General features: G+C 53.4%; 12 protein-coding genes, 2 long non-coding RNA genes and 3 other non-coding genes across 28 annotated transcripts; 12 read left to right on the top strand and 5 right to left on the bottom strand.

Annotated features, from left to right (window-relative positions):
• The first annotated feature begins 14665 nt into the window (after positions 1–14665).
• Positions 14666–46225, top strand: ARFGEF2 (ADP ribosylation factor guanine nucleotide exchange factor 2). Its single transcript, XM_066331021.1, is given in 51 exon segments — positions 14666–14928; positions 19086–19116; positions 19580–19703; positions 20683–20829; positions 21664–21843; positions 22259–22466; positions 23731–23802; positions 24071–24219; positions 24603–24733; positions 25255–25489; positions 25749–25848; positions 26078–26217; positions 26704–26718; positions 26720–26813; positions 27284–27485; positions 28273–28384; positions 29374–29579; positions 30409–30493; positions 30584–30755; positions 31780–31931; positions 32118–32193; positions 32196–32245; positions 32573–32731; positions 33857–34004; positions 34331–34430; positions 35164–35204; positions 35944–36113; positions 36737–36749; positions 36752–36887; positions 37043–37215; positions 37606–37768; positions 38352–38480; positions 38586–38644; positions 38647–38673; positions 38676–38713; positions 39129–39264; positions 40025–40163; positions 40295–40349; positions 40583–40676; positions 40679–40696; positions 40979–40993; positions 40996–41043; positions 41046–41060; positions 41063–41106; positions 42088–42094; positions 42097–42197; positions 42200–42257; positions 42644–42652; positions 42655–42781; positions 44347–44464; positions 45108–46225. Coding segments are annotated over 51 exon segments (5337 nt in total). The 5' UTR covers positions 14666–14789; the 3' UTR covers positions 45285–46225.
• A 2554-nt stretch (positions 46226–48779) lies between these two features.
• CSE1L (chromosome segregation 1 like) lies at positions 48780–68592 on the top strand. The gene is made up of 25 exons (XM_066331020.1): positions 48780–48865; positions 51066–51161; positions 51640–51782; positions 52759–52860; positions 53222–53367; positions 53744–53834; positions 54104–54211; positions 55055–55147; positions 56335–56502; positions 56589–56718; positions 57389–57454; positions 58827–59029; positions 59931–60015; positions 60762–60823; positions 61531–61667; positions 61823–61926; positions 62508–62605; positions 63463–63613; positions 64083–64291; positions 64784–64881; positions 65101–65186; positions 65828–65909; positions 66331–66477; positions 67278–67509; positions 68063–68592. Exons 2-25 carry the CDS (start codon positions 51077–51079, stop codon positions 68150–68152), a joined length of 2916 nt encoding a protein of 971 aa, XP_066187117.1. The 5' UTR covers positions 48780–48865; positions 51066–51076; the 3' UTR covers positions 68153–68592.
• A 1402-nt stretch (positions 68593–69994) lies between these two features.
• STAU1 (staufen double-stranded RNA binding protein 1) lies at positions 69995–94940 on the top strand. Of its 8 annotated transcripts, none has more exons than XM_066331017.1 (16): positions 70017–70126; positions 74875–74941; positions 77844–78120; positions 78757–78881; positions 79595–79751; positions 80638–80776; positions 82141–82306; positions 85806–85904; positions 87249–87479; positions 88040–88183; positions 89279–89425; positions 90017–90089; positions 91331–91698; positions 92420–92542; positions 93243–93328; positions 93966–94940. In XM_066331017.1, the coding sequence occupies exons 3-16, from the start codon at positions 77928–77930 to the stop codon at positions 93976–93978; spliced, it is 2064 nt and encodes a 687-aa protein (XP_066187114.1). In that variant the 5' UTR covers positions 70017–70126; positions 74875–74941; positions 77844–77927; the 3' UTR covers positions 93979–94940. The 8 variants fall into 8 exon arrangements, with proteins under 8 accessions (XP_066187110.1, XP_066187114.1, XP_066187113.1 ...); XM_066331016.1 differs by having other exon boundaries at positions 70020–70126; positions 87267–87479; positions 91379–91698; positions 93952–94940; XM_066331014.1 differs by having other exon boundaries at positions 70020–70126; positions 87267–87479; positions 93952–94940.
• Positions 94941–99724: 4784 nt separating this feature from the next.
• Positions 99725–234540, top strand: LOC136368659 (uncharacterized). 2 transcript variants are annotated; one of them, XR_010744883.1, is made up of 5 exons: positions 99725–100198; positions 100846–100973; positions 101656–101792; positions 102153–102419; positions 234531–234540. It is a non-coding gene; the product is annotated as an uncharacterized lncRNA (long non-coding RNA). The 2 variants fall into 2 exon arrangements; XR_010744882.1 differs by lacking the exon at positions 234531–234540 and having other exon boundaries at positions 99730–100198; positions 102153–102620.
• On the top strand, positions 99943–100026 carry LOC136368702 (small nucleolar SNORD12/SNORD106). Its single transcript, XR_010744891.1, has one exon. It is a non-coding gene; the product is annotated as a small nucleolar SNORD12/SNORD106 (small nucleolar RNA).
• On the top strand, positions 100655–100745 carry LOC136368700 (small nucleolar SNORD12/SNORD106). The gene has a single exon (XR_010744889.1). It is a non-coding gene; the product is annotated as a small nucleolar SNORD12/SNORD106 (small nucleolar RNA).
• On the top strand, positions 101494–101584 carry LOC136368701 (small nucleolar SNORD12/SNORD106). The gene has a single exon (XR_010744890.1). It is a non-coding gene; the product is annotated as a small nucleolar SNORD12/SNORD106 (small nucleolar RNA).
• KCNB1 (potassium voltage-gated channel subfamily B member 1) lies at positions 123575–219806 on the bottom strand. The gene is made up of 2 exons (XM_066331010.1): positions 219178–219806; positions 123575–126326 (listed from the first exon to the last, which is right to left on the bottom strand). The coding sequence occupies exons 1-2, from the start codon at positions 219742–219744 to the stop codon at positions 124305–124307; spliced, it is 2589 nt and encodes an 862-aa protein (XP_066187107.1). The 5' UTR covers positions 219745–219806; the 3' UTR covers positions 123575–124304.
• A 3699-nt stretch (positions 234541–238239) lies between the features above and the next one.
• On the bottom strand, positions 238240–271803 carry B4GALT5 (beta-1,4-galactosyltransferase 5). The gene is made up of 9 exons (XM_066331009.1): positions 271716–271803; positions 249665–249799; positions 246282–246395; positions 245414–245538; positions 244792–244908; positions 243855–244042; positions 243510–243632; positions 242983–243084; positions 238240–241176 (listed from the first exon to the last, which is right to left on the bottom strand). The coding sequence occupies exons 2-9, from the start codon at positions 249780–249782 to the stop codon at positions 241029–241031; spliced, it is 1035 nt and encodes a 344-aa protein (XP_066187106.1). The 5' UTR covers positions 249783–249799; positions 271716–271803; the 3' UTR covers positions 238240–241028.
• A 19646-nt stretch (positions 271804–291449) lies between these two features.
• SLC9A8 (solute carrier family 9 member A8) lies at positions 291450–310498 on the top strand. The gene is made up of 16 exons (XM_066331008.1): positions 291450–291486; positions 292175–292353; positions 292671–292751; positions 297137–297195; positions 299662–299745; positions 300667–300768; positions 301577–301611; positions 302175–302318; positions 303519–303657; positions 304812–304917; positions 305065–305181; positions 305913–305995; positions 307199–307310; positions 307684–307904; positions 308958–309104; positions 310324–310498. Exons 1-16 carry the CDS (start codon positions 291479–291481, stop codon positions 310453–310455), a joined length of 1749 nt encoding a protein of 582 aa, XP_066187105.1. The 5' UTR covers positions 291450–291478; the 3' UTR covers positions 310456–310498.
• Positions 310499–312291: 1793 nt separating this feature from the next.
• LOC136368327 (uncharacterized) lies at positions 312292–313590 on the top strand. Its single transcript, XR_010744829.1, has 2 exons — positions 312292–313168; positions 313276–313590. It is a non-coding gene; the product is annotated as an uncharacterized lncRNA (long non-coding RNA).
• A 19287-nt stretch (positions 313591–332877) lies between these two features.
• On the bottom strand, positions 332878–341360 carry SPATA2 (spermatogenesis associated 2). Its single transcript, XM_066331007.1, has 3 exons — positions 341212–341360; positions 338027–338456; positions 332878–336662 (listed from the first exon to the last, which is right to left on the bottom strand). Exons 2-3 carry the CDS (start codon positions 338342–338344, stop codon positions 335406–335408), a joined length of 1575 nt encoding a protein of 524 aa, XP_066187104.1. The 5' UTR covers positions 338345–338456; positions 341212–341360; the 3' UTR covers positions 332878–335405.
• Positions 341361–341661: 301 nt separating this feature from the next.
• RNF114 (ring finger protein 114) lies at positions 341662–347363 on the top strand. 4 transcript variants are annotated; one of them, XR_010744881.1, is made up of 7 exons: positions 341662–341820; positions 342561–342711; positions 343148–343254; positions 343799–343913; positions 344738–344845; positions 344976–346834; positions 347068–347363. XR_010744881.1 is itself a non-coding variant. In XM_066331006.1 (6 exons), exons 1-6 carry the CDS (start codon positions 341702–341704, stop codon positions 345039–345041), a joined length of 666 nt encoding a protein of 221 aa, XP_066187103.1. In that variant the 5' UTR covers positions 341662–341701; the 3' UTR covers positions 345042–347363. The 4 variants fall into 4 exon arrangements, 1 of the variants encoding a protein (XP_066187103.1); XR_010744880.1 differs by having other exon boundaries at positions 344976–346887; positions 346935–347363; XR_010744879.1 differs by having other exon boundaries at positions 344976–347024.
• A 3901-nt stretch (positions 347364–351264) lies between these two features.
• Positions 351265–354376, top strand: SNAI1 (snail family transcriptional repressor 1). The gene is made up of 3 exons (XM_066331005.1): positions 351265–351355; positions 351816–352319; positions 353866–354376. Exons 1-3 carry the CDS (start codon positions 351277–351279, stop codon positions 354045–354047), a joined length of 765 nt encoding a protein of 254 aa, XP_066187102.1. The 5' UTR covers positions 351265–351276; the 3' UTR covers positions 354048–354376.
• A 55700-nt stretch (positions 354377–410076) lies between these two features.
• On the bottom strand, positions 410077–421403 carry UBE2V1 (ubiquitin conjugating enzyme E2 V1). The gene is made up of 4 exons (XM_066331004.1): positions 421288–421403; positions 413538–413686; positions 411084–411209; positions 410077–410789 (listed from the first exon to the last, which is right to left on the bottom strand). The coding sequence occupies exons 1-4, from the start codon at positions 421307–421309 to the stop codon at positions 410643–410645; spliced, it is 444 nt and encodes a 147-aa protein (XP_066187101.1). The 5' UTR covers positions 421310–421403; the 3' UTR covers positions 410077–410642.
• Positions 421404–424052: 2649 nt separating this feature from the next.
• Positions 424053–438620, bottom strand: PEDS1 (plasmanylethanolamine desaturase 1). Its single transcript, XM_066331002.1, has 6 exons — positions 438413–438620; positions 435355–435474; positions 428403–428494; positions 426834–426978; positions 425981–426193; positions 424053–425214 (listed from the first exon to the last, which is right to left on the bottom strand). The coding sequence occupies exons 1-6, from the start codon at positions 438537–438539 to the stop codon at positions 425093–425095; spliced, it is 819 nt and encodes a 272-aa protein (XP_066187099.1). The 5' UTR covers positions 438540–438620; the 3' UTR covers positions 424053–425092.
• Positions 438621–446018: 7398 nt separating this feature from the next.
• On the top strand, positions 446019–447753 carry CEBPB (CCAAT enhancer binding protein beta). The gene has a single exon (XM_066331001.1). The coding sequence runs from the start codon at positions 446252–446254 to the stop codon at positions 447224–447226; it is 975 nt and encodes a 324-aa protein (XP_066187098.1). The 5' UTR covers positions 446019–446251; the 3' UTR covers positions 447227–447753.
• Positions 447754–472099: the final 24346 nt, after the last annotated feature.

Here is a 472099-nt window from a genome sequence, read left to right as displayed (position 1 = left end):
TCAGACATAGCCCCTCAGACAGCCCCTCAGACACCGAGCCCCTCACACCGAGCTCTCACTCACTGAGCCCTTACACACTGAGCCCCTCACACACCGAGCCCCTCAGACAGCCCCTCAGACACAGCCCCTCACACCGAGCCCCTCAGACACCGAGCCCCTCAGACATAGCCCCTCACACTGAGCCCCTCAGACACCGAGCCCCTCAGACATAGCCCCTCACTCACCGAGCCCTCACACACTCAGCCCCTCACACCGAGCCCCTCAGACACAGCCCCTCACACCGAGCCCCTCAGACACAGCCCCTCACACTGAGCCCCTCAGACAGCCCCTCAGACACCGAGCCCCTCACACTGAGCCCTTACACACTGAGCCCCTCAGACACCGAGCCCCTCAGACACAGCCCCTCACACTGAGCCCCTCAGACACCGAGCCCCTCACACTGAGCCGTTACACACTGAGCCCCTCAGACACCGAGCCCCTCAGACATAGCCCCTCACACTCAGCCCCTCACTCACCGAGCCCTTACACACTCAGCCCCTCAGACACAGCCCCTCACACTCAGCCCCTCTCACACTGAGCCCTTACACACTCAGCCCCTCAGACACCGAGCCCCTCAGACACCGAGCCCCTCAACCTGAGCCCCTCAGACATAGACCCTCACACTGAGTCCCTCACACTGAGCCCCTCACACTGAGCCCTTACACACTGAGCCCCTCAGACACAACCCCTCACACTCAGCCCTCACACTCAGCCCCTCAGACATAGCCCCTCACTCACTGAGCCCTCACACCGAGCCCCTCACATATAACTCCTCACACTCAGCCCCTCACACTGAGCCCTTACACACCGAGCCCCTCACACTCAGCCCCTCACACACTGAGCCCCTCACACTCAGCCCCTCACACTCAGCCCCTCACACACTGAGCCCCTCACACTGAGCCCTTAAACACCGAGCCCTTAAACACCGAGCCCCTCAGACACAGCCTCTCACACCGAGCCCTTACACACTGAGCCGCTCAGACACCGAGCCCCTCAGACACAGCCCCTCAGACACCGAGCCCCTCAGACACAACTCCTCACACTGAGACCCTCACATACAACCCCTCACACAAAGTCCCTCACACTCCGCCCTCACACACCGAGCCCCTCAGACACCGAGCTCTCACACACAACTCCTCACACCGAGCCCCTCGACACTGAGCCCCTCACACACTGAGCCCCTCACACTCCGTCCTCACACTGAGCCCCTCACACACAACCCCTCACACTGAGCCCCTCGACACTGTGCCCCTCACACTCCGTCCTCACACACTCAGCCCTCACACTCAGCCCTCACATACAACCCCTCACACACAACTCCTCACACCGAGCCCCTCACACTCCTTCCTCATACACTGAGCCCCTCAGACTGAGCCCCTCACACTCCGTCCTCATACACTGAGCCCCTCACACTGAGCCCCTCACACTCCGCCAATCAGATCCTCGCTGCCAATCCAAAACGCAGTGGGTTTAAGTTGCTATTGTCCACGCGAAGCATCAGGGCAGGGATTAACCGGGCAAAAAGAACATAACCCCGGCTGAGAGCTGCACTTCAGCACCACTCGCCCACTCCCAGAAAGCTGACGTGGTTCATATCGGTGGAGATTCTCCCAAATATCTTCATTCCTCCATGAGAACACTGCCTGGCTTTTGTCAAACTACAAATACTGGGTGTGGGTGGGGTTTGTTTGTTTGTTTGTTTGTTTAATAGAGACACTTATTGGATGTACTACCTGAAAAAATAAACGTAACGTGACAAATGTGTAAAAGTAAACTAAATGTGACAAATAATGTAGTTATTGTCATCTTCCCCAGGCTAAACCAAAATACCACTCGAACTTTTCTTATCTCAGCATGGGCTTTTTTTTCTTCTGAATTGACTGATCGTGGTTCTGATTTTTAAGTTTTCTGTTTAGGAGTAAGAGTTAGTAGTGTAACATACCCAATAGTCATTTCAAGGCTTCACGGATATGGCATTTCATGGGATGAAAAACCAGCTCGTGGGTCAAGACACGGATGCAGCAGGCTGCAGGTCTGCAGCGCAAAGAGAACACCTCGAATGCTTTCAGACCTAGGTGTGGAAATTGTCTTTCCTCTCCTAATGAGGAGACATGGGGAGACAAAATACTGACTCTTGGGTCAAGGCGTGCAGTGGTCACGGCTCTCGGGGTACCCTGCAGCAGCACCTTCCATCCTCAGCAGTGACAAACGTTCCCTCACTCCAGCCGCTCTGAAACACGTTCTGTTCTGATTGTTCAAAAGGGAGCGGGTGGAAAGGGCTTGTGCCCCCGAGTGTCGAGGGAAAAGCAGCGAGGGCAGGGCCCCCGGGCTCTGTGCGGCTCTCAGCGGGCTGAGCTGCGCTCGGGGACGTGGACAGGGAAGCAGCATCTCCAGACGGCGAGATTAGACTCTAAACTCACTGGTTTTCTTTCAAGTGATTGACATTTAACCTTTCGTTTTCTTCTGAAAGTCACTACAGCATTTTCATCTATTTACTCATTTTGTGTCTAGTTGATCTCTTTTTTAAAATCATCAAATGGTTTTCTTTCTGTTTCGGGCCAGAGGCGGAGGCAAGACCTCCTTTTAAAAGATCCTAATTAAAGAACAATCCACCCTGTTAGGAGAAATCACCATCACCAAAGCTACGCCCCCACCCTGTGGCTGAGTGAGAAAGTTTTCCTCAAAAGTCCTGCAATAATTTCGTTTCCGTAGCTGTGCTGAGACAGGAGCCCAGCGCAGCCCGAGTGGGAAGTCAGGGAGTGACACCTCCGGGGCGGGTGAGTGTCCTTTTGTCACCACGGGCTACAATCTGCATCGCCTCAAAACACTCCTTGGCTTTAGCGGCAGTGCTGAAAGCATTACTGTGCGAGGACTTAAAAAGGATGTTACTTGTGACTGGAAAGATTGAAATGATAAGGAAAAGGGCTTCCATTAAAATTAAAGTCAGATTTTTCACTCTTTTTGAGAAAGCGTTTTCTTTTGGCTGTAGGAAAATTCATTTTGGCAAAGTCCAAATCATTGCAGACATACACATAATGCTTACTTTTGAATGAATATTCTATTGGTTGCTCGTGTGGACTTTTATTTTAAAGGGGAAAAAAAATGTAATTAGCCAGCAAGTTCTCTTATTATTGAAGGGCTACTATATGATAACTGACTGAAACTCCACCTGAAAATACATTCCTTCTAGCTTGTTTTTTCACTTTGTTTTAATTTTTGATATTTTTTAAAAGGAAGTCGTTTACAACTACTGCTCAGTTTTGAAGAGAATTTTTACTGCCAATATGTGTTTTCAAGTGAGCACTTCAAAAGCAAACAAAAAAATGCTGCTACTCTGTAAAACAGTCAGGGAGTCAATTACAAGGAGTCTGAGATGAATTACCATGAATTCAAGGTTTTTCATGAAGATGTATTTAATTTACATGTGCATGTAAGTTGTTTGCAGCTGTTACACTTCAGTGTTGTCTCTCCCAGTAGCAGCAAGGTGGTGAGGTCTCCACATGGTATCACAACACCGAGGAAAATAATCAGCATTATGTGTTTGCTGCATACTGGCTGTAGTCAGCCTTGGAGGAGAAAATATTGTTCACTCTTGGCTTGCTGAAGGCTCTAGGAAAGTGGTGTGAGATGTGATTGGTACCCTATTTGCTGTACAAATAAGATCCAGAAATGCTGAGTGATTGCAGGGTTTGTTGTTTTATACTGCTGTACCCTTTAGACTCAGCAAGAAAGACCTGATAGTCCACACATCTGCCTTTCCACCACTTTTTTCTTCTCCTTTAACCACTGCTGGTGTTTCTAAAAAGCACTATCTGTTCATCAGGCTTCCCAAAAGCATACTGTTCTGAACTTTGATAAGTTAATAGATGTTTTTATGGCTAACTTCAGGAAATTTTGAAGCAAGTCCCTATTTCTGGATTACGTGAGAATTGCTGCTCATGCAGAGTTTCAAAGTGACTTGATGACTAAGGCAAATGTGGGAGGGCATTACATATTCTGCATGACCCTTTGTCTGTGAAGACAGTGTATACATGATTTATTTCACCAATTGCCTACATTTGTTTGTTTTTGTGGTGCTAAATACATTCTAGCCTCTCATGCTTTGATTTACCAAAGCGTTTACACAGCTTGGCAGTAGAACTCAGCACACCACAATTTCAGAGTTTAGTGAAGCTCTCTGTGGTGAAAAGCACATGGACAGTGAGAAACGTTGGGTACAGTGTTCACCTGAGGGTGAGGTGTCTGAACTTTCCTGTATGGATCCGCACTTGTCTCTGTGTGCACCTGCCCGTGGCTGTGCTGTCCCTGGCCTGCAGAGCCGTGTTCCTGGCCCACCAGGGACCTGCCTGCCCCTCTGCCTCTGAGAGATGCCTCTCAAACAGGCTGCCCATGGCCAGAGAACTCCCAGAGAAGCTCAAGGCTGGCCAGGGGCTTTGTCTGGAGCTGCCCAGCAGCCGGGAAAGGCTGCAGTGAGGACGCCAGCACAGAGGGATTGCTCCTGTCAGCACAGGTGCCCTGCGTCCACACTGGGTACACCGTGTCCATGGGGCACTGAAATTCACCATCCCAGTCCAGCATTGACTAGACCACAGCCCTTTTCCCTCAACAACACAGAAATACCCAAACACTCACAGGAAAAGCAGTAAGCTGGCTGAAATGCGGTCTCAAAACAAACGTCACTCAAGCCTTGTGTGTGACATATCTGGCTCAAGGTAGTGGGAGAATTTCCTGAGCTAGAGGTTGTGTCTGGACCATTGCGTTACTAGCCAACAATGGGCCAATTTCCCATTGAATCCTCCTCTGACACACATTTAGGTGTTTGGCTTTTCCAGGATCCTCTAGCAGTTTGTGCCACATTAAAAGACTTAAAAGATGATTACTACATGAAAAAAAAAATCCTTTTGTTTTAGACCTGATAATTTTCTTGGTTGCATCTTAACTTAATACTGCAAAAAATAGGGTTCAGTCACTGTCTATGCTTCACTTACCCTTTAAAGACCTCACAGACCTTTAGTTTATCTCCCCTCAGTGCTTTCCACACCAAGGTAAAATGCTCTGATCTGTTAGACTCTCCTCATGTTGAAGCCATTTTGCATGGCTAGCCATCTTTCTTGCACTTCCCTGTACCCATTGGAGCTCTGCGATACGCTTTGGGAGACAGCAGTGAAAGGTTTGTGTGAGATATTAAAGAAGTCTGTGTGCCAGGGGCCCGTTCAGGATACAGCCATGGTCTGTGTGCTGCTTCCACAGAGGGTCTAAAATGCTGCTGCTGAGCAGAGAATAAACCCTGACTCCAGCACCTGTTTATTGAATGGCAGCAGCTAATTTAAATTCCAACATTGCATCTGTAGATACACAAAGTAATTCTAGACACGTCAGTCAAAATGATGTAGTTAACAGAGATTTCCATGTGCTTGGTTAAAATCAGGCTCTGGCCTCTGTGCAGAGGACATGAATCACTTTTCACCTGCCCCTATATAATTCATTGCAGATAACTGATTTTGCTAAAGCCACTGCTGATTTATTCTAGCTAAGAAATAATCCCTTTGATTTCTACAAATGATTGATCTTCAAGCAAGGTATATGGAGGTAGTCTGCAGTGAGCTTTGCAGAAATAATTTCTTAGCTTCCCACTCTTCAGGAACCTAGACTACCAGTGAAGCATTTGCATTTCTCTTTTTAACATCAGCCTAAAAATAGGTTTAAGATAAAGATGCTCAGGTAACTTGACAGCAAAGTGACTTGGAACAAACAGAGGCTTAGAGTGAATATGGTGAACAAAGAGAAAGAATTGCTAGGAGGGGTTGGATGGAATTCTCTGTGATTAGACAATAATATAATACACGCATTTAGTTAAGCTCTGAAAGCACTAATTAGACACATGGTGTGTGGTAGAAGGACCTAAGAATTACGTCCACTTGAAAACAGGAAGCTGAGGTGCAAACATCTGAGGTGGCTGCCCAAGAATACTGGGAATAGGTGTCCAAGAGACCCAGCTCAAAGGGGCTCCCATGGTGTCACAGGAGTTTCCAGTCAGCAGATTTTACCTGGGGGGTTTTAGGCCACCCGTGAGTGTGACGAGACAGCAGTGCCCAAGGCTTGTGCTTCTCCTTGGCCTCCTGCTTATTTGAGAACTCCAGTATCCTGGAGAAAACTGGAGTTTAACACCATCCCATGAGAAGAAAAGACTGGGGAAGAAGAGTGTGTTATTTCATACCTTCTGTAGTCAAGGCGAAACATCCAGCTTTGGAAGGCACTCTGGGAGAAGGCTATTTGCTATTACTCACTCCTCTGATGCCTCCTTTCTTTCCACTGTCTGATTCACTTCTTTTATCGTATTTCCCCTCTTTTGCTTTTCCTCAATTATACCCACCTACTTAAAATTAATCATGTACTAAAAAGTGCATAATTAGATTTTCATTATGTTCTTTCCTGACATAATTTTTGATTATGTAATTAAGGGTTCTCACTGAGCTCTTGAACTGGGAGAAGATTTTTGGTTAATTAATCAAATGGTCCTTCTCAATTCAGGGTATTTTTAAGCAGGTTTGTTTTTAAGTCAGGTGCAGAAAGTGTTTCTATTATTCCTGACAGAATGCTGAATGAGCTGATCTTTACCCCCTAAAGCCAATAATGGGGAAGCATTGCCTTGACAGCAGGCTCAGGTATATTTATCTAAAGAAAAGAAGATGCATCAAGCTTCAATATGCTTGAAGTAGGATGATTTTTAAAATTTTGCAAATTCTTTTTTTCTTTTGCAAATTGGAAGTTTGTCAGATCTTGATTAAATAGTCAATTAAACGTGGGTTGTTCCAAGTGATTTTTTTTCCCATACGAGACCATTTAAAAGTTTGCAACTTCTTACATTCTTTCCTGACAAATTAACATACTTACATTTTTTTTTCTTTTGGGGAAGTACTAAAAAAGGCTGCTGGAAGCTTTGCAGATTGCAGGCAATGAAGTATTTGCCCTGAGCTAACACCATCAAGCAAAGGTTCACTCTCTGTATTTCGTTTCTGTGAGTACGTGAAGTAAAAGTAACGTGAACAATAATGCTTGTTTTTGGTTTTGTTATAAATTGCTTCTTCCTGGCTGCATTTGCATTATTTCCTGTGCCAGTACATCGAGCAGGAAAAGCCACCTACCTCTGTGTCAGCACAAACCCCGTATAGAAATTGTAATGACGAGGTGGAATTACGGAGCTGGCTCAAACCCCGTGGTGTTCTCACAACTGAAGCTGGAAAGAACCTTCTGCACCCACAGAGAGTTGAAGATCAGAGAAAAAAAACTGTTTTATGGCACATAAACACGTGTGGAATACACGGCGTCCATCCACCTGCCCTTCTGTCCTTCTCTCCGGTTCCGTTCTCTGCCTTTCCAGACCCTTCCCTCGCTGGGGCTGGAGGTGTAGAAGATTTTGGGGCCGGGGCTGGCGGTGTCCGCCGCTGCCTTTGGGCGGTAGCTGTGCCGAGGGTTGGGGCTGTGCTCCCCGGGGCAGAGTGCCCGAGGGGCTGCGGCACACTCCGTGTGCTGCCGGAGGACGGGGAGCAAAGAGCACGGCTGCTGCATCTGCTGCGCCTGTGACACCGAGGGCACTGCACACACCGAACTCCCGGCACTTATCGTCTGCGCTGCGGTTTGGGCCAGACCCGTTTTTAATTCCGGAGTATATGAGTAAACTAACAGGCTTTTGTGAGATGACTCAGGAATTCCTCCCCGCTAAAGACTAGGAGTGATGGAGGTCTGCATTTGATAAACTGAACATCTTTTCTAAGGACGGGCTGAGCCAGTTTGACATCACATCAGCACAAAATAGAGAGCTCGGCCATAATACAAATTTTTCCATTTGTAGGCTCCCTGTGCATCTTGTATCCAGCACAAAACTCTCTCCGTGGTTGATGTAGTGCACATACTTTGTATCTATAATGCTGAATTCATGTAACATGTAACTGAATGTTTCCACATTTAGTCCCCAGTGTAACTTGGACTGTGTTTTTATTGTTGAACTTGAGTTAACTGAAGTCTGAGCTGCCCTTTTTCCTCTTTCGACATTGCTGCGTGTTTTCACCACTTCCTTTGTGATACTGCGGTGAACAGGATCAGGAACTGATCAGCTGATCCAGCTCGAATTAACTGGAAGGCAAACAAACAAAAGGTCCTTTTTTAAGTCAGATTTTCTCCCTGACAGGCGCAGTGTGCGCTCCCCAGGAGCTCCTGTGGCATGAGGGGAGGTGTTCAGTCTGGGGTAAGGGCAGGGCTGGGAGAAGGATGGGGCTGCCTCTGGGGCAGTAACTCACCTGCAGGTCAGCTCAAAGCCATTTGTGAAACTACAGCCTTGCACAAGTGCCTGCACCGACACTCGATGCAGACTGTGGAATTACAACCACCTGTGTGAGGTCAGTGCAGTGAGCTCCCAGCGCAGGAGCAGGAAGATGCTCCAGGAAATCATCACCAGCTCTAACAGAATACTGATCAATTACAGCAAGGAGTCCCACCAGGGAGGGGGAATCCCATTTTTTGTACTATTGATATTTTCAAACCAGGTTTTTTCTTTTTCTCTGGTTGACCTTGTGCAGAAACATTAGAAATAAGTGTGATAAAAATGCCATTAAACTGACAGTGTCACTCGTGAAATCACAGGACACTTCCATTTGAATGACAGTGTAAATGGTGCACAAGTCTAAACAGGAAGACACTGGTAACAGAGTTAGCAGGAGGCTCATGTGCTTTGCCATGGAAGGTAGAACTGTAGGCTCAATGCTATGCTGAGGTTGCTTTTCAGGAGAAAAAGAAAAGGTAATTTGGTAGAGAACACTTTGTTTAAACAAAAACTAGTTACCAAAGTCATAGGTCCCCATCTCTGGTCTGCATGATTGGCTTTTTTATGGCTCCCAGGGACACCCCAGTGTGAGGTGAGTATGGAGTGTGCAGGGTAAAGCAGAATGTTCTCTCCCGTTCTCAGCATGCTTTGAACTGCACTGTGCAGTCAGGTTTACAGCTTTACACCCACTGCTGACCTGCATGATGTTTGGTCACATCAATAACCCCAAGGGCTCAAATGGACCTCCACAGTTCAGACCTTTCTGGGAGTCCTTGGAGACTTCTGACAGCAGCCCCGAGCTCTGTCAGTCCCTGGGGAAGGAGGCAAAATGTCTTTTATGTTTGCTTTCTCCCGAGCCCAAAGAGAGAGAACGGCTCTTTAGAAGTGTGCAGTCTTCTCCTGGAGTGGCTGATGCACTAGAGCTGTGTTGTCACCTGTGTTCCAGCACCCCAGGGCCATCTGTCCCGTGCCCCTCCAGGGGAGCAGTGTCCTGTGTGTGAAGCGTTGGCTGGGTTTCAGCCTGGTGCCCACCAGCACAGCACAGCACACTCGTGGGAGGGCTCACACCAACAGGAGCTGAGGCCACTGACAGTGCCCACTGGCTAAAGGGTGCGGGGGGGGTCAGTGAGTCTGAGTCTTCACATTTCAGTGGGATGATTATATGGAAATTATTTTTCCAATCTACTGGCTGAACAAATTACAGAACCATTTCATTTCAAACTGAACATTCTGCCTTAGAATACCAGAGCAGGACACATAACAGGTTCCTTCCTCTGTGTCAGTTCAACATATTGCAACTCAGTTTTTTTGTACCTTTGCTTTTTGTGACTTTCCTTAAAATGGTGGCTGAGACTTGAGTGATGAAGTACAGAGACAAGGGGAAACTAGAGCACTAAAATAGTGGTTTTGGAAAGAAGGTCAAAACATATAACATAAAGATAAGACAGAGATGTTCAAGAAGATGGTGGAAAAGTTTCCAATGACAACGGCATAGAAAAATAATTTTGCATTTTATAAACTGAACCAGTCTGGAGGAAGAGAGAAAGGGTATGTTCCACAGCCCTGATTCCTACACACACTCTGCAGTTTTGTCAATGTGTTTCTTCTGATCCAGTAACATTTAGTCTCATAAAGCATTAGGGAAACACTGCAAGGCCAAAGAAAATGAAGGTTAAATAAAACAAGAGTGACTGGATAGCTCACTGCACCGGTTGGGTTATGCGTGTTAATTCTAGTCCAATAGGAAGAAGATACAATGAGCAAAGCCAAAACAAAGCTCCTTTTGTCTCAATGGAGATTCCTCTAAAGAATACCTAAGTGCAGCCAGAGAATAAATGAGTTCAGTGCTGAGCAGAGAGAGGAAGGCTTTCCTGCTGAGAGGAAAGGAAACAAGCCTCCTTAAACCGGAATCAAGGAGCCAAGGAAGTGGCTTTGTGAGAGACACCAGGAGTTCTGCACGTACATGAATAAGGTCTGTACTGTGTGGTAAAGCTAGGGACACTTCTGATGACATTTTGAGTTTCTTACAAGAAATGATGAGACACAAAGGACAGATTAAAGGTCAGAGAGAAGGTCATTTATCATTTTAATTCCTCGTAGTGCTACTCATATTTTCTGACTGAAGTAATCCTGATAGAAACCCACTACAATTGAACACCAGAATCTTCAGTAGCTTAGCATTGTGTTTCCTTTGTTTTTACCGAATACAAGGTTTCTGTCAACAAAATCTGCCTCGTGATACACCTACCTTGGTGAAAAGCAGAGTGCTGTGCACAGGTCCAACGTGGGACAGCCAGTTCTGTGCCACTCAGATACACACAGCTCTAACTAGCACTTTCTCGTGTGACAGGTAAAGTCTCATTATCACCTCTCAGACAGGAAATTTGGAAGTGAGTGATTATCTAGCCCCAGGTCTTCCACCTCTCCAGCGCCTCAGGGTGTGGGAACTACTCAATTGCATTTGCATCTTTCCAAACAATTACACTTCTCACTCTGCAGGCAGAAGCAGGAGTTGGCAAAAAATATTTTTCCCAACAGCTCCCTGGCTCTAACTGTTATCTTTTAAAAATAAATACACTTTTTGTTGTTTTCAAAACATGTTGCTACTAATGTTCCTCTGTATTTAGATAACTGCAGACTTTCGTGACCTAGATATGGTTCTAAACATTGTAAAAGGAAAATGGATTGAAATTTTCAAGCCTAAATATGTTAAACTCTTAAAATGACTGTGTTTAGGGCTGCTGCTCATGAGAAACACACACTGCTGTCAGTGAGAGCAGTGGTTGTTCAGTAACACAGGCCACGAAGGCAATCATATTTGAATATGTAAACGTTTTGATTTAAAGTCTGATCTTCAGATTCTATTGCACCCCTGGCTGTCTGTTACATTCCTAACACATCCTCTTATGGTCACATATTGTTTGTTATCACGACAAGGAACAGAGGCTGCAGTTCAGCATTGAGGGTCTGTGTCTGCTTCTGTCCAGCACATGTGACTTACTGCAGGACTTTCATGTGAGTCTGGTGCCACAGCTGATCCCAGAACCGGCTCCTTCTGCTAGGACAAGTGAAAATAAAATCTCTAACTTGGTTTTGATTGAAAGGACGGATTTTAACAAAATTATTCTGCTTTCTTTGGACAGGCTGCCAATCCTTTCAAATGTGAAAAATATGAAAACTGCAGATGTGGGGTATAGCCTAAGTATGTATTTCAGGTGTTCAGATGGCAGAGGTGCAGGGCTGGCAGAGGTGCAGGGCTGGCAGCAATGCAGGTCTGTCAGTGGTGCAGGACAGCCTGGCCTGGCCCAGCTCGGGGGACAAGCAGCTCCAGTGCCTCTCCTGTGCCAAGTGATTTTTGTTTCCATGTCACGGCATTGCTCGGTGCTGTTTGGATATCTTGTCTGTCCTTTTTCACTTCAGAAAGCTTCTCTGGGCAGGAGTGCATGTTCTGTGCCAGCTGATGGCAGTGAGATGTCAGGAGGCACAGAAGGTCCAGGACTGGGATTTGAAGAAAACAGTGGGAATGAAAGGGAGCGCATTGTCTGTTAACATCATGGTGAAATGTCTTGCTAATACCACACGAATACTGGTATAATTACTCACTTAACAGTTACCTCAGTTATACTGCTAGCAGCAGGAGAACGCTTTACTATGTGGAATTATCGATTTTAGGGCATGCAGTGCTGAACTGGAAAAAATTAGAGAGCTGAGATAGTGAATGAAATGAGGAGCCCCCTGGGAAATCCACTAGTAAGTACATTTCTGGACAGCAGGAAAATGGCTGGAAGCCAGGCAGGATAAATAGAATCAGTCCTGAAGGAAATCATTAAAAACGGGCAGAAGAAGGGAAAATAAGTTCTGTGCTAGCGCTGGACTGGGAACTAAGCTACTGTACAGTCCTGGTTTTCCAAGACTTTTCCTGTCCATCCTGCATCTGTTTTTAGTGTGGTTTCCTCCCTAAAGCAGCAGTGTAGCAATGTGCCAGTGGGAAGTGCTGCGAGGTTCGTGCTGTCAGTCAGCACAGAGCACCTGGCCCCCGGGCAGAGATCCAGAGACGCTTCTTGCCAAGGAAGTAGCTTGTACAAACCGTGAACCCTGTCCACCTGCTAGGCATTGTTTGCTCGTGATTTATGTCTCGCCCTGCAGACGTATTTGCCACAAGGAGCTATTTATAGCAGTTTAATGGTAATTCTTGTAATTGGCACCGAATCCACGGGCAAAGCCAGGCCTGCAGACACACGGATCTGCTGCCCCTGGCTCTGCCTCCTCTCCCACTGGAAAGGCTTTCTGTCTTTGTCTGCCTGCAGCCAGAGGCACACACATGCACCACGCTCCACAGCACGGAGCTGTGCTCAGAGCAGCACTGCACTGGGCTCTGCTGCTTTGGAATTAGCCAAATGACTCACCTTCTTCCCCCAGGAAAATAGCCTCTGTAATCTTAACGTATTCTGAGGAAAAGAATATTTGAAAATACGAATTATATCAACCCTGCTGTTCTTTCCCTGATAGTTACACAGTGATGTCAGTGTGCTGAGCAGGCTGAATCAGACCTCAGAAGTGTCTGTCTCTGGTGGCTGGGATGTTCTGTGGACACACTGAGGCCCCTGCCGTGTGCTGGAAAGCCACGGGCGTTTGGTGCTGAGGTGGAAGGAGCCCTGGCTGTAACAAACTTGGCCGAGGAGGGTGTGCCACCCGCCAGCTCTGTGCTGTCCCCCTGCCCCTGGCAGCCAGAGCCCGCTGTAGCTGAGACCTGCTCTGACCCCGGGCTCCTGGGGCCCAACCAGAGCTCAGAGCAGCCCTACACCTGGGAATTCAGATGCTACTCCATGATTTCAAAAATAGGCGGCTTGCCTGGCAGCATTTTTTAAAAAATCTCTGCTAAACCATCTGTTCAATCTATTTTTTAAAAACCAGTCTGTATTCATTTGCTTCTCTCCCGAGAACTAATCCTGTCCCACAACAAAACCCCTAAATCAGAACTGATAATTTGGCTGACAATACGTGAAGAGCTCTGCTGCTTAATTAGTTCTGCAATGCTGCTGACAGTAATTACAGCCTCCTTTTGTGTCAATAACTAAGTCAGCAACTCTCAAAAAAAGATTCAGGGCCTTATTTGTCTTTTAGTTATGTCACTTCTGCCTCGCTGTAATTTCAGTGGTAACAGAAGAATTACCCTCAGTGTGCAGCAGTGCAAGCGAAAGGAGAATTACGTGTCACACTCGTTCACTGGGGGTTGGGTTTGCAGCCACGTTTCTGATTGGGAGCACATTTAGGAAAGAGGTGTCTAAAAATACAAGCACTGGTCAATTTTCCCTGGGAATAAATACTAAAATAATGCTTTGTACAGGTGTTTAGAGGCTTTGTTAGTGGTTTTGGGGACAAAAATTGCAGTTCTTGACAAATCGACACTAAAGGTTCATTAATGACATTTTAAAGAGTCAAGAGGCCTGCTGCTTGAAAGAAAGGACGCAAACCTGCAGTCTAGAGAATCAAACGTGCTGCTGCAGTCTTCATTCGATGTGGTCATCCGAATTGGAAGGAGACTTTTGTGGAATTTCATGGAAGGGACGCTGTGCGCAGCGACGGTTAACAAAGCGAGGAGGACGGGGGAGGAAATTCGGATTATTGCCGTAAAAACCGCCCTCAGCCCGGCCCCGCCCTCAGCCCGGCCCCGCCCTCAGCCCGGCCCCGCCCCGCCCTCAGCCCCGCCTCCTACCCCACCCTCTGCCCACCCCTTGCCCCGCCCCTTGCCCCGCCTCCTGCCCCACCCTCTGCCCCGCCTCCTGCCCCGCCCTCTGCTCCGCCCTCTGCCCCGCCTCCTGCCCCGCCCCATGCCCCGCCCTCTGCCCCGCCTCCTGCCCCGCCTCCTGCTCCGCCCCCCTGCCCCGCCCCCTGCTCCGCCTCCTGCTCCTCCTCCTGCTCCGCCCTCTGCCCCGCCTCTTGCCCCGCCCTCTGCCCCGCCTCCTGCCCCCGCCTCCTGCCCCGCCTCCTGCCCCCCTCCTGCTCCGCCCTCTGCCCCGCCCCCTGCCCCGCCCTCTGCCCCGCCCCCTGCCCCGCCTCCTGCCCCGCCCCCTGCCCCGCCCTCTGCCCCGCTCTCTGCCCCGCCCCCTGCCCCGCCCTCTGCCCCGCCCCCTGCCCCGCCTCCTGCCCCGCCTCCTGCTCCGCCCTCTGCCCCGCCCCCTGCCCCGCCCTCTGCCCCGCCTCCTGCCCCGCCTCCTGCCCCGCCTCCTGCCCCGCCTCCTGCCCCGCCCTCTGCCCCGCCTCCTGCCCCGCCCTCTGCCCCGGCCGGGTCACGTGACGGTGCCAACATGGCGGCGCCGTGGCGGCGGCGCGGCCGCTGAGGGAGGCGCGGCCCTTCCGGGTGGTGCCGCGGGCCCCGACCGCCCGCCCGGCTGCTGCCCGCGGCCCCCGCGCCGCCCCCGGCCTCGGCATGCAGCCCCCGGCCCGCGAGCGGGACGCCCGCACCAAGAGCATGTTCGTGTCGCGGGCGCTGGAGAAGATCCTGGCCGAGAAGGAGGCGAAGCGGCCCCCGCACGGGCAGCTGCGGACAGCCTGCCAGGTGGCGCTGGGTGAGTCGGCCCGGCCCGGCCCGCTCGGGGCCCAGCCCTCCGCCACACGTCCCCTCGCCGGCGGGGCGCGGGGGATCCCCTCGGGACCTTGGGGGAGAGCTCTCTCTGCAGGGCACAGCGTGCACATACCGGGGAAAGCCCCCAAATACCTGTTTGATTGAGTGCTGGTCTGGGTGAGAAACAGGCCCGACTTGGTCTTAGCGCTTCGGTTTTGAGAAAATTCATTGTGGCTTTTAGAACTGGGAAACAGGAGTTTGTAAGGCCCTCGACTTAGGGAGTCCCGGAGCTTAATGTGACCTCTAATCCCCAGTCGGCTTCGGACTGTCTGAGGGCGGTTGGCAATGTCGCCAAGAACTCGTACTATCCGTCATGTTTGCAGAGCTGAGAGCGCTTTTTGTGAAGTTGGTGTACTGGTCCTGCAATGTGCAAGTACGAGCTTTTGTAAAGGTCTCTGTTAAAAGTCCTGACAACATAGGATGTGTCACAAGAGGGAAGGATCAGCCGGGTAGAATAGTGCAGCTCTGCAGCTGGCGTTCTCTGTGGCCCTTTGCAAAGGTGGCATCTTTCAGTTTTGTTTGCTTCCCGTCAATATTCCCCTTTGAACTGGGAACGTTTAGTGTATCCAAGACAGAGGAAAGGACAGGTTGGGTACATAAGGAGGCTGGGCAGGTGCAGGTTCTGTCCCAAGCAGAAGAGAGTGAGCTTTAGGAAATGCTGTCATTTTTATTTTCCTGCCTGCAGTCTTCACTGCCGGGAGATCTGTAGGAGCTACCTGTGGTGGCAGTATATCCACAGAAGGCCAACCTGACAGAAGGGTATGTTAATTATTATTTAAAGTTGGCGTTGTGAGTAAGAGAGTAGCACAAGAGAGAGCCCCAGCAGCTGGAGACTGCCTTTCCTGAGGAATTCCTTTCCTGATCGCTTCCCCCAGTGCCCCCACGTGCACCGAGGCCATTTACAGGGCTGAGAACCTGTTTTGCTGCTGTGTAAATACATGGAGAGGTTGAGAAAGGGAACTTCCTTGTCAGGTGCCTGCTGGAGATGTGTTTGAAGGAGTTGGTGGCTTTGGGAGCCCCCTGGCACCTGCCCCTGGGGCTCTGCCTTTGTCCTGCCTGCACCTTCTCAGGTGTTGGAGGGAGCTGGTGCTGCTGGTGGTGGACAGTTCTGCCTAAACCTGCCGTGGGAAAGAGTCCCTGGAATTCCTGGACTGAAGCAGAGGCCAGCACAAAGAGAGAACCTTCTGCTGGCTGGCTGTGTGGGGGGATCTCTGTTACATCTAGTGAATATTATTTGATCACTTTGGGTTGCCAACAGGAATGGGGTTTCTTTTATTTACATGTAATTTTTTCCCCAAAAAACTTTATTCTATTTTGATTAAGCCCTTTTTTTTCTCGTGAGTCGAAAAGTTTTATTTCCATATACTTAATTGTAGTTAAGCTTATACTTTGTATTTACTAAGGCTATGGTAGTTCCAAAAGTGTCAACTTAATTTTCAAGCTCTGTGCAATAGTAAATACGTGAGGAAATGTGGGAAGAATGTTAGTGGCAGTCTGAAGAATTCAGGCCAAACTTTGTAACCTACACAAACTGTCGTGGAAGAAAGAAGCTTCAGTGTTGTGAATAAGTTAACACTGAGTAAAAATAGTTCCGTTTGAAAGAAATGCAGTCATTGTGTCAGCTGCTGTCTGCTGCACTTTTCTCCAAGTTACACTTTGAATAGTGAGAAAGAAGTTTCTAACTGTGGGAACGGTGTTCTGTGTTGATTTGTAGATGGAACTTCTGAGGATTTAAGTAAATACTGTTGAATATTGCTGTTTCTCTTGTGTAGAAATATAGATATTTTTAAATTCTAATTTAAATCTGCTCTAATTGTTCTATTTTTAAACTCTTCTTACCCTTTTTTCTCTGTTCAGTCCTTTCACTGGACAAATACTGATCAGTTTTGGACTGCAGAATTCACATGACCTTGTAGGAATCAGCAGTAACAGAGGTGCAGGTAGGGCAGAAACACAAGAAGTGTGGAGGAAAAGGAACAAAACCATTTCAAAGGGGGTTTTCTTGAAGTTTTGCCTCTTTCCACCCCCTCCTTTGCAGTAGACAGCGTTAATGTTAAGTAAGCAGAGTTTGAAGAGATTCCTTCATTCCGTCTCTTGCCTCATCAGTGGGTGTAACGGTTCTCTCCTGTCTCCTGCAGCTGGAGTGCCAGTAAACCCCAGGAGAGCCTGGGAGAAGTGGAGGGGCTTAAACTGAGAGGCTCTTTGGCTATGTTCTAGAAAACTCTGTTTTAAAGAAAAGTTGTTTTCAACGGACCATTGTATTGTGTAAAAATAGTGGTTTAATAAGCATTGCATTTACAGGAAGCTCCAGGTACCCGTGATTCTTATAAATCTGCTGAAATTGTCCTGAAAATGTGCAGTGAAATACTGAGGGTCTGTGCCACAGCAGTTCATATCTGCCTAATGCTCGCTGTGCTCCTGGGTCACTCCCATAACCTGTTCCTGCTGCCCACCGGGGCTGTTTTAGTGACCTGCTGGGCAGCCACCCTGGTGCTGTGGCCTTTGGGGGCCTGGGCAGCTCCACGTCCTCAGGCTGTAAACAGCAGAGTTGGTTTAGCTGGCTTGTTAACAAGGTCAGGTCTTTGCCACCGTGCCTGCAGTTAGCAGTGTGGCTGTTCAGGAGGCCTCTGTGTGAGTGCCAGGTGTCCAGACAGAGTGTTCTCATGGCTGCTATGTTCAGAGGGCACTGAGGAGGCTCTGCTTTCCCTGGAGGGCTCTGCACGGAGCACTGGGGTCGGTGCCCACCTTGGCTTCTGCAGGGCTGGGCAGTGACAGCTGTTTGTTACAGCTGCGGGATGTGGTCCTTGGTGTGCTGGCCTCGGGGAGAGCTGGGAACACCAGGACTCCCATTTCCCTGGTGTCCGTGGCTGCTCTGGGGTGGGGACACTGCCTCGGCTGTGTGCAGGATTGCGTGCAGTGAGAGCCGAGGGATCTCAGACTGATGCTCGGTAATGAGCACATATGGCAGAGAGAGCAGCAGTCCTGGATGGAGCTTATCACTCACAGCTTAGGGTTGAACACAATCCTGGAGGGAGCTTATCACTCACAGTAACTGTTACACAGTTTTCTCTATCCAGCGTGGGTAAAATTATTTTACAAAATCAGTACATGCTGTGAGGATTAATTCCTGTGCCATTCCCTGACAAGGAGGCCTGTACAAAACCCTGTAATCTGTGTTTGCTGCAGTCCTTGTTCCTTGGTGTGATCTGTGTATTGATTCTCCTGAGACAGCAGAAACTCCTGAGGTTCACAGACAGCACTGAAATCGTGGAACTGTGGATGTCTGAGCACAAACAGTGCTGCCCCTCCAGAGCTGTGGAGAGCAAGGGCTGAATGAGTTTTCTAATCCCTGCAGTTGGAACAAGTCAGGTAGTTTGCAGCATGGCTGTAGGGTGGGATGGAAGGTTCCACTGGTGTTAGAGCTGTGCAGCCTTACTGAGGCTGGTGCTTTAGGTGTGGATTTGTCAGTGTTCACAGTGGGTGCTCATGCTGGTCTGCACTGTGCAGATACCACAGAAATCCTCAAAAAGCCTCACTAGGATCTTTGGGATCTGCTGCTGTATGCAGGAGAAATGAGAAAGGAACTTTATTTCTCCCTATACGGGGGTTTTATGAACAGCTCTTTAAAAGTGTAATTAAAAAAAATCTGCTGGCAAAAGGACAGAGTGCATTTGAGATTTCCTATCTCCTGGGAGCTTGTCCAGCTGATTGCTGTTGTAGGGCTCAAGACAAGCAGGCTGGCTGGCACTGCAGGGAATGGGAAGGTTGGATGCTTTAACTCATGGTTTATGCAGTAGCCTAAAGGCTTCTGCAGACCTGAGTGCTCTGTGATGTGGCCTTACACCTGAATAAAAGTGGCGTGCTACGCCTGAGTGCTCTAAAGTTACCTTTTGTGGAGAATGTTTGGGAAAAGCAGCTTTTAAAATGTGAAACTGGAGAGATACACCTTTCAATAACTGGTGAAATGCTGATCTTTGAAGCTGAGGAGTTACAGGAATGGAGTAGCAAATACGGAAGTGTTAAACTGGATTTAAACACTTTGCTTTATTACTGTGTTACTGATAATGATAACTAAGGCTTGTATTTTTTTCTCTCTTCCAGATGAAATAAAAAGTGAGCTGGAAAAGCAAAGGTAAGTTATTAATTACTCTAAGCATTGTGTGAAAAGAACAAATGGGACAATTTTGTCGAAGTGTAAGAGTGTATATCCGTTACAGCAGTGAGTTTGTGAATACCCTGTTACCCACCTTTCTGCCAAGAACGTGTGGCCTGCCCTGTGTGCTTCACTTACACAATGTTTGTGGCTGTGGGTACTCGAGCCATAACTGCCCATGAATTTCACCAGGAAAAAATTGCAAAATTTCTAAAAGGTGCCGTTTTTGTGCTTCCTTTTATTGGACTTAATAGCCTGATATGGGTTTTGTGTGATTTTAGAAGAAAATCCATCTTTGTTTAAGAAAGTACGTGCAAGGAAGCTGCAGTAGATTTATATGCTGCTGTGCATTATTTAGCTCTAAATTTACAAACAGGAGAAAGTGTAGTTTGCTGTGATATACGTGTTTAGAAAAATTAATAGCTCTCCTTATCTGACCTAGAGAAGGAACTGCTGCTCCACCAAAAGCAAATTTCATTGAAGCAGATAAGTATTTCCTTCCGTTTGAGCTGGCCTGCCAGTCGAAGTCCCCACGCATCGTCAGTACTTCCCTGGATTGTTTACAGGTGTGTGTTGTGGCTCACCTTGGGCAGAGTGAGCAGGGAAAACGGCAGTGCCCAGCTGGGCTGGGCAGCTCCTGCGGCCAGGAATGCCTCACTGGGGAAACACGGGGCACTGGGGGCACTGGACACTGGGAGCACTGGGACACTGGGCTCTGGGCACTGGAGGCACTGGACCCTGGGAGCACTGGGACCACGGGGCACTGGGGCACTGGGCTCTGGGCATTGGAGGCACTGGACACTGAGCACTGGGGCCACTTGGCACTGAAGGCACTGGGGAAACGCTGGGCACTGGGGCACTGGACATGGAGGGCACTGAGCACTGGAGGCACTGGACACTGAGCACTGGGAGCACTGGGCTCTGAGCACTGAGGGCACTGGGCACTGAGCACTGGGGGCACTGGACACTGGGAGCACTGGGGCCACTGAGCACTGGGGAAACACTGGGCACTGGGGACACTGGGGCCACTGGAGGCACTGGACACTGAGCACTGGGGGCACGGGACACGGGGCACTGGGCACAGGGGCACTGGGAGCCCTGGACACTGAGCACTGGGGGCATGGGGCACTGGGCACAGGGAGGAGTGTGGCTGCCCTGCTGCAGCCCCTTTGTTGGGGCTGGGGGATCCTCACACCAGCCACTAAAGGTGCTCTGTCTGCGTTGCTCCACACGGAGTGTTACTGTGGAGTTCCTTGTGGTGCTGGTGTGACAGAGGAGGTCACACTCTGGAAAAGACTGGCATTGAAAAAATCTTCCCTTGTTATGGTATGAAGAAATGCCCTGGGTAAAAAAAACCTTTTGTGTCTTACTAAAATCTGTTTTGTCCACATATGTGAGCAGTCAAGGTATTTGGCCAGACTATAGACGGCGTGAAATGTTTGGGTTGAAGTGAAGTGTGCTATCCAAACCTGGCTTTTTATGCTGTGCTGAGCTGTGTTTCCCTCACCAGTGTGTGCTGATCTAAGGTGCATCCTTTGTCCCTAGAAACTGATTGCCTACGGGCACATCACTGGCAATGCCCCGGACAGCGGGGCTCCGGGGAAGCGGCTCATCGACCGCATCGTGGAAACCATCTGCAATTGCTTCCAGGGCCCTCAAACTGATGAAGGGGTGCAGCTGCAGATAATTAAGGTATTCTATTCAATTTATTTTGGTGCAACATTAATTTGCTTCTCTCTCTTTCATTTTGTAACTGAAAAAAAAAAAAAAAAAAGAGGAAATATTGCTGAGGGCCCAGTTGCTCCAGTTCTTACGTTGTCCCATGTGTCACTGCCCTCTGTCACCAGGGCAGAGTTGGTGAGGAAAGTGTGCTTCCTGTTGGGAAAGCAGAATGTAAGGGAATGTTTTATAAATGTTTGTCCTTTCTGAGATAAGCTATCTTTCAGACAGCTTGGTGCTCCTCTTAGAGGCTCACAGTGCCCTCCATCAGGCCAGGGAATTGCTTCCAGCCCTGATAGCAGTCCCTAGAACTGGGATGCAATGTCGTGGAAAGCTGTTTGAGCCTGTCTGCTCCCCTGGCCGTTTCTGCAGACAGCTGCCAGTGCATGTTCTCACCAAGGCGTGGTAGTGTCCATCAGTGGGGTGTGTTCTGGCTCTGGAATCTGCTGCAGCTGAGGCTGGAAGCTGGTGAACCTTCCATAATGCAGCTTGATGTTAGTGTAGGCTAGCTGCCTCTTGTGTGGAGATGAAGCTATGAAATACATCCGTTTCTGGAGTATCTCTCTTGGTGGGAAATTAGTTTTGATAAGACCCTCTAAGAACAGCTCAGGAGACAACAGAGATGTGGAAGTCCTTTTAAACTTCTTTGATTTGAAATATTGTTGCTTGTAAAGTCTTAAAAAAAGATATCTGTGTTTTGTGGCAAACCCAGTGATTGTTCTGGAAGACATGCATGAAGAAGAGCATGAAGACCATTGCTGCCTATTTGCTTAGGTTTCATTTTTACTGTATTATGGACTTTTCTAGGCTCTTCTCACTGCAGTAACATCTCCATATATAGAAATTCACGAAGGAACAATTCTTCAAACGGTTAGAACCTGCTACAACATCTATCTGGCCAGTAAAAATCTTATTAACCAGACAACTGCCAAAGCTACCCTGACACAGATGTTAAATGTCATTTTTACACGGATGGAAAATCAAGCTGTAAGTAGCTATTACTTTTTCTCGTTTCAAATGTTTAGACTTGCAAATGATGAAAACGTTTTTATTATTATTGTTTCTAACGTGCCTGTCGTTGTAGTTGTATATCTGTTAATTTGTCACGTTAGGAAACCTGTCAAATCCTGCAGTGAGGCATACTAACTGATTTCAGAATAAAAGGTGACATGCAGTGCTGAGAACAAGGTTTCACACCGTAGCTTCTGCCAAATGGCGTTGGATAAGCAAAGGATGCTTTCCAGAGAAACTTGAAGCGTATTTTTTTAGTCTTATTGGCCAAGTGGCTGTAGTTTCACTCTTTGCAGCTAAAGCGTGAATTCCCAAAGGACCGTCAGCAGACAGGATCTTTCCCTCGGGGTGTTTTGTGCTGGGCTGAACCCTCCGGTGTGTGTTTCTCCAGCTGCAGGAGTCCCGGGAAGCGGAGCGGGCGCAGAAGCCGCAGTCCCCGGCGGTGGCGGGGCCACGGTCCCCCCGCCCGGGCCAGCGACAGCTCGGCTCCTCCTGGGCCAGCAGGGCCACGCCCGGGCTGCCCAACGGCGGGCCTGGAGCAGGGGAGCCTGGAATGGGAGAGCCTGGAGCAGGGGAGCCTGGAGCAGGGGAGGCTGATCGCAGGGAACCCGGAATGGGAGAGCCTGATCGCAGAGAGCCTGGCATGGGAGAGCCCAGAATGGGAGAGTCTGGCCACGGAGAGCCCGATCGGAGGGAACCAGGTATGAGAGAGTCTGGCACGGGAGAGTCTGTTCACAGGGAGCCCGGCACGGGAGAGCCCAGCCATGGGGAGTCTGATCACAGAGAGCCCGGCCATGGGGAGGCTGTTCACAGGGAGCTGCGGTGGGCCCCCGCCCTGGCAGCCATAAGTGAGCACGGCCCGGGGTCTGTGTTTTGCTCACAGCCACACGGACACACGGACAGATGGTCAGATGGTAATAGGACACACAGACACCGAGAGATGTACACACAGACACACGGAGAGATGGAGACATGGACACACAAACACTCGAACAGATTGACAGAAGGACGGATGGACACACAGACGCACTGACAGACGGACACAGGGACACACGGACACGTGGACACACAGACTGATGGACACATGGAGAGAGGGACAGATGGACACACAGACAAATAGACACAGGGACACACGGACACACGGACAGATGGACACACGGACAAATGGACACACGGACACGCGTTTCGCTCCCAGCCGAAACGTGGTTTTTTTTTGTTGAAAACTGCTCTGGAGGCCACTCTGGAGAGCAGCAATGGGGCTCCCTTGGCTCTCCTGAGACTTTCAGAGTGTGCTGCTATCCTCAGCTTGTGTCTGTACTACACCTGCTGCAGAAAGGTTCCTGTTCTCCTAGAATCCAGTTAAACCATGTGGGCTTTGTCTACAGAGAATTATAATGGAATTTGGCTTGAGAATTCCAGTTAAACCGTGTGGGCTTTATCTGTAGAGAATTATTATGGAATTTGACTTGAGTGGGTTGATAAAGGGTAAGGGAAGGAAGAGGATTGTCATGGTCTGTAGGGAGGGACAGAACTGCTCTCAGGTAATTGAAGTCCTGTAGTAAAAATGGGGCATATTGTGAAGACCATATACTCAGCACATGCCTGCATCTAAATTAGGAGTGTTTGTAACATTTGATAAATAAAAATTACAAAATAACTGCATTAAAACTATCAGCCCCTTAATTCAAACAACATAAATAACATCTGTGGGTATTTTTGAATGACTTCTCAGAAATGACTTTCAATGAGAACTGCTGAAGAAAACGGATGAATTTTTATGCTTCTGCATCTGTCATGTTTTTCCTTTTAATCCTCTTCCTAAACAAAAATACTGAATTAAAAGTTCTCTCTGTGTTTCATTAGAGGAAGCAATTGGCGGAGGAAAGGAAATGGTTCAAGGCATTTTGGAAGATGTGGTGGAGTCAGCTGTGAAAGGTACTGAAGTCTTCTAAAGTAAAATAGTTGCATGTGTATTGATTCTAGAAGCATGGAATAAAATTTTTGTTACTAAGTATCTTGAGAAGAACTAAGTATCTTACCAAGCCAGAACAGGTTTTGGTTGTATCACCATACTCTTCTGCTGGTAGCTGAGAAACTTTCTCCTTTACCAGCGCTGCTCCTGTGCTGCTCAGAGCTTCCCAAAGTCACGGGATGGAAAACTCTTCATGCATGGTTTTGATCAGTTCTCCTTCTTCCCCTTTAGTGGCTGAAGAGAAGCAGGTAACAGAACCTGTCAAGACTCTGCCTGCACTGGACACTGCAGATACTCTTCTTTCTGGCTCTGGCAGTGAAAATGTACAAACCAACGGGATTCCAGATGATGGGCAGTCTGTTTCCTCCACTGATAATCTGGTAAATAACTGTACTGAATGCCAGTATACATCTACAAAAGAAGAAATGGTTTTATTGTGACAATTAGTAGAGTGGGGTTTGGCAGAAGAAAGGGACAGAAACTCTAATGTGTGTGTCCTGTCAGGTTCAAAAAGAAAGCAGCAGCTGCAATTAAGCATATATTGAAAATACCTGTCCTGAAATTGATGATACTAGTTGTATTTTAATGCGGAGTGGGGGCAGAGATAAAGGGTCAGTCAGCACGTGTGACAAGATCCAGGTCCCCTGTAATCCTGTTTAGGTTTGGTTTGAACTGTAGCTGATTCTCAGAGGAGCTGTGGAATCTCTAATTGCTCTGCTGGTTTGTCTCACTGAGGCCGTGTGCTGTGTGTCTTCCTCTCAAGGAGACAGATGTGTCTGGACATCAAGGTGCTGCCAGGTTTTCCCATGTTCTCCAGAAGGATGCCTTCCTTGTGTTCAGGTCTCTGTGCAAGCTCTCCATGAAGCCACTGGGGGAAGGACCACCTGATCCCAAGTAATGACCCTGCATTTGTTATTCCCTCCTCTCCTGGCAGCCTTTGGACATAGTGGACTAGCTGCTGGATAGTTCAGCAGTGTTCAAAACCCACTTGTCAGGCCTTTGGTTTAGTTAGCTTGATGAATCTAGGATTGAAAATAGCTTCAATTATTAAAAATTCAGTCCTTGAGATTGTTTGGTTTTGCATAATAGGCTTATTAATGTTATCAGTTGGAGTGGCCTTGACTATTAGTATTTGTGAAGCTTTTGATGGGACAATGGGGAAGTGCTTAAGAAGCACTGAGCTGCATTTATTAGGCTTGCCTAAGATGTTAATATTACTGAAAAAATTTCAAATTCAGGTGGTAGAAGTTGAGAATTCACTTGGCTGATTTCCACCCCTCTTGCCCCCTGCATTTATATGAATCAAAATAACAGTAATTTCTTCCTGATGTGGAAGAAATGCTGCAGTGCTAATGTGGAATGCAAGTATATACTAAGAAAATATAGAAATGTATTTAATGTTGGGTTTTTTCTAGATCCCATGAATTGCGTTCCAAGGTTGTGTCTCTCCAGCTGCTTCTCTCAGTGCTGCAGAATGCTGGTCTGGTTTTCAGGACACATGAGATGTTCATCAATGCAATCAAGCAATATCTTTGTGTAGCATTATCTAAAAATGGAGTCTCTTCTGTTCCTGATGTGTTTGAGCTCTCTCTTGCCATCTTCCTCACACTGCTTTCAAATTTTAAGACCCATTTAAAAATGCAGATTGAGGTGAGAGACTTTTAATCTATACATTACATATGCTCTAGTTCTCAAAATACTGTAATGGTAAAAAGACTGCTGGAACTTCCATTTTAACGCCTTAGTTTGCTTTGCTTACTAAACTAATATATTAGTACTGTATCCAGATTCTGCTATGCATGAAATGTTACTCTTCAAGAGAGATTACTGAACAGAATTGAATCTGTACAATTCATGTGGTTCTAACAAGTTTCAGATCATCAAGACCTTAACCTTATTTATTTTGCAGGTGTTCTTCAAAGAGATCTTCCTGAATATTCTAGAGACTTCTTCAAGTTCGTTTGAACACAAATGGATGGTGATTCAGACTTTAACTAGAATTTGTGCAGGTATTTCTACTTTGTAAAAGAATCACTTCTTCTGGCAGCAGATGAAAATTATTTTGAGAAGAAATGCCACATATAATGTTTAAGTATGAGAATTGAATTTGATCTTAGAGTGCTTGGGTTGAAAGTCTGCATTCATCTGTGCTGCCTGCTCCAGCCTTAAAAAGGCTGATTCCTTTTAAAAGTTCTTCTGCACAGAATCCTAATGCTTCCATTTCCTTTTGTTTTCTAGATGCCCAGTGTGTAGTGGATATTTATGTTAACTATGACTGTGATTTAAATGCTGCTAATATATTTGAACGTCTTGTAAATGATTTGTCCAAAATTGCCCAGGGACGCAGTGGGCATGAGTTGGGAATGACCCCTTTACAGGTAAGGAAAGCAGCTCTGAGGAGAAGGGACTGTTCTTTCCTAAACAGTGCCATCTTTGCCTTGTTACTGACACTTCCAGAGGTTCATGCTGTCTGTAACCTACTCATCACTTACTCTTTATCATTCTGATGATTTGAATTGGATGTTGGAGCAGCCCCATTAATTACTTGGTGATTTTGCTGCCTGTTTGCACTGTGAGACCAGGCTGCTTCTGGTCTCTTCAGTTGCACTGCCAAGGGAGAGAGAACCAAGCAAGCCTTCCTCTGCCTCAGTTTAATGACTTCCTTTCTGGAGCTCATGAACCAGTGGTACTGTCTGTGGGTTTGCTTTGCACAGACTTTGTGCCATCTCTCCACCAGAAACATTTTCTTTTTAAGATTATACTTTTCCAGTCCTTAGAGGGAGACTGTTGTAGAGACTGTTTTCAGCAGGGTTTGTTGGTTTGGTTTTTCTTTTTCTATTTTCTTCTTCTTCTTTGTGTTTTAGGAACTAAGCCTGAGGAAAAAAAGGACTTGAATGTTTGGTTTCTATTTTAAAATGTATGGTAGAATGGAGCAAAGACCTTTATGTGAACCCAAATCATCAGACTAGCTTGGGTAAGATTGTTTCTATATAGAGGGATTGATTTAATCATTTTGTTTTGTGTTTGTTCAGTGTTTAGAACTATTCAGAAGTGTGGATGCCAGGTTTGTACATAACAATTTGTTTACACAAGGGAGGTATTTTACAAACAATTGTTGGTGCTGTTGCAGTAACTGATTCTCCAAGTGTCTGTTTGAATAACTGGGTTTGTTGATGAGCTTTAGCCAGGTCCTTGTCTACTGTAAAACAAGACAGGAGAGCAGTCTTGGAGTTCCTAAGTGCTGGAATTTCTCCACAGGTGTTGCTGCTTTTCTGCCTTTTGTTGGGTTAGTTTAGAATTGCACCAATAGATCATCTTCATGTAGTGTAGTGCAGACTACCAGAAAACTATGCATAGTAAAATAAGAATATTGACTCCTAGATTTCTCCTTAAAAGCTCCTGACTGAACCAGGATAAATGAAGTCTCCCCTTGTTTGTGAACAGGTTCCTATAAAGCATCTGACCAGGAGATGGCTGAGGGGAAATGCCTGGACCCTGGAGGCAGACGGAGCAGTGTCAGTTCCCTGGACTCCACTGTGTCCTCAGGAGTTGGAAGTGTTGGTACCCAGACTGCTGTCCCAGATGATCCAGAGCAATTTGAAGTCATCAAGCAACAAAAGGAAATAATTGAGCATGGGATAGAACTGTAAGCCCAGTATGGCAGGAAAACTCAGATGCACTAGTAATAAAATGCGTTGTTATGGTCTCACAGTCACACCTGTAGGGACACTTACAAACTGGTATTAATGACTATTAATTAACAGATAGATATTAATTAATAAATAATAGTCTATTAATGAATAGACTCTCACCTGCTGTGGTCAAAAACCAGTGCTGGAGCTGTTAGACTTAAAAGGAATTTCATAAAATCCTGGTGGAGTGGAAGGGGTTTTCACAGCTTCCCTTTTTGCTGGCTCAGCTCCACGAGTGTGTACTTCTAGAGAGAATGGATTTGAGGGACACAGCTGTCTTGCAGTTCTTACATGATTTGTTGTTCTTTATTGAAATAGAGTTTGTAGAATTAAATAATTTTGCAGCTATGCTTTACTTTATGTTTTATTAATCTGAAGGTCTTCGTGTCTCTAAATGCTAGAAAAGGCCTTGGACAGCATCATTTTTAACATTTTATGTGAAGTCTATAATTTTAATGTTCAAAACGGTGAGTTTTGGAGTTTTCCAGCAATTGTTTCTAAGGTTATCAGCAACTCAATGTACACTATGAGATGGAGCCTGTGGTATGATATAGATAACAGATTTGTTACACATTCTGTTAAAATGTTAGGAAAAGTTAAAACTTTTTTCCTAACTAGAAAGAAAAGCCATGGAGCTAGAGCTCAGAATCTTTGATTTATGAGGACTCTGTAAAACTCGAATTTTATAGGCTGTGGTATTTTTAATTGTGTGTCAATTTCCCCACGTTTTTGTCTGAACAGGTTTAACAAAAAGCCCAAGAGAGGAATACAGTATCTGCAGGAGCAGGGAATGCTGGGCAGCACAGCAGAGGACCTGGCACAGTTCCTGCACCAGGAGGAACGCCTGTGCTCTGTAAGATACTCAGCACAATGAGCACCCTTGCCCCAGTACCTCCAGCCCTGTCCTGGGGCCTGTGTGCCCTGTCCTGGGGCCTGTGTGCCCTGTCCTGGGGCCTGTGTGCCCTGTCCCCTGGGGCTGTGTGCCCTGGGGCTGTGTGCCCTGGGGCTGTGTGCCCTGGGGCTGTGTGCCCTGTCCTGGGGCTGTGTGCCCCTCACCTGGGGCTGTGTGTCCCTCACCTGGGGCTGTGTGCCCTGCCCTGGGGCTGTGTGCCCTGGGGCTGTGTGCCCTGGGGGCTGTGTGCCCTGTCCTGGGGGCTGTGTGCCCTGCCCTGGGGCTGTGTGCCCTGGGGCTGTGTGCCCCGTCCTGGGGCTGTGTGTCCCGGGGCTGTGTGTCCTGGGGCTGTGTGCCCTGCCCTGGGGCTGTGTGCCCTGTCCTGGGGCTGTGTGCCCTGCCCTGGGCCTGTGTGCCCTGCCCTGGGGCTGTGTGTCCTGGGGCTGTGTGCCCTGGAGCTCCATCCTGCAGAAATGAGCCTGCAGGGCTCCTCCTGGGCACCCCAGTGCCACAGCTACCTGCTGCTCCCTTGCTGTCTTAGGGAGGTGCTGGGGGGCTCCTTGTCAGTGGGGTGTGCGTTTGTGTGTCCCTGGAGCTGCGGGGACAGTGTCAGGTAGTGACACAAGGGCAGTGTCACTCTCTGGCAGCCCCGTGCCAGCAGAGCAGGATGCTGTGTGTGCTGCCGTGGCAGAGCGTTCTCTGCTGCGTGTGCAGCTGGGCACAGTGCAGCTGCCCCTGCTCTGCAGTAATGCAGGGCCTGCCTCGCGGGGAGGAGGGCAGGAGGATGCAGACTGAGGGGCAGTGTCTGGTGGCCCTGTCCCTCTCCAGCCCTCCCTGTGCTCAGTGGTGTGTCAGCTCTGGGAGCTGGGCTCTGCAGTCTTGGCCTGGGAACCCTCTTGCAGAGCTGGCACTGGATAGCACAGCAATAACTGCCTCTTGTGTGTTTTTAGACTCAGGTGGGGGAGTTCCTTGGGGAGAGCAGCAAGTTTAACAAGGAGGTGATGTATGCCTACGTGGATCAGCTGGATTTCTGTGGCAAAGACTTTGTCTGTGCTCTGCGGATCTTCCTGGAGGGTTTCCGCCTGCCGGGAGAGGCCCAGAAGATCGACAGGCTGATGGAGAAGTTTGCTGCTAGATACATTGAGTGCAATCAACGGTAATGCCAGCCCTTGGTGTCACCCCAGTGCCCAGAGGACATCCCTGCCTGTGCTCTGTGTGGCCCTGGGGCCAGGGGGTGCATTCAGGGCGGGTTTGTGTGAGGAGGGGATCCTGCTGCTGGTATGGGGTAGGAAGGATGCTGATGCTGGCACTTCCTTTATTCCCAAGGACCTGCTAGAGGGAATTACTGGAAAAGGAAAGCCCTAAGTATGTTAAAATGCAACAGCTAATGCAGAGACAATTTCTTATTCATGGAAACAAATGTAGATCAGTCAAGTGTAAAGAACAATATAAGCACTAGAAATGGCTTAGAATTAAAAATTCATGGCATAAACAGCTAAGAGGATGTTACAATGCTTTTGCCTACCTGTTAGATGTGGAACAAGGTGTGTGTATGTATATATTTGGTACCAAATAGGCAAAGTTGCTATTGTTCCTAGTGCAATAAGCACTGAAGTTTAGTCAGGCTTAGTCCAGTTGGTGTGTCAGTGGGTTGGCTTTGTATCAATCTTTATGAAGCTCTGAGTGAAAAATAAGCTGTCCTTTAACTTTTTTAAGATCATGCATTATTGTTCTTTGGGTAATTGGTAGGGAATGTACTTGAAAATCTCAGCCACCTCTGGTTTTCAGTATTGCAAAGATGATATGCCTTTCCCCCTTTTTGTTCATGTTTTAAACTGCTTGGGGTTTGATGCATTTCTAATGGCTAGCTTCAGTCTTTGTTGGCTCTTTGGTTGAATACCTTCTGGGTATTTTTGTGCATATGAAAGGAGCTAATGGATTGAGGAATTGGAGTCTATAACGTGTTTTGTTTTTTCCTTCCTCAGGCAAACACTATTTGCTAGTGCAGACACTGCCTATGTTTTGGCATACTCCATTATAATGCTGACCACAGACTTGCACAGTCCACAGGTAAAAATTTAAAAAATCCAAACTTACAGAAGTCCAATTGCCCTGGAACTTGCATTGAGAATCTGATATCCAACTTATTCCTTCTTACAGGTGAAAAATAAAATGACAAAGGAGCAGTACATTAAAATGAATCGAGGCATCAATGACAGCAAAGATCTGCCAGAAGAGTATTTATCCACAATCTATGAAGAAATAGAAGGAAAGAAAATAGCAATGAAAGAGACAAAAGAATATGCAATTGCCACCAAGTGTAGCAAACCAAGTAAGAAGGAACTAGAAACTGGGGAGCCCTTGGTGCTCCTGAGCTGTGGCAGGAGCGTGGTGTGCAGAGTCCTTGTGAAAATTGCATTTAGAGCTGCACAGAAGGAGCTGGCTCAGTTACAGCTCAGCACTGCCTGCTGTGCTGGGAGCAGCCTGTGGGTGCCTGTGACCCTCTGCAGAGCAGCACTAGAGACCAGAGCCCTTGGGGATTTTAGACTCCAATGTGAGGAGTAACTCGAGGGAACTTTGAACCTGTTTTTATGTGCTAGACAATGAGTGAGGCTTGATTTGGGCTGGTTTTTGTCTCCCTCCATAGTTCAGTGGCTGGGAGGTGTCATGGTCCTGTGACAGTGTTTGCACACCAGAGAGATTAGAGACTTTGTCATGGTCTGTAGTCACCTCTCCTCATCCAGGCCAAATGAGTGTAGCATGCTGTAGAAACCAGTATCCCTGTACCCTGCTTTTACTCTGAATAACTGGTACGAATTTAATTCAAATTAGTGATTTCTGAATCTTCAGCATAGTGGTTTGTCCAGCATTTTCATGCTGTTTGCAGGTTTTCCCAATCAAAATAGGAACAAAATTAATTTGCTGGAAAATTGAAGTTGCACCCTGTAGTATAAGGATAAAGAAATACTAAGTTATTAATTGATTTATCATGTTGGTGGGGGCTTGTTTTGATGTGAGGATGTGAGCCCTAAGAAGATAGAGGATTTTCTATCCACTTTTACAGGCAGAATGACTTGATGGAGTAGGCACCTCTGACTTGGAACAGTTAGGTAATAGCATGTGTTATACAGTAAAGGGCTGGATTAGTTATTTTGTGCAGAATAAAGTCTTAATTTCAGTGTGGTTTTTAGTGCTGGGCTTCCTTGCTTGCAGCCTGGGGCAGCCTCCTGACTTGATTTGGCAAGGTTTTCTGTTGTTTTGATTTCATTTACAATCCCTCCACCATTCTGTGAGGCTCAGTGTGCAGGGGTGGAATGTGCCCAAGCTGAGCAGTGTCTGTGTGCTGCTGCCCTCAGGTGTAGCCAGTGAGAAGCAGAGGAGGTTGTTGTACAACCTGGAGATGGAGCAGATGGCAAAGACAGCCAAGGCCCTCATGGAGGCAGTGAGCCATGCCAAGGCTCCTTTCACCAGTGCCACTCACCTGGATCACGTCAGGCCCATTTTCAAAGTGAGTCTCAGCTTCTCGCTGTGTCCTCCTTATCCAGAGCTTCAGCGTGGGGGAAAAAGGGGAAAATGCCTCTGAAGAGTTTGCTAATGCAACAGGTGGACTCTTTGGATATATTTGGTATCAGCAGCCCAGTGTTTAGGGCTAAAGTTTAAGAGACCTCTGAATTTGGTTTCTTCCTGTGTTTAGCTTGTCTGGACTCCTCTGCTGGCAGCTTACAGCGTTGGCTTGCAGAACTGTGATGACCCAGAGGTGGCATCCTTGTGCTTGAGGGAATTCGCTGTGCCATAAGGATAGCCTGCATCTTTGGAATGCAGGTGGGTGCCAGACTTGGCCTGGGCCTGCCTGGGGCCAGCTGGGCTCTGGGAGGTGGGTGAAGAACTACAAACACCTTGTACATAGAAGATGAAGTGTCTCATCTGCTTTGCTTGAAATGGTAAAAGGTCTTGATGTAATCAGGCATTTCTTCAACTCTTCTTTGTCTTGCTGAATCTTCTCTTGAGAGTGTTTGCCAACTGGTATCTTACTCTCCTTTAGCTGGAAAGGGCTTTTAGTGTGCCAGCTATCCATAGAAGAAAAATTTGTAGGCAAGTTGCTTTCTCTGGCACTTTGGGGACTTTGACACTTGTTTCTCTGTCTTGTAGCTTGAACGAGATGCTTATGTGCAGGCCCTGGCTCGATTTTCCTTGTTGACTGCCAGTTCCAGCATTACTGAAATGAAACAGAAGAACATTGATACCATTAAGACACTCATTACAGTTGCTCACACAGATGGCAACTATCTTGGCAATTCTTGGCACGAGGTAAATTTTATTAGTTTAAATACTGAATGTGGTGTAATATTTTTTCTTCTACTGTCAGCTCCCAGAACCCTCTTAAAATGTGAAGGAAGTGCATTATATTAAGTTTTTGATTTTGTTTCTTTAAATATATATATAAATAATGCTCAGCATTTTTAAGTCCCTGTGGAAACTGTGTGACAGTACTGTAATTTTTGTGCCTGCATTTGATATGGAATTTAAATGATATTAGAAGTCTCATTTGACTTCAGAAAACTCTGCAGAATGACTATTGTATTCTTATTCATGGAAACAAAAATATTCTAGCTCAGGTCCAGACTTGTCTGTGCAGTGTTTGGCAACATTTACACCATAAGCACATGAAAAGTTAGGGCTAAAATACTTTGGTGGATGATTGGTAAAGATGAGCTATCAGGATTATAAGCATTTTCTTAAAGCCTGTTTTCCAGGAGCAATTTTATCAGCTCTAAATCCGTGCTGTTGCTAAAGGGAGCATTTCTGCTGCATTAAGTTCTCTGGCTCTAGTCTTGGGCTGAGTGATATGAGCCAAAATGTGCTAGAGCTGGCAGATTCCTCAGCCCTGGCTCACAGCACAGTGTCCTGAGTGCTCGTGCCAGCCAAGGGATGGGGTGGGGGAAGGAGGAGGAGGAGAGTCAGCTTTGTGCCATGGCAAGCACAGCACTGGCATTTGAACTGTGTAGGGTGGGACATTGTTACTCCAGTGCTGAGAGCTGCAGCCTTTCAGTCTTTTCATCTCTCCAGGACAAGGAAGGCTCTAGAAGATCACCTCCAACTTGTTTATAGTCGTGAAAGTTGATGCTGTAAAGAGTAATAAAAAGGTGTCCCTTAGTAGTTGGAGATCCAGGTTAGATTTTGGAGCACTGTTTATTTTATACTTGCATTGGAATGGTTCATGGTGGCTGATGATATGAATGAACCACTCAACTTCATTTTCAATTTTGTTAGTAATATTTTAGCTCCATCAAAGCTGTTATCATGGCCAAAGTTGTTTGAATGGTTGGAGAACCTGGGATGGTAATGAATATTTAATATTTAATACAAATGTATGTTGAGAATAAAAAGGTGGTGGTGTACATAAAAATGGTGTTTAATTTCTTTTGTTTTTAGATCTTGAAGTGCATTAGCCAGCTGGAACTGGCACAGCTGATAGGAACTGGTGTGAAAACTCGGTATCTGTCTGGTTCTGGCCGTGACAGGGAAGGCACCATGAAGGGCTATGCCTCTGCAGGAGAGGAGTTTATGAGCCTGGGATTAGGTAAGGTTATTAATCCTGAGCTTCACAAAGATGCACGTACAAGTGTGCAGCATTAACCATTTGTACTTGACTTAGAGTTCATATTTTGAAATAGTATTTTATCAGTTCCAATTTATTAAGAATGTCATATTGTGTTAACCTGATCAATGTGATGTTTAGCTGTGTAATAACTGGCACTGATCTGGCCAAGGCACCATCTGCTCCATATAAATTACGTGGTAACTGGAAGCAGTAGTCACTTCTCTCTGTCTACGTGTTTGATGTTGCAGTTACCATGAAGTCGTTCTGTCCTGGGGCCAATGCTGTTTTTCACGGGTTTGTTGCAGGGACCCTGGTCGGGAGCGGGGCTGACAAACGGCACATGGCCAGCATCCAGGAGTCCGTGGGGGAGACCAGCTCCCAGAGTGTGGTGGTGGCAGTGGACAGGTACTGACAGTGTCACCCTCTGGCCTAAAGCACCCTGGTCCCCTGCCCTTCTGGACTGTTGTCTGAAGACTTGCTTCTATCCTAAACCAGCTCTTGGAATGGGAGTTCTTAGAAACTGCTGGTGCAGTTGTGCAAGTCTGCACAGTCATATATTGCAGTGTTTAGTCTAACCATAACTGTGTCTGTTACACATCAGAGTCCAGAACACCTGGGAATGTTCTCTGCTGCATCCGTGTTCTGTATGGACCCTATCAGCAGTCTGAACTCCTCTCAGGACTGACCAGCTGCAGGGCAAGAAGGGACAACAGGGCATCCAGCCTTTCTCCTGTCTGTTTTGACAGCCACAGCCAACCGTATTTCAGAGGATATAAAGATCAAAAGTGGCTGATAGCCAGTAAGTCTTACAGCAAAGCTTTCTTCCTGTCTGTTTATTGCCCCCATGAAATTTAACATGCTGTCACCCAAATGAGTGTCCCAGCATAACTTGGCCTGGGTAAACTTGTGAGGCTGTGTCTGTTCCTGCAGTGGGGCAGGAGCACAGAGGCTGTGTCTTGGTGCAGGAAAGGGGATGCTCAGGCTGAGGGAGGTGCAGGCACTGCTGCCAAGGAGCAGGGACACGGGGGTGCAGAGTTCCTGCGTGGAGCACTGTGAAGCACTGGCTGTGCTGACCTTTGCTGCAGCCCTGGCTGTAGCCGGGTGCACAGCTGAAAGGCCCCTCCCTGGTGTGTTGCAGGATCTTCACGGGCTCCACGCGGCTGGACGGGAACGCCATAGGTATGTGTGGGGGGCAGGGGGGCCCGGGGACAGGGGGGCAGGGGGCTCACTGCAGCCTCCCGGGGGCAGGGGTCTCAGGGGCAGGGGTCTCAGGGGCAGGGGGCCCAGGGGCAGGGGTGCAGGGGCAGCAGGGGGCTCACTGCAGCTCCCCGGGGGTAGGGGGCTCAGGGGCAGGGGCTCACGGACAGGGGGCCCGGGGGCCTGGGGGCAGGGGGCTCACTGCAGCCTCCTGGGGGCAGGAGGGCGGGGGGCTCAGGGGCAGGGGGCTCACGGGCAGGGGCAGGGGACAGGGGCGCCCGGGGGCAGCAGAGGGGCTCACTGCAGCCTCCTGGGGCAGGGGTCTCAGGGCAGGGGCTCACGGGCAGGGGGCAGGGGCCTGGGGGCAGCAGGGGGGCTCACTGCAGCCTCCTGGGGCAGGAGGGGCAGGGGCAGGGGTCTCAGGGGCAGGGGGCCCAGGACAGGGGGCTCATTGCAGCCTCCTGGGGCAGGGGTCTCAGGGGCAGGGGGCTCACGGGCAGGGGCAGGGGGGCCTGGGGGCAGCAGGGGGGCTCACTGCAGCCTCCCGGGGCAGGAGGGGCAGGGGCAGGGCAGGGGGCCCAGGGGGCCGGGGGTCTCAGGGGCAGGGGGCCCAGGACAGGGGTCTCACTGCAGCCTCCTGGGGGCAGGAGGGGCGGGGGGCTCAGGGGCAGGGGGGCAGGGGGCCCAGGACAGGGGTCTCACTGCAGCCCCCCGCCCGCAGTGGACTTTGTGCGCTGGCTGTGCGCCGTGTCCATGGACGAGCTGGCCGCCCCGCACCACCCGCGCATGTTCAGCCTGCAGAAGATCGTGGAGATCTCCTACTACAACATGAGCCGCATCCGGCTGCAGTGGTCCAGGGTCTGGCACGTCATCGGGGACCACTTCAATAAGGTACTCCTCCAAATCACCTCACACCACGTGCATCAATGGGGGACTCCTCTGAGCAGCTTTTCCCTCCTGTGCTAGGGCCCTAAACTCTGCTGTTGAAAACAATTCCGTTCACTGCACCTAAAGGAAGCGCCTATTTAAAAATCTAAAGTGTGTGCAAATAGAGATGTTTAGGAAATGATCTTTAATTATATAATCTTCATTATATGATTTGGGTTTTTGTGATTTTTCTTTGTCTTTTCCTTTGGATAAAATGCCAAGTTAGTTTTCCTCTAAAATGTTCACAGGCAGACATGAACAAGTTGTTTTCCCTAGGAAACTGAAGCATGCTAGGATGGGATTTTTTTAATCAAAGATTTCATTTATTTTATTGTATTGTGCTGTATTTTAATTTTAGCATCCGCTGGCTATTATAGTTCTGCTTTGATGCATTCAGAATCCATGGGTCTGTTTAGATGGACAAAATGACAGAAGGGCCCTTTCCACAAGAGCCCCTTCTTCCCAAGTATTCAAACCAGAATGTGCTAGCAGTGTTTAGTGGGCTGAGATGGAACCCGAGTGATGAATTTGTCACTCATACAAATGGCACATGAACTGGTAAGTGTTGACAATATGCTTCCTTCTAGGTTGGGTGTAACCCTACGAAGATGTGGCCATCTTTGCTGTAGACTCATTAAGGCAGCTGTCAATGAAATTTCTTGAGAAGGGAGAGTTAGCCAACTTCCGCTTCCAGAAAGACTTCCTAAGGCCTTTTGAGCATATTATGAAGAAGAACAGGTGTGAGACACTGCAATTTCTGCTTCAGCTTGCTTTAGTCCCACTTGGGGGGTCACTTGGTGTGGGTTAGATGGTCACGAGCAGGGAAGTGGGGCAGATGCTCTGAGCCAGTGTGAAGTAGTCCTTGCCTTCCTTTATGTGCTTTGTTTTGTGAGGTCTCCAACCATCCGGGACATGGTGATCCGCTGTATTGCCCAGATGGTGAGCTCCCAGGCTGGCAACATTCGTTCAGGCTGGAAGAATATCTTTGCAGTCTTCCATCAGGCAGCGTCCGACCACGATGGCAATATCGTAGAGCTGGCCTTTCAGACTACTGCACACATCGTCAGTAAGTGGTGCTGCACACGCCCGATCAGCCTGCCTGCTGGGAGTCTGCTTCAAAGGCTCCTCTGGGCAAGGCTTTTGCATTTCCAGGCAGATAAACACACAGCCTTGCAGCCAGGCTGTTTAACTCTCTGCACTGGGTCGTAGCCTTTGAGTCTCCTGGATGCCGTGGACAGGACAAACTGGATATACTCTGCTGTAGAACTTTGGAATGCAGGTGGTGGGGTGGGACAGGGGAGAGTGGAGGAGAGGGCAAAGAACCATGTTTAATTGCAGGAGATCTGGTCCTTTTGTGTTTGTCTGCTCCATGGGTGACGTGCCTAGATTGATGCAGTTTATCTATGGATATTAATGCCAGTAAAATTAAAAAAGTGTCTTTGTTTGTTCTTCACAGCAAATATTTTTCAGCAGCATTTTCCAGCAGCGATTGACTCGTTCCAGGACGCAGTGAAATGCCTCTCTGAGTTTGCCTGTAACGTTGCCTTCCCAGACACCAGCATGGAAGCCATCAGGCTTATTCGCTACTGTGCGAAATACGTCTCTGAAAGACCACAGGTAACTGGAAATTTCACCCTGCTGCATTTTCATGCTCTCTTCCACTGTTAAATGGAGGTGAATCTACTGAGAAGGAGCTTCCATACTCAATCTTGAGTTGCAAGTCTTTGTATTCAAAGCTGATTTGGATTTAGGAGAAATTTTGGTGTTATGTAAGCAGTAAACTAGGGCTAGTTAAGTAATGTTAAGTCCTGTATGGGGAATAACTGAATTAAATAGTCCTTGGTTTGTTGGTTGTTTTTGTGGTGTTAAGATGACTTGGAAAGCAGTGCTTCCTGTTCTCTCACTCTGGTTATGTCTAGTTCAGTGGGTTACAAACGTGTGTATTCTCCCAGTCTGTGGTGTGAATACTGAGTGCAGTAATCACTGGCTGAGGAGAGCCTGGAGTGACACTGCAGTTGCATGTCCCCACTGGCTGCTGCTTTCAGGGTCCAGACTTGTAGAACTGGTTTCTGCCAATTCTAGATTTCCTTATTAACTTTCCAAGTCTGCCTGTACCTCTGGTAGTATCTAAATTTGTCACAAAGAAACATTTTTAAGATTTTTTTTTCATTAATCTTTTTTTTTTCCTGCTGATCTTCAAGGTATTAAGGAATACACAAGTGATGACATGAATGTGGCTCCTGGGGACAGAGTGTGGGTCAGAGGATGGTTTCCTATTTTGTTTGAGCTTTCTTGTATCATCAATCGTTGCAAGTTGGATGTTCGTACAAGGTAAAAAGCTTTTCTTTTTTTCCTTTTTTTTTTGTTTTAATTGATTTAGTGAAGGTATCACAGGATCACATTTTAACATCTGTACTTGCTTGGCTTTGTTTATAGAGGCTTAACAGTGATGTTTGAAATCATGAAGAGTTACGGGCACACCTTTGAGAAGCACTGGGGCAGGACCTGTTCAGAATTGTGTTTCGCATTTTGATAACATGAAACTCCCTGAACAGCAAACAGAGGTAAAACCAAAAGCACCCCCAAAGCAAGCATTCCCTAGAGTTGTCCTTTTGGGAACTTGCACATCTGAGGCACAGTTTCTGTTGACATCAGATATTGCCATCCCATAGTGCCCCAGACTTGACTAAGCACATTCTGTGTTCTGCTCAATTCTGTGCTGTAAATGAACTTGCCACAGTGACCTGTGGGTCTGTCTGACTATTTCCAAGGAGAATGTTCTGTTATGACATGTAGAGTTTCTGAGCAGTGTTCTTGTGGCCAGCTGAACACTTCTGACAGGACATCTGCAGTCTGCACCTGCAGTGAGGCTTTAGTTCTGGGTTCTCCTCTCCTCAGAGCTGTCTCTTGTTGAGCAGCCAAAGTGTTGTCAGGTGGAAGAGTCCCCATGAAACCAAAGACTTTCATTTTCTGTCCCAGAAATCAGAGTGGATGACCACAACATGCAACCATGCCCTTTATGCCATCTGTGATGTGTTCACACAGTTCTATGAGGCTTTGCACGAGATCCTCCTTCCTGACATACTTGCACAGCTACACTGGTGTGTAAAACAAGGTACCTCATTTACCTGTGTCTTTGGATCAAATGTAGCTTTAAATGTTGTTACTTAAGAAGGGGTTAACTGAATTTTGGGAGAATAAAAGTTCATATTAGGACAATATGTGTTGCAGTAGATTGATGCAATATCTTGAATTTCTGAGCCTTAATATTTTATTGAGTTAGGCAACTTTTTTTGTTTCTGTGTTCATAATGGGCTCATGGTGTTTGTGTGACACAGCAAAAGCTTTTGGAGAGTGGTGTGAATCTTCTGAACCTTCTGCCAGAAACCTTTGGTGGTTTGAGTGCAGGGATACGTCACCTCCTTCATGACACACAGATGTGTGCCTGCATTCTTCACCCTTCTCAGCCAACCAACAATTCTAAACAGCTCTGCCAAGAGCATCTGTTCTTTGTGCCTCCAAGTCCTACACCTGAAATCCTGCATGTGACTGCCATGGAATGTCAGGGATGATCTTGCAGTAAATCATAATTTCCAGTTGCTGCTTTTCCTTCCTGTTTCTCACTGTGTTCTCCTCTTCTTCTGTTCTGCCTTTCATCTGCCCTGGTGGATTTCCATCTCATGAAGGCTATTTTAAACTCATTTTTTTAATTCAGTAGGTTCTTTAGCTTCATATTATGTAACATATTGTATAGGCTTTGAGCCAAGAGATTGTGCATTTCACAGTATTGGTAAAATTTTAATGAAGCAGTATAGGAATGCTTAATTTTTCATTGATGTTGTAGAAGTTGATAAATGTGGAAGATTTTTTGACAGATAATGAGCAGTTGGCACGATCAGGCACAAACTGCCTGGAAAACCTGGTCATACTCAATGGACAGAAATTCAGCCCTGAAGTCTGGGGCCAGACATGCAACTGTATGCTGGAAATCTTCAAAACAACTATTCCTCATGTGTAAGTTCATGAGTTCAGTTCTTATATTGATACCCAATTCCAAAGCAACAATATTTACCTTTTTTGGTTTATTCTGTTTTGTTTGGTATTTTGTTTGTTTATTGTTGTTTTGTTTCTTTAACTCTGGGAAGCTTGCTGACATGGAAGCCTGTAGGAATGGAGGAAGATTCATCTGAAAAACACTTGGTAAGAGCCAACTCAGGGTGATAACTGACTTGAGGTGTTTTGTGTTAGGTTGGCTTATGAAATATCTGTTGTAGTCAATACACTGGCAAGGAATTAGATTGTATTTGGTGTTATTGTAAAGATGGATGCAGGAGGCCTTTGAATCTAGGATTAGGGAAGTCATCTGAAAAGTGATAACTGGTTTATCACTTTAGTGTTTCAGCTTGCTGGAATTGCTCTGCACTCTCTTGCAGGATTTGGACCTAGATCACCAGTCTTTAAGCAGCATGGATAAAAATGCCTCTGAAAGAGGACAAAGCCAATACTCAAATCCAACAGATGAGAGCTGGAAGGTGCTCCTTATGCAAGTAAGGAAAACACAAGCTTTTCAATGCACCTTTATAGCCAGTCTTAGTCCATTTCTGTAGTTCTCTACAGAAAGTTTTGGGGCAGTTAAAAACATGGGAAAAGTCTTTTCAATTTGTGTTTATGCCTCGCAGTGAGATGTTCTTCTTCTCTCTTTGCAGTGAGAAGATAATTCACAGCATTACTAAATATCAAATTGTTAAGGGGAATGTCGTATTTTGCTAGCCTTTTGTAAATGAATCATCATGATTGCTTCTGAAACTTGTGTTGCTCCATTTCATTAGACCAAAAGCTATTTGCTGCCTCCTGATCAAGTGTGTGGTGCAGCTGGAGCTGATCCAGACCATTGATACATAGTGTTCTATCCACAACAAGCAAGAAGGAGGATGCTGAGCACATGGCTGCAGCTCAGGTACCATCAGACTTACCTGGAACCTTGTGACAGTAAAGTACAAACTGCAATGCTCTGACATGTTCACAAAATAGAGGTTTTTTTCTGACTCCCAGCATTACCCTGAATGTGTAAACTACTCTGAAGCTGTGATTTTTCTGTCTGCCTCGAGTGCTGCCTGGCAGCCTGCCTGTTGTGGTATTATATTACTTTAATTTTATTATCAATATAATAGATTATAGTTGTTTTTGGTCATGAATACAGACTCATCAAAAAGGTTTTTGTTTGTTTGGGGGAAAGCATTCTGTTCTGCTCATTAGACTGAGTGTCATTTAGCCACAGCTGAGGCTCTGCTCAGTCTGGATGTTTGCACAGGACAAAGGGAAGTTTTGTGTTGCAGAAGTTGAACTTCAGCAAGGTCAGTAGTGAAGATTTGTTCATTGCTGACCTCAGACATGTTCCTGCCCCTGAAAGTTCTGATTCTGGCAGTGGTGCACAGTAGCTCTGGCTTGGCTGTTAATGAAGCCCTAAGCTGGGAGTTCTGGCTAGTGCATTCAGGTAGAGTTTTGGGGATGGTATACTTTAAAATCCTAGTGAAATTAGCTAAATATTGACCCGTTTAATTAAATTGACATGAGCCAAGGATGGGGAATTTCTACACTGGGCAACATCTAAATCTACACTGGTTTTGTTGTTCATTTTGATGTTGTCAGGATTCAACAGACCTACCCAGACAGCTTCTAGAGGGAGGAAATGTTCTGTGCTGTGTTGCTGTGACTGCAGTGTCTCCATAAGGAAGTCCTTCCCTTGCTCTTGAGTCTTGTTTTCTTATCAGTAACTGGGATAGATCATAACTTGTCTCTTCTGAAGCAAGAAGAGTGCAGCTCTGATCCTGACAGGAGCACTCTGCTGTGCTGCACTAACACTGCACTGCACTGGAAATGGAATTAGGTGCTGGGGTTTATGGCATGTGCTCTCTCTCTCTGTGCCCCTGTTCTTTAGCGAGACACACTGATGCAGATATCCACATTGACACAGAAGACCAAGGAATGTATAAATATATGTCTTCACATCACCTTTTTAAGTTACTGGATTGTCTGCAGGAGTCCTCACTCATTTTCAAAAAGCCTTTAATTCAAATTATGAGCAGCGAACTGTGTTATGGAGAGCAGGTGAGGCTTTTATTTTATTTGATAAAAAATGCTGAACTACACTTCTAGCTTTAAGTATCATGACACAACAGTGTGCTATTGCAAATCAGCCCTAGAGTTTATTGGACAGTCACATGCTTTATTGCTTGTCCCCTTCCTGATGACTTGAATAATTCTGTTTGCTAAATTATCTGGGTGGTTTTTAAATTAAAATAGAGCTACACAGCTAAGTACTGCTGTAGTGAAGTATCTTTGTAAATAAACCAGAACTCAGTCAAGGTCAAGGAGGAGAAATACTGTCTGGACAAGAGATCATTACTGGTCAGATACTGTTGATAAAATTTACTTTTGGCTAGTAACAGCAGCTTTGGATGTTCCCTCCTGTCCTGCGTGGGACTGATTTCTAGGGTTCAAGGGTAATCCAAACCAAATCTCCTGAAGCAAGAGACCAGCAGCCTGGCGTGCTGCCTGAGGATCCTGTTCCGCATGTACGTGGACGAGAGCCGGCGGGAGGCCTGGGCTGCCGTGCAGCAGCGCCTGCTCAGGTGGGACAGGGGCTGGGGCTGGGGACAGGGACAGGGGACACACAGCTGGGGACAGGGACACACAGCTGGGGACAGGGACAGGGGCTGGGAACAAGGACAGGGGCTGGGAGAAGCCGGCGGGAGGCCTGGGCTGCCGTGCAGCAGCCCCTGCTCAGCTGCTCAGGTGGGACAGGGGATGGGGACAGGGGCTGGGGACAGCGACACACAGCTGGGGACAGGGACAGGGCCTGGGGACAGGGACAGGGCCTGGGGACAGGGACAGGGGCTGGGAGAGCCAGCAGGAGGCCTGGGCTGCCGTGCAGCAGCGCCTGCTCAGGTGGGACAGGGACAGGGGCTGGGGACCGGGTCACATAGCTGGGGACAGGGTCACACAGCTAGGGACACTCTGCCTGCTCAGGTGGGACAGGGATAGGGGATGGGGCGGTGGGACACACAGCTGGGGACACTGCCTGCTCAGGTGGGACAGGGGCTGGGGCTGGGGATGGGGACACTCTGCCTGCTCAGGTGGGACAGGGACAGGGGACGGGGACAGGGACACACAGCTGGGGACAGGGCTGGGCACAAGGGCTGGGGACATGGACACACAGCTGGGACACTGCCTGCTCAGGTGGGACAGGAGCTGGGGACGAGGGGCTGGGGGCAGCACAGGGGGCTGGGGACAGGGTCACGCAGCTGGGGACACTGTGCACTCAGAGCTCCCTGAGCAGAGGTGGAGCAATGTGCCTGGAATAGATGGAGCACCTTCTGCCTGGCACAGGCTTTTCTTTATGCAAGTGGTGGCATCTGAAGAGTTTTCCATCTGAGTCCAAAGCAGTGAAGTTGAATAGGATACACTGATTGGAAAAGAGTGCAGTGTAAGCTGCTGTACAGCTGGAATTTAAAAAAATGTGGAAAATCATTCTAAATTAATATAAAAGGTATTTGGGTGAGTTGGTACATCGAAGTTGGAAGTGCTAGTCTCTTATCAAAGGTGAAGATTTCCCAATTTGCTCTTAGTACTGATACAGTGGATTCTGATCTACCAGCATGTGTGGACATGTTAATCTGCTTAGGCCTTCTTTAATTAAAAGTGTTCTAAAAATAGCCATAGTAAGTGGTACAGTTTGTACCTTGTGTTGACAGTCTGCTGCAGGGACTAAATATTTATTAATACAATAATAATTCTTCCTTGATGTGTGATGGTGAGCTGTGCAGATCTTATTAAACCAGTCCAAATTTGGAGGGAGAGCTCTCATGGTGCTGTTGCCAATTTCAGGGTCAGGAAATGATGTTTGCAGGTTGAAAGGGACAGCGTTTCAGTTTACAAAATGTTTATTGGGCAGTTTCATTTTCCTTTTCCTTCTCTGTCACCAACATGAAGAGTATTTCAGTTCAGTTTTCTGGAACAATTCCTGTACCAGAAAAAGCAGATCTGTCTAGTTAAAGTTGTTGATGTGATTGATTGTACTTCCCATGGAAGTACATCTTGATTGAAAACAGAGTACACTGAGAGGACACACAGAGCATGTAATCAGAAACTTTAAAAGGGTTTTCTTTATGTTGTGTGAACTGTGCCATCTCTGCAGTGTGTGCAGTGAAGCCCTGGCGTATTTTATTACTGTCAACTCGGAAAGCCACAGGGAAGCCTGGACCAATCTCCTGCTGCTGCTTCTGACAAAAACACTAAAAATCAGTGATGATAAGGTAAGAAGGGGCTGGAAGTCGTGTCTGCATTTGGGTGTGTTTTTCATTCTTGCCTCAGCCTGAGTTCAGTCTTCATTTCCATCCAGGCTGGGGGTGGAGGTTCCTCAGGATGAGTGCTCTCCTTGCCACACAGCAGTGGCAGCTCCACTGGCTGCAGGCATTCTGCAGAGTGGGACTGGGGCTGCATCCGTGCAATTCCCAGTTGTGTGGGAACGTGGGTAGGATTGCTGCACAGCTTTCATGTAAAAGCACAAGGAGTGTGCAGTGAGGGAGGGGCTCATGCTGTGTTACAGCTGCACAGGAATGGTAAAGGGTGAGCTTCACCCCTGTGAAAACTGGAATTCCAGTTTCCTTGACAGGGAGGGCAATAAGAATTTTCCTTCTGAGGAAAAGGGAATGCAGATATTCCTGTTGCTACAAATAGACTGTGATGCTACCTCCAGGCTGAGAAGTCCCAACAGCCTGGCTGTGTTCAGGGAGTGACCCCAGAGCAGGCCCAGTGTGTGCTGCCCCACAGACACCGTGGAGCTCGCGGGGCCATCGGGAGGGCTTGGGCCAGCCCTGGCGTTCTAATGAACGTGTCAACACTCTGTGTTCTGCTGTAGCAATGGAGAGTGATGTTGTGTTTGTGTGTCTCGGCCAGTTCAGGGCCCACGCCTCCACCTATTACCCGTTCCTGTGTGAGATGATGCAGTTCGAGCTGATCCCCGAGCTGCGCGCGGTGCTGCGCCGCTTCTTCCTGCGCATCGGCCTGCTCTTCAACATCTGCAGCCCCGGGGAGCAGCGCTGCACCCCTGGGCTGCACCTGCCTGCCTGCTAGCCCTGCTGGCCCTGCTGGGGCTGCTGCACCCGCAGCTGTGTCCTCACACACCCTGCAGGCTTGGGCAAGGGGACCCTGCTCTCTGGCCACGGGAGCAAGTCATCCTCACCACCGCGGCGTTTGGGAACCAGGAGAACAGTCCTGTCCTGTCCATCCTACAGAGTGCCAGCAGTTTGATTTAAATTACTGCTTACACAGTCAATACACTAGGTGTGCAGTCTCTTTGTTTCGTGCTCATCATTTGTATGATCCCGTATGTCTCTTCTTTATCCGCTGCTCAGCCTTCCATCCCAGCCAGAGCTGAGAGATCAGCGATCTCTGCACAGGAGTTCTGCCCCTTGGGACGAGTGGCTGTATTTGTGTAGCCTGTGACGTTGGCACGTGTTGACAATAAACTGGACTGTGGTGGCCAGTGACCACCTGAGATCCCTCTGGGTTTTCCTTTGTGTGCAGGACCAGGCAGGGCTGTAGGATACTTGGAGAAGGTTGTCCTCCTGGTTAGAAAATTACTTAAATTTGTTTTAATATCAGTACTGCATCTTCTGAGACTGACTTTTAGTTTATGGAAGATTTACATCAGGAGCAACAATACCATCTACTCCTTTAGCTAATTAGGCTTGAGTTCAAGGCATTTAAGGAAAAGAAAAGGCTAACCTTTTCCTTTCATACATTGGCAGATCATGGACAGAGCATACACAGGAACATCAAAAACAAGGCTCAGAACAAATAAAACTCACCTTTTTGACCATTGAATATAGTGTATTTAGCAGTAATGGTGACTGCTTAGCAAAAAGTCCAATCCTCAACACAACTTTGTCTCCTTTTACTGCAGATCTGCAAGTTCTGATTTGTCATTTTGTGCAAATGATTTTTGTTCTCAACTCTTAGTTCTTAGTGGCATCTAAAACCCCCTGAATTTCCAAAAAACTGCTCTAGCAAAATTAAGCAAGTTCATTCATGTCCTCTAAGTTATGAACACAATTCTGTGCTTTGAAGGCCACCTGTGAGCAAAATGTGACATGACACCACAGCTTTGCTTGCTCAAGAGTTTTCTTTCTTTCCTTGAAATGCATCAGGATTCTGTGACAATGTTTCCATGACAGAATCCTGTCTTGGCCTTTGAAAATAATTTTAAATTTCAAGTTTCAAGACTCTTCTAAACCAGGGAAGTATGGCAGGATGGGAGGAGAGGCTCCACTTCCTAAAATAATGCAAAGTGTTATATTCACTGCTGTGCTATCCCGAGTAGCAAACTTAAAATATTAACAGTATTTAAAGAAAAAAACAAACCAAGAAACAGCAACAACCACCTACCTACTTGAATGGAACTAAGTGTGTAACATGATTTTATTTTTTGAGTTGAGTCTCCTGGCAGGATGGCCTCAGGTGAGGTTGTTGTGGGATATGCTGCTCTGAGCTGCTGGGGATGTGCTTTCTTTGGGGGTTTTTTGGTTGTTGTTCTTTGTTTATTTGTTTGATTTGTTTTTTGTGATCTTTTCCCAAAGGGTTTTCATGGTGCTCCTCAATCCATCAGTTTGTCCTGTGTAAGCATTGTTTGGGAAAGGTTTTACAGTCAGTAGTAGTGACAAAGCTTTCACAATTGATTTTTACTTTTTATTTTTAACCAAAGAAAAGTAAGTGGTAGTTGTGGCTCTTTGACTTTTAAATGCCCATTAGGTTAAATTAATACCCTGCTATTTGGTAGCAGGGAGTGAATGGCTCTGACAATAGGAGAAGACTGAAAAATAAGCAATGCTGGTATTTAACTTGCTGCATTAGAAATATCCTTTGGTGTTGCATCTCATGCAGCTGCTCATCCCCTGGGAATGTCACTGCATCGGGCACTGCAGGAAATGAAGTATTTATTTTAATTCTATTTAAATCTGTAATAATATGCTATTCCTTTTCTTCTGGTTGTAGGTAGTCCTAAGGAAAGTATTTGAACGATTATTTTTCAGGTTTGGAATGTGTCACTGCCTCATGGAATGTGTCCCCTCATGTCCCATCAGACACACCTGGCCAGCTGCATGTTCCTCTGTGTGTCACAGGTTTGAAAGCCCCACAGTCATGTCTTGAAACAACTCCAAATTTTGAGGTCTTAAATGACTTCACAGTTGCTTCATGGGCTTTCATTACTGTAAGGGGCAACATTTTTACTCTCTCTGCACATAGGATAAGGATGTTTAATCCATGCTTCCTCCAACCTTTGGTCTGAGACTGTTCTTTTCCTCCAGAAAAGCTTTTGTTGTATTTACAACCAGTCCCAAACTGCTCAGGTTGGGTATGTGAGGCTGTGCAGTGCACGAAGGGAGCTGGGGTTAGCTGTATTTCAGAGGGCAGCCCTGTCCTGTTCCTGCAGGCCCCTGTCCCCACGTCAGCAATAATCGGGTGTGTTCAGGTTGTTCCCAGCACTCGGTGGTTTTCCTGACCCTCCTGCAGCTTGTGCAGCTCCAGGCAGCTCATTTCAGCCTCCCAGGGACGGGAGGGAGAGGATCCAGCGAGGAAACCCTAAACCCTCCCTTCTGTGCTGATAAAAAACTCCCTTTGTGTTGTTTCTGTTGTGTCTCACCGTCCAGGAAAAGGGTGTTTTCCCAGCGGTGTGTTACCCGTGTCTGGTACCTCACATTCTAAACTGTAACAGAACAATCCTTACCGATGTCCACTACTACAACCAAACCTCCCAGATTTTAGCTCAGACTTACTATTCAAGAGAATGATTTAAAATAGTAACTTTGTCAAAAGTGCATCTCCCTTTAATCTCTAACTTCAGTTTGTTCAGCACCTTTGTTTAAAATATATGTTTTCACATATTTAAAATGCCTGAGTTTTAATATCTCTGTATTAAGTGCATTTACTATCAATAATTTAAAGACCATTCCTTGCCAATGGATGTATAGAATTCTGAGAGAATACCAAAATTATATAATATGAAAAAACTATGTAAAGTTTTCTACATGAAAATACGATGTATAATAGTTATACTATTCCATGCTTTAATCAAGTGATAAATCAATAAAGTTTTACGAAGTGTTGCTTTTTTTGCTCAGGTGGTTCTTTAAGCGGCTCAGAGGCTTCGGAGCCGCTGGGGCTTCTCTGCGGGGCAGGAGAGTTCCGCGTGGTGTTTTATAATAAACGCGGGCCCGCTCCGTCCCGGTTCCTGCTGTGCGGCGGGGCCGGGCCCGTTCCCTGGACAGTGCCGGGCCCGTTCCCTGGACAGTGCCGGGCTCCGGCCTGGGCCCGCGGTAATGCCGGGCCCGTTCCTTTCACAGGGCCGGGCTCCGGCCCCGCTCGGCCCCTTCCTTCCGGGGCGGGGCCAGGCCGCCGCGCTACGAGGGGCGCCGCGGGGCTTTGTGGGAAGGGCCCGGCCATTGGCCGCCGCCCACCAAGCACGCCGCGGATTGGCTGCCGCCGGCGCGCCCGGGGCAGACGCGGCCCCTGATTGGCCGGGCGGGAGCGCGATGTCACCGCCCCGCGCGATGCGGTCACGGAGCCGCCGCCGCGCCCTCGCCCGGCGGTTTGAATGTGAAGTGCAGCCGGAGCGCTCGTACCCGCCGCCGCCGCCGCCGGGGGGGAGCCGCCAGGTAAGGCCGGGGCGCGCTGCCCCGCACGGCGATGGGGCTGGGGCGGCCCCGTGCCCCCGCAGCCCCGCGGCCGCCCGCGCGCCAACTCCGCGCTGCGCTGGGCGCTGGGCCCGCGGAGCGGCCACAGGCGCATCGCACCATGCTGGGCCCTTCCGCCCGCCTCCCGCGGCCCGCGATTGGTCCGAGGCCGCCGGGCCTGCGCAGTCCGCGCCCCTCATTGGCCGCGGCCGCTGCCAGTCCGGGCTGTCGGCGGGGGAGGGGGACCGAGTTAGTCTGAGGGTTCTGCGGCCGCTCGGGATCTCGCCCGGCCCCGGCCCTGCCGCCCCCTCACGGCCCGGCCCGGCCCCGGCGCGGCCCTGCAGGGCCCGCCGCAGGAGGAGCACGGGCGGAGCAGGCGTGCCCCGGCGCCGGGACGGACGGAGCAGCCCCGACCCTTCCGCGGGTGAACGGCCTGGCGGGCCGTGCGAGGGCGCGGGACCGGCCGTGCTCCGGAGAGTCCTGGGCTGCCCTGGCCGGTCCTGCCCCGGAGAGTCCTGGGCTGCCCTGGCCGTGTCCCGGCGAGTCCCGCGCTGCCCCGGCCGGGCCCGCTTTGGCGGGAAGCGGCGGGAGCGGTGCGGGGCCGGTGCCCGGTGCTGCTGGGCCGGTCCGCGCTCTGGGGAAGCGGGAAGTGCCCCGGGGATCCTCGGGGCGCTTCAGGACGGTTCTCCCCGTCAGGACGCCGTCCTGAGCGCTCCCCGGCGCGGCGGCGGGTTCGGCAGGGCCGGCTGAGGGGATGCGCCTGTGTGCAGCTCCCGCCGGGCCCGGCCGCGCTCTGCCCGCTGTGGGTGTCTTCTCCGTGCGTGGGCTGCCTTCGGCTGAAGTCAGGGATGTACTAAGCGAGCCCCAGGGGCTTTCTGAGGCCTTTTCTGCAGGCACGTGCTGCAACACAACACAAGGCATCACATCACTCCAGCTAAAGTACCACCAATGTTTTTTGTACTGGAAAGCAAACACGGAGAACTAGAGGAAGAGGAGGAAATAAGCATATGTAGGTAACAGGTCAGAATGTGTTGGTGGATGTGAGTTGGTGAACAAGACCACGGACAGGTAAACCCCCAGAGCAAAGGGATACATGGGAGGCAGGACTCTTGAGGTAGATTTTTACTTCTTGCAAAATATATTAGGATCTGATTTGCATATTAGTGTGCAGTTAATTCAAGAGGATACTGCTGCTGTCTTTTTAAATGATATAGATGTCATAGCTGACAGAAGAACTGTGTCATTAAAGCTCATGCTTATACAAAACCGTGCTTATTGCATTGGTGATCAGCATGAGACAACTCCAAAGCAGGACAGGTAAATGTCAGTCAAGTTTACTAAATAGAATCTCCAGAGGAAAAATGGAAAGTTTTGCTTCCTCATAACCTTTGTGGGGAATGAACTGTGCTGCTGGTGGTGGGAAGGATGACAGGATTGGTGATGATGTCCAGAAGAACATCTCCATTAAAGCACATCTCATTGCCACAGTATTGCTGTAATTTTAATTGTTCCAATGCAAGCTGTGAAGTAAATAGCTGTGGTACAGATAAGAATATGTGTGGCAGGATTACTGGAGAGGAGCAATATGGACTTATTGCACAGAGTTATTCTGTAAAAGATACTGCATTTAAATTAGCTCCCACCCTAGTCTGAACTCGTTTGGCAGGGAGGACAAACTGCCTGGCTTTGCACAGTCTTTTGTCTCTTTTTAAAAAAAAGTATTTTCTTCTAAGGTTTCTCTTTAATAAGGAGTATTTGATTTTTTGAAAAAGCCTTGACTCTTTAACACACTTTGAACTGTTTTATTTACAATTATGTAGGGCAGGACTGTTCAGCTGTTTCAGGCAGGAGCAGTTTCTGGGGCTGGCAGCAGAACAAAAGCAGAACCAAATCCCTGTTGTCCTGAAAGGGCAGGAGATCATCCTTTGGCTGTTCCTGGTTCCTGTCTGCTGGATGTGTAAGCCTCTTCTGGAGTTTGGGCTGCACAGAGCAGACACTGGCAGTTACCTGTAGCTTGGGGAGTGGGATGTTTGCTGTGCCTGGCGCGCCCAGCTTGGGGCTGTGCTGGTGAGGTATTGTCAGAAAGAGCTGATGCTGCTTCCCTGGGATCTGGTTTTACATGGGTAGCTTTAGGACAGATTTTCTGGTCTCTGGTTGTAACAAAACTACTTGTGGGTTTTAGGTTCTGCCAAAATGGAGCTCAGTGATGCCAATTTACAAACTTTAACTGAATATCTAAAGAAAACACTAGATCCAGATCCTGCCATAAGGCGTCCTGGTAAGTGGTTCTCATGATGGAGAACAAAAAAGTTCTGTTTCTTTTGGGCTCTTCTATCTCTGTAGCAAACTTCAGTGGATATTTATGCAATGACCTTGTTACAGAAGTTCTCAGTATCCTTTTAAAATTAAACCCCTCAAGAAAACTAACAAAGGATGGACATAAATATAAATAATTTTATCTGCTTTATGTGTTTTTGTTTTTCTGTATTCTTGTTTTCTTTTTTTTTTCCCCACTGTTGTTATTTCAAACAGTCCTGCTGTTCCCAACAGGCCAGGATTTACTTCTCTTGGGTTATGGTTTTGAAGGGTGAGGAGGGAGTATTCCCCCACCCTGCTGGGGATCTGTCTGGGAGCTGTTGGCATTGAGGAGCTGGGACAGCCTCTGGGAAGTGTTAGTGTTGGGTATTGCAGAGCTGAAGTACCTGAGGAGTGTGGGATCCCTTCAGCTGTGCTAAGCCCAGTGTGTTCTGTTACAGCGGAGAAGTTCCTGGAGTCTGTGGAGGGAAGCCAGAACTATCCCCTGTTACTCCTCACCCTGCTGGAGAAATCCCAGGAAAACGTCATCAAAGTCTGTGCATCTGTAACGTTCAAGAATTACATCAAAAGGAACTGGAGAATTGTAGGTATCCCAGTGAGGAATTGTGCTAAGAACTAAGTATCCTTTCGAGGTACAATAAGCAGATCCACATCCCTCCCAGCTCAGTTTCATCTGGGAGCCTTCTGAGGGACCCAGGTCATCAGTAAAGATATTAACCAGTGCTGGCCCAGTACTGGGCCCTGGGGAACCCCAGTGGTGACTGAGGGTATACAAAAGCATACCTTGAACTTTTGGAATTGCTAACTTGTGACTGAAGTGTGTGGACAGGTGCTAAAAGGGGTATGGGAAGGGAAGTGCTGCCATCAGGTTTAAGGTCCTAAACACTGAGTGTCTCTCTGGAGGTGCTTTTCTCTTTTTACTGCTGGGTGATTTCTAGGTCTCTGAACTTCAGTGCTGTCATCACAGGTAATGTGACTGTCCCTGCTGCCTCTGGCTGGGACAAGCCCCCTCATTATTTTCTTTCCTTAGTAGCAGCTTTGCAATTTTCTACTCCTTGGCACTGCAGACTGACTGGACTTGGACGTGATTGGTGTTTTGAACTGCTTAGAGAACTCTATAAGTCACTGTTAAGGTTTTAATTGTGTGACCTGCACCTTCATGTACAGTCTCTAGAAGGGATGGCTTGAGACTGCTCACACAAAATCAGTTTGGGCAGAGGTGCTGTGTGTGTGGTGGGAGAGACTGGTTAAATGTGGGGATTTTATTGCCATGTGCACCCACCCTCACTGCTGCTCAGTTGCTGATCTGAAAGGTTACTCTTAGGGAAGGAGAAAGTAACTTCTTCAAAGTTTTACAGAAGATTATTTCAGCTTTTTTCAGATACTGCTGCTCCGGATTCATTGAAGGCAGTGTCACTACCAGGTCTGCTTCTTAGGTTCTTCAGCACTGTAGGGCTCACACAAATCAGTATAAACAGTTGGTTTCTGAAATGCTGATCATCTCTCATTGCCTGGAGAATGCTGATATACCCATACCTTAATTATTGTTTTCATTTTAGGTTGAGGATGAGCCAAACAAAATCTGTGAGTCGGACAGAGTAGCCATTAAAGCCAACATAGTGCCCTTGATGCTCAGCAGCCCAGAACAAATTCAGAAGCAGGTAATGTGTCATTCCTGGTTGTATCCATAAAACCTTGGGAATATTCTACGTCTAGATGCCATGGTTATTGGCAGAGCTCAGTTCTCTTATGAGTGAGCTCATCCTGATTCAAATAACTTCGAGGATATTGTTACAGGTATTTCTACCTACTTCAACTTCTTGTAAAGATAATTACTGTAAAATCTTGTGGCTAAGTTCTAACATTAGGGAGTTAAGCAGCAATTCTAAAAAGTGAGACTATGAACTTAAGGTGAGATTTTTGTATTTGTGTGGAAAGTAGCAGATATTTAACCCAGTGATTTTTGACTGGGACACGAGTGCTGTGTGCTGTTCTCCCGTGATGGGTCTGTTTCCTCTGCAGTTAAGTGATGCCATCAGCATCATTGGGCGGGAAGACTTCCCCCAGAAGTGGCCAGACCTGCTGACAGAGATGGTGAATCGTTTCCAGAGCGGGGATTTCCACGTCATCAACGGCGTCCTGCGCACTGCCCACTCCTTGTTCAAAAGGTACTGGGCTGAGGGGTTTGTGTGTGGGCTGTCAGAGCCCTCCTCACTGGTGTGTTTTATTCTGGACTTCATTTTGTTCAAAAGGTACTGGGCTGAGGGGTTTGTGTAGGGACTGTCAGAGCCCTCCTCACTGGTGTGGTTTATTCTGGACTTCATTTTGGACATTGACAAAACCTGCTGCTGTGACTTCTGTGACACTTTTTAATTAGTTATCAAATTGTACACCTTGCACGGTTTTGAACCGTGTTGTTTAGTCCTTGTTTACTTGGCAGTATTTGTTTCAAGGTTCAGCACAAGACAGAGTTCTGTGTGAATTAATTTGGTAATAAATGTGAAGACTGTTCTATTTTTCATGTGTTTCTCTCTTACCTGTCAGGTACCGCCATGAATTTAAGTCAAATGAATTATGGACAGAGATCAAACTTGTTCTTGATGCCTTTGCTTTACCCTTGACAAATCTCTTCAAGGTATTTCTTGTTGAATCATTTCTTAAACAAGTTTAATGTTCTGAATTGCTTGCTGTGGATACCTGTAAAATTAAAACTCAAGAATTGTTGTTTGAAATGGTTTAAGGGCTTCAAATTCAAGTAATGAAGTGGGACCTAACAAAATTGATAGCAGGATAAAAAATAACTGTATTTTCTGTTAAAAAAAACCAACAAAACATTCCATGACACTTTTCAATATTTTTTGTTGGTGTGGGTTTTGTACTTGACAATCTTGCATCTTTTTCTAGGCAACTATTGAACTTTGCAGCACACATGCAAATGATGCCAGTGCCCTGAAGGTTCTCTTTTCTTCTCTCATTCTAATTGCGAAGCTGTTCTACAGTTTAAATTTTCAGGTGAATCTCCTTGCTCTTGGGATAGTTTTGCTTTGTTCTGAAGAAGCTGTTAGTACAGAATTCATTTGAGGCAGCCTTTAAGGCCATGCTTTATGGCAGAAAACAAAAAACAGTGCCTCTGCTGGAGTAGGAGTGCAGTAAGGGTTGTTTAAGGCATTGTCTTGGCCCTGTGTGAACAGGTTCAGGGGAGTCTGAGCTGGCATTGCCCCAGGGAGGGGTTGTGTGAGGCCTCTGAGTAGGAGCAGGGAAAGGCAGGAGTGCAGTGCCTGAGTTTGTGCTCCCCTTTATGAGTGTGTCTGCTGGCAGGAGCTGGGCAATTACCAGTAGCTCTGTGCCCCTGGAGCACAGTGATTCTGGAGCAGTGGGGTTGTCTGGGTGTGGAATCAAATCTACATCCTGGACATGACTAGGTGTGCTGTATGCAAAATGGTCAAAAGCTCCTTTGCTGAGGTGACATTTATTTAGTGTCTCTAGATGAACATAAGTCTGTGAAGTATGATTTTGCCTGGGTTTCTTGGGCTGTTCTTCCACAGGAGGCGAAAGAACAAGCTGGAGCTAAAAAAGGCTTGTGCTCTCTTGTTCTGAGAGTGAGAGGTGATAAGGCTCATTCATTAGAAAAATGTGAGCTGTTTACAGTCTAATCAACTAGTTTATTTGGGCTCTGCCAGAACAGTTTTTATTTGGGAGGAGGAAGGGGCACTGTTTGAATTTGAAGACTGTTTTCCACAGGTTATTGTCCCCCAGGAGATGATGATTAGGTGAATGCACTACTACCAGAGTAGGTATGTTATCTAAGCACTACAGTCAGAAAATAAAATGCAGATTTATGCTTTTCCTTCACAGGATCTTCCTGAGTTTTTTGAAGATAACATGGAAACATGGATGACAAACTTTCATAGCCTTTTAACTTTAGATAATAAACTCTTGCAGACTGATGTAAGTACTGCATAAACCACCAGCTGCATCTGTAGGGGAGAGGGTGGACTGACAACAGAGGTCTAATTCTGAACAATGCAGTGGTTTTTTGTGGGGCAGACAAAGGAGTAGAATGTCTGTAAGAAAATGGAAGTTGAGAGAAGTTGCTCTGCTGTGTAAGGAGTTTGAGGTTCAGTTCTTTAAGTTGTATCACAGTTACAGGTGCACTCAGCTGTGCACAGAAATCAAATTTCCCATACTCATCACTGAGTTAATTCCTTAAAAAACAGCTGCTGAAGTAACCTGGCCATTAGCACCAAAGAGGTCAGGTTTTCTGCATCAGTTCTAGAAAACAGGGTGTCTTAAAGGACTTGAAACAATTGAGCATAGAGGGCAGGACATCTCTTAAGTACTTCGGCACTTGCTGTCCTGTCTAGTTAAAGAATCTGTAATTTCACTGGTGAAAGCTGATACAGGGCAGCAAAGCTCCAGTTTTTTTTTGCATGTTTTCTGCATTTTGAGTGCTGATCTCTTCCAGATACAGCACACTAGTTTGCCACTTGATGGAGCCAAAACAACTATAAATTTCACATGGAGAGGCATATTAGGTGTGTGTTGAGCTCCAGTTACCCTGCAGCTCAAAGCAGCTTTGCTGCTCTTTTGTCTTGTGTCTGGGCTGCTCCCAGCACGAGCACTGGTGCAGCTGCACTGGGACAGGCAGTAAAGGTGGGGGGAAGAGGGGCAGACACAACTGGGCTGCTGTTTGCTTGTTGTTTTTAATTCCAGCTCAGTTTCCCAGTTCACACGGTGGTTCCACAAACATCTGTGCTCACTGGGGAAGGGGAGGGAACTTCTACAACTACTCCAATTAAAGAATCCTGATGCAGTGGCTTCTAAGCATGTTTTCAATGCCTCGTGTTGTCTTTTTCGTATTACATTTGTCAATTAATTTTGTGTGAACTGTTGTGTCTGTTTTCAAGTGCCTGTACCTGGATTTGAAGTGTAGGTATGGTATCTAACCTGAAGAGCAGTTTGGGTACAGATCAGCAAAATACAGTAATTCTAGGGAAATGAGAGGGATTTCTTTCACCTGTTTAGGACATGGTGAAACAGTGACGTAAATATTTCACTTAAATACCTTGATACTTCTCACGTTTAAGGAGAGTTGAAGTTTGGATGTTTAACTTCTTAGTTTTGTTTTATGTGAGGATGAAGAGGAAGCCGGATTACTGGAGCTCTTGAAATCACAGATTTGTGATAATGCTGCTTTATATGCTCAAAAATATGATGAAGAATTCCAGCCCTACCTGCCTCGTTTTGTAACAGCAATCTGGAATCTGTTAGTCACGACTGGCCAGGAAGTGAAGTATGACTTGGTGAGTTGCTAAAATCTGATCTTGTCACGTTTGATAATAAATTAGAAATAGATCAGTCGTGCTAAAGTTCTGTGTTCTGTTTGTAGCTGGTCAGTAATGCAATCCAGTTTCTGGCCTCAGTTTGTGAGAGACCACATTACAAGCATCTGTTTGAAGACCAGAATACACTGACAAGCATCTGTGAAAAAGTTATTGTTCCCAATATGGAATTCCGAGGTAACTTTTTGAGACTTAAATTTTGAAAAACACACCAAAAATGTAACTAATTATCGTGACATGTTGCTTTGCAGGGCTAAGAATTGAGGATTCTCTCTTGTGTCCCTTAGTGCTAGATTCAAACCCAAGTTTCTGCAGCAGATTGCTGTCCTGTGGGCTTTGTAGGATTGTATGAATATACGTAACTTTTCATGTTGAAATCCCAGTGGAGGAAGTCTAGGTCATGTGCCACCAATAAATTTCTACAGTTAAAGTGAGTATCTGAATAATTCAAGGAGCTTAATAGGCAGGAATATCAGGTCTACTGAACTGTAGTGTTTAGTTCTCCAGGTTTTGATGGCTCATATTGATCCTGTATTTAAAATGCAGTGACAGTGTATTGCAGTGAAGCTTCTCTCTCTTAAGTCTATGGCTCTGAAAACCTCTTCAAATACACCTGGTATTGAATATGTGTTAGAGGTTTTTCTTTGAGTCAATACATCAGCCCATAGGTATGAAAGACTAATTTGTGGGACAGGAGCTAAACAAGACTAGTCTGTTAATTCTTGTTAATTAATATTAATGTTATAGAAAGCTCCTTGGGAAAAACAGCAAGTTGGTAATGCTACACCCTTTTACTATAAACCCCAGAGACTTCAGTATTTCAACTTCATGTGTTTTGTATTTTCAGCGGCTGATGAGGAGGCATTTGAAGATAATTCTGAAGAGTATATAAGAAGGGATTTGGAAGGATCTGGTAATCCACCGATTTATACTAAGAATACTTGGTCTTTAAATATAGATCTACAGAGCTGAAGCAATTTACTGAAGCTTTTATAACTTCATTTTGAAACTGAGAAGGTTTCCACACAGCACCCCCAGCTGGATTTTATCCAGCCTGAGATCAAGGCTACTGTCATGATCTGCTCGTCACAGTGTCTTGCTGCTTTGAGCAATGCTTTTATTGGGCTTTTGCCTTAATTGGATTGGTATGTCTTCTGCACTGCCCACATTCTCATTTCAGCAAATACAGCCTGTAAGTCAATCCTGAGTAGTAGCCAGTTGTGTGGAGTTTTAAATAACAGGGAGAGACTCCTGATGTTTCAAGTGAAGCTCTGCCTGGGGTTGCATACAGGCTGTGCTGAGGCCAGCTGGCCAGCAGCCAGGCTGGGACGTGGCATGTGTTGAGAGCAGGGCTTGCCCAGCTGCTGGGGGATCTGTGCTCTGCAGCCTGCCTCTGTGTGACAGCCTGGCCACAGTAGTCACTGACACTCCTGAACTGATGGCATTTCCTGAGAGATTGAAGGAATTAATGTGTGCTTGCAGTGGAGGACAAAATTGTAGGAAACACTTGAACTTTTTTCAAGAAAACATCATTCTTATCCAGGATTGGCTTCATTTTAGGTATTTGTGAAGTTTTTTACAAAAATGTGCTGCCAGGTGTGGTGGGCCAGCAGCTGGCTTGTGCTCCAGGGGAGAGAGTGGGAGGGGTGAAAGTGGAGGCTCATGGATAAAGACAGTTTAAGGGAAAGAAGGGTAAAGAAGGGGAGAGAAGTTACTGACTCAGCACTGCCCACAGTCACAGCCTGTCCCTGGGCAGTGGCTCCTTCCCCCATTTTGTGTTTCTGAGCATGTCACACAGCACAGAAGGCCCTGCTGGTCCGTTGGGGTGACATGCCCAGGTGTCCCCTCCCGGCTCCTTGCTGGGAAGGAAGGAGGAAGAGGAGGGAAGGCCTGACACTGGCTGTGCCCTTCAGCAGCAGCCAAACCCGGGTGTTCCCAGCAGCCTTAGTCATTGGTACCAGACACCAAATGGGCCTCTGGGGAGAAAATGAGCTCCCCCAGCCAGAGCCTGAACATCTGGTGCATAAAGCCAGTGCCACCCCTGCATGGCTGCTGCCACTGCTCAGGGAAATGGCTCTCAGACACCTTTCCTTGGTGTACAGTCAGCCCAGGTGTGACAGGAAGTAAAGCTTACAGGTGTCCTTACACAGCAATGTGCAGGGTTGCAATAGTTAACATGGGGTGTGCCTGTGACTTGAGAAGCTGTTACTGGTTTGTGTTTATGTTTATTGGTATGAAAAGCTGGCTGCTTTCTCATATCCTAAGAATCTTTGGTTCTCATGCAGATATTGACACCAGGCGCAGAGCAGCTTGTGATCTGGTCAGAGGCTTGTGTAAATTTTTTGAAGGACCTGTGACAGGGATTTTTTCTGGATATGTTAATTCTATGCTGCAAGAGTATGCAAAGAATCCAACTGTTAACTGGAAGCACAAAGATGCAGCTATTTACCTTGTAACGTCTTTGGCATCCAAAGCTCAAACACAGAAGGTACTTGTACATTGTATTCATTGTATTCAGATATTACGGTGCAGATGCTGCTGCTGTTTGTTTAAGCTGCTTCAGAAAGGGAGTCACTGTGTTTGCAGTGGTTCCTGCTGGTGAAGGGAAGAGCTGCCCTCTGTATCCTGCTGTCCCAGCTGCGTGTGTGACCCTCAGGTAGATGGAGCACAGTGTGAGACAGCCAGAAAAACCCAAACTGGCTCAGCCCTGCACCCTCTGGGTGCCCCTGGGGCGCTCTGGGAGCCGTGGAGGGCAAACAGAGCTGTACAAAGATGATCAGAGGTTAAGCAGACGAAAAGGAATTCAAACGACTCTTGGAGTTCTTGTCATGATATTTCCCAGTGTTCCCTGCTACCTGAATGTTTGATTAGTGAATGACATGTGAATGCTAACGATGGCTGGATCTCATTACCAGCTGGGGAGAAAGCAAAACAGCCTGGAGACCCTGAAAAAGCTGGGCTAGCCTGTATCTGCAAACAGGAGCATTGTATCGAATGGTTTTACTAGATACTTCAAATTCTGTTACAGTTCAGATCTCAGTGTCTTTACCAGACAGATTTGAGGCAAACACAGTAAAAAATGTACATCATTTTATGCAATTTTGCTGAAGGTTCTCAGTGTTCTCCTGAAGCCAGGTGTATACTGCTGCCCAGCAGTTAGTGATGTGTAACAGGAACCAGTCTGGTAGCATTTAGGAAACTACAAACTTTGTGTCTTTTTCTGTGCTATTTAATTTAGAACACTTCATTGAAAAATCTCCATCTAAAAATCCTGGTTTCAAAATAGAGTGTTTGTAAGAAAAAGCTAATTTTTTTTTTTTAATTAGTAAGAAAACTAGGAGTTCATATGTCAGCATATAAAAATAAGAGTTGTTTTCTGCTTCTTCCAGCATGGAATAACACAGGCCAATGAACTCGTTAACCTGACAGAATTCTTTGTGAATCACATTCAACCTGACTTAAAGTCTGCTACTGGTAAGTTAATGTGGATTTTGATAGGGTATTTTTGTGATATATCATAACCTTGGCAGCAGCCATTGTTTGTGAAGTCTCAAGCACTCCTTCACCAGCACAATCTCTGGGACAGGCTGTCCACAGCTGGCACAGAGTAATTAATTTTGGTTTGGCCAGCAGTGCAGGAGCTGCTGCAGCAAGGTGGATTGCCACCTTACCACCTGCTCTCTGCAAGATCAGGGCATGGATATTGTCAGCTATGTGCTTAAACTTGTTGAATCAAAGTAATTTGATTTCTGTGTTTGAGGCCTTATGGTAAACTTCTGTGCTCTACAAAACCCTGAGAAGTTAAAATACTGGGGCCAGGTTGTGACCTGTACAGCCCTTATGATGAGGTTGTGGATGTCTAGATTAAACCACATTGTTTATTTTATGCTTCAACCATTTTCTTCCTGTGTCTGAAGCATATTGAGTTGTCTCGAAATGTGTAGTTGAAGGCTGCTAAAATTGAAAGCAGAAGATGAAATGCCATCTGAGCTGGACTGTACTTCTGATGGTACTGGGATGTGATTTGTACCTAAACCTGATACTCTAACAGTGCCCACACCAAAGTGCAGGAACTAAGAAATGTAGAAAAACATTGTCTTGTCTTCTACAGGGGAAAATTATTACTTAGTGTCAAGTGTCACCTGTATATATAGTACATGTTCAGTAATCACATTTGTATGAGAAGTATCAACAAAGTTTGCATATTTTTTCTATTTCAGTGAATGAATTCCCTGTGCTAAAAGCAGATGGTATCAAGTATATCATGATTTTTAGAAACCAAGTAAGTTTTTCTTTCACTCTTCTGGAAAACCATATTGTAGGTTGTTACTTTATACTTGCCAAGCCTAATTTATTGCACTTGTCCATATGCTAACTCAAGAGGTGTTTGATAGTCATATACAACACTTCAGGCTGAATTTTTAGTTTAGAAAGTAAACGATATTGTTATAAATCCAATTAACATGTAGTCTATATGCTGTCCATATGCTGTGGGTGCACTGAATATCTCAGCTGCTTAATTCTGTGACACACTCAGATATTTCCAAGTCAGTGTTAGTCCACATACCTTTGGTTGCTTGTATCATTGCAGTAATTGTTACAGAGTACAGCAGCTTGGTCCTTTGCCTTTTTTGATTTGTGAAATGGGGTGAGAAAATATGTTACCTTTATTCATTTCTTATGAAATACCTGTGATTTGGGGGTTTTAAACCTTGATATTTTAAATTACCTGTTAAGACAAAGTAAAACGGAAAGGGAAGTATCCATTAGGATTATCTGCACTTAGTGCTAATGCAGTGTACCTCTGGTGTTCAGGGGAAGAGCAGGAGCAGTGGCAGGAGAAGCTGCCTCCTGGTTGTCAGGATGGGAAGTGGCAGCAGGAGGAGCCTCCCAGGATCCCTCCCTGTCACTGATGAGCTTGCTTGTGCTCCAGGGCTGAGCCATCTCTGTTTTTGAACGTGTTTCTGATTTATTGCTCTACTTTTGTAGGTACCAAAAGAGCAACTGCTGGTGTCTATTCCTCTCCTAATCAATCATCTCCAAGCAGAAAGTATTGTGGTCCATACCTATGCAGCCCATGCTCTGGAAAGACTGTTTACCATGAGAGGGACAAATAATGCTACCCTGTAAGTGTTCCAGGAGAGATAAATCCATTGCTACGTAGATTTTGTGTGTTAGGGATGAGAAATACCTGATCCTTTGTGTCATATATTAGGGTACTGTATAAGACTGAACTTTGTGACTGTGTTTCATCATTAAAGAGCTGTGTTTCGCTCAACAGCATCACAGCTGCAGAAATGGCACCCTTTGTAGAAGTGCTGTTAACAAACCTGTTCAAAGCTCTGACGCTTCCTGGCTCGTCTGAGAATGAATACATTATGAAAGGTAAATGCCTAATGAGTCCTAATGTCAGAATAACTTGGTTAACCTGAGCTAAAGGCTTACAGTTACAGGTTCCTGATAGTTTGATTTGCAGAACCCGCTTTATGCAAACGTGGTGAAGAGCCTGCAGTAACTGGTCAGGCTGTATCAAGTCATCTTTGGCTAACCTGGTGGTACCAAGGGGACAGTGGACACAGTGGTCCTGTGGGCAGTTATTTCTCACGGGGCAGCCCTGCAGTCAGGACAGTGCCAGGGCAGATCTCAGCAGCCTGGGCCTGGGGAGGAGGTGTGCTGTGAGAGGATAGATCTGATCATGGCTGAGGGGATGCTCAGGTCTGAGCCTTGCCCAGGACAAGGGATGGCCTTTGGAAAGTTGTTTAATCTCCTGTGTTCATCTGTAGAAAGCTTTCTTTTATGCTTTGTCATGATTATAGATGGAATGTTCTTGCAGCAGGTGCTCTTTCATTCTGTACCTAATTCCTTGCAATCCTATTTTAACAGTAAAAGATAAAGGATTTCGGCATATGTTGAGTGACAAAAGTGTATTTTGTCTTCAGAAGCTAAAATTTTCCATTTATTTGCAGCCATCATGAGGAGTTTTTCTCTGCTACAGGAGTCCATAATTCCATACATCCCCTCTGTCATCACACAGCTCACACAGAAACTGCTGGCTGTCAGTAAGGTAAAGAAACAGAGGAAAGGATCACCTTTGACCTTTTAGAGCAGTCTTGCAGAGGACTTCTGTGTACCTTGTTGTGTGTTCTGTTAGAACAGTCTAAACTGGTCAGTATTTTCTGACACAACTAATTTGAAACAGAATTCTAATGAGGTGCTGCCTTCCTTTTAGCACATATTCTCAGATCATTCTCCTGGAATTTAGAAGCAGCATATGAACTCTTTCTGTGATGTTAGTTTACTGTAGTATAATGCTTGCTTGTGCAAAGGCCACCAATACAATAATCTGGTGTTACCACAACTCCTGTATTCTTTGCCCATAAAACTTCTGAAGCTAATAATAATTGGCATTGAAATGTGGGATTGAATTAAATAAATTACCTTCTGCTTTTGGTGGGTAAAATTCTCTTAGTTTTTTATTTAGACTTGCCAAATTCTTAACCATTGACAATAGGGAATGATTTCGAATACCTTCATCAACTGTCCAGAAAACTACCTCTCTGTACAGTTTAAACTCAACTGCAGCTTATAAGGAATATTCAATAGAGAATTGACTGGACACTTTTTAAAAAATTGAAAAATAATCTTTTTCTGGCGTTTTTTCTGTGATATTTTAACTGTTTTATAGTTTGTGTAGAGCTTCTGAAAAACACTTGCTAGAAAAAACGTTCCCCTTTATGCTTTAGAGGTCTTTATGTTTGCTTCAATCTGTGGAATTAATTTTCTAAGCATATTAATACATAAGTTACACGTATCCCTAGTCTGAAATGCTACTTTATTCTTCAGTTGAAATAAAAGATACATTTAGCAAAGTGACTTGTCTGCAAGTTTGGGTTGATTTCTGTGTTTATCACTTGTTCCCAGAATCCCAGCAAACCCCACTTCAACCATTACATGTTTGAGTCCATCTGCTTGTCCATCAGGATAACGTGCAAGGCCAACCCAGAGGCAGTGGGGAGCTTTGAGGAGGCTTTGTTCCTGGTGTTCACAGAGATCCTGCAGAACGATGTGCAAGGTGAGGACAGTCACTCAGTGCTCTCTGGGGCTGCCTGCTAGGACTTATCTTAGGGCAGGGTTTTTTGTGGCAGGGGAAATTCAGGGGCAGAAACAACATTTCACAGTCTGAAAGGGTTTGGATTGTTCCATAGGGTATGCCAACAGCATTCAGTTATTTTAAATGGCGTTTTTAAAATATCTAGTAGTCACTACTCCAAAGCCTCTTAGTATTATTCTTAATCCTATTGCCTTGTTTCTAGTGGTTTGTTTTTTATTTTCTGAAACATTAATGGGTGGAGGAAATAGAAAGTGTGTGTATGCAATGCTTGCTAATTTTTGGAATAATTACATTTGGGAAGATATGTTTCTTCAGAGATTTATTGAAATCTTTGTGATAAGATAAAATTGTGAGTTCAGTCCCTTGATAGGTGGTGTCTGGGAACTGACAGTGACCCTGTTGTCTGACCCTGTCATCACTTCTCTTCCAGAGTTCATTCCCTACGTGTTTCAAGTGATGTCCCTACTCCTGGAAATGCATAAAAATGAAATCCCATCATCCTACATGGCCCTGTTTCCCCATCTGCTGCAGCCAGTGCTCTGGGAAAGGACAGGGAACATTCCCCCTCTGGTCAGGCTCCTGCAGGCTTACCTGGAGCGGGGCGCCAGCACCATCGCCAGCGCCGCCGCCGACAAAATCGTGAGTTTGGGCAGAAACACCCCACAGCTCAGCTGGGCTGACAGGCTGGGGCAGCTCCAGCAGGCAGCTGCATTCCTGCACAGCCTGCTGCTTGCATACAAACTAGTGCTCTGAAGGGAGCTTTCTGGCTGCTGCTCCCTTACGTGGATAAGGTGAATTCTTGGCTATCGTGCTTTTGCCAGCTGAGATGAAATGTTCCTGCTCTTAGTCCTTGCAGGCAGATAAGTTTACACAGTTTTCCTGCCTTGTTTGCCTCGTGTTAAACACATGGGTATGAGAACTCTCAGGGTCTGTTCAGAACAGTCTTGAGAAAGAGTGAGTGAGAAGAAGCCAAAATGTGTCTTCCTTCACCTGAAGGACAAAAACTGAATCCTGGCTTAGGTTATGAAGGCTTTTGCCTTGGCTTTGTGCCTTAAATGGTCATGGTCCATTTTCTGGTAAGTCACAGATGAAGAATTGTTGTCTAGGGTTGTATATCTACTTTTCTTGCAGCCTGGACTGTTAGGTGTGTTCCAGAAGTTGATTGCCTCTAAAGCTAATGATCATCAAGGGTTCTACCTTCTGAACAGTATCATCGAGCATATGCCTCCGTGAGTATGAGCTGAAATTACATTTAAAGCCAACTTCTGTGGACTTTAATGATGAAGTGTATAAACATGCCAGATGTTAATTTGTAACAACTGAAAACATCACGTTTTTCACTCGCATAGATTTGAACGATTCTGTATGTGTTTTCTGTGAAGTGGCATCAGTAAAATCCTAGTGTGAATTGAATAACTATTTATAACTATAACCTTTTAAATTTCCAGTGAATCAGTTGACCAGTACAGGAAACAGATCTTCATTCTGCTATTCCAAAGACTTCAAAATTCCAAAACAACAAAATTTATCAAAAGTAAGTTCCTTGCTCTGTGGAAAGCTCTGGGGACAGCAGCAGCTCAGAGGTGCAGCTGCACAGAACAAGTGTTCTGTTGTGTCCCATGGATACGTGGATGGAGGGATAGGGGTGACAATCACTGCACAAACTGCAGTGTCCATTACTTAACCCTGTAAAATCTGGTCAATGGCACCTGATAGGACCAAGAATGATAGAGTTGCTTATGATGGTCTTTCATAAAGAAAGTTGAAGTGGTGCTTTTAATACACTGCATGTGCAAAGGTGCTCATACCTCACCTCAGAGTCTGCACTGTGTGAAGTTTTCTGCTAAAAGTAGAGGTTTTGGAACAGTTTCTTTGGTTCTTGATCTGAAAAACATTGCAAATGGCTTTTCTAATGCCTTTTTATAACTGCTATAAGGGGAAAAGGAATTACTCTTGTCTTGTACCACCTTGTTTTTGTGTCGTGGTGTGTGAGAAGATGAGTTTTTAGGCAAATTTCAAGGCAGCAAGTTCATGTACTTTACTTAAACTCAACATATATAAAGACTGCCATTTCTATGCCTTTGAAAAACTTGCTGGAATGTATTTTGCTGCTGACTCTAAAGCTATTCTTTTGTTTTCATGTTGAGTCTTACTTTGACTTTCTTCTTGTTACAGGTTTCCTTGTCTTCATTAACTTGTATTGTGTAAGATATGGGGCATTAGCTCTGCAAGAAATATTTGACAGCATACAGCCAAAGTGAGTATGTTTGGTTCGTTTGGGTTATATTTACTACTGCTGTGTTACTTTTATCTTTTGTAGTAAGAAAGAGTTGTCTGTTTAGCTAGACCATCAGTCTACATTTATCACTAATTTGACTCACCAAATGTTTCTCTTAATGTGGTTCATTGATTTATCTAGAAAGTCTTATTTTTCTGAATTTCTGCCCACAGTTCCTCATTGATAGTGAGGAGATTATAAAAAGGAAAGATTGATGTTTTTAGTTGTTATCCTTTGTGAGACATTTGTATGTGCAAATGTGTATTGGAACACAGGGCAGCATCTTTACAAATGGCCTGGTTGTCTCTATTTCCTAGTGATTCACACTGTTTCTGGCTCTCTTTTGTCACCACAAGGCTGATAAAGCTTTCTAACACTTTTTCTCTCAATGCCACCACAGGATGTTTGGAATGGTGTTGGAGAAAATTATAATTCCTGAAATCCAGAAAGTGTCTGGACAAGTTGAAAAGAAAATCTGCGCTGTCGGCATTACAAAAATATTAACAGAATGTCCTCCCATGATGGACACTGAGTACACCAAGCTGTGGTAGGTACCACACTCCTTCAGGCTGTGCTGGTGAGGCTGTGTGAGTCATTGGAAATGTGACCTCAGACCAGAGTACACCCTTGAAGGACACTCCACTGTGATCTCCTCAGGCTCACAAAGCTGTTTCAGACTGCTTCTGTTTCTCAGCAAATGGAACTGCATTTTCAGAGAGGGTGGAAGATCTGGTTTGAGATGTTTTTGATGGAGATAGCACAGATCTGGCTAGCTGGAGCTGCCTTTAGGGAAATACACTGCTTTCCTCCAGCTTGTATTCCTTCTGAAAAGCACAGTTTGGACTTATATCTTAGTCAGGAGACCTGAGCATATTCATGACCTGACAGAGAAACTGTAATATCTTAGCTTGAGAGTGGAATTTTGGGGAAAGCTTCCAGGGAAGTTTGATTGTCAGCCAGTCCAGCAGTCTGGTGTGGCAGGTAGTTTGAATTTGATCACAATCACTGGATCTCAGACTAGATCCCTGAACTAGAACCGTTTTCTTAATGTCCTTAGAGCAAAGTTGTGCTCTGGAAAATCATTGCTCTTTTTAGGTGTTTCATGGCAGTTTCACCTGAAAATGCTGGTATTTTTATATAATTGTTGGTAGGAGCAGCCACATTATGCCTGTAAAATATTCAGACCCACAGTTCTTCTGGTCCACCATACCTTGGGCATTTACAATTTCAGTAGCCAAGTACCTGCAAAGACTAAATTACAAGGGGTTCCAAATACTTTGAGCATCCTTGTACAATACACCCTGTCCAATATTTCAAGCACTCCAATTTTCCCCTGTTTGCTCCCAGGATTCCTTTGCTGCAGGCCCTCATCGGCCTCTTTGAGCTGCCTGAGGATGACACAATCCCTGATGAGGAGCACTTCATTGACATCGAGGATACCCCAGGCTATCAGACTGCATTCTCCCAGCTAGCCTTTGCTGGCAAGAAAGAGCACGACCCTGTAGGCCAGATGGTGAACAATCCCAGGATCCATCTGGCACAGTCTCTCCACAAACTGTCCACAGCCTGCCCGGGAAGGGTAGGTGACTGTGCACCTGCATGCTGATGCTGCATTCTGCAGAGGGAAATGCCTTTGTGAGGAGGGGTCCCTTTGCTGATGTTGGATTATCAGCAGAATGAAGTGGGTCATAAGTAGAATGCAGGATCCTGCTGTGTTTAGTCTTTATTGGAATACAGCTTTTGTAAGGTTTTTCCTTGGGAGCTTTGGAAAGGCCTTAATTTTCACAGCACTTGATTTTGCAATAAGCTTAAATATGTCATTTTTAAAAAGAATATTTATACACTTGATGGTTTTTAACTAATACATGTCTGGAGTTGAGTTGGTTGCATGTACTTGGGGAATTCAGGCAGCTCATATAAAACTAGACAGGTGAGTGTACAGTTAATCTTTTAGCCCATAGCTGTGGTAAGTGAAGATTGCCTGAGAGGTCAGCTGCTTTCCCTGGGGATAACTGCTGCTCTGTGGCTGCCTTTGCAGCAGGTGTGATGGCAGGGGGCAGCAGGGGCTTCGTGTTTCACCCACTGACACCTCTGACACACGTTTCACCCTGTGCCCCTGTCTGTGCCTCCAGGTTCTGTCCATGCTGAGCACCAGCCTGAACGCAGAAGCTTTGCAGTATCTCCAAGGTTACCTCCAAGCTGCAAGTGTGAGTCTGCTCTGAGCTGCAGACACTCCACGGGCAAGATCAAAAGCTGGTTTGCTATGCAGAAGGTTGACACTGACTTTTTTATAGCAGAGCTCAGACAAAATGAAAAAGCTGCTTGAAATTGTGTTGCAGATTCCATCTTGTACAAGATTAAGTGTGGCTTTAAGCTGAACCTGAGGAGTTTGGTGGTTTGTGTACTCATAGATAAAGGTGGCTAACTTCCATTCCCAGTTTAATTTCAAAGGGAATAGTCATAGCAGTTTGTTATGGGATCGATTTGAAATCTGCATCTGCAGTGTTTGGATCATACTTGGAAACGTGTGGAGAGCACTGGCTGTAGAAACTCACTTCAGTCACTAAAATTCCTTTTCATTTTAATGTTGTCCTTTGTATTTCTTTTGTCTTTCCTTAAACTTTATCTAAATTGTGAATAAATAAGAAGTACTTGTTTAAAATGCCTGTCACTGTGCACTTACTGTTTTAGAAAAATGTAGTTGGTTTAAAAACAGTATTTTACACTTAGGATAGAATATGAAATAGTGGCACTGTGAGGGTTTTTCTTTATGTACAGGTACATTATAGGGTCATACAGAGCAAATGTAAAACCAGGAGAGGAGCAGAGCTGTTGTCACTCTGGATACACAGCAGCAGGCACCTCAGGACCTGCAGTGAGGGCAGGTGCCCTTCCCTGGCTCCAGCTGGGGCTGAGGCAGTGATGTGGGAGTTGCCTTTAACCAGTGTTCTCTGTCTCCCCATAACTGTGCTGCTTTGGTGGCCTTGAGCCCTGAGTGCATCAGGTGAGCTCCTGCTGTGGCTGTTCTCGGGGGGAGCTGGGCCTCGAGAGGCACAGCTGGAGTCACCCTGGGCCGGGGTGACTGTTCCTGCCACCTGTGGGTGCACTGCTGCCAGCTGTGGGTGTGTTCCTGCCACCTGTGGGTGTGTTCCTGCCAGCTGTGCACACTCCCGCCAGCTGTGGGTGCATTCCCGCCAGCTGTGGGTGCATTCCCGCCAGCTGTGGATGCATTCCCGCCAGCTGTGGGTGTGTTCCTGCCAGCTGTGGGTGTGTTCCTGCCACCTGTGGGTGCACTCCCGCCAGCTGTGGGTGTGTGCCTGCCAGCTGTGAGTGTGTTCCTGCCAGCTGTGCACATTCCTGCCAGCTGTGGGTGTGTCCCCGCCAGCTGTGGACAGCTGTGCACGCCAGGGCTGCCGTCCTGCGCTGGGCCGTGTCTGTCCAAAGGCTCCTGCAGCTCCGACATCACCGGGACTACCTGTGGGTCTTCCTAGAGCTGGAACCACTTCTCCTTCCAGCCCGTGTTCTGAGATGTGACATTTTTCTCTGTTAATACTCGTCTGTGGGCGCGTTGGTGACCCCCGCGCTCCCCCTGCCCCGGCCCTGCGCTGGCCCCGCTGGTGGCCGCCCAGGCAGCGGCTTCGCCCGCTCGTCTCACGGTCCTTGTCCCGGAGCGCCCAGAAGCGAGGAGAAAACCCGTGTTTTGTATTTGGTGCGGCCGCTTCCCGAGCAGGGAAAGGCCCCGCGGGCACCGGCGGAGCGGGGCGGGGCCGGGAACGGGAGGGGCGGGGCCGGGGCGGGGCCGGGAACGGGAGGGGCGGGGCCGGAAGCGACGGCGGCCGCAGCGGCATCGCCCGGGCCCGGCCCCGCGCGGGGCACGCCGGGAGTTGTAGTTTCCCACTCTGCGGCTCGCGCGGAGCACACCGGAACTCGTAGTCGCCGCGGAGGAGGCGGTGCTCCCTGGAGGGCTGCACGTCCATTGGCCAGGGGCGCGGCGGGGGGCGGTGTCGCTGGGGGCTCGGCCGCTGCCGATTGGCTGCGCGGTGGCCCCGCCCCCAGCGCGGTGCCGTCAGTTCCGGCGGGCCGCACCGCCCCGCTCATTCTCTTTGGTGTTTGCCCTGTGCCGCCCCGCCGGTCCCGCCCGGCCCATGGACTGAGGGACCCCCGCCCGCCCCGGCCCGGAGCCGAGCCCAGCGCAGGTGAGGGGGCGCGGGCGGCCCGGGCCCCGCGGGGCCGCGGGCGGGGGGTGGCGGGGCCTGGCGGGCCCGCGCCGGGCCGGAGCCGGAGCCGGGGCCGGGGCCGGGGCCGTGGGGAGGGGGCGGCCCGGAACCCCCTGCCCGCCCGGGGCGGGCCCTGCACCCGTTCTCGTCCCGGGGCTCATCCCGCGCACGGCCGAGCCGTGCTCGCTCCGGCGCTGGCGGGGCCGGAGACCGCCCGGCGGGGAGCGGGGACCGGACCGCGATGGGCCCGGCACCGGCGCCCCCGGCCGCGGGGGAAGGGTCGGGGGCGGGCGGTGACAGCGGCGCTCCGGGGGTCCCGAGGCGGTGGCGCCGCGGCCGGTGCCGTGGGCGGGGGGTGCTCGCTCCCCTCTGCCCGCCATCCCCGGGCCGGCTCCGGGGGCTCCGGGGCTCCCGGGACAGCGGGGCCGGTTCGGCCACCGGCCCTCGGGGAGGCGGCTGCGGCCGTGCCCGCGGAGCGCCCGGAGCCCGCGGAGCGCCCGGAGCCGCCCGCAGCATCCTCCCGAGCCGGGTGCCGGGCCGGGCTGTCGGCGCCGCGGGGACAGCGGCGGGGACATCCCGGCCCCGCTGGACGAGCAAACCCGGCTCTCCCCTCGCTCCCGCCGGGTCTGGCGGCCGCCGCCGCTGCAGCATCACTTCTCCCGGGTTCCCGAGCAGAGCACCAGCTTTCCGTGAGATGGAGAGCAACAAGTTCCGTTCGGAGCTTTCCCCGCTCTGCGTGTCCCGGAGACGGCGCAGCCCTGAGCGGTGTGCCCGGGGCTGCTGTCCCTGCTGATGCCACAGCCACTTGTACGGTGAACTCATCTGCTGGGCGGTTTTGTCCTTGCCTTGTGGCGGGTTTAGGGCAAACTTGGGAGGAACGTCCTTTGGCATGTCAGTGAGGGCTAGGTGAATATCTATATACACACGTCTATCAGTGAAATAAAATATCTCAGTGAAGTCTGTTGTCTGCTTTTGGAACGGTGCGTTTGTAAAATCGCGTTTCTGCTGACCAGAACGTGCAAGTAAACTGCACAGTTCCCTTCCTCAGACTGGAGGCAGTGTTCTGGGTTTGGTTTTTTAGTGTTACTGGACATGAGAACTTGAGTTCTGATTACACATCTCCGGCTGCAATGTAATAAAGTGATTTCTGGTTTGTCTTTTGATTGTCTCATGCATGCAACAAATGTTGTTGTTCGGACCTTCACAGAGATTCACTGAAAGTCTGTCACATCTTGATCAGGATATAAAGAGCCCAGGGGCAGAATTTTCTACTGTATTTTCTATTTTCTCAAGTTGGATCACAAACTTATTTCAAAACTCTGCTGAAAGGGTGCATGCAAGAAGAAATTCCTTTTTATGTTGTTATTTTTAGCAGCCACTCTGTTCAGAGTTTTTCATAACATCATGGATTGTGTTTTCACTACCAGTACAAGTCAGTCAAAATATGCTCAATGAAATAAATTTGAAGTGGTGTGACTGTACAAAGTCAGAGCAAAACCAGAAATTACTTTGTGCCTTTCACATCTTCCTGAAGAGCAGCAGCTTTGTTTTGGAGACAAGTGAACATTCCAAAAGCCCTTTTCCTGATTCCTTTGGCCAGGACTCTCCTGGTGTCTCAGCAGAGGTGCTGCAGATGCCCCAGGAGAGAGCAGGGCTCTGGGCTCTCAGCTGTGCCCTGGGTTCTGTGACCTGTCCCAGATCCTTGAACTGTTTTGTCACGGCACTGATTGAGCCAGAAGGGAACAGTTAGGTGTTGATTCATGATATCACTTCCTCGTTTATCCATTTGCATTGTTTGGAACTGTCTGGTTTAGACGTTTGGTTGGTAGTTCCCTCTTTTCCTTCAGCTTTTACTTTCAAATTGTAGCTTTTCTTCTCTTATAAGTGAGCCAGATCTTGGCTCCCAGATGCTTTGCTCAACGTTTAGTGAAGTATTTAGTTTGTGTCCTTACCAAAAAGAGCAGCATCTTTTTCTACAGTGTTACTTTTGGGATGGACCCTGTCTTGTGAAAGTGTTGCAGAAGATTTGTCTAAGAAGAAAACATTGTTCAACCAGTGTTTTACCTTTGTGCAAATAGGCTGAAGTCTGTAAAGTTTAGTCGTTGTTTATCAGTGTATAGTGAGTATTTGGTTATTCTTTCTAGCTGTAAGCAGATGCTGTTGAACACTGCTGCAGCAGCTTGAGGATTTTTTGCTGTACCTTACAAAGCTGCCCCTAATGTGGCTTTCTCTAAAGTATTTTAGGTAATGGAGCACCTCAGCAAATCTGGAGTTTGCAGATATTTATTTTTTGTGCCTCAGAATAATTGAGTGTGGGACAAGAGACTCAGCCACCACAGTGCAGTTATTTAAAACTCTTTAAGAGCAGTAGGAGAGAGGGAATCGTTCTGATCCCTGTTTTGTTTAGGAGTGAGCACGCTGGTGTATTCCCAGTCTGCACACAAGGGGAGGGGACATTCACTGCTGGGGTGGCCATGGGCTGTGTCCCTGTCACTGTCCTGCCCCGGGGACAGGGGTGGGCTCAGGGCTGTGTCAGCTGAGCCCCTGGTCCCCTCACCTTTGCCAGGGGTGGGCCTGGTGTCACTGAGCTGAGGGGAAAGAACTCTCCTGCTTGAGAAGGGTTTGGTGTGGACAAGGAACGAGGAAGGGGCTGCTGACTGCCCAGTGCACCGTGCCATGGAGCTTCTGCTCTCCAGAGAGGGCCCGGTGCTTCCTGCACATTCCATCTCCCACGGCCTCACCTGCTCCTCGGGGACTGTTTGTCACCTGGCTGTCGTTTGGTGCTGTCAGGAACACCCTGTAAAGTGAACCTGGTGTTGTGTGTGCCCTTGTCCTGCTGCACAGCTGCTCTGCCAGGGCTGAGGAGCTGCACTGGTGGCTGCAGGAGAGGGAACATGAGGATTACAGCCAGGGGCTGCTCACAGCTGTGCTCCCAGGGTGGGATGGGGATGGGGATGGGGACACAAGGAGGGTGGCAGCCCCCGAGGAGCAGGAGAGCTCTGTGTGTGCTGTCCTGGCAGGTTCAGGCTCCTGCACTGCCAGTGCTCAGCAGGCTCCAGAGCCCAGCCCCAGCGAGGTCTGTGCTGCCAGAGGTGCTGTCAGAGCCCTGCAGCCCCCGTGTCCCCCTCGGGCAGGAGGGGAAAGGGCTGCTCCAGCTGCCAGCAGTGTGAGCACTCCTGGGAGTCCCCAGAGGGGCTGAGTGAGGGGCTCCATCCAGCCCTCTGCAGTGCCAGCCTCATCCTCCTGCATGTCTTCCAGGACTTGCAGCTTGTGGAGCCCTCTGTCACCAGACAGGGCCCTTCAGTCTGACTGCAGGAGTGATTTTCTTCATGCATTTGGAGCCCTTTGCCTCTCGTTGTGTCACTTTAACCATAAAGAACAGATTGTTCTTTCCCACTCCAAGATCCTTTCAAGTGCACGACCTGCTGGTCCTCAGGCCCCAGCCATCCCTCTCCTCTTCAGAACACACAGGTTCAGGTCCTTCAGCAGTTTCCCCTAGGCTGTATTTCTCTGAGGCTGGGTGCTCTGGGCTCTGGCTCCCTGGCTGTGCCTGGTCCCCAGGTGTGTGCAGGCTCCAGCCGAGGGCTCAGGCTCAGGGCAGGGCTCTGCACACCTTGCCCAGGTTCCTCTTGCTGCGTCTCAGGATGGGGCAGCCTTTTCCTAAAGCAGCCTGGCAGCAGCAGCTCGTGCTGGCTGTGGCTGTTCCCTCTGCCCATCAGTGACCAGCAGGGCCTTGGGCTTCTCCTGCTGGGGTCACGGGGCTCATTCCTGGCAGGGCCACCACGAACGGCTGGGGGAGAAAATTCCCTGGCCTTGTGCAGCTTGGTATTGACCCTGCCTGCAAATAGGATCCTTTCCTTGTTTCTCAGGTGCTCAGTTTGCCTCCAGAAAACCCTCTAGAAGAGAAGCTGGGCTGGCTGTAATCCTCTTGTGTTCCCTCTTCACTCTGCTGTTGGCAGCCAACAGGTGTGATGGTGTGGTGGCAGCCTGGCTCAGGCTCTGCATCCTCCCCTTCCACAGGAGAGCTGCTGCAGTCCTGGGAGCTTGAAACACCTGTCTGAAGGAAATGCAAGGGCTCTGTCCTCTTCTGACCCTCACCAAGACTGAGCTCTCCCCCATTTTGTGCTGGGAATGATGTTGCTGGCATCTGCACACAGTTGGCTTAGGCGTGGAAAAGAAGGATTAAACACTTTGTGCTATATTTGTAAGCAGAATAAAATAGGTTTTGATTTCCATTTAGAGCAGTCCATGCAGTGGCAGGTTTCATATGCACTGAGATGATTTTATTCTAAAATGGTTTTAGCCTATTTGTAAGTGAAATCTCTAGACTGGAAATGTAGCCAAAAGGTGGAATTTCTATCCATTTTTGAGATGATAGCTACCAGAGTTTTCAGTTTGTGGCTTGAGAATTAAGGTCTGGGTCTAATTTTGGGCTCTTAGGAAGAAGAGCCTCACTACAGAAGGAGAATTGGCAGGGGACTCTTGCAGTTCTGCAGAGAGCACTATTGTGAGGTTCCACTGCTTGGGTGAGAAACATCACCTGGGGCTGGGGAAGGAGCAGGGAGATGCTTGGGTCAGGTTGGAAATTCTGCTGGCAAAGCAGCAGTCTGTCCCTGGTATTGGAGGGGTCATACAAGGCAAACTCAGTGTAGGGGGAGAGATTCTCTACAGAAGATTCTTTTGTGCCTTTAGGAGGCAAAATGCTAACTCTCTGTTTTTTCTTTTAGGCATTCTCCATCATAAGTATCCTATTTAGAACTAAATACAAATCTGCACTCTCTGGATCTCCTAAAGGTACTGGAAACTTACTTAAAACCTTAAAGTTTCTTACCTTTCTATTTCCATCGTATTAAAAAATGACAGGTTGTGGTAAAACTTGATTATCCACAGGAAGTATTTGATTTTTGTTTGGTCCTCTGACTTCTGCCTGCAACTCCTGTGTGAGTTATAACACCAAAAAAAAAAAAAAACCACAAAAAACAACAACAAAAAAACAACCCCAAGAAAACTTTTATGTAAAAATTTTACGTTCTTTTATATATGAAGGTGTGCATTTCTTTTTGGCTGAGTGGACCAGCCATGCTCATGTCTTTAACTTCTTTGGTTACCTCAGTGACTCCTGAACTTTGCATTGTAATGTGTTCAGGATTTCTGGGAATGCTCCAGGCACTGATGCACAGAAATAAAATAAACATGTGAAAAGAAGTGCTGATCAGTCCTCTGTCATGGGGAAATCCATTTCAGTGGGGTGTTGCCCCCAGGTCAGGGTTGGTGGCAGCCAGCCCTGGGGGGGATCACCCTCAGTAAAACACTGGTGAGGTAACAACACTTCAATGCTCCTGGAGGAGTCAGCCAAAAGTCCCTCTGGAGGGCTGGGACAGGAGCAGGCTGTAATTAGGGGCTGTAATTAGGGGCTGGCTGGACTCTTGTTCACCTCACTTGGGTCCCTGAGTGGGCTTCAGTGTCCCTTGAGTATTCCAGTGCTTGGTGTTGTGCTGTGTGACGTTTACACCTCCACACCTCCCAAGGAGGGAGCAGTCCCTTGCAGCAGCAGGTGTCTTGGAAAGTTTGAAGTGTCTAGGCCCTGATTACATGGAAAAACACCCCGAAATTCTGGCAGCTTTGGTCCACTAAACAGCCTCTGTGAGTTGTTTGCTTTGACTTTCTCAGTTATGGTGCTTTTTTCTTGGGAAGTCATAGTTTTATTAGCCTGTTACAGGGTAAAGAGATATTTCCTTGTACGAGCTCTGTAAATCCTTTCAGAATGCCCCAGCCCTGCAGTTCAGTGTGCAGTGGTGAGCAGTGAGTCCTACCTGAGTGCAGAACTTCCCAGGGACTGTCAGCTGCAGGGTGCTGTGAGTGCAGACACAAACCCCAGCTGCTTTCCTCAGAGGCTTCTCTGTTCCCTGCCTGTGCCCAGCAGTGGGACGTGCCCTGGGGGCCCAGGGGTTTGGGGACAGGGTGTCCTGGGTGTCCTGTGAGCACAGGAGCTGTGCTGGGGACACCTGGGCTCTCCACTGCCTTTCTGCATCAGCAGGACTTTGCTGTAGTCATTGCTGGGCAATTATTGTTGTGTTGTGTTGAAAACTTCCAGTGATTCCAGTGATGCTCTTGGGAAGGAGACTTAGTGACTGTGAGGTTATTACCCTAAACACTTCCCTTCTTTGTCTTACAGTTTCTTGGGGTGCTTTGGACATTCTCTGTGGTGGCACTCTCATGTTCCAGTGCACCCAGTGTGTAACTGCTGCAAATTTAGAAGTCAAATATTGGATTTGTTTGGGGTATAATCAGGAAGGGTGTCCTGTGGACTAAAGAGACCTGAACTGGTTTTGCTCTCTAGTAAAAACAAAGTTATCCAGGTGGTGGTCTGGTCAGTCTGACATGATGATTTTTTTCCAACATAAAAATACTCCAGATGGTAAATTTGGTGGTGTATCTGTTGTTTTGCAGTAGTTTCTTACCTCTTAATTAATAAATGATTAAATCTTTCTGTCTATGAATGTATTAATTTAGGTTCTCCTCTTGGGCTTGTTTTGTCAGTAACTGGCTAAAAACTTCCCAGTGACTCATTGCTGCTGCTCTCACATTTGGAAATCCATTCACAGGTTCAGAATTTGAAGCTCACAGAGCACTAGGGGAGTTGTGTATCATATCCCCCTGGTGGTAGCTGCAGCAGTGATTTCTCCTTTCCACCCACAAGTTAGGCAAGAATAAACCTTTGTTTGCTGCCCTGATCAGATCTGCAGGTGACAGGGGTGTGTGTGTGAGTGCCTTTGTGTGTAAAGTGGATTCACTTGGCTGTAAAATGTATTTCTAATAAATAAATAGATAAGGGCTGTAAGTGGATATGGACAGCTGACCTGTGGTGTCTATTTAGGTTCCCCTGGCTGAACATGAAGATAATTTTGCATCCATGTGTAAGAGACACCCAGTACTGCTTTGTCAGCACGGGGAAGAGCTGTGGGGCACGTCCTGCCCCGAGGGGTTGGAATGGCCACACGTGCCCAGGAGCAGCTCCTGTCCTTGTTTGCCGGGCCAAGGGACCCCAAACTGCTGCTTGAACTGTGCTCAGACCTGTTCTGGCTTAAACAGAAGCTACCTTCAGAATACTTGTGGCTGATACAGTTTATGAACTCTTACACCTTTGCTTTTCCCAGGCAGAGCTACTTCAGCCTTCCCTGCTGGATCCAGCCTTTTCCCCTCACAAGTGCCTTGGCACTCCTGCTGATCCAGGGGGAAAACTGTGATAATAATGAAGGATGTACTCTCTAAATGGTTTCTTTATAAAGGCTGCATTTATTCCGTGCCCTGCAAGTGAAAACGTTTAACCCCAAATGGCAGAATGCACGGGATGTAATTTGCCATGGAAGTTGCTCTTTGCTCAGTGTGTAACCAGTGGCTCTGGGTGTCAGGGACAGGATTTGTCTCCTGAGTGAATTCAGCTGTGGAGGAGAGAGATGGACAGTAATAACAGGCGTAACTCAAAGCTCTGTGCCTGAAAGAAGTGTCAAACACGCTGGGGCACAGACCTGTGCTGTGCAGACTGGGGGTGTGAGGGGCTAACTGGGCAAAATGGGAACAGTGGGGGCTTGCTGGAAGACTGCTTCCCTTTTTGCTGATGGAGGAATAATTTCAGTAGGTTGTTAAAGAATGCTAAATATTTCGTATAATCTTTTTTTTCATCTTTACATTTTAGGTCAGCAATTTGGTTTCCAAAATCGGAGTTTGCCTGCGCTCAAAGCTGTTTGCCTACAGTAATCTGCTCTGGGTGGAAGTGAACATGTCTCAAGTTCAGATTCAGAATCCTTCTGCTGCCCTTGCAGGGAGCCAAATACTGAATAAAAACCCAGCTCTTTCACAGCCTTTGAGTATTCCTTCTACCACCAGTTCTTTGCCCTCTGAAAATGCAGGCAGACCTATCCAGAACTCTGCTTTGCCCTCTGCTTCAGTTACATCCACCAATGCAGCTGCAGGTGAGAGAGGGGCAGGAACTGCTCATGGTGTTAATGCTCAGAGCCTGGCAGGATTTATTCCTGAGGTCTTGCATCTGCACATAATTTGAAAATAATATTTCTACTGCAGTAGCTCCCTGTGGAATGAAATCTGTTGGAGACAGAAACATACTTGGACATAAAGTCCCAGCAATTAATTGATATGTTTGTAATAGTGAAGAATATTTTAAATTGTGTGACATTGAATTTTTGAAACATTACTATTGATCTTTTCTACCAGTGGCTTGTTTTAAATATGAAGAAGTGTTGTTTGAAGCAGTTTGTTTTGTTCTGTTATCTTTAGTTCTTTTATGACCAGTTTAATGATAAATATACTATGGTAACAAAATGCAGTAGAACAAATAAAGGGTAATAAAATATAGCTCATAGGGGAAAATAGGAGGAGGGAAATGAAATTAACTGATTTTTTTTAATTGTTCAAAGCAAGTGATAATGAGGAATACTTGGAAGGTTTGGTCCTTGACAGGTACTAGATAAGAAGTGAACTGTGTGCAGGAGTCTTTAACTTCATACTTCTGAGATTTCTTTTTTAAATTAGAATTTGTAGCAGAGTTCACAGTTATCAGTTCATTTATCTGATCTCATGTGACCTTTCAGCTCCTTCAAACATGGCAAACCCCAAAGAGAAAACCCCCATGTGTCTTGTGAATGAATTAGCCCGTTTCAACAAGATTCAGCCTGAGTATAAGCTTCTGAGTGAGCAAGGTCCAGCTCATTCCAAGGTAAGTGTCCACAGCAGTTCCCTGCTGCTGCTCCTTCCCCTGCAGGAGTGTGTGTGTGTGCTTTTGGTGCCAGAGAGTCCAGAGTTGTGGGGAGGAAAGGGAACCCCCCATTCCAGGGGTAGGGAAGGGTGAAGCTGGTACCTGGGAAGTCAAAAGCTGTGTTCCCAAAATGTCACAGCAGCTTCAGGGTGTGAAGGGGTTGACACGTACAGAAAGTATTGGAATAACATTCACAGCATCTGTTCAATTGGGTTTCACTCACTGTGGGCATGGAGGAGTTTTTATGGTACAGTGTGAGCTTAACTTTCTCCAAACTGCTGAAAGATGTCTCTAGTTAACCTTTCAGAGGATTAAAGCAGGAGTGGGGTTGTGTGTCACAGAGAAGGGTGAGCTTCCAGGCTCTGTTCAGTGCCATGGGCACAGCAGCTCTCCTGGGGCTCTCCCCACTCTGCTCTGAGTTTTCAGCCTGGCACATCTGGTGCAGGATGCCAGCCAGCTACAACTGTGAAATTCTTAGTTCAGTAAATGGGGAAATCCTGTGTTGGTGTCCAGTGATGGAAAGCTAGAGGTGACATGGGAATTAAGGAGAGGTTGGATCACCATATTCTCAGCTTGTGCATCACTGAAAGACTCATTGTTTAGTGTAAGAGGGACTAATAAACTACCCGAATTCTGAAGCAGCTTCTTACAAAACACCTGTTTGTGTTTTTGAGGTGTTTACAGTGCAGCTGACTCTTGGGGACCAGCATTGGGAAGCTGAAGGAACAAGTATTAAAAAAGCTCAACATGCAGCAGCTGCCAAAGCTTTGGAAGGGACAAAATTCCCCAAGCCCACGGCTCGTCCATCTCGTAGTGAGGGCAAGAATCCAGGTATGTGCCACACCAGGCTGGTTTACAGTAATGACACACAGACAGAATGCACCTTTCTGCTTTTGGTGTGCATTGACATTGCATAAGGACGAATAAAAACTGTGATTCTGCCTGTTTAACACTGGCAGTTGTCAGCTGCCAAGTCCTTATTTTGTCTGTGCTTCTGTCCCATGGTCGTTTTCTTTTAGCAATTACACCAGAGCTCTTGTGCTGGAGCGCTGCTGATTTCTGAGCCAGTGAGACCTGTGGGAGAAAAAATGACACTTACTGACTGTTCTTTCTCCAGTGAGAATGGACTGGGAGTCAGTTCTTCATGCCCACAGTACTGAGAGAAATGTTTTAGCCCTCAGTAGCAATTTACCTGCCTTCTGACAAGGCCAGTTGCAGTTTGAGAGTGAAGAGCTATAGAAACCCTCCTTAGGTCGTTGAGGACAGAGAAACATTTGATCATTCTCAGTAAGCAAGAGACACAGAAGGGATGTAGCATGTCTGGCAACTTAAAAGTGTACTTGGAGAAATTTCTTTACTGCAGAAAATTCTTTGTCTGCACTTTGTTAGATGCACTTTAAACGTAGGTAAATCAGCAGCTTCAGAAATTAAAAGCAAAATGATAACCCCCCCCAAACAAATCCAGAAAGGTCTCCCAGCAAAATCACTTTTTTGTAACAGGACTTGTCCCAACTGTACTAGGCTGCTTTAATGTGCATCATACAGAGCTATCCTCTTTTTTGTTCATTAGCAGTTCTGTTTGGAATTCAGTTATTTGGGATACTGCATGTGGCAGAAGTTGGGCTCATTTTTCCCTGGTGTGAGCCAGCAATAAGAGTTGGAATTGTCTCAGTTCCTGGTGGCAGCTGGACAACCCTCTGTGTTCCTTTTTCTGCAGACAGTGTGACCCCCACAGTGGAGCTGAATGCCCTTTGCATGAAGCTGGGGAAGAAGCCCATGTACAAACCCATCGACCCTTACACGGGGATGAGATCCACCTACAACTACACCATGCGGGGTGGCACCTATCCCCCCCGGTACGTGGGGGCTGCACTGGGCCCCCTGAGCCCCATCACCCCGAGCCCCTGAGCCCTCTGAGCCCCATCACCCTGAGCCTGAGCCCCATCACCCTGAGCCTGAGCCCTCTGAACCCCCTGAGTCTCTTCACCCTGAGCCCCTGAGCCTGAGCCCCCCTGAGCCCCCTGAGCCTCATCCCCCTGAGCTCCATCGCCCTGAGCCCCTTCACCCTGATCCTGAGCCCCCTGAGCCCCATCACCCTGATCCCCTGAGCCTGAGCCCCCTGAGCCCCATCACCCTGATCCTGAGCCCCCTGAACCCCCTGAGCCTCATCCCCCTGAGCTCCATCGCCCTGAGCCCCTTCACCCTGATCCTGAGCCCCCTGAGCCCCATCACCCTGAGCCCTCTGAGCCCCCTGAGCCTCATCACCCTGATCCCCTAAACCCCATCACCCTGAGCCCTCATCACCCTGAGCCCTCTGAGCCCCATTATCCTGACTCTGAGCCCCTGAGCCCTCTGAAGCCCCTGAGCCCCATCACCCTGATCCTGAGCCCCCTGAACCCCCTGAGCCCCCCTGAGCCTCATCACCCTGAGCCCCATCACCCTGATCCTGGGCCCCCTGAGCCTCATCACCCTGATCCCCTGAGCCTGAGCCCCCTGACCCCCTGTCCCAGCCCCTGCCAGGGACACTCAGCCTGGGAGCAGGGCTGGGGAAAAGGCTCCCACCTGTATCTGTGTAATATCTGTATAATATCTGTATGATATCTGTATAATACCTGTAGTATTATAGATGCTGATATCTGTAACATGCCAATTACAGAGATTGGCACATTACAGATATCAATATCTAGGGCTTGCCTTATTCCCAGCATTTTATTTCTTTGGGGTTGGGCAGAAGGAACTGAACAGAAATTTGAAGTGTTTTTGAGAGCGTTCAGGTATAGCCAGCTTCATTAAGCAAATTGCTAAATATTAGGGGAATGTTTCTTGCATTTCCTTTCTGTAAAAGAAAAAGTGAAGAAACAGTTTGATGCTTCTTCTGAAACTATTTAAATTAAAGCTTCAGTTTTAAGGATTTTATATAGGCATAGGAACTTAAAATTCAAAACTTCCTGGCCTGCCAGATCCGTAGAAGTGTGGTTCTATTGTCCTTGTGTAACACTTGGTCAGAAATGTGTTCTTATTGTAAAACAAGGAATGTCAGGATTTGTTTCAAAGGTAGCTCACTGAATTCTTTTAGGCTCTAAATCAAAATCTGGCTTTTTAAAAGTAGTGCTTCAGTGCTGGTGTGGGTATTGAGAACCAGGAAACTCACCCACATCTGCCTTAGTGTCTGTTTGCTTTGTAGGCCAAACAATTTGCTTATTTGCCTCTCTCTTTGCAGGTACTTTTACCCATTTCCTGTTGGGCCTTTACTTTATCAAGTGGAGCTTTCAATTGGAGGGCAGCAGTTTCATGGGAAGGGAAGAACAAGACAAGCTGCTAAGCATGATGCAGCTGCTAAAGCTCTGAAAGTTCTGCAGAATGAGCCCTTGCCTGAGAAACCAGAGGTGGGAGTTAATCCTGGTGTTGTAAGCATAAATTTCCAGAGTAAACTGGGATATTATTGTAGATTTGTTCCTTGTTGAGAGGAAGGGGACAGTTGGGAAATTTAATTCTGTGTAGCAGTGGTGACTTACTTGTGTCAATAGGAACACTTTGATTTAAAAGCATAAGTTTCTATGGAACTAGAAATTTCCCAGATGAAGTTATGTTAATTTTTTTACTGTCATATTTTTCCACAGCAATGCTGTAGACCTCTGTCAGATATGAGCACTGGAAGCATAGATAGGAATTAATATCTTACCAGGTACAGATCATACACAAACTTCTGAAGAAGTGCATAAATGGGCAACATAAAACTCAGGCACAGATTTACTACCTGGGACAAATCCCTGCATGATTTTGGAAAGAATCCTAGAAGTTCTAAAAGAGCAGGAAATGCATGGAAGTAGTAGATTTTGCACACATTTTGATAGGAATATGTCAGGTTTTATCCCTTCATGTATTTGTGGCTGCCCAGCACTTTCTGCTCCAGTACTGATAGTGTTTTTGTGTTTTTTTGTTGGGTGGCTTTAGGCAGGAGGTGTGGCTTTGCTGCAGCCCCGTGTGTGCTGGCTGCAGGGACACAGCTGGAACTGGGCCTGGGGAGTGGGCACCTGCTGGGTGTGGGGGAAAGAGGGAAAATGAACCACTGCACAAGAAGGCAACAAGGGCTCCCAGACTGAGTTAAAAAACGGCTGGGAGCTCCCAGGAGTGGCAGAGCAAGAGGAAACATGAAGCCAAGGGACTCTGAGTTCAGACTCAGTGTGTGTGTTGAGTGAGCATTGCCCAGGCAGTGGGGCAGAACTCTGCATCTGAGTTCAGGGAAGAGGCTTGGGAGGCACTGATGGAGGTGGAGGTAAGGGCAAGCTCTCCTGGAGGAATTCAGAAATTCCTCTCCTGGAGGAGTGCAGAGAAAGACAGAGGCTCCTGGGGGTTACAGGTGCTCCTGGGGACAGAGTGATGCTGGCACTTGGGCTGAGATCTGCACTGGTGACTGCCACAGTGTGCCCAGGGGCCAGCTGGTCTTCATGCAGGAGAGGCCAGGGCAGAGGAGGATGTTCCCCTTCATTTGGGAACCCCAAATCCCGGGATGTTGTGTCAGTGGGCAGAGCATCCCCTGCTTGCACCCACCCTGGTAAGAGGTGAGCTGCTCTGTGGGCTCTGTTCCCTGAGGAGCACAGAGGCAGGGCAGCAGCTCTGCAGGGCTCCCCTGTCACTGGGGTGTTCCCTGCTCCCTGTTTCAGGAATGCTGCAGTACAGACCACTTTCTGAAAATGTGTACAATTGTGTTTGGGGTTGGAGGATGGGAGATCCTCTGAACAAACTGCAGTTGTTGTAGGAGGTCTCATTCTGTGTGAGGGGTGTAAATCCAGAGGCAGAGGAAGTAAATGATGGAAGAGACTGTGAGAAGGGAGAATTACTTTGTTAATAAACCAGGATCTGAATGGTGTCTTAGCCCTGAGAAAACTGCATTTGTCATTTTATTTTTCGATTGATATTTGACTTGTCTGTATAAGGAACAGTAGCAAATGCAGCTTAGGGGAAGGAGAGTGGGAACAGGACGTGCTGGTTTATAACAAGTGCTTGGATAATCAAGTTTTCAGTTAAGGTTTGGTACTTAAATTCATTGATATTTTTGGCTTTCTACTGTTGTGGTTTTAGGAATGTCTGAGGGAATTGTTCCTGTAGCAGCATTTCAGCACAGCCAAGAGGAAGGTGGAAGGAGGAGGGTTGTGGTGCTGAGTGAACCCTGTTCATTCCTGCAGCCAGTGAGAGCAGGGCCTGAGGGGGTACAGGACTGCCAGGTCATGGGAGGTGCTGGTAAAATGCCTCTGTGCAACAGGCAAATGAAGATTTCAGCAGCAGACATAATCCTGATACCTCCTAACAGTCATTCCATGCTGCCAGTAATTTTCCTTTTAAATGTAGTTATTTTGGTGTATCCCATTTGTGTGTATGTGATCAGTGATCTTAGAGATCTTTTCCAACCTGAATGATCCTGTGATTCCAAGAAGAAATCACTGAGCAAAATTATTAGACTTTAAGGGAAAGAATGAGCATTTTGCACACCTTTTTGGGCTGCAGATCTAGGGGCGACTGGCAGGAAAAAGGATATAATAATACTGGCAAAAAACACATAATAATAGTGGCAAAAAGGTGTAGTAATACTGGCTCTCAGCTGGACCAAGCCCTCCTGAAGGGCTGAGCTGAGTGCTGGGAGAGCCCCCAGGGACCTTCAGTGTGGCTGGTGAAGGAGCAGGACAGGGTTAGGTGGCATTTTCAGAGAGGGATGATAAAGCATTGACTTAAAGCTTAGGAAACATGGAAAGCTGGGCTTCCTGGCACCTTTCTTAGGCAAGAATTCTAATTTTGCCTCAGGATTTGCTCCTGTGTCTGTTGCCAGCTCCCTGGTGAGCCTGAGCTGCTCTTTGTGCCCAGTGTGGCAGGCCAGGCTCAGCTGTGCTTCCTCTGGGCAGCACCTCCTCGGGGTTCAGACCTGTCTTAACTGCTGGGACCGAAAAACCCTGCATGTGTTACCTGACCTGGTGTTAGCAGACCTGGGGGATGCTCGCTGCCATCCCACAGGTTTTAATCTCTGAAAGCTCTCTAGCTCAGCTCCCCTGCTGCTGCTCCACTTAGATTCTTCAATTTTGATTACCTGGTTGCATAACTAGTATCGTGGCATGAAATAGTCAGTGATATTGTTGTTGTTCATCTTTATTGTGATCCTTCCAGTGTCACTGCTCAGTCCTGACATTCTCTGGCGCTGCTGGCATGCCTTAGCTCACGTTGGTGGCAGCAGTGGGAATCCCAGTCACAGTTTCACCTGGAGGTACACAGATGTGCCTGTAGGAAAGGTGCTGTTGTCCCAGCAGGTTTGAGTCCTCAGAGACGGTCAGCCTTTGGTTCAGGGCCAGTTCCTGATGGGATGTTCTTGCCAAGAGAAAACAAAGCTGCAGATGAGGCTCTGATGGGGAGTGTGTGGGCAGACAGGCCTGTGCCAGGGGCTCCTCAGCCATCCCTCATCCACATTGGTCCCACTCTCAGAATCTTTATTTTTCCTGCCCTTTCTCTTACCTGATCCTGTCTTAGTGCTTTTGGTGCAAATGTCCAATCAGTATATGAAAATTGTATTTCATAAAGGTACTTCCATTTGGAAATCAGTGCATGCAGCAGTTCAGTTTTGTTTGCTGTAAACACACTTTTAAACCTATTGGCCCTTATTCCATTTGTTCTTTCTTGTAATGAGCACGTGAAAATAAAGGTTTGAAAGCTTTTACACATACACCTTAATGAGCTGCTTAAGATTCAGTTCTGTAGGATGTGGGCTGCATTTCTCCACATTCGTGTGACATGGCAGTAAAGGTTAGAGTACTTAAAATTTGGAGAGTTCAGTGAAGTGGTTGAATGGATAAAATTCAATTTAATAGGATCTTTATTTTAAATAGAGTATGCTTCTTTTAGGTTAACGGAAAAGAACCAGATGATGAAAATCTCAATAAATCTGAAATAAGCCAAGTTTTTGAGATTGCACTTAAAAGGAACTTGCCTGTGAATTTTGAGGTATGTTTACTTTACAAGCTCTAGATTTGTTTTTATTAGACTATTAAGGGTACACATTAAGTTGAGTCTCTCCTAGATAACCCAAACAACTGACTTGTAACATGTCTTGTTAGTTGTGAATACACTTGAACCTTGGACAGTCACCCTGATAGTCTTGGAGTTTGTGTGGTAAAGGGAAGAACAAAGAAAAATTCACCTGTTCACAATTCATGCCCTAAAACGATCCCATGGAGTGAACATCTATGCTCTGGTTGTCTGTGCAATCTTTTTTCCAAGCTTTTTGAAAAAAAAATTATGAAGTGAAGAGCCCAAACACAGCCCTGCATTAATGGTTAGAACAACGAAGTGCAGAGTCGAGGCAAAAGAGTAGAGCTCACTCTGAAAGACACATATGGAAGTATTTGCTTAATTAATTAAGCACTGATCTGGACTACCCACAAGTGCAGAATCTCACCAGTAGGTTTCTTTTCTTGCCATGAGGTGACCTCATGTGCATCTGACTTTCCTTTCCCTTTGGCCTGGCTGCTTGCTGCCTCTTTACCCCTCCTTGATCATTTCAGTTATCTCAAATCAGGAGCTTCCACAGGAGCATCTCTGTTTCACTAAATATTAATTTATCATGCTGCTTTCCTGAGCTGGCAGAGTAACGTTTAAGCCAACTATCTGAATTATTATTGTAAGAAAATGCAATTGTGTGTAACTAAATTGCTTCTGAAACTGTTCTGTGAAACTTGACATGAAACTTTCAATTACTGCAGATTAGCCTGAGCATCACTAGTAAAAATACACTGTCACACAAGCCAGATGTGGGTGGAAGCTCTTAATTAATTCTTACTTCTCGACTATATGGATATTTTGGAGTATGATGTGTTGTGAATGGAGTTAAAAGCCTAAATCTGTAGCAGGCAGCTGTCTCTGAGATGTGTCCAGAATTCTTCAGAACTTCAGAAATCAGAATTTCTGGACTGAAATGCTAGATCCCAGAGAGCTGCTTTCTCTGTAATGTTTTATTGCTGTGCCATGATGTATTTAATGGTGTGCTGTTAGCTGTGGGGAGGTACACACTGGTGAAATAGAACAGTCCTATTCTTATACTAAACAGTAAATCAGTAAATTAAATAAGATGGGTTAATGACTTGTGTAAATACTGTTTACTGCTTGCTGCATCTGATCTCTTAAAAGCATATGCTTTGTTGGGTGGGAATATGTTATTAGAGTGAGTATGGTTTACTTTTTGGGTTGTATGAGAATCTCAGATCTCTTTATCCTTAGTTCTTGAGAGAAATTTGCTATAACCAATGTGCCCTGCCATTTTTAATAAGTGTTTATCACGCTTTCACTCAGTTTTTCCCTCTGAAACAGGTGACCAAGGAAAGTGGTCCCCCCCATATGAAGAGTTTTGTAACCAAGGTATCAGTTGGAGAATTCATGGGTGAAGGTGAAGGAAAGAGCAAGAAGATCTCCAAGAAAAACGCTGCAATAGCAGTCCTAGAAGAGCTGAAAAAATTGCCTCCCCTCCCTACGGTTGAGAAAATGAAGCCACGAATCAAAAAGAAAACAAAATCAATAGTGAAGGTAAGGGGGAAAAGGTTGGAAATTTGGCTGTGCAAATAATCATCAGAGAGGCTTTTCTGAGTCAGTGACAAACACCCTTCAGCTGCTCAGCCTTTAGCAGCCCTCTGCTGCAACAAATGAGCTGGTACTTTGTCCCCACTGCAGGGGGGTCTGACACCACTTCTGGCTCAGGTGTCAGTAAATTCAGGATGAAAGAGAAACCTGACAAAGGAAAGAGCAGCACAGAAAGATCAAGCTCTGACTTTCAAGCCTTAGACTTTACAGCTTTGAGTTTTGCTTGATTTTGCTTGTACAAATTCTCCTGCAAGCTTGTCCCTCCTAATATAGCAGGATTAGAATTTGTAAAGCTCTTAGCAGGGTAGGTTACATGTGGTCAAGTGTGACAGTGGAGCCAAATAAATTCAGTATTTCTCTTTGGCTGTGACAGTGTTTCATTAAGCAACTTCTATTTCAGAATTTTTAAAAACTAGAGATTAATTAGTTCAATGGCATGCTGCATTTTGTCCATTAAACCAACTATTGACAAGTTTGGCTTGTTTCCTAACCACTGTTGTACGTAGCTGCAGACAAGTCCAGAGTATGGGCAAGGAATGAATCCCATCAGCAGACTTGCCCAGATACAGCAGGCCAAGAAGGAGAAGGAGCCCGAGTACATGCTGATCACAGAGCGTGGGCTGCCGCGGCGCAGGGAGTTCGTCATGCAGGTCAGTGCACACCTGGGCTGGGGGCATTGCACACCTGGGGGGTGAATATTGCACACACCTGGGGGGTGAGCATTGCACACACCTGGGCTGGGGACACTGCACACACCTGGGGAGTGACTAATCACTGCACACCTGGGCTGGGGGCATTGCACACCTGGGGGAGTGGACATTGCACACACCTGGGGGGTGAGCATTGCACACCTGGGTGTGACTGACCACTGCACACCTGGGGGAGTGATTGACCACTGCACACCTGGGGGGTGACTGCCCACTGCAGACACCTGGGGGGTGAGCATTGCACACCTGGGGTGGGGACACTGCACACCTGGAGAGTGAACATTGCACACTGCTGGGGGAGTGACTGACCACTGCACACACCTGGGGAGTGAGCATTGCCCACCTGGGGTGGGGACACTGCACACACCTGGGGAGTGAGCATTGCCCACCTGGGGGAGTGATTGACCACTGCACACCTGGGGCTGGTTCATTGCACACCTGGAGCTGTGAATGTTGCACACACCTGGAGGTGTGGCTGACCACTGCACACCTGGGGGGTGACTGACCACTGCACACACCTGGTGGTGTGGCTGGCATCTCATTTTTCTTTCCTTCTGGCAATCAGGTTGTCATTATGATACAGAGTTAAGAGATTTCCATGACAGGATTTAACAAAATATCTAATGGGCCACATTCACAGAAGATAAAGGTTCAAGAAAAGTGATCTTAGTTATTTTTAAAAAGGAATTGCACACAGCACCAGCAGTCTGTGTTGTAACTGCCTTATGTTTTAGTTGACAGGAGTATTAATATTCTGCTAGGAGATACTAACCTGCTTATATTTTGTAATGTAGGATTTATTAACACTAACCTGGGGACCCAAGCTAAGATGAAGAAACACAAATCTTTGTGTGACTTCTGCTTGGCTTTTTTGTGCTTGAAGGCCAATGATTATTATTGATAATAAATGAGAACTTGCTTAGAGCAGTGATCACTTGAGCTATTCTGTGAGTCAGGGCACACTAGAGACACAGATGATTAATAAGGGAATCTCCATACTACTGCTTAAGAATTGAATTTTCTTCCTCTTCTGTCCAGGTGAAAGTTGGTGTACACACAGCTGAAGGAATGGGCACGAACAAAAAAGTTGCTAAACGCAACGCAGCTGAAAATATGTTGGAAATTTTAGGTTTCAAAGTCCCTCAACCTCAGCCTCCAAAGCCAGCATTAAAGACAGAAGAGAAGGTGAGTCTTGAAGCAGCAGCTGGTTAATGCTGCAGCGAAGGCTCAGCTGAACAGAAGCAGCTTTGCAAGGCAGTGACAGGGTGGGAAGTTCACTCCCTCTGCCCTAGCCAGGAAACAATTGCATTGAGGGCAGTGCTCTCTGAAAAAATACTGAATATCCAGTGGTTTGGATCCATGAAGTGTTTGGGTTCAAGTAAATCAGAGTGTCATCAGAAGGATAAATGGATGTATTCCTTCAGAGTGTATGCAGTGATGATTGATGTGTTGGTCCTAGAAGCTGGCACACAGTGGGTTACACTTCTCTGTCAGCAGTGGTTTTACACAGCCTTTATTCTGGTACCTGCTTCTGAGTAAATGTGTTCCGGGTACCACTTCTCTGGGATGTGGTAGTTTTAGGCTTTCAATGAATAAGAGTCACTGAATTTCTCTTTTCTTGATAGCAATGCAATTATTGATCTTTATGAATAATAACTTGTTCAGTAAAATTTTGGCTGGTCACATCACCTGCATCTTGAAAGCTTTAAAATTCTAGGGGAAAAAAAGTTCTAAAGGGATGTTGTGTGTCTGAGTTCTTTCCCTTTTATTTTTAAGACCCCAGTGAAGAAACCAGGTGATGGAAGAAAAGTAACCTTCTTTGAGCCGGGCTCTGAAGAGACTTCAGCTAGTGAGTACCGTGGTGAGAGCAGCAGGTCTGGCCCAGTGCCCTCAGCAGTGCCATGCAGCACTCTGGGCTGGGCAGAGCTGTGCAGCTGCTGCCTTGCTCCAGATGGAGCCCTTGGGAAGGTTTGGTTCAGCCCCCAGAGAGCTCATTGCCCCCGAGGCCCCTGCTCCTGGCGTGAGGATGAGGAGGGTGTCAGTACTCCCTCTCTGATGCTGAGAGCAGGGGCTGTGCCTGCCCTTGCCTCAGGCACTCAGTGGCTGTGGTGGGCTGGAGCCAAAAGGGCCCAGACCTTTACACAGACATTGTTTTCTGGCGTGTCACCTGTGGGAGGAGTCCTTATGGCAAGTTTGTCTGTCACAGATTGATGTTCTGGGAGCTTGTTTCAGGGGCTTGATGTGTTTAGTATAACTCTGCTCTTTGAATTATAGTAAATTGGAATTGACTTGGAATTTAGTACTGTTTTACTGCATCCATAAGATCTTAGGTAAACTTCCTGACTTCCTAGTCAGATTTTGCTATCCCTGCTTTCTTCCATCTACAAAGTTTGGCTTTCAGCATTAGACTTGAAACAGCTCAGCCCTGCAGAAATTCATTAATCTGTTCTGCCATAAAAATGACTCCTTGGTTTATTTTGGTGGCACTGTCTTCCCCACCTTTCTTGAGCACACCTGTGCAAGTTTCATCCATAGCTCTGTGTGAGTTCCCCTTAAAAAGCTGTTCTTATCCCTCTGTAATCTAACTTACACCATAATGTCAGCAAATTGCTGTCAATTGGCTGTGGCTGGATGTTTGCTGTACACAGCCTTGCCTCTTTGTGCTGATTTTCCATTTTACCTCTCCTACCTGCTTGTTCTCACAGTCTCCACTTCAGGCTGTATTGTGGACTGTCACTCTCTTTACATCGTGTAGTGGTGGCTCTGGCCATTCTGTGGTTTCATTATTTGCTCTCCTGCAGTTTAAATGATGGAATAAAACATTCTAAATGCCAAAGATATATCTAGAATATGGTTACAGCTTGACTGACCCTAGAGCAGCTCCTCCTGGAGGTAAAGGTGCTCCCTTTGGCAGAGGCAGGTGTTGCACTGAGGCAGTAATTCAGTAAGAAAGCCCTGTCTCAGTGATGCTGAAGCTCTGACCCTCCAAAGGCTGAACTTACCAAGTTTGTCAGTATTTCAAAAGTAATTTGAAGTGAATTGTTTTGTTTTTTTTCCCAAGTGACTCTTTGTGCCTGTGTGTGCCTGCAGGAGGACTCTCAAACAGCAGCTCTTCAGTGTGCACCTCTCTCCTCCCAGGTAATAAAGAAGATGAGTTTAGGATGCCTTATCTCAGCCATCAGCAGCTTCCTGCTGGAATCCTCCCCATGGTCCCCGAGGTTGCCCAGGCTGTGGGGGCCAACCAAGGACACCACACCAAAGAGTTCACTCGGGCAGCCCCCAACCCCGCCAAGGCCACGGTGACGGCGATGATCGCCCGCGAGCTGCTCTACGGGGGCACCTCTCCCACTGCTGAGACCATCCTGAAGAGCAGCAGCTCCGCAGGACACGGCCCCCACGGGCCTCTCACCAGGCCCTCCGAGCAGCTGGACTACCTTTCCAACGTGCAAGGGATCCAGGTGAGGTTCAGCCTGCAAGGCTTCTCCCAAAGCTGCTCTCACCTCTGGTTTGCGTTCAAAAGCTTTTTGGTTCTGCTGGTGAGAGAGGAGTCCTGAGCCTGCTGAAATTCCTGCAACAGTTTCACTTCACCTATGACACGTGCCAAATTCTATGTATTTCTAAATTTAACTTTTAAATGCGTGTTTCTGTACCATTCTCAGCCCTAATTCAGTGCTATTCTGAGGTCTTGGAAGAGCAAAATTAAAGGAGCATTTTCTGAAAATTGTCCTGATGTAGGAAGACAGTGTGGACTTGAACTTGGCTGATGAGAAATCAGGTTTTTTCACTAATCTGTCATACATTAACATTTGCTGTAAGCTCTGCACTTTCTTACATTTGCTCCCTCTAATGAGAATTGCATTAAGTTCTCACATTCATATGACAGATGAGCTCAGTGGATGAAAAGGCATAGAATAGAAATTTGAAATGCAGGCAGCAGTGATCAGAGTAAAGTTCCAGTAACAATCATTGTTAAGTAGCCACTTGCATTCAGGAGCCCTGCCAAGCTCTTGTGAGTGCTGACAAACATTGTAAGTGAGGTTAAACTTCAGAGTGGTTCTGCTGGCTCAATGATGAGAAGTAGGGCACAGCTTCATTTATGGGCAAATAATCTGTAGCAGTTGTGATATACTTCCTGTACTTGGTTAACTGAGATGAAATAAATCCTTCTCTCTTCTTCAGGTTGAATATAAAGACTTCCCAAAAAATAACAAGAACGAGTTTGTATCTCTTATAAACTGTTCCTCTCAGCCCCCGCTGATCAGCCATGGGATTGGAAAGGATGTGGAGTCTTGCCACGACATGGTATGAGGGACACTGCTGAAATGCTGCTGCTGATGGGCCTTTGTGAGGGGAGGCCAAGGTTTTAGCTCATTGCTGGGGGCAATTAGAACTGTAGAGCATTCCCTGGCTAATTTTAGTCTAATATTTCACGGGTTGTGGAAATAATGATTAATATTATCAGAATCTAATCTAAATAAGGCTTAATATGATATACATATGATCACAGGTTTGGTCTACAAAAAGCACATTTGCTTCATCTCGACAGTATTTGCATGAGCCCATGACAGTACGTGCACAAAAAGGAACATGTAATCCTAACAGCATCAGCCTATTTCCTTTTTCTCTCCAATGGGCTGATGTTGCACTGGGAGCTCTGACACTGGGGCTCACGTTCCCACACTTGCTGTGGAGGTGGGATCCCCTGTGGAGGAAATGCAGTTCAGCACTGGATAGTAAGAGACACTCTAAATCTGTTCAGCTCCCTTTTGAAAAAAGGATTTTTATTACCAGTGGCTGAAATATTTCTTTTTGAAAGAATGAGCCTGCCATAGTGAAACCTGCAGGGACCTTCGGTTGTTAAAGAAAAAACTGAAAATGAACTGAAAAAATTCTTTTAAAATATTGCCAAAGTAAGAACATTTGTTTGGGTTAAGTGAGTGTTTTCACTGAATTACTGAAGTGGCCAGAGGCTGCATTGCTAAGTGCTCTCTCTTCTCTCTAGGCTGCACTGAATATTTTAAAGTTGCTGTCTGAGTTGGACCAACAGACCACAGAGATGCCAAGGACAGGAAATGGACCAATGTCTGTGTGAGTGATTCCCACCAACTTCCCTTGCACTGACACAAATTATGAGAGTTTTTAGACAAATAAGGTGTGAGGGGTTTGATCTGGGAGAAAGGTTGAAACGCCAGGGGCTCTTTGCCCTCCAGCAGGAGCAGAGGGAGGTTGGATGATGAAGGCTGTTGCTGTCATGTGTCAAAGGCAAAGCAGTGAGCAGGAGTGAGTGGGTGAAGTGTGGTGGTGTGGTGTGAGCCCAGCAGCTCTGGCTCCCTCAGCTCAGCTGCCCCTGCCCCTTTCTCTGTGAGGATGTGGCTCTGCAGTGGGGGCACTGCTCCTCTCTCTCTTGCAGTCTTGTGTCACAGGTAAAGGGATGTGCAGGGGTCAAAGCTCATTTTCAGCAGAAACACGGAGAGCATGCAAATTATTCCCTTGGCTGGGTTTGGGAGGAGAGAAAGTTGAGCCTCTCACTGAGATAATAAACTCTCAAATTAACAGTGGTGGGATGAACAAAATGCTAATTGATTAAAAGTTGGGGCAGTTACATGAAAACAAATAATTAAATGCACATCAAATGATTTGTATCCGATTTAAAGCATCTTGTTGGTGGAAAGAGTGTTGTCTCCTAAGTAACAGGTGTTTTCTGACCTCAGATGTGTGAAACAAGAAATGGAAAGTGACCCTCTCCTCAAACCGGCGAGCGCAAACCCCTTGGGACAAACACTGGACAGCACTGCCTGAAACAGGCCCTTGACTGAACCCAAACCTGAAAGCACCAGAGAAAATCAAATGCTTCCTCTTAATGTAACCTAACTGTTGAAGTGCTACAGTCTCTACAACCTACTGTAGTGTCTAAATCATAACTGTTGCTTTTTCTTCAAACAGTGATACATTTTTAGTTTCATTATGTTGTTTTGATTGAAAGGACACTATAAATTTTTCATTTAAAAGTTTCTTAATTGTATCTAGAACCATAGCACAGTTTAGAAACTTTGTCTTCTGAGACTGACATGTTACCTGTGAACTAACTTGGGAAGATCATATCCATGTATGTGGTTATTTTGGTTTTATTGGAATAGCAGCGTTTCACTGGAAACAGGCTGTGTCCCACCGTTTTAAAAAGCCCTGTATTTTCGCAAACCAACCCTAATTATCCAATGGTTGAATGAATTTAAACACTTTAGGAATTTTAAACTCGGTTTGATCATTTTTTTGGTTAATTTCTAGTTTTTTTGAGCGTGGGGTAGGGGAACTGGAATGCACCGTGGCTTTCAGTGATCTCTGAGCTGTGTTTTAGGGACTGCGTGCCGGTGGCTCACAGCTCACTACAGTACAGGATATGATCTCAATGTAGTGCATATAAAACTGCAGATTGATTTTCCTTGAGTGCTTTATACTGTTTAATTACATCTCCATGTAGGGCTGAAAAAAAAAAATGACCTATGTTTCTATATAACTGTGTTGCTTTTGATGTTGTGTTCCTGCGCACGGCGGGTGCGCGCTGAGGTTTGCATTGGTCCAGGTACAGCACGATAGCTGCGAGTTCAGTACTGCTTCCGTTCATTGTTTACGCTGGAATTTTTTCTCCCCATGGAATGTAAGTAAAACGTAGTGTTTGTCACCAATAAATGGTAATACTAAAGGTTTTTTTTGGTTAGTTTATTCCTGTACATCACCGCAGGGGCTGCTTTGTTTTTTTTTTAATAGATTTGTAATGCTTGTGCTCTAGTCCGGGCAGTGTGTTAACTGTGGAGTAACTTCCAGTGGTTCATAGAGAATGTTCTATGTTCTGTGCTGTGCTGTGCAGGCCTGCCAGGGCAAAGGAGTGCAAATGTGGGAACAGTGTGTTATTGTGCCGCAGTGTTAGTGCAGCTGTGTTCATGGGAGCTCAGACTGGGCTTTAAAGTGAACCTCAGCAGTTCACTTGGACAGGGACAAGCCGGGGCATGGGACTTGGTCAGAGCAGAGACTTGAACTCTTTCCTTGTTGTAACTTGACCCACAGCCTTGCCGTGGCTGTGCTTGAGTGGTGCTGGGGCAGTGCAGCGGAGCGGGGCTCAGTTCCTGGAGCAGGGCTCAGCTCTGGAGCAGGGCTCAGCTCTGGAGCAGGGCTCGGCTCTGGAGCAGGGCTCTGTTCTGCAGCAGAGCTCAGTTCTGGAGCGAGGCTCTGTTCCTGCAGTGGGGCTCAGCTCTGGAGCAGGGCTCAGCTCTGGAGCAGGGCTCAGTTCTGGAGCGGGGCTCAGTTCCTGGAGCGGGGCTCAGTTCCTGGAGCAGGGCTCAGTTCCTGGAGCAGGGCTCTGTTCCTGGAGCAGGGCTCTGTTCTGGAGCAGGGCTCGGCACTGGAGCACAGCTCAGTTCTGGAGCAGGGCTCAGTTCTGGAGCGGGGCTCAGTTCTGGAGCGAGGCTCTGTTCCTGCAGTGGGGCTCAGCTCTGGAGCAGGGCTCGGCACTGGAGCACAGCTCGGTTCTGGAGCAGGGCTCTGTTCCTGGAGCAGGGCTCAGCTCTGGAGCACAGCTCAGTTCTGGAGCGGGGCTCAGTTCTGGAGCGGGGCTCAGTTCTGGAGCGGGGCTCAGTTCTGGAGCACAGCTCAGCCCCAGCACTGGCCCCGCAGGCTGGTGTGGGTGTCTCGTCCAGTGTGAGCTGTGGTCAGTGTTCCCTTACCTGTCACCTGCAGGAGCAGTTCACCTGTGTGCAGCACCTGTGGGAACTCCTGCCACAGAGAGCAGTTCCTGCAGGTGCTGTCTCAGAGCTCAATGTCTTGGCCATTTTATTTTGCATCATCCAAAGCAATTGGGCCACAGGAACTGCAGACCAGATTGCATTGAATCACGTTGGGTGTGATCATTTTAAGCTAAAACCCCCCAAACATTGTGAAGGTTGTTTTTGGGTTTTTTTTGTTTGGGTTTTTTTTTTTTACATTTGTAGAACTCAAATGCTGTACATTTAAAAATTAAAAGGAACTTGCTAGGCTGAGGCTTTGTATTGCAAATTTTTCCAACTCAGAAACTCCTGACTGAACAATTGCTATTGGAAAGCAGGGAGCACAGTGGCAGCAGTGGGCCCGGGTTCTCCCTGCCTTCACCTGCTGCTGAGTTCTCTCCTCGGCCGGGACTGGAGCCTGCTCTTGGGGCTGTTGTGCAGCAGCCACCTGTGGCTCTGCTGTGTTTTACAGGAGCCTGGGTTAAGGCACTTTGCCACGGGGAGCTGTTCAGTGCTGTTAAACACTGTGTGAGAGCTGTCCCCCGTCTCAGACCTGCTGCAATCACAGCCACAGACCTGTCCCAGCCACAGTGGGACGCTGGGGTCAGGGTAAGCTGACGTGAGCTCTGGATAAAAGTGGGGCTTTGCCTGTGTTTCAGTCCCTTGCCTTTCCCGGAGTCCCCTCTGTGCCTGCTGCAGCTGAGGCTGCTCTTGTTTCTCCTCAGAGCTCCTCTGCCCCAGCCCCTTCAGCCCTGCGGCTGTCACACCTCACACCTCACACCTCACCTGGTTCCTGGGCCTGACTCCACAGGGAACAGACAGGACTTTGTGATCCATCAGTCTGGTTTCAGGATAAGATCTCAAAGGATTTGTGCCAATGTTTTGGGAATGTTGACCTGAAGATAGCTCAAGGGTGTGTTTTAGCTCTTTGAAAGGCTCTGTAGGAGAGCTGAGTGGGAATGGGAGGCAGCCTGGACCCACGGCAGTAATCCATCCTGTGAATTTTGTGTTTGGGATTTTTTCCTGGTCTAAAAGAACAGTGTGTGTGATTTGGCAGAAGCTCATGAAGCTTTTTTCCAGCCCTCATCAGTGTGCTGACTGTTTTATTTTGACTATCACAGTGAAGCTGCTGACCCAACAGTTTAGGGAGATATTTTCATGACTTCCTTGATGCCTTTTTTTTTAATAAAGTCTATTTGCTGGAACATCACAATCTGTATTAGAAATGTCACAAGTATTGTAGGCATCTGGTGCTGATTTTCTTGTTTAGCTTATTATGTTGGGAAAGCAGAGGTATCCCAACTAAAATTTGGATTTCTTCATAGTCAGTTCTGATTTTAAAAGAATCCTGGCCATAAAAATGTAGCAGTTAAGAGAATGGCCCGTGAAATATGTACTCTAACAAGGCTTTGTTTAGCAATTGAGGACCATTTCATTTTTCCCATCTCCCCTGGCCAGAGAAAAGACTGATTCTGTGCTGGCACAGGGAGATGCTGACAGAGGATACAGATATATTCTTCGGGGCTGTGGTACTTAAAAAAGAAACAAATGTGACCTTGAGCCATTTAACCGTGGGCTCTGGGCAGGGCACGGGAGTGTCTGGGATGGGCTGTGGGGCACCAGAGCCCCCTCTGCACTGCCTGGGAACCAGGAGAACTGGGACTGGAGACTTCTGTTGCCTCTTGAGGAACTCCCTGAGTTCACTGAGCTTGGCTGAGCTGAAGAACTCATTTAGCTAAAGACATTTTCCACCTGGTTTGGCCAAGGAGAGTAAAATCCAAACATAAAATCAAATAAATGTAATACTAAGTTCTGCTGCAGCTGTTCCCAGCTGTATCTCAGATCTCCCCACTTTCCCTTCCTTGCCAAGCTAGGCAACACAAATCACATTTACAGTTCCTTTTGTGTCGTGCATGTGACAAGGGTTTGCGGTGTAACGAGATTAGTTTTCCCTGTAATCCTCTTAAAATGTCCTTCCTTTGATTGTCTTTTCATCTTTTGGTGTTCTGGAACTTGGATTAACAGCACTGAGATTTATTCCACAGGTCCTGTTTGATAAGCTGCTTTCAAAAATTAGTTGCCTACAAACACAATTTGGAAAAAAAGCACTTTAACAGGAGCTGAATTAAGCAGCGTGTATTTTACAGACAGCAAAAAACAAAGCACGGAGCCATGACATGGCTCTGAGCCGGTCTGGAGCAGAGCTTCTTCCTGCAGCACACAGCTGTTCTCTCTGTGTCTAGCCCCAGCTGCTGTAAAGGCTTCTGCCTTTTCCTCTCCCTGCTGATTCCATTTCAGCCGCATCTCCTCAGCTGCTGTCATTGCACGGACACACGTTCCTGCCAGTGCCCGGGCTCCGCTGCCCTCACCGCGCCCAAGGTGCACTTCTGGCTGTAAAACCACCCCTCAGGCGGTGCTTGGGGGACACACCGGCTGTTTGCATTCAGACACATCCTTTTTGCGTCCGTCCTTCGCGTTCCTCAGTGGGAAACTACTGAACGCGGCATGATTTACCTGTGTAAAGCACCTAAAAGCCAAGTACCGGAGCTGGGTAGGGCAGACAGCGGCAGGGGCCCCGCGACACGGCCCCGAGCCGGGCCCGGGGACACGGAACCGGGGACACCGGGAACACGGATCCGGGGACACCGGGAACACGGAACCGGGGACACGGAACCGGGGACACGGAACCGGGGACATGAAACCGGGCACATCGGACCGGGGACACGGAACCGGGGACACCGGGGACACCGGGGACACGGAACCGGGGACACCGGGAACACGGAACCGGGGACACGGAACCGGGGACATGAAACCGGGCACATCGGACCGGGGACACGGAACCGGGGACACCGGGAACACGGAACCGGGCACAGCGGGCCGGGGACACGGAACCGGGGACACCGGGAACACGGAACCGGGCACACTGGGCCGGGCTGCGGCTGTCCCGGCCTCACGCCGCAGCACGGCCACCATGGATGCGAGCGCTGCAGCAAGCCACTGAGCATCTCTTAAGGAATGTTGTATTTTATTTTGTAGAAGAAAATTAAGTGTCCAAAGGCACGCTCGCCCAGCCCGGTAAAGGATACCACACGTACCGATCCCCCGGGTGCCGGTGCCCGCCCCCGGCCGCCCTTCCCCGCCCGCAGCGCAGCCGGGCCGGGCCGTGAGGGGCCGTCAGCGCTCGGCACCGCGAAATGGCGGCGGCTCCTTCCCCTGAGACTGGCCCCGCCCCTGAGTCTGGCCCCGCCCCCTGAGCCCCGCCCCGTGATCCCGGCCCCGCCCCGTGAGTCAGGCCCTGCCCCTGAGCAGGGCCCCGCCCCATGAGTCAGGCCCCGCCCCTGAGCCCGGTCCCGCCCCCTGAGCCCGGTCCCGCCCCGTGAGCCCGGCCCCGCCCCCCGAGCCCGGTCCCGCCCCGTGAGCCCGGCCCCGCCCCGTGAGCAGGGCCCCGCCCCGTGAGCCAGGCCCCGCCCCGTGAGCAGGGCCCCGCCCCCTGAGCCGGCCCCGCCCCCTGAGCCCGGTCCCGCCCCCTGAGCCCGGCCCCGCCCCCTGAGCCCGGCTCCGATAGGGCGGAGCGGCCCCGGCCACGCCCGACATGGCGGCGGTGCGGCCCCTCAGCGCGGGCCGGGGGCGGGGCCTGCGGAGCCTATAAATAGCCTCGCGCGGAGCCGCACGGCCTTTTTCTGCGGCGGGCCGAGGTTAGTGTTGGTGGGCCTGGGAGGGTCCGGGATGGTCTGGGATAGTTCGGGATTCCCCTTTGTCCTTCCCGCGGGGCCAGCCGGGGCTCTGCGGGCGGCCAGAGGTGTCTCTGCCCGCCCGCCCGCTGAGATGCGCCGCTCCGTGTGACCGCCGCGCTCCCGCTGGGCCCGGGGCCTGTCCCCAGGGCCCCCTCCCGGCCGCTCCCCCCGGCAAGGTCACACGGAGCTCCCCGGGCGCGGCCGGGCGTTCGCTGGTTGAGGTGATGACACTTTCCCCGTCAGAGCGGCAGTGTTGATCAGCGCTATCCAAGCCAGATGTGTCTGACGCACCAGCGGAGCGGCCGCGGCCGGCGCTGGCCGTGCGCTGCTCCCGGTGCTCACGGGCCGCTGTTTCCCCGCAGGGCGCGGCGGGGCCCGAGGCGGCGGCGGCAGATCCGGGGCCGGGCCGGCCATGAGGGCGCTCCCGGCGTGCGCGGGCAGGCCGCGGCCTGTGCCAGGCCCAGGCGGTAAGTGTGAATTACGTGTTCCGTACCCACCTAAAACCGCGCCATTTGTAATTTTGCTCTTTCGGAGGAGTTACTGAATTACTTTAACCGGGCATTGGCGGGGCGGTCCCGCTGGAGAGGTCCCAGGTGTGGGTCCCTCGGGCAGGAGCCCCACGGGCCCGGGCCTCGGAGCCTCGTGTGGACACCACGCGGCTGTAAAAGGCAGTAACACCCTGTTAATCTCTGCCTGACGCCTCTTCTGTACAATGCCCTGAGCTCTGCTCTAGAACCTCCATACATCGGTGTTCTCCATTTTTTGGGAACGTTTCCCTGTCCTGTGTACCTGTAGGGCATGCCAGCCAGCCACGTTTTGGGGGGAGGATTAACATAAACTCCCGCGCTGCCCATAGCTCTGCCAGAGGATGTGGGTGTGTGGCACACCTGCTCTGGGTGTGCAGCCACAGCTCCCGGGGACTTGCTGGTGTAAGTGATGACTAATTTTTTTCCCCATCAGAGCGACAGTGTTGATTTCTTGCTATTCAAGCCAGATCATGTCTGATGCACCAGCAGGGGCGTGCTGCTGTGTCCCACACCCTGGTGTTAAAACATGCCCAAAACACTGGAATCAGGGGCCTGATGCTGATGTTTGCCTTTGGCTTTATCCCCAGGGCACTGTGAAGGCAGATGTGGGGGGCTGAGTCTTGGGGAGACCTGAAGTTAAGGCTGCAGCTGACAGTGAAGAAATAAATGATGTGGGCAGTTTTCTGGTTTGCTCCTGAACCTCTAGCAAATAATGGTAAGTCCTTGAAGTAAGTGTGAATCACATGTTTAAATACATTTAAAACGGGGAAGAGAGGGGGAAAAAACGAAGAGGGAAAGAAATACCTTTCTGCAAGGGAGTTGCTTCCAGTTTATCCCTGGAGACCATACTGAGTGTTAACCTAGGTGTTGTGGAAGAGAGAGTACAGGGATTTTGCATTGAGGTCCTTTGGGCTCCTGTTCCACCGTGTCCAGATTAGCAGCCAGGAGGCTGCAGGCTGCCTGTGTGTGTGGCGCTGGAGCAGCACAGTCCTGTTTGCTGCACTGTGCTCAGAGGGCTGGTTTGAAGGGCACTGCACAGACAGCTGTGTGTGCTGGGCTGCCCCAGCAAGGAACAGGAACCATTGTGGCTGAGGTGTGTCCCTGTGGGAGGCTGCTGCTGGCAAGGCTCTCCTGCCCTGGTAAGGGATTGCCCTGTGGGCATGGCTCTGGCCTGTCCTCTGCAGTTAGCTCCTGGTGCTGGGGATGTGGGAGTGCAGCCACAGCTCCCGGGAATTGCTGGTGTAAGTGATGACCAAATTTTTTCCCCATCAGAGCGACAGTGTTGATTTCTTACTCCTCAAGCCAGATCGTGTCTGATGCACCAGCAGGGGAGTGCTGCTGTGTCCCACACCGTGGCAGGGGCTGGTGCTGATGTTTCCTTTTGGCTTTACCCCCAGGGCACTGTGGAGGCAGAAGTGGGGGATTGAGCCTTGGGGAGACCTGACGTTAAAGCTGGAGCTGAAATGAAGAGGTGTGTGATGAGGACATTGCCTGGTTTGCTCCACCACGTGTGCCCCTTTGTCAGGGGAGAATGGTGAGTTAGAAAATGTGCTTAACAGAGCTGCATCAGATAAAGAGCCCTTGCCACTGGCTCCAGCTGCAGCCTCGTGTTGCTGTTGGGATGCAGCTGCTCTGTCTGCAGGGAGGCTGAAGTCTCTGAAGGGCAGGACTGTGCCCTCTGTGTGCAAAAGGACACAGGAGCTCAGTTCAGGTGGTGGAGCTGGTTGAGCTCAGTGTTTCCCTGGCACTCTCTGCTCTGTTGTGGAGGAAACCTCTGCTCTTTGCAGAGCAGCTCTTGTCCAGTGGTGTTTATGGGGCTGGGTGCATGTGAAAGCTGTGTATTTGCTGTTTGTGGTACAGTGGACAGACAAAATGTTGGCTGTTCTCTTGACAGGTTTAGAGTCGTAAGAAGTTGTCCTGGGCCCTGCTGGAGTTTCAGTGTTCTGCCAAAGAAGATGGATAGTTCTGCTGCTCCCATGCTGCTGCCTGGCAGTCTCATCCAAGCCACGGCATCCCCATCCCCTGCAACAGCTCTGACCTTCTCTCAGAGCTGTCAGGAGTGATGAATTTGTGTCCTGCCAGCTTAGATGGAGGGTGTTACACCATGCAGTTGTGGGCTTCTGTCTGCAGGGGCTGTTCCCTGCTGGCAGCTCCTGCCGTAGTCCTGGAAGGCAAGGAAGCCTCTGGGAGCAGCTCTCAGGTGTGGGAGGAGAGGAGCCAGGGCTGGGTTCTCCTGCCATCCAGAGGCCTCAGGGCCGTGTCCCTGGCAGCCTGTGACGTGCCAGGGGCTGTCTGGGATGCTGCAGCACACTGCTTCTGTACTGCTGGGAGCCTGTTTTTAATAAAATCTGACTAATGGCTGGGTTTGGTGACTGACATTCCTTTGACCCACGCTGAACAGCTCATTCCTGGATCTCCCAGCTGTTTGGGCAGTTAGAGAGCACGGCCCCAGTGCTGCTGTGGGTGATGCTGGAGCTGCCTCAAGGCAGCAGCTCCACGTCCCCTGGGGCAGGAGTGCTTGGCTGGGGCTTGTGGCTGCTGCTGTGCTCGGGTGTGGGGAGAGGTGCACTCTGTGCTCGGCCTCTGGGCAAGGCAGAATTATTCTCTGCAGAATTACTCAGTTTCAGTGGTTCTGGGATGGGACTTCTGGTGTCTGAGCTGATAGTGGCCTTTGGCACAGCTTAGCAGGAAACAGCAGTGATGGAAAATCTACCATTCAACATTCAAAGCAGACTTCAAATTGAGTAGAGATTTTTCTCATTAATGTAAGCAGCATGAACTCTTGAAACTGGATTGGTGAGGGACCAGAACTGCTGCTAATACAATTACTTTCATTAAGGTAACGAGCAGACCTCCCAGTAAACATTCTGCGGGGAGGAGAGTGTCCGGTGGGAGCTGCAGGCACAGATGCAGCTGGAACATGCTCTCGGCATGTTTTATTACCTCTGCCAGAACAATTGCTCAGGTCGGGTTTCAAGCTCTGCGGCCATTTCACATGTGCATCAGGCTGAGATTTGAACCTGTTGGTAGGTTACTGATGCCAGGCCACCCCTAAGTGCGGGAGGGATGGTGTGGGCTCCGGGGCCGGGTTTGGGGTCCGGGGTCTGGGTTTGGGGCTCCCGGGGCCGGGTTTGGGGTCCGGGGTCTGGGTTTGGGGTCTGGGTCTGGGCTCCCGGGGTCGGGCTCCCGGGTCTGGGTTTGGGGTCCCGCAGGGGACGCTGTCCCCAGCGCGGGGACACCCCGAGCCACCGCATGTCCCCAGAGCCACCGCGTGTCCCCAGAGCAGCTGTGACATACCTCCGGGGCTCGGGGAGCCGCTGCACACACTGCCTGGGCTGCAGCGGCCGTGGGGAGCCCTGTTAGAAAATCTCTTCCTGCAGCGGTCTGATAAGAGGCGGGCTGAGGAGATTTCACTGAATTTAAAGCAGCCTGGCTTCAGCTGGCCCATGTTCATTCAATCTGCATCTCAGAATAAAGAGAAGGTGTTCCTCCTACCTCAGCGGCTGCAGGGGGATGTGGAGCTCGGCCGGACCTGGGGAATGTGCTCTGCTCCTGCCCCTCGGGGAACTGCCAAGAGCCGCGCCCGCCTCTGCTTTGTCTCAGCTAATTAGCTGCGTAATGCAATCTCCTGAATGTCCTTCCTGTTCCAGATCACAGAACGGGACACGGGTCGGTTAAATGACTTAGCCGAGGTCACACAGTAAGTGACGCGTTGGCAGAGGCAGGAATTAACAGGGTATCTTTAAACTCCAGCTTCCCGGACCCCCTACTAACCCGGTACTGATTTCCAGTGCTCTTCTCTTTCCTCTCCCAGCCTTTGGCCCCTTGCCCACCGAAGGATTTGCCACACGTGCCATTTCCAGGGTGACAATATCTGACCACTGCCAAGGAAATGAGGTGCCCGTTCTTTGCTGCAGGCACCTAGTGATATACAAAGAAGCTGAAGTTCTATTTCTTATCTTTTTGGCACATTTTACCATGTTATGCCCTGGCACTGATGCAGTGCCAGGTCTCCTCTGTGCCCATGCCTCCAAAGCTGTCCTCTAATGTTATTTTCTGTTTTTCTAGAAACATCTTTGCTGCAGTTTCCCTGAAATGGGAAGGCTCTGTCCATATCCAGTTCTTAGTACAACAGCATTATCACCTGCATAAAAAATCCGTGGGTGGGCTTTATAAATCCCAATTCAGTGTTCAGCAAGGTATAACATCTGTAGTGATCAATATTTTAGAGCAATCCTCTTTGAGTAAAAAGTTACAGTAAAGCCCATTGCTTTGTACTGGATAGCTAAATAACTCACAGGAGTGGCTGTAATCTCTCTAAGCTCCTTGCATTTCGAATGAAGAAGAAAATTCAGGGTAATTCTGTAGAGGTAGCACAGCCAGCTGGATCATTCCCCTGAGGAGCTGCTGCGCTGCCAATGAAGCGCTTTCCACGGTTTAATGGCGCCTCAGGTGTGCTAGAGTGAAATCCGCCAAAAAAGGTCTCCTTTATCACGTGTTTTTGGTGATAGTCTTTCTCTAATCCGGTGGGTAAGCGCCAGCAGTCGGGGCTGAAGAGGTTTTGGTTTGATGAGTCCACAGAAAGGGACCGAGGGGCGCTCGGGCAGCGCGAGGTGCCACGGAGAGCCCGGCAGGAGATGGGAGCACCGGGCTGAGCGGCTCCAGTACGGCCCAGTACGGCCCCAGTACGGCCCAGTACGGCCCCAGTACAGTCCCAGTATAGCCCAGTACGGCCCAGTACGGCCCCAGTACAGTCCCAGTATAGCCCAGTACGGCCCAGGACGGCCCCAGGACGGCCCCAGGACGGCCCAGGACGGCCCCAGGACGGCCCCACTACGGCCCCAGGACGGCCCAGTACGGCCCCAGTACAGTCCCAGTATAGCCCAGTACGGCCCAGTACAGCCCCAGTACGGCCCCAGTACAGCCCAGTACGGCCCAGTACGGCCCAGTACGGCCCCAGTACAGTCCCAGTATAGCCCAGTACGGCCCCAGTACGGCCCCAGTACGGCCCCAGTACGGCCCCAGTACGGCCCCAGTACGGCCCCAGTACGGTCCCAGTATAGCCCAGTACGGCCCCAGTACGGCCCCAGTACGGCCCCAGTACGGCCCCAGTATAGCCCCAGTACGGCCCCAGGACGGCCCCAGGACGGCCCCAGGACGGCCCCAGGACGGCCCCAGGACGGCCCCAGGACGGCCCCAGGACGGCCCCAGCACAGTCCAGTACGGCCCCTGTACGGCCCCAGGACGGCCCAGGACGGCCCCAGTACGGCCCCAGTACAGTCCAGTACGGCCCCTGTACGGCCCCAGGACGGCCCCAGGACGGCCCCAGGACGGCCCCAGGACGGCCCCAGGACGGCCCCAGGACGGCCCCAGGAGAGCGGGCAGAGCGCCAGTACACTGGGAACTGCCCCAGTAAGCCCCGAACGGCCCCAGTACCTCAAGTAGAGCGCGGGCGGCGGGCCCCGCCCCGCTGGCCCCGCCCCGCTGGCCCCGCCCCGCTGGCCCCGCCCCGCTGGCCCCGCCCCGCTGGCCCCGCCCCGCTGGCCCCGCCCCGCTGGCCCCGCCCCGCTGGCCCCGCCCCGCTGGCCCCGCCCCGCTGGCCCCGCCCCGCTGGCCCCGCCCCGCTGGCCCCGCCCCGCTGGCCCCGCCCCGCTGGCCCCGCCCCGCTGGCCCCGCCCCGCTGGCCCCGCCCCGCCGGCCCCGCCCCGCCGGCCCCGCCCCGCTGGCCCCGCCCCGGGCTCCTTTTTTGAAAGGAATGAGAATTTGCCAAATAAGAAGTCAAACAAAAAAGGCCATAAGAAGCCAGGCTTAATGATGAATTTTTTTTAAGCCTCAATGAAGAATCAACAATTCAAAATAAATTAATCCAAGTGCCTTCTTTTTGTGGCAACAGCACTTTGTGAGTCAAATCCCTGAGAACAGGGACAAACTCCTCTTGGACTTCAGCTTCAAGGAGCATCTCTGTTGGCCCGGTGCAGTCCCGGGGCTCTCAGTAGGAGTCAGCTCAGCTGTGCCATGGGGGCTGGCCTTGTGCTTTTGACTGGGAAATACTCGCAATGTTTTCTTTATATTCTGCTCACTAATATTCCTACTTTCCTATAAATGAAAACAAAGGAGACTGGAGATGGTCTCCCAATGTCTGCTGCCTCATCCCTGGGAGCTGAAAACACAAGGTCTTACCAAGAGCTGCTGTTGGTGGCATGGTGGGACTGCCAGGCCTTTCCTGCTCTCACTGGAGGTGCAGGAGTGTGAAAGGCTCGGTCCCCGGGGACCCTCACAGCAGCTTTCTGCACAGGCTGTCACCTGATGACACAAGTCACTGCAAATATCAGCACATCCTACAAGGGGCTGTGCAGTGCTGGCTTCACCTGCACACCTGGTGGGACTGTACAGATCCCGTGGGTGAATTCCTGGGGCTGTGTGTGAATTCCTGGGGCTGTGTGTGAATTCCTGGGGGCTGTGTGCGAGCAGGAGTGAACCTTTGGAGCAGAAGGTGATGAAGGTCACCTTCCCTACAAACGAAAATGGGCTCATTGTTGACACATTCTGGGTCCTGCCTGTTCCCCTGTAGGAGTTTGTCACCATCCATCATTTCTCTTACCTGGGTTTTGGGAAAGTGGGACTGCTGGAGATGCAAGGCCAAGCCCTCCTGAGAGTGCTCTGTGCTGTGAAGAAGCAGCCTGGCGTGGAGAGAGGCTGTTCCCTGAGGATGAGCTGTTCCCATGACAACCTGGGCACCTCTCACCGCTGGGTACCAACAGGAGAATGTCTCCCACAGCAGAGAGGCGAGGCCAGCGGCTGTCCCAGCCTCCAGGAATCATCCTGCTGGGCTCCCCTGGCACAGCACAGGCAGCTCCTGCTGCCAGGCTCCACGGGAGAGTGCAGCAAAGAGACCCAGAGCACCACTGAGGCCCGTTTATGAAAAAGCAAAATTAAGCTCAGCTGATGTTCCTTCGCTTCCTCCTGCTCTCCAGCTAAGGATCTCAATTTTTAATGATGAAAAGTCAAGCAAAAAAAAATCCAGATCTTTTTACAACCTTCTGAAGAACCCATGGGATTTTCCTTTGTAGAGAAATCTTTCATTGACACGGGATGGGGAGAGAGAGGCCCCGGGGGAATTGTGCTTTTTCTCCCCCTAACCCTGCGATGTCCAGCCTGGGACTGAGCAGTTTTCTTCTGCACCTGAAACAGAAGCTGCTTAAAGACCACTTTTTACAGGTGTCCTCACAGGCCCATCAGCTCCTGAGTGTCCTGGAATGTGGGACTGCATTCATCTGAAGGTGTGAGGATCTGCTTCCCTCCGTGGGGAAAGAGCCCTTGAGCATTTAGAAACAAGAGGCAAAATATACCCAGAAATGGAGCCAAAGGTAAAGAAAAAGGACAACAAAAAATGTAATTTTCTTAACTAGCTGTGTTGCTCTAAGGACAAACTGGTCCTTTTGAGAGTTGAGCATGTTCTGCTGGAATGGGAGGAGTTACCAACACTTCCATAATAGACACTATTGTGTTATCTTCAGCTTTTCAAACATTTTTTTTGTCCTTTATTCTTAATTTTGAGTATTTTGATTCTTTAAATATTAAGATCACTGACTCTCTCTCTCTTCCCCCCCTGCCCCTTTTTTTTTTTTTAAAGAACACTCATCCCCCAAAACGTTCCAGTTGCTAATGTCAATTATTGCTACCTGGCCCTGTCTGAAAATGTCAGTCCTTTGGGTTCAGCTCAGCACTTTGGTTCCTCACAAGCAGCCAGCTGCAGCAGGGACCCTCCAGCCCCTCACAGTCCCCAGGGCTGCAGCTCTTCTCTGTTTCCTCTTCCCAGCTGCCAAAGGGGAGAATAAACCCCAGCACCCCGGTGAAGGGCTGGGGGCCCTCGGGAAGGTGCTCTGGGTGCTGATCCTGTGTCTGTGTGCCGGGAGCAGCCCCTCCTCTGAGCTCCTCAGAGCTCTGCTTTCAGCACCTGGCGACTGCTAATTGCCTTTTTGCTGTTCTTGTTGCTGCTGCTGCTGGTTTCCTGCATCACCACTCCTTCTTACAATTCCAGTGACAGATCCTAAACCAGTGTGTCAAAACTGGCTCAGTCAGGGAAGCGCTGGGATCATCTCCCGTCAGACAGTGATTCATGTTCTACCAGGTAAAGGGAAACCCTGGATCCTGCTGCTGCCTGGAGAGGCTCCCCCAAGGACAGGGTGTGGGTGGGGGCTGGCACACTGGGCTGGCACACCTGGGTTTGCACACCAGGGCTGACATACCTGGGCTGACACACCTGGGCTGGCTCACCTGGGCTGGCACACCTGGGTTTGCTCACCTGGGCTGGCACTTCTGGGCTGGCACACCTGGGCTGGCACACACCTGGGCTGGCACACACCTGGGCTGGCACAGCTGGGCTGGCACACCTGGGCTGGTACACCTGGGTGGCACACCTGGGCTGGCACACCTGGGTTTGCTCACCTGGGCTGGCACTTCTGGGCTGGCACACCTGGGCTGGCACACACCTGGGCTGGCACAGCTGGGCTGGCACACCTGGTGGTACACTGGGCTGGCACACCTGGCCCCACTCTGAGGCTGACTCTGAGCTGTTTAACACACGGTCTGTGGTTGTGTCAGGGATGCAGCTGCACAACTCTGAACCTTAGCAAAGCTTTTCAGTCTGGTTTTCTAGAAGCTGTAAGGAAAAACGCTCCTGAAGCGTGTCAGCAGAGCTGGGATGTGTTTGAGTGGAGGGTGAGCAGAGCTGGGATGTGTTTGAGCGAGCCAGCTGGGCAGGAATCACTGACTTGCACAGAATCCCACCCTCGGGGGACTCGCCCCTCTGCCCGGGGCTGCCCTGGACAGCCAGAGCCCTCTGTGCAGGGCAGGGAGGGTCACCCAGGGCTGCACTGAGCTGACGGGATGGGGACAGTTGGTTCAGAGCTCTTGGTGCTCTTCGAGACTTTCAAAAACACCTTCAGTTCTTCAGAGCCTCACAGGAATTACCAGAAATTTCGCTCTGCATTTCTCAGACATTAGGAGGTTGACCAAAATATTTGGCACACGAATCTTGACTTCAAACCCTGGTGGCATTCTCTTTGAGAGAAAATCTACAAAACTCTCCTCTCTTGCTCTCTCATTCAGTTGCATGTGTCGCTTTTCTTCTGGGACCAAAAGAAAAAGCACCAAAATGAGGGAAAAAACCCTTCCTGGGTCCTCCTTTCCCCGTGAAGAATGGAGCTGTGAGAGTCAGTGGGGGTGAAAGCAGCCCCTCTCCCTGCTCAGTGCCAGCTGTGGGCTCTGCGGGGAGACACTGGCTGGAGCCAGACCCGATTTGTGTCCCACCCTGAGCTCTGGTGACGGTGCCCCGGCAGCCAGGGGACACCTCTGACACCTGCTCCTCTGCCAGGGGGGCCAAAACCCTGCCCAGGACACCGGGAGCCAAGTGTGACACCTGGGGAAAGGACCACCTCAGGGCACCTGGCCAGGAGTTCACCTGAGTCTCCACGGTCTCTAGGACCTCCTGTCTCAGCTGGAGAGGGCTGGAGGAGGTGGGAAGGAAGGGATCCACGAGGAAACTAAAACAGCTCATTTTTTGTTTCATTTCCCAAGAAATAAGAGCAGATCTTTGCAGCTAATGAATTATTTCTGAAAACACTAGTAATAGCTGCAGGCAACATCAGCTCCAAGTTTCCCAATGAGCAAGAATCACTTATGAACCATTTTAAAATTCTAATGTATTTTGATTTGCTGTAGCTCAACTCTAACATGACTGGAGGTCTGGGAGGAGGCCAGAAGAAGTGGCCACGTTTCCAGGAGATTCCTGTCTCCTCACATGGAGCAGTGCACAGCAGTCCCTGGATCCTCTGGAAGCCTGGGGCCGCCAATTATCTCAGCAGCGAGGCTGCAGAGCCCTTCGTTAGTGCTGGGGCCAGGCTGCTTCAGCCAAGCAGAAGAATGGCCTGTGTCAGAGGTTAAATAGCTCTAAAGCTATTTTATGTTCAAAACCAGGTTTGCTCTGGCCTTCAGAGGCACTGGGGTTTCCTTTTCAAAGGAGCCCCCTGGCAAAGGCGAGGCAAAGCCCAGGCAGGGATGTCAGCGGAGTGCGCTGAGCCGCCAGCACACGGTCCCCTCCCTGCCCCGGGTGATGTCCCCAGCTCCCAGCAGCGCTGGGGCACAGGGGACAGGGAAGGGGCTGCTCTGGCAGAGGCTCCAGGGCTGCCTCGGCTTTGCCGTGGCACTGCTCCGTGACTGAGGGATGCATCATCTGAGAGAGAACGAGGAACAGATGGCAGAGGGAGTTACAGTGGGAGGAAAACCCAATTAGAAGTCCCAGCATGGTTTGTGTTGGGGATATGGATCTTATACCTTAAGTAACAGCCAGGAAAAGAGAGATACCAGGTTTTGTCACCCGTGCTGGAGAAAATTCTTGTTTCAGGCAGAGAATGATATGAAAAAAAAAAGCTTTGGTGAAGCTTCTGGGAGCTTCTTCTCTGAAGGGAGAGTGAATGAGGGAGATACACAGTAGGAGAGATGGATTTAATGTGTCCAGTGTGTGGGCTCAGTATTCCAACAGAGGCTTTTTACCTTCCCCCTCCTGGAAGAATGTTTAAAACAGCAGCCTGAGAGTTGGAAATCTGGGGAATATCCCCCAGGGAATACCGCTGGGAATACATCCCCAGCCCCTCCTGGCATAAGCACCTCGGCACCAGCCTTGGGGGGGTCACTTGCACCCTGTTTTATCCAGAAGGTAATTTTCAGAAGCAGAGAGTGTTCCCTGAGCTGGCCTGGGGCAGTGGCTCCTCTCAGCCTCAGCTGCTGTAAAACCCCTCATTGCTGGGACTGAGTTTGTAGCTTTTCTTGCCCCAGACAGGGATGGAGCTGGCCCGGAAACCCTCTGGGAGGGGGCCAAGCGCCCCTCTTGGAGTCCAGGGGCTGTGGAAAGGCCAAAGATAGCAAATTCCAAGTGCTTAGGGAGTGCTGGACTCAAGTTCAGCTGGGACAGCGGCTGTGGGAGGGGACAGCTCTGAGCAGGGTCCTGGGCAGCTTCTGTGCACAGCGCCGGAGGGAACATCCCCAGCCCAGGACTCAGGTGTCATTCCTCCTGCAAACACCAGTCCAGGACCCAGGTGACATTCCTCCTGCAAACTCCATCCCTGAATTCAGGTGACGTTCCTCCTGGAAACACCAGCCCAGGACCCAGGTGTCATTCCTCCTGGAAACACCAGCCCCGAATTCAGGTGACATTCCTCCTGGAAACACCAGCCCAGGACTCAGGTGACATTCCTCCTGGAAGCACCTCAGCTTCCACCCATCCACCCTGACACCAGAAGAGCAAAGGTATTTAGTTGGGAAACAGGCACTTACAAACCCCTTCCTTCCATTTCTCTTCATTTCTGTTACATAAATTCAGTGTTTCCTGGAATCGAGGCTGTGAACTGCTGAACTCAGTCTGAAGGCAACCCAGATAAAGAGCTCGTCTGCATTAATAAGAAATCAACTGTTCCTTTTGCTGGATTCCCAGGGAGCAGCTGGTGGTCTGCCTTTTCCATGCAGCCATTCTCCTCAGAAAGCTTTGTTGGCCTCAAAATGTGACGTGAAAAACAAATAAAGCCATGGATTGTTCTGGTCAATTAGACCTTTGGAAAGTGCTCAAATACCTTGTATATTATTGGATAGCTCTATTCAAGCCTCGTGGTCTGAATTTACACTTTCTCGTGCCTGGATCAATCCTCATCTCAGTGTCCCCGAGCATTTGCCTCTCCCCTGCTCAGGACAGTCCTAAAGCTGCATCACTGTGGGCTTCATTTTCAGACTAATTATCATCAGGGCATGAAAACAGCATTTTACATTATGTTATTTGGGGTTTGCACACGGACCAGTTCATTTTAGCTTCAATTATTACCAACCACGTCTGGTGGTTAGAAAAAATGGTACTGGGTGTAGCAAAGTGAAAACAGTTATGGGCTTTTAAAAATCTAAATCTATTTTCTATAGATTTAAATATATGTCTTTTACATATCTATAGATATGCATCTATAAATCAATAGAGATGTAAATAAATGTATATAGATCTACAGATACAGATAAAAAAGATAAAAAAATCCAAAAAATTCAATTAGCAGTGTGGGTTAATTGTTTAATTATATCAGGACTAAACTCAATGATGCAGGGTTGCACATATTTGCTTTTAGTTTTCAAGACTCAGGTTAATGCTCAGTACTTGGGTTTCCTGTCAGAAACCACAGACTCTCATTGCTGTGATGCACCAGTCTCAGCTTGTGCTGGATGGTTGGAAATGATACTCTGGGGCAAAGTTACCTCTAAATGCTCTTGCTTGCTGAATAATTGTGATGTTGCATCTCTTAGGAGCCCAATTTCCTCACAGAAAGTAGGAAGAAGGTAAGTAAGTGGGAAGAGGCAATATGGAAGACTCTAATTCATATTTTATAAATGCCTTGTAAATTATGTATATTATTACTTTCTCTTCTGAAGTGATCACAGCCTATGGAGAAGCTGTCCCTCTCCTCGTGTCTGTCTGTGCTGAAAGGCCTGAGGCTCCCCGTGGCTTTGGTGGCCCGGGGTGATGTCAGATGGGAGGAGAGGGCAGGGACACCCCAGCCAGGGCTGTGCTGCACCTGCAGCCCAATCCCAGCCCTGTGGGCCCAGGTAAACTCTGCCCAGCCTCTGCGGGGGTGTTGAGGACAGGAGGAGAAGCAGCACAGCTCAGTGCCCGTGGTGTGAGCCCTGGGGTGATGGCTGAGCCCAGCAGCGCCGGGCAGCGTCTGGAACTCCGTGCCCACTGGCTGTGCCCTCCTGCCATCCTGGATGTGTCTGCTTAGCCCTGGGGACTGCTGCTGTCCCCGGCTCCTGTGGGGCAGAAAACCCTCCCTAAGGTCAACTCACCAGGGAATAACCAAAGGCAAACCCATCCCGGGGGCGAAGAAGAGTTGGTGAGGTTATTTCTGAGCAGAGAGGAGGTGCCTGAGGATGTGGGGTGGAGATGGAGAGGGGTGAAAGCTCCTGCATTTCACCGCTCTGTGCAAACCTGGGGTGGGTAGGAAATGAAAGGCAGAGGTGGCAGCTGAAAGCTGGGTCTCTGCTTTCCACAGGGGCCATTGAACCTGCTCCAGTCACTGCCCTGGCTGGGCACGGGGCACGTGTGCTTGTGGGGCTGAGGGGCTGTGGGGTGAAGGGCCCAGGCAAGGCAAACTGCTGCAGTGTATGCTAACTAGGGCAAAAAAATTCCTGTCTGTAGATTTGGGACACAGTAATGAACCACCACGCCTCAGGAGAGAGGCGTTATTTTAATTGACTTGATAAAGTAAATCAGCTGATAGAGAAAACCTCCTTGGGCAGTATAATTACAGATGCTGGGCTATAACTCATCAGCTTGCACGCTCGGGCTGGCAGGCAGACAACAAGAGAAGTCATTAGCACAAAATGAAAGAGGAAGACATATGCTGTAGGAATTTCTCCATTTTCTAATTCTTCATTTGTAAACTTCCCTTCATGTTCAGTGCCTTAGTCTTCCTGGACGTGACTGTCACTGCTGTGATGAAACATCTGATCGTTTAGATTGTTCTTATAAAGACCTGAACCCAAAATGAACACAAGGCAATGCAGAACCATGCCATGAAATACATCGACCTCTGTGATATTTGTCCACTTAACTTTCTGGTTTCCTTTTGCAACTGTGTAAGATGAGATGTAGAACTGCGCAGTGCACTTGATCTTCTTCCTTGGATCTGTGTGTGCAGGAACCCGTCAGGGTCCCTGGAGTGCAGAGCCACACAAACAGGCAGATGGTGTGGGTAGAACGTGCTTACTCAGTTTTTGTTCTCCCCATTTTAATGGCCATAAATCCAAAGGTCTCCATCAATCAGGGGGTTCACATCAGAGCTTTGGAGACTCCTACAGAAATAGCGTTCCAATATAAAACAACATTTGATGTGATAAGCTTAGAAAATATTCCTGAGCAGTTTGAATTATCTTTGCTCTGATGACTTGCACAATGGAACCAAGCCAATCTAACGGAGCAGGAGCCCGCAGTGCCTCTCTGAGAAAGCCCATTTCTGCCTCAACAGCAGCTAAAGCAGCCTGTTTGTCTGATTCTCACACCCAGAGCTCCTTGTCCCCAAACATCAGCTGCTCTCCCATCTGCAACTGGTTTTGCATCTGCACAATTGTGTGATCACGATGCTGATCTGCCGGAATGGCACGAGAGCCAGGGATCATGTGTGTGAGTGCCAGGGATCCTGTGTGTGAGTGCCAGGGATCCTGTGTGTGCCAGGGAACACGTGTGTGCCAGGGAATGTGTGTGTGTGCCAGGGATCTTGTGTGTGTGCCAGTGATCATGTGTGTGTGCCAGGGAACACCTGTGAGTGCCAGGGATCATGTGTGTGTGTGCCAAGGATCACGTGTGTGTGCCAGAGAACACGTGTGTGTGTCAGGGAACACATGTGTGTGTCAGGGAACATGTGTGTGTGCCAGGGAACATATGTGCATGCCAGGGAACATGTGTGTGCCAGGGATCTTGTGTGTGTGCCAAAGAAAGTGTGTGCCAGGAACACATGTGTGTGCCAAGGATCACGTGTGTGTGTGCCAGGGATCATGTGTGAGTGCCACCCGTCCCCAGTCCCTGCCCGCAGGAGCCGCCCATTCCCTGTTCCCATCCCGGCCCCGTTCCCAGCCCATTCCCCAGGCAGCAGCACGAAGTTGTGTCCGAACCTCCGGCAGCTGCCGGGAGCTCCGTGCCAACCGGGATTTTTATTTGTGGTTATATGTGGCCATGAAACAGAGCGATAAAGGCGTTAGGTTTTTCCATTCCTTTTTATTTATTTCTGTAGGCTGTAGTAAGGGACCATTGCTTTAAAACCCTTAGACATTTGGACATATTTTACAAGACAGTACAGTTTCTGAATGTCACACATTGATCACAGTTTCATACTATTACATGCATATAAAGACACGGATTTTTTTTTAATAATTTGTTTTACAGAAACAACTGGAGAGGTCAATAAACTTCAACAAAGAATGACTAAATCAAAGTTACAAAAAAATGTAAGACTCTAAGTACACTAGTATATGGCTAATGTTGCTGTAACCACCCCAAAGTGCCAGGGCGTTGAAACGGTTCTTAAAAGGGGAGAAAACATCTGCTGGTGCGTTGGACCAATAGAACTGATGAATTGGGTGAATTCCGATATAACCCAATGGAGAGATTGTGCAAGACACGCAGGATCTGCTGGGCTGTGGGGCACAAACACCGCCCTTCCTTACAGACACCCTGAGCTGTGTTCCCCACTGACTGCACAGCTCAAAAACCAGCTCAGTGCAGGGCCCTGGAGAGCCCGGGCCCTGCCTGCCCTTTTCGGGTCACAGCCAGTTTGTTTCCAGCTGCAAAAGCGAATTGATCTGAACGTACCAGCAGAGCCACAGGAAACACATTTTCCAGTTTTTACTTCTCATTAAGTATCACTTTCTCCTGTAAAAGGTCCCCCCAGCTCTCCTCTCCTCGGGTGCCTGCGGGCCTTGGGGTGCCCTTTGGGGTGTCATGGGAAGCCTTTGCCGGGCTCTGGGGCTCTGCAGCTCCTGGATTCGGGAGAAGGAGCCCCGGGCTGGGTCCTTGGGCACGGGGACATCGCTGAGCAGCACTGGCAGCTGCTTCCTCCCTTTTGTGAAACTGCTGCAGCGGCCCGCCGAGGGAGCAGGGTTCTGCTGCAGGAGGTGGGGGTGTATTTTTTCAATGCTAATCTAGTTGGAAAGCGAGTTTGGTTGGTAGCTGTGGCTGGCCTTTCTGAGTACAGTATCATGGCTTCAAAATTCAAAGGAAGATGGAGATGCTGCTCCCCCACCTTCCCCCCAAACACAGCGGTGGAGAATGGCTCAGTGCAAAAGTAATCTTCTGCACTGGCCACCAAAAGGCCAGGGAATGGGGAAAAGGTGTTCCTCGCAAGCCAACAAAAGTGACATAAACAAAATGAATCCCAGGGGTTGCAGCAGCCAACACGTGGCAAATTGTATGTGGAGGCAGTAAAACGTGACAGGAAGGAGAGTCTTAAGTGGCAGAGCTCCTAAATGAAACACACAGAGAGAAGACGGGATGGATGGTGTTAAATGCAATGACCAACAGGACCAGGGGTTCTGTGGCACAGGTCACACTAACCCCTGGCCCATCTGGCAGCTTCAGCAAGCCCCTGGGCTGAGGGCAGGGAGACTGTGGGGCTGAGGTGGGTCCTGTGCAGGGACAGTCACCTGCCAGCCCGGGCTGCCACTGGTGGCACCACAGAGAGGGAGCCCAGCCACGCCTGGGTGACTGTCACCCTCTGCCAGGCTGTCAGCGGCCTGAATGTCCCCATTCCATGTCCCCATTCCCTCAGCCCACTGCTGTCCAGGGAGGAGCTGTGGGCAGACACCCCCAGCCCTGAGGCCGTGCAAAGCTGTTAATTTTCCATGAGCTTTTAGAGATATGGGTCCAAACTCTTTACTGATCCAAAGAGGGCACAACAGGTTTTAACTTACAGCAGCAAAGAATTGGGCATTTCATACTAATTTGGCTCCCTGGCTTTCATGAGGCTCTAGTTTTGAGGATCTTTGTAGGGGCTTCAGCCTTATTATTAGTTTTGGAAGGTAGTGTCACTGTAGTCTTGGAAAGACCCCTTTAAAAATAAAGGTTAATCCTTGTTCAGTCCTACAGAGCATCAACAGTATTATTTCTAGTCAAAAGGAAGCAGGAAGGTTTTTGCTTTCTCTTCTAAGCCTCTAAGACTGAAAACTTCTTGTGCAATGAAGCCAGAATCAAGCAAAGCAAAATTTGGAGTAGTATTTACAGGTAGGAGCACTTGTGGCACCCAACCATTGGTGTCAAAGGACACTTATTGTGGCTTAGGTCACACCAGCAACGAACGGGAGACACGTCCTGGGTGCAGAGCTTCAGTTTTCCAAAGGTTTCCTTTGCCTGGCCCAGACAAAGTTTCAGTGCAAGAGCCTGAGTGTGATCAGCGTGGGGTGTGAGATGCATGCTGGAAAAGAAACATTCCTTCAAAGGGCTGGGTGGTATTTGGGCAGCTCCTGCCCTGGGCTGGGAGGGCAGAGTTTAGAGTGGTCTGACCAGAAGCCTTCTATGGTTTTGTTGGTTATGCTCTGATGAACTTGCTGAGATGGAAGGTGCCTTTTGAAGGGATTTATGTGATGGCTGACGATAGGTATGGCAGCCTATTGCATTAATAATTCCTTTTATTTATTCCTTTAATTAATTAATTCCTAAGAAAGAAAAATCCCGCCCACCTTTAATACCTTCATTGTTACCAGCTCTTGCTGATAACCACTTGCAGACCTGGGTGTACTGGTTATTCCTTCCATTCGAGGGATACCTGGACTCATCAAACATACACCTTCCCAAAGTGCCTGTTTCAGGTTTCTTGGCTGTTACGGTGGGCATGTAAGAAAATCTCCCAAACAAACCAAAGGAAAGGAACCAAAACTCCCCCTTTGGCAGAGGCATTGTCACTGACCAAACTGCTGGGCCCAGCCAGAAGGAATTGTCTGTGCAGAGCCAGAGTGGCTCTGGAGCTCTTCATCCTGCTGAACTCCAACAGGCCACGAGAGAGCTTTGGGATAACATTTATTTATCTCATGGGCTTGCCATTGAATTCCTGTGAATAGAGCTGTGGGTACAAAGGAGCAAAGAGGATCATTATGTAGGCAGGTGCATGGACAGATTTTACCGTAACTAAATCAAAATCTGGTCCCTTTCTGAATGTTTATGTTCCTCATTCCCCTACAATTTTTTCTCATTTCCTGATTTTCTCTGGAAAAAAATTTTAAAAAAAATCCTAAACCCAGTGGGAAATGGAAGTCTGGACACCTATGATTTAATCCAGGAAAACCTCTGAAGATGCCTGAGCGTTGTCAGGTCACTGCCTTGAATAAGAGCCTAGATTTTGGTGCTTATCCCAACTCCATCATCTCACTATTAGGACAATTAGATTCAAACCTGTCCCTTCTTTCTGTCCTCAGCTTAATTGGTGTAAATCTGGAGAAGCTGCAGCCAGGGGTGTGGGGTGACTTCCCCCTGCTGTCACCAAGGCAGAGTTGGCCTGCTCTGCGTTCCTCAGCAGGAACATCTCGGTTCCCACAGCCAGTCCCTGGTTCAAGTATCACAAACAGGAAAATACAGAAACATGACAACATCTGACAGACCCCGAGACCTTTCACAGATGCACTTCCAGGAGGAATGTTGCAGGTGCTCATCAGGAAAAAAGAGAAAATAACAACAACAAAAAGGTTGGGGGATCAGCTGTGTAAATGAACACTGAGAGAGCATCTAATATATTATTCTGTAATACAAAAAGAAGAAATCTGACTTGATTGCCCTATTATAAATTTGCTAAAAATACAGATATATATTTATATTTTATATATATATATATATAATTTTTTTTTTTTAAATCTGAACAGAAAAATAGACTACTCTGGAATGCATGAAAGTCACATGACTTTTCCATACATCAGATACTTATAAAGCCAACACAATGGCAAGCAGGAGGTACAGAGGTAACGAGAACATCTGTACTTTATTCAAGAACCATTCCAAGCCATATTCTCCCCAGGTGGGTGATGCCAATGAAGCACTGGCTCTGTGCAGAGGTGACTGACTGACCACGGAGGGGTTGGAGCCCCAGGGAAGCCCAGCTGCCACCGGCACCTCCGGCCTCCTTCCGCTCAGGAATTGCAGGGTCTGCTTCAGAATGAGGTGTTCTTGGAGCTTCCCAACAGAGAGAACGTGGCTTTAGAGACCTTGTCTGTGTGAGGAGTTTTACATAACCTTGTTATTTACTATAAACTGTACCGCTCATAGTTCTGTCAAGACATAAATATACAGTAGGTACAAATATTAACAATACATTACAATTTTACAGAAGAGAATACTGTTTTCCTTAGAAATGTGTATCTTATTAGCTGCAAGGGAAGAAAAGGCTACAGTTTATCACAGCCATAGTTGCCACACAACCTGACCGCCTCCGATGTGTTTCTCATGACTGGCCCAGGCAGATATTCCCTGGCATTTGACACTCATGTTCGGGAAGGGAATGTGCGTTCCACGGATTTCTTTTCCTCTCTCTGGCTATTTTTTTTCCTTCTCCTTTCTTCTACCTTTTTTTTGGCTCTCAAACCTTTCAGAAAAATGTGGATTTCACAGGAGACTCTTTTGTTTTGGGTTGGGTTTTTTTTTTTTCCATAAGTGTGCTTAGGTGAAGTTTTAAAGAAAGGCACTGAGAAATCTACTGCAAAGTCACTGCTTTTTTCCTCTGTTCAAGGATAAAACTCAAAGAATCTTTAGCCTCCTGGTTAAAAATCTGCACCCTCTCCTTCCACACACACACACATATATCTGTATGTTCTATATATATTTATAGGTGTGTGTTAGAAGTGATGCTGATGGCAGAAGACACAAGCAAGTGCAGACATCACCTGTCCAGAGAGTCCCTTCAGGTGTGACGTCTCCTGCAGCAGCAGGTGAGGCTCTGTCCCCTTGCTTGCTACTTGGTGCACAGCAAATGTGCAGACCTGAATGCCAAATACCAGAGATTAAACCCCACGATTCAGCTCGAGGTAAGAGGTGTTTCCTGTTTCCCCAACCGCTGTGAGCTTCGGGAAACACGTACCAAACAAAAATCAAATTGTCCTTCTGGGATCCATAGGATTTGGTGAGCATTTTGTTTTCAAAGCACTGCCTCTCCTTTGCAATGAGCACAGATTCAGTCTGCCACAGCTTTGGGTTAGAGTAGATTTCCCAGTGCTTACATTATATATATGTGTATTATGCACACACACACATATATAGATACATATTGGTATTCAGACTTTATTTCATTAAAATAAACATACTTCCTTTTTAATTGGGCACAAAATGAGAGCTACATCTTTGTACACAAATAAGAAAGAAATGCTCTTCAAGCATATTATATGCTTAATTTTAAATTATTTGCTTTCTATAAGAAATCTATAGGACTTTGGCTATTCAGACTTAAAAGGAAGATTTTTAAATTATACTTTTGAATTTGGCTTTCAAAAGTGACTCAGTAAAATGCTACTTTAAAGGTAGGACTAAATAGATGACATAAGGTGTGTGTCATGAGCGATCACGCAAGGCAGACAGAGGGCCTTTGGTTACAAGGAGAGTTGCACCAGTTGACTATCAGATAAAAAATGATAGGATTGTTGATTTATACATTTTTGTCAGTGCCATTTATAAACCAAATACATCAATTTGGATGAGAGTGTGGTAAATACTACACTATATGGCTATATTTAAATACGTTCACTTTCGTGATATGTAAAATATGACTTTTTTTTTTTTTCCACATGAAAGCATCAGCTCTAAAAATATTTAACTTGGAAATCACTATTACTTTATAAAAAAAAATTCCCTGATTTTTTTCTTCTTTTTACATTTGTGCTGATGGCAGACATGACTGATCACTGAAACACAGAGATTATATTGAAACTGTTCTCTTTAAGATTTCTCGTTGCCGCTCCGTGGCTTCAGAAAGCCACAGAATAAATCAGTATTTAAAGCTTATCTGCTGGAAAGTTACTTTTGACTTTTTCGTGACGACTCAATCTTAACCAGTATCTCAGCAATTCGTCGGTTCCTCTAAGTACACTTGTATTTACTATGGCCAAATCCTACAGTCCCTCACCAGGCGGAGCGCGCCCGGAGCAGCGGCGGCGCTGCGGGAACGGGAACGGGAACGGGAGCGAGCAGAGCTCGGGACGAGCCCGGAGGGACCGGGGGCTTCGGGCATGTCCCCGTTCAGTCCTGCAGGGACCGGGGGCTTCGGGCATGTCCCCGTTCAGTCCTGCAGGGACCGGGGGGATTCCGGCATGTCCTGTTCCCTGTTCAGTCCTGCAGGGACACCGAGAGGGTTTGAGCACCGCTCTATCTCTGCTCAGTCCTGCAGGGACCAGGGGGTTCGGGCATCTCCTGCTCCCTGTTCAGTCCTGCAGGGACATCGAGAAGGTTCGGGCACTGCTCTATCCCTGCCCGGCCCTGCAGGATCCCCGGGGGATTCGGGCATCTCCCGCTCCCTGCCCGGCCCCGGGGATGACCCGGGGGGTTCAGGCACTGCTCTATCCGTGCCCGGCCCCGGGGTACTCAGGCACTGCTCTATCCCTGCCCGGCCCCGGGGATGACCCGAGGGATAACCCGGGGGACTCAGGCACTGCTCTATTCCTGCCCGGCCCCAGGGGATTCGGGCACTGCTCTATCCCTGCCCAGCCCCGGGGGATTCGGGCACTGCTCTATCCCTGCCCAGCCCCGGGGATGACCCGAGGGATAACCCGGGGGACTCAGGCACTGCTCTATCCCTGCCCGGCCCCAGGGGATTCGGGCACTGCTCTATCCCTGCCCGGCCCCGGGGATGACCCGGGGGACTCGGGCACTGCTCTATCCCTGCCCGGCCCCGGGGGACTCGGGCACTGCTCTATCCCTGCCCGGCCCCGGGGGACTCGGGCACTGCTCTAACCCTGCCCGGCCCCGGGGGACTCTCGCTGCCCTCGGCCCGGCCCCAGCCGTGGCTCAGCTGAGCAGAGCAGCGGCTGCAGCGCGGGCACAGCTCCGTGCCGAGGACACGCCTGGCAAAGCCATCCTGACACCCCGCGCCAGCTCCCGACACAGAAATGTGCTTATTGCTTTTGTCCGTACGTGCTGCATTCACCATGACGGGTTACAGACGGTGCTGCGCGGCCGGGACGGACACACGGCTACATTCAGGACTAACCGACACCTGGTTTTTTACAACAGGAAGGAACGAAACGCAGTGGACTCGAGCGGCCTCGGGGGGTCTTCCTCCCACGCGTGCCCCTCTGCTCCCACGGCCCGTGCCTCGGCTCAGCCCGGCCCCGCCGCCTGCACATCGCGACACACCCGGCAGAGCTCAGGGACAGGGTCAGTACGACTGTTTGACAGCAGAAACAGAGAACAACACAAAAGGTTACCATCACAGTTATCACAGGACACGTTGTGACTTGCTACAGCCGTGTAACAAATCACAGTCACAACAAGAGGCACAAATTAAAGTAGTGCTTGGTTAAAGTGCTTGATTGTTACACTCTGCTATCCTACTCCAGCATTGCAACAACGACAACAAAAAGTCAACGTAAAGTGCTTTTCCCCCCGCCCCGAGATTAAAAACCAAAGACAAATTATTTCCTACATAATTTGACATAACTTTATTGAAACGATAGATTTTAAAAACCTAGGCTGGTGGCTGCTAGTTCTGTTCACTTAAAATGGTCAGATCTCTCTCTCTCTCTTTTTTTTTTTTTTTCCTTTCCTCTTTATTTTCTATTTTCATTTAAAAATGACTAGATGTTATTAAAACGTCAGGCCTGATCCTCCCGCCTCTCGCAGCTGCTTGGTGCCACGGCCCCGCAGCAGCGTCCCGAGCTGGCGAGAGGGAGCGCGGCCAGCCCCGGGACGGTCACTGCCGAGTCCCTCTTTTTGCATATTTATGTAACACTTGCATATCTCTCACTGCGCTGCTCGGGCGCAAAATAAAAAAAGCTTCGGACCAACCTGCTGCTGTCCTGCGCTCCGGGCTCGGCTGGGCTGCGGCCGGGGCCGGGCGGGAGCGGAGCCCGGGGCCACGGCGGGGCGGCACAGCGGCCACGGGCTGGGCACATCGGGCACGGGCTGGGCACCCACGGGCACGGGCTGGGCACACCGGCCACGGGCCGGGCACCCACGGGCACGGGCTGGGCACACCGGCCACGGCAGTGCCACCCACGGCCCGGCAATGTCACACACGGCCACGGGCTGGGCACACCGGCCACGGGCCGGGCACCCACGGGCACGGCAGTGCCACCCACGGGCACGGGCTGGGCACCCACGGCCCGGCAATGTCACACACGGGCACGGGCAGTGCCACACATGGGCACGGACAGGGCACCCACGGCCCGGTAATGTCACACACGGGCACGGGCAGTGCCACCCACGGGCACACTCAGGGCACCCACGGGCACGGCAGTGCCACCCACGGCCACGGGCTGGGCACCCACGGCCACGGACAGGGCACCCACGGCCCGGCAATGCCGCCCACTGCCCGGCAGTGCCACACACGGGCACGGGCTAGACACCCACGGCCCGGCAACGCCGCCCACGGGCACGCTCAGGGCACCCACGGGCACGCTCAGGGCACCCACGGGCGCGGACAGGGACCCCCGAGCATCCCCGGGCGGACACGGCCGCAGCCGCGCTCCCCTCGCAGCCCTGCGCCCCCCGGGGCACCGCTCTGGGCCGGTGCCTCGGAGCTCCCCGCTTCTGCATGGCTCCTCCGAACCTTCCCCGCGCGGGGCAGGTCCCGCCTCTTAGCGGAGGGTAAGTGCGAGCCTCACTACGTCTTAGGGCGTGTTTGGAATTAGGTACAAGTGGTGCAACTCACCCTGCTGATATTTCGAAAGAAAACATCAGGTCCTACAGGATATCAGATTGTTAAACACACAAAGAGCATTTTAAGAAGTGGTTTCTCTAGACCGTTATTTGTTTCGAATGCTTTTCACCTGGATTTTCCAATAATGCAAGTGTTCCCTGTTACCTTTAAACATAATATCCATCAGAGAAAGCTGTAGATGGGGAACAGCTGCCCTGAAGCAGTGAGCACTGTGTTTTTGAAAGCTTTATACCAACCCCAGCAATTTATTCCAGAGTTCAAATCTGGCTGCCTTGGCATCCTTTATGGAACTAATGCAAATCGGATGTTAATATTTCCAAAAGGAGCTCTAGCGTTCAAGGGGAATGGATGGATATTTGGTCACATTGGCTTCACTGGACAACATGAAAGGAGATCAATGTGTGATCATGATTTGCAATCATTTTTTTGACTGATGTGGGCAATGTCTTTAGAGTTGTTTCAGAGAAGGACATTTTCACAAACCCACACTGGACCTCCCCCAGACTTTTAGAAACAGGTGGCTTGTTTCAGCCAAGTTCATGCCATGCAGAAGCTCTTTTGTTTGTGTTGACTGTGAAGATATTCCTTTAAACTCTCAGTAAGTTCTTTCAGACCCCACCTCAGATGCTTTGATCATGTGTGTTAGCATGTCCTCCGCTGCCTGGTAATACATGGACTTCTGGGGAAATGTGATTTTCTAGTCTGACAGTCTCCTGATTGCCCTGGGTTCTTCCAGTGATACCTTCCATAGAGTAAATGCAGTTCTGCCCTATCAGCTTAGGGGAGGTGGGTAAAGCAGCAGCTTCTAGATGGTTCTTCTCTGTTCTATAAACATGGTCCTTTTGCTTTAGATAGCCACTGTTTGCAACATTGTACTTGGGACTCACATTTCCAGGCGGACTCGAATCATACATCAGCTGACCCTCATCATCAGTGTCAGCATCGATGTATTTGTGTATACCAGCATCGTGGAAGTTGAAAGCTATGGCTGCCTGGGCCTCTGGCGACTTTGGGGGGGTCCTCGCACTCGCGGTGGTGTAGATGGAGGTTTCTGGGCTCATGAGAGACCTGTCAGAGAGTAAGGAAGTATCTGTGGCAGCAGCAGTGGCTCCCCGGCTCTTGAGAGGGTCAGGATATGTTCTCAGAACGTTTGATGCTGGTACTAACGTGCTGGTGTCCTCTTCCATGAAGTTGACTTTCAGAGACCTCAGCTTCAAAGGGTTACTGGCCTTGATGGAGCTTTTGGGACTGTCAATGAAAAAAGCAGAGCGGTGGCTGCTCTCGGAGCCGGGGTTCACCTCCACGTACCTGGGGGTGCTGCTCTCGGGCCTGCCCTGCTCCTGGAGGAGGCTGGTGCCCCCCTTGCAGGGCAGGGCAGTGAGGGGGCTGTGGGAGAACCTGCCGGTGTCGGGGAACTCGGCGGCGCAGCTGATGAAGCTGTCGATGCTGGACATGCTCCTCATGTCGATGATGCCGTCGGTGCGGGTGGCCAGCAGCGGCACCATGGGGCCGGGCAGGGTTTCCATCTCCAGCTCCTCCTTCTGCTTCCCAGCCTGGCTCGACTCCTTCGTGTTGAGGTTTGGCTGGGACTGAGTCTTTGCCATTTTGTTGTACATGTCCTCGAGCTGTTGGACGTTCAGGTGTTGGGGGCTTGAGGATGACCTGGCTTTTTCTGGGGATCCTTGTTCCTTAGTTTCAAAAGATTTACTAGAACTAGTTTCAGAGAGTGTTCTCTTGGTCCATTTCCATTTGCTCGGAGATAAATGATTGTCCTGAACTTTATCCTTTTTGGCTATGCTTTCTCCATTCTTTTCGACCACAATGTCCATGAGTTCTATGCTACGGGCAAATGCATCCTTCATGTTCATGGAGACAATACTGCCATTTCTTTTTGCCCTTTCGAGAGCTTCCCTGCGCTTAATGGCTTTCTCCTGCCTCTTCTGCTCTTTGTAGAACTCGGAGAAGTTATTGACAATAATTGGGATGGGAAGAGCTATCACCAGCACACCAGCAATGCAGCACAGTCCTCCTACTATTTTACCCAAAAGAGTTTTGGGGTAAATGTCTCCATAGCCTACTGTTGTCATGGTGATTGTTGCCCACCAGAAAGAAGCTGGGATGCTCTTGAATTTTGTATCATCCTCATCCTTTTCTGCAAAAAACACTAAACTGGAGAAGATCATAATGCCCATAGCCAGAAACAAGATGAGCAATCCGAGTTCATTGTAACTCCTCCTCAGTGTAAACCCCAAGGACTGCAAACCCGTCGAGTGGCGGGCGAGTTTTAGGATCCGGAGTATCCTCATAATCCGAAATATTTGGACCACTCTTCGTACATTTTGGAACTGAAGTACACTTTTATTGGATTCTGTGAGGAAGATGGTAACATAGTAGGGTAGGATAGCCAGCAAATCTATCGCATTCAGGGGGCCCTTGAAGAACTTCCACTTCTTAGGGGAGGAGAGGAAGCGCAGGAGGTATTCCATGGTGAACCAGGCGATGCACACCGCCTCCACGTGGGCCAGCTGCGGGTTGTCTGTGGTCTGCCCAAACTCATCCACGCCTTGTAGCTCAGGAAGCGTATTAAGGGACAAGGCAATTGTAGATAGTACAATAAACATGATGGAAATGATTGCCAAAATCTGGAAAGGAAAGAGAGAACAGGGAGTTAATCTCAGGATACACGACGCTGTCTCTCACCGCTGTTAATTTGTGGCTTTATTTTCACTCACACGTGGCAAGACCCGTTTTGCTCGGCTCACAGAAGCTGGGTAACCAAACGCATCCTGAGCAGAGTTTGTTTTGGAAGCTGTTTTAGTTGTGGCAGGTGCATAAAGGAGATAAAGCATCTACTTCAACTCCTGTGCCTTCACCTCCCTGTAGTGAAGGAACACGTGAGGAGCAGCCAGGATGCCAGGAGGGCTGTGAAGCAGTTCACAGCAGGAGCTTTTGATTAACTACTAATTAGGTGCCCAGCAAGGCCCATCTGGACAACAAGCTCTGAAATTCAAGCAAGAAGGAATGCAGTTGTGAATACACGATTGGATCAGAGCGATGTCCTCCATTTAATGAACAGTTACTGCTGTAATTTGGGGTGCTGATGGCTAATTACAGAGACGTGTGTACAATTCGACTACACAAGCATACACATAATACACTCTTGTTTAATGACTCATCTCTAATTTGATTCTTGATGGTTGTGAAAGACATGAAAACTTCACCAAGCTTTCTAAGCCATTTTGAGGTTTGAGTTCTCCAGAGGAGAGAGCAAGCATCTGAGCAAACCAAATTAGACAACACGGAGACAGCCAAGGCAGGGCAGGTCTGGTCACTGGAGGCCTCACACGTTTCAAACTCACGAGAATAAAATGTTAAGTCAAGTGTCCCATGATGAAGTGTGGGGAAATTTAGACATGAATTACTTCTGTGTGGTGGCCTGTTCCAAAAGACCATCTCCTGGAGACCAGGTGCTGCCCCTGAGGAGCAGAGAGCCTGATTTGGTTTCCTAGAGGGCTCTTTTGGTGCTTTTGCTGTAATTTCTTTGTTTACCACCCACCATTTCTGAAGGTGTTTGGGATGTTTGCAAGGGTAATTTCAATTAGTTTTGCTCGGCTTTATCTCTGCCCACTATACACAGAAGGGCTTATTTGTAGGCTTAGATGTATGTACCCGTTGGGTTTTATCTCCTTCCCTTTCAGTGTAAATATTAACACTCCATCTTTATTCAGCGAATGCCATCCAGCAGCAGTAATTGGTGTCAAACCTTCTGTCTCCTTTGATATACCTTCCTGCTTTGAAGATCAAGGCAACGCCAGATGAATATAAATAAATAAACTGGGAGATCTAAGGGTAAAATTTGATTTTGGTTTAGGAGATTTAGCCACAAAGCTAAGCAATAAACAGAGACAGACATTTATCATTTCTCCCACAAGCTGCAGCAAGATGTCACTTGTGCTCCCAAGATACAGATTTCCCCCCTTACTCTTTGGGAATCTTCTTAGGCTAGGAAAAACTTCTAAATGTGAGTTGATTGTCCTCAGTTATTCAAGGCACTTTTCAACTGGGAAGTACATAAAGCTGAGATGGAGTATCTCCAGCAGGGTTTAGAAGAACCTTCTCCTTCTGTAAGAGACACCTTGTCCTGGTAGCACCTCCCATCCCCTAAAACCACCCACGGAGCAGTTGTGCACAGAAAACTGGATCCAGCTGCTGCTGTAGCACTGTTCAGTTGCACAGGGCTCTCTCCCAAAGTATTTACAGTCTGGGAATTCAGATTATAGAAATCACCATCTGTCTCTCTAATAAGGTTTCCCATCTTGGCTGTACTGAACCCCTAGCTTGGCAGCTCTTGTATTTTCCACTGTCAGTAATGAGAGACAGAAAGCTGAAGGGAAGGTTTTTCATTCCCAGGGAGGCCTCCAGGATGCTCTGCAGCACAGGCAGACTTTTCATTCCAGTCCTGGCCTTTCCTCCTCCCTTTGCTCTTCCAGGTTCACTTCTCTTTAACAAGAAAAGCCAACGGGACCAATCTGGACTCGAGCAGAAACAATCCCTCTGCAGTGCTTGAGGCTCCAGCTCTTACCAAACTGAAAATCATTTTTCCAGTCACTGTGAGAAAGCCCCTGTGGTCCCTGTTCCAGAGCACTGAGCCCAAATCTCGCTGCTTCTCCAGCTGCTCGAAATGGAAGGACGCTCTGGAGAGGGGCTCTGGTCTCCGTGATTCCTTAGAGGGCATTAAACACAGCCCTGTGCTCCTGAGGACTTTGGGTGGACAGTCAAAGGGCCAAGGCTGAACAGGCTCAGGCACAGGAAGGTCCCTGGAGCTCAGGCTTGGACTGGCAGAAGGAACAGGGATGGGGAAGTTCAGCATCAGAGGCTGTCAGATTCTGTGGGTGCGGCTGAAGTGTCTGTGTTCGCACTAATGGGACAAGCTGAACCTCTCCAGGTCTGGCTGCTGGCCTGCCTGGCCTCTCTGGGCTGCTTCTGGGGCCTCCAGCATCCTGCAGGGCACCCGGAGCTGCTGACTTGGATGCCCATGTTTGGTCCTCTAAAATGCATAACTACAACTGGAAAAGCTTGCAGCCTAAAATTCGGAAGCATAGGAAGAAGAGTCAGGAGTCACCAAGAGCTAAAACGAGTGACGTGAGGACACATTGTGACACAGGCAGGTGCAGGAGTCCCTGTTTGTGGGGCCACAGCTGTGACAAGTCCTTTCCACTGTCCTGACGTTGGCTCCGTGTGAGCTGAGGACAGGAGGGAGACAGAGCAGCTGGACTGGGCAGCAGAGCAGCACAGACACCCCTGCAGCTGCCCCTAAAGCTGCCAGGTACGCAGCTTTGTCCCCACACCACCTTCAGACCATGTCCCCTAACAGCCACCAAGAAAGCAGCTCTGCAGCCCCTTCCTCTTCGCTCCTGTGCTGACATCTGCATTTCAGCCACAGCAAAACACAAATGGTGAAAACCCCCTCAGGTATTGTATGCAATATGTAAGGACTCCGAATGCTGGCCCTGGCTCGTGGTGCAAGTCTCAGTAGGGGCAGGATTTCAGGAAAAAAACATCTCCTCCACTAAATCAGCTGCTTCACAAAGGTTTTTGTGGAGAGAATCTTTGGATTGCTGCTGTGGCTCCTTTGTGGAAGCTAAATAACCCAAGGACAGGCAGGGCAGGGTTTTGGATGAATCCAAAGCAGTTGCCTCGAAGTGATTAGCATGATTGTACATACATGCTGCTTATTACACATGCAAATGAGACAAGCCAGCTGATTTTGGGAGCAAGTGTAGCCAGTTTGTGCAACTGCCGCTTCCTGAGGCAAGATGGATGTGCCATGCTGGCAGCATCCCCACCTCCTCCAAAATCCCCCCAAAGCCAGGCAGCCGCCTCTCCCTGGCACCTTTCAGGAAATAACCACCTGCCTGGGCCTGAGCCTGTTTGCTGGGTGAGAGTGGCCCCAGGGATTCCTCCTCTGTGATTCCTCCTCTGTGATTCCTCCTCTGTGATTCCTCCTCTGTGTGCTCAGCCCCGGGGCAAGAGGGCTCCTGCCTGCCCAGGAGTTCCCCATCTCTCTGCAGCAGCAGTTTTGTGCTCGCCCCGCAGGTGGCACAGGGAGGGTGAGTTTTAGGCAGCAGGGACTAACCCAGCACTGAGCTTTGGTGATATTTATTGGTTGTTTTCTTTGTACCGCTAAAAACCCTAACAGAGATAAAGGCATAAGACAGGAGACTTCCAAGGCCATTAAAATTTATGAGAACTGGCTGTCCCAATCCCATAGATGGCTCTAAAATCTCAGGGTAAGCAGCCGAGAGCTCTCTGCTCGTGGCAGCGTGCCCTACACTTTTTCTGTCTTCATCCTGGGTAATGCAGCTGATATAGCAGGGAGAAGGGGTGGTGTGTGGGAGAGAGTGGGAGGGTGTTTGAATATAGATCCGATATTCTTGGAAATACGATGAGGAAATTGTTATGTAATCAAGAAGTTCAATAATGGTTTTGTCTAATGTGCTTTTTTAGCTCCATCAAGGCCTGCAGAATACATCTGCCATCAGGACCCGGTTTCATTCATATGCTCCATTTACTGAGGGATTTTTCCTGCAGCCCCTTTGCTTTCCCAGGCTACAACACACTTTGAGTCAGACTGTCCAGCTCCATCCTGCCACGCCTGTGCCAGCCTCTGTCTCCCCAGGCTCGGAGAAACAGAGAGAGAGTGTATTTTGAGAGCTATCCCACGTGCTGCACAGTGCAGAAACAGATGGAGAGTTCCTTAATCTCCTCCCCACTTGATTCTGCACAGGAATAACAGCTCCTGCTCACAGCAGCTATACATGTCTGTGGTATTTATTGGCAGGGACTTGTTTTAGGAAACATCTCCTCACTAGAAAATGCACAAAATGCTCATGCACAGACTGGAAGAGTTTGCAGAACACAGTCGCTCCTGATGTCAAGAGTCTGACCACTGGGCTGCAGGAGGCTTTTCCCAGGAAATGCTGGAGCCATAATGACAGGTAACACTTCTTCCTTGCATCATGGAAGCTGAGGCTGCAGTCGGGGATGTGGTTGCAAGGGAAGCACAGAGAAGCTTTAACCTGCTTTTTTCACACAGAAGGGTGTCAAGATGTAACGTAAGACCTTGAATCTCCAAACCCCTGAAGTCCTGCTGGTTCCTGTGGATATAAACCTCTGCTGAGGAGTTTTCCCTGACCTGGCACTTTACATGCCACCTCTAGGCACTGTCCCCACAGTGTCCCTGGACCCCTCTGCCCCACAGCTCTATGCTCTGGAGGGACCCTGCACACAGGAGTGTCCCCACAGTGTCCTTGGGACCCCTGTGCCCCAGAGCTCTGTGCTCTGCACACAGAATTGTCCCCACAGGGTCCCTGGACCCCTCTGCCCCAGAGCTCTGTGCTCTGCACACAGAATTGTCCCCACAGGGTCCCTGGACCCCTCTGCCCCACAGCTCTATGCTCTGGAGGGACCCTGCACACAGAACTGTCCCCACAGTGTCCTTGGGACCCCTCTGCCCCACATCTCTGTGCTCTGGAGGGGCCCTGCACACAGAACTGTCCCCACAGTGTCCCTGGACCCCTCTGCCCCACAGCTCTGCTCTGGAGGGACCCTGCACACAGGAGTGTCCCCACAGTGTCCTTGGGACCCCTGTGCCCCAGAGCTCTGCACACACAGCTCAGCTCCCTGCAGAGCCTGGGCACCGTGCACACAACCTCTGCACTGCTGCACACCACAACATCCATAAAACCAAAATCAAGATAAAGCCACTTATATTTTGCTTTGGAAACGTACGAGATCTTAATTTTGACGTTTGCCTGGAAAAGCCAAGATTGGATAATGCTTAATTATTTGATTTCAATTACAGCTGTAATAAGTTTATCTGTTGAGAGAGTAAGCCTATTTAGTTTAAAAGAGGATACAATACTTCTGCTGGTTCTGTGCCAGTGCTTTGTTTGCCTACAGGCACCCAGGAGATACAACTGCTGCTGACTAAGGTGGAGTGGGCAGAAACTCGCCTTCAGGCACAGCTGGCTGTAAACTCTTTAATACTCTTAAGAACATGTTTAGTTGTCAGAGAGCTATCAAACCCCATTAAATGATAAATGGTGTCAGCCTTCTTTCAGAGCAAAGCCCTGATGCAAATGGTGCGCTGGAGAAGAAAATGATAGATGAATGAAAATACTGAAAAGGCAAACTTGAAAGACATACGCTGCCTTTAGACATCAGTGCAGTGACAGTTCTCAGGAGAGGATGAGAGGGAAGCATGTCCTATTTCTGCCTCTGCTGGCATGGGGGAGATCAAAACCCAAAACAAACGAATGGCACATGGAAGATGAAGTTTCTCTGCCTCGTGCCCAGGGTGATGCAAGGCAGGCAGCAGCAGTGCTGGGGGACAGCCCTCGCCTCCCTTTGCCCCGGGAGAGGCCGCCTGGAGCAGGGGCTGGACACTGCCCAGCCCAGAGCCCTCCCTGCAGCTCCCTGCAGACACAGCTCACTGCCGGCCCCAGCCCGGCCGCCCCCTGACCCTCCTGTCCTGCCCACACACCCCCACCCTGGGTGCCGTGCCCTCGGGGATGGCACTGGGGATGGCACAGCGCTGGGGATGTCACTGCTCTGGGGATGGCACAGCACCGGGGATGGCACAGCGCTGGGGATGTCACAGCTCTGGGGATGGCACAACTCTGGGGATGTCACTGCACTGGGGATGTCACTGCACTGGGGATGGCACAGCTCTGGGGATGTCACTGCTCTGGGGATGTCACTGCGCTGGGGATGGCACTGCACTGGGGAGGGCACAGCTCTGGGGATGTCACAGCTCTGGGGATGTCACAGCTCTGGGGATGTCACTGCGCTGGGGATGGCACTGCACTGGGGATGGCACAGCTCTGGGGATGTCACTGCTCTGGGGATGTCACTGCGCTGGGGATGGCACTGCACTGGGGAGGGCACAGCTCTGGGGATGTCACAGCTCTGGGGATGGCACAGCTCTGGGGAGGGCACAGATCTGGGGATGGCACAGCTCTGGGGATGTCACTGCGCTGGGGATGTCACTGCGCTGGGGATGGCACTGCACTGGGGATGTCACTGCACCGGGGATGGCACAGCTCTGGGGATGGCACAGCTCTGGGGATGGCACTGTGCTGGGGATGGCACAGCACCGGGGGTGGCACAGCGCTGGGGATGGCACGGCTCTGGGGATGGCACTGCACTGGGGATGTCACTGCACTGGGGATGGCACTGCACTGGGGATGTCACTGCACTGGGGATGGCACAGCGCTGGGGATGGCACTGCACTGGGGATGTCACTGCACTGGGGATGGCACAGCTCTGGGGATGGCACTGGGGATGGCACAGCTCTGGGGATGGCACTGCACTGGGGATGTCACTGCACTGGGGATGGCACTGCACTGGGGATGTCACTGCACCGGGGATGGCACAGCTCTGGGGATGGCACAGCTCTGGGGAGGGCACAGCTCTGGGGATGGCACTGCACTGGGGATGTCAATGCACCGGGGATGGCACTGCACTGGGGATGTCACTGCACTGGGGATGGCACGGCTCTGGGGATGGCACGGCTCTGGGGAGGGCACAGCACTGGGGATGGCACAGCCTGGCCCCTCCCTGGCAGGCCCACACAGCCAAAACAGCCGCCTCCCAGCCCAGCGCTGCTGAGTGCCTGCGAACAGCTCCCAGAGATGCCCCCGGGATTTCACCCTGCGCAGGGAGGGACTCTGGTGGTCCTCTCCCACCGTGCAGGCAGTCTGCTCCGCCTCAGACACTGCTCACAGGGGATGCGGAGCTCCAAGTGTTGGTGTTTGCAGGAGTAGTTGTGGGAGGGTTGTTTTTTTAATGGTTAAATTCAATCAGGAATGTGCCAAGATAGCATGAAATCAACTAAATGTAATTAAGCAAAAACTATTAGCTTGATTGCTAAACCAGTCTTCCTCTCATGAATATGCATGAGAATAATTGATATTAATTCTTCTCAAATCTGAGGCACATTAGTCCTGCGTATTATAGTTTGGATTTTTTCTGGAAGTCTAAACCAGTTCCAGTGCTGCTTTCTCACCAAAAGGCAAAACGAGTCCTGCTGCAGGGAGATTTACTGAGCCATCGAAACCATCCTGAGTTGCCACACGGAGAGGAAAATAGAACAGACCTCAAGTGATGTTTTGTCTACAAAAAACAATGACCTGTTTAACATTTCTTCCAGAAATGCGTTAGGAAAAGTGGCAAATCCATTTACCAGCCTCAGCCACACTAATGGCATTCTGGAGAGACAGGGAAGGCTGCAGGAGCAGTAAACCCCTGGACAGAACGGCAGGGGCAATGTCCTCTCCTGTTCGGTGTGCTTGATACCAGCATGACCCAGTCAGCTGGGGGTCCACGTGTGCAGTGTGCAGGTGTCCAGGTGTGCAGGTGTCTGAGTGTGCAGGTGTCCGGGTGTGCAGGTGTCCGGGTGTGCAGTGTGCAAGTGTCCGGGTGTGCAGGTGTGCAGTGTCCAGGTGTGCAGATGTGCAATGTGCAGGTGTGCAGTGTCCAGGTGTCCAGGTGTCTGGGTGTGCAGTGTGCAGGTGTGCAGTGTGTGTAGGTGTCTGAGTGTGCAGGTGTCTGGGTGTGCAGGTGTCCAGGTGTGCAGTGTCCAGGTGTGCAGTGTGCAGGATCACTCCAAACTCTCAGCACCTTCCCAGCTCTTAGTTCTTTCTCCTGCTAAAACCTTTTGCTTTCTTCTGAGCGTCTGTGCCCTGTCCCGTGCCCACAGCTCTGCTCCTGTCTGGCAGGAGCCCCTGTGTCACACAGAGCTCCCTGATGCAGGGACACATCCACACGGGAGGCCACCTTCCCAACCAGGGTCCCCAAGGCTTTTCCCTGGAGCAGAGCAGGACACTCGCTGACAGCTTTGGCACAAAGGGAGGGAAGTGTTTCAATCTCAAGCACAGATGGTTCTTCCCTTTATAAGCACCAAACACTGGGTTAGATGTCACATATTTAATAAATAGCAACAACTGTATACAAACTGTTTGCAAAAGCAGCTAAAAAGTACTCCTTGGCAGCAAATCATTCGTATTAGCGTGGGGTCATAGCGAGTGGTGAGTAGAGCCAGGGCACAGCAAATCTGTGTGAACATAAAAGAAAAGGCAGCTCTACATCAGCACTTCAATAAGATAGTTTGATCTTGCCTCACTATGAGAGTTTTGATGCGTTCCAGCTATAAATATAGAGGATGAAACAGAACTGTGAAGATGTGAAGATGTGTACTTGGTTCTTTGCTGGGCCGCTCTTTGTTTTCCATCCTTTTTTCCTTTTTTTTCCCCCCTGTGTTTGTTTGTTTATTGTTGTGCTGCTTTTGAGGTTTTTTAAACCTCACATTGAGCTCAGAAAATGCTCCAGCTCTTTGAAGTGTTGGCTGGCAGTGTGGGAATAATCACTGCGTGCTCGCTGACTTCTGGCCATTGACACGAGAACAAACCTGTCCAAAGCACAAGGAATAAGGAATAAGGACCTGCCTGGCTCTCCCACAGCCCGGCCAGCCTTTCCTGCATTCCAGCCTGCTCCCAGCGGGCACCAGCAGCACCTGCCTCACCCAGGGCAGCCCCTCCTGCCCCAGCCCCCTGACAAGGGCACTCACAGAAGGAAAAGGGACAAAGCCCCAGTTTCCACAGGGAGCAGAGCTGGGGTTTGTTCTGTTTCTCAGAGGGGTTGGGCTGTTTGAGTTTTAGGGGTTGGCTTCCCGAGATTTTGCACTTTCCCCTAATAAAAGTCACCTGAAACTGTTTGGAAAATGCAGATGTGCAGCCTTCTAGTAAAGGTTTATTGAGGAGAGGAAGAGAAAGGTTTCCTGTAAGTGGCAGCTGGACAGTGCCAGGTGGTGCATCCTACTTTAATCCAAGTGGAGAATAGCAGAGCAGCATTGAAGATTAAGGGAAATGATCCACCTCACTGGGTTTTAGTGAATTTTTCAGTTACTTTTTTAAAAAAAGTTTGGGTTTCTGTGTTAATATAGGATGGTGCCACACTATACACTGGGTGGTAGAAATTAATCTTGTCATCAATGTACTTCTCTGAAGGGCTGAGCCTTCCTGAGCCCTTAATCTGAGCTGGACTGGCTCATTATCATAGCAGCAGATTTTGGAATAGCAAAGTTGAACCGTACTTGAACTTGTTGGCCACATTAGCATTGTTTTTCTTCTCACCCCCACCTCCATCCATGAACAGCAATACCCAGTACCCCTTTCTGAAAAACCCTACCAAATATCCTAGTAACTATCTGCCAAACAAACACACACGAACATTAAGAGAAGCTCGTTAACGAGCCTGAGTTTTGTTTGGCAGAGATAGAACTTGTCATTCCAGGGAAATGTGCAGTTTTGATGTCCTGGGAAACTCGGGATGCTCTGTCAGGCCCACGGTGCCGTTATCTCCCACATCGAGCACACTGTGAGCGCAACAGCTTTGGGGTTTGCAAAACACACACAGCGTGTGGCCTGGGGCCAGGTCACCTCTGTCTCTGCTCTGAAATGTCACTGCAGTTCAGGGGGGCACCCCTGGCCGGGCTGTTCCCTCCCGGAGCAGGCTGTGCCTGACCCATCCTGGGCTCCAGCTCACTGCAGGGCAGCAGAGGGGGAGCACTCGGGATGTGTCAGTGCAGGCTCTGCTTGGCCGTCAGAAAAACCCACCCCGTTCCCCTGCACAGCCCGGGGGACACGTCTGGATTGGAGCTGCTGTGTGCTGGGCAGGGCCATTGTCACCTGCGGGCTGTGCCCGTGTCTGTGGGCTGTGTGTGCATGGCTGTGTGTGCAGTGTCAGCGTGTGCATGGCAGTGCCTGCACGGCTGTGTGTGCATGGCTGTGTGTTCAGGGCTGTATGTTCAGGGCAGTGTGCTCAGGGCAGTGTCACTGTGTGCAGTGTCACCGTGTGCCGGGCAGTGTCAGTGTGCACAGTGTCAGTGTGTACAGTGTCACCGTGTGCCGGGCAGTGTCACCGTGTGCAGTGTCACTATGTGCAGTGTCACCGTGTGCAGTGTCACCGTGTGCCGGGCAGTGTCACTGTGTGCAGTGTCACCGTGTGCAATGTCACTGTGTGCAGTGTCACCGTGTGCCGGGCAGTGTCACCGTGTGCCGGGCAGTGTCAGTGTGCACAGTGTCGGTGTGTACAGTGTCACCGTGTGCCGGGCAGTGTCACTGTGTGCCGGGCAGTGTCACTGTGTGCAATGTCACTGTGTGCAGTGTCACCGTGTGCCGGGCAGTGTCACTGTGTACAGTGTCACCGTGTGCAGTGTCACTGTGCACAGTGTCACTGTGTGCAGTGTTGGTGTGCGCAGTGTCACTGTGTGCAGTGTCACCGTGTGCCAGGCAGTGTCACCGTGTGCCGGGCCGTGTCCCCAGCGCGGCTGCGGGCGGAGCAGGGCAGAGGCTGCCCGGGGAGCTCCTGCCCTGCGGGACAAGGTCAGCGCAGCCTCCGCCTCCCGCGGCCGCGGATAAAGCTCTGGCCCCCGTCAGGCCGCATTATCCCTAAGGAGCCCTGGCAGATGCTCCAGCCCCTGCTCTGCCATCGGGACACACTGGCGGGGCCGAGGGGAGCCACCGCAGCTCCTGCTGCCTCCCGGGGGCTCCTGATGCTCCACAAAACGGGTTCCGATCCCTGTGCTGCCGCTTGGCCTCATCCCGAGCGCTGCTAACGCGGCAAAAGCCCCGCGGAGCAGGATGTGCAGAGGCTCCCAGCCCCGCCGAATGCATTAAACCCCGGCTTTTCCACGCAGGCAGTGCCCTGCACCTCTCACTGCCAGCTCCTGTGACAGTCACCTGCTGCCCCGTGCCACCTGCAGGACCTGGCCGGTTTGGAAATGAGACCCAGGGTGAGCCCAGCACAGGGAGAAACCTACCGCTGAGAGGGGAAAACAAATCCAGTCCGAACTGGCAAAATAATAAGGGAAAAACCACGCAGCATGCCAGGGAAATAAGTTTATAAGAATTACCAAGGGGTGTGGGAATCAGCTTTCAACGGCTGCAGCCTGGCGCAGATGTGAATGAGCATCCCCGGCAGCTGAGGGCTCTCTCTCCATGTGTGACATGGAATGAGCTGGCAATTCCCACGGCAGCCGTGAGCAGGCTGCTCAGAGCCGCTAATATTGGCTAATTGTTTTCCTTTACTTCTTGGAAAGAAAAACGACTCCTGAGGGCAGTGCCACTGGAGCCATGTGTCCCCATTAACCTGCTGCAGGTTGTGTCAGTCTGCTCCCTCCCGCATCCCCTTCCTGGGGCACGGAGCGTGGCTGTTCCCATGGCCACTCTCCCCTGGGAAAGAAAGAGGAAGGGAAAAATGTGCTGCTTTCTATTTCTGAACGTCCTGCCTTTCCTGCAGCCAGGCTGAAGGGGCTGACTTCTTTTCACTCTCTCTCTCTTTCCCATTTCTCTGTCAATTGATTGCTCACTGCCAGAGGGCATTATTGGCTTCAAAAGCTTCATTTTCTACTTCCTGAGCTGCTCATCTTCTCCTGGCTCATTGTTGCTACTGGAGGTCAGATCCAAGCCCCAGAGTCTTTAGGCTGGTTTGGATTTGACCTTGAGAGCTTCTTTTGCTCACTCCATCACACGAAACAATCCTTTGATTATTGTAGGCATATACTTAAAAAAAAAAAAAATCCAGTGGGCAGAGATGATTTAATTACATCAGTGAGTGGAAATAAGCTGGAAACAAAACATTCCCAAGCGGGTTTGAAGAACAGCCCTGCCTGGGGCACCCTGTCTGGAGTGCATCTTGCAGGGCTCTCCCTTCCTCTGCCAAGACTTCTCCCTCCAGGTTTGGAGGCTCAGCAAAATCCCACCGGGGTCTTGCATCCCCTTCCAAACCTGCTGATTGCAGGAAACAACTGCAGCCGATTTCCTTTTATGTGAGTATGGTGGAAGATGTAAAAGAAATGGGAAATTCGGAGGGAGTTGGGCAGTTTCTCAAAGAAAAATGTTTCTTGTTAAAAAAAACCTTTTGAAGAAAAAGGTAACAATCACCAAGTCTCTGTTTGCAGTGCAGTGGCTATGATGCCTAAAGATTTTTTAGCTTTTTACATATTTTTCATATATTTGTAGCCTCGTAGGCTTTTAATCTACAGTTGCATGGTTTCTAGTACTTTTCCTGCCTTTTCTTACAATAAGCTAACACTTAATAAAACATCCTTGAAAATCTGTTCAGTCTCATTCTTAAGAAGATAATTTCTGACAAGGACATCTTGTTTTCCACCAGAACTTAAGAGACATAACAAGGAATGGGGCAAAGAAACCCCTGGGCCAGCTCCAAGAGGCTGATGGTGGGTTACTGGGTGAGCTGATCTATTGGATCTACCTGCGAGATACACTCATTAATTAACCTTACAAAATTGTGGAAATGCTCTATCACGTGTGCTCAGAGCCATATTTGTGCACCTGAAAGCTCTCACCAAAGAGTTGCTTTTGATATTATCACTTTTAATACTGTTTGGAAAGTTTGTGTGTTTTCATTCCAGGCCACAGCTGCTGCTTTGAAACCAGGCTCTGGCAGATGTTGATTTGGGGTATTTAAGCCAGGCTCTTGCTATCACCATCTCAGTGTTCTTGGCTTTGTTACCATTCCTCTCTCGTATTGTTCTGAAGGAAATAACTCTGCCAATGTTCTTTTTCTGGCGAGGCAGGGCTGAGCCAGCACGGCGTGGCCGGACTCGGGTGGTGGTGGCTCCGTGCTCGGGTCCCTCTCTCCTTCCCTCCTGCAAGTGCCCTGTCCCGGGATTTCCCTGCCCTGTCCCGGGATTTCCCTGCCCTGTCCCGGGATTTCCCTGCCCTGTCCCGGGGACAGCCCAGGGGACAGCTCAGGGGAGAGCCCAGGGGAGAGCCCAGGGGGGACAGCTCAGGGGGGACAACCGAGGGGGACAGCTCAGGGGACAGCTTGGTGGGGACAGCTTGAGGGGACAACCCAAGGGACAGCTCGGTGGGACAGTTCAGGGGACAGCTCAGGGAGCAGCTCAGGGGGAACAGCCCAGGGGACAGCTTGGGGGACAGCCCACGGGACAGCCCAGGGGACAGCTCAGGGGGGACAGCTCAGGGGGACAGCTCGGGGGACAGCTCAGGGGGGACAGCTCAGGGGACAGTCCAGGGGGGACAGCTGAGGGGGACAGCCCAGGGGACAGCTCAGGGGGAACACCCCAGGGGACAGCTTGGGGGACAGCCCACGGGACAGCCCAGGGGACAGCTCAGGGGGGACAGCCCAGGGGACAGCCCAGGGGACAGCTCAGGGGACAGCCCAGGGGGACAGCTCAGGGGACAGCTCAGGGGACAGCTCAGGGGGGACAGCCCAGGGGACAGCTCAGGGGACAGCTCGGTGTGGCACAGGTGTGTAGCCAGGTGTGGCACAGGTGCTGTAGGCAGCAGGGCTGGGGAGCATGGCTCACTACGGGATGGTGAATGAGACAAGTCTGTGTTTCTGCCTGCTTTCACTGGAGAACCCCTTGGAAAATCCTGGTGGTAAAATGCAGAAAACCGTAAAGCAAAAACCCTGAGTCATCTATCTCAAACTGTCATAGCAGCTTCCCCTGTCAATCCACATGACCCACTCAATTCTCATCCATTTTCTCCATTTTGGGGGAGTTGTGAAAAATAACTACAACCATTCCAACTGATTGGTTATAACATATGCTCAAACTACAGTGATTTGGCCAAATTCTCCTGAGGCTGTGCCACATCTTAGGCTTTATATAATCCAGACAGGAGCAGCAGACACGAGCAGGGGCCTCGGTCTGCCCTCGGTGCTGCTGTGCCCAGGGCAGACAGGCCACAGCTCAGCGCTCTGCAGCAGCTCAGACAGCAGAAAAAACAATATAAAAAAATAATGTAGTTACTAATGTCATTTTCCATTGAGATAGTGCACGAAATCAATCTATCATGCTAAATCTACAAGTTCCAAACTGTATACATAAGGTATATTAAGGGATTTGGAAAGATTAAGACCAGCTCCTACGTGTCTGTGTGTGTATAAGCAGCGATTGTTTTATCTGTGAATTACCTGCCTCTGCAGAAAAGGCAAAGAGAAGGACAGCAGCCTCGTGGGGAGCAGCAGCAGTGGGAATGTTCACTCAGAGCTGAGCTCGGCCTCTGCTCCTGGGCTGAGAGGAGCGTGTGGCCTCCCCCTCCAAAAAATCCCTGATCGCCTCCGTGTTAATAATATCCAGCTTTGATAAAATACAGCATTAAAATGCCGCAGTGACTGGGGCCAGTGGGAAAAGCTCCTTGCCCAGAGCAGGAGGGGATCCCAGCGTGGCCTTCCCAGACAGAAATTCCTTACGGAGCGCTTGGGACAGGCTGAGCCAGAGCTCGGGGCTCGGGGCTGTTCTGGTTTGGGCGCTGGCTGCTGCCTGTGCCCGGGAGCTGCTCCTGGGGGATTCCCGGTGGGCTCCCGGTGGGATCTTGGTGGGGTCCCAATGGGGTCCCAGGGGGCTCCCGATGGGCTCCTGGTGAGCTCCCGGTGGGCTCCCGGTGGGATCTCGGTGGGCTCCCAATGGGGTCCTGGTGGGCTCCCGGTGGGCTCCCAGTGGGGTCCCGGTGGGCTCCCGGTGGGCTTCCAATGAGCTCCCAGTGAGTTCCCGATGGGATCTCGGTGGGCTCGCAATGGGGTCCAAATGAGCTCCCGATGGGCTCCCAATGGGCTCCTGGTGGGATCTCGGTGGGGTCCTGATGGGGTCCTGATGGGCTCCCAATGGGCTGGCGGCCCGGGCAGGGCTCGGCTCAGGAGACAGCCAGCAGACAGACAGCCTCTGGGGCAGAGGCCGGAGCTGAGCAGTGCCCAGGGGCTCACCTGGCCACGGTCCCTTCCCCAGCACTCCGGCTGTGTCACCCCAATAACCCAGCCCCGGAGAGATTTTCCTGCCGGGTAAAGGCCCATTACGAGGACTTCCTGGCTTAGGCTGCTGGATATAGCAGCAGTAATCCTATTATGCTTATCCTAAACCGTCCTCCACCGAGCAGTGAAGTGAACTCCACAGAACACCAGAAGCCTAATTAAGCCCCGGAGCCCGCTGTGAGCAGCTCATTCCGCATCTGTGCAGCCGCAGGGTCACGGCACAGAACACAAACACCTGAACCACACAACCCCAAAGGCTGTTCCCTGTCTGCAGGCAGCTGCTCGGAGTAAATGCATCCGAGTTCTTGGTGGGAAGAGCTGTGCCACTAATTCCCTGTGACAGAGCCCAGCTCCGTGCCCACACAGCCACAGCAAAGGGCTCTGCCAAGGCTCAGGGCTGCTCACACACTTGGGCATTTCTGCTCCACAGCTGTGGGGTTAAAGAAACCTGGGACTGCTCAGCCAGGCCCTGAGCCCGGCCTTTCTGGAGAGGCTGTGCAAAGAACATTACGCCTCCAGGCAGCCCCAGGCGGCTGGGGTGACAGCCCCGGTGCCTGGACAGCTGCCTCGGGCTGTGCCACAGTCAGGGCAGGCTGGAACGGCCTGGCTCTTCATCCTGGCTGCATGAGGCTGGATGACAACATCCACGGTTCCCCAAATGGCTTTTCACACCTGACAGTCCATGAATGCCTCCAGAAAAAGCTGAGTATCAAGGAGCTTTCCTGGGCAGAAACCAAAGGGATGACCAAGGGAGAGCAGCTGCAGCTGGAAAGGGCTAAATGGATGATTATCCTCAAATCTCAACATTGCTAACTAATGTCTTAAACACTGCCTTAAAAACCCCAAGACGGCTCTCAGTCCTGCTGTGGCACTCAGTGTGATGTGTGCCCAGGCCTGGACAGGACAGACCTGACCCGAGGATGTCACGGCACATTTGCAGCACAGCAAGAGGTCCTGGCATTCTCCTGTGCATGGCCAGCATGGCTTAACTGCTGACCACCACTGAACATGGATTTCTGTGACTTTCTCAGGGCTTCCTTCAGCCTTTTCCCAATGGAGGGCACATCTGACATTTAGCTCTAGAAATTAATATCTTCAAATGCTTGCTTTTTTGGTGTAACAGACTGAGACAGGCTAAATATTTGTGCTCTTGTCTTGCCTGGCTGGTAACCCAGATACTATTAGTGCAGCACAACTGGGTCATGAGAATTAATATTAGCATCTGCGTTAGCTGCTTTATTTACAGCACTGTAGCTGTCAAGAGCTGTGGTAGCTTAGAAGGAACATGGTTTATTCATGCTGACACCAGCAGTGGGGTAGCTGGATGAGGGCTGGCTGGCTCCCCATGCCCTGTGAGGAGTCTGGGCAGTGTGGGCTGAGGGCACAGCTCGTCCCAGTTCACACAGACCAGCAAAACCCCTGGCTGGCAGCAGAGCCTGACAACAGCCCTGCTTTTCTGTACTGCCCCAAACCAGAGGGAGAGAGCGCAGGATGGAAGGACCCTTAGGTTATGGTTAAGTTATAAAGACTCTGATCACCATTTCAATATAATTAAGGAATTAATTAACTTCCCACTCCGCAATTATGGAAGCTTCAGCCCCATGAAGAAGCAGCAGCAAATTTCACAGGTCCCTGTGGGGCTGGCAGTGGTCAGCAGGGTCACTGAACTAACCAAGGCAGGATCACTGAACTAACCAAAACAGGATCACTGAATTAACCAAAACAGGATCACTGAATTAACCAAAGCAGAATCACTGAACTAACCAGGGCAGGGTCACTGAATTAACCAGGGCAAGATCACTGAATTAACCAAAACAGGATCACTGAATTAACCAAAACAGGATCACTGAACTAACCAAAGCAGGATCACTGAACTAACCAGGGCAGGGTCACCGAACTAACCAAAGCATCCTCCACATGGGCCACAGAAATTCTCACATTGCTCTTATATTCCTGTCCCAGTTGTTGTATGGATAAATTCTTAAGCCATTATATCACAACAAAGGCAACATCTATTTTTTAAAATGAGGAATCTGGTGGTCCCAGAGCCAGAGGTATTGTTCTCTTCCGGATTTGGATGCATCAGCTGCTGAGTTTCTTTTTTCCTTCAGGACACACAATTAGCCATCTGGAAGCTCCATCAACACACCAAAACAGCAGCTATAATTGTGCTTATCAAATAGGAGTCTAAATCTGTCTCAGAGAAAGCAAAACTCTCTCTTAGCACGTGAACCTATGGCAAGTCTGACCTCCTGTGAGCAGCACTAACTGGGGAGAAGAGAAGCTGTGCCTGAAGTAGGAACTCTGGGGTGAGAGGGATGAGCCCTCTGCTCTCAGATTTGCTCAGTGCTCTCCACGGCAGGGACCCACCAAAGCCTCCTGAGAACAAATATTCCCAAACTGCAAAATCCAGCAAAACCCAGTGACTTTCTCAGAGTGTACATGGCAAGGCAATGCCAGTCCTTGGAGTTCTGCTCAGGCTGAGGGTGGGCAGAGGAGAGCTGGAGCAGTAGGACGTTCCCCCAGCACACGACTTTGTCCCCAGGAGCACCACAGGGACAGCACAGCAGGGTCTGCACTTGGCTTGGCAAACACCCAGTCCCGACCACACCCCGCCTGTCGCACCAGCTCCTCCCTGCTCATCCTGCAAACCCAGAGCCCTCTGTGCACATCCATTTGTCCCTGGAGGTTCTGATCGCGTGTGGCGGAGGGCAGCAGCTATTTGCATACAATCAAGTGTGATTAACCTTGAGAACACATTTCTGCCACCTCGACTCCCCAGAATCCCAGCCCAGCCTCGCCCCAGTCCTGCTTACAGCAACCTGAATTTCCTTGAACGAGAAGGGCTTCCAGAGACCGAGGTGCTGCCTCACTGCACCCCTCCCACAAGCACTTGCAAATCCACCTGAGGATTACACTGAATTCCTGCCAGCAGTCAGACTCCAGCAGTACAAAGCAAAAGTATCTGGAATGCTTGAAAATACTAACAAATGATGCCCCTGGATCTGAGGAGTGAGCTGGAGCTGTCTTGTTGCTCTCTGCATTGCCGCTGTGGGGCCAAGAGGTGGGTCCAGGGGCTGCTCTCCTCATCCAGAGGTTCACGGGAAGGAAGTGCAGGGAGAACAGACAATACATGAAGAACTGGTGGAAAAAAAAAGTTGCTCTGACTGGTTATTTCTGACAGAGAGCTCTGAGCTTCTGCTGGCTTTAGTTTTGCTAACTGTTCTTTTTAATTTTGGCAAGGATGCCTGGAGCCCAGGAAAGGAATGCACTGTATATATAATTATAAATCAAAATATAATATAATACAATAAGTAAAATGAACGCTGAAAAATACCACTCACTAGCTGCATATGACATCTACCTAATTGTTCCAGGCTGTGAGTCACCACTGGAATGGAAGAGGTGCAGCGAGGCGGTGCAGGGCCAGCTCCGCACCGGGCTCTGGCGCCCACCTCGTGCTGGAGCCGAACCCAAAGCCCACTCAGTTCCCCCGGGCCCTGAGCTCAGCCCGGCCCCACCTCGGAGCCCTGGCAGGAGCCTCAGCACCAGGCGGCACCTCCCGGCTTTTATCGGGCAAGAGTTAAATGCCTGAGAAATGGGATCACAGACCTGAGAGCGGCCCGAGGCAGCGAAAGAGATGCCGCGCTGGGGCAGAGCTAAACATCACCGTAAAAGGCAGGAGATGGACACCTACAGCAGGGCAGTGCTTCCCACAGGACAGGAGGGACAAGGAGAGGCTCTTGCCGTGCCCCGAGGGCCGGAGCACGTGTTTGGATTCGAGGAGCCGGTCGGAACTCTAATCCCTGCTCCGGCTGGAGCGAACCTTGCGGCGAGGGAAAGGAGCTGCCTTAGCGCTGGGGCACGGGGGCTCGGAGCAGCAGAAAAAGCTGGGGCAATCGGTGTTTTTAAGTGACCACTTAATCGTAGAGAGCCTGAGTTGGAAGGCGCCCACAAGGATCATTGAACCGCACCAATCCCACCGCCTGTGGTCAGGGATTCAGAGAATGGAAATGCGAGGGTGAAAGGATGCAAATTTCAGGTTTCTGCTGCTGACCTTAATGCCCTGAATGAACGATCAAATCGGCATGAAGACAACGAGCAGGAGGACGGGTGTGAGAAGGAAACACCACTGAGTGCAGTAACACACTCCCCAAAGAGCAGTGCACACCCAGAGCTGCCCCTGAGCTGTGATGGCCAGGCCACCAGGCACGGGCAGCCCGTGTCCTCAGCCCCCTGCTCCTGCTGCTCCCGTGACAGCTGCTTCTGGACTCCCCCAAACCAGCAGTGCAAAATAATTCAGTGCTGCTCCTCTGCAAGGTGCCAGGATCCCATCACAATAAGTCATGATGATTTCACAGCAGCTTTAAGCCAGTTTCCATCCTGCTGTCAGAGCCGTGAGTCCTTGGCTCTCAAGTGCTTTCTCCCCACTGGAATGCAGCCACCTCTGCACTGGGACACACTGGGATTTTAATCCTGTAATTGACAGCATCAATCCTGGCCCCGGGGGCTTCCCTGGGAGCGAGGAACACGCTGCAGCATCCTTCAGTTCTGATTTCAGACAAATTCCTCCAGCAAGCTGTTAATCTTGGAGAAGTGAGCTGCGCTTTGGTCATCATTACTTAAATGGAGTGGATGGCAGAAGGTAGGTACCTGAAACCTCAATAAAAACCCCAGCCAAAAGGTGGAAATATTTCATTCCTCTGCTAGAGCAGCAGCCACAGGATGTGACAATGCTGATGGCTTGCTGCCTTGCAGCTCTGGCTGTCCAAAACGAGGCAAAAAAGCCTTTATTACACATTTTTCTTTACAGGATTCCAGAAAAGCTCTTGGTCTTTTTGAAACATCAGCAACAACCTGAGAGGACCGGGAGTGTTTCCTTCGCAGGGTCGTAGTTCCTAATGCTTCTGTGTTTGTGATGCTTGGGATGGGAAGGACACCGATTAAAGGCCATCGTTGGAGGCTCCCGACACCTTGTGTGTGGTTTCCGTGGATTTGTTCACGGCAGACTCAGGGCACCGGGAGCTTTGAGCATTTTTACCGGCTGTTCCTTGGGAGTTTTTGGCAGCTCTCGGGATGTCACTGTCATTTCCAGCAGGTCAGGAGCCCGGGGAATGGCAGGCCGGCACTGGGGCACCCTCCCAGAGGCTCTGTGCCCGGCACTCTCTGTGTCCCTGAGAAAGGCAAATCCCTCTGCTGTGCCTTGGAGAGGGACGGGGCTGCGGGTCCAGAGCTCCTGCCATTGAATGCAAGATGCAAACCAGAAAGGAAGAACACTTGTAAAATATTATTTCAGTCCTTTCAGAGGACTTCTCACTGGAAGCTTTTGACTTGCTGGGAGAACCAAAAAGGTAATAACTGCAATGCTGGAGACAGAGCCCCTCGCCCTCAGGGGAAGATCTGCCCAGAGGATCTCATGGCACACCTGGTTGGTGTGGTTGTCCCTACAGTTACTCTTTCCGAGCAGCTTTGGATCCACATCTGTTTATTCCTCTGCAGGAAATTAACTCCTGTGCTTGGTGGCTGCTCCTTCATCTGCTGAGGGATGGATCCCTATGGTTCTCACGAGAGCTCCAAGATACACGGGCTGTAATTTGGGTGTGTCCCTTTCTTTGCACATCAAATTCAGTTTTGGTTTGCTCCTGGTACAGAGCTTTTAGTTTGTTTGTTTGTTAATGCATTTTCTTTCTTCACTGATGATGCTTCAAGTGGCTGTGATCCATTTACCTGTGAGCTCCAAGAATATAAAGCACATTTTGTCCTGGGACAAACGCAAGGAATTACTGCAAGGAATTAACTGAGATAGTGCTGGTGCCCACGTTGCTGCAGTACCTGCTCCCGACACTTTCAAACACGATGACAGGCAGAAGGGCCCTCACAGGGCCGTCAGGATAACAGAGATTGAAGGGCTTTGCTGTGTTCACAGACCACGCTTATCTCAGCCACAGTTTAGGCTGATGAAACAATCAGCCCCAGCACTTCACAGAACAAGCTTTAAAACCCCTGCCATTATTAAAGGTTAAAAAAGCTGTAGTCTCTCAGTTCTTCCCAAGGCAAAACAGAGCACAAATGAGCACAAATCAGTGCCTCAACACCACCGTGTAATTTGAGTTTAGACTGCTGAAGGGTGGAGCGCAGAGCTACACTGAGCCTGGGAACATCCGTGTGCAGTGACAGAACCAGACTGGGGCAGGGACCAGGACACAAGGGCTGGGCACACGGGGTGGCAATGACGGAGTGCCCGGGGCACAGGCAGCCCCAGGGAGCAGGAACAGCTCCTGCTGGGAAAGGACACAAACTGGAGTGAGGTAGCCTGGCTCCTTTTCCCCAGTTATGGCATTTGGGATTTGTTCTGTGACCTTGGGTAAATTATTTATTCTCCCTGTGCACAGTTTCCTCATCGGTAAAAGAAGGTTAATAGCTGCTGCTCAGAAAGGTTGGCTTTTCCTGGCTTAGGTGAATGTATGAGTCAGGGCACACTTTGGCAGATGTGCTGAGACACCACAGAGGAAAAAAAGGAAACAATTACAATTTCTTTTACCAGAGGCGGGTGTTAATCACAGATGTGTCAATGGTGCAGCACTGACCAGAGGAGGTCCTGCCACGGGAGCAGGATGAGCTGCCAGGCCAAGAAGAATGACAGAATATTGTATTTTCTCTAGGTTTTCTCCAACCTAACTGTAATGCACAGGAGATGCACTCACTTGGGGTCCTGCAAGCTGCCTGAGGGTGATGCACAAATCCCTCACGCAGAGCAGTTTGGATGTGACCATGTTTTCAATCCCTTTCTACAGAAGTTTTTGTTCCTAGTGCACGACACTCCTCCTCCAGAGTCTTCCTGTCTGCTTTTGGTACCTACAATGGGTTTTTGGGGTCCAACACCAACCATTTTTTGCTGCACTCCAGAGAAAGTGTGAACATCACACTGTGGGATGTGGAATAATCACACAACATTCATGACTTGAGCAGCACAGCAGCTGATGGAGCTGTGAGCAGGGTCTGACCAGAGCACCGAATTTCTGTGGACAGCCAACATTTGCACCAATACACATGAACAGAGAATTTATCTCCCAATCATTAGAAACCCTTTAAAGTCGAGCTGTAATGCTGAAGGTCTGTTTAACTTTATACTCACCTCTTGTTTCCAGTAACATGGGTAAGTGCCGAGTCTCCCTCAGGGTAAGTGCCCAGAGAACACCACAAATTCCCTGTCCTGCCCACCCTGCTGAGTGCCAGTGGTGTGAAAATGCAGAGCCCAGCTGGCCCCAGTGGCTCAGTGCTGCCTGGGAAGTCACTCACTTCCATCCCAGTGCACAGCAAAGGGAAAACCCCAGAGCAGTAATGCTGCTGTGGCAGCAGCCCCTGGCAGCCTGTGTCTCACCAAAGGGACACGTGGGGACACTGCACAGGGGCAGAGGGGGCACAGCTGGGTCTGGCCACCCTCCAGGGTGTCACGGCCAGCGCTGCTCCTGTGGGGTGTGAAACAACCCCTCCGTGCCCCTCCAGGGAGCAGCCCGTGCACTGCTGAGTGAATAATGACCCAGGCTGCCCTGCAGAAGGTTCTCCCTGGTCACACAACAGCGAACAGCACCCTTACAATTCCATGGAATTGCTTAGATTTTATATCTTCCATCAAAAAGAAGCCGTGTGTGCATCTAAGGGAGCTCACATTTTAGGAGTTTCCTATTATAGATGTCATTCCCAGTGGGTAACTCATCCAAGTGTGACTCGAGTAGCCCACATCATCAATATTAAATGTGACATTTACTATCAAGAGCAAAGTTTTGGGGCTGCTGCCAGCCCCACTCAGGGAGCTGTAAATATTTTGATCACGGAGCAGGAGCGGCTCAGCCCTCACCAGGGGAGCTGCTGGGGGTTTCCACAGAGCCCCAGCTCCTTTCCACAAGGAATAGTCCTTTCCTAAAGGAATACTTTGGCAACTCCGTGATTTGCCGAAAATTATATCTCTCAGCTATGGCAGTAAGGAAAGACCAAAGAAATACTGGCAAAGAGCTGGGGATGGTTTTCAGAGGTCAGTATCCCAAGGGAAAGACTTTTTGGAAGACTATCAACTTTTTGTGTTTTTGTGAATGTGACCCTACAACTACACGTGAGGAAGAAGTCTGCGAAGTCTCATTACTGAGGAACGGAAAAGTATAATAAAAACTGCAAATACCAAACAGCTTCATTACTTCCATTATCATCTTTTATCTTGGCTTAATTGTATGTATCAATTTTTAATAAAGAAACTTCATGTGCCCATGAGTTAGATCTTACTGAGAGAGGCTTTCATTGATTGCAGGAGCACAGCCAGGCTCGCTGGGTCAGAGAAACAAGGTGGAGCAGGACTGAGCATCTCAGTTATTGTGGGCTACATGAGGAACAGAAACACTTGTTAAACTTTACTCGGTGTCATTTCGTGTTATTAGTCCTCCTGGACCAGAGGGAATTTGCTGCTCCTCCAAATAATGACAAACGGTGCAGCAGGACAGAGATGAGCTATTCACTCCCGTGGTAATTGCTGCACAATGATACTAAAGAAGCAGTCACCAAAAACTTCCCCAGTTAATGATGTTTAATTCATTATTAAATGCGGCTCATTACTGTTGGAAATAAGGCCATTTAGCAGCCATCAGCTTTGCTAATATTGCTCAATGTCTTGCAGTGGTCAGACAGCAGGGGGGAAGGCAAGTTTTAAAAATACATTTTCACTTCAGAACAAAAATCAAGAAATTTTCTGCCAGTGTTCAGTAATGAAATAATGCCTAATATCACCCGAATTTCTTGCTTCCCTGTAAAATCCGAGTAGTCAGTTGTTTACTCCCGAAACTGCCACCCCCTTTACATGAGACTTTCAAGGTGAATTCCAGTGCAAGAAATCTCTGTATCCAGCAGCTGTTGCCCTCCTGCCCCCAGCTGCAGTTCCAGGGGCACAAGAGTTAAAAAAGTCCCTAAGCCTTTCCTCTGTGAGCCCAGGGGCTTCCCCCAGCGGGGACAGATGTGCCTCTCCTGCAGGTGCATCGCCCTGGTCGGCCTCAGCCCTCTGATGTTTGCACTTTCCTAGAGGAGTCTCTCACAGATTTCACGCAGACAGAAGTGAGCAGTCAATTGAGGTACCAAAGCACTCCCTGCTCTCCCCTGCTCTGTCGGGCTGGGGCTGGCTCTCAGCCCTCTCAGCTCCTGGGTGCCGCAGCTGCCCAGGCACACACACAGCACACATTGTGACACGCCAGAAACGCAGAGAAAACCAACAAATCAGCCACCAGCCAGAACAGCGAGCAGAGTCAGGCTGGGATCAAACCAAACTGAATCAAATAAGGAGGGAGATCCAGTGGTTTGCAACACAAAGGCTCAGGCAGCAGCAGCAGGCAGGACCTGGACTGCTCTGGAGGCTGGATTTACCTGCTGGCAGGGGGCTCAGACTGCTCAGCCCCGTTTTTCACTCCAGACAGCCAGAGTACTGCAAACTGAGGGAGCCGAGGTGCCAATTTCCTCCCAGAAGATATCTCAGCACTAATTCACATCTTTGGAGCTAAAAAAAATGTACAGGGTAATGTCAGGTTATAAAACAGGCCCTTGACTTGCCCTGGTTTAATTAAGATAATGAGAAGTGTAGGATGATGAGCTATGGTTCCAGACAGCAGGAAAAAAGGATGAAGAGCAATTACATTTGGAACAGAGAAGAGTCTATGGAGCTAAAGCTGAGGAACAGGCTGTGACAAAGGGGATGTCTGCAGGAGATTTATTGGTACTGAAAATAGAGCAGGGCAGGACTGGGTGAATGGAGAAGTTGGTGAAGCAGAGCCTCCTGCACCTGGCAGGAGTGTGCTGGTGCAGCCAGCAGTGTCTGATAGGTGGAGGAAAACGGAGCTGGCAGCTCTCACGGGTCCCTCAGAGACAGTCATGGGCAGGACTGTGCAGCACTGGCTGCTCCAGAGTTTCTCCAGCCCCAGGACAGTGCTGGCTTCTCTCTCCCAGCCCCAGGTCAGCACTGACTGTCCCCAAACCTTCCCCAGCCCCTGGACAGCACTAACTGTCCCCAAACCTTCCCCAGACCCAGGGCAGCACTGACTGTCCCCTCCCAAACCTTCCCCAGCCCCAGGGCAGCACTGACTGTCCCCAAACCTTCCCCAGCCCCAGGGCAGCACTGACTGTCCCCAAACCTTCCCCAGCCCCAGGACAGCACTGACTGTCCCCTCCCAAACCTTCCCCAGCCCCAGGGCAGCACTGACTGTCCCCAAACCTTCCCCAGCCCCAGGACAGCACTGACTGTCCCCAAACCTTGGCCAGCCCGTCCCCAGCGCAGGGCAGCGCTGCCAGGCGAGGGAACGCTGCGCACACGCGGTGTGCTGAGCACTCCCGCAGGCTCTGACAAACAGCCTGAGCATGTGTTGAAGTCTCACAGATTTCAGTGGGACTCGTGCGGACCCAAGCTGAAGCATCTGTTCCATCGCTCTGCTGAATTGAGCTCAGCCACTCCCAGCACCCAGACGTACACTAGAACGTTTTTCTTCCTTGATGCAAAATGCTGGGAAATCCTGAATAAAGCTGGTCTCACTGTGGGACACTATTAGCTCTGCATCCAGCCCAGCAGAGGTTCAGTGCTCTAGTTTAAACACAGCCTGTCCTCCCCTAAGCACAGCCCCGTGTCGTATTTCTGTCCCGGCTCAGAGCCCAGCAGGGCAGAGTTCGGGTGAAGGTGTGAGAGAACCCGCAGCTCTTTGCTGATGCTTTCCTAATTGCAATAATTATGATGATGCAGTGACACCACGCCCATCCCGGCAGCCCCAGTGTGCCCCAATTTACCATCCCGAGCAGTGCTGGCCTCTCCCGTGCCATCACTTCACCACTGCCTGCAGAAAGGGGCCCCTGAGCCACAGATCGCTCCGTGTTCACGGGAAAACAGGCGCAAAGAGCCCTGCAGGAGATCAGGATCACACTGCCCTGGGACAGGGGACCTCCGAACGGGTCTGTGTGTGAGTGTGCTGGTAATTCACCAGCCCACAGTTCATCCACATCACCCAGCCTCACAAGAACGGCTTCTGCAGAATCATTAAGCTTATGAGAGAGCAAACTGGGTTCAACTTCAGTGCTAAAAGAGCAGAGAAACAACCGGGAACCACGGGCGTGAAGAGGAGAGTTCAGACAAGTGACAGCTGATCGATATTGGGGTGACACGAGACTCATTATATATCTCCCTAATAAATATACATTAATTCCTGATCTACTGTGTCAAACCCACTTGTCTGACACTGTATTGTATTACATTTCTACGCTGTTTTTATAGGTTGAGTCCCAAGAACCATAATTTATTGACACTACTTTATAAATCTTTAAAAGGGCAAGAGAGACTGACTTAATCAGAGCGAATCGTTTCCCTTTTGTTTGGACTAGTTTAAAATCAGTTGCTTGCTACTTGATACAATTTAAGTGACTAATTATGACTTGATTTTCTCCCCTCCCTATCCCTTTGAATCATAATCAGTGCTTTCAGCTAATGAATTTACCGTTCTCAGGGCACTATTAAAGAAAGACTTGGTCTTCTCCATGAACAGTCTGATTTATGCAAGCTCCCCATCGACTTCAGGGAGCCGAGTGATTAATTCACAAATAATTTATCTGACAAATGTTGCTTCCCCTCTCCCCCTCCCTACCCTGCAAACCGCCTGTGGGCGAATCCGAAATTTCTCAATTATTCATTATTCAGGATCCTTGCGGGTTTTTCCCCAGTAAATAATTTTTGCCCTAAACATCGAGTAGCTGCAGTTCATGTGTGCACCCTCCGTGCTCCGAAGGCACGGGGCCTCATCTCATCTCATCCCATCTCACCCCAGGACGGTTTCCACACCCAGCCCACGGGGAGTGGTACTTTCTGACACACAAAATTACAGCTAATCCCCTATTATCTTCAATTATTTATCTACGGGCCCACTTGGAAGTATTTTAGGCAGGAGTTACATAAGAGGAGAGTATTGTTATTCCTCCGTGTGCCCTCCTTTTCCCGGGCTGCTGCCCGGGGCTGCAGCGGGGACAGCGGCTGGGGACCTGCGGGAGCAGCCCGGGGACCGGGGGGGACATGGGGGGGACATGGGGGACATGGGGGACACATGGGGGACATGGGGACATGGGGGGACATGGGGGGACATGGGGGACATGGGGGACATGGGGGACATGGGGGGACATGGGGGACATGGAGGGACATGGGGGGGACATGGGGACATGGGGGACATGGGGGGACATGGGAGGCTCCTGGGGACCAGGGGGACATGGGGACATGGGGGGATATGGGGAAAATGGGGGACACAGGGGGGACATGGGGACATGGGGGGACATGGGGGACATGGGGGACATGGGGGACATTGGGGGGACATGGGGGGACCGGAGGGGCTCCTGGGGACCCTCAGGGGCTCGGGGGGACCGGGGGGACCGGGGGCGCTTCTGGGGACCCAGGGGGGCTGGGGGGATCCAGGGGGGATCCTGGGGACCAGGGGGGCAACGCCGGGGAAGGACAACACCAGGGACAACACCAGGGGCAGCTCCAGGGACAACACCAGGGACAACACCAGGGAGGGACAACGCCAGGGACAGCCCCGGGGACAGCGTCAGGGACAAGGCCAGGGACAGCCCCAGCGGCAAACCCGGGGAAGGACAACCCCAGGGACACTGCCAGGGACAAGGCCATGGAGGGACAGCCCCGGGGACAACCCCGGGGACAGCCTCGGTGCGCTGCGGCTCTGAGCCCAGCGGCTGTGAAAACTCCTGATTTGCCAGGAGATCAGCTCCTGCTCTGACAGCGAGTCCCACTCCTGGTGGGGAAGGTTTCCCCCCTTTATTCCTAATATTCCATGTCAATGGAATTGATTTCTGTCTGGAGGAGAAGCTCCTCAGTGCAGGAAAACAAGCCAGGTCTGCAGCGGAGGTTTGCCAGGGAACACGGGATGTCTCTCCACCAAGGGGCTGCTTCTGCAGAAAACTCTTCACCGGAGAAGTGCTCCAGGCTGACAGAGCTTCATCTAATTTAAATGAAATAACTCCCTCGCTTTCCCTCTGACCCCTGCTTCTTGCTGGTTGTCATGGAAAACGGACAGATTAAACCCAGAAAGAATCTGAAGGGGAACTTAACCAGATTGAAGTTGTAGCCCTGGAGCCTTGTTTCTCAGCCTGTTTCTGCGGTGGCCCCGCTGTTAAATAATCGGGCAGTGACACTGATGAAGCCCACGTTCCACACGGAGGGGAGGGAGGGCGGGTAAGTCGAGGCACGCTCTGGTCCCCGTGTGCAGCCCAGCACGTCCAGCCGGTGTGCGGAGGGAATTTGGGATGTCTGGCTGGATGTCCACAGCCCCTCCTTGTCCCTGGCCGCTGCCAGGGTAAGGGACGGGCAGAGGGCAGGGACAGAGCCGTGGCAGGAGGGCAGGAGGGCGATCTGTAGGGCTGACGAACGTGTGTGGGGCTGGGAGCTCCCTGCTCCATTTGATGGCCCCAATGACCCCATCTTCACTCAGCAACACCGGGGGAAGCAAAGCGGGTATCCGTGAGGCATAAATCACCTCGTTGCCACGGCAGCGGCGGTATCTGCAAACACTCTCAGTATTGAGAGCTTTTAGGTAAATGAGACCTGACACCCTGCTCACACAACGGAACTCCCGGCTTCAGCGGGTGAAAAAGAAGTCAACTCATCTGCCACAGGGCAAAGGGCTGGATGGAAGCGGTTTGGTTTTTACAGAGATTTCTGAGCACGGCAGACAGCCCATCACTGTGGAATATTTGTAAGGAAAGCAGCGTGTGAGAGGCTGGGCTTGGCACAGGCAGGATGTCACAGCAGTGACAGCACCATCATGTCACCCCTGGTGGCCTGGGCTCACCGCTGAGTGTCCATCCTGCCCGTGGCTGCTGTGACAGCGGCACTCACCGAGGAGCTGCTGTCCCTGGGAGATTTTACACATTCCAAGTGCCCTGTTTGGGTTTCACAAAGGATCGATGAACACTCACTGCAGCCAGAGGCAGAATGTCAGCACAGTCTGGGGACACGTTTGGTCCCTGCCCACAGAGAGGGGCACAACGGATCATCCCAGTGCTCCAATCCCTCATCATCATCATCATCATCATCATCATCATCACCATCATCTCCCAGGGCAAGCAAAACCACAGGAAGCCCCAAAGTTTCCCCCTTTTGTTTGCAGTGAGCTGCCTCTGGCTTTTCAGGATCCCTTGGAAAAGAGAAGGGGAGCGCAAGGAGAAGATGGAGTCACTGACATTTTGTGATGGGAGACTGGCCTTTGGCAGAATATTCATCTTTGGGAGAGAAGGGGAATGCCGCCAGTGCTGTGGCTCTGCTTTGTGCCTGTGCCTTACCAAAGTCTGAGCCTCCAGACCCCAAGGCAGACCAGCAGAACGTGGAGGTCGTGTTCCCCTGCTGCACAGCTGCATCCCGAGCTCTGGGTGCCCTCTTTGCCTTTTAAAGGCTAAGGAGAGACAACCTTGGATGAGGCGTTTGCAGCCAGTGGAGGTCCTTTGCCGGCTCAAGTGACCCATCAGCACCCAAACCCCTCTGGGGTCGGGTTTCCCCTGCCTTCTGTCTCCAAACACAACCTAATGAGCTTAATGTCGCAGGTAATTACCTCAGGAGAGCTGATCTGCTGTTCCACGCTGGCAGCCTGGCATCAGCCAAACCCGGGGAGGAATCTGTCTCACGGATAACATCCAAGGCAGCAAGGAGAAGGCAGACCAGCAGCTCCCCCTCACCTCCAGTCACTGCTTCAGGGGCTTTTTTCCCAGAGCAGTTTTGAATACGATCTGCAGGTTTTGGTACAACCGAGGGGGTTGGTTTGATCCCAACAATGCATTGCTCGGTCTCAGGTGTGCTCTTCTGGAGAACGATGTGTGTGCCCGGGGGCTCAGTGCTGTGCCTCCCCGGGCTCCTGCTCTCCTCTCCCAGGGCCCTTTCCATTTCCATCCTGTCCAGCCCCACGGTGACCTGGGCCAGCTCCCGCTTCCAAGTTTATTTTTAAAAACTGTTTTGCTCTGCATGATTACTGGTGCCAGTGCAAATCTCTGCTGGTCCCCGATGGAGAAGAGAGGACAAAGGTTATTCCTGCTGCAGATGTACCCCAGCCCCTTCCTGCACTCCCTGCTGGGGCCCAGGGGAGCCTCTGGCAGGGGTGCTGCAGCCAGGAGCTGAGCCCTGACAGTGACCCCTCGATATGAACTCGTGACTCCAAATTTTCCATGCAGAGGCTCCCAGAGAAAATTTCCCTCACTGCTACTGCTCTCCGAGGAACCACTCCAAAAGTGTTCTCTGTGTATCCTGCTTTGGGAGTCACTGGTGTAACTAGTCTGTATTCTTTCCCCAGGGAAAAAACAGAGGTTTACTTTCTGAAACACTTCTCCTTACTGGAAAAGGCTTCACTACTGCAGTTTCAAACATGAGGTGTAAACCTTTCTTTTAGATGAACCCTTCCTTGGCTTTTTTAACTTTTCCAGCTGTCTCTCAAAGACATGAGGGTGCTGGAGGAGGGGAGATGTGCAAGAGGAGGCCTCTGTAAGGAGCTTGTGGAGGGAACAGAACAAATCTGTTGGCATGAGGCCCCCGTGGCCTTTTTGGCCCCTTCATTGAAAGGAAGGGGGATCCAGATGTAACGTCAGTCTGTGATTTGCATCTTGTATCCTGTCATTTAATTTTACCCCAAATCAGCACTTATCCTCCCTGCCCACCCTTGGCCAGCCAGCACGGTCTGGCAAAGCTGCAGCAGCTGGTGCGTTTTTGGGGAGCACAGAGGGAGCAGATTCACCCCAGCTGCACCAGGCACTCAGACCTACACAGCCCAGGGGATGTCCTACACACTCCTTCTCCCTTCTGGAGGACAGATAGGCTCATGAACTACTGAGGAAACCATCCACACTCACCTGCTTTAGTCAGAAATAAACTGACCAACATGGGAAATATCCAGGGGGCTTTTCCCAGCATCAGCCTCTCCTTGCACAGTAACCTTAGACAGCCAGACAAGTGAGCAGGGCTGGCCTGGTTCAGGTTTCTCAGCAAGTATAAGAAGATTACAATATACATCTTATTTCTGTGCTGATAAGCAGCTTAGACAATATGACTGAGGGTCACTCCATACAATAATAGGTCTATGGAATTATTGCCATTTTCTGGTGGGCAATGAAGGGAGCTGAAGGTTTCCAGCCTCAGGGCTTTGCCATTAGCCAAGCAGCTCCGTGCTGAGGCTGGGGCTTGTCAAGAGCCTGATTTTTCTGTTTCCCATGGGAAGTAAGGATATTTTGACATTTAGTGCACGACAACATTGCTGAAAATAAGAACAGATAAATAACAGATAAATGAGAACATTTTGAGAAGACTGAAGAAGTTTGGTCCAATCATGACCTTAAGAAACACTGTATTACCTGTGATAGAAATATTCTATCTGTGTGATAGAAAACGGGATAAACCCTGGAAAGAAAAGTCTTTCCAAACCCAAAGCTGAGTGGGACCATCTCAACTTCATTAAACACAATGTCTGCTGCCCCTGCCCTGGGTGCAAGGCACTGCCTGGCCTCAGCACACAGCTGAGGTCTGTGATCTCCTTGGGGAGCTGCCTCAGCCCCAGCTGATCCCAAACCTGGCCCCACAGAGGGCAGAAAAGCAGCCAAAGCTGCTCTTAGCACGAGCTCCATGAGGGGCTGCAGCTGCTCCCAGGTGCAGGCAGAAGCACTCTGCTCCTCCCTGGTCTCCAGCCTTACACAATTCCTTCACTGAGGACTGCAGCCACCTCTCACCTCCACTCCTCAGGTGCTGCTGTCCTGCACATTCAGCAGCCCTTCAGAGCTGTGCTGAACCATCCAGAAATGTTCTGTACGTGCAGTCCAGTGCATTAGGAGACAGGTCAGAGCGCCATTGACTGAATTTGCCGAGGGAAAAAGCAGTGTAACATTAAGGGATTCAGTAGATAACGTGGCTCCAGGTCCAGGCAAAGCCAACTGACCCGTGGTCTGACTCTGAACACTTGCAAATGCCAAGTTAAGGATTGCTAAAGGAGAACCTGGGGTGTTCTGGCTCTATCAGCACATTCTGACTCTTAAAATGCCATTGTTTGCCTCAAATTCATCCTGTTTCTAGTGACCATTTGGCCTCCACAGGCTGGGAAACCGGGCAGGTTCACCTCCAGCTGTCACTGGGCTGACTCCTGTGGCACCTGCACAGCCTCCAGCCCTGTGTGACACAGGGACACCTTGGTGAGCCCTGTCCCCATTGCTGTGTGACACAGGGACACCCTGGTGACATCCCTGTGTGACACAGGGACACCTTGGTGACATCTCTGTCCCCATCCCTGTGTGACACAGGGACACCTTGGTGACATCTCTGTCCCCATCCCTGTGTGACACAGGGACACCTTGGTGACATCCCTGTCCCCAGCCCTGTGTGACACAAGGACACCCCGGTGAAATCCCTGTCCCCATCCCTGTGTGACACAGGGACACTTTGGTGATCCCTGTCCCCATCCCTGTGTGACACAGGGACACTTTGGTGAGATCCCTGTGTCCATCCCTGTGTGACACAGGGACACCTTGGTGAAATCTTTGTGTGACACAGGGACACCCTGGTGAAATCTCTGTCCCCATCCCTGTGTGACACAGGGACACCCTGGTGAGATCCCTGTGTGACACAGGGACACCTTGGTGACATCCCTGTGTGACACAGGGACACCCCGGCGAGGGCCCCGGGGGTGTGGGGCCCTGAGCAGCTGTGCCCCAGCCGTGGCACTCAGGGCTGGGCAGGGGACAGGCAGCGTGGGGCCAGGACACGCCTGGGGCTGGGGACAGAGGCCAGCACGGCAGCGGGTTGGGAGTTCCAGCACGTCCCCTCTGGGAAGGGGACGGTGTCTTTGAGAGGGAGCAGGGAAGGGGAAAGGAGATCATGTTCTCCCAATGCTCTTATCTGAAACAAAGCCTTAATAAGGATTGGGATGAGCCTGGGCAGAGGCAGGGTGCCCGGGATGTGGGGAGGAGCTGGGGGCAGCGGGGGCTCAGCTGGCCCGGGGAGGTGCTGACAGACACCGTCCCCTGTCCTGAGGAGCACAAGGGCACAGTGCCATGCCAGGCTGCCACTGGCGGCCAGCACTGCCCAGCCGACAGCGCTGCTCACTGCTCAGCCTTTGGAAAGGGCTGGAACACTTACCGGGCTGGTAATGACCAGTATTGCCTCGGGAAAGTGGAGCAAGGTGTCCCCGACCCCAAAGGAAACAAACCCAGACCCCAAAGACGGGGACAGGGTGCAGCAGGACTCCTCTGGCACCTTCCCTCTCACCAGGAGCCCCAGCTCTCACCACTGCTGTTGGTCTAAACCTCCAAACTGGTCAAACCACTGTTTGAGTTCTTCTGCCTCTTAAGGTTTTGGGGCAAAAGGTGAACACTCAGTCCTGTTCGATGAAAAGAGCTCCTCTCTCCATTCTCCACAGAAAGTTAAGCCAGGAGTGTGCAGGCTTTGCAGTATTTGATGTGCCATAAAGAGAGGCCAAGAAATCCAGGAGGTCTGGAAAACACCTCCACCAACAAAGTGCTTCTCCTTCCTCACCCGGCGCGGACAGCAGCGGGGATGTGGGAAATGTGCCCTGCAGAGCCCCAGGCTGCAAACAGCCCTGGGCTGTGTCACCAGCGGCCTCAGGGGACACTCTGGGATGGGCTTTGTGCCAGCACCACCCTGAGCTGTCCTGAGTGGCAGAGCACAGAGAGTCTCCATCCCCGTGCCCGGGGGCTGGCAGGGACTCCACCCCTCCGTGTCTCCATCACCCCGGGGAAGCTGCTCTGCTGACTGCAGGCCAGATACAGCAGGAAACATCAGCTGTGACAGCAGGTCCTCTCTGAGGGCCCGGAGAACTCAGAAGTGCCATTATTTCCTGCATTTAAAATGAGTGGTAATCAAAAGCCTTGTTTGGGAAGCCCCATTTGTGCCTCACACTACCCCAGGCTCTGATGTACACTAAAATCTCACATTAATTATGCATAAAATGTACATCTTTGGCTTTTAGGGACAGAGGAAACAGTTTTGTCTGGGGATTAACAGAGAATTATTTTGGCCTGGAGTCAAGAACACACAGCCCGGTTTTTGTTCATTTTATTTGGTTTTGGGCTCCTTTCTAAGCGCAGGCACTGTTAGAAAAGGGCTGTTTCTCCCAGGAAAGGAAGTTACTGTGCTCTCTGCACATCCTTTCAAGGCACCATTTCAGAACCCGAGCAGGCAGTGCCCTGCTTGTTTCCCTGGCCCCACACAACAGTCTCAGGTGACTCCGGAGGACATGGCACTGCACTGGGTTGTATTCCACCCCTCTACACCCAAAACTCCAGCTGGGAATCCTCCAGGACTCTCGGGAACTTTCTGAGCAGTTTATGAGCAGGGGGCTAAGGAGCCCGAGAAGGGATTGCAAATCCCAGGAGAGACCCCTTTGGGATGGGAATCCTGGGCTGGGAGGGGGAAACGCCCCGGGGGGGACAGCCAGGGTGGTCTCCTGAGGGGTGCCCCAAAGGGCACTGAGGGGGACACAGGGGACACAGGGGACACAGGGGGACACAGTGGGACATGGGGGAACACAGGGGCACACAGGGGGACACAGGGGGACACACGGGGACACACGGGGACATGGGGGAACACAGGGGGACACAGGGGGACACAGGGGACACAGGGGACACAGGGGACACAGGGGCACACAGGGGGACATGGGGGAACACAGGGGGACACAGGGGCACACAGGGGACACAGGGGGACACAGGGGACACAGGGGCACACAGGGGATACAGGGGGACACAGGGGCACACAGGGGACACAGGGGCACACAGGGGCACACAGGGGGACACAGGGGGACACACCGGGACTATTCCCTCTCAGACACCAGGCTCCAGCACAGCCTTTGCCTTTCCCCTGGCTGTACAGAACAGAACAGGCTCTCAGGAAGGGGATGTAAAAAATCCCGCCAGCTGTTACAGTTCAGTCCCTCCACAGCATCACTGCTGGGCTGTTCCCTCAGCCCCCAGCCCCTTGGCCGTCCCCGGGGTTTTGGGGGGCTGTGGCACAGCGCTGGCCCCGAGCAGGGCCGGGGGTGGCTGGGGGCTCTGTGCCCTGCCAGCCCCAGGAGCCGCTGCCCCTCTCCAGATGCTGCTCCCAAGGAAGAGCAAACAATGCAGAGCTGCCATGATATATTTAACGATGAGTCATTCCCTCAGAAATGATCAGCTGTGCGAGGCTTTCACCGCCCTGGGAATAATGCAAGGATGTATTCCATGTGAATCAGCGTCTCCATGGCAACCCCAGCCTTGCTGATGGCCAGTACTTGGGGTAAGGGGCCTGCAAGTGTTGCACAAAGTAAACCCCCGTGTTCCGGGGCTTTGAAGGCAAAATCAGGCTTGTTTGGGATGACAAGTGGCTTGTCTGCACGCTCAGCTGAGGCTGGCTCGTGTGGGACCTCCCAGGGGGGACCCCTGTCCCTGCCCTGGCCCCTGTCCCCCCAGCCAGGGGTGGGCTCAGCCCTGCTCCTCTGGGGCTGCCAGAGCCGGGCAGAGCCCCCAGGGCCCTGGGCAAGGGGCACAGTGGGGCATTGGTGGGGCATTGGTGCCTCTGGGGAGCTCCGGGCTGTGCCCAGGACACGGGCTCCAGCAGCGCCTCCAGACCTGGCTTATGGGGGACACAGCCCCGGGGAGGGTCCCCACAGCACGGGATGGAGACACAGCATGGGATGTGTTAGAGCCACAGCACGGGATGGAGCCACAGTGAGCCACACCATGGGCTGGAGACACAGCATGGGATGGAGACACAGCATGTGTTTTCCCCGAGCTCCAGAGAGGTGGTTTGGGGCCAGCTGCTGCCCCTGCTCCCCACAAACATAAGGGCAAGGCACAGACGTGCCCCGTGTCAATGAGAAGCTGTTCTGAGCACCTCTTGCATCACTCAGGTGCTGAATTTTGAAAACTGTACATAAAGCATGGTGGAAAGCCTGGAAGGAAAACACAATCCAGTCTGCTCTCTGCTCTGGCACAGGTGCCAGACCCTCCCTGGTTCAGCAATGCAGATCCCATAGGAAATGAAAAAACGTGACTTTCCTGTATGGTAGCAGGATTTTCCTGAAGTTGCTCAAACACAGCACCTGCAGGAAGAGAGCCTTGTCTTGTCTGGCACTGGCTGGGTCTGTGCCTGCCCCAAGGAAAGAAAAAGCAGAGAAAGGCAAGTTCCTGCAGGGAATGAGAGCGCTGGTTTGATGCAGACCCCTGGGCACTGCCAGGCTGCCCCGGGTGTGCTACCTGCAAACTCACAGCAGGAGTGCTCAGCAGGGAGAGACCAGCAGAGCTGGACCAAACCCCGGAGTGCTCATCCCTCCTGAGCCTCAGCCACTGCCTCTGGAGCCCTGGGAAGACGTCAGCTCTGCTGAGCTCTGCTCAGACACCTAATGGGTTTTATGCCTGGAGAGTGCAGCTGGAAAGCCCAGCCCGAGGCAGCATAAAACACCATTTTCCCTTCAGGGCTGGGAGGTGACTGACTCCAGCCCATCTTTATTCTCTCTGAAGCATTATGAAAGACGAAACCCTCCAAGAAAATGGCATCCATTCACAGCGTGCCAAGGCCACTGGCGTGCTGATAAAAATTCTAATTGCGAGAGGGTAACTATCAATCTCTCTGAGTCATGCTACAGAAGATGCTGAAATGGCACTGCTGCTCTCCTCTCTCGAGCATTCCGGCACAACAATCGTCTCCTTGTGACAACAGCCATAAAGCACATGCAGTTCTCGATAGGCTTTCTCATTTCACTGAACAAATCCGTTATATTTCCCTATTAAAAATGAGGAAAAACAAACAGGGACAGGATGAAAACCGGTAGGGAGAAGAAAGGAGGGAGAAACTTGGGTAAAGGAGGGATAGGGAGAGAAACAGTTTGGCTTCTGCCAACGTAAGATTCTTTCAGTGTTTTAAAAAATTAGAACCAAATATTTATCCATTTCTCTATATTTCAGCTGTCCCAAACTTCACCATCCCACGTGCAGCAGGTCAGCCTGGCTGCCATGCCCAGCCCCTGGCCTGGCACCATCTCCTGTCCCCCCAGGGGCCACAGGCCCCTCTTCTGCCACCACTGCTCAGGAGTCCAGTCCTTCTGCCACGGGGAGCACTTCCAGGATGGATGGATATACCCCAAACCAGCAAAGCCAGCTCAGGGAAGGGAATTTATGGACGAATCCATTAAGACATGAATCCCCTGACTAACTCCCAGGCGGCAGAGCTGTGTCTTGGCACAGCCCCGAGCTCCTGAGCCCGGCCCCTGTCAGCAGCTGCTTGACCAGACAGTGCAGCCCCAGGGAACAAACGTGAGCAAAACCTCATCTCCTCTGCATCCACCTGCTCTGGAAACCAGCAGCTGAGCTCCTGACTGTCTCCTGGGCTGTGCTGGCACTGAGCAGGGCACAAACTCTGCACAAGTCCTGGTCAGTGCCTGCCCCAGGTGGCAGGTGCTGGGTGAGGAGGGCTGGGCACAGGTACCAGGGCCAGGAACCTCCTCCGTGGGCAGTTCCCACACTCCTGCTGCAGCACAGACATGACTAATGAGCCCACAGCAGCACAGAGAGCCTGGCTGCCACTCAAGTACCTGAAAGGACAGGAGCTGTTGTTCTGAGAGGGACAGGTCCATCCCTCCTGCTGCCCCTGGCAGCTCAGCCCCAGACAGCTCCTGCCCGGCTCCCAGCAGTGCCCACGCTGGTGGTGTGTGTCTGGAGAAGGGACAGAATGTGAGGATTCAGACCCTCAGACCAACCTGGGGGCTGCTGGTTTGCTTGGTGAAGTGTCACACCAGGTGACTGCAGTATTTGATGGGTTTGCATTATACGAGGAGTTGCAAAAGCTCACGTTTGAGGAAGGGTGAGAACCATTTATATACATATATACACATGCACAGGTATATTCTGCCTTTGGAGCAATGCAAACCCAACCACCCGGGGCTCAGGGGAGTTTTACAGCTGCTCTGTCCATCTCTCAGTTTGGACAGGGGCAGAAGCAGGACATACGACTAAGTATAACTGTAATTAAATTGCAGTGCCAGGGCCAGAGCCCAGATAGATGCTGTCTGTCAACATCCTGCCTTCAGACAAGAACATTCTGGTGGAAATTGTCCATGCAAGAAATCTCCTCTTCCTGAACAAGTGGCCACAGGGTGGGATGGCCAGGACCCACAGTCAGGGTATGGAAAGCTTTGTGCTTTTTGTACCTGGAAAACCAGAACATCTGTCCGAAATATCTTACTGCAGACCCTGTGTGGAGCCATGCACACCTGGCTGTGCAGGGACAGGGACAGGGACAGGGGCTGGGCTGTCTGTCCCCTTCTGTTGACACAGCTTTGTCACTGCCTTTGGCTGCTGACTCCAGAAGTCTGAGTGACAAAGAAGAGTCTCCCCGTCTCCATTCCATTTCTGCTTGGTTCCTGTCCATGTCTGCTCTCTGCAGGCCCCTTGCAGCCAGGGCTGGGCTGTGCCAGCTGGGCTGTGCTAATCACCACCAGAAAAACCAAAATCCTTCAAATTAGCAGGCTCTGCAAACCCTGCTGGCCTCCAGCACCCTGCAGACCTGCAGTGCCAGCCGTGGCCACGTTTTCCTTACCCACATCTGCCAGGAACCATCTCACAGACCTCTCTGAAGTAAAAATAAACCCTGGTGGACAAGGCAGGACTGGACACAAAGTCCTGTGGAGCAATGAAACTTCCCCGTCCTCTTGTGCAAAAGGCACTGTCCTTCAGCTGGAGATACAGATGGGCACGACAGGAATAGGATCAACGAATTTCTACCACGAGAGAATGAACAGAGACTCCTTTTCCAGGGAAAGATGGATGTGTGTTCTCTGAGCCTTCTGAGTCTGCCATGAGGCTGGCCAGCACAACTCACATCAGCAACAAAATGGGATCTGACTGGTTTTAAAGACATTGTGGTGCAGGGCTGGGACCTGCAATGCTATTTTCAGGGCTGTGTTCTCTTTATATTCATGCCATTGCTGGATCTGCAGCAGGCAAGCCACAGAGGGGAGGTTAAAAATACTTCCCCTGAACACACAGCCCCAAAGAGGGGAGACTGGGTTTCAGCCTCTTGAGATAAGCAAATTGAATACGCCTTTGTGATAACGCTGTTTTCAAAAGGTGAGTTTTCCTCTGGAAGCTGCCACCTTATTAATATCTAATATCCAGCCTTACCTCTCTTCACTTGTGTTTTGCACCACGAAGTGGCATCACTGGTGGGGATAAACTGACCACTGATGACACCAGAGGGCAAATGACTTTATCAATGTTGTATTAATTAAAACTCCATTACTCTTTATTGCCTGCTCCCTCCTAGGTGCCCTGAACCCGGATTTCCACCATGGCTGAGGGCAGAGGCCTCATGTTCTCCACTCTCAGCTGCCTGGTCAGGCCCTGAGGACCCCCAGCCTCCCCTCAAAGCAGGTGCAATGTCATTTCACAGAAGAGCTCAACAAAGTGCCTTTATCGTATTGCCAAGGGCTGCAAAATACGGTCATGGCTTAATTCCAAATGCTCACTTTTTTTAATCCCTCTTGTTTTGTTTGTTTCCTGGGCTGTGTATGCAGCACCATGTGCCTGTGGGGTTTTAAAGATGGGGTTTGCAACCATTCTTTGCAGCCAGTTTCTCCTGTGGACCGGCTGAGAGCAGCTGCCCAGGGCCTGAGGATGCTCTGGAGGAAAAGAGCCTGGGTAAAGCATCCTCTGCCTGCTCCTCCCAAAACTCAAAACTCTCACAGTGTCTCTAAACCCTTCTGCTGCTGAAGGCCTGGCAGCTAAAGAACCATCCATTTCCTCAAAAACCAACCTATGAAATGAATCATTTTGATAAGTGCCAGGATAACACTGTCCCATTTTGTAGGAATTCATGTTCTGAAACGAGTTGAGCTACAAACGAAGTAAGTAGAAAAGCAGAAAGATATGTGAACACGAATTTCCATAGTTGGTATGACAACAGGGATGTTTTGTTCAGATAAGACTGAAAGGCCTAGAGGGGAGAATGAGAGAATATGTACACTCAAAAAATTGCAAATCTGGGATGGCTTCCCCAAGACAGACACGAATTTATTAATAATTTCCTTTGGAGGGAAGATAAGGCTGGCACACAGGAGGATTAACCTGAGACTCCTCAGCTCTCAGTGAGCTGGAGCCGAGCAGTGAGCAAACCTCTGGGTTCCATCAGAGCTGCAGCTGGGAGGGATGGTTAGTTATTAATTGTTAATTGTAGGAACAGCTCCTCTGCCTGTCCTCACCAAGTGTGTTTGAGGGAAAAAGAGCTACAGCCCTCCTGAACCATTTACACTCAGCCTTAAAAGCTCCCCCAAGGTTCAGCTCTGAGTGTCTATGCCCAGGAATCCCCATTTTTGGGGTCTGCTGTCCCTCACAGGGAGGCACAAACCGGGGAAACCCTGCAGTCAGGAGTCGTGGCCACCCCGGCAGTGTAAGACAAAAACTGGCCGCTGGTTTTGTCACAGTGGAGTTTTGTTTCAGAGCTCCTACAGGAACAAGGCTCCAGGGCTGCCTGGAGCAGCTGCTGCCTCCCAGCGTGGTGCTGGCACGATGGAGAAAAGCCGATTCCCTTCCCAGAAAGGTGTGCCTGGGGCTGTGGGGATGGTGGGAAAGGCCAGCAGAGCCAGGCTGTGCCATTCCCACACAACAGCCTCAGCACCCTGCCTCCCCTGCCCAGGCTGGCGGCTCTCCAGCTGATTCCCTTCTGGGGCAGGCAGCGGGGCTCTGGGGTGGCTGTGCCAGGGCTGTGCCCTCCCTGAAGGCCTGACACGGGCTGTGGGAGGCTGTTTCCCCTTCCCTTTTCCCCCCTCAGGGCTGCAGAGGGATGGGCAGGGGCTGGGAACACACACGTCCCCGAGGGGACACGGAGGGGACACGGGGAGCATGGAAAGTGGAGACAGGAGCACAGGACCACGAGCCGGCCAGGGGCAGCACCAGAAGTGCCCCTCGGAGGTAATTGAGCTTTTCTGTGCACAGCAAAGGACAAAAGCACAGGTAGGTCCTGCTGAGCCCCAGCAGTGCCCCTCCCAAAGGTGCCTCTGATGGGGGGAGATGGACAATCTGCAGTGGAGAGCCTGGACACTCCCCACCCTGACACCCCCCGACTTTATGCACCACAAGGAGCTTTTAATTCTCCAAACTTTACAGGTGTGACCGTTTTATCTCGAATTTAGCAACGTTAATCAGAAAAATCTGTTTTGTGGAAAGCTGTGACGGTCTGGAGAGCTGTCAGTTTTGTGTTTTCTTTGGAGCAAGAAAAGAGAGCATGAGATAACTGACTTTGATAATGTTGAATTGCTTCAGTTTGATGAATTCTGATGTCTGGGCTAAACCTACAAAGTCATAATTCAATAAACAGCTCATGTACCTTATAGTCTTATACATTCCCGTTGTAGAGTTTGTATTTTCTTCTGCCTCAGAAGCCAAAATGACACAAATTGGAATGATCAAATCAAAGGGAAACATTTTTACCTCAACGAAATGAAGCACCTTTGATGTTATTGAAACTAAACAAGAAAGTCAAAGTGATTTGACATCTCCCATCAAAACCTGGTGCTGACACACTTCTGTGAAATGTTTCTGGTGTGAGGATTCAGGAGGCCCCGTGCCCCCACAGCAGAACCTCCCGTCCCCACCTCCTGCTCCTTTCATCCACATCATCTTAGATTTGTCTAAGAAAGAACCCACAAACTCTTAAAAAGAATGTTATGCTTTGCAAAGTCCTGTAGAAATTTTTATGAGAGACCTAAGAAAGGAAACAAGAACTGGATATTCCATCTGATACATTCAGTATCCAAGAAGTGTCTTAATAAAGTTAGAAAATGAGATAATGCAGTCCAAAAATACTACGAGCCTTTCAGTCCAGGCCTCCCCTGTCCAGGCCAGTCCGGGTGGAATGAAAAGAGGAATTAGCTGTAGAAGTCATTAGGATGAGATTTAATTCCAAAATACTCCATATTTCCAGGTCTGCCCTTCAATATTCTAGGGACGAGAAATCTTAAATCTCGATTTTTGTGTTTTGACTTCAGGGAACTCCTGTTTACAGAGCAGTGTGTGAATCAGCCAGTTATTTCACTATCCCAACAGAGACATCAGCTGTGACTCAGTTCAGCTCTTTCTCCACCTTTGCCACCCCAGAGCCTCCCTCTTCCTCTGGGGCTTTTCTCTACCTGGCTGCTAAAGAAAAACCTGGCTGCTTAAGCCTGGCCAAAACCCTGCCCTGTGCCCCTGGAAACTCTGCCCTGTGCCCCTGGAAACTCTGCCCTGTGCCCCTGGAAACTCTGCCCTGTGCCCCTCCAAACCCTGCTCTGTGCCCCTGGAAAACTGCCCTGTGCCCCTGGAAAACTCTGCCCTGTGCCCCTCCAAACCCTGCTCTGTGCCCCTGGCAGCCAATTCCCTCGCAGAGGGGAGAGGAAAACCCATTTACAAACTTTCCTGAGGAATCCCAGAGGACTGGGATTCTCCCCCAGAGGATAAGGATTCTTTACCTGTCCAGAAGCAGCAGTGGGGTCGGGGCACGGGGGTACCAGCCTGGACAGCCCTTGGCATCCCCTTGGCATCCCCTGCACCCTCCTGCATCCCCCTGCGTCTTCCGGGCATCCCTCTGCATCCCTCTGCATCCCTCTGCATCCCTCTGCATCCCTCTGCATCCCCCGCGTCCCCCGCAATGTCCCGGCTCCGGCGCCCCTCCGGGCAGGAGGCAGCGTTAAAAGCGGCTCCAGTTCATCCCCAGCAGCAGAAAGAGGCAGAAGTGCCGCGGGCAGCTCCCGGGGCCGCCGGAGCTTCCAAAGGCCCGAACTCACAGCCACAGAGCGTGAGAGCGCCGAGCCTCGGCCCCGAGACAGCGGGCGGTGGGGACACGGGGACAGCGGGGACAGGGAAGGGAAAGGGAAAGGGAAAGGGAAAGGGAAAGGGAAGGGGAAGGGGAAATGGAAAGGGAAAGGGAAAGGGAAGGGGAAAGGGAAAGGGAAAGGGAAAGGGAAAGGGAAAGGGAAAGGGAAAGGAGATAGGAAAGGGAAAGGGAAAGCAGTTTCCTCCCCACTCGTGTGACAAGAGGTGCCCCTCAGGCTGTGAGAGCCCCGGGTGTGAGCCGGTTTGCAGCTCCTTCATGGCAGCCCCAGTGTGCTCCCCGAGGGAAGCAGAGCGCTCTGTGCCTGACACATCCATCGGAGCCTTTACTCCCAACACTTCCCGGGATAAACTCAGAGCACAGGCTTGGGTCACACAACCGGAACTGCACTCAGAAAGAGCCCACAAACACAAAACACCTCTGGAGCTAATCCCTTCCCTAGGGCGTGATCCTGGTCTTTGAGACAGCCCTTGGAAGGACCCGAAGAGGGTTAAATGCTGGCTCCAAACCATCCATGGGGGCTGAAAGCAAATTCATTGCACAACTTGGGATGAGGTCTGAAGAGATTGTCACCATTTCCATGGGACCAAGAGGGTCTGACTGTGCTGCAGGCAACAGAAACAGCGTAGAGCAAATAGATGTAAGAGTGAGGTCAGAGCCAGCCTCTAAATTGTTAAATAGCAAACCATGCTGGCTTCATTATTTCATTTAATGACACATGAACTACGGAGTGTGGGAGTAGAAAATTAATATCTGGAAAAGCCAAGACTCGAATGAAAACATTTTATCAGACAAAGATTCTTTTCCTTTCTTTAAAAGGGCTAAAAAAAGAAGAGGGAAATATCCAGAATAATTAGCCCAAATAACACCATTTATCCTGAGCAGAAAAAGACACTTGTTCTTCCTGGATCCCTGCAGTGGGATGAGAACATTTTATCCTATGCAGTGTTGTGATTTCCCTTGTTTACTCGCTGCACATTGTACGCTCCTCTCCCCACAGGCAGCAGCCATTGCCAGTCCCTCAGCAGAGCCCAACCTCAGTGTTCAGCTCATGTTCAGTGTTTCAGAGCCAAAATGCTGAAAATAATCCACCACTCCAACTCACTATTCTCTGGACCGCCAAATCCAGCTGCTCCTGCTGCCCAGCACCCCCTTTCCAAGGGAACACACTCTTTCTCCCAGCCTGGGGTCTCCTCTCACACACACTGGTGGAAGCAGCAGAGTTCTGCAGCCAGCGGAGCTGTAGGGATGTGACCTTGAGGCATGTGAGAGGCGTTTATTGCTGTTGTGTTGTCCCTGTTGCCATAACTCCCCCAGCCCCTCAACCAAATACGCGCTCCAGCCGTGCTGGGAGAGCAGCACACGTGATCCTGCAGCACCTGGACCCAAACCAAGGCCTTTGGGTTTGTGTCTGGTGAGGAGCCCCTTGGCTGGTGCAGCCCAGCAGGGCTCAGCTCAGCCCCGAGGGCCAGCACTGGAGTCCCTTCACCCCCTTCTGCCAGCGCTGACTGTCACTGCATCCTTCAGATCATGCTCCTGCCGCTGCTGGTGCCTGTGCCAGTCCTCCTGGGGCTTGGGAACAGCCTCGGAGCGTTCTGCCGAGGAGCCAGCTCCAGAGGTGTCCTTCACAGCAGCCACAGCAGCAGGGAGGGCAGAGCCCTGGCCTGGGGCTTCCCCCAGGGCACAGGCTGGACTCTGCTCTGCAGCATCTCCAGCGCTTTTATTACCCACGTTAACCACAGGGAAGACGAGCCTGAGCCAGGCTGGTCCCCATGGAAACAGGTCCAAAGAGCTCTGGTTGACTATTAATCAAGGTATAAAAATGCCCTTTCTCTTGTAAAGGACCTGAGGAAATGTGTCCCGCCAGAGGCCCCAGCAGCAGGGGACAAGCAGGACACACTGGGACAGTGTGGCCGGGGCTGCCGTGGGACTTGACCTGCTTTACCTGTAAAAAACAGAAAGGAGGAAAGCTGCTGGAATCTTTAGCACGTTTCCACTCTTTTTATCCCACAATGAAATTGTTTGGGGACATGAAGTCACACACTTTGTGTCCTTGGTCCCGGCGCCTGAAGGCCAGCGGTGGCATTTTCAGGGACGGTATTTGGGATGACAAAGTGTTTGCAAGCTGGGGTGAATCATTTCCCTAAGGACACCCTCACACTCATCTTCAGGAGAAGAAAATGTTCTGCCCTTGGCCTCGGCAGCCTTTCAGCATCTCCCAAGTCCTGCCAGAGCCACGCTGGGGGTGGGCTCTGCTCAGCACACACCAGACAAAGGCCAGCACCAAAGTGTCCCCAGGCAGGAGTCCTGGGGGCTGTGACATGTCCCAGCACAGAGAGGGGCTTTGGAAAGCTCAGCCCCTTTCCTTTGGAGCAGCTGACAGTCACTAAGGAGCTGCACTGGCAGGAAATGTGTGCCCCTTCCTCCGGCCTTGCCTGCTTCCCACAGTAAATGTGCATTTCAGACCGATGGAAAAGTTATGTCTATATCAGAAAATAAGGGAATAACCATATAAGCAGGATAATCTAAATTTCTGATCTCTATAATTTCAAAATATTCGTGTAACATAAAAAGGTTGATTTTTAATATTAATTTTTGGCATAAATTAGCAGGAGTTTTATTGTAAAAGCTGCTTTGAATCACACATCAGAAAATAATTTCAAAGCTTCTCTTAAACTGCTGTTTTAAATTTGTTTCCAAGAAGGGAGCCCTGCAAACTGTCATCCTCCTCTATCAGCCTCAGCTTCAACAGTCATCTTCCAACAAAAATATTTTGCCAGAAAGTTCCCAAACAGCATTTCTACAGCATCACATTGTTCCTAGGCCTTAAAATAGGAGACTTGGGGTTATCAGTCCCAAAGTCTGCCTTGGTCACAAACAGTTTTTAAAGGGAAAGCAGAGTCCTGAGCAGCCCCAGCAGCAGGCTGCTGCTGGTGGCACTTGGTGCTCCACAGGAGGTTCTCCAGGGTGGGAACGGGCAGGGGCAGGAGGAGACAGAGCTGGGAGCCCTTGGCCATCTCTACCCACCCAAAACTGGCGTCCTGGCGGAGCTGAGCATCCCCTGCAGGGGCTGTGTGTGCCTGGAGCCCCGGAGCTGAGCTCTCCTTCATCCCCCTGCTGAGAGCCAGGCTCCTGTGGCCTCAGGAGCTCTTCTTTTTCCAGCACAGACTTGCCTTCTCCATCGCCCCTGCCCTTTCCTCCTGAACAAAAAGGGTGTCCTGAGAAAAGATCAATAATTCTTCCCTCTGCCTCCTCCATGAGAAGCCACACACAGCCAGCCGTGCTGCTGGGAGGCCACTCACCACGTCCACCACTGCCCCAGGAGCAGGCAGGGAGCAGGTCTGTGCCTGGGGGTCTGAGCCCCGGGGGATGGACAGGGCAGGTCTGGTGTCACCCACAGGGCAGGTCTGGTGTCACCCCACAGGGCAGGTTTGGTGTCACCCACAGGACAGGTTTGGTGCCACCCCACAGGACAGGTTTGGTGTCACCCACAGGGCAGGTTTGGTGTCACCCCACGGGACAGGTCTGTGTCACCCCACAGGACAGGTCTGTGTCACCCCACAGGGCAGGGCACAGGAGAGGGCACAGGAGAGGGGACAGCCCCAGGCACCGTGTGCTCCTCCCTGCGCTCTCCTGTCCCCTGCCCTGGCAGCAGGGCACTGAGCCGCCTGCGGACCCCCTGGGATCTCTTTTTTGGCTCAGCCCAGCTCCTTTGTGGCTCTTGGCTCCTCATCACGAGCCCAAATGGCACAAGGTGACAAAGTCACTGACCGCGGTCCCCTCCCAGGGGTTTCACAAGCTTTAGATGTCTAAAGCAAACAATAGGAACAGAGCAGCAATCACGGACTGGAAGTTTCCTTTTCTGCCTTGCGTTAAACAAAAGCCTTTTTCCCTCCCGTCTGTGTTGGAAGGTTGGGATCTCGGGCTCGGCATCCCTCCTCCCACAGGCAGCGAGGGACTGAGGGATGTCACCACGGTGTCACAGGGAGCCTGCACACGGAACGGGGCTGGGACTCCATCCAAAGAGCCCTCCTCTCCAAGCCTCCCCAGATACAATAGTGTCTTCACTGAGTCATTACACAGTCCTAAAACACGACCACGACAAATGAGAATGAGAATGAAAATCAGCCCATTTTACAGAGTTACACACTCCCTCACTGGAGCTCAGAGGACACACAGATCCTGTGTCTATCCTCCAGGAAAACTCGAACTCGCCCTCTGACAAGTTTGAGTTCTGCAGTTTCCAGGTAAAGTCTGGCTTAGAGGCATTTTTACAAAGAAAAGAAAAGTCACCCTCTGTGCCACAGACGGACAGCTGAGTGGTTCCGTGAGCGCCAGCTCAGGGTCAGAACAGGTCTGTCTGAGTTTTCTATTTCTGGTCAAAAGCTTGACAAAACAACCCTGTGCCAGCAACTCCCACAACCTGCTTTGCATGGAGAGGGCACTGACCTCCTGGCCAGCTGAAAAATGAAAATATCCAGGTCCTTCTGACCTCTTTCCTTCCTTGCAGAAGAAGAAAGGCTGGAAGAGGAGACGGAAGCCACAGTGACGGGGGGACACCGAGGATGCCCCGTTACCCTCCCTCCAAATGCCTCCTGCATTCAGCCAGGCTCCAGCTTTTCACAGCTGCTGCAGCACAAAGCAAAACACAGGAGCTAATCCTCAGAGGCAGCAGCTGAAATAACTGGAGGTCAGCCAGCCAGATCCTGCTGGGGATGTCTGAGTCTTCCAGAGAACGATGAAGTTTTTCATAGAAAGAAAAGGTTATGTTTGAGCTGCTGCCTCTGCTCAGAACCAAAGAGTCCTGGTCCCTCCTCGTCCTTTGCTCTGCCCTCGAGGGAGCCACACTCAGTCCAAATGCCAAGAAACGACAAAATATTTCGATCCTTATCTCCTCCTTGGATAGTAGATCCGGGCTGTTCGGCATTTGCATGGGAATTGGGGCCATTAGAGCCTTTCTAAACTGGACTTAAAATTTGTTTTATCCTTACTGAAGCAGAAAGCCTCTGGCATCATCCTGGGAACAAATCACACAGGGGCTGGCTATTTTCCACATCACTGCCTCATCCCTTGGGCATTAACAATTTAGGAAATTCATGGGAAAACGCACACATGAGACTGCTTTGGGCAAAAATCTCCGGCCTTACAGAAGATACAGCGGTGAATGATGATCTCAACATAAAATTAATGACCTGAGAATATTTTCTACTTTTCTTGCCATAATGATGAATTTGTTGAACTAATGAAGACAGTGGATAAATGGTTAATGTTCCCCTGCAGATGGTCACAGTTTATTACTATTATTACTATATTATTATCATAATGATTCAGAGACTGGCAGGGAGAACCTGACCAGCAGTGCAGAATGTCTTGGAGGTGAATGTCACTTTTAGCTCCTCCAGAACTGTCCCTTCTTCAGAGCTCTCTAACAGCAACTGCTGCACAAGAGCCTCTCCAAGAATGTGTCCCTATCATTTGCCTGTGTTCCCTCAAGGAAACAGAAATTCCTGCAGACATCTTCCTTTCTGAGCAGCACAGGGCCCAGGCTCCTGCCAGGGCACTCTGGCAAAGTGTGGTGGTGCTTCTCAACCCTGGACAATGGAAGGAAAAGCCTTTTGTGACCTATCAGGATTTTAAATGGGAAGCAGAACTAAAATGTTTCATAGCAGCAAAGTTTCCCGAGCTTGACCTCTGGCTGAGCAGCACAGCTCAGCTGTCCTTCCCAAAATACAGCGTGTACTGAGCCCTCTCTGCTGTGTCTGAACAGCTCTACTGCTCTACTTTTCTCCTCAAACCCATGCATATTCTCTGGTTATTTAAACAGCCTGGTCTGGCCTGGCGGGAAGGAAAGGCACAGAGGAACGGGGCAGGTCTCTGCTCATCTTTCTGCCATGGTTAATTGTGGATGGGGTCCAGCCTCCCTCTGAGTGAGGGGGAATCTTTCAGGTTAGGAAAAGCCTGGGCCAGGATCTGAGTTTCCCACCTGGGGAAACTGCTGCACAGAGCAACTTTTCTTTTGAATCCACCTTGATCTGGGGTCTCTTAGATCAGTGATGGCTGTCAGCATCTCCCTCCCTGGTTTGTCGTGTTCCTCCACCAGCTCTGAGCAAAGTGAGGCCAGTTCAGCCAAGGGAGATGCCCTGGGAAGGCCCTGTGTGTTCCCAAGGAGGGCAGCCGGGTGATTTCCATTGCTGCCCACAGCCACAGGGGCACAGAGGAGCTGAGAGCTGCCAAAAGCAGCAGGGCCCCAGCAGAGCCACGAGCTGCCAGTGCCGGGATGGGCCTGACATCCTCATGTCCTGATGGCCTGATGGCCTGCTGTCCTCATGTCCTGATATCCTCATGTCCCCATGTCCCGATGTCCTGATGTCCTCATGTCCTGATGTTCTCATGTCCTCATGTCCTCATGTCCTCATGTCCTCATGTCCCCATGTCCTCATGTCCTCATGTCCTCGTGTCCTCGTGTCCTGATGTCCTGATGTCCTGATGTCCTCATGTCCTGATGGCCTGATATCCTCATGTCCCCATGTCCCGATGTCCTGATGTCCTGATGTCCTCATGTCCTCATGTCCTGATATCCTCATGTCCCCATGTCCCGATGTCCTCATGTCCTCATGTCCTCGTGTCCCCATGTCCTGATGTCCTCATGTCCTGATGTCCTCATGTCCTGATGTTCTCATGTCCTCGTGTCCCCATGTCCTCATGTCCTCATGTCCTCATGTCCTCGTGTCCTCATATCCTCATGTCCCCATGTCCTCACCTCCAGCCATCACTGGAAGCACACCCCAGGAAAGGCTCTTGAACACCCTCCACTGCTGTCCCAGTGAGCCCAGAGGGTGTGTGCCACCTCTGTGCTGGAGAGGAGCTGCCACAGCAGCACACAGACCGCACTGCACCACCCCTCAGTGCAGGTGTGGGCTCTCCTGGCCCCAGGACACTGCTGGTTACACAGAGCAAGGAATAAAATTCCAAACAAAACAAAACAAAGCTGATTTTCATGACTCCAGGGATTTTAATGTGGTGGGGTTGCCTCCTACTACTTACCATAAAATGTTACATTAAAATCAAATTACGTTGCAGAGGAAGAGCAGGAGATTAAAAGCCAGCTGTAATTTTAGCAGTCTCGTCTGTAACACCAGTGCTGCTCGGACTCTGGCTGAGGATGATGCATGTTTTACAGACACGCTTTACTGGTTATAATTTATGGCCTGAAGCACTATTGTCTTTGTCTGAAAAGAACAATTCTGGTTCCCAGTGAGCCAACAGCTCTCCAGAAGGCACCCAAGTCCTCCAGAGAGAGGCAAAGGCAACAAAATGTTTAAGGCAGAATAAAGAATTTCCTGCTGGACCAACAGAGACTGTACAGAACTTCTTTTGCCAGTGACCTTCCCTGAGCAGCACCGAGGAGGGGTTGCAGCCTGACAGTGAGGTTCAGCAGCCTGGCCATCTGCTGCATGCTGTGCAGGCTCTGAGGGGACAGCACACTCATCTTCTGGTGAAAAGGGAAGTGTTCTGTGCAAGACAGCAGCTCGGAGCTGCCCTGCAGGGCAGCAGCCCCTGGGCAGGGGCACTCCCTGCCCTAACCCAGCTGGCAGGGCAGCAGGGCTCTCCTCCTCCTCGTCCCCTTTGCCCCAGGAATGTCCCTGGGGAGTGTCCACACCGACCCTGGGGAGGCTCAGGGGCCAGCTGGAGCCAGCCCCTCGCACACGGTGTGGCTGTGGGGTGACAGAACAGCCCTGGGGGACCCTCCCCACGGCTCTAAGTGACAACACTCAGCAGCAGCACTGGAAGAAAACCGAGTTCTGCAGAAGCAAACCCAACCTCTTTTGCTCCCCAGCAAGAATGGATTTGTCACACATCAGTTATCCAGCACTAATAAGCCATCTGAGCTCTAACTAATAAAGAGGTGAAAAACGTTCATTTCCAACGAGCCTGTTTCCCAAAAAATGTACCCAATTCATGCACATTCAATTACTGCAGTTGCAGGATAAAATAGCCTTTGCCTGTATGTTCCCAGGAATTGCATATGGTCATTAGCATAGTCTATGCATTAAAGAACATCTTAATATTTAGTGGTAAAAATAGTACCAGCTCTGTGGATGGTGTAAATGAATGGCTCTGAAGTTCTCACAGTTTACTTCCAGTGAGGTTTGCGCTGTAATTTTTAACCAATCACCGTATTTTTGGTTGACAAATGTGAGCCGATGTGGATCGTGTTGCCTTGTGAGGCTGAAAATAGATTTTGCAAATATGTTCCAGGCTGCGGAGGTGGCTCATGCAAGGGAAGCAAAAGACGAGGAGAGGAAGGATGGACACGTTTTGGTTCCTGAGGCTGGGTTTGAGCCTGTCTCATCTGTCTGTGCCCATTAATCAGCACAGAAAGGAGATGCTGATCCTTGCCACGGAGTGCAGGACTTGCACTGGGAGCAGGGAGCGCCTCTGGGGTGAGAGAGCTCCACATCCCTGCAAAGGACACAGCACAAACCCAGCCCTCGTGTCCCCCTCTGTCACACCAGCAAAGAGCAGCAGCAGCAGTGCTCAGCTCCCAGTCTCTAATGGAGGATTTTCCAAGCTGCATTAACTTAAAACAAAACAAAACAAAAAAATCTAGAGATGTGTAGGGTGAAATAGAATTTGACAGAAGTGCTTTTTCCTTTCCACTCATATTCTGCACGTACGAAAAACGCCGGGAAGGGCATTGCTGGGGTTACACACACACAGAAAGCACAGAAAGCAGATTTCCTGCAGCCTGGGTCAGCACAGTCCTTCCCCCAGCCCGGCCCGGGGCACTGGGTGTGGAGAGCCGGGGGCTGGATGTCTGTGTGCATGGAGAGGGCGAGGATGGAGAGCCCAAAGGCAGCCCCAGCACAGCTCAGGTGAACCCCACACGCTCAGAAAATCTGGTGTTTAAGGCACTCATATCTCAAACCTTCTGCTCCTAAAACTTAACATCCAAAGGAGCCCTAATATTCACTGAACCCACACAGAAAATGGAAGTTTGATTGGGCTTTAGTTGGAGGACAGTTTCATGATGCAAGCCCAAATCTCTGTTAGTCCTTAATGTTTTGTCATACTCCAACTTTTTATTTTTTTCTAAAGAAAAAGAGCCACTTCATTGACTTGCTCATTCATTTCAGGAGGAACAATATTTGAGAACTCTGAAAAATGTTCAAGAGCAACTTCTATGAAGAGCTGTAACAGCTGGAGTGGAACCATTACTTGTTTAAAATTTGCTACAACTGTATGATTTTACGTCTGGTAAAATATAGTAAAATCATTGCATAATAAATTACTTACAACTGACCTATTTTTATTTAGAGCAAGCAGAGAAAAAATTATCTGCAAATGAGCTGGAGGAGGAGGGGCCCAGAGTGTCTGCAGCAGTTCCAGGGAGTGAAGCCCATTGAGGAGGAGAGACAAGGAGAAGTCTCAGGGATGGACACAGCCACAGTGCTGGATCACTCTCAGAAGAAAGAGGATGAGAACCTGAGGATCCAATTGGACTGCATCTGCATGAAAAGTAGCTAACTGAGCAAAATCTGCCTGTCTGCCTTCCCCAGAGCTCTGGTGTGGTCAAATTCCAGTGGGTGGCTCCCAGCTCCTGGTCCATGGAGCCATGAGGGAAAAGGCAACTCCATGGGGCTGCAATGCCACGCACAGAGAACCCCCAAAGGGCTGGCCTCTTGGCAGGACACAGCATGAAGGAGAAGGGAGCTGTGAAAGGTCCCTTAGTGAAGCCAAGGCAGCTCAACGCCTTGTGCCATCTCCAGGTGCCAGGGAAGGGCTGGGTGCCCAGGGCAGCCACCCTGGGAGCTGCTCCTCTGGCCCCAGCTGCCTCCTCTGCCAAAACTGGGAGTTCACAGGACACTCAGCTTCGGAGAAAACATCACCAAGAGGGCAGAGAGCTGGCACAGAAGTCCCCAGTCCATTTGGACACAGCCACTGCAGAGCAAGGTGCTTATTTTGCTGTGGTTCCTTAGATCGGTTATAAAGCACCCACCTGATCTCCACTGAAATTGGAGAGGCAAGTGAGCTGAAACAGGTTCTGCAGTTGTCTGCTGCTGACATCCGTGTGTGTTTTTAAGTTTTATGATCTGAACCAACACACTCTGCTCTGTGCCTGGGACGCTGACACAGTGAATCACAGCCTCAAAGGAAGCAGCAATTTTCTGCCTTTCTCCTGTTACTCAAACTAACGCAGACACTAAATGAACTAAATGAACTTCTGTCGCATACCTCAAAGTATCATACCAGCACCCACCGCTGCCTTTTAGCTCGGCTCTTCCCAAAAATCAAACCTGGAGTCTTAATTCCATTAAAGCTGAGGCAAAATACCCAGTTTGAAGACTGGTGTTCCATCCTCTGTACTTAGTCTGCCAATGTGATAGGAATGGATACAATAGGAGAAGAGCAGAAGAAATATACTCTGATGGGAAATGCCCTTTTCAAATAGTGAAATTCTCCAAGTTAAATTTTATCCAAACATTGCCCATAGAAAAAAAAAAAAAAACCCAAAAAAACAAAAAAACAAAACCAACAACCCATCTGTTTTATGGTTGCAGCTGGTTCCTCCCATGGCCTCAATTCTATTTCTGAACGCTTTTTACAAACCCCTTTTCCCACTAAAGCAGCGTGGCGCTGAACATTCTCCTGAGCGACAGTGGGAATGCACAGAGGGGGAAGGAGGAGGGCAGGGGAGGCATTTCCCTTTCCCCACTGCCCTGTGCCCCCCTGCTCTGGGGCTCTGCGGGTCACAGCGAGCAGCAAACTCCCTCAGCAGAAACAGGGACAGCGTGAGCTGTTGTGTCTGACAGAAGGTGACACAGGGTGTCACACAAGTGCTGGATCAAACAGGCAGCGAAAGGAAATAACAGGAGACACTTCACAGCTGTCCTGGCTGAGGTTTGCAGCCGTTTGAGCATTGCAGGGGCAGAAACTTTTCCTCAGGTCTCGTACAGAGCACTCATCCTTCTATTCATGGCAAACCCGCACCAGAATTAGAATTCTCTTCTCTGGAGCTTCTTTCTCCTCCTGTGTATTTATAGCCTCTTTCAATCCAGATAACGTGGCTGACAAAGCAGGATTGATTTGATTAGCATGTAAATAAAGCCTCATTGCTGCTCCTAGCTTGTCTGTCATGGTTATGTTTTGATGGGATTTCTGTCTGCCTTTTCTATTTACATCTGCTTCTTAGACTCTTAGAACCATTTAGGGTAGAAAAGACTTCTAAGATCATCAAGTCTAATTAATAACCCAGCACTGTCGAGGCCACCACTAACCCATGTCCCCAAGTGTCACATCTCCACAGCTTTCAAATCCCCCAGGGAAGGGGACCCCAGCACTGCTCTGGGCAGCCTCCTGAGTTTGTGCAGCTCCTGAGCCTGTGTTTGGGAAAGGTTCAGGTCTCTGGGAACGAAGGTCCTGTCCTGAGACTTGGGACTTGCTCCTGACCCAGCTGCAGGAGCAGGATCCCATCGAGGCCATCCTGCAGCTCCCTCCTCCTGAGGGACAGGGAATTCTGGTGCACCAACATCTCAGTTTTCAAGCAGAAGGGTTCTGCACAGCTTATGGGGGAAAGAAAGAATTCAAACACTTTCCACTGAATGCTGGGAACAGAGCAAAAGGATGGAGAGGTTCCAGATTGCATAGTTCAAGTAATGGTTAAATACATCCCAGAATTAAACAAGCAAATCCCTTTTCCAAATAAATTCTACCACATCCCTGTCACTTCCAGAGATGGGGCTGTTTGCAGTCACTACAGCGAGGAAGGATAAATCTGCAGAATTTTCTAACAGTACGAGCTCCAGGACTGAATCCTGACAGTGAAAGATGGTTCACAATAACCTGTTAACAGGAGACACAATCCAAATAAATGGAAGTGGCAGAAATCCACAACACAAAGCAGCAGACCGTGAGCTAAAACTGATCATCAGATAAACTGCTATTACCAACACAGGACTTGAAAATCAACACAGAAATTGTCTTGCAAAACTCTCAGAAGGGATGCTGAGCAAAGGGTGGGCTCTGTCCACACATGGCCACACTCACGCTCCAAGGATGGGGCCCTGGAGTCAGATGTGCACTCAGCTCTTAGACCAGGAAAAACTGAACTTCTGCTTCCAACTGAAGGGAAGAAATCACATTTCTGAGCAATTCACAATTCAGAACAGCATTGCAGAAAGGTTTTCTTAGAGCAATGCCACATCAATTTGTTTCCAATGCTGGAGCAGCCAAGGGAATAAACACGCTGAACCTTCCCACTGCTCGCTCTGGAAACAGTGGAAAGGGTTCATCTGATGTGAGGAAGAAAGAGAAGTGCAAAAAATAAGTTTGACTAGTGTCTCTGCAAAACCGATCCAACAAAGCTGGGCTTTCAGATGGAATATTATTCCTCAAGAACTACTCCTTTATGATCCCTGAGGAAGCCCAGGGGAGGAGCCAGCACCTGGGGCACTCCTGGCCCTTCCGTGCACTGCCAGGCCCCTGGGGTGACCTTGGCAAAGCCATCGGTGGGTGCCCGGTGTCCCTTCCTGAGATGGGGTGACACTTCTGCGGGTGACCTGGTGCCACCACAGAGCGCAGGCAGGAGCCACACCGAGGGCAGGAGCAGGGATGGAGCCAGCCGAGCCCTGCCCCTCCTCAGTAACCTCCCACGGAACACTGTGGGGAGGGATCTGTTATCAGCCCCACAAAGAAACCCCCTCAGAAGCACTGACTCACTTTTGTGCCCGCTCCGGGCTGTGGAATGAACGGGATGGTAATTTGTGACCGAGGCAGAGTGCTGCCGGTGGCACTGCCCCTGTCCAGGTGCAGGATCCAGAGCTGTGCCTTGGCTCCTGCTGGGCAGCTCCAGCCACGGCAGGGCCCGGCACGGAGCCTCTGCGGCACAGGCCCTTGGAAACTCCGCATGTAGACAAATTTTATTATGAGATAAATCACAATATATCCGATTAATCTCCCCGTTTGCGGCAGCGGGCCTGGACTGCAGGCTGACAGCCTGCATGCTTGGATTGCATTATCCCGAGGAAGCACCAGCCAAAGGCTGCCTAATGTCATTTTCCCTCATTAGAAGGTTATTAGCGATTGCACTGGCGGTGCTGCGCCGCGCCCGACGCTCGGCACCGCTTCAGGGACGGCATTTTCCACTCCCGTTTGGAGAGAACGAGCAGCGACGGACGGTCCAGCCCTGCCCTGCCCACGGGGCCCTGCAGCCGACGGTCCCCGGCCATCGGGGGGGACACCGGCGGGACATCGGCGGGACACCAGCGGGGAAATCAGTGGGACATCAGTGGGACATCAGCGGGGAAATCAGTGGGACATCGGCGGGACACCAATGGGACACCAATGGGACACCAATGGGACATCAGTGGGACACCAGCGGGACACCAGCGGGACACCAGCGGGACATCAGTGGGACATGGTCAGTGGGACACCAGCGGGACATGGTCAGCGGGAATGTCCCGGGACGGGGCCGAGGCTGTGCCCGGCTGTGTCCCACTGTGTCCCTCTGTGTCTGTGTCCCGCTATGTCCCGCTATGTCCCACCCCTCTCTGCCCAGCACAGCCCCGGGACAGCCCCGGGACATCCCTGGCACAGCCCCGGGACAGTTCAGGGACAGTTCTGGCACAGCCCCGGCACAGACCCGGGACAGCCCAGGGACAGCCCCGGGACAGTTCAGGGACATCCTCAGCACAGTCCAGGGACCGTTTTGGCACGGCCCCGGGACATCCCCGGGACAGCCCAGGGACAGCTCAGGGACAGTTCTGGCACATCCCCGGGACATCCCTGGCACAGCCCGGCACATCCCGGGATCGCGGCTGCGGCCGCCCCGAGGAGCCGCGTTGGCAGAGCACCACAATTGCCGGCCGCAGGAAACCCGGGTTATTATGGGTTTAGATAATAAAACCCTCCTGCCTCGGAGAGAAAAAGCTCCAAACCCTGAAATTTCCCGTGGAATGAAGTTAAAGAGGAGTTGACTCACTGAAAGGCTGTGCTTTAACCAGATTGGTATGTGTGATATGAATATTAACTATAATAATGAAATTACGGTTAAATACAATATCCGTATTTAACATAAAATTAAACAAAACAAGACCATCAGTTCATTTGGGCTATTCCAGTGGGGAATTCAGACTAAATTAACGCAGCCCACAAAGCATCTTAATTTGAAGAGGTGACTGAAATGTTGTGGTTCTGTTGGCAGATTTCTTAACAAAACCAAAGTTTTTAGCTAAATTATGTGGCTTCAACAGTAACCCCCTTTTTTCCTGGGCCAAAGTCCTGCCCTAATAAAGCCCTGGACAAGGTCTGAGCATCTCCAAAACCCAGGACTGTTCCCAGCCGGTGGGACCACAGTCTCTGCTCCCATTTTGCCCTCCCACAGCCTCCTGCTTACATGAAAACATGGAGCAAAACTCCACATTTAAGCAGACATTATCCAATTTCTGTCCAGGATAATTTCTGCTCTCTTCTCGAGGGCTGGACACCTGGAATCACATCGGTGTTTTGACTCCCTCCTCCCCAAAGCTGTCCCTGGGCTGCTGCCATCGGACGTGGCAGGACCAGGACAGGACCAGGACAGGAATCCTCGGGCCAGGCACGCCTCTGCCTCGTTTATAACAGATTAGCTATTTTTAGCCATTACAAAGAGCTAAAAAAATAAAAATAATATTTTTTTTTTATCAGAAGTACTTCAGGGAGAAGAGACTGCGCTGAAACCCTCGGTGGTTTCTGAGCAGCTCCTGCCCCACAGCCCGGTGCCCAGCCCCTTGCCCAGGCTGGCAGGGGTGGGTGGGAAGGGCCGGGGGCTCTGCCTGTGCCCCCCGGCCGCTGCAGCCCCGCACCAGCGCTGTGCCCCGGGGCCGAGGGCCATTTTTGGCAGTCGGGCCCAGAAATATGCAGCAGACATAAATAATTCCTTCTGCGCGGCCGGTCAAGAGCACGCAGCGCTGGCTCGGGGGGCCGGGAGGGCAGGGCACCGCGGGCACCCCAACATCCCCGGGCACCCCAATACCGCCGGGCACCCCAACACCGCCGGGAACCCCAACACCCCCGGGCACCCCAACATCCCCGGGCACCCCAACACCGCCGGGTACCCCAAACCGCCGGGCTCTGAGCTGCCCGGCCCTTGTGGGATGAGCAGAGGAACGCCGAGATCGGCCCCGAGGCGGGTGTTTTTAATGGGAATTACTGGGGGCTGCTGGGGCAGGCAGCAGACGCCGATCCGAAGGCACCAAGGCGCAGCGGGTCCCTGTCCTGAGGCGCTCCCAGCCCAGGAGTTGGGGCAGTAGAGCTCTTTGCGCTGCCCTGGGAGGCAGGAGCTCGCTGCACCTCGGGCACGGGAGGCTTTTGGTGGAGACAGGAGCTGCTGCCCATCCTGCCCATCCTGCCCATCCTGCCCATCCTGCCCATCCTGCCCATCTCCCACACCTCACCACAGCCGCTCAGAGGGGTTCTGTGCCGGCCGAGTGCCCCTGGAGAGGGAATTCCCCTCGCCCCGATCCAACACGTGTCATGTGCCTGGACACTGCCACCCACCTGGGCCTTGGCTTCCCCACGGCCGCTGTGTGCCAGAGGCTGAACTGAGGTCACAGAGACCCCTCACCAGGGGAACAGCCCCTCCCCTGCTGTGACAGCCCGCCCGGGGCCCAGCGGGCATCAGACAGTGCCACCGGGCTCCGAGCCTCTCCAGGGGCTGTCCATGCCCGGGGCTGCTGACACGAGCCTCCCCAGCCGGGGGGACAGGGGATCTGGGAGCTTTGGCTCCCTCCCCACTGTTGGGGTCCCCTCCCCACTGCTGGGGTCCCCTCCCCACTGCTGGGGTCCCCTCCCCACTCCTGGGGTCCCCTCCTCACTCCTGGGGTCCCCTCCCACCGCTGGGGTCCCCCAGGTGACCCAGTCTCTCGTGGAGAAATGACGTCCCCCTCGGAGCCCCCCGTGGCCGCAGCAGCCGCCGAAGGAGCCGGCAGCGGAGTCCTCAGCACCGAGACACCGCCTCTCGCCGCCGCTTACTGCAGCTCTCCAAACGCGAGAAGACAAAAACCAAGCCTGAAATATTTTCCTGGTGCCCTGAAAACAAAACACTGCAGAGTTTTGGCACCACACGCTGATCCTCAGTGGGTGGAGATTTGCGTGGACTCCAGCTGAGCTCTGCTCTTTGACATCAGCACAAGAACTCGCCTGCGTCTGCAAATACCCTGCTTATGCAATGCCCTAAGCACATTCCCCGCTCCACTCCATCAATCCAGCCCCGGGGCTGCTCCCCAGGAACTGGGAGGTGCTGGGGAAAGAGCGCTCCCTTTGTCCCCTGGGGGTGCTGACAGGTGGGAATCCCGAGGAGTCACCCCGGGGATAGATAGAGACGTGTCCTTTTCTCTGTGGGAGGATTTTGGGAGGGTTTTCCACGTCCCACCCTGCAGCCCCCGGAGAGCCGAGGCACTGAGCTCCCCAGGACCCGCTGCTAAGGGCACTTCGAGCTGAAAAGAGGGAAAAACCTCATCATCATTCCCTGTGGGTGAAAAAACATTTGCCGGGGGGCTCAATGTAATGGCTGGTGCGGGGATAAAAGGGCTGCAGCAGCCCCAGCAGATGCGTTTCGTGCCCGGCGCTTCCCTTTTCCATGGCGATGTGCTGGCGCCGGGTGCCCGAGCACTGACCAAGGGCTCCAGCGACACCAGAGCTGCCTCAGCCCGGGGACAGCTCGGGGGGCTGCAGGGGAGGGATGCTCCAGCCCACACACACCCCCAGGCCCCTCTGGGGGTCCAGCCCAGCCCCTCTCCGAAGGGAGAAGCGACATCTGTGTCCCCAGCCCCGCAGGATTCCCCAGGTGCCGAATCCGGCAGATCCCCACCGCCAAAATGAGGCGCGCTAATGGCCCTGCAGCCTCCAAACGAGGGAGGTGTCTGCGTTTTCCTTCCCGTGCTTTTAAAGTGTCCCCAGTCGCAGCTTGTGGCTCCAGCAGTGGGAAGGAGCTGTCATGGAAACCTCCAAACGCCCTTTTCTGGCAGCGGCTGCCGAGCACAGAGCTGAGGAGCATTCCCTCCCCGAGACACACAAATAGGAAATTACCCCTGCTATCGCTCGTGGCATCTTCTGGGTGCCTGCAGTGTAAAGATAAACGGTCTGGAAACCTGTGGAGCAAGTTCCCTGCGAATGAGATTGGGCACAATAGCATCATAAGCCACAAATTCAAAGAAATCCAGATATTCGCCACTACATTTCAATCTTGTCTCGGGCTAATGAGTTTCCTTCAACGACCTCTGCTGCCACAAAGGCATTTCCTGGTGCTATGAGACTTCCAAGGGAAAAGAAGGAACATTTCCATGTCTGGCAGGTAGAGCACGGTTCCAGCCCCTCTCAGCCAGGTCTCGCTTGGATCAGGCCATGGCAGAGCAGCGTCAGTGAGGCTGAGGGGCCAAGAGAGGCAGCAGAGCTGCTGAGGGAGCGCAGAGCTGCGCACAGCAGTGGGAGGCACAGCCCGGAGCTGCCCTGGTGCTGCTGACAGCAGCCTCGGAGACTTTGCTGAGCACCCCAGAACACGAGTGCAGCAGAAAGCCCACGCCCTGCCCAGACCCACCCAAAATTCAGCTGCTACTGATGCACCTTGAGATCTCCTGGCCCAGAGATGTTGTTTAAGAAAAACCAGCAGATGTTTGAACTCCCTGAGTCCTGCAAGAGCCACCATCAGTGCCCATCTATCTCCTGGTGCCCAGAAGCCTTTCGGGGCCTGCCCAGGCTCAGGGAGCGGGGCTGGCAGGGGGCTGCTGGCAGCAGAGGTGTCCCCTGGCCCCTCAGCCCTGCTCTGGACACAGCAGCTCCCTGCAGAGGTGGGCAGGGACTCGGGGACTCGGGGAGTCAGGGAGTCGGACTCAGACACTCAGGGACTCAGGGAGTCAGGGAGGGCAACAGCCAAACTTTCCCCTTCCCCTGGGGTCCTGGAAGAGCCTCTGCAGAGGAGTGTCTGCTGGGAGAGCCACGCTCTCATTCCAGCCACCTTTCACACGGAATTTCCCACCTTTCACACGGAATTTCCCACCTTTCACACGGAATTTCCCACCTTTCACACGGAATTTCCCACCTAGCCGCTGTTTGAATGAGCCCTGCCGGGGCCTGAGGCCAGGTAGGATCGGTGTGAGCTCACTGAGGCAGCCACCGAGGGGAGTTTGGGCAGACCGATAATGTAAACCTTGCCACCAGAGTTACCAGGCAGTTATTAATTAGATTAATGAGCAGTAGCAGCCCTGTGAACAAGCAGCTTGGGGTTCTTGCAGGAGACACTGAGCCACATCCCGGCCACAAAAGTCGTGCCCAGGCTGCAGGGACAGGGACAGGGGGGAAGCACCAGCGACAGAAATACTGCACCAGACACTCAGCACACGGCTCGGCTTTGGGGCCCTTCTGCTCAGCAGTCAGGTGGTTTGGCTGGCCTTTGACTGGCCTTGGCGAGAGGAGCGAGGATTTCACAAGCCACTCAGAAATTATTTCAACCAAACGGTGCACGAGCGTTGCCAGAGCTCTTTGCAGGCAGAGAGGAGAGGAGAGGAGAGGAGAGGAGAGGAGAGGAGAGGAGAGGAGAGGAGAGGAGAGGAGAGGAGAGGAGAGGAGAGGAGAGGAGAGGAGAGGAGAGGAGAGGAGAGGAGAGGAGAGGAGAGGAGAGGAGAGGAGAGGAGAGGAGAGGAGAGGAGAGGAGAGGAGAGGAGAGGAGAGGAGAGGAGGAGAGGAGAGGAGAGGAGAGGAGAGGAGAGGAGAGGAGAGGAGAGGAGAGGAGAGGAGAGGAGAGGAGAGGAGAGGAGAGGAGAGGAGAGGAGGAGAGGAGAGGAGAGGAGAGGAGAGGAGAGGAGAGGAGAGGAGAGGAGAGGAGAGGAGAGGAGAGGAGAGGAGAGGAGAGGAGAGGAGAGGAGAGGAGAGGAGAGGAGAGGAGAGGAGAGGAGAGGAGAGGAGAGGAGAGGAGAGGAGAGGAGAGGAGAGGAGAGGAGAGGAGAGGAGAGGGCCACTGCTCATTTGCTCGAGCACAGGACACATTCTGGATTTCGGCACTCGGCTGGGCGGCCACTGAGCCCTCACCTCGTCCCGCAGCAGCCAAGAGGCTCCAGGCTGCTGCTCAAACACCACTTCGCTCCTGGCCGTCCAAGGGAAGGGTCCTGCAGCAGCAGAGCGTCCTCAGGGCACGCCCCTGCCATCATTCCTTTGTTCCCTTGTTGTGCCTGGCTAATCTGTCTTTAATCACTTTAAATTAGCCGGCATTCAAAGGAGATGCCATTTATAGGCTCTAATTGCCAAGCTCCTACCAGTTCTCGTTGCTGCAAAAGCTCTTGTGCTGTCAGTCAGGGACGGTCCCTTGCCGCAGGATAACAGCACGAAATCTCACTACCCCGGAAGAGAGACCTTGTACAGGATTGGCATCTAATTAGCGGGAAGAATCTAGAAGTTGCTAATATCTTTATCCAAAGAAATACGTTGGACACACAGGATGACCAAGGCTTAGGGCCCAGGGTTGTCCCAGCGCTCCCTGCTACCTCCTTTAATTACCACGAGTGTGCAAGTCCTGCACCGGGAGGATTTGTTCCCCATCCTGTACCTGGGCAGCACCTTCCTTGCCACCCCCTGCAGCCAGCTGAGCCTGCACTCAACCCCAAAGCTCCTGGTGGCCTCTCAGGGCAGGGCAGGGTCACAGGGTGACACAAGTGCCACCCTTCTGTCCTTGCCCAGGCAGGGCTGCAGCAGAGAGTGGAGCAGAGCCCTCCCTGGCTCTGGGGGCTGGCTCAGGTCCCCAGGATGTCCCCAGGACGTCCCAGGGATGTCCCAGAATGTCCCCAGGATGTCCCAGGGATGTCCCTGCCATGCTCCTGGGTGGCTCTGGCTCCTGACTCACAGCTCAGACCCAGCAAAGCTGCTCCAGGCTGAGCAAAGGACACTCGAGTGCCACTCCTGTGGGCACCAGGAGCCACCAGGAATTCAGGTGAGCTTCTTTTCCCCCCCTTTCCAGCTGCCCAGCCTTGGCTCTGTGGATGTCTGTGCAGCACCAGCAGAGCCAGGCACTGTCACTGGTGGCTGGGAACAGTCCCAGTGCTCTGTGCTCCCCAGCTCAGCAAAAAAGGCCCCTCAGGAATAACCTCCCCTCAAAGACTGCTCGCCTGGAGATAGTCTGACCCCTCTCCAAGGCCTCCATGGGCTGGCAGTAAAGAAAACTGCAACAGATTCCTGGCCTTGAGTGAGCTGGGCTCATTTCAGCCAGGATCTGGTTGCTCTTTGCCTGTTTCCCTTTGCTTTTGCAGGTGCTTTTCCAGCCCCTTGCCTCGTGCTGCTGCTCCCTTGGTCAGTGAGCTGTGCCCTGGCCAATGCCCTGGGGCTCTCCAGTCCCCAGGGAGGGCTGCACAAGCCCTGTTCAGCTCCCCAGCCCAGCACAGCCCCAGCTCTGCCTGCAGCACTCCTCACAGCCTCCCTGGGAATCTTCCAGAGCCTCCTTTCACTTTTTTTTTTTTTTTTTTTTTTTTTTTTATTTGAAGCCTACAGCTCTTTATTAGAATTTGCTCTAATCTTATTTTAATTCCTCCTGCAAAGTCTCTTGCCGCCTTAGATCTACTTTAATTCCTTTTGCAAGATCTCCACCTCTTGTTTTATGTCTCCATTTAAAGCCTTTTGGCCTAAGGTCCTGGGCTCTGAGCACGGCTCGGGCATTTGCTCCATCACATTGAGCAGCTCACAGCTTGTTCCTTTGAAAGCAGCTCCTGCTCCTGATAGCCAAATTTGTGCCTGTTTGATCTGGATCAAAGTTTGGGGCCCCACTAAGATGACCCAATTAATAGGAAAAACTGACAAAACACTTAGGCATTCCTCTGATGAAATCCTACTTATTTATGCAGACTGAGCAGCCCTGGTTCCCTGAAAAGGAGCAGGAGTGAGTTTCCTTTCTCACAGCTCCAGGCACGCGCCAAACTGGACTCAGTCTCCCTCACTGCTCCTTTTAAACTTCTCTGGGATAACCCCCAGGATGCCCCTCCTGATTTATTCCTGTCCCTGTGTCTCCATTCTTTATTCTCCTCATGCCTAGGCTGATGAAAATCCATCCAACAGCTGCCTGGAGGTCTTTTCCTCAAGCTGCCCCAGTGAGCAGACAGAAGGAAAGGGACATAATTTCAAGGCAGCAAACCCAGGGGTCAGCTCCTGCTGACCCTGCAGCTCCCGCCCGTGCAGCTGGCCTGAGTCACTCCTTCCCTTTGAATTACATCCTCCCGTTCCAAAAATCAGGACATGACAAAGCCTTCAAGAAAATGTCGCTCTGGTTAGGGCAGAAACTGCAGAGTTTGTAAAGGAACAGCCTCGGTGTGTGCAGCCAGCTGTGCCACAGCAGCTCCTGTCCCTGTCACACTCGTGACTGTCCCCAGACCCTCTGGGCTCCCGGCAGCTCTCTCCAAAAGCTGAGATCTCCAAATAACATCCCAGGTTGCCCAAACCCCCCTGGAAGCCACAGCAGGGGGAATTCAGCCATCCTGCAACTGCCTGGACTTACACAGGGGAAAGAGGGACGGCAGAAGGGAGCTTGTTTTTCTGTTTGTCAGCTTTTGGAAGTGAAAGCAGCAGCATTAAGAACTGCACTGGCAGACAGAATGACAAGTTTTCACTGGTGGTAAGACCTTAAAAGACAACTGTTTATTTAAACTAACTCAAGGTCACAGAGCTGTCCAGTTTGAGAGAACTCTGGTTTTTTTTTTCCCCCTGGAAATTGTGCATCTGAAGTTGCTCAAAGGATGAAGCAGGACGGTATGTGCATGTGGCTCCTGCTGATAGTGGGAGGGCAAGGGAGGGCTGGGGAAGATGCTGGGGCCTGAAGAAAAGCAGAAGCTTTCTGTGAAAGAGCGCAGACTGGGCAGCACAGAGAGGTCAGCCCTCCCAGCCAGCAAGAGCAGAGCTCAGAGGCAGCTGGAGGATTTCACCACCTCATCTTCCAGTTTTGGGGGAAAAAAAATACATAAATCAATCTCTACCCTTTGAGTAGTGAGGATTGAAGTGCTGGGCTCTCCCAAACACCACAGTGTGCTCCCTTGCAGTGGCTGGGCACGGCCAGGGTGAGCTGGGAGCACAGCACGGGCCTTGGCAGAGCTCCTGAGCTGCCCTGGTGGTTCTGTGAGCCCAGCCCTGGAGAAGAACCCCGTGTCTGAGTTCCTGAGCTGCCCTGGTGGTTCTGTGAGCCCAGCCCTGGAGAAGAACCCCGTGTCCGAGTTCCTGAGCTGCCCTGGTGGTTCTGTGAGCCCAGCCCTGGAGAAGAACCCCGTGTCTGAGTTCCTGAGCTGCCCTGGTGGTTCTGTGAGCCCAGCCTGGAGAAGTCCATGTCCAGCAGGTCCCTCCTCCCCTGCACATCAACCAGGAAAGGGGCACTGGGCTTGGCCAGCCGGGCCATGGGCATGGTGCTGACCTCGGAGTGCTGGTTAAAGGAAATCCAGCCAGCCCTGGCCCATCCTGGCCCACTGAGGCCACAGCTGGAACAAACTCCTGGTGCCCGTTTGACTCTGACAGCCCAGGGGGATTCCCTGTGTGAATTGCTCCACTAAACTTTCACTGCCTGGTGCTGTTTTGGAAGATGCAAACCATCACCACACCTGCACATCTGGCATCTCCCTGGCTGGAGGGGGGAAATTTGGAGAAGCCACGTGGCACAAAAGAGGTTTGAGACCTTTTTTGGGAAGAAACTGCCCAAAGTGTTGGAATTAGAAGGTGCCTGGAGAGAGCTTGGAAAGTCAGATCTTGACTGTAAGCATCAGCGAAGTGAAGTCTCATTTTGTAATTGAAAAGAGAAAACTGTCAAAGCTCTTTGGATTTATGGCTACGGGAAACCACCTTCCAACTATTTTCTAAATTGGTTCTCTCCGAAATCAAAAGAAAGCTTTAAAGCTCTGTCTCTGCAGAGATTTTGCTAAAGAAGAAAGGCACAGTTCTTGGGATTTAAATTATTTGTTTTCTCAGGGATTAGGTGATTTTTTCCAATACAACAGAAATCGACTGATGTCAGTACCATGAGAAATGGAAAATGTTTTATGAGAGTTAACTCACAATTTTCCTAGGCTTTCCTTCACGGATTTAAATGCTTGGGACCATGTGCTGAACAGCCCCATGACTTAGTCGCTTCTTAGAGGCTTTGCAGATAAAATTCCTTCTCTATTTGGCCCTTGCATGACACTAAGTGCAAACTCCTCGGGGGCTCTGAGGGTCCGGGTGATGCAGGGGGCAGAGGGGAGCAGCAGCCCCTGGCACTGCTCTGAGCAGGGCACTGTGTGCTGCCCACGGTGCCTCTGCAGGCCCCCAAAAATCCACCACAGAGCCTTGGACACTCCCTGGCCCCGCAGCTCCCACCTCAGCACCTCGGTTACTGCACTGGGAAGGGGGTGATCAACCCTCCCAGCACCGGGCTGTTGCTCCAGGCGCACACCAGTCAGAGGCAGGAAAGATCCAATGACAGATTCCCAGCCATTGGATGGGGAGTGATAATTAAAAATTATGGAGCAATGCAGTGCCAGAGATATTGCATATGCTTTCAGGATAAAGCTGGATGGCTCCAGACTGGAAATTGTGCTGTTTTCTCTTGCCAGAAAACATTTGCCATTTTGAACCCATCTTTTATCCTGACTGGTCAAATATCCACAGGGATCTGCGTGTGCAGCCCCCGAGAGCTGTGTGACAGGAGCTGTCACTGCCAGGGGGAGCCAGGGGCTGAGCACAGCTGTAGCTGGGAGATGTCAGCAGCTCTGGATGTCTGTAGATGCAGGTACTGTGCAGGTACCTGCTCAATAAACAGATACACGCAGCCTTTTGGTCCCACACGATGAACCAGCTCAGAACCATCCCCTGTCCACTGCAGCCTGGAGACACCAAACCTCCTTCGTGCCACATCCCAGCCTGGAAACCACAAATGTTTCATTCTCCAGCTCCAACAGCCCTGACCTCTCCCAGCCTTTCGTACACTCCCGAGACTCATACTTTTCTCAGGATCACAGTGAGCTTGTGCTTTTCATTCTCATGTGATTAATAAATTATGCTCCACAGATATTTAAGCGGCTCATATTTATTTTTCTGTCAATAGAAAGAGAATGTTTATTTGATCTGGGAGCACTATTTTCCATTGTCTGAATTTAAACTTCAAAACAAAAACTTGAGATATTAGGTGATTTATGAGCCTCTGCTAAAAATAGCTCAGCTCATTCTCATCAGCGAATCTCCCGTTTTGCTCTCAGCAGCATCCCAGGAAAGCAATGGGGAGAGAGGAATGGAAGTCCCTGGCTGCTGGCAAACACTCAGACCTTGAGCTGAGTGTCCCCAGAGCTGCCCTGCCCAGACCCTGCCAACGTGGTGGGACCTCCACACACCGAGCGAGGCTCCAGCTCTGACTGCCCAAAACACATCAACAGTTCTTTGTTCAGGTTAGGACAATTCACAGGATTCTAATTCTCTCAGCTGTGGCATCTAATGTGTGAATACATCTTAATTTAATCTTAATCTTCACCTCTGGACAGCTCCTGAACTTCACTCACTGCGTGGCCTCCTCCCTCCGTGAACCCACGAGGTACCCCAAGGAAAGTGTGTTCAGCCCTGGGGTCTCAGAGCAGAGGGAGAAACAGGCACACTACAGTTCCCATGAATCCCTGCAAAAATATTTCCAAATCATTTCAGGGGTTTGGGAAAAAAAAAAAATAAATCCAAATGCTCTACAGGGGAAAAAAAACCCCAAACGAGCCCACTGCTGGAAACAACCCCGGAGCCATTGTTCGGCTGAAATACAGTTTTCAGTTGGGAAACAGCTTCGCTGGCCGCGTTCCGGCAGCCGCAGCTGTGACAGCCGCGCTCGCAGGGAGGATGAGGAGGGTGAGGAGCTGCTGTGGCGCTGTGCTGTGCGGGCAGGTCCCGCTCCGGGCTCCGCCAAGGGCCCCCGGCCTTCCTCCTCCTCCTCCTCCTCCTCGTCCTCCTCCTCCTCGTCCTCCTCCTGCTCGTCCTCCCGGGAGCGGTGGGAGCCGTGTGCGAGGCAAACCCCGGGGCGGCTGCGGAGTGCGGTTCTCTCTGGAAAGGGATTTCCTGCGGTGCCGGGCGCGGGGGCGGGATGATGTTTTCTGTCAGGGCTGACAGCGCCGGGGGAGCGAGCGGGGATGCGGGACAGCCGGGATGCGGGGCTGCAGGGGAGGGGACATCCCTGGGACAGGATCTGAGCCTATCCCTTGGGACAGGGTGTGCGCCCATCCCTGGGACAGGATCTGAGCCCATCCCTGGGACACAATCTGCTCCCATCCCTCGGGACAGGATCTGAGCCTATCCCTTGGGACAGGGTGTGCGCCCATCCCTGGGACAGGATCTGATCTGCTCCCATCCCTCGGGACACGATCTGATCTGTTCCGATCCCTCGGGACAGGCTCTGCTCCCATCCCTCGGGACACGATCTGCTCCCATCCCTGGACAGGCTCTGATCTGCTCCCATCCCCTGGACACGATCTGCTCCCATCCCTGGACAGGCTCTGATCTGCTCCCATCCCCTCCTTGCCCCGAGTGTTCAGAGCTCCGTGAAATGGCCAAACTCCTGCTCTGCCCTGGGCAGGGCTGGGCTGTGTCCCGAGCTCTGGGAAACAGCAGCACCTGCCCCACACCCACGGATCACTTCTCTGGATGAAGAGCAAAAGAAAATTGGGATCTGCAGAGTGAGGAAGGACTCTGAGGTTGCAGCTTGTGGGATAAACGATGGGATAAAGCCAGTCTGCGGGCAGAGCCAAAAGCTGGCAGCACCACCCTCAGCCATACCGCACAACAGGCTCGAATTCAACAGCTGGGTCCCCCAAAAATCCCTTTGCTTGGGTGCCCAGCAGGGGCCAACAGGCGCTGTTCCCTCCTGCAGGGATTCCACCCATGGATAACTCAGGGGACAGTGAATGGCTCCCACTGGGCTCCCTCCAACACCCACAGCACCAGCCCCATTCCCCTGCTCGATGCCAGCTGTGTGGGGACAGGGTTCCCTTCCCCTGGGGTGGGACAGGACCTGCTGGGGCACAGCAGGACAGATCCTGCGTGGGGAGGGTCAGGGCTGTCGGGATCATCCCCCCAGTACCCCTCTGGGGTGGGCAACCCGAGCTCACGGGCTCTTGCACTCCCTAATTTCCGGAATACGTCAGAAAACTATAATTAAGGAGCCCTCCCCTTCTGGTGGAAGTCTGCTTGTGTCAACAGAGAGACTGGAGTATTTAGCAGACTTCTTTTTCCATCCTGCTAATTTTAGGCCCTTATATAACATTTCTTTCAATACAACCCAGTTTCTGTAGCCCACTGAAGGAACGGCACTTCTCATTTGTCTTACACCAGTGCCTAAAATATTCCCCCGAGCCGGAGGGCTGGCTCTGTGCTCCCCACCACGCACGGGGCCAGCTCTGCCCACCGCTCCACGGCGTTTAAATAGCTCCGTTCGTAGAGGGGCACACACACAGAGCCAAAAGAGGGGCCGTGGTGGTGCGGCAGCAGCGCGGGATGGATAAAAGCCGGTCACCCCTGTCACAGTCAGCCCCAGCTCCAGGCAGAGGCCAGCAGAGAAAAGGGCTGAGGAGGTGACACGCCGATGCCTGAACCTCCCGGTGAGCACTGAAGCTCCGCACGGTGATGCTTCAGCTTTCAGCCCTCGCTGCAAACTCCCTCAGCCCCTTCCTGCGCTGTCAGCTTTGATGAGGAGCAGCTCTTACCTTCCTAAGTAAACCTCAAAGTTTGTGATGCTCCAGAGCACATCAAAAATACATCAAAATAACTCAAACTCCCTTTGACGGACCACATAAAGTTGGCGATTTGCATTTCAAAGCCACAGCAAGGCGTGGAAGGCAGCAGCAAACAAGGCGGCAGCAGACACCCAGAGCTGTCCATTATCCCCGAGGTGTTTTTGCACAAGGCTGGGGGAGCTGCAGAAATACCTGCCTGGGGCTGAGCCCATCCCTGCCCCGGCTGCTCCGCACCCAGCTCAGCGGCTCTGCACCTGCAGACAAGGTGCAGCGTTTCTGCACTTTTCCACGGGAAAAGGCTGCTTATGGCATCGCAGTGGGGGCAGCCCCGGAACAGCCCGGGGTGGCACAGCCGCGGGTCAGGGAGCATCCAGCCCCTACACCGGTTAAAAAGGAAGGACTTCTCACTACTACCGAGGGGAAAAAAAAAGAGATGGAGTTGCCTGAAAGCAGAGAGAACGCCGGGGAGATGCCACTGAGACGCGACGTGTGAACGAGTGTCAGCAGTGGGAGCAAGGTGCGGTGGTTCCCTGCCAGAAGCGGCTCTTCCCCCGCTGCGGGCGCATCCCGCGGCCCCTGCTCCCTGTTCCCTGCTCCCTGTTCCCCTTCCCCCGGCTCCGGCTGAGCTCAGCCTGTGCAGAACCACCCCACGGCTCTGCCCTCCGCTCTGCACCCAGCCACACCTCGGCAGCCGCCAGGGGCTTCGGGAGAACCTCTGAACAAACAACGAGCACCCGATTCCACTTGACAGTCATTAATCTAGGGGAGAACGCACTAATTTGCCAGTGCTGGGGGAAATTATCTTTTCATCAGAAAGAAGTTTTGCTATGGAAGAGTCATGGTAGGCCAGTAAAACCCAAACCTCTGTATCCATCTTACACCAGGAACTGGTTTCAGCAACAGTACAGAAAGGGAATGTTTCCTCTGCAGCACGGTGCTGTGGTCCCCTCCCCTGTCCAGGAGAGCAAAAGCTTTCTCTCCTTCCCAGCATCTCCCGTGAAGATTTGGCAGGAAGACAAACGATATTCCCCAGTCTTTGTGGGTGACTCCTGCCTTTCCCTGCCCTTCTCCTTCCCCCTGGAAGGCCCAGGCAAGCCCCTGGGCCGGGACGCTGTGCAGCACCTCACTAACACAGCAGCCTCCTGGCCCAGGACTAGACCTCCCAAGCACTACCCTAATATAAATAAATATGATTCATAAAGCCTAACTTCGAATTTGGCAACTGATCCTCTGAACAAAGCTGGTGAGTCAAGCTCTGAAGAGGTGGAACCAGGCACAGCCTTCCTGATCCTGTTAGTCAGCACGAGGGAAATCATTGCCCTGCTCTGACGTGTGGAGCAGCACTGCTGATGTCAGCACCGGCAGGACAGTGTTTGCATCACAGCCGTGAGCTGCTGCACTGCCTCGCTGAAATCACACCCGGGAGTGCTCTTTTGCAGCTACCCCTCAGGGGCACTGCTGTGCAGACCCGGGGCTGGCAGCAGCAGCACAAACCGCACACACGGCGGGGCTGGGAGCGCCCACAGCCGGGACAAGGGGAGGGACACGGGGGTCCCTGGTGCTGGCCCGACACCTCCAGGCCAGGATTAGAGCAAATGGGACAGCGGCCGGCCTGGCACAAAGGCCTCTGCTGCGGGGGAGCGCTGCGCTGCGCTGGGGGACACGGAGGAGATGAGGCGGGGAGGATGGAGACAAAGGGGCAGGTGAAGTGAGGGCACAGACAGAGGAGCTGCCGGCACAGCTCCGAGGGAGCCACCGCAGCTGTCACCGCGAGCTGTCACAGAATTAACGCCCTGAGCCCCCGGGGCTTTGGGTGACCGGCACTTCAACCTCCGCTGTGTGGGGCAAGGGAGCTGCTGCTGCACAGCGAGGGTCTGTCCCCGGGCGGTCACAGTCACAGTCACAGTCACAGTCACAGTCAGGTACTGGAGGGGACACAGGGAGGGTCTGTCCCCGGACAGTCACAGTCACAGTCACAGTCACAGTCACAGTCACAGTCACAGTCACAGTCACTCAGGTGTTGTAGGGGGCACACAGAGGGTCTGTCCCCGAGCGGTCACAGTCACAGTCACAGTCGGGTACTGGAGGGGACACAGGGAGGGTTTGTCCCCGGGCAGTCACAGTCACAGTCACTCAGGTGCTGGAGGGGACACACAGAGGGTTTGTCCCCGGGCAGTCACAGTCACTCAGGTGCTGGAGGGGACACAGAGGGTTTGTCCCCAGGCAGTCACAGTCACTCAGGTGCTGGAGGGGACACAGGGAGGGTTTGTCCCCGGACAGTCACAGTCACAGTCACAGTCGGGTACTGGAGGGGACACAGAGGGTTTGTCCCCGGGCAGTCACGGTCACTCAGGTGCTGGAGGGGACACACAGAGGGTTTGTCCCCACGCAGTCACAGTCACTCAGGTGTTGGAGGGGACAGCAGACAGCGCTGGGGACAGCCAACAGCGTGAGGCTGAGCACTCCGCTGCCCGGTGTGGATGTGGCACCAGGAATGTCCCCGGGCCATGGCAGGGCTGAGCCCGGTGCCGAGGAGGCGCAGGGACAGCCCCGAGCGCTCCCGGTGCCGGACCCGCCGCGCTTTGCTCTCCGCTGAGCCTCTTATTGTGACTAGTGAATCACCAGGAATGAGCCGAACAAAGATAGCGTGGTAAACTTAACAGAAAAATTATATCCCTCTGGATGTGTGCTATATTTTGAGAATAAACTGAAGAACAAGGCATTCCTCAGTTGAATCCATCTCCTGGGTTTGTCTGGGGTAAAAATACAAACCCTACAAACAAGCGTTGTTTTCTCATTCCCATTAAACCCGCCTTGGGGAAAGTTGAGACTGAGTCCTTGACAACCTCAGACATTTTCAGAAGTGCAGACTGACTGTGGGTTTTTGGTTCTCTGCCTTTTCAGACTGTTCTGTTGGGAAGGATGAAAGGTCCCAGCTGAGGCCAGCCCCTGGTCCTGCCCCTATCATCAGCCCCATAACCCCCTCACCTGGTCCTGCCCCTATCATCAGCCCCATAACCGCCTCACCTGGTCCTGCCCCTATCACCGGCCCCATTACCCCCTCACCTGGTCCTGCCCCTATCACCGGCCCCATTACCCCCTCACCTGGTCCTGCCCCTATCACCAGCCCCATTACCCCCTCACCTGGTCCTGCCCCTATTATCAGCCCCATTACCCCCTCACCTGGTCCTGCCCCTATCACCAGCCCTATTACCCCCTGACCTGGTCCTGCCCCTATTATCAGCCCCATTACCCCCTCACCTGGTCCTGCCCCTATCACCAGCCCCATTACCCCCTCAGCAGCTCACTCACCAAGCAGTGACCAGGACACTTGGTTTGTAGATCCTGAACCTTTCAGTGAGGGCATTACAGGGTGCACCCCAACTCTGATGGGGTTGCTGAGGGATGGAGCACTAAGGTCCTCCTCTGTCCAGTTCTGAGGGGAAATCTGGCACTCAGCAAAGTCTTTCTGATGCTGCACATACCTGTGTCAACTGAAGGCAGGTCTGTGTCTTATAGAAAAAGCCTGCTGAAATCCAAATTGTACAGGAAGTCTGAGATGCTGTGGAAACCTACAGAGAGCTGTTCTGAAAACAGAACTCCAGACTGGCAAGGACAGTCCTATCCAGTCCAATGAGGCTGTCTTATCTGTAATTACACATTTCAAACCAAAATTCCCAAACACTGCAGCAATTGAAGTGAACCAAAAGCGTGTTTGAGCTGTTTTCTAACACAGATTCCCTGGGGCCTCGGCCTCCCCTGGTCAGGGCACACGGGGAACCAAATCCATCCTCCCCTGAGGAACCAGGCTTAGACTCAACCTGAGCTGGTAGGAAAGCAAACACTTGGCCTCAGTTTGGAGTGAATATTGCCATGTTCTCCCTTTCCCACTCCTGAGGAGCTGGGAAACTCCAGGTTTTGCACCCCACAGGGGTGGGGTTTGCAGGGGATCAGAACAGAAAAAGGCCAGTTCCTTGGGGAATATCTCTGATTTCAGGTCTGTGCAGTTTGGGGGTGTGGATGGGGGTGTGGGGCAGCGCCTGTATGGGATGCCCCAGATGTCCCTTGCACGTCCCTACACTGAAGGAGATAAATGCAACCCCAGAGCTGACTTCACTGCACCTTCATCTTCCCAGTCAATACTGACAAAGCTCAATATTTGTGCAGTGCTGTGCAAGGGGAGGAATATTAACCAGAATGTCCGTGGGGCATCCAGGAGAGCAGCTCTTCCTGCAGGCCACCTCCCTGCCACGGGCCACCACTGTCACACAGGAGGAGAGAACCATCAGAGGAAGGGTTTTAGCATTTAATTCAGGTTCCATGTGCGAGTGTGGCTGCAGAGATAAAGGGCAGCCGGGATAAACCCCAGAGGGCAGCAGCTGAAGTGCCGAAATGGAGTTAAAACACCGCCACGTCCTCAGCACTGGACACCTGGAAATCCAAGACACCGGGCTTTAGGGAAAGATCAAAGGATGAGGACATCTCGCCAACGTGTTTCCTTGTTGGTTTTTTTTTCTTTTTTCCCCAACTGTGATCAAATTTGCAGGAGCAGAAATGGGTTTTGAAGAGGCAGAGCAGGCTGCCCCTCCTGAGGGCTGTCCCCTGCCCTGCAGGAGCCGCATTAGCTCTGGCTCCAGAAGGAGCCTGCCGTGACTCATACTTTCCACTCCCCATAATCCCTCCCACTAGGGCACAGACTTAAGAGTTTTCCTCTGACTTCTGACTCCTATTTTGTTTTAATTTATGCACCTGCTTTGGAAGAGCCTTTGAAAAATCTGACAGTGGAGAAAAAAGGAGCCTGTTTTATCTGTCTGACGGACAGGCTGAAAAAACACCCCAGCAGTGAAATCCTGCATTCCCAGGAAAACAACGTCTGCATCCACAGCTTTCCACAGGCTGTTAGTAACAAAACCTAAACCACCAGAAATCCTTTGTCAGAACAAGGGCAGAGCTTCGGTGAAAGAAGAAGCAGTTCGACTGAGTCAGAAGCGTGAGGCTGACACAAGACAGAACAAAAGTCTTTTAAAAAAACCACACCGATGAATTATGTACCAGCCCAAGCTGGAGGGCCCAGATCTCATGTCTGCCTTGCAGTGATAGCAGCAGCCACGCTGGGTCCCACATGCTGCCCGAGCCAGGCACGAGGCGGCGGCTACTTCTGTAAAAGGACTTCTTTTTATGGGTTTTGGAAAGGTCAATAAATAAAATCTAGGTTTTGACATGCCAGCTATTTTAGGAAAAGTGACTTTTTTCCATTGTCCCTGGGTCTGAAGCAGGGAACACCACTGCTTCAAAGCCACCCTGCAGCTGCAGCTTTATACACAGTGCCAGGCTCTGTCACCACTGCCACTCACAGCCTGCAGGTAACAGGGGACCCTCCCCAGCCCCACAGTCAGCGTGGGGCTCACAGCCTCTGCAGCCTGTCCTCAACACCAGCAGTGCACTGATCCTCCAGACAGCCCCACTTCCAGCCCCAGGCCCCGTGGCTGCCCCTCCCTGGCTCCAGCTCCACGCTCTCCGAGGCACACAGCCTCGCTCCAATCCCAGCTCCATTCCCAGCGCTCTGCTCTGCACGTTACTGCAGAGGGGAAAACACAAGCTGCACCTCGTCTCTGGCTGCCCTGAAAGCAGAGTTCATCCCAAAGGACAGATCTCATTGCTCACAGCCCGCACTGAGGAGCTCCCAAGGGCAGCTGTCCTGGTGTGTCCCCCTGGCTGTGTCCTCACTGCTGAGGGATGTCCCCAGAGCGCTGCCCAGTGCCCTCCTCAGATAAAATCCTGCCCTATAACCTTTTCTGCCTCACCTAGAAGATAAAACCGTAATGAGGAAGATTCCCTCGAGTTACTGTTTATTTAGCATCATTTTACAGCTCCGTTGGTCTAAGGTGTGTATTTTTAGTGTCTCAGATTGCTTCTTCCATCTAGAGAAATAACAGTGAGTGCACAATGTGCTGGAAAAACAAACAGTTTTACTGCTGGCTTTCTGGAAGCTTTTGGTAAATAGCTGCACCTGGTTCCAGGTGTACTTTGTTCTAAGGTGCTGTAGTAACCTGCCTGATGCCATGCTCCCTGAGGTTGTTAATTAGGAACGTTGTGTTTTATTGGTGTTCACATCTGGGGTTGTGTTTTGAATGTGTGAATGAATGGTGCCCCTAGAGAATGTTATTATTGCTCCTGGAATACAAATGGAAGAAATATATGAATAATAGAGACAGACACTCTTAAAACAGCTCAGTTTATCCCATCCATTTCCAGGAAGTCGTTTTATCCAGCTGAGAGTACATCAATGATGCGAAATTGCCAAGGTGGTGAGCTATTTCAGGATATTCCGAACCCAAGTAATAACATCTTGGTCCTCCTGTGATGGATTTATTGAGTGCTAATCCTTCTGCTCAGCCTTGTCCTGCAGTCAATGAGCAGCTCTCCTCTGAAGAGCTCAGGAGCCTTTAGCATCCCGATGGCTGCAAATCTCTGTGCCAGTGAGAGCCCCGGGAATGGCTTGCACCTCTATGGGAGTATGGAATTTTAGGAGTACTCTTTTCTCTGGGACTTCCCTGAATGTTGATAATGGGAAGGGGGAAAGAGGGCGGTGGGAAGAGTCTTAGAAGTCTGCTGGTCTACGTTAAAAATGGACCTCAGAGGGAACATCTCCACGTTACCTTTGACACTCACTGTTGCTAGTGCTGCTAATAGAAACCCCTTACTGCACACAAACCTCCCTGTATCATCCAACAAATCCACAAGGAGCAAATCTGACAGTTTAAGCACTTTTAAGCCTTCCTCCAGCAGTGGGGGAAGCATTCGCTCAGAAATCTCAACTACAACTCTTCTCTTTTCTCTAGACTTAGACTGGTTTGGTCATTTTGAATGGAGTGTGTGCTGCTCACCTCAAGCAACGAATAATCTCCATTCCACCCCCACTCTGTGCACCTTTCCAAAGGCTGAGAAGCCTCGCTGCCTGTGTGGGGCTGTGCAGTGACCCTGGACTGCTCTGGGGATCTGGAGAGGAGCCCTGGGGGCTCAGCTCAGGCAGCACCTGGAGCGTTGTCCATGGCCATGGCCACGGGATCCATCCTCACCTGGATTTCCTGCCACTCTGGGGCCAAAGGGGACCCGGCTGCCAGCAGGGTTTGTGGGTGACACGTGTGTGTGACACATGTGTGTGACACCTCTGTTTGTGCCGCTGCACAGCCCCAGGCAGGGTCAGTGGACACACAGCTGGCACAGGGCCCCTTCAGCAGGGCCCAGCACACCTTTGGTCAGCTTTGGGGGATGCAGAGAGCTCCTCAAAGCCCTCACTGGGGGAAGCCCATTGAAGGTGGTCACCTTTGGCTGAATGAATCCGACTGGAGCAAATGAACAGCAGGGAAATGGTGCTCCAGGCTTTGCTGTAGGTATTTGCAGCTGAAATACCCTGCCTCCCACAAACCCAGCACAGGGCAGGGCTGGAGGTCACTGTCACTGTCACTGTCACTGCCAGTGCCAGCACAGGGGCCTTCTCCAGTGACCCCCTCACCTCAGTGCAGGCAGAACGACGGCAAACATCATTGTGACAATCACTGCCCCAAGACTCAGTCCCAGCTACCTGGAGGCCTTACACGTGCTGGGGAAGTGCTGCTCTCCCAAATTTGGCCATCCACTCTCCCTCATTTCCACGCAGCCTGCAGGGCTGTGGCTTTCCAGCCCAGCCTCCCCAGGAGAGTCCCTCTCGGCGGGCAGCAGACTCCCATGCTCACAGTCTAACACACAAGCACGCAGAAGGACACTGTCCAGAAGGAAAACAGAGCCCGGGATGCATATTAATTACTGGTGGCACAAAGCCCAGGCAAGGTTGCTGCTCCACAGTCAGGCTATAAATCTGTCCAAATAGGATTCTGACCACATCTGCCCTGTTTACATTACAACATTTTATGGCCATGTGATTCTTCACCTGGAGAGAAGAGTATCCTCGCACAGCCAGTTAAGGGCTGAGATTTATCACCTGGGGAGAGGGGCCTGGCTGTTCCCTGGCCGGGCAGTGCCCGTGGCTGCACTGCTCCCAGCACAGGGGCTGCCCCTGGCACCCCCAGCACCAGCTGGAGGCTCCTGGAGAAGTTCTGTGCCTTTGTTTTCCCCAGCAAAAGCCTCAGAATGACAGAGATCTTCAAGCCCCCCACCAGGCTCTGGAGCCACCCCAGCTCCTGCAAGGGCACCCCTCTCTCCATCCTGGGGGAAGCCTGGCCCAGAGACTGCTGCCACGAGGATTTCTGCCTTCAGAGGGGCCTTGCTCTGCACTTGGGGAGGATATTTCCCAGCGAGGTCAAAAAGGAGTTCTCCCCGCTCTCTGGCAATGAGGCTGGCTCTGCGATGCCAGGGGAGAGAATCAAGTGCTGCTTTCACCAGGGAGGGGAAAGGGCTTGAGCTGAACGTGCAGAGACAGACTGATTGCTGAATTAGAGAAAAAACCAGGTTTCCTTCCCTGTGTCAGCCCTTTCTCACAGCTCCGGGGCCCAGCACTGTCACAGCTACAGGCACAAGAAGCAGATGACAAGGAAGTGTCCAAACAGACAAAAACATAAAATAAAATTCGGATTGTTAAACATCTGTTCCACAGAAACAAGTCTCTGTAGGCTTCTTGGATGTTGCAGATGTCACATTAACCTGAAGCACTGAAGGATTTTAACTAGAGGAGGAAAATGTCCTTATTTTTATTGAAAACTTATCAGCACACGTTCCTGGCCTCCTCAGTGAGATGAGTCCTTTAATGCACCATAACATGCTCCCTCCGGGCTACATGATTAATGGTAAGAAGCTGCTTAAGACCTGTTGACCTTGAGGAGATCACTCCAGCGCTGAGCTGGGTCTGTGCTGAAGTTCCCACCCTGAGCAAGGTCGTCCTCCAGGCAGGGTGAGCCCTGTGTGCCCAGAGAGGGGATCAGCTCTGCCCCACACTTGCTCTGAAGAGGTAACTTGGAAAAAAGGCCTGGGAGAAGGCATCTTCCATCCCTTGTAATTACACGAACGCACAGCTCCAAAAAACCCTCATTCTGTGCTGTGTCCCAAAGGAAAACATTCGAAATAATCCATATTCATTGGAGTTTTTAATCCCTCACAAACCAGAATTCAGCAGGCAGCTAATGAAGAAGACAATTATGCAGCACTTCACACAAAGAGCAAACCAGAACAGGTGCAAAGGCTGGAGCACTGCCACACTCGCTCGGTTCTTTGGCACAGGGATCGATGCTTTACTTGAAATGCATTCACACATCCCAACAGTTTGAGGACTCGGTCTGAGAGGAAAAGAGGTGACATTTAAGATTAATCATTAGCTGTTGACCACCTAGGATACTCAATCAGAAAGGAGACAGCTGGCCAAACTCGCCTTTATTTGTGTTCCTTCTGAGGAGCACAGGCAGGAATGGAGCTGCACCAGCAGGGAAAACACAGACTGTGTTTGGTTTGCCCTCGAATCGGGCTCTGATGTACCAGCACAGGGCAAAGGAAGGGTGCCCGAAGGATTTATGTCCAGCCAGACAAGGAGGGGGGAAGCAAAGAGAGATTTTCAATCTCTCAAAAGCAAAGAGAGGTTTTGGCAGATGTTGGTCAGAGGCGCAAGAGACTAAAAATCCTCTCCTGGAGTTGGTGGGGGAAACTCGGAGCAAAGCACGGCCCAGATGTGCCCACAGCAGCCCCGGCGGGCCCCGGGGGAACACAAACCTCAGCAGTGCCTTGGGGCTGAGCTCGAGCACACGGAGCCACTGGAGCCCCCAGAAACAGCCGGGAAAGGCAGCAGCAGGGAGGGAGACGGGGAAGGGCTTTTACCGACAGAAGGAGCCTTTTAAACAGGGGGGTCCAATGTACTTTTGGTGCAAAAGACCATTTTAGTGAGCAGAGAGAAGGAGCCTTCTGCCCGTGTTATGGCTTACTCCCCTGCAAATGCTAAGGAAAAGAACTATTCCAACAGGTAGGTGATAACACAGGGAACAAGTGATGGTCAAATGGCAAAGACATGAACTGCTCAAGGACCTGGCAGAAAAGGGAACAAGAATAAATTTAGGAAGAGACACAGTTTTCCTCAGGATAATGAATTTCTAACAGAAAGGTTCTGATTTGCTGACCATTTCCACACACAGCTGCAAACTCACACAATTATCCTGCTTTTACACACACGGATTAAGTGATTGCTCCTATAAACTTGGAGACACATTCACGGATTCCAGCGCCTGATTTGCATGTGAAATCACAGCAATTTGGGTACAACTCTCCTTCCCTTGTACACCTCCCTTAACGAGGCCAGGAAAGCATCGGCAGCGCCGGGAATGACCCGGGAGAAGCCGGGAATGACCCAGGGAGAAGTCGGAAATGGCCCAGGGGACACGAGCAGCAGTGCCGGGAATGCCCCGGGGAATAGCCGGAGTGTCCCAGGGAACAGCCGGAGTGTCCCAGGGAATAGTCGGGAATGCCCCGGGAATAGCCGGAGTGTCCCAGGGGACAGCCGGAGTGCCCCGGGAATAGCCGGGAATGTCCCAGGGAACAGCCGGAGTGTCCCAGGGAATAACCGGGAGCGTCCCAGGGGACAGGAGGAGCCGGGAGTGTCCCAGGGAATAACCGGGAGCGTCCCAGGGGACAGGAGGAGCCGGGAGTGTCCCAGGGAATAACCGGGAGTGTCCCAGGGAACAGCCGGAGTGTCCCAGGGAATAACCGGGAGTGTCCCAGGGAATAGCCGGAGTGTCCCAGGGAATAACTGGGGGTGTCCCAGGGAATAGCCGGGAATGCCCCGGGAACAGCCGGGAATGTCCCAGGGAATAACCGGGAGTGTCCCAGGGAATAACCGGGGGTGTCCCAGGGAACAGCCGGAGTGTCCCAGGGAATAACTGGGGGTGTCCCAGGGAATAACCGGGAGTGTCCCAGGGAATAACCGGGAGTGTCCCAGGGAATAACCGGAGTGTCCCAGGGAATAACCGGGAGTGTCCCAGGGAATAACCGGGAGTGTCCCAGGCTCTCCGGGTCAGCCCCAGCAGCAGCCCCTGGCCCCGGGTGATCGGGGACAGCCAAAGCAGGGAGTTCCCCGATAACGCCGCTCCCCGTTTTGGGGTTCACTGCCCCAGGGGTCCCTGAAGCCCCCCGCTCCCCAGAGCCCTGCTGGACCCCGGGATGGTGCCCAGCGCCCGCGGTGGGCAGTGCCCGGGCACACTGGGGACACAGCCAGGCTGCTGGTGGCACCGGCGCTCAGGGACACTCACCCCGCTCCTTCCCACGGCAGTTTTAATGTGTAAAACACATTTACTGCTCGTTTTGGGGCGGCACACACGAGCCGTGAGTCAGGACCCTGCTGCACTTAGTGCTACATAAACACTGAACAAAAAGGCAGAACTTCCTACAAAGATTTTATGGATTAAATTAATGACACCTATAACTCCTGGAAGTGGCATTGCCATGCTCTGGGCCACGAAGCAAATTTTCCAGAAGACAGTGCAAACTAAGATGTATTCCACAGCCACTTTACAGAAGCTCTTAAGAGCATCTTTAAAAAGAACTATTAAGTCAAGTGGGTTTCATTCATGGTCATTCATCCATGGCCAGGAACTTCAGCAAACGTCTTCTTTAGCTTAATGAACATGCAAAAATAATGGGGTTGCACCTGCCCAGTGTCCAGCAGAGAGGAAAGAGAGCCCAAAGGCCCCTCTGGTGAGCCCCAGTGCACTTGCCTAGCGGGATGACAACCTGATATTTGAGCAGGCGTGTGCTGGAGCTCCGGCCAGGGCTGCGGGTGCTAAATGAGACCATTCCCTGGGATTGGAGGAAGTCTAAAGTTACACCTATAGAATAACGTTGTGTGTAAACACCGACACGGAGAGCACCAACCTGTCAATTAGCAAACTGCACTCTGACACCCGATGTGCTCCAGAATGCATCTTCTGTTTGGGGGAAGAGTCTCCTGCTCAGCACAGCCCAGAAGGGTCCTGCCCTGCCGAGCCACAGGCAGAGCCCTGCAGTCAGGACACACAGGGAGCACTGGGGCTGTCAGGACCTTGGGTGGCAGAAGGGTGCAGGAGGCTCCTGGTCCTCAAAAAGCCCCTCTGACAACACCTGCTTTGGCCAAGGCAGGGCTGGCAGGGCTCTGACCAGCAGGAATTAATTGTAATTCCTGGATGACACTTCATCTGCTTCAAATTCACTGTAAAGGATCAAAATAACAGGAAGTGGGATCCAATATACCTGGAGTTACCAAACCCAGCACTTCATCCAAACAAACCAAAAGTAAATGTCACTCATGTCACTGGGCATCTCCTCCACGAGGAGAAATGAGAGGTTGATGTATCTGAGAGCTCTGGTGGTACCACGGGGTGTTCAGCACTCCTTGGACACTGGGCCATGTCCAGCACTGGCATCACCCCTCTGAGGGCACCCCAAATCCCGGCAGGTCCTGCCCAGCGCAGCCCCAGCCGGCTGCTGTGTGAGCCCACAGTGACAGCAACACCTTCCCCGGGCACAGCTCCTCTCAGCTGGGCACTGACATCAACCAGAATCCTCCCTGGGGGAGACTGGAGGCAAAGAACAACTGTGGGTCACAAAAACTGTTCCCAAGGGATGCCAGGGGAGGTGAGGAGACAGAGGTGCTGAAGCAGTTCAGCCCAAGGACTGAGAGGAAGGAGCTAAGGTGGGATTTTCAGCCCACCTCGCAGGACTTCCTCAAGCTTTGTGAGCAGCAGAGGAGGAGCAGCATTATGTGGGGACACCACAGAACCTGTGCATGTCCCCTGGGTGTTCAGCTGAGGGTTAGAGAGACCCTCTGTGGGACACAGCATGCACTCCTGGGCTGCCCCTTGCCCAGGTAACAAACAGAGGCTCTCTTGGATCAGGAAATTCTGCTGAGGCTCCTTCAGACAGAGCTGCTGCCACCAGCTCTGCTGCTCTCAGCCAGGACACAGGGGCTGCTGCCAGTCACAACTTTCCCCTTGCCAGCAGAGAAAATACTGCATTGGTCAAGAAAATCTCCTGTCTGCTGTGTCCAGGCTGTCCAACCCCCCTGAGCTCCAGAGGGAACGATGCACTGGCAGGAAACTGCTGGATTCCAAAGCTCCAGTCACAGAACGATGGCATCTGCTCCAGCCTGCTCTTTCCACACCAGCTTTGCTCTTGCCTGGATCTGGGAGATTTTCTTATTTACTGTGTCTTCTGCACTGTCATATTTCAGTGCAGATTGATAGCAGTAGTTACTGCACCAGGCAGGCGTGAGGATTACTTAATTAATGTTTGTGAAGCACTTTTAGATCCTCACATGAAAGCAGCTAAGGAACGCAACATATAATTATTATGTATTATTAATAAACTTCTGGCACATTGACAGGAGGGAAGACAACGCTTCTTTTTTTTTTTTTTCATCCTTTTTATTTTCTGAAAAGATTCAACTTTCATGCTATGAAGGACAGATTTACCAAAAATTCACGAGTAAGTAAACAAGGAGTGAAAGCTCCTTATTCCACCAGAAGGGAGACAGCAAACACTGCCTGAGGAAGCGAGTGCCAATCCTCGTCAGTCCAGACACTTGAGGAACCCACAGTTTTTGAGAGCAGCCAGATATGGAGCAGCACAGCCCTAGAGCAGGACAACAGGGATGTTGCAGACACTGCTGACAGTGGAAGTGGCCAAAATGCACCAATTTCAGGGAGCAGAGGGATTGTTTAATGTGTGGTCACTGTGGTTGACAAAAGCACGTGCTGCCCGAGCAATGGAGCGCGCCGAGCAAGGGATGGACATTTTCAAACAAACAGAAGAATCACATCCGTGTGAAGCAAGTTTTTCAGAGCTGACAACGTGCCAGACACAAACCCCACTCCCAGAAATACAAGGAAAGCCAATCTCAGCTGGATTCCTGGGCAGCTCCACAGAAGGCTCAGCTCTCATGTGTTCCAGCTGCTGCCTGAACTCATGGCTGGGATCCAGCTGCAGCAGGGAAAAGGGGGCCCAGGGATTAGGAGTGAACTACACTCTGCCCCTTTCTCCATCACAGACCCTGAGAAGCCTCTGCACCCTCTCCAAACAACCCAGGACAATGACACTGCTGTTCTTGACAAGGAGCTGGGAGGACAAACCCAGGATGCACTCAGGTGGCAGGACAGACAGAGCCAGGGAGAGACAGACACCAAACCACTGCAGGGCAGGACAGGAGAAGAGCAGCCACAGCGACACAAAAGGGTCCTGAGGGCTCCGAGCTGCTGCTCCTGGTGCCTGGTGCCATGTTCCCATTCCCTGGTTACGCTGCCATTGGATACTATGGACCCACCCCAGCAAAGCTCCATTGGCACATGGAAAAATTCCTCACCGTGGGAAGGTGCTTGTTACAATTCCTGCCCTGACAAAAGACTGTAAGTGGTGATGCTGCAACAGACCTCTGCTCACACCTTCAATGTATTCTTTTAGCAAAATGAGGTTTTTTTAAGAGATACCCACGAGGAATCCTGAGCCTGAACATTTGGTAAGCATAATCACGCTTTAGAAGCATTTTGCCTATCAGTACCAATGAGAGAGCACTTCTGGTGTTTATGCTGTTTATGTACTGCAAATGAGATTTACAGCTCCATTTTGTACAAAAATGAGCAAGAGCAAATGGACTTAAATAAAATAAAACAAAACTAATCTGTGCTTTTGGCTAGAGACTCTACACGAATCCTAGTCCAAACAGTATTGAGTAAGTTCCACTCGTAATAACAGGAACTGATTATGTACAGCAGAAAAAAAGAACTTTCAAATAAATCGTTCCTTCAATTTGCTTTGACTGCTCACCACCTTTCCTTAGGGATGCAGGTTTTTTATCAGATTAGACAGATTCCTGATGGATGTCATCAATATTAGTCGAATACCAGCAAGTGCCTGGGTTTGGCTTTGCTGTTCATTTGTCTTGCCCAAACACACAACCAAGAGCCCGAGTGCTGAGCTAAGGCCACCGTGCCCCAGTGCGGTGCCAGCAGCTCAGGGAAGGGTCACAAATCATCCTCAGCCCTTGGACCAGTGGCCCCCAGCACTGGACCAGAATAACTGCAAACCTCAGCACCAACTCACAGGAATCACAGCGGGACTGGGAGAGACTCGTCAATAGAGAAAGGGGGAACACACCAAAAAATGCAAATCCATCTTCAGGGCCAGGCTGGAAGGAGCTCCCAAACCTTAATAGCTCTTAACTGAAAATAAATACCTTCCTTACAGAGGTTGAGTTTGGCAAAAAGGAACCCCCATATGGATGGGCAGGTCTAATAAATGTTCACACATCTCAGTCTACAGTGTAGCAGATATGTATCACAGAGCAGATATGTGTTATGATTTGATCATTTCACCACACGGGTTCTTCCGGGTGTTACTCTGACACCTGCACCCCTTTGCTGCTCAAAACCCTGCAGCAGCATCCCCTGCCTGCAGCCAGGGCTGCACAGCCCCACTGCTGCAGAGCCAGCAGGGGAAAACCTGCTGCTTTCTGTGACTCTGGCAAACACTTGCAGCACTTTCCCGTGCTGGACTCATTTCAGTGGGAATACCTGTGCCTAAACCACGAGTGGGCTGTTTTCTCTCTCCATCCCTCCCCTCGGATGAGCTGCCTGAGGGCTGCCAGCCCCTTTCCCTGTGTCAGAGCTGCTGGTGGCAGTGCAGGGACCACGGGAAGCTCATCCAGACCGAGAGAATGCCCTGGGGATGTGAGAGGGGGAATCCAGAGCTGCCCCCAGCCTGCCCAGCCTCCCTCACTGACCTTGGGCAATGGTCACCTCCCCACCTTAAGATGGGGATAATATCACAGGTTTGTCCTGGCCTTAACTAATCCATCTTTTCAAAGCACTTTGGGAGCTTTGCTTGATGAGCACAGACATTATAATACTCGTCTGCTCCCAATACATCAGCGGCAGTGTTGCCCTCCACAGAGGCAGGGCTGGGGCTGCTGGCGCTATTGGGGACCTAGAAAATAAATCTGCTTGGCAATCTGGTGCCTGGGGAGGGGCCACAGCCCGGCCCCAAGGCACGGGGCTCACCTCAGCCCTCTGCCAGGTTACCCCTACAATAAAGGGAACAATTCCTCATGAGAAAGCACGGCAAGACCTCCCCGAAGCCTGCTGGCAAACAGGTAACACCTGCTGGCAAACGTGTTCAGCCGGTGCCAGGCTGTGGAGGAGGCACGAGGGGCAGAAAGAGAAGCCAGGGCAGTGGGGAGAAAGCAGAGCCCAGCTCAGGGAGAAGCTCACTCCCAGGTTTAAATCGCTGTGCTCACTGGGAATGCCAGGGGCAAACAGAGGCTGCTGCCCCGGGGGCTGAGCTCAGGGCAAGGGCAGCCTGAGGATGGGCAGTGCCAAGGCCAAAGCAGCTGCTGCAGCCCAGTGAGGCCCTGGGTGTGTGCAGGGAGCCCTCAGCCCCTGGCACAGAGCTGGAGCTCTGTAACCCCCTGCCCCAGAGCTCTGCCCAGCGCCGGGGGCTGCTCCCCGTCCCGGGGGAGCCCCTGGGAAACCGACCCGGGCCAGCAGGGAGCTGAGCCTCCGCGGGATCTGGGATCCACACCACACACCTCTGGTCACGTCTGAGCCCTGTCTGCCCTGACACAAAAACACAGACGTGGAGCCTCGGGAGAAGGCTCAGGGCAATGCCCTGCTCAGACCCAGCGGCCCCATCGCGCTGCTGCTGCTGCCAGAGCTCTCCACAGAGTAAACCACAGCGACTGTGTTTATTGTAAGAACTAAGTGATCAGCTGTGAACTTTCCTTGACATAAATATTTTGCCATTAGCAATGACAAATAGCAACGCTCACGTTGTAAAAGTAACGTTGGGCTGTTCCTCTCCGTGGGGCACTCACATCGCGAGGAACCAGAAGGAAATTGTGCTTGGAGAAATGGGCAAAGGGAAGAATGTGACGGCAGGGATATTTATCCGCTGGTGAGGAGGGTTAAGGGAAGGAGGGATTTTTCCAGAGAGCTCGGGGCTGTCCCTGCAGGGCCAGCTCTGGGCACTGTGGTGTCAGCACGGGGCAGGGCTGCCCACGGGTGCCTCCAAAGCTCCCACTGCGCTCAGTACACCACAGCAGCACATCCTGGGGGCTGGGCCCTGCACTTTCCCTCTGAATCCCGTTATTACCCAACCTCTGCAGCCACAGCTGAGCAAAACAGGAATTTTCCATTGTTGCAAGATCTTCTGCTATTTGACTGGTGATGCTGGCACCTCAAAGCCTGTCTGCTCCCAGGCTGGACAGGACGGGAGAGCACTGGGCAGTGAGGGGAATTAGCTTCTCAGAGGGTTTTTTCCAAAGGTACAAATGAGAGCTGGTGCTTTAAAAATAGCATAGACTACACCTCTATAGCACACGTCCTCCAAGGAATTCAGCCCAAGCATTGTCACTACCCCCGGAGGCAGGCAGCCTCTCCCGGATGGGGATGCTCAGGCAGCACCACAGACTCACTCCGGGCTCCCCTAGCAGGAAGTCACAGGGAAGTTAAAAACCCAGGAGTGTGCCAACACACACACGTTCACACAGACTGGCGCTCCATGGACTGCAGGGCAAGAACATCAAACAAAATCCAAGGCCCAACAATTAACTTCCTTTTTATGGAATTCTCTAGAGACCACGGAGCTGCAGGCTCGGATCAGCAAGGGCTGAACCCAAACTGTCTCCAGTAAGGTGTGCCAGGCAACTGCCTGGACCCTGGGCTGAGACCACAGCCCTGGGGAAAGGGGAGGATCCCACCTGGAGAGCCCAGAACAGGCTCACTGCAGGCAGGTGAGCCCCTGCAGGAGGGATGAGGGATGCAGGGTGCCATGCCACGGGCCAGGATGTGTCACAGGGACTCCCAGCCAGTCCCTTTCTTTAGGAAAGAATCCCAGCACACAAGTGCCAAGCTGGCAGCTTCACCAGGGTGTGCCTGGGGGTTTCTCCCCCAGCTGTGGAGGCTGCAATGGAGATCAGTTCTGGGAACTGGCAGCACAGGAACCCGTCGTGGGAAGGTCCACTGCTGAGACACACACAGAGGACACTGCAGGGAGCTAAACATAGGAATTAGGGCTCCCCAGACAAAAGATTTAAGTCCACTGGAAGGACAAGACCCAGAAAACAGCTGCAGGATGGAAAGAGATTGATCCAGAACAGAAATCACTTGTGTGTCCACAGGACAGGGCTGTGTTAGAAGCCCAGAGATAAGCTACAGACCAAAGTGGCAAATCCCTGAGCCCAGGGGAGAGGCTTTGGAATGAGGCTCTGCTTTTAAGGATCTCTGAAGATCTCAGTTCGTTTTGGATAATGGGAAAAAGTCTCCTATATATAGCAAAAAAGCCAAGGCAGTATCTGCATCACACTAAAAAATGTTACAGATGGAGGCAGAATATGGGCAATCTGCCTTTAATAGCCAAAGTCAACCTCTGCCCCGTGATGGGACCCTTGGAGACAGACAGGACAAGGGTAAGATGTGACCCCTGTGATTCGGGAGAGGGGTTTCCTCTGCCAAATGCTAAATTCAGGCAGGTTTGGAGATGAATGAAAACTGCACACCATAAGGGAGGGCCAGGAATAGAAAGCCCATGTGGGGGAAGAATGCTCTAGATGTAGCAAACGCATCTCCAAGAGGCTTTTATCATTCTTATTTTGTCACTACTATCAACAATAATAAGAAAAGAGCTTACAGAGCATCCTCCCCAGTGCCTAAGCAATGCACCCAGAGATTAGCAGCAGAGAGCAGTGGGCAGCAGAGAAAAGCTGTTCAAGGAATGTAGAGGCATGCATAATGAGATTACCGAATTGGAGTTGCATGTTTTCAAGGATAAATGTGATATTATTGCACTGGCAAAGGCAGAGCAGGAGCAGGGGGAAAGATGAGGAATAGCCTGTCAGAAGGGAGGGATCACTGCAGCTGAGCTCCCAACAGGACAGGGACAAGTGGGAAGTGGAGGCAGCGAGGAGGAAAGGAAGTGCACATCCTACTTGACATGCAGATATGCAGAGAAGCTTTTTGCAAAGTGGGTGATGTCATCGTGTTTTTCTCAGCCTTCAGGACAGTAAGGGAAAAATAGATGGAACCAGCACATGCAGAGGAGTCTGTAAGACGAGCAGACTTCCCCCCCACACCCCATGCAACACTAATTGCTCAAATATTGATCGGGGAAATCATTTGTGAGGGCTAAAGGAGGAAAAGAAATACTTTCCTCTTAAGAAGAGAAAAGGGCAGTGTTCTTGCAGAGCTGCTGGAAAGGTCCAGGTGATCAGAGAATTTCCAGAACCATGGACATTAATCTAAGATGGTGAGTGGGTCTCATTTGTTATTTGTGGATACTGGAGAGCTGGAACAACTGCAGCCTTTCGTTTTTCAGGATATCACATGAAGTCTAGCTGGAATTACAGCTAGGCTGGTTCTCCCAAGGGCCAGGCAGGTGGGACCCATGGATCCTACCTGGCCTTGGGTAGTGGGAGCAGCAGCAGAAGGGACTTTGGCAGGCCAGGGCTGAGTCTGGGCTGAGGGGGACAGACTGCCTGAGCTTAGCCTTGGCTAGGGAAGGAGCAATCAGGACTAAAAGCCCAAACCAGAATGCTGGAGCAGTGCTAAGCACTGCTGCCCTGGCATGGACACCACGCCCCCAGGAGAAGCTGCAGCTCTGCTTGGCTTCTGAGAGCTGCTCCTCTCTCCTGGCAAAAGGAAAACTGCCATGCCACCAAGTGAAGGAGCTGCTCAGGAAAATATCTGCACCTCGTCAGCTCCTGGAGTAATCCATGACAGGAGTGAGCACCAGAGCTCTCTGTGGTTAAAAATGGATGTTGTGAGTACACCAAAGTACATGAAGAATACTACTTAAAAAAACAAAACCAGGAAACAGCCACCAAACTATTAGGACAGAGAATGATAAAAATAAGCATGAACATGCAAAAACAGCGATTGCAGGAAGAGGAGAGAGCATCCACAAAGCCTGCAGTGAATGTTTCTCAGGGATGTGCAGGCCAATAACCACAGGAAATGGGAGAACCAGATCCTTTAAAGCATATTCTAAGGTTAGAGGGAGATGAAGGCAGAGTTTTATTTAATAACTGCCTGATATTTTTGTTCTTTTGACAGAGGGCAAGTCCCTCGAGTGCTGCATTGTGCACACAGGGTTTCCCTCGGGGCAGGCGAGTGCAGAGCAGCACAGAGCAGCCCAAGGCACCGGGGCTGAACTGGAACCAGTTTGGGCACTGGTTGGGTGCCCCTGGGCCGAGCTGGAGCGGGGCTGTGGGTCTGGCAGCTCCCAGAGGGACAGAGGGATGGGGCAGCCCTGTCCCTCTGCCGCTGCGGGGTGACAGCAGCTCTGCAAACCTGGGGCCTCTCAAGGAGTGGGAATCGGAAAATCCAGGAGTGCTCTCTCCAGTCACACACAGGGCAAAGCCTCATGCATAAATCAGACCCTGCCTGCCATGAGGTGGTTGGTTTAAAAGCCAGAGTACCAGAAGATATGGGTAAACCTCCAGTGGATAAGAAAGCAACAAAAACTAAGGTCTGGTAGATTCTTCTTCTCTCATTTGAATGCTGTTTTACACCCTGGGCTATGCCACATATTGTCCCACTTAAATAAATAATAGAAATAAAATCCATAAAAAACCAAACCAATAAAAAACATCTGAGAATAAAAAAACCCCCAAATCTCCAAAAACCAAACAGATGAAAAACAACTCTGTCTGTGTAACTGGTCCCAGTATAACCCTGGAGCAAGCTGGTACAGAGGGGTCGGGTGACAATGTTAAAATGCAGCCAGTGCTGACAGCCAAAGGCCCGGGTTTGGCCTGGGGGGAACCTGCACCTGTGACTCCTCACAGAGAACACAAAGGTATCCTGTGTTTGGTGCACGGAAAACCCTTTGCACTGAGCGGCACAAGTCTGAAGAGAAAAAACAACCAAGAGTAGTTCAGATTTCCCCAGCAGCGGCTTTAGGAGCTTGCGTGACATCAAACCTCAGGACAGTTTACTCTGTTCCCTTTCCATAGGAACAGTTTGAGCTCCCAGAGCTGGCAAAGCGGAGCCTGGCTTTAGGAGAGGCGACAGGAGCTCCCAGAGGCCGTGCAGAAGTGGTGCACTGGGCAGGCAGCTGGGGAGAGCTGGCCAGGAGCTGTCAGCCAGGGCTCAGCACACAGCCTGAGGGCAGACTGCAGGTCAGCCTGCCAAGTCCCTCTGCCCACGTCCCTCCTTCAGGAGCTCAGGAGTGAGTCCAAGCTGTTCAACACTCCCCATCACCTTCCCTATTGGATTCCCGGGAAGGTGACCAAAGCAGAGGGCTGCTGTGGCAGGAGGAAAGGCTGGCCACAGCAGGGAGCAAATCGGATCAAGAAGGGGCTTAGCAGCTGCTGGCCCTGCCCGCTGAGCTGAGTGTTCATCAGGCCTCTCTGCCCTGCGAACACACGAAACGAGTGGGGATCTGTGTTTGGGAACTGCCGGAATATTTGAGGTTTGAGAACACACAGCATCGCTTCCATTGCAGTAATGAAGCCGCGGAATGGCAGCTTTAAATGCTAAGGGTAATGATGCATTACCATTCCCTCCCAATTAATCCAGAGCCTGCAATGCCGGGTGCATTTACTCCCAGAATTTTCTCAGAAAATGAAGCTAGAGTATTTCATTTATAAATCACAAAAGACACTTATTTGGCAAGAATGACCCTTGCTCATATACAATAAATCACGAGCATCAACAGTCTCTAATGGATTTTGAGTCAGTGCCACAGACAGCAAAGCCTGGGGCCTGTGTTTCAGGATTCCAGGACCGTGCCAAAGGAGCCTTATAAATTATTAATGTGTTCATCACGGTGTCATCTGTGCCACTGGAGAGATAGAGACACTCCGGGGCTTTGTTTGACATTAAAAAAGTGATAATGGGTTCAGCAGGCAGACCCTGCCTCCCCTCCCCGTGCCGGGCTGAGCCAGTCCACACCTCATAAAAACCCTTCCCCAAAGTTTCACGCATGGTCTTGGCTCACGATGTGCAGCATTTTGAGAAGAGGAAAAAAATAAAAAAATAGGTAAAGAAGCCAGTCCTCACAAGTGCCCACCCAAGCCAGACTTCCCAAGGGACAGAGCCAAGGTCTGTGTTTGCAGATGTTGGTACAGAGGTGCATTACAGAGGTAGCCAGGGCTGCTTGTGACTTCTCTGCCACACAGCGAGGACGTGGGTACAGAGAAAATTCAAGTTTTGGTCCCTACTGCTCAGTCTCTCATGCTTTTCAGTTATTCATCCCACAGTTTTCAACCTCTCCCCCTTCACTTTTGTCCCCATGGTTACTGAATCACTGTGTTCGCAGAGATTTTCCTCACTAAAGAAAATGTGACTAACATGAGGCAGCTAAATTATCAGAGCCAACTCTGACATTGGTTTCTCCCAAAATGGATCTTATCTTCAAAATGCCTCCAAGTAGATCTGTCCACTGGAACCAACTTCAGAGTAAGCAGCACTTCAGCTATTGACAGAGCTGCATCATTTGCACATTAAAGAGGCTGGAATCCGGTAAAGGATGGAATTCAAACACAGCTTTAGCAGACACACAGCCTTAGGAGTGCGTGATACAAATATATAGGAGATGCATTTCACCACACAAAAAAAAAAAATTAAATTAAGCCCTGGAAGGGAAGGCATTATTTCCTCACTGCACCCGGGTCTAAGAGTTCAAGCAGAAGTCACTTCTTGAAAGGCAGTTTGGTTAAGCAGCAGAAGACACACACGTTTTAGGCCCAAGGAAATCTCCATTACCAAGTGCACCAACACAGGCCAGTGGGTACCAAGTCTAAAATGTCCAGCCACAGCAGCCTTTGCTCACTGAGCCACTGCTCAGAGGAGCCTCTCCCACACTGGGCAGCCCAGGGACGCTCAACCCAGGTCCCTTCCAAACTACCAAAACCCACCCAAACCCCACGGAAATTCAATAGTGTATGAGAGGCCCTCCTCTCCTTCGCTCACGGCACCCATCCAGCCACAAGTGCCCAGACTCTAAAGCAGGGGCAGAGGACAGCACCTGGGGTGAGCACCCCCAGCCACGAGCCAGCAGACAACAGAGGCGTGGAGCTCTTACCTTGGCCGCTACGGAGGAGTTGGGCTTCTCCAGGAGGTCCCAGAGCTTTTTCCTTTTCTCAGCACAGCAAGTGTTATCGAATTCCTCCCCTTCCCTTTCCCTCAGGGTCTCTGCCTCTCTCTTCAGCTCCTCGTTCATCTGCTCCTTCTTCTGGTGGTAGCGGGCCTGGCAGCAGGACTCCAGGTAGATCTCGTCCACCCCCCAGTAGTCCAGCTCCTGGCTGAAGGACAAGGCGCACATCTCCTCCATCATGTGCAGCTTGCCGGTGCGATAGAAGTTCAAGATCGAGGTGAACGCCCCGGGGTGCCTGTCGAAGAAGTACTCGTTCTCCTCCAGGTTGTAGTCGTCGCAGATCTCCATGAGGGAGTCGTGCGTGTTGCAGTCTCTGAGCTTCCCCAGCCGGGTCCGCGGCAACCTGTCCAAGGTCCGCCAGAGAACCTCGTGGGCCAGCCCCCCCACGTTGAGCTTGACCCTTCGGGAGCAGGCCTTGCTCCTGACGATCTCGGTGGGGTCCGGAGGCAAAGAGGTAGTAGAGCGAGATCCATGCTTATTCATCCCCAGAGGCATCGCGGGCGCCCGTCGGGCCGGAGGCTGCAGGGTGCGGCGCGGGGCAGGGCGCGGGGCTCACCTCTCCTTCCCCTCCATGGCCCGGAGCTGCAAGAGAGGCCGCGCCTGGGTCCCGCCCGCCCCGCTAATCTGCGGGGGGGGGGGCACGGCGCTGTCCGCCCGCCGGTGCTGAACCGAGCCCGGCCCCGGCCCGGCCCCGGCCCGCTCCACGTGCGGCCCGGCCGCTGCCGCCGAGCTCCCCCGGGCGGCGGCCGGGGCTCCCCCCGCCCCGCCGGGCTGCGGAGGTCGGCCGCGGCCCCGAGCGCCTCTCCGTGCGCCGGGGCGGGCGCGGCGCTGCCCCGGGCGCCGCTCGGCGATGTGCCCCGAGAGGCTCCGGGCCGCCGGCGCCGAGCTCCCATCGCCCGGCCCCCGCGCCCCGCTCCCAGGGGTGCCCCCCGCCCCGCCCGGCCCTGCGGGCTGTGGCGGCACGAGGAGGCTTTTAGGAACTCCAGCCTTAGGGATTTCCCGAGGAAAGAGCTGGGGCAGGGAAAAGGGAGGCTTTACAGCCGCTCTAACGACGCGCTCTGCCTGCCCGGGCTGCCCAGGGACGCCCCCCCAAACCCCCCACACCGGCCTCTGCATAACCGGGAAAGCAGCGAGAACGGGAATAAGGGAAAGCGCCGAGGCTGCCTTAGGGAGCCGGCGGCTCCTGACAGCCCCGAGCACTGTTGCTTACACAAGATGGCACGAAGAGAAACCCCGGCGCCGGCAGGAGCGGCTCCCCCGTGCCCAGCCGGCACGGCTCGGCCCCCGGCCCCGTTCCCCCAGCCCCAAATTCGGACCCCCGCCCCGCCGGGACACACGGGGAGAGGCTCCGCCGGCCCGGGCCGAGCCCAGCGCTCACCTACCTCCTCCTGCGGGCTCCCGGCTCGGCGGTGCGGGCTGTGCGGGGCCGAGGGCGGCTACATCCTGCGGCGGGGCGGGCTGTGCGGGGCGGCCCCGCTCGCATCCCCCCGCGGGCAGCCTCAGGGCGGAGGGACGGCGGCGGCGCTCCGGGCTGGCCGCCGAGTCCGGGGGAGAGGAAGGGAAACGAGGTAAATCGGCTCCTTCGGCAGGAAGCTTTTCCCGAGGCCTTCCCTCGGCCGCGGCTCCTCGCTCCTACCCGCGGCCGGCGCCGGAGCCGCGTCTGCGCCGCCCCGCCGCCGTCCCCGCGGGCGCACACCGGACCGAGCCCCGGCGCCGCCCGCCGCCGCCTCGGCCCCGGGATCAACAAGTGCAGCCCTCGGCTCCGGCGCGGCCGTGCGCGGCTGTCCCGGCGCGGGGCGGAGGGCTCGGGGCGGGGGCCGGGCAGCTCCACCGTGAGCCGGAGCCCAGCATTGCAGCGCCGGGCCCGGGCCCGCTCCGCCGCCCCCTCGCTGCGGCCGCTCCCGGCGCCGGCAGCCCGGCCACAGGCACACTGAGCCGCGGCCAAGCCCGGAGCGGAGAGCCCCGGAGAGCCCCGGGCAGCCCCCGGAGAGCCCCGGGCAGCCCCCGGAGAGCCCCGGGCAGCCCCCGGAGAGCCCCGGGCAGCCCCCGGAGAGCCCAGAAGAGCCCCCGGAGAGCCCAGAAGAGCCCCGGGCAGCCCCCGGAGAGCCCCGGGCAGCCCCCGCCGCCTCCCGGGAGGGTCCCAGCGCAGCCGGCAGCGGCGGAACCCGGGGACGGTGCTCATCGCCTCGGCTGTGAGGGAGAGCCCGGCCCTCGCCCCCAACCCGGCAGCCCCCCGTCCGAGGAACGAGCCCGAGCGATGGCTGCAGAGATGTGCAGAAACAGGAGGAATGGTAGTGGATCTCTGCTGCCGGTCCGCACTATAAATATAATGTAAAGCGGCATTTACTAACCTGAAAACACAGCAGAAATAGGGAGAACGTCGACTTTCCAGGCGAGAGCACAGCAATCGAATATTCCTCTGGCAGGCTGTCCCTGTTGTGCCTTTCCTTCGCTCCCGCCGGGGGAAATAGCCGTTAGCATCACTTAACGCAGTTCACCTGTTTGGACGGTGCGCCAGGGGTACACAGCTGTGCCTTCTCTCGCCTCGATTGCTCCTGGGTCCTGGACTAGTGGCAGTTCCTGAAACTGGAGCCTGGTGTCTGAGTTTGTGTGATTAACCCGGAAAAATGACCCCCAGTGCTGCTTTTCCCCATTTTCTCTGCTTCTCTTGCCCGTGCCTGGCTCCTGACGCCCAGTGTTCTCAATATCAGAGCTGGACTATGGTATTTGGTGTTTGAATGCCCACATCTTCCCTTCTGAAATCCCAAACAGCGCTTTTGTCCAGTACTTCACACAATTGTACATCAGCTGCCTGTTTAGGAATTTCTTACAAGAAGCTGCTCTCTACCTTCCTTTTGGAGATGAGGAAATTAAGATACGGAAAAGCAAGATCATCCAGGAAGGGGTGGAAGAAAGAGTAGGGAATAAAACCTGTTGACCAGCTTAATCCCAGCCCAGTGCCCCTCCAGTGGAGCAGCTCCTCCTCCCCCATGAATGTTTCCACTACAGGACAGACATTAGGGCAATATTCAGAGCTCTCCTGTTGCTTTGTCATCATTTCACCTCCTGAGCCCACTCTACTCTTAGACAGACACAAAGCCCCTGGTCAGGGCTGGGAAGCTCAATCTGTTAATGATTACAAAACGCTTTGAAACTTCCATCTGGCAGGTGCCGTGGGAGAGCAGGGGTTTGTGGGCGCCCTGACATAACCTCCCCTGGTGATGCCGGGAGGGAAAACGACAATTGCCTGTTGCAGGGAGATGCCTCAGAGCCGCCAGTGAATCCACCGGGGCAGAGGCACCTCGGCTTTGTCAGCGGGGCTTTTGTCCCTCCCTGCGTCCTTCCCTGCCGTTCTCCTGCTCCGCCGAGAGGCTGCAGGAGCAGCCCTGGAGGGGCAGAGGGAGCACAGGCTCCTCCAGGGCCGGGAGCTCCCCCTTCCACACAGCTCTGCTGGCCACTGCTGGAAACGGTGCTGAGGGAGCTGGAGAGGGGCCCCGCCTGGGGCAGCCCCTCCAGCTGGCTCTGCCTGGGGTGTTCCACCACGCTGGAGAGGAGAGGATGTTTCCGCCCCCAGGACATCTGTTCCCTGCGGCGTTTCTTGTCCCACACAAAGAGTTTGTCAGCAAGGGGCAGTGCAGGCCTGGAGATGCAGAAATGTTCGTCCTGCTCGCTCTCCTCCAAGGTTATTTCACCCACTCCTGGTGTGGATAAGCATTTCAATTGATATTTTTGTACTCTGAGCTTTGCAAACTTAATTTATGGTTTGTTATTTCCCCAGCCTGTGGAGGCAGCCAAATGTTGGGATGCAGTTTGTGCAAACCCTGTTTCTCTCCAGGTGTTACAGCAGTTATTGATGAGGAAACCCCCAAGTCTGTCACAGGAAATACACAGAGCACACGAAGAGATGTTCTCCTGGGCCTGCACTCAGTGGCACGGACACACCTGGATTTCACAGCTGGGGGAACACGTCTGTGAGGCAGAGTTTGTTGAGCTTCACCATGAGAGGGAAATAGGCCGAGGCTAAATGTGGAAACAAATATCTCCCTGCTGACCTGCAGGGACTCCTCTGCCTGCGTGAGGGAAAGAACCACATCTTCCCAAACACCTGTTCCTGTGAGTCTGGCATCTCCCTGTCCATCCTGGGAGGGAAGGCTGGTTTACATCATTTTACTGCTCACGGGAGGACGAAGGGCTGTGAGGAAAGGAAGGCTCCTGGCCCATCTGCAGACCAGGGCTCAGCCCCGTCACAGCAGTGGCACTGGGACAGGGGGTCTCCCACTGAGAGGGGAGCAGCAGCTTTGGTGGCCCCCCAGTTTTAGCCGGTCCCCATTGCTGAGTTTCACATCCTGAAATGAGCTCTAAGATGTAACAATAACCCACATTGTTCCTGCAGCCCAAGGGCCTTGTACTGGTCCTTGGGAGTGGGAAAGGCAGCCCTGCACAATAAACTGCCTCTGTTGCAGAGTGTTTCCTATTATGTCCCTTTAAGACTTCCCTCAGTTTCCAGGGATTTTCTTTCCAGACTGGAAACACTTTAGGTACAATGGAGATTTTCTTTCATAGCCCAAAATTCTTTCCCTTAAATGGGGAAAAAAATATTTATCAGGTTCCTTGGCAGAGATGCATAACAAGTGCTGAAAAGTGCAAAAAGAGCTGAAGTAGATGGTGCTTGTGCTGCTGAGGGCCCAGGAGCATGGACACGATGGAACACCAGGGGAAAACACTGGAAGCAGACACCAAATACGTTCCAAAAATGAACTTTAAAGAAAGAAAAAGGCTTGAGGTTTTCAGCTTGTCTGAACTTTTCGGATGCATATTGAAGTCCCAGCAGTGCCCAAAGCCCCTCGTGTCAGGCTGCCTGGAGGAGGGGCTGGCAGAGCTGCACCCTGCTCACCTGGCACCTCTCTGCCAGGGCTCCTGCTCAGCCTCGGGCTCCTCTGGCCTCGGGGAGGAGGGCAGGAAACACTCTGGTGCATGTTGGAGATCAGAGAAGCTCCTGGTTCAGGTTCCCACAAAGCTCACCCAGAGCCATCCCCGTGGCTCCTGTTTCTGCCCTTCCCACGCTTTCAGTCTCTGTCTGTGCTCACTGACCACAGGACTGACCCGGGCTCCTCTTCCCAGGGATGGCTCCATCAGACCACCTCTCCTCTTTCCTGGGTGAGGATGACTCTGGGGGGCACTGGAAGCTAAGGAAGCACCAGCCTATTCCCTCACGGGTGTGAACATCACCTCCTGCCTGTGTCTGTCTTGTTTACACTGGGTTTGAGACCAAATACAGCTGCTTCAGGAAGGAAAAACACACAGACCTTTCTGCTGGCTGAGGAGTGAAAAGCCCCAGTGGGTCGATTTGTCCCTGTCACCCATCTGCTTGGGAACTTGCAAAACGATCCAAGGAATTTTCTCCTACCCATCAGCACTGTAGGAGACAACACCCCAAATTCCTGGGGTCCCAGGTCCCTGTCCCTCCCTGGAGGGACCGATGGCAGCAGGATTCCCCAGCCCCTGCACCCACGGTGAGGCTGGGGGCTGTTCCCTGCTCTTGGCTCTCACTGTGCCCAGGGAGAAGCGGTGCCTGTAATCTGTTATCCAACATTCAGCTGTAAGCAGCGAGCCCTGGGAAGCAATTGGGCTTGCCATGTTATTGAACAAGGGTGGATTTATTAGCCCCTGAAAGGCTGAGGGCTTGCATTAATCATCACTCGGCAGAGAGGGAGCACAGCTGTAGGGGTCAGCCAGGACGTGTGGCCTCATCCACCCGGCCCTTCCCAGCTGCTGGGGGTCACAAACGGCCCTGAGCTGGTTCCAGCCCTCTGAGGCTGTGCACATCATCCCCAGGGATGGGGCAGTCTCTGGGGACAGCCAGGTCCAGCACCCAGAGGCAGCCGAATTCCCAGGAATTCACAGGCAGGACCTGCTCTCAGTCTTCACAGCAGGGCAAGAGAGCACAGGTCTCCTCCCTGAAAAGCCTCCGGCTGGCCTTGGGGACAGCTCCCTGAGCTGGGAGGTGACAGTGAGGCAGCTGTGACCTGGCCATGGCCCTGCCAGCACTGACTCCTGCCCCACTGATCTCCAGCCTGGCCTGTCCTGTGCCCAGCTCCTCTTTAACAAACACCGCCGAGGGCAAAGCCAGCACTGAACTCAGGCACAGACAAAATCTGCTTCGTGGTCTAACGCTGGAAAATGCCATCAATTGAATGTCCTGGAGCCCGGAGGCTTTCCTGAGGATAATGAGCACAAGAATCCCTCTGCTCTCGCAAATGTGGATCCTAAAAGTGGGGATGCAGTCAGAGAGCAATCTCACACGGTTCTGGGAAGAAAGTACCATAACATTCCCTTTCAGGCTGAGGGATGGGCACCGTGGGATGGGGGATGAACGAGCGGCTGAATGTACTTTAAATGTGAAGAGATGTCCATTAGCGATTCCTGCCGAGGCTTTTGCCTTGACCCTGTTACCCCCGGCAGAGGCTGCTGCCATCAGCGGCAGAGGCTTCACCAGAGCTGCTCGCTGAGGTGAGAACCTGGTGATGGATGTATCCAACGGGTCAAGCTTTATCCGGCCCGACTTTTATGAGAAACTGCTAGAAAATAGGCAGGCCTTGAAAAAAGATTCACAAGCCCTGCTCCGATCTGAACTGCCTTAAGCCTCGAATAAACACTCTCCCTCTCCCCTCCTTTGTGCCGTTCCAGCAGTAAAAGCTGCAGCTGCTTCGGGGAAGCCTCATACCAGTGGCCGTGAAGGGACATGGCGAGGAGAGAGTCAAACTGAATTTCAAGCCAGTACTTAATGTTCCTCCCAGTGCTGAGGAATCCCAGCTTCCCTGGGGACAAGGCACGGGGAAATCTGGGCATCTCCTGCCACCGGAGGGGCTGGCTTTGATCTCAGTGACACTCAGTCACAGCACGGGAACAACAGAAATTATCTTTGCGAAGGGCCACTTCCAGCCTTTTTGGGGTCGTTTTGCATCTGTAACTTGTCTTTAATAAACTACATTTTAATTTGGAGGATTACGAAGATCATTTTAAAGCAGCTTATCTAACGCTCTGTTCTCCTTCCCTGTTTTTCCCCGAAGTGCTCGTGGGTGATGCAGAAGGCTGCGATAAGCCTTTCCTGAAGGCTGGCTCGGATCAAACCCCTTCACATGGGACAGCACCACTCCGCACGAATTTTAATGAAATGTCCTTTTCTCTGTCCGCCCGAGTTCTGCAGGGGAACAGGATCCGGCAAAGCAGAAAGGACAAAGGAGATGTGCTGAGGCAAAGTGAGAACCCCGAAAGCACCTCCCGAAAAGGCGGCTCCGCTTCCCCGGCGGGGCCCGAGGGGCTCGGGGCTGGCAACAACCAGCCGTGGGGCGAGGGAGGCAAACGGGAGAACGGAGCCGGCTGAAGATCACCTCTTGGATACTTGTCTGGCCCCTCTTTAGGGTGCCGGTGGCAGTTTTCTTTCCGCTTGGGATCTGCAGGCTGAGATCCCTCCTAAAGGCTGCTCCCTGTGCTGCATCTTCCAGGGCATTTCTCGGCGTCCACTTTGTTTTTCGAACAACAGCAGCTGGAAAAGTTGGAAAACAGCAGGATTTTTTGGTTTTTAGGAATAGCCCAGCAGTGAACATTTGTCCAGAGAGCAGAGCCCTGCCCAAGTCCTCCAGCTCAGTGCCCTCCCTGTCCTCAGCTGCTTTTGATTTAGACAACAGAATTCCCGACAGCCTCACAACAAAACCTTTACCCCAGCCCCTGACGCAGTCATCCCCTGCCCCGCCGAGACTCATCTTCCAGCATGACTGAACATCTAAAAAGGTCAGCAGCTAAGAAATCCCTATTCTCTGTGAATCCCCGTGGTCCCTGGCACAGAGAGGTTTCTCTCCCCTCTCCTTTGTGTTCTGCCATTCCAGAAACCCGAGTAACACCGATACAAAGATCCCTCAGAATTGTCATAATAGAGATTTTTATTTTAAGAGAGTTGTCAGGTACCTAACAACTATACAAAGATTCCTCAGAATTGTCATAAGAGATTTTTATTTTAGAAGAGTTATCAGCTACCTACCTTTGTCTTTTCCCAGTCATTAAATATTAACAACATAATTAACAACAGCCAACGTAATGCAAAATTTAAAAGGCCCTCAATTCAAGCCGTTAAGCCCCATTAAACCAGGAAATGGCAGCGAACCCCCAAACTTGACAATAACCATCATGTCTGAAAAGCAAGCAGCCATTTCAGCATTTCACAGCCGTTCTCCGAAGCACTTGGACGGCCTTTCAAGTTCAAGCTCAGCCCGGATTTGGAACTACCCTCCCCGCTCCTGTTGCTCTGCAGGAGCAGCTCTGCCTGCCCTGCCCGGGCAATCCCCGGGCTGAGCAGGGGGCAGAGGGCAGGGATCAGCTCTCCTGATCAGCCAGGAGATCTCAGGCTCCATAAAACAGCTCCAATTCCTTACCAGCCTAAAGCTCTTGGTCCTGCAGGGCTGTTTTTCAGCTCTCTGCAATAAAAGTCCTGATGAAACGTGAACGGGCTTTTGGGGTGCTGCAGGTGGCTGCACGAACCCCTCCTGCTCCCGAAGGAGGGGACGGAGGTGGTGGCAGCAGTGTGGAGGCTGCTGTGGGCTGGGTGAGCCTCAGGGGCTGCGGCTCCAGGGAATGTGTCGCCTCCGGGAGCGGATGCCCACGGTCCGGCAGCTGCTTCTCCACTGAGACCGGCCAATAGCCCCAGAACTCCTGCGGACAAGGGAATTCAACCAAGATGCGTTGTAAAAACTCAGGCTCAACAGTGTGAACAACAGGTCTCAGGGCGTCTGTTCCTAAAGCGTCTGTCTTTGTGGATTTCGATTCAGCGAAACAAAAAAGAATAGTTCGAATTCGCAAAAAAATTTGACTTAAACTAGAGTTTCCCTGCGGGAAAAGTTTAATTAGGACGGGATCACGCACAAACGAGCATCATTGTCTGGAGAACCACCCAGGAACTTCAGTGGTTTGCTTTACAAGTCTTTGCGGCGCAATTTGAACCCAAACCTCCCGATCATTTGCTTAATCAGGAGAAATGCGATGCTCCAGCCCTAACACGGACAAAAGTACATTTGGAGGGGGTGACTTTGTCGCTACAAACAAACGCTGACAGCTCCCAGGTTGGAATTCCGTGTTCCTGCAGCCTGAAGGAGCCCCTCAAAGGGAGCAGGAGTTGTGTCAGCCCTGGGAACCTGGAGAGGGGATGGACCCTGCGGCCAGGAGGGCACCTGTGAACACCCACAGTCACAGCCCAGCCCTCGGTGCCTCCGCGGCACTGAGATGGATCCACGTGCAAAGTTAATTGTTTTAGTTGTTTTCCCTTGAAACACCCGCAGGATGAGCTCTCCCGTGCAGCCTCTGGGGATGAGCAGAGCACACGGAGCCCCCACAGCCCCCACACCCTGACACAGCCCCACACCCTGACACAGCCCCCCACACCCTCACACGGAGCCCCGAGGCTGCAGTCCCACAGGTACAGAATTATGTGAACAAAGGTGGGGTGGAGTGCAACTTTTTCTACCAATTCACCACCCCAATCCATCACCTCAGTTCTTTGCTTGGGTTAAAAAGTGACAATTCCCAAGAAACAGAGGGGTGGAGGGTGACAGCCAGGTGATGCAGAGCAAGTCCTTGCTGTTTCACTCAGCGTTCAATTGATATTGAACCCTGACGTCCTTTTTGGGGCTGTGATATCCCAAAGCGGAACCTTTCATTGTAAAACCCCGAGATTTATGAGCTGATGTCTGTCGAGTCTAGTTCAGGAGAGGTCAACAGAAGGAAAATGCATGTGAAGGGATAAAGGAGTCAATGTGGAGGAGCTGCCTCCAAGACTGCATTCGGGACGTGCCTGCCCGACCTGCCCAATTGTTCTGTATTCAGTTACTTGTAACTTTGCCAAAGTTAAAAACGCCCAGGTTGGAATTTTCCACCATTTGTTGGTCTCTAGAAGGAAGGAAAGGCCATTTCAGGAAAGTTGGCTGATTTTAATGACTCAACCAGGAGAAAATCACACAATATTAAGAGGGATAAGATGTTATTTGGGATGGTAAAGAATAAGGGATTCACCTGACATCTGCAGGTCGCACTTTTCTGTAGATTAACAAGGGAGAGGAATTAGGATTTTATGAGAAAACCTTAATTTTAGCATTTCATACCAATCAGTAGCTTTGTTTTGCAATCCAAGTATCCCTCTTACAAACTAACAGAATGAAATTTGTTCAGATAACCACCATAATGAAACCAACACAGCAGAGCCAGGATTCTGGGAGATCTCCCCCTACCTTGCACCAACAAATAATTCCTGCAGTTTAGGGCTCTTCCTGATCCGTGGTATAAACCCCAATTTTCAATTAAATAGATAAACAAGAACTTCTAAAAGCATCTGCACAATTTCCTGGACGATAAACATCAATGTAACAGATGGTTTTACAGCCTAATGATACACTGGAGACACCAAAGCACATGGTAAATTTGACACGTGATGACCTTTCTGTCAGGCTAAGGCACTTAGCTGGATTTGGGATCGCCTCTGGGCTGGATTTGGGACTATCCCTGAACTGGATTTGGGACCATCCCTGGGCTGGATTTAGGACTATCCCTGCCAGGAGAGCTCCCCTGTGCCTGGCTGCATTCGGGACCCTCCCACCCCACAGCTGCTCCAGCAGTTGAACGCTTTCCATCCTCCAGGGATGTGTTCTTTCAGCCCAGCCTCCCCGAGGACTTTCCCTGGGCCAAACCAGGATTTGGGCCCGGCACACCAGAGCTGTGGAGGGAACAGAACCCCCAAAGTCAGGGTCAGTGGGTCTCCTGACCGCACACCGCGCACACGGCTGCAGAGGTGTCCCCATTCCTGACCTTTGGGGTTCCCCAGGTGGCAGCAGAGCTCCGTGTTGCAGGAGGGAGGAGAGAGCGGGGCCGTGGGGTAGAATCGGTTCTATATTTAAGGGCTGCACTGGGTCGTTATGGCAACAGGAATTCCAGCCACCAGCGCGGGCTCCTGCGACGCCTCCCCGCCATCCTCTGCAGAGCCCGACTTCGCATCACGCAGCAGCTCCTGCCTCGGGCTGGGCTGAAGGGGAGGGGAGAAAACGTGCAACTCATCTCCTCACAGGGAGCTTTTCCAACAGGAGTGGAAAGCAAATGAGAACGGCTTTAATAATTGCCTGTGGATACAGGCACCCAAACCCGGCTCCAGCAGCAGAAAGGTTCAGAGCCCCCCTCAGCTGGTGGGGCTCACGGGAACTGGGATCCCCCAGCACAGCAAACCAGCTGCTGTGTCCCCAGGGGGACAAGCACAGGGCTCCTGATGGCCCTGGGGAGTGTCCTGGGAGTGGCAATGTCCCTCCTCCCACAGCACGGACCCGGGGCTCACAAACACCAGCAGCCACCGTGGTGCCACTTCCCCAGGCTTGGTTTCTTTTGTCTGGCTGGGGAAAGTCTGCATTTCATCCACACATCCCTCTATGTACTTATATGGTCCTCGTCTCCACCATGTCCAAATCTCAAGGGCTACCAGGACATTGTTTGCTTTTTTTCTTTTTGCAGCTATCATGCTGGAATTCATAAACAGAAAAGCTGTGTGTCAGACACATGCTCTGCTACCACGGCCTCGGCTCCGCGCCCGAGTTAAGGCACTGCTCATCAACAAAGTCAGGCCCCAACTGGCGAGAGCCCAGAGGGCAGCAAAAGGAGTGACCAGAGACACAGCAAACAGCCTCTGAGGAGAGGTGGAGGGAAACGGGAAGGTAAATGCTCGTGGAAATGGAAGGCAGAGCAGAGGTGGGGTAACAGTTTTCCCTTCAGAGAAGGTTTCTGTAGGAGATAGCAATGGTTTGTGTTCCTTCTCTGCTGGGAACTGGGCAAAATACAGCAGGATGGGAGAATTAGGGTGGCTGTTGGGGAAAAGAGTGCGAAGCCCAAGGAGAACAGGGAGTGGAGACGTCATTAAGGCTTTCAAGAAGAAGATCCTTAAGCAGCTGTCAGGATGGTCTAGACATATTGATCCTGCCTTGGTGAGGAGGATGGATTAGGGTACATCTCCATCTCCCTCCCTGCCACGCTGGGATTGTTCTGTGAGAGCCTCACGTGTGCATCACAGTCACACCCCAGAGCCACTGGGGCAGCAGGAATGCTCTTGGCTGCAGTGACCAGAATCGGGGCTGGTGTTTCAGAAGGTACCTGAGGTTTTCAGTGTCCCCTGGGGCCACCTCATGTCACACACTCAGCAGCTCTCAGCCTGCCTCTCCATGGCCACACCAGCCTGGGAGCTCAGTGTCCCAGCAGCAGCAGCCAGAGGGTCCCTGCTCCACTTCTCCTCCTTTAACTAGCAAATCCTGTTATTAATCTATTGGCATTCCCCTCTTAGAAATGGCAGTAATGCAACAACATCTTCCTGCAGCCCATCAGTTCCCAGTGTCCAAAGCTCCTTCTGAGCAGTCTTGGCTGTTCTGGAATTAACAGCACAGTGACACCGAGATGGCAGTCCCCGTGGGGCGGCTGCTGAGCAGCAGGGCAGCTTGAATCCCAACTCATTTAAATGGAAATACAAAAAAAAAATTGAAAATTAAAAAAAGAGAAAATGAAGAGCTACCAGTAACCAAAACAGGCAGAGGGGAGCACCAGCCCAGAACCTCTGCATCATCCAGCTACACCCACACATCAGCTCTGCAGCATGTCCTCTGCTCCAGTCTCTTCTCCCAGTTCACCTTGAACTGCTGCCATGGCTGAAGGAAACTTCAGGAGAAACAGGAGAAGCCAGAAGAACACAGGGCCTCCATTACCCTAAAAATAAACACCCAAAAGGACTCGGAGTTATTCAGGGGTGAGTGGCTGGAGGCAGCAGAGCCCCCAGGAGGCAGCACACGGGTGGGTGACAACATCACCGTGGTGACAAATGCTCGGGGGTGACTGAGGGAAGCCCCGTCCTGGTTCACACCTGGCGCCGAGTCCTTCAGGGGGCTGTGAAACCTCCCCTTAACAGCAAACGCACAGCTACTGCAGGGTGAGGCTGGGAGGAAGAGCAGACCATCAGCGGTGCAGGGAGGTATCAGATGGAGCAGCTCGGGTATTTTTGTTCTTGGTAATAAATAAATAAATAAAATTGTGATGATTAAGTGGAAGCAAAATAGCCTTGTTATTGATACAAGTGCCTTTGCAGTACATTAAACCCAAGTAATTTAAAGACCAGAGCATTTTATATAAATAATTAATTCCTTTTTGGTTAGCACGATGCCACTGTAGCTGCCTAAATCTTCAGAGAGGGGGTTACTTTTTAATTAGAATATGGTCATTACAAATGCACGTGGGTCTTTAATCATTCATGTTGGAAACGAGCTGACTTGGTCATGCATCAGAAAGAATAAAGCAGCTCTCATCTCTGTCTAGATCACACCCAGCAAACCTCAGGCAGAAGATCACATCTGCCTTGTGATGAGAGTGTGTTTTCATCACATCTGCCTTGTGATGAGGGCTGTTTTCATCCCCTGGGCAGCACAAAGTCGTCTGGGAAGATCCCTTTGCTGAGGTCAAACTGGGAAGAGGCTGAAGTGCTGCAGAGCCAATGCAATGCAGAATCGACCTGCCCCAAAGCAGGTTCTCCCAGCAATTAGGGATGTTATGGAGCTGGACAACCAGAGATGATTTCAAAGGGTTTAATTGCTTTCTTGCTAATAACACTGCAGGCAGCCCCCCTCTCCCTCCTTTCCCGATCCCTGGCTCAGTGGAGAGCCCCAGACGCTTTGTGGGGTCCGGACCCGGCCCGGGCAAGGACAATGCCCCGGGAAGCTCAGTCCTGAGCAGCAGATACCGTGATATTGTGGGTATCTCCCCGCTGCTCTGGCTTTTCAGGCAGAACTTCCCGGAGACGCTTCCCGCTCCCCTGCAGGGGAACAGAAGGCAAAGTGCGGGTGCTGACACGAAGCCTCGCTGCGGTCCCTTGGCAGCAGGTTTGCCCAGGTGATGGATCCACAGCCGGGACACGAAACCCGGGCGCGGGCAGCGAGACCCCGGGCGGTGACACCGAGAGCGGCTCCAGCCCGTCCCAGCAGTGCCATCTATTGCCACACGCAGGGAACCAGCTCGGGGCAGGAAAGGAGCAGGGGAAAAGGCAAATCCTCCCCTGGAACGGGGGAGACTTCCCTGTTAAACCACACACTGCTCCGCTTTTCTAAAAAAGCAGAGAACGTTTAAAGTATCTGTGTGTGTTAGAGCAGGCTGATCTCAGACCCTGTGATATCTGAGAGCCGAGTTCCCCATCAGAGCCTGGGGTCTGCAGGGATCGTCTCCATGGAGTCCATCTCCACATCCAACTCCCTGCAGCCCCAGCAGGAGAAATCCGGAGAGCAGCGTTCAGGGAGCGCCCAAAGGCTGTCCAGCCTCTGCCTTTGCACAGTGACAGGGCGAGGGGCTGCTGCAGCCTCACCTGGGACTCTGCAGGTTTAGGTACACCTCAATTAAAACATCCATTCTCAAGGTGTCTTAAAGAAAAAGAACACAAAAGCCCCCAAACCCAGCAACAAAACAGCCGCTGAGTTTCAGAAGCCTCACTCAGCGCCAAGGGCTTTTTGGGCAGTTCCAGTCTCCATCCTCCTCCCAAGGCAGCAGCAGGAGCTGGCAGAGGCAGCTGGGGATGTGCAGCCTCCACAGCCTGCCCCAGCAGCCCTTGGGGGTGCCACTGAACAAAGGAACATTCCTCTTCTTCCCTTCACTTCGGCCAGACATTTCAGCAGCTTGCCTCCTCCCTTACACATCTTAAATTGACTCTGGTTTATATTAACTAAAGCCCTCTCTTGTTCAGTATCTGGTTTGAAAAGCGTTGGCAATAAGCATGAGTTCAGGGCAGATTTATACCCACAGACTGTGTGGAGCACTGGGATGAGTTTCCCAGAACGTGATCCCAAGTTTACCAAATAAGACCATGAAAAACTCCAAGAACTCATTCACGTATCCAACCCACACGTGGCAGTCCACGAGGGCAGTGGGAATCCAGCAACGCAAACCACAGGCAGGGATTGCAATGCTCGTGGATGTGGAAGGAAAACATGGACTGCAGTGTCTCAAGAGGAGAGAGAACTTGAAAGGGCCGCAGGACCAAGTTTAAAAACTCACCACAGCCTAAACTGCACTGGTGGGACACAGGAGATGCTTCCAGAGGATCAGCTGCTGCCTCTGGCTTGCACAGGGTTTGGGAGCAGGGATGAGTGGGTAAAGCCCTCAAACACCTTGATTTTCCAAGAGACACGTTGTTCCCAGCAAACTTCCCAGTGGGGGAAAAAAACCTCTAAAGATAGAGTCGTGGGATGTGCAGGAACACCTGTCTCCTTTTCCAAGTGCCTTTCCAGACTGTCCCAGCATACATCTCAGCCTCCTCCTGTGCACACCAACACCTGGCTGGTGGGCCAAAACAGGCAGGGAAGGAAAATAGAGGAAGCTCAGAAATGTTCAAGCTTAAAAAAAAACCCAACAAACCCACCAACCAACCAACCAAAACCACCCACAAAAATCCCCACTTTTAAAAACTCACCTTTTTTTCCTTTAAAACAAAGATATGATGTTGTTTAAAAGATGAAAAATGTTGTGTTGATAAATAATAATAGAGAAAAGTACTAAACTGAGGAGTAAAATGGCACAAACATGGAACATAATTTTTGAGTTTGAGGAGACATCTGAGCTCTCTTCAACTCAGAACTTCGACTGGTTTTGGTCAGGGGGAAAGAAAATCCCCATCAGACCCGGACCTGCTCTGTGGAGGGGCAGTGGGAAGGGGAATCTTTACCGGGCAGGGGAATTAAAGAGCTGAAAACCAATCACAATGGTTTCCTGTCGGCAGAAGGTGACAGCTGCGAGAGCAGGGATAACTCACCCGGGGAGTGTCACAGGGAGTGTCACAGGGGTGTCTGGGGACACCTCCGAGGCCAGCCTCCGTCTCACGCCGAGAAGCGAAAGCCACGGGCTGTCCCAGGCCCTGGGCTGGTGGGGCCTTGGCTTTCCCCGGGCACCTGGTACCTCGGAAACACCGGGACTTCTCCTCTGGGCAGAACCGGCCCGAGGGGTTCCCGGGCGGGGAGAAAGGCCGTGTGTCCTCCAGGAGAGGGCGGGGGTGCCCAGTGTGGGTGGGGACACAGCGCGGCACCTCCGCAGGTGGGGACACGGGGACACAGAGACACGGGGACACCGGGACAGGGAGACACCGGGACACGGGAACACCGAGACACTGGGACACGGGGACACAGAGACACGGGGACACCGGGACACGGAGACACAGAGACACAGAGACACGGGGACACCGGGACACCGGGACACGGGGCCAGACACGCGTGGCAGCCCCGCAGCCAGGCCGGGGCCGAGCCGCTCCTCCCGGCGCCGCCAGAGATCGCTGTGGGAGCGCGCTCAGCCCGGCTCGGCCCTGCCCGGCTCAGCCCAGCCCAGCCCAGCCCAGCCCTGCCCAGCTCAGCCCTGCCCTGCCCAGCTCAGCCCAGCCCAGCCCGGCCCTGCTCAGCCCAGCCCAGCCCAGCCCTGCCCTGCCCAGCTCAGCCCTGCCCTGCCCAGCCCAGCCCGGCCCTGCTCAGCCCAGCCCGGCCCTTCTCGGCCCGGAACTGCTGAGTGCCCGGCTCGGGTCGCCCCGAACCTCGTGCCCACCTCCTGCCGTGCTCCTCCCGCGGCTTGTTGAGACACGGGGCAGCTGAGACACGGGGCAGCTGAGACAAGGGGCAGCTGAGACAAGGGGCAGCTGAGACAAGGAGAAGCTGAGACAAGGGGCAGCTGAGACAAGGAGAAGCTGAGACAAGGAGAAGCTGAGACAAGGGGCAGCTGAGATAAGGAGAAGCTGAGATAAGGAGAAGCTGAGACAAGGGGCAGCTGAGACAAGGGGCTGCGGCTGTGAGGGCCCGGGGCCGCCCTCCTGCAGCCCCCGGCCGGTTCGGGGCTGAGCTCCTCCTGCCCCGCCCCGGGCTCCGGCGGCTCCCGCTGTCCCCGGGCACAGCCCCGAGCTCTGCCCGGGGCCGCTTTGGGGCACTGCCCGTTGTGTTGCCGTAACTCCCGTGTCTCATTTGTCACCCGCCACAGGCTGCAGACCCCAAGGGGAGCGAGTCCCTTCTGGCACCGCTGTCACCCTGTGCGCCCCGGGCCCGGCCTGCTCCAGCCTCTGCCGCTCGGTCACCTGTGAAACGTTTCCAGCTGCAGCCGCGCCTCTGAATTATGAATGAACGTCCTTTGTCAAGCGCAGGCTGTGCTCAGGCCCCGGGATCCGCTCCGGGCCCTGTGCTGGAGGCAGCGGTCGATAACAAAGCCCCTGTCACAGCCGGCCCGGGGCGGTCACCGCAGAAATGCCATCAGCGGCTGCAGTGCCGCGGCGGGGAGCAGCGCCGGGCCCGGGGGAGGAGGAGGAGGAGGAGGAGGAAGCCTGGGCTCCCGGGAGGGATTTCCTGAGGCTGCAGCTCGCCCACGCCGGGTGTCCAGGCATCCTGTGGCTCTCCGCGGCTCACCAGCTCGGCCTGGTTGGCTCGGCCACCGTGGGTCATCCGCAACCAGCACCAGCGGGGTGACATCCCTGTCACTGGGGTACGGGACCGGCCGGGTCCCCGCTGTCCCCGGGGTGACATCCCTGTCACTGGGGTACGGGACAGCCGGGTCCCCGCTGTCCCCGGGGTGACATCCCTGTCACTGGGGTACGGCACCAGCCGGGTCCCCGCTGTCCCCACGGTGACATCCCTGTCACTGGGGTATGGGACCGGCCGGGTCCCCGCTGTCCCCAGGGTGACATCCCTGTCACTAGGGTACGGGACCGGCCGGGTCCCCGCTGTCCGCAGGGTGACATCCCTGTCACTGGGGTACGGGACCGACCGGGTCCCCGCTGTCCCCGGGGTGACATCCCTGTCACTGGGGTACGGCACCAGCCGGGTCCCCGCTGTCCCCAGGGGTCTGTGTGCTCTTGCTTCACCCAGGCGGTACCAGAGCAGTTTCCCCCTTTTGCTGCTGTCGGTGCGGATCATGAACAGCAGGGAAGAGGAGGAGCCCCCTGTTCGGTGGTTGGGTTTTGTTCGGCTGGGGGGTTTTACACGCGGCAGAGCCGTGCTGCAGCGCAGACCGCGGAGCAGCTCGCAGGGATGCTGTCCCCCGCAGCGGGGGCTGCTCCGGGGGCGGTGGTGGCCGTGCTGCCCTCGCCGGGCTCCTCAAACCGGCACAGCGCTCCCGACACGGGTTTGCTCCCCGACACTGGGATTGTGCTGGCCCCAGCTGCGGGGGTCCCGTGCACCCACCCGGGACAGGGCTGGGGGTTCTCTGCCCTCCTCGTTCTCCCTGCACCGGAGCAATCCCAGCCTTCTCCGTGGGCATCCCTCTCCTCCAGCGCCGCCGCTGAGGGGATACGGGCAGTGACCCCCACAGGGGACCCCCAGACAGGTCAGGAGCTCCCAGCGCTGTGTGCCCGGAGCCCCACGGGCTCCCACCCTTCCTCCTGCGGGGCAGCGAGGGGCTGGAGGCAGCCCGCAGGCTCCAGCCCAGCGCCGCGGGTGGGAGGAAGCTTCCCAGAAGACGGAGAGCTAAAAAAAGGCAAAGCATGGAGCAACCCAGGACTGCCAGCTATTTATTCTAGCATGCCTCTATGCTGCAGAGCAGCAGAAAGATATTTTAATGCTGCTGCAAGAAGCTTGTCTGTCTGCCTGGGTTTGTTGATCAAAAATTCTATTACAAACAGTCCTGAGCCCTGCACCACCTTCAGTGTCTTCCTACCACCCTAAGGCAGCCAACCCCTCCATCAGAACTACACTGAAGCAGCTGCTTGGAAAAAAAGGCCCAGGCACATCAGGAAGAGTTTAGGGAGCACCCACATCTCACGCTCAGTTTATTTCTGGCCAGTCCTAATGACCCTTACTGACTCAAATTCTCATAGGCACTCACCCCTCTGGGCTTACAAATCTCACCTCCTACCAAAAAAGCACATCCTAGCCTCCTGTAAAAGGGAAAAAAGAAAAAAATAAAGAGCAAAAGCACTGCAATCTGTTCTTGGATATGTATTTTTTACTGAAAAAAATCATTCATAAATTAACAAATACAAAAATGTACAAACACATGGGTAAATAAATGTAATGACACAAAGGATTGCTTTGCTGAGAAGTGTGTGTGTGTGTTGTAAAACACTAATCTTCAGTGCAAAAACGTCCCCCTGGTACCTCTTAAAAACATAACAGTAAGCTCAAAAGCCATGATGATGGAAAGCTGCTTGAGAGTTTAAAGCCACTTCTGATGGTGAGGGGCCTGAAGTGTGCGGCCGCTGCTCAGACGGTACCTCCCTTAGAGAAGCAGAGCTTTACGGAGAATTAACTGTCAATAAATAGTTTTGCAAATAAAACCCACATGGCTCATTTAAACAAAAAAAATAACTCAGCATCGCACAGGAGCTGCCCTCCAGCAGGGCTGGCCCACGGCGCTGACGTGGAAGGGGCAAACGAGTGGCCTTGTCGAACTTCAGCTGCCAGAATATGTACAGGTTCTCCTTAATACAAGAATTTTTTACACCATAACAGCACATGCGCTTGACAGTATGTTTTTAACAGTTACATTTACTATACAGTATTTGACATAGCTGATAAGATTAACAGTGCACATTTTCAGATAATCCACATCTTTTTAGAAAGGGAAAATCAACTCGACGTGGTCAGAACGGAGGATGGGATGGTGCTGGGGATGGACCCTTCTGTGCCGACCGCAGAGTGCAGTTCTGAGCAGAGGTAACGGCTTTTGTTCCACACCGGGTGCCACGGGTGCCAGGGACATGGAAGGCTGAGGATCCCAACTAAGGTAGTTCAACACCTAACCACACACACATGCACGATTCCGGGGAGGTGAACTCGGACTGGTTGAAATACATTCCTTGTTTGAAGCACCATTAAACAAAGACAGGTTTCTAGCAAGGTCTCAAGATGAAAGAAAAGAGGGGCACAGGCGGGTTCAGCACCCGGAAAGGGTCCACGTGAATTACAGATCAAGACTCCGAAGCAAAAGTCTTTATTGCTGTATGCGCCAGGAAAAGCAAATCCTCACCTCTGCCTATAAATAACCAGGCTGAATCCCCTCGGGAAGCGAGTTTAAAGCACATGTAAGTTCAGAGACTTTAAAACTTAGTTACAAACTCATCAGCGCTTTTCAAGGGCAGGCTCGCTGTCCTCTCATGCCGGCTGATAGGATCTACACAAAACTTGTGTTTCCTAAACTAACGTTTTCTGGATACAGGTTAGGAATGCCCTGGGCAGTCACACCCACCACAGATGCGTATGGGGATCATACGTCCACAGAACTGAGGAAACAATGTAAACCATGAGAAGTTAAGGAAACCGAAGGCAAACAATGCGATGAAAAGAGTTAAAGTCCTTTGGAGGTCAAGTACCCGCCCTTGTTGTGGAAATACAAACTAAAACCAACACCCAATGTATTTACTTTTAAGTCAGAGAGGTCCAGTGAAAGTGGTGGTGTCAGTGCTGTGTAAGGGCTGGACTGTGTCCGTGGGGACAGGGCCCAAAGTCCAGCCTGCCCACGGTGGCTGTGAAGAAAAGAGGGGTGACACTGGATGGCTGCATGGGCTGTCAGACCAAGCTCTGGCTCCCAGTCCTCATGTTTTCATGTGTCCTTCATGTCTCTGGTTGAGCTGTGACCCCTGTCCCAGCGGCTGTGCCCACACCAGTGCTGCCAGGCACCCAGGGGACAGTGCAGGGCACAGCCCTCTGTGCTGCTGGATTTACTGACAAATGCAAACTAAACCGGCCTCCCAAACCCTTCCAGCACGTTCCAGAGCAACGGCAAGTGCTGTCACAGGGCTCATGTGGGAACAGCAGCTCCATCCTGGCCGGGCTCACCCTGCCCTCAGTGGGATACAGAGCAACAGCCACGGGACTGTATTCCATATGGCTTTTGGATTCATTTGCACATTGTGTTGCAAAAGTGACAGAAAAGGGAGGTGTTTTTAATAAATATTCCCATTTCCTCACCCTCCCTGGAACAAGGCAGCCCTGCGGTTTCTGGAATGAGCGATGGACCTGGCTGCATTTCTCACCCACTGCACTGCAAGGTTCTGGGCCCTGGCCACCAACATTTCTGCATATGCCCAGCTGGAATCATGCCAGCAGTCTCACTGGCTTAAAAGGGAACACCTTGCACAAGAACAGTGATGCTCACACAAGTGTTTACAGAACTCAGGACTAAAATGAGTGACCGTATGTAAACCTCTCGCTTGGACTTGAGCCACAGGAGAAAAAATAAAAAGGGACAATTTACACAGCATATTTACACTTACACTTCTTTAAGAAGCGATTCTGTTGTATATACTTCAAGCAGGTCATTTAAAAAACCGCACAGACATAGAAGAATGGCATCAGAAGACGTTTGATCTCCCACCAGGGCAGTTGCCAACCCAACTGCTCCCGACGTTCGCCGTCACGAAGCCAGAGTTCCTCAGCTGAGCCGCTTCCCCGGGGAGAAAGCGCATCCGAGGAGAGTCCCAGAGCCAGGGATTGTGGGAGGAGGAATGTGGAGACGAGAGCAGCAGGTCGAACTGTTGTCCTGAAACCCAGAAAGCAAGTGGCAGAAAAAAATGAAGAGACTGCTGAGCTCGCTGCCCGGGTGTCGGGCTGGATTGGTACAGCTAGGGCAATTTGTGCGTGCACTTTCAGCCTCATTCTCCAAAATACTGTGATCCTTCATTAGACAAAGTGTTGCTTGTCCTCAATAACCCTTGGGAAAGAAAGTCTAGCATGGTGCTTTCTTGGTGAAGGGCAGAGCAAAGTTATTTTCTCCTCTTAATATTCGGTCACCAGAGCCAGCTCCGGTGTCAGGTTAACAGTGATGTTCTTATACAAGGCGTCATATGTGACGTTTGGAAAGTAGTTCAAGTTATTGAGGCCGTCCAGGGCTTGCCTTTCTTTTGACTTCCTCAGCAAGGCGTACCTGTGCAGTGAGAACCAGAGGCCAGAGTCAGTCCCACGTGTCCCCCAGCACCTGCAAACTCCTCCCAAGGCCACCACAACACCGTTCAAAGAGCCAGGCCCACGAGCAGCTACAAAACAATGAACTTCTGAGTCCTTAGTAAAGGCAACCACCGCGTTTAAATACTCTGTGTCAGTAAATATCAGAAAAGTCCATCACTTGATAAGGGGCAAAATGCCCACTGCACCACCAGCACACACTCAGCTGCCAAAACAAGTTGTGTCACCTGCCCAAAGCCCACAGGTCCCATTCCCAGGGGGGCTGAGCTTGGGGGTCCTGCCAAGCCCACCAACCACAGCGCCCTGGAGAGACACAGCTGAGGGCTGGCGTGGTCCTTGCAACTTTCGTGAAACCAGACAGGAACAAGAAGAGAACTGAACAGCCTCAGTCTGAGGGATGGGGGCCAGGAAGTAAAACTAGCAGAATGGTGGTATGGGGAAGGAAACTGCAGCTGTGCACAGAAACAGCCTTGAGCACATTCAGAGGCAGCGTGAGGAGATAGGAGGAGGAGGGTTGGGAGGGGAAAATAGGCAGAAACCTTTCCACAGGACAGGGACTCCCTTCAGCAGTGCTGAGGGCCTGGAGGCACCAGGGTGAGCGGGAGCTGGGCTAAGACCTGGGGACAGAGAAGGGAGCAGGGAAGGTGCTGGGGGAGAACAAAGAGGGAAGTGACAGGAACCAGAGCTCAGTCCCATGCCTCTATCAGCCTGCCATGCTTCAAAGGTTTTCAGTATCCTTTTTTAAACCAAAAGCAACTTCTCTTTTTCAAGAGTGAAGTAAGAGAAACATCTCTGACTGGCTGCATTCTGTCCAACAGAGATATGAAAAGTAGGGCTAAAGATGGAAACTTGAATGGAAACACCCTCAAAAACGAGTCTTCTGCAAAAAGCAACCAGCAGATAGCTCAAATCTCTGCAGCAGCCTAAAGCCCCTCTGCAGAACAGAGCTTGCACTGCTTGTCCAGCAGCTGCTCAGCTTCAAGTGTTAATTCCTGAAGTTGTTTGTGGACGATGTGTTTCTCTGGTTTTCTGTTGCACAGTTTTCAGAAGAGTCAAATTCCCCTGTGGTTTTCAGGCAAAAGCAGTCAGTCAGCCCTTGTACTCTCTGAAACAACCCTGGCTCTGGGACAAAGGGGTTGGAGCCCTCCTGGAGAGCTCCAGGGAGAATTCGTCTTCTTGAGAAAAATGCTCGCACAGTTCTTGTCCTCCTTTGGTCCCGGGGACAGTCCCCACTCCTGAGGGATGTCTGCAGCCCCACAGAGAGCAGACCCCGAGCTCAGGGGCTCTGTACACCCACCCCAGCCTGGGGCCAAGGGGCAGAAACAGGAATGGGGAGGGTGTTGCAGCTGGAGCCTGTGGGTGTTGCCAGGGACACCTGATGCTTTGGCAGCCACACTGCAGGACAGCCCCTGCCCTGTGCTTCTGCAGCCTGAGCAATGCCTCCCTCAGCTGAGGCTCCTCTGGAGCCATGGAACTTCTCTGACACCTGGAACAGCCACCCCTGCACACTCCTCTGCATAAAGGACAGGCTCTCAGCCTGCCCTGCTGACAACCCCCCTTCTGCAGGGCAGCCACAAAGCAAGGACCCTTCACTGCAGGGGGACAGAACGCAGGGATGGAGGAATCCTGGCAATGCTCTGCCTCCATCTCCCTGCAGTCTCCTTCAGGAGTTCAGGCTGTCACTGCCCTCAAACAGCTGCAGGGAATTTCCTACATGGTACAGACTTCTTTGTGAAATGCTTTAGGAGTCTTAAAAAAATTTACTTGCCTTCCTAGGAACTGCACTTCTCCCCGATGATGGTGGGGAATTGATTTGTATTTCCCTGTGTCTCCCTCTGGTCGAGTCACCGAGTAGCCTGCAAACTGTACTCTGCATTAGAAAGGGGAGAAATAAAATAAAATAAACAAAAAATAATCACCCGTTGTGTTTGCTGTGCTGGCAGTGCTTCTAGAGCTGCAGTCAGAGCTCCCAGGGCCGTGGCTTGGCCTTCCCACCCACAGAGAAGCCACACAAACCTCCTGCTGCAGCCTGGGCTCGGGGCACGTCCCACAGCACTCAGCACCTCGGAGCCCTGCTCAGCCGTGTGGGATGCTGAGCACAGAGCCAGCAGCCCCCAGGCAGCCCCTCTCTGTCTGTCCCAGGCAGTGCCAGTGCAGGGAGCAGCCCCTGTCCCCGGGGCCAGCACAGCCAGGCACAGCCAGCCCAGCGCCCGTGGCCAGGGTGACAAGTGTCCCCTCGGAGCACGAGCCGGGCTCAGCTCCCAGAGCACCTCCCAGGGCAGGGACAGCCCATACCTGTTCCAGAGGTCGTCATCCTCTCCACCCCAGCCCCAGAAGGCGTTGGGGAAGCCGTTGATCTTCTGGAACTGCTCGACAGTCAGGCCACTCACCCCTCCGAAGAACTCGTTGTACGGGAGCCTGGGCAAGGAGAGAAGGGTCAGGGCAGAGCCACTGCCTCTCCCACTGCCCTGGGAAAGGCCAGGTGTGCCCTGAAGGTGCTCTCTGCCACCCCTCTCATGCTCCCTTTGCACAAAGCCTGCATAAAACCCCAGACCCATCCTTTGCCTTAAAAACGAAGGAATTAGCTCTAACACTGGCTCCTTCGCAGTGATGGCAGCAGGGAGGGAGAGCAGTGCTTACAGGTACATGTACTTATCCAGCTTGGCTGCAAAGTGCCTGGGCATCTGTCCACACCCATAATAGTTACGGTCGTTCTCTGGGATGTGGTCCACGTCGTGGAAGATGAGGCAGTCCCACTCCAAGTCCTTCATTGCTTCCCGAAAGCCAACGTTGAAGAGCATGGCACGGTTGAAGGGCTGGTTTCCAGCCTGGCAGGGAGAAAGTTCCTTCTCAAGAGGAGCCCCTGCAGCTCTTCTCTGCTGTGTGTGTTCTCAGCCCTGCCCAGAAAACTGCAGAGGGCAAAACCAGCTCCCTCACTGGCACCATGAAAGAAGTGATGTATTGGAGCAGGCTAGAGAGATCCACCAACACTGAAATATTCAATTCACAGCACAGGAGCAGAAATAAAGATGCCAAATACTCAGACACTTGGAAAAAAAAAACAAAACAAAACAAAAAAAACCCAACAATTTTGATCAATCTTTTCAAGCTAGAGCCAAATATGGAGGCACATTTACTGGGTGGAGGAAGCCAAACAGCTCAAGTGAGAGGTCCATGGGCACATCAAATGACAGTTCATGTTCTGTGTGAAATGCCTAACCCTGGTCAGGCCATTCCTGTGCCATGGGGATGCTGCCTGGAACTGCTGCAGGGGTATACAAAAAAACTGCAGCATTGTCTGAACCGCAAATACCTGGTCCAAAGCTTTTTTAAAAAAAATAACTCCTACAAAACAGAATTAAATAAAAAAACAAAACAACACCACAAATCCCCAAATTTCTATTTTTCATATAAAAGCAGTAATTTCTGGGCACACCTCTTAGCTGTGCCACTTCCAGACAGAACGGGACAACTCACACACTGCAACATGACCCCTGCAGCTGGCACAGCAGCGAGATGTGATGGGCAGGGCCAGCCCCCGGGGCAGGGCAGGGCTGTGCCTGCAGCTCTCACTCACCTGCTCCACCACGTAGAAGGCGAACTGTAAACGTTGCCGCTGCAGCATGGGGATGAGGTGTCTGAAGAGGACGGGCAGGTGCTCGTATCGATTGCGGAATGGGATCAGGATGGCCACCTGAGGGGCAGAGGACGGGGCTCTCAGTGCACTGCACTGCTGCCCGGGCTGGGGAGCAGCACCAGGAGCAAAGAGGTGTCTTAACTCTCCCATGCAGAGCAGCCTGAAACCCTTCCAACTCCCAAAACACGGATTTCCTAGTCACTTTTTGAGGAATTACTGCTTTTGGAAAAATTCAATGTCACCTCGAGTGGAAGGGAGAGTTTCAGTGTCCCCTCATCATCTCTGCCCAGCACTGGGGACACTAAAGCAGCCCTTGAGCTCACTGTTTCTTCCCTGAGCACTGCATCCCCACACTGCAGAGCTCCTCAAGCCATTGCTGTGAAGATGCTGCACACCAGGGGAGCTCCCATTAACATCTTCCTGCTGCCCACCCCAGAGCCCTGTCTGCCCATGATGAGCAGGGCACAGGGGACATGGGGCTGCCCCATTCCTCCCGTGCTGAGCAGGGCACAGGGGACAGGGCTGCCCCATTCCCCATTCCCCATTCCCCATTCCCCGTTACCTTCCAGCGAGGCAGGCAGTCACTCGGCTTCCAGTGCCCTCCCAGCTTGATGGAAGGGTCTTTAGAGAAGAACTGGTGGATATCCTCCATGGTGATCTCGCTCATATTTACATCAATGGGGCCCTCTGCAGAGTGGGAGAAGCAGTGGGGTGAGGAGCTGCTGTGGTCCAGCACTCTGCTGCATCCCTGTCCTCCATCCCCAGCACTCAACTTCTTCTCTCCAGCACCAGCAAAACCACTTAGGAAACGCTGCTGATGTAACATCGTGGTCTCCTGAGCCTCTGTGGCTGCTGCTGGATGCAGCTCTCCATGAGAGCCCCACGCCAGCCAGGGCACCCCTCTCCTCCTCCTTTCGTGTTCCCAGCAGACTAAACCCCCACCTCAGCATTCCCCCTTTGGAAACCTCTGCCCTGCACAGCCCAGTTTTCCACCTGAGCTTTGGTGGAAGCATTTCCCCCAGCTGCAGCTCCCGGGGGGGTCCAGCCCATCTCCCACAGCAGCCCTGGCACAGCCCAGGGCTGGGGCTGGCAGCACAAGGGAGCCACCCCGCCGGCACTGCCCCTGGAAAAGGGCTGGCAGAGTCTTTTCACCGGCTCCCAGCACACAATCCCTCTTTTGTTTGTGCTTGCCAAGCGATGGGCTCCTACTTCGGCAGGGAGACATGCCTCCGACACAGCGGGGATTAATTCCTGAGGGTGGGTAAACAATGATTTCCCAGGAGGGAGCTGGGCTCTGAACAGCACTCCCATTCATCCCTAGGTGCCTGGCAGGGAAAGGTGCAGCGCTGGTGAGACTGGGAATGCCACCGTGTGCCCTCCAGAGCCCTGCGCAGCAGGAGAGGGGCACAGAGGGGCAGCGTGCCACTCACTCATAGAAGGGAGCCTCTCAGGACAGGTATTGTTGGGGAAGTAGGTAAAGTCTTCAGGAAGAAACGTTGTGGCTTGCAGAAAGGTGTCGTTGTGGCTCAGATCAAGAGGATAATCTGGGGAATGAAAAAAAAAATTAAAAAAAGAGAAGTTTTCACCTGAGCTATACGTCTGTTATCTCCAGCCACTTCCCAAAACACTGAGCAGAGTCCAAAGGGAACCACAGCTGAGGATGTCCCCAAGAGCAGAGCTGTGTCCCCAGGGGAACGTGCTTTAGCCTTGCAACCCAGAGGGGCTCATCCCCATCCTGGGACAGGTGGCTGCAGAAGCCCAGCAGCCTTAGCACCACATCAAAGAAATCTTTGCATTTTCTGGCCAAAGGAGGAATTTTGAGCATTGCCTTGAGGTATCACCAAGGAGCACGTGGCTCTTGAAAGGAAAAGGCAGCAGTGCCTCGTCCCTGAAGGCCCAGGCACAGGGGGGATGTGCTGCTCTGGCAGGTCCTTTCCCAGCAGCAGAGAGAGAAATCCCCAGGCAGTCTCAATGCCAGCCAGGGCTGCCAGTGCAGTATCCTACACGGGGCCGTGCTGCCAGGAATCCTCCCCACAGGATCAATAAAAACGATCACATCACACACAGACTTCCCTCTGCCCGGTGTGGTGCAGCAGCAGAGGAGCTCCAGCAGGGCTCAGCACCTCTGCAGCCTCCCCATTCCCCACACCCCAAACCCCCGGGCAGCACCCTCCAGCCTGTCACCCCCGAGGGGCTTTTGACGAGGTTTTCCACTGGAAGGAGTAATTTTCTGTGTTGTGCTAGTACATAACATCATGTCAGCAACGTTGTTTATTTGCTCAACTAAACAGTATCCAAACCATCTCAAGACTCAAGATGGGCTGTACACACAACCTAAGGGCTTTTCAAGAGGGATAGATGTTATTTTGGTTGCTTGACGCTGTTCCAAATTTCCACAAGCAATTTTCCCTGTAAACTCCCATCACCGGAGCACACCCGCAGTACTCAGCCCAGGTCACAGCCCAGAGTGGAGCTCCACTGCTCTGTTCTGCACCAAGGGCTGCCTTCTGTGACTGGGTTTCCTCTGGCAGCTGTCACACAGCCTGACTGCCCACTGCAGTGGGGACAGAGCACTCCCCAGCAGTGACACCCACCCTGGTCCCCAAATCCAGCCAGGGAGGGAAGGTTCTGACCCCAGGGTTAACGCAGTCCTTGTGGCCACGGCACCAAGTCCCTTCCAGACGTCACCACCCTGCGTCTGCTGTGACCTGCCTGCCAGGGAAGGTCGCCCAAGGACGGTGCTCAGTGCTTGTATGTGCTAAAACTGTCTGTCCCCATGGCTGGAGCTCCTGGGGAGGGACAGGGTCCTCCCGTGCCTGCACAGCTGGGACTGCTTTGAGCTTCAGGCAAAGCCCAGTCCTGCAGCAGCAGCAATATTATCACTGGTGCTGCGGTCACCAGTTCCCTGCCTGCTGCAGGAGGACACTTGAAGCCCCCAGGCCAGAGCCTCAGCAGGATGAAGGCTCTCACCACCACAAGCAGCAGCAATGGACCATCTAACTCTCCTCCCCTCAGGGGATCAGCCACTTTCCTCACACTGCCTCTGCTTGCCTTGAGGTGTCCAGTCTTAAAAATAGCCCAGGGTGGCTGTCCTGGCTGACTGGGCGCAGCACAGGAGGTGACCCGGGGTGTTCATCTCCTGCCTAAGTCGATAATTCCCCTCCCGTGCCCATCCCCAGCCAGGGCACAGCTGAACTGTGGCTGCACCTCAGCAGCCTGGGCAGCAAGGACAGGGCTCTAATGAGGAAATGATTTGGCCTTGTAAAGCTCTGTCAGCCCCTGCTGCTGAGCCCTGGTGGGTGAGGAGCTGAGCTGAGCTCCCCACACCAGCCCAGTGCCAACAGCACGGCGTGAGGCTGTGGGGACGTGCCAGCAGGGAAGGGACAGGCAGGGGCCACCAGCCCCCAGCAGGAAAGGGACAGGGTTAGAGGCCACCAGCCCCCAGCAGGGAAGGGACAGGGTTAGAGGCCACCAGCCCCCAGCAGGGAAGGGACAGGGTTAGGGGCCACCAGCCCCCAGCAGGGAAGGGACAGGCTGGGGCCACCAGCCCCCAGCAGGGAAGGGACAGGCTGGGGCCACCAGCCCCCAGCAGGGAAGGGACAGGCTGGGGCCACCAGCCCCCAGCAGGGAAGGGACAGGCTGGGGCCACCAGCCCCCAGCAGGGAAGGGACAGGGTTAGGGGCCACCAGCCCCCAGCAGGGAAGGGACAGGGTTAGAGGCCACCAGCCCCCAGCAGGGAAGGGACAGGGTTAGGGGCCACCAGCCCCCAGCAGGGAGGGGACAGGGTTAGAGGCCACCAGCCCCCAGCAGGAAAGGGACAGGGTTAGAGGCCACCAGCCCCCAGCAGGGAGGGGACAGGGTTAGAGGCCACCAGCCCCCAGCAGGAAAGGGACAGGCCAGGGGCCACCAGCCCCCAGCAGGGAGGGGACAGGGTTAGAGGCCACCAGCCCCCAGCAGGGAAGGGACAGGGTTAGAGGCCACCAGCCCCCAGCAGGGAGGGGACAGGGTTAGAGGCCACCAGCCCCCAGCAGGGAAGGGACAGGGTTAGAGGCCACCAGCCCCCAGCAGGGAAGGGACAGTTTTAGGGGCCACCAGCCCCCAGCAGGGAAGGGACAGTTTTAGGGGCCACCAGCCCCCAGCAGGGAAGGGACAGGCTCGGGACACCAGCCCCACACACGGCCAGGGGCAGCTCTGCCTCACTGACACCACAACCCCACAGGTTCCTAGTGTGTGGATGATGAAGGGGCTGGGAGGGGAGCCTCGCTGCACTCCCTGCCCAACGTTCAGTGTATCGTTTGTGGCAGATCTGCAGCCAAGTCACCCTGGTTCACTCTGGCCTGGGCAGAGTGACGCTGACGAGCACAGGCTCCTCCACGTGCCCAGGGCTCTGCGCAGGCGCACGCCTGCCAAGGGAGGTTTAAATATGAAACCTGATCCTCGCACTGAATTTGAAAATGTTTACTCTCGGAGTGGCTGAAGCTACAAGTCAAATTCCTGGAAAGCGAAGAGGTTTTCAGCTCAAATCCCATCATTTCAGACCTTTCAAGATTTTCACCCCTTAGACAAGTTGGAAGCATCTGAACTTTTTACATATATAAATAAATAAACATATATTTTATATTTTGACAGCATTTCCATATATATAGGGCAATATATATATTTATGTGACATATATTTTTATATATAAAACAAAAAGCAGCAAACAATTAATCAAACCTTCCGCCCTGCCTTTACCAGTACAAATTAATGCCGTCAACTTAATTTTCAACAAAAATGGGAGATTTAATGGAAGTTACAGCAATTCAAGAGATACCTGAGTCGTTGACACTGCTGTTCCTCTTGGCATAGGCACTGCGGACCACCTGCTCGTACACCTGAGCTCCTATCGTTCGCATGTTCTCACGGATCATGATGCCTTGGGCTTGCATCATGAAGAGGTAGGTGTTCACTGCAAGGCAGGAAGAAAAAGGAATATTTTTCCATGAGCATGGGCTTTTGTAGGGAAAAGAAGTCAGGGTCTTTCACGGCAGAAGGATCCCGGGGCTGCCCTGGGAAGGGCAGGGAATGGGGCAGGGGAGGCGTGGGGCGTGTTTGGATACCCAGCTGGCTGACAAGGGGGATGTACCCCACCAAACCTGACTACTGCAGCTTCACCAACAGCACACTTTGCTGCCTAATGAGGGAGGTTTCATTAGGAAATATCATTATAACAGGAAACCCAGCTGTGTGCCTGGAGGAGGGCAGCACTTCCAGACCGCAGCGCTGAGGGCTGCCACTTGCCTGGGAGAGGCACCCCAAAAAAGCATCCCCACCCCAGGCTCTGAGCCCCCAGCATGTCACACCCTGGGGCAGGCAGCAGCACAAGCCCTGGGTCCCCAGGGCAGCCCCCCAGGCACATTTCTCCCCCTCTCAGCTCCGGCTGACCCTGGCACAGCTCAGGCAGAGCCTGATTAGGTTTCAGTTCAAGCTGACACCCAGCTGGCAGGGCCAGGCCCCAAAGCAAACAGCAGCAAGCACGGCCCTGTGTCACCAGCAGCTGCCGTGGGACAGCAGGACAGCCACCGTGCACAGCACAGCACCCAGCCAGCACCACGGTGCCAGCCACAGCCCTCCTGGTGTAGTTTTAGGCTTAACAATGAAGTGGCAAATAAATAAAGTCTTGACATGAAGATACCGAGAAGAGGCAATCCAGAAGGCCTATTCTGCACCAGTAATTAAAAAAACAGGTCAAAAGACACTCCAGGAGGGATAAAGAGGGCACTGGGCCAAGGAAACAACAGGGACCCTGCTCAAGGAAGGGCAGGAGCTGATGCAATGTCACCAGGAAACATCCACACCAGACAACAATTTACGCAGCAGGCATATCCCAGCCTGAAATCAGCAGCTACCAGTGCCAGGAAGGCACAGCCACGGCTGGGGTCACCAGGAGCACAGGCTGGACACAGCGCTGCCACCGGAGAGTCCCCACCCTGGGGTACACACACCCTGCACCCCTCGGGCTGCCTGCTGCCCTCTCTGCACCCACACACCAACACAGCTCCAAAAACTGCCCAGGCACATTTCCCAATCCTAACTGTATTCTGCTTTCACACAGTAAAGTAAATATTTGAAAGGGGGATGGAGCCCCACGTCATGCCCAGCCTGTCTCCGAGCCACGGGAAACCACTGGATTTTCAGGAGGAAGGGGGTCAACTGCATTAAGTGCTTGGCAACTGAATGTCTTGAAATGCAATTTTAAATGTCCATTTTCAGCCCCTCCCCTCACACACGTCCCCTTCGCAGTCGGGCCAGTGGTGGCACCTTCAGCCAGAAGTTACAGCAGCAGTGAGCAGGGGCTGCCTCAGACAAAGCTGCACCCAAACCCTCTCGGCTCACCCGCCTCTTCTGGGGCCAGCTCTGGAACCAGAGTGACCTCCAGGTCAGCTGGTGACAGCTGCAGCTTAAACGTGAGCTCTGGTGCAGTTTCTCAGCAAGGCACCCCTGGTCGCAGTGACAGTGAGAGGTGTCAGGTGCTGCTCCTCCCCAGGAGAGCAGGGAATGTGCTCTAAAGATGCCCAGGGATAAGGCTCCAGGAAAAGCTGGCATTTCAATACAGCACCACAGGCCAGAAACAGCAGTAGCTGCAATTCCCCATGCAATTCACAGCTGTCAGCTCAGAGTTCAGCACCAAAAGCATCACCTCCCAGCCCCAGTGCAGCCCCCAGCGCAGAACCCAGCGCAGCCCCAGCGCAGCCCCCAGCGCAGCCCCCAGCGCAGCCCCCAGCACAGAACCCAGCACAGAACCCAGCACAGAACCCAGCACAGCCCTAGCTTTGCCAGGCAGCTGCCCAGCAGATTCCTGGAAACGGGAGTTCCTGCAGGAGCTGTCAGAGGTGGGTCTCAGGGTCAGCGGTGGGTGATGCAGTGGGGCTGTCGGAGCCTTGGGCACGATGACAGCCCAGGCAGGTCTCCCAGGTGACCACAAGCCTTTCCTTCAGCCCATCAGCCCAGTGCCAGCCCTGCCTCGGCTGTGACACGGTAAGGGTTTGTGTTTGGGGCACCCTGCCCCAGGCCATGTCGTGCCCCAGCGACAGCACCCAGCGACAGCACCCAGTGACAGCACCCAGCGACAGCACCCAGCGACAGCACCCAGCGACAGCACCCAGCGACAGCACCCAGCGACAGCCAGCACCAGCGCACTGCTGGCACACGGCTCTGCCGGGAGGCAGCACCCGGCCGTGCTGACAGCATCCCGCAGCGCCAGGCAGGGCACGGACTGCGGCCACCACAGCCCCACACCGCCCCACACCGCCTCCAGCAGCCTCCCAAACCCGCAGAGCGTCCCCAGGAGGCGGCGCAGCTCCTGTCCTCGGGCCGGAGCAGCGGCGCTGCAGCCGCCCGCCGGAGCCGCTCCTCGGGCCCCGCCGCTGCCGAGGAAAGGGCGGCGAGGCCGCACCTCCCAGCCCACGCTGCAAAACAACTCGCTGATGCTGATCAAGTGCTTTCTACTTCATTATGCTTCGACTTGCTGGGTAAAGCAGATCCAGGTTCGGTGAAGCGTGAAAGAACAGGAGAGACAAACCGGCTCGCAGCCCCGGTTCGTGTGAGGAAGAGGAAGGTTTGTCGGCGCACTGAAAGCGCCGTTTGTTCCCGGCGGCGGACGGAGCAGAGCGCACATGACACGGCCGCGGGGCCCCGCTCCGAGCCGGGGACCCTGACGGGACTGTCCCCGCGGCCACATCAACGCCGCCTTTGTGTCGGGCAGCGCTCGCCTGCTCGCTAATCAAACCCTCTAAGCGGACGATTACCGAGGTACCTGGCCGAGGATGATGTGCCACCAACACCCCAAAGACCCAACACCAACAGCCCCCACCCCGGGACCAGAGCCCAGGGACCAGCGCCCAGGGACCAGAGCCCAGGGACCAGCGCCCAGGGACCAGCGCCCAGGGACCAGAGCCCAGGGACCAGAGCCCAGGGACCAGAGCCCAGGGACCAGCGCCCAGGGACCAGAGCCCCCGCTCCTGCCCCAGAACAAACCGCCTGCGCCACGTAAGCCGCACGAACGCCGTGTTTATCCAGAACACGCAATTCATTCGGGTCAGAAAATCGGATTTAGAACATGTTATTGCAAACATTTCACTCCCCGCGTGCACACGGAGCTCAGATCAGCTCCAAGGGCTGCCGCAGCCAGCGCTGGGGCTGCACCAGCGTTTGGGAATCGCGACACCGAGCTCGAACCTCACTCCTCCGCCATTTACTGCCCTTTTGATGAGCAAATCAGCCGTGTTTTAAATGCATTGAGGCTGACCTGGCTGGCCCCAGGGCTGCTGCACCCAGAGCTGCCGCTCGGGCCGGAGCATCCCCGGCTGCGGACACGGGCCGTGCTCAGAAAGCAATTCTCCCCGGTGTGATAGACTGCTAATCTCATCACACGGGATCATCTCGAAAATTACATCGGCCTTCTGCCTTTCTTCCCTTGGAGCACAGGGAGCACAGGCAGGAGCGATGACAGCCTGGCTCCAGTCCCCGGGCAGGGACAGGGACAGGAGCTCTGTCAGCTCAGACAGGGACAGCGCTGCGAGAGGGGACTCGGCCCTTTTCCTTTAATTCCCAGCAAACCCTCACTCCCCACCCACAAAACAAGCGAAATGTAAGCATCCGTTTGCCCAAAAAACCGCCTGACGATGATTCTCGTTGGTTCATTAAAGGACAAGTGATCTAAACCCGGGGAAAACATGACAGCTCGTCACCAGCTGGAACACAGACACAAGGCTGCACCAGGGCAGGGCACCCCTCGGGATGCTGCACCCCAGCCTCTGTGCCCACGACAAAACTGGGAGGGCAAGTGCTCACTCGAGCCGGGAGTGGGTGCAACAATTTCAGCCAGGGAAGTAAAGTCCAATTACATAAATGAGCGCTGAAGTCTTCCTGTAATAATTTCTCTGTTAGTATTTTTGGAGCACTTCTAATCAAGAAACAGCTGACTCTCTCATGGAAAATTAGTTTCATTGTGATGATACACACTAGAAGAGGCAACAGGGTAATTTGCAGCTTGGGAGCTGATTTGGAAGAGGACTGGCTGTGATCTGTGCCAGCCACAAACACAGGACAGGGACAGACCTGACACGTCTCCTCCTGACCCCGACAGCTTCCGCTGCCTGCGGAAAAGCCCTTCCTGCAGCATCCACTGCAGGGGGACCAGGGCTGGGAGAGACAGCCACTGGCCCTGGGGGCAGGAAGAGGGGCCCACAGCAGCCCTGCATGCCTGCAGCAGTATCAGCGCCCAGCACGGCAGCCAGCCTTTCCTGAGGAAGGGGCCAGTCTTCCTCTGAGATTTAGGCCTTTCTGTCACATTCAGCATTTTTCCCATTCATTAGTCCACTCCTGCTGCAGGAGCACAGAGGGGCTGTTTGAGTTCATCACGGTCTCAGCTCAGCCTTCTCCTGCCAACCCCACTCCAACCAGCACCGCCACAGGCCACGGCACCACCAGAGAAACTCCTGCTGAACACTCCACCAGACGCTTGGAGCGGGCACAAGGTGCCCGGCAGAGCTCGTGGGACACCTCACATGGAGCTGCAGCAGTGACTTGGGATGGGTGGGGGTCCTGCAGGGTGGGTGCCCAGGTCACCCTGGCAGGTCCTGCCCGCTGCAGACACTTCCCCCAGGGCCAGAGACAGCGAAACCAGCAGTCCTGTCTGCGCTAAGCCTTTTGCTAAGCTCTCCCCGCAGATCCCCAGCATCAATCCAGCTCCGTTAGCATTAGCAATATAAAGGGGTTTAATCAAACTAAGCCTCTAAGGCACTGATAGACAGTTACGATAGTCTTAACTCATAAATAACCCAACTAGGAAAAGTAGCAGCATCCCAGCATTAATACACCATGAGACCTCTGCCTCTATTAGCTTTCCAGTGGCACTGCCTTCCCCAGACATGCTGAGTGCCAGAACAATTAAATAAGAGGTTCCTATTAGTTTTAGAGAATTTAATATTAATGCCATCACTGTTACTTAGCCCTTTGCCTCTAAATAGCACAGGAAGAAATAATTTGATACATTAAATGGTCTAAGAATTAACAGTGCAGCAGCAGCACTGAGCTGCTAATTACAAACCACTTGTCCCCAAAATTGGCAAGTTGGCAGCTTACACGTGCACACAGCCAGCAGGAAGATGAGAGGCTAAAGTGACACTCAGCCAAAACCTGACTATGGGGAGTTTATATCTGAACTTACAGAAAAATGACCCCGGGGAAGCCTCAGCAAGAGGAGGAAAACCCATATCATTCTGAGAGACCCTAAATTTTTCATGCACAAATGGTGGCAACTTCCATTTGCACTCCCACAGCTGCCTGCACCGAGGTGTTTGTGCCGTCGGTCTGAAAAGCGCTGTGCTGGCTTTAGGGTCTCTGCAAGAGGAGCACAACGTGCTCTGCCCACACGGGAGAGCTCAGAACGCCACGGGAACTCAGGAAGCATCTAGAGCACCAAATCCCCCGTGCAGGAGCTGTGCAGCCCTGCAGGCAAGGCTGGGGTGGGGTGGGATGGAGCCCCAGGTGACCCGGCTCCGTGCAGGTGGGAAAGGCAGGAGGAGCACACAGTCACCTGTGCACTGGGCCAGCGGTGCCAAGGGTGGCTCTAAAATCACACCGGGGGCTGCAAACCCCAAGAGAAATCCAGGAGCATTTTCTGCTGCAGCTCCTCTCCGTGAGGAAGGGCGCAGTGACACACGGAGGCTGGAGCACAGGGCAGAACAGGCATTAGCCCGAGTTAAACATTACCCTTCCTGGAGAGATTCGGACTCTCCTTCTGTAATTGCCATTCAGGAGATGCGATTGCACACGACTGCTTGTCCTGTTTGTTTTCCATCGCTCCGTGCCGTCTCCAGCCAGGCTGCTCTCCCCGGCAGGATCTTCAGCACAAACGCTGCCCAGGAGGAGCATTCCCCTGCGGGCAGGGCACAGCTCCCGGTGCGGGCAGGGCACAGCTCCCCGGGCACAATCGCACACCAAATGAACAGTCAAAGGCTCTTCAGCAGCGCTGACACCGACACGGAGCCGAGCTCCGGGCTGGCAGCACCGCTGCTGCCGTCACAGCAAACATTGACACTTCCAAACGCTCAGAGTTTGTTCCTTCGGTTCATTAGGAGACAAAGGGTGGGAATTCCTGTGTCCTGGACACTCTCTGTGGGCGTCAGGAATCCCAGCGCTCGAGCAGGATCGGGATGAACAAACAGAGACAGAGCTTTCATTAAGAAAAATAATAAATAAGAATTAAGTAGGCAAAGTCGGGAGAGCAAAACCAGGCGGATCCTCCCCAGCGCTGCCCTTGAAGCAGGAGGGCAGGGAAGGACATGGGCAGCTCGGGACAACTCATCCCCTGGGCCACGGGAACTGGAAGAGCAGCAGGAGACAAAGGAAATCCTCTGCTGCGGGCAGAACCTGCCACCGGCCCCGGCATCCTGCAGCCATAAGCGTGTGCAGGGGAATGGGGATGTGGAGCTGCCCAGGAAATAGGGTCAATAAGGAGTGTCACCAGCGCTGTCCTACACCAGCTGGAAGCAATCCAGAACACAGTCAGACCACAGCAGAGAACAGGAGACAGGTGGGATTTGGACTTAAAAATTCCATACACATCAAACACCAGTCAAATAGATTTGGAAATCATTGATTTGTTAGTCCTCCAAATTAGGAGAGTATGCCCATTGGAAATTGTTAAAAAACAACTTCAGAGTAATGGATCCACTGACTCAGCTCACACACTGTGAATTTCACTGCCTGGAGGTTTAACACCCTGACTTCGATGGAGAAAAAGAGAACAGGTTCTCTTGTTTTGGCTATTCCCCACCAAAAAACCAAAGACCTGATTTTTCGAGCATGTTTTACAAGTTCAGCGTGGCTGAACAAAAAGGGTTATCACATGTACAGCCTCATGTCTGCTGCAAGGGAGCTGTTCCAAGGGCGGGTCCGAGAGGCTGTTCCAGGTCAGTGCTTTGCCTGTCACACCAGGCTGGGCTGTCCCTCAGGAGCCACCCCATCACACTGGGCTCTGAGGAGCCACCCCATCACACCAGGCTGATCCACCCCATCACGCCAGGCTGGGCTGTGAGGGTCCATCCCATCACACCAGGCTGATCCATCCCATCCCTGTGAGGGTCCATCCCATCCCTGTGAGGGTCCATCCCACCACACCTGGCTGGCTCACAGTGTGCAGGACACTGGGCACTCCTTACTCCACACAGCCAGACCCGTGGCACATCTCCTGCTGACATTTCTGGCCAGAGCATGGTCCAGCATCTCCTATTCACATCATCCCAAAACAAAACAGCACAGGGGAGCCCTGCTCCCAGCCGAGCTCGCCCACGGTGTGCGTGTCCAGGGAACCCACAGGGGATGAACAGCAGAACCCAGACAGGGATTGTCACCCATGGAGGGCTGGCCTGTGCCCAGCCTGTCCCTGCTGCCACCTCTGCAGCCCCAGGGAAGGGCACGGCCGGGGCAGAGCACCACGCCCTGCCCGGGCTCACCCTGGCCATCACCAGGACTGCCCGGCTCCTGCAGGAGCTTCTGCCTGACCTGAACCTGCTGTTCCCACTCTCACGGGGGCAAAAATGCCCAGAGACAGCCCCAGCCCTGCCCTGCCACGGCCAGAACCTGCCAGTGGGAACAAAGCATCCTGGGCTGCCTCAGCCCTGGCAGTACAAAGGCTGCTGTGCAGACAGCACGACTTGCACCATGGAGACCAAGGAGAGATCCCTCTGTAACAATACCCCGAGAGCGTCCCCGTTGTGGTTTCTTTTCTGTACCTTGCCAGCTCCTGCGAAAGCAGCCAGGGAAGGAGCACAGCCCCACCTCCACACCACTCTGCATCTGCCCGGCTTGCCAGCCCTTTCAACTCCTGAAAAATTCTCCAAGCTGGAATTCCTCAATCACGTGGGATGGTTGTTGTCCGAGATTTTCTAAGGCAGCAGCCCAGAGCTCCCTGCCAAGGGTACTCTCACCATGCAGTGCCATTTAAGACCCACAGCAGCTTGGCCTCCACAGTCAGATTACAGAGTTGTTCTTGTCTGCAATAATTAAAGGCAACACTGTGAATGGCCTCTCCAGCTGCTGTGTTTTATTAGAAACAAAAAAGCTGTCAGGGAGAGGGTGCAACTCTGAGCTTCCAACACGCACACCATTACCTATGGGATTTTGTAAGAACTCTGATGTCCTAAGACATTTATTAGCTTCGTTGTGAGCTATGCAACCACAGAATACACAACCTTTTAATATGATTTTCTCCCACCTGACAAGCAAACCGGTAACACAGCTGCCGTAAATAAATAAACTGATTCCATTATCAGCGTAGGGAATGACTTCACTGGAAAAAATCATCCCTCTATCTATGAACTCATTTAACGCCTAAGAGACTGTCCATCAAATCCCAGCCTGTGTGACACCTCCCTGTGTGTCAGCAGAAACGCAAATGCTGTGACTCTGTTTGGGATGCCACAAGCAGCCAGGAAGAAAAATCCCTTCCTTCCATCACCCCACAGACCTGTGCTGGCCCCGGGGCTCAGTGCAGGGACAGGCTCGTGGCTCGTCCCCAGCCCGTCCCTTCTCCCCGGGCACGGGCAGCATTCTCCAGCAGCGCAGCCACACCAGTGCCAGGCACGGGAAAAGCCTAAAGCTTCTCCTGGGCAGGGGGAATGGAATGGCCTGAGTCAGGGCAGCCTCCAGCGCCCTGCACCACAGCCCCGGTCAGAGCCCTGCCAGTAGGTTACACATTAATCCCAGATAAGCAGCACAAGGCTGTTGAGGCAGCCAGCTCAGCAAGGGATCAGCACTTCCCCAGCCCCGAGCTGCAGGCAGGGTTCACGGGACAGCAGCTCACGGCCCGACACCCAGCAGGCTCCGCTGGGCTGGTACACACACGGAACTGCCCGAGGCAGGCGCAGCGGAGGCTGGCTGAGATCAGGCTCTGGGCACAAAACATCCTCCTGCCTGTCCCTCTGCGGGCAGGAGCAGCCACCTGCCTCCTCCTGGCCCGGGCCAGCAGCACCCAGCCGGCTCTGCATTGCCTGGGGAGGGATGAGCACACACAGGGGCACAGGAGGGAGCAGAAACACCCTCCTCCTCCTCCCCTCGCTCCCACCGAAACACCTTCCAGCTCCCTGCTGACACTGAAGTTTCCTTAAGAGACCTGAGCGCCTGCCAGGGCTTCTGACCACCCTCTCATTGATATATGCAACGGGGCAGAGGGGGAAAAGATCATAAACGATCAATTCCAGCCTGTCTGAGCCAGAAGCCGAGCTCTGCAAACACGAGTCAGACATAGGGTTACCTTGGAAAAGCTGAGCACATGGGGAATGGGAGGCCGGTGCTCCCGCTGGATCAGCCAGAATCGCTGAGCAGGCAGAGGGCAGGAGGGCTCCAGGGCAGGAGGACTCTGGCCAGGGCAGCTCCAAAAGGTCCCAGGAAGGAGCTGCCTGGGGCTGGAATCCCACTGACCCTGCCCACATCAGACCTGCAGCTGAGGCAGGAGCCCACAGCAATGCAGCAGCTCACCCTCCTCCTCCTCCCTGCCAGGGCAGCAGCCATTCATTCCCTCCACAGCGGGTAACGAGATTTTAGATTACACCAATTCATCCACCCAAGTTACCCAGTTCCTGCAGGTTGTGTTTGCTTCCCCGAGGGATTACAGCTCAGGGCCATCCTCCCGCACTGGCCCCAGGTGGCCGAGCCCTTGGCAGCCCCATCAATGCCCCATCCATGCCCCACAAAGTGCCGCTCTCTGGCAGCTCCCCGTGATGCTGGGGGATCTGTGAGCCCTCCGCAGCCAGGGGCAGACACTGGCCGTGCCAGGGGAGGCGGCTGCGGGGGCAGAGTGGGGAAAGGTCAGAGCCAGAGCCCTGCTCTGCCACCTGCACAGCAGCCCGGACAATTACTGTGGTAACAGGCGCTTTTTCTTCTTTAATTAGGTGAAAGGAGAGTCAACCTAGAGCACCCTGAAGCTGGGCAGCTTCCTGCCACAGCTCCCTCCGTCTGCTCCTGCCCCACGGCCCTCCCCAGCCAGGCACAGAACAGCCAAGGCTGGAGCTGCCTCGGGGCCGGGTACCAGCAGAGACCCTCTGCTGCAGCCCAGGAGCTGCCAGACCCCCAGCTGCAGCCCAGGAGCTGCCAGACCCTCTGCTGCAGCCCAGGAGCTGCCAGACCCTCCGCTGCAGCCCAGGAGCTGCCAGACCCTCCGCTGCAGCCCACCCCAAAGTCAGCCTGGTGGGTTTGTCACACTGACAAACCTGCCCAGCCCTTCGAAACACAAAGGGATGCTTGACCAATCCTCGCCTATAACTCCACATACGAGTTAGGGCAGGAAGGTGCATAATGGGTCTGGGCAGGAGGAGAACTGAGGCAGCACCTTATTTGCAGGTTTGATTAGCAATAAATTAAACATGGAGCATTTTACACCTGGCTGTCATGCAAGATGCCCTGCCAGCCCCACACCAGGGCTCAGGCCACATCCAGGAGAGATGGGGCAGCCAGGACAAGGGCCCCACAGCACAGGCAGGATGTGACAGAGCACGTCCCTGCTCTGGGGTTATTCTCACTGCAGCAGGCAGCGAGGCAGAAACAAGAAGGTCTGAGAGGCAGCGGGAAGAGAGACTTTGCAAAGTCCCAGGGCTGCTTTATGCAAGAGGAAGGAGCAGTGATGCTGTGGGGAGCACCTGCTGCTGTCTGAGAACAGCCTGATTCACCTCAAAGCAGAAGCTGCCCGTGCCCGTCTCCTCCAGCCAAGCCCTTTGGTTGGGGTATTTTCATTTCCACAGGCAGTGCCCACAGTGCCACAGAGCAGGAGAGCTGTGACCGGTGTTTGCTGCCCTTGCATTAAGTGGCAGCAAGACAGAGATTGGTTCCTAGAACAAACTTCTTCTTTTGAGAAAAAGAGAAGGTGATTTGAATAACCAGTGTATTTTTAACAGCTTGCTCAACTGGAGCATCTCACTGCAGGCAGGTGAAGTGGTGCACGCTCACAGCCCACACACATGGAGATGGGGCACCCCAGAGCACCAACACAGCTCTCGTGGCCAAAATCCCGACCCTGCAGGAAAGGCACACCACACCCTGGACAATCCAGGCAGGCCCTGGCAAAGCACAACTGCTCTTAACTGGAAAGTGATTTTAATTTTGCCTCAATACCTGCCTATAGGGACAGTTCTGAACCACGGGCTCCCTGTGCACAGCCAAGGCCACAGCAAGGAGCACCCTCTGCTTCACTGCTCTGCAACCAGCACCAGCTCCTCTGCTGCCAGAGTCCTGCAGGTCCCAGGAGGCCCCGGAGAGCCCCAGCACTGCTGACAGGCACTGCAGGGAGGTGTGGGGCTCCCTGTGTGAGCAATAGAGCCTGGCCTCTGCTGCAGAGCCACACAAGCTCACAAAAGCCACAGCTCTGCTTTTCTAGAAGGTGGAAGCGTGACTGCCAAACACCAGAGCATCTCACTTGGCCGTCAGCATGAGGCTTTCTGTTTCTGGAAACGTGGTTTCAAGCTGAAGGCTAGAAAAGGAAGCCTTTTCCCCAAAATCCATGATGGTCAATGACTAACAGCTTCTCACACTCCTACCTCCCCGTTGCCTCAGACTTCTCCAATCTGGTTTTGCATTTGGTCACTGCTGCTGTCAAACCTGCCCGAACCTCCGGCTTCTTCGAAAGCCACACACGGCTGGGGACTATTCCCACTCAATAGCTGGTCTCCAGGCTGGCATTTCCAAGGGCTTTGATCCACTCCAAATAAGGCAATCAGCTTAGCCCTTGATTAAATACATAGCATAATCCACCTAAATCTTGTTAGCCGAGAAGCAAGTTGCTCGTCTCGCCAGTCGTGGGTGGCACGGTGTGTCACCACGGGGCAAGTGGGGCTGTGGCAGGGGGAAGGTGTCCCCAGGGCACCCAACAGCCAGCAAAACCCTTAAAAAAAACCCAGCAGGAAAAGAGAAATCACTGACCCTGAGCAGGGAGCCAGGCTGCAGCAGGGAAGGAGGATGAGCTGCAGCTTTGGGAGAATTTCACACCACAGCAGTTTTCCCCTCCTCGGGAGGAATGAATCAGTGGCCCAGCACTGTAGAGCCTCGGCAGAGCAGGATGGTGCTGAGGGGGAAGCACAGCACAAGGGCAACTCCTCCCCTGCCAGAGAGGAGCCTGGCCCAGGTGAGATGCAGGTGTGCAGCCAGGACAGCCTCACACACACACCCCTCTGGCTGCTCTGGCCAGTTCCTCCAGCTGAGAAAGCAGGGAAAAGCTGTGCCCCTTCCCTCCTGCTCCCTGACCCCTCTGCAGACACCACTGGGGCTGCACACACGCTTGTACTAGCCCCAGCAGTGGGACAGGCAGCTTGGGAACCTGGCAAAAGGAAACCCTCCTTGCCCAGGTGAGCCCAGTCCTCTCTGCACAGCTCTGGGGTAATACTGACAGGTGAGCACTCCAAACCTGCTGAGGCAGAGCACTGAGCTGGGGACACCGTGAGGATGCTGTTTCCCAGCACTGAGGCTCCTCATCCCCACCAGGGAGTGTCCCAGCAGCCACTCCCACCCAAAATTCTGCTGGGACAGGAGACAGGAGAGATCTGCTCCCGAGATCACAGAGGAGGTGTTCTTTAAGCCTTGAAGACAAATTCCCTGACAAGTGCCACTGCAGTTCCCCCAGGCTGTGGCCCAGCAGGTGGGGACAGGCTCTGCTGCAGGTGACCCACTGGGGGAGAGGACAGCCTGCAGGCAGGAGCCCTGCACACCCCTGCTCCATGCTGCATTAGCAACTCCAGTGCTTCTTGCAGCAGCCAGGCACGTTTCAACAGCTACTGGAAGGATTTGAAGTTAATTTAACCCCGTTAACACATTGTATGGCTTCTGTCATCCCAATTACCCTAAAAAGCCCAGGTAGAGATCTCGAGGGGAGTGCAGAGAGGAGGAAAAAAGAATTTTAAAATTAGCAAGGAGGGGAAAAAAAGGGGGAAAAAAAGAAAGTCTTGCGCACAATTCCAAAACACAGTTTCAGGCAGATTAGGAAAAAACTTCACAGGATTTCGAACAAAAAAATAGCAAAAACAGGCAGCCAACAGAGGCAATATCTGCTTTCACCAAACAGCAGCCAGGGAGGCTGAGGAGGGCAGAGCCCAGCTCGCCAGTCACCAGCTGGTGTAAGAGGAACCAGGTTTTTGGCATGGGGATCCTCCCCCGAGCCGGGCACGGGAACAGGCTGCCCGCAGAGGAGCTGGGATGATAAATGACAGCAGTGGAGCACTGCAGGGGCATTTCACCGCTTCAGAGGTTGCTGCTATAACAATCTTCTCTGACTCAGCAGCTGAAAGGGACGCTGGGAAGGAAGCACCATAAAAAAAAAAAGTCATGCATTATTAATATGGACTCTGGCAGCAAGACATGAGTTGGAAAAACACTGAGGGGAAAAAAAAATGACTGCAGAATAAGAGCGAGCTGCATGTGTGGAAGCGTTTCACATTCCGGCGGGAGTGGGGGCCACCCTGTGCCCCTCCAGGGTCCCCAGCTCGGGGGGAAGCCGCTGTTTGCTGACAGAACCCAGCAGCAGGGTGTTCTCTCTCGCTGGGCTCAGGCTGCTGCAGCCCTGTGCAGGATCCACCATGAGCCCCAAGCTCCTTCCAGCTCTGGGCTCTCATGACAGGGCACACGGCTGTCCCAGCGGTTTATTTCTATTTACCTGTGCTCTGTGCATCCCCTGCTGCCTCCCGCCTGCTCCCAGCCCTGCCCAGCCGTGCCAGCAGTGCCCACGGCTCCCAGCCCAGCCGCAGCCTCCGCCAGCGCCGCTGACGCACAGGGCACGGAGGCAGCCACTGGAATGCCTTCCTTTTCCTGCCAGGTAGCCAGGGAAAAAATATCTGTTTGCACTTGACTACCTGGTGCACTGCAGCGTTTGCTTTCCTCTTCATTCCAACCGCTTTGTACGGGGGTTTTTGGAGGCAATTTATGAACACAAGCGGTCACGTCTTCTCCGCTTCCCACCCCAAATCCTTGCTCCCAGCCCGCTGCTGTGGGGACACACCATGGATCACAGTGGGCACTATCATGTCACAGGTGTCCCCAAGCCCTCCCCAGCCCGTCCTGTCAGTGCAGGGAACCCCCTGATCCCCCCTCAGGAGCCTCCTGGCAGGGTTTGGGCACAGCTCAGGTCCCAGCTCAGTCTTCGGTCTCTCCAAGGCAAAGGAGCGGCCAACACAGCACCAGCCTTCAAGAGTCTCCTTTGATTCGTATGGCAATTTGTATGGCAATAACATTCAATAAAAACAACCAATTAATTTGCCATAAAGTTCTCCAGACACACAAACAAACGCCGCTGAGCTGTTTACACCGCAGCCCAACCCACAGCAGTGCAGTGGGTGTTCTGCCTGTATTTGCTTTCTTCCATTACGTGTGCAGCGGCATCCTCCGTGCAGGAGCAGTTCCCAACCTTCACCTTTCGGATTAGAAAGGCACAGGGAGGGAAGAGGCTCCCAGCAGCTGCCTCACAGGCTGCCCAACCATCACACGGGGATGTGCCTGCTCATCAGAGCAGGGAAACAGCCCGGGGGACTGGGGCACAACCACAGGACAAAAAGGCTCCTGTTTGAACGCCCTGGAAGCAGCCCCTTCCCTGCCACAAGGGCTCGGGACAGACAGGGACAGCCCAGCTTGGGTCCCCTGTGCTGCACGGGGCCTTGGCCAGCACCCCACCAGCATCTCCAGGGGGGCCTGGGATGAGAGCTCTGCCCAGGGCAAGGGCTCCAGGGAGCTTTGTGCCAGCCCACGGACGCTCATACAGCTGCAGGTGTACAAAGGGCAGAACCCCCTGGTTTCGCACCTCAAACACAAACCTAGGAAAATGACCTTTAGGAAGTGACACAGGATGTCACAACACGCTTCCACCTACAGCCCCAGCAAGCAGTGACCCATCACTTCCCCCACGCAGCCAGGAGGGAGCAGGAGCTCAGAGCGAGCTTCTCACACTCCTGCAGAAACACTGATGTGCCTTGAGAAAGCCAAGTGTCAAACGAGGTGCACTGAAGCTTGTGTCTTTATCAAAAACACCCACAGTCACTACAAAGCACAATGGATTCCCCAAATATATCTCTCCCCAGGTCCCTCCTCCACTTTGGCAAGACCAGAAAATCCCTTTTGTAATGCAGAAAGGATCCCGTGGCCCTGCCCATCATAGTCCACACCGTGTCAGCACCCACGAGGACACTCCCCACCAGGACCAGGGCTGCATGTGCCATCACTGTCACCCTGGGACCCTTCCACACCGAGGATGGCCAAGGGCTCCTCTCCTGCCGGGCACTGACATTGCCCTCAGCCCTCCAATCCACCTCTCCTTTCAAAATCAGAGCAGCTCCAGGGTCATGCTGAAAGCCCTGTGGTTTAAATGTTATCTATTTCACATTCCCCACAAAACCACACCCACCAATATCTCTCAGAAATTTCTGATTTGGGCTTATCTTGCATTTCAACAGCACAGAGCGCTACACGTTTTCTCCTCCGTGTCTCCAAACAGGACTAATCCCCACGGTATTTAGAGCTAGGGCTAGAAAAGCCTCAAACACACATTAACCACCCTACGACATCCGTGCTCAAAATGCTGCCAGCCAAAGCCACAGCCTGAACAGCCTGAATGTAATGGGGAAGAAAAAGCCTGGATGGAAAGAAACTTCACTAAAATAACCCGGCAAAGGTTTTGTCGAAGTAAATACACGCATTGTATTGTGACAATGAGGTTTTAAAAATAAAGCTGTTGAGGGAAGGCTTTTCTTGCTCTGTACAGCTGCAGATCAGCTTCTCTTCCAGGCCCCCAGTGCTGCCACAGGGAGAGCAGAGGGCTCTGCAGAGCCAACAGCTCCTCAGCTGTGCCACCACCGCTGCTGCCACCCCCGTGAGGGTCCCAGGAATTCCAGTTAAGTATTTAATGACTCCATGTGCTTGGATATTTAAATCCACCAATTGTAACAGCATTCAAAGGGGATCAAGTGCAAACACACAGCTCCCCACTCTGCTCATCCCCATTCCCTGCACTGGTCCCCGGGGGGGTTCATGGTGCCCTGCAGAGCAGATGCTGCCTGAGTTACTGCAATTAATGAGTCCACCTGCAAGAGAGGCAGAGGATCAGCTCAGGAAATAAAGCAGCAGTGTCAGAGCCTTGGTCTGCACCAGAGCCAGCAGCCACCAGCCTTCCATGGCCTCCCAAACCCACGAAGACCACGTCTCCTGGGGTGACAGCGTGGGTTGTTTTGCTTTAAGGTCTGCTCTGCTACAGAGTACTGAAGTTTTGGAGCACTCAGTTTGCAGGAATGAAGCAGTACCTGGAAGCTTTTGTGCCTGCCAGTCACCTTCCACGAGCCAGGCTTCCAGAGACACACGGATGAAACATGAACTCCCCACATACTCTGCAGTTGCAACACCCAGTGAGCCACCAGCAAAATAACCCAAACCAGATGTGCCTGACAAACAGCACAGGTGCTCACAGGCAGAGAAATCCCAGTAATTCATCTGCTCTCAAACAAACCTTGTCATTTGGGAGCCTTGAGCAAGAGGTGGTCTCCAACCAGCGCTCTGCACCACCAGCATCGTGGATGCAGTGGCACAGGAGCAGCTGGGTGGAACAGGGCTGTTCCCCATCCCAGACCTGCCCTGCAGGAGCCTCTTGGCTGGAAGAACGTGGTGCTGCCAGAGGAATGATTTCCCACAGCTGCCACCAGCCTCCTTCACTCACAGCACAGGAGATCCCAAGCTCAAGTTCTTGTGTCAAGGAGCACTTGAGGATCTCTTACTACCCCCAGTCACTGTCAGATCCAATGAGTGCAACATCCTCTCCGGGCTGCTCCTTCCTCGGGCTGTGAAACGCTGCTGGGCAGATCCTTTGGGCAGAGGAGAGTGAAGGAGGGCAGTGCTGCCGTGCTCCACAGCGAGGAACCACACTCCTGGTGCTGCCCAGGGAACACCTGGAGGTGGAACCACTCGTTTTCCTCATTCCAAGCTGCACCTTCAGCTTCTGTCCCTGCTCAGAGAGCATCCAGGCACCCAGCACACTGCCAGCAAACCCAGGAGGACACCTGCACCCAGCCCTGCCACGCTGAGGCCACCGTGGCTCACCAGTGTCCTGCCTGGACAGGCTGGGCACCAGCACCCCAAACACAGCCACTGAGCGCTGCCCCTCACTCAGCCCCTGCCCTGCCATCCCCTCTCTGCCCACATCCCCACGGCACAGCTCAGGGGGCAAAGCAGCAACAACCCACCGCCCCACACACCTCACCAGCCCAGCTCCACGTCCCCACAGTGCCACCCCCTGCCCACGACCTTGGCCACCACAGTCCCTCCAGCTGGGACAAGCTGGCAACAGCAAAATCTTTTGCCATTTCCTGCCCCCCAGAACTCCTCAGTGCTAAGATCTGCCAGGCTGATGCATTAAACGACCAAACTGGACCAGCCACCTTTGCTGATAGGAAATTATTCCAAAAGGGACCAAGCAGCTGTCCCGAGGCAGCTGTTGGTGCCCAGAGCACTGCTCTGCTGGTCACCAACACACAGCCTGACAGGAGAGTGTTCCAAGGCACTCCTGCCTATCAAAATCAAGTTCTTGCGCCATAAATGTAATTCAGGGCTCGTGGTGCTACCTCCTGTATGACTGGTTGGGAATAATTTCTGATAAGTTTGGAGGAAGTAAAGCCAGACTGAATTACAGCTCTCTCTCAAAGGTAACAATCTTTCACCCAATAATTTAAATTCTTTACATTATTTTCCTGCATCAGATCCAACCAAGTATGACTCCTGGGGAAATCTAAATTTAAAAAAAATAAAACTCAATAAAGAGGCTCCAACATCCATCGAGACAACAAAGGAAAAGCCAAGAGCTGCTACCTGAGCACCAGGGAAGGCCCCTGCCAGCCCTCCCAGCCACCCTCTACACCAGGACCAAGTCCAAGGTCTGAGAAATTCCCACCGCTGCAGTTACAGGTATCAAGATGAAATAACTGGCAGCCTGAAAAGGCATTACTGTTTTCAGCTGCAGGAGGAAATTCCCTTAGGAATTTCCTGTGCCCTGTTCAAAGAGAATAAAACCAGACACTCGTAGGAGAGCTCCATGAGCCACCTCCATGTGAAAACAGGACACACAGGGACGACCCCACAGCCCATGGATGAATTGAGAAGCAGAGGACAGGATGAAAAAGAAGCAGCTTCTCGAGGTGCTCCACCTCCAAGCCAGCAGAGTCTTTGTGCCCACACCATCCTCACTCCAACACCGGGGTCTGGGCACGGACAGAGTGACTCTGGCAAAGCCATTTCTCACACCCCACCTAGGGAAGGCGAGAGCCTCAGTGCCAAGAACAAGCCCTGCAAAACAACCTGTCCAGGTGGCCCCTGGCCTCCAAACAGGACAAAAGCGTCTGCCCAGTGCCAAGCTCTGTTTCTCCCAGGATAAGGCCAGTGTGATTTCTTGCAGCGGAAGCCCAGCCTGCCCTGTGCCCTGTGCCCTGCTGGTGCCACGGCCTCTGAGCACAGGTGACCTCCCCACCTGCAGGAGCATGTCCCCATACCTGCTGCTGGCACTGGGAGATGTGAGGGCAGCCCCTGGAGCTTCCAACCCCACCGAGGCTGCTCTGGCTGCAGAACAATCAGCCACCTCATCCTGCACACAATGGGCACGAGGAGACAGCCCCACACAGTGCCCAGGGCAGGACAGGAGCAGCGTGCAGGACAGCAGAGCCTGCTCTGTGCCTGGGCCCCCCTCCTGACGTGGCCCTGGGGACGTGACTGTCACCTCACTGTGGGGACGACACACAGGAACTGGAGGCTGGAGCAGGGAAGGAGGCTGCACTGGCTCCTTACACTGGACGGCTCTGCACAAACTCGAAGCCACAAGAACATTTCAGTTCTGCAGGAGGAAACCTTGGTGAAGAACAGAAACAAGGAGCTACCTCAGGCATCCCGTAAATGCAGGCACGACACAAATGTAAGGCCCAAGAGCCCTGGACACCCTGCAGGAGCCAAACATGGCTATTTGCTGACAGTAAACAGGAATTTCTTCCTGCATTTCCGTCTGCAGCAGACTGCTGGGTTACCTGGGCCGTGAGGAGCCAAACACCACAGTCAGGCAGGCAGCAGGCCAGCACCGGGCACGCGGCTCAGAACCCAGGTCGGCCTCCTCCTCCCCATCTCCAAAGGGCACCAGGAGCAGTGATCCAGCTTTTCCAGCTGACAAGCAGTGATCCAGCTTTTCCATGGCCAGCTCCACACCGATGCGCTGAGACAGCACCCAGAAGTGCAACTGTCCCACTTTCCTCCTGGCCCTGGTGCACAGCTGCCTGAACACAGCACGCCTGGCAGTGCCCAGGAAATGTTCCCCCACAAACGTGGGGCTTGGGGACAGGCTCCCACCCACGGTGACAGCACACCCTGCCCTGGGGATGCCATCCTGCCACCGGGCCAGCCCCAGCTGCTGACCCCCAGGAGCAGAGCTGGCTGCAGCAGACCCTTCCTGTGGCACCAGGCAGACAAAAGCCCTCCCAGGCTCCAGCTGGTTCAAGCTCACTTGCAGCTTCAGGTCCCATTTATTTGGATGGTTTTCTTTTCAGCTGAGGTACAGTGAAGGAATGGCTTCATCCCTTGGTTTACCAGTGAACTGCAAGTCCTTCCTCAGCCACTTCCCTGGGATGGACAAGGGATGGTCTCAGGACGGGGTGTCCCCAGGCCCCTCAGCGCCCACAGAAGAGCACCCACACACTGAGGCAGCAGCAGGCAGGACAAATGCCCCAGAACTCTCTGCTGACAGCATCTCTCCATCACCTGCACGTGGCTGATTTATTCAAATCCCCAGCTCTGCTCATGTCCTGTCTCATTTGCTCTTCTCCCAAGCTTCTACTCACCACCGCAACCTGAGAAACAAACTCCCTCCAAGTGCCGAGAGGGTTAGCCCAGCCATCCCAGGAATACTGGGCTGCCTTTTCAAGATGAAACATTTTCGGCTGAAAGGGGAAGGAAATATAAAAAAAAGGAAAGGAAGCAGATCCTCTGTCACCTGATGAGAAGATGACTCAGAACATCACTGACATCCATGGGCGGGTGGGGACAGGGACCACTAACACTCCCCAGCCTCCTCTTTGGGCATCATGGAGAGCAAGAACGTCGGGTGGGACGTGGCCGTGCTGTCTAAGGTCCACACAGGGAAAGGCCTCTGGGCACAGAACTAGTCTCTAACACATTTATACCCTACACCATCTCCAAGACCAGCGACCACGCAGAGGTTACATGAAATTAATCAGAACACCCTAAAAAAAGGAACGAAGCCATCCTTACATGAGAAATTTCCTCCTTAAAGTGCACTTCCAGCCGGGCCCTGGGAAGCTCACCCAGCGCCACGCCGTGCCCTGTGCCTGCCCCACAAAGGGCCGCAGGATGCCCTGGCTCAGGGGCAGCACGAGAGCAGGAGGAGCCCGGCTGTGCTCACACAGGGAGCAGGAGGTGGCTGCACCTCCCGTCACCCCTGTGCAGAACCGTCCTCCAACAGAGGACAGCCTCAGCAGCCCTGTCCCTGGGCTGTGGGACAGCGCCCAGGAGCTTGGGGACTGTCCATGGGGACAGCAGAGCCCTGGGCCACCACGGCGAGGCTCAGCACACATAACATCATTTGGGATGTGCCCAGGACACGAGCAGAGCTTCATCCACCAGCCAACCCCTACTCAGCCCTGGGAAAGGTTCCCAAAGCCCAGAGGCAGCCACGGGACATCATTTGTAAATAAAACCCCACACCAGTCACCTTGAAAGTGCACAGAGATCTCCTTGGAATGTCCAAGGTAGAAATGGCACGAGCAATACCAATGACATTTCAAGGAGAAACTCCCAGTTTTCTTTGGAAAAGGCTGTTTCTATAGAAATAAATTGTTGCCAAAGTTTGGTTGAAGGCCAAACCACAAGCCTCGGCTCCTTGCAGAAAGGAGATACACGGTATGAAGAGAACAGATGCTTTCCGGGCACAGGTCTTCCCGTCGCTCAGAGGAGATGGACAGACAGCCCCAGCAGCACCGGGTGCTGGCCGTAATGACACACGGCTCCTCCGCTTCCCCGCGGAGCGGTGACACGGAGCACGGGGACGGGTACGCTCGCCTTCTAAAACACACACCTCTCATCTTCCCGGCTGACAATCAGAGTAGGATTTCTGCCAGGGAGCACGTTCACACCACAAGCTCTTGGACAACACTCCACTAGTTTAAAACCAACTCCGGGGCTCGCAGCGGGCAGGAGCGGACTGACCGGCCCCGTCCGGGCTGCCGCAGGCTCCGCTCGGCCCCGGGAGCGCGGGGAGCGGGGCCGGCACCTCCCGGTACCTCGGTACCTCCCGGCACCTCGGGACCCGCAGCCCGGGCCGGGGGGCTCCCGGTACCCGCAGCCCGGCCCGGGGGGCTCAGCCCGGCCCGAGGGGATCCCGGTACCCGCAGCCCGGGGCCGGGGGGCTCAGCCCGGGGCCGGGGGGCTCCCGGTACCCGCAGCCCGGGGCCGGGGGGCTCAGCCCGGGCCGAGGGGCTCCCGGTACCCGCAGCCCGGCCCGGGGGGCTCAGCCCGGGGCCGGGGGGCTCAGCCCGGGCCGGGGGGCTCAGCCCGGCCCGAGGGGCTCTCGGTACCCGCAGCCCCGGCCGGGGGGCTCAGCCTGGCCCGGGGGGCTCCCGGCTCTCCGGGGCAGCGGCGGCTCCTCCCGCGGCCGCGCCGGGAGATGGGGACGCGCTGCCCGGCCGCGGGCACGGCGGAGCCGCACCGGGGGCGCCGGGCCCGGGCCGCCCCTGGCCGGGGATGCCGCGGATTACTCAGCGTTTCCAGCCGCGCACGGCTCGTCCCTGCCCCCGCCCCGGCCCCGGGCCGCCGCTTACCGATGCCCGGCGCCACATAGACGAAGTAGAGGAAGGAGGAGGAGAGCGAGAAGAGGAAGAGCGCGGCCAGCAGCGAGCGCCGGGGCAGCAGCCGCCAGGCGCCGCGGGGGCCGCGGGGCCGCCGCATGGCCGATGCGGCCGCCGCCGCCCTGCTGCCGCTCCGCCGCCGCCGCCGCTCACATGCGCCGAGGCCCGGCGGGAGGCGCCGCGCCGGGGCCGCTCCGAGCCGCCGCCCGCGCCCAGCGCCGCCGCATGAATGTGCCGCGGCGGGGCGGAACGGGGCGGGGCGGGCGGCGGGGCGGGCCCCGAGCCCCGAGCCCCCGGCTCCGAGCCCCCGGCTCCGAGCCCCGAGCCCCCGGCTCCGAGCCCCCGCCGCACCCAGACACCGACACACCGACACACCGACACACCGACACACCGACACACCGACACACCGAGACACCGAGACACCGACACACCGAGACACCGACACACCGAGACACCGAGACACCGACACACCGACACACCGACACACCGACACACCGACACACCGAGCGCCGCCCGCCCCGCGCCGCCCCGCGCACCGCCGCTGCTCCCGCCGGGACCTCCGCACAGCCGGCAGCCGTCCCGGTGTGCCGCCGCTGCTCCTGGGGGAGCCGGCCTTAGCCCCAGCACTCTGAGTCCCCGACGGTGGCCCTGGGACGGACTGCAATGGCCCAGGACACCCAGCGGCGGTCAGGGGACACCCGACAACGGCCCCGAGTTGCTCAGAAGTGGCTTAGGGACAGTCAGCCGTGGCACCAGGGCAGCCGTCCATGACCCCGGGATACCCAGCCATGGCCTTGGGACATCCATCAGTGACCCCAGGACACCCAGCCATGGCCTCGGGACACACATCAATGATCCCAGGACACCCAGCCATGGCCCAAGGACACACATCAGTGACCCCAGGACACCCAGCCATGGCCTCGGGACATCCATCAATGATCCCAGGACACCCAGCCATGGCCCAAGGACATCCATCAGTGACCCCAGGACACCCAGCCATGGCCTCGAGACATACATCAATGACCCCAGGACACCCAGCCATGGCCTCGGGACATCCATCAGTGACCCCAGGACACTCACCCATGGCCTCGGGACATTCATCAGTGACCCCAAGACACCCAGCCATGGTCCAGGACATCCATCAATGACCCCAGGACACCCAGCCATGGCCTCGGGACATCCATCAGTGACCCCAGGACACCCAGCCATGGCCCAAGGACATCCATCAATGACCCCAGGACACCCAGCCATGGCCCAAGGACATCCATCATTGACCCCAGGACACCCAGCCATGGCCCAAGGACATCCATCAGTGACCCCAGGACACCCAGCCATGACCCAAGGACACACATCAGTGACCCCAGGACACCCAGCCATGGCCTCGGGACATCCATCAGTGACCCCAGGACACCCAGCCATGGCCCAAGGACATCCATCAATGACCCCAGGACACCCAGCCATGGCCCAAGGACATCCATCATTGACCCCAGGACACCCATCAATGACCCCAGGACACCCAGCCATGGCCTCGGGACATTCATCAATGGCTCATGGCACCCAACCATGCACCTGGGACACAGCCCTGGGTGAACAAGGGCTCACCCCCAGCCCACCAAACAGCAGGACTCTGTTCTAGCTGGCCCTGGGTGCCCCCGGACATTGTGCAGGGAAAGACGGAGCCAGAGGGGAGGTGATGGACAGAGATGGGTGGAAGGGAAGAAGGGGCAAAGACACCGTGGTCAGTGCACTAATGAGCAGGACCAGCAGCCCGCTTGGTTACAGAGTAATTAAGCAGTTTTGCACACATTTGTGGGCAGCTCCCCTGATGTGTGTAGGAGGAGTTGGAAGGAGATACGGAGATGCCTGAAAATGAAAATACGGGAGACCAGAAGCACCATCCTCATGGAGTGAGCCGGAAGTAGCTGCAGAGCAGATGGGGCCACAGCCCAGCCCAGAGAGGACTGGGTTTTGCCTCATTTATGATTGCAGACTTTGCTCGGGGAAGGCTGGAATTAGAGAGAATTCTTATTTCACCAACAGATAGTGCTGAGAAAACCAAGGCCAGGCTCCGGGCAGGAAGCGAGGCCGTGGGCCAGACACGGCCAGCTGCCAGTGCCCAGGGTGGGCAGCGAAGGCAGGGACGGGCTGTGGGGCAGGAGATGGGCCATCCGCCAGGACAAGCCCTGTGTGTCCTTCCCAGGCAGCGAGTGAGCAATTGCTCAACCCAGACTTCTGACCCCACAGCACGGTGACTGTGGGGCAGTGCCCTGCCCCAGCCCCGTGTCAGCCTGGTGCCAGACACTGGGGTAAAGGATTCTCCACATATCATTGTGTGTCACAGTCACCCCTGGAAGGACTAGCCCCCTTTCCAGCCTGGGTGCAGTAAGGGCAAATAAAGAAAACAGTTTCCATGTTCAAATGGGACACAAACAAGCTTCTCTCAGATACAGAGTCTCAGTGGAGTGAGGAGATAAAAATAAAGTTAAAAAAGAGGGGAGTTCAGCAGAAAAGTAGAAATCTCTCATTAAAAGGCAAAGCGTTCATTTTCTTCAATGTGCCAAGGCATGGAAGGATGCTGAGGAGGAAAACAGGGATTTCCCTGGAGAGGCCTCATGAGCTGCATTAACTTCAGGAACGAGGAAACTGGTACTTGTTCTTGTTTTCCAGGATTGCCACTCCATCACCACCTTCACTGAAATAAATTAAATCCTGAGCCCTATTAACTATTAACTGATAATCCACAGTACTGCAGCAGATCTCCATGGCCAAGTGGAGGCTGGATTTGCTGTTCACAAACAGCATTTAGCCAGCTCCTAAAAGGATGCCTTGGGCAAGGAACTGCATGGAGATTTATTGCTTGGGTTCTGATCTGTTTGATGCAGACATGGTCAAAGGTGGGACATCATCACAACCAATAATCTGACCTTTAGAACATATTTAATTATCAATGGCATTGCTGGAGGAGCCACCCAGAAACTCGCTCCCAGGCCTGGGCTGCCTCATGGGACTGTCACAGACAAGTGAAGCCAGGGGAGCCTTGGGGCCACACTGGGACATTCCTGCCCCGCTCTGACTCACCTCCCATCTCCTCTCTCCCCAGAGCTTCAGTCAGCCACTCCACTTTGACCCTTTAATTTTGCTCAGTCTCTTCCCCTCTTGTCCCTCCCTGCCTCTCCACTGCACCCCGGCTAAGGGGTTAGGAACACCAGCCAAAGCCATCCTCCCACTCGTCACCCTTTCCAATTAAAAAAAACCAGCCATTGAACAGGACGAGGGGTTTCGGAGTCTGGGATCATTCCACGGGCCGGGTTAGGGCTGGGCGCAGGAGCACTGCCCGGTGGGGCTGTGGCAGGGAGTGCCCTGCCTGTGCCCCAGCTGCTGCAGCCCTCCCAGCTATGGGGAGCAGCAGAGTCCCTCTGTCTGCAGGGTTTAACCCACCCGCGGTGCCTGGGACCCTTCGGGGAGGGTTTGTGCCAGCAGCTTTGCCGGCAGCCCGCAGGGGAAGGGAGGCTGTGTTTGTGTGTGGCCAGGAGCAGGAACGGAGGGACAGCTCCTGCCAGAGCACCCAAAGCCACGAGAGGATGTAGCTGCACCCCCGGAGCCCGTCTCCTCACAAAAGCCGGTTTGTATCTGGAGGGGGAGCAGTTCTGATGGCTCGGGGGTGCCCCAGGGAGGTACGGCCACTGTTGGTTGGAGCTCCACGCTCACAGCAGCACGGACACTGCTGCTGCAGAGCTGCGTGTGAGGGGTGGCTGCTGCCACTGTCACCCCAGGGAACGCTGGCATGGCTGGGCAGCGGCTGGCAGGTCACCCAGCCACCCCACACCCATGGCAGAGGGAGCCTGGGGGCTGCCTGGCGCCCTGCACGGAGCAAAGGCACCTGCCCAGGTGTCCCCAGGTCCTGAGCCTCAGGTGGGCAATGCCACGTGCTGCCAAGGGCCGGGGGGTGGCACAGAGCTGGGGAGCCCTGCCTGGCAGGGTCAGGAGCCTTACAGGAGCTGACCCCAGGGGAGGGGAAAGGACTGCTGTGGAGCACGTAACGCTCGGGTTTGGAGTGTGAAATCATCATTGAAGGGCTGCTCCACTCCGGCTGCACTTGTCCTGTTGTCGCTTTCCACGGATACTCGATGTGGACTAGTCAACCTGGGTGCAGAATCTTTGTTCTGCCCCTTCAGGGAAGGACAGGTCATAGCCGGGATGTCACTGCTCTGGCCAGCATTTTGCATCTTTTTCACGGGGTCTGGGGCTTCTGGCACCTTCAGCCCCAGTGGCAGAGACTTTCCAGAACACACTGCATGCCCTGATGAGGAAAATGCCCCCGTTTCTAAAGGTGAGGACAGTCAGCCCTGCAGCTGCTCAGCAATGCAGCTTGCTTTAGCCCTTCCCTGGAGTTTCTGCCGCCAGATGGTTTGTGAGGGAAACGGGGACCTGAGCTGTGTCTCTCAGAGACAGACAGAAACTCGGGATGCTGACCAGCTCTGGGCCTTGCAGCAGCAACGTGCTCCCTCTGTGTGGTCCTGAATGGCTCCTGGCAGCCCGGGGCTTGCTCCAGCTCCACTCAGAGACAAGGCAGTGTCACCCCGGCTCTGAGCAGGACGCAGAGGATGCATGCACAGGAGGAATGTAAATATTTTTTACTCTGTACACCCACAGCCCCAGCGTATGCAATACATACTCAGCATATGTTATGTGCCAGATCAGGACCATAATTATTGATGCAGCAGGTTTTCAGAAAGACACAACAGGGTGTGTACTTTATTTGGCAATCAGAGCACACCTAAGAGGCCCTGGCAATTTTGGCTGGGTATCAGACCACTGCCACCCACAGGTGCAGCCATTTATTCTCACATCCGTGTGCCAGCGGGAGCGGAGAGGGAACCAAAAGCAGGTATTTGTTTGTTGAGATGGAAAAAATGGAAAAGCTCCACTGAACGCTGCAAGGTGCTCCTTGCACACAGGAGTGCTGCAGACCAGTTTTCAGATTATGCCACCCACTGCACTTTCTAGCAAGGCTATTAGTGCTCTGATCTTAGCAGCACCTGTACACGTGCCCAGCCAGAGGCATGACTCATTCTGCCAGAGTCAACAGACGTGTCACAGCTCCCAAAAGGAGGCAACAGCCACAGAAATGAGCTTGCAAAGCTCCGCCTTCGCTTGGAAGGGAGCTCTCGTCAGAGGAATAGGCCAAAATCGGCTAATTTATCTGCTCATGCAGAGATCCAAATGGTTTTGTGGCATCAGCCCACCTCTGAAGGCTGATCATCTGACCCAGTCAAAGTGGACTCGTGCTAAGACTCATAAAATGCCTTCGAGATCTAAGAATTCAGTCAAGGGAATACAGCAGGCTGTACTTCCCTAATTTCCCAAGGAAGGAAATTTCAGCTGACAAGATAAATTTATTGTGTAATTCAGTGTAAGGAATTAATCCATATTTTAAAATACTGTTTTAAAAAGTCCCTCTCAAAAGTCTATGACAGTGGCTGGGGTAAACTACTGCCAAACAGCCCAAACTGTCCAAGAGTCAGAAAATAAACAGGCTGTTTCCAGTACACCTGGAGGTCAAGAGGAGAACGCCAGAAAACCCTCCACTGGGGCCAGCCTTGTTTGTGGATCAGATGGAAGAATGCTGCTCTTCCCTGGCCTGTGAAGGATTGCAAGGACGTCAGGCACCACCAGATGAAAAGGCAATTCAGGCAGAGGGGAAACCCTGCCTAACTCCTGCCAAGTGACAGGGATGGAAAAACATCTGCATTATTCAGACACGCAGCTGGATTTCAAAACCAGCAGTGGAGGGAAGAAATTAGGATTAAATTCTGCCTCTCTTGAAGCCACCTGACTTCACGACTTCACACCGTGTAGAAATGCAACTGCCTGTCAGAAATCCAGGGACAAGGACAACCAGGAACCAAAGAACATTTCAGAGGAAATTGCTTTCTATTCACTCATAATTACATAATGCAAAATTAACTCACAAAGGCCAATAGCTTAATTGGATTCCCAAGAGTTGTATGGTGAATAAGAACCTTCCACGGTCACATTAAGTATGATGGTTCAAATGCTCTGTGTAAATCCTTCTCCTGTGAAGCAAAAAAAAATGCCCATTTCCTTCGATAGCTGCTACAGAGAGGTTTTAAACATTTCCACTCAATTGTTGACCAGTGCCAAGCTGCTCAGGTGACCACACGAAATGGCTCTCTTCTGGATCCCTCCTTGCACTTTCAGCCACACACCAAACCATAATTAGTCCTGGGAATGTATTTGGATATGTTGCTGGAATAAATTATGAAGCCTTCTAGTGACCTTAATCTTCTTCTCAACTTGGATTTTGATTAACTGGAATAAATATTTAATTAGAGAGGCAAAGAGATGAACCTCTTGACCACCCAGGCGCTGCCTCTGCAGTCATTGCCCTTTGATGTACAAGGAAAGGGCTTGTAGGACTTCCTTAAAACATGTGCAGCCTTTATTTCTCTTCAAATTGCAGCACGGGCAGGCTCTGGGTTTGGATTTGTCACTCAGAAGCCGTGCAGTGAATATGGCACAGAGTGCCTTCTGTGAACATGGCACAGGGTGATTTTTGTGAACCTGGCACAGAATGATCCCTGTGAACATGGCACAGAGGGATTTCCATGAACATGGCACAGGGTGATCCCTGTGAACATGGCACAGAGGGATTTTTATGAATGTGGCACAGGGTGATTTCCATGAACATGGCACAGGGTGATGATCCCTGTGAACATGGCACAGGGTGATTTATTTCTGTGAATGTGGCACAGGGTGATTTCTATGAACATGGCACAAGGTGATTTATTTCTGTGAACATGGTACAAAGTGATTTATTTCTATGAACATGGCACAGGGTGATTTCCATGAACATGGCACAGGGTGATTTATTTCTATGAACATGGCACAGAGTGATCCCTGTGAACATGGCACAGAGGGATTTCTATGAACATGGCACAGGGTGATTCCCATGAACATGGCACAGAGTGATCCCTGTGAACATGGCACAGAGGGATTTCTATGAATGTGGCACAGGGTGATTTCTATGAACATGGCACAGGGTGATGATCCCTGTGAACATGGCACAGAGTGATCCCTGTGAACACGGCACAGATTTCTATGAACATGGCACAGGGTGATTTATTTCTATGAACATGGCACAGGGTGATGATCCCTGTGAACACGGCACAGGGTGATTTCTGCTCCTCTCAGTCAGGTGAGGGAGGGGACACTTGCCTTGCGCCCCCAGCCAAGAGGGGCTTGGGCACTTGTTTTCCGTGTCCCGGTGTCCCTGGTGTCCCCGGGGACAGCGGGGGCTGGAAGCTCTCTGATGCTCCAAGGCCTCCCCGGGGCTCCTGCCGGGCTCTGGGCGCTTTCCTCCCTGCGGGGCGCTGATGGGAGGTGACGCGGGCGGGGTGACACGGGCACAGGCGGGCTGCGCTGCAGCCCTGTCCCCTCCCCTGCAGTGTGCCGGAGCGCTCAGCTGCCTGCCGAAGGGTCCCGGGGCCCGGCGGGGTCCGGCGTGTGCTCAACCAAGGCTCAGGGAGCAGCTCAGGCTGCGAGAGAGCTGCTGGAAGCAGCCGCCCTTTGGGATTCCCTGTCCCCTGGGCTTCATTACTGCCTGCTTCTGGCACTAGCGCCGTGCGCGCCTTGTGCTCTGACTTTTCCCCGAAGGAGCTTTTGCACCTCTACTACATTTATTTTATTCTGAGGAAATCCTAATGATTTCCTGTCATGCTTGATTCTGATCCTGTTTGCTGTGGGACTCCTGCTGTCCTCTATAAATATCTGACTCTCCAATCCCTGCAGAAGCCAGCGTGACTGTGAGCAGGGAAGGTGAAGTCAAGCTAAAGAGACCTTCACCAGCTCTAAAAACAGCTGCTGCTCTTGCTGCTGCAGCTGATTTATTCCTCATCTGGGGAACGACAGTTCAGAGCTCAGAATTGTTGTCTTCAATTATTTATTTGTCTGTGCTGGAGACTGGTGAGGTGCTGTATAATGTTTATTGCATGGAAGTGTCGCTCTGAAGGAGGTTTAATTGCTTTAACCGTGGATGGTGATGAGAACTCCTTGGAAAAGCTATTTGCATACATTTTCTCAAATGCCAAATGTGTAACTTCCTCCGTGCTCAGGCAGTCTGAGGCTGCTTCTCTGCATTACTCAGCTTTGCTGGGCGCCTCTGCAAAACTGACAACCAGAAATCCCCCAGCACGGAGCAGAAAGGGAAGCTCAGGGTGTGAATGTGGGATTGTCTGTAACAGCCAAACGGGCAGGACTCTGAATGCAGGGCTGCAAACCCCCCACACGGAGTGGCCCCGGCCCTCGGGGCTCCGTGCTGACAGCACTTGACTGTGACCAAAAGAAACAAATCAGTGATTTCAACAACACTGGGCCAGAAAGCTGCCGCCAAGGGCAGGGCACTCACCTGCTGCACCCACAGCGCTGCTCACACCCTGCCTGCTCAGCACTGATCCCAGAAAATGCTCACCAGAAACATTGCTCCAGTGATCTTCATGCGAGGCCGTGCACAGACCTCATCCTTCTTCCTCCACAATTCAAGGGCAAAGTGTCTCTGGAGTGGCCTCGCAGCTTATCCAGCTTCAGTCACAACAATCTGGTCTAAACAGATCTTTACTGCACGGAATATCTCACTCCTTTCTGTGATTACGTAATGCTGTCAAATGTCAGCTGTTGACATAAGCAGGACCCTGCCTAGAGGAGTGGAATAGGTATTGATGTAGTGCCCCCACCGCAAGGGATCGTAAGGCATCTGGAAACAACTTACTCCACAACTGCAGCTCTCCCTGAAGACGAGCTTGCTGCCTGCCTTTCCCCAAACCTGCTGTTTTCAGCTGAGGTATTGTACCTGGGGAGAGGAGAGGTTCCCAGCAGCCTGGGGGTGGCTGTACAGCAGCCCCAGCTCCGCTGCACACAGCCAAGTCAGGGAGAACAGCGTTTTTCTGTCTGCCACACGGTCCACGTGCTGCAGGACCAACACCTTCTGGAAGCATCAGGGTTACGGTGGAGGTGCTGTGCAGCTGCGTGTGTGTGATGGCTCAGCACCTTTCCCCTGTGCTGGATCTGCTGAGCCTGTACAAACCACCCACCCATAAAGCCACAAAAAAGGCGCCAGCCCTGGCCCCACGCAGGACAGCAGCAGTGTCAAGGTGGCCTCTCCCTGTTCCCCCACAGGGAAAGACAGCAGCTGTGCCCAGGGGGGCTCTGGAAGTGGCAGAACATTCCCAGGGGACACCGTGGATCCAGTGTGACAGGGTTGTTTGTGCCATTGGAACGGGAACAGGGGCTGCAATCCACAGTCAGGCTGACCCTGCTCTGGTATTTCCTCCGGGAACCTCAGAATCTCCTCCCAAGGCCACACCAGGGTCTGCAGCTGACAGTGCAGAATGACCCTGAGTGCTGGGGCAGGGCAGAAAAGGCAGAGCATCACCAGCTTCTACAGCAGTGGTGGGAAGCTGTGGCCAAGCAGAACAGGATCACCTGAACTGGACTTTGTCCAGGACACCAGGGCTCATACTTCTTATGAACAACCTGAGGGACCACATAACGTAACTGCAGCCTGAAATATTCCAGCTGAAAGTCGGGCTGAATTTTGTAAGAGCAAAAGTGGAAGTGACAGGTATTTTTATGTCTTGCTGACACCCAATTAAAGCAGTGTAATTCCATGGAATCCAAATACCAGCCACACATCCTGAAATACCAGCTTTGGGGCTCATGACAGGGTTTCACAGAGGGTAATACTGGCCTGTGATACAGAGGAGGCCAGTGAAGGTCACCTAATGGGTCTGCTGGCCCTAACTGCTGTGTCCCCAAACAGTCACCACCCAGTGATTCACCGGGGTGAGAGGTGCTCCCTGCACGACCAGCTGGTTTCAGCCAGGTTCTCAGAGTTTCTCTTCTTATGCAACCTCCATTGGTTATTCACAATGGTCGACTGAGGCTGGCAGCCCAGTTTGCTGAGGACGGTGCCTAGTTACAGCAACAAACCAGGCTTGGCCTTGCCATCAGCATATTTTTCTCAGACAAACCAAGAAAAAGATTTTTTACAGTGTGCAGTCCATTGCACACAACCTGGATTTACGCTGTTTAGTTTGTAAGGGTATTTTAAACTAAACAAACAGCTTTTTGTTAACGTTTTTCCCTGGCGCTGCAGATTTCTGGGTTTAGAATAGCGTGGATCACTTGGAGCCATCACTGCTTTGCTGGGACAGAGGGATGTGCTGTTCTATGTTCCAGCTGAAAACTGAGACCATGCAACCCTTTTTCAGACCTGAAATTTTTAATTTGGAGTATCAGCGGCAGGTATCTCCTGGCCCTTGGAGGGCAGGGCGAGTTACAGCTTCACGTTAGCCCGGGGCCAGCCACGGGCAGCAGCACCCCAGGAGTGGGCAGTGCACCCACTTCACTCAGTGTGCCATGGCTGGCTGGATGTGGCAGCTGGGTCTGTCAGGAGAGTCACTGCAGGGGTGAAAGGAGGCTGGTAGAGCTCATCTCTTCTTGGAGAGAGAGGAGGATCCGAGGAAAATGGCCTTGCCAAGGAAAGAAATAATTCCCTCGCCCTCGGGAATTTTGCTCTTTTCTCACCAGTCTCTCCTCCCCCAGCACTGCCGGGGAGGAGTGGAGCTTCTGCAGTTGTGCTGCTCAGGAGCTGTGGTGTGTAATTCTGAACAAACCAACACTGGGCACATCCCCGGAGCTTTCCCCACGGTCCAGCAGGGCTGGCACAGCATCAAGGCCTTTTCCACACTCTGCCCCCACACTGAGGAGCTGGGGGACACACAGCTGACCCTGAGTGACCAAAGGGACATTCCACACCACAGGACACCGTGCTCAGCAATCAAAGCTCAGGGACAAGATGAGGAAAGAGGTTCAAGGTTATGGTGTTTATCTTCCCAAGTGATATTTATGAGCTTCCCTAGGAAAGGCCCAACACCTCCCTGCTGAAGCAAAGTGGTGACTGAATTCCTTATCTTGCTTTCTTGCTTGTACAGCTTTGCTTCACTTACTAGACTGCCTTTGTCCCAACACACTCCTTTTTTCTCACTTTTGTCCTTCTGATTCTCTCCTCCATCTGACTGGAGGGGAGGGAGCCCCTGGCTGGGTATTTACCAGCCCACCACAGCCAGATTGCTTTCCTTCCATTGTCTTTTCTCTTTCTTTCATAATATATCCCCTTTCCCCTGTGAGATAGTTATCACTCGTGTGGCATTAAATCTTTGCTATGGTTGCTTTTCCGCTTTACCTCTCTAAAATCCGCATTTGTCCCCTCATCTCTGCTCCAGGATGCAGGAGCCGTGTTCTCTGTCCGGGGCAAGGCAAACCTCAGGGCCCTGGGAAGGGATGCCTCTGTGTCCTGTGGGCTGTGTGTCAGAAGGGATTTGTGAAGTAGGTGTGAACAGGAGCCGTGTTTTATCAACAAAGCAATTGCTGTCCTGCCGAGGGATTGCAGAGATAACAGAAGCAGGAGAACATTCTTTTACTTCTTTCACTTCAGGGAATGCCCGTAAAAACGAGCAGCAGCAGCCTCTGACAGGAAGGACAGTGAGACAGCGCTGTGTCAGGGCCGGAACCTTCAGGTGGGTATTTTTCTCTCCGCTCTGGCTTTGCTGGGTACTGAACGCAATACTTGTATCGTTTAAGCTGTGAAACTTCTCTCCCCCAGCAGAGGCACCACGCTCGAGGTGATGGAGCCCCCCAAAACTCGAGGTCCTCCTGGTTGTATCCCCAGCAGTCTGCCAAAGGCAGGGATGTGTGCGGCTGCGGCAGGGCTGCCCAGAGAGCCACTGGGACACGCTTGGGAAAGCCACCCACCCGCCTCCCTGGGCCCCTGCTGCCTCTGCCAGGCTGTCCCATCGCTGGCAAAGGGCAGAGAAGGCAGGCGTCCCTCCTGGAAGGGTCCTGCCCCTCCTCCTGCCAGCGCTGCCAGCTCTGGAGGCAGCCTGAGAGCGAGATGCTCCTGTGAGCGAGAGGTGACAAGTCCTGGGAGTGCCCAGCAGCTCCAGGCTACTGCCGTGAGTGAGAAATGCAGTTGTTTGTACAGTTGCTCTCTTTTCCAATTGCCATTTGTTTGTAGACATGTCACAGCAGATGCACCTCACCACTACAGCAGATACTTGGACTCGTTTGCAGCTGGCAGCAGTAAACGTAATCCAGCTAACCAAACACTCTGTTAATCAGAGTTGTCACAAAGATTTGTTTATTCCCATTGACAGAAGGGCTTTCAGGATAGTCTGTAATAAGGAAAGAGGAAGAACTTTTAATTTATAGACCTACAAGAATGTAATCCAGAGAATACTGAACCCTGCCCTTCACAAACAGGTATTCAGCACTGAAAGGCACCCTGGGTGAGGGCAGGCAGCGAGGAGCTGAGCTGTGCAGGAATCAAGGCAGGGCCCTTCCTCAGATGGTTTTGGGGTTTCACCTCCCCGGTGACAAATGGCTCCTGCCCAGGGAGCAGCTGCCACCTGCCCTCCGAGGGCAAACGTGGACACAGCACTCACAGCTCCCCGCGGCACACGGGCCCCTGGCCAAGGAATCTGGCGGCAGCAAGGTCCAGAACAGAAAAACTGTGCTCACAGTCCAGTGGCGACTGGCTGCCAGAGGAAGCTGCGGATACCAGAAGTTTCCAGGATTTTTGTATACAGAGGAGCAGCTGGAGAGGCTTTTGGGAGCCAGGCTTACCCTCCCCTTTGCCTCCTGAGATGTCTCCTTACAGCCTCTACTGGTTTGGGCATGGGACAGGGGGGCATTAAATTCTAATAATTAAATTCTAATTCTGGCCTGGCCACAATTGATTGTTCCATTCTTCATTATTTTTTTCTTAATTTACAAATGATGCTTTCCACTGCTGTTGTCTTCTTTCCCTGTCATTCCCCCATGCACACACACACACACACACAGTGTGCCGAATTCTGGATACACATGCCCCAAATACATGAATCCACTCCAGAAACCACACCTGGGGCAGGATGCAGGAGGCACAAACTTGCAATGCTGGTTTAAAATGAACGATTGAACAGCCCTTTGAAAGAGAAAGTAGATTGACTTGAGGAAGACATTCAGGAAGAAATGGAAAAGGACGTTTCTTAGTCATCACTGCCTTCTCACATCTCTTGTGAGCCTGCAGAAGCCCTTGGGCACTGCTGGGAAGAGGATGGGGGGCCTGCAGGACGCCCTGGCCTGTGCAGGGTGGCTTTGTCCCCGAGACTGGCAGCAGACAGAGTGTGGAGCTGCCCTGTGCTGGGCTCCAGCCCATCTGGCCGGTTGCCTGCAGGGTGCAGAATGGGCAGATAAGTAAGAGGTGTTAGTGAGACCCATCTGTGCCTGTAAACAAACCGAAGCCTCTTCACTGGGAGACTGGCGAGCAGGTTTCCCCAGCGTGTTTGGGTCTCAAGACAAAGTCAGAGAGCAGCTGCAAAGGACCCTGTGAGATGCTTCTCAGCTCACCCGTTGACTTGCTGTCTGTTCTGGCCCATTTCTCCAGCCTCTCTGTGCCTCAGTTTAGGCATTTGTAAACCAGCAACTGCCTCCTGCCGAAGCCTGTCACTAAACATAGCCCATTTGTGCTGGGAGAGTCACGTCGTGAGACAGAAGGCCCATCACACACTGCTGGGAGAGGGGACTCGATGAGTCACGGCACAGCACCAGCTCTGAAATTCATGGAATGCCTGAGTTCACAGTCAGAAAAATTCAGCGTTTAAAGCAAAAAACAAGAGAGGAAAATTCCTCCATGCCCTGTCTCTGGGGTAGCACCCCCTGGCCGTACCTGTCAGTGTCTGGAGCCAGCAGAGCCCGTGCTGGTAAACCAGGAGCCCTGTGCATGGGGCAGATCTGTGTCCACCTGCCTGTTGTTGGTGTGTGGCAGGGCACGAGGCAGCATGAGCAAACCTCCGCCACCAAAAATAAAGACATGAGGTTGAGGTCAGGAGAGCTGCATTTCCCTGAAAAGCAGTGAGGGCTGGAGGAGCTGGCACCACTCCCCAGTGAGGTGCTCTTCACCCCTGGCCCATCATCCAAGGCGGGGCAGGAGCTCAGCCTCCCCGGCCTGTGTTCTCAGCCCCTCAGTGCCAGCGGGTGAGGTGGCAGTCTCCTTGGGGACACTCCCTCCAATGCCCTCTGGGTCCCTGCTGCCCAGGGCTGATCCCCTTTGCATTTCAGGTGAATCACAGCCTTTGGAGCCTGGCTACAGCAGCACACCTTGCTGGGCACTGGCTGCAGCCACACAGCGTGATTCCCACCGGCAGCGCTTCCTCCTGGATAAGCTCCAGATTGAGCATGTCAAAACCAGACTAAACATGAAATGAAAAGAAAACAAACCAAGCATCCAATCGTTTCAAACAACAGATAACAAAGCAACAGGAGAGACATTATCTGTTGAGAACTAGTGCCTGGAGTTTGCCTGCCTATGTATTTATGTTTATATGTGCAAGTCTGCATACATGTATATGCACCAGGCATATGCCTATAGAACGTAGCTACAGAACAAGAAAATAAAATGTTATATACACTAAGGTTCATCAACAAATGGAAAAACAACTCTGTACAGTGAAAGGTCTAAAAGTATTTTCAGCATTTCTGTAGTCAGCCTAAGAGAATCTTTCGTATCTATCTAAAGCAATAAAGCAAATCACACACTGATGCCTTCCCTGACCCCTTGAACCTTCACCTGTGTAATAAAGAAATGTCCAGAGTTTAATAACAAAGATCATTCATTTGCCCTGTCAAAGTACTGCCAGTTCTCTCCTTTTCAGTCCCAGACTGAGAGAGGGGAGTGAGAGGAGAGGATCCATTTGAGTTGTTCTCAGGCCAGTGCAGCTCTCCAGCCCCCACATCCCAGTCTGCCAACATCTTCAGCAGCTGTAATGGGGCCAATCCTGGGTGATGCTGAAGCCCCCAAAAGGCAGGTCTTTTGTGAGCAATAACTTTGAAAACACTGGCTCATTTTGGATTTTGGCCTATACTGTATTCCATGCCAGAATCAGGACCTGGCTTCAGGTGAGTTTGGAGCTGAATCCCTCTCCATAACCCAGGAAATATTTTATCTTTATTATAAATGCAAGCTTGGAAGGGAACTGATATATTTACAAACTTACAGGATAGTTCTACAGTAATCCAGCTGAAGCACTTCCACCTTCCCTACACCTGGCAGCCTCTTCCCACTGCTGCTGCTCCCCACTGCAGAGGGAAGTTCAGCACTCTGTTTCAGAGAGAACTGACTCAAGGGTGACTTCAATGTGCCTGAGATCACCACGTTTGTAGATAACCTAAAAGGCAAACTCATGTATCTTCAAGGTCAAGGACTGTCACAAGAGCTAAACCAGCCCCCAGGAGTAAATCTGGCATGCCCTTGGTCTTTAGAGACTCGGCTCCTGAGCGAGAACAAAGTCCTGGGCTGTAAATTAGCACCTTCCCCAACATTTCCAGCACAAGGTTACAGCTGGTCACTAACACATTTGTGCCTGCCCTCAAAGGTCTGCATACCTATCTATTTAGGCAGCTCTGCATAATTTGAGAATTAAAACTAAACACTATGTTACCTACAGCCACATCATCTTAGATGAGCTTAAACAACTGTGAAATTCCTGTGATCTATTAAAAGCAACATTCAGTGCATGTATTAATCAACAGATGCTCAGTAGTTGTGCATCAGAAAACCACAAGTGAGAAGCAGCCTGGACAGCTTCCTGCCAAAATTATTACTTTCCTTGTGACCAACTCCTCGAAACACTGAGTGCTCCGTGGCTGGAGAGGGGCTTGGTTACCTCAGTGGCAGTAACACGGACTGGCCCCTTCTCGCTGGAATCAACAGGTCAAACGAGCAGGGTTTGACAAGGAGTGATTTCCTGCTGGTGAGTCAGAGATGAGACACGAAAATCACCATCTCTTCCCACAGAACACCTGAGACGTTATAATTTGATATCACTGATGGTTGCTTCACCCAGAGTGTGCTGGGCTGAGTGTGTGCAGCACTGCAGCTCAGGGGAAAGGAGACACTTCAGGGTAGTTGACCAACAGCTACGTGCTGCTTGCTGCAATTTCCTGTTGTCTCCAACTGCTCTGATGCTCCCCCTCCAGCAGGGCTCCTGGGACCCTTGTTCTCCATCCACCTTTTTCCCTTTTCCTGTTCGTTTTTGTGTTTTGGTTTGTTTTTTCTTTTTTTCCCCCTTCAGATCCTGCCCTTTGTGAGGTTCAGTCCTGGGTTTGTGTTTACGTTGCCAGGCCTCTACTTTCCTGGCTAAATCTTCCTCCCTTTCACATCCCTTCCTGAATCCTTCCCATGGCTCCCAAAACCCATCTGTGGTTTCCCTTTGGCCAGGGCCAGCAGGCACGGTGAGGACAAGGTCAGTCACATCCTGAAGAATTACATCTGTACTCATCCCTTTTCTGCACCAGTCCCTCATGATTAAAAGCACATGACGGCTAAAAGGCCAGTAAAACAAAATGAGTGTGGAGCTCTCTGATCATGCTAGTTGAAAGATTTAAGGAAGAAAAACAACCCAAAAAATGAGGCTAAGGTGAAAGCCAAAACCAAAAATCCCCCAAACAAAACAAAAGCAAGGAAATAGCAAAGAGAAAGCAAACCAGTACAGTTTCTGGCCTTCAGTCTTAGGCCAGATGACCTACTCATTATGCCAAACACAACTCAAGTGACTAGGAAAGAGAGTTTTAAGGCTTTGCCTGTTCTGCACCAGCGTGGTACAGAACTGAACATTGCTCTGGTGACCAGGTGAGGAGCCCTTTGTCACCAGTGAAGGTCACCCAGGACTCCAGCCACGCCCTTTGTCTGCCCAGCACAGCTGCCATGGCTCTTCCACCACTGGCTGATCGGATTTAAAACTCCAAGAATGGACACAGCTACTCCTGCCTCAGGTCAGTGTGGGCACTGAGGGAGGAGGAGCAGACACCTGCCATGGCACCAGCTCTGAAGTGCAACAAGGGGACTTCCAGCTGCACCACAGAAAGGGTTCCTCACCCTGAGAGGGTGCAGCATGAGGACAGGGCTCCCCGAGCAGCTCCATCCATGGGCATTCCATCCTTAGAGATTTTCAAAATTCCTCTGGACAAGACCCTGAACAACCTCCTCTGACCTTAAAGCTGGACCTGCTGTGAACAGAGGGTGGACCGGGGCTCTCCAGAGGTGCTTTAAATGATATTTTTCTCTCATTTCCAGGGGGACAGGATAAGGACTGGGCTGCACAGCTGGGGAGCTTCTTCCTGTCCTGTGACCCAGAGCACGAGCCACACTGAGTGGAGGGGAGAGGCACAATGGCCCCCACTGTCCTTCTCTGCCACAACCCCACTGACTCTCCCTCAATCCCTTTCAATATAACTTCTGGCTTTTTCACTGTGCTTCCCAGACAAGCAAAGAAACCCTCCAAAAGTTATTATGAGCTAAAAACATGCAAGTTTTCAGGAGACTGTTTTCTTCTTAGAGGCATCCTCAAGGGAAACCGTGATGGTTCACCTTTCAGTGACCAGCTACTTCCAGCCATCCTTGGCAAACTCTGAATTGTAAGTGTTCACAGAAAAAAGGCAGACAGTATTCACAAGGAAATTTCCTGTTTCAGTCTGGATCAAGCTTCATTATTTATGGATGAAGCTGTCATTCAAAATCTCTACTCCAGTATATCATGAAAACTGAGATCAGAAAGCAGAGGTGCCTGAGTTTCTGATGTGTTGGAGGCCTGCAGTCCGGCCGTTTCCAAGTGGAGGCAGATGTGCACATCACCCTGGGAATCAGCTTGCACCACTTTGCAAAGTGCCAGTCTCATTTTTCACCGGCACCTGTGAGCTCTGAGTCACCCATGAGCTGTGCCTCTGCTGAAGAACCCTGTCCCAAATGCTACGGGGATGCTGAGAATGAGTTAAAGCAGATGGGGATTAGCAGATTGTCGGAAATTAGCCAGTGTGGAAAAAACCCTTGGTCATAACTGTGGTAAGACTATCTAAGTAGGTCACACAAAACCACATCAGATGAGCATAGGAGGTGTAGGTTCAGTCTGTCAACATGAAACCAGACGTTCTCCAGCTCTGCCCTGCCAGTAACACTCAGGAAAACAGCTGCTGTCCTAGTCACTGGTTTTAAAAATTCAGGAATGTTCATACCTATTCAGGTGGCTTTCACTTCCATGTAAATAAGTGTCAGTGTCTCTGTCATAAATCTGCAATTTCATTTGGTTAAGTGCATGGCTGATATTTCAGAGGGCCTCTAAAAAAATCTGAGCTATTCAAATCAATGTGTGTTTGTACAACTCCCCTTTTATTTCCTGAGCTAGTCAAACCAGAAATGAACAGAAATGCATGTGATGCTGTTACACACTGTCCCACATCCCTGGATGGAGGGATGGATGGAGGGATGGATGGATGGATGGATGGATGGATGGATGGATGGATGGAGGGATGGATGGATGGATGGATGGATGGATGGATGGATGGATGGAGGGATGGAGGGATGGATGGAGGGATGGAGGGATGGATGGATGGATGGATGGATGGATGGATGGATGGATGGAGGGATGGATGGATGGAGGGATGGATGGAGGGATGGAGGGAGGGATGGATGGATGGAGGGATGGATGGATGGATGGATGGATGGAGGGATGGAGGGATGGAGGGATGGAGGGATGGATGGATGGATGGATGGATGGATGGATGGATGGATGGATGGATGGAGGGATGGATGGATGGATGGATGGAGGGATGGATGGATGGAGGGATGGATGGATGGATGGATGGATGGATGGAGGGATGGATGGATGGAGGGATGGATATCCTCACCTGGCTTTGTAAGCTGAAACGTTCTAATGAGCCTCATTTTCCAGGAATTACACGAGAGTTTAGAGACCCAACTCCAGCAGCAGCCTGGGCCAGGAGGGCATTTGAACTTAGACCACATAATGCTGGTCTAAACTTTATTTTAATTTGCTGATTAAAAATGCTAATTAATCGCTCACTGATATTTTAATTCAAGTGCATTTTTACGCTGTTTTTGGGGCAGTGACCTGCTGCCTGATGGTCTGGGTGCCGTAGGGCCGGGCTGTGGCTGTTCCCTGGCATGGGCCAGGGGGGATGTGTCAGGTGGGAAAATCGGGATCCGCCTCGGGCAGCGCGGAGCGGTGACACCGCAGGACACTGGGCAGGTGTGAGAGAGAGCACCTGGAAACCAGCCTGTGCCACCGGGGCATCGGTGTGCCTCTGGGACAGGGAGCCATGGTTCCTGTGGGGACAGGGAGCGATGGTTCCTGTGGGGACAGGGTGCAGTGATGGCTCTGGGGACAGGGAGCCATGGTTCCTATGGGGACAGGGAGCGATGGTTCCTGTGGGGACAGGGAGCCATGGTTCCTGTGGGGACAGGGTGCAGTGATGGTTCAGGGGACAGGGAGTGACGGTGGCTCTGGGACAGGGAGCGATGGTGGCTCTGGGACAGGGAGCGATGGTGGCTCTGGGGACAGGGAGCGATGGTTCCTGTGGGGACAGGGAGCGATGGCTCCTGTGGGGACAGGGTGCAGTGATGGCTCTGGGGACAGGGAGCGATGGCACCGCCGCAGTCGCTGTCCCCGCCGACGAGCGGCCTCCCAGCGCGGGAACAGCGCCGTGCCCGGGGCGCGCGCCCCCGCCTCGTGCCGCCACAGCGGCCGGCTGCGCGCTCCCGCGGCCGGAAGTGCCCGCCCCAGCGCCGGAAGCGGCGGCGCGCGCGGGAGCGTCAGCCCGGCAAGATGGCGGAGTGAGTGTGGGGCGGGGGGCGGCCCGGGGCTGCGGGCCATTGCCGGGCCATTGCCGGGCCGTTGCCGGGCCGAGCCGAGGCGAGCCGAGCCGAGCCGAGCCGAGCCGTGCCGGGCCGTGCCGTGCCGAGCCGAGCCGAGCCGGCCAGGCTCGGTCCTGCCGCGGGGCACGGCTGTACCGTGCCGTGCCGCTCCTGCCGGCGGTGCGCTACGCTGAGCGGTTGGGGCCGGGCGCTCCGGGGCCGGCGGCGCTGGGGCTGACAGCGGGGATGTTGCCGTGCTCTCCCGGCGGCGCTGGGGCTGACAGCGGGGATGTTGCCGTGCTCTCCCGGCGGCGCTGGGGCTGACAGCCGGGATGTTGCCGTGCTCTCCCGGCGGCGCTGGGGCTGACAGCCGGGATGTTGCCGTGCTCTCCCGGCTGCGCTGCTCCTTCCCTCGGTGTCAGAGGCTGGCCGCATCCCGGGCTGCGCTGCGGCGTGACGGGCGCTGCGGTGCGGGAAGCAGTGATCAGCTCCATCAGCGTGAACTTCCAGTGTTTGTCTAATCAGAGACTGCTTCGAAATCACCACCGTTAGGAGCTGGTCACCAGTACGAGTTCAGTGTGATCTGGTGGTTGGCTGATGTGTGCGTGTCTATAGTGGCTGTTGTCGATCCAGTATAATCACATATTATATTATATTATCCTGGCAGGTCTGCAAATGCCACCCATGAAGTCATCAATGCCACCCTCCACACTCTGCTGGCTGCTACTACCAAGCTGGTGGCACCTACACCTCCCAAACCCATCCTTCCAGTCCAGACTGGAGTCCAGGCACAGCAAGAGGAGCAGTCTAGTGGCATGACCATCTTTTTTAGTCTTCTTGTTATAGGTGAATGATGAACTGAAAATGTGTTAATCTCTGTTAACTGTAGTCTGTGCCCGAGCACATAGGCCAGCTCAAAATCACAGTGGTTTATTCCTCCTCTGGTTCTCTCTGTGGAGTGGGATTTTGCACAGGCACAGGGATTTAGAACATTTGTGGTGGTGGGAGCTACTGCTTGCACTGATGCTTCTGGGTTTATTGCCAAAGTGAAGCCTACTAAATCATTAGGAGAACTTTGCATGTGTATTTTAAAAATACTACTTTAAAGCATATTTTATTCTATTCCAGCACTCCTGAATCTCCTTTTTTTTCCCCTTTCACAGCTATTTGCATCATATTGGTGCATTTACTGATAGAATACCGGCTTCATTTTTTACCAGAGAGTGTGGCTGTTGTTTCTTTAGGTGAGTAACCATGGCATTTTTCTCTTGGATTTGTGTTGATCCAGGGACTGTCAGTAGTGTGCACTGGAGATGATGCACTGTTGTGTGTTAGCCATCACTAGAAAAGTGCAGCAAACTGGATGCAGAGAAGAAAACAACTAATTCATGGAGTTAAATTGATTGAAGAAATAAAGAAATGAGCATACGTGCAGAGACTGGCCCAGGAAAATGACACCCACAGGGGTGTCACTACATGAGTGCTTTGGCATTATCCCGTAGTTTGCATCCTCAGGGTGTGACAGGATGTGCAGCACTCCCTGGGCAGGAGGCTCCAGCCTTCCCTTTGAGGTGGTGCATGTGTTCATGTTGGTGTTGGCAGAATCATGTCTGAGTGTGGGATTTTAGTGCAGCTGGGGACTGCAGCCATCCCCAAAACTCACCTGGACTGCCAGATCCTTGACTATCCCAGCAGTGCCATGACAAGAGCTCTTCCTTTGCCTTGAGCTGTGAGTGTGTCACCCTTCATGGAGATCAAGTGTGTACTTAATTTGGATTAAATCTGGAGTATTCCTGAGCCTGTAGTTTTATGTCAGGGTAATTTAATTTATTTATACGCTGTTGCTCCTGATCTATAAATGCGTAAATAAGGAGCAGATCAGGCTAAATACGTTAATTATTTTCTCTACATGCTGTCTGATGTTTAAAGAACCTGGTCTGAATGTTCCCAGCAGCAGTTTTTCAGCTGTGGCTTGTCTTGAAGATTCTGTAATATTTTTGCTGCTCTAGCTGGTGATGCTTTCACTGACAGTTGTTCTAAAAATACAACAGGAAGACAAAGCTGCTTAGTTACAGTCCTAGTCAGCTCAAAGGACCATATTACTGGTTGAGCAGGTAGATTGGTTTGGTTTTGGGCTAGGCTGGTGCCTTCTCTCATATTTCTGAACTGTATTTTTACACAGTTTCTCAGTTGGAGCAGGAGAGCTTCTTGATGCTTGTCAGTAATGTGCTTCCTGGAGGACAGGGCTCCTCTTGCATCTCGGGGGTAGATTGAGGAGAACTTAGGGCTGTTACTTGGCAGAAAGAGAAGCATGTTTTCCAGCAGTTGGCTCCCTGGGTGTGTAGATAACTGTACTGCTGGAGACCACACTGAGTTTCTCACTGGGCAGGTTTTGGAGCTTCGAGCAGCATTCACTTGCAAGGGCCTGTGTGAGTTTCAGCATTTCTGTCCAATGACAACAAAAAACAAACAGTTGGGTGAGGATCCCAGTGCTGGGTGTGCACACATCTTTATAGCAGCTCATCCATCAGGCTTTTGTGCCTTTATGGTTCTGACAGGGATCAGAGCTGCTGCAGCTCATCCTGACTCACTTTTCACCCTCACAGAAACCACCCAGTGCTTGGTTCACTGTTGACACACTTCTCTTTCCCTCCCTGGTTACATTATTGCATGGACAGCTGAGATGTCTTGTGAGTGTGTCTCCCTGGAAGGTGCCAGAGGGACAGTGCTGGCCCTTCAGTGTCCTCCCCTTGGTACACAAAAACCCAAGGACAGGGTGTTGGTTTGGCTTCAGGTCAGGTTAGTCACCATGGCTGTTAAACAGCTAATCTAAATTTAAACATAATCCCCAACATAAAATGCAGCAGTGTGGTGATTGCTGTTGCTGGCATGGTTTTGGCTTTTCTTTGCTGTCTTTCTGTGTACCCTGGGCAGCACAGAGCAGAGGTGTTGGGCCAGTTTGTGTCCCTGCTCCTGCTGAGCTGTGCAGAGCAGCAGAGGCACACATTCTCCTCTTTCTTTTCCTTGTTACTGGCATCTCAGCTGCAGGAGCAGGGTTTCAGCTGTCTGATTTAGTATTGGTGTGTGCTGTGCTCCTGTGAGCCCCAACAAAATCCTGCTCAAGGTTCTTGCCAGGGCTGTTGGTGCTGCTCAGGGTGGGTCAGAAGGAGCAGTGCTGCAGCTCTGTGTCCTGTTCAGAGGCCGTGCAGGAAGGTGCTCAGGTGGGGTTTGGGGCATGCAGGAAGGTGCTCAGGTGGGGTTTGGGGCGTGCAGGAAGGTGCTCAGGTGGGGTTTGGGGCGTGCAGGGAGGTGCTCAGGTGGGGTTTGGGGCGTGCAGGGAGGTGCTCAGGTGGGGTTTGGGGCATGCAGGGAGGTGCTCAGGTGGGGTTTGGGGCGTGCAGGAAGGTGCTCAGGTGGGGTTTGGGCCGTGCAGGAAGGTGCTCAGGTGGGGTTTGGGGCATGCAGGAAGGTGCTCAGGTGGGGTTTGGGCCGTGCAGGAAGGTGCTCAGGTGGGGTTTGGGGCGTGCAGGAAGGTGCTCAGGTGGGGTTTGGGCCGTGCAGGAAGGTGCTCAGGTGGGGTTTGGGGCATGCAGGAAGGTGCTCAGGGGGGTTTTGGGGTGAAGCACAGCAGTCTGAGGGGACACGACCCAGCAGATGGAACTGGTGTGAGCCAGCAGGGAGTCACACCCAGGGGCAGCCCAGGTGACAGGTGACTGTGTCACTTCAGCCTGGTGTGGCCAGTTTAGAGGCTCAGCCCTGCTGGAAGTGCTCTCAGCCCATCTGATCACTGGGGCTGCCAGCTCAGGGCTGCCCAGTGACCCTCTGCTCCTGCCAATGCTCTGCACAGCTGCCAGAGCACGGCTTGGCTTGCAAGTATCCAGTTTTGCCTGCAGTGCCAGGAGTGAGGTGTGTCCTGTTTTGAATTGCAAATTAAGCAAATGCTCTCAGGAAGTTATTGAAGGCTAATAAAAGTGGCAGCAGAGAAGAGAAATATGATTTTCACAAGTGTTTTTCCTCCCATTGTCTTAGCTGCTCGGAAATTTCTGGTTTATGGGTTCTGGAGGGTGTGTCTCTCTGGTGGACAGAGTGGGAGTGCATTCTCTGAGGCTGGATTTTGATCCTTATCCTTAAAAGTTGCTGGAATTTTGTGGGTAAAAAGAGTTTCCAGAAATGTTTTTTTCTCTTTGATCTGTTACTGAGTTTTAACATGTTCTCAGGAAAAATAAAAGTGGGTTGCAATAAGAAGATTCCTATAAAATTTTCCAAAAAAGTGAGGTGTAGATTAATGATTACAGACTTACCCTTCTAATTAGCCCCTTGACAAAACTGACCTGCCTGATTTAATAGAAACAGCTGATCAAAACCTGCATTCATTCCTGTAGTAATAAAGGAAGAGTAGTTTGTAAATGTGTGTGGCATGTGAGTGGCTGTATCTGCATTCTGTCCTTCAAGGGACAGCAGACTTTGATGTTCCTTCATTTATGTTTTCCTCTTCCTTTCCATAGAAACCATTTCATGGAACAGTTATTTCTGCCCTCTGGGACTGATGCCTTCACAGATCTCTGTACAAAAGAAGGCTTAGGCCTCATGGCTTTGTGTGTGTGACACATCCATCAGGAGTAATCCATGTGATTCAGTTTGTGAGACTCTTTTGTTAGCTACAGCCTGAGAGGAGCTCTCATGAGTTACAGGAAAGCACACTTCACTTGAGTTACAGGAAAACAGACTTAAAGCTTCTCAGACACTCTGTACCTTTCATTTGGAGTATTTGACTTCTGTGTCCCAGTGTTTGACTGTGAAGTCTCCATTGTTTAAATAATAAAACACAACTATGCAGAGACACAGGTCTGAAATCTGGCTAAAGACAAGTCCCCTGTAACTACTTGAAAACAATTAACAACACTTGATGAGTTATCTTTGTGATTTCTTCAAGAAATCTTGTTACAGTTTTATGTCTTTTTGTTTGAATGTGTGTGGGAGGAAAGAGTAAAATAACCTTTAACCACCGAATTTGCAGCTGCCTTGATAAAATTCTTCTATATTCACATTATTTCTACATGGCTTAAACAGTGTTTAGTTCATTTGGAAAATAGTTCTGACAGGGTCTCCACCCTGATCAGAGTTTTTTGCCTTCTTCATTGCCAGAAAGTGCTATGATTTCATTCAAACAAAATTCACTTCTGCGGAGAAGAGTGATTTCATTTAAGCTGCTTTAACTGCAAATAATATTGAAGTGACATGAGGCACAGATGCCTAAGCCATAACTTCCTGATTCTTCAGCAAGGAAGGTGAAATTTCATTTGGGTGCAGCTTAGATGAGAAGCGTTTTTGAGTAGTTAAGCCTGTTATCTTTCTGAGCCAGTGAGCATCACACTCTCAGTGGGTCTGTTTGGAGCTGGGACATCCCAGGAGACAATCTGTTGTGCAGGGAAACTCTGCAGTTATGTAACCTGTTGGAAACTGGGTGTTTGGGTATTAAACCCAAAACCACTCAGTGTTTTCATGGTTTAGGAATTAAAGACTTGCTGCACTATGTTTTGCCTTGTTTTCACTCCTAAAACTTGGAGAGCTGATAAATTCAGTGGTGTGTTTTGTGGCTATTTCAGAATGTTTTCTTATTCTCTCCTAGGTATCCTTATGGGAGCTTTTATAAAAATCATAGAGGCTCAAAAGCTGGCCAACTGGAAGGTATAGTTGTAACAATTAATTTTTAATTGTAGAAAAGTCCCTAAATCTAATGAAAAAGACTTTGTAATACTTGATGTTTTAGAGGGCAAGTCCTGGCAGAAGTTTCTCCAGGAGTTGAAGTCTACAGTGAAGCAAGGATTTTGCCTCCTGCTGTTCATCCACATTATCATAGCAATAAACTCTTCACTATTCCTGCTTCAGTTTAAAATCTTGCAGCATTTAAACTGTGATTTGTTTCACAGCACTGAACAATTCATTGTATCAGTGAACTGATTGAAGTCACAGTGATTTGAATTGCCAGTTCTAAACAGGATTTTTATCAGGCAGCTGAACGTCTTGGTCTGAGTAGTGAATTTTAATTCTAGCTCACAGTTTTGTATTTCTTAGCAGTTAGTGCCCTAAAGGAAGACGTTTTTCTCCTTAGTTGAAATGCATTAAAATGCACAGGTTTTCAATCTGATGTAGCTTTTGAACTACGTATTATACTTCTTTTTTTGTCAGCTAACTACTCTGGTACTGTGTATACTTGTTCAAACAATTACATAGCTCCACAGTTGTGTTGTAATATTTCATTTTTACATATGAAGTCATTAGAAACAGTGGAGGCTGCAGTTGTTAGTGCTTTCTCGTTTATGATTTGTGTCAACTGGATTTGCCTTATAATTGAAAATCAGTTAAATGCCCACAACATCAGCATTTTCAATTAGTTTCCTATGGATTAAATAAAATAATCTGAATAAGGTCGTGTCTGTAAGAAGGAGAAGGAAAGCTTCATGCTCTGATTTCAGCACTTGTTCTCTAAACATGAGAAACACTGATCACAGCTGATAATTGGGGGGGTTTTCTGGGAGCTGTTGGTCTCATCTTGGGAGGAAGTGGGGAGCTGTGCCTGCTCATGTTGTCAGCCAAGGTGAAAGACCACAGATATCACATTATTATTTGCTTACCTGAGTTACTTTCACTGTAATAAAACTTTGGTTTTAACATAGGCTGTTGTAATTTTAGATGTGAAAATTTCTAATCAATACTTATGGACTTGATTACGTGGTTATAAATGGTTCTAAATTTACTAACTACCTTCTGTTTATCTCTTGGGATAAAAAATGAAAGATATAACTGCAGGCGATATCCCTGTACAAAGGAAATCTTGGATCACATTCCTGCCCTGAAAACTTTGTAATGTAATTTCCAGTGATCCCTCCTTACTAAGTGTTCATTCAGGTTCACCACTGGGACCTTGTACCTGCTGGCAGTTCTTGGCTGGCACAGCTGACACTCAGAGTCCTCTTGGGTTATTTTCCTCTGCTTCCATGCAGCACAAACACAGTCCTCCCTTTCCATTGTTCTCACTTCCCTGCCCAGCTCTGGTTTGAGGGGCTTTTGTGTGTGCAGTGGCTCAGATGGGTGGGTTTTGTTGTGTGCCCCAGCAGTGTCAGCCCTGGGCTGCCAGCACTGTGTGTGCCCAGTCAGGGGCTGGAGCATTGCAGTCCAAGGGATGAGTTTGGTTTCCTAAGCCCCCAAATCCTTTAAGATGATTATCACTGGTACAGGCAGGAAGGAGACTTTAAAGGGATGAGTACCTCTGCTTTGAAAGCTGGTGTTAGGACAGTCCATCAGCTCTTTACCCTGGGTTTGGACAAGTTAATCACTGCTTGCAGAGGTGACAACTCTGAACGTGTCCTGGGGGACAGGAGGGACTCAACAGCTGTGTAAAGACACTGGCCCCCTCAGCTGGGACTCACTTACTTCTGTGCCTACTCTGCCAGCAGAAAAACCAGGGTGCCAGGCAGGGGCACAGCGTGAGCAGTGTCAGCCAGGGGATGAGATCAGTGACAAGGACTGAGGACACAAGAAAATAGCATCTTACCTCATGGTGGGTTCCATTTATATCACTGTGATGGCAAAAAGGAGCCATCAGAATGGTACCATTCGACTCAGGCAGGAATGACATTTGCTGAGAAGAATCCAGCCTCAGGCCCCTCAGGTGGTGTGTCACCTGAGCCCGGTCACCTGCAGGGGCACGGGGCTGCTGATGTGGTTTTCTTGTCAGGTGGAGAGTTTCCCAGTTAACCTGTTCTGTTCACACAGTGGCCAAGAGGTCACCATTCCTTGGCAGTCCTGACAGGTTTCCAGACTCCCAGATACAGTGAGAATACCTTTTGTGGAAACAGGAAGATTTTTCCTTTGCCATAAATAACCTGTTTCCTATGCAGCTCTTTTGGAGACAGTAATTTAAATAGGTAACTCCTGGATTTCTATCACTGGGTTGAAAAAGAGCAATAGAAGTAGCAGCCCTGGAATAGTTTACTGTTCTTCAGTCGTCTATTTTTAGATAAGAAGGGAGAATGTTTCATTTTCCATCACTATTTTTTAATAGAAAGTAAAAGCTTTTCTTTTGGAAGATTTGATGTTATTTCAATAATGGTGACATCCCTGAAATGATAATATTTTTTTTTTTTTTTTCAGGAAGAAGAAATGTTTCGTCCAAATATGTTTTTTCTGCTTTTGCTTCCACCTATTATATTTGAATCTGGATATTCCCTGCACAAGGTCAGTCCCTGCCAGATACTCATTTTGGATGTTGAGGTTTTGTCTGGAACAGATTCTGCTTTTAGTTATCTTCATGAAACTTAGGATAATTGCATTAAATTCCATTATATTAATCATTAGGGAATTGAGAGTGCAAAATTTAAGCCTCTTCAACCCAGAGTGCAGGGAGTGTAGCTTGTTGCTGATAACTGAGTGCTGGCAAGGTGTCAGGTACAGCACAGCGAGGTTTTCCTTGGCTGGGGAGGTTTCTTACCTCTCCAGAGCTGTGCCAGGGCTGCTGTGGAGGAGGAGAAGTGGGAAGGTGTGGGATCAGGAGTGGGAAAGGTGGGCTCACTCCACAGCCAGGGAGGAAAGTGTGTGTAAGGCTCTGGCCCGTGTTTCCATGGGCATTTCTCACAGCTCTCATCCTGCCCGAGGGCGTTTGGGGCTCCCTTGTGCAGCCCTTGTGCTCCAGCTGCGCTGCAGGAGGGGCAGGGAACAGTGCCCATGGTGCTCCCAGGGGCTGCTACAGCACTGGACACCTTTTCATACAAAATCACAAGCAGTGGCCTGGCAGCTGGGAAGGTTTGGGAGGGGAACAGGCCTTTTTCACCTGCCCTGTCTCCAGCAGAGGGATTGACTGCCACTTTGGCAGTGGGGAATGTGTCCAAGTGCTGCTGTTTGCCTGAGGATTGGGTTCTTGTTGTGCTGCCAGACTGGGAATCAGTGCTGGGAATCAGAGGAATTGCTCCTGTCCTCAAGAGGGCTGCAGTCTCTCTAGGCAGATGGTGTGGGTGTGTGTCCTGGGGTACCTGGAACCAAACTGAGCCTTTATCACCAGAAACCCAGTTGTGAATTAGAGTCTAATTAAATGCAAACCCAAACATGAGTTTTTCTTCAGGCCATTTTTACTAATTTACTTATTTTATTCCTGTGTTCCAGGGTAATTTTTTTCAGAACATTGGCTCCATCATTCTGTTCTCAGTATTTGGCACTGCAATATCAGCTTTCATTGTAGGTGGAGGAATCTATTTCCTGGGCCGGGTAAGACTGACTGCTTTGAAGGACTTAAGTTTATCTGGCTTGTTGTTTGAAAGTCCATTTTTCAAGAGCAGACAAATAGAGTGAAAGTGAATTCCTGGGTCACAAAGTGCAGTTCCCTGCTCTCACAAAGGCACTGTTGTACAGCCTCTTCCATGGCTGTTGCTGGAGAGCCCCTGGAGTCTCTTTCCCTGGAAGTCCTCAGAAACTCTGGACACGATCTGGGGAATGTTCTGGGGGCCCTGTGGGGCAGGAAGGGTGGAGTAGGTGACCTCAGGGGTCCCTTCCAACCTGAGCCACTCTGTGACACAGCATGTTCCCTGGGAAAAGCAATTAAACCTTGACTTTTACTTTTTTTTTACTTCCACAATCTTCCTGTTGCAAGGCTGTTCCAAAACCTGTGTTCTCTAGAGCATCTTATACTCTACAATATTAGGTTTGGGGTTTTCTTTGCTTCTGTGGTTTGGTGTTTCACATTGTTTACACGTGGACACTGATATTTATCTTTTCTCTGAGACTTCATTTTGGTAGCCAAGCATTCTGTACTTTCCTCTTTGCCACTCAGATTTCTCTTCCTTTGAATGTCTTGGGTACTCTACTCACCTGACTGCTCTAGTTCCCTGGTCTTGGGTTAATTCTAATTCCCAAGAATTAGAACTGTAGCAGTAGATTACGGGGCAGTGTTAAACTGGGTAACATCACTACTGTGAATTTTTCTTAGTAATGAACTCAGGATTTGATGAATAGTTTGGTTTTTGAGAACAGCAGAACACCACATTTGATTGTGATTATGTTCTTCCTGTTCTTTCAGGCTGATGTAATTTATAAACTCAACATGACAGACAGGTAAGCTCTTGGGAAATGGTGTAGTATATGAAATGAAGGGTTTTTTGGGATAGCTGCAGGTGGGAAATGCACTACAATTGGCCACCTCTTTTGATTAGTGTTTAGATTGCTGAGATTCAACATTGTATATGAAACTAAGAAATAAGTGGAACACTTCTAGACCCTATTTATTATGCCCTTGTTTCCAAATAGAAGTGTATTATATTCCACTGTTGCCTTCTAGTCTGTTCTGTCCTGTGCTCAGTGGTTTCTTTAGACAGATTCTGGGTATTTTAACCAAATGTTAAGATTTGTAAACTTTGATTGGTTTGTATTATTAATATATGTGATAAGGGTATGCCTTCCTTGTCCAAATCTCTCTTAAAGGACAGAATAACTTTTTCAGGATCAATAATGTGGATTGTTTGAAGGGCTTGGCCAGTGGCCAGGTTCTTAGGACTGGAAAGAGAGTACAACTTATCACAGTGGAGAAACTGTAACACAAATGGGCTTTGTTACTGTTCATGTCAGCTGCTGGGGAGGTGTTTTTCTTTGATCTAGTTTCCTCTTTTGTGTTCTCCCAGTTTTGCGTTCGGCTCTTTAATATCTGCCGTTGACCCTGTGGCTACTATTGCCATTTTCAATGCCCTTAATGTGGATCCTGTGCTTAACATGTTGGTGTTTGGAGAAAGCATTCTCAACGATGCAGTCTCCATTGTCCTGACCAAGTAAGTGTATGGAAACAGTAACTGTGTTGTTTTCTGTTGGATAGACAGAATTCTTCCACCTTCATTTGGAACAAATCCTGTATGTCTGGAGCAAAGCTGAATCTCGTGTGGTGCTGCTGTGTAAAAAGCAAATGCACTGCACAGGCAGAAGACAGTGAATGGTTTCCTCATTACCCAGTGCCTTATCTCATTAACCCTGGATAACTGATTGCTTTCTCATTCCATCCGTTATCAGCTCTCTTGCCATCTGAGGGTCCTGGCAGCAGGAGCCCCTCATGTCACCTGTCAGGCACAGAAACATTCAGATATTCACCTTCCCAGAGCTGCTCTGTCCCTGTGCCACTGTGGCTGGGGAGGAGTGCAGCACCAGCCATGCACTGGGGTTGTGTTTATGCTGGGGCTGCCATGGGAAAGAGGAACATCCAGTGTCCTTAACTTTTGCCTTTGAGAGTTCTTTGGGGCTGAAAGAGTAAAAAATGGATAGATATATTCTTCATGTTATTGCTGAAGCCTATGGATATGACTGTGAATGTATAGAAGGAGCAGCCGTACCAAGCAGGTAGTGAAGTCAGAGTAATTTTCTAATGAATTAATTGCTTTTATTACAGTTATGGTGCTTTCAGGGAAGATTATGAGGGCTAAAAGCAGCCAAAGGAAACACAAATTATAATCTGTGTGTTCTTTGCACAGAATTTCCATGAAATACACTGCTGAAATTCAAAGAGGTTCCTTCCCTTTCCTGTTAAGAGCTGCTTTGTTTTCCTTCAGTGACCTTCTTGTCTCTCATCCACACCTAAATATTTGATGAGAGTTCTTCCTGTTCATTTGTTCTTCTCAGAGGATCACATGAGTTTTTACCACTGTAAAATGTGTTTTCTTTTCCTTTTCAAAGTCTGAACATTGTTTTGAAATGCTGGGCATCACCACAGCCTATTTACGCCATTCTGGGGTTCTTCAGAGGAGCAGTGCTGGATTTTTAGCAGAATTAGGTTTCCCTTTGGGGATTACACTAAGGCTTGAGTTAACGTCTTTTGACATTTCTCTTGTTATATATATCACAGTAAAAGCCTTTTAAGAGTGGTAGCAACAAAGAAATGGGAGTCTTTTTTTGTTGTTATGCTCAAAAGACGTTTGATATTTTTGGATCCAGGCTTAGAATGTATAACCATTTCTTTTTATTTCTCTTTTAATTGTATCTAGCACAGCAGAAGGTTTGACAAGGGAAAATATGTCAGATGTAAGTGGATGGCAAACCTTTCTCCAGGCCCTGGGATACTTTCTCAAGATGTTCTTTGGCTCTGCAGCACTTGGCACACTTACTGGTCTTATTTCTGCATTAATATCCTTTTTTAGTTCTTGTATGTATACACTGCAACATTCTGGTAGTATTTTCTTCCCATTTTCTCCAGCATTTCTTAGAGGATATTTCTTACTAGACATTATTTTGGTTTTATGTTAGTGTGCACGGATGTGTATTAAAAGTGGCATCAAATTTTTATGAACATAATTAAGGTCTGAAATGTTGTATAATAGCTTATGTGCATTGGAGTGTTATAAGATATGGTAATTGTTTTGTAAATTCAAAATATATTAATTCCATTTCAATACCAATCCATTTTAACAAGCATATGGCTTCTTTTTTACATGCATAAAACAGTTAATTAAAAAGAAAAAAAAAAAGCTGCTTTTCCCAGGGGCCTTTTGAGTGAGCCCAGCTCGTTTGTCCCTGTGGATCATGTGCAGGCAGCTGAGTGCAGCCACTGCTCTGTGGGGATTTACCCTGGCTTGCATTTTGCCTCTTCCACTTCCATGAAGTGGTTACTCAACACCCCAGGGGCTGCTCTGCTGAGATCAGCAAGGCTCTTTGCTGTGGTCCAGACACCTTTGTTACTTTTTGGGCTTGTTCAGTGCTGGTTCTGGCCTCACTGTCTGAGCTTTGGGCTGTGCTGCAGTTACTCGTGTCAGCTGGGACCCTGTTTGTGAACACTTTGTGAACAGCAGAAACAGAATGTTTGATTAAATACAGAGGTATTTCTGCTTTTGGTTCATCAGCCTGATTCAGCAAACTTTGAAATTATTCTGTACATCACAACAAAAAGAGGGAGACAGATGTTTAACACTTCTTTGAGTCATATCTAAATTATATTAAGTCAAAGAGAAAAGCAGCTTTTCCTTTAAAGTTACCTGTGCCTCAAAAGTATTTGATTTACCTGTTGTTATCAGGATTGTAGAGGCACATCAGTAGGAGATCTTTTCTTGTCTCTAGCTCTGTCTTCTGACACACTTATACCAGCAGCAGCTTCTGTAAGGAACGTTCCTCACGTGAGAAATTTCTAATCTTTCCATACCTGAGTTGAAGGCCAATATATAGATTTTATTGGCTATTCAGTAGAGAAGTACATTGAGCATAATCACTGTCTTGTAATGGAATTAACACATCAAAGTATGTATTTATTTTTTAATTTACTTTTTCCATAACATTTCCGTGTGTACGTGCTGAAGCACATTGATTTAAGGAAGACACCTTCCCTAGAATTTGGGATGATGATTATCTTTGCTTACCTTCCCTACGGCCTTGCAGAAGGGATCTCACTCTCAGGTGAGCAGCAGAAGGAGCTCTGATCACACTGTTGGATATGTTAAAATATTTACACTGCTGTAGGAACAGGTTTTGCCCTGTGAGGGGATGACTCTGGAGGCTCTCACAGTAAATCCTTGCAGAGTCTTCTGCTGTTCTTGCCCACAGGTATCATGGCAATCCTCTTCTCTGGCATCGTGATGTCTCACTACACACACCACAACCTGTCCCCAGTGACACAGATCCTGATGCAGCAGACACTCAGAACTGTTGCTTTCATGTGTGGTAGGTGCTGCCTGCTATTAAATCTAGTATTAATAGTTTAAAATTCCATTCCCGTGGAGCAGTGATGCTGTTGGGAGCAGCAGAGGTGTGAATTTGCATCCAGGCATCTGTGTGTCAATGCTGCTTGTCTTTAAGAGGAGAATTCCCGAGAGTGGAGGCTGGAAGGGACTCAAAAGTCACCTTTCCTGCCACACTGCATAAAACATGCAGTAAATCTCTCTCTCATCCTGCAGGCTGCTGCTAAGATCTGCCATGAGATTGATGGCAAATAGAGATCTCTGACTCGTGTGTTCCTCTGGTCTGTTTTTAGTTCTAGGACTTGAGTGGTATTTTTTATTAATGTTTTTTATATAAAAAGCTACTTGCAAAAACAGTAACGTCACATCTGGAGGTTTTTGGAAGTAGTGGTACAAGCAGCTCAGAGGCCTAGAGCCATTCCAGTTCCTTTTCCAAACCAAACCTTTGAAGAAATGACATGTTCCTGCATCCCAAACATCCCTGATTGCTGGGGGCTGCCATGAATGAATTCTGAATTGTTTGCAGGAGGATGCAGTATGATCAGGGAGTGGCTTTGCTGCAAAGTGAACTTCACTTCCTTAGTGAGCACCAGCAGCTCTCCAGGGTTTGGTCAGGAACTCCCATTTTATGTACTATTCTATGTGGTAATTAATAACAGGAGTAGAAAAGGTTTTCTAGAATTGTTTATTTAATATGTGATTTCTCTTTTTCAGAAACATGTGTTTTTGCATTTCTTGGCCTGTCAATTTTTAGTTTTCCTCACAAGTTTGAAATGTCCTTTGTCATCTGGTGCATAGTAGGTATTTACTTTCTTCTGTATCTTTTTAGATGCATTTTTGGTATTGGGGAAGGGGGAAACACCTTACAGTTAAAAAGATTTTAGAATAATTGTTAAGATTTGCAGGTTTTTATTAAAAATTGTCTGTTTCCTCTCCTAATTCTTTGTCTTCAAACCCGTTTCAGCATGCCTAATGCAGTGACTCTGTGAATTATGTTTCACAAGGGGCCTGCCATCTGTTGCCATTATAAAGGTTTAATATCAGCACGAGAAGTGCGTTCCCTTTTGCAGTGAGGGCAGTGTGGATCCCTTTCCAGCTGTGTACAGCAATGCACACTGCCCCACTGAGTGTGTGGTTCAGGGGAGGGTTGTTATCTGCAGCTTCCCCAGATAGGGATATCAGCACAGGGAACTGCTCTGCCTGCAGTCACACAACTTCCCTATCTAATGTGTATCTAAGGTGTGACACTTCCTTCTGGGTAGCATTGCCCTCTCAGGCATCATGCAAATTGTGTAATTTTGGGGTGATTCACAAAGGAAAACAGCACAGCCCTTCAAGGATCCTGCTGACTAATTCTAGGATATTTACCTTACCAAGGTCTGTTTGTAGTGGAGCTTAAAAACAATGCTCTGGGAAAACCTTGCCTTTTTCTGAGTTAAAGTTTTCACTGTGGTTGTTAATTGTTTGCCACTATATCAATAGTCCCCTTTTTGTTCTTTTCTGCTCTCCAAGTGTTGCTTCAGCGTGGAGTGTGTTTTATAGCCATACCCAGGGAAGTGTTGAGAAACAGGCTGACGTGCTGTTTGTTTGGCTCCTGGCCTTTCTGAGCAACTGAGCCACAGGGAGACAATAGAAATACCTTATTGCCTCTTGGCTGCTGCACCAAGGGAGTGATTAAAGGAGCTGAACTGAGGAGCACTTTTACCCAAAGTAATTCTTGGTCTCCCTGGAATGCCTCCTGGGTTCCATTTATTTACTATAAGTAAAGCAGCCTGGTCTCCATCAGTGACAGGTCTGATTTAGCTTCAGTTAAGCAGACAAAATGTTTCAGGAGTAAGATTCCACAATGCCCTGTGCTGAGGGGTTTCCCTGTTCATGAGCAGCACACCTGCCTGTGAGCAAAAAGAGCATATTCACCTTCCCCTGTAAAACCAGCTGCAACTGGGGCCTTGTGGATGTAGCACATCAAAGGGTCTCTTGCTTTTGTTTCTGTTTTTCAGGTGCTGGTTCTGTTTGGTAGAGCAGTGAATATCTTTCCACTTTCCTACCTACTCAACTTTTTCCGTGATCATAAAATCACTCCCAAAATGATGTTTATCATGTGGTTTAGTGGTAAGTTACAGCTTAAAATACTGAGAACTGGAAAAAAAGCCCTGGTTTATCTCTTTCATTGTGTCTCATTCCTCACTCTAGAAGGAACTGGTTTTTTTCACTGGTTGAGCAAAGCTCAACTGAACACTTGCACTGTTCTGAAACGCAAGTGCAGAGAAATGTAACTTTCCTCTTTGTGCTGGAGAGCTTTTGTGCAGAGAGGCTGCTTGTCTCTCCAGGCCCAGCAGTTTGAACAGCAGTGTGGGAAATTGTTTCAGGGTGGTTTTAAGGGTGTGCCACGGGCTGTAACAGTCCCTTGGGAGGTGGAGAATTGCAGTCGACTCAGGCGTTGCTGCTGTCTGACTGTCCCTTGGTGCCCTGTTCTCTCCCTGAGGACTCCGTGGGGCCATTCCCTACGCCCTCAGCCTCCACCTGGGCCTGGAGCCCATCGAGAAGCGGCAGCTCATCGGCACCACCACCATCATCATCGTGCTCTTCACCATCCTGCTGCTGGGAGGGGGCACCATGCCCCTCATCAGGCTCGTGGACATCGAGGACTCCAAGCCACGCAAGAGGAACAAGAAGGACGTCAATCTCAGCAAGACAGAGAAGATGGTTTGTGTGGGGACTTTGCTGACAGGATCACTGGGCTTTCATTTTTTTTTTTTTTTTCAGTTTAAACATTTTTCAAGACTAGTACGTGATTGATTTTTTACTAAAAAGTGAGATGAAGGCAGTAGAAAAAAGGTAGTAGGACAAAGCTATGCAATATAATTTTTAAGTATCCCAAAGACAGAGTTTGGTTAGTATTTATGCAAAATGCATGTTTGGACAAGGGGAGGAGAAACAGTCTCTTAATTCAATCCAATTACAAGTCGATCTCTATAAATTAAAGTAACGCCTGGAAAAGCATAAAGCAGGTGATAGAGGATTGAGTCATATAGAGAGAGAAAGTAGTTGGTGCAGTGTGAGATGGAAATTACTCACAAAAGGCAGATGGAAAGTATTTTGAAAAATGCAAAGGTCATGAGAAGGTGTAACAATAGCCTGCCTCTGACTGGGCTTTATTTTAAAGCAATTTCTGGAAAAGCAAAAGATCTGACAAAGCCAAAACCACTCTGAAATCTCTTGTGCAGAAGACTGGAGAATAAAAAGTATTACAGGAGATTTTTTTGCCTGTTTTTCTCTAAAACGTTGAAGAGCATATGCAGGGTATTGTTCTGGAGGATCTTAAGAACATTTTTTCTTCGCATGAGGTGGATTGTAGCCTTTAGAATTTGCTTGCAGTGTCCACACAAGGAAGTGCAGGAAGAGGGCAGGGGCAGGGTGTGTTTGACAGGGCTGGTTGTCAGTGGGACAATGACAGCAGTGCTGCTTGCTGGGTGAAAACATTGTCCAGCTCACCAGAGAAAACCTGTTCTCAGCAATAGGGACAATACAAAACGTGGAACATTTGAGGTCTTTTCCCTTTCAGCATGGGAAGGGAAGCAGAGGGACAGCTGAACAGGCTGATACAGCCCTGAGCCCTGCACGGCTGGGATGGGATCATTTCCATGTTGTTCCAGCATGGCAACTGGATGTGATGAGGGAGACCACAGAGCAGGGGCTGAAGGTGGTGGGATGACTGCCACTTCTCCCAGGTTATTCCTGTCTGTGTGATTTTTCTAGGGAAACACCATAGAATCTGAGCATTTGTCTGAGCTCACAGAGGAGGAGTATGAAGCCCAGTACATAAAACGCCAGAACCTCAAAGGCTTCATGCGGCTCGATGTCGAGTACTTGAATCCTTTCTTCACCAGGAGACTCACACAAGAAGTAAGTCTGTCTTATTTTCTTGCAGAAGAGAAGCTGGTGGAGTTGGTTGTTGTGCTCAGTGCCACACAGGGCTGATGGTGCAGCCTCACGACTTGGGTAGGGACAGTGGGACATCTGTGTATTGCTCATGCACAGGGAGAGCAGCTGTAATGAGCAGCTGCTCTGTAAGTTGGATTAAATGAGCATCTCAGAGCTACCCCAGTTAAACTTGTTGTATGGATGTGCTGAGCTGCCCTTTAATTGTGCAGAGAGCCATAAAGGGCATCAGGAGTCACTGCTGCTGCTGCTGGAAAAAGCTGCTGCCACTCAGGCAGAGTTTTTAAAGTGCTGTCACAGACAGTTCCTGCCTCTTGCTGTCAGTGGTCCTGTGACTTCTGGAGCTGTGATGTTGCTGCAGAGTGCAGTTTCTATCTTGGAAACAGGCACCAGCATTGCACCCTTCACTTTCCAGAGAGCAAGGCTCTGAGGCTGTAAATGCAAAACAACACCTGACAGTAACTTAACACTGAGTGGCCCCAAGGTGTAAATACTGTCCCTCATTCACTGCCATGCTTCAGAAATCTGAGGCTCCTTAGCCACAGAACTCACTGTTTTTCAAATTTCCCATGGAGGCATTTTGGCTGTGCAGTTCATAATTTTGTGTAAGTGCACATTCCATCTTCCTAGCCTGCTCAAAAGTAGTGTTTTTCCTCTTGTTTTGTACTTTTCAAAAGTACCCTTTCAGCACTTTCCTACAAAAACTAAAGTCATTTATTGCAAAACCAGAAAGGAATCAAGAAACCAAAGTAAGCATCTGATCCGTATTTGGTAGCCAGAAGCACGGGCTGCCATCCAGATTGCAACCAAAGGCTGGAAAAATAAGCATGTGAATCACCAGGGCAGGCCACAGGCTTCCCAGTGTCCCTGGGAACAGGAGGAGAGTCAAAGCCAGGCCTTTCAGACAGCATTGGGATTGTTGAAACGCACAGAGCAGGACTGTCTAGAGAACACAGGTAAAAATACCCGTCATCAGAAGTGTCACCTGTAGCAATAATTACTGCAATAATTACTACAATAATTACCTGGTAAATATTTTCTGTTGGGAAGCAGAAGGGCTGGGGCCACCCCGAGAGCAGGAGCAGATCATTTCCTGAGGAGAGTGTCCTGCTGTGGCCTGCTGTGGCCTGACACAGGTGACACAGCGCAGCAGGTGACAGACACAGTGCTCTGTTTGCCCCAGGACCTGCACGACGGGCGCATCCAGATGAAGACCCTGACCAACAAGTGGTACGAGGAGGTGCGGCAGGGCCCCTCGGGCTCCGAGGACGACGAGCAGGAGCTGCTGCAGCAGAGTGGGGCTGGGGCACGCTGAGCCCCTTCCCAGGGCTGAGCCCCTTCCCAGGGCTGAGCTCCTTCCCAGGGCTGAGCTCCTTCCCAGGGCTGAGCCCCTTCCCAGGGCTGAGCCCCTTCCCAGGGCTGAGCTCCCACCCACACAGGGCTGAGCTCCTTCCCAGGGATGAGCTCCTTCCCAGGGCTGAGCTCCTTCCCAGGGCTGAGCTCCCACCCACACAGGGCTGAGCTCCTTCCCAGGGCTGAGCCCCTTCCCAGGGCTGAGCTCCTTCCCAGGGCTGAGCTCCTTCCTAAGGCTGAGCCCCTTCCCAGGGCTGAGCTCCCACCCAGGGCTGAGCTCCTTCCCAGGGCTGAGCTCCTTCCCAGGGCTGAGCCCCTTCCCAGGGCTGAGCTCCTTCCCAGGGCTGAGCTCCTTCCCAGGGCTGAGCTCCTTCCTAAGGCTGAGCCCCTTCCCAGGGCTGAGCTCCCACCCAGGGCTGAGCTCCTTCCCAGGGCTGAGCTCCCACCCAGGGCTGAGCTCCCCTTCCCAGAGCTGAGCTCCCATCCTAAGGCTGAGCTCCTTCCCAGGGCTGAGCTCCTTCCCAGGGCTGAGCTCCCACCCAGGGCTGAGCCCCTTCCCAGGGCTGAGCCCCTTCCCAGGGCTGAGCTCCCTCCCAGAGCTGAGCTCCCATCCTAAGGCTGAGCTCCTTCCCAGGGCTGAGCTCCTTCCCAGGGCTGAGCTCCCACCCAGGGCTGAGCCCCTTCCCAGGGCTGAGCCCCTTCCCAGGGCTGAGCTCCTTCCCAGGGCTGAGCTCCTTCCCAGGGCTGAGCTCCTTCCCAGGGCTGAGCTCCTTCCTAAGGCTGAGCTCCCACCCAGGGCTGAGCTCCTTCCCAGGGCTGAGCTCCTTCCCAGGGCTGAGCTCCTTCCCAGGGCTGAGCTCCTTCCTAAGGCTGAGCTCCTTCCCAGGGCTGAGCTCCTTCCCAGGGCTGAGCTCCTTCCTAAGGCTGAGCTCCCACCCAGGGCTGAGCTCCTTCCCAGGGCTGAGCTCCTTCCCAGAGCTGAGCTCCCATCCTAAGGCTGAGCCCCTTCCCAGGGCTGAGCTCCCACCCACCCAGGGCTGAGCTCCTTCCCAGGGCTGAGCTCCCACCCAGGGCTGAGCTCCCACCCAGGGCTGAGCTCCCCTTCCCAGGGCTGAGCTCCTTCCCAGGGATGAGCTCCCACCCAGGGCTGAGCTCCTTCCCAGGGCTGAGCTCCTTCCCAGGGCTGAGCTCCTTCCCAGGGCTGAGCTCCCACCCAGGGCTGAGCCCCTTCCCAGGGCTGAGCTCCTTCCCAGGGCTGAGCCCCTTCCCAGGGCTGAGCCCCCACCCAGGGCTGAGCCCCCACCCAGGGCTGAGCTCCTTCCCAGGGCTGAGCTCCCCTTTCCAGGGCTGAGCTCCCACCCAGGGCTGAGCTGCTTCCCAGGGCTGAGCTCCTTCCCAGGGCTGAGCCCCTTCCCAGGGCTGAGCCCCTTCCCAGGGCTGAGCTCCTTCCCAGGGCTGAGCTCCCACCCAGGGCTGAGCCCCTTCCCAGGGCTGAGCTCCTTCCCAGGGCTGAGCTCCTTCCCAGGGCTGAGCCCCTTCCCAGGGCTGAGCTCCCACCCAGGGCTGAGCTCCCCTTTCCAGGGCTGAGCTCCTTCCCAGGGCTGAGCTCCTTTCCAGGGCTGAGCCCCTTCCCAGGGCTGAGCTCCTTCCCAGGGCTGAGCTCCCACCCAGGGCTGAGCCCCTTCCCAGGGCTGAGCCCCTTCCTAAGGCTGAGCCCCTTCCCAGGGCTGAGCTCCCACCCAGGGCTGAGCCCCTTCCCAGGGCTGAGCTCCTTCCTAAGGCTGAGCTCCCACCCAGGGCTGAGCCAGGGGAAACTCCCACGTTCCCACATTGTGCTCCTGGCTGGGTGAACCCCACAGCTCTTGAGGAAGGGAAACCCTCAAGGGTCACACACTGGGTGGGCTGAAGGAAGACCCTTTTGTTCACTGCATGGCAAACTCCGTGCAGCCCGTTGGAAAGCAGAACCATCTGCCATGAAATGATGACATTGTTCATTGGGGGGAACTTCCTCCTGTCCCAAAACCTGCTGCCACCACACGCTGCAGTACAGGGCCCTTGGGTGGCTCTGAAAACCAGAAAATTGCACTTTACCTTTTATATGCATATATATATATATATACAAAAATACGTTCATTCACAGCATGAAGAGTCTTGACAGTTTATACTGTGAATTTGTTTCAACATGAGTAAGGGAATCTGACTGGAAGAAATGTATAATTTATGGAATTTGCACATTTTGAACCCAGAAAAGATGCGTACCTTGGCAAGAGCAGATGTTGCACATACAGGGAATCACCTCTGAAAATGTAGTTTTGTGACTTAAGAAATGTTTGATTTCTGTTTTATGGGATTTTTTGGTTTTATACTAAGGGATCTAATCCGCACTACTGATTATACCATGGTTTTGGGAAGTGGGGGCTCATGCCAGCACAGAACTGTGTTTAAAATTGTAGTTTCTTTCCTCTGGCTAAAGCCACTTGCAGTTGGATTTCTGTAATTGGCAGTTGCTCCTTGCTGGCACTTTGGCTGCAAATCTTAGAAAAGAGCAGCTTCTGTTTTCCCTAATTTACGAAGTGTCCCTAACACTCCAGAATTCACCAGTGGAATTCTTAAGCTTCAGTGGAAGCAAAAGCAGCATGTACATGAGGAGGAAGAGCCTACAACATCTAATCCAGGTCCAGAAGGATTAATACTGCACGTGGCTGAGGCAGCCTCTGCTGGGAAGTGCCAAACAGCTTCCATTAAGCTGTCCCATTTTTCTCTTCTGCTTACACTGTTTCAGAGTCCGTGGTCTCACTGCAGTTGTTCTCCATGGCCCAGTGTTTGCTCACGTTGCCAACACCTGAACGTGTTTGTTGCACGTTTGCCATGGTGACACATGCAGCAGTTTGCTCCCACTGCCAAATTCCTCCTTGGTTATTTGCATATCCACTGCCAGGATGTGAATTACAGTTCAGCACTCGAATCTGACATGCAAATGCACGTTTGTTTTGAAGATGTGAGACTTAGTTTTGGTCTGGTTTTGCTACTGAGTTTTTTAATCCACTGCTTACCTACTGAGAGAATAAAAGTTCAAGAATGTATTCAGAATCCTGAACCTGTTGTCTGAGCAGTTTTTCAAAATACCACATCCTGTTCCCTGCTGCCCTTTCCCTGCCTGTGGAAAGGGCCTCTGCTTGCCCCGGAGCTGGGACACACACAGCTGTGCAGGGTCTGTGTGACAGTTGGCTTTTGTCACCCTGGGAGACCCCAGCAGGCTGAATTAAACTTCAGTTACCCATCATCACTGCTGCTGCATTGCTCACCTTGAGCTTTACACCCAGGAGCTGCTGGGAGGTCCCCGAGAGCTCCTCCTCAGCGTTCAGTGATGGAGCTGCTGCGACACCAGGGGTGGCACTGGTGACCTGGAACGGACTGGACAGAGCTGAGAGAATAATGTGGACATTTATTGAAAGGCCTTTGGGGAAAGCTTTGGGCAGGACAGGCCTGGCCAAGGCTACACCCAAGGTAGGCCCCAAATGGTCACAAAATGGACCCAAAATGGTGACAAAATGGACCCCAAATGGTCACAAAATGGACACAAAATGGACGGCCGGTCACGAGGTCTCACACTTTTACAAGTTTTGGTCCATTTGCACATTGGGGTTTAATTGTCCACTTGCAGCTTTGAGTTGTGAGCTTCCTTCTTGTTTTCCTTCTTCAGCCCACCCTTGTTTGTGCTTTTGGGCCTGAAGACTTGTCCCAGGTGTCCTTGGTGTGCAGCAGGAGAAGGTTTTCTTTTGTGTCCCTGCTGTGTGCAGAGCTGAGTGACACTGAGCTCAGAGCTCATCCTGGGCACCACAGAACCTGAAACACAGCAAAGTTAGAAATTACGGCATCAGCACAATGCCTCTGTCCTGCTGCTGTTCCCAGTGCCCAGGCTCCATCCTGCCGCACCTGCCGCCAGGTGAGGCTGTCCCTGTCCCAGGTGAGCCGTTCCTGTCCCAGGTGAGCCGTTCCTGTCCCAGGTGAGCAGTTCCTGTCCCAGGTGAGCCGTTCCCTGTTCCCTGTCCCAGGTGAGCCGTTCCTGTCCCAGGTGAGCCGTTCCTGTCTCAGGTGAGCCGTTCCTGTCCCAGGTGAGCCGTTCCCTGTCCCTGTCCCAGGTGATGCCGTTCCCTGTTCCCTGTCCCAGGTGAGCCGTTCCTGTCCCAGGTGAGCCATTCCTGTCCCAAGTGAGCCGTTCCTGTCTCAGGTGAGCCGTTCCATGTCCCTGTCCCAGGTGAGCCGTTCCCTGTTCCCTGTCCCAGGTGAGCCGTTCCTGTCCCAGGTGAGCCGTTCCTGTCCCAAGTGAGCCGTTCCTGTCTCAGGTGAGCCGTTCCCTGTCCCTGTCCCAGGTGAGCCGTTCCCTGTTCCCTGTCCCAGGTGAGCCGTTCCCTGTCCCTGTCCCAGGTGAGCCGTTCCTGTCCCAGGTGAGCCGTTCCCTGTCCCTGTCCCAGGTGAGCCGTTCCCTGTTCCCTGTCCCAGGTGAGCCGTTCCTGTCCCAGGTGAGCCGTTCCTGTCCCAAGTGAGCCGTTCCTGTCTCAGGTGAGCCGTTCCCTGTCCCTATCCCAGGTGAGCCGTTCCCTGTCCCTATCCCAGGTGAGCCGTTCCTGTCCCAGGTGAGCCGTTCCTGTCTCAGGTGAGGCCGTTCCCTGTCCCTGTCCCAGGTGAGCCGTTCCCTGTCCCTATCCCAGGTGAGCCGTTCCTGTCCCAGGTGAGCCGTTCCTGTCTCAGGTGAGGCCGTTCCCTGTCCCTGTCCCAGGTGAGCCGTTCCCTGTTCCCTGTCCCAGGTGAGCAGTTCCTATCCCAGGTGATGCCATTCCCTGTTCCCTGTCCCAGGTGAGCCGTTCCCTGTCCCAGGTGAGGCCGTTCCTGTCCCAGGTGAGCTGTTCTTTATCCCAGGAGAGCCGTTCCTGTCCCAGGTGAGCAGTTCCTGTCCCAGGTGAGCAGTTCCTATCCCAGGTGAGCCGTTCCTGTCCCAGGTGAGGCCGTTCCCTGTTCCCTGTCCCAGGTGAGCCGTTCCCTGTTCGCTGCCGCCCCCTGGCGGCGGCCGGCCAGCACAGCGGGGCTCCGGCGCTGAGGCGGTTCCAGAGAAAACGCTGGGAATGGGCTGGATTCAAACCCATCGATTCTAAAGCTGGGCTCTCGGCAGCCCCGGCAATGGAGCAGAGGAGGTTTGCTGGTGCCACATGCCCGTGCCCCCGATGGCTGTGCCCCCTGTGTGTGACTCGCCCCTGGCACCGCCTGGAAATGGGCTGTGCTCAGTCCCCCTCCCCTGGCTGGATGTGGATGTTTCCTTTGTCGCCAGGCTTGCAAGCTGTTTTCCTTTTCTTTCGTGCTGGATTTTTAAAAGGTTATTCAGGGTTTTTTACATATCCTTGGTAAATTATAGTATTAGCTTGTAGTCTGGGGAACAATGACTCATGCAAGCTCCTTCATGATCTTTTCCAATGCAATTTAAAATGAAAACTCCTCCACCTGGTGACTTTGAAGGAGGAGCAAGGTGTTGTTACCCACACCGACACAAGCACCTGGAGAATTCATCATCAGCAGCAGACACTGGGCAGGGGCGGCCCTGCTGCTCGTGGGTGGTGGGCTGGGCACGCCGGGACCCCGAGGAGCAGCCCCTGACCCTGGTACCTTAAGGAGAAGATCCCTGTCCCTGAGCAGCAGCCCCTGACCCCATCCCCTGAGCATCCCCGGCCCCATACCCTGGCAATCCCTGACCCCATCCCCTGCCCCGTACCCTGAGCAGCAGCCCCTGACCCCATACCTTGAGCAATCCCCTGACCCCATACCCTGAGCATCCCCTGTCCCCGTACCCTGAGTAGCAATCCCCTGACCCCATACCCTGGCCATCCCTGGCCCCATCCCCTGACCATCTCCTGACCCCATACCTTGAGCAGCAATCCCTGACCCTGAGCATCCCCTGACCCCATCCCCTGCCCCGTACCCTGAGCAGCAGCCCCTGACCCCCTACCCTGAGCAATCCCTGACCCCATACCTTGAGCATCCCCAACCCCATCCCCTGACCATCCCCTGCCCCGTACCCTGAGCAGCAATCCCTGACCCCATCCCCTGACCATCCCCTGACCCCATCCCCTGTCCCCGTACCCTGAGCAGCAATCCCTGACCCCCTACCCTGAGCAATCCCTGGCCCCATACCTTGAGCATCCCCGACCCCATCCCCTGACCATCCCTTCCCCGTACCCTGAGCAGCAATCCCTGACCCCATCCCCTGGCCATCCCTGACCCCATCCGCTGCCCCGTACCCTGAGCAGCAATCCCTGACCCCATCCCCTGGCCATCCCTGACCCCATCCCCTGTCCCCGTACCCTGAGCAGCAGCCCGTGCGGCCCGCGGGCTCCGTGTGCTCCCTCAGGTCTCTGGCCGTGGCCGCCCGGCGGCCGGGACCAGCGCTAGGAGGCCAGGAGGAGCAGGCCGGGCAGCAGGTAGCCGCACACGAGGAGGACGAGGATGAGAGCGGGGCGGTGGCCCAGGCGATGCAGCAGGCGGGGCCGGGGGGCTCGGGGCCGTGGGTGCCCCAGCGAAGGCCAGCGCCAGCCCCACATGGCCAGCGGCCGATCCTGCTCCCTGCGCCGTGGGGACAGCCTCAGCGCGGCCACCGCGGGCAGCCCGGGGACAGAACCGCGCCCCGACACGGCCACAGCGGCCGGGAGGTGCCTCCGCAGCGCCGGCGGGGCAGGCTGTGCTGCATTGGGGCAGCCCCTGCTGCATCGGGGACAGCTCCTGCTGCATCGGGGACAGCCCCTGCTGCATCGGGACAGCCGTGCTGCTTTGGGGCAGCCCGTGCTGCACTGGGGACAGCCCCTGCTGCATCGGGGACAGCCCCTGCTGCATTGGGGCAGCTGTGCAATCGCTGCAGCAGCTGCAGCCGCCCGGGCGCGGGGCAGGGCTCCTGGAGGCCACCCCAAACCTGTCACCTGCAGGACCTTCCCCTCCCTGCGGAGTGAACTCTGGGGGACACCTTTGGTTTGCCTTTTTGTCCCAACCCCCTTCAAATTTCAAACTCTGCTCTCCTAAGGCTCGCTGTGAAGTGCTGAATCTCCAGACACGCATACAAGCAACATTTTGCTTTGAAACCAAGCAACTAAAGGCGCAGTTTGATTCTGCGTTTCCCCACAGAAGATGGGCTGGGCTGTGGATAAGCCCCAAGTGCCAAACACTGCTGATCAAGAGCAGAGGCCGTGCAGGGAAAAGCCACCGTCACCTGGGCTGCCTTTCCACGGCCAACACATCTCTATCTCTCCTCCCACCTTTTAGCCGCCTCCTGGGCTGTTTGCTGGCACATAACCGAGGTGACTGTGCTCCAGCACTGTCCTTGGGGCACCGGGAGCTGCTGGGGACACGCTGGTGGCTGGCAGCAGCCGCTGGCTCAGGGCACTCCGGCAGTGGGGACAGGAGGGGCCCTGGAGTGCTGGTCTGTAAACCAAACTGGTCCGTGTGATTTACCATTTTGTTTCTATTTTTGATCTTTGATTCAAAGTCTGTTCTGGAGATAAATGCTAGAGGGAGGATCAGCAGCTGAGCTGAGGAAATGGAGAGCTCTGGATTGGAGAAGGAGCTGTGTAAGGAACATCCGTGGGCTCCCTCATTCCCCGGGTCTCTCTGCAGTGCAGTCACTCACCTCGGCTCTCTGGAGGACGTGCAGGTGAAAACAGGGCGCAGACAGGAGCTGTAACACTGCAAACCCAGCCCCCCTGTACTAATTATTTCAGTGAATTAAATACATTTAGCCTATGGCTCTCCCACCAGGGATCAGGGAAAGTTGCTCTGCCAAGAGCTTGTGGCTTCCAGCTGCAGTCTGCTCTAGTCTAAGCTCAGGTCTGCGTGTGGACATTCAAAAACCCTGCAATCTGCTGTGATACAGCGCACAGATGTGGCACCTGGGGACACGGTTTAGTGCTGGATGTGGCAGTGCACTGGTAACAGCAGGACTCAGTGATCTTACAGATATTTTCCAGCCTAAAAGGAAAAGGGCTCAGTTAACAGAGAGGGGAGCGAGGATCAGATAACTCATCGCAGCACCTACCGTATGCCGGGTAACACACCTTCAGGCAGCAAACCGTGCTGAGCACCGCCAGGCTGCCCAGGCTGCTCAGCCCCAACAGGACCCCGCACAAGGAGTAGAGGGTGCACACGGCCTGGTCAAAGAGCCACCTGCCGGGAGAGCTGCAGGTGAGCCCCCAGGGCAGCCCTGCCCCTCGCCCGCACAGGGGGGATTCTCCTTTGGGGGAATTCTCCTTTGGGGGAATTCTCCTTTGGGGGAATTCTCCTTTGGGGGAACTGCCCAGCAGCCGCTCCCATCCCTGCAGCTGGGCACATCTGGGGAGGTTGCAATGGGCTGCACAGGTACCGACACCTGACCAAGGAAACACGGGCACGACCCTGCCCCGGATTTGTTCCCTGAGCGCCCCAGCGATGGGCACGGGGGGAGCTGGGGGTGCCCTGACCCACAGCAGCTGCACCACTGCAGGGACAGCTCCGACCCCAAACCCCCTTTGCAGAGGAGCTGCGGGGACAGGGAGCACAAACCCCTCGCTGTGGGGTGGCTGTGGGGAGCTTACCTGTGCCCCCAGGCTGAGCCCCGGGTCTCTCTGCCCCTGCCGGGGGTCCCCTGGGGCCCAGACTGTAAACTGTGCCCCTGGCAGGGCAGAGCCCCTCCCGTGAGGTACCTGTGCGCACAGAAGGAGGAGGTGGCCAAGGGGAAGGGTGTCACTGTCATGCTCAGGTCACTGACGGCCAGGTTGGCGATGAAGAACTCGGCAGGTCTCAGCAGGGACCTCTTCTGATGGGCCAGCAGCAGCAGCAGGGAGTTCCCAGACAGGGACAGGATGGCTGTGCGGGAGGCAGAGGACGGTGCTGAGTGACAGAGCCACGAAAGGGACCAGGAGCACCCCGAGATGCCTGGAAGGAAACACTGCAAAGAGCCTGCAGAGGGTGAGAGGGCTCCAGGCTTCCCTCTCTGGGGTGGGCTGAGCAGGGGAGCCCAGGGACCCCCAGAGCTCTGTCAGCACATCTGGAGCTGCTTTACATTGGATGGGACCCCTTCCCCTTCCTGAGATCCTACGGAGGCTTTGGGAGGAGGGCAGGGACGGGATGAGGCTGCAGCGGCTCCAGGATCTGGCCAGAGTCACTTGCTGCAGCTGGAAGGAGCAGGGGACATTTCCTCCCAGCTAGACAAACAACGGGAGCTTTGCGGGGCTGCTCCTCTGATGTCAGGCCAGCGAGTCCTGGCCCCTCGGCCCTTGTCATTTCTTCCCGGCAGTGTCACTCCTGTGGGTCTGCACTGTCCCATGTCACGGTAACAAAACAAACAAGAAGAAAGGCATTATGAAGATCAAGGAAAATCCAGACTAAACAAAAGAAGGCTCTTTGTTTGCTATTAGTGTATTTAAATCAGCTGTGGCGATTAAAGTTTTATGACAAGGGCTTTCTCTTTTTCATTACATAATTGTGATTTCATGGAAAAGAAGTTTCAGTGTCCTCACAAGGGGGATCTTTTCTGCTCCCGGGGCAGGCTGGGCAGGATAAGAGTTCCTCCCTAATGGATTAGGCTGCAAATTAAATCCCAGGGTAAGAACCAACACTAAATGAATGGCCAACACTAAAGTTCCCCTCAGGAATAGGACTCCCTGGCCAAATCCAGAGCTTTGGAGGCTTTGGAGTCACTGGAGAGCAGAGTATTGAGATGTTTATCCTTCCCAGCCTCACACGGCCTTTTTCCCACGGAGCAAGTCTCACATCTGTGCTAGGCACACGTTATTATCTTTACCAGCTCCCGCTGAAATCAAGAGGCAGCTCGAGCTCCAAAGTAGAGCCCTTCAGTGCACCTGAAGCTGGTGGTACCAACAGAGCCCCTGTCTCAGGTGGCTGTGGTAGGAGTTACAGCACGCTCCTCAAAGTTATTCAGCTTTTCAAATATTTAAAACCGTAACAGGCACCTTCAATTCACCTGAGGGGGAGTGCAGTCACCGGATCATACCTCTGAGTAACACGGGACCTTTCCCGGAGGATCCCCGGCACCGCCCGCTCCTCTCCCGCCCGCGGAGACTCACCGGGGCTCCGCCGTTCCGCCGCTGGCTCAGCACCGCCCGCGGGGACAGCTCCGGTGGGCACGGCCCGGGCCTCGGAACCGGCACTGTCCTTCCCGAACCGGGCACCGCCTGGGCCTCGGAACCGGGCACCGCCTGGGCCTCCCGAACCGGGCACCGCCTGGGCCTCGGAACCGGGCACTGTCCCCTCCGGAACCGGGCACGGCCCGGGCCTCGGAACCGGGCACGGACACTCCGAACCGGGCACTGTCCCCTCCGAACCGGGCACGGCCCGGGCCTCGGAACCGGGCAGGGACACTCCGAACCGGGCAGGGACACTCTGAACCGGGCAGGGACACTCCGAACCGGGCACTGTGCCCTCCGAACCGGGCACCGCCTGGGCCCCCAAACCGGGCAGGGACACTCCGAACCGGGCACGGCCCGGGCCTCGGAACCGGGCACGGACACTCTGAACCGGGCAGTGACAATCCGAACCGGGCACCGCCTGGGCCTCGGAACCGGGCACGGCCCGGGCCTCGGAACCGGGCACGGACACTCCGAACCAGGCACCGCCTGGGCCTCGGAACCGGGCAGTGACAATCCGAACCGGGCACTGTCCCCTCCGAACCGGGCACTGTCCCTCCCGAACCGGGCAGTGTCCCTCCTGCAGCTCTCTGTCCTCTCTGCACCGCTCTGTCCCTCCCGTCCCGCTGTGTCCTGTCCCCCCGTGTCGCCCCCGCCCCGCCCTGTGGCTCCCTGCCCTGTCCGGGGACAGCCGGCGGGTCACCATCGGCTCTCCACTGCCGTCCCCAGCCCGCTCCCTCCGGCCCCGCTCCCTCCGGCCCCGCTCCCTCCGGCCCCGCTCCCGGCCCCGCTCCCTCCGGCCCCTCTCCCTCCGGCCCCTCTCCCTCCGGCCCCTCTCCCTCCGGCCCCTCTCCCTCCGGCCCCTCTCCCGTCCCCGCTCCCGTTCCCGGTGCCGGCCCCTCTCCCTCCGGCCCCTCTCCCGTCCCCGCTCCCTCCGGCCCCGCTCCCTCCGGCCCCGCTCCCTCCGGCCCCTCTCCCGGCCCCGCTCCCGTTCCCGGTGCCGTCCCCGCTCCCTCCGGCCCCGCTCCCTCCGGCCCCGCTCCCGTTCCCGGTGCCGTCCCCGCTCCCTCCGGCCCCGCTCCCTCCGGCCCCGCTCCCTCCGGCCCCGCTCCCTCCGGCCCCGCTCCCGTTCCCGGTGCCGTCCCCACTCCCTCCGGCCCCGCTCCCGTCCCCGGGGTCGTGTTTCCCAGCCGGGGAAACTGAGGCACGGAGGGGGGTTCCCAAGCGGCGCTCTGGGCGCTCCGTGGCCGCGCCATTCCCGGGCTCGTGTTCGGCTCTGCCCCGGGGGACACGGGCTGGCCCCTCACTCACCTGTCCCCGCGGAGCTCAGAGTGACACGCTCAGAGTGACAGCGGAGACCAGGACACGGGGATCCTCACGCTGAGTCTGCCGCCAGCCGCGGCCGGGTTTTGTTTTCCACCCAAAGCATCTGACCTGTCTCTGCTCGGCAAAACACAAGCCACAGCCATCGCTTAATTCTGCTAATATCCTCCACACCAACAGCTTTTCCCTGCTTGCCAGTAAGGAATGGGAACGATATCAAAAATCCTAATATTAATTATTACTTCTCCAAATATTTTCAGGACCGCTGGTCAGCTTGGATCCAGGTGCCTAAATTTGCTTCAGAAAGGAAATCCGAAGCTGGAGAAATGCACAGCGGTGGCCTTCTGTACCTACACGTGTGAAAGAGGCTTCATGAGAATCGGTTATGGACTCAGCAGCTATGCAAATAGATCCATACTGAGATTGTTATAAAATGGAAGTTAGTTGCTGTTTGTGTTCCGGGAACACGAGAGGCCCCAGCCAAGTCTGAGGCCCCATTGTGCAGCCTCCCCCCAGGGCCAGAGTTAACCCCCAAATCCCAACGTGCTCCAGGGAATGGGCCCATTCTCTCCCTTTCCCCCGGAGAGGACCTGAGGGAAGATGTGCAGTGACACCCCAAGGGACAGGCAGCTCTCAGCAGAGCCACGAGCTCACACAGGAGCAGCAGCATTCTCCACCCCACACCACGCTGCCAACAGCCACTAAACTTTGTGGGCACAAACGCACCATTGCATTATTCCTTTGGCACAGCTTTCCTTGGGACAGGGACCTCCATCTCGGTGTGTCCTCAATGACACCACTCCTCCCCAGCAGCACTTCATCCCCCAGCCCTGCAAGAGGGGCTGAACCTTTGAGCTAATGGAGCTCCTGCCCGGTTTGTGCAGCAGGGAAGGACACAGGACAGTTGTCTGAGGAGGTGAGGAGGCTCAGTGGAGATGCCAAGGAGCAGACACAGACCCCAGTTTGCTGCTTCCCTTCTTGTCTGACAGAGTTTTCTCAGAAGAGATGGAGGAGCCAGGGGTTATGGAGGTGATGGAAGGGAAACCAAACCTGCAGGAAAACAGGCTCCACACTCTTGGCTGCCCATGGAACAGCTTTTTCTTCTTAAGCCTGAGCACAGGGAGAGCTGTGCTCAAGCCCAGGTCCACCACACTTTGAACATCGCTTTTTATGGCAGTGGTCAAGGCACAGAGAGTCTTCAAAGGAGTCCTTTTAACGAGGGAATTAACCGACAGTTTGTCTCCAGCCCAGAGCCAGCACTGGCAGCTGCAGCGAGGGCAGAGCTCAGCTCAGCAGCTCCACTGTGAGCAGAGGAGCAGCACACGCAGCCACACGAGGGGCAGGAAGGTCTGCAGTGCTCACCCACATGGCCACTCAGGCCCAGGGTCAGAGCCAAAGGGAAATCCTGCCCAGCCTCTTTGTAAGGATTCACCTTGTCTGATGTTCTTTGTGCAGCCCAGAGCTCCCTGAAGTGATGGAGAGGCTCGGGTGGGCCCCCAGGAGGACTCACTCCTCTGTCAGCACCTTGTCTGGGCAGAAAAGGCCGTGTAGAGCATCCTGCACCATCACTCCCTGCTCACAGACTGCTCCTGTGCTGCAGCTGGAGGGAAGGTCTGAGCAACCCCAGAGTGGGACCGAGGGGGGCTTTGGGCTCTGCCCCTCGCAGAGAGGCCCAAGGGGCCAAACTCTGAGTGTGGCATCTCTGGGGCACCTTAGCTCAGTGCTATTGTCTCCACTTGGCAGGAACGTTGTGAAGATCAGTGTGAGAGGTCTCCAAACCAGGCAGCTGCAGCTAAAGCACTTCACAGCACCACTCTTGGCTTCCACTCAGACCACAAGAGCATTTCGTTCTAGAGAGCCAACAGACAGCAGAGCTCACAGCACTGGTCTCAATTGCACTAATAAAGCAGACAGTGTCCTAAGCTTTAGAACAGGCAGAGCTCAACACAATCAGTGAGGGCAAAAATATTTCCCTAAAAGCATGCTCCTGCCATCTGACCTCAATCACAGCAGATTGAAAGATGGGCTTGATCAGATTTATTGAGACAAAAATGATCACCATAAATAGGCACAGAGGAAGGTTTGGAAAAAAATTGCCTGAATGTAGAGTGAGGCTCTCTGTAAAGCCTCCTCCCCTCACAGCCCCTCTGGTTATTTGGCTGGGGTGTACAGGGCAGTCCCAGCACATCACACTAATGAAATTAATCTGGAAAGAATTGCTTCCAGTCCTATTGCACTCGCTTTCCACGGATCGTGTCACCTCCCCAGGCCTCTGCTCCCCACCTGCCAACAGCATTAACGGCAGTGATTTCCCACTGTGTGGTGGGAGGTTCTGCTCGTTACCTGCCTGTGCAGGGCTCTGAAATCGGCATGGAGGAGTTTCTCAGCACAGCAGTCACATTTCCTCCTTCAGTGTCGCCCAGGCACGTTCTGTACCCGCTGATCCCACCCATCAGAGTGCTGTCCTCACTCCCAAGTGGCTCCCAGGTGTCTGTGTCCATTGCTCCTGTGTCTGCCGTGAAAGGGAAGGGAGAATCCCCACATTAGTCCGATGAGATTTGGGCCCACTGGCTGCTTTTATCAACCCGTGTTTCTCCCACTGCTCTGTGCTCTCATCTGATTTTCTGGATGAGACACCAGCTCCTCGCCCAGCCCAGCTGACCTCACACACACACACAATTTCCTGAGCACTGAGGAGGCAGCTCAGCACCTCTGCAAGTGGGTCAGGGGCAGGTCTGAAGGGCGACATTTAGCCAGAAACAATGCTGGGTGATGGCATTCCTGTAGGACAGATCCGAGCTGCACACGCTGCTCCCCGACTTCCTGCCATCTGTACAGCCAACCTTCAGCTCGGTGCTCAGCAGACACTACTCCCATGCCTGTGCTCTTAGCTGGAGGCATGAGGTAACACATATGTTGCTCTTGAGATGCACTTCCCCCCTCACAGTTGGTGCTTGTGACTGCAATGGAAATATCTATTAAATCTATGTATTTCTCTTCGTGCATTCGGCTTTTCGGTGCCACCCACAATTCCCAGCGCTGCGTTTTCTGCCTTCTCACATCCCACTTGTCCCCCGTGCAGGAACGCTGCCTGTCTCCAGAGTCCAGCTGGCCGGGCTTTAACCCTTCCCTTTCAGCAGCCTGTCCGGGCTGGGAGCCCTGCCCAGGGCTGCAAACCATCCCCGGGGGCTGGAGCCCACCCCACCTCAGCACAGCGGCCAGGCTGCTCCTCTCCACCTCCCCCTGCCACGGAGGGCACCTCAGCCCCTACACACAGCCTCAGGGAGCGGGGCAAGGTGTGAGGAAGGAGCTGCAGCTCCTGGAGCAGCCTCTGCTCCTGGGGAACCAGCTGACAGCCTGGAAAGCAGAGGGCACAAACCCCAGCAGCAGCCAGGCAGCACCCAAAGCGGCCAAGGAGCACCCACAGAGCCCGTGGCTGTCCCAGCAGGACACCTGAAACTCCTGCCGCTCTTTCACAGCCAGGACAAGGGCCGGGTGGTGCAAAGGTGCCTGTGCTCCAGGGGGTTATCTCAGAGGAGCAGAGGTGCTCACATCCAAGAGCACTTTAGTTCAGTTATTTGCAGGCAAACACAGCAGAGCCTTGCTCTGTGGAGTGCCTCACACCTGCCTGCTTTGCCAGCAGACCTGCCAACAGTGGCCCTGCCGCCATCCACGGGGCCCAGCAGACCTGTAAACCTCATTTTCTGCAAAACCTAGAGGTGTGTTGTGCAGCCACATCCACCACGGCTCACCTTGGAAAGGAGGAGCCAGCCCAGCCTGCTCCCCACAGCCAGGAGCAGAGCCCCTCTGGCACCGAGCACAGCCTGGGCTCTCTCAACACACCACAAAAAAGCTGCATCCTGCTCAGAACACCGTGGGGAGGGACCTGCACCAAGCCCTCCTGTCCCCAGCTCTGATCCCAGCCCCGAGAGCAGCTGCAGGCCTCATACGCTTCAGCGAATTCCTTTAATTTTTGCTTGATTCTGTTCTAATGTTCAAAGTCTACTTTGAACACACAGAGACTTAGTATCTTACCAAGTTATTTTATTTCCAAGTTATGGAAGGTTATTTTCCATTAAAAATGTATCAATTTAAACAGATCTTTAGCTAGACTTCCAAATTGTTCCTAATTAATATTCCCTTTGAAATCTGTCAACTTTCTTTGCTGCTACCGAGCTTTTCTGCATTAGACTGTAAAACTAGTATTTTTAAGGAACAGTCACTTTTGTGTGTAGTAATCAGAGACCATTATCAGGCTCAATTTTTAAGCCAATTTTTCCTCCTCTTCTCTGAAGGACTGTCAGGCCAATAACTTTCTCCCCTTATCTTCCTACTCACTGCACTCCTTGGCACTGGTGTAATTGCTTTCCCACATTTCTTTACTCCACGGCTTGACAGTTCCAAATGAGGCCTCCCCGCCCGTGGCTTTATCCAGCATTAATTCTGCCCCCAGCTCCTCTCCCCTTTGCACAGCTCAGGTTTAACCACGAGCAGCCAACGCTCCCAGCACAAGGCACCAGGCTGGGGAGCCAGCCTTTGCTCCTGGAGGGAAGCTGTGATGGCAGGGCAGTGTCCCCATGTCCCCTGGGCATGTCCCCTGGCAGTGTCCCCATGTCCCCTGGGCAGCTTGGGGCCTCAGGTCTGTAAATGAACATTTCCCCTGATCCCAATTCCACCCAGAACCCCAGGTGAGGTTTCCCCTGATCCCAGCCCCACCCAGAACCCCAGGTGAGGTTTTCCCTGATCCCATCTCTATCCAGAACCCCAGGTGAGGTTTCCCCTGATCCCATCTTCATCCAGAACCCCAGGTGAGGTTTTCCCTGATCCCATCTCTATCCAGAACCCCAGGTGAGGTTTTCCCTGATGCCATCTCCATCCAGAACCCCAGGTGAGGTTTCCCCTGATCCCATCTCCATCCAGAACCCCAGGTGAGGTTTTCCCTGCTCACAGCCCCCTCAGAACCCCTCTGCTGGCTGGCAGCAGGGAGCTCTTGGCCACACACAAGTGGGAATGAGGCTCCCCCTCAGGAAGGTCCCTGTGGGGCAGAGCTGCTGTCGGTGCTCCAGGGACAGCCCCTGGGCCCTTGGGTGGGATCTGAGCCTCCTGCTGGAGCTGGAGCTTTCCACAAACACCACGGCCCTGGGAGAACCTGGGACGTGACTTCCAGTGGGACAGGGAAGGTGTCTGCTGACAGGGAGTGAATCTCTGTGTGACTTTGAGTTTTGTTGGGGAAAAAAGGGACAAATTCTAAGTGCCATGGAAATAAAAATACCCCGTCAGTTCATTTTACCTTGTCACTCTGAACAATGCAGGGCTTGTTTTTAGGACTGCTTCTCACGTGTCCATCTGATTCCTGAGCAGGAACCCACAGTGCCAAACACCGACACAGACATCACAGCCCCTGGCCGTTATTTGGTCATATGGAAAATATTCCACCAAGGAAATAACGTCCTGCACTGGAGAGCCTGAGTGATAAGCTGCAGGCAGAAAAGGCAGAATCAAATCAGTGTCAAATCCACATTCACTCCAGAGACATGCGAGCATCCGACTTGTGCTCAGTAAAAGTCATTTTGCCAACAGGTTTGAGCCTGTTGAAAAGCAGGAAGTACAAGCAAGGGAAAAAAAGGGGTTTTGCATCATGCTCTGAAATACACCAGAAGATGCCTAAAACCTGTCCTGACATCCAGACTCAGGAGCAGCCAGGAGGCAAACCCAGGGATTATACCTGGGTTTGAACGACAGCAGGAACATTTCTGTTTGATCCTGCCTAGCAGACAGAGTTCTTGGTGCCAAAATCCTGTAGCTTTTGCACTTCTGCAGCTGCGTGTTCCTTCCAAGGTCTCCCATTTCTTACCCTCACATCTTGTTTCTAGACCTCACAGTGTTCCAGCACACCTCAAAAATCCTTCCTCAGCTTCTCATGGTACTGCAAACCCCCTGCAGGGCAAGACCAGACAGACAACAGGTCCCAGAGGTATCTGCACCACTGCAGCATTTAACAGGTTGTATTTTAAGCTGTGAGCACCAGACCAGGGAGGAAGAATTTAACTCCAGCTGCAGGCAGAAAATGTACACTAAAGACAAATTTGTGCAATAAGTTTTTGGTGTGAGTTACCAGCATCTGAATACTGCACCTTCCTTCGTCATGAAGGAAAGCTCTTGGACAGGAGCATCATTTTATTAAGCAGCACATAATGCTCACTGTAGCACAGGCAGCAGCACAGTTATCATGCTCTATTTCACAGCATTAAAAATGAGCTGTTCTCCAAGCAGGAGAAATCTTCATATCAAAGATTCAAACACCACAGGCTTTCGATGCTGTCAAAAGAGATTATTTTAAATTTTGATATGCCTCTAAGTAGTCCAAGACTTCAGGAGTCACAATGGAAAGTGAATCAGGCTTTGATTCCTGAAGGAGGCACAAGTCCTAGAGGAGTCCAAGTGAGGGGAGGTTTGGAAGGCTCCACGAGGGAGACTCTTCCAGAGCCCAGCCACGATCCACGGAGGAGAAAACACATTTCAGATGTGAACACATTTCAGCCTCAGTGCTTCTCCACCTGAACGTTGAAATGCAGGAGTAAGAAAGGAAAAAAAAAAAAGGTATTTCTGAGATGGACCTTTCAAGTTTGACCCCTGAAGATGCAAAGATCTCCCTGGGAGGACCAGTACCACACACAGACCGAACTTGCTCTTCCACCCTCCAGTGCTCACCCAGGCTAAGTCTCATTTCTGTCACTGGTTTACACGAAGAGGTTTTGTATTGGCAGGCTGAAATTCTCCACTGGAGACCCTGGAGCGGGTGACAGGGTCTGACAGCATCCTCTGTCCTGGAGCAGCACCTGCAGCCTGTCCCTTTGCTGCTGGGGGTACCACAGCCCCCAGCACTTCCCGGGGAGCCTGGGCAGCCACTGGGGGAAACATCCCCGGAAACAAGGAACAGAGTTTCCTTCGGTCCTTCTCAACACAAGACCCAAAACGTCATCTCGTTTACCTGGAGGGAGTGTCTGTACCAGTCTGTAGAGCAGGAAACACCGTCCCTGTGTTAGGACACTCCTCTGCCACCAGGCTTCAGCTCCCTCCTTACACCGAGCTCCCCACCCTTCCTCCCTTTAACTGCAGCCTTTAACTGCAGCAGCTCCTCATCAGCCTCCTCCCGGCTCCTGAGCTGATCTGAGTGCCCCAGGCCAGTGTCACTGTGCTCTGTCCCCAGCACAAAGCTGTGACCAGCCCAGAGTGCCAGCCCTGCCTACGGGACTTCACAGCAGAGCACAAACCAGCGCGCTCCTTCTCGCTCCTGCCACCGGAATTATCCCAGAGCAGCTGCTGTCGGTGGGGTCTGAGAGGATTTGGTCGCAGCAGAAGGTGCAAGAAGCTGCTCTCGGGGGTTTTACTTCTCCAGGAGTGAGAGGCAGAGTGTGGGGAGCTGAGCCCCTCTCCCCCACTCTCCCCAAAAAAGGAGAAGCAGAACATATGCACACAGCCTACTGCTTTCTGCCGAGGTGGCCCAAAGCCAGCATATAAAACAGGCTGGGAACAGCTCTGAGAGCACATCTCAATTAGTGCCACGGAAAACAATGCTACAGACGTCGGCAGTTTTAGGGCCAGGAACAAAACACAAAGCAGAAAGAGCTGGGAATGGCATTGTCCCCTCACTGCCCATCCCAGGACAGAAAAACGAGCCTTCAGCAGCACTTCCCAAGGGTCACTGAGCTCCTGGGGAGGTGTTCCACAGCGGGGCTGAGCCCTGCACATACAAGGGCTGACCCTGAGCTGAGGAAACGGGCTGGGAACAGGAGTGGGGCAGGTGCTGTCCTTGTCCCCTTCTGCTGCTGCCACTGGGACAGCCCATGCACGTCCTGGCCAGTAAATCTGCACAGCCCCTTCTCCCTGGGCACACAGGAGAGCAGGAGGAGGAGGAGGAGGAGGAGGAGGAGGAGGAGGAGGAGGAGGAGGAGGAGGAGGAGGAGGAGCCTCCCCTCCACCCCAGACTGCCCCGTGGGAAGGGTCACCAGGGATGTCCCAGGCAGCAGAAGTGCCCTGAGATGTAATCGGGCTGCTCCTCCTTTGGCTGGATGGCAGCACGTCTCATCACCAGCTCATTCGTGTGTTTGGGGCTGGCACGCGTCAGCGATGGAGCCACACTCAGCCTGTCCCAAAGGCAGCTCACCACGAGTGGCCACGCTTTAGAGAGGTGCCTGTGAAAACCCCCGGCAAGGCAGTCACATCCAAGCACCTCGACACAAAGCTACAGAGCAGATTTTACTCACTCCGGGAGAAAGCAGCCTTTTTCTCTGAGGAGTGGATGAGCAGTTGTGGGTTGATTTTTCTTTTTCTTTTTTTAAAGCAGGTTGAGGATGAAAAATCTCAGAACAGTATGACTATCATGAGAATGATTCTAAAGCAGGAAGCATGACAGCCCCACACCCACAGCAGCAGAAGCAGCTGCCACACACAAGTTGCCAGGGCTGCTCCTGTGCCACTTCCAGCCATTGGAGCTGTGACACTGCCTTCGGAGACCTGCACGGTGCAGAATTAACTCAAAGCCCGGATAAGACAGGAAAAACAAATGGGAGCTATTACCCAAGTCAGAAGGTATTTCACACCCTCGTCTCAAAGCAGGAACTGTGTATGAGAAAGCTCAGCCTGAGCAGAAGCTCCAGAATCACCATCACTCACGTTCAGGATCTGCAGCACTCGGAAAAGACCTCATCAATAAGAAATATCACTAATTAAAACAATCTCTAACCTCATGCAAAGTTCTCTGCAAGATGACTTCAGTGCCTCTCAGACTCTGAATGCCGGAAGAGAAATTTCTTCTTGATGCCAAGGAGGAAAAACAAAAAAATCAGAGCAGAGCAGGTCGTTTCATTTTTATCTGGAACACTTCCACCTGTCCACCTTTTTTCTGCACAAAGCCTTTCCCCGTTCACTGGCAGCCCGTGCCTGGCACAGGAAGCTGCTGGGTGTCCAGGGGACTTTGCCAGGAGCCAGAGCTGCTGCTGCTGCCAGCTGGGAAAGGACGGGGACAGCAGTGACCAGAGCCCCGACCCTGCTGCTCTGGGGTAAGGAAACATGACACACAAACCCTGCTGCTGTTGGGGTAAAGAAACACAACACACAAACCCTACAGCTCTGGGGTAAGGAAACATGACACACAAACACAACACACAAACCCTGCTGCTCTGGGGTAAGGAAACACAACACACAACACACAAACCCTACAGCTCTGGGGTAAGGAAACACAACACACAAACACAACACACAAACCCTGCTGCTATTGGGGTAAAGAAACACAACACAAAAACCCTGCTGCTATTGGGGTAAGGAAACACAACACACAAACACAACACACAAACCCTGCAGCTCTGGGGTAAGGAAACACAGCACACAACCCCTAAAGCTCTGGAGGCAGCAGGGCCAGGGCAGCATCGCTCTCCCTGGCTCTGTTAAGGGCCTGGGCACTGTGCCCCACGAAGGGCAGCACCCCGTGCCCCTGGGCGAGGCAGTGCCCACTCTCCTCCAGGATCCCCTCAGGGGAGCAGATCCTTTCCTCTCCACAGGCCAGGGCAGCAAAGCAGCTCGGTGCAAAGGACCAAGAGCTCCTGCAATGCCTGAGCTCCCAGAGGCTGACAGCACAGCACCCTTCACAGTGAAGGCAGAGGCAGGGGAATGCCCCACTCCAGGCACTGCTGGGGCTGGAAATCCCTGCTCACAGCCCCACGCTGCCAGCCCGGGGGCAGAGCTGCAGAAAAGCTTTTCTAGGGGAACACGAGCGACTGTAAAAAGAGAAAAGTCCTTACAATCTTGGACAAACACAACCACACTCCGTGATGTGCAGAAGGAATCACAGAACCCTTCACAGATAACCAACAGGAACATTTGCAGCCCAGCTCTGAGATACCATGGTAATGATCACCCTAAAAGGGCTAATTCCCTCTGATCTCAGAGCCAAAGCAGGTACACCAAGAGTCACCTCCTGCTTCTCTCCCAGTCTCCCTGGCAGAGTATCAATTATCACCGTGCTCAGATTAGCTCCTAAACAAATTTTGTTTCCAAACAAATACTGGCAAGGTGAATCTCTTCCCTTAGAAACATTCTACAGCACAGTTAGCGACGTGCACTAAACGCTTGTAACCCAGAGTCATCTTCCAGAAAATAACTTCAAGGAGCTGTCAGCTCAGATCACCACACCTAAACTACTTAACCGTGTATGGAACCTTTAAGCTTCTGTTGAAAGCCGAAGAGGCAGCAAACAAGCTTAGAGGTCTGTAATCAGAGATGCCAGACAGCAGGACAGCTCACAGCCTTGTTTTATGTGCACCAGAAACACGTCAGCTCCAGAAGCATCACAGTGTGAGGCAAGATTTCCTGCAAGAATATTCGAGTTACCTGGAGCCTGACTTTTATAATCCTCTCTGATACAACAGATCATAAAACACTTGTAGAAAAGGCACTTCAGCATTCACCTGACGTGCTTTTCAACACAAGGAAACAAAAAGAACGATCTGGTTTGGAACTTGAGCAGTTCTCCTGCTCCGGAGCTAGCAGGATGCAAAAGGAGCCAGAAGGCCTGATTCAAGTGCCACAATGTACCTCAGCAGCATCACACATCTTCTGGGAGATGCGGCTGCCCTCAGAAGCTTCCTTAGGCGAGTGTCAGGGAGAGCCAAGGCTGGGATCCACAGAGGGAGCCCCACACAGCCCCAGGAGCTGCTGGCAGCCCGGCTCAGGCTGCTGCAGGCTGCTGGCAGCCCGGCTCACATGCTCCACCAACACTGAGTCATGCTGCTCAGGAAGGGCAGCTCTCTGAGCAGCTCTGTGCTGTGCAGGCAGCCCCAGCACGGACAGCCCCAGCCCGGGGCATGCAAACGCAGGGTGAACAGACAGCCACGTGCACACGCCACTTTAAGAAAAGAGTTAAGCCTTTTCTTAAAGGCCTCTTTATTTTTAAACTCCTTCAAAACATAAATTAATTTAAACAAATCAGATGCAAACCACCTGCATTTTAAATTCGCATATATTTTACTGTATCAATCACAGCAACCTCATACAGTAAGATACACAAAAATAGAGCATGGTATCACTTCAATTCAACACAGGTTTGTACTACAGGATTCCAGGACATATATACAGAGGACTTCTCGTTTTTTCAGGGCAGGTATAGCCCCTGCCCTGGTCACCATAAAAATTACGTGGCATCACAGTTTGAGTTATTCACTGTAGTGTGAGGAGCCAGATGGAAATGGAAGTGGTGAACTAGAAGATACACTGTAGAGCAGCCAAACAGGCATGACACTGCAGAAGGTGAACAAAACCCGAAGAACCACCGAAATGAAAACCACCCTCGGACTGCATTTTAATAGTAAAATCGTTTTTAAATTCTTCACTATATACATAACGTATCTACATTTGTGTCATATTTATATATATATATATATTTATAAAAAACATACAAGATTGAAAACCTTAAAATCATTCACTTAAGCAATATTCACCCCAACCTTCAGGGTCAGCAAGGCAGAACTTGCCCTTGACACTGTGCTCAGTTGCAGTCCCTTGATTCAGAGTTTCCCTGATTGTTAAACGAACGCTGTTCACTTTGTTTCTCAGCGCAAACTGGACAGTAACTTATTGTTCTCAGCCCTCTGTAAGACCCAGGTTTCATCTGATTTCCACAATGCTTCTGACACCCAGTTATGGCTAAAATGATTTTTTAGCTATTTTACAACACTAGCCTATGTAATTTTCCCCTCTACCTACCTGAAGCCCCTCCCCACCCCAAAAAAAGGTAAGACAAACGATCATTCATGCACGTTCCTGTCACACGGGGAGTGATGGACACTGAAGGGGAGAAGCCTAGACTCTAACAGTGATTAAAAACCCCAAAGTGAATCATCTCAGTGCAAAGTGGACTACAGAGTTTACATCTCAGCTAGAGTTCTTTACAGGTATTTTAAACGCATTTAATTCTGCACATCAGATTAGTTGCCTGATACTTTGTGCTAACTAGCTATAGTTGGAATAAGGGAGTTAGGATTCTCAGGGGTTTTCTTTTAATAAAATACAGAAGTCTATTCATAACCAAGTGGTGTTTGGGGGGTCAAACTGTACAGAGCCCAACACAGGGGAGTCCTGGACCTCAGCCAGGGTTCCCAAGTGCTACAGCAAGAGACAAAGGTTATTATCTGATTCACATCCAGAACTGATGGGTTCACTTGAACAGGAGTCACAAATGAGCTCTGATTTTTAACCAGGCCAGTGCTTTACTTTGCTGGACTAAACTACAGACAGACTGGCAGGGAATTTGGAAGCAAGCAGAACGTTGATACTTACAATTGCCATAACCACAAAGAAAAAGCGTGCACTGAGAGCAAAATCCTGCAATTCTTAGACAAGACTCCCCTCAGACGAGTGGCAGCCTTGTCAGAGGGAAAAAAAAGTCAGATTAAAACCCAAGAATTGATCAGAGCCAAGAACATCATTCTGCCACAGTGGCTATAACAAGCTATGAAATACAGTACAAGGAAAAAATGAAAAAAATCACCTGAACAAATAACCCAGAGAGACTTCATAGTTATAATGATTCTACCACTTTTAAGAACTCAACATATTAAATATTTATTAAAAATAAACCGTTTCCAAATCACCTATTTACAGTACAAAGAACAGTACTTAAACCATGTGCAACGGACAGAAAATGGACACTCATGTGAGAGGACAACACTCCAGGCATCATCTGAGTGACACAGATACAGGATCACCTCTTTAAACACCTTACAGTGAAACCCGGGAGGATGAGATTGGCAACACTGGAAAATAAAGCACATGTTATCCAGCTCCAGGTTATATAAGCTCGAGATAAACAACCAGGGGAGAAGGAGGAAACAAAGACAAAAAGAAGAGAGGTTTGCATTTTGGAGATCGAGAAATGCAGACATACATCAAAAAATAGTCCTTGTTGGCAAAACAAGCCATTCACATATTTCCTGCACATTTTGGAGTCATACTTTATCAAAAACTGGCAGTGGTTTCATCACTCATAGAAAACGAGAATCTCAATTCTCTGACTTTATTTTCAAACACTGCCTGGTTTTATTTGGGCAAGATATGATATAATAGGAAGGTATGATGTCACCTTTTAAAAATACAACAGCTGCCAAGTTTGAAGGAAAAATGTGCTCTTCTCCCCCGTTTAAGTTGAAAAGCAACGCTCATTTAGGAGTTACCTAAATTATAGCAGCATGAAATCTAATGGATCTGCAGCATCTGTGAAGCCACAAAAAAATCAAGAACTGGCACCTGATCACCGAACCACGGTTCCAAACATCCGGACGTGTGATTTTGGCAAGAGGTCAGCGTGAAGTCAGAACGTGAGTTAGGATAGCCCTTTCCTCTCCCCCTTCCCTCGCCTTCCCCACCAGACCCGTGCAGTCTATCTGTAAACCACGTGGGACAGCTGGGATGATTTATAGTTTAACTGGTTGTTGGGCAGGAACCTGTGCAGGTCGCTCTTCCTGCAGCAGGGGTCGTAGTAGTAGGCGCTGAGGCAGGTGTCACACGAGACCTTGGAGCAGAAGGTGCAGGTGTTGGCGGCTCCCGAGCGGTTGCAGAAGCCGCAGCGCGAGGAGCCCGAAGCCTTGGGCTTGGAGCCGAACTGGGCAGCTCTGTCTTGGCTCTGAGTTTGGGATGTGTACTGGGATTTCTCCCTCAGAGCCGGCGCGGGGGACAAGCCGTCGCTCGGGAGGGCTTTGATGGAGTAGGAGCTCTGCTTCACCGCCGGGTACTCCTGCCTGGGGCCGAACAGGCTGTCACACTTCTGGCAAACAGCAGAGCCGCAGGGGATGCCACAGTTCTGGCACTTGGAGGAGGCTGTCTCTTTGGCTAGGTGGGTGCGTTTGTGGTAAACGGGGTTGGCGTCGCTTTTTAGCAGCCACACGTCGGGCTTACTGATAGCGTCCTGCCTTTTAAAATTCAACACGCTTCTAGAATCGGGGTCGGTGTATAAATCTAAGTCCTCTTGAGCAGAAAAATAGGAGCTGTAAGGGACATTTGTTCTTAGCATGCCATTGTGATGAGAGGAAGCGGGCAAGTACTCATCTGAACAGCCGTGCGGGGAGCCGGACATGGCCAGCAGCGAGGGCGACGGACGGATGATTTCATCTTTGATGTCGTCTTCCGCGTCCACCAAGATGGGCTCCTTCCTGAGGCTCAGCGAGCTCATCAGGGGCGGTTTCTTACTCTCCCAGTAGCTGTCGTAGGTGTCCACGGACTTGGAGGGCTTGCTGACCTTTGGCTTGAAGTAGTCCTTGGCGGCGCGCTCGCTGGCGGATTTCTGGAGCACCATGCGCGCCATGGAGGCGTTGAGGCTCTCCTTGCACTCCAGGCGCCGCCGCAGCGCCTCCGAGCAGCCCCTCACGTCCTCCCCGCTGCTCCTGCGCTCGCTCAGCACGTCCAGCTCCGAGAAACCCTTGTCCTTCACCTGCAGGTGGATCTCCAGCAGCTGCTCGCACTCCACTTTGGCCAGGAAGAGCTCGAAGGAGATCATTTTCACCTGGATGGAGTCGACCTGCTCCTTGAGCCTGAACGTCGTGCCCAGCTCCTGGACGTAGCCCATGTAGTTCAGGATGTGCCTGACGTCATCCTCCGTGAGAGCAGACTTCACATAATAGACAAAGGGGCCAGTGTAGGTCTAACGGGGGTGTGGGGGAATAAAAGGAAAACTAGGTTAGAAATTCAGTGGTGGACGAGATGTTCAGATAATTCAGCGACGGAGACCGTATAATTAAATACAATAATAACTGCTCTGAACACATGCAACTGCCTTGGCAAGATGAGCTCCATTTCTGCATCCCTCCTGCTCGGCAGATGGAAATTCCACATGAGGGAAATTCGAAGTAGGAGAGTTTTTCATTCAATTTAAAATCCTGATTAGCATAATGTCCTCCCTGGTGATTTAAATCACTCTGCTCTGCACTAACATTAACTTTAATGCATACTGGACACGCCTGAATTTACAGAGTCTACCATGAAAGGCAGCAAGGCCAAGATTTTGGGAACTACCCCAGCCAGGGACAAGCTGGAGCAAACAGGAACTCAGAATTATTGCAGGAGGGCCAAACTCCTCTTCAATTCAGCTTTAAATCTACTTGAGGTGCACACTTTTTGTCTAGTGTCACTACACAGTTCCAGATGTCAGTTTTATTTAATTTAATTTAATATTAATTAAAAAAACTTCCAATAAAAGAGTCCCAAAAGCAGAGACATGAGCTTCTGCAGGCTGAAATACCCTCAGCATGTGGCACACCTGAGGGACACACTCAGCCCAGTTCAGCCTGTTCTGGTGCAGCCAGGAGCAGTCTGCCCAGCCCAGGCAAAGGATAAAACACACGACAGCAGAGAGCTCCCAATGGCACTTCAACACCCAAACCCAGCAGTGAGCTCCCACTTCTCCCTCTGGGAACCTTAGGTAGATTTGAAATCACCTCAACATCAAAACATCAGGAACTGAGCAGTGACAAGCAGATCAAAGATATTCTGAAAACAATTCTTCTGCAGAAGTTTCTTCAGCATTATCACACAACTTGTGGGAACCTCAAAGCATCCACTTGAACACACGCTCTGGGTTTAATGCCTGTGTCCTGTAACAGCTGTGGCAAGACAAATCAAACTCTGAGTCACCTTAAATCCAGCTTGACCACTCAGCAGAGTGAAAGCCTCTCCCAGCAGAAATAAAATGGTGCAGCAGGGGAGGCTGAACAACGACCTTAAATAAGCTCTTCTTCTACTTTATACACATTCTAATTGCAGATAAGCGTTTGTACTTCTGCTCTGGGGATGCTCTCACCAGCACAGACTTCACTTATTTTACACAGAAACTTTCCTATGGTTGCTATTTACCAACTATATAGAGACAAATATATATATATATATATATATATATATGTAATGCTGTAAATGGAAAAACAGAGAAGCCTTTTAAGGAAATACATAAAATGTGTTCAGAGAAAGAAAAATTAATCACGTTCTCACCATGGCTACGTAAAGAAGTCTTACCTTAATGTTTTTGAACTCCTTTTTCCAGGGGTACAGAAAGAGATTAATCCCAACTGTCTCGAGCATGTTGAATGCACTATGGAGACAATGTAAACTGGAGGATTTCACAGATCTCAGTGAGTTCTCAGCCATCTCGTAAAACTTTATCAGCCGGAATCTATAAAAGGGATCAATTTTGGGCAGGCAAAGTAAAGCTGCTGCTGCCACTCGCAAGTACTCATCGTTAATGGGCCGCTGCTTGTTGTCAGAGGCGTTCAGCTTGCACTCGTGGAACTGTACATACTTCCTAAATAAATCGTCTTTGTATTTTGTATCCATTGAAATCAGATTTTCCCTGGCGCTGGGGGCAGCTACCTCCTCTCTTTCATGGTGATTTGGCAGTGGGTCGGGTGTCTGGCATTAGGAATCTTCAGCTGTCCTGGAATAAAAACTGAAAACAAACACGAGTCATCCCGGGTGCACAGACCCCAGACGTCCCCAGCACCTCCTGCCCCTCGGGGCTCTGTGACACAGAGCTGCAGTTCCCTCACAGCCTCTCCAGGACTCTGCAAAGGCACAGCAGACACAGAAATGCCACTGTCCTGCTTTCCAACGTCATTCCCACTCACTTTTCCAGGTCCCTGCCCATTTTGTGAAAGCATCTGCTTTCCCCCTTGCCTCTTGTGGCCCAGGACTGTCCCTGGGCTGAGCAGGTTTACTGACTTTGCCTTTTGATCTCTGACATTTTCAAGGCTTTTGACAGCCCCCAACACTCCTCCTGAGGCACCCCCAGAGCAGCTGGGGCAGCTCTGCAGCCACCTCCAGAGCACCCACAAACCACAGCCCAAATTCCAGCTGAAAGCTGGCAGCTGCAAACACCACCGAGATCTTTGCAGCAAAAAAAGCTGCACCTTCCACCTTCAGCTGCTTTACGAAAAGAGAGTAAAACCACTTCTATGTTTGTGTCATGTGTGCCTCTGTTTGCAGGGACAGTGTTTTTATGGATATACTGATCTGCATCTTCAGTGCACTGAGCTCATCAAATAGCAGGTGACAAAAGAATGTCCCCAGTGCTGCTTTACCAGCACCAAGGTAATTAACAGGCCAACAGACTCCATCTGCAATCCCTGAGCAACCTGTGGTTAAAAAGCAGACCACAGGCTTTGTTTATTACACAGAAAGACAAACCAGCTCTTGACCCGAGGGGAGAGGAGTTGGGAGAAATCAGTGCACTGTTTCAGATGTACTCAGTCTCCAACAGCACTTCAGAAAAGCCTTTTCACCCAGCATTAACTGCAGCTACCAGAACACTGGTCAACACTCCTCTGAAAGGAAAATCACTGTTGAGAACAAGTTCAAGCGAATAGAAGGAGCCAAAACACAAAATACCGACAACCAAGAGGCCAGGGAAACAAACAAGCAACAAAATCACCAGCCTGGCAGTTAACACTCCTCGATGAAAGGCTGTGCTCAGAGCCAGCCCCGTGTGGGGAAAGTTAAGTAGCAGTTCTGCTTCTGCTCCAAGGCACACACGCTCCTGTCAAGAGACAGGCTGTGAATCACAGGAAATGTGGAGTGCTAAATTAACATCTGAGCAGAAGGGCCAGGAGCAGCCCCTTCCCTCCCCGCGCTCCTCCGCAGCTTGTGCAGGATGGAGCGTGTGGACAAAGACAGCAGAGCCTGTTCCTTGGCAAGAGGAGCTGCACACGACAACTGCAGAGAGAGATCTTGGTCTGGCACGTCAGCAGAACACCCCCAGGACACGGAGTGATCCTGAGCTGCCCAGGAGCCGGGCTCAGAGCCCCGGCTCTGCCCTGCCCACCCAACAAAGCACTGGGTCACACCGGACACACCTCAGGGGCAGCAAGTCCAACACGACAGGAGAGTCCTCCACCGAGGCCTTGCAGGCTCCCAGAGCCTCTGCCAGCCCTGCCTGTGCCCCTGCTTGGCACCTGAGCCAGGGCTGTCCTGGTACAGCACCCTGAGCTAGAGCAGAGCCTGCCAGCCCTGTCCTGGTACAGCACCCCGAGCTAGAGCAGAGCCAGGGCTGCCCTGGTACAGCACCCCGAGCTAGAGCAGAGCCAGGGCTGCCCTGGTACAGCACCCTGAGCTAGAGCAGAGCCAGGGCTGCCCTGGTACAGCACCCCGAGCTAGAGCAGAGCCAGGGCTGCCCTGGTACAGCACCCCGAGCTAGAGCAGAGCCTGCCAGCCCTGTCCTGGTACAGCACCCCGAGCTAGAGCAGAGCCAGGGCTGCCCTGGTACAGCACCCCGAGCTAGAGCAGAGCCAGGGCTGCCCTGGTACAGCACCCTGAGCTAGAGCAGAGCCAGGGCTGCCCTGGTACAGCACCCCGAGCTAGAGCAGAGCCTGCCAGCCCTGTCCCAGCACAGCCCCCTGTGCCCGAGCAGAGCCTGCCAGCCCTGCCCCAGCACAGCCCCCTGTGCCCCAGCCCTCCCAGGGCTGCCCCGGCACGCAGAGCCCCCGGCAGCACACACACCATCCATCCCCGTGCCGGCAGCCCACCCCGCAGCAACATCCATGGTTACAGGCTCCCGATGCGAGCAGGCACGGATAAATATAGGTTTTAGCAGCACCCTGAATGACAGAACGCACAGAAGGAAAAAGGTTGCTTTGCTGCAAAGCACTGACTCCAAACCTCAACATTTCCCAGAGATGCAAGAATACTAAGTCCTGATCACAGTCCACTGCTGTTGAGACAAGAGAGTATTTCTCTCCATCTCCAGGGTCAAAACCTCGCCCGAGGAAACCAACTGCTCTGACCACGCTGGAACACTCGGCTCTACAAAAACCTTGACAGCAGCAGGGGAGGAACGGGGCAAACACAGCCTTCCCCAAGGTACACCCACCTCCTTCAGCAGAGCCCAACCTAACGCACCCCCGGGCCAGAAAGGCCCGGCTGGCACCCACCGCCCCACACCGCTCCGGGACACGGCGCCGGCAAACGGCCCGGGAGCGGCGGCGAGCGCGGGCAGCCCGCGGACACACGCAGCAGGCGGGGCCCGCCCGCGGCCGGGCCGTGCCCGGGACACTTGTTGCGGAGCCGGACCGAGGAGCCCCGGGACACCGCCTGGGCCTCCGGGGCGGCAGCGGCCCCGGGAGCTCCCGCCGCCCTCCCTGCGCCGCGGGCAGGCGCCCGCCCACCCGCCCGGGGTAAGCCCCCGCTCCGCGGCCTGTCCCGCCCCTCACCGCTGCGCTCCGCCGCCAGGACCCGCCGCCGCTGCACCGCAAGCGCCCGCTGCCCGGGACGGCGGCCCGGCAGAGCCGCGGAGGCCCGGCCGGTGCCGCGGACGGAGCGCGCCCGCCCTCACGGCTCGGCAGGGCCGCGGCGGCGGCTGCGGCGGCCCGGAAGTGAACGGCGGGGCGGGAGCACTTCCGCCGCGTGACGTCATCGGGGCGCGGCGCGAGGGGCGGGGCGGCCGCCCAGGGCCGCGCTCCGGGGGCTGCCGGGAAAGAGGCGCCCGTGAAACGGCTGCGAGGCTGTGACACCGCCGGCCGTTAAGCCGCCGCCGCGCCCGGGGCAGCGCTGACACCGCAGCGGAACCCGCCGAGCCGCGCCCCGCCCGCCGGCGGCCGCCCGGGGATGGCGGCCCCGCCCACGGCCTCGGCCACGCCCCCGGCGCTGGGGCGGGGCGGGGCCGCGCGTGCGCAGGGCCGCCCCCTGGCGGCGCGGAGGAAGATGGCGGCGGGCGGCCCATCGCGGGCCCCGGAGCGGCGGCAGGACCCGCTGTCCCGCCTCACCTGCCCCGTGTGCCTGGAGGTGTTCGACAGCCCGGTGCGCGTCCCCTGCGGACACGTGTGAGCGCCCGCCGCCGGGCTGGGGCGCGGGGGCCGGGGCTGGGGCCGCGGGGGCTGCGGGGCCTCGGGAGCGGCCGCGGTCGGGGCCCCGCGGGGGCTGAGGGCACGGGCTCCGCACGCTGCTCGGCGGCGGGGCAGCGGCCGCCTGCAGCGTCCCTGAAGGGGAGAAAACGAAAGAAAAGCTGGGGGGGAAAGGAAGGCAGTGTTCTTCCACTTTCGCTTCCCTTCTCTCCTGAGGAAAGCGGCCGTGGGGTGACAGGACGAAGGGAATGGCTTCACACCGTCGCAGGGCAGCCGGGGGTGGATGATGGGATGAAATTGTTCCCTGGGAGGGTGGGCAGGCCCTGGCACAGGGTGCCCGGAGCAGCTGTGGCTGTCCCTGGACACCGGGAAGTGCCCAAGGCCAGGCTGGACGGGGTTGGAGCACCCTGGGATGGTGGAAGGTGTCCCTGCCCATGGCAGGGGTGGCATTGGATGGGCTTTAAGGGCCCTGGCAACCCAAACCATTCCACGATTCTGTCCAGAAACCGAGGGCACAGAGCTCTGTCCAACAGCAGACAGTTCTGGCTGTGACAGCCTGGGATCCTCCACCTCCTCCCCTCATGCCCAGGTGCCAGCAGCTCCTCCTGACCTTTCTTCATCGAGTCTGAAGCCTCTGTCACTCCCTGGGGCAGAGGCCACGCAGGGCACTGCTGGTGCCCACAGGGCTGTCTCACCACCTGCTCCTTTTGCCCCCGCAGTTTCTGCACGCCGTGCCTGCAGGAGTGTCTGAAGCCCAAGAAGCCGGTCTGTGGCGTGTGCCGCAGCACCCTGTCGGCTGGCAGCAGAGCTCTGGACTTGGAAAAGCAAATTGAAACGACAGAAACCACTTGCAACGGCTGCAATAAAAAAGTATGGAAGTGTTTGGAAATTAAGTACATGAGATGTGTCCGCCTAGGGGAAAATAAACTGCTTCCTCCTCAGCTTTCTGCAAAATCAGGTCAAAATGTTTGTTCTGATACGTGCTAAGGGTGTTTGATACAGGCAGCACCAAGATGCTGCCATTCTTTCCACAGTTTTTTTATTGTTACCTCTTCAGGAAATGAATTTCAAATGAAAGATTCTGATTTTAGAGCCACAGGGCTGTTTGGTGACATACCACAGACAGCAGAGTTACAGGGTAACTAACCCAGGAGGTTCAGCCTGGCCAGCTGAAGTATTTGGATTTTCTGCTTTAGCACTTCTGCTGGAAGCTGCTGGGGTTTCCGTGTTTGCTGCTTTTGCTGGGAAGTGTTTCAGGAGGGGCAGGGGGCTGAGCTCACCTCGCTGTGCTGCTGTTGCCTCGCAGATGTTCCTGTCCAAGATGCGCAGCCACGCCGCCTCCTGCTCCAAGTACCAGAACTACATCATGGAAGGGGTGAAAGCTGTCACTAAAGAGCCCCTCCACAGCACCAGGTAACACCTCTGCTCTCAAACCCTGGCCTTTCCTGTCGCAGGAAAGGATTTTGAAGTGAAAGCAGACTTGACCTCTTTGCTCAGTTTGGGCGCTGATTTTGACGTAGTTAAAAGCTGAGCCTTGATCCTGCAGCTGGCTGTAAACTCTGGTAAAGCCCAGGTAAACCCGGGTAAACTCTGCTGCTTCTGCTTGGTCCCTGCACAGGACATCTCTCACATCAGAGCTTTCTGGAGGTGTAGCTGGGTTGTAAAACACCTTTGTCTCCTGATTGTCTCCACAGTGGAGGGAAGTGGGAATTGGTGGCGGTGCACTTGGTGTGTGCTGAGTGGGTGGTGCCCTGGCTTTTGAGAAAGAGGTGGTAAATGGCACTTAGAACATCTGTAGGGGAACTGTAATTCAGTCTAAATATGGACAACATTGAGTTCCCTAAAACACTGGAGTTTACGAACTTATTGTTACAATTAGCTTGCCTTAATTGCATCCATAAATTATTGCTTTGAATAACGTGTGTTTGTAAATAACCTCGTTTTCTGCCCCAACCAGGAGCTTCCCAAATCGTTTCACCTTCCCTTGCCCCTACTGCAGCGAGAAGAACTTTGATCAAGAGGGGCTGGTTGAACACTGCAAAGCTTTGCACAGCATGGATGCAAAACAAGTGGTAATAAAAAGTCCTGGTGCAAGAATTGCAATGCAGTCTAGTCTTAAAGGCCTTAGAAACAATGAGTTAGGGACTTTTGAATGAAGGAGGTGCAATTACTGCTGTTCAGTCCGTGTGGCTGTGGTTCTGCTGTCACCTGTCAGTGGCTCTCTGTCTCTAGTCCCACTGCAGCTGGGCCACATCCTCTTTTCATCCTGGGAAAATGGCACACATTCCAAGTTAATTAGGCACAGCAAAGTCATAAAATACAATTTTTAGAGCCCCCTAGTTTTCTCCCTGTTTTTCCTCTTGTTTTCAGCAAGAAGAAGCTATAAACTGTTGAGGGAAATGCTTGCAAAGAATAGTGTATCATTCTAGTAATCTGTGATACTTCCTCTCATGTAAGAATTGCAAAATGTGGAACTGAAGTGAAAACTTTCATTTTTCTGGGAAGTTTTTTGGAATTCCAGATTATTCAGGGGGAAATAAAAGTTCCTTTTTTCTCTTGGGAGAGAAGTGAACTTTGCAGAGAAGACCAAGGAAACATTCCTGCCACTGAGAACTAAAGGCTGAAATCTTGTAAAGCAAGAGGCTTTAATGAGTCCTGATTTTAAGAACGTGGGAGAAGAGTAAGCCATCCCATTCCAGGGATCGAAGACATGAATTAAAATTATCAGGGTTATCTGAGGCTTTTGCACTGAATGTCCCGGCAAGTTTTTGTCCGTCACTTTGCCTACAGAGCAGTGCCAGCACAGACCTTGAGCTTCGCTCTCCCAGGCTGTCCCTGCCCTTCCTGCTGCCAGCCCTGAACCACTAGTGTTGAACTGGCTTTTGTTCCCTTGCAGGTTTGCCCAATTTGTGCCTCAATGCCGTGGGGGGACCCCAATTACAGGAGTGCCAACTTCATGGAGCACCTGCAGCGGCGGCACCGCTTCTCCTACGACACCTTCGTGGTAGGTGGTGGCTGCCCCCAGAGCACAGCCTGGGGGCTCCTGCAGCTCCCTGGGCCCTGCTGTGAGACCCCAGGCCCAGGGACAGGCAGCTCCTGCTGCACTGAAGGCCTCTCTGTGCCCTGTGTTGCAGGATTACGATGCTGATGAGGATGATATGATGGCGCAGGTTTTGATGCGCTCCTTGCGGGATAAATGACCCGACCAGAGGAGTTTCTGCAAACCCAAGGAGCTTCCACGAGGGGGAAATGCCCAGCTTCCTTGCACTTCTCCCTGCACATCCCAAGATTAACTCAGGCATCCAGAAGTACAGAAGACTTTAATCCTATCTCAGTTTGAAATCCTGGTTTGATATTTCTGTACCATTCAGTCTTTTGGTATCATGGTCTCTGACATTCAGCCCTGTCAGCCCCATTTTTCTACTTGCTTAGACTCAGTTTCATTGTAGGTCAACACGTGGGAAACAAGGCTTTTTCCTTTACCTATGCCTCTTGGTTTCTTTGGAAGCTGTATTTATCTGACTGTCTGAAATCAAAAACATTCCAGATGGAATGGCCTGAACTAGTTAATGAATATCTTCCCAATCTCATGTACATATCTCAAGTGATTGTATGTGAGGTGTACTGGTAGCTCTGTTCCCCTTTAGTGAGACTTCAGGTGCTAACTGTAACTGCCAGACCAGCTCTCATTTAAGTGACCTCTGATACCTGTGATTCCATAATCTTTCCTGGTGTTTCAATCCTTACAGGCAGCCTCCCAACTGTATGGAAAACATATCTTCAGTATGAGTGTTCAAACTGCAAACTTTCCTAGGAAGTCTTTGCACTGTGTAAAAACTAGTTCAAAATACTTCAGTTCTGTGCATGATGATTCCTTTCTTCCATATTCTTACTATAATTTCTAGCCTGGAAAAGGATCTTTAGTGTTGGTCTCAGTTAAAATGCATAATTTAACTACCTTAGCAAATATTAATCAAAATTGCTGGCTTTATGATTAAATTGGTGGGTTTGAAACTGGTTTCCTAGTAATTTTAAGCCTTATGCTGATAGGGGAATTCAGAAGGTTTTTTTTCAATACCTCGGCTTTCTATTTAAACTAAAATTTTCATAAATGTTCTTGAGTTTTCCATCTCTCAAGGCAAGCTGGTGGAAAAACAAGTAATTCATAGCACTGGCATAGCACTTCCTTTCTGCATCACAGATTTTATCAGGTATTTTGAATTCCTGTTCTTCATTTCAATGTTCCTAAAGTAGCTGAGGCTGTACTCGGATTGTTTGCCATCTGGCAGTGTGTGTGTAGAGACAGGTGTAGCTTTCAAGGAAAAGTAAAATACAGCCCTGGAAGCAGGACAGCTCCAGCCTCTAGTAAGTGGATACTCCGTTCAAGCCTACACTTTTGCCGTGGAGATTCCTTAATTTTAGTTTGATGCTTTCATTAAGCTCACAGTGGAGCTGCTGAGATCTAAGGCACCTGACCAGAGCCTGTAAATCAGAGTGTTGAGATGTCCAATACAAGCTCTGTAATTACAGCAGTGGGCCTGCACCGCCCCAGAATTGAGTACTAATTAATTGATCTGAGCAGTAACCTCCTCCCGTTGTGCTCTGCAGACAGCAGCACAGCCTTACCCTGAAAATAATGAAACACACTCCAGCAGAAACCTGGCGGTTCAAGCCTGTGTGCAGCAGACCTCTGGCAGCTCCCAGCTGACCCTGGGGTTTGGGGTTGTGTCCTCTCCCCCCTGAGCACCCGTGTGGGGCCTGGGAGCCCAGGGCTGTGGGGCTGGACAGGGAGCCCCTGGTTCTGGGGAAACTGCTGTGTTTGGGGCTGGACAGGGAGCCCCTGGTTCTGGTTCTGGGGAAACTGCTGTGTTTGGGGCTGCACAGGGAGCCCCATAGGCTCTGGTTCTGGGGAAACTGCTGTGTTTGGGGCTGGACAGGGGAGCCCCTGGTTCTGGTTCTGGGGAAACTGCTGTGTTTGGGGCTGGACAGGGGAGTCTCTTTGTTCTGGGGAAACTGCTGTGTTTGGGGCTGGACAGGGAGCCCCTGGTTCTGGGGAAACTGCTGTGTTTGGGGCTGCACAGGGAGCCCCATAGGCTCTGGTTCTGGGGAAACTGCTGTGTTTGGGGCTGGACAGGGAGCCCCTGGTTCTGGGGAAACTGCTGTGTTTGGGGCTGCACAGGGGAGTCTCTTTGGGGAAACTGCTGTGTTTGGGGCTGGACAGGGGAGTCTCTTTGTTCTGGGGAAACTGCTGTGTTTGGGGTGGTTCTCCTGACGCTGGGCCTGCAGAGAGGTGGTGGTGGTCTGTTGGGGATTGGGTGGGGATCTCTGGGCTCTGGCTGCAGTACAGTTTGGTGATGCCCATTGCCAGGAATCCGGATTCCTGCTTCTGTTCTAAGTGCACTTCCATGCAATTCTATAAAATGTTTAAGGAGCAGTTAGAAGCTTCCTAGCAATTACTTTGTCATGTTTCTGACTTTTGAAGACAAGTTACAAATAAAGGCCATTTAATTTATAAAATCCTACCTCTGTGTCAGTGCTGGTCGTTTCTCCCTCACGGTGCACGTGTTTCCTTTGACCTCGCAGAGTGTTTGCGCTGGCTGGGGTCCGCCCGGCTCAGCCTCTGATTGATTCAGTGCCCCCGTGTGCTGTGCACAGCCTCCACTCCTCTCCTTTGGGTGCTGGGAAGGAGCCTTGGTGCACAACGAGCCGGTTTGGGCTTCCAAACCCAGCCAGCGTCCCTGGGAGGGCTGCGGTCATCTGCCAGAGCTGCTCTCGCCTCGTCAGCAGCTGATCGTCGTGGGGATAATTCAATCGGGAGCTGTGAAATTCCCCGTGTCTGGCACAAGGAGTCAGCATCAGGAGGACGATTAGCGCAGAGAGGCGCAAAGGGAGGAGCCGGGCTGCCAGTTGAGCTGTTCTATCAAATAAATTCGTCTCCAGACAACGACTGGTCTTAATAGGCTTGATAAATCGTTGTCAGCATTAATTTCCTAATGCACAGGCGTTGCTTCATCTGGAATTGCAGCGGTAAATCCCCAAGGTCTGCTTTAGGCTGGGGATGAGATCCTGCCAAAGCCAAAGCGCCGCATTCCTCATGTCCTCAGGTCCTCATGTCACCTGACGGAAAAGAGAACAGCAAATTTTCTTAAAAAATGTGTCTGCTGCACTGGACCCTCCCTGGTGAGCCCACCTCGGAAAGGATTAACCAACCAAGGCTGGGTAAAATCACGGAAAAGCAAATGAGGGATGTGCTTGGAGTCCCAAAGCTTTTCTTCAGTTTAAATATACTAAAAATTACAGTGGAGCATTTGCCTGTTTTGGGGGTGGGTTTTTGTTAGTGACATGCAGCTTTGTGTCACAGTTGCGTTGGTCTGTGCTTCATCAAAACCAACTCAATTTTATGGGCAAATTACATTATTCTCTGAGTGATACCAATGACGACTGTTGAAACCACTATGAAAACTTGCTTTTCCTTCCTCACTCCTCCACTCCTCCCCCAAAGCTCCAGAAAATACTCAACACTCAGTGAAAAATAGGTGTAATGCCTACTGGCTTAGATCTGTCTTCTAGTTCTCACATTTATTCTGTCTTTACAGATGCTGGGGTAAAAAAAGAAAAAAAAAAGAAAAAAAGAAAAAAAGAAAAAAAAAGAAAAAGAAAAAAAAAAGAAATAACGATTCAGTGGGGCTTTTGGCAGCTGCTTTGTGCCCTCGCAGGGGCCCGGGCCAGGCGGGGGCCGCTCGGAGCGCTGACGGCAGAGGGAGGTCTTGCATCTCGGAGAGAACCTCTCGCTCCCGCCGGCTCCCGCTGCTGTCCCCTCGGCCGGCCGGGGGCTGCCCTGGTATCAGGGGGCTCCTGCAGCCTCCGGTGAGCGTTCACCCCCCGCCCCACGGCCACAGCTCCTCTTTGCCCCACCGCAGCCTCCCTCGGCGGAGGAGCCCTGCTCTGCAGCCGGATGGTCAAGATGCTGCACGGAGACGTGGAGCCGGGAGAGCAAAGAGAATTTTCAGCAGATTTGTTGCTCTGTAGGTTGTTGAAGCGTTTTTGTGAGTTCCTTGGGCCGGTGCTCTGGGACTGCGGCTGTGCCAGGGCCGGTGGCGGGGCTGCTCTGACACCCCGGGGCTCAGCTGCTGTCCCTCTCTGATGGTGACAGTGAGAGAAACCCCCTGCCCCTTCCAGCCCGAGTCCCGGCAGAGCTCCGGCTCCCCTGCGCCCCGCTCTCTGTCCCCGGTGGCGCTGGCTCACACGCACAGGTAGCTCAGGTGGCTTTCCCCCTTGATCTCGTTTTTTTTTTCCCTTAGCACAGGCAAGGGTTTTTTCCACACACGGTGGTCGGAACAGATCTGATCATCACTATTTCAGAAAGAACACAGGAGTCGGCTTGGCTTCTTGAAAGAAAACCACCTCAGTGTGTTCCTGGTGAGAGTGTCCCCGCCGTGACCACATCCGCGGCAGCTGGAGGGCGCGGGGGCGGCCCCGGCACAGCCCCCGACCTTCGTGATTCGTGTCCCCCGGGGACACTTCTCCCCCTGAACTTCAGGCTGATCCAGGGATGCGTTGTGCAGATAAACACCTGCTGAAAGCCAGGGGCAATCCCGCGGCCAGAGAGGGGTGATGCAGGCGCAGAGCTCGTGGCTGCAGGGCAGGGTTTGCTGATGCGTGCGGCCCGGGCGGGGCGCGCCCGGCCGGCGGGACAGGCTTCCCGAGCCGCTCCTGCCCCGAGGAAAGGCTGACGGGGAGCTCAGCCCCCGCCGCGGCCGTGCCAGCGGAAAGCTTTGCTCCCACTTCTGCATTTCAGCGTGGGGCCGAGCGCTGAGGCGCGGTCAGCCGTGCCGTGTGTGACGGCGGAGTCACGAGTGGCCCGGCACACGGCCCAGCTCCGAGCGGGAGGGTTCCCGGCAGGATTCCCGGCAGGATTCCCGGCAGGATTCCCGGCCGGACCTGCTCCTCCTGCGGCAGCAGCTGCCTGGGCAGAGCCGAGCGCGGCCCCTGCAGCAGGTGGCTGGAGCCGTGCCCTGAGCGCTTCCAGCCGGGAAAGCCCCACGTGAGCCGAGCGCCGGGAGCCGGCCTGAGCCATCCGGCTGGAGGATGGGACATCTCTGCCCACCGCTGCCCAAACCCTCGCTAGCCGTGCCCGGGCACCTTCCCACGGGCACATGGCCCCCGGGGAGCGGAGCCACACGGAGCCTGAGCCTCCGCGGGGCTGCGTGACCTGTGGAAAAGAGTCAGGGGAAGGCAGGAGGGAAGAGAACAGAGCGCAGCTTGCTGGAGGGACGGCTGCACTGCCCAAAACTTTCCCAGCAGGAAAGCAAATGTGTCTGGGCAGGTGCTCCTGAGCCCTGGCAGCAGGCGGCAGTCACTGAGTGCTGAGCCGGATCCATCCTGCTGCTCCCAAGTCGCTGCCTCTTCCCGGAGGATTATTAACCTGTGGTGAAATGTGCTTCAGCGCAGGGCTGTGTCCCGGCGGGGCATGGCAGGGGCTTGTCCCGCCCTGCCCGGCAGCCCACAGCCTGGGGAAGGGGAAGGACAGGCTGCGGGGACCACCGCCGGGCACAGCGCCCTTCTCCGCCCTGGACACGGGCTGTGGGTCACTCCAGGGTTCCGCCGGCTGGACCCGCGGGAGCACGGCCCGGGGAAACACTCGGGAGAGAAACCAGGAGAGGCTGGGGCAGCAGCATCGGCGGTTCGTGCTCCGGCACCGGGCGGGCAGCGGCCCCCGGGCTCCGGCCCATAGCCCATGGCCCACGGCCCACGGCCCACAGCCCACGGCCCACGGCCCACGGCCCATAGCCCATGGCCCACGGCCCATAGCCCACGGCCCATAGCCCACAGCCCAAGGCCCATAGCCCATAGCCCACAGCCCATAGCCCATAGCCCACGGCCCATAGCCCACAGCCCATAGCCCACGGCCCATAGCCCACAGCCCACAGCCCACAGCCCATAGCCCACAGATCATAGCCAACAGCCCACAGCCCATAGCCCATAACCCACAGCCCACGGCCCATAGCCCACAGCCCATAGCCCACGGCCCATAGCCCCATAGCCCCATAGCCCACGGCCCATAGCCCATAGCCCATAGCCCACGGCCCATAGCCCCATAGCCCCATAGCCCACGGCCCACGGCCCACAGCTCATAGCCCACGGCCCACGGCCCACAGCTCATAGCCCATAGCCCATAGCCCACGGCCCACGGCCCACGGCCCACGGCCCACGGCCCACAGCCCACAGCCCATAGCCCATAGCCCGACCCGGCTCGGCCCGGCTCAGCCCCCGGCGGCGGGGCCGACACCTGCCCGTGCCCGCCCCTGCCCGGCCCATTGGCTGCGGCCCCCGGGGGCGGCCCCGTGCCCGCCCCTCGCCCGCCCCCGGCCCCGAGCACTTATCAGCGGCCGCGGCGGCTCCGCGGGCCCGCGGCGGCGGCACCGGGGCTGCAAGATGCCGCGCTCCTTCCTGGTGAAGAAGCACTTCTCGGCCAGCAAGAAGCCCAACTACAGCGAGCTGGAGAGCCAGGCCGGTGCGTGGACGGGCTGGGGCGGGGGCTCCGCTGCGGGATCTCCCACACGGGAGCGGCCGGGGACCGACCGACTTTTCGCAGGGTTGCGGATTTGTTTGCTCGTTTCAATTTTGCGCGGTCCCGTGTCCCGGGATGCCGAGGCGCTCCCTGGTCCCCGGGCTGTGGGTGGCACCGCCGGCTCCCTGTGGGGCGCACACGGGTGCGTGGGGAGCTCCCCGTGCCGCAGCCGGGTTCTCCTCGGCGCATCCCTCGCGGCAGGGCGGGCGGGATCGCGGGGTCCCTGCGCTGTGAGGTGGGTCCCCCGTGCCCCGGGGCGGGCTGCTGGGCTCCCTTTGCTCCTCCGATCCCGGGCTGGGCGCGGGGCTCCCGAGGCGCGGCCGGGGCCGGGGTCCCCCTGAGCCCGCGGGGGTGGGTCGGGCCCCGTTGGCAGGGCCCCGCTGACCGCCGCCGCCTCCCGCAGTGCTGGCCGCGCCGCTGCTCTACGAGACGTGCCCGCTGCCCGTCATCCCGCCGCCCGAGGTGCTGGGCCCCGGAGCCTACTACCCTCCGCTGGTGTGGGACGCGGGGCTGCTGTCCAGCCTGTTCCCGGGCGGCCCGGGCAGCGAGGCCGCGGGCGGTGCCGGCCCCGCCCTGGACCTGACGGCGCTCTCCAGCGAGGAGGATGAAGGCAAGAGCTCGGGGCCGCCCAGCCCGGCCTCGGCCCCCGCCGCCGCCGAGCGCTTCCGCTGTGCCCAGTGTGCCAAGGCGTACTCCACCTTCGCCGGCCTCTCCAAGCACAAGCAATTGCACTGCGACGCCCAGGCCAGGAAATCCTTCAGCTGCAAGTACTGCGAGAAGGAGTACGTGAGCCTGGGGGCTCTCAAGATGCACATCCGGAGCCACACGCTGCCCTGCGTCTGCAAGATGTGCGGGAAGGCCTTCTCCCGGCCCTGGCTGCTGCAGGGCCACATCCGGACGCACACTGGTAACGTCCCCTCTTGTCCCTCTCCCCGCTCCCTTATCGCCTCCCGCTTCCCTGCTCAGTGCCTCGGCGAATCGGCGGGCCGGCTGTTATCTGGGGAGATAAGGGCTTCCCAGACCCCCTTGGCACATCTCTCTAAAACGTCCTTTAAATATCCTCTTGGAACGGAGCGCAGGGTCAAGGCCCAGCCCGTAAATCTGTGCTGCTGCTGTGAGTGCAGGGCCTGCCCGGGAGCCGGCCCGCCAGCACCAGCACATGCCTCGCCAAAATGTCCCAAAGTGGGGCTGTGAGGCGGCTGGAACCCGCCTCGTGTGCCCAAAGCATCCCTCCGTGCCCGCACCGAGGGCTCAGAGCCTGGTGCCCAGGGCGGGGATGAGCCCGGCCAGTCCCGGCTCCGGGCACGGGATAAACCCGGCCAGTCCCGGCTCCGGGCACGGGATAAACCCGGCCAGTCCCGGCTCCGGGCACGGGATAAACCCGGCCAGTCCCGGCTCCGGGCACGGGATAAACCCGGCCAGTCCCGGCTCCGGGCACGGGATAAACCCGGCCAAGCCCGGCTCCGGGCACGGGATAAACCCGGCCAAGCCCGGCTCCGGGCACGGGATAAACCCGGCCAAGCCCGGCTCCGGGCACGGGATAAACCCGGCAAATCGCGGCTCCGGGCACGGGATAAACCCGGCAAATCGCGGCTCCGGGCACGGGATAAACCCGGCAAATCGCGGCTCCGGGCACGGGATAAACCCGGCCAATCCCGGCTCGGGGCACGGGATAAACCCGGCCAGTCCCGGCTCCGGGCACGGGGTGAGCCGGCCCCGGCCCTGGGGCAGGTGCTGCAGGCACCTGTTGGCGCAGCCCGGGGCCCAGCTGCCAGCCCACCCCGCTGCCGCGGCCGCCCCGACAAAGCATCTCCCGAGCGTCCTTTGTGGGGCTGTGGGACGGTGTAATTGTGACTTGGCACCGATTTCACACCCTCTTAACGTACTAAAGATGATGGCTGAAGGAAGCCGGGTAGACTTAATTGTGCTTTCCAAATTGAGCATACGCATTTGTTTCCTCCAAAAGAGTCTTTCTGGGAGGAATTCGCCCTGGCCAGGCTTTTCAATGAGAGCCGGGCGGGAGAAGGGGGGAGCGCAGGGCTCGGCAGAGGAAATAGCTCCACTCAGGCCGGGCTGGCGCCTCGCAGCCGCTGCCTGCTATGATATAATTAACACACAGCGCTCGGCTTTCCTGCCTCGCTGCGAGCTGCTCGCTTGGCTCCGCGCAGGACACCAGCGGCGTGTCCTCGTTTGGATGTGCCGCTGCCCTGCCGCCCGCAGATGTTTCCAGCGCTCATTTTCCGTGGTTCGCAGGGAGGGTTTTCCTGGGAGCAGACAATTCCCGAGCAGGCCGGTTCTCCCCCAAGCGATGCTGTACATACCCCGAACAATAACAGCCGGCACTTCTTTTCACTCTGCTCCGCACAAACTTGGGCTAATGAATGGCTCCTTCTTTGATATTCCCCATGTGTTGATGCACCGGATAATTGGGAGCGTTTCTCTTTGTCCCATAGGTGAAAAGCCCTTTTCCTGTACACACTGCAACCGGGCCTTTGCTGACCGCTCTAATCTCCGCGCCCACCTGCAGACCCATTCAGATGTAAAGAAGTACCAGTGCAAAACCTGCTCCCGGACTTTCTCCCGCATGTCGCTGCTCCACAAGCACGAGGAGACGGGCTGCTCTGGCTCTCGCTGAGGACTCGGCCGCCCAGGCCTCTCCGGTCACAAATGCCCCCATTGTAACTAGTTTCTGTAGGAGTTAGTTTCCTCCGTGGCCGCTGCAGTGTGCGCCGGGCTGGACGCCGCTCCTCTGGCCCTTGGGACCCTCACACTCCTCACCCGGTGCCTCCAGTGCAATGCAAGAGCCTGACCAGAGGACTCTGGGCCGAAGGGAGCCGGCGGGATCATCGAGCCCAGCTCCTGGCCCTGTGCAGGACGCCCCGAGAACCCCACCCGTGAAGCCCGGAGAGGCTCGGCGCTGTGACCGCTGCTCCATCCCGGCCTCGGGGCTGCTGGGCTGGGAGATCCGGGCTCTGCCCCAGCCCCCGGGCAGGTGCCCCCCTTGCCGGAGGCACTCGGCACCTTGCAGGGCTGGACCCGAGCCGGTATTCAACACTGCGACCATGTAGCTTTGAGGGGGTTGGGGTTGGATTTGGTTGATTTTTTTTTTTCCCAATTTTTTTTTTTCAATTTTTTTGTAACACCATAACCACTCGGTAAATTTTAAGAGTCAGTATTTTATTTTAATGAAGGACAAGACACTCCCTGGCCCCCATACCCCGAGTGTATATAACCCGCCTGTAGAAGGTGTAACTATGCAATAATACAGTATCCCGGTAGTTGTGAAGCAGCTGCTTCTCCCCAGCACAATGACAATTTGCAATGCCTGCGAGATTAACAGTGTCCATGAAAGGCGGGGGTAGCCATTTCAAACCCCAGCCCTGTTTACAGAGCAGCTATGCACTCAAGCACCTGTTAATATGACTCTTAACAACTGCTTTTCAAGAGAACTGTGACTAATAGCAGGCACTTGTCAGCTGATACAATGGTGGCCTGTCCCAAGGCTGTCCATCGACAGGTGTGTGCCAAAAGCCTTATTTATGGGCATTGACAGGTGCCTCCTGAATGCATCTTTCTTTGGACATTGTTTTCACGGAATCATTACAAAGAGGATGTTTACATTTCAAAGGTACACTGGTATTTATATATATTTTTTTTTTTGGTGCCACGATTTTGTACTGATGAAACTTTTTATATAATGATATACAATTTATTGATATTCAATAAAAGCGTTAATTTATAATGGGGTTTTGTGAGTGCCTGGGGTGAACACGCCGCTGTAAGGGGAGGGTGCTGGGCTCGGCTCTCCTCCCACCTGGCTCTGGCTGCAGGTGACAGGGAAGTGCCATTTGCCGGGGGGAATGTGGAGCAGTCGCCTCTCGGGAGAGGAAAAGGGCTGGGGCAGCTGCACCGTGGGGCGGCCGGGGGCTGCAGTGGGTGTCCCAGATCCACGTGGGAAAGCGCAGGAGCTCCCCGTGTCCCTCCCAACCTGCCCGGGTGGGCGCTGGGGTCCCCACGGAGCTGCCGTGGCTCACCCGTGTCCCTGAGCCCTCCCCGGGGAGCAGGTCCGTGCTGCAGCACAGGGCTCTGTCCCTCGGGGGTGACAGAGCTGCCTCTGGCTCTCGGTGGGATCCTGAACCCCCCCAGGGACCCCCAGCTGCAAGGAGGGTGACCCGATGTGGGTGGTGCGGCATTGGGATGTGCTGTGACACGTCCCGATGTCACCACAGGGCTCTGCATGCACAGGAGGGGCTGTCCCCGGCCTGGGGGACACCGGGGGACTGTCCCTGGCCTGGGGGGCACCGAGGGGACACCAGGGGCTGTCCCTGGCCTGGGGAACACCGGGGGCCAGGTGCTCTGGGGTACCCCAGGGTCTGCCTCGTAATGAAATCCCCAATGCCCCAAACCACCTGCCCTGCACCTTCCCAGGCTGCTGCAAACCCGGCGCCTCCAGGCTCCCCGCCCGCCCTCCCCCAGGGGCTGGAATTCTGTCCGCATCTCCCTGTGCCATCTCCCGGGCATTGCTTTCAGCAGGGAATAAAAGCAGCTCTCATGGCCCTCATCCCGCTGAGCCCGAGGGCGCCCGGCTCCCCGGCCTCTCCCGGCTGCTCGGAGCAGCAAGATGTGTGTGGCTGTAAAATTCCGCGGAGCTGCTGCTCGGCCCTTCTTTAATTAAGAGCTCACCCGGCATAAACTGACTTTCCCAGCCGAGTTGGACTCATTACTCGATTATTAAGCAGGGCAGGAAGTTTTGGGTTTGCTCTTGTGTGTGCTTTTCTTCCTTTTCCCAACAGGAAGCGGGGGAGGGGCACTAATTACTTTCAGCTTTCCATCCATAAAATCCTGGAGCCGCAAAATGCAGCTAAATAGTTAAAAAAAAAAAAAAAAAAAAAAAAAAAAAAAAAAAAAAAAAAGGAAAGAAGAGACCAATTTTGAGAAGGGACCCCCTGCAGGAGCTGGAAGGGAGGATGGAGGAACAGAGGAGAGGCTGCGCTGGGAGCAGCAGCCCCGAGAGCAGCAGCAGGGCCCTGCCCGGCTGTGCCTTCCCCCGCCCACCCGTGCCACGGCTGTCACCACGAGGGGACCCCGACCCCGTCCTTGTCATTCAGGATCTCTCTCCTTCCCTCCCTGGCACCCACCGGGGACCCCTGCCAGCTCCCTCTCAATGGGCTTCAACTGATATTGGTCAGGCCGGCGGTGAGAGCTGTGAGAACCCTCCTCCTGGGCGAGCTCTGCCGCTGTCACTTGTGTTCCCGGCTTTGTCCGGGCCTGGCTGCGACTCCAGGCTTCCAGGGGGAAGGTACAAACCGGGCGGAGAGCAGCCTGGCCTCCACTGACAAATCCCGCTGGCATTCAAACACAAATGCGGCCTTAAAACACTGGCAAAAAGAAATGCTGCCTGTTCTGAATCACAAAAGCGCAGCCCACTGGCACTTGGGCTGCCGCATCTGCCCCTGGCCGGCCGCTGTGCCCTGGGGACACGGCTGCTCAGGTGATGTCCCCTGCGCCCTCACACCTCCCGGCTCTGCGCCAGCTGCTGTCCCCTCGCAGGGCGATCTCTGAGCTCCAGATCTCTCCTTTTCTCACCAGCTGCTCAACGTATTTCTTTTTTCCACCTGAGGGATGCTGGGGTGAGCAGAGGGCCGAGGACCACGGCCAGCCCGGCCCGGCACAGCCCGGCCCGGCACAGCCCGGCCCGGCACAGCCCGGCACAGCCCGGCACAGCCCGGCACAGCCCGGCCCGGCCCAGCCCGGCCCGGCACAGCCCGGCCCGGCCCGGCACAGCACAGCCCGGCACAGCACAGCCCGGCACAGCACAGCCCGGCACAGCACAGCCCGGCACAGCCCGGCACAGCCCAGCCCGGCACAGCCCGGCCCGGCCCGGCCCGGCACTGCCCAACCCAACCCAGCCCGGCACAGCCCGGCACAGCCCGGCACAGTCCGGCACAGCCCGGCACAGCCCGGCACAGCCCAAACCAACCCAGCCCGGCACAGCCCGGCACGGCACAGCCCGGCACGGCACAGCCCGGCACAGCCCGGCACGGCCCGGCACAGCCCGGCACAGCCCGGCACAGCCCAGCTCGGCACAGCCCAGCCCGGCACAGCCCGGCCCGGCACAGCCCAGCCCGGCACAGCCCGGCACAGCCCAAACCAACCCAGCCCGGCACAGCCCCGCACAGCCCGGCCCGGTACAGTCCGGCACAGCCCGGCACAGCCCGGCACAGCCCGGCCCGGCACAGCCCGGCACAGCCCAGCCCGGCACAGCCCGGCACAGCCCGGCACAGTACGGCACAGCCCAGCCCAGCCCAGCCCAGCCCGGCACAGCACAGCCCGGCACAGCCCGGTGAGGGCGGGCAGCCTCGGCGCTGGGGCGATCACGGAGGAAGCATTTGGTGGCCACGTTGTGTGAGCAGCTGTGGCAGACGCCGGGCTCGGAGCGCGTAAAGCCGGTTCCATCAGGCGCCCGGCAGGAGCGGGGCCCGGCCCGGGCTGCGGCCGGTGCCGTATCCCGGCGTTTGAACTGCGCTGCCTCATTGCCGCGGCCGCTCCGAACGGCCCCTCAGCGCCTGGAGCCCCTTCAAAGGCTCGGGGATACCACAAAGGGCCTTTTCCCCCTGGGAGCGGTGGCGTTTTCCCCCCGCGCCGCCCCGATGTGGAATTGAGGGTGTCGGGAAACCCACCCTGCCCTGCAGCCCCCCGGGGCAGAGCCGTGTGGAGATACGGGGTTAAAAAGGGCTTTAGGCTTCCATGCTACCCTGTGAACTCATCCCGTCCTGCCTCTGCAAGCATCTGGAGCATCCCAGAGGCCGTGGGAAGGAAAGCAGGAGGATTACAGCCACCTTTGCACAGGCTGAACTTCATCTCCTCAGTCATCTGGGGGCCGCAGGTCCCAAAATTTCCCTTTTCATCCCTCTCTGTCCCCATGTGTCCCAAGGCCAGGCCGGAGGCACACCTGCGCCTTGTGCTGAGGGTGAAGAGGAGCTCTGGGCTCCCCAGAACACCTCTCCACCTCCAGAACGGCAGAAAGCAGAAAATCCCGCTTTCTTCTCCTGCCACTGCAAACCTATCCGCTAGAAATGTTCCCATGATCCTGCCATCTCCTGCAGGAACACTTCCAGCATCGGAGTGTGAAGCCCAAGCTCAGCCCTCCCAAAGTGCAGCGGCCGGATTCTCCTCTGGCTCTGCCCTTAGCGGGGGAAGTGAGCAAACCAACCCGGGGAAAGGCCCCGAAGGTGTTTTATTGAGGCCGGTCTCTGGCGGCTGCTCAGTGCCTCGGGGCAGGGAGAAGATCACCGCAGGAGCTCTGGGGGGGCTCTGGGGTGACCGCCAGGGACAGTGTGGCTTTCCCCCGGCCACGGCCCGGCTGCAGGAGCCCGAGGGAGGTGCCGGAGGTGTTCCCTGTCCGGCCGAGGGGCAGCAGGTGCCGGTTCGGGCTCAGGCTGTCACCAGGCGGCCCCTGAAAGCCCCGTCCATTAACAGCTCGCCATCAGCAGCCGCGCTCACAAACAAGCTGCAGGTGTAGCCATTGTTCCTCTCCTCTGGCCTATTGACACGGGCAATAATCTCAAATTAATCGTTAATCGGATGGTGAGCTGATGGCTCGGGCCGGGGAGGTGTGAGCCCGCCCGGGCACACAGAGGGCAGGAGGGAAGGGCCCTGAGGCCGCAGGACCGGAATGAAGGTGATGTCCCTGTGGGCTCAGGTGACCTGGTGGCAGCCCCGCTGGGGTCCTCCTGCTCTGTTCCAGGTGCCCCTGTCCCCGGGGCTGTCCCCTCCCGCCCCCAGAGCAGGGGCACGGGGGTGATGTCCCCTGTCCCCGGGGGCTGTCCCCTCCCGGCCCCAGGCCAGGGGCACGGGGGTGATGTCCCCTGTCCCCGGGGCTGTCCCCTGCTCGCCCCCAGAGCAGGGGCACGGGGGTGATGTCCCCTGTCCCCGGGGCTGTCCCCTCTCGCTCCCAGGGCAGGGGCACGGGGGTGATGTCCCCTCACCGCGGGGCTGTCCCCTGCTCGCCCCCAGAGCAGGGGCACGGGGGTGATGTCCCCTGTCCCCGGGGCTGTCCCCTCCCGCCCCCAGAGCAGGGGCACGGGGGTGATGTCCCCTGTCCCCGGGGCTGTCCCCTGCTCGCCCCCCAGAGCAGGGGCACGGGGGTGATGTCCCCCTGTCCCCAGGGGTGTCCCAGCAGAGCAGCAGCCACCTGCCAGAGGTTTGGGGTGACCAATTCCCGTACCTGGGCACGGGCACTGCCACAGGGGCCACCAGCACACGCAGCAGTGCCCGCTGTCCCCTCCTCAGGGAGAGGTGCCGGGGAGCCCCCAGCCTGTGCCCGCCCCGCAGCGGCAGCGCTGGGCTGTGACTTACTGGAGGACCTGCCTAGAAAATCACAGAAAGCGTTTTAAATCCAGCATAATACACACAGGGATGGATCACCTTCTGTTTTGCTGGGCTTCCCTGAAAGCAATGTGAGGCCTGTTTTACTTCTCCCAATAAAAAGGCTCACGTTTCACATGGAGGAGATTGGCGGCTCCCGAGCTAATTAGCCCGGGTTTCCCTCCACCTCCGCATTTCCACGCAGGGTTATGCTGGCGACACTTGTCTGTGGCTGCTCCGGGAGGACGGTGCTGCACATTGAGCCGCCTTGCTGCAGGCAGAGCGGGGCAGGGCGAGGAAGTGGCGGGCGTGTTGTGGGCACAGAGTCACGGCCCCTTATAAAGAGCTTCAAGGGCCTGCATTATGTCATTACTCAATTAGCCTGTTGGTAATAGCACTTCATTAGAGAGACAGGTCCTATTCACTGCCCTTAATCCACTTTCTAAAGCCGGGGCTACGGCCATTGATCGCTTTTCCCGCTTTCCTGATGAGGCAGAAAGTGGGTTTGGAGAGTGGCCCAGCAGCGGGCAGTGATCCTGCGGCCGTGGCCAGGGCAGCGTCCTGCCGCTGGTGTCACTGGTGTCACTGGTGTCACTGGTGTCACTGGTGCCCCTGGTGCCACTCGTGTCACTGGTGTCACTGGTGTCACTGGTGCCCCTGGTGCCACTCGTGTCACTGGTGTCACTGGTGCCACTGCTGTCACCGCTGCCACTCGGGGCCAGGGGAGGCAGCAGGTGGCCCTGGCAGCTCGGGGCTGGAAGGGAAGGCAGAGCACCTGCCCCTCAGCAATGGGGCTGTTGATGGGGACAAGTGAGCTCTGGGGTGCAGCCGGGGGAGCACAGGACGTGGCCCGTGCCCAGCCCGGTGTGAGCCCCGGCGGGGACACTCCCGTGGGACCGGGCACTGCTCCCAGCCCGAGCCGAGCCTCCATCCTCCCAGGGGGCAGAAGGAAAAGCCACTCATTTGATTTCGTTTTGATTTCCTGCCGCACACTGAGTGCCACAGCGATGGTGGAAAGCAGAGCAGGGTAGGAAGTGGTGTGAGAGCGGCGCAGGAAGCCGATGTGTGTCAGGAGAGGATGTCACGGGCCGGCCCAGGGACAGCAGCTGGCGAGGAGCTGCCCTGCCCTCGGCACTGCGGGGACAGGGAGCACCCAGAGCCCTTCCCCCGGCTGTGGAGGGGTCTGCTGCCGCCCCAGGTGGGGCCAGAGCAAACGCAGAGGCGCGGGGAGCTCTCAGCACAGCCCGGGCAGCACCAAGTGCTGGGAAATGTTCTCTGTGCCCTGCCCGTCCAGTTGGCTTCAAGGCCTGCGGGGTCCTGCAGGGACCTGGTCCCCAGAGTCCCCCACCACAATGGGCACACTGTCCTCAGGTGTGTCCCCATAACCTGTGGCCTCGCCCTCCCACAGCCTCATCCCCCTTCCAGGGCACCCATCGGCTGGGTGTCCCCTTCACGGGCTGCCACGGGAGGAGCTGCCCTTCCCTACCCCGTAAAAATAACCTTTGCCAGACTGCTGAAAGATCCATCTTAACACAGAGGTTACTTTATGCCGAAAGAAGTCCTGGGGTAGGAAAGTTCACTGCCTTGCTTACAGCTGCTGACTGTGATCAATACCATCGAAATTTCCCCACTAAACCTCACTTTACAGCAACAGCCTTCCATCATCGCTTCCACAGAGCTGCAGGGCAGCAACGTGGGGCCCAGCCTGGCTGGAAAAATTCACAGTCATTGGTAGCTGTGACTCAGATGAGGACCTGGATGCAGACGCTCTGGTGGATGGCAAATGGTTTCCTTCAAAAGGTCTGCAGAGCGTCCGGGAGCCAAAGCAGCCCCTGGCACGTGCCTGTGGGACAATCCTGCTGGCTGCTGGGGAGAAGGGGAGGGCTGCGATGTCACACACATCACCCAGAGGAAACTCCACATCTTCCCCCGTTTGAGCAAACACCTTGTTTTCATTCAGACCCTTTTGCCATTTCATGCTGCTGGCGACTTCTCGCGGAAAGGAAATAGCTGTCCCATAAATAAAGGGCTGTGGGAGGGAGCCTGGGGGAGGCTCTGAGGGCAGGATGCTTCTCCCAGCCGGCTCCAGCTCAGGCCTGGAGAGCGCCAGGGCAGAGCTGCTCCGTGCCACAGCCTGTGCCAAGGGACTGCCTGGTCAGGGCCACGCCTGGGGCACCCCCAGCCCTCCCCTCCTCAGCCCTGCACCCTCCCCACGAGCTGGGGCTGTGCTGGGGGCCCTGGGCTGGGGCTCCCGGGCCCTGGGGCTGTCCCTGCTGCTGCAGCCTTGGCTGGGGGAGACCTGCAGGAGCATCAGGTGGCACTGAGGGAGGGCAGGGGACAGCTGGGGGCTGCAGGTAGCACACTGTGCATGGCAATCGCCTCCACTCTCCGTGCACAACGGGGAACAGCCCAGCGCAGCTGCAGCTGTGAGGAGCTCTGAGCCCCGTGCTGGGAGATGGTGCACACAGGACATGAGCCACAACGTGACAAGGGCCACCAGCAGCAGAGCCAGGACCCTCCCGGGGACCCTCTGCAGCAGCCCCTGGGACCTGCTGTGGGTCAGGGCTGAGCTGGCTCTTGTGCAGGACGGAGACTAGAGCTGCTGCCCACCGGGGAAGTGCCTGCAGTGGGTGTTTCACATGGTGCCAGGCTGCAGGGAGGAGTTCAGCTGCACCACGAGGGACTCTTCACAGGGCCCTGGCTGCTGTTGGGCTGGGGGGGATCTTGCCAATATGATCTTGGTCTGGGACAGGGACCTGAGCTTTCCCAGCTGCTCCATGTTTGGCTTTTTGCTTCCTGTGCCCCATTTTCCCCCGTTAGAGGGGTTGGATGCTGCAAGGTCTGTCAGCCAGGGCCAGGCTCCTGCTGCTGGGCTGCTCTGCTGGGCAGGATCTGACCCCAGCCCGCACCGTGGAGCTTTGGAATGGCCCTTGGTGGCTCTGCAGGGGAGGGCAGAGGTGGGTGCAAAGCATCCCCTAAAGCAGAGCACACCTGGATCCGTGTGCAGCTCCTCCCTGGCGCTCCAGGTGCCCTCCTCACTCTGCTGGGTGTCACCAGGGCAGCCAGCCCCGCTCTCCCCGGGAGGGACAGGCAGTGCAGGGCTCATCCCACAGCCACCCTCACCCAGCGCCTGCTTTACATCACAGAGCCCCTCCGAGATCAAAGCCCACCGAGGTTTTCCCTGAGCAGCTGGAGAGCTCTCAGAGGGTGAAGTGCTGCTGTCAGCAGCCCCTGGCCACGGGATGGGCTTGTCCCCGTCCTGTCACGGCCACCTCCTTGTCACTTTGTGCTGCAGGGTGGGTCTGTGGGGCCTCGGCATCCCCGGCACTGAGATCCTGGGGGGTTTGATAGTGGAGCTGGGGTGGGTTTGTAGCGGAGCTGGGGTTTGCAGCGCTCCCTGCCCCTTGCCAAGGCCAGGATTTTCAGTCTCTTGCTCAGTGTCACCCCTTCTTGCCTATGGCAGGGGGTGATGGAGCCCTGGCACAGTGCTGGGGGCTGGGGGGTGACAGTCCGTGGCCTCTCTGGGACAGCACGGAGATCTCTGTTATCACTGAGGACCGGGGAAAATACTGTGATTAAACAGAAGGAAAATAATAATGGCTAATCCTTCCAAAAGTAATTTGGGGAGCCTCAATTTAGAAAGCCAAAATTGAGCTCCCTTGAAGAGACAGTTTTCCAGAGGCTTCTCCAAGACGTCTGGAGGAGTCATCCGTCGTCTGGCACCAGCAGAATTTGCCATTTCGAGGAGCTGTGGCCGGGAAGTGATAGTTAAGATTCCTGCCTGGCGCTGGGGCTGCCCATCCCGCACACGAGGAGCTGTCTGACAAAGCCTGCAGCTCTGGGACAGCCAGGCTTAGTGTTACCCCGGCCCTGCCATCTCACCATGAGCCAGCTTTCCCAAAATAGTCCTGGCACCGCTCCACGCTGCTGTGCCGGGCCAAGTGTCTCTGAGACTCCTTCCAGCTTCCCCATAGCCCAGGGGGAGGAGGAGGAGCCTCTCCCTCTGCACCGCCTTGGCCCCGCTCTGCTCCACTCCCCCAGCCCAGGGCAGGGCCCCCTTCCCTTCCCTTCCCTTCCCTTCCCTTCCCTTCCCTTCCCTTCCTTCCCTTCCCTTCCCTTCCCTTCCCTTCCCTTCCCTTCCCTTCCCTTCCCTTCCCTTCCCTTCCCTTCCCTTCCCTTCCCTTCCCTTCCCTTCCCTTCCCTTCCCTTCCCTTCCCTTCCCTCCCTTCCCTTCCCTTCCCTTCCCTTCCCTTCCCTTCCCTTCCCTTCCCTTCCCTTCCCTTCCCTTCCCTTCCCTTCCTTCCCTTCCCAAACCTTCCCTTCCCTCCCTTCCCAAACCTTCCCTTCCCTTCCCAAACCTTCCCAAACCTTCCCAAACCTTCCCAAACCTTCCCAAACCTTCCCTTCCCAAACCTTCCCTTCCCCGCCCTTCCCCGCCCTTCCCCAGTCCCCAGCTCCCATTCCCGGCCCATCAGCCCGTGTCTGTGCCATCAGCACCTTGCGGAGGCTGTGGGTGAATCCCGCCCCGGTGGTGGCCGTGGGAGGGGTGGCCCAGCCCGGGACACAGCGCAGTGACCAGGGCCGGGGGCTGGCGGGAGGGGCCCGGGGAGCCGCTGCTGTGTGCCCCCCAGTGATGCTCAGGGGGACACGGGCTCACCACCAGCGCTGCTCCCCGGCGGCAGCGCCCCACTGCTGCGGGAGCCGAGCTGGGCTTTTCAGCGGCCGGGAGAACGGGGTGAGGTGAGGGCTGGGAGCTGCAGCCCAACGGCGCATGGAGCCAGGGATGGAGCCCTTGGGGAGGGCAGGAAGGACCAGCCCCGGCGCAGCTCCAGCACAGCATCCCCAGCTAATGCCACTTGCAGCCCACTTGTGGCCCCAGGCAGCAGTTTGTCACCCCTGCACACAGCCCCGGGCCCTGCAGCAGGGTTCCAAAGTCCAGGTGACCCTGTCCAGGCCCCCTGGAGCTGCCGAGGGGAGGTGTGGGTTCGGTGTGCAGGGAAAACCCTGCGCCGGGAGCTCTGTAACCTGAGCACCGTCTCCCAGATGACATCAAGGCAAAGGGGGGCGCTTGGCAAGGTCAGGGGGCTCGCTGACCCCTCCAAACACCAGCCCAGGAGCCCGGCACCAGCGGGCCAGGGACAGACACTCACTGCTGTGCAGGCTTTGATTCTTCTTCTTTTCTTCCCTTTCATGGTTCTGTCCCTGAAGGGGGGAAGTCACCACTTATCTCCCGCCCTTTGCAGCCTCCCCGCTGTGGTTTCTCCAGCCTCGCAAGAAGGGATGGCCATTTCTGTTTCTTCTCAAGGCATTTTTCCACCCACCCTCTCTGGCCCTGGTGGGAATTGTCAGCTTTGAGATAACGAGAAGGATGAATTGTCGTACAGGATGTTGCACGAAGCCCAAGTGCTATTTGCAGGCAACTTTAATAAGTAATAATAAGGAGAGAGAACTCCAAAGGAAGTAACCTGGTACAGCAGACAAGGCAGATTTATCAAGGCAGGGAGGAAATACTCCCCAGAAATGAATCTGGCATGAGTTCCTGCACACCAGTCCCACGATCCTGTCTGCCACCACAGGCAACTCTTATCTGAAACAGTCCAGTGTTTAAAATAGACTGGAAAATAAATAGTCTTCCAGCACGACTGATCCTCCAGAGCCTGCAGTTCATCCCAGCAGCATTTACAGTTTTCTCTGGAGTGTTTCCGACAGACTTCAAGACCTTCCAACTCTTTTCTCCTCCCCTGCTTGTGACATTAATGAACCTTCAGGGATTCTTAAAGCACGTTTTATGTGGATGTATTTTTAAGCGGGAGAAGGAGAGCGGTTCCCAGCCCGGGCTGGATGCAGCGTGGCTTTGTGAGGAGCACTCCAAACAGGAATCCATCAAGCGCCAGGGCTGAGTGTGGCTGCGGCAGCTTGCTCGTGTGAAGTTGTTTAATGTTCATTGTTCACAGCTGTGTCACCCTAATAGAGGATTTTATTGTTTTTCCAGTTGTACTTAAACCCATCATTCATTATCCTGCCCAGCCGGAGAGCGCCTCACCTTTAATTGATGACACCAGACAAAATGCCTGCTCAGAGTTTCCAGTGTCTCCACCACGGCTGGGACTGGCTCCCTGCTGCCCCAGACCCTGCCAGAGGGGCTCAGCCCCCGTCAGTGACCTGGGGGACAGCGGGGACACGGCCACCAGGAGCTCTGCTCCCCCGTGGTGCAGGGGCTGTGGCAGAGGACCCGGCACGGGGCACAGCCTGTCCCTGGGCTGGGATGTGACCTCACCGAGGGGCCAGGGTGCCACAAGCCACCCACTGGGTGGTGGGGAGGACCAGGCTGGGTGGCAGCAAAGCCCCTGGGGCCACCCCTGCCATCCTGGGGTGCCCGGGGCCATTGTCCTGCCTTGGCCGAGGCAGCAGTGACGGGGCTGGCAGAGGAGCAGCCCCAGCTCTGGCAGCAGTGTCCCCTCACACAGGGGCCCTGGCCACCAGGGATGCTCAGGGGGAGCAAAGGCAGCCCCTGGCTGCCTCTCACAGCCCCCAATGAACCTTTCTGGCCAGCAGAGCCATCTCCCCACGTTGTCCCAGGCTGGCCTGTCCCAGTCCTGCCCCGAGCCACCCCAGTGGCCACCTGCCCCACAAGTGACAATCTCACAGCACAACAAACTGCAGTGACCAACTGCACGTGCTGGAAAGCAGCCTCTTTGGCAGGCAGGGAAGGTTTCCTGCTCTGCGTAAGGCCTGACAGACCCTCTACAGTAGTTAAAAGGGACGGCATTAAAGAAAAAGAACTTAAACAACCCCAAAGTGAAGGGCCTGTAATTTATTTACTCCCCTCAATGAATGCTGGTTGCAAATCACTGTATAAAAATAACTCCTTTCTCCAACTTTTGATCTCTGATATTCCTGTATTTCCCTGGGGAAAATGTAAATCTATGAACTTATTACTAATGTTTCCTGTCCCTGACAGTGGAGCCAGTTGATATTTTACTTGAGAAGCTGGAGAAAAAAAAAAAGTAGCATAAACTTAATGACTGCAGACTGTTTCCAATCTTAGTTTCACTTTTCAGATGTAGAGTTTCCATCTTACAACAGGGAGAGGGAGATTTTCAAATAAAACACGATTTAACTTTAGCCAAACTTCCTCCTAGTGTTTATGCTTTTGGCCGGGGGTTTGATCCAGTTAAAGCTGGTTCCCTTTGAAGCAGCCCCGGCTCATCACTGTGCACCATCAGCACGCCTTGGAAATTGTCTGTTCCGCTTTTGGATCCCGATTCCCCGGCCCCTGGCTGCCCCGTGCCCCCTGCCTGCCCTGCCTCTGGAGCAGCCCCCAGCTCCTGCTCCCCACGTGGGCAGGGAGGTGACAGTGGTGGCACCTGCCCTGGCTGGGTGTCCCCTGGCCACTGCTGGGACACAGAGAGCTCGGCAGGGCAGAGCAGCTCCGTGCCCTGTGCCCCAGCCACGCTCCTTTTGGAGCCCAAAGCCATGTGCAGGAGTGGCTCGTGGGGCAGTGCAGGGCAGGAACTCAGGGGGGCAAAAAATACTTGGAAATTTTCTGAATTGTCTCGTTTTATTGTATCCCCCCCCAGACTAAACCTGTTTCTAGTCCACAACAGGCTCGGCTCAGAAGTGCAGGGTCTTTAGTGGCAGCTCTGCTGCTCAGGCACAGAAAAACCCCAAGCTTGATCAGGGTTTTTCCTATTTCTGGACAGAAAAAAAGTCCCCCAGAAATCTCAGAGCAGAGGCAGAGAGCATCCTGGGGAGCTGCAGGCAGCAGCCCAAGCCTGGCCCTGCAAAATCGGCCCCTTTGGCATCTCCCTCTTGTCTCCACCCCACAGAGCCTGGCACAGCTCTGAGGGGACCCTGAGCCCCTGTCCTGCTCTCTGCCCATCCCACAGAGCCCTGGGGGACCCTGAGCCCCTGTCCTGCTCTCTGCCCATCCCACAGAGCCCCGGGGGTCACTCAGCCCCTGTCCTGCTCTCTGCCCATCCCACAGAGCCCTGGGGGTCACTCAGCCCCTGTCCTGCTCTCTGCCCATCCCACAGAGCCCTGGGGGACCCTGAGCTCCTGTCCTGCTCTCTGCCCATCCCACAGAGCCCTGGGGGTCACTCAGCCCCTGTCCTGCTCTCTGCCCATCCCACAGAGCCCTGGGGGGACCCTGAGCCCCTGTCCTGCTCTCTGCCCATCCCACAGAGCCCTGGGGGTCACTCAGCCCCTGTCCTGCTCTCTGCCCATCCCACAGAGCCCTGGGGGTCACTCAGCCCCTGTCCTGCTCTCTGCCCATCCCACAGAGCCCTGGGGGTCACTCAGCCCCTGTCCTGCTCTCTGCCCATCCCACAGAGCCCCGGGGGGACCCTGAGCTCCTGTCCTGCTCTCTGCCCATCCCACAGAGCCCTGGGGGACCCTGAGCTCCTGTCCTGCTCTCTGCCCATCCCACAGAGCCCTGGGGGTCACTCAGCCCCTGTCCTGCTCTCTGCCCATCCCACAGAGCCCTGGGGGTCACTCAGCCCCTGTCCTGCTCTCTGCCCACCCCACAGAGCCTGGCATAACAAATAAATGTAATTTACTATCCCAGGGGGACCCTCAGCTCCTGTCTGCAGTCTCTGCCCACCCTGCAGCGCCTGCCCCTGGGGCTGGAGCTGGGCTCAGGGTGCAGGGATGGGCTCTGGGGTGTGGGGATGGGCTCTGGGGTGTGGGGATGGGCTCTGGGGCTGGAGCTGGATTCAGGGTGCAGGGATGGGTTGAGGGGTGCAGGGATGGGCTCAGGGTGCAGGGATGGGCTCAGGGTGCAGGGATGGGTTGGGGGGTGCAGGGATGGGCTCTGGGGTGCAGGGATGGGCTCTGGGGCTGGAGCTGGATTCAGGATGCAGGGATGGGTTGAGGGGTGCAGGGATGGGCTCTGGGGCTGGAGCTGGATTCAGGGTGCAGGGATGGGCTCTGGGTGCAGGGATGGGCTCAGGGTGCAGGGATGGGACACAGCCAGCCCCAGAGCAGGAGCAGACCTGACGCCAGGCAGGGAACTCATCTCCCTCAGGAGCAATTCAGGCGCTGCTTCAACATGAGCCAAAACGCAGGGAATAAAAGGAACTTTAATGGGGTCTAAGTTGAGCTGTGCACCCTGGAGGATTCCCGGCTGCCTCTGTTCGTGTCAGATAAATAGCCCTGTGACTGCAGTAATGTTTAACATCCCCTCTCATTATCTCTCTGGCATCCCGGGCTCCTGCAGGGATTGCAGCCAGGCCCCAGCCACGTCCTCCCCCCAGTCCCCATCGCGCTGCCTGGGCTGCAGCAGCACTGAGGCCGCCATCCCTCCACTTTGGGGCCACGGTGGGAGACAGCTGGAAGCACCATATTTTATTTTCATTTCCCCTCGTGGTAAGTTCAGCTCGGCACAAACCCACTTCCCAGCTGTGGCCAACCCACGGGGACAGGTCCTGGCAGCACCCAACGGGTCCAGCAGCACCCACAGCTCTGCACAGCCCCCGCCCCACGCCGGCCAAACTTCCCTCCACTGATCCTGACAAACCTAAAGAGGCCAAAGAAGAGAAGGAAGAGCCCAGGGGAGGAAATGGCCCACCCCCAGCAGCCCTCAGTGCACATTTCCTCTGCCCAGTGGCCAGGAAAGGCTCCAGTGGGGCCACCTCCATGCTGAGTCCTGGAGCTCTGACTCTTATTCTTGTATTCCTATATTCCTATATTCCTATATTCCTATATTCCTATATTCCTATATTCCTATATTCCTATATTCCTATATTCCTATACTCCTATATTCCTATACTCCTATAGTCCTATATTCCTGTATTCCTATATTCCTATATTCCTATATTCCTATATTCCTATATTCCTATAGTCCTATAGTCGTGTAGTCTTGTATTCCTGTATTCCTGTATTCCTATATTCCTAATATTCCTAATATTCCCTATCCCAAAGTGAGCCCACTTTGCCATGCGGTGGTGCATGAAACAATCAGCTACCCAGGGCTTCAAGGCCCCTTTTTTCCACATCCACGTGGATCTGCAGCAGGAACAGCAGAGAGGCCCCTCTTCCCGGGCTGCCAGGCTGTGCTACAGCCACGGTGGGCTCATCCCCAGCCCTGGAATTCCCTCGGAGGCCATAAAATGAGCCAGGAGCTCGAGTGCACGGGTTTGGGCTGAGGGTGTCATTTCCCTCAAGGTCACCAGCCCAGGAAGTGAGGAGGTGTCCAGCGCCCCGGGCCCCTCAGGGGAACGTCTGGCTGCTGAGAAACAAAAGCAAAAATTCAAAATTTCCCCTCTTGGCTCCCGGCCGCTGACCCTGGGAACAGGAGCAGAGGAGCGGGGGTCCGCGGGAGCTCTGGGCTCACACAGCCCGGGGCTGCTGCTGCTGCACTGGGCCCTCAGAGAACCCACGGACCTCTCCAGCCGCCGAGGGACACAGGGAACCGCCACAAACCATCCGAGAGGTTTTCCTGCGTGCCCAAATAAAGCGCTGCCCGTGCGGGTGGAGCCGGCAGCCGTGGGTGAGCAGGGACCCCTCTGCACCCCGGGGTGCCCCAGGACCCCCCAGCCCTGCCGCCGTGTGAGCTGCCGTGAGCCCGAGCGGGACACTTCGCTGCATAGCAGCGGTGGCAGGAATGTTATTTACCGAGCCGGGGAGAGTCTGGCAGCTCCGGGCCGGCGCTTCCCCTTGTATGGCCGTGGGCCGCGTTACTCAGCAGGATGCGGCACAGACGGACGGCTCCCCTCGGGGCAGCGGGGACAGGACGGGCCAGAGCTGCCGGCGGGGCTCCGGGGACAGCCCAGCCCCGCTCAGCTGCCCCGAGCTGTGCCAGAGATGTGCCAGAGATATGCCAGAGCTGTGCCAGAGCTGCCCCGAGCTGTGCCAGAGCTGCCCCGAGCTGTGCCAGCGCTGCCCCGAGCTGTGCCAGCGCTGCCCCGAGCTGTGCCAGCGCTGCCCCGAGCTGTGCCAGTGCTGCCCCGAGCTGTGCCAGCGCTGCCCCGAGCTGTGCCAGTGCTGCCCCGAGCTGTGCCAGTGCTGCCCCGGGCTGTGCCAGCGCTGCCCCGAGCTGTGCCAGCGCTGTGCCGAGCTGTGCTAGAGCTGCCCCGAGCTGTGCCAGCGCTGCCCCGAGCTGTGCCAGAGCTGCCCCGAGCTGTGCCAGCGCCTTGCGGAGCTGTGCCAGCGCTGAGCCGAGCTGTGCCAGCGCTGAGCCGAGCTGTGCAGAGCTGTGCGAGCCCGGGGACACAGGTGGGAGGTGAGGGGCAGCCCGGGGGCCTGTGGCCGCAGCGGGGCCGGGGGAGGCTGCCTGGTCCGGGAGCAGGAGGACAGGAGCATCGCGCCGAGAAGAAGCCCCAAACCCACCCTTTCCCCTTAACGAGCCTCGCTCGGCTCAAAGCAAATATTTTTGTAAAAGTGGGATTTCACTTCCCATTTGTATTTGTGACGTCTGGTGAGAGCTGACAGCGTGTTCGAAGGGAAGCGGTGTTTCCCGAAGCCGTGCACTTGTCCCAGCCCCGGCCGTGGCCGCGCTGTGCCCGGCGCTGCCCGCAGCGGGCGATGCCCGGCTCCTGCCGCCGATCGGGACATCGGTGGTCACATCTCCGAGCCACGGCCGTACCCGAGGGCTCTGCCCTTCTCCCCGAGGGCTTCCAAGGCTCGGCAAACAGGAATAGCCGCGGGCCGGAGTTAAGTCAACAGAGCCTCGTGCCCGGGGACACGGCCGTGGGCGGTGCGGGGCCCGGCCACCCTCAAAACCGGCTTCTCCTGCCCGGGGCCCACCGTGCACGGCCAAGCGATTAGACACAGGCGCTTTTCCTCCCCCGCCTCCAAACGGGGCCGTTTCCCCGCTGCTGGCTGCTGTCCTGCCCCGCGGTGGCCGCTGTCCCCGGGCCGGCAGCGGCCAGCGAAGGAGCCGCGGGCGGAGGCAGCGCCGGGCGGCCCCAGCAGACACGAGCCTTTCCCAGCGCTCACGGCCCGGGGAAGTTCAGCGTGACTCATGCGCTTCCCCCGGCTCTGAATCGCCGCATTGTGCTGAGAAATCACAAACACGCTGCATGGCACGGCAACACCCCTCCTGAGTGCCCGCAGCGCCGCCGAGCCCCGGGAGGAGCCGTGTGCGGGGGAAAGCAGCGGCTTCCCCGGAGGGGACCCCGAGGGCAGGCCGAGGGCCGGGCTAGGGGCAGGCTGAGGGCAGGCTGAGGGGCAGCTGAGAACCAGGCTGAGATCCAGGCCGGCCGCTGCCCCCGGCTTTGGCGGCTCGGACACCTCAGAGCTCTCCAGCAGCCACCTCCGAACGCGTCTCCTTTCCTTGGCCGCCCGGGGAGCCAAGCCCCCGCTCGGGCAGCCGTGCATACGTGTGCTCCCGCAGCAAACAAGTCAGGGGAAAAAAAAAAGAGCGAGCAGCCGAGAGGAGGCTTCTGGCGGCGCCCCTCTGCCAGCACCACACCTCCCCGGTGCCGAGTACACAGTTTATTTTCCTTCCCATTAAAGTCTCCCCAGCAGCCCGGCTCTGGGAAAGTCAATTTATGCGCGGAGCCCCGGGTGGATTACCGCTAGCGGGAACAGAGCGGGGCAGTCAGCGCGGAGGCGGCTCCGGCAGCCCAACAAGCCGCTCTTTGCTTTGGCGGCGGCAGCGCCGAGCGGGGACGGGAAGTCCCCGTGCAGACACAAAGTCTGGGGCTCCACGGCCACCGCGGGGCTCGGGGGCTGCAGCCCCGGGGAAGGCGGCTGCTCCTGGGCTGGAGCCCCAGGACAGGGCACGGCCCCGGCGGCACCGCCCGGGATAACGCTGGGGTCACCGCGGCAGGGCGGGAGGATGGAATCACCCTCTGGCAGCTGGGCACTGCACGGCACGGCTCAGCAACCGCCAGGGAAAAGGGTGAAGGGATGGTCCTGAGCACCCCTAAGCCATGGCCTGTCCCCGTGGGTGCCCTGGGGGACAGGTCCGGGTACAGGGCATTCCCATGCACAGGGCATTCCCATGCGCAGGGCATTCCCAGCGCTGTGCCAGCTGTTTTCCAGCTGTTTCTGTGTGCCTGAGCTGGCCGCAGCAGTACCTGCTGTACTTTCCCCCAGCGGGGCTGGCGCCCTGGGAAAAGCCACGTCCGTGCTTTTGCCACGGGATCCCACCTGGCCTCCACCACCTCCTCCTCCCCACTGCCCTTCTACACCCGCTTTGTGTGACCCCAGACAAGCCAAATCCCCAACGCCTGGCGTGAGCAGGAGGTGACCTGCCATCCCCACAGCTGGTTTTTCCTTGCTCTGCAAGGTTACAATAGCTCCTTGTTCCTCTGTGCGCCCCACTCCTCTCCTGTATCACATCCTACACCGCCGCTCTGCAGTGACCTCATCTCTCTTATTTTCCATGCCTCCCGCTGAACCGAGGCCACGTTCTGTCCCAGCCTCTGCCCCGCGCTGTCTCCTGGGGGCCGGGAGGGGAGGGGGTCTCCAAGTGCCGTCCTGTCCCCTCGCCCCGGCACCCACCGGGACCCACACAACCAGCCTGCAACCTGGGGAGGCTTGCGATTGTGGCTAAAGGGCCATCTGTGAAATCCATTTGCAGCTTTTCCCCTGCATTTTTAACCCCTTTATCCCCACCTAGCCTCAGTCTGCCCTGGGATGCTGATCGGCCTCTCCCAGCTCCAGCTTTTTCTCTGGGGCACACGGTCACTCTGTAGGGTGCTGCCTCATGAAGAACCTCACCCCGGGTGTATTTGGTCTCAGGCACCTCCTCTGTTTCACAGACCAGGAATGCCTTGGAAATCCGTGCACCAGGGCTGCTTGGTGGCCCTGCACACGGGGCTTCTCTTGCCCGGGCGGTTTAGGACACTTTGGTATCTCAGTGTCACTTTGTCTGCTCACCACGGCCCATTTCCAGGGCACAAAGTTTTCTCTTGGTGAGAACTTTCCCTGTGCCCTCTCCGCCCCCGCCTCTTTCATGTGGTGTTCTCAGGAGCCTCGTTTGCATGAAGGAGGGGAAATCACCAAAGCCTTTCATCCCCCGGGGCCTGGGACCTTCACAAGGCTGCGGTTAGCCAGAAGAAAACATTTGTGGTGGCCAAGGGCTGGTGAGAGCCCAGGAGAGCCGTGCACTTGTGGCTGTGCTCATCTAGCCCAAGGGAGGCACTGCCCAGCTGTGCTGAGCACCCACGGGGCTGCGGGGATGGGTGTCACAGCACCCACGGGGCTGCGGGGATGGGTGTGGGTGTCACAGCACCCACGGGGCTGCGGGGATGGGTGTGGGTGTCACAGCATCCACGGGGCTGGGTGTCACAGTGCCCACGGGGCTGCGGGGATGGGTGTGGGTGTCACAGCACCCACGGGGCTGCGGGGATGGGTGTGGGTGTCACAGCATCCACGGGGCTGGGTGTCACAGTGCCCACGGGGCTGCGGGGATGGGTGTTAGAGCACCCACGGGGCTGGGTGTCACAGAACCCACGGGGCTGCGGGGATGGGTGTGGGTGTCACAGCACCCACGGGGCTGCGGGGATGGGTGTGGGTGTCACAGCACCCACGGGCTGCGGGGATGGGTGTTAGCCCCAGTCCAGCCTGCGCTGGGCTGAGGGACAGGGACAGGGCCCAGCTGCCCCCCTGAGTGCCACCCACTCAATTCCTGCATTTCTGGAGGAGCCTCCTCAGGGGCGCAGTGGCTGACAGTGCTCAGGGGGTGACAGTGACCCTTCACCAGGAGCTGCAGGATCTGACTGCATCCCAGGAGCAGCTGAAAGTCGATGGCCTTTGAGCTTCCCACTGAAACGGGACCTTCCTCTTTCTCTGCCCGAGCCAGGCATCAGCTGGGGAGGGAAGGTCTTGGCTGCCACAAGGGCAGGACAGACCAGACGGGACAGGACAGAAGCACTGTCCCAAGAGCCACACTCCATCTCTGGGGCAGGGCCTCCTGGGGAGATGCTGTGTGAAACTCCTGTGCTGCTCAGTCACAAGCTCAGCGGTGCTGCAGGACTGTCCCCGTGTCACCAGGGCAGGCAGAGCTGGGAGCTCTCCTGTGTCCACCCGGTTAATTATCCTTGAGAGTTTCATATCAAACCCACTCGGGCTTGGGAGCCCCACAGGGAGCGGGGCTCCAGCTGTGCCCCCACCTTTCTCTCCTCAGCTGGTGCCCGTCTGGCGCCCGCTGGCGCAGCCAGAGCTGGGGGAGATGTTTTGCTGAGGGCGTCAGCCTTGGAGCAGGGTGGCACATGCCTGCGAGCACCGGCATGAGCTCACGTCTGCCGGCAGCCACACAGCCTCAAGTGCCTTAAGTAGGTGTTGAAAATGAGGAGTTTCTTTCAAGAAGCTCTGGGGGTGGGAGGCACTGGCGGGGCCGCGGTGATTGATAATGTGCTGCCACTGCTGGGCACCGCTGCTGCAGGGGCTGCATGGGGGCTGCATGGGGGCTGCATGGGGCTGCATGGGGGCTGCATGGGGCTGCATGGGGCTGCATGGGGCTGCATGGGGCTGCATGGGGCTGCATGGGGCTGCATGGGGGCTGCATGGGGGCTGCATGGGGGCTCGGGGGACACAGCCGACCTCGCGGCCACCGAAATGCTCCTGGGGCCCTCAGAGCCCCCGCCCAGGGCTGGGAGGAGGAGGCGGAGGTGCCTCCACATCAGCCAGAGGTGGCTGGGGACACCTGGCCCACTTGGCACTGCATCCCTGTGGGACGTGGGTGGCCGCACTGTGCTCCGCGTGCTCCAGAGCCCAGGAGGTGCCCTGAGGCCGGGGCCTGTGCCGGGGGTCCTCAGGAGGCTCCACGGCGAGGGCTGCCTCACCTTCCTCTGCCCTTGCAGCTGTCTGAGGGGCACGGGCGATGGCCAGAGGCTGTCCCCGCACTGCTCACCGCCGGCTCCCCGCTGTGCTGACGGTGTCTGACAAGCGGGGCTGGGCTGGCGCCGTGCTTTGGGCCCCCCAGAGCCCCCGAAGAGAACCAGACCTCCCGGCGTGATGCAGCCTCGGCAAGGGCCTCCCCCAAAGGATGAAGGGGTTTTCCTCCGAGGGTTTGGGATGGGCAGGGATGGGGTTAATGCGCTGCCAGGGGGGTGACAGGGACCCCTGCTCAGCCCAGACTCTCACCGGGGGCTCGGCTCACAGCCGGGAGGAGAAGGTGAGGAATGGACAGTGCGGAGCCCCCGGGAGACACGGTGTGGGGCAGGACCGGCCCTTCCCCCGAGTGCTTCACTCTGCGCTCCCCACGGCCGGCCGGCGGCTCCGGGGGCAGCCCTGGCACCCGGGGGACGCTGGTGACACCCGGGGGATGCTGGTGACACTCGGGGAATCCTGCTGACACCCGGGGGACGCTGCTGACACCCGGGGGATGCTGCTGACACCGGGGGATGCTGCTGACACCCGGGGGACGCTGGTGACACCCGGGGGACGGTGCTGACACTCGGGGGATGCTGGTGACACCCGGGGGACGCCGGTGACACCCGGGGGACGCTGCTGACTCCCGGGGGACGCCGGTGACACCCGGGGGACGCTGGTGCAGGGCGGGGTGTCCCCCGGCCCTCAGCGGGCTGGGAAGGCAGCGATGTGCTGGGGAAGGCTGCCAAGCGACAGTCATTCCCCGCAGCAGGCCAAACCTCGGGATTTCTGGGCTGCTCTCCACGCGGTTCCGTGCGCTGGAGCAGCTGGCTCCCGGCCGGACGGTGCAGGCTGTTCCCCGGCGCCTGGCTCAGGCCGAGCGCCCCGCGGCCAGCAGCGATCCGGCCCCGCTCTGTCCCCAGCCGTGCCCATGCTGGTATCAGCCCCGGGGAGCCCTGGGGCAGGGGCTGGGCACAGCCCCCAGGGTCCTGTCCCCCGGGCACGGGTGGCCCCGAGGTCCCGGAGCTCCTGTGGCACTGCCGGGGCTGCGCTGCTGCTGCCCCTCAGCAACCCCTCACGGTCACGGCTGTCCCCACCGCACCCCTGGGGCAGCTTTAAAATGAGAGTTCGGGGTGTTCCCCTCTCCTCCTGGGCAGCAGGAGCTCTGGAGTGAGCGCCACCAGAGCCAGCAGGAATGTTTCAAAGGAGTGGTGCTTCTGCAGAAAGAAAGCTGCAGTCAATATGGTGGGGGAAAAAAAAAAAAAAAAAAAAAAAAAAGTGGATTTTGATGGATTTCTCTGCTTGAAAATCTGCCCCCAACATTGGAGCTCTGTAAAAAAAAATCTAACTTGTTCCAAGTCCCAATGATCTCTTTTTTCCCATGAAATATAAGCTAATGAAATGCGCTTAAAAACATTCTATACGTTCAAAGTGAAAACAAAATATTTCTGAAGTGTCTGAATGAGGGTGGAAGAACTGACCGAGGCTGATCTAATCCAAGACTTGGGAAGGAGCCTTGACATTTCATTTTCCTCCACCTTTTGAATGGGAAAATTTCAAGACCTCTGCTGATCTTCCGTGTAGCCAACTGACCTGGGTGCTAGAGCAGGTACTTGGTGCCACCTGTACCGCTCTGAGGGTACCAGGCTGAGCAGTGGGCACGGGCAGAGACCTGTGGGGTGCAGGGGTGGGGTGACAGGGCCAGACGTGTCAGGGTCAGGGACAGAATGTGGCACTGGGGTCACCTCTGCCGGGCTGGGGTGGAGGAGGTGTGGGAGGGGGACAGGGGGACACCGGGGTCCCCTGGGGTGCTCAGGCAGTGTGGGTGCTGTCCCCTGGCCCTGCTGCTGTGGGTGAGGAGGGCAGCAGCGTGGGGATCGCTGCTGGGCACCGTGACTCTGTGTGAGCAGCAGAGGTGCCCTGCTGGAGGGTGTTTTGGGGCCAGCCTGGACAGGAGATGATTGTGAGTGCAGCCCAGACTTGACACTGTTTATTAACAGACATTTCATTGCAGCACCCTGGGCCCTTCCCAGGCGGTTGCAGTGCAGCAGGAAGCTGTGTGGAGCTCTGTGGAGCAGGCTCAGTGCTGCAGGGCAGGCTCAGGGCTGTCCCCTCTGTCCCCTCTGTCCCCGCTGTGGCCCAGCACAGCAGCAGGGCTGGCACTGCCCAGCTCCTGGCTGGAACCCCGGGTTTGTGGTGAGGCAAACAAAGCCCCCCGTGCCTTGAGCTTGTCCCCCCAGACCCCGTCAGACAGTGACAGCCCCACGGGAAATCTGGGTGCCTCCACGGGCCCCACGACCAGCTGGGTGACACCTGCCCCAAGATACACTTCAGCAGGTCAGAAGAGAGCAGCTTTGGGGCTGTCCAGGCGTGTCCTGCCCCACTGCCCACAGGTGTATATCCACCAGGGAAGCCAGCGTTGTCCTGGGCTGTGAACAGGTCCAAAGGAGCTAATTCCTGCGGGGAAGGGACGGGTCCAACCTGTGAGGGTCCTCCCACCTTCGCTGGTCGAGATAAACATCCCAATAAACAGGGGCTGATGCAATTAGCACATGCAGGGAGACACCGGCCTGTCTCCCTCCTGCCCGGGGAGGGGCAGCGCAGTGGCTGGGGGGGCGGTGGGGCGTGGGGGGCCTCGGGGACCTCCAGATCACCCTCCCCGCCGCCCTGTTAATATCCAAAGTGGCTGTGATAAGAAGCAGTTGCTGGGGCCGCAGGTGGGAAGGTGTCAAGTCGTACACACGGAGCTATAAACAGTGCGTGCCCATAAACCAGATCAAAGCAGAAAGAGTTTATTTTCAGAAGGCCTGCTTCCTCCGCAGAGCCTGGAGACAAAGAGCTTTTGGGGGAAGGGGGAATGGGAGGCAGGGAAAAGGGGGAGAGTTAGAGCAGGGGAAAGGGTGTGCATCTCACACCCCGGGCACTGGGAGCACCTCTCCTGAGCGATGCTGCCGGCACCCAGCAGGTTCGGAGGGTGTGTGTGAACAGTGTGCCGAGGGCACGGTGGGGCTCAGCCTCCCGCGGTGGCCCTGGAGCAGCGCCGTCCCCCCGGGCTGTCCCTGCTGTGGGACACGGCTGCTCCCGCCTGCCCCGAGCACCTGAGCCCCAAGTCACAAGCCCTTAAGCAAACGATTGTGAAACCTCTCTGGATTGCAGAGTCTGTCACCACCCTCCGGCCCCCGAGTCACGGGGCTCCGCTCCCGCAGCGCCGAGGGGAGGCGGGTGCCCACCTGCTCCTCGGCCCGGGAGCTCTGCAGGAGGAGGAGGAAATCCAGGAGGGGGAAGGCAGCGGCATCAGGTTCGCCAGCAGTGGAGCTCAAGAGGTCAGAGAGCAGATGTTGGGGCTGTACGGAGTGTGTGTCGGCTCAGAGGCGCCTGCATCCTGTGCTGCCCGCGCTCGCCTCGCCGCTGGCTCAGACAGAAAATTCCCACTCCTTCCTCACTGACCGGCTCCGAAATGAGCCAGAGGAAGTTTGAGAGCTCAGACTCGTTCGGTTTGGGTTCTAGATACAGATATTCCTCTGAATCTACTCATCCCCCGCTGCAGCTGGGCACTGTGGCTGCGGGCTCTCACTACAGAGGGGTTGCAGTGCACTTGTCCCTCCATCTGATGGGCTCAACAGGTCAGATCCAGCTCTCCGAGGGCAGGGGAGAGCCTCTGGGTCTGCTCCAGCCCCACCAGCACATGGTGTCCAGCAGCGCTTTCGTGTCAGGAGGCACCAGAGCCGTGTGCTCCCTTGGGCTCTCACGGGCTGCTCCCACCCAGCAGGCAGGGCACAGCCCAGGGGACAGCCCAGGGGACAGCCAGGGGACAGCCCAGGGGACATCTGGGACACATCCTGGACACATCCCAGGGCACATCCCGGGCACATCCCGGGCATAGCCCAGGGCACAGCCCAAGGGACAGCCCAGGGGGCATCCTGGACACATCCCAGGGCACATCCCGGGCACAGCCCAGGGCACAGCCCAGGGGACAGCCCAGGGGACAGCCCAGGGGACATCTGGGACACATCCTGGACACATCCCAGGGCACATCCCGGGCACAGCCCAAGGGACAGCCCAGGGGACATCTGGGACACATCCTGGACACATCCCAGGGCACATCCCGGGCACAGCCCAGGGACATCGCTCACATCAGGAGTTGGTAACCTCTGCTCCCCACCGCCAGCACCTCCTGTGTGCTGTGCTGCCCGCCCGGGTGTGCTGCCAGCTGCCCGCACATCACATCCCCTGCTCTCACCCTGTGTGGTCACTGGCCGTGCTGGGGCTGTGCCTGCAGCTCTGCGGGGGTGTGTGGCCTCTGGTTTTCTTAACCAGCCTTCAAAGGGCAGGCACAGATCTCTGGGAATGTCACGCTGTAGAGGCTCTGGTCTGTCCCGGCAGCACGGGAGGTGTTGTGCTGACCGCACGGAGCTCTGGCTCTCCTGGCCTGGGGTGAGCTGCCTCCCGCCCTGCAGGGCTCCGTCCCACGGGCCTTGGGTTTAAACCACAGCGGTGAAATGCCTAGGTTTTTCCAGGACTGCTTTTCCTGCAGCCCCCAGCAGCTTCCTGAGCCTGTGCTCGGGGTGAAGTCAGAGCCCCGGGCTCACTTTCCCCGGGAAGGCGGCGGCACCGCTCCCACCCCGCCCTGGCAGCACCTGCCGCTGCGCCGGCCGGTCCCTGCCCATTCACAGCCGCGCCGAGGGAAACACATTGCACGGCCTTCAAGGGAAGTTTCGCTCCGCTTTGCACAAATATTTATCCCACCTGTTTCCTGCCCGGGCCAGCGCCGGGCCCCAGGACGCGGCGGGTCACAGGCAGCAGCGCGGAGGAAGCGCAGAGGAACCGGCTCCTTCTCACACAAAGATCTTTGCCCTGCAGCGCTGGGCAGGCTGCAGCCGCCGTTCCTCTCTGCCCCAGGAGAGGATAGGACGGGATTTCTGCAGGGGAAAGGCATGGGCTGCTGCAGAGCTCAGCTGTGGAAATAAAAGACCCCCAACTTGTCTTTGGTTTGTTTTCACCCACGCTGGAGCATCTCTGGGGAAAAGCGAACAGACTGGGAAACTGTCCTGTTTTCCTGCCAGGGTGTTTCCAGCGCCTGTCACCAGCCTGGCTTCGAATGTCCCCGTTAATTCATCTTGAAGGGGCCCTTCTCAGAGCTGAGATGGCTGGGACCCGGAATGGTGGCAAGGCTCCCCGTCCTGGATCCCCTTCCCACCCCACGGTGCGCTCTGTCTGCGGCGGAAACAGCCGGGCCTGGCCCCTGCAGCTGCTCCCCGGCAGCCCTGGGCCTGGCTGGGCCACGGGAGACGGGATTCCCCGGCACGGAGCGGCACGGAGCCGCACGGAGCCGCCGGGGCACGGGCAGGCGCCGCATCCCGGCCGCGCCCTGCTCAGGAAATCCCTGCCCACGGAGCCGGGAACACGCGGCCGTGCTATTCTTACCCTGGCCGCTCTCTGTCCAGTCCCGGCCCGTCCCGCCGGGCTGCGGGGGACAGGATGGGCTGGATGGGCTGGATGGGCTCCGCGCTGCGCCCCTGCAGAGCGCGGCCCCGGCCCGTCCGCCCCACGCCGGCCCTAAAATCAGCCCCGAGCAGCCCTCGGGAGCCCCCGGCACAGCCCCGAGCAGCCCTCGGGAGCCCCCGGCACAGCCCCGAGCAGCCCTCGGGAGCCCCCGGCACAGCCCCGAGCAGCCCTCGGGAGCCCCCGGCACAGCCCCGAGCAGCCCTCGGGAGCCCCTGGCACAGCCCCGGGCCCTCGGGAGCCCCCGGCACAGCCCCGGGCCCTCGGGAGCCCCCGGCACAGCCCCGAGCAGCCCTCGGGAGCCCCCGGCACAGCCCCGGGCCCTCGGGAGCCCCCGGCACAGCCCCGGGCCCTCGGGAGCCCCCGGCACAGCCCGGGCCCTCGGGCGGCTCTGCAGCCTCCCTGCCCCCAGCACCGGCCCGTTGCTCCTCTTTCCCCAGGCACGAGTGATGATTCAGGGGCACGGCCGGCCGAGCCTCCCCGGAAAGCCCCGAGGAGCTCGGGGACACATCAGACTCTGACACTGTCACCGGCGGCACCTGGCCCGGGGCCGCCTCGTCACCTTCCTGCGCCCACGCCACGGCGGCTTCCCCCGTGCGGGGCCGTGCGGGGCCGTGCCGAGCCGTGCCGAGCCGTGCGGGGCCGTGCCGAGCCGTGCGGGGCAGTGCGGGGCCGTGCGGAGCCGTGCGGGGCCGTGTGGGGCCGTGCCGAGCCGTGCCGAGCCGTGCGGGGCCGTGCGGAGCCGTGCGGGGCAGTGCCGAGCCGTGCCGTGCCGTGCGGGGCCGTGCCGAGCCGTGCGGGGCCGTGCGGGGCCGTGTGGGGCAGTGCGGGGCCGTGTGGGGCAGTGCGGGGCCGTGCGGGGCCGTGCCGAGCCGTGCCGAGCCGTGCCGAGCCGTGCGGGGCCGTGCGGGGCAGTGCGGGGCAGTGCGGGGCCGTGCGGGGCCGTGCGGGGCAGTGCGGGGCCGTGCCGAGCCGTGCGGGGCCGTGCGGGGCAGTGCGGGGCCGTGCGGGGCAGTGCGGGGCAGTGCGGGGCCGTGCGGGGCCGTGCGGGGCCGTGTGGGGCAGTGCGGAGCCGTGCGGGGCAGTGCGGAGCCGTGCGGGGCCGTGCGGGGCCGTGCGGGGCCGTGTGGGGCAGTGCGGAGCCGTGTGGGGCAGTGCGGGGCCGTGTGGGGCAGTGTGGGGCCGTGTGGGGCAGTGCGGGGCCGTGCGGGGCCGTGCGGGGCAGTGCGGGGCCGTGTGGGGCAGTGCGGAGCCGTCGGGCCGCAGGCAGCGTGCCGGGGGATGCCGGCAGGAAGGGTTTGACTCACGCTGATGTTAATGAAAACAACACTCGGCAAAGAAATAGCATTCGCACCGTTTCCTCACCGGAACGGGCCCCTGTTTCCTACGCCGGCGCTCCTCGGGGTGTTTCACCTCCGGGGACTGACCCTGAGCCGCCTCTGGCGCCAGGGCTGTGCCAGCCGAGCCCGTTCCGAATTCCCTCTCGGCTCAGGAGAGAGAGGGATGGGGCAGTGCCGCCGGCCAGCCCCGGAGCCCGGAGCCCCGCCGAGGATGCTCTCTGGGGCTCTTCCCAGCCCCTGCCCGGGCCAGCGGAGCACACAGCGCTCCTGGGGAGCAGCCGGCCTTTCCTGCTGAGGCAGCACATTCCCGGGGAGGAAAGGTCCCGGTCCCGGGGGAGGAAAGGAGGAAAGCTCTCGGTCCCGGGGCTCTCCCGCTTTGCGCTGCCGGCAGCTGCCGCCTCCCCTGGCCCCTGCCCGGCCGGGCACGGCGCAGCCCCGGGGCACCGGGAGCCCACGGCGGCAGTGCCGGGCTCCTCCCGGGGGATTCGGGGCACGGGGACGGGGCGAGCAGCGCCCGCCGCTCCCGGTGACATCCCCCGGGCGGTGACACACGCCGGCGGTGACACACACCGGGCGCTTCCCTTCGCTCCCCTCTGCCCTCGGGGAAGCTCCTGAGCCCTTTCCGTCCAGGCTCCAGCGGGGCCGGGCCCGGCCGGCGCTGGGCTGATGGAGGGGCTGAGCTCTCCGTGTGACACCGCAGGGATGTTCTCTGTTCATTCCCGGGCTGCCGTTTGTACGGAATTGAATTTTGGAATTTTGTACTCTCCAAATGACCGCGTCCGTGTGATGTGTTTCATCCACAATGTTTCTAGCGCATCATTTAAAGGAAAATGTGAAGCAGAAGTATCTAGCGCGGTTCTCAGTATAAAAATTGAAGCAAAATTAACGAAAATAATCGTGTGGAAATGAAACTTGGAAGTTTATTAAAAAAAAAAAAAAAAAAAAAAAAAAAAAAAAAAAAAAAAAAAGAAACCAGGCACAGAGCTCATCGTGCCAAAAGCCCCGTCAGTGTGAGTCATTCCAACTCTCCCCCAGGAAAAGCACCGAAATGCTCATGTCCTGGAGAAATGTCTCATTTCTGACTGCCCAGGCGGGTGGGTCCCAGCACCCAGGGGTCCCCCCCAAAGCCCAGGTGATGCTCAGTTAGTGCCCAGGGAGAAGAAATCCAGGTCAGACCCACTCATCATCCTTGGCCGGTGATTGAATCAGCCACAGGTTTTTCTGGTGTTCCCAAGTATTGAACTTCCCTCAGGGCGATTTACTCACAAAATCCATTCAAGTCATGGGTTCCAATTGTGATTTTTTAACAGGTTACAGTAAAGTAGGGGCTGACGGTCCCCGTGGTCCGCCCGGGTGGGTGCAGGGGCTGGGGCTGGGGCTGGCAGGAGGCGTTTTTATCTCCCTGCCGTTATCCCTCCTTTCTCCCGGGCAATCAGCCCGGAGCCCGTCCCTCAGCACACAGATTTAATAATCTCTGCAAGCAGCGGGCGCTGAGGCTGGAGGGCCGGTGGGTGCTCACAGCACACGTCCCCCGGGGCAGGTGACAGTCACAGCGCCCAGGATGGACCCTCCGCGGGGCTCCCATCCCCTCCCCAGGCAGGGAAACTGAGGCACGCACAGCCACACGTCGCAGGGGCTGCTCTGGGCTCACACGGCTGCCCCGGCCAGGGCTTCAGCTCCACCTTCCTGAGGGCAGAAAAGGACTCACCGGAGCTTCTTCAGCGCTCACAATGTGTTTACTTTGCCTCCGGGTTAATATATACGGGTTTACTGGTCAGATAGAGAGATCAATGGGCAGAGCTGGCCCTGGGCAGAGACTCCAGAGGTTTATTTTCTGCCTGATTCAAAGCCTCGGTGCTGGCAGCAGCACGAGGCTGCCGCTCATTATCAGCAGCCGATTACAGCATCTGAAATTCAGGTTGGACATTTGTGCACGTTTTTCCATCAAGCCCCCCGCGTGTCCTGGGAGGAGGAGCTGGGGCTGGCCCTTTCCCAGTGCCCCCGGCCGAGCACACGGAGCAGGAGCAGCAGCTCCTGGGCAGGTTGGAGCAGGCTGGAGAGGAGGGAAGGAGCTGCTGCCCCCACAGCCAGGGCAGGGCTGCAGCTGCAGGGAAGGACAAACTGCCCAGGACAAACTGCCCAGGACATCCTGCCCAGCTGTGCCTGCCCCAAGTTCAAGCTCCTGGCTGTCCCCACCTCACTCTGCAGCCTGAGCAGCCCCTCCTGCCCCTGTCCCTGTCCCTGTCCCTGTCCCTGTCCCTGTCCCTGTCCCTGTCCCTGTCCCTGTCTCTGTCCCTGTCCCTGCCCCTGTCCCTGTCGCCACCATCCTCCCCTGATAACACGGGGAACAATCGGGGCGGCAGGGGGTGAACAGGTAAACCAGGGAGGGACAAAGACAAACAGCCCCAAGGGCTCCTCAGGGCCCAAGGCCGGGGCCCTTCCAGGGATTAGGTCCCCTCCTGCTGGGGTGGAGCCAGTGTTTACCACAGCCCTCAGCATCACTGCAGCAGCCCTGTGTGCGAGAAGGAGCTGTGAGCACCGCTGGTGTGCCCCGGGGCTGGGCATGGGCCCCTCCCTGTCCCTGTCCCTGTCCCTGCCCCTGTCCCTGTCCCTGTCCCTCCCTCAGCCTGGCAGCCCCACGGCCCGGGCCCCGAGCACAGCCATCACCTCCAGCCACCGTCAGCCCCACCGAGAGACGGGCTCTGCCTCTCCCCCCGCTCCCTCTTGGCAGATCGTTTGCTGACGTCTTGTGACCGCAGAGCAGGTTGATTTGAATTTTCCATGGATGGCTCAGAGTCACGGATAATTCATTATTCACACCTCCCTAATTAAGCTGCTGCCCAGCAGGCGAGGCAGGGCTGAGAGCAGCCACATGTCCCCAGGCCAGGGCGGGTCACAAGGTCCAGTGCGGCTCGAGTTCGTGCTGTGGTGTCACCTTTGCTCAGGGGGACACTCGGCTGCTCGGAGAAGAGCCCGGGGCTGGGAGGTGGCCGAGGGAAGGGCAGCAGCCTTTTGGGAGCCTTTCTCCAAAGCTGGAGCCCAGCTCCGAGTCCTGGGGGAGCCTTTCTGCTCCCAGGGAAGGGCTGGACGTGTGCAGCCCCCAGCAGTGATCTGGGGCCGTGCAGGAGGAGCGGGGGAGCTGCAGCCGTCTCTGCGTTCGGTACCGAGGCTGCGATCGCGGGCGTTTCTGCACCGGGAACCCCGCCGGGCACCGGAGCAGGGCAGCGGGGCAGCAGTGCAGCAGGGCAGGAGTGCAGCAGGGCAGTGGGGCAGCAGGGCAGCAGTGCAGCTGTGGGCGCAGGGAGAGGTGCAGCACGAGGAGCTGCCCTGGCGCCGTCCCCTGGAACATCCCCCCGGAGCATCCCCCGGAGCATCCCCCGCAGGATCCCCCACAGCATCCCCCCGGAACATCCCCCCGGAACATCCCCCCGGAGCATCCCCCCGAGTATCCCCCCGGAGCATCCCCCCGGAGCATCCCCCCGGAACATCCCCCCGGAGCATCCCCCCGAACATCCCCCCGGAGCATCCCCCGGAGCATCCCCCCGGAACATCCCCCCGGAACATCCCCCGGAGCATCCCCCCGAGTATCCCCCCGGAACATCCCCCGGAGCATCCCCCGGAGCATCCCCCCGGAACATCCCCCGGAGCATCCCCCCGAGTATCCCCCCGGAGCATCCCCCCGGAGCATCCCCCCGAGTATCCCCCCGAGTATCCCCCGGAGCATCCCCTGGAACATCCCCCCGGAGCATCCCCCGGAGCATCCCCCGGAACATCCCCCGAGTATCCCCCCGGAGCATCCCCCGGAGCATCCCCCCGGAGCATCCCCCCGAGTATCCCCCCGAGTATCCCCCGGAGCATCCCCCCGGAACATCCCCCCGGAACATCCCCCCGGAGCATCCCCCGGAGCATCCCCCGGAGCATCCCCCGGAGCATCCCCCCGGAACATCCCCCGGAACATCCCCCCGGAACATCCCCCCGGAGCATCCCCCGGAGCATCCCCCCGAGCATCCCCCGGAACATCCCCCGGAGCATCCCCCCGAGTATCCCCCCGGAGCATCCCCCGGAGAATCCCCCGGAGCATCCCCGGGCCGGGCCGTGCCAGCGGCGCTGATGAGAAGTCCACATGCGGCCGGGGGCTGCTCCGCAGGCAGCTCCGCAGGCAGCTCCGCGCCGCCGAGGCAGCCAGGGCCATCTTAATCATTTCCAGATTTGTGTGGGAGGTCAGGGCCCTGGGGTGCTGCTCCGTGTCAGTTTTATAAACACGGCCGTTTTTCCAGATGGTCTCTGGCTCCAGCCTGGCTAGCAGGTTGATTGGGCCAGACCAAAATAACAACAGGTGGAGAACAGGCCATGACTGCCTGACGCTATCTCCTTTCTCCATCTATTCCCCAAATGATTTTCTCTTTGCAGAAAACAATTAAGTTTTGCAGGGGCGGGAGCGGAGCCGGGCTGAGGCCCCACACCTTCAGCGCACGTGTGAGAGCAGCGTCTGCCCGGGCAGGGCAGGGCAGGGCCGGGGGCTGCTCCTCACAGGCACCCGAGCACCCGTAACTGTGCCCTGGAGGATTTCCCTCCATCCTCCCGGGGCCCTGGAGCCAGCACACAGCTGCACCCCAGCGGCTCCTTCATCCCGCTGCTCCCCTTTTTTTGTTTGGAGTTTTATATCAAGATGTGAATTTTTTTTTAATCTTTTTCATTAACTCCCGAGGAAATTCAGTGCCAAATGGGCCCCGTGGCAGGCTGCTGCCTGCACCCCGCGTCTCCAGGGCCCAGAGGGAGCCCTGCATCCCCAGCTGCTCCGTGGGTGGCCGGGGTCCATCTGAGGGGACCCGGTGATTTCCAACGCTGCCAATCCTCCAGGACCCTGAGAGCAGGACCGGCTCCTTCCCTCCAGCGGAGGAACCCGGCTGCACTTGTGAAGGGATGCTCAGAGCCCAGGGCTGAGCCCCAAACACAGCCCAGCTCTGACTGTGCCCGGGAGCACAGCCCTGGCGGCTCAGTGCCCGAATATCCCTCACCAGCAGCCCTGGGAGCAGCCCTGGGAGCAGCACTGGGAGCAGCCCTGGGAGCAGCCCTGGGAGCACCCTGGGAGCAGCCCTGGGAGCAGCACCGGGAGCAGCCCTGGGAGCAGCCCTGGGAGCAGCACTGGGAGCAGCCCTGGGAGCACCCTGGGAGCAGCCCTGGGAGCAGCCCTGGGAGCAGCACCGGGAGCAGCCCTGGGAGCAGCACTGGGAGCAGCCCTGGGAGCAGCCCTGGGAGCAGCACCGGGAGCAGCCCTGGGAGCAGCCCTGGGAGCAGCACTGGGAGCAGCCCTGGGAGCAGCCCTGGGAGCAGCACCGGGAGCAGCCCTGGGAGCAGCACTGGGAGCAGCCCTGGGAGCAGCCCTGGGAGCAGCACCGGGAGCAGCCCCGGGAGCAGCACTGGGAGCAGCTCTGGGAGCAGCCCTGGGAGCAGCACTGGGAGCAGCCCTGGGAGCAGCACTGGGAGCAGCCCTGGGAGCAGCTCTGGGAGCAGCCCTGGGAGCAGCACTGGGAGCAGCCCTGGGAGCAGCACCGGGAGCAGCACCGGGAGCAGCACCGGGAGCAGCACCGGGAGCAGCCCCGGGAGCAGCACTGGGAGCAGCCCTGGGAGCAGCACTGGGAGCAGCTCTGGGAGCAGCACTGGGAGCAGCACTGGGAGCAGCACTGGGAGCAGCCCCGGGAGCAGCCCGGGAGCAGCCCCGGGAGCAGCCCCGGGAGCAGCACCGGGAGCAGCACCGGGAGCAGCACCGGGAGCAGCTCCGGGAGCAGCCCTGGGAGCAGCCCTGGGAGCAGCCCTGGGAGCAGCACCGGGAGCAGCCCCGGGAGCAGCACCGGGAGCAGCCCCGGGAGCAGCCCTGGGAGCAGCACCGGGAGCAGCACCGGGAGCAGCACCGGGAGCAGCACCGGGAGCAGCACCGGGAGCAGCACTGGGAGCAGCCCTGGGAGCAGCACTGGGAGCAGCCCTGGGAGCAGCACTGGGAGCAGCACTGGGAGCAGCACCGGGAGCAGCCCTGGGAGCACCCTGGGAGCAGCACTGGGAGCAGCACCGGGAGCAGCACTGGCTCACTGGGCACTGCACCCTGAGCAGTGGCACAGAGACCCCTGAGCCCAAAGGATGGAAAAAGCCCTCAGCTGTGTGGAAAGGAGCAGAGCTGCTCTCACATAGAGAGCTCTCTCATATTTCCCACTCCCCCTGGTGCTGATGTCTCTCTGCAGACCAGCCCTCCCCAGCCGGGGGATGGAGCTTTGGCCAGGGGCTGTAAACTGATGGTGGGTGTAAATAAAGGAGTTTTGCACGTGCAGCCCTGCGAGCCAAGCCCAGCACAGGACCCTCCCTGCATCTGCTGCTCGCCCCACACACACCCCACAGCCCTGCCCGGCCGAGCTGAGCACACACAGCACAGCAGGAGGAGGAGGAGAGACGTTTCCAAGGGCTCTGCTCGGAGGGAGGTTTCACACAGCCAAGAGGACATGGCCCACCATCCCCTCTGTGCCTGTGGTGCGGCTCTGTCTCCACCTCCAGCATCCAAACCCCTCGGCAGCATCCCTTCCTCTCCACAGCACCGATCTGGCATCACACATCTTTATTTCCTAAAGCCAGGCCAAGCCTTAAGTGGCCCAGCCCCGTCACCGTGTGACAGCTGGCTCTGACACCTCCCTTCAGCCTCCCTGAGTCCTTCCATAGGAGGGAATTCGCTCCTGCACACCAACTCCCAGCACTGCATGTCCCCCTCTGCTAATTGCACAATCCCAAAGAAAATCCGTATCAAAGGCCTGCTGCAATTCAGCATTTAATTTATTCCACGGCTATTAATGGAGAAGAGGCTCCATCCCACGACTAACGCAAAGCACTGGCAGGGAAGGGGCCTGGCTGAAATGCAGCTTGGGCACGTGCTGGAGGTTTGGCCGTGGCCCCAGGGCAGGATCCTGAGCAGGATCAGCGCCGGGGTCATTCCTGTGGGCTTGGGTGGGTGCCCGGGGGACCAGGGCAGTCCTGCCCAGAGCAGGCAGCAGCCCGCTCCCAGCCCACCTCTGGTAAGAAAACAGGGGATTAGAAAGGCCTCACCCTGTTTCCACCAGCTCCTAAAATGGAAGTCTGGAGCTCTGGGCGGTGGGTCTGGACAGCTTTACTCCCGCAGGCAGGTAGGCAGCGAATCTGGAAACCCTCTGTGGGGGGAGCAGTGGCAGCAGAGCAGGGATCACCTCCCCCAGCCCTTTGTTTAGGAATCCCGTTTCTGCCATGTCTAAATATGCCCCAATCCTACAAACAGTTCCCCTCCAGGACAAGGAACAGACCTCAGGCTGACTTTTCTCTGCAGCCGTTTGTGCTCACCTGAAACCTTGTGGTAATAATGAGCAGCACCTTTTCCCCTCGGATGTCACCTTCCCGCCCAGAGCTGGGAGGGGTTTCCAGCCCTGTCTGCAGGTGGAAAACTGGAGCAGTGTTTAGTGGTGGAGGAAGCCTGGCCTCAGCACTGTCACTGCACGATGCCAGGGGCAGATCCAGTGCAGGGTGTTGGGCACCATCGTGGGCACTCACAAGGTTTTGACAAGTTAATTTTGTCCAGATGTCTTTTTCCAGTGGATACCTCACCCAGTGGTGCCAGCCCAGCTCCTGCCTGGCCTCCACTGCCTGCAGATGGTGGGAAACCCCCACAACCCATCAGCCCAGAGCCCTGGAGCCCAGGGAAGGGTGGCTCCAGCTCACCTTGGGCTGACCTCTGCAGGGTGTGTGACCCAACAATTCCTTCTGCTGGCACTGACATCCTCCTGGATGCTGACACCTGGACAGAGCTCTGGCAAATCCTGTATTTTCAGGCACAAGGAAGTTGTTTGTATGAAATCTTTGGGTTTCTGTGGAGGATTTAGAGGTTCAGCGACCAGACCTGCTACGGGCAGCACCAGAGGAGCTCTATCTGGAAGGGACATGTGGCGGATCTTTCTTTTGGACAGCGTTGGATGTAAAACGCATCACTTGGGAAAAAGAAATGGGGGACACAGGGAAGGAAAAAAATACTGTGTTGGCAAAGGGGACATTGGATAGAAAATGTCCCCAGGCCCCATGAAGGCAGGAGCAGCTCAGGCACCCTCAGCTGCCTGACAGTGCTGCTCCCCCAGCCCGGCACGGGGACAGGGGACAAGGGGCAGCGAGCACCACGGCCCTGCTGTGCCCTGCCCCAGAACTGGGCAGGTGAACTGATATTCCTGCCTTCAGGAGCGCTCCTGCCCGGGCCCTGTGCTCCCAGGGACACGGCGCCCTCGAGAAGAGCAATGCCTCTGACTTGGCAGCTTCTGGACAATCTCTGCCCCTGGCGTCCACTTTTTATTGTTGTCGGTGCAGGCAGTTTGTCTCTGATGCACTAGAACTGCACACAGAGGTACCGAGGGATGGGGCTCACACTGCAGCAGACGTGTTTGGAGGCGCCAGGATGGGAAAACGCCACGGGAAGGTTCCTGCTGCAGGAGCACCGGGGGCAAGGAGGGCTCCTGCCCCTGTGCTGGGGCAGCACCGAGGGGTCAGCTGCCCACAGAACGTGTCCTTCACCCTGCACATGGGTGTGCTGCACACGGGGATCCTGCCCAGGGCAGCCACAGCCGTGCCCGTGTCCGTGCCAGGGTCTGTGCCAGTGTCCGTGTCCGTGTCCACATCTGTGTCCGTGTCCACATCTGTATCCGTGTCTGTGTCCATGTCCGTGTCTGTGTCTGTGTCCATGCCCATGTCTGTGCCAATGCTCCTGCACACCCAGCAGCCGGATCTCTGTGCACACACACACTCACACACACACTCACACACACTCACACTCACTCACACATACTCACTCACACTCACTCTCACACTCACACACACTCTCACATTCACACACACACTCACACACACTCACACAGACATACACTCACACACACTCACACTCTCACACACACACACTCACACACACACACTCTCTCATTCACACACACTCACACACACACTCACACACACACTCACACAGACATACTCACACTCACACTCACACACACACACTCCACTCACACACACACTCACTCACACCCGTGTGAACCCCTCCGGAGGCGGCTCAGCGCCGGGGGCAGGTCCCGAGGCGGGTCCCTGTGGATAAGGGGAGGCAGAGGAAGGGCAGCAGCAGCCCACACACGGAGCCGCCCGTGGGCTGCTTCCAGAGGCGGCCCTACCGCCTGCACCTGGCTGCCATTAACCGTTCAATCAAAAAGGGATCACGAGCCAGATAGAACTAATTCGGAGGAACTTTTTTACACAACAAGCCCCTTTCAGTTTGCTTGTTTGGTTTTATATCGAAGGCTCGCTCCGGCAGGTTTGAAAATGAGCAGAGCTCTTGGCTGCGGGGGACACGCCACGTTTCCAGCAGACAGAGGTGGGAGTTCTCCTTTGGTGTTTTAAAAATAGCACTACAAAGAGAGGCGGGCGGGAGCCCGGCGGTGTGCAGAGGGGGGACACGATGGGGCTGAGTCCCAGGGCAGCCCTGGGGACAGGACGCACGGGGCTGGGGGCTGTCTGTCCCCCACAGCTGCTCCTCAGGCCTTCTGCACTTGTCCTCCACCGTGGGGAGAGTGGGGCTGCCCAGGATGGGAGAGGACAGGCCGGTGCCCTCAGCGAGGTTCCCCGGGACCTCTTGGGCCCTTCCCAAAATCCCATCGCTGCGGGGCAGCCCCAGGGCTGGCTGTGAGCACCGGGCACTCCGTGTGGAGGCGGCTGGGATCACTCCTGGAGCACACGGCTGCCTCGGGCCGCAGGGACACCGCTGCAGCCTGCCAAACTTCCCGTGCTGGGCTGCTGGAAGCAGGAGAAATCGTGGGGGACACCTGGAGATGGGGCTGGGACCCCCAGGAGCCCCGTGCCAGACCCAGGCCCCAGCAAACCCTGCACAGGTGGCAGAGCTGGCCCCAAATGTCTCCTGCACCATGGCTCTGACCCTGGTTCAACAAGCAGCTTACAGTGCCATTAATCACTAGTGACACTTCCTCCTGCCACGGCAAAAGAGAGCCATCGTCTTATTTTTTTATCAACTGTGAAAAATCCGCATTAAAACGTTCCTTTTCTCCCACCTTCACAGAGCCCAGCAGCAAACCCTGCCAGCTCCTCCCCAGCCTCCTCTAGATGCCCGTCCTAAGGGCAGCTGCTTCTCTGAGACACAAAAAATGAAGGTAATGACAATAATGATCACACATCTCCTGTAGCTGTGTGCTGCAAAGCCTCTGCGGGTCCAAGTGACACAGGGAGGGCACAGGCACACGGGGACAGCTCAGCGCTCCCCGCACAGAGCGGGGTCCGGCTGCTGTGGCACTGCAGAGCCGGTCCCTCAGTTCCCCTGCAGCTCCAGCGCAGGAGATTTACACAGCGCAGGGATTTACACACGCACGGGGCAGGAGCCAAAGGCTCCCCGCAGTTTGGAGGCTGCCCGCGCTGCCAGCCCCAGGAATCGTGCCCAACATGTGCTTAAAGGGGCCATTGACCCGCATTCCTGCCCCGGCCGCACTCCCCCGGTGGCTGGGACACGCCGGCTTTCAGGCAAGGGCTCCAAGGAGGTTTTAATTTAATGCTGGCGCTTACCCTGGGAAGAATTTCCCCAGTAGGTGGAAATTCATGTTCTCCATCGGCGCGGGGAGAAAGGAGGAGCAGGGAAGGCATCCTCCTCCTGCACTAATAGTGCTCTTTTTGGGGGCTGGCCGTGTATTCCCCAGACACCGGGATTCCTCTTTCCCAGGACCGCTGCCTGCTTTCAAACTCCAGCCGCTTATTTGCGCCTTATTTACGGCAGCTTTTGGCTCCCCAGCCGCCCGGCTCCCGGCGGTGAGGGGACCCGAAGGACCGCAGGGGCTTCTCGGGCTCGGCTCCGGCGGGAGGCAGAGGAGGAGCTCTGGCCACATGGTTCCTTTTCTCTCCGCATCAAACCCCTGCTTGTGTCTCTGCTCCCCACGGCTCATCCTCCCACGGCCGCCTACGGGAGGGCACGGCTGGTGCCCGGGCTGGGGGTCCCCGGCCCCGGGAGCCCCGGGATGGTGGCCGAGGGTCCCCGGGAGCCCCGGGATGGTGGCCGAGGGTCCCCGGGGTGGCAGTGGCCGGGGGTCCCCGGGAGCCCCGGGGTGGTGACAGTGGCCGAGGGTCCCCGGGAGCCCCGGGGTGGCAGTGGCCGGGGGTCCCCGGGAGCCCCGGGATGGTGGCCGAGGGTCCCCGGGAGCCCCGGGGTGGCGATGGCCGAGTGTCCCCGGCCCCGGGGTGGTGGCAGTGGCCGAGGGTCCCCGGCCCCGGGGTGGCGATGGCCGAGTGTCCCCGGCCCCGGGATGGTGACAGTGGCCGAGGGTCCCCGGCCCCGGGGTGGCGATGGCCGAGTGTCCCCGGCCCCGGGGTGGTGACAGTGGCCGAGTGTCCCCGGCCCCGGGGTGGCGATGGCCGAGTGTCCCCGGCCCCGGGATGGTGACAGTGGCCGAGGGTCCCCGGCCCCGGGATGGTGACAGTGGCCGAGGGTCCCCGGGAGCCCCGCGGGGATCGCGGTTTCCTCGGGAGGATGCGGCAGGATCCCTGTCGCTGGCCCCAGCCCCCGATGGAGGGAATTAAGGAGCGGATTTGGCTGGGAACAGCCCCCAGGTTCTCTCCCAGGGGAAGGGGGAAGGCAGATGTACGGCTTTGTCCCAGCGAGGACAGTAAAGACCCTGCCCCGGAGAAGCGCCGCGGTGTTGGGTTCTGGCCAACGTGACTAAGCCTCCTCTTCCTCTCTGCTCGCCCTCCTCTCTGCCGTGTCAGACGTTTCAAAAAGCACCTTCAGTTTTGCAATGCTCTTGCTCAGAGCCCATTACTCAGGCTGAGCTGGCCCTGTTTCCTGAGGAGCGAGGCATCCCTGCCTGATAAGATAAGCTCCCCAAAGAAAGGTTTTGGGACCCTGACTCACTGGGGAAACTTTCTGCAGTGCATTCATAGGCCTCTAACACACTCAGCTATTTGATGGGCTTATCAGTGAAATTCAGATGTTCATCTATGGTCATTGCAGGACAGCCCTGATCCAGGAGCAAGGTCATCCCAATCAGGTGTTAAGCCTGGGGAGTCATCCTATCTGCACCTCCCTACATATTCACAGCCCTTTCTCCGTGCTGTCCCCAAACCCCTCCTGTGCTGTCCCCAAACCCTCCTGTCCTGTCCCCAAACCCCTCCTGCGCTGTCCCCAAACCCTCCTGCCCTGTCCCCAAACCCTCCTGCCCTGTCCCCAAACCCCTCCTGCCCTGAGCCCCCAAACCCTCCTGCCCTGTCCCCAAACCCTCCTGCCCTGAGCCCCCAAACCCCTCCTGCCCCTGTCCCCAAACCCCTCCTGCCCTGTCCCCAAACCCTCCTGTCCTGTCCCCCAAACCCCTCCTGCCCTGTCCCCAACCCCTCCTGCCCTGAGCCACCAAACCCTCCTGCGCTGTCCCCAAACCCCTCCTGCCCTGTCCCCAAACCCCTCCTGCCCTGTCCCCAAACCCCTCCTGCCCTGAGCCCCCAAACCCTCCTGCCCTGTCCCCAAACCCCTCCTGCCCTGTCCCCAAACCCTCCTACCCTGTCCCCAAACCCCTCCTGCCCATGGCCCCAAACCCCTCCTACCCTGTCCCCAAACCCCTCCTGCCCATGGCCCCAAACCCTCCTGTGCTGTCCCCAAACCCCTCCTGCCCTGTCCCCAAACCCTCCTACCCTGTCCCCAAACCCTCCTACCCTGTCCCCAAACCCCTCCTGCCCTGTCCCCAAACCCCTCCTGCCCTGTCCCCAAACCCCTCCTGCCCTGAGCCCCCAAACCCTCCTGCCCTGTCCCCAAACCCCTCCTGCCCTGTCCCCAAACCCCTCCTGCCCTGAGCCCCAAACCCCTCCTGCCCTGTCCCCAAACCCTCCTGCCGTGTCCCCAAACCTCTCCTGCCCTGTCCCCAAACCCCTCCTGCCCTGTCCCCAAACCCTCCTGCCCTGTCCCCAAATACCTCCTGTGCTGTCCCCAAACCCCCCCTGCCCTGAGCCCCCAAACCCCTCCTGCCCTGTCCCCAAACCCTCCTACCCTGTCCCCAAACCCCTCCTGCCCTGGCCCCAAACCCCTCCTACCCTGTCCCCCAAACCCCTCCTGCCCTGTGCCCCCAAACCCTCCTGCCCTGTCCCCAAACCCTCCTGTGCTGTCCCCAAACCCCTCCTGCCCTGTCCCCAAACCCCTCCTGCCCATGGCCCCAAACCCCTCCCGCCCTGTCCCCAAACCCCTCCTGCCCTGTCCCCAAACCCTCCTGCCCTGTCCCCAAACCCCTCCTGCCCTGTCCCCAAACCCCTCCTGCCCTGTCCCCAAACCCTCCTGCCCATGGCCCCACACCCCTCCTGCCCATGGCCCCACACCCCTCCTGCCCTGTGCCCCAAACCCCTCCTGCCCTGTGCCCCAAACCCCTCCTGCCCTGTTCCCAAACCCCTCCTGCCCTGTCCCCAAACCCTCCTACCCTGTCCCCAAACCCCTCCTGCCCATGGCCCCAAACCCCTCCTGCCCTGTGCCCCCAAACCCCTCCTGCCCTGTGCCCCAAACCCCTCCTGCCCTGTGCCCCAAACCCCTCCTGCCCTGTCCCCAAACCCCTCCTGCCCTGAGCCCCCAAACCCCTCCTGCCCATGGCCCCAAACCCCTCCTGCCCTGTCCCCCAAACCCCTCCTGACCTGTCCCCAAACCCCTCCTGCCCTGTCCCCAAACCCCTCCTGCCCTGAGCCCCCAAACCCTCCTGCCCTGTCCCCAACCCCTCCTGCCCTGAGCCCCCAAACCCTCCTGCCCTGTCCCCAAACCCCTCCTGCCCTGTCCCCAAACCCCTCCTGCCCTGTGCCCCAAACCCCTCCTGCCCTGTCCCCAAACCCCTCCTGCCCTGTGCCCAAACCCCTCCTGCCCTGTCCCCACACCCCTCCTGCCCTGAGCCCCAAACCCCTCCTGCCCTGTCCCCAAACCCCTCCTGCCCTGTCCCCACACCCCTCCTGCCCTGAGCCCCAAACCCCTCCTGCCCTGGCCCAAACCCCTCCTGCCCTGTCCCCCAAACCCCTCCTGCCCTGTCCCCAAACCCCTCCTACGCTGTCCCCCAAACCCCTCCTGCCCTGGCCCAAACCCCTCCTGCCCTGGCCCCAAACCCTCCTGCCCCCCAAGGACCCTCGGGTGCTGGAGCCCCATCCAGCTGGGCTCTGGGCAGAGGTGCCATCCCTGGAGCCCTGTGTCACTCCTGGGCAGTGCTGGGGGGTCTGTGCCCACGGCTGGGGCAGCCCCAGGCCCTGGGTCCCCATCAGCAGCAGGATCTGGCTCAGGTTATCGCTGCTGCTGCTTCTGGCAGCCGGGGTCTGGTTTTACAGAGGGGTAATAAATCCCCGAGGAGGAGCAGCTACGAGGGCTCCATCCAGCCACTTCCCAAGGGAAAAGAGGCCCAGACCCCAAATCCTGTCCTGCTCAGCCCCCTCGCGAAGGCACCCGTGGTGTTCTGTTCTGGGTACAGGGAACTCTGAGGCCAAAGGATGTCACTCGTGATGGCATCACAGGGCTGCAGCCGACCCTGGGCGGGAGAGATCCTCTTGTGGGGTGATTCACCCGGCACAGGTTTGGAGCAGTCGCCTGGCTCCAGTGAGTCCACTCCCTGCTAACATACAGGGGCTCCATGGGGCTTTCCCCAGCCCCCAAACCCGGCCCCTGGATCGGCTTTCCTCTGGGATAGCCCCAGGCACCCCATATCCTTGGAGCTGAGACACCCCATACCCCTGGGGTGGCCCCACACACCCCATACCCCTGGGATAGCCCCACACACCCCATAGCCCTGAGATAGCCCCACACACCCCATACCCCTGGGATATCCCCACACACCCCATACCCCTGGGCTGGCCCCACACACCCCATACCCCTGGGATATCCCCACACACCCCATACCCCTGGGCTGGCCCCACACACCCCATACCCCTGGGATAGCCCCAGACACCCCATACCCCTGGGGTGGCCCCACACACCCCATACCCCTGAGATGGCCCCACACACCCCATACCCCTGGGATAGCCCCACACACCCCATACCCCTGGGATGGCCCCACACAGCCCATACCCCTGGGATAGCCCCACACACCCCATACCCCTGGGATAGCCCCAGACACCCCATACCCCTGGGATAGCCCCAGACACCCCATACCCCTGGGGTGGCCCCACACACCCCATATCCCTGGGATAGCCCCACACACCCCATACCCCTGGGATGGCCCCACACACCCCATACCCCTGGGATAGACCCACACACCCCATACCCCTGGGATAGACCCACACACCCCGTACCCCTGGGATATCCCCACACAGCCCATACCCCTGGGATAGACCCACACAGCCCATACCCCTGGGATAGACCCACACAGCCCATACCCCTGGGATAGACCCACACACCCCATACCCCTGGGATATCCCCACACACCCCATACCCCTGAGATGGCCCCACACACCCCATACCCCTGGGATAGCCCCACACAGCCCATACCCCTGGGATAGCCCCACACACCCCATACCCCTGGGATATCCCCACACAGCCCATACCCCTGGGATAGACCCACACAGCCCATGCCCCTGGGATAGACCCACACACCCCATACCCCTGAGATAGCCCCACACAGCCCCATACCCCTGGGGTGGCCCCACACAGCCCATACCCCTGAGATAGCCCCACACACCCCATACCCCTGGGCTGGCCCCACACACCCCGTACCCCTGGGATATCCCCACACAGCCCATACCCCTGGGATAGACCCACACACCCCATACCCCTGGGATATCCCCACACAGCCCATACCCCTGGGATAGCCCCACACACCCCATACCCCTGGGATAGACCCACACACCCCATACCCCTGGGGTGGCCCCATACCCCAGGGGTGGGCTGCCTTGGCACCAGCCCCACTGATGCAGTGATGAGTGTGTCAGGGCTCTGTGTGCCCAGCTGTGCCCAGCTGTGCCTCTGGCAGCAGGACCCAGCAGGTTATCGGGGCAGCTCTGGAAGCCCCCAACAACTGCAAATGATCAACCCCGGGGGAATTTCTTTCCTCCCCTCGGCTCTGGAGTCAATTGTCAGCCCTGCTTTTAAAGACACCCTTGTCGGCAGCCCGGCTGCGCTTTTCTGCTCCGGAGGAATTCCTCTAAAACAATAATAGTGACATTGTTCCTCACTTTGCTGGCGGTTTTATAGGGCTCACGTTGGAGAAAGGTGACCATGGCTGCCTTTTGGCCACATGTGTTTACACAAGGAAATGCATGTGGGTTTTGGGGTGGCGCCTGGAGTCAGCAGCCGCTCTCTGTACTCCTGACCCTTACAGAGCTGCTTTCTTGCTTCTGGGTACGTTTACTGCGCTCCAGATGTGAGCTGGCTCCAGCGAGGCTGCGGAGCGCCAGGGATCTGGCATCCCCAGACTCATCAGTCCGTGGGGTAGAATGCCATGGTGGTTGTTTTAAAAGCTGTAATGCGTCTTGGTAACACATCATGATTTATTCAGCCCTTGTTTGACAGGGAGCCTTTATCAAAAGCCGATGCGGAGGCCGGGCTCGGCGGCTCTGCCGAGGGTGGGGGGAGCCCCTCCCGGGGGTCCTGGGGTCCCCACCGTGTCACCCACCCCCAGGGCCGCCTTTGGGGACACCTGTGCGGCGGGTGCGCCTCCGGCCCGGGGCTGATGGAGCCGCGAAGGGTCTGGGCAGTGCCGTGTCCCTGCTGCCGGCACAGGAGCCCCGGGGCTGCGGGACACGGGGGTGGCCGGGGGTGACAGGGCACAGGAGCCCCGGGGCTGCGGGACACGGGGGTGGCCGGGGGTGACAGGGCACAGAAGGCCCGGGGGTGGCCGGGGGTGACAGGGCACAGGAGCCCCGGGGCTGTGGCACCCAGGGGTGGCCGGGGGGTGACAGTGCCACCGTCTCTGCCTTGGTCTCGCTCTCACACGAACCAGAGCCGGTGCAAGGAGAGAAGATGGAGCCTGGGGAAGAGCAGAGGCGGGGTGGGCAGGGAGGGAGCCCCGGGAAGGCAGAGCAGAGGCTGGCCTGGCCAGTCCCTGCCGCAGCTCCCCGGCAAGAGCAGCTCTGCTGAGCCCCTGCCCGCGGCCAGAGAAAGCCCAGCTCAGTCCCGGGGGACGGGGAGCCTCAGCTGGGACACAGCCCCAGGAGAACCCGCTGCTGGCCCGGGCTGGGGCACAGGAGCCGAGGAGAGCAGACCCTGCCCTGGGCTGGGGCACAGGAGCCGAGGAGAGCAGACCCTGCCCTGGGCTGGGGCACAGGAGCCGAGGAGAGCAGACCCTGCCCTGGGCTGGGGCTGCAGGCGCCGGGGGAGCGGTTCTGGGGGAGCAGCCCAGGCTGGGGGTGGCCCCGGCCCCGAACCCCCGCTCCAGCCTCCTCACTCGGTGCCTCTGAGGTGCCATTCCCATGGGCACAGCCGGCTGCGGGACACCAGAGCCCTGGATTAGCAATGAGCCTCTGGTCTAGAGAAATTTATTTGCTTTTTATCATAATGGGAAAAAAATGCAACGGCAGATAGAAGAGGAAGGAAAAAACCCCAATCTGGGTCAGGATCTCACACTGGCTAGTTCACTTCACAGTTTAAGTAAATAGTTCTCATCCCAAAACCCTTCGGGGTCATATAAATGTGCCTCTTCACATGGAAGAGACTATTTTGATAGTAGCTGGGTGCCTGATGAATTTGCAACTTTCCCAAACTGTCGGTGTCTAGAATGTGACTCAGTTTTTCACAGTGAGATATAAAATCCTATCAATTAATCTAACTTTTATTGCACCTCTGGGGCATGAACGTGATGTTATTTAAACAAATGGTTCCCATTACCTTCAATTATTTTATAAATGTTTTTCAGTGATTTATAGGCTTCTATTAAATGGACAATATACTTCTGTGCTCCTCGAGGGGGTAAACAGTAATCTGAGGGCTTGGGCTCGCTGATCCTTTTTTCTTTCTCTCCTTCCTTTTCCACAAGCATCTGAGGCTGCTGTTTAATTACGGGGGAGGTGGGGAAGAGCCCGGCCAGGCGCGCCTCTGACGGCTGCCCCCGCCCCATTCCCGCAGCCCCCTGCCCGCACCCCAGGGTGCTGCACCCTCCTGGGGCATCTCCTGCCCCCGCCCCGAGCCCCCGGGATGTCACCGATGGTCCTCCGGGCTCTCCCTGCGGTCACTTTGCCTCATCAGCTGTGCTCCGAGGGCTCCTGCAGCTGGGACAGGGCTGGGCTGGATCCCAGGGCACAGGGACAGGGCTGGGCTGGATCCCAGGGCACAGGGACAGGGCTGGGCTGGATCCCAGAGCACCAGGATAGGGCTGGGCTGGATCCCAGAGCACAGGGACAGGGCTGGGCTGGATCCCAGGGCACAGGGACAGGGCTGGGCTGGATCCCAGGGCACAGGGACAGGGCTGGGCTGGATCCCAGAGCACCAGGATAGGGCTGGGCTGGATCCCAGAGCACAGGGACAGGGCTGGGCTGGATCCCAGGGCACAGGGACAGGGCTGGGCTGGATCCCAGAGCACAGGGACAGGGCTGGGCTGGATCCCAGAGCACAGGGACAGGGCTGGGCTGGATCCCAGGGCACAGGGACAGGGCTGGGCTGGATCCCAGAGCACAGGGACAGGGCTGGGCTGGATCCCAGGGCACAGGGACAGGGCTGGGCTGGATCCCAGGGCACAGGGACAGGGCTGGGCTGGATCCCAGAGCACAGGGACAGGGCTGGGCTGGATCCCAGAGCACAGGGACAGGGCTGGGCTGGATCCCAGGGCACAGGGACAGGGCTGGGCTGGATCCCAGGGCACAGGGACAGAACTGGGCTGGATCCCAGGGCACAGGGACAGGGCTGGGCTGGATCCCAGGGCTGGGCTTTGCCCGGGGGTGTGGTTGTTCTCAGGGCAGGGGGACACAGCGAGGCACGAGCGGCACAGCTCTGCTGCTGCTGCTGCTCAGGAGGGGACAGACAATGAGCGTCCTGCTCCTCTCACACATGACTGAAGGAACTTCTCCTGCCTGAGATGGAGATATCCCTGCAGAGCCTCCTGCTCTGGGGACACACGACGCTGCCACCAACATGTCACTGCCACCAACATGACACTGTGACCAACACATCATTGCCACCAACACGACACTGCCACCAACACGACACTGCCACCAACATGTCACTGCCACCAACACGACACTGCCACCAACACGACACTGCCACCAACACAACACTGCCACCAACATGTCACTGTGACCAACACAACACTGTGACCAACATGGCACCGCCACCAACACAACACCGCCACCAACACGATACTGTGACCAACACATCATTGCCACCAACACGACACTGCCACCAACACAACACCGCCACCAACACGTCACTGCCACCAGCAGCCCACCCTCACAACCCAAGGAGAGCAGCAGCCCTGAGCCCCCAAAAGGCTGGCACGAGGCCTGGGCAGCAGGTCCCTTTGGCCAAGCCAGGCCCTTCTCTGGGTGTTTCTGCTGCAGGCTGGGTTTGGGCAGGCCAGGGAAGGGTCAGAGCAGCAGGATGCAGCCCTGGGGACGGCGCGGGGCCCGTTTATCTGTGCGGGGTCACGCCGGGACGTGGTTCCTGGAGCGGTGACCCCGGCACAGGACCCCATCCATCTCCCTGCCAGGCCTCCCCTGGTAACCCTCAGCGCTGCACGCTGACAGACAGGACAGCAATTAAGTCCTCGCTGAACTAATTCACTTGAGCCTGTCCACATTTCAAACAGCCCTGCAGATAGGCTCTGTTTACAGAGCCTGCCGCCGTTTATTATTTTTGGGGGGGGTGTTGCGTGGGGCGGGGAGGGGAGATGACATTTGGGGAAGATAAATAGGGCAGAAGAGCCTGTAAAGACAAAGGGCTGAGCAGGGCTGGCTCGGGCAGGGCAGCAGAGGGGCAGGGAGGGCGTTTCCCAGCTCTGCCTGAGGACGGGCGCAGCTCGGTGCACATCCTGGGCTGCTCCCAGGCAGGACCTGCTCCAGCTCTGCTGACCAGGATCATTTTCAGGCAATGCCCAGCACAGCAGGGCCCCGGTTCCATGGACACCCCTTCCCTTCCCAGCCCGTGGCACAGCAGGGACACAGCAGGGAGCTGTGGATGTCCCCTTCCTGCCGGCACCTGGCACCTCTTTCCAGGGAAATGGGCAGCTCTGAGCGAGCAGGAGAGCCCTGGCTGTCCCCTGCACGGGCACATGGCAGAGGGGACAGGCTGAGGGGACATGGCAGAGGGGACAGGCTGCTGGGGGTCACACGGGGCCTGTCCCAGCTCCCCAGGGCGCCAGGGACCCCCAAACCCAGCCCTGCCGGGGTGCCAGGGGCAGCGTTCCCATCCTGTGCTCTGCAGGATCCGAGCCTCGTTTTCCCAAGAGGCTGGGGGCAGCTCCCAGCCCGGGCAGTGTGCCACGGCCTGGCCTCTGCCTGGGGGCACACGCAGCCCCCCGGCCGCCTGCAGACCCACCGGGGGCTTCTCCTGGCAAACAACCCCCTCGAAGCTGTCACACCACTGAAAACAGCTGATTAGGTTTTCTTCACTGAGCAGCACGAGGCCCCACGGTGCTGATGGTCACCTTTTCCTTGCCCTGCCCTGTGCCACAGCCCAGCCTGGAATGACCCCGGGGTGCTCGGGACTGGCCGAGATCAATAATCACAATAAAGTGGTGTTTATACCTGCCCCCTCGTCTTGCCTTTGCCAGATCAGGGCACGTCTGGAAGACAAAATCCTCCCTGGGGATGGGGCTTTGGGGACACAAAGGGGAGTGTTGTGTGCTCAGAGCCGTCCTGGCCGGGCTGTTTGCACAGCAGCCGCTCCGAAATCCCATTTCACTGCAGCACCACGGAGTCTTCCTCGGGTTTCTCCAGATCTAGGCTCGGCTCTGTTTCTCGCTGCAAGGTTATTAAAAACATTTGAACCTGAAACAGACTCATTGTGTCCACACGTTTGCTGTTTATTATTATAAACAAGGGTGTCAGGGCCATTAAAAATAAATCAAAACGGGGGAAAAATGAGCAAGAAATACAAGGAAATGGAATGATTGAAAACACCCATCCCATGGTCCGGGGCTGACAATTCCTGCTCACAGGAATGCCTCTGTGCTAGAGAGAGGGGAGAGGAACTTCTCATTTTTCTTTTCAAAGAACTGCATCTTTTCTGGGTGGGGAATGCAGAGGAGCAGACCCAAGAGCCAGCCCTGGGTTTGGGGCTCCTGGGCCCTGGCTGGGGCCCCCTGGCACACATTCACTGCCACCAAGGGATGTGAGTTCTCAGTCCTGACCGAGCCGTGGGAGCTGCAGACACGGGCAGGGGCTGCAGGGCTGGGAAAAGCCCCCCCATCACAGCACTCCCTTAGGGCACCTCAGCCTCCCGACAGCCTGAAAAATCACTGAGAACCACCAGAGGAGATGCATCCTGCTCTGGGTCACAGCAGCACACATCAGGACCAGAGGTGGGACTGTGCACACAGTCACAATGGAATCACAATGGCCCTGAAGCCACACCCCAGGGGGGGACACAAGTGCCAGCCCCAGTGTCCCCCAAGTGTCCCCCCCTTGCTGATGAGACTCTCAGGGAAGAGCCAAGGCACGTGTCACACTGGCCCAGCTCAGCCCATGACCTCAGCACAAACACCACTGGGAGATTTCCCATCCCACACCCCAGGCAGTTCCCACACAAAGCCCCAAAATCTGATGAAAATGGTGAGAAGTGTTAGAAGGGTCTTGTTTCATGGCAGTGGGAGACCACAGGGACCATTTCTTGTCACTCTTGTTTGAGCACCAAAGCTCATGGGTGGCATTAGGAATATTTTAGAAGAACCACACATTAAAAGCCAACTCGTTTTTTTATTGTATATAGTAATTTAAAACACAGCTCTGCATGGTGGAGTTAATGGAATCCTCTCCTTCTGAAGCCTGCACAGCCCAAAACCAAGCCCCAAACGAGTGGACAGCGATCCCGCACAAGAGGAGACCCTGAAAGGATTTTTGCTGTACTTTTGGGGCAAGGGGCGGGCAGGAGACACAGTCCTGTTTTCCTGGGAAGCATGACGACATCCAGGGAAGGAAGGGAACGCTCTCAGCCTTCTGGCCTAAATTATCTGCTAACACAAATAATCACATTCCAGGGCCCACACGGCTCTGGCGCCACTCGCAGCCGGGGGAGGCTCAGCCCCAGCCCTGGGTGAGCAGGTGGCAGCCGAGCCCCACCCGCCCGGGGACACGCACAAAACTCTGCTGCTCTCCGCGGAGCGGCATCGCTCCCGGGATCGTGGGAAGTTTTTAATGGCTCACTCCAGGCAAGGCCTCCCAAATGTTTATATTAAGACGTACTTGTTGGATAGCCACTCGTTTGGTCTCAGCTGGAAAGCGGTTCCAAGCAGCTGAGAAACATCTGGCCGCTAACCTTGGACAGCATCTAATCTGGTAGCCCAGGGATTGAAGAGGTCTCCTCGGAGGGACAGAAGTTTGGCAGGTCCTCGCTGAGCTCTCAGTGGTGCTGTGGCTGCTCCTGCTGCAGGCTGACACCGACAGACCCCACCTGGGACACCCAGGACACTGCACACGGTGCCACTGGGCACTAATTCTGCTCTCTGGGACGCTCCTGAGGGGCTGGGGGACACACAGCAGCTCACCAAAGCAGGAATTCTCCTCCTCTCTGCCTCACTCACGGCAAATCTGCCCCTGGAAGCCTCCAGCAGCAGGCAAACAGAAATCCTCCTCTCTACGGACCTGCAGAGCGCGATGGAGGCGATGAGGAACACGCGGTTTTGAAGCTGAGCAAGCGGGAGGGGAAATGGCCCCTTGTTTCTGATGAAGATGGCTCAGGATTTGCATCCCTTTTCTTTTCAAAATTCCCCCTTGGTTGGTTTTTCCTTCCCAAAGGATCTTCAGCTTCGGCGATCCTGAAACACCCTTTGGCAAGTGGAAAGGTAAAACGCAAGACAACATAAAAGAACGGATGCTGAGCAATAGAGAGGGGGAAGAGATTTTCAGACCATTTGACATTTCCTCTCCCATGACCCCTCAAGGTTCTGCAGGGCTTCCTACACATGTCAGGGCAAAGCCACCGGAACCTGGCTCAAGGGGCAGAGAAACAGGACAGGACCCACAATTCTGACAACCCTTTGCAGGCTTTATTTCAAAGGGAATAAGGATGAAAAAAGGTGACAAGATGTTTGACAGATATCAAATGATGAGCATCCAGCTTATCTCCCTATGCTCAACACTGTCTTCTGCTCTTCACTTTTTGGTGACAATAAATGTGGGAGACGTCAGGGCAGATGGAAAGGCACAAGCGCCAGGGATGAAGCACCGAGAAGGGAGGACAAGGAGGAAGATGCTCAACAAGGGCTAAAAAAGCCTCTTTCCCAGCAGAGGCTGAGCTCGCTGGCTCTGGTCCAACAAAGCACTTAAGCATGTCCCTAAATTAAATTTGCCTTTACTGGGGCTCTTCGCAGCACATTCTCCAGCGATCTGCTACAGCATGACCAGGGAGAAGGAGGCGCTGTTAAGGGACCTGATCCCAGTCAGCAGCCAGGTTTGGGAGAGCCAAGATTAATGCCACACGGCAATCCCACTGACAGGAGACCCCTCAGGCCTCAGAAAAACCTCCCTAGGCATAAAACAAGAAGTAAAATGTTTAGATATTAAGATTATCAGTATCAATTTCTCTCCAGCTTCTTTTGGCTCAGGGCGGGTAGAGCCTGGTGCAGACACGTTCACAGTTACCTGCAGAACTGGAACTCCCTTGCTGTAGAGCGTGTGGCCTGAAAAAACACCCTGAACTCAGCGGGCTGTTCCTTGGTGTGGCAAACAGCATCCTTGGGAAAAGCACCAACCCAGAGGCTGGATGGCCAATCCCACCAAGAGCCGGCCCGGCCACCAGCGGCCCCACAGCCCGGCCACCAGCGGCCCCACAGCCCGGCCACCAGCGGCCCCACAGCCCGGCAGTGCTCTGCAGAGCTCCTGGCCGAGCAGCAGGAGCTTCGGGTGACATCCCCCGGCCTTTGGGTCACAGCTCCGTGCTGTCCTCGGCTCACAGCCGCCCTGCAGCGCCACGGGGCTCGGGATGGAGCAGCCCTTGGCCAGGGGCTGCCCAGGGCTGAGGGGCACAGACACTGCCCCTGCTCTGTCCTTGTCCCTCCTGCTCCGTGTCCTTGTCCCTGCTGCTCCATGTCCTTGTCCCACCTGCTCTGTCCTCCTGCTCTGTCCTTGTCCCTGCTGCTCCATGTCCTTGTCCCTCTTGCTCCGTGTCCTTGTCCCTCCTGTTCCGTGTCCTTGTCCCTTCCACTCTGTCCTTGTCCCTCCCACTCTGTCCTTGTCCCTCCTGCCCTGTCCTCGTCCCTCCTGCTCTGTCCTTGTCCCTCTTGCTCCGTGTCCTTGTCCCTCCTGTTCCGTGTCCTTGTCCCTCCCACTCTGTTCTTGTCCCTCCTGTTGTGTCCTTGTCCCTCCTGCTCTGTCCTTGTCCCTCCCGCTCTGTCCTTGTCCTCCTGCTCCGTGTCCTTGTCCCACGCCGGGATGAGCCCCAGACGACGCTGGTATCTCACAGAGCAGCTGATGACACGCCCTGGCTTCAAAATCGTTACTATAACGATAGTGGGAGGAATTTAAATGTTAAAATAAAGCACGGGGCTGTGAGAGAGCAGGAAGGGCACACTGAGGCACACACTCCTTTGTGCACACCCAGAGCTCCATTCCAACACACCAAGGAGCCACCAGCCATTAGTCTTCATTAACAATTAAGGTCCCACTGTGGTGCTGCTGTTCCCCCAGTGTCGGTGCCTGTGCAGTGGGACAGACAGTACACGGGACACGGCTTCTCAGGCTGAAAGCGGCTCCGGACGGACGCGAGCAGCGGCTCCATCCCCGGGCAGAGCGGGGGAAGCCTTGGGAAGCCTTGGGAAGCCTTGGGAAGCCTTGGGAAGCCTTGGGGCTCCCTCTGCCGTCCCCATGGCTCCATCCCCGGGCGGCGCGGCCAGCGGTGTGCTGGGGAGGCCGGAGCGGGCACCGGGCTGGCACCGGGACCCTCTGCGGGCACAGGGAGCCTCTATGGGCACCGGGATGGCACAGGGACCCTCTGCGGGTACAGGGACCCTCTGCGGGTACAGGGACCCTCTATGGGCACCGGGCTGGCACCGGGACCCTCTGCGGGCACAGGGACCCTCTATGGGCACCGGGATGGCACAGGGACCCTCTGCGGGTACAGGGATGGCACAGGGACCCTCTGCGGGTACAGGGACCCTCTATGGGCACAGGGACCCTCTATGGGCACCGGGATGGCACAGGGACCCTCTGTGGGCACATAGACCCTCTATGGGCACAGAGATGGCTCGGGGACCCCCTGCAGGCACAGGGACCCTCTATGGGCACAGGGACCCCCTGCAGACACAGGGATCACCTGAGCACTTCGCTGGGCGCTGCCAGAGTTCGGATGAGCACGGGGCTGATGGCTTTGTCTGCACACCTCATCTCTGGAGCACCAGCCTGGGGGTGAAGGTCCCTGTCCCTGCACAGCGACACACGCTGACAGAGCCACCACAGCTCTGATGGCAGCTGACTCCCAAGGAGTTCTTTTCCCACGCTGCTCTTGTTTGTGGGAACGGCAACGGAGCTCTGAGGTGTCCAGAGTTAACTCCTGGGGAGAACAGTCCCAGTGAACCGTTCTCTTCAAAGCAGCAGCCAGCTTTGTGTGGCAGATGCTGTGGACGGTGGCTCTGCCCGCACAGCTCCCAGCCGGGCCGGGGGCTCTCCCCTCTGCAGCTCCCAGAGCAAACCGGCCGCTTGCAGCGTTTTAAAATCGTTATCTGAAGCAGGAAGGTTCCGGGAGGTCCCAAACATGCACCAACCACAACCTCCCAAAGGCAAGGGCACTCTGGAAAGAGACAATCAGGCAGCCCACTGTAATGATCACAGGGTCCCAAAGGCCGTTCACCAGCTTTGACACGAAGAGATTTTAAATTAACACACACAGCATTAGTGCCATTACCTTCACAGACCCCCTCGGGGCTGCCCCAGGAGCAGCAGCGCTCACTCCAGCCCAGAAACCAGCAGCGAGTTTCACAAAGCCTCCCACAGCCACTCCCCGTTTGGTTCCCAAGGCAGGAGAACCTCGTTTGAGCCCATCCCTGCAGGATCTTCCAGGAATCCTCGGAACTGGAGCCACTTTACCGCGGGAAAGGGCCAACATTTCACAGCCTTGTTCTTACCCAGACTGGGGGAGCAGCTCAGCCGGTTGCAGGGCAGGCTGCAGGCAGACACTTCACCCTCTGAGGAAAGCAGCTCTGATTCCAGGGGCTGCAGCAGCACAGGGACCAGCCAGGAGCCCCTGGGCAGCTCCTGGTGCCACCACGGGCCGGGTCTGGGGCAGCCTGAGGCTCAAAGCAAAACTACAGATGCTCCTTGGCACAGCAGCAGCAGCTGGATAGAGACAATTGCCTTTCAGCACCGGTTTGCATTCTGGCAGCTAAAGGTGATCTGTAGGAAGATACTTCCAACAAATCAAGGATTCCATAAGGGATCATAACTCTAAACATAAATACAATTAAAGCCTTCTAATATTAATGCACACTTTTTATTATATTAAAATCAGGCAATGGTCTGATACAATAAAAAGGCTGCTTATGGAATACTGTTATGTTAAACTTTCAGTACAGAGGATGTTAAATCCTTACAACTAATATTTTCCTCAGAAGTTAATGGAAACATCAATTGTTCATTGACTTGACAGCTGCTGCTTTAAAATGTGTTTATTTTTACTCTTTTCCTTTTTTCCTTATTTTTTTCTTTTTTTTTTTTTTTGTTTTTTACACAAACACTGACTTTTTCATCAAACTTAGGACACACTACGTTGGTTTCCTGTAAGCTTGCAGCCACATTGCAGCAGTTAGTGGTCCGGAACAGTAAACCAGAAAAGGCAGTGATTTGCCAGGATGCAAAGCCAATCAAGGTCCCTCATCTGCCGTGCCATCGCTCCCCAAAAATCTCCACTGAAGAGATTTCCAAGACTTCCAGAACCCTACCAAAAATCCACCACCCCGATTTGATTTGTCTGCGCTTGTCACACCTTCAGGGGCAAACGCGAGTGCAACGTTTTGTTGATGAACATTCCTGGGTCAGCCCAAAGCACCAAAACAGCGAGTGGAGGGGCCTGGAGCGTGCTCAGGGTCTCTCTGGGCACAGCCTCCCCACCGAGGTCTGGCAGCAGCAGGCTGGGGCCATCCTGGGAAATGACTGCCCTTCTCCCCACGTCAAAGCCTATCTAAGAGCACGGCCTGGCGGTGTGGCAGCAGCGCTGCAGGAAGGGAAAACCCACGTTTGCCAGCAGAACAGGGAACTCTTTGTTTCCCAGGCTGGTGAAGACTAAATTTGTCGCGAAACCCAAATGATAAGCGGGAGGGAACAGGTCAAGTTCTCGCCCCGACGCTCACCCCCGGGCCAGGGGTGAGAAGAGTCACCGAGAGGGGCAAAAAGAAAGCAGCACCCCCACGAAAAAGAGGGGAAGAGGGAAGAGATTAAAAGAACCCTGAATCCCTCACCCAAAGCTCACGTCACCGGTGAGGGGGACCAGGAAGAGAAATACAATCTATGCCTTGGCCAAAGGAAAGAAGGAAAGCTTGCCCAAGATTATCAGGGCAGTTAAAAAAAACAATAAAAACCCAAAAAAACGACCACAGTCACATTCAGCCTTTACTAGAGCGAGCACAAAGGGAGGGATGACTGAGGTTAGCACACATCCCCAGTAGTAGTCCATACAGCCCAGTGGAGTACTGGAAGCAAAAACCTTTGTGTCTACTCTAATAAATAGCCCTGAGCTTCGACTCTATTGCAAAAGACAGAGAAAGAAAAAAAAAATAAAAAATAACCCAGGCCAGACACACAGCAAGGTGATTGTGGGATGGATCCTTTCACAGTTAAGTTGGATGTGCCACACTGGTCTTGACAGTAATAAATTTAAATAGACTTTTCCTGATACCAGAAGTTCAGCTATGTGGACAGTGGTTACACGACAGGATTATTTGTTATAGCACAACTTATATTTCAAATGAAAAAAAAAAATTAGTATCATTTACAGTATCTCAAGAAAAACTTCCTTTGAATGGGAACTTCCTTTCCAGTATTTTGAGGTCTACAAGATGCATCTAGAAAATTTACTACTGTGGAAAATGAAGACAGCTTAAATTGAATAAGGGGGGGCATGTTGTTTTTTTTTCTTTTTTCTTTTTTTTTTTTTTTAATTAATTGCTGTAACATTGTCCTTCAGGTGGCTGAGGAAGTTTCATATTTTCTTTAGACATCATTAGACGCCGAAGCTCTTGCAGAACAACTTTGATACTATAAGAATTCTGCCATTTTGCTAGGACTGATATGGCTCTGGGGTCCACCTAAAACAGACAAAGAGACCATTCCTGTCAGAATTGGTGCACTGGTTACATTAACTCCCCCCACCCCCTCCTAAAGATCCCACATGAAATCCGAGTGGGACAAATCAAAAGCAAATGTTTTCCTAAAAGCATAATAATCTCCACTTGTCCCCTTCCCTTCTGCCCCTCTCCTTCTCCCACAAACAGCACCACAAGCAATGAGCAGCTAAGCAAGCTCCAAGCATAAACAAAGCATTGAAGCTGCACCAAAAAATTACAACATTAAAATGAATAAAAGCAAAAAAAAAAACTTACCACTCCATTAGAACTATTTACTCCATTCATATTAATTTTTGTTACAAATCTTACAAATGGAGGTGCTTCTGGATACTTAGGCCCACATTCTATTTTAAGGCTGTATATTCTGTTTTCATAAATTGTCTGAGGGGAAGAGAAAGGGGGAAACAATTACATCAGGCAGCTCATGAAGCATTTGGTAAAAGCAGTGGCTACTTTAGGAACATGGGAACCAGTGAGGGCAGCCTTGTGGCCACTGTGCTGGCTGTGCTTTGAGTTCATCCTGTAACAGTCAGAGCATCAGCTCCTCCTCCAGGGTAACAAATCCTGCTGGTCCCTGTGCACGGAGCAGGGGCCTGAGCTCCATGCAGGCTCTGGGTGCCTGGGGCAGCTGCCCCACAGGAGGAGCAGGCAGTGGGGAGCACAGCCAGCACAGAGCAGACCCAGCTCTGGCTGTGCCAGTGGTTTGGAACAAGTGGTTTGTGACCAAAGTGCCTCCCTGGCAGTGGGACACCACACAGAGCTGGGAATGGCACATTTCTGCAGCACACAGGGAACCCCAGCACACAGGGAACCCCAGCCCTACAGCACACAGGGAACCCCAGTTCTGCAGCCCACAGGGAACCCCAGCCCTACAGCACACAGGGAACCCCAGCACACAGGGAACCCCAGCCCTGAGGCACACAGGGAACCCCAGCCCTACAGCACACAGGGAACCCCAGCCCTGAGGCACACAGGGAACCCCAGCACACAGGGAACCCCAGCCCTGAGGCACACAGGGAACCCCAGCCCTGAGGCACACAGGGAACCCCAGCACACAGGGAACCCCAGCCCTGAGGCACACAGGGAACCCCAGCCCTGAGGCACACAGGGAACCCCAGCACACAGGGAACCCCAGCCCTGCAGAGCTGCTCCTTCTCCCCCCTGGAGCACAGCACAGCATCCTCCCACCTGCTGCCAGCCTGAGTGCTCTCCACACAGAGGGAAACAGCAGCCAGCTTTTGTCCCCAGCCAGTATTTCCACACCCTACTAAGAGCCAAGATGGTAGTAACTGAGTATGAGCAGTGTTTAGAGGAGGACAGCAAACAAAAATGGCTGTGAGTCCCCAGGATCTCTCTCAGAACATCCTGCTGCCTCCAAGCAAGAAGCTCCAAAGAAGTCACTGCTGGCAAGAAGATCTACATTCCCAAGTGTGCCAGAAAAGCAGGAGAGGCAGAGCTGACTCCTCTGCTGTGAGGGGCCTGTGGCCTTGGTTTGCAGCACGACAAGAACTGCAAACTTCCATCACTGCTGGCAAGGCTGCACGCTCCTGTTTGCACATTTCAATCCCTATTTAATTTTCTAAATTAGATTTCAAGGTTGTTTAAATTTTCCATAAAGCCCATGCACGCAGTGAGCTTTCTTCACAGCCTTAATGCAGGCTCATTAGCACTCTCCTAATGCTCTGAAACCGAATGCTGCTCTGGAAAACAATTTGGGCACATCATAAACAAATGAAATGCTCGTGACTGGGGAGAGATTAGCAAAGGCAGACAACAAGAAAACAACACTTGTGGGTGAGACAGAAAACACTGCATGTGGAATGCCCTCATAATGCATGTTCCTGTACAACCTCCCTGCATGTCAGAAAAGACAACTGACAGAATGGGAGCAGCAACACCATTAAAGGTCTGGAAAGATTTTCATACAGTGACCCCTGGAATTACTGAGAGATGATACTGAGGCCAGATGTAGAAGACATCTGCTACTGCAGGAAGGAGAACTGGTTACTTGCACTCCATCAAAGGACAGCAAGGCAAGAGGACAGTGAAACTGGAGACAACAGACAGGTTCTGGTTTTAGAACACATGCACACATTCAACACACAGTTAAGTCCTCACTGCTAGAGTGTAAACCCACAGTTCAGTAGGGCTGGGGGGAAAAGAGAACACAACAACACTCCCACAACGACCAGCTGCATCACAAGATGCTGCTTTGGGAGAGGACATTCAGAGAAGAGACTGAAATCACTAACATTTGAGTTTCCTCAAATTGTGAAATCCTACAAGAGCTCGTCGGTGCTGCTGCAATAAACACCACCCCAAAACCTGATCAGGAACAGCAGAAAAACCAGCACAGAGCATCCCCTGGCACCTGCAGCACTCCATCTGGAACCTCACCAGCTGAGGGCTTCTAAACCTTGCTGGATTCAGGGGCACAGGATTAAAATTAATTAAAATCCTGAGATCTCGAAAGTTATGTCTTACTGAATCTGCAAATATAAAGCAGACAAGTAACACCAAAATGTTTCAAATTATAAGCAAAAAGCCATATAGACACATGGAACCCATTAGTACAAAGAACTGCAACATAAATCACTTTCTAAAGTGTTTTTTTCCCTCATTTGCCTTTGTTTATTTTCTACTTCAATGGTTAGTTAGGAGAAGGGGAAAATGTGACAGCACTATTGTAGTATTTAAGTGGATACATACTCTTGGAGGCCCGATAATCATTCCTGTCCATCTTGTAAGTGTCATATCTTCATCATCTTCAAGGCCCCAGCTAACTGTTCCATCCCCTACTCCCTTCTGACCTTCTTCAAGTTCTTCCAAAAGACGAAAATTACGAGGAACTTTTACTCCTGAAACAATCAGAAAAGTATTTTCAGTTGAGAAATCTAGTAAAGAGAGAAGGCTAGAGTGATACTGATACTTTTGGTCATTCTACAGATGACATTTTGTACACGCCCATGGAAATACCACTTTTTGAATGACAATATTTCAACATTACAAAAAAAGCTATTCCCATATTTAGCCTGGATTTTACAAGCAAAATCAAGGTATCCCCACATAAACGTTCTAGAAGGCTGACAGGCCACATGTCACAGGAGGCAGTAAAATGAAAGGAAATCTCTGCTCCCTCAAAGGTACACCCAATATTATGGAGCTCTAATTAGCACTTGTCTATATGATTTATAGTATAAAAATTTAGAAGTTTCTACAAAACGACACCGTGAGAGGCTCGACAGCAGTCGACTCACTCAGAGCTTTAAAAATACCTTTCAAAGCAAATAAAACTCTTTCATAACATTAGTAGGTTAATCTGAAGTTAATTGAAGTGGGCTTTGTCAGCAGCAATAGCATCCTTTGTACTTGTGACCTCCACCACCAAGGAATTTCAGCACTTTGTAACTGCTGGCACATTTCTCCTCACAACAGACAGCAAAACCAGGGAGATTCCCTTTTCCCTGTGACAGTGATGGAGAACAACGGCCCAGAGAGCCCAGGTGACACGGCCAAGGTCACACCAGGCCCGTGGGGAAGGAGGATCCCGAGCTCAGGGCACAGCAGGTTTCACCAGCAGTTTTAAACTCGCCTTTAAATACATTAATGACCGAAGGAAATGAAACGGCAGAGATGATTTAGCTGCACAGTCAGAGGTGTCCACATTTCATTCACTACAAACCAAACCAGCAAATGGCTAAAGGAGTCTTCTGTTGACCAGTGGATCCACAAGTAAGGTGTCCCTGTCTAAGGCCACCCCGGGCAGCAGGATTCAGCCACAGCAGCAGCACAGGAACTCAGAGCCAGCAGAGCAGACACCAGAGCTGTCCTGGCAGAACCAAACCTCCCAGCTGAGCACAGCTCCCTGCCAAATCCCCTCCCAGGCACCCCGAGCCGTGCCCAGGCTGCTCAGCAGCACAACCCTCTGCTGAGAAAGGAAATGAGTCACTTGGGGCTGCTCAGGGCACTGCCCCAGCCCCCGGGTGACAATAGACCTCCTGGGCACCACTGCCACATCCCCTGCACGACCAGCTCCTGCACTGCCTCTCCCACGGGATCCTCCCGTGCTGCAGTGTGTCTCCTGAGTGCCTCAGACACGGGAGGCTCCAGTCTGCAGCTCACACCTGAGCCACGACAGACCAGCCTGTGATTCCATTCCCACGGCTGCCCACGCTGTGGTGTGGGGAGGCAGAGCAGCCCAGCTCCAAGGGGACAGGGACAGGGACAGGAGCCCTCAGGGGACTCGAGACACGGGGTTTAAGGACAAGGTGCAGCCTTTGCCTGCTCACACCCCACCGAGTTCCCTGTCTGCTGCGGTGGGTGCCCCAGAGCTCTGCTGGGGAATGTCTCTCAGCAAAGCTGCACTCTGGGCTCCAGCCCTGCCCAGCCAAGGGCCAGGGGAGAAGGGCAAAGAGAAGGTTCCCCCCGAGGGGCCCAGCAGCTCCTCCCCAGGCCAGGGATGTCTCAGAGGAAACCCTGCGGCTGTCAGCCCAGCCTGAGCCAGTGCAGGACCCCCAAATGCTCTCATTTCCACACCACATCGCAGTGCTCAACAAGCATCACCTCTGTCTCTGGGCCTCCTCCTCAACAGCACCACCTCACAGTTATCAGCGCTGCAAAGACAAAGTGTTGGCATTTACCTACACCAAACAACCCAGGAGCGATCAGCTTCATGGCAGACACAGGCCACACGCCAAAGAAGAAAACCAAAAATGTTGCCTGTTCACCCTCCCTCTGAGCATCAGCTCTGAGTGATCCCCCTGAGCATCACACCCTGCTCCCTGAGCCAAGCAGGAATCTTTAGGTGAGCGTGTAATTAAAAATGACATCACCACGTACGAACTCGGGCAGGCCACAGCCCAGGCTGGAAGCCTCAGCTCTGACATTTGTTACCCAGAGCTGGGCTCGGCTTTACAACCTTACGGGAAGAGAAGGCAACTGAATTGCCGGGCTGTCCCCAGATACAGCTGCTCTGATTCAGCATGAATCCAGCCTGAATCAGAGCCATAAAAGAGTCACACAGGATGTCAGAGCTCTTTGGCAAGCGGAGATCTCCAGAGAGCTGGCGAGTCACACTGTGCACTGACTCCTGTCACACTGAAATCCCCAACAGGAACGGGAGCTCCTTCCACAGGAACTGCTCCCTCTGAGCACTGCAGGGACATCGTGGCACAGGGGTGCCCAAAGGGAAGGGCACAGAGATTGCAGCTTATACACTTCACAAAAAATAAAATTATAATGGGAGACAACTGGTAATTTTACAAAACATGACCCTGTCCAACAGCATTGCTGCTGTCTTAACATGTTTTAGCCCTATCCTAAAGCCCAGGGTGTAACATGAAGGACATCCCCTCAGCTACCACAGAGGGTGGCAATTCAGCCCTGACACCTCCTCAGGAAATTCATTCAACAGAAAGAGAATCACACACATTCACCTAAAAGATTATGCCTATATGACCATAAATGTTTTATATAAATGAACTCCCCTTAAGCAAGGCAGAATAAAGACCAGATCTGTCCCTCTGGTCAAATGCACGAGGCCTTTAAGCCACCCCATCTGCTCCACGTTTGGAAGGGCCTGGAGCACTCATGGTCTGCCTCCACATCCTGCAGGGACCCCAGCCTCAGAAGCCACAGGAGCTTTATCACTCGTGATCACACACAGACACATCACCGCCGTGTTTGCTGTCCACCAAGAGCCCTGGAAAGTGGCCAGATCTGTCCTGGGCATACAGAGGATTTGCCACACCATGCCCATGCTGCAGGAGGTGTCAGGAGATGTCCTGTGTCCCCTGGCAGCAGCAGCAGTCCCTGGTGTTTCCTCCACCCACCCCCAATAAATACCTTGCATAACCCTCCCAGGGCAGCAAAGGAGACTTCCATGGCAGTAACCAAACCAACCTGTTTTTAAGAGCCCTTCATTTAACACAAGAAAGCCCAAATAAAGTGAGAGGCAATTAAAAAGTAATCAGCTTGTCTAAAGTACTTTCAGTTATGCATTTTAATTTAGCCTTCGCTACGGTTCAAGATGACTCTAAAGCAGCAGCTTCATTTGAAACATAAATATAGTAATATCTCAGTAACTGCTTCACTTGCAGCTTGCCTAACCTCACAGAAATACTCCCAGGAATGGAACTGAACACACATTCCAGAGCAAAGGGAGATATTCACTAACAATCACAATGGCCAACTGGTGAAAGCTATATTGTAACTGTGTTGACTAGGTGAGATGTCCAGTGGCAGATGTGACCAATCCTCCCCAAAGCACTTTTCAGCAACGTGTATTTACAGTGTCTCAACCCCACACACCAGTTCACAAGCTACAAAATGGTAAGGAAATGAATTTCTGGCAACAGAAGAGGAGACCTGAAACCACAGGCTGCACTTCATGGAGCTCAGAGCTGCAGTTCAGAAGCTGAGTGACCTTGTGACATCCTCTTCAGCCTTCAACCAAACCAGGGCCTTGTGTTTTCCTTGACAGAAATTTCCCTGGCACCAGCACACTGAAATGGGGACAAAAGGAGTCTGACCTGGTCAGAAAGTCACTGAAGGAGGGACAGAATTATCCTGGAAGACAGTTAAATGCCAGCTTGGACTTTTAAAGATCTTAAAGCACTCTCAGATTTACCTTTTAATGCAGCACCACTAAAGGTACAGATACACAGCTGAATGTGTTCTGCAGCAACTTTAGGAGTGACCTTATCAGGCTGAGATTTTTCTCATCACAGACTCCACTTTCCCATCTCCACTCTCCTCAGCTAAGGAGCAGAAGCAATTTCCCATGCAGACACCCTGTGAGGCTGGGAAGAGCACTGTGAAAGCAGGCAGGCCACGTGCCTTTGGGGGTACACCCTCTCCTCCAATCCTGACCAGTGGCAGGAGAACAAAAATCCACCTCTCAACAACACATCTCTCTCTCTCCTTTCTAAGGTGAGATGGAATTACAAGCATTTCTCCTCAGGACTAAAGGACATCTCAGCAAAGCACCCAGAAATTGGGGCTTTGAGGAAAGGAACTGGCTTTTACTGAAGGTTTTCCCACATCTTCACTGCCAACAAGCAACTTACCACACTGGCCTTTTGGACAATTTAAATTCTGCTCTCTATCCCAGTTCCTGATTCACAGTAACTCAAGAGAGCTGAAATCCAGCAGCTTTAAACACCTCTGTTCTCAATACATTAAAGTGCTTTCTGTTGCTTGTTGCTGTGTGTTTGATATTCAGCCTTAATTACATCCTTTCCAGTCCGTGTTTCATGTCTGTGCAGATAATGAATTGGACAGCTTATCCTTGCAGCACTGGCACTGTAAAAAACACACACTTCCTTGTCACAATGGTACATGAAGGTTCTGAAGTGATGGACTACTAAAAACCAAATAAAAGGCTTTCAGCAGCTGTCACCAAAGCTTTCAGGAGACAGGAACTCTGCATTTCTGGCATTGTCTTTACAGTCACAATTTCCACTGGTGCTGCAGACAGGTGCTGAGAGATCCTGCAGACACAAAAACAACTTCCTGTGCACTTCAGCAGTCTGAAGGGGTTTCTGCTCTGCTCCCCAGCACTGGTTCTACCTTCCAGGGATTTAGGCAGGTTCCTTGGAAAGAGGTCACTAAAACATCAGTCTGAGGCCCCCAGGTGAGGGCACAGGGGACACACAGCCCCAGGTGAGGGCACAGGGGGACACACAGCCCCAGGTGAGGGACACACAGACCCAGGTGAGGGCACAGAGGGGACACACAGCCCCAGGTGAGGGCACAAGGGGACACACAGCCCCAGGTGAGGGCATAAGGGGACACACAGCCTCAGGTGAGGGCACAGAGGGGACACACAGCCCCAGGTGAGGGACACACAGCCCCAGGTGAGGGCACAGGACAGGGGACACACAGCCCCAGGTGAGGGACACACAGCCCCAGGTGAGGGACACACAGCCCCAGGTGAGGGCACAGGACAGGGGACACACAGCCCCAGGTGAGGGCACAGGACAGGGGACACACAGCCCCAGGTGAGGGACACACAGCCCCAGGTGAGGGCACAGGACAGGGGACACACAGCCCCAGGTGAGGGCACAGGACAGGGGACACACAGCCCCAGGTGAGGACACAAGCCCAGCTCACCCCAGGACAATGGGCACAAACCATCAGTAACTGCAGCTCCACTTGCAGGAATTGAACAACACCCTCACAACCTGAAAATCCCAATTTTCACACCTCCATCAAATCCATCAGCTAACACCTGCCAGGATCCTTACCTGTCATTAATCCTTTAGCACGCTAATTAATACTGTTCTCAGCCAGAATGCTGCTTTTCAAACATATTATGTAATCTGTCTCATTGAAGATGAAAATATTCAATCCAGTAGCATCTTGTAGGAGTGTTGAACTATTTACCTTTCTATTCCATCTACTGCACCCCCCTGTTACAGTACACACAGCTCTGCAATCAGCTCCTCTGGCACTATTTAATGTGCTCTTACAGCCTATCTTATTTAAGAATCAGAATTTATCTTGCATTTTCTCTTCAATTGCTTTTCCCTCACCCCTGAGTCTTTCACTTACAGCCCCAGAGAGCCCTTGGTGCAGACAATGACCTGTCTCATTGCCAGGACCAGCCCTATGACTTTTCTAGTTACAGGGACATTTGTTACCACCTCTTCCTCTGGGTCAGTAGCTGCCTTTGAAGACAGATGAGCACTTTTCATTTTCAGGATGTGTTTAGGTTCTGTTGCTAAACCACTGTGAGCTCATCACAGTTATTCCAGTGTTTTACAGACAGACACAGCACATTAAGACTCCACAAAGTAAGTTTTAGCCAACAGTGATTGCCAGGGGAGTGAAGGAGCACTGAGGCACCTTCCCAAGGCCCAGAGAGGGGCCAGCAGTGGGCAGTGAGGAGGTGCCACCTCCAGCCACCTGTGCCAGGCCCTCCCTGCAGCGCCAGTGCCACCAGCCCAGGGAAATGTCCCTCCTTTCCCAGCCCCGCAGAACGCTGTGGGGCAGCCCAGGAGTTACACAGTGTAAATCCATGGAGCCTCCCAGCTGGAGTGCCACACTGCACACAGGACACTGCCCCCAGCTCTGGGGACACCTGCCACAGCCCCTGGGGACAACGGGAACAATGGACAGACACAATGTGGCCAGCAGAGGCCGGGGGACAACAGCCTGTCCCCAAGGCCCCTCCATGAGCACCGAACGATTCCCTCCCGGAGCTGCACTGCCCTGGAAAGGAGAGGATCTGCCCGGTTCTTCCAGCCAAACACAACCTGCAAAGTCAGCAGCCCGAAAGGATCGCTGGCAGGGCAGAGCAGGCAGGAGAACGGGATGGGACAGGGGAGGAAAGGGCCCTTCTCCCAGGCTTTGGTGCCTCTGGTCAACACCTGGGCACCTTCAAACACAGACCTGCAACACAACCCTCAGCACGGCAGCCACTGCACTTCAAAAGTGCTTTTATTAACTTCATTCATATGAATTATGTGCATTGTGATGGTTGGCCTTAAAGCCTGAGTGGTCATTGATAGAGAACTATCTGTAAAAAAAGGAACTCCTAAATACTTCTATGACACCCCACCAGTCACGTTCTGGGGAGCACACAGAACAACTTCAGAGGGGGCAATTTGAAAACCAGCACCACAGGGGCACATGTGAGACCCTCCACGGACTCAGGAGAACAGGAAAATGAAACGGCCTCAACAGAAGTGACTCTGATTTTCTCGATCTGTTGAAGTTCATTAGAGGATGTCAACAGGAAAAAACCTCACTCCAATCTAGCTGCAGTATATTTTTGTTTAACGTGTAATGATAAATGTAAAGGGACAATGTGTGTAACTACTCAAAGCTGGTGTGGAGCAGGTTTGAATGGAATAAAAATCTCGCTGCCTTCTTGGAGCACTCAGGTGCTGGCAGGGAGTTACACTCCGCACTGAGCGGAGGGACGGTGCCGGCGGAAAGGGCGTTTAAAGCGCCTCATTTCACTCACGGAGCTCCAGCCACAGCTTGGGGAGCACCGGGAGGAGCGCCCCGGGGTCAGCCCCGGCCACACGGGCCCGGCCAGGGGAGGAGCACGGCCGGAAAGCGCCTGCAGGGCGGCCCGGCCCCGGGAGCCCCGGCGCCAGCGCAGGCTGCGGGCCCGCCCGGCCCAGCCCGGCCCGGTTCCGGCCGCCCGGGACACGCGCCCCGCAGGGCCCCAGCGGCCGCGCTCGCCTCCGGACCCGCTCCGGGAGCGCTCCCACCGCCGGGCCTCGGCGGCCCCTGAGGAGGCGCGGACGGGCCCGCCGGGACCCGCGGCCACGGCTCCGGCTCCACCCCCGCCCCACCGGGCCCCGCTCGGGCCGCGCCGCCGCTCCGTCCTCCCGGCCGCGGCCACCCCTCCGGCGGGCGCCCCCCGCCCCGCCGTCCCCGGCCGCGGCCCCGCGGGAGTCCCGGGGCTCGCCGGCCCCGCCGCCCGGCCCGGCCCGGCCCCGCTCACCCGCGCCCGTGGTCGCCGCCATCTTGCGCCGCCGCCGCCGGCCCCGCCCCCGCCTGACGTCACCGCAACGCGGGAACTGCGGGCGCGGCGCGGGCGGGCGCGCTAAGGGCAGCTCGCGGCGGGGCGGGGCCTCGCGGGGAGTTCTGTGGTGCGCGCGCAGCGCTCCGCAGCTCCGCGGCGCGGGCGGGCGTTATCGCCGCTCGGTAATAACGGACACCGGGACACCGGAGCCACGGCGGGTGTGTTAAACCGCCCTTACACTCCGGCCCGGCTTCCCCCAGCCCGCCCCGCTTCGTGCATAACGCGAGAAAAAGAGTTAAAAGAAATAGGAAGGAAATGAGTTCCGCTTCCCTTTGCCAACACGTGCTCCCAAAGCTGAGCCCCAAAGCACCGCACGGAAATGGCCCGAAACCATCGCGGAGCACAGCGTTCTGGGGACCTGTGGCAGCTGCAGCCCCGTTCCGCAGTGAGCCCTCCCAGAGTCGGCTTTAGCGACGGGAGCCACCAATTGTCCTTGGAAGGCGCTTTAAAAGAGCGATGCTGGTCTGACTGGGTGGCTTTTATTTCACCCCGTTACGTCTCGTTTCATTTCATTTCAGCCACGGCTGAGCACGGCAGCAGGAGAAGGCAGGGGGAAGGAAAGAGAAGGCAGCAGGAAAAAGCTGCGGGAAGGAAAGAGAAGGCAGCAGGAGAAGGCAGCGGGAAGGAAAGAGGAGAAGGCGCAGGAGAAGGCAGCAGAAGCAGCAGAAGCAGAAGGAAGGAAAGAGGAGAAGCAGCAGAAGCAGAAGCAGCTAGGTGGCACAAGAGGCCAGTTCCAGAGACCCGGGGCCGGTTCCCGGCGGGCAGAGATCACCGAGAGCTTTGGGGTGCGAGTGGGTGACCCATTTCCCACCCTCCCAAGCAGCATCCCCTCCAGCCTTCAGGCTGCTGAGGGTCACAGAGACGGGCACCACGCCTGAGCCAGAACCTCCAAGGGGGATTTTGAGGCACTTTGCAGTAATTTTCCTCAGTTTACTACAGCACAACACTTCCCTGTGTCCCCAGACAGCTCTGAGCGGCTTCTGCAGGGCCACGGCTGTGTGTTGGGGATCACCCCTGTCCCTGGGATGGACATAAAGGATCACCCCTGTCCCTGGGATGGACATAAAGGATCACTGGATCACTCCTGTCCCTGGGATGGACAAAAAGGATCACTGGATCACTCCTGTCCCTGGGATGCACAAAAAGGGATGACCCCTCCTCCTCCAAGGTCCTCCTGACCACAAGACCCACTCACAGAGGGCAGCTGCAGCCCTGGCAAAAGCTGGAGGCCTGAGAGTCCCTCTGAGGGTCCCGAGGGCAGCAGCCTGACAGAATTCTCCGAGGAGGTGAGACTGAAAGCAGAGAGCTTTTCAAAGCACTTAAAAGCCCTGAACTGAAATGCAGGCCATCCATCCCTGAGGAGTTTAACAGGAGTGCCTTATTCTGCTTCAGCTCTAATCTGTTCCTAATCAACTTAAGACAAATTTTCTTAAGCCAGATTTACAGCTGTTAAGAAGGATCCAGGCAGCCTTTTGCTCCAGAATTGCCGTTTTGGTTTTGTGGGAGCATCCAGGTCTCTGGAGGGGTGGAACAGGGACCTGGGGAGCCACGGCCACGTCACGGTGGGGTCACAGAGCCAGGGCTGCCCCAGGAGCCCAGCACAGCATCCGTGTGCAAAATGCATCTGGAGATTAGCTCCGTCCCAGTTTCTCCTAATTAAGCAAGATTAACAGATAAATGGTCCCAGCAGCCAGCAGTATGAGGAGCTCGGATTTGTTTCCAGTAAGGCGACGGCGGCCAGGACAGGTTTGGGCAGCAGCAACGCCTCAAACAGCACTTGGGAAGTAAAAATTCTGATTTCTGTGTCCCAGATCCATTTGTTCCATCCACTGCACCGCTGCTGCTCACTTGGCATTGAAACCTGCAGTGAAAAGAGCCCTCAGAGGACCCAGTGCTTCAGGCTGATTTCCACAGGAGCCCTGAACATCCACCCAGTTCTGTCCAGAGCTCTCCAGAATCAACTGGAAGCATTTGGGGACTCTCACAGAAGTGGAAGAATTCTTTAATGTCACGGAGACCTGGTGTTCACTCTGGCAGTGGGAACAGTTTCATGTCATGGCATCAAGTTCTCCAAGGCTCTGAACACTCCCGTGAAATACTTTGTGACCAAGGTACCAACTGGGATTTTCCTCTGCAGAACCCAGCTCAGAGGCATCTGCATTCAGCACTTCCCACTGAAGGAGAGTTGTCAGGCTCCAACTCATTCAGAATCCACCACATCTGAAGGAACTGGAGATCGAGGTCAGTCTAAACCTGTGACACCAAACCATCTTAGGCTGCTCTTCAGGAAGAGGCAGTTTGAATTTAACACAATTTACAGCTAGAGGAGGGAACACACCTTACATTTGCTCATCAGTAAGCTTTCAGTCAGGCAAGAATTAAACGAGATCCAAATCACATTGACTTGATAAAGTGCCTGTTGGACGTTTCTAGAGAAACTTCTTCACCCCAGTTCAGCTGGGGTCACACCTTTGCATCCAGAGCAGAATGAATTACTTACACTTCTTGAAAGGTGCAGAAGTCTGGTATAAGATAGTGCCAGGCTCCTAAAAGGCTGGCAGATGATCACTGCAGCCCAGACAAAGCTGTCACAGGCTGCCAGGTGTCTCAGGTGTTGTGCAACCACTGATCCAGCTCTTGCACTAAGTGCAGCAATGAAAGACAGCAACAAGACTTGAGCATGATTAGTATTATCCAACTGCTTTGTTATAAATATATTATATACATTCAAACATCACATTAAAATATTATTCCATTACACCAGAAGAGATTAAGGCTTTATATTATTTACAGAAACAAGCAAGCACCTTAAAAAAAAAATAAAAAGAACAAAACACCAGTCATTGACATTTCCCTTCTAACATTACGAGTTTGATACCTTGAGCTCTTGAATACAGCTATTTGCAGTGTGCCCAATGCTAGAACTATTTCAAACATTTATTGTCAGGGTAGGAAACACTTAATAGAAGACTCAGCAGTGAGCACTCCACACGAACTGACACATGTGTTGTAGGGTGCCCTCCCTCTCCTCCAGAGGCTCCTGAAGTTGAAGGCTTACGCAGAAACTGTTTGCTCAATTCCACGTGGAGAGTAGAACAACTTTGATTTAAGGGAAAACTGAAGACACTTGAGGATCGGTGGCCCCCTGGAGGAGCAGGATTCTCCCAGTCTGTTCCACGAGACCCCAGTGGGGCTGAACATGATTGTGAAGACAGAGCTGCACTGTGTCCATGGATCACCGAGTGCACTCAGCAGTCATGATTCACTTGCTAGGCTTCCACTGCTCCCTGCGCTGTTCTCACGCAGTGCCCTGGCACTCCAACACCCAGTGACACGCTCGTCACCCTCCTCCCTGCAGGTCTTGGGCAACGAGCTGCTTTGGAAGTGTTCAGAAATGTTGATACAACACAGGTTTGCTGTGGCCCCACGTGCCCCTGCAGTGCCTCTGGCGGGTCCCTCGGCTACGGCGACGAAGCGAGTTCTAAGGTGTAAGCAGACATGGCTACACAGAAAGGTGCTCAGTGAGAGTAATCATCTTCATTTCAAGTATTGTTTTAAGAATTAGTTCTTTTCATTGCAGTCTGTGTTAGCACTTTTTAGTTTGTGCTTTAGAGTCTGTTATTTCTTTGCAGGTCTTGATTTTGGCTGATGGCTTTATTATTTTTTTTTTTCTTTTAAAAACAACATTGGCAACAAGTTAAGGATTGCAGAAGGCTGGCAAAAGTTATTTGATTTTCTGAGCCCATTTCATGTCATCTGCTCTCGGCTTCTCCCCAGTAAGTCCTTGGATGATGTTCTCCAGGCATCTCCAAAATCTGATCTTCTCTAACGGATAATTCAGCCAACCTAAGGGATTGCAAAGGAAAAAGAGGATTACTTCGTCATGGCATCCAAAGTTCAACCTTTTTTAATGAGAAAGAAAAGCAACCAGCCCAATACTGCTAATAATGGTTAGGCTTAGACTCTCAGGACATAGTAGGACTTAAAAACTGCTCTTTGGGTGGCAAGATTTTTGCCACCATCTGTCAGCTCAGGCTTCTCAATTGTACCATGTTTCTACATGACAGTCTGCTAATGAGAATTAGATTTTTTTTCTTGGCAGAGGTTTCAAACCCCACATGAACTGTGTGCTGAAGCCAATGACAGAATGAAGAAGCAGAGTGGTTTATTTCCAGCTGTCTAATTCACTTGATAACTTATTTAGGATTGTGCCACACTGGTGTGACTGAGCATTCCCACCTGTACAGAGAGAAAAAGAAGCTGAAGCTTTCTGCAAACCTGTCCACTCCTCTGAGACAGAATGAGTGGATGCTGAAAATCCAGAAGCCTGGCTTTTAGAAATGAGCATTCCAGAGCAGCTGCAGACATTCTGCTCCTTCGAAGGAGCAGCAGCTTTAGTGAACAAACCCCATTAGTGGCCTGAGCTCACCAAGACCCCAGGCAATCAGATCTCAGCACCACTGACTGCACCCTCAGGCTCCCTGCAGCTCATCACCGACCTTCCCCCACACTTTTTTATGCAAAACCCCCAAGTGCAGTTTTCCCAAGGGCTGTGAGAGCCCAGCTGAGTGCAGGCCCCTGCAGGGGTCTCCCAGCTGCAGGGGGGCAGTACCCGTGGTGATGCAGAAGTAGGTCTCGTGTGGGGACACGTGGTGGATCCTGTGGTGCTTCCTGGGCAGGATGATGTGCCAGTCCTGGAGGAAAACCACCCAGCGTGGAAGGCCAAAGTAGGTGTGGGACCACTTGTGGATCTGGTTGGTCATGGTGATGAAGATGATGAGGGCAAAGACGTAACAGTCCCAGGGACAGCTCTCACACAGCGCCTCTGCAAAACACCACAGCAGCTGGGGCAGAGCTGAGAAAAGGCCCTTTTCTGCCAGGACAACGTCCTGCCCAGCCAGAGCTGCCTGCTGCTGCAGGAACTGGCAGAGGCCTCACCAAAGCTGCTCTGGCAGAGGTGTCACCAGAGCCAGTGAGCCATAGGCCATTCCCATGTGTCACAGGACATGCTGGAGTCCACCAACACACCATAAACAGAAGTCCAACTGAGTTTACAAAATTCATTTGATCCTTTAGTTCTTGACTTCTGGTTTGCACATAAAGTACTTGTGCCCAGAGATGAAGCATTGTTTTGTGTTACACACTTTGGAACAATGAGGTTTTCCCCAGATGTTCTCAGCTTGGTCCCTCTTACTAAAAGAGTATTTAGCATAACTTCTAATCTTCCTTGCACAGCTCTCCAGCCCCAGATTCTCTGCTGGGTGAGAGAACCTCACTGTGCCACCTTCTGCCACCACACCTCAAAGGAAACTAAGGACCCCTCCCTCCTGCCAGGAGCACCATGCTTCCAACAGCCATTTCTTGTCCTGTCACATCCCTGGATTCCTCCAAACTTCACACAGACAACTGTTCATTCAATAGCAACAAGAACACTAAATCCACAGCAGTCAGAAGTGGCAGCTTACCTGGGGAAAAAGAAACAAATTTGTATGCCATGTTTGCCAAGGGGACCAGGGTCATGAAGCAGTTGTCTCCATTGGTCTCTATGAAATCGTGCCTGGTGATTGCTGTGGGGTCAATGTGGTGTTCCCTAAAGGGTCTGATGAAAGCCTGGCAAATTAATTGGACAAACACAATACCACAGTCAATGATGGTCCTGGAAAAGACAAGAATAACCCCAACAAACCCCCAAACCCCTTCTCATACACTCAGATCTGCTGAGTTGAAGAGAATTCCATAGTACAAAGCATGTGAGCAGGATTCAAACTTTCGTCATGATGACACTTCAGATCATTTGATTTACACTGGCAAGGCAATTCAGTTCCCACCCCCAAATCCAGGTTTTCTTTGCTTTTCAGGTTTCTTCTTCTGAATTGTCACTTAGGACCTTTAGTATGTGATCTTAAAAACCAAGCGTCAACACCCCAATTTCACAGGCAAAATAAGCCTGTGAAATTCACTTGCTGAGCAGAATCAACCAAGGGAAAAAACCCACTAAAAATTAGAATTCAGCCTACCATATTTATGGGCTACAGATGCCAGCACTAACAGACTAAATGGAAATTAAGTGACTGGACAAAGCAGTGGAAGACAAACAGACCATACAGAAGTCACCTGCAGGGGCAGAAATCACATCTGAACACACAGAGCAGTTGTTTTACTGTGTGGGACAGTCAAACCAGTCACTGATTTGCCTTTAACACTTCCAGCATGTCCAGTCTGTGCAAAGGTGTCCTGAGCAGCCTCAGCTTGTGGTTATTTAGTGCAGAATCTCTAGCAATAGGGTTTTATAAATTATTTAAACTGTGGTCCAGAGATACAGGGGCTCAAGGCTACCAAAAGACTACCAAGTCTATTGAAGGTGAACAAAACCAAGCCAAACTTAATAGGTTTAATTCTGCTGCTGTAGTTCGTTGTAGTTCACTGGATAATAACAAGGAGTAGCCCACTTTTTTATTTTTTAATGATGATCCTTCTAATATTGCACTGTGTGGAGTAATTAATGATAGCTATTAAGAAATTTAATTAAGAAAACAGATTGTTGCTTACTAGAGAAGCCAGTGCACCTTCCACTAAGCAACTAGCATTTGTAGCTGCAGGTGAATAATACATCTCAAATTAAATCTTCAGTCACCACCATTGGGCCCATGGAAGAGGGAACTGGAAGATTCCTGGAGCAGCCTGGTGTTTCACACATGTTTAGGGGTTCAGCTGCAGGGACAGCTCTCCAACCCCGTGTTCCTGACCTCCTGAACAGGGCCCAGCCAGGCTCCAGCACTTGTGGTGTCACAGGCTGTTCCCACAGAGAGCTCTGCAAACACCGGGATTGCAACACTGCCAGCCTCAAGGCAGGTGACAACACGGAGAGTGCCACCTCGCACGTGTCCCCAGGGCAGGGGCAAACAGAAGCCTGCCCCAGCAGTGCCCAGGCTGTTCCCTGGGCTGGGTGTGGCACAGAGCCCAGCTGGGAGCAGGGCAGTGCTGCACAAAGGGACTGCAGAACTTTCTCAAGCTTAAGAATAACCATCTCCAACCTTTCCAACGATGGGCAGCTCCACGGATCCCCAGGTGTCTGCTCCCCAGTGGAACAATCCTGAGAGGAAGTCAGCTGTAATAACTCCTGCAACTTGAACGAGACAGAGAGAGAGTCACACAAACACAGCGTTTCTACTGACTCAGTCACATCTTGGTGTTGCTTTACAAGTTTACTTGTTTCTCTGCCTCTAACTCAGGTATTTACAACCACACGAGATCCACCCAGTCTGAACAAACATACGGTCAGGCAGCTGGGGAAAAGAGGTTAGCCAGACCCCCTTTGGACAGTAACAACCTTCATTAAATCTGTATTTGTGCTTAGCCCATCTCCTATAGAACAGAAACACCCTCCCCTAGTGGGCACCTTTTGCTTGGCTGAGCCCTCACCTCTGCAGTCCTTCCCCTCACCTTTCATTTTCGAAAAGGGAGAAGAAATAAAAAAGCTCTTTTCATATTATAAATCAGCCCCCACTGTTGAATCCATTATCCAGTTGGCCCAAACTCTTAAATGCAGCAGGAGACACTTCATTCTTTATCTACCCCTGATGACACTGAAGACAGCCTGTTTTATAAGCAATAAATTCTGCCCATTTGTTGTTCTTTCAGACCACACAGGCAGCCTATAGCCAGACCGGGTGGGACACAATAGCGTTTAGATCTGCTCCTAGCAGCCGAAAGGGCAAGCAGCCTGGGTTCGGGGGAAGATATCCAAACAACACTTCTCTTTGCAACAACTCAAATGCCATTGTCACTGAGGTAATGCCCCCATTAGCCTGCCTGGCCTCCAGCTGCTGCATCTTCCCCTGAAATAACTGCAGGAGCAGCGGCACAAACGGAGGCCAAACACTCACAGTTCAATAGATGCTCCTCGTGTCGCTTTGATGTCAGCTGGTAAAGGCAAGAATGGAGGGTGCCTGGAGCAGTGCATTATACCAAAGCAAGCGGGAACAAACCCGACTAGCAGCGGTTCTGTCCCAGCTGCACTGCAGCAGGCTGTGCTCACTGCTCTGTGCCTGTGGAGGACGAGTTAGAGCTGCAGAGGCAGAGCTGTGCTGGGGCCCACACTTGGTGTGTGTCCTGTGCCCAGCTCAGAGGGCACATCCCCCTGCAGCACCGGGCTCAGCCTCACACAGCCAGCACTGCACACGGCAAGAGCAAGGCACAGGAGCTCAGCTGCTGCTCAGAGGTGCTGAAAGGTCCTGACGCTCTGTCATCAGGGCTGGGAGGGTGAGAGGAGATCCACAGCCCTGAGCACGGTGAGGTGTTAAGCACACAGTCAGGAAAAGCAAGATAACCCCAGCTCGGGCACAGAACTGTACACGGCGGATTCAACACTCACCACAAGCCAGCTCAGTGCAGCACTGGGGCAGTCCTGACCCACACACATCAGCTTTCCCCCAGCTCACTGACAGAGGGCTGGGATCAGCCCACCCAGGGGCTGTCCCCGAGGAGGAGGAGATGCTCAGAGCACACAGGAGGGAGGCAGAAGGACATGAGCTGCAGGGCTTGCCCAGAACACTGGGATTTTTTGGTTTGCAGGTAGACTGCAGAATAAGGAGGAGGGAAGGCAGCCCAGCACAAAGGGGGCACAGAGGTGCACAAATCAGTATCCAAGTGAACACTGCACTCCCACACACCTTTGCTGGAAATGCTGCTCTGTCCCATTTCCCCAGGCTCGTGATCCTCTGGGTGGGCACCTCCAGGAACAAGAGGGCCACTGAACACCGGGTGCCTCTCCCCAGAGCAGGACGTGGGGCTGGACAAACAACTGCCCCAGACACAGCAGGGACACAGGGCAGCTCTGTCCTGCTGGTGTCCTGCTCAGACACCAGCGAGTGTGGAGGGTTTGTGACCCAGGAAAGGGCCCTCTCCCCTGCTTCAGTCAAACTGAGAGACAACCTCTGCTCTTGTGGGTGCTCTCAAACCACTTCCCATGGGCAGGCTGCTCCTGGGGCCTGCAGAAGGAGGAGGCACCACAAGAGCTTTGAGAGACAGAACTGCTGTCCATATTTACCTTTAAAAGTTGTACTTCACCATAATTTTATGAGCAGAGCGTGAATTTGGCTTTGCATAGATAGAACGATCATATTGTAACCTGGAAGTCTTACATCAAAGTATACAAAGTTTCATATTTACTGTCAAAATTCAGTTAGAGTATCTGGAGAGGAAGAAACCAGGATAAGATGTTATTAAATAACTTGATGCTATTGTGTAACATCACTGAGAAGTACAGTCATGTTTAATCAGTGACTGTATGAGCTGGCTGAACAGCACTAAAGGGTCGGTGTGGTTAACTTCACACAACAAAAGATCTTGTCTAAATACCAATATGCCAAAGTACCAGTCGTTTGTCACTTATATGGTTATGAAAATGAAATGCCTTAGTCACCTGCAGTCCCCAGTCAGTGACTTTCAGTTTGACATTATGGCAAGTGACGAGGCTAAGATAATCCCCGGACATTTCAGTAACTATAAACTGTGGCAGCTTGAAAGCAAAAAAAAAGCAGAGTTCATAATTTTGGCTAATAAAGCTGAGAAACTTCCAGTCAGAGCTGGCCCTGGGAGTGCCCACCAGCAGGGCTGGGACAGCAGATGTGTCACTGTGCCCAGCAGCTCCATCCCACTGTGACCAGCGTTTCCATAAGTGCTGGGCCAGGAGCAGCCCGGGCTGTCACAGCAGCTCCCCGGTCACTCAGGGAGCACACACCTCTCCCCGGGGCTCCTCCCTGCCTGCAGTGCTGCCTCCGGGGCAGGCACAGCCCAGGCAGCCCCGGGGAACAGCCCCAGCAGCTCCCACACTGCGCTGAAAGGAGCCCCCAGGGAACCGGGGTCCTGCCTCCTGCAGGCCTCAGCGGCACACCTCAAAGCCAGGACTCACCTACCAAAGCACAGCTTGGCTCAGAGTCACCGCCTGATAAAGCTAATCCTCCAGCCAAGCTCTGCTGTAGCTTTAACAGAGCCCCTGAGAGCTGGGCAGGCAGACAGAGCTGCCTTTGTCCCCTGGGCACGCCCCTGGGGACACCAGCGTCCCTGCAGTGCCAGGGCAGGAGCCTGGGCACACCCTGCCCACAGCAGCTGCCAGCAGCTCCATCCCAGTGCCAGGGACTGCTGACACTGTGACACGGGTGCCAGCATCACCTGCTGAGTGCAAACCAGCGTGAATTGTACCGGGTCACTTTGCTTCCAACACCCTCCTCCTCCTCCTGATTCTGCCCAGGGGATGCCCACAGACACAGGGGATGCCCAGGGGATGCCCACAGACACAGGGGATGCCCACAGACACAGGGGATGCCCACAGACACAGGGGATGCCCAGGGGATGCCCACAGACACAGGGGATGCCCACAGACACAGGGGATGCCCACAGACACAGGGGATGCCCACAGGCACAGGGGATGCCCACAGGCACAGGGGATGCCCACAGACACCATACACTCCCCCCTGCTGCAGCACAAAGGGATCTTTGCAGAGGTAACAATCAAGGCTCCCTCTCTTTAGTCACAACTCGCCCAGTCTCCCTCTGTAAGAGACGAACACACAAAGTTACCCACAGCCACCAAGGAACTGAGGGTTACTCCGGGGGGTGACACAGGCGGTGACAAAGAACTGACTCACTTGGATCAGCACTGAAGTGAAGGATCATTTATTTTCCTTGGCTAGCTGAGGTTTCTGGTGTAAATTCAAGAGCCTTAAAAACAAAATTTCACGTGGAAACTCATTCTAATGCACATAATAAATGCAAGATGAAGTGACACCCTTGGAGCTGGAGGCAGCAGGGTGTGGACACCTGGCCCACGTGCCCAGCACTCCCTTCACTCAGCACTGACATCTCTGGAGTGGCTTTGCTCCAACGTGTGTTCCACACTCAGTGTCTGGCTCTGCAATGCAGCTGACCAAGGGCAGCCTGCAGAGCTGCTGGAGCTTGAAACAAAGAGCTGCTGGGCCTTAATGAGATCCACTTTCTACTCTGACACTGCACTAAGTGATTTTTCCTCTGTGCTCTCTCTGGCTAACCCACAACCTCTGCAATAATGAAACATGTACCTCAAATGGGTTAAAAAAAAATCAGTTGCCAATCTTTCAAGAGAGCAGTAATTAATTGTAACTTGTATCATGTCACAAGATGTTCCTAAAGATATCTGCCCTATGTAGGGCAGTTCTTAGGAATATAAACAGGTTACAACACAAAGTTCACTCTTTTTTTTCTAAGACTGCAATGAGCAGTCCCTGTCATAAACGAATGTGGCTGCAGATAACAGTCAAATGTCTGGAACAAGTCAAGCAACTTGGAAAGAAGGGGTTTAAAACCCCACACAAAAACAGGAGGAAGGAAAGAAAAAGGAAAACCAAGATTCATGCTGGAAATTGCCACACATTTTATCTAGATGTTATTAATATATGAACTATATACTCAGCTCCTGTGTATTGAATATTCTGGACACCACAAGCTCACGTGAACATATGAGGGCTCTCAAGCCTGATATTACACGTGTTGGGGAGGCTTTTCTGCTTATCACACAATAATCCCTTTGCCAGCCCTGTCCCTGGCACTTCCAACCCTCAATTACAGGGGCAGAGGCTGCTGTGGTCCTGTGGCACTGCTGGGATGTTGTGCTGCTGCAGTGGGAAGAACGGGGGTGTGGAACCTCCCTCCCAGCCCCATCCCCAGCCAGGGCTGCCCGAGTTACCTGGGGGTTTGTGTGCATGCAAACGAAACACCAAGCTCACATCTGCACAGCCCTCAGCCTGCAAAAGAGGAACACTTCCATGGCTGCCCAGCAGCTGAGGATATCCAGAACATGACTGGGGTTAGCACAAACCACAACAGAAATCTGTCCTCTGCCCACTCTTTTTTTTTTTTTTTTTTTTTTTTTTTTTTTTTTTTTTTTAATGGTGAGGAGGGGAAGAAAATTGTCTCATCCCTGCTAAACCAGCCTGGAAGACAAGAGAGCCCCGTGGCTCCTCCTGGCCAGCAGCTCACCTTCAGTCACAGGACATGACACAGGCCAGGAGCTGCTCTGAACCAGGGCCACGGATGTGTCCCCTCGGTGCTGTGCTCCCCTGCAGGCACAGAGTGACTCAGCACGGCCACCACCTGCCTCCCACACTGCCACAGCACACAGGGAGGGCTCCCAAGGCTGGGAAAGCACTGCCTCACTGCCAGCCAGGGCAGAAACACAGTCTCCCTGCCTCCACACGGGAGATTCTCTGAGAATCCCAGGGTTAAGGTGTTCACAGGTTACTCAGGGGCCTTTAAAGGCACCATGAAGGAAACTTGACACAGCCTTTGATTACAGACACGGGGTTTAGGCTCAGGAAAATGATGCAGAATGTTCAAACGACCTCATTTCCTAAAAGAAAATACGTATTTACATAAGAGCACACAGGGAGTCCCCATGCAGTGACAGCCCACTGGAACAAGGACCCTTTCAGAGTCCCAAAGAGCCGGCAGAACTGGATCTACAGCTCCATCTTTATTAGCAGAATGTTTATTCTGTGACTTCAGCTCAAAGGGCAATATTCCAAACCAAGCCTGGAGCAAGCCCTCCAGGGAACACACCTCATCCTGTGGGTGATTCAGGATTCCCTGAATCAGTAACAGTAAACCCTGAGCCCATGGAGCTGCTCACGTATTTAGGAATCAAGACTTTTATAGATAGGACTTTCACAATATGCAATAAAACCTAATAATCACTGTGAGCTGCAGACACCTTTCACACTTCAGCTGCAGAAATAATGTATTAAAGGCAGCAGAACAAGATAGCCCGAAGCACTTACTGCTTTATGGCACTCATTTTTGTATACACTATCAGTTATTTCCACACCACTTTATTTACACAGAATCCAGATTCTGCTACCTTAATCATTCACTACTACATAAATAATCCTATCAGTGAATTGGCTGCTTTATCAGTTAAACTGGTAACCAGGATATCAGAGAGCTCCAGCTTTTATCAATATTAAGGCTGAGATGAAAGCCAGGTACGGACAGATTGCAGCACAGATGAACCATCCCTGCTGCTCCTCTTGTCTGGCTCTGCCCTCAGCCCAAAGCAGCAGTTCCCATGCCACCTTGTCTCCACCACCTCCACCTCACCAGCTGAGAGCAGTGAGGCCAGGAGAGCTGCTGTGACCCACAGTGGAGAACCCTGCTCCCCTCCAGCAAAGCCAAAAACCTCGACACAGACACCAGGAATCAGCAGGTCCCAGCTCTGGCAGAAATTCAGAGCTTCTCTTATGTACCACTGCTTGAACCTGCTGCAGTGTTTGGGTTTGGTTTGTTTGAACTCATTAGCCATGCACAGCACTGATGATGAACAAGTACCATTCTCTTCTAAAACACACAGCACACACAGTTTATAGGGAAGCTATTCTTCCCTAAAGCACAGGAGCTGAACATCCTGTCAGAATCCTTCACTGGGGCTTACTCTCCTCCCCAGAAGAGGTGGAATCCACTTGTCTTATACTCCTGGAAAAGTCACCATTCAGGACAAAGGCCAACATCACATCCTACATGAAAGCACAGTTCTTGTGTTCAGACTGCAGGCCCCAGAAATGAAGCCAGTTTGGTGCCTGAAGCACCTTTTGTAACACTTCCCTTGAGCTTCTGCTTTCTGAAAAGTTCTTGTGAATCTTTTTGTTGACCAATGCATTTTGTTTCCAGCTCTGACCATTCTGACAGCCCTTTTCCTTCTCAACAGCCCTTACACTTGCAGTGACCACCCAAACCACCAGACACACCCAGCTCCATCCAAACTTCCCCTCTGAGATCCTGAGAAGCCACTGAAATGGAAGGAAAAGGAATAACACATTTTGCAGATGGTCTCAGTTTCAGAGGCTCACGCACAAATGTCCCTCTCCCTTCCCATGAGCAAGTCAAGCCTAAAGGATCCCACATTTGCTTCCCACACCCCAACAGCCCTGCCCTGAGCAGCCAACAGCTCCCACTTACAAATCCCAACGAGGACCGAGGGCGTGTGCTCCAGCCGCAGGTAGAAGAGGAGATTGTAAAAGTTGAAGCAGATCAGAGAGAAGCATAAGATGACAGAGATCCATTCTTGTAGTCTCTTTCCTGTTGGGAAAAAAAAAAATAGAAAGGGAAAAAGCATGTTTTATCTGAGAGGACATTTTGAAGCCTGAAATAACAGAGACAGATCATTCTGCTGCCTGGATGACTTGCTCCATTTGTGTGACAGGGAACTGAAACAGAAACTTAACCCACGGGAGGTGCTCACATTTTGTTAAATGACATTGCTCTTCCTTGAGCCACTACTAACCTCTTCCCTCTGCCCCTGTCCAGTTAACAGGGCCAAGTCAGACATCATCTCACACTGTCCCAGTTTCCCTCTCTCTCAGATTGCTGGCATAAAGTTCCTCCACGTCACATTTTTTCTCCATTTGCATTTCATCCAATATTCAGTGCTGCTGGAAGGACTGAATCTGGGAACAAATCTCTGGCCTCAAACATATTAAAATCACCTTGTGCTCTGTAATATTTACAAGCTCTGAGATTTTCAATAAAGCTGTTGCACTAGCAGGAAAAAGCAGCATTCTGTATTTTGGTGGCCTTGGAATGGCTTGTCTAATGTCACAAGTGTTCCCCTGAAGCTCTCCCTGAGCTGCTGTCTTGTCTGTGCCTTCCTGCTCCCAGCTACTCTGAGATGACAAGGGACAGATCAGGAAATGAGAAAGAACTGGCACAAATCCTCTCCTGCACCTTGCTGTACCAGTTTGTACCTCTATAAAAAAAATCACTTCCTGCCTATAAAAAGGGAACAGGCACATCAGAGCACGGTGACACTTGGAGTATCAGATTAGCACAGAAAGCTGCTCCCTGCTCCTCACTGCTGGATCCCCACGAGGCAGAGCACAGGGAGCACTCAGGGTGAGACCTGCAGGATCAGGGCACAGAGACAGACCTTTAATACCCAAGGCCAGGAAGATCTGAACTGCCACCAGAAGGGTCAGGGCTGCAGGCAGCCCTTAACACCCTCAGGAGCTGCCAGGCCAGTCCCTGCCTGCTTTAGGGCTCAGCCAGCACAGCCTGCTCCTGCCCAGGGCTCCCAGAGCCCCTTCCCCACTCCCCCTGGCCAACAGAGCCCAGGGAGGGCTCCAGAGAGGGGCACGTGCTCTCCCAGGAGCAGAGGCACACTCAGGCCTGGCATGTGTTCAGCTTCTGTCCTACTCCTCCTCTCTGCTGACCTAATGCCTGATCAAATTTCTCCTCCTAAATGCTAAATCAAGTCCTCCTTCTCAACTGTACCACGCAGTGAGCAGGGAAACAGGAACATAAATGGAGGATCAGTCTCATCTCCAATGTGCCTGTAAGGCAATATTTGAAAGTGTGAACCAAGACTTCGACAGGTCAGTTTTAGAAGGGCCATGGGTATATAAATTAACACTCACTCCAGTAACAGAGGAGAGAACAGTAAAATTAAATTAAGACACCAGAACAGCCATATTTGACAGCAGCATCAGGTCACAAGGTGGGTGATTCTATAAAGAGATCCCTGGAGTAATGAAAGTAAGAGTTAATTAACAGTGACTTCCCACACAAGAAAACCACACCCTGATTAGAGGAGCTAAGTGGGTAGATCCTCGTGGAACAATTAGCTGAGTGCTGGAAAGGAGGCTGGCTGGTCTCCTGAGCTGAGTGTGTGCAGGCAGCTCTGAACACAGGCATCCAGGGTGGCTGGTGAGACATCCAGGCTCCAAAAGGCAGCCTCAGCCCCGCACTGGGAGGGCAGAGCAGTCAAGGAACTGAGTCAGCGCTGATAACTTGTGTTTAAAGGGCACTCAAATCCCAAAGTGTGTCCCGTGGGAAGGAAGGGAGGGCCAAAGATACAATGTACGTGCTTGAAGAAGTCAGGGAAATATTCCAGTCACGTTTGCTCTGCACAATTCAATGTAATCCCCGTTCCTGTGAATTCAGGATTTGAACATGATATTCTTCCACCGTAATACATATTCTGGCATTGCTTATGTAAATTATTTATGTAATGCCAGAAGAAACCTGCATATCTAATACCCCCTCAGCTCTCTGACAGATCACTGTACATGGGCCACAGCCAGCCAGAAGGGCAGCAAGCTCTTTGGGGAGGAAAATCTCTTCCCTGTAAGCCAGAGCAGTGGTAAAGTCACAGTGACTGCTTCTGTGTAAACCACAGGGACCAGCCGCAGATGAAAGGTGTCACCCCAGACCTCCTCAAGGCAAGCAGGAGGCGAAAAGAAACTGAAATGGGCTGACTTGCCCCAGTTACAAACCAACACAAACCAACAAAGGCCTTGGACTCCTTATCATCACGTGGCTCTGTGGAGCAGGAACACCTCCTCGAGCAGGAATTGCCCTGGATGTACAAGCCGGCCTCAGCTGATCTGCTGGAAACCACAAGATACTAAAAACACATCTTCCCTTCCCTAATTCTTCCCCAGAGAATGGATTCACCAGGAACGGCAGCAATACCCAGCACTGCTCACACTGCGAGCTAAAAACAAATCCCTATTTTTTTAAGAAGGAGTTTGCAATCATTTCCACATTATGGTCAAAGAGTCATTTGCTGAGCACTTAAATGACAAACTGAAGCTTGTTTAAAGACTCAGGAAGAGCGAACCGGGAACTGGAGCATCGCTGTGGCCCTTGCCGAGGCGCCAGGCCCGGAGCCCTCCGGGAGCTCACCCCACAGCTGCTCCCAGGGCAAAGCCGCCGTCGTTACCTCGTGCTGGGACACATCTGCCCACCTGCGGCTGGAGGGGAAGGCTCGCTTCGTGTCTGCCGGCTCTAGAGAGCAGAACGTCCACTCCGGGCAGTTTGGGGCCGGAACGCTCCCGCCCGGAGCCCGGCCCGTGCCGCAGCCCCTGCCCGCCCTTCCGGGCCCCGGGGAGAACCGGGCCCGAGGGGAGCCGGCCGGGGAGAACCGGGCCCGGGGAGAACCGGGCTCGAGGGGAACGGGTCCTGAGGGAGCCACCGCGAGCACCCGGCCCGAGGGCCCCGCCCGTCCGCGCCGCCTCACCTGGCGAGTAGAGCTCGGCCAGCTCGCGGGCCCCGGCGTGCTGAGCGCCCCAGCGCCGCCCGCCGCCCTCGGGCTCCTCCGCGGCCTCGTCCCTCGGCGCGGCCGCCCCCGGGCCGCTCTGGGCCATGTCCGGCCGGGGATGGGCGCGCAGGGCCCGCGGACCCGCCCGGCAGCGACGGGAACGGGCCGCGCTGCGGCGGGGGGGGCGGGCGAGCCGGGCCCCGCCCCCGCCGCCTCCCGCCAATCGCCGGCGCCGCCGCGCGACATCCCGACCAATGGGGAGCGCCGCCCGGCGAGCAGCGGCCAATGGCGCGGGGGCACGGCCGGCGGCGCAGAGAGGGGCGGTCCCGGTGCAGGTGGGCGGGGCCAGGAGGGGCGGGGCGGAGCCAGGCAGGACGGGGCGGGGCCAGGCAGGACGGGGCGGGGCCGGGACGGGCGGGGCGGGGCCAGGCGGGGCGGGGCCGGGCGCGGGCAGGGGCGGTCCCGGTGCAGGTGGGCGGGGCCGGGGCGGGGCCGGGGCGGGGCCGGGGCGGGGCCAGGCAGGGCGGGGCGGGGCGGGGCCGGGGCGGGGCCGGGGCGGCAGGAGCGGCCCGGGGCGGCCCGGGGCGGGAGCGGAAGCGGGGCCGGGGCGGGGCCGGGCGGTCCCGGGTGTTCCCGGTCGCACCGCCCCCTCCACACGGTGCCTCGAGCGCCCTCTGCCGGCGCGGGGCGCTGTTCCCGCGGCAGCGCCCGCGAGTGCCCGCGCCCCGCCACCACGGCGACAGCGATGCCGCTGCCGGTGTCTCCGGTGGCCCAGCCCGTGACCCTGCCCCGCTCAGCGCAAAGGCTCCCGTGCTCCCGGTGCTGGAAAGTAAAAACGAGCACAGCTCGCTGCTCGCACAGCCGCTGTTAACGGGGCTGCCGAGACGCTCCCAGTGTGCCGTACGGGCGGCCACACGTGCCCGGTACGGTGTGTAAGTCAGAGGGAGATGTGACCGGCTCTGGTCGAGGCACGTTCCCGGGAGCGGTTCTCGAGTCACCTCCGAGGCGTGTCGGTGATCTCGGATTGTCAGGGCCGGTCGGAGGAACAAACCCCGGCACACTGCGGGCAAAGAGCCGCACGTGTCCGTACAACGGCTCGGCTCGGCCCGGCACGGCCCGGCACGGCCCGGCACGGCCCGGCTCGGCCCGGCACGGCACGGCACGGCACGGCACGGCACGGCACGGCCTGGCCCGGCACGGCCCGGCACGGCCCGGCACGGCCCGGCACGGCACGGCACGGCACGGCACGGCCTGGCCCGGCACGGCCCGGCACGGCCCGGCACGGCACGGCACGGCACGGCACGGCACGGCACGGCACGGCACGGCACGGCCTGGCCCGGCACGGCACGGCACGGCCCGGTACGGCACGGCACGGCACGGCACGGCACGGCACGGCACGGCACGGCACGGCACGGCCCGGCCCGGCACGGCACGGCACGGCACGGCACGGCCCGGCACGGCACGGCACGGCCCGGCACGGCACGGCACGGCACGGCCCGGCACGGCACGGCCCGGCACGGCACGGCACGGCCCGGCACGGCACGGCACGGCCCGGCACGGCACGGCTCGGCACGGCTCCGCCCGCTAGGTGGTGCTCCAAGCCTGCTGCCGGGCCGGGCGCGGGCAGGGGCCGGGACTGGGACCGGGATCCAGTTCGGGAGCGGGAATCAGGGATCGGGATCCGGCCCGGGGCGGGGCTCGGGGCTCTCCGTGCCGGGGCAGTCTCGCCCGCTCCCCGCGCCCTCGGCACGGCCGCTGAGCCTCAGCCCCGCCGGGACCGGACGGGACACGGGGAAATCTCCCCCGGCTGCGGAGCCGCTTTGCCCGGAGCCATCCCCAACAGCGGCGCTGAGCGCGTTCCACCCCCAACTCCTGCCCGGACCCCGCACAGGACAGGCGGGAGCCGGCACTGCTGCCACTGGTGTCACAGGTGTCACAGGTGTCACAGGTGCTACCGATGTCCCCTGGCGCTGTCGCGGCTCCTGTCGCAGCCCCGGTGAGCCCAGCCCCGCGGCGCTCGGGGCACGGGGGCAGCTGGCACTGGCCTCTCTCCGGCCTGGGAAGGTGGCAGTGGGTGGCAGGGCCGGAGCTGCCGCTCCCCGGCTCCCGTCCAAAGCCGTGACCGCCGCGGTGCGGAGATGACAGGGGCCGCGGAGCGCAGTGTGCGGGGGACAGAACACCGCGGTTACCCCCGGTGGCCGCCCGTCCGCACTGTGTCACTGCCGGGGGACACAGACCGGCCCGGGGCTGTTCGGTACCCCCAGCCGTCCGCACTGTGTCACTGCCGGGGGACACAGACCGGCCCGGGGCTGTTCGGTACCCCCAGCCGTCCGCACTGTGTCACTGCCGGGGGACACAGACCGGCCCCGGGGCTGCTCCGAGCGCCAGCACTCACAAACAGCAAGTCCGAACCCATTCCCTGGCAGCCCCACGTTCCCTGGGGTGCTCGACACAGGATGAGAGCAGATGGAAAACAAGGATTTGTACAGTCTAGAGCACAGAGTTTTAATGCTTTTAATAAAGAAAAAAAAATCTTCTATTTCTTCTAAACCCCTTCTCCTGTCAGCCCCCCAGACTTGCCTTGTTTGACGTTGCCCCTGGCCATACACCCCGTGCAGTTCATCTGTCCCACAGCCCCAGGACCTCAGAAGAGTTCTACTCTTTCAGAAATTTCCTAAATGAATTCCCAAGTTCTGTTCCTAGGGACTTCTGACATTTCGCAGGGTATCCTGGAAGGATAGAATTCATCTTCCCTTGATGGATCTTTTGAAAGCTTGGATTCACTAGAGGATATAAATACACGACCTGTAACAAACTCGTCAAAGCAGGAGGCTGCAATTACCCAGGAAACGTCAGGAAACCAGAGAGAACTTTTGGAAAGCTGGTGGACAGCAACTCCTCTGCCATTTTTATTGGAGCACAAGGAAATGGGCCACTGGTAAAACACCAAGTGACCTCTGACTGTCCCTGCTCAGACTGACAGCCCACATCCTCCATCCGCACGGCTCCGCAGGGACTTTCTCTGCCGCGCAGGATGGAGATGGTGGCTTATGCTTTGTCACTGTCCCCTTCCACGGGTGTGCTCTGACTCTTCCTCCTCCCTCTGTTTCTCAGGGCCGCAGAGTGGGTGCTCTGACCTCGGGTTTGCTCTGGAAAATTTTCCGCCTGCCCGGGGAGGGCGTTTGGCTGGTGTTGTCCCAGCGGTGTCAGTCTGCAGGTGTCGTCTCCGCTCGCCCGGTGGGGCAAAGAGCAGCGCCGAGATAAAGGGGGATTGAGCAACGCGGCGCTGCAGAGGCCGAGCCCGCTGGGTCAGAGGTGAGCAGAGGATCAGCAGCAGACCAACAAACCCATGTCACAGCCCATCGCCGTGTCACACGGCAACGGGGCCAGGGAGCGCTCGGGGCGGGGAGGACTGCGCTCTGTGACAAAAGGACAGAAGGAGGCCAGGAGACACAGCCCGGGGAGCTCCGTGCCCCGGGGGCTGCGGGGGCAGCGCGGCCACAGCCTGTGCCAATCCCTCCTCCTGCCAAAGCCGAGTCTCCAGCCTGCCCCAGGAGTTGGGGCGGACAGACGGAGAGTCAGCCTGTCTCTGAGTTGAGACATTGTCCCCGTCGGACGTGTCGTAAGGGCTGTTGTTCTGCAGCAGGAACAGCAAGCGGAGGGCAATAGCTCCGGAGCTGTGCTCTGCCAGGCCCAGCCGGTGAGCTGCTGGCGTGTGGCTGAACAAAGAGGGACCTGGGGCTGGCAAGGAGGGAAAGAAAGTGCTCAACATGCTCGGAAATAAATTTCAGTGTTACTTCTCTATTTTACAGCCTTTATTGCAACACTGCTCTGCCTGAGTCAGTGTTGAGGCAAGGTCCCCTCCTACCCCCAGAGACCTTCCCACACCGGCCCTGTGCTCCCCGCAGGTCACTGCTCTGGGGCCCGCAGGGCTCCTCCAGCTCCCCTCCGACACCTCCCACAGCACCTCAGCTCTGATCTTACTGACCTGCCGAGAGCTGCTGCCAGGGACATCATCAATGGGGCAAAAACTGAGCAAGGAACGTCAGAAACGTCAGCCAGGCTCGGTCCAGGGTGTGACCCTCGGTCCAGAGACCGGATAAACACCTCAGTGTTTGAGCCATCAGCACTAAACTAACAGCATCCCCCCGAAGCTGGGGTCACTCCAGAGACAGCTGCTGTAGACCTGCAGTGCGGGAACTGGAAAACTTGCAAGAAATCCTGGAAAAGAAGACAATTTCCAGGAAGAGAATTCCTCTGCAAGGCTTTGCTGTAGGTCTGAGCCCAGAGCTGTGAAGTTGAGGCTTCTACAGTGCAAAGAGAGGGTTTAATTCATGACAGAGAGGAGCAGTGAGGATGAAGGTCCTTCCCTCCACCTTCTCACCATGCAGGTCTCCCCCTGTTCCCCTCCCCGTGTCTGGATTGTTTCACACATAGATGGAGAGGAATCTGGATGCTATTGCATCAGATTTCTTTTCTTCTCAAAAAAAGTTATGTTCCCACTAAGTAATTTGGGACTTCTGCTGTCTCCTCCCTCAGCTGAATAATTCTGAAGAAAAGAAATCATGAAATCACTAGAAGGGAGGTGCTTTTCACAGAAGTGCTGCTTTTCTGATGAAAATTGTCTGGGAGACAAGCTGGAGAAGGGCTGCTGCCAGTGCCTGGGTCCTTTACGAGGCATGTCTGTGTCTCCCCGCCTAAAGCACCTCCGAGGAGCTTTTCCAGGACAATCATTAGCAGCCTCTGCACATCTGGCAGGGACAGAGCTCTGTGTGCCCAGACCTCGGCTCAGTCTTGTGGTGTGAGCCTCGTTCTGCACCTGTTCCCATTTCAAAACCCCCACTGCTGGCCGTGCATTTGTTGTGACAAGTGCAGAAATAATTGAAAAGAGACCAGAGTTAGCTCAAAACCTGCTCGCCGAACGCTGGGGTTTTGGGTGAGTGGTTAGTCCCGCCAACAAGGTTCCCATGAGAAGCTGAGAGCGGACGTCGGCTCCACCAGAGTGGATGTTGGGATTTGAGGTGAGCTGGAGGAAGTTGAAAGAGGTGCAGGGAGAGCAGGGAGGTGAGGGGGAGAAGGGAAGGAGGGGACGAGCCGGGCATCCAACCTGAATTACCACCCGAGCTGACGTGATCGGGGTGACTGCGGCATTACTCAGCAGCGGCCGGGGGAGCAGGTGTGGGCCACGCCAGCCCTGATAGCATCTGCTTCACATGACAGCTGCACAGACATTTTATTTTGTCAGGGAAGGTTAACCCTAGGCAGGAATACACCTTTCTGCCGCACAGTGCTAGAGAATAGGGCAGAAATTTGGAGAGGGCAGACTTGGATCTCTGAAAACATCCTGAAAACCTGTGCGGGAATTTTCCCCAGCAGCTTCGGTGTCTGCCAGGGTTGGTGTCTGTAGCCAGGGCCCACGGCAGGCTGGAGGCCGGTGGGGGCAGTGCCAAGGCAGAGCAGCTGGGCCTGTAGCAGGGGAATCCAGCCTCTGGGGTCCTGGGACAGCTCGGAGGGAGGAAACACACGAGGCTGACTTTTCAGAGTTCGGTTGGAAGGGCCAGTCGGGGCAGCCGCTGGATGTAACTGCCAGATCAGAATGCAGGATAAAGGCACAGGATGAGGGAGTAAACAGCCAGAAGAACAAGCCCTGGCTCACTGCAACTTGCCAGTATTTGCACCCAATAGAGATATTTGTATTTATGAAGGTATGGGCTCCAACTACAATCTCCAGACCCAGCTCTCTGGCCAGGCCCAGCTCCAATTTAATCTCCAGTGCATTCACCAAAGATTAACTTGGTAGATAAAGATGGAACTAGAAATATTTGAAGCCTGAAAGCCTGTTAGGGAGCTTTTGTTATGGAAACAAACAAAAAAATCCTATTAAAACGTGAAAGGAAAAATAAAATTTAAAAAAAATTAAGAAAGAAATAGTCTGATGATCCACTGACTGATTTTTGAATTCTTCCTCTTTTCAGAGTTCTGAGGTTTGAACATTAAGAACAGTTGACTGTTTGAATCATATAATGCAATACCTGTTCCTCTGGCTTAACGTTACAATATTTCCCACACCGCAGGATTGCTTCACATTATTCTAAGAGGCAGTGTCATTTTCCCTGCAGTGCTAGGTCTTCTTTACTGAGGGAGGACACTCCTACTTCCTTTAATTATATGTTTTGTTTTAAATTAATGTCCTTTATTCTGGGCATGAATCATCAGCTTGTAGACAGGTAAATGTGGGAGTAAGAGAGTGAAAATATAAGTTTGATTCCCAAGGTGGGTGTCTTTAATTAAAACGGACATCAGGATTCAGTCTTCCTTCCCAAACTTACCCCGCAAATCTCAAAACTTTTGGATTGCGCGGTGTGATGCACGAATGCCACTCTCCTGTGACCCGCGTTGTGTGTCATTCGGGCCCAGCGCTGGTCCCCGCTCCCGTGTGTGCCCTGACAGTTGTATGGCACCACGCAAAGCAAATGCTCCGGGACGGGCTCCGAGTCCCCGGGGGTACGGGAGGCGGCGGCCGGGCTGGGGCTGAGCTCAGCCGGGAGGAGGCTGCGGCAGCGCCCACCGCTCGGGCCCGGACCCGCCGCCGGAGAGCGGCTCTGGGCACGTCCCTGGGGACACTTCTCGCCAGTGGGATTCGCCAAAGCGAGCCCGGCGTGGAGAGTAACGGGACCCGTCTCTGCGGTGTGCAGCTTTCCCCCAGCTCCGCCAAAAGAACTTGGGAAAAATCCTCTCCTGCCTTGATTTCCCCTCGGGCGGAACCATCGCAGCGATCGGTGCCCAACCCCGCGCGGCGCTGGCAGCCCCGGGCACTGCGCTGGGCACGGGGCAGGGGCGATGACATCTCCCGCAGCCCCCGGTGCCGCTGGCAGCCCCGGGCACTGCGGTGGGCACGGGGCACCGGTGGCATCTCCCGGAGCTCCCGGTGCCTCTGCCAGCCCCGGGCACTGCGCTGGGCACGGGGCAGGGGCGATGGCATCTCCCGGAGCCCCCGGTGCCGCTGGCAGCCCCGGGCACTGCGGTGGGCACGGAGCAGAGGTGACATCTCCCGCAGCCCCCGGTGCCGCTGGCAGCCCCGGGCACTGCGGTGGGCACGGGGCAGGGGCGGTGGCATCTCCCGGAGCCCCCGGTGCCGCTGGCAGCCCCGGGCACTGCGGTGGGCACGGGGCACCGGTGGCATCTCCCGGAGCTCCCGGTGCCGCTGGCAGCCCCGGGCACTGCGGTGGGCACGGGGCAGGGGCGGTGGCATCTCCCGGAGCTCCCAGTGCCGCTGGCAGCCCCGGGCACTGCGGTGGGCACGGGACACCGGTGACATCTCCCGGAGCTCCCGCAGCCCCCGGTGCCGCTGGCAGCCCCAGCCCCGCACCTGCGGGCCCGCAGCCCGCCCCGCCCCGGGGCCCCGGCCGCTCGGCTGTGGGCGGCCCGCGGGCACGGCAGCCCCGGGAGCCTCCTCCGGGGCCGGCAGCGGCAGCGCCGAGCGTGCGGAGTGGCAGGCGGCCAGGCGGTGACGCGCCCGTTGCTATGGGATCCACCGCCCCTATAAATAACCGAGCGAAGGAACTTTCCTAAGTCAGAGACTTTAGGACGCGGGCCCCAGAACCAGATGGTCCGGAGGAGACGCTGCAGCCCCCGCCGCAGCTGCCGGAGCGGTGAAGCCCCGGCGCGCCGCAGGGACTGATCCGGTCCGGCCGGGGCCGTGCCCAGGCCAGAGCCCGCGGCAGGCTCTGGAGCCCCCCACCCCGACGGCGGCAGCTGGACCCTGTGCCGGGGGGGCCCCCGCGTCGTCTCCTCCTCCCCGCATCCCCCTTTGCTTTCATGCAACGCCTGGTGGCCTGGGACGCAGCATGCCTCCCCATCCAGCCGCCCGCCTTTAAATCCATGGAAGTGGCTAATTTCTATTACGAGGCGGACTGTCTGGCTGCTCTCAACAAGCTGCACCCGCGGGCGGCCGGGGGCCGCTCCATGACCGAGCTCACCGTCGGGGACCACGAGCGGGCCATCGACTTCAGCCCGTACCTGGAGCCTTTGGCGTCGCAGCCGCCGCCTCCCGCGGCAGCAGCAGGGGGCAACTTTGAGCCTCCGTGCGGCAGCGGCGCCGGCCAAGATTTCCTTTCCGATCTCTTCGCCGAGGACTATAAAGGCAGCGGCGGCGGCAAGAAGCCCGACTACACCTACATCAGCCTCGCCCGGCACGGCCACCCGTGCGCCGGCCAGAGCCACAAGCCGGCGGCGCTGCCGGGCTGCTTCCCGCCCCAGATCGTGGAAACCAAAGTGGAGCCGGTCTTCGAGACCCTGGACTCTTGCAAAGGGCCCCGTAAGGAAGAAGGGGGCGCGGGGCCGGGACCGGGGGGCATGTCCTCGCCCTACGGCAGCACCGTGCGCTCCTACCTGGGTTACCAGTCGGTGCCGAGCGGCAGCAGCGGGAACCTGTCCACATCGTCCTCGTCCAGCCCCCCCGGCACCCCCAACCCCTCCGAGTCCTCCAAGTCGGCCGCCGCCGGCGGGGGCTACTCCGCCGCCCCGGCGGGCAAGAACAAGCCCAAGAAGTGCGTGGACAAGCACAGCGACGAGTACAAGCTGCGCCGGGAGAGGAACAACATCGCGGTGCGCAAGAGCCGCGACAAAGCCAAAATGCGCAACCTGGAGACGCAGCACAAAGTCTTGGAACTGACGGCCGAGAACGAGCGGCTGCAGAAGAAAGTGGAGCAGCTCTCCCGGGAGCTGAGCACCCTCAGGAACTTGTTCAAACAGCTGCCCGAGCCGCTGCTGGCCTCCTCGCCGCGCTGCTGACGGGCGCCTCGGGCTTCCCCCGCTCCGCACGCCGGGCCCAGGGGGGCGAGCGGGCGCCGTGCGTTTCAATTCGTGCTGTTCTTGGTTTTGGATTTATTTTTGTTTTGTTTTGTTTTTTGTTTTATTTTTGGTCTTTACCGACATGTTGGCGGAGGCTCGGCCGCGGCGCGGGGGCTGCGCGGGGCCGGGGCGGGAGCGGGGCCAGCCCGCGGACAGCCCCCGGCCCGGGCCGCCTCTGCTGGGAGCCGGGTTATTTAAAACGGAGCGACAGGAGAGCAAGGGCAAAGTGATGCAATCCTTTAAGCATGGCTGGGAATGCTGTGTACATGATGCAATCTCGTGTAACTGTCAGTCATGGATTGAGTAATCTGTTAAAGATGTTCCTACAGTTTTTTTTATTATAAAGAATAATCTATTTCTATAAGAAAATACATATGTATATTTTGGGATCTATGCATTCTTGCTACATTTGAAGCATTAATGAACAATTTTAATAAACTTTATGACTAGGTTAAAAAAAAAAAAAAGTAGCTTGTTTTATTTTGAAGGCATGTTTAAAGTTAGATGAAACACAGGGCTCAAATTCCAGCTGATTCTGGCTCGATGCTGTGATCAGGGATAGGGACTTTTGTTGCTCTTTTAGCTTTCTCTGAGTGAAAGGAAAAAAAAAAAAAAAACCAAACCAAAACCAATAACCAAAACCAACCCCAAACCCCCAAGAGAAACTCAGCAAAGAGCAGAGCTGGAAGCCTTGGCCAGTTCTTGTTGCCTCATTTTATTTCCTCTAATCACCTGCTTTAGCTGCTGCTTGGGTGTTGTTTGGGGAGGAGGTGTTTGTGTTGGGTTTTTTTCTGCACTTCATGCTGTTTTGAACGTGTAGAGCAAGATGTGCTATCCAAACCATGACCAATCCTTGGCAAATAACGCCGAGCCTGAAGTGGGAGGGAGGAAGAAAAAAGTAAGGCAGGAAGCCTGAAATGAGGTTTTGTTTGTGTTTGGTTTTTTTTTTTTTTTTTCTTTACAGAGTTTCTATTCTCTATGATTCAGCATTTCTTATGTTTGTAGTTGACAGGAATAAACATGAGAAAGTAGCAATTCTGTTGGAGCTCGGTAATTTCGCTCAGGAAGCTCCCGTGAGACCCAAGCAGGTGAGAGGCTCAGGAGCCACCCCCTTCCCGTCCCTTCCCTCCTGGGACACGTCCCTAAAGGCTGCAGGCGGATCCTCTGAGGAGAGGCTTTGCTGGGGCACAGACAGGCGAGTGAGGGGTGCCACAGGAGGAGGAGGAGGAGGTTTGTAGGTGGCCAGGACTCTGCTCTGGGGGGATCCAGGGCTCTGCCTGTGCTGGGACAGCCGCAGCTCCCGGCTGGCTCCCTCCCTGCTGGAAGGGCTGAGAGGGGTGAGCAGCCTCAGGCTGGTTCCGTGCAGGGAATTGGGCAGAAGATCAGCTCTTAGTCAGCATTTTCCATTTTCCTGTTAGGCCCAATTGAAGTGTGAAGTTTTTAGATGCAGATTCCCAGTGCCCGAGGAAAGAATGTCCTTTAGTGCCCGTGCTCTGAGAGCTGAGCACAAAGGGGGGGTTCAGTGCAAGTGGCCTTGAATTTGCTCCTGTACATCCCACACAACCAGCGGTGGCCTGCAGGACAAATCCCGAATTTGTTGCTTATTTCTAGTGTCGCTTTAAGCAAAACATGTTTTCTACTGAAGGAACCGCTCTGCTTTTCTTGACTCTTCAGATCAGAGCCTCCTGCAGGTCCAGCAGCTGGAGCCCTCCCTGGGTTCCCCCCACGTTCCCTGTGGCCCCAGCGCTGGGCAGTGGTGAGCAGGCCTTAGCCCCACACAGATTTCCCCCTTTGCTTTCCCATTTGCACCGTGCACTTCAGTTGTTTTTTTTACGAGCCCCTAAAATAGATTCCTTGGGTGAGCTCGCTCCTGCAGCAGCATGACTCAAGTTCTTGCAGGCAGGACAGACGTTAGATCTTGTCTCGGCTGTCCCTCGTGACCATGATTACTCCAGCCTCCTGTGGCTGTTTATTCTCCTCTTTGGATCATTACGAAACTTATCCACATCGTTAGATCCTATTTTCTCCTGCTGCTGGAGGCCACACAATGTCACCCGAAGTGGCCAGCAGCGTTCCCAGCCGGAGCCCAGCGCTGCCCGAGGTGCCGCCGCTGGAGGACTGGAGATGTCCTCAGATACATTTCTTTCTTTTTTTTCCTTCTTTGTTTCTAAATGACAAAGTCTCCAACAAGAGTTCAGCTGGTGGGGGCTGGAAGGGTTGATTTTAAGATAAGATGTACCCGAGGTATTTATATATGTTTAAAGAATAGTCCAGTTTTGGAGGTTGAGCTCCAGCAGGCACGAAGGAGCTAATCCCCATCCTTAAACCCTGCCTGCCCCGGCGCAGGAGAGCCGGGGCTGCAATTTAAAGAATGATGTTTAAATTGCTGCTGTATTCCAAGGTATCTCCTAATTAGGACGACAGATTTCTGGTTCAGGAGGAACCTTGTCCAGCAATGATTTTTTTTTTGTACAGACAGGAAAATTAGGGCCATAAACACACAGTTTTACAGTAGTCTCAGAAGGAATCCGTGAAAGACTTGGAAAGAGAATTCCCCAATGCTTCATTTTTAATGCTGTACTACCCTCATAATTTCCATTGTAGGAGCTTTGTGGTGCCATTAAATGCGTGGAGGTCATTAAATACTCTGCCCTTTAAAACAGTATATGAAAAACTCTGGGTAATTAAAACATTTCCTAGAAAATAATAGTCTGGAAAAAAAAAATAACTTGTAAATGAATCTGAGAAAATACCAAGCACTTAAGCAGACAAAAGATTCCAAATACCTTTTCTAATTGCAGTGAGGGCATTGGAAAATCCCTGTCCAAACAGTGTCTCAGCTCCAAATATTGATTTAGTTTCCCATGACAAATAAGATTCTGCTGGCTGAGAGCAGGACTTGGAATGTCTCAGCTGGCCTGGGACAGGACTTCCCGAGCTGCTCTTCCCAAAACCACTCAGGACAGCTCGTGGGAGGCAAACCCTGCACAGAGCTGCAGGCACCACAGAGCTGCTCTCGGTTCTACAGAAATTGATAAGTAGCAGTTCATTTGGGCTTTTTACTTTGGTCTTTCTTTTCAAACCATGTATTATGTTGGTTAATTTCTACATCTCTTTCTTATTGCTGCTAAAATATCAGAGATCTTTCCTCTGGGGAAGTCAGCCTGTAAATCCTCGGCACTGCCACCCCCTTTCCAAAGCTGGTTTATAGAGTGTTTGAATTCACTAGCGCTTAGTTCTGCAAAACAAATCATATGTAGAGGCTAAAAAAATATATATTTAAAAATACAATTACAGTTTTGAAAGCAGTTCTTCAGTTATCACTCTGTTATCTGCCCAAAGCACGTGTAACCCAGTGCAGTTCTGACACTGTGGTGCTGCTTTTCCACTCTTCCACTTTTCCCACTGCCTTCCATTGCTGACTCTTGGAAGATGTGAGAAAATTCGTGCATCTTTCTACACTAATTATTGCTCCTCTGCCAAATAAAAATCATCCCGCTCCTCTGTCAAATAAAAATGGTGCTGCTCCAAGGGCTGGCAGGGCCCTCGTTCCCTAAATCTGCTGCATGTGATCTACTGGGAACTGGGAACTCTACTGGAAACCAACTTGCCTTTTGTGATCATTTCCCACCTTCTCAGTGCTTCAAATGCTTTATTTTGAATAAAAGGCTTTTCTCCCCTCCTAGATGTGCTGGTGGATGGATCTGCCTGGATGTGGGAAACTATAGGGCTGGAATTCAAAATGAGGATGGGTGGGTTAACACTTGTCTAAGAGAATTGATTTGCATTTACAGCAGGGATATATTTAATTCCAAACCTTCCAACTGGGTGCCACGATTTCACAAAGTGGTGCCAAATTTAACCCTCACTTATTATAATTTTTTCCCCAAAGTATATTTACTATGGAAATTATTAATGTAATAATAATTAATAACAATAAACCCCAATACTAATTTCTAGCTAATTAAACATTAAGAAAGGCCGTGATCTACATCTGGTTTTCACCTTGCCCTGTGCTGGGGGCCCTTGCCTTTGGGATTCCTGCATCACACATTCTGTAGCTACCAAAGCCCCCTCCCAGGGTTCAGGTACTCCATCAGAGGGTTCAGTAGGACCCCTCACTGTGTACAGTTTGCAGAGTAAATCCTCTCTGCAGGCTGGAGCAGCCGTGGCTGGGCCGGGCTCCAGTGCAGACACCTCGGGACAAAGGCAGCCTTGGCCACGAGGCTCCAGCCCCACACGGCCCCAGACTTGTTTGTTTGCTATAAATACCGTGCCTTTGCCAGTCTATTGCAACAGCAGTTCATTAGGGCTGTGCTGAGCAGCTCGCTGGCGGGGCTGGAAATGACGGGGACAGGAATCCCAAATTACCAAACCCCCCTGAGCCTCACCTGCCGCGTCCCCTCCTCACCTGGGCACGGGGGCTGCTGAGGTTTTGGGACAGATTCTCCTAAAACGAACGGAGGAGCTTTGGTTTGGGAATTGAATGTGATGGTGACACGATGGGAAAATATTTCAGAGCAACATGATGAAACAATTACTTGGCTGCAGCAATTGAGGAAGGGAATCTCAAGGAGCAGGGAAAGTGCCTGGAGCCGCTTTGGAAGCGCAAGGGGCGCGGTGGCTCCGGCAGGAACAGAGCTCTGCTCGTGTCCCCAGCCCCTGCAGCCACAGCACCCAGCGCTGGGTGTTTCTGGCAGGAGGCTGAGCCCAGGTGTCCTGGAACAGTAAAACCCAGCTGCTCTCTCTGTTGCCTTCTGCAGTGCAAAAGGCCAGAAAAGGAGCCAAGAATGTCCCTCACTGAGGTACTCCAGCGTCTCACACTTCAGTGTGCAAGGGGCAGAACATCTGGGGCAAAACCTGGCACAAGGAGATGAGGAGAATCACAAAAAAAAAAAAAAAAAAAAAAAAAAAGAAAAAAAAAAAAGAGGAGAAATTATCAAGGAGTTTGGTTGCTTAGAGGAATGCAGGCTGGCCCCCAGCCAGGAGCACTCCAGTTTAGCACACAAACCAGCCTCGGTGCCAGCCCTGTGAGGAAAGCCAACCTCTGCACAGGGCTGCTCTCCTGCTGCTGAGTTATTGAGGAGCTCCCAGGGTGGCACAGAACACTCCTGTGCTTGAAGCTAAGAACTGTGCTGATTGCTGGGCTGAGTCCCCGGATCTGGAGGAGAGGGGATGGCAGAAGGCCTCGATGTCTGAGAGCAGCTACAGTGTCCTCAGCCCCTCCTAAAGCAAATTACAGAGCTGCAGAATTCATGAGTGCAGAACACTGACAGAAATTGAGATGCAAGGGATAAATGTGGAGCTTTGGAACAGAACAGACAGTTTCTGGTCCTGCCTTTCCCACCAGTTTTTCACATATTTTTATTTTATCAGCCCCTAAAGAGAGCGGAGGCTCAGGCAGGTAGCTGCAGTTCCAGGTGCAGTTGCCATAGCTGCAGGTGGATTTGCCTGTTCCATATTTAGATCCTGATCCTTCACATGTGCTTCATTTTATCCATGTAGCTGTAGTGATTTCAGTGGAACTATTATTACTGGCATGAGTAATGATAACTGCATAAATCTGTATTTACATGGGATGTATTTCCATGGATCTGCATTTACACGGATCCCAGATCTCGGCGTCTCTGGGAACGTTTTTGTGCCTCGCTCGGTTTTGCAGCACATGCCCTGGCAAATTCCGAGCACTTTGTGTGTTTTCAGATTGGACAGAGCTGTTTGGGCTGTCTCTCGCTGTGCAAAAGGAGCTGACAGCGGCTTCGGCATTTCTGCATTTCCCAGGGAATAAAACCTCGGCCAGCAGAACATCTGACCAGCGGGATCCAGCTCCCACAGCTCCAGGGGCTCCAGCTCCACACCTGGGCGTGTGCTGTGCCCGGCAGAGCTGCCCAGGAGCTGTCAGGGTGTGGGTGACGTGGGGATGCTGTGCTGCCCAGCCCCGGGGGCGCGGCTGGGGGCACAGGACGGGAACCGCCAGGGCAGACCCGGCTGTCCGGGGAATGAGATGCTCTGCAAGAGGCCCGAGGGGCTCCTGCTGCTCTCAGGGAGCCCATCCAGGCCCGGGGAGCTCGGTGTGATAGTGCCTGGCTGCTGATCAAAGGGCTCTTGAGCAACAACCCACTGCTCATCAGCAGGAGCTGCTGCCAAGAGCAGCGACTTCTCCGGGCTGCAAGAGAACTGATAAAGCAGATGCTGAGAAAAGCAGTGATGGCTGCGTTGGGCAATCTGAGGGAGACTAATGGCTACTGGAAAATGTTATTTGGAGTTGAGCTCTGCCATTGCAGAAGCCTGACTTGCTCATGGCTCCCAGTTTGTACCGTGCTTGGGTTTAGTTTCTATTTTTTTTTTGCAAAGCATTTTGTTTGGAGGAATAGATGCTCCCACTTCATGGGGAAATCCAACGCTCTTGGGTAGTTCTTCCTCTGCCAGTAACAAACGTGGGCTGGTTGTGCCTTCCCCAGGGTGAGGGGGGTTCTCCTGGGAGTTTGGCCGGTGAGGGGCAGGGCACTCAGTGCTCTGGTCACCCAGACCTGTGCTGGCTCAGGGGACACGGTCCTGGGGCAGGGCGGGTGGGGTGGGAAGGGACTGGCAGAAAGGGCACTGAGGCCAAACTCTGCCCGTGCTGAGGGGCCTGGGAAGGAGAAGTGATACCCGGAGCAGGTTCTGGGAAGGCTGCTGCAGCCTGGGCCCCTGATGGGAACACTTCCCACAGCCAGGGGACGATTTTCCCACCGAGCCCAGGGTAAGGAGGAGTGAAAATCTCTCTGTGGTGCTCTCTGCCAAGTCTTTCCGGCACTCCTGGGAGAGGACTGAGGGCTGCAGCGGCAGGTGCTGCTCTGCAGGAGCCCTGCGGGCTCTGTGACCAGGGGGACACTGCCTATCGATGAGCCACAGGCTGAGCCCGTGTTTACTGCGGGACCTTTCATTGCAGCAGGAGGAACTCCCTGCTCAGCCTCCAGGTGGTCCCTCCAGGGCAGGGCTGGGGCGCACGGTGAGAAGGGTGGGGTTGGGTGGGAGAGGCTCTCATTGCTGCCCTACCTGTTCTGGGCATAAATTGAAATGATCAGTCTCTAAATCCTGCCAATTAGGAATGCTTTACTGGCATGAGAGCCACTTTTTACTATGACAGCTAAAGCTAAAAGCTAAAATGTTTTTCTTTTCTTTTCTTTTTTTTCTTTTTCTTTTTTTTTTTTTCTTTTTTTTTTTTTTTTTTTTTTTTTTTTTTTAAGAGGCAAGCCCTTGTTTCAGCAGGGCCCAGGGGCCAGCAGGGACCCTGTGGGGTGCAGGACCTTGCCAGGACGGGCAGGGCTGGGCAGGATTCCAGGGCTAAATCCCTCCTGATGTGCTGCTGTGCCCTCCCAGCAGGGAGGCTGCAGCCCCCACAGCACCCTGGGGTCCCCCCGCTGCAGCTGAACCAGGGCTGGGGAAAGGAGCACAGGGGCCACCCTTTGCCAGGCTCCAGCTGCCAACAAAGTGCCACCACCCGGGAGGGCAAAGGGAGCTGCTTTTCCCAGACTGTCCAAGTGCCAGTCGGGGCAGTGGCTGTGCCGTCAGCACCTTCCCAGTCTTCTGCTCCACGGATCCCTGCCATCAGGAGGCTGACGGGCCTCTTGGGTTTGTTACCTGGTGGTTTCCAGTTTTCCTCTCTGCTCCCTCTCTCAGGGCAATATTGGTAACATTCTGCAAAGGCCAGAGGCACAACTGCCCCTCACCCCAAACCCTTCCCAGGCAGTGATTTGACCACACAGAGCCTGGCTCATTCCAGATGTTAAAGAGGCAGATGCTATTAGAAGGTGATTTTTTTCCCCAGCTGAGTGGCCGGTCCCTCACAGGGAAACCCCCTGCAGGGGCCATGTTTCCATCCTGCCCCATGATCTCGAGGTATTTAAGATCAGCCTCAGAACTGGATAACATCTTCCCTTTCCTGCCTTGAAAACTCTGTTTTCCCTGAGGTGTCCTGAGCCCTGAGCCTTGTCCTGTGCCTGTTTGTATCTCCTGGGGCTGACACAGCTTCACTCAGGTGCAGGACACGGGGCTGGGGGACAAGGACAATAAACCTCCTCTGCTCCCCCTGCCTCCTCAGTCAGGGTGGGGAAGCACTGAAGGGTTCTAAAAGCACCTTTAAACGCTGATGGGAATGTTCAGAGAAATGAGCAGTGGCCTGTAGTGTTTGGGGTCCTGAATGAGAGCAGAAAATGAAGCAGCAGTGGACAGGACCCTGCTGGAGGCTCAGCACATCCCCCTGGCTCATCCTGGCTGGGATGGGCTCATCCTGCCCCAGTGACACCAGAGAGGGGAATTCCCCTTCAGCAGTGGCCACAGGCACCAGTGGCAAAAGGCAGGTAAATATCTGTTCGAGGCAAAGGTTCAAATCGAAATTTTGCATGTTATTATTTTTACTTGTCTACTTCTCGCCATAGGAATTTTATTGTTTTGGACGAAATGCTGAAAAGGTGTGTCCAGCAGCTCCATGGGGAGCTCCCGAGTGCCCCAGGCTGATGATCTGCCACATCTGCCACCTCCACTGGCCCCTTCCCGCACGGGAGGAGCTGCCCAGGGAGGGGAATGCACATTTCCAAGTGGAACAGAAACGACAGATCAGTTCCTGGTGCACAAGCCAACTTCCAAGGCCAAATGCAGCTCTCTGCAAGTCCAGGGGAAAGGTCATCGCGAGCCAGGAGGAAAATTGCTGCATTACCAGAGCTGCAGGGGCAGAATAAAGGGCTGGGGAGGGGCTGGCAGGGACAGGGGCATGTCCCCCTGGGTCCCGGGGAGGGGCTGGCAGGGACAGTGGCATGTCCCCCTGGGTCCCGGGGAGGGGCTGGCAGGGACAGTGGCATGTCCCCCTGGGTCCCCTGGGTCCCGGGGAGGGGCTGGCAGGGACAGTGGCATGTCCCCCTGGGTTCTGGGGAGGGGCTGGCAGGGACAGTGGCATGTCCCCCCGGGTCCTGGCAGCGGTGTCCTTGTCATTACCCCCCTTAAGGTGGTCAGTCTCCTGGCCAAACGAGCTCAGACTGCAGCCAGGGACACAAGAAACACCGGTTCCATTGAGAGGTGGGCTGGGTGGGCACAGGGATGTGGCCCCTCCATGGGCTGGGTGGGCACAGGGGCACTGTCCCCTTCCCCAGGACACCTCGGTGGGCACAGGGGCACTGTCCCCTTCCCTGGGACACCTCGGTGGGCACAGGGGCACTGTCCCCTTCCCCAGGACACCTCGGTGGGCACAGGGGCACTGCCCGCAGCCCTGCCCGGCTCTGCCCGCCCCCCTGAGCTCGGCGCTCCCCTGCAAATGCAAACGCTAATTAAAGCCATTAGCAGGGGCAGTGAGCCGGGGGCAGGATCCCTGGGGGACACAGATCCCACACCCTGCCCCGGGATTCCCTTTGCCTTCCCGGCCACCAGCTGCTCCCAGAAGCAATTTTCCCCTCGCGCGGTTCCAGGAAGGAAAAGGAAGAGCTGGAGTTTGCCGAGAGGCTCTGGGAATGGTGCAAACCCGGAGCTGACGGGCACAGCTCAGGGACGGCCACGGAGGATGGAGAGTCAGGCACCCCGCTCTTTAATCTGCCCATCTCTGGGAGCCCGTCAACCCAAACAACGCGCGTTCCCCTCCGCTCGCAAATATTCTGACACAGGAAAAGACCGTGTGCCAGATTTTGACTCTATTTACATCGAATTACCCGAGATTAGAATCTGAAACTAGAAACTTTCTTTATACAGCTACAAATAGCTATATTATGCATTTTTAAGGGGTTAAGAAAAGGAGGAAATCATAACCACAGAAGTCATAAAGGCAACTTATCCCAAGCCAAATAGTTTTGTTTCTAATGCAGGGCTTTAATTATAACATGTCATATAATGATGACATAGTGCTATAATAGGCAAATATAATGCATTAATCTGATATTATATTCTGGCTTTAACAATAGGTGCAGCGAACCAGCCTTAGTGGATAACTCATTCAGAACCTCTCTGCACACTCCACCTAGATACTTATCTGCCTCTTTAATTAAGTGGAGGGAAACTTCTTGAGGCCATACCCATAAAGCCAGTCTCTGATGATAGCAGAGTTACTGGAAGCCTTTGGTAATCGTTTACACCCACGTTTTGTGGTTAGCTTCCAACTTTGGCTCTTTCCTTCTCACTTTGGAACCATCTATTTATCCCCCAGCGTAAATCCCCGGCTGCCTTTGTCCCGAGAGGGGCACAAAGGACGGGGAGGTTTGTTTGAACAACACGTCAGCAAATTGCCATTGGCTCCTCAGGACCGAGCCGGGCTCCTGAACGGCAGCACTGCACCAAAACCCCCTCCAGCTTGGGCACATCTTCACTTACCTGGAGCGGAGCACCAGGGCTGGGCAGTGCCACCTCCCCGGAGCCCCAGGCTGTCCCCAGGGACACCAGGCTTCAGGGGGAGCAGCGCTGGGACACTGGGACAAAGTCCTCTCTCCTGGCTCCACGGGTCCTGCGGGGCTTTGTGTACACCAAAACCATCCTCTTCGGGCTTCTTCAAACACGGAGGATAAAATTTAACTGACACATTCTCCCAGAGAAGGTGGTTCCTTGAGCTGCAGTGCCTGCTCTCGGCTTAGGGTCTTTGGGAGAAATGCCCTGCTCTGAGCTGGAGCACGCCGAATTCAGGGAATGCCAGCCTGGGGATGGCACCTGAGGGGGGCACAGGGCCCCCGGTGCCCAGGCCATGGCCAAAGGCTGAGGTGACAGGAGCACAGTGTGACAGCACAAGGGCCACTGCCACCATGTCCCTGGGCTCCAGCAGCACCTGAGCACATCCACACGGTGTGAGCACCACCAGAGGGGCTCCAGCAGCTGCTGCCTCCATTTCCATTTCCATTTCCATTTCCATTTCCATTTCCATTTCCATTTCCTTTTCCGTTTCCATTTCCATCTCCTTTTCCTTTCCCTTTCCCTTTCCCTCTCCTTGTGTGGCTCAGTTGTGTGCTCTCCTCTGGGCTTTTCCATATGAACGGTGTGCCCATGACCTTTGAACAGACCACGGTGAGAATGTCACTGCAAAGCTCCTTAATCTTATGGTGGCGCCTGGGTAATGTGGTGATGGGCACTGAAATGCTGAAAAACAGACAGACAGATAGCCAGAGAAGATTAGATACAGAAGTAATTTAGTCACTCATCATCCAGAGCAGCTGACATAAGTTCATTTGTAAAGCCAACTGCTAAAATTGCCTTGGAAGTCCTTACATTTGAATTGTGTTGAAAGGCAGAGCTTTGATGTGAACTGTTTTGGTGGCATGTGCACGATTTGAATGGCAGCTCACCTGGGCAGGTAGTACCAGACCGGCCATTCCTGGCATTCCCCTCCCCAGGAGCAGTGGCCATGCAAATCCATCCCTGGGGGTGGCTCGGGGCAGGCAGATAACTGAGCCTCGTGGAGCTCAGACACACACTGCAGGCAGGAGCTCCACGCTGTGCTGATATGCACAATGAATCATGGAGAATAAAGGGCTCAAACAACCGTCTAAATGTAACCCCCAAACACTTCTGTGTTAGGCATGATCAAAAAAATGAAAGCAGAAAAATTAATAGATAAGTGTTATTCTTTCTCTTTTTCATTAATATTTATTAAGTCACACTGTGGGGGAGATGGAGGAGGAAGGGAAATAAAACAGACCTGGCCAATTCGCTATTGTTTACACCACTTCTTTATTTCCTCCATTCATCCCAGCGGAAATTATTTACATTTGCATGTTATGTTTTGGTAATTTGGCATTAAAAATTTTCAAAGACACTTCCTAGGGCAGTTCATTTTTTGAAGTGGGTTATTTGTTTTCACCCTGAATGTGAGGCCACACAGAACCATTCCCAGTTTCAGAAGGGAGTTAGCACAGGAGTGTTGGCTGTCCCTGTGCTGCTCCGAGGGACATTCCCAGCCCTGGCACTCTGCAGTGCTCAGCCCCTCTCCAGCCAAAGCTGCCAAGTGCAGGAGGAACCACAGATAAACCCTTGCAGGTCTTAATTAGTGACGGCTGAACTCTCAGAAGATTCTGTGGTTGAATTAGAATAAACCCTCAGAAAGTTCAAATGTTAAGCGAAGTCTCTTTGGTTATCACGATGGGAGCCGCTCTCTGGAGCTGCCTCCCTCATCCCATCTGTGATATTCCCTGCCCAAAGCGCTGCAGGAGCAGCAGCTGGCACAGAAAGCAGCTCCCACCCCACACCAGGGGCTGCAGGTGTGGGCAGCAGAGTCCACACAGCGACCCTTCACCTGGCTTGGGGCTGGGAGGCTCCATGATCCTGCTGAGCTGTGAGGATCCTCATTTCCTTACCACTTGGGATGGGAGCTGTTAGAACCCTCCTTTCCTCGCCCTTTGGGAGGCTCAGGCTCCTTTTTAGACCTTTGCCTCTTGCCGGTGGCACGGGGAAGGAGCCAATTTGAGCATCTCACTGATGTTCCTGCACTCTGGGAGGACCGAGGTGCAGCTCCCTTGGGAGATGCTGAAGTTGTGGTGGCGTGACCCCACAGCTCCTCCCTTAGGGACAGATCCTGGGGGATTTCCTGTGCTGGCTGGGTTATTATGGGCTGCAAGAAGGGAAAGGGGATCCTCTGAACAGAAGTGTCCATGGACAATATTGGGACATCCATGGACAATATTCCTGCAGCCCAATCCCCCGGGGCTCACAGCCTGTGCCAAGTGCTGCCAGGGACCAGGAGCTGCCAGGAGCTGTCTGGGGCTGAGGATGAGGAGCTCCCGGAGCTGTGCCAATATTCTCAGAGTCTTTGCACAGGGGCAAACTCTGGTGTTGTCATGTGTGTATTCAACTTGTGCAGAGAGTGCTCCAGCCTGAGAATAAACGCACTGAGTTTTTCCCTGTGTGCCAGAGATGTGCTAATCAAGCCCTGAAGTGTGCTATTGGCTGAGGTGAGCATTTAAAAATAGGTACTGAAAAGTATTACGTAGTCAAGGAGAAGAACGTAGTTTTAATTTAATTTTCGAAATTGCCAAGCAGCAGGCAGCTCTTGTTTGTTTAGTTTTGGGTTTGGGGTTTTTTGGGTTTTTTTGTGAGAATCAATCACTCACACATTTCCGCTTAGGTCTTGGAACGTGATTTTATATTCCCATTTTCTTGAGGAGCGTTGGCCAAGTTGCTGGCTGTCAGCTGGGATCTTTATCAGGAAATCTCTAACTGAACATTCCAGGCCAAGATGCACAGAAACCAAAACTGGGCAGAAACTTGTGTGGTGTGGTGGCAGCTCCACTGGGAGCAGGAACCAGGGTCAAAAATCCCAGTTCCATTAAAAAGCCAAGCTCAGGAGAGGCAGCAGAAACGTGTTTTTGTGAACCTGGAAGGTGTATTTTTGTGTTTGCAGGGATAAGAGCCCTCCTCACAGCACTGCTACTTCCAAAGCTTTGAATGAATAACTGTAGCTGATGAATAACAGCCCCTACAAATAAAATCTTAATTGCGAAAGAAAGGAATAATAAAGAAAACTTAATGCACTTTTTATTTTATTCAAAGCTTAGAAAAGTTTAGGTTGGAGTTTGGGTGAAGGTTTGGTTGCTGCCTTTTCCCCTTTTATCTGAACCAGCTCACTCAGACCTAATCTTCATCATCTAAACCACAGGATTAACACACAAAATAACTTTGGAGCGAGCCGGGTCCAAGCAGGAAGCTGCAAGTACCATCATGTCTTGGTGATATTAGCCAGCAGAATAACTGTGGTTTCTTCAGTTTTCTGGTGGTGTGTTTTTCTGGTCGCTTGTTTTTCTGGTTTTGTTTTGGTTTTGTTCTAATTCACTGCATTGATGTTTTCCTTGAAAGGGCCTGGAGTTTTTGTTTCTTCTTGGCGTCGGACACGTTCAGACCCTTGGTCTCAGTCCTGCAGGGGATGGTTTTCCTCCTGGAGCATCCCAGCAAAGAGCCCAGGGCTCCCAGCCCCTCGGGGAGTTTCCAGTGCAGCCCAGCACCCTCCTGTGCCTGTGCAGGACTAAAGGGCAGCACCTGCACGGTGTGAGGGGCCAGGACCTGCTCTGAGCCTCAGCTTGGGACACCCCTGGCTGCCTGGAGGACAGGGACTCTCCTTTCCTCCTCCCAGGATCCCAGGGGGTTTTAGGTGGGAACTCTGCACGAAGCTGCTCAGATCCCAGCGGTTCTGGGCATGTCCAGACAAAAAGCTGCTGGTACTGGAAGAAATGTTATCCTGAGCAGGGAGTAACCTATGGAATTGTAAGTGCTTAAGTCCTCCTTTTTGCATCTGGCCCCAACTTGCAGGAGAGGAAGAGCCAAATGCTCAGAGGCAGCTTCCATTTTATGGCTCTAAATTGTGCAAAAAAAAAATCCTGGCCTCGATCACTTTGCACCTGCGTTTGTGTTGGAGTGAGGGCGAGCCCCAGCCGGGCAGGAGAGGCTCTGATCCCTGCCCTGGCCCTGCCCTGCGGATCCAGAGGGAGGACAGGGCTGCAGGCAGAGGATGCAGTGCCCATGTGTGTCCCACACTGGCCTGCAGCTCCGTGGTTGGTGCTCTGGGTGCTGATTTCCTTGGAACATTTTCTCTTCATTGTGCTGCTCCTTCCCAGCATTTCACAAACCACCACAAAGAAGACGACAAAAAGGAGGGGGGTGGGAAAAAACCTTCTCCCAATGAATAGTGTGTGTCCCTTCCCTGGCCATCCCAGCAGCCTGGCAGGCTCAGAGGAGCCAGGCTGAGCTGGTCTCTGCTGGCTCTCACCCTTTGCACAATTTAATCATCCTCTGGGGCAGTTTGCACCAGGGAAGTGTCAAAGCACAAGGAGGGAAGCCAGGACTCAGCCTTCATTCCTGTTTGCATTGGGCTGACTTATTTTGGTTGTCCCATTGGCACGAGCCTTGTTTTATCTATTTACTGCCTCTGTTATTTCCAGGGCTTTCTGAGGCTCAAATCAAAACATTAGCAAAACATCCTGATTGATCTGCAAAAGAAATGATAAACCTGAGAACTGTGACCTCGCTGCTCTGATTCAAAGGCTGCTGAAGACAATGCAAAGACATCCTCTGGGTCCTGTGTGCTCTGGGTTCCAGGGCAGTCCTTGGTCCGATGGAAGAGAGAAGGAAGGCCAGTAGAAACCAAGGGAGAAGTGGAAAGACTTCAAGAGATATTAATGGGAATTAAAGATCCCCTCGGGGGACGCTGGAAGCAGGGCTTCTGTCAAGGCTTGGCTTGAACACACAAATTTAGGGACTCAGCTTTTGCAGCTTCTTGGCTCATCCCTGGAAGAAAACAGCTTCCTGTCCCAACCTCTTAATGGGAGTTCTGTTTGTCATTCACAGTACTTTTCATACCTGAAAGAACAACTCAGTTCTGCGCTCATGGCAGAGTTCCCAGTGATTTCACTGTGAGCACAGCTCACATCCTCCTGCTCTCTGCTGTCCTGTCCCCACCTTTCCCTGCTGAGCCCGAACTGTCCCCTCCCCTCTGCTCATCCCCAGTCTCTGTTGCTTTGACACAGGTGCTAATTCCACCGAAAGATCACATTTGTTTCTGTAGCAATCAAAACAGTGAAAAGGGGAAATTAATTCAAAGAGGATCTTCTGCAGCTGCTCAGGCTGTGTCCTGTCACAGTGGCAGTGTTTTCTCCTGGCTCTCCCCATCAGCTCCAGTCAGGTCCATCCCAGATGGGCCGTGGAGAGCAGGGCCCTGGGCTGCCAGGAAATGGAGTCAGTAAATGGAGGTGGGAGCATCCCAAAGCACCAGCACAAAACTGAAGGAAAGAATGAACCATAAAGGTATTGCTAAAATAAATGTGTTGCAAAAATGTGATGTATTGAGAATGAAATCCCAGCACTGCACCTGCCTGCAGCTGGTTCAGCTCTGTGGGTTCCAAACCAACTCCTGCTCTGAGTGCCTGGGGCTGGTGCCTACAGCTGCCCTCTGTGCCTCTCAACAGCCCCTTTAAATCGCTTCCCAACAAGTGGCAGGCTGTACATAAAACCTGGGGACTTTATCCAAACCCAGATTTTTTTTCTGAAGTTATTCCAAGGTTTTATCAAAATAAACCCTGCAAAGATCTATAACCACGACCCACTAATACCCATGTCATCTCCTCAGTGACCATCTGCTCCCAGGGATGGTGGGAAGTGGAAGAATAGGAACACTGATTACATAAAGAGGTGCTCTGAGCTGTGATCAGAGATGGCTTTTTCTAGCAAGATGTAGAATTGGATTCACTGGCAGCAGTGGCAAAAAAAAAGACATTTGATACTTTGATCCAAACATTTAATTTTGCTTTAAGGGTTTTTAAAATATAATCAAGCACCAAATGAAAATGGAAACTCTAAATCCCAAAGCTGAAACGCTTCACTTACAAAATGTAAATTTGTTTGGGGATCTCGGGGTGATACAACCAAACCAGTCAGCTGAAACTGCTTATAGCTCCCAAGGCTTTTACATTCCCCTAGATTTGAGTATTTTGGCTCAGGCCCTGTGCTGGGAGCTGCTGCAGGAGGTTGCTGTGGAGGAGCAGAGTGCTGCCAGGGGCAGGTTGCAGCTGCAGCACGTGCAGGGGACGGGCACTGTCCCCTCCCTGCAGTGCAGGGTGGAGTGGGTAAGTCACACGCTGCTCTGGTGTGTCATTAGCACAGACACCAAACCCACAAACTCCACCTGGCAGGAAAACACCGGGCACATTCCTGCTGCCACGGGAGTGAAGGGTCATAATTAGCACAGGGCTTCTTTTCCCTCAACGTTTTCTTTAGGCCCGTCCCCAAAACAAATCCCAGGCAGGTGATTTATTGTTTATCCACAGCACATTGAGGCAGCGTATTTAATACAGTTGCAGTTCATACTTTAAGCTCAAACAGAGCATCAATCCAACAATTTTTTGGCAATTAAAAGGCAGCAATGGAGTGTCAGGAATCCAAGGAGACTCTGACCTAATTTACATGGTGTTGCTCTCAAAAGCTGGCAGCACGGAGAGCATCTTCTGAAAATGTTTCTGTTAGAAGCTGATGTTTATGATCACTCTCAGCTTGGCACAAAAACATTCTTCTAAACATTTACATTTCACATTCTTTAGGCCAGTTGAAAAATGTTGGCTTGCAGTTCTCCACAGTGCAGAGAGGCCGTGAGGAATGCTGTAGTAAAGCATTAATGGCCTTGTACTTTCCTTGTTCTTTGATTTACTGTGTGGTAGTTTTTATCCCAGTTGTGTTCTTGATGTTGCCCGTGCTGAGTTGAGTTTCACTCAAACAACATGAGCCTGGGTTTATTTTTCTAGCTAAGAACCCCAAAGTCAATTAATTTATTAACAATACTTTATACTCATGCTCTAGTCGCCATTTGGAGACATTCCCATTGGAATATATTTCCTAGATACTGTTGCAAAACTCTCCAGCAGAGTCAGAAAATGAGGATTTTCCAGGAGCTGCATCCCCGAAGGAAGGAATGGTGCAGTTCTGTTTGTCCAAGCAATGCTGCCACGTTTGGGTCTGCCTCTGACTGTGATCACAACGTCCAGAATCAGCACCAAAATGAATAACACAGCCCAGAGCCCTGGCCAGAGCCTGTGGCTCCAGGGTGAGCACTGCCATGAGCCAGGGCCGTGCCTGGCCACGGCCTTTGTGCTCTGCCCGCTGTGGCACTGGGCTCCCCCAGCAGTGCCATCAGCAGCTGGACTCACTGCTCCTTGCTGCTGCTGCCCCCTGCTCCTGGAGTGCCCGGCCCCACCCAGCCTGACCGCACTGCACACAACTCATAAACCCCCAAAACAGCACTGCCTTTCTCCTTCCCCGGGAGAACTGTTCCCAAAGCTAAAGGTGTCTTTAAGGTCCAGCTAAAGTGCAGAGTGGCTGTGTATAAATGTGCTCAGTGTGTTCCCCACTGCACACACGACTCACAAATCAACTGCCCAAATCATCTCCGGGTCTTTTATGGACACAGTTAACTGGATCAGGGCTGGTGCTGGGGACACGATGGAGCCCTGAGCAGTGGCAGCTCCTGGGAAGGCCACTGGGACCTGATGGCACCTGGGGCCTGCGGGATTGGTGAGTACAGGAGTGTCCCCACACTCATTTTCCTCCCTGCAGGGCTGCAGTGGCACTGCCCAGGCTGGGCTGGGCCCTGTGAGCTGGACACCTGGACACCTGGGCACTGGCACTGTCCCCTGGGGTGTCACCAGCCCTGCCAAGGACCTGGACACCTGGACACTGTCATTGTCCCCTGGTGTCACCAGCCCTGCCAAGGACCTGGGCACTGTCACTGTCCCCTGTGGTGTGACCTGCCAAGGGCCACACAAGCCACTGTGACCCCACTCAGCAGCTTTGGCCCTTTGTGCTCCCAGCTAGGGACGTGAGGCTGATGAAGAGCCTCTTTCTGTGGCACTGGGGTAAAGAATAAAAATTTGCTGTGTGCCTCGTTGGCAGCAGGAGGAGAGAACTCCAGGCAAGGGAATTTTACAAATTGTGAATACAAATTGTAGGTGTGAAGTCTTAATTGCCTTCATAATTAGGCAACAATACAAACAAACCGTAGACACACACTGCCCTTCCTCAGAGGACTTCAGGCAGCTCGGAAAGCCACCAAAGGCCCGTGTCGCCGTGGGGCTGTGGCAGCGCTGGGGCAGCTGGAAGCAGCTCCGTGGGGCTGTGGCACGGAGCCTGGCGCTGGCAGCTCAGGAATGTGCCCACTCCACAGCTCCCGGCCAGCCCAGGGCTCCTGGAGCTCAGGGAGAAGCTTTTATTCGGCGAGATAAAAGCCGGGACACTCTGGCTTACATCAAACTTGTTTGGGAATATTCGCGAACTCATGGAAACAAAAGACAATGTCTCTTGACAACACATTTTTAGTGTAATTCTGTGCAAGAGCGTTCTCATTGCAGAATCAAAATGACCACACAAAGACTGCCTCCAAACGAGCTCCCTGCCAGCCTTTAGAAACTGAAAGTCCCATTTGGAAGTGGAAGGCATTTAGAAAAAGCCCGTGTTTGTATTTAGCTGGTTGTTTGCAGCGTGTTCAGCCCCCGAGCACGGAGCCCCAGCCCGGCACAGGGGGGATGGATCTCGGGGTGCTCAGGGGCTGCCCCACCTCAAACGGAGCTCCCAAAACCAGGCACAGAACCTCGAGGTGCCCGGTGACTCCTTTCTGGGCAGGCAGGAAAAGCCAAGGAAGAATTTCGAGGGGTTTCAGAATTTTTAGCCTGAAACTGGGAGGGAGGATGAAGGTGAGGAATTACTGCACATGGACAAGTGCTGTGAGAATAACTGACACCAATCAATAATCTATATTCACCCAGGGCAGGGCTCTGCAGGAAACAACGCCAAAGCCAGAAGAGAACAGAATCTGCATCAGCAGTGTCTCGAATCGCACTAATAACTGTCTAAAAACCAAAGGAGCAGCCCAGAGTGGGTGGGAAGCAGGAGGAAGGCAGGAATAATGAGGGACCTGGTTCCCAGCAAGGGCCAGAGGTGTATTTAGAGAGGTCACACACCTTCTGGTCAATTAAACCCAGAGGAGCCACTGCTAAAATATCCAGTGCTGCTGGCTTTGGGAAAAGTCAATTACAGACCCATTTATATTATAAAACCTAATTTCAGGGAATAAAAGAGTGGAGAACTTCAAAGGGTTGTCCAGAGAAGGCTGGAGCACAGTGTGTGTGCAGACTGGGACCAGTCCCTGACCTGTGGGCATTCTCTGACATTGAAAAGGCTGGCCTCTGGCAGCAACACTGCAGCCACAATAGAAATATTTCATCTTCGTTTACTTTACATTTTACTTGTTTGTTTCCCCCCAGTCCGGTATCTAAATGTCCAATTTTAATTGTTTCTAAATAAACCCTTGCTCTGCCTGGCCTGGGGGGAGAGGGGAGAGAAACCAAAGCTGTGGAGCTCCAAGCCTGGGGAGATCCCAGGCTGTGAGGGGATCCAGCTGAGGGGAAGCAGCGCAGATGGATAACCCTGGAGATGGATCCTCCACACATGGACAACCCTGGGGCAGGATCCTCACACATGGATAATGACCCTGGGGCTGGATCCTTCACACATGGATAACCCTGGGGATGGATCCTCACACATGGATAATGACCCTGGAGATGGACACTCCACACATGGACAACCCTGGGGCTGGATCCTTCACACATGGATAATGACCCTGGGGATGGATCCTCCTCACATGGATAACCCTGGGGCTGGATCCTCACACATGGATAATGACCCTGGAGATGGACACTCCACACATGGGTAATGACCCTGGGGATGGACACTCCACACATGGGTAATGACCCTGGGGATGGACACTCCACACATGGATAATGACCCTGGGGCTGGATCCTTCACACATGGATAATGACCCTGGAGACGGATTCTCACACATGGATAATGACCCTGGGGATGGACACTCCACACATGGATAATGACCCTGGAGATGGATCCTCACACATGGATAACCCTGGAGATGGACACTCCACACATGGATAATGACCCTGGATCCCCAGCACAGCCCCAGGAGCCTCCCAAGGGCCGTGGGGTTTGCCAGGCTGCCAAGAGCCAGCCCAGGAGCTGGCCATGCCAGGCTGGCACAGGGCTGCCTCTGGTGGCACAGGAGCCTTCCTGAGGCACAGGAGATGGCCCAGGGCCTCTCCAATGGTGCTGAGCGCTGAGGAGATCAAAGCCACACCACGGGGTTAGTGACAAAGCTGAAAGAACCAGATTGCCAGCTCCCTGTCTGAATACCAAATTTGGTCCTGCCCTCCCCAGGATAAAGCATAAGGAAAAAAATATCCTAAAAGCTTTCAGAAGCAGTGTGGATTTTGCTGTAAAAGGAGGAACATTATCAAAGGATCAGAAAATTCCACAAAGTAACACAACAGTTACTATTGCAAAACTCTGGGGGATCTCTTCTGTGGTGAGGAGTTATTCAGTGGCTCGGACTCACAGCAGTGCTCCTTCGTCCTCCACGGTCATAAATTCTTTTTCCTGTTTTGGATAAGTTCAATGAATTCAGCCCTTTTGGCTTCAATGAGAGCCAGACCTTGCCTAAAATGTGATGTTTTTATTGTCCTTTCCGTAGGACATTGACGCTGTGGTCATCAGGTTCGTTTCTCTCTTCATTAGGAGTTAATCGCAGCACCATTAGCACAGCTTTAATGTCATGAGAATCACACTCTGTAGGGTGCATCCTATGACTGCCTCAAAAATCTCTCCCTGTGGATATTTTGTCTCTGTGAAATAGTCTGGTTCCAACTATTCATCTCTGCCAAGAAGAACAATGTTACCAATTATTCCTACAGTGAAAAAATAATCAGGACAATCATTTGTTTTCTCGCAGTTGGTTGTACATGTCCTTCATCAGAAAATTCAGCCACGAATTAGAAAAAAAATTTCCTTCCACCTTCCCAGGCTCCTCAGTGTGTGCAGGATTCATGGAATGTCTGTGCAGAAGATGAGTTATTTTACCTGGGAGGTAGGAATTGTTCCAAGTTTGTAGCTCCTCCAGACGTAATTCATTTTTACGAAGGAGACTGGCAGAAAGCCTATCTACAGAAAATCTCCAGCGTTATTATGTCGAGTGTGGAAGAGTTAACAGTGACCCAGTAAAGGAACATAAAGGTGGTTTTGCCCAGAGAAAAGATCTGTCATTGCTGAGCAGAAATGAGATTAAATTACTGAAAGAGCATTTCTGATCGTGCAACCAAAGAAATGCAGAACAAAACTCCAGAGCTCCGAGGGGTCTGTGAGTCCCCGCCTGGGAAGAAGGAACTACAGATTCTTCTTCGGAAAAGGGCAAAGCTGAGCTCAGAAACCCGAACATTCTCACTAAAAATGCAATCAGCTCCTGTTCATGAGCTGAGCAGCTTTAGGAACTTGGCTCTGGGGTTGTGCTTCAACATGCAATTCATACAAACAATTCCAAATGTGCCATTCCCTCTCAGCTCCTGGGGTCGGAGCAGATTCTCGCCCAGGTCACACAAAGAGCCGCTCTCTGGGCACGCAGGTGTGAAAAACCTGCCCACACCGACGCCCCGGTTTGCCTTGGCTGTGCCCAGGGCTTGTGGAGGTGTTGTCCGAGGTGCTGAGTCCTCACAGGTCACTGCGGAGCTGCAGCTGCCTACAGGTGCCACTGAAAAATCACGTCATTGGCTTAATCATCAGCGAAGTCTTATTACCAGGATTTGCAGCTGGTTTCCAGTGAAATCTGAGATAGCAGTTACTTCTCGGCAACTAGTAATACCAGTTTTTCTAGAAAATTAATAAATGCAAATGTTAAGTGCTCTAAATTCACTTAATAAACAGGTCACCTGGAAAGATTTGTGGTTTGCATTTGGACAGAGAATATAAATAGGAGAGGAAATGGAAAGCCTGATACTTGGTGTCCAATAAACCCCACAACGTGGCCAAGCTTTTGCAGGGCTCCTTGGGCATGCAATGAGCTAATTAGCAAAATCTCATTGTGCTCTTTCAATCACTACAGAACAGATTTAAGTGTTTTCTAAGTGTGCAGCCCGTTAGTGAGCGAGGAAGGCGCCGCAGGGCTGGGCTCTGCAGTGCCCAGGTCCCACCGCAGGGCAGCTGAGGGGCTGAGGGGCTCCAGGGGTGACTCTGGTCGAGTTGGGGACACTGGGAAGGGAGGGAGCGCCCAGTGCCTCAGGCAGCACGGCCAGGGTGTGCAGGGCCCACTGACAGCCCCTGGCCTGGGGGCCGAGGGAGCAGAGGAAGGTGAATTCACCCCCCTGTGCTCTGCTGAGCCCTGGAATCGTTCCCAGCCTGCCTCGATCCCCTCAAACTGCTGCCCTGTAGCCGGCAGATCAAACCCCACGGGAGAGTTTGGTGTGAGTGCTCAGTGCTGAAAAAGCCCCACTGCCTCTCCTGAAGCTGTGTCCAGGAGACAAGAATGGATTCCCTTGGAAATCTGCCCAGATCTGAAAGTGCAGATGGAAATGGGTGTTATTCCCTGCACCCTGTTTGTCACCAAACTCTCCCTTGCCTCCAGTTCCCAGAGTTTTCCTGACTAGGGTGAGATTGTAAATTGATAACAATTAGGTGTCATCTTGATGAAGCAGTATGGATTGAAAATGAATCTCACCAAAAAGTTTGAAAAATTATGCACTTGCCTCCGAAGGAAAAGGAAAAAGGACGCACGAGGAGAACCAACCTTCTGCACTACAAGTAAAATGTCTCAGCCAAACCAGCTGCAAGGGGGGATGGTTTTGTGGATCAGAGCTGCTGCAGTGGCCACGTCCCACCCTGGACACCCCTGAGCAGTCCCAGGGAGCAGCTGCTGTGTGCCCTGTGCCCAGGCAGGACCCCGCTGCCCCCAGCCACTCTCATTCCTGTGGGATGAGTGACAATGACCCTGCTGGCCACCAGAACCCAGCGGTGGCCCTGCTGGAGGTGTCTCCCTGGAGCTGTGCATCGCAGGGACTCTGTGAGTCACCCTCCATCTGCATCTCCCTTCGCATCTGCCACCAGCAGCCCGGGGAGCAGGCAGCCAAGCCTCGTGTTTGTGCTCTCCCATGCAAATACCTCTTCTCCCTATATATTAGTTACTGTGTGTGGGTTTTCTCTCGCTCTGCCTTGCCATGTGTGTGGGAGTTGATGGCATCAACTTGATGAAATCTCCACGCATGCCAAGAACAGCTGGAGAAGTTGAAACAAGTTCTGGGTGAGGTGAGTTTCATGGGCAGGGACTGAAATTAGCCAAGGCACCATGGCTCTTTGCCACGCTGGGAGTCTCACATGGAGCATGTGGGCTTTGCTCGCTCCAAAAGCAGATTCCCCACAGAACAAAATAAAAATAAAAAAAAAGAAGATTCGATTTGATTTAGATAGTGATAATGGCGGAGATAACTGAGCTGTAAGGATCTGTCCACCAGGAGAGACCATCTCTGCGCCTCTTCCGTGACTGCCTCATTATGTAAATACAAAACTTTCATCATGAGGCTCAGGTAATTAAGATCCTTAGCCAGCGTGTAGCACTCCTCATCTTCAAAACGCTTTACTAACATTAATAATTAATCCTCACAACGCTCTGGGAAGGCTATCACCCTAATCAATGGGTAAACTGAGGCACGGAGGTTTGAAGGATCACCACAGCAGGCCTGTGTCCCAGAGCCTGCCCAAGCCACCTGACAGGCTTTGTGATAAGGGACAAACCAAGGGACATTCCAGGATGACTGAGCTAAACTCCCTTCGGGCTGCACAGAGCCTGGGGATCACTGATCTCTGCCTGCTCCCACAGCCTCCGTGTCCTCCAACCCGGGAGCTCTGTGCTGCCCTTGGAACACCCCCTCACTCCTGCTGATCCCTTCAGCAGTCCATCAGAAAGAATTCCTGATGGGACAGACACCCTCTGGCCTCAGCTGTGACTCAGGTATTTACATGTTCTTTTTTTGGGTATAATTTTAGCTTGTAAAGAACTAATAATACAGCTGATGAATTTGAGTTTTATATGTCATTTAATCACTAGCGTGTGTTTTTGAAGCACTTTGCACACCTGTCTCAGAAGAATGGCCAGTTTTTGTCTCAATCTCATAGAGAAACATTTGACTCTGGTTCAATGTTTGGTGTTAAGTTGTTAATTTTCAGTCACCAAGGCCAGTTTAGGCCAGGAAATGCAGATTTTTCCTTGCCAGTGTCTGCTATTAAGCTCCCCTGGACATCTCCCGCAGGTGACACATTATTGCTGAGGACAGCTGTGAAGGAGGTGACCTCCCTGCCCAAACCAGAAAACCAAACTCCAGCTCAGCTTACAGAACACAGACACACACAGAGCGCATCTGGGAGGAAAGGTTGCTTTTCCTGAGGCTCCACAAGAGGGATCTGTCAAACGTGGCAGGCTGTCATTAAAAACAATTAACCTAATCAAAAATCCCT

This window comes from Sylvia atricapilla, chromosome 16 (assembly GCF_009819655.1).
Source record: "Sylvia atricapilla isolate bSylAtr1 chromosome 16, bSylAtr1.pri, whole genome shotgun sequence".
Taxonomy (NCBI): Eukaryota; Metazoa; Chordata; class Aves; order Passeriformes; family Sylviidae; genus Sylvia; species Sylvia atricapilla.
The sequence above is the reverse complement of the archived record's forward strand: the minus strand, read 5'-3'. Positions and strand labels throughout refer to the sequence as shown.

Excerpts from the sequence above, each read along its gene's own strand:
- CEBPB (XM_066331001.1), top strand. The coding sequence starts at position 446,252 with ATGCAACGCCTGGTGGCCTGGGACGCAGCATGCCTCCCCATCCAGCCG.
- SLC9A8 (XM_066331008.1), top strand. Across the intron at positions 292,354-292,670 it reads TTTTAGTCTTCTTGTTATAG|CTATTTGCATCATATTGGTG; the intron begins GTGAATGATGAA and ends CCCCTTTCACAG. Across the intron at positions 305,996-307,198 it reads CCTTTGTCATCTGGTGCATA|GTGCTGGTTCTGTTTGGTAG; the intron begins GTAGGTATTTAC and ends TCTGTTTTTCAG.
- SNAI1 (XM_066331005.1), top strand. The coding sequence starts at position 351,277 with ATGCCGCGCTCCTTCCTGGTGAAGAAGCACTTCTCGGCCAGCAAGAAG. Across the intron at positions 351,356-351,815 it reads CGAGCTGGAGAGCCAGGCCG|TGCTGGCCGCGCCGCTGCTC; the intron begins GTGCGTGGACGG and ends CGCCTCCCGCAG. Across the intron at positions 352,320-353,865 it reads CCACATCCGGACGCACACTG|GTGAAAAGCCCTTTTCCTGT; the intron begins GTAACGTCCCCT and ends TTTGTCCCATAG.
- STAU1 (XM_066331013.1), top strand. The coding sequence starts at position 77,928 with ATGTCTCAAGTTCAGATTCAGAATCCTTCTGCTGCCCTTGCAGGGAGC. Across the intron at positions 85,905-87,248 it reads ACTTGCCTGTGAATTTTGAG|TTTTTCCCTCTGAAACAGGT; the intron begins GTATGTTTACTT and ends GCTTTCACTCAG. Across the intron at positions 90,090-91,330 it reads CTCTGAAGAGACTTCAGCTA|GAGGACTCTCAAACAGCAGC; the intron begins GTGAGTACCGTG and ends GTGTGCCTGCAG.
- KCNB1 (XM_066331010.1), bottom strand. The coding sequence starts at position 219,744 with ATGCCTCTGGGGATGAATAAGCATGGATCTCGCTCTACTACCTCTTTG. Across the intron at positions 126,327-219,177 it reads ACTCCTCCGTAGCGGCCAAG|ATTTTGGCAATCATTTCCAT; the intron begins GTAAGAGCTCCA and ends TTTCCTTTCCAG.
- CSE1L (XM_066331020.1), top strand. The coding sequence starts at position 51,077 with ATGGAGCTCAGTGATGCCAATTTACAAACTTTAACTGAATATCTAAAG. Across the intron at positions 61,668-61,822 it reads GGGACAAATAATGCTACCCT|CATCACAGCTGCAGAAATGG; the intron begins GTAAGTGTTCCA and ends TTCGCTCAACAG. Across the intron at positions 66,478-67,277 it reads ACTGAGTACACCAAGCTGTG|GATTCCTTTGCTGCAGGCCC; the intron begins GTAGGTACCACA and ends GTTTGCTCCCAG.
- PEDS1 (XM_066331002.1), bottom strand. The coding sequence starts at position 438,539 with ATGGCCCAGAGCGGCCCGGGGGCGGCCGCGCCGAGGGACGAGGCCGCG. Across the intron at positions 428,495-435,354 it reads CTCGGTCCTCGTTGGGATTT|TTGCAGGAGTTATTACAGCT; the intron begins GTAAGTGGGAGC and ends GTCTCGTTCAAG. Across the intron at positions 426,194-426,833 it reads ATTTGTTTCTTTTTCCCCAG|AGGCGCTGTGTGAGAGCTGT; the intron begins GTAAGCTGCCAC and ends GGTGTTTTGCAG.
- UBE2V1 (XM_066331004.1), bottom strand. The coding sequence starts at position 421,309 with ATGGCGGCGACCACGGGCGCGG. Across the intron at positions 413,687-421,287 it reads GGCGGCGACCACGGGCGCGG|GAGTAAAAGTTCCTCGTAAT; the intron begins GTGAGCGGGGCC and ends TGATTGTTTCAG. Across the intron at positions 410,790-411,083 it reads TAAATAGTTCTAATGGAGTG|GTGGACCCCAGAGCCATATC; the intron begins GTAAGTTTTTTT and ends TGTCTGTTTTAG.
- B4GALT5 (XM_066331009.1), bottom strand. The coding sequence starts at position 249,782 with ATGATGCAAGCCCAAGGCATCATGATCCGTGAGAACATGCGAACGATA. Across the intron at positions 244,909-245,413 it reads ACTGCCTGCCTCGCTGGAAG|GTGGCCATCCTGATCCCATT; the intron begins GTAACGGGGAAT and ends TCTGCCCCTCAG. Across the intron at positions 243,085-243,509 it reads GATGACGACCTCTGGAACAG|AGTACAGTTTGCAGGCTACT; the intron begins GTATGGGCTGTC and ends TTTCTAATGCAG.
- SPATA2 (XM_066331007.1), bottom strand. The coding sequence starts at position 338,344 with ATGGATACAAAATACAAAGACGATTTATTTAGGAAGTATGTACAGTTC. Across the intron at positions 336,663-338,026 it reads AGGAGTTCAAAAACATTAAG|ACCTACACTGGCCCCTTTGT; the intron begins GTAAGACTTCTT and ends CACCCCCGTTAG.
- RNF114 (XM_066331006.1), top strand. The coding sequence starts at position 341,702 with ATGGCGGCGGGCGGCCCATCGCGGGCCCCGGAGCGGCGGCAGGACCCG. Across the intron at positions 342,712-343,147 it reads GCAACGGCTGCAATAAAAAA|ATGTTCCTGTCCAAGATGCG; the intron begins GTATGGAAGTGT and ends GTTGCCTCGCAG. Across the intron at positions 343,914-344,737 it reads GCATGGATGCAAAACAAGTG|GTTTGCCCAATTTGTGCCTC; the intron begins GTAATAAAAAGT and ends GTTCCCTTGCAG.